Below are 541,373 nucleotides of genomic sequence, written 5' to 3'. Positions count from 1 at the left end.
AGAATGGCACTCATGGGCCAAGCCTTGTCCAGGTATCGCTTTAGAAATGGATGGCTTGTCCCACTGGATGAGTAGATTCTGAAAATATTGGCAGGGCATGAAGGTGAACCGCGGAGCCAGAGCTGTTCAGGGGTAGGGCCTGATTGAATCCAGTGCCCCAGTCAGGGTGGTCATATGTCCTCTTTTACGAAGGAAAGTCCTCTATTGAAGGGCTCCCAGAGGACCGTCTTCTGCTTGACGGCATCCTCTATTACAGGTGTAGGCAACTTGACGTTCTCCAGATGTTTTGGACCACAGCTTCTTTACCATTGGCTATGCTGATTAGGACTGGCGGGAGTTTTCCTCAAAACTTATGGAGGGCACCAGGTTTGCTCTATTAAATTTAAAGGGTTATCCTGCCCCAATTTCTGTTGAAAGAGAAGGAACCTTAAGAAATGTCACCTATTATCCACAGCTAGCACCTTGAGAGCAGACTGTATAGGTAGTCACACGGGTCACCTGTTCAGTCGTCCGCACTTTGATGAGATGTACTGCACTTCTCTTTAAATTACGATAACCGTTTCTAAATTTGCATCTATACATGTAAATTAGCCTGTACAAAATTTTAAGCAACGTGGGGGTCCTCTTTTGCCCACATTTTGAGCGATGAGTGTTCTCCTTTTCGGCGATTCATAAGTGGAATCTTACAAACAGGAACGTCCGTCACCGGGAAATCCATTTTGGTTTTGGCTTAATGGAGTTGCATGACATGCCGGACTCAACCTGCAATTGCGGGCCAAGCCGCGGGTTTCCCCCGAAATCTCCGCATTTAAAAAAAAATTGCGCCGCAATTTGCACAAATTTCTATTTGCGCGAATAAAAAAATACGGAAAATCCACAAACCGGCCCGACTCGATGCAGGTCATGAAAAACAGACTGAGGTTCAGGAGGGGGTGAATGACAGGAGGCTTGTAGAGTTTCACCCTCCCCCCCCCCCCCCACACACAAAACAGGTTCTTTTGACATCCCTACTGACAATTCCAGGGTCGAGTCAACAGCAAACAAAAGAAAAACATTTTGTCGAGACAGATTTTTTCCTGCGATAGCTGGCCTCTCATACCGATGACCTGCCGGCACGCAGAAGAGAAGCGGTTGTGTTAAATCCCTTCAACAAGGACAGTGGAATCAAAAGAAGACGATGGTGGCACCTTTGAAAGATGACAGGCGGATTGTGGCAGAAGCAGACGCCGCAATGCGATCTGTTTGTTTTGATGGGCTGACGCTGTCAATTAATTTGTTTGTTTGCAGCTCTTGCAGTCTGCCTTTCCTCCAAAGCAGCAATTTATTGATGATACAGATGCCAATGAAACAACAATACAACACAAGCGATGACGCAATGCAATTAAACAGCAGAAGGCTGGCAATAAAACAGAGACGCAGAGACGAACATGTCGGGAGGAGAAAGAAGATGTGTACATTTTAAAAAAGGTTTTTTATTTAGGTTTAAAAATATGGTGGGGGCTGATCAACCTCTCCTGGGAGAGGGGTCTGGCCCAGCTCATGACTGTCCTGTGCTCCCCTCCCTTAGATTTAGTCCTAGGGATTGCAACTCTCAGCAGACAATGAATCCACACATCGGAGATAAAGGTGTGTTGTTGGGGAACATAGAATCATAGAATTGCAGAGTTGGAAGGGGCCTACAAGGCCATCGAGTCCAACCCCCTGCTCAATGCAGGAATCCACACCCTAAAGCATTCCCGACAGATGCTTGTCCAGCTGCCTCTTGAAGGCCTCTAGTGTGGGAGAGCCCACAACCTCCCTAGGTCACTGATTCCATTGTCGTACTGCTCTAACAGTCAGGAAGTTTTTCCTGATGTCCAGCTGGAATCTGGCTTCCTTTAACTTGAGCCCGTTATTCCGTGTCCTGCACTCTGTGAGGATCGAGAAGAGGTTCTGGCCCTCCTCTGTGTGACAACCTTTGAAGTATTTAAAGAGTGCTATCATGTCTCCCCTCAATCTCCTCTTCTCCAGGCGAAACAGGCCCAGTTCTTTCAGTCTCTCTTCATAAGGCTTTGTTTCCAGACCCCCGATCATCCTGGTTGCCCTCCTCTGAACACGCTCCAGCTTGTCTGCGTCCTTCTTGAATTGTGGAGCCCAGAACTGGACGCAATACTCTAGATGAGGCCTAACCAGGGCCGAATAGAGAGGAACCAGTACCTCACATGATTTGGAAGCTATACTTCTATTAATGCAACCCAAAGTAGCATTTGCCTTTCTTGCAGCCATATCGCACTGTTGGCTCATATTCAGCTTGCGACAACTGGAATGTCCATACGGGTGTGTGTGCTGTTGCACCCTGTCCTGCTTGTTCATCCCTGGACGATGGCTAGTTGGCCACTGTGTGAACAGAGTGCTGGACTAGATGGACCCTTGGTCTGATCCAGCATTAGGGCTCTTCTGACGTTCTTTTGTTCGTATGATCATGTTCAGAATGGCATGCGACAGGTGATGATTTGATAGCCGTGATTTCCCCCGCTCCAGATTCCACAATCCTGCCCCACAAACGCACAAGGGGGTAGATCTCCTTTCACGCCACCCCACCCTGCAAAATATTTAGACCAAATCGTTTGTATTGATGTGTGACCGAGCAAGTTTGTCGACATTCTCCAAATTTCACCCCCAAGCTCCTTCCGACTCGTCCCTGTATCAGATTTTGATGCGGGTTTGGCGCATACGTGCTTTCATGCACATTCCCCCAAATGTTTGCGCCAATTGGACGCCTTTTTTTCCTCAAAGGTACACCTTTTCCTCCCATTTGTGTTGGTTGGTCAAAGGTCCGCAGTGTTCCGGCTCCGTTTACAAAAGTGCGGCGTTTTTCAAATACAAGTTGTTTTGATTCTGCGAATGGCTTCGGCCGGTCGGGAATGTACAGGCTGGGACCACAGATTGCGTTTGGCTCCGCGTTCGGTTCCAGGAGGTGCAAACTGGCTAAATACTGGCCGAAAATTAACTGAAACAAATTTCTCATATTCCTAATCAGAAGAATTTTTGGTTCAGCACTACTTCTAGCTACCTCTTGAAGATAGCATTCTTCAAATATTTGAAAGGTTGCCACACAGGAGAGGGCCAGGATCTCTTCTCGATCATCCCAGAGTGCAGGACACAGAATAATGGGCTCAAGTTACAGGAAGCCAGAGTCCAGCTGGACGTCAGGAAAAAACGTACTGGCTGTCAGAGAAGTACGACAAAGCATCAGGAAAAATGTCCTGACTGTTAGAGCAGTATGACAATGGAACCAGTTACCTAGGGAGGTTGTGGGCTCTCCCACACTAGAGGCCTTCAAGAGGCAGCTGGACAGTTATCTGACAGGGATGCTTGAAGGTGGACTCCTGCCTTGAGCAGGGGGGTGGACTAGATGGCCTTATAGGCCCCTTCCAACTCTACTATTCTATGATTCTATGTAACAAAGGAGAAAGGGTGTTAAGGCATTACACATCAAGCCCCCTGTCTCCACCAAAGGATGTCCCATCCTTTTCCCAAAACAGAGTTGAAACCAACCTCTTTTCCTTACTTCTAGGATTTGAGCCAAAGGAAGGGGGGAGGGGGAGGTAGGCTTTTGAGATGATTTTGCAAATTTATTTGGTGAAACTGGAGAAAGAATGCTGACAATACACCCTAGCGAGTTTTTGGCACAATGGGGAATAGCTGCCAGGCCCTTCACCAGTTTAACTGGGCAACAGCAGAACAGACTTGGCACGTTTCACTGGCAGATGTTGCCAGACAGGATTTTCTGCCCCGTAAGGCTTTGGGGTTGGCCGATGGCTCTTCTTTTCTCAAATTCTCCTCTTTGCCCTTTTACGTTCTCGTCTTTCTCCCCTGATCTCTCCCAGGGCGAGGTTAGAGGTGCGTCACCGCCCCACGCGGCACCGTCGCGCAATCTCAGAGGTGCGCGGCCCCGACTCCCTCATAACGTCACGCAAGGGGGTTGGCCGCCGACTCTGGTTCGGCATAACTCAAGAACCGCAAAGGATCTGGGGACACCCTTGCTGCGTCTTGCAGGCAAAAACTCCCGGGTTCGGTCTCTGGAAACTTTTCCCTGCCTGGAAAAGCCTGGGATGTCAGAGGAGGTGATGCTTGTAGGGCTGGAATTCTAATTCGAGAAGAATATAAGCCCCAAAGATGATAGCGAGCCAAAGCTATCAATCTATCCTAGTCCAGGCTAGTTACAACGTGCCACAAGCAGAAACAAGTAGGATTATGTGCAGTGCCAAGAACGTAACCACGTATTCTTTTCCCCACAGACTACACATCAAGGCCAGGTCTACACCAAGCAGGATATTGCACTATGGAAGGAAGGAAAGAAACCTCTCGTGCAAGCACTGAGTCATTCCTGACTCTTGGAGGGACGCCAGCTTTCACTGACCTTTTCTTGGCAGGCCTTATAGCGGGGTGGTTCGCCGTTGCCTTCCCCGGCCGTGATTGCCTTTCCCCCAGCTAGCTGGGTACTCATTTTACCGACCTCGGGAGGATGGAAGGCTGAGTCAACCCGAGCCGGCTGCCTGAAACCAGCTTCTGCTCTGCTGCTTTACCGCTCTGCGCCACACGAGGCTCTATGCACTATGGAAGCGGTATATAAAAGGCAGGAGCCACACAACTGATTTATAGCGGTATTGAAGTGCACTGACAACTTTTGGGGGCCATTGACACATACCGTAATACCGCTTTCATACTGCTATATCCTGCTTGATGTGGGTCCTGCCTTTTATACACCGCTTTCATAGTGCAATATCGGTGCTTGGTGTAGATAAGACCCAAGTCACAAACCATTTAGCAGGGATGAGGAATGTCCAGCCTAACACGGCCCACAGGGGGTCCCCATCCAGCCCGCCAGTACCCCTGTCTTATCTCCAATTGCTGACCAGAGATAAGACACTTTCCTATGCTACATGGAGACTTTTTCAAAGCCCTCATTGGTGCTGCATGATATCACATAATTATATCCAGCATATTATCAAGGAACGAACCACATGTCAAATGGGGATTTCCCCCCCCCCCCAGCCTGTGTGAACTCACAATAATGTTTGGTTGTAACTGAGCCTTAAGGGATCTCCAAAGGTCATGCAGCCCATCCCTCTGCTGATGGAAATCCATAGTTATAGCAACCCTGAAAAGTGCTGCGTGTAGAGAATTCCCCACAAACATCCCCCCCCCGCCCTAAGAGGGATGCCACGGATGTCCCGACTGCACCATCTCCCCTTTGCTGACGGAACTGCACTGGCTGCCTATTCACTACCGGGCCAGGTTTAAGGTTCTTGTACTTGTGTACAAAGCCCTAAACAACTTGGGACCAGGATACCTGAGAGAGAGAGAGAGAGAGACTTCTCCCCTACCAACCTGCCTGGTCACTGAGGTCATCCGAGGGCCTGCTCCTGGTGGTTCCACATGGCCCTATGGTCAGATTGGAGCCCACAAGGAGAAGAGCCTTTAGTGTGGTGGCCCCTCCTCTTTGGAACTCCCTCCCCCTGGAGGTCAGGCAAGAACCAACACTGCTAAAAACATAATTATTTCAGGAAGGCTTCCTGGACTGGTTTTTAACATGTATTTTTATGGTTTTCATCTTTGTCGACTGCCTAGAGAGCATGAATGAATGAATGGCTATGTGTGCCCCCCCCCCCACTCTCATAAACTGGTTTGACGCTTGTTTAGATTTGCACGCCCTGGGAGCGGACTACAGCGCGTGGGCAGGGCCGACGGATTGCAGGCTGCCGTTCATCCTCCCTCCATAAAATCCTCAATGCCTAATTTGTTTCAAAGCCTTGTAAAATAATCCCGGCGTATTCTTCCAGCCATTACCCGAGGCGTTATTTGGCATCCACGAAAGTTTGTTTGTTTTTTCAGAGCATGATCGCTATGCTGAGGGGGGGGGGGCAGATTTGGAGGGGGCACAGTGTGCAGGGAAGGAAAGGTTAGCCCCCTACCGGTACACTGGAAATCGCCCCCACCCCCCTGCCCAGATGGCAATGAAGTGTAGGGGAAAGGGCTTGCAGCTCCGTGTAGAGTCTGGCTTTGCATGCAGGAAGTTCCTGGTTTGATCCTCGGCTTTCCCAGGTAGGGCTAAGAAAGAATCCAGCCGGAAACCGAGGAGAGCCGCTGCTGCTGCCAGTCCGTGTCGACAATACTAGGCTAGAGTATAAGGCAGTTTCCTATGGTCCTATGGGGGGTGGGGGAGAATCTCCCATTTGCACCAATGGAAATGTTTCTTTCTAAGCTTATTTCCCAAGCTGTGGGGAGTGCTACAGCATGTGGGGAGAGAAGAGCTCATTCTTCCCTTGGGGGTGCAATTATTATTACTAGCTTGACTCGCGCAGACCATCTGCGCATGAGTACTTTATGGATAAGTATCATAGTTTCCCAGCTTTTCCACAGGGACCTGGAAAAGCCAGGTGCAAGACCAACCAGGAGTCCATTGGACTCCCCCTCCCTCCCAGCTGCTCCCCCCCCACCTGCCTGCCCACCAACCTACGGGACTTACCTGAGGGCTGTGTGTGCGCCAGCGAGCCACCCAGACTCCCCTCTGGGTTCCTAGTTGCTCCCCTCTCTCCTTCCAAGTCATTCCCCCTGCTCCCAGTTGTGTTTATACAACCTGTTGCTTAGCCACACAAAGTTCTTCTCATAGCTCAGGACCCCCCAGCATACAAAGTTCTTCTCATAGCTCAGAACCTCCAGCGTGTCATAGCTCAGAACCTTTGTGCCAAGCATCACTTCAGCATTTTGTAGATAGATAAATAGATAGATAGATAGATAGATAGATAGATAGATAGATAGATTATTCGCAATAATAATCTAAACATTAATATTTGGGGGGTGCAATGTAATTAAGGCCTTAGCTAGACCTAAGGTTTATCCTAGGATCATCCCGGGTCATCCCTGTTCATGTAAATGACACACAGGATATCCTGGGAGCAAGCAGGGATGATCCCGGGATAAACCTTAGGTCTAGCTAAGGCCTAAATTTATTTAAGTCAGAAGGCTCTATGAACCTGCTGTAGGTTTTTGCTTACATATAAGAGCAGCATGGATAGCATACTGTAAGACAGTATAGATAAGTATAGGTTCTGTAGCCCTGGTCGGACATTGATTCTATGGGCACAGTTTGAACTAGAATGAATTTCAGAAACTGTTGGCTAGAACAGTCATTGAATTTGCTAAGAGAAGTTTAAAGGGAACGTTTCTGATTGCAATAAATAATAATAATAATAATAATAATAATAATAATAATAATAATAATAGGTCACCCCAAACCAGTTGCACGAGTGACCTCTGCCTAATGGTAGGGCTAATCCGGAGAGGTCCAGAGGCCACCTTCACCCCAACAAAATAGCAATTGATCCAAGATACGCTTGGAAAAATCATGGCGTGCTTCCTGCCCAGTGCCCTCCAGTTACTTCAGCTGCCCAGGTCTAACTCTGGCTCGGGCCTTAAGACACTGTCACTGTTGTGCTTGACATATCTGACGCTACGCCCACCTGCAGCCGACTCAGCCCTCCCACTGCTTTTTCCCATTCCTGCGTACATACCTACGCCGTTCCAAAATCCCATGGGCGGAGGGGCGAGGCACTGTACCTCTCACGCCACTGGTCAAAAACCTGAATGAGTTTTCTGTCTTGGCAGGGGCGGGAGAGAAACCCGGCTGTAAACAGCTTTCCCCCACCCCACCATCCAATCCTCCCAGTTCAAGTACCAGCAGGGCCACCCCCTTAACAGAAAAAGAATGAGCTGTCTGGATAAAGTATACTGGAGAATGTCGACTAGTGGGATTATTGGACTCATCTCAGCTAGGAAAATGTAAGAATATATACAGTGAATGTGCTGAATAACAGAGCAATCCTCATTTGTCTCCTTCTCCCATAATACTAGAACCCAGTGGGGTTGGTGGGAGATTTGAGACAGATTGAAGGAAGGACTTCTTCACACAGCGCAGAGTTAAATGATGGAACTCACTGCCACAAGATGTAGTGATTGGTGTCCAATTTGGATGACTTTAAAAGGGGGTTGGATAAATTCCTGGAGGCAAAGGCTATCCATGGCTACTAGCCCTGATGGCTGTGTGCTATCTCCAGTATTCGAGGCAATAAGCCTGTGTGCACCAGTTGCTGGGGAACATGGGCGGGAGGGTGCTGTTTCACTCATGTCCTGCAGCTGGTTGGCCACTGGGTGAACAGAATGCTGGACTAGTCGTTCCCTTGGTCTCATCTAGCATTTCTTTTCTTACATTCATTAGGGATGGGGAAATGGTAGGTCTCCAGATGTGGAACTTCAATTCCCAACATCCCTGACCATTGGGCATGCTGGCTGGGGCTGCTGGACGTTGAATCCAACAACATCCGGAAGGCCCCAGACTCTCAGCCCTGCTCTCCGCGTCTAATCAGAAGAAAAACCCCATTGAATTCAATGGGATTTACTCGCACGTACGTGTGTGCAGGATTGCAGACTTAGCTTTTCAGAATATATAATGCTTCCCATTACAGTCACGTGCCGAAGATAAATCAACAAGGGTGCCCTGAGCTTGCAGCAAATTATGATTTTGTTTTTACTGTTTTTAAATAATATATTGCTTTTAACTTGATTAATGCTTTAATTTGTTTCTAGCTGTGTATATTTATTGTTTTATATTGTGTGATTTTATCTGTACGCCACCCTGAGATCCTAGTGATATAGGGCGGGATACAAATCTTTTAAATAAATAAATAAATAATGGTGCCACAGGAGTTGATTAATCAGTTAAAGCATTTACTGATTAATATTTCAATTAAAGAAATTAAAGGTGGTGATCATACAACGTTGCCGGATTGTTCATTCAGTCCTGCGTTAATGACATTCATGTGTAGCACAAATGGTGCAGAAAAAGTTCAACCCCAAAACCAGTTTTCATAGTCATGGCCCAGAAAAGATTTTTTAAAATTGCAGGATCTCTGAGCATGTAGAGAGTGCCTTTCTCGTGCCATGAATATAACACCCCTTCCCCATGTCCTTGTTCAAACCCCTCTGCCATCAAGCTTAGGGTTTGGGTTTAAATGTTGCCATCTCTTTGCAGGTACAAATCCCACTGCTGACACCATCTGTTGTTGGTTCAACCTTGACTGCTAATGTGACAGGTTCATTGACAAGGTTATATGCAGCTCTGTGCTAGGGCTCTGAGCACAGGCCTGCAATAGTGTTTCTTGTAGTCCGATGGAAAAGAGGAAAAGGTGGATTCCGGAGTCTGGGATGTCTTTAACGGAACAATGGGTAGTTAATTCTCTGTACCCGAATATAATACTCTTCAGATTATTGAAATCAAGCTTCCAGAAGTTTGACACTAAACACCATGTTATTGAAAACTGACACCTTTCTAGAAAGCTTACACCAGAATGGACTGGGCTGTTCCCCCATCCCTGCCTCCGTCATTCACAATTAGCTCCTCCAACAATATTTTATGGCAGGGAAGTATTCATCAATACGCTATATTAGGTATACTTGTAAACTATCATAATCTTTGACTGGACAATGTATTAGTACCCCTCAGAGGGCTGGATTTGGGGCCTAGGCTTTGTAGTTGCTGCCCAATGGAACTCCAGATATCATGAGAACGAGAGGACTATATATACAGTGTCTTTTTTAACGTGTTTGTTTGGTTTTTAAATTATTTCGTAAATATGCTAAATCCATGGAAATGGGAAGATTCCAGACAGCTGTCCAGTCCTGGAAAAACGACAAGGCCGTTCCGCAACGCCGTAGCACAGTTTCTCAAGCGTTTGGGGACAGGAAGTGAAGGAGAAATATGAGACCGGGGTGGAATTCAGAGAGATGGAATGCAGGCCTGTCTCCAGAGGTTCCTGCCTTTTGGCGCTTGCAAAATCAGTTTAAATTCCCGTGCGGGGAGCAGCACACATCGCCCACTAGTGGCAGATGACTGGTACTGTAATTTAGAGCAAAATGTCTCAAAATTATTTTTTTGGCATATTCAATAAGAATTTTTTGGGCGGGAGCCCACACATCTCGCCCTCCCCTCACCACAGAGAGCGCAGCATTTTTGGAAATAATATTCACGGAATATTATTTGTAGTATGTGGGGGGGCACCATTTCCCCACACACACCCCATGATTTTCCAGAATGACACTACCACCAGGGCATTGTGGGAGTACAAAATGGACGCCGTCATTACAGAAACACTACGGTTCTCATCAGTGCTGCAGCAGCAACTGCAACCAAAAACCTTAGAAATAAAGTTCTCTACCTTGCCTGACCACCCGTACCTGATACACTTCACCACTAGTGACTACGAGGGAGAATTTTGGGAGAGTCTTTTTGCTCTGTCCAGGACTATTTTAGCACGACTAGTTGCAGTGCACCAGGTGCCCAACGCAACGTAGATATGAGGTTGTCCTTTCGTAAGTTAAGCCACAATAATTTCTAGCCGTGGCAATGTTTACTGCCCTTCCCCGCTCTGCGTTAGTCATTTGTACTTAAAACATACAGTCACCACGTCAAGTTTTTAATAAACTCTTTCTTCGTGGTCGCCTGGCAGGCAATTTGGACTCGCCAAATTATTATTATATTATTATTATTATTATTATTATTATTATTATTATTTATATAGCACCATCAATGTACATGGTGCTGTACAGAGTAAAACAGTAAATCGCAAGACCCTGCCGCATAGGCTTACAATCTAATAAAATCATAGTAAAGTAATAAGGAGGGGAAGAGAATGTAAACAGGCACTGGGTAGGGTAAACAGGCACAGGGTAGGGTAAAACTAACAGTGTAAAGTCCGCACAACATCAAGTTTTAAAAGCTTTAGGAAAAAGAAAAGTTTTTAGCTGAGCTTTAAAAGCTGCGATTGAACTTGTGGATCTCAGATGTTCTGGAAGAGCGTTCCAGGCGTAAGGGGCAGCAGAGGAAAATGGACGAAGCCGAGCAAGGGAAGTAGAGACCCTTGGGCAGGCGAGAAACATGGCATCAGAGGAGCGAAGAGGACGAGTGGGGCAATAGTGTGAGATGAGAGAGGAGAGATAGGAAGGAGCTAGACCGTGAAAAGCTTTGAAGGTCGACAGGAGAAGTTTATATTGGATTCTGAAGTGAATTGGAAGCCAATGAAGAGATTTCAGAAGTGGAGTAACATGGTCAGAGCAGCGAGCCAGGAAGATGATCTTAGCGGCAGAGTGGTGGACAGAAACCAGTGGACTGATGTGAGAAGAAGGAAGGCCAGAGAGAAGAAGGTTGCAGTAGTCCAAAGGAGACCATGTCTCTTGACAAGGCTGTAATGCAGCCTGGCTCATAAAGTCTTGCCTTGGTAAAAGGGACCTGATGCGAAATAAATGGATCAAATAAATGAATCAAGGAGCAGTGAGGACAGAACGGTGCTTAATTCTGTGGGTTTTTATTTTTAATAGGGCTTGAAGCAAAATGGTTAAAGTCAGACATAAGAGAGACCATTCCCACATCCTATTCTTAATTTTTTTATCTTATTATCTTCATTTTCTCTTCATATCCCTCATTTCCCTTCAGCATTGGGCAAAAGGCAGGATATAATAATAATAATAATAATAATAATAATAATAATAATAATAATAATAATAATAATATCTCTGAGGCTGGAAGCCTTCCGCAGCAAAGCGGTTCCAGAAATAGAATGCAGACTGGGGGAAAGCTTCACCTATTGAATTGCTGCCTGTCATTAATTGGACTACATATATTGTATTAATTTTATTGTATATAAATCATGGACCACACATCAGGCTGGCTGGACACAGCACTGCGGGACGTGCATTTTCGGTATTTCACCGCATATCAATCAAGGACTAAGCGTAAGGCCAGGTAAAAATGGGAACATTCCAGAACATTGTAAAATTTCAGCCTGCCAGGACCAGAACTTCATGTATTTTTTGTTCTATACAAGTAAAGGGCTATGTTTAAGGCCAGCTGGAAAGGGGCTCCTTCCGGAATATTCTCTCTCCCAATCGTTTGACAATGGCAGCAATAAAATAACTCTCCTCAAGTTTCCTGTCAACCCCAAATTAGGCCGTGTCACGTTCAGAGCCTGTTCCCTCTGGCATTCACATGTGCTGGCAAGCTGCTACGAAACACTCACATCAGTGAGACGTCTTTTATTGAGGAAATCACATGGTAGACAAGCCTAATGGTTATAGAGTCTCCAAAACACACTTAAAGCTGAACAATGGTTAGGAAGCTTTAGGTTCTTTTTTCTGAAACAATCCTTCAGGCAAACATCTGGAGAGGGGGTGGCGAGTAGGGAACGCCAATAACCGCTTTTGAGCTTCTCCAGATGCCGCATACGCTGGCACCTCAAAGGAACGTGGCCAAGCTCCTAAAACAAAGTCCCAGGAAAGGTTGCTCTGAGCCACCAGAGCCGGGCAGAGAGATCCGCCACGCACTTGTCAATCTCAGCCTACCACTAGTGAGCTCACCCTGTTACCACGACTTCAGGGAAGGTTAAACCTCAGGCCCAGGAGCCCTGTCCTTCTGCTAAGGACTGAGAACTCCCTGCCACCTGAGTCTGGCCACAAACACAGAATCCACCTGTAAACCATGCCCACGTGCCCAGAGGGCAGGATGTTACAACCCACTTCGAAGAGACTCCCCCACCTTTTCCAAAACACTCTGACGTTCCCAGAGAACCAGCTGCTTCAAGGCCGAAGCAAAGGAGTGAACCAGCTACTCCCATGAGAACTTCTTTCAGAGATAAGCTTGCAGGGAACATCTGCCATTCTCAAACCATTTCCTAATAAATCTACCCACTAGGTACTTTCGGACCTCTCAGCGGCTTTCGATACCATCGACCATGGTATCCTTCTGGGTCGCCTGAGGGGATTGGGAATTGGAGGCTCTGTCCTTCGGTGGTTCCGGTCCTACCTCTCGGGCGGGTTCCAGATGGTGATGCTTGGGGACAGCTGCTCCTCAAAAAAGGAGCTGCTGTGCGGTGTACCGCAAGGTGCCATCCTTTCCCCAATGCTATTTAATAGTTACATGAAACCGCTGGGAGAGATCATCCGGAGGCATGGGGCGGGGTGCTATCAGTATGCTGATGACGCCCAAATATATTTCTCTATGCCTTCGACAACAGCGTCAGCTAAGGATAGTGTGTCTCCTGTGAATGAATGCTTAGAGGTAGTAATGGCTGGATGAGGAAAAGCAAACTGAAGCTGAATCCAGACAAGACGGAGGTGCTCGCTGTCAAAGGCCACAACCTGGGTTTGGAGGTGTGTCAACCGGTTCTGGATGGGGTTACACTCCCCCTGAAAGACTGCGTTCGCAGCTTGGGGGATGCTTCTGGATCCATCGATGACAGCCCAGATAGACACGACGAACGGGAGTGTCTACTATCAGCTTTGGCTGATGCACCCCTTCCTAGAGTTAGAAGACCTAAAGATGGTAGTGCACACGCTGGTAACTTCGAGGCTCGACTTCTGCAACGCACTCTACGGCTACCTTTGTGCCTAGTCCGGACACTTCAACTAGTTCAAAATATGGCAGCCAGGTTGGTCACTGGTACATCTAGGGGTGACCACATCACACCAGTCTTAAAATCTCTTCACTGGCTGCCAATTAGTTTCCGGGCGAAGTATAAAGTGTTGGTTACGACCTTTAAAGCCCTACATGGTTTGGGTCCAGGCTACCTGCGGGATCGCCTTCTCCCGTACAATCCGTCCCGCACACTCACGTCCTCTGGGAAGAATCTACTTCAGTCAGCAAAGACGAGGCTGACAACCATTACCCAGAGGACCTTCTCTTCTGCTGCTGCCAGACTGTGGAGTGGCCTGCCGGGAGAGATTCGTCAGCTTGACAGTTTTTTAGCATTCAAGAAAGCTAAGACTGATCTCTTCCGGCAGGCCTATCCAGTGGAATTTTAGGATGCTTTTAGGATGCTTTTAATCAGTATTTTATGTATTTTATGCCTGCTGTTGTTCCCCGCCTCGATCCAATTGGAGAGGCGGGTAAGAAATAAATTATGATGATTATGATGATGTAGTACAAGGCCAGCCTTGTACCTCTACCTGACAGGCTGTTAGAATGCCTGATCTACAAGTACAAATCTACATCTGAGTATGCGCTGGGCATCCCAGTGTGTGGCTCATGGGGTGCATTGGCTCCACCCCAAAGCGCCATTGTTCATTGGCTCCGCCTCCAGGGCTGCCATTTTGTGCCGCACATCTCCTCCTGAGCCGCCATTTTGCACTGAGTTCCGTCACTCCCAAGCTACCAACCAAGGAGACCTCGCAGTCCCAAAGTCCGTCCACGCATGCCATCGCATCCTGAAGTCAGGCCCTGCCACACTTTGGGGTTTCCTTCTTTGACGTCTTTTTTCACACCCGGAGGTGTGGAAACTGTAACCCAGGTCTGGCGTGAGCTGACTCCGGGGCCCTAAGAAGGGCATGAAACAGCAGTGACTTCTGCCCGACAAAGATGAGACTAAATCTGAACTGTAGGGAGCACAATAACACAATGCATGATTCATTACCACCCGTTGCATCATTAATGCCAGGATGGTTTATTTTTCCCACAAGCTCCGGTCCTGTAATGAGACCTCAGGTGGTTTTATCGGGCCTGGCTTGTCCCGGGCTCCAGGACCGGAATCTGGTTTCATGGCTCCTCTGTTACCCCGGCAACCATTGAGGGTGGACCGTTTTCATTCAACAAGGGCCCTTTCTCATCCCTGCATCGCCCAGGGTCAGGTGGGCCTTGGATCCGTCACCCGAGTAGCTTCCTCTGACAGTGCCCATTGTCCGAGAGGAGCCGTCGGAGACACTCGATCCCTGGCCTCTTATCGGAAGGATGGGTTACAGGTCCTCTGACAATGCCGCCGTTACAACAGAAATCATACTCGCAGTATTAATAGCCTCGTGCACTGACAACCCCCCTGGGAGGAACGCCCGGCCAGCACCAGCACGCCGCTGCTGAGATTTCGCAAAATCGTTTCCCTTTGGCGGAGGTGTGCCAGACAATCTTGGTTGGACAGGGACAGTTTGGGGTACTGCAGTCCCTGATTTTCATCTACCATCTCGGAAGCATGCAAAGACGTCTTTTAAAAAACACAACGCCGCTTTTAGCTGATGGCTTTAAAAGGGAATTGGATAAATTCCTGGAGGAGAAGCCTATCCCTGATGACTATATGCTATCTCCGGTATCAGAGGCAGGACTCCTATGTACACCAGTTGCTGGGGAACATGGGTGGGAGGGTGCTGTTGTGCTCATGTCCTGCTTGTGGGTTTCCCAGCCATGGGTGGCTGGTTGGCCCCTGTGTGAACAGAACGTTGGGCTAGATGGACCCTTGGTCTGATCCAGCGGGGCCCTTCTGATGTTATCACTCATAGACACTATAGAAGCCCTCCTCTTTCTCCATCATCGGCATCACAATGGATTTCTCTAAATACCCCCTAAAGGCCTCTAATAGGATAGGGGACTAGATGTGCCCTTTCTGCAGGGTTCCTTTCCCAGCCTGCCAGTTTCTTCTGCTGTTATCTCCGATTCATGAATGGAGATAACAGGATATTTAAAGGCAATTACACTTTGAAGTATCCTGCCTAGAAATGAGGTGTTAAATGAGGGGTTTACTCCTGAGCAGACATGCCTAGAATTGAGCTGTGTTTTATATGCTCAGTGGGAAAATCTCCAAATGGGTAAGAATGACATTTCTCTTTGGCCTCACCTGTGCTGGAGTGTAAGCCCCAGACTCTTTCCAAACTGGAATCTGGCCCCTGAGTCGGGGTGGGTGGGGGTGGAAACTGTTGTAGACCTTTGTAAAAAATGGTAAAGACACTTAGGGTGCAATTCTAGCCACTGCTGTTGACATGGAAAATACAAGTGCCATCTTCCCCAGATTAGAATCATAGAATAGTAGGGTTGGAAGGGGCCTATAAGGCCATCGAGTCCAATCCCCTGCTCAATGCAGGAATCCACCCTACAGCATACTTGACAGATGGTTGTCCAGCTGCCTCTTGAAGGCCTCTAGTGTGGGAGAGCCCACAACCTCCTAGGTAACTGGTTCCATTGTCACACTGCTCTAACAGTCAGGAAGTTTTTCCTGATGTCCAGCTGGAATCTGGCTTCCTGTCACTTGAGCCCGTTATTCTGTGTCCTGCACTCTGGGATGATTGAGAAGAGATCCTGGCCCTCCTTTGTGTGACAGCCTTTTAAGTATTTTGGACTTCCAACTTTTGACATTGTTGAGAGTTGAAATCCAAAACTTCTGGAAAGCACCATGTTGGGAAATGGCTGGAATATGAACACGAAGCTCAGCCCTATGAGTGTTTACTCACAAGTAAATCTCACTCAGTTCAGTGGAAAGATGTTACATCTCTGGAAATTAAATCTCGGATAGCGATGCATCAGTCTTATAAACATGCATGTGGATTAATGCCAACAAAAAGGGGAAAAAACTGAACAGGAACTGCCAAAAAAGCCAAGGGTAAAAGAGATAGAAAAAATTGATGTTTAGTATAAAAGAGTTCCAAGGTCTTTCAGACGCTCAGGTTCTTCTTTGGGCTAAAAAGACAATATATAATGTCAATACACTCTACATGCCCACCATTGTATATCACCGAAATCATACAAATGTGCATCATTGCATCAAATTATAAATGTAAAAGAGACTTAGCACAGAAAGAATGAGAGGCTTAGAATCATAGAATAGTAGAGTTGGAAGGTTCTACAAGGCCATCTAGTCCAACCCCCTGTTCAATGCAGGAATCCACCCTAAAGCATCCCTGACCGATGGTTGTCCAGCTTCAAAGCATGCAAGCTATTTATAGATGTTCGTATGTCTGATGGATAAACTGACTCACTTGTTAGAATGTAACATAATGAAATTAAACATTTATAAGAGTAAAAGGCTCTAAACATACAAACTATTTGTAAACATCCCTATATCTAGAAGATAAACTGTTTCACTTGTGAGAACACAAATGGGTATCATTTACTCCAGTCTCCTGCACTATGTTTACCAGACTGGGCCCAGACAGTCGTTCAAATAGAGGAATGACACCTTCAAAGAGAGGACTGTCCTCTCCCAAGTAGGACACCCGGCTGTCTTAGCAGCTTCTTGCAGCCTGAAGTGGTACAGCCCCACCCCAAGTCATATGTGAGAATGAGGTCCAGGAGACTTTGTGTCAATGTAATCTGCTTCCATCCCACCGACACGGTTGCAGAATCCAGCTTTTCTGCTCGCGGAATTTGGGCGAACACAGCGCAGGGCTTATTTGCTTGCGGGGTGTTTTCCGCTTCCCCCCAAACAGCGATTTGCATCCTTTTTGGAAGGCGCGAGGCCACGTCTTGTATATCGAGAAGGAGAGGAGAAGAAATACTCTGTTTGCAAAGGATTATTATTATTATTATATTTATTTGTATTCCACCTTTCACCTTTTGCCCAATACTGGGTCTCAAGGCGGTATTACAAAGTTTAAAACATACATTTTAAAATATAGGAAAAGAAATGTAAAAAAACACAAAACCATTTACTTGGGAGTAAGCGCCATTGAACTCAGTCGGACCTCTGGCTAGACGCATAGAGGATTGCACTGCAAGGCTGCAATCCTATACACGCCCAATTTGGGGGGAAATCCATTACATTTAGCGGTATTTACTCCCGAGGAAACCTGGGCAGGATCTGCCGCGAGGAGAAAAAAAACCGGATTCCAAAAGGTGTGTATAATTGTAGAGTGGCGCCACCTTGTGGCCAGAACTGGCGCCGCACATGAGATGGGATGTAAAAATACAGCCCCAACTATGAAAGAGAAGCCCCACCCATTTGTGGAGTAGTCACGCCCCTTAAAACCGCACCCGCTTCAACCAGTCTTCTCTTCACCTCTCCTCGCGTCACTCAGGCGAAACTCCGCCCCATATCGTTACACGCTGGTTCCCTCCCGCACCTGGAAAGCACCCAGCTGTCAATCACTCACGTCATTCGCCCCAAACCCGCCCTCTCTCCCGCTGAGGGACGCAGGCGCAGTCCGCCTCTTGCCCGACGGGTGGTTTTAATGCGCCTGCGCAGCCGGCAGCAACGTCCGAGTCCTTTTTTCTCTCTCGCCCCGCCCACCCCGCTGGCGCATGCGCGGTCTTAGGAACAAAAAGCACGGCGGCGCCATTTTGCCGGGCTTCTTCTGAGGAGAAATTTGGGAGCGAGAAAGGCCAAAAAAAGAAAAGAAAAAGACAGCAAAAGAAAGCGAAGAGAAGGGGCGAAGAAGCAACAGCCGGGCGCCGACGTAGAAGCGGCGTCTCTGCCGAAAGGCGAATAAGTGAAGAGAGGAAAGCAACCCGCCGCCATCATCTTTGCGTTCGGGGCACCTGAGGGGGGAGGCCGGGCTAAGCCTGAGCGGAACCTCCCGCCGCTGCCGACGCCGCCAGAGCCGCAGGCAGAGCAGAGCGAGCCCCGCCCCCGACGGTGAGCGAGGGGGGGAGGGGGAGGGGGAGGGCGCCGCTGCTGCCCGTTAGGCGCGAGCGAGGAGGGGGCGTGGCCTCGGGGGCCGTTGGCGGCCTCCAGCGGGCCGCGAGGCCTGGCCGGGGCCACGTGATCTCCTCGGAATGTTGGCGAGCGGAAGTCCTGGAGGTGGTGGGGGAGGGGCAGCTCCCCCTCCGTCTCTTGCTGCTTCACTGCAAACCCTTCTTAAAAAGCTCCCTCCCAAATAGCCCCCCTCCTAAGCGGCCACAGGGCCTAAAAGACCTGCCACACAAGGAAAAACGGGTGGGGAGGGAGGAAGAAAAAAAAAACCCTGTGGGGAAGAAGATGCGAGGGAGACTGGAGCAGGACCCCCCCCCCCTCCCCACAGGGCTAACATCTTCACCCTGTGGGGAAGAAGGAGCTGTTGGTTTGCCCCTCCATTGGGAGATGAGAGGACGGAGCAGGGCCTTCCCTCCAGCCTAAGCAGCCTCCTTAATCTATTTTTATTTTCTCCCTCTTCCCTCCCCATACACTTTTCCTTGTGTGTCATGTCTTTTTTTTAGAATGTAAGCCTGAGGGTAGGGACTGTCTTCTTTATGGATATATTGTAAGCCGCTCCGAGAGCCTTTTGGCTGAGGTGCGGGATAAAAATACTCTAAATAAATAAATAAATAAAACCACACATAATCCAGGCCAGGCCCCAGTTCTCAACTGCTCCCTTTCTTATCCTCCCAACCATTTCCCACGAAAGCCGTTCCCACCCTGCTGGGCAGCTTTGTGGTCTTCCAGATGTTTTGGCCTACAGGTCCCCTTAGCCCTCGCCAATGGCTATGTAGAGCTGATGGGAGTTGTAGGCCTGCGTGTGAATGCTTTTATGCTTCACATAATGGTTTTTTTATTTTATTTTTGCAAACCGCCCAAAGAGCTTTAGCTAGAGGTTGGTATAGAAATGCAATGAATGAATGAAATGAAACCCTCTGGAGGGCTGCAAGTGGCCTGGCCTAGCTTTAAAGGCATTTCTGGTGCTGGATCTCTCCTCCCTCTTAAGGACAGTTAACTGCGTCAGCATCCTTTCTCCTGCAGTGGCTACAGCAGATGACTCTTTGCACGCCCCCAAGCAGGGACACAGCACAGCAGCTCCCTCCTGCCCATGTTCCCCAGCAACGGGTATTGAGAGACATATTACCTCTGATATTAGAGGTAGCATGTAGTCATCATGAGTAGCAGCTGTTGATAGCTTTATCCTCCATAAATTTGTGTAATCCCCCTTCAAAGCCATCTAGCTTGTTAGCCATCATTTTGTTTTCTGGTTGCCAGTTCCATGTGAAGAAATACTTCCATTGCTCTGTTCTGAATCCCCCACCATTCAGCTCCACTGGATAACCCCACTATTTTGAGTATTATGAGAGGTAAAGAAAAACTTACCTCTATCTGCTTATATGCCTCCATCGTATCTAACCTAAAAAGCCCCAAATATTATGTAACCTTTCCTCATACGGCAGTTGCTCAGGCCCTTCTTCATTTTGATTGTCTTGTGTCCCCCGTATCACTGTCTTGGAGATACATAATGAAACAACCATTGCACCTTTGTGAACCTGCCCTTTCCCTCTTTGTAGGTTCTGGGGACCCGAGATGGCCGCACCGTCAGCGCCGAAAGTTGTGCTTAAGAGCACCACCAAGATGTCCCTCAACGAGCGGTGAGGAACTCAACGGCCAGCTTCAGCTCATAAGATTTTTATTTTACTTTTTTTTTCATTTTTTTTTTTTTTTTGCTTAATTGTCACTGTGTTCAGTATCCAGAACCAACATGGTCCTTGCTCTGTTCTTAATCTATCCAGATGCAAACAAGCAGGGGGCAGCTCACTTCTGCCTTAAATCCCACTGCAAACAATGGTACACGAGGTTAAAAGGGCAAAATGGTCTGTCTGATAATAAGCCGGAAACGGTAATGTGGTGGGATGTGTTTTAAGAAAACCTCGCACCCTCCTTTTTCTTCCACATGTGTCCACATTATATAGGTGACCCTGCAGTGCAGTAGCATGTTACCTGAGCTGCAGGAGGCTTGCTGCTGTGTCCTAGGCGGACACACGTGCTTGTGTGGTCTGGCCTGTAAGAGGCAGGCAGCTGGCCGCTCTCTGATCAGCCCGAAGGCTCCTTGGACCTGACCTTGGACCTTGTAAGAGGCCAGTGCTCCACTCCATCCGTCATCTGCTTCCTTTCCTCTGCGTGCCTTTGCTCTTCTCCTTCCTTTCCTCTTCGGCGCATTTGTACGTTTAAGTGTCCAACTAATGGGTGAAGCTTTTATAGTAAGTTGCTTTTCGTTTCAGAAATGCCCCTCCGAGAGTTACACTTAAAACTCCGCTGTCTCTCCTTCAGCAAATGCTTGGGTGCGGCTGCAAAGGCAGACCGCAAGAGGGGTGTCTTAGAATTAGATCGTTAATAACAAATCTCCTGGTCTTCGGTCAACATTTGGACATTGGCAAAGTCAGGTTTTTTTACGTAGCAGTGTAACGTAAGATCCTTTCCACAGGTAAGGTAAGAGCTGTGTTTGATCAGATGAAAGGCTTATATAATCCAGCCTTCGGTTCACACAGTGGCCAACCAGCTGCCTGTGGCAACCTCACAAGCAGGTCATGAGTGCGAAAACACGCTCCTGCTCGTGCCTCCCAACAACTAGCATTTATTTATTTATTTATTACATTTTTATACCGCCCAATAGCCGAAGCTCTCTGGGTGGTTCACAAAACTAGGGGATGTAACATACAGCTATCATTACTAGTAGCCACTGATAGCTTTTTCCTTCATAAATGCGTCTTATCCCCCCTTTAAAGCTCTGCAAGTTGGTGGCCACCTTCTGAAATACCCCACGCTATTATGGTGGCCAGTAATCAATTGATTGGTTTTTTAAAAAAAACACCTTGCAATGTACAGAATATTATTTAATTTACATTGCAAGTCAGTGTGTGTTCTGTGGTGTGGACTCCTAGGTAAAAGTCCGTAGCGTTGCAGGGGTGTTTTTTTTTGGAGTTGCCTAACCTTGGCCTGCCTGGATGGAAAGTGAAGGGCCTGCTGGTTGTAGCCTACGGTCAGGTTGGTACTCCTGGCCACCTCGCTAGCTCTGTGCTGCTGCCTGCTCCACAGCATAGGAAATGTGGGGTTCAAACCGCACGCACCATGCCTTGAGAGCCTTGCGTGCCAGGGGCACAGTCTCATTTTTTGGCATTTGTTTTTGCCTATGTTATTTAGAAGGAGTTTTGTAGGAGTGCTTTTTGATATTTAGCCCCCCGCAGTGGGTTACGTGGCATCTTGGACTCTGCCCAGAGGAAGTATCCTTAGTTTTTCCTCATGTGTGTTTCCTTTTAATGGTGCCCATGGGATCTTCTTTGCAGTTGACCTTTACTGGCTCCAGGCCTAGAATGAATAGCAGGCCATGATTCCTAGCTTTGATTTTGCACTGACCGAGGCAAGGAGTCGTGGAGTGGGGAGGGGCATTCTCCTGGGCTGCTTTGAGCTTCTCTCTTGTAGCAGGGCTTCAATTGTAGAGAACTTAATTACCTCAGCCGGATTTGAGTTGTGCCAAAACCTAATACAATGCTAATGTCGTGGAGCTGTCTTTCAGCGTGTGTGTGTGTGTATTTTCCCTTGAGAGTGGTCTTTTAGTCACAAGGTTTTAGTCCCTTCATTTGTCAAGAGTTTAAACTACCATACAAACTGGAGAAGAAGTGTGTGTGTGTCGTTCTGGTATTGTAGTTTTGGAAGGGGGGGCATAGAAGCAGGCAGTCTCTAAGCTTGTAGTCTAGTCTTCCAAACTTAGGGCACCATAGGTGGCAGGTATCTTAGCGCAGACACTTTTGGCAAATCTTTCCTTCACCTCCTTCTCTTGGCCGCTTGCAACCCATTTTAAAACAGCCTTGCTTCTCTTTTTCTTTTATCTCTCCCTCCCGCATTTTTGGTCACCACCCCTGCTTTGTGTGTCTTCATCTCTTCTTTCCTTTGCTTGTTTTTGAAATCACAGAAACTTTTATAAAGATTTTCCACTTCTGGTGTTAATATACTGCACTAACCCACACCTTTTGAATGTTCTGTCCTTGCACGTTTTCTGGAAAAGCAACAAAAATCCGTAACTCGATAACGTGATATTAAGTGTGTACCACGTTGTTACATAAGAGCTCGTGGGATGCAGCTGCCCTGCTCTGAGGGCCGTGAAATGCCGGTTGAAAATGCGTTTGTAATGAAAATTTTATTTAAACACCCGTTTTGTTCGACCTTGAAGCTTTACTAATATGCTGAAGAACAAACAGCCGATCCCCGTGAACATTCGCGCCACCATGCAGCAGCAGCAGCTAGCCAGCGCCCGAAACAGGAGGCTGGCCCAGCAGATGGAGAACAGACCTTCTGTACAGGCTGCCTTAAAGCTCAAGCAGGTGAGGTTAATGTGGAAGAGCTGGCAGTGGGGGGCTTTTGGCGGCCAGGGACTTCCGAGGAGGGGGTGTAGGAGTAATGGAGGGGTGGTTGTGTAAGGGAAAGGAAAGGAACCTCTTGTGCAAGCACTGAGTCATTACCGACTCTTGGAGGGACGCCAGCTTTCGCTGACGTTTTCTTGGCAAGCCTTATAGCGGGGTGGTTTGCCGTTGCCTTCCCCGGCCGTTATTACCTTTCCCCCAGCTAACTGGGTACTCATTCTACCGACCTCGGGAGGATGGAAGGCTGAGTCAACCCGAGCCGGCTGCCTGGAACCAGCTTCCGCTGGGATCGAACTCAGGCCGTGGGGAGAGTTTCGGCTGCAGAAACTGCTGCTTTACTGCTCTGCGCCACACGTAAAGCAGCCCCTTAAACGTCTTAAAGCAGGGGTTGACAGAAGGGAGATCTTTGGCCAGTGGACCACTGGCGGATTCTGCCCAGTGTTCCTCCTGCGGCTACTTGGCTCTTTTGGAAGAGGTCTTAGCCAGGGGGTCTGATCCAGCGAAGCGCTTGTGTCCTTTAAGTAAGAACCACATACAGAAGATTGCTGTGTTTTGTATGCTGCTAGTCTTCAGCAATCCTGACTACGAGCTTAAAGCACATGGGCATTTCCCCCTCACTAGGGATTCTAGACGGCAGGGTGGGGAGGTAGGACTGGAAATCATCCCACTCCTGTCTAAAGCAAACACTTGTTCTATTTGTCAGAGCTGTAATTTGTGCTAAAAGATGACATAGAAATGCTGCACCTAGGCAATCCCTTTTCTGTCCCAAGCAAAGCTGTGTTTTGCTCTATGTATAAATAAAGCAAAATTGGGCAGGCTTGCTTAAAGCCTCCTATGCATAATATGGCTGCTTTAAGAAAAAGAAGCCATTATATCATAATTCTGGATTTCTTAGTCATAACGTGGAAGGGCTATGACTTAGGGTAGTAAAGCAGTCTTGCTACCACCACTGTCACGGGGACTCTTACTCAGTTGCTCTTTACTAGGTTCTGAGATCTTAGCAGGTGTTTTCTGTGCATTTTCTTTGGTGCCGCTTCCTTTAAAAAAAATGCTGTGACATTCAGAAATTCTATGCCCAGTATTTATTTATTACATTTCTATATTGCCCAATAGCTGAAGCTCTCTGGGCTGGATCCATGTTCTTAGCTTTTTCCTGTGCTCTTCTAGAATTGTGGCATGCACACAGTCCTGTATGTAGTCCCCTTCCCATGGCCCTGTATGTCCCCTATTTCCTCCTTGTTCTGTGAACTATCCCTCCCATCAGAGGTGAACGTGAGCAATGGCTGCTGCTTCATCTCTGGGCATGTTGGCAGAGACTTGAGGCAAACAAAACCCTTTAGTCTCCTCTCTCTTCGTGGCACCCTCTGGAGTGGAGGCTGCTTTGAGCTCTTGGCTTTAGCTGCTAACATTTCATATTGAGGTGGCCTGGTGAAGGTCAGTGGTGCTCCTGAAGCTGAACCAATATAGGCCTTTTAAAGCCTGTTCAGGGAGTCATGCACTAAAAGTTGATGAATATATTCTGATACACATGGATTCAGGCTCCACGTGACATGGGCGGCCAGGACATGCAGCTGTCAGTGCACCAGAGGGGTTGTGTGAATTGGCCTTTACATGAGAATGGGACAGGGATTGCTGAAGTGAAGTAGAGATCGCACCTCTGGAAGGGGTGATCTTCCTTGGTGAAAAGGGAGTTGTATCTCTCCTCACCGTAGATGGCAGAAAAGTTCCCGCTGTTGAATGCTGAGTCAGAGAAGAGTCTCCCTGCTCTGCGAGGGCTACTTATTTGGCTGTATGTTAAAAATAAGTGGCAGCCTTGCATGACTCAGGGGCATGGTTAAATATAGCTCCCCCTGCCCCAATCCTCTGGGTGGTATGGAAGCCCACAAGGAGTTTGCTACCTACCTGGGATTATTGCTAACACTGCCAGTCTTTAAAAGCAGCATAGCTTCCTAAGCCAAGACAGCTGCTCCTTGCTCCTTACTCCTTAACCAGACATCCTTTCCAGAATTTATTTATTTATTACTTACTGTACTTTTAAACTGCTCAGTAACTTAAATTCTCTGGGCGGTGTACAATACATTAAAAACATGACATGCAAACGTTCAAACAAACAAGAAAAACGGCACAGAATAAAATCAAGATCAAACCAGCAGCAAAGGATTAAACCGTTCCAGCACACAAAACCAGAGGCATTCCTTTGAGGTTGACATTGTGCAAATGCTGCTCCGCCATTTGTCAAGTTCAGCACCGCTTGAAGTAGATGCTACTTAAGCCATTCTGCAGAGTCAGCTGCCTATAGGAAGCATTCTAAAGGAACACTTTCCACAGCTATAAGTGGAGACCTGGCCTTGTTTCATCTAGCGCTTGGTCCCTTTATTGTCTTGTCTACAAATCCAGAAGAATTTGTAGACAGGAACAGGAGGTGGGGTTGGGGGGCAGTCCAGTTTTAGGGAAAGCAACATTTGGCCAGATTCGCACCCTCATATATTGCAGCATATCAAACTGTTCTGATCATGTTATCATTTTCCAGCACTCCAGAAACAAATATTTCACTTCACTTTTTTCACCCTTTTCTTCCGTAGACTTCTGTGTGTTTCACAAGAGAGTTGCTGACGGTTTACAACTTTTCTTGTTTTGTTTTGTGAATTCCTGCTCCTAACAGTTGGTGCACATCCCTCTGTGCCGGTTGTTCGCTGCTTGTTCGTGTACAGCGTTTCCCTGTTTAACACTCTCTTCTTCCAGAAGAGCCTGAAACAGCGCCTGGGGAAGAGTAACATCCAGGCACGCTTAGGCCGACCGGCCGGACCCCTGACTCGTGGAACGTTAGGGGGGCGAGGGTTACCTATGGGTCAGAGAGGCTTGCCCCGAGGAGCCATGCGTGGCGGGCGTGGAGCGAGAGGCTTGCTACGAGGAGGAATTCCCCTGAGAGGTTAGTGCATTCTTGGTAACAACAACAAATCACGTGGCAAATGCCACTTGAGGTTCCCCAAAGTTGACCCCTCAGTTTATGAATGACCTGCTTTTCAGGTAGTGGTCCACACTAGGACAGCCTATGTCGTACAACCCAAATCCACATGATTAATGTGGCTCTGATGTCGTGGTGTCCTTTCAGTGAATTCAGAAATACTACATTGCAAACTTGAGAGAAGGGGGGAGATCATGTTTGATGGAGAACAGTGAGTTGGGAAATAGGAGCTGGGGTGGGTGGTAAAGCATGGAAAACTAGCCTCAGCCACCTTGGCCAGAGCTCTGTGTGTTCCTCTTTTTGTATCATGAGCTAACAGACACCCAGTGTGGTATCCTGAAGTAAGCTCTAGTTACTCCCTGTACATTTCTAGCCTTTGTAGTTGCAGAGGGATTGGAACCCAAAAGTCTATTGCTACCTAACAAAACAACGTTTAAAATTGTCTGGGATTTTTGCTGGAGGGGAACCAGCGGTGGGACTAGGGGTCCAGAAAAGAATTCCTTTTGCCCTAAAAAAACCCAACCCAGAGTTCCCTTTCGTGCCTTGGAAGACACCATGCTAATTAAGCTGCTTAGAACTTGGTGAAGGTCTGTCATGTAAAAATAGCCCAAGTTTCCGTGCAGGATGGGGGGTGGGAGTCCTGTAACCCTTAAGAATATTAATTGAAACTTAAACAGGTGACTCTTTATCTTCCCCGCCCTTTTATAGGACAGGGTTTACTTCGGGGGGGCCGTGGCTTAGGCCCTCGGATGGGCCTCAGGAGAGGAGGCATTCGAGGGCGAGGTGGACTTGGCAGAGGCGGGCTTAGCAGAGGAGCCATGGGACGTGGCGGACTTGGTGGCAGAGGTGAGCAGGATGAACGATGTTACATTCACTTTCCTTTTCTAGTACCTTCTGTGCCCAGTTCAGTATCAGCACTACCAACTGCCTGTCTGGATGGCTTAAGCCTGGAAGTGTGACTTGCCCGTAGGAGGACCCAGGCAGGGCTGCATGGCCCCTCATGTACAGATCTTCCGGAAGCAGAGTAGGGTTCTTTCTGGAGAGGTATTCCAGGACGGAAGAAGACACCCTGGCGTCTCCAGGGTGGCGCCCACGGACACCGCTCAGCACTTGCCAGGCTCGCTGCCCAATTTCTGTTTGACTTACGATTTTGTAAAACTGCCATTACTTAAATAAGAGGCCGGCATGCTGCAAAGCAAAGTCATGCCCTCCAGCGCCATCTTCATATGGTTTCGAAAGAGTGGCTTCGTGTCTTTGAGCTCAGTCCGCACCTCTGCCTTGGACGGGGTTTGGGGACTGGCCGTGGCAGCCATTTTATGAATGCGCGAAGCAAGGAGGAGGGTGAAAACCTCCCGCCCGGGCTCTCACAGCACCTAACTCCGTTCTTGTTCCCCCGGGGCCAGGTCGTGGCATGGCAGGCCGGGGAAGAGGCGGCTTCGGCGGTCGCGGAAGAGGCCGAGGGCGAGGCAGAGGTTCGATCCGGCCCGCGCTGACGAAGGAGCAGTTGGACAACCAGCTTGACGCTTACATGTCAAAAACAAAAGGACACCTGGATGCTGAGCTGGATGCCTACATGGCCCAGACAGACCCCGAAACCAACGATTGACGCTTCTTACTGTAGACACTTGCTGAGGTCACGTGTCGTGTGTGTGCCGGTCTTCCCCCCCCCCGCCCCCCTCGTGTAAGCCAAGAACAGCGACAGCAGATAGCACTGGGGAAGACCTGCAGACCTGACGCGTGGGGAGGGGCAGGAGGTAGAACTGTAACATGTTCCTCTTACATTTTGATACTCTTTGTGTTGGACGGAACCCAGGGAGGGGGAAGGGATTGTTTTTTTTATATATGTATATATCTACACACACACATATTTCTTAACAGAATTTTGAACATGAATGTGACTGGCCGTCTACCGATGGCATCCACTTCCTTAGTGGAGCAGGAGTATTGAGCCCCACTCAACCCTTCTCTTTGCTCTTAAGCGGGTAAACATTGCATGTGTGACCCCCCCCCTTCTCCCACCCCTCCCATAATTGGCCTTGCTGTAAATAGGTCTCTGGTGCTTATCATGAGCTGTGATGTCTGGCGGCTACAGCTGCTGCAAGAGTTGAGTTTGGAGGTAGTCGGTTATGCCACGGTGTTGCCAGCTTCCAGATACTTTCTGGTCCTCTCTGGTTTTCCTGCCCAATAGTAATTCTATGATTTTTAGACGGTGAACAAAAGTCAGTGGTGTCTTTCCCTCCCCTCCCTGAAAAGAGGTTGGGCTCAGCTTCGTTTTTATTCAGCAAACCTCATGTGGCTGAAAAATGGTTCTTATTTTGATGTGGCAGCAAACTCCTTAGTTTTATGTTCATGCTCTTGTTACCAGCCTGCTGGGTGAGTTTTTGTGTGTTTTAAGACACCGGGGAGGCAGTTACTTTCTCTCTCTCTCTCTCTCTGCGCCACCTGGAGTCTTGTGAGCTCAACCGTTCTGTTCCGGTTTTGAACGACATCTTGTATTTTCTGGTTTACTGTAAGAAACAATTGCAGGGAAAAGAAAACATTGGCTCTGTGTGTGTTTTTATTGTTAAGCCAAAAATGTGAAGGACGAAGCATACTTGCCTTTCTAAATGCTACATTTACACTAAACTAAAAAAAAAACTGTCACCACCCGCACTACCCCAAATCTACCTGGAGTTCCTGCTTCAGGCAGCAGTCTCTCATGTTTTCAGACGCTGGCTACAGGTAGAATCCTAAACAGCAGCTTTGGACCCTTTTCAGATGGTTTCTATCCATATACCTCGGTTGTTTTCTTTCTCACTCTCCTTTTAAGATGTCCAGAGGCAGGGTGGATTTGATTTAAATCAATTTGATTTAAATCACATAGAATCATAGAATAGTAGAGTTGGAAAGGGCCCAGAAGGCCATCGAGTCCAACCCCCTGCTCAATGCAGGAATCCACCCTAAAGCATACCTGACAGATGGTAGTCCACTGCTCAGAAAGACTTGATTTAATTATGTGACTTCCCCCCCGACAGTACACTATTCATTGAATTTTTTGAAACTTATCATTTAAGACGAAGGGGTTGATTCTGCGTACATAGATTTGCAAATGCACAATGGGGTTGTGATCTCTGCAGACACAAATTCACAGTTTGGAGGACTGTAAAACCAAGCAGCTGTGATAAAACTTTTTAAATAGAAAAATTGCCCAATGATCTTACAGAAACCTATGGAAGAGCTGGCATGGTGATTAATAGAATTCATTTAGCCCAAAATTTAAACATTGCATGAATATACAGCCTCATGCTACATAATTAAAAACGAATCCTTATTTCATGATGAATAACCTTTGGACTGTAGTGTATCTTAAATAGAAAACTACCTTTGGATAGATTTTTTCTCAAAAAGCATTTTATTTTAAAAAAATCTGATTTAAATTTTTAAAATCTTGATTTATTTATTCTTTTAAAATCATTGATTTTATCCACCCTGCCCAAAGGCAAGAGGAACTATACTTTAAGGAGAGAATTTTGCCAGGTGAAGAGGTGAGAAGAGAGGGCACCTATCAAAATCTGCTTTTGCAGCTATGTGCCTACCTCTCTCTTTAAAAAGAAGCCTCAACAGACGAAGAAGAAACTAGACTGGTTGCAGCCCACCTTAACAATTTAAAACAAATGCCCCATTTTGGTGGGTTTCATAACTGAAAGTGCTTAGAGCTAAGCGTTGGGGTGTCTCTTAGTATCACAACTTCATTAAACGTCTTGTCTTGCTTGTTTCTAGCGTTTGAAAGGGATAATGCCGACTTGTACATAGGTCAACATTAGCCAAGCCAACGGGCTCTCTAAATGTACCTCTAGCATTTAGAACTTTGCCAACTACAAAGCTGAAAATTGAAATTGGGATGCTATTAATACCTGATAGTTGGCATTTGAGGTGGTCTTGTAGGAATGCAAACTGGTTAACCTGGTCAAATCCTCAACTCTCCTGTTTTACAAGAGGGCCAGCAAAGGACCTGTAGGGACACTTAATTCTTCTTTAGGCTAGAAAGTGTCTTGTCTGCCGCCCTGCTTAGGGATACTGTGTTCCACCGGTGCTCCTATACACTCTTCTTTTCTGCTCCGTTGGAAGGAACTACCAAGATGGTATATGGGTAGCAGAGATGTTGGTTGCAGCAAAAGCCGGTGTCTTGTGGCACTTTAAAAGATAACTTATATGTATGATAGACTATGACTTCCTCTGATGGGAGTGCTGCTCTAAGTTGCTCCCTTGGTGTGTCAAATCCTCTGCTGAACTATTTCTGATGAAAGGGGTAGGGGGGAGGAACAAATCCTCATAGAGGGTTACCCTTGGGTGAATGTCCCACTAGCTGAGAGCAAAGCAAAGATGGAGAGAACCAGAGCCGCTGCACTCTAAGGACAGGCAGTTTGCAAGAGGTGCAAGGACCTGTTTTGAGTGGGGGCATGTTACGAAAGCAACGGGCTGTAAAGGTAGATGTGGCCCCACTACTATGGCTACTAAAAGTGTAGCGCTGTTGAATTCATCACCGTTAAGGCGTAGAGCATTACATTTGGATGTACTCTAGGGTTGGGGAAACGTGGCCTAGAAATTGAACTGCAAGTCCATCATCCCAGGTCATTGGTCATGTTGGCTGGGCCTTAAGAGAAGAGATTAAAAGGTCTGGGGGTGCCAGGCTGGGTAAGAGACCGAAATCTTTGGCTTAAAGGCAGACTGATGACCTCCTCTGGAACATAAGCAAAAGAAAAGGTAGGTACTGGGAGGGAAGATGGAGAGAACTGGTAGAGTGCCAGGCTTAAAATGGGGTAATTTGGTTCAAATACCCTCCAAAAAAGCGCTTTTGGAGTCATTTTGAACCAGCTGCAGACATATATGGATAAATATATGTAGGGGGCAACTATAAATCCCACCGTGGGACAAAAATATAGCTGCTGTCAGTCTATCTACCTAGGTAATGTAATACTGCACTTTGTACATGCTCGGAGTTGCCCCTTCATCCCGCTTTTTGCTCCAGCCTCTACCGTCCTGCCTCCCCCTACAGGAAGAAAGCGGTGGCAAAGCCTGGCCTGTACCACCTTGGCTTGCGAGAAGAGGGGGGGTTGTTGAAAGTTTAAATCCTCTCCCAACGAGCGAATAGCCAGTCGAGGTTAGGGCTCGTGGGGAGCCCTTCTCCTGACGTGCTATCTTTCTGCGCGCAGAGACTTTCACAAGCAGGGAGAAGCTTTCGACGTGCAAATTCCCGCACGCCCCCCTGCTTTATAAGCGAAAGTGGTACAGGCCAAGAGCAGGGTTGCGCGGGGAGAGAGAGAGAGAGAGACGCTGGACGGGCTCGCCGGTTTTTAATTGAGCGGATAGGCTCCGCCCCGCTCCCCGACCTCCGATGGACCTGGGGCGTCGATTGGCCGGCATCTGCGGCGCCGCCTGTGCCCGCGCTTCCCATTGGCTGCCTGCCTTGTGCGCGCCGCTCCTTTTGTTATTGTAAGCGAGCAAGTTCCCAAAGCCGAGCAGTTTTTACGACTCGTTTAATGAGGAGAAAGAAAGGGACGGGGCCTGCTCGGCACGGAGGGCCCAAGCAGCGCCTGCAGGGGTGAGTACCCTAAGAAACCCCGTTTTGCTCCCCCCTCCCCCAATTGGGCGCAGTCAGGCGCCCCAAATTCTCCCCTCCCCCCCCTTTTAAAGCCATCCCAATTGCTGACCACATCTTGTGAAGGTGAGTTCCATAGTTTAACTCTTTGCTGTGTGAGGGAATACTTCCTTTGCCCCGTCCCGAATCTCCCACCAATCCGTTTCATGGGATCACCCCGTATTATGAGAGAAGGCGAAAAATGTCGCGCTCTCCACTTGTCTTGTCGTGTCAGTAAATTGTGATTAAGACAAGACTTGCACCTAGCTACCTACCTGGCGAAAGAACCTTCTCTTTTTACCTTATCCTAAACTAGATGTATAGCAGGCAGAACCCACACGCCCACAACCTCCCTATGCCCAGAATTCGTTTTCCCCTGCTCAGCCCAGGGATGAGTTCCTCCACAATGGCATATCTCCCTGCAACAGTCTGCCAAGTGGATAAAATGTACAGGCAGCCCTAGACACCAAGTCTGGGTCCCCTCGAAACATATTTATTCCCCTACTCCCAGCTCAATTCTCTCTCTTTTTCTCTCATTCCTTTATTCCCTGTAAATTAACTTAGATCCCAGTCAAGTTGTTGTGCTTAAATTAAAAAAAAAAAAGTCCCTGCAAATAGAAAGCTAACACGTCAGGAAAAAGACTAAGCTGAACACTTTTTCCCTGACGTCGTAACTTTCCATGTGCAGGGAGCCTAAGGCTGCGATCTTAAACACACAAAGGAATAATGAACGCCCTACAAGTAAACAACCATAGGATTACACTATTAATCATGAAACTCTGCCAAATTTGCATATATTTTCTTAATATATTCGGGCTGTCGGAGTAATGCAAAACCTTAACCACTGGAACTCTGCCTTATACTCCTCCTTTGGGCTTCTGAGATTTCTTCAGATATTACCCACATGCATCGAAGCCTTCATAAGGACTAGAAACATGTGGGGTTTTTTTCCAAACCAAAAAATACCCCAAGAAACGTTTCTATGCACATTTTAAAACGGAACGATTGCAATGGAAGTGGCAGGGCGCATGACATATCACGAATACTAGAAATTGGAGATTTTTTTCTTTGTTGGAGGGCAGAGGGATGGGTTTCCAGAAAACAGTTGCACAGAGGAAGACGGGATGTTGGTTGTCCCAGGATCGCCAGAGATTTAATGCTCTCCCTCCCCTGTTGTTGTGTCTGCTGAACCGCCAAGGATTTTCCCAGTGCGCTGTGCCTGCCGTCGCGCCAGCCGGTGACTCAGAGGTGGGCCGGCTCAACCGCTGGGATAACAATAACAGCAGCTTTTGGACCCAGAGGACTGCATCCTCGCAGCTGCGCGGGCATTTGTAGCCCTGCACAATGGCACAAAGCGTTTCGGGCTGTATTATTATAATTTGTAAAAACACACACACACACACCTTTTTTTCCAAAGATTGTAGGCGCAGCTTGGAGTTTCTCCAAACTTCTGCGAGACAGGTAAAGAAAGACAAGGGTGCAGCTAGGTAATTTTAGACACTGGACGTAGGATGCAATCCTATGCAAGGTTAGACAGATCTCCCAGCATTCCCCAACCGGCCATGCTAGCTGAGGAATGCTGCCAGTCACAGCACTTTCCCCCCCGCCCCGCCCCCCCGGCTGTTGAAACATGCATAGGGTTGTGCCCGCAGATCCCGTCACAGCCAACCCAAACGGAGGACTGACCCACCCACACCCAGTGGAGGCACAGTGGAAGGAGACGCAGTGTGGTTCAGCGTTGTTCATGCCCTCCAGATGTTTTGGGGTGTCAGCTCCCCAGTATTCCTGACCGTTGGCATATGAGTTTATTTTATTTATGTATTTATTTATTACATTTATATACCGCCCCACAGCCGAAGCTCTCTGGGCGGTTCACAACAGTTAAAACAGTAAACGTTAAAAAGTATACAAAATTTAAAAACCATCAGGAACATAAAAAACAACAGTATGAAAACAACAGTATAAAAACAAGAGTTGAAATCCAGAACATAGAATCATAGAATAGCTGAGTTGGAAGGGGCCCACAAGGCCATCGAGTCCAACCCCCTGCTCAATGCAGGAATCCACCCTAAAGCATCCCTGACAGATGGTTGTCCAGCTGCCTCTTGAAGGCCTCTAGTGTGGGAGAGCCCACAACCTCCCTAGGTCACTGGTTCCATTGTCGTACTGCTCTAACAGTCAGGAAGTTTTTCCTGATGTCCAGCTGGAATCTTTCTTCATAGAATCATAGAATAGCAGAGTTGGAAGGGACCTACAAGGCCATCGAGTCCAACCCCCTGCTCAATGCAGGAATCCACCCTAAAGCATCCCTGACAGATGCTTGTCCAGCTGCCTCTTGAAGGCCTCTAGTGTGGGAAAGCCCACAACCTCCCTAGGTCAGTGATTCCACTGTCACACTGCTCTAACAGTCAGGAAGTTTTTCCTGATGTCCAGCTGAAATCTGGCTTCAGGCTGGGTTAGAGTGTCAGGCTAGGAGTGGAGAGACCTGGGTTCGAATTCTCCCCCCTTCAGCTCTGAAGCTCACTGGCAGTGTGGCTTTGAGCCGGAGTCACTTACATCTCTTGGCCTAAACACCCTTGCAGGGTTGCTGTGAGGATAAAAATCTAGGTGGGGAAGGAGGGAAGGAAGAATTGAGCCGTGAATTGCCCCAAGGTGAAGATAGGTATTGCTTCTGTGGATAGATGTTTACAGCACATGTCAAACTTTAATTAATTTATCTTACATGGCACCTTAGTATTTTATTTTATTTTATTTTATTTATTTATTGCATTTGTATACCACCCCATAGCCGAAGCTCTCTGGGCGGTTCACATAAGATAAAACACTTAAAAACAATATACAAAACAATAGTACATCCCTAACACACAATTTGGGAACTGTTAGTATGGACTGGGTGATCCAATTAAAGTTCCCACTCCACTCTGACCTGACAGGCCCAAATTCAACAGGCCCAAATTCCTCCCGCCCACCCTGGCCTGGAAATACAGTAACGTGAACTGAAGAGATGCGCTTGTGAAATACAAGTGCTCACCCCTGACTTCCTGGACAGAGCTGTTGGGCCTCGGGAGTGCGCCGCAGGGCAGTAATCTCACTGGTGCAGCTTCCCCCCCCCCCCCAGCGACGTCGGGGAAGGAGAACTGTCACCAAGGTGCGTGTGATGAAATCAGAATCCATCTGTGTCTCGTGGGCTCGCTGGTCTTTAATAAAGCTCAGGAGAAGGGGAGCAGTGGTGCGGTTAGATTGAATGAAACTCCGGATTGAATGATCTGTGGATTGCTTCACTTTGAATTGGGGCAAGTCTGCTCATTTGGATGCCTGGTGGGGGTGGGAGTGGGGTTTCTGCTTATTCTACCAAATCAGGGCCCCGGGCATTTGCCCCAGAGTCCTACCCTAACGGCGCCACTAGGGAAGAGATTTACTGAGCATTGATGGAGGGACGGGATTCTGGACCACTGATGAGTTGCTACTGTGTTTGTTGCTGTCGCTAATTGCGTTTCTAGGCCGCCTCTCTGTAACCAACTCAGAGGGTTGACAAAAATATGCATCTTCTCCAAATTCTTATCTTATTCCCCCCCCCCCCCAAGTCCTTCTCCTCACATTCCGGAAGAGCAGTTTAAAAACAAAACAATGCAAAAAAAAAAACCCCAATAACCTAGAAATATGGGGTGCTGGAGCAAATCTCTGAGCTGGCTGTGCTTTTAGCTGTTTGAATTGTTTTAAGTTTTGTATATTTCAAATTGGTATGCTGCATTTTATCTGATGAATTGTTGTGAAGGAATCCGAGAGCTTTGGCTATTGGGCAATACAGAAATGAAACGAAATGTTGTTGTTGTTATTGTTGTTATTATTATTATTATTATTATTAATAATAATAATAATTAGAAGTCAGTATCCTTGGCAAAGCCTGGTGTTTTGATCTAGAAGAACTGCCACGAGCAAGAAAAGAGAGATGGTGATGATGATAATTAATAATAAATTAATAGTTAATAATAAATTAATAAATAAATAACATAGATTCTTAGAATAGTAGAGTTGGAAGGGTCCTATAAGGCCATCCAGTCCAACCCCCTGCTCAATGCAGGAATCCGCCCTAAAGCGTCCCTGGCATGTTGGACTAGGACTCAGGAGATCTGAGTTCTGGTTCCCGCTTGACCAAGAAGATCACCGGGTGACTTTGAGCCAGTCACTGACTCAGCTCAACCTACCTCACAGGGTGGTTGTGAGGATAAAAAGAAGAGGAAGAGGACCATGTAAGGAAGAGGAGAAAAGGTGGGACATAAATATAATAAAAACGTGGGCTTAACCTAAATCAGTTTGTTCCCCTTCCAGAGCAATGCAGAATTATGAATAATAATTTTGCTGCCCGTTTCTGGCAAGGAAGCAGAGCCTAGTGGTTAAAGGTTAGCGGAGAGAAAACCCAAGGCGGGGAAGGGGGATGCACGGAGCGCCTTCTGCACTGGGGTGGGGTGTCCAGGAGTCCCCGCAAAGGAAATAAAAATGAAGGGGGGGGACGATGACCCATGGCTGATGTTCAGCTGTTGCTCTGACCCTGCAGGGAGAGTTTCCTATTTTTCTTCACTCTCTCTCTCTCTCTCTCTCCCCCACCCCAGGCGATGCGGTTGACAGCATAACTAGCAGGCAGCAGCCGTGGCGGCTGGGATTGTCTGGCTGGCTGGTGTTTAGTCTGTGCGTCCTCTTCCTCCTCCTCCTCCGTCCTCCACTCCAGTTGCACAAGGAAAAGGAGGGGGGAGCAAGCCACGGATGGGCGTCCCGCCACCTTAAGGAGGCGATGCGTGCTCCACCGTGTTAAGGAGAGCATGTGCGCGCACACACCCCGTCGCCACCGTCTCCGCACCCCAAAGAGGGAAGGCCGGTAGCAGGTGAGCCGTGGGGTTGCACTGGGGGTGGCGTGGGCTTTGGACCGTCCCGTTCCCCCCCTTGCCGGCCCCACTTCCCTTCCCATCAGACGTCACCCATTCCCCCTCGGGCAAGACTTGCGTGTGCGTGCAGAGTTCCTCTCCAGCTCAAGGTCCCTCCACTCTTCCTGCCCCAGAACTTTCTCGAACAAGATTCGCCACCGTTTCCCAGCACTAGATGGGCCGGGGGTGAGGATGTGATTTCATCTTGCACCCGGAGAGAGAACCCAGGAGTCCTGGTTCCCCTCCCTCAAAACCCTCCTTCTCTGTGTCCTCCTTACCTTCTTCACACTCTGCTCTAACTGCTAAAGAATCCTCTCTTTGGGGACGTGGGAGGAGTCCTGCTCACGCCGGCCCCAAATTAGTAGATAACTGTTTCCCTCCCCACCCCCCCACCCGTCATTACAACCAGGAAAAAGACCCTTGTTCTCACTTTACGCTCTCTTTGCATCAGCCTCTAACCACTAGGCCCTGCTTCCATTCCAGAGCTGGCTAGAAGCCCTCATTTGTCTCTCCTGCGTCCTGGCTTCGTTTTTTTTTTTTTTTTTTTTTACTAAGTTTTAACATGAAGATTAAAAACTCAGAAAACCTGGCTATTGATCCTCGCTTCTCTCTCTTTCCCCCAGCAAGATCAAACCAGTCAATATCCGCCCGTTTCTGTCTGGTATTAAAGACCAGAGAATCCATTCGACTTGCCCATTTTCTCGTCTTTCCCTGCTAGGCTGCGGGGAGGGCAAACGTTTGGCCGCCGGGGGCCGCAGGGGCTGATGAGTGGTGGTTCTGGGGCCGCACATCCATGTGCCACATGTGCACAAAAGCAGTCGCCCCGCTCCAGTGCGCTGAGATCACGCCCCGTAGCCCTACCGCTGCTAATCAGTTAGGCAAAAAAAGGCTCATGTTTTGCATTGCGCACTTGACAGCCTAGGAACACAACTGCCAGGGTGTGTGGGGACGACTCAGCCTGGCGCACCCGTTACCCCGGCGCAATCATGTTCCCGACAGCCGGCCGTACATCCCTGCTTTCTCTCTTCTGGGGTGGGGGGGCATCCAGGTGCCTTCAGCAGGCCGCACGAAAAACACAGCTTATCCGTACCTGTGCTACGCATCACACCCCCCTGCCAAAGTGACAGAGAAAAAAAAATCCAGGTGTCAGCCCTTCGGACCCACACATTTACCACCACTGTCTTTTTCTTCTTGTGGGGTGGAGACGGTGACCGTTTCCCCTATCTGCCCCACCCACCTGTTCTCCCTACCCCACTCTTTCCTGTGATCTCGGCTTCTCACTTAATCTTTCCTGGGTGGGCCTCGCCCGCAGCAGCAGCAGCCTTTCCCCAAAGGACCTCAATTTCCTTTTCTGTTCAAAATTGCCGGGCAAGTGACTAGTCCTCATTGGTCCCGTCAAAGGCGTGCCGGGAAGCGTGGGGGGGGCCGAAACCTCTGAGCCCCTTTACGAGACCGTCTTCGTGTACCTGGCTACTGTCTCCGTTTGTGGGGGAAGGCTGATAGCGCTGTGCTTGGCTTCTCCCCCCCTCCCCCAGGGAAGTCCGGCTCTCGCCATGTCCCTGAACCAGCCCAGCAGCAGCGACGCCTGCCTGAGCATTGTCCACAGCCTGATGTGCCACCGGCAGGGCGGCGAGAATGAGTCGTTCGCCAAACGGGCCATCGAGAGCTTGGTGAAGAAGCTGAAGGAGAAGAAGGACGAGTTGGACTCGCTCATCACGGCCATCACCACCAACGGCGCCCATCCCAGCAAATGCGTCACTATTCAGCGGACCCTCGATGGCCGCCTGCAGGTAAGCAGCGGGGCGAGAGGAGGCAGCAGCCGTCCCGTCGGGGATCTCCCAGCCCGTGACCGTCTCGATTCTCAATGTCCCCCCACACACACACACCCTGGCTCGTCCCCCGTTCATTCGTTAACTATTCCGCTTACTTCCTTGATTACGTTTCTCTACCGCCCAACAGCCGATGCTCTCGGCAATTATACCCGTAAAAGTACGAGGCCCCGAAATGCAGGCAGCGATATGTGGTGCGGCACAGAGAAGTGCAGAACGACGACATGATTTTCCCCACAAAAAAAATCATAACTGAATGGAAGCGAGCAGCCGTGCCAAAGTATTAGTTGCAGCACCAGGCATAAAACAAGGTGGAAAACTAGAGAGAGCACAATGTAGGTGCCGGGCGAGCCTCTCTGGGAAGCTCGTTCCGCATCCAGGGTGCCACAGCAGAAAAGGCCCTGTTCTCGGTAGACGACCGCATCACTTCTTTTGGCAGTGCGTCTGGAGAAGGACCATGTTTTTGTCTGTTCCGGGCTTGATCCCTCTGTTGAGTTGGTGGTGGAGTGGTTAGAGCAGGGGTCTGGAACCATAGGCCCAGGGATCGAATCCAGCCTTCCATAGGGTCTGGCCCAGCCCTTTGGGATTCCCCAGAAGGCCTTCCCCTCCAACCACCAATTGTATTCCATGCGCCAAGTGGGGCGCGCCTCAATGTCTAGGAGCCTTCAACCATAGATTTATTTTATTGATTACCTTTCTATCCTGCCTTTCTTCCCTCAAGGAACTCAAGGTGGCTCCATGGGATGCCCAGGCGGTCTCCCCTCCAAGCACTAACCAGCCCCAAACCTGCTTAACTTCAGCAAGTTAAGGCCTCTTGTGCCTTCAGAGTGTCCTCTGGGACCTTGGATATCACGGATCGGGGTACAAAATACCAGGCCACGCCTTTTTACCCTGACCACCAACCGTTGGGGGTTTCCCCCCAGCATTTGTGGAGTTCCCCCCCCCCCCCTTGTTCTAAAAGGCTGAAATGACGTTCCTAAGGCTTAGTTACTGGCAGTGACAGCTTTAAGTTAAACTATCTATCTATCTATCTATTTATTTATTTATTTATTTATTACATTTCTGTACCGCCCAATAGGCGGAGCTCTCTGGGCGGTTCACAAAAATTAAAAACATTCAAAGTATAAAACAACAGTATAAAACCATAATATAAAATACCATATAAAAGCTCAACCAGATCAAAACAGCGGCAATGCAAAATTACAAATTTGAAACACCAAGTTAAAATTTATTTACAGACTGTTAAAATGCTGGGAGAATAAAAAGGTCTTCACCTGGTGTCTAAAGGCATATAATGTAGGTGCCAAGCGAACCTCCTTAGGGAGCTCATTCCACAGCCGGGGTGCCACAGCAGAGAAGGCCCTGCTCCTGGTAGCCACCTGCCTCACTTCCTTTGGCAGGGGCTCATGGAGAAGGACCCCTGAAGATGACCTTAGGGTCCAGGCAGGTACATATGGGAGGAGGCATTCCTTCAGATTGCGTGGCCCCAAGCCGTTTAGGGCTTTAAATGTTAATACAAGCACTTTGAATCGGGCCCGGACCTGGACTGGCAGCCAATGAAGCTGGAAAAGGACTGGCATAATGTGATCTCGTCGGCCAGTCCCTGTTAGTAAGCGTGCTGCCCTGTTTTGTACCAGCTGAAGCTTCCGGACCGTTTTCAAAGGCAACGCCACGTATAACGCATTGCCGTAATCCAAACGAGAGGTTATCAGAGCATGGATCACTGATAACTGTAGCTAGGCTATCACTGTCCAGATAAGGGCGCAGTTGGTATATCAGCCTAAGCTGATAAAAGGTGCTCTTTGCCACTGAGTTCACCTGTGCCTCAAGTGACAGTTCTGGATCCAAGAGCACCCCCAAACTACGGACCCGATCCTTTAGGGAGAGTGCAACCCCGTCCAGGACAGGGCAAACATCACCTCGCCAGACAGGTGATATGCTGGTAGTTTTAATATTTAGCCCCGCCCCGTTTGCCTTTGGCCCCACCCACTGCTGGAATAGTTCCCGCCTCACCCCCGGAGCTTCTCCCAAATGGAGTTCGCCCCTCTGCCTGACAGGCTTTCTGCAGCCCTCAGTGGCCGTGTTGGTCTGAGACCCAGGTTCAAATCCTCCACTTGGCGGTGAAGTTCACCGGGCGGAGTGACTCTCCACCCGGCCTTACAGGGTTGTTGTGAGGACTTAGACCTGGTTACAGGACCGAATCAGCCTTGGGACTGATGGGCATTGGAGGCACTCCAATACAGTAGTTCCCATCCTACCGGCGGGGCCAATTTCGGAGAGTAACGTTGGGTGACCATTCCTCACCCCCTTTTCAACCGAGCTAAAGGGTTACGCAGAGCAGGCCTAATAATGCTTGCTATAGCAAGAATTTTATTTATTTATTTATTACATTTTTATACCGCCCAATAGCCGAAGCTCTCTGGGCGGTTCACAAAAATTAAAAACCATCATAAAACAACCAACAGGTTAAAAGCACAATTACATTTTCCATCCACCCTGGCCTGCCCCGACCTAGGGCTGACGCCGGGACGTCTTGCCACCGCCTCCACCGTTTGCTGCATTGTGGGACATCACTGGGGGGGGCCCTCTCACGCTTGGGGGGCACTAACCCCGGCCCCGAAGTCCGACCCTAGCTGCCCCTCTGTCATTCCAGCGGCGCCTTATTCGAAGCGAAAGAGAAAGATGAATCCCTCCCAAAGGCCTGGAAATACCGGAACGGGGAGGGTGCGTGCGTGTCCTGCGCTGTTATTTTTTTTTATAACTGCCCCCCTTCCGCCCCCGCCTCCCCCCCCCAACAGCATCTGGTTGATGAAGCAGCTCTAGGTTTTGAGGTCAAGATTTTGAGGTCATTAACCCCATTACCTTTTTAAAAAAAGAAGAAAAAGTCTCCACTAATCATTTCTTTTCTCTCTTCTCCCCCTGCCCCCCCCCCCCGGATGAGTCACTGTCTGGTTCTTGAAGCCGGGGGAAGAAGGAGGGGGGGCTTGTTATGTCTGGATTCCGTGGCAGCCAAAAGCCTTAGGGGGGAAATGAGTGCAACCTCTGTGTGCCATGCAACACACACACACACACACACACACCGCTCCCCATATACCCAGGGAAGGGAGGAAGGAGGGGGGGGAACGACAGTGCTGTCAGCCTTCTTGCCCACCCAACCCCCCCCCCCCTGGTGGAGAAAGGGGTTGGATTCCTTCATCCTTAGGGGTGGGGTGCGGCACACTCCCCAGACCCGTTTCCAGCCTTTGGGGGGGGGGCAGGAGTGGCCGCAGAGGAAGGGGGTGCTGAGCGCCTGGCAATTCCGGGTCTGGGAAGAAGCGGGGGGGGGGCAGTTCCGTTCTTTGCAGATATTTTTCCACCCATTGCCTGGGTGTGTTCTTTGTGGACAGTTGCAGGAATTAGGGGCAGATGTATGTGTGTGCAGGGGGGGGGGGCGCGGGCAGGGCCTTCTGCCGCCAAGTGTCAGGACATGTGAGGGGTGGATACGAGGTTGGGAACCAGGGCCCACTTCCCCCTTAGTTACCACCATCAAAATGTTCTCCTTTGCTTTAGGGGCTTTTTAGAAGAGTCTAAACGCCGCCGTCCCCTTCATTCTTTCTCTCTTTGTTTCCCTTCCTTCTTTCCTCTCTCTCTTTTCTGTCTTTCTTTCCTTTTCTCTCTTTCTGTTCCTTTATTTCCTTTTCTTTCTCTCTGTTCCTTCCTTTCTTTTCTTTCTTCTCTCTTTTCTTTCTTTCCTTTCCTTTCTTTCTCTCTCTCTTTTCCTTTTCTTTCCTTTCCCTTTCTTTTCCTTTCTTTCCTCTCTCTCTTCTTTCTTTCCTTTTCTCTCTTTCCGCTCCTTTCTTTTCTTTCTCTCTGTTCCTTCCTTTCTCTTTTTTCCTCTCTCTTTTCTTTCTTTCCTTTCTTCTCTCTCTCTCTCTCTTTTCCTTTCCTTTTCCTTTTTTATTTTCTTTCCTTTCCTCTCTCTCTCTTTCCTTTCTTTCCTCTCTCTCTTTTCCTTTCTTTCTTTTCTCTCCATGCCCCCCTCTCTCCCTTCCTTCCTTCCTTCAGCCCCAGCCAGTGCTCTCATTTTAAACCTCTTTCTTCTTAAACCTGTTCTGGCTATGCAAACAAGTAGCGCCCAACCCCAAATTCTTTGTTCTTTGGAATCTTTCTGCCACGATCATCAGTTCTGAACATCTCGAACCCTCCACAGAAACACCATGAGAGAATGAGATGGGGAGGGGTTTTTCCAGCACTGTCAGTCCCAAATTTCCATTGTTGGTGTTATTCAGTAGTTCCCCACATTTTTCGTATTTTAAAGTATTATTATTATTATTATTATTATTATTATTATTATTATTATTATTATTATTCTTCAACAACCACAGACCTTTCCTTGTTCTGTATTTCTTCGATTCTAAGACGCACTTTTCTCCCCATATAAACTTCTCTAAAAATGGGGTGCGTCTTAGAATTGCAGGTGCGTTTATTATTTCTTAGAATCAAAGCTTTTTTTTCTGTTGGTGGTACTGAAATTAGTGTGTGTCTTACAATCGATGGCGTCTTAGAATCGAAGAAATATATATGTATATTTATTTTTACAGTGTCATGAGCTGTGCAACCAAACTCATGTCAACACCAATATTACAACGTCTGAGCAAACCCTAAACCATCTGGAGAGAAATTAAAGAGGGAGACAATGGGGAAAGGGGAATCCTCCAACAAATATATTACCCTAATTCTTCAATTCTAAGACGCACTTTTCCCCCCATATAAACATCTCTAAAAACGGAGCGCGTCTTAGAATCGCGGCTGCATTTATTATTTCTTAGAATCGAAGCTTTTTTCCTGTTGGTGGTGCTGAAATTAGCGTGCGTCTTACAATCGATGGCGTCTTAGAATCGAAGAAATACGGTATTCTTTTGTTTTGGTTTTTCACTCCCTTCTTTGCTAGCCGTTCTGGCTAGGACTACAACTCCCATCTTTCTGCATGCTGGCTGGGGATGCTGGGAGTTGCAGTCCGACACATCCGGGTTGGCGAAGGCTGCCATTGCCAAAAATTAGCCAGAAACAAGTGAAACAGCACATCAGAGCTGCAATCCTATACCTGCTTGCCCCACTGAGCTGAATTATTATAGGATTGGGCTATAAAACACTCCTAGCTGGGAAGCTGAACACAAGGGAAGGTCTGATGTCACCCTGCGGCTATTCCCACAACTCCCTGAGCCACCCTCAGTGGTTGAGGGTGGGTTGTTCTGAACCGTGGGTTGTTTGTTGAACCGCCTCCTCGCACTTGCGCACCCAGGATTTCCCCGGGTTGTAGAGAACTGAACCCTGCCGCCCCGTCTCCCTGCTCCTTGTGTTGCTTTTGCTGCAACCGGAACAATTGACAAAGTTGTGTTTTTAATATTGGATTTTAAAAGGGGATTTTAACATTTATATGTGAAACGCTTGGGGGGATTTTATTATATTTACTGGTATGTAAATATCATGAATGAATGAATGAATGAATGAATAACTCCTCACTTTTCCCCCTCTTGTTGTTGACATGAGTTTGTTTGCATAAGAAGCAAAAACGTGTGAAAGCCGCGTGTTCTTTTAACACACTGTTCTTGCACAATTTTGTTACTTATGCAAACAAACTCATGTCAACTTCTTCTTCTTCTTCTTCTTCTTCTTCTTCTTCTTCTTCTTCTTCTTATTATTATTATTATTATTATTATTATCATCTGTCACAGTTTATGTGTGATCAGAGGACTTAAGGACACGCTTATTTGTTAGCAATGTTTATATACTGCTTCTCCTTTGAAACAAATCCTGAAGCAGTTTACAAAAGGATAAAAACAGGCAGCAGCAACAACCAAAGGCTGGTACCAAGATTGCTCATGGCTGGGGCGGGGGGCGGGATGGGGGGAGCCAAAGCAAACAGGCATGTTTGCAGCGAAACACGTTAGCATGGAAGCCTGACGTAACACAGAGGGGAGGTTGTTCCACATGGCAGGGGCCACTGCAGAGAAGGCCCTGCTGTGTCAGAGCAAATTCCTCTCTAGTCATAGAAACATGGAATAGTAGAGTTGGAAGAGGCCTATGAGGCCATCGAGTCCAACCCCCTGCTCAGTGCAGGAATCCACCTAAAGCATCCCTGACAGATGGTTCTCCAGCTGCCTCATGAAGGCCTCTAGTGTGGGAGAGCCCACAACCTCCCTAGGTAACTGCTTCCATTGTCGTACTGCTCTAACAGTCAGGAAGTTTTTCCTGATGTCCAGCTGGAATCTTTCTTCATAGAATCATAGAATAGCAGAGTTGGAAGGGGCGTACAAGGTCATCAAGTCCAACCCCCTGCTCAATGCAGGAATCCACCCTAAAGCATCCCCGACAGATGCTTGTCCAGCTGCCTCTTGAAGGCCTCTAGCATGGGAGAGCCCACAACCTCCCTAAGTAACTGATTCCATTGTCGCACTGCTCTAACACTCAGGAAGTTTTTCCTAATGTCCAGCTGGAATCTGGCTTCCTTTAACTTGAGCCCGTTATTCCACGTCCTGCAATCTGGGAGGATCGAGAAGAGATCCTGGCCCTCCTCTGTGTGACAACCTTTTAAGTATTTGAAGAGTGCTATCATGTCTCCCCTCAATCTTCTCTTCTCCAGGCTAAACATGCCCAGTTCTTTCAGTCTCTCTTCATAGGGCTTTGTTTCCAGACCCCTGATCATCCTGGTTACCCTCCTCTGAACACGCTCCAGCTTGTCTGCATCCTTCTTGAATTGTGGAGCCCAGAACTGGACGCAATCCTCTAGAGGAGGCCTAACCAGTACCTTGTGCAATGTTTTATTATGATTTTATTAGAATGTAAGCCTATGCGGCAGGGTCTTGGTTATTTATTGTTTTACTCTGTACAGCACCATGTACATTGATGGTGCTATATAAATAAATAAATCATAATAATAATAATAATGCAGCCCAAAATAGCATTTGCCTTTCTTGCTGCCATATCGCACTGTTGCCTCATGTTCAGCTTGCGATCTACAACCATTCCGAGATCCTTCTCGTTTGTAGTATTGCTGAGCCAAGTATCCCCCATCTTGTAACTGTGCCTTTGGTTTCCATTTCCTCGATGTAGAACTGGGCATTTCTCCCTATGAAATTTCATTCTGTTGCTATCTAAAGATGCGTTGCACCCCTGCCCATCTGAGGCCTTCATTGCCATGGTCCGTTTGTTACGTCCCCTCCACCCGCGGTTTTTTGCTAACCTCATTCTCGGCTGTCTTTCTCCCCTCTCCCACGACAGGTGGCCGGGCGCAAAGGTTTCCCGCACGTCATCTACGCCCGCCTCTGGCGCTGGCCCGACCTGCACAAGAATGAACTCAAGCACGTCAAGTTCTGTCAGTTTGCCTTCGACCTCAAATACGACAGCGTCTGCGTCAACCCCTACCACTACGAGCGGGTAGTGTCGCCGGGCATCGGTGAGGTGGGGAGGGTGGGGTTCGTTGAGAGCAAATAACACTCTGCGCATGCTTAGAGGCGAGTGGACCGTAAAAAACAACAACAGCCCCTTTCTTTTCTGAGGGAGAACGTGGTCTGCGCACACTCGGAGGCCGTTTGATGGCAAGCGTGTTTCCGAAACTTGTTTTAATTTCACTGGCGGAGAGTTTATTTTTATGTGACTTTTTTTCAGGAAATTCCGACCGTACGTTTTTGGGGCCCTTACCCAGGCAGAGACACTGGGGAAGATAGCAGTAGGCAGGAGGTTAACGGATGGGATGTGGAGTCTGTTTATTATTTTATTTATTTATTTATCATACTTATACCCCGCTCCTCAGCCAAAAAAGGCTCTCAGAGCGGCTTACACTTAGCAAAAAAGACAGTCCCTGCCCTCAGGTTTACAGTCTAATAAAGACATGACACACAAGGAACAGGAGTTCAGGAGGGAGGGAGGGAGGAGAGAGAGAGAGTCCGACAGGAGCAGGCCATGATGTTTCTTCTGCCTGCTCCTGTCCCCTTGCTCTTTCTTCTAAAAATATGGAACGCTTCACGAATTTGCGTGTCATAACTCTGGCGCCTAATTGAAATCATGGCCGGCCCTACCATGAGGCAGAATGGGGTAGCCACCTGGTGTCATGAAAAGGGAGCAAATTGTTAGTGGTTAATTTAGCATTGTATGTTTACGTGAGTTAACCAAATTAACTTGGTTGGGTTTAGGTATTTGGCCAGACGGCCGCAGGGTAGACCCCGTTTGCTGCTCCGCCTCAGGCAGCAAAAATGTTTAGGAGCGTTTGGAAGAAAATCTGTTTCCCTGGGGCCCGGAGCGATTCCTCAGAGCTTCGAATATTCCTGGGGGCCGATGCAACGTTTTCTTTTAAGCTTAACTGCACAGACTGGAGGCAATTTTCCTCCAGGAAGGAGGGAAATCGTGAGGGGACACAAGAGTTTGTTAATTAATTGTAACTGAAGAGGGACGACTGATTTGGGATGATGTTAAAGATTTTAAAAAATAAATTTATTTGAGATGATCTGGATGAGAAGTTAAGAACATCAGAAGAGCCCTGCTGGGTCAGACCAAGGGTCCACCTAGTCCAGCACTCTGTTCACACAGGGGCCGACCAGCTGTCGACCAGGGACCCACAAGCAGAACAGGAGTGCAACAGCACCCATGTTCCCCAGCAACTGGTGCACACGGGCTTACGGCCTGGAATACTGGCTTTGGCCCCTGTGGAATTTCAATAAATCGTAGCAATTCTTTCTAAATGTGCAGATAGATAGAAATTAGCAAGGGCAAATTTTGGGCAGGCTTGTGTCCCATGAGCTGGGCCCTCCGAGACTTTTAAACGCCTGTATCCTAAAGGTATCTAGCACGTCAGTGGTCTTTGCGAGGAGGAAAAAAACCATAGCTCAGAGGACGTCTAACATACCCAGGCTTTTTTTTCTCTCCCCCTTACAGGCCTGAATATTCAGAATACAGGTGAGCGATGATCCTGTGTGCGTGGGTGACGTTATGCTAGAGCTTTCCCCCATCGGAGGCAGTATACCTCAGACATAGCAGCTAACCGGGACATCTGGGAGAGGCTGTCACCCGACTGTGGGCTCTCGGGAGGCCATCGAGTTGTCCCCCGTGGGAAGCAGGGTGGAACTTGGGGCCCTTGCTCTGGATTTGGATGGCACAGTAGATCTCCCTTGTTCAAGGGCAGTGTACCTCTGGACCCCGGAGGCTGGGAGCATGGCAGATTTTGCCTTTGGGACGAGCCATGCTAAATTGGATGGATCCTTGGCTCGGTCCGGCAGGCTTCTTCCCACATTTTCTGGGTCTGAACCGCGTGACCTTTCCTTCCCTCCCTGCAGCGCCTCCCACCCGGCTCGTGAAAGAGGAATTCGTTCCGGACTGCATCCAGATGGAGCTCCCGGCTCCTCCGCCAGCTGACCGCCCGGGGCCGGTGATCAAGGCCAACCATCCCCCGGCAGAGCCGTATCAACCGATCTCGCCCCTGCAGCTACCGGAGCCGTCGCACCCGTCAGCCGGCATCTATCCTGCACTGCCCTTATCTCCCCCAGGTAAGATATTTTGTGGGGGAGAATGGAGAAGGGAGGTGTAAACAGAAGACAAAAGAACAGCCACCCCACCCCATCCCACCCAAAATCATTTATCGATTCGCTTCGGAGCGTTTACTTCCCGCTTTTCGGAGCGAAGTGGATCTTGCTGTGCTGGCAGGATCATGACAGAGGTGATCTGGTCCCAAACTGTTCCCAAACTTTCAGCCTGAAGGCCAAATCCCCTTTTCAGCTAAGCTCTCTGGGCGGGGCCTAAGGCAAAAGGGGGCGGGGCCTCCCCGGGAACCTCGCAGGGTCAGATTAGGACCCCAAGGTGGCTGGATGCGGTGCAAAATTGGCCCACTAGCATCCAGGTGACACCGTTTGCAGCAGCAGACGTTTCCAAACTGTCTTCAAGGGCTGCCCCGGGTACAGTCTATTACAGTAGCCCAGCTTGGAGGTCACTAATGAATGGGGAACAGAGGACAGGTTGGGTGTTCCTGACCACTGCTGTCACCTGTGCCTCTCCAGACAACTCCTGGAGTGCAATGTCCCTGTGATGGTGATTTCAAATCAGCCTTCCTCTTCTTTCTCTCTCTCCTAGGCCCTCCTGGGGGGGCCCTACTCCCCCTCCTGCACGGCGAGGGTCTCCTTCAGATCTCCAGTCCCTCTCACCCCCCGACCCCTTCCCCGGCTCCCCCGGGGCCCCAGCAAAATGGCTGCACCCCCAAACTTCCCTATCCAAGTAAGTATTGGGGCGGTGTCACCAGGAACGTTGCAGGTTCAAATTCAGCTCACCTGACCCATTTGACTTTTTGTCTCTTCCTTCCTGGCGCTTTGCAAGATCCGGCAAGCAGCTGGCCGGGGAGCAACAATGCCACGAGCTACGGCCCTGGTGGAAGGGGGCAGCAGCAACCCACCCCTCCCCCCCTCCCCACCCCCCAGCAGCAACAGAACGGGCGGAGTCACCCGCAGCCTCCTCTCCATCACCCAAACCATTATTGTACGTCCCTGGCGATGCAAAATGGGTGGGGGGGGAGAGAGGCGGGCGGTGCTTAATTTCTAAAGCGGAGGGCTTGGCACATAATCCCGCTTTTTGCGACGGGAAGCAATGCATGCATTATAATAATAATAATAATGTGTTGAATGTGTTGCTAACTGGGGCTGATGGGATCTGTAGTCAAACACATCCGGAGGAGCGTCAAGTTGGGGAAGTGTGGGGCAGGGAATATCCGTGCAGCAGGATGCCTGGGTTCCAAACTCAGTTCTGGAAAGGGAGTGAGGACTAGTGGTTGGAGGGGACATGGCCAGAAATCTGGTTCTGCCGCTGTGTCCCTAAGATCCTCACCCAGCCCTGTTTTGCCTTTGCTGTGTAGGGCCTGCTCACCACAGCTCGCCTCCCTACCAGCAGCCGGTCTCCAGCCACCCCGGTAAGTGACAACCATTCCCTTACTTTCCCTCTCTCGCTTGCCCTCATTTTCCCTCTCTCTCTTGCCCTCACTTTCCCTCCCTTGCTTTCTCTCGCTTTCCCTCCCTCGCTTGCCCTCACTTTCCCTCCCTCGCTTGCCTTCGCTTCCCTCTCTCGCTTCCCTCCCTCGCCCTCCCTTGTCCTCCCTCGCTTGCCCTCACTTTCCCTCCCTCGCTTGCCTTCGCTTCCCTCTCTCGCTTCCCTCCCTCGCCCTCCCTTGTCCTCCCTCGCTTGCCCTCACTTGCCCTCCCGTTTCCACAACCGGCCCTGGATGTCGACCTCTCTGCTCCCGGCAGGCCCAGAGTTCTGGTGCTCGATCGCCTACTTCGAGATGGACGTGCAGGTGGGCGAGATCTTCAAGGTCCCCGCCAGCTGCTCCGTGGTCACCGTGGACGGCTACGTGGATCCTTCCGGAGGTGACCGCTTCTGCCTGGGGCAGCTGTCCAACGTGCACCGTACCGATGCCAGCGAGCGGGCCAGGTGAGTGTGCGGTGGGGAAAGAGAGAAAGAGAGAGAACACTTTCCATGGAACCAGCCGGGGAAACTTTCTTCATAGCCCAGAGATAACATCTTTCAGCTAAAGCATGCCGGTGTTTTTTGCCCCGCCCACCTCTGGAATGCAGCCCCCGAGACGGAATCCGGCCCTCCGGCGGAAAGAGGCTCGGCACCCCCGCATTGCGGGGCCAATCCCTTGCGGTGAGCCGGGCCCTCCTGTCTTCCAGGTTGCACATCGGGAAAGGGGTGGAGCTGCAGTGCCGAGGCGAAGGGGATGTGTGGATGCGATGCCTGAGCGACCATGCTGTCTTCGTGCAGAGCTACTACCTGGACCGGGAGGCCGGACGCGCTCCAGGGGATGCTGTGCATAAGATCTACCCTGGCGCTTATATCAAGGTGAGAGGGGGGAGCCCTTGGGCAAACTTTGAAGGGAAAGTTCCCCCGTCCCGGAAGCAACTCACCCCAAATCGAAACCGGCCAGCAGGGCCGTCTTGTCCAGCGGCAGGGCTGAGCAGTCCACACGGTTTTGAAAACCAGAGCGTTCCACAAGAAGAGAGCGCGTTATTATTATTATTTATTTATTTATATAGCACCATCAGTGTACACCAGCCTTCCTCAACCTGGGGCGCTCCAGATGTGTTGGACTACAACTCCCAGAATGCCCCAGCCAGCATTCTGGGAGATGCAGTCCAACACATCTGGAGCGCCCCAGATTGAGGAAGGCTGGTGTACATGGTGCTGTACAGAGTAAATCAATAAAATAGCAAGACCCTGCCGCGTAGGCTTACATTCTAATAGAATCATAATAAAACAATAAGAAGGGGAAGAGAATGCACCAAACAGGCACAGGGTAGAGTAAAACTAACAGTATAAAAGTCAGATCAAAATCAAGTTTTAAAAGCTTTAGAAAAAAGAAAAGTTTTTAGCTGAGCTTTAAAAGCTGCGATTGAACTTGTAGTTCTCAAATGTCCTGGAAGAGCGTTCCAGGCGTAAGGGGCAGCGGAAGAAAATGGACGAAGCCGAGCAAGGGAAGGAGAGACCCTTGGGCAGGTGAGAAACATGGCATCAGAGGAGCGAAGAGCACGAGCGGGGCAATAGTGTGAGATGAGAGAGGAAGGATAGGAAGGAGCTAGACCGTGAAAAGCTTTGTAGGTCAACAGGAGAAGTTTATATTGGATTCTGAGGTGAATTGGAAGCCAATGAAGCGATTTCAGAAGTGGAGTAACATGGTCAGAGCAGCGAGCCAAGAAGATGATCTTAGCAGCAGAGTGGTGAACAGAAACCAACGAACTGATGTGAGACGAAGGAAGGCCAGTGAGAAGAAGGTTGCAGTAGTCCAACCGAGAAATAACCAATGCATGAACAGAAGAGACAGACAAAAATGATCGAATCCTGGCACTATTATACAAGAAAAACCGACAGGATTTAGCTACTGCCTCAATATGAGGTGTAAAGGAGAGCGAGGAGAAATGCTGCCAGTCAGTGCTGACCGTACTGGGTTAGATAGACCAAAGGTCCTGCTCAGGATGAGCTAGCTTTTTAGGTTTCTATGTAGGGACTCTGGAGACAAACGCCTGCACAGCAGGCAGCACCAAAAGAAAAGATCTGAAGAAGTGAGCCAAGTTGCGCATTCCGCTATCATCAAAGAGGTTTTTCAGGTTTGGTAAAGCTTCAGAAACTTGGATTACCTGTTTGGCCAGAGACAACAACAGGACAAAAAAAATGGGTGTGCATCCTATAGACTTTAGGCACATGATGATGATGATGATGATGATGATGATGATGCAGAGTACAAAATTTAAAAACACACAAAATAATTCCCACTCCAATAAATGGTCAATAAAAACAAACCCACATTCAGAAGGTAGGACAGTTCAGAATAGCAGATAATCCAAGCGCACGAGAGTAGGTTTAAAAGTCACACATGAAAAGGCTGTTTAAAAGATGCCTTAAAAACCAGCATTGTGGAAGCCTGGAGGGAGGAGACTTTGGCACCAACACTGAGAAGGCCCTGCCTCTTTCACTGGCCTGTCTAGCCTATTGACAGGATGGCAAGCGGAGCCTCCACATGTAATGCTAGTTGTTGGTCAGGTATCATGCTACCTACAAGAGTCTGGGGTGGGGGGGAAACCCTCTCTTTCTTTCTCCAGCCTCAGATATCATTTATAAATTGAATGGGTAATGTTTCTGGGCATCCACAGAGGGGTTCCTCTAACTGCGGCTTGGCTGTGGCCACGTTGAAGGATCCCTCACCCCTTCCTTCTTGCCATCCAGGTTTTTGACCTGCGCCAATGCCACCGTCAGATGCACCAGCAAGCGGCCACGGCACAGGCAGCAGCTGCGGCGCAGGCAGCAGCAGTGTCGGGGAACATCCCCGGGCCTGGCTCGGTGGGAGGCATTGCTCCAGCTGTTGGTAAGTATCAAGAGGGAGTTGACATGTCCCAGCTAAGGTATAATAGTGGAAAGGGGGAAACGTTCTATTCAGTGCTGGGCCATGCAGCAACAAATTCTGCCTCCGGGCTACGTTCGGAACTCTGCCTCTGGGCTACGTTCGGAACTCTGCTTCCGGTCTTTGAACTTTGCCTCCAGGCTCCGTGCCAAGCTCAGAGGCTCTCTCAAATTTATAATTTAGTGCTCTCCGGGCCAGAGCACTGGCTTTTCTTTTTTGTTTGTTCAACCGCCCCCTGTTCAAATGAAGTGTGTGTGATGTGGGGGTGGGGGGGATGTCCAGTAGCCGAGAATTTCTCTCTTCCCCCACGCTGCCGTTGTGTCTTGCCTAGGCCTCTCGGCGGCAGCCGGCATTGGCGTCGATGACCTCCGGCGGCTCTGCATCCTCCGGCTCAGCTTTGTCAAGGGCTGGGGGCCGGACTACCCCCGCCAGAGCATCAAGCACACCCCCTGCTGGATCGAAGTGCACTTGCACCGGGCCCTCCAGCTGCTGGACGAGGTCCTCCACACCATGCCCCTGGCCGACCCGGGCCCCGTCAACTAGGCCTTCCTCGACGGGGATGCGCGGGAGACGTCGGTTCCCATCATCCAGCAGGCTTTGTGGCTGTGGCATCGCGGCGGGGGGCCATGCTGCGATGCGGACGTTGATCCCCCCCCCCCAGCCAATAAACGGGCTGGGGAGGGTAAGGATGGATTCCTGGAGTCGCCGAAGGGACCAAGACTGGAATTGGCCATTGGCTCCAGCCCTTTGAGGTCGTCCCGGGACCCACTCTATCCCAGCACCAGCGGCGGAATGAACGGTTTTAGAAGAGGGCCGGGTTTTTTTAACTACCTTTCCGTGTTGCTCCTGCAATCCACGTGCAGGTGTGCTAAGCGGCTGAGATGGCTGGTGGGGAACGTCGCACACGTCAACGCGCCCAGCCTCATCCGAAAACCCTCGTCCTGAGCGACTGGCTTAGATCTCTTCTTCCGCTTTCACTCCAGACCCCAAAGCTAGGACAGCAACGTTTCATCCAGTGCTGGCTGCAGGTTTTGGGGAGGCCCTAGCGCAAGACGCCCTCAATGGGCCCCCTCTGTGAGTCTGCCTTCTCACCCCAATTCTCACCAGCTGCTCCTCCTCTTGACCACCATTGCTTGCTTGAGAGACAGAGAGGCAGTAAGCCGGTGTGCATTAGTTGCTGGGGAACATGGGTGGGAGGGTGCTGTTGCACCATGTCCTGCTTGTTCATCCCTGGCCTATGGCTGGTCGGCCACTATGTGAACAGACGGCTGGACTAGACGGACCCTTGGTCTGATCCCGCAGGACACTTCTTACGTTCTTAACCAGTGAGCAAGTAGGCCATGAAGCCTGCGTCTCCTTTGTCTCACGACCACCGTGGTCTGGGCCAGAGCGAGACGCAGGTGAACAAGCAGGTTTCAGTGATGAAGAGAAGGAAGAACGCCGGGGTGTGTGTGTCTTGTCAATCCCCCCCACCCATTGGGGTGTGGGCCGTCGGCACAGGCCCAACCACGCTGGCCCCAATTTAACTGAACAATCGGCTTGATCGGTTGCTTAAAAGCCCCTTTCACGGAGCGGAAAGGTGTCGGGCCGCTAATTCGTGTTGGTTTTGAAGTTTAAAACAACGAAAGGGCAAAGTTCTTCTCAAAACCCTGCGTGGCGAGCGCCTGCCTTCGAAGAGGGAACTCTGCCGTTACGCACAACGGCACGCCTCTTCTCAAAGGTTGCGCTACTGCCACAAGACGTGCACGGTCGCCCCAAAACGTAGAAAGTACGCTTCTTGCTTCAGAACACCGGGTTGTTGTTTTTTTTAAAAAAAAAAACATGCAAATGAATGCAAATTTAAATCGAGAGGTTTTAATCTATTCCAGCTCATGGGATTATAAATGCTTTAACGGGGTTGCAGCCCTATCGAAAACCAAATAATTGAAAATACCAAAAAAAATAAAAAAAAATAGAAGAAGAACACTTCCCAAAGAGTCCATAACTACCCACAAACAACTCATTTTAAATCTTTGGTGTTTGCCATGGCTTTCTGTCTTGATGGTAGGCAACCAGCTGCCTTTGAGGCAAACCCTTTTCCAATTGGGCCAGACGTTCCCCGGGTGCCATCCTAACATTTTACAGTATGTGCCAATTCTGCAGAAGCACAAACCATCCTGAACCCGTGCTCTGCTGTAAGACTGCGTGCAGGTGACCCACGTAACGCCAATCCGGTTTGCCCAAGAAGCGCCACAGGGCAGTTGCCCCATCTCGTGATTTGGATGTCGCCAACGTTTCAACCGGCTTCTGTAGCTGTACCTTTTAACAGCGGCCTGTTTGTCTGCCTAGCATTGTCAGTGATGCACGTCTTTTGCTCTGTGCTGTGATGAAAAGTTTCGGCGGCTGGCTTGTGCAGGTTAAACTGCTGTTTATAAAGGCGCAGGTGCAGGCCAGGCTGGCTTGTTTCCTTGGTAAGTTGGCAACCCTCCCAGAATCCTTTGTCTGGTCCAAAGGGGAACAGCTGTTACAATTCTGCCCACCCCACCTTGTCGGTTGGGTCGGACCTTTAGCACTGATATTCCTCTGAAATGAGCACTCGTTAATTTCAGAATTTAACTCGTTAAATTCAGTTAATTTGAAATCATTATTTAAAGGAGAATTTGTTTTCCACCTGGCTTGCGTGTTGCTTCTTCATGTTGCAGTCGGGGTTAGAGCCACCTGCAACTTTCCTCAGAATTTCAGGTGCAGCTTAAAATAAGCTGCTCGAGATCGTAATAATAATAATAATCGGGGGTTTTGATTCAGTTGGAGAACGCTGTGGGTCCAGGGGATAAAATGTGTGGCTTGCCTAGTAAACAAAGTGAACTTCATTACAGGCATTGCTGTGGGGGGTTTACATGTATTTTTGCATGAGAGGAAGAACATGGAAGGGGTACTGGGCACAGAATACCATATCCTTAATCTTTTCAATTTAAAAGCAAGTTTCTAGTCCTTAAGGCAAGAGTTTTTTAAAAAAGTGTGTGTGTGTACAGACAGAAACTGGAAAAGCTGGAGGAATGCTTCATATCTGACTTTTCCAAATTGCCCCGCTCTCAATGTCCTGGCCTACAATTCCAGCCATCTCAGCCAACAGGTCCATTGACTGGGGATGATATGAGTTGTAGTTTGCCTCTCCTCAGCTTATGGGAACATATAGGACAGAGCGGGACCTGAACTCAATTGTTCAGCTCAGGTTTTGCATACAGAAACCCACCCACCCTTTTTTTTTTAATCCCCTGGCATCTCTAGTTTCCTATGGTCCTCCTGTCCTGTTACTAAATCCAGGTAGGCAAGAGAGGGGGAGGGAGGCCTGCTCTGGTATCAGGAGCAAACACCACTCCACCAGGAAAAAAAAGTGAGTTCCTGTTCTCAGTGTGGTTCCTGCTCAGAAGGCAGTAAGCCCTCAGCAGCAACTCATACAGAGTTGCAATGGGGGCAGTTCATCCATCACGGGCAGTGAAATGGGCTAATGGCACAGTCTGTAAAGATAGGCTAGAAGTTAAGCCACCACCAAGCAGAGGTGCAAATAGAACAGTGAATGATATAGAACCAGACAGCCTCCTCTCTGGGCGAGATTATTCTGGGATGTCAGAGGCCTTTCGTCCATTCTTTTATTTCTCACGATATGCCATTTTGGACTCACTGAGCCCAAAGGCTGCTCTCCTAAAGCCGGAGACGGTTAAGAAAGTAGCAAAGTGCTGGCCCGGCCCTAACACTTTGCCCTCCAGCCTTCCCCAACATGGTACCCTCTGGATGCTTAAACTACGATTCCCATTTCCCCCAACCAATATGCATGGTCATGGGAGTTGTAATCCACACATCTGGAGGGTTCTAGTTTGGGAAGGCTGCTCAGGGAATATAGCTGCCGTCCTAACTGGGCAGACAACCTGGAGCCTTCCGGATTCTGGCACTACAACTCCCAGAATCCCTGACCATCAGCCATGCTTGCTGGTGCTGATGGGAACTGTAGTCCAAAATAGCTAGAAGGTACCACGTTGGGGAAGACCGGTGTATGCGCTAGTGTTATTGCACTGTTACACCCCTTAAATGCAAAGGGGATTCACTTCTGGGTAAACTCGATGCAAAACTAATTGAAACCCACCAGTAGGACATGAGTGCAATAGTACCCAGTATACTGCCTCTGATACTCTTCTTCCATGAATTTGTCAGCCTTCCATCCTCCCGAGGTCGGTAAAATAAGTACCCAGTTAGCTGGGGGAAAGATAATAACAGCCGGGGAAGGCAATGGCAAACCACCCCGATATAAGGCCTGCCAAGAAAACGTCCCTCCAAGAGTCAGTAATGACTCAGTGCTTGCATGAGAGGTTCCTTTCCTTATTATTATTATTTAGGGTGACCCTATGAAAAGGAGGATAGGGCTCCTGTATCTTTAACAGTTGTATTGAAAAGGGAATTTCAGTAGGTGTCTTTCGTATATATGGAGAACCTGGTGAAATTCCCTCTTCATCACAACAGTTAAAGCTACAGGAGCTATATCAGAGTGACCAGATTTAAAAGAGGGCAGGGCTCCTGCAGCTTTAACTGCTGTGACGAAGAGGGAAAATCCCCAGATTCCCCATATATACAAATGACACCTGCTGAAATTTCCTTTTCTATGCAACTGTTAAAGAGATGCAGAAGCCCTGTCCTCCTTTTCATATAGTCACCCTATTATTATTATTACTATCCTACTTTACTTTTAAAAAATGGACCCAGAATTAGTCACACTTCGAGTAGCCCCATTGAAATGAATAGGGCGACTAACTGAGGTGGCAAACTCATTTCAATGGGTCAAGTGTGACTCTCGTCTGGATCCAACCCAAAAGGTTTGGCTCTCTGGGTTTTTGAGGAAGGAAGGAAAACTACATTTCCCAGGGGCCTGTGCGCCGGAACCTCCTTTTTTTTAATTTCCCTTCAGGGACTTCCTTTCCCACAATCCTTTCGGGCAGGGCGAGATTCTGGCAGTTCTCGCGAGGTTTCCTCCGCGGCGGGTCCCTGGCTTCCCGTGAGCCTGTGCGCGCGGCCGAGCTTTTCCCGGCAGGCGTCGCGGCGAGTCAGGCCAAGAGCGATGATGGCGGCGGCGGCGGCGGCGCCTGGTTTGGCCGCGCCTTCGGGGCCAGCGAGCCCGGCGGGCCCTGCGGCCAGAGACCTCTTCGCGGAAGGGCTGCTCGAGTTCCTGCGGCCGGCCGTGAGGCAACTGGACACGCACGTCCATGCGGTCAGGTAAGGCGGCGTCTTGGGAACGGGAGGGAAGCTGCGTGACAGGCAGAAGTCCGTCAGGTGAGGCTGCTTCCGCCGCCCCCTCCTCCCCTGAGGCTTACTAGTACAGCGAAGGGGAAGGGGCTTCTTCAGTTCCTGCCTGCCCCGCCTGGGCTTTAATATTTATTTATTTATTACATTTATATCCCGCCTTTCCCCCCTCTAAAACAGGGCTTTCCAAACTTTCCATGTCGGTCACCCACTTTTCAGACATCATTATTATTATTATTATTATTATTATTATTTATTGCATTTTTATACCGCCTTTCCCCCCTCTAAAACAGGGCTTTCCAAACTTTCCATGTCGGTCACCCACTTTTCAGACATCATCATTATTATTATTATTATTATTATTATTATTATTATTATTATTTATTGCATTTTTATACCGCCTTTCCCTTCTCTAAAACAGGGCTTTCCAAACTTTCCATGTCGGTGACCCACTTTTCAGACATTATTATTATTATTATTATTATTATTATTTATTGAATTTTTATACCGCCTTTCTCCCCTCTAAAACAGGGCTTTCCAAACTTTCCATGTCGGTGACCCACTTTTCAGACATTATTATTATTATTTATTACATTTATATCCTGCCTTTCCCCCCTCTAAAACAGGGCTTTCCCAACTTTCCATGTCGGTGTCCCACTTTTCAGACATTATTATTATTAATTGCATTTTTATACCGCCTTTCCCCCCTCTAATCAGGGCTTTCCAAACTTTCCATGTCGGTGACCCACTTTTCAGACATTATTATTATTATTATTTATTACATTTATATCCCGCCTTTCCCCCCTCTAAAACAGGGCTTTCCAAACTTTCCATGTCGTTGACCCACTTTTCAGACATTATTATTATTATTATTATTTATTGCATTTTTATACCGCCCAATAGCCGAAGCTCCCTGGGCGGTTTGAAAAAAAACTAAAACAATTCAAAGTGTAAAACAAAACAGTATAAAAACATGAGATAAAATACACATTAAAACGAATCAAAACATGATTAAAACATCCTGAAAACATTCTAAAATTTCACTGGATAGGCCTGCCGGAATAGATCAGTCTTTATTGCTTTTTTAAATTCTAAAAGACTGTCAAGTTGACGAATCTCCTCCAGCAGGCCATTCCACAGTCTGGGAAATGACATGCATCATTTCGCCACACAGTAATTTAGTTTTATTTTATTTTATTTATTTATTACACTTATATACCGCTCCCATAGCCAGGGCTCTCTGCGCAGTTTACAGAAATTCTAAAATTGAGATTAAAGCAAGTATACAAAATTTAAAATTCTAAAACACAGAACATACACACATAAAGCATTAAAAGCTGTTAAAAAAACTAAATGTGGGTGATTAAGATGTGCTGCCATATGCCTGGGCAAAGAGGAAAGTCTAAACCTGGCGCCGGAAAGATGGCTGTTATACCCAAGGGGATGCAGTTTTTAGTCTTTGCCCCTGGCTTCCATGGTTATATGACAGATAGAAATCCGTGTGGACTAGTTTCGTCCTTGCCCTGGAGAAACTGCGATGGGGATGCAGCTTTTAAAATTTCTTCCCGTGCCATAGCGCCTTGAACAGATGCATGACAGGCAGCAATCTGTACGGTGTAGCTGCAGTTTCTGCTTGTTCTGCAGTGCCTTTAATAGCTGGGTGACAGGTGGAAAGTAACTAGGTGTAGCTGCACCTCTGGGAAGCACAGAAATAAGAATGAGTTTTTTTTTAAATAGCTGAGTGACAGGCAGAAATGTGTTAAGTGCAGCTACTTCACCCCTGCCCTGAATATATTAGCGATGTGAGTAAGCAGTTTTTAAACATATATGCCTGTGTTACATAGTACCTTTTAAGAGTTGTATGCCGGGTGGAAATCCAAGTAGGGAACCTTCTCTTTCTCTCCCCCCCCCCCACCCACCCACTAAATGTAGGAAAAGATATACTAGTAGAGTCGCTGCCTTACCATGCAGTCTTAAACATGCAGGTAACAATTCAAAAGATGCAGCTTTTTCTCACCAGGTCATCTCCAGGTTGTGATAAAGCTGTACTGGCTTGCTTGTCAGGGAGCTATTCGAGGGAAGGGAACATAGCCAAGCAAATCGCTTTCTAGAACAAAAAGCTAGGCTAAGACCCTTCTCCCTGACACACTACCTTTCTGGGTGCAGGGAATTATTTAGTACAATTTCTGGTTTTAACCTATAAAGCCCTACATGGCTTGGGACCACAATACTTGATGGAATGCCTCTCCCGACGTAAATATACCCAGTCACTACATTCAACATCTAATGTCCTCCTCCGAGGGCCTACTTCGAGGGAAGTCTGGAGAATGGCAACAAGGGAGAGGGCCTTCTCTGTGGCGGCCCCCCCAATTGTGGAATGATCTCCCCGATGAGGCTCGCCTGGCACCAACACTGTTATCTTTCAGGCGCTAGGTCAAGACTTCTCTTCTCCCAAGCATTTAACAGCATTTAACAACACTAAGTTTGTCTTTTAACACACCCCAGAACTGTTGTTTTTAAATGGATACCGTTGTTTTTATGTTTTTGAGGGTTTTTGTATACTTTTTAATGCCCACTGTTTTTAACTGTTGTAAACCACCCAGAGAGCTTCGGCTGTGGGGCGGTATATAAATGTAATAAATAAATAAATTATGTGAGCCCCATCCTCCCTGCACCTAAGGTCAGAAATGCTGCAGTTCAGATACAGGTTTACCTCCTCAGTAAGAATGAATATTTATAGAATATCCCCTGAAACCTTTCTAATACCCCATTACCCAAGCAGAGAAACAACCTTAATACAAAACAGCAGTTCTTCCCAAGGCAGTTAGGATGGCGAAACAGGTCAATGCCTCCCTCCACCAAATCCAACGTGAATCAATGAGAATTCTCACTGGTTCCTCATTCAACCTGCTCATATCTTTGAGTTCCCGTTGGAAGGAAGGTTGCACCTATCTCAAGTTCCTATCCCCCTCTGTGTAGTTTTTCACCTCCTCTTCCAGGTATTCTGTGTGCCAAGTTAGGGCTCATCACTCCACAGTTTAGGAACCATTGCCTTAAACTATAGTTTGGGGGATATATAATCTCAGACCTGCAGGAGTTCCCTAAACCATGCACTTTTTCCTGACTGCCAATCATTGGGTGGTATCTTGGCTTTTGCAGGGTCCCCCATTCCAAAAAATTGAAATCTCCCCTAAGGCATAGTTACTAGCAGTGAAAACTTTAAGCTAAAATGTGCTGGTATTTTGGCCTGGCCCTGTTTCGCCTTCACTGGAATGAAGCGCCCAAGAGCTCAGGCTGAAAGACGTTTGACACCCTTGCGTGGATGTACTACAGCCCATATCTCGCTTGTTTATATCAGGAGAGGAGCTGTGCTCTAACCTTCCTGAATCCAGTTAGCGCGGGTTAGTTCTTGACAGGTGACGTAAAGAAGCGCGCTGTCTCTGCTCCGCAGGTTGCAAGAGCAGAAGCTTGTGTTGGAGGAGAGGAATTCTAAGCGAAACAATATAGTAGTGGGCAGACCTGAACTTTTGGCAGGAGACAGAGGGCTGGGTGGTTCATGAAAAACGGAAGGAAATCGTTGGATGAAGAGAGGCAGAGTGGTTGTGGGGCAGGCACTGATGTAAAAAGCCAGCTGTGTTGAGTACTTTGTAGATTTGGGGGTTGTTCCCCCACTCATACCCTTGTTTTAGACTCTCAGCCTTCAGGAATTGCCAGAGGGAATAATCTCCCCCTCCCTATTAACGTATGTTTATGTTCTTGTGGGGTTTTGTGCATATATACGTGGGCAAGTGGGCTAGTGGAATTTTATTTTGCAGGCTATTAATTTCCGTGGAATTCTTTGCCAGGCCGTTTTATCATCCCTCTCTTTCTCCGACAGAGAGAGTCAGGTGGAGCTGCGGGAACACATTGACAGCTTGGCAACAGGTAAATGGGTCGGAGGGAGGCGGGAAAGGTTTGGAGCTAGCTCTGTTTATGGAGTGGGTTCGCGTGTAAACTTTTCCCAACTTCCACGACAACGGTAGAGTGCTTCGCTTCTTCCTAGCTTGTACTGCAATGGGGTTCAAGCTTTGCATCATCCCCTCCTGGAGTAGCGAAATAGTGGCCATCCCATATTTCTTTGATGTTGAATAACAAAGGGGGGCCATTTTAGAAAGGGCCTCTCTACTTGCTGTTTCTGCCCAAGAGAACCATACAAGTCAGGCTGCCCTCTTGGATACAATCCACGCTGTCTCCGTCTCTACCTAGCCCTGACCTAATAGTGCACGCGCTGTTAACCTCAAGGCTTGACTTCTGCAAAGCGCTCTACACAGGGCTACCATTGTACCTAGTTCGGAAACTTCAACTAGTTCAAAATATGGCAGCCAGGTTGGTCACCGGTACATCTAGGGGTGAGCATATTACCCCAACATTAAAATCACTCCACTGGCTGCCAATTAGTTTCCGGGCAAAGTACAAAGTGTTGGTCATTACCTTTAAAGCCCTAAATGGTTTGGGTCCAGGTTACCTGCGGGATCGCCTTCTCCCATACAGTCCGCCCCGCACACTCAGGTCCTCTGGGGTGAACTTACTTCAGTCAGCTAAAACTAGGCCGACATCAGTTTCCCAGAGGAGCTTTTCTTCTGTCGCCCCCAGATTGCGGAATGGCCTGCTGGAGGAGATGTGTAAAATTAACTCTGTGTGATTTTAAGGCAGCTTTAAAGACTAGCCTTTTCTGGCAGGCCTATCCAGATCAATGTTAAATTATGAATTTTTAAGATGTATTGATTCCTGTTCTAATGTTGTTCCCTGCCTCGATCCAAAGGGAGAGGCGGGTAAGAAATAAATAGATGATGCCGATGATGATGATGCGTCCCTGGCAAAGACAAGGGTAAACCCTTCTTGCATCTTTCAACTGGGCATGGAAAAAGCCTTCAACGGTTGCAGCCTTCTGGCTTGGCCCAAGTAAATTGGCACTTTGAACGGCTGGGCTAGCCCTGTTCCAGAGAGCTTCCTGTGCTGAGGGAGGTACAGACCTGCTCTACTCCCATTAAAGGCCAGGAACGTTACAGGGCCAGTGTGATGTAATGGCTAGCCTGTTGGGAGTTGGGGCTTTGGAGATCCAGGTTCACTCACTGGGTGACTTTGGGTCAGTCGCTGACGCTCAGCCTAACCTACTTCGCAGGGTTGTTGTGAGGGGAAAATGGAGAGGGCCGTGTAAACCTCACTTTGCAAGGAAGACGGGAAAAGGTGGGATATAAATATAACGTGGGCTTAACCTAAAGCCCTTTGTTCCCTCTCTTCCCCTTCCAGAGCTCTGCCGAATCAATGAGGACCAGAAAGTTGCCCTCGACCTGGACCCATACGTCAAGAAACTGCTCAATGCCCGGCGCAGGGTCGTCCTGGTTAACAACATCCTGCAGAATGCTCAGGTGTGTGGATGAGATTGGCTCGTATGACGGGGGAAGTGCAGGTGGGACCCAGAGCCGCCCCTCGCAGCTCTGTTCATTCGCTTCTTTGCTATTACTGTCCCACCCTTTCGCTCCTGGTCGCTCTGAAAATACATCGGGATGTGCAGTATTCTTCCTTGCAATGCAGGAGACACAACTAGTCTTAAGTTACTTACATTAGCCCAATTTATTTAACTGCTGTGACTCGCTTCTCCCAAACCCCTGAACTATATATTTATTATTTATTTATTTAGAATATTTATATACCGCTCCCCACTGAAAAATTTCGGAGCGGTGTACAAGGTAAAATGAAAATAAAAACAGTTAAAACAAATTTTAAAAGAAGCAATAACAGTAATCCAAGGCTGCATGTTAGAGAAAGGCTTCTTGGAATAAAGATGTTTTCAGGAGGCGCCGAAAGGCGTACAAGGTTGGTGCCTGCCTGACCTCCAGAGGCAGGGAGTTCCACAGGAGGGGGGCCACCACGCTGAAAGCTCTTCCCCTGGTGGATTCCAATCGGAGGATGGATCTATGTGGAACCACCAGGAGCAGGCCCTCGGATGACCTCAGTGACCGGGCAGGTTGGTAAGGGAGAAGGCACGCTCTCAGGTATCCTGGTCCCAAGTTGTTTAGGGCTTTGTACACAAGTACACAATATATAGCACTGGGGAAGGGGTATCTAGAGATTTGACCCTTAATTTATTTTCTACTTTCAATGTTGGCTGGAGGGGAAACCAGCTCTTTGGAGGTGTTGTGAAAGAGTTAGGGGTTTGGAGCGTGGAACATAGCCCTATAACGTTGGTAAGACTTTCTTCCACATCAAGAGGACTAGAAACTTAAGGGGGGGGGGACATTTAACCAAGTGGCTTATATGAGATGTTTATGACATTTTTGCTCAACTCTTCCCTTCAGGAGCGCTTGAGAAGGCTCAACCACAGCGTGGGCAAGGAGACGGCCCGGAGGAAGGCCATTCTTGAAGCCAGCGGCAACTACCCCCAGGGCTCCCCCAGCAAGTGAGGAGTGCAGCGAAGGGAAACGGCCGGGGCGAGGCGCTCTTTCGGAGGCTGCGGCGTTCTTATGCGCAGGTACTGCTGGCTTGTGAGCACAATGTGGAGGGGGATAAAGTTGGACTTCAGACATTGTACGGTGCATGGAACCCACCCGTAGGACAGAATTGCTGCACACAGAACCGTTCCCATCTTATGAAGTAAAGGGGACGGACGGAAGTGTCTTTGGTTAGGTTTCCAAAATGCTTCCCTGAGGTACTCGTAACCTGGAGCTGGTGCAATTAAATCTGCTTATGGCTCTGAGTAACAGAACATGGACAATAATAGTTCTTCCTGCTAGTGCAATAAAGCTTAATACTAATCATCATGGGCCTACTGTCTGTCTTTGTAGCACTTTGAGGTTTGTTCCGGTAGGCCGGTTCTAACAACCATTTGAATCACTAGTCACACACAAGCCTTTAGTGGTACATAGAAAATTGGGGGTTTGTCTATGGAATCCTGCGTTTCCAGACTTCTTTTCTTCGGCTTCCCATTTCTTCTTCTTCTAGCATGATTGAGATGTTTCAGGGACCACTTGCTAAAGTTTTGTCTGTTCAGACATAAACTGGGACCCTAATAGGTTTAGCATAACTTGGTTTGCTCATAAAATTTAATGATTCAGTAGATTAAATTTTTAAAGTATTATTGATTCAGACAATAACTACAAATTAACTGAGTTCACTTTTTAAAGTTTTCAAATACAATGTTAATTTTATGAGCAAGCAGCGTTACACATAATATAACTTGAAGAATAAAAAGGGTGCTTTGCATTCCGAAAGCAGCTTTCTACAATCAGGTGCCCTACAGATGTTCTGGACTACAACGGCCAGGATTCCTGATCACTAGCTATGCTGCCTGGGGCTGATAGGAGCTGAAGTCCAAAATATCTGGAGGGCAACAGTTTGGGGAAAGCTGTATTTAAGTCTGTAAAGCAGCCTTCCTCAACCCGGGGTGCTCCAGATGTGTTGGACTACAACTCCCAGAATGCCCCAGCCAGCTGGCTGGGGCATTCTGGGAATTGTAGTCCAACACATCTGGAGCGCCCTGGGTTGAGGAAGGCTGCTGTAACGGGTACTAAAAAATATAGGTATTGCTTTTTTCAATTTTCCCTAAAAAAAAACCAGGAAAAAGATTGGTCACCATCCCACGTTTCACCTAATACAAGCCCTGGTGGAATTGATTTGAACGTGATAGTCAAAACAGAACCAAGTGACTTTCAAGCTGAGAAAGAAAAGGGTTGTAGTTCGTACACGTCTATTTTACTACTCTAAAATGCTGTAACTAGGGAATGGCTGAGGGAGTCTGTAAGAGGTTTTGCTTATGACTGTTAGTGTCTCTTCCTTTTAAAATGTTTGCAGTTTTATGCAAGTTGCAGGCCACTTGGATAATAATTTGCAAGGGCTAGATGAATCATAATACCGGAGATCTAACACGGAAACAAACTCTCAACAGCTTGTAAAAGGGAAAAAAAGTCCATTTTAATGGCAAGAACTATAAAAACAAAACAATCAGAAATTAACACGTGGGTAGGACGCAGGCTTGGTCCTGTACTACAACTTTCTTCAGCTGGTTCATCAAGTATGAGGGGCCGGGAGAATTTCACTGGAAGACAGAAGCAAACAGTCCTTGAACACACACTGCTCAGCGCCGGTCTCTTCTCTTCCCTGCCACCCACTCCCCTAGTACTCAGAACCAAAATGAAGGTTGTTGGAATCACGATTCCCTCTTGATGTTTGCATACGTTACAAGGGAGATTTGGCCCTAGCATCTGGAATACAGACAATAGATTAACTGGCTCAGAGAAAGTTCGGACTGGCCAAAACAGGGAGAAGGCGACTGGACCTCATCCACTGTCATTTGGGTTTGCTGGAAGAACAGCACTTCCATCAGCAGAGGGGTGAAGTAACTACCCGCCTCTTCATCTTTGCTTGCCATCATACCTGGGGGTTCACTCCTGGGTCTCCATGCTCTCTTCCTCCTCCCCGGCAGGTGTGTCTTCCTGGTTCTCTTCCTCCTCTTCCCCTTCCTTCTTCTCCGGCGGTTTCTCGTATGCCTTCTCTGACGGAGTCACAATCACTCCTTCCCAGGTCGACATTTCGGTAGCCAGGTCTGCAAAGCGCAAAAGGATTTTTTAAAAAAATTTTGTGGATCACCCAGACAGCTTCGCCTGTTGGATGGTGTAGAATTGCAATAAATAAATGCTCCAGGAGCCTTCCAGTGTGAGGGAAGAGGGGGCGGGCAGATGCAACAAGACGCATGTTGCTGTCTGATGCCATTTACAAGCTATGTTTGTGCTAGTGAAGGAGTCTCCTTACGGGGTTCTCCACCCTCAGCATCTTAAAAGACAACCTCATAAGGAGGAACAGGTGTTTGTACTGCTTACCGTCCCTACAGGTTTGCCCCACAATCACCTTTAAATGAGAGCAGTAAGCGACAATTTGGCTGTTCTAAGGGCCAGGTCTCTCCCATGCATTTCCACCATCACCCTCCTTTTTGAACATGGGTGAGCTCTCTCCCCAGATGAACTGCTGTAGGAAGCCGTCCACCAACCATCCCTTTTGGGGTAAGACAGAACCCATCCTACCCTGTCCTGCTTTTGAAGGACACGGGATAAGCAAGGGGAGGAACAAGCAACCAGCAGGACGGCGCGAGTTACAGCGCCATCCTGGGTCTACTCTCAAGTTCCGCTGAGTTCAATAGGGCTTACTTCCAGGTCAGTGGGTATCAGGTTGCAGGATTATACTGGCCAGCCATTTCGAGCTCATGAGACTCTCCCACCTGTTTCTAACGTCTCTTCCCACAACTAAAGCCTAAGATTGCAAGATTTTTATAAACCCAATTCATTTTCTCACATCAGCAGACTATTCTACCCCTTCTGTAAGGCTCAGAGCAAATAGTACTCTGTCCCAAGACATTTTGCTGGCTGCCTCTCACTGCCCCTCTTTCTCCCACTGGTTTCCGAGGGTCTCCTACTTACAGTTGGCGTCTCCTTCCTGCCCGAGGATCTTTCGGTAGCCGCCGTGGGAGAGAATGCGGACGAGGGTTTGAGCCGTGTAGCAAACCATGTCCTAGCCAGCGCCAAAGGAAAAGCAGAGGGATAGGGACGGCGTTAGCATCGTTCCCTTGGCGGGGTCTTTTCAAGGCTTCTGCTAGCAATTGGATTAGTAACTTGTAAGAGGCAAATTGGCCTTCTGACAGCATGTTTCTCTTTGACGCCGTGCACAGAGCGTGCTTTTCTAAGCTGGATGGGTGCAAATGCAGCCAGCAAGGCGCTCATCTTCCTCCAGAAGTAGTAAAAAGTACTTGGTATTTGAACTATTTAAAGTGCTTCCATGTAGTGCTGATCTGTAGTCGTCTTTTCAACAACCCTGCCAGGGAGGCCAGTTATAAACGCACCACATATTTGCAGGGGGGAAGGGGAAGTCTGAAAGAGTGCCAACTCGTTTAACCTAACGAGCGCAGTGAGAACTTCCATTCATGCTTCCCACCACTGTATCATACCACAACGAAGGCAGTGACGGGATTGGGGTTACCTGTTGCTCCAAGGTCATGACTGTGTGGACTCGGAAGTTGCCACTCTCACAGGGATCGGTGATGCCCACCGACCCAGGAAGGAACAGCCCTGCTGCCAAAATCTGAAGGCAGCGCCTGAGGAAAAACAGCAAGGTTAGGATCCTAAGGAGCATTTGGTCCCTGTTACTGAATTCAGAGGTGCGCTCTGTAACCCAGCGAATACAGAATGTAAGTTTGGCAGTCGGGGGTGGGTGGGTGGGTGGAGAGGGAATGGGATTTGGGGGAGTGTTCGTTGCCTAGGTAGAGAGGCAAGAAGGTTTAGGATGGCCAGGCGTGTACAAGAAGGTGTCTCTGTCCAGGATGTGCAGGCTTCAAAGGGCAGCGGAGTTGCCCTGGTAACGGAATTTAGGTCCGTGGGTTCCTTTCCCTTCTCCTGCCGCCACCCCACGATCGTTCAGAGAAATGTTGCTGCTTCCAACCGTACCTGTATGCAACGTTGAGAGCCAAAGGCTGCCGGGTTGGGTTGTTCATCACGGCATAGTGTCCCTAAGAGCAGAGAGAAGGTTGGTGAGCATTTGCCAATAAGGGATGCATATGATCTGAGCTTGGTTCACTCCCCCTTTCATCTCTGTCTATGTTTACTTGGGAACAAGCCCTTGCTGAGTTCAAAGGGGTTTACGCACAAGTCAGACATGTTATTGTGTTAACCATACGTCATTGCCAGTTCCCTCAAGGAGCAAATCTTTACATCGGGGCGGGGGGCACCTTTAAAAGGACCTGCGTTACATGCAATTATCTCCAAATCAAGGAGCAGCCTTTGTAAGGAAGTGCGCCTGGGATTAAATTACTGAGGCTGTAGTCTTTGATGCCACTTGGGATGCTTCCAGATGGAGGCTCCTAGTACTAGCAGTCAGAAAGCACTGTGCAGCTATTCTGTCTTTTCCTCGGCAGTTTTTTTTGGGGGGGGTGTGGAAAGCAAAAAGCAAAACAAAAGCAGTGGTGGGGAAACACAGGGAGGTTGTGAATAGAGTGGCCCCCTCCCCTAAGAATAATGAGAACAAGGCTCGTCTGGGGGCACCTTGAGTCTCCAATGTCTCTCTTCTGTTCCTCCATCTTCCATATCCTTTTTGAATTCACTATCCAACTTCCTAGAATCACTTAATAATCTACTCTTGATCTAGAAGCTCTAGGTCCTTCAACTCGGGAAAGCTGCTATACATATCAGGCTCCACCTCCCAGACTCTCCAAGCTGCACGAATGGGATCCATTAATGCACCCCACCCCCAACAAAGGAAGCAGTGTGAGAAGATGCAACCAGCATCGAAGAACCAACCCAAACTGGAACCAGCCCCCCACCCTGTCCCTTCCACCTACCAGCAGGTCCAGAATCCAGGGGGTGAGGGGTTCAAAGCCGGGGAACCGCATCCTAAGGTCCTTTAGCAGACGGATCAAGACCTTCACCCTGAAAGGAGGAGGCAAAGTCATCTCAGAAGCATGGTAAGTATTCTCTTCAGAGTATTAATAAGAAGACTCTGGGGGTACTCAAAGGAACTGGTTTGGTGGCACAATCCGCACCAGCGAAAATTCTCCACACTACGCGGAATTACACTTGTGGAATTTGACAGCGCAAAAAACAATGTGGCTGAAGTGGTTTTACAAGGGAATTAAGACAAATTCATGGAAGAGGTCTACTGGTGGCTGTTAAGGCAGGATGACTACATGCAACAGCAGCGCTTTACCTCCGAATACCAGTTGCTGGACAGGCTGCAATATTTGGAGAGGGCATTCCAGCCATTGCAGAAGAGGCCCCTTCCTTAGCGTGTACAAAGTGAGGACGGCACTTGGAGAAGGGGCTCAACCAGAGGTCTTAAAGCACAGGCAGGTCGATATGGGCCACCGCAATTGGAAAGAGGTCAGCCGTGACAAGACCAACACCCCCCCAAGATGTGTTTTTACAGAAGATCAACCTGGACAAGACCAGCAGGAGGAAGCAGCCGAAGCGAAGCCTAACCTCCTGAAGAGGCCCTTGGCGTTTCCAGCAGTAAAAACATCGAAGGGGGATCTAAAGCATCTTAGGGCCCACCTAGACTGGAAAGCAAGGGAGACGCCTTCTCTTCTGCCCTCATGCAAGGGAATGAGCCAGCTCCCCGTCCACAAGAGCGCCACAAAGACTTACGTGGACTGAGAGGCGTTTTCCTCGAACCAGCGGGCGTGTCGGATAGCGGCCAGAGCGCTCTGCAGGACTTTTATATCCACTGAGGGTGGGGAGAAAAGAAGTGGCATTAGGAGGAAACTAGAGCCAAGTACCACCTCTGCAGAGAAACATCCCTGCCTGCCACCCTGGGCACACTTCAACTGATCGCAAACAAAGCATGATGTTCTTTTGCCAAGTGGATTGTTTCGATTCTTCTCCCCCTGCCCAGATTCCAGCCTGTTTAGGCAAGCTCTTTCTACCCCGGTCCTCTGTTTGCCAGATTTCCTTACAGTGCAGCTCTGGATCCAGCTTGCGTAGATTGGGGGGCACGGTAGTGATCAGGATCTTCACCGTCGCATCAGCAGAGCTGATTTCAAAACCGGTCTCGTTGGTGAGCATAGTCAGAACTAAAGGAGAAAAGTTGGAGGGCCGGCGGGGGGGGGGGGGGGAGAGAGGACAGAAAGAGAAGTGAAGTTACTACAGAGCCCAACGTTTGGAAAACTGATTTATCTCAGTCTTGTGTTTTACTCAGGCGGTTCCGCTTTATTTTGTACTTAGGATCCTGTCCGTTGTATCTGGGGCTCCCTGCAGATGGCTTGAGTGTCCCTTCGATTCCTGGCCATGTATTTAGCATGTCTTTTCACTTGGACCATTTTGCTTTGAACACAACCTAGGGAGGTGGTGGGCTCTCCCACACTGGAGGCCTTCTAGAGGCAGCTGGACAAGCATCTGTCGGGGATGCTTTAGGGTGGATCCCTGCATTGAGCAGGGGGTTGGACTCGATGGCCTTGTAAGCCCCTTCCAACTCTGCTATTCTATGATTCTATAGTGAGTAGCTTGCACATTTAACGGGCACTGGCTGATGACGTGGTACTAACCTTCAGCCGGATCCTGAGTCCTCAAGCTCTCCACCACTTTGTTTCCCAAGGCAGCGACAGCTTCCACTGCGGAAGGAAGAAGCAAAAACGTAAAGCATTATGCTCTGTTAGAGGCCCCCCCTGTGCCCCATCTTCCCTTGGCGTGACTACAGAAACCTACATGTGGGCAAGATTTTCAGGATCACGACAAGATCAGCCACATTGTGGCCAGTCATCATGGTGCCTTTCTTGTAGGACCCCACCTGGCGAACCTCTTCAATTTGCTGGTAAGGAGAGAGAGAGAGAGAGAGAACAAGCACGTATAAGTAAGGATTGGTGAGCAACTCCAGGATTTGGGGAGTGTTGCCACCCTCCAACCATGCCCCATGGTTTGGCCTATGTGACAGAACTGTTTTGAGCTATTCACTTGGCAGATCCTTGGGATGGTGCTGTTTTTTTGTTCTAGCAGCCTAGAGAAACCGATTTGAGGCATAAAAGATCCTGCCTGCAAGTTGACTTGGAGAATATGCTCCCATCAGTTGCAACGCAGTGCCTCAACTGAGAGCTGGCGCTGCCTTGGAGAACACGGGCACTCCCCCAATGCGCTCTCAGAAGAGAGGGGGCAGAAGACTCACCACTTCGAACGTTCCCGGCGCCACAATCAAGTTATCTATCACATTGTTGATCTTGGTCACCAGAGAGAGGATAGACGCCTAATATGGGAGGGAAAAGGAATATTCCGTGGCTGTACCCTTCATATCACAACACGCTTAAAACCATGGGTTGCAGTCACATGCATGAAGTGGGCCATTATGTACAGAACACCCGCAGATTGCAGCTATTAACAATGCTAACTTTTTTTGCATATCTGGTGCTACTGTTAAGATTTGTCTCCTGGGAAAAATTAACAGATACTACTCAAGTGACTACTGAATACAGATCTGAATTTCTGCCAAGACGAATTGGTCTTAGACTTGTTCAGGATCCTGTGAACACCATAATTTAATATGGGTGCTTCTTACAGTAGCTGATGGAAGAACAGAAATGGAAGTCTGTATCTAAATCATCGCTCTGATAATCTCGCTTAGCAGGATGGTTTCTTCCACAACTGTCTCCAGCAGACTATATTGAGGGAGATGGGAGAGAGAAGCGAGGCCATTGCATCAGCCCTGTTAAAACTTCTTTTTCCTCACATCGTTCCCTTTTTCTTGTGTATCTTTTTTTTTAAAGATTGTAAATCTGTTGTTTTACTGAGTATATGTAAGCTTTTCAGTGAGCTTTTTTGGTAGAGAAATGGGATAAAAATACTTCAGGTAGATATATACATGTTCACTCTGGACCATAAATATTCCAGGAGAATTAGAACGGTGGATCAATGAGATGTTAAGCACATGAAGCAACTGATACATTATGCTCATTTGTCAGGCAGGGGAGAACCACAGTTCAGTCATTATTCAAGATGAGAACGTCCATAATTTCTTATTTTGTGTCCTGTTTCAAGCTGGTGTAAACTTTAAACAAGAAGTTGTGGTGACTCGATTTGTTCTTAATTTCTTAGACCGTAAGGATCACTGCTTCCATCTTTTTGTTGTATCCACCTACGGAATGTTGTTAGCTCACGGGAATAAAAAAATCTATCAATAAATTTTGTATCTTAGAATTAAAAAACTGATTTTGAGTGCTTCTACATGAGCTGGAAAATTAACTCAATTATTTTATGAACAAAATGCTATCAATTAGACGCAGACGATGCCCCTGGCCTACTCCTTGACTGAAAACTCCTAGTTCCACCGCAAGGAGTGCGAGAAGTATTCAGGATGTACCTGTTCAGCGGATGTTGGAGCAAGGTCCTGGTTCCTCTTCAACAAGGCTTCACTGAAGGCTGTCTCATCTGGGGCCGGTTTCACACGGGGAAAAGCCATTTCACACTAGAGGCAGAAGAACATCTTTAGTAAGAGTTTGCCACACACACAGACTCACCCCACTACGTTCATCTCCAGTGGTACCAATTAGGGAGAGTTCATAGATGTCTGTTCCACTCTCAGCCACACCAAACAGCATTCTGTTCATGTGCAACAGCTGCCATCAACAGACCAATATAAAATAGGGCTAGGTTTTTTTTTTAAAAAAGACTAGATTGCTATGGTTTGGCCTCCCGATTCTCATGCGAAGGGTTTTCCATGCCTGGGTGCCACCACCCCTTGTCTATGCACATTTGCCAGCTTGTACCCATCCATTCTGTTTCAAGCTAACCCAAAGCATCCAGCCTTCCCACAGAAAGGTTGAGAGGGGAAGCAAACCATCTCCAGATGTATCCAAAGAGCTCGCTAAATTCTTCAGCCCCACAATTCATTAGTCTTAAATTCCCCAAGACAAAACCCCCTCTCAAGCCAAGAATACTGTACACACTCAAAGCGCCTGACAGGTCTACTTACCACGTAGAAGTCAAAAGGGATGTGAGGCACAAAGGGTCGGAACCTGAAACACAGTTGATGAAGTGTGAAGCTTTAGATTTCAATCCTGCCTCAAGCCTGAGCCAGGGTCAACAGCATAAGAACAAAAAAATTAATGACTTTCTTAAAGCTTTTGTAGGGAGGAAAAACATCAGAAACAAATCCCAGTAGATTCACTGAGGGCCTTTTACATGGGCGGAAGCTCCACTGACAGCAATGAGTCTTACTGCCAAGTAAACTTAGTTCAGATTTGGCTTTCGATCCAAATCAAGTGCTCTGTCCATAAATCACACGGCTTCAACGCTGGATCACTGCTCTAGCCTGCACCTAGGAGAAGAGGCAATGCAACTTCATAAGCAATTATTCCTTCTCTCCACTAATGGATTGGGTGATGGAGAAGGTGTCCACAATTTTGCAATCTGACACTCCGTCCTTGCTCTACATACGCACACTCCAAGAAACTAATTTCAAAAGTTCTGTGGAATTAGCACTTGTGTTACTTTCTAGGAACTGGACTGTTTAAACTGGAAGCAGCATTTCCTTCCAGATAATATGCTTAGCTGCCCTACTATTCAACCCACAGTGTGACACAGCCAAGAACATACTTGTGCTATATATAAAACTATATGAGGTGTCCAATCAATTATTTCCATTTTGGATGTGGGAACTGGGAAAGGAAAGATGAGAGAACCATTATTTCAAAGGTAGAATGGCAAGGAGTTGGTGTCTTTTCCATACACACACCCGCCAATGCACGCAAGACCTCTTTGCTGCTTTAATGTTTAACTAGAAATTGTCCACAATTTTTTTTAATGTCTCTATGAATCTCCAGGAATGCCGCACAAGTTAGCATGGTTAGAAGCGTGTGGTCATGTTAAGTCTCCCAATTTGTTTTCAGATTTAAACGTTCTGGAAAGTCCAGAAGAACCACTTTCCCTTCAATGTGCGTGTGTGCTTGTGCAGTGCAGAGGAAGAAGCTAGAGAAGCAAAAACGTTCCAAAAAGATTGCTAAGTATTATCAGGGTGAGGCCCTGCACCCATCCAAGCAAGCAGGCCCTGATTGCCATGACAAACCACAGCTGTGAGGTAATGAGTAAGCAGGAGGTCAAAAAAGTTATAAATAGAGCAGCATGCAGCAAAGGAAAGAAGAAACTCCCTGGGGGTAGTAGAGGCTTCTTCTGCAGACTAAACCAAGCTACTTGCACAAGGAAGAAGCTGCCCCAACGAAAGCTCAGCATGATCAGCTGCTACTCCACCTGCTGCAAGGCCTTACTGGACATGCTCAACAGTGGCCCAGGGACGGACAAAGCATGTAAAAAGCTTCATAAAGGTAGGCCCAAGCAGAGTTCAATTCCCTCTTCTGCAAAATGTACCAGTACTTAAAAGCCTTGTAGCTGAGGAACTCTGAGCTTCCCTGAAAGCCCCGTGTGGGGTGGGATAGGATGCCGTGGGCTTCAGGTTGCTATATTCTCTGCTCCTCACGCTACTAGAGTTGCAGAAGCTATTGCCAACATGTGGGACTTACCCACTGCCAGGACCTCCCCGAGAACCAAAGCGCCCGCCACGACCACGGCCTCTGTCGCCCCTGAAGGAAGGCATGGAGGAAAAACAGAGTGGTAAGCTGAAGCAGGAGCCAAGATGTGCTGGCATCTTTGTTTTCTTGCTGCCCCTCCTCAATTGTCTATATTGAGGGCAGGGAACCTCTGGCCTGTGAGCCAAATGTGGGTCTCCAGACGCTTCCTAGGCCAGGATCCAGATTAGAATTATTTACTCTATCCTGCTCTCCTTCACCCTATCCCCCCACCCCCAAAAAACTGCAACAATGGTAGAGAGAGCCTTGCACAAGTTTAGAAGGGGTAACGCCTGGATGCAAAATTCTTTCTTCTCCACCCTTGAACCAAAGGTAAGAGTCACACCTTTAACTCTTCCAACTTTGGCTCTACCCATTCCCACTGCTTGAATGCAAACTTCCCCCTCAACAAAGTTCAGCCAATAGGAAAAGAGTTCCTATGAAAGGCTGTTATAATGCTAATATCCGTTTTGACTGTTCTCCAATCTCCCTGCCTGCATACAATATCATACAGCCCCCCCTAAACAAACTTCCATTCATCTCCAACCCAACCCCAAACGGAATTGTGCAAGATGAGATGAAGGATCCACTGTATCCAGCTAAACACCTCTAGAAAATCAAACCGGGAAGGAAGGTGACGGCCTTTTTTGTTGCCTGTTCTCAGCATCCAGTATTTTTAAGAGGTAGACTCCTCCCTCCCTCCCTCCTCAGCTCCCTTTATAGTAGTACTTCTCTGCTGTGGCACCCCGGCTGTGGAATGAGCTCCCTCAGGAGGTTCGCTTGGCACCTACATTATATGCTTTTAGACACCAGGTGAAGACCTTTTTATTCTCCCAGTATTTTAACAGTCTATAAATAAATTTTAACTTGGTGTTTCAAATTTGTAATTTTGCATTGCTGCTGTTTTTATCTGGTTGAGCTTTTATATTGTATTTTATATTATGGTTTTATACTGTTGTTTTATACTTTGAATGTTTTTAATTTTTGTGAGCTGCCCAGAGAGCTCCGGCTATTGGGCGGTATAGAAATGTAATAAATAAATAAATAAATACTCCTTCCCTGGCATTCCCATGAACCCCCTCCATGTCAATACCATTTCCTCCTCATCCATCTTTATGCTGCTTCCGCATTTGGGGACGTAAGGATTTCACTTATGCAGCAGGCAGAGGGTCCAGCTTAGCAATGGACCCCAACTCAGTAATATAGCACATGCTTCTCCTGCAAAAAGCCCCAAGTTCAATCCGTAGGTTCTTTAGACAGGACTGATAAAACCTTATGCCTGAAACCTTAGGGGGAACTGCTGCCAGTGTAGACAATACTGAGCTAGACTGATTTATACTGTTAGTTTTACCCTACCCTGTGCCTGTTTGCATTCTCTTCCCCTCCTTATTGTTTTACTATGATTTTATTAGATTGTAAGCCTATGCGGCAGGGTCTTGCTATTTACTGTTTTACTCTGTACAGCACCATGTACATTGATGGTGCTATATAAATAAATAAATAATAATAATAATCTTGACTCTTAGAGATGTGAAGATCTGGGGACGACACACCAATTTTAAAAAAAGGCTCCCTCCCAAGAATATTTAGAAAATTTGACGTGGGGGGGTGGTTTAAGGGACGGAAATCCCACTCTATAAATTTACACATGTCTAATTAGGCAGCTTTCTATGTTCCGATTCAATGGGACTTCCCTTCCTCCAGTAAACATGCTGTATATGCATGCACAAGACTGGTCTCCAGAGGCAGGGAGTTCCACAGGAAAGGAGCCACCACACTGAAGGCTCTACTTCTTTTTTCGTTAAGATTTTGGTGTTTTTTTAAATGTGGGTTTTATTGTTTATTGCCGCCTTGAAGATCAATTTGGCGTGCGTGTGTGTGTGTGTGTGTGTGTGGCGACAGGAAGGAGAGATCAAAATAAAGTAAAATACATACTTTCTTCCTGTGGGTCTAATAGAGATACTTGCCCCCCCCGGACCCCTCCCCCATTCACGTGCCCCCAATTTCTCTCCCGTCCCCACGTGCTAATTCCGCCCCCTCCCCATTCACGTGTCCCCAACCTCCCCCCCTCACACGATACGTCCAGTTCCCAGAAACGGGGATCGCCCCCCTCTCCCCCTTCAAATTTCTCCTCTGCCCCCCCTCGATTTCCCCCCCTTCCGCTTCTCCCCTCAGTCCCCATCCTCTTCCTCCTCCGGCCTGGCCTTCCTCGTCCTCCTTACCTCATGTTTCCTTCGAGCAATCACCGTCGCCGCTCCGGGGGAAGAAGAAGAAGAAAAGGCGGTTGGAGGTAAGAAACGATGAAAGGAAATCTACCCGGCCGACCCTCGCGCCCGCCGCTTTGCCCACCTCGCAACAAGCGTCGCCGCTATTGGCTCCTGCGGCTAGCAAGCGTCGTGGTTATTGGTTGCCGTAGCTTCAGCCAATCGGGTTCGCGCGCCCCGCCTTGCCTTGGTTCAATGTTGTGATATCGTTGGCTAGTTCGGCCTGTCTATCATCCAAATCAACCACGCGCTTGCGCGCACACCTCCCCTCCCCCCCCCCACCGGGCTATGGCTTTGCGGGTCATTGAGGAAGCATTAGCCAATGGCCGAGCCGGCAGCGGGAAGTGCGACCAATGGGAGGGTGCGAAAGAACGATAGGGGTGAGGCGTTGGCAGCGTCCCTGGGGATGGAGAAGACGCATGCGCAGGGAAGGAAGCAGAGCGGCTCGGTAGCCGCTAGGGGGAGAGAGACACACACGGAAAAGCGAGAGGAAGAATGGGGAAAGGACCGTAGGTTAGTGCGCATGTGTGTAATCTTATAGAACGTTTCAAGGGCGACTATGTAAGCTGTTATTCGCAAGCAGCAGAGTGGCGCAGCGGAAGCGTGCTGGGCCCATAACCCAGAGGTCGATGGATCGAAACCATCCTCTGCTAGTTTAATTTTTTTTTTTTTGCTGTTTAATTTTTGTTATTGTGGCTGCTTCTATTTAAGTTAAAAAAAATATCTCTGGAGGGTGAGCGAGCAAACTCTTCAGGTGGGGCACACAACCCTCCACAGTGTTTACCACAACTAGCCCACAAAAATACTGTAGTAGATTTCCCTCCTAAAAAGCTAAGAGTTGCTGGTTTCCCTTACTTTATTCTATTGCATGTAGTGGCACCATTGTGTGTGGCGCTTCATAAAGTGCCAGGTCTCTGCCCCGTGGGGCTTACAGTCTAAGCATCCTGAACAGGTGTAGCGACAGAAGAAGTGGAGGGAAATGGAGCCTGAGGCAATTCTTTTTATTTTTATTTGAGAGAAACCAAAGCCTGCCTCAGCAGGCCGCTTGTCTGAGGAGAATAAGAACAAGAAACTTTTTCAGTCTTCCCCTCATCCCCATTTGTCTGTTCACTAACAACTGCTTTTTCCCCCCCCTCAGGAGATGGAAAATACAGGCCTCTGCAACTTTCTCCCTGCAACGTAGAAGGAAGCACCAAACCACACCTCATGTCTGGTTTGGCTTCAGCCGTATTGGCCTGGTTCAGACAACACGCTAAACCAGGTTGCTTGTGGTTAAGCAGCCTGGTTTAGCGTGTTGTCTGAACCAGGCCATTGAAATGCTGGCAAGATAAGTGAGACGGAAAACACAGGCCTGGTTTAGCGTGTTGTCTGAACCAGGCCATTGAAATGCTGGCAAGATAAGTGAGACGGAAAATACAGGCCTGGTTTAGCGTGTTGTCTGAACCAGGCCATTGAAACGCTGGCGAGATAAGTGAGACGGAAAATACAGGCCTCTGCGACTTTCTCCCCGCAACGTAGAAGGAAGGAGCATCAAACCTCACTTCATGTCTGGTTTGGCTTCAGCCGTATTGGCCTGGTTCAGACAACACGCTAAACCAGGCTGCTTAACCACAGAATGGTTAACCATTTTGTGGTTAAGCAGCCTGGTTTAGCGTGTTGTCTGAACCAGGCCATTGAAACGTTGGCAAGATAAGTAAGGCCTTTATTAGTGTCAAATAATACATGACAAAGTAAAGAGTCAGCTTTTGAATTCTTCAGAACAATTCTGACTGGATCATAAGCAAAAATAAATAAATAAAACAAACACCTGACAAAAAAAAAGCAGGAAAGTGAGAGATGTTACTGAGGGAGAAATGGGAAAAACCTCTCCCGGAAACATCTTTTCTCTCTGGCCCTTCGTACGTTCCCCCTTTTCCCCTTCCTTTTCTACTTTTGTGGCTTAATGTCTGGTCTGAAGATGTGTTCTGTTGGACTCAGAAGCTTGCTCACTACTTCGTGACATTTTACTCGCTCCTAATAAAGCTGACTGGATGATCCCGTCTGCTTTTACTGGACCATGCTGAAAACAGCTTTTCTCTCTGGCTCTTCATACATCCCCCCTTCCCCTGCTTCTTTTGCAGCCTAATGCCTGAAGAAGAGTTCTGTTGAACTCGAAAGCTTGCTCACTACTTTGTGACATTTTACTAGCTCCTAATAAAACTATCTGGATTATTACCCCACCCCACCCCACTGACTGGGCCGACCCCGTTACCCATCATTTTTGAAGTGTTAGTGTGAATAACACAGAAGCGGAGTCCCTCCCCCCCCCCCTTTTTTTTTTTTCCTTTATTTTTGGGGCAAAACTGGTGCGGCAGTGAAAATCTTGTGCTGACCTTTAGGTGGCACCATTGCTCTTCACACAATCCAGGCTGTGAGGGTGGAAGAAGGAGTCCTGAGACAAGCCGCTACAATTGGGCTCCCAAAAATGCCTCCCTGCTTTTATCACCGCAGGGAGAATGAGGCCAGAGAATGTCCCCGTTCAGACAACACGCTAAACCATGCTGCTAACCATTTTGTGGTTAAGCAGCATGGTTTAGCGTGTTGTCTGAACGGGGCCAGTGTGAAAAAGGCACATTTCTGCCACCGTCTACAGGGACGCACAATTGGAATGGTTCCTAGGTATAGTTACTCCGGGGTGGGTGGGGTAAAAACCCATTCACTACAACTTCCTAATGATAAAACCTCCAGGAGGCAGCACTGAGCAAAGGGGGAGGTTAGCCTCTGACGACATTTCTAACCTTACAATTCTCTGATTCTACCCAGGTCATTATGGCTAGGTCTGCAGCCTCATCCTTCAATCCTGTGCATGTTTACCGTCAAGTATGTTCAGCACACGGTAAGTGCACATGGTATCACAGCTTTAGTTCCACTGTCATTTCCATGGGGTTAGTAAGTGTCCGTAGGATTGCAGCCTTAGTTATTTGAAGGAACACCTCCTCCCATATGTACCTGCCCAGACCTTAACATCATCTACAGGAGCCCTTCTCCGTGAGCCCCTGCCAAAGGAAGTGAGGCAGGTGGCTACTAGGAGCAGGGCCTTCTCCACTGTGGCACCCCGGTTGTGGAATGAGCTCCCTAGAGAGGTCCGCCTGGCGCCTACACTGTACTCCTTTCGTCTCCCAGTATTTTAACACTTAATTTTAACTTAAATTTAAATTTTACTGTTTTAACTCTGTATTTTAATTTTATATCAATTTTGCTGTGTGGTTTTTATCCTGGTTGTGCTTTTTATACTGTATTTTGTATTTGTGCTTTTAACCTGTTGGTTGTCTTGCTGTGGTTTTAATTTTTGTGAACCACCCAGAGAGCTTCGGCTATTGGGCGGTATAGAAATGTAATAAATAAATAAAAATTAGTTGTGACACGGTTTCTCTGGACTGTGCTGGAAATTTGGAGACCAATGGATTTTGTGAAATGTTAGCAGGTCGCCTTTGACTGAGCGTTAGAACAAAAGGTGAGGAGGAAAATGAACTTGGAAACAGGCTTGGAATGTATTTATTTTGTATGCAATTTGTTGTTTTCTTACCACTGTGAGAAAAGGGTTGTTAGAAACAAGATTTTATATTTTCTCTTCTTATTACATTCCGACTTTGGGAAAGTATAGATTGTACAATAAACCCAAGGAAAATCCAGGTTTATCTTGATATCTGCATGATATCTTTAGAATATCTTGATATCTTTAAATAGGGGTGGGGGGATCTATATATTTCACTGAGAAAGTTCAGCAGAGTGCTAGATGAATAATCACATACAGCATCTTGTACATGGTTAATTTAACTCACCCTTGGAAATAAGCCCACAAAAGTTACTAGCCTGCTATGAGGTTATGCTGAGATCCCATGCTGGCTATGGAAGAGGAAAGACCTATTATCTGGGGCCTGTATGGCTACCAACCTCTTGGTAACCTAGTAGAAAACAAAAAAATCCTTCTACCAGTTGGGCTGTTGAAGAAGAGACAAAGTGATCCATTCCCTCTCTGCCGGCCCTCTCGCTCGCCTACACAGAATTCCTGGTCGCCTGTGGTGATCAGCGCAGTGATTCAAAACCAGGCTGGTTTTACTAGTTTGGCACAATTAGGCCTGGGGAATATAAGCTTGCTTGATGATGGTGTGCTCCTCAAATGGAACTTAAATCACTAAAAAGCTTTGAGCGGGCAGTGCTGGATTAATAACCTAATACGGCTCCTAGCACACTGTGGATGTTTTCTACTGCTTGGCCCTAAAAGCTTTCAATGCCTGGAAGGTCCTTGCAGTACCAGCCCTCCACCTTTGTTCAAACTGCTTTGAAATTATTCTCTTCCACAGGCTTTTGGCTTAACTCATTCCTCCTCTTCCTTACAGGAACACATACACAGCTCTCTCCATAACCACGTTCACGTATTCGTTCCCTCTGTTTGCTTTGCCTTCCCTTTTGGTCGAGATTTAGATTGCAATCTCCCCAATCCCCAGGGCCCTATTTTATTTTATGTCTTGCATGCGTCGCCTTTGAGTGTCAGATTTTTCCCTCTCATATTTTTTTTTTTACTGAATTTTACATTTATAACAAAAATATGCAACATCCAATCACATCAAACATAACACAACGATCAAACCTGGGATATCCTTAATACAGAGTGTCAGATTTTGCCTGCGGAGTTGTGGGTTCAAATCCTCCCCACTGAGCTGCAAAATTCAGCCAGGTGATCTTGCTGGGTCCAGCAGCTCTGCCCCTCCCTCCCCCTCTCTCAGCCTAGCCCACCTCGCTGGGTTGTTGCCAGCATTTTAAAACAGGTGGGAAACCACGAACACAGCCTTCTAAAAAACGTAGATAAAATATGATAATAAAATGACAATTAAAAGGTCAGATTGCTTGAAGCTATTGGCTTTCTTTTAAAAAAAATCATACAGTGCTTTGTACAGCATTAGACGCTGTTGATAGTGCCATGTGTAGTTCAAATACTGAGTTACCTATGATCAATAACAGTAATAAATACCAGGCAAGGGGAAACTATTCTGCTTTAAATTTCTCAATCTGTGTTTGGGTGATCCTTAGTTATAAAACATTTCTTGGATGCCTTTCAGAGTAGGAGCTATCACAAGGCGCCTTGCAATCATAAAATATATTAAAAACAGTTAAAATAATTCTTTGCAGGGACATGTCCTGTGCATCCTTCCCCCCCCCCCCCACACACACACTCACACACATTCGTGCCCTAATTGGAAAGAGGGGAGTCCAGGGCAGGAAAGAGTTAAGCGCCGTGTGTGCCGGTGATAGCAAAGCGTTTTGTCATTGAATGAGAAGGAAAAGCAACTCAACCCTGTGCAGATAAAGCTTTCGGCTCTGCTCTTCCACTCACTCCGGCTGTGTCTGGGCTACGGGAAGGAAGGAAAGGCGGGCAGCGCAGCCGGGGTTGGAGAACTCCGGGCAGGACTCGACGGGGTGGATGAGCCCGGGCACCTGGCGAACTCTACAAGTTGGCAGAATCTAGAGGGGGGTGGAAAGGTGCCGAGATTCGATCTAAAGGATCCCAGGGCGGGGGGGGGCTGGAGAGAGCCTCCGGGATTACGTGGGGGGGGTGGACAGCTTGGGGGGGGCTGGAGAGGTTAATGTGAAGATTGTTGGCAGGGTGCAGGGAAGAGTAGGTCGGGGTCTTTTAGCAAGATGCAAGGGAGCTAGCAGGGACGGGGGTCTGGAGCAGGGTGCAGCTGTGGAGCTAGCCATGAAGTGTGCCAAAGTTTGAGCACACACCCCCTCCATGCTGCTCGCTATAGGAGATTTAAGAGGGGGCCTCGGTAGCGAGTGGGAATCCGCAGTTTGGGTAGATTCTGTGGGGGCACAGTGAGTTCTGGGGGGGGCAAGAAGGTGCCCCATCACAAGGAGAGTCCTTAGGTGGGTGAGGCGAAAGGAGCCCGGGGAGGTTAGGGGTGCCAATCGGGCACCCCCCCCAGGGGATGAGGGTTGGGCGCGGTCAAGGAGGCGGTGGCAGCGATGGAGTCCTTGGAGGGACACGGCTCCGTCCAAGGAGTGGGCCGAAAGAGCCGCGTGGGCCGTGCCCCGGTAGCATGGCGGTGTGGTGGCTCCTGGCGGCCCTCTCCCAGTTGGACCCAGCGGCCGGTGCCAACTTGACCATCGCGGTGGTGCTGCCAGAGCACAACACGACGTACCCCTGGGCCTGGCCCCGGGTCGGCCCCGCCATTGAACTGGCCATCCGGAAGATCAACGCTCGGCCGGACCTCCTCCCGGGCTACACCGTCCAGAAGGTGTTTGGCACCAGCGAAGACCACTTCGGCGTCTGCTCCGACTACGCGGCTCCCGTGTCGGCCGTGGACTTGAAGATGATGTACAACCCGTACGTCTTCATCGGCCCTGGGTGCATCTACAGCTGTGCCCCCGTGGCCCGCTTCACCCGGCACTGGGGGCTGCCGCTGGTGACCGCCGCGGCGGAGGCCATCGGCTTCGATAACAAGGAGGAGTACGCTTTGACCACCCGTGCCGGGCCCAGCCACAGCAAGCTGGGCGGATTTGGGGTGCGCCTCAACCAGCGCTTCAACTGGACCAGTCACGTCATGCTGCTCTACCAAGACATAAACAAGGATGACCGCCCGTACTTCTTCTCCCTGGAGGGGCTCTTCATAAAGTTCCTGGCCTTGAACATGACGGTGGAGCACATTGATTTCGCAGAGGCAAATTACACCGACCTGATCCAGGAGATGAAGGAAAAGGGCCGGAGTAAGTCCACCCGCTCTCGGCTGCTCCCCTACACCCCCCCTGGCCCTCCTTGGATTTAAACTTTTTTCTTAAAAAGACAACGCAGGCCTTCGCTGCCCTGGCCGAGCTCTCCGCATGCTCAGAGACGCCATCTTCACGACCGCTTTGGCGTTTTCCCGGAGAAGCTCTCGCCTCAAGCTCCGATCCCAGGCCGCAAACCAGGCAGCGGCGTCTCCCTGCCCCAGGGTGGCCTTAATTTGAACCCAAGCCCCCTTTTTCCTGGGCCTGGGGGAGCGTGCGAAGTCGCACGGAAGCTAGGAGTGCCTCTGAGCATGTGGAGGAAGGCTTTCCGTCGGCAGAGCAGCAGGGCTAACCTCGAGCCGTGTCCGGTTCAGAAACCGAGGGGCTGCGTTAGGGACAGATGCGGGTGGAACGGAGCTCGGGTGGGTGGCAGGAGAGCCTTCTCTTCTCCCACCCACCCCACCACCAACTCCCTGTCTCCTCCCTCCGCCATTAAGTAACCAGCCACCCGCAAACGCACCGCCCTGCCTAGCAGCAGGTAATCTCCAGGCTGGAGGTCACGCTTGCCTTCACCTCTGACACTTCCCTGCAATTGCGGCTTGTGTTTATTTGAGTCCGTCCAAACGGACGTCCAGGGCAGGGCCTGCAGCTGAATCGGTGGATGTATTTTGGGGCTCAGGAGAAGCTGCGTATTTCAATCAATTGCTGATCGATCGAAAGCCGGAGTGGGGGAGCTTCTTCCTCTCGGGGGCCGCATTCCAGGGGTGGGCGTGGCCAGCGGCAAAAAGGGGTGGAGCCAACCCTCCCTTCCCCCACTCCCCGGTCAAAATACCAGCATATTTCAGCTGGAAGACCTTATTGCCAGTCACCAAGCCTTTAAGAGAGGCATTTCAACCTATAGAGTGGGGTGGAAACGGCCAACGATTGGTGGTTGTGGGGAGGGGGTGTGGCCAAGGGGAGGAGGTGTGGCCAACTGGGGATGCCTCTGGCACAGGGGTCCCCACTCCAGAGAACAGGGGCTGGCTATTGGCAGCGGTTGTAGCTTTGTGTCAGCTTCGTGGGATGTGTGTGTGGGCGTGGGATGCAGCGTGTCGCCTGTGTTCCTTGTTTCGAGGAACGGTGTGTGGAATGGTCTGTGGGTGCCGCAGGGGTTCCTCCCCACTCGGCCATTCCTGTGGCGCTTTCGAACGCTTGGGGCCCAGCCTTGACAATCCTTGCAACACCCTGAAAGGTAGCCAGGTGTTGTAGGCGTGTTGCAGATGTGACGCTGATGCTGGTTATGCCCTCTAGAATTATCCCTGTAAATTCTCAGGACTCTTTACAACAGTCCTGCAAGGTAGGCCAGTGTTATTGTTATCCCCATATTGCTGGTGGAATTGGGCAGGGTTGAAGCCAGGAGAAGAGAACCTGGCCTAAGCCATCTAGTCAACTCATAGCAGAGGCAAAATTTGAACTCGGGACTTTTGGATCTCAAAGTTCCACTTTGCTGCCCTAAAAGCCAATAGCTGGGGTGATGGGAGCACTGGAGTCTGACATATTTGATTGGGGAAGAGCGCTCAAGCATTTGGGAAGTGAATATATGGGAGGGCTTCGCGGTGGTGGTGGTGAGCGGCAGGCACTCTGCACATGCTCAGAAGACAGCTGTCTTCTAAGATTACTTTGCTTCCTGCTCCAAAGCTGAGGCCTGTTGCTGGGTGCATGTTGAAGCCCCGTCGTGTGCTAATCCTGCGTGCCGCCCCTGCTGAGGATGTCTGATTGCAAGCTGTGTGGGGCAGAGGCTCGGTTGCACGAGTTGAGTTTTAATAGCAGAAAGGTCCCGACCTTGGATGGGTGTTAACCGCAGCGGCCTGATAGCAGCTGGGAGAGGACCGGGGACGTCTCTGCAGTGGGGTGTGGATCTTGGAACGAATTTGGGTTTCTAAAAGGGCAGTGCGGGAGGAAGGGCTTTGCTCAGTCATCCATTTTCTTTCAAAGTGGGGGTGGGTGCAGGGAGTTTAAGGAGAAGTCCAGGAACTCTGTCAGAGGCAGGCTAACTTGATGAATATGGATCCTTCCCCCTCCTGCCCGGTTTTGCTCGTCGTGTTCCTTCCTGGGCTCCCGTTCTCGCGGTGTCATCCCTGGACGTGCCATTGCACAGAGCAACGTAGGAGAAAGAGGGAGAAAAAATGAGACAGGTCTCTGCCCCAAGGCACTTACTAACTAAATATCCATTGGGGAATCAAGGAAGAGAATAAGCAAGGATAAGTCATGAGCGTTACCTCCCTTCTGACTTTTCCTTTCTCTTCCTCCCTTGCGTCTTCATCTCTAGATTATAAGCTTGCAGGGAGGGATTTGAAGCGTGGTTAATTTTTTTGTACGCTGCCTAGCCATTTTGGGTGCTTTAGAAGTAATAATAATAATGGTAATAGCAATAATAGTAATTAATATGTGCCAATGCAGTTTTGTATATGGCTTGACCTGCCAGTCAATCCATGAAAGTTACATGCCCACGATATCAAGGAACGCTTCAAGGAGCTGGGGCGTGTTTAGCCTAGAGAATAGGAGATTAAAGGGAGATATAGTCGTGGCCTTCAAATTCCTGCCAGGCTGCAGCGCAGAGATTTGGTCTCAGTCGCTCCAGAGATCAGGGCTAGAATGGAGGGATGGAAATATCAGGGAAGCAGATGTCGGTTCAACGTTAGACGGGGCAGGCAAAAGGAAGATTATGGTCTACCAGTACATTCCTGGAGATTTGAGAGTGATCACCCCAGATTTCTGGCTCCCAATTGAACAATGGCAAGAAGAAAATGTGATCTCTCCACCCTCTGCCCCTGAAATTACGTTGCTGACATGCAGAAAGCGTGGAATCACCTGGAGTGGACTTTTGGGTGAAAGTTTGGCTTGGTACCGAAAAACAAACAAACCCCAAGGTTCAGAATGGAATTTGGCCCCCGGGCTGGAAGAGGTTCAGCATCCCTGGCTTAGATAGACCATTGACTTGATATGGCAGGGCTGTTCTTCCAGATGTCCTACAGAGCATAATGGCACCGCCACCACCCAGGATTGCATTATCTTAAGAAATCAAACATTCACGACTGTATGAAGCAAGAGAGGGAGACTTTTTTCTCCCTCTCTCAAAATACTAGAACCCGGGGTCATCCCGTGAAGCTGATGGGTGGGAGATCCAGGGCAAATAAAAGGAAGTAGTTAAACTATGGAACTCACTACCACAAGATGTGGTGAGGGCCACCCATTTGGATGGCTTTCAAAGAGGGTTGGATCAATTCCTGGAGGCGAAGGCGATCCATGGCTACTAGCCCTGATGGTTATGTGCTACCTCCAGTATCCGAGGCAGTAAGCCTGTGTGCACCAGTTGCTGGGGAACATGGGTGGGAGGGTGCTGTTGCAGCATGTCCTGCTTTGTGGGTACCTGGCCGACTGCTGGTTGGCCACTGTGTGAACAGAGTGCTGGACTAGATGGACCCTTGGTCTGATCCAGCAGGGCTCTAATGTTCTTAATGATCCAAGCGCAAATGCAGAATATGCGAGACATGTCATGCGTTTGCTTTGGAATTTTAATTTGGGGTTCCAGTGCCCAAATGGGATGGAGAATAGCTTCTCCATTTAACCTGGTCTTCTTGAGTGTGTAGCTGAGGCAGGCCGGAGGAGACTGGCACCAAGGGAGACAGGTGTCTTGTCAAAGGGCTGTGGAAGGGATAAGCCTTTAGAACCAGGGCAGGTGAGTTGTGGCCTTCTAGACGCTTTGGCCTACAACTCCCATGATCCCTCACTATTGGCTAAGCTGGCAACAGCTGATGCAAACTGTAGGCCAAAACATCTGGAGGGGCCACAAGTTGTCCACCCCTGTCGTAGTGTAAGTAGGGGGAAATAATTTGGAGAACGGGGAGGGGAGTTGATTCCGGAGCTCCGTTTTCCCTTCGTTCAACCACCCGTTTTTAGCTCCAACTCCTCTCCCTGTGGTCATTCCTGTTTCTTAAAGAGGTCGAAAGAGAACCTCTGAATATAGGGGGTGTCTTTTTCCTTTGTCACGGAGCGCCTGCACCGTGTCCGGCGAGTAGGACTTTCTCCCAGAGAACACATGCAAGCATGATTTTCATACCTTTATAATCAATAAAGCTTCACTCTTAGTTCTCATTTTGGAGAACGCCATCCAAAACTAAACTTTTATAGACTTTTGAAGTGAGCAGCTTCTGGGAAGACCTCTTAGTACAACTGCTAAGCTGTACTGAACCAGTGCTATGTTTCACCTCTGGGGTGACCCTGTCTGCTTTTAGGGTTCTCCCCAGAGGAAACTAAGACAGACGGGGGTCCCAGGGGTGCTTCCCACCCATCCCCACCCCCAATCACACACCCATCGCTCACTTTTCACCCGCCTCCCCTTTGCTGGGATTGTTTTCTCAGCCCAGCCAGGGTTTTGTTGTTGTCTGGGCGGCAGCTATTCCTAGGGCTGTTCCGTGTCCCGTCAGGAATGTTTCCCTGATTTTCCCAGTGCTGAATGGAGCCAGCGCTTTCAATAAGATGCTAGACTGGGGCTGGCATCATTCCTTATTATTTCTATAGCGCCGCTAGTAGTACACGGTGCTTTAAAGCATCCTCCTCCAACCCTGTGCCTTGTATTGGACTACAACTCCCATAATCGCCAACCAGCATGGCTGGGGATGGTGGAAGTTGTAGTTGAACCTGTCTGGAGGAGGTCAGGTTTGGGAAGGCTGCTTTAGAGCATAATATAAGCCGACCGGAATACCTGGTTGTTGGGTGGCACATCAATGCTGTTAATAAGTACGGAAACAAAATAAGCAGAAAAGTCAAGGTCCCCGCCCCAAGGAGCATACAACCATTTTTTTCCAGATGTCATGGAGGGATGAGGAGTGGAAGGTAAAAGGGTGAATATAATACATATGCAAGGACAAGTTTACAATCTTGACACTGGCTTGGGCATCAGCAGGATGAGATGGAAAAGTCCCAAAAGGGTGTTGAGGACCATGCCATTAGAAGAGTTGGACCACTTGGAAGGTGAAAGGCAGCCTTTTTGGAAGACACCAATCTAAAGGGTGCTAGTGTTTTTACAGAGAGTTGCCAGAGTTGTCGGTTGGACTTGAGTCCTCTTCCCAGATAGTCTCCAAAAGCTAAAATTCTGGAGCGATCTGGAGCGGTTGCATCTTCTCTCTAGCACATATGTGCCTGTAGACCAGGGGGTGTCAAGCCTCTTTCTGTTCCGGGGAAGCTCTTGGGGGCCGCGTTCCAGAGGTGGGCAGGGAAGAAGGCAAAAGCGGGTGTGGCTGAAATACCCCAAATGCCAGCCTATGATAGCCAAGAGCTCTTCCTGCCAGTCACTAAGCCGTTGTTGAGGCATTTCAACCTTTTAGAAACAGGAGAAAACTTGCGAAAGCTGGGAAAGCACCAATCAGGGGAAGGGGGCGGGCCTAGGGGAAGGGGGCGGGGCCATTTGGAGGGCCAGATTTGGCCGCTAAACTTGAGGTTTAACACCCACGGTGTAAACTCTGAATCTACTACGCAGGGTTCATTCTGCTGCCGAAGAAGTCCCTTTCGAATTGTTCCTAACCTAAAGCAGGTCGCTTCAGGTTTTTTCCTGGTGTATCTTTAACTCAGTTTGCAAACGGAAGTGGCCACTCACTTGTAAACACCCCGCTCCCGTTCCCATGCCAAAGATCACTACCTCAGCTGCTCCGCCTCCCCCTTCACCTTTCCACAACTGCACACTGCAGAAAGCTCTTCTCCACCTGCTGTTGATATTTACTCTTCAATTGCCTGTTTTTTTCACGGATTTAAAAACCAGAAGGGTGTTTGTTCTTCAGGATACTAGCGGGGGAAGTGGAGTGTGGTTCTTTAGGTTTCTAGGGGGGGCGGGAATATACCAGAGCAAGGAAAACCATACACACTAATTGTACAATGGAATCACCGGGTTTTAGAGTTGTTACTAACCTTGGCAGGTTTTTTTTTTAGTGTGGACACAAAATGTGCAGTTGGAAATCTGATAATGCGCAGCTGGAAAAAGTGGTGAAAAAAATAAGACTGTTATGTGTTATCTGTATGTGTTTATGAAGATCTTAACAATGGACAAAGTCAGGGATGGCACGTCACACAAATTATATAAGGATGCAGGAGAAAGAGCCCTTGATGGTGTGACTGATGTTGGGTCCTGTGGCAGTGTTTCCTGAATAGATGTGGGGGCAGAGTTGGCCCTTGGGTCTGTTGCATGGTCTGGTCCCTCTGCCTGTGTGTACTATTGCTGGTTAACATCTGCTTCAGGATGGGAGGTTGTGTGTAGGCCAGGGCTGGCCTGCCTCCCAAGGCTTGTGAGAGGGAGAAGCGTCTGTGCTGATGATGGGTTAGAGTTCACTGATGATCCATTGCAGTGGTTTCAATCGGGGGCCGTAGGTGACAACCAGTGGTGTGCTTCTCTTGGTCTGTCGTCCTTCCTGGGTTTCCGTATGGCCCTGTCAATCTGTCTTTAAGTTTAAGGTGCTACTGGTATTGGTGATAATCTGTCCGGTCGTGAAGGCGAAATCATATGTTTGGCTTGTGCGGTGCTGATGTCTGACAGGGCATTTGTTCAGTTGGAAAATTTGCTTTAAATAACCTGAACCTTGGAGGTCAAGGCCTTGAAGGTTGTTACATATATTTTTTTTTAATGCAGTCTCAGACCCCATAGAAACAACACCCACAATCATTAATTTAAAACCATAAAATCACAGTCATTTGTTCATTATACGAACAGGCTAAAAGAGCTATTTAAAACATACACATATTTAAAATATAAAGGCATAGTTAGGGTTTCTTTATTCTACTTTCTGCATTGATCTCTTCTTCGATGCAAGATGCTACCGCAGCACCCGGGATACCTAATTCTAGAACCTCGCGGGGCTCATTTCATGAAGCTGACTGGTGGGAGCTTCAGAACAGATAAAAGGAAAGGCTTCTTCACACAGCGTGGAGTTAAACTCTGGAATTTGCCAAGGCGCACCAATGGCCTCCAATTTAGATGGCTTTAAAAGTGGGGGGGGGAAGGTTAGACACATTCCTGGAGGAGAAAGCTTCTTTGCGGGCTTCCCGCCCCCTCCCTAAATTTGTCACTACAGCAGCCAAACTGCCACTCCGTTTTGGTTGTGCGGTGGCAGCAGAGGAGGAAAAAACGCCTCCTTTCCACATTAAAACAAGGTGCACTGGAAACGCATGCCTTGCTTTAATGCAAATCTGTGCTCCCCCGGGGCTTCCAGGAGCCTGATTATGCATGAAAACAAGGCACACTCCTGGTGCGCTTTGCTTTAAAGTGAAAATGCGGCTTCGTTGCCACTTCTGAATTGCTGTGAAAGCTGATTTGGGGGGGGGGGGGTCAGGGGATGCAGCCCTCGGTAGGATCTGGCGCCTGGACCCTGGATCCTCTGAGGTTGTCCACTCCAGCCTAAATGCCTCCAGCACATTCTCCTCCCACCACAACCCCAGAATGTAGACACCCTTGAGAGGAAGCTAAATCCCGAAGAATGAATGTGTGAAACCCCAGGCTGCACTTTGCAAAGTGCCTTAATGCCCGTGTCCAGGTTTTGACATGCGTACGCGGAAGAGACAGCTTCCATCCTGCCACTCTAAGATTAAGCAACTGGACGCACTTGTGAAGGAGCCTGACCTAGTCCAAGGCAGCTCCTTATGTTCTTGGAGGAGGGCCATAGCATGTAGAAGGTCACAGGTTCAATCCTGGACATCTTCGGGTAGGGTTGAAGAAGTGCTGCCATTGCCAGTCAGTGTTTGCACCAGTCCTTTCTTCAGAAACATGAGGACTGGAACCTTACTTTGTTTTATTTAGAGGAGGGGCTACAACGTGGTGATAGCGCATCTGCTTTGTGTGCCCAAGGTGCCAGGTTCAATCCCCGGTGCCTCCAGTCGGCGTCACCAATACTGGGCCGGATGGACTGATGTTTTGGCTCCGTTTAACCTAGCTTTTTATCTTCACGCTTCTGGCTTTTCAATCACCAGAAGGCGAGTGATTGTGGAGAGCACTGCGCAGCGTGGCAGAAGTGGAGCAGAGACTTCCGTGATTTGCAATAGATGCCGGGCGTGCCTTGGGGAGGGGGCGGCGAACGATCCTTCGTGTGGCTATTGGGAGGTGGTGGTTAAAAGCATGTCACTACGTGGGTCGGGGAAATAGCAGAGAGGGTGTGAAAGGCACAGGGAGAGCGCAGTCGAGGGAGGTCCGTCCATCCTGGCCGGCCAGTAAATCACTGGCTGAAATTCTCTCTGGCGGGAGGAGTGAGGAAACGGCGAGTCAGCAAAACAGGAAAACGCTGGCTCAGGGGGGCCAAGCACGCCGTGACCCCACCCCGTGGACGGGACGCGTCCCTTGACCTCGGCTGCCGGTCGTGGTGGGGGGAAGGACACCAGCAGGAAAATAACAGGATGTCTCTTGGCCAGAGGCCCGGGAGAGGGTAAATTAGTGAAAAGAGCCAACCTAGGCCCTGGATGCCCCTGTAATCAATGCTTCCGCCTCCGTTAGGGGTAGAGTTGCCAACTTCCTCTCCCACCCGCTGCCCGCGGTGCTCTTGTGCTGAACGACATGTACTTTGATCCGGCCCCAGAGGGCTCTTGTGCTGAACGACATGTACTTTGATCCGGCCCCAGAGGGCTCCTCTTAGCTTGTGAGATGCGAGAGCTAGGAATGAGCTTCCAGAATCAGAAGCAGTTGAGATGAACCATGAAGGGCAATCCTTCAGCTACCCCTGCCTGACCCTAAATATGAAGTCACTCAACACTGTCTGCCAAACAGGTGTTGGGGATGGAAAAGAAGAACTGGGATGTCACCAGGAGGGCCTTGATGTTCGTTAATCACCCTTTTTTTTAACCCAGGAAGAAATACATGCTGGTATTGAATTTCAGCATTAACCGCCACCCTGAAGTAGGTTAAGATTTGAGCTGAAACTTGACAGGTCTCCTCAAATGGGGCAGTTCGGTACCTGGGGAACGCTGCATCCCATGCCAAGTCCGGATTTTTCGGCAAGACACCCTCAATAGCACCACACTGCTATTGTCACCAGCTGCAATCGCTGCCACTTCTCGTTCTCATCATTACTCCCACTGGCTTGCTGGAAAAGCAGAGAGGCAGTGAGCAAGTTGGCCGTGGTATCGCCTCCTCCCGCTCCTCACAACTACCATAGACTGGGCCAGAACGAGAGGCAGGTGAACAAGCCGGTTGCAATAGTGAAGGATTCAATTACTTTATTACGGTCCGAGACCAGCACAACATTAATTCAGCAACAGCAACCATACAAAGTAGTACAGATCCTTAGTGCTGGGCTGAAAACAACAGGATGAAATTTAATAGGGATAAATGCCAAGTTCTACATTTAGGAAATAGAAACCAAAGGCACAGTTACAAGATGGGGGATACTTGGCTCAGCAATACTACAAACGAGAAGGATCTTGGAATTGTTGTAGATCGCAAGCTGAATATGAGCCAACAGTGCGATGTGGCTGCAAGAAAGGCAAATGCTATTTTGGGCTGCATTAATAGAAGTATAGCTTTCAAATCACGTGAGGTCCTGGTTCCTCTCTATTCGGCCCTGGTTAGGCCTCATCTAGAGTATTGCGTCCAGTTCTGGGCTCCACAATTCAAGAAGGACGCAGACAAGCTGGAGCGTGTTCAGAGGAGGGCAACCAAGATGATCAGGGGTCTGGAAACAAAGCCCTATGAAGAGAGACTGAAAGAACAGGGCATGTTTAGCCTGGAGAAGAGAAGATGGAGGGGAGACATGATAGCACTCTTCAAATACTTAAAAGGTTATCACACAGAGGAGGGCCAGGATCTCTTCTCAATCCCCCCAGAGTGCAAGACATGGAATAATGGGCTCAAGTTAAAGGAAGCCAGATTCCAGCTGGACATCAGGAAAAACTTCCTGACTGTTAGAGCAGTACGACAATGGAATCAGTTACCTAGGGAGGTTGTGGGCTCTCCCACACTAGAGGCCTTCAAGAGGCAGCTGGACAAGCATCTGTTGGGGATGCTTTAGGGTGGATTCCTGCATTGAGCAGGGGGTTGGACTCGATGGCCTTGTAGGCCCCTTCCAACTCTGCTATTCTATGATTCTATCTCTCAGAGATTTAACAGTCCTCTGAGGTTAATAGGTTATGATGTGTCCTCATAGCCAAGTGGCAGAATTTAGCAACCTTATAGGTAACTGAGGGGTTTCTATCAGCAAAGAGGAACTTGGTATAAAATTCTTCGGTGTTACCTGGAAAGTCCTGTAGTAGAGGATGGATTAAGCCTGACCGGGCCTCTGAGTAGAACAAGCAGTGTAAAAGCACCTGAGAGGATGTCTCTATCTCACCTGAATCACATGGGCATAACCTTTGGGAGACTGGAATTCCTTGATATCTGCCTTCTGTGAACTTGGAAGGGAGAACATTATAGTGAGCCCTAGTGAACGTCCACCTGTATTTATAATATGTAAGGGAGCTCAGATAGGCCGCAGGGCCACCGCCCTGTAGAGGAGAATGGTAAATATATAGGATTTGGCTTAGATCGTTCTGCAGTTCAATATCCCAAGCAATAGTGAAGGAGCATCTTCAGGAGGGCCCTGCTAGGGTGTGACTCCTTGGCAAGTGTTCAACCCATAACACCAGCCCTGGCTGCCTTCCATGATCAACAACTGACTGGACTGGCAGATGAATTGTCTTTTATGTTGATGAAGGCAAAGCATCCTCCACTGTGCCTGAAGGCAGCAAGGACTTTGGGGGTACAGCGGAAGCTAACGTCTCACTGCCGCCTCCCATCATTTGCCGCCTGAGGCAATGGCTTCACTCCACCTCATGGTAGGGCCGGGCCGGAAGCAACGGCAGTCTCCTGCTGCTGTTCTCTAGGAGCTGGTATTCCCAAGGTGGACTGTTTAGGAGTTTTCAGGTTGCACGCAGCTGTCCCGACTTCACGCATCCAACCGCAGCCTTGCTCCTGTCCCCACGGATTGGTCTCATCCTCTTTTAAAGGCAGCTGAGTGAGCACCTTCCTGCCACATTTTGTGTCAGTGAGTTCCGCAGGTGTATTAGAACTGCACATTGCACTGCATCTCCCATCAGTCAATTTCATGTCTAGTTCTAGTATCATCAGAGAGGGGAATAACTTCTTTCCCCACGCCACGCATAATTGAGAAACCTATGGCTTCTTTTCTAAGCTAAAAAGCCACAAACGTTGCACCCTCTCGGTCCTTTCTTGTCATGGAAGGGTAAAAGAAAAGCTGGAGCTGCCAGAATTCGCTCCTTGGCCCAGGCAGAGAGGTTCTCCGATTCTAGGACGTGCCTGGGCAGAAACTCTGCCAATCAGAGGGGTCAGCCTTGCTGGACAAGCCGAAGGAAAAGGGAAGGGCAGGTTGCTAAGCTTTTATCATGCTTGGCCGCTCCGTCCTACCTCCCGACAGGAGGAATTAGCCGCTCCTTGGAAATAATCTTCCCAAGACATTTGTCATTTGTGACATATAGCAAGAAAAAGAGAAAGAGAAAGAGAGAGATCTGTTGCAATTTAATTTTAAAAACATCTGTCTGGTTGCCTGGACTGGATCTTTCCTCGCCACAGGTGAGCAAACTAGTGTCTGTTCACTGGCGGGGTTAATCCTTCTCAGAGAGTTTCCCAAACGTCTGATCCCTGAGACATATTACGCTCTCTTTTTCTGAATTAAAGCTGGAAAACGTGGAGGCATGCTTCAGTCTTCCACCCCAAAGGGTTGTTTTTAGAGTATCTAAGATGGAGAACAACCTGGCTTTGGAGTAGCCTCATTTCTTTTGTTTGTTTTGCTTGAGCCGCTGTTTTCAGCATGCCCTTGCGATTCGAAGGATCCAAGCCCGGATCGGGGACTCGTACAGATTCAGAAGAGAACAGCCTCCTCATAAGACAAACAATTCAGCTGTGTTGCTGCTTGAATGGCAAAATGCAGTCAAGGTTCCAACAGAGCAGGGGTGGGGATTCCAGGCCCCTCTAGGTGTTCGTGGACTCCCACTCCCATCAGCCCCAGACAGCAGTTGAGAGTTGGAGTGCAACAGCGTCCAGAGGGCTGCACGTGTGTGTGTCCCCCCTCCGACCCCCTTCAGGGCTTGCTTTTTCGCTCTCTGCTGGGCCTGGCAGGAGGGAGAGGAGGAGGCTCTGGAATCCTTCGTTCTGGTTTGCAAGCGAGGAGGCCGTTGGTGGTAATTAAGCAAAGGCATAGAAAGGGGCCTTCTGGAGCTCAGCTGAACATCCAGCCTTCATTTCGCAACCTCCCAGCGGCGTTAATGGCTCCCGGTGGAGAGAATTTGGCGATGGACTGGGTGTGCGGAGCCCAGCTTTGTGGGGAACGGGGATGGGGGAGAGGGAATGCTGTCTCTTGCATTTCTAATTCATCAACGAAAAAATCTAGGGAAAAGTGTACAAGGCAGACACACACACGGGAGTTTGGACTTGTGCAGTGGAAAAAAGCAGAAGGAGGGAGCAATGTGTAATCAACTGTTTGCATACAGCTTCTTTCTTTTTCTTCTAAAAAACCCCAAAAAAACCTGGCATGTTTGGGGCACATTAGAGCAGCTTTCCCCCATCTTGGTACCCTCCTGATGTATTAGAATACAATTCCCAGAATCCCCCAGGTGGCTGGCTGGAGGATTCTGGGACTTGCAACCCAACACACCTGGAGGGCACCAGGTTTGGGTAAGACTGCTGAGAACGATAGCACCACAATGCGGTCAAAACACAACTCACCTGCTTGCCAGAGGCGACTAGGAATTCCACATAGGCGAGTGAGTGGTTTGGCAGGAGAGTGACAGAGGCAGGCTGCCCTAGAGAGTCCAATGGAGTGGGACGTGCCCTCGGTGCACGTTTACAGAGACCTGAGGTCCCTGATCAAATTGTTTACCAGTGTAGAATGGGACATAGAAGGGAGGGGAGGAAAGATGGAGGCCGGTCAGGTACTGCAGGGAGAACATAGGTTTGGTTCAGCGACGCACATGCTGAGGCTCCGTTTCAAGTAGGAAACGAGGGGCCGTGTGTGTGTATAGCAGCGGCCAAAAGCCTGCATGTGTTTGTGTGGTGAGCAGCTCCGGCTATTTCCGCAGGGGCACATGCCTCTCATTTTCAGGGGTCCCCAGCGACTCCACCCCTTGGTCTGTTTGGCAGGCTCCGTGCGTAGTTTCTCGGTATCCCTTGGCCCCTGCCAGAGGCCAACTCTTGGCTTTTCCTGTTGCGAACAGGGTTGTCCCCTCTTCCGCCTCTTCTTCTCAGGGGTGCCGTCAGGGCAGGATTTCGGCCAGATGTCCAGGGACCCACTCAGCAGAACGGACGGAGGCGGGGGGCAGGAGGCAGAAATCACAGCAGCGGGCTTACCACATCTTGGACTGATGCTCCAAGATGTATGACAATGGAATCAGTGACCTAGGGAGGTGGTGGGCTCTCCCACACTAGAGGCCTTCAAGAGGCAGCTGGACAGGCATCTGTCAGGGATGCTTTAGGGTGGATTCCTGCATTGAGCAGGGGGTTGGACTCGATGGCCTTGTATGCCCCTTCCAACTCTGCTATTCTATGATTCTATGAGGTTGTGGCCTCTCCCACACTAGAGACATTCAAGAGGCAGCTGGACAGGCATCTGTCAGGGATGCTTTAGGGTGGATTCCTACATTGAGCAGGGGGTTGGACTCGATGGCCTTGTATGCCCCTTCCAACTCTGCTATTCTATGATTCTATGAGGTTGTGGCCTCTCCCACACTAGAGACATTCAAGAGGCAGCTGGACAGGCATCTGTCAGGGATGCTTTAGGGTGGATTCCTACATTGAGCAGGGGGTTGGACTCGATGGCCTTGTAGGCCCCTTCCAACTCTGCTATTCTATGATTCTATGAACTCACCTCCCCAAAAGATCGTTCTGAAATGACCTAACTGCACCGCTGCTGCCTCCTCCGCCGCCACCCAGCTTGCCCCTATATTACAGAGAGGAAACTGAGGCCGCAGGAGGGGAACCACTTTCAGCCCAGGGGTCAAATTTTGGAGAAGTGCTCTGTGGCCAATGGTGGGCGAGGTCGAAATCAACACCAACCTGTTCTAGCTCAAAACTCTTACTGCCAGTAATTTAGCCTTTCAACCTTTTAAAATGGAGTCAGGGAGAATGCACAAAAACTAGGAAACTTGATCAATGGTTGGGGGAAATAAAAGGAAGGGGGCATGACCCATCCTGCGTGCACCGGAGGGCTGGATTTCCAGTTCCCCACCCTCTGCTTTAGTCTGTAGGAATCCCCATGGCTGATCTCAAAGACTTCAAGCTAAAAGATTTCAGCTGAAAACCCTCATTTCCTAACCCCTTGGAGCGCTGGTGTGGTGCGATAACTTGGGTCAGACGAGGCTTCCCAAGAAGAGCAGAGTGTGATTTGCCTAGGCTACTGGCGGGGAAACTCCAAATGTTAGACTCCAGCTCCCATCAGCCCCAGCCAGATCACCAAGATCAGGAAGGCTGTCAGTTCCAAATCCACAGAGATACGCACACTTCAATGGTTCCTAGACCCTGGCAGTTTCTTATTTTCTGGTCCTGTTCGCCGATAAATCAGTGCCTGCTAAGTTGTTGTTTTTAAAAAAGTGTGTGTGCACAGCGTGTTAAAATGTTCCTTGGGGTCTCTAGAACTGAAGTCCGCCAGTGGAGTTCCCGTGCTGGCTATGGAAGAGGAAAGACCTATTATCCGGGGCCTGTGTGGCTACCAACCTCTTGGTAACCTTGTAGAAAACACACCAAAAAAACCCTTCTACCAGTTGGGCTGTTGAAGAAGAGCTCCGTTCCCTCTCCGCTGGCTGGCCCTCTCGCTCGCCTCCACAGATGACCCCATTGGGTTCTAGTATTATGGGAGAGGGATAAAAACGTCCTTCCTGTGGGTTTCCCGTGGGCCACTGTGTGAACCGAACGCTGGAGAAGATGGACCCTTGGCCTGATGTAGCCTGGCTTTTTAAAATGTTTTTATGCTCTGAGTTTCTTCCTTGGCCCATGTAGGGTGCTGCTTAGAACCAAAGATGTTTTGCGTTGTCTAAAAGACATAGGCCTTCGCTAGACCTACCAGTTAGCCTGCGACAGAGGAAGGAAGACCTTGCATTGTGTTTAATGCGAGATCCCTCCTCTGTTTACACGTGACGACCTCAGAAGGAGAGGTGTCGCGCCCGCCATTTTGGGGGGGGATTAAAGGGCCGGCAGTGCACAAACGCTCATGCGCAAAAAGTGATTTTTAAAATTTAAGTGACTTTCCCTGCTCCCCACACCCTACCCACGATGGGCGTAGGGCTCCCGGCTCCTCACGAGGAATCGCGCAGAACCGGGTCAGCCCGCAGCACCCGCCCACACGTTCCGTGGTCTCAGGTTCATCCCGGGACCGTGGAAAAACCGGGGCCAAAGGGGAGGGCGAGATCCCTGATCCCAGGATCCCCTGTGTATCATATGGACACACAGGGACGATCCCGGGGATAAAGCCCTGTCTAGCTATAGCCTAAATAAGAAGTCCAGGCCAACAAACTCACTTGTTGGCTGTAGGGAATAGCTCTTTTCTAAAGACACCAGATGATCCCGGACGCTCACTGCCTTTTCCCTTCCTTGCAGTCATCTACATCAGCTGTGCCACCGCCGTCTTCCGCGAGCTCATGGTCCAGGCGCACCGCGAGGGCCTCACCACAGGCGACTACGCCTTCTTCTACGTCGACCTCTTTGGGGCGAGCCTGAAGAGTTCCCACTTCCCCGACCGGCGGCTCCCCTGGCAACGCGGGGACGGAAAGGACGACGTGGCCCGCGAGGCTTTCAAGGTAAGCGCTCCCGGAAATCGTCCTGCCTCCCCACCGCCTTCCTTTCACTCACACATGCGCTCTCCAATGCAAATTGCTTTCCCACTTATTTGCCTGAATAATGCAGATATGGCTCATGCATAGTGGGGGAAAACCCTCCAAAATTTGCATGCGGCGTGGCCACGCCCCCTCCTTCATGCGCCCCGTTGGCCGAATCCATCCCCTTCCTTCTCCCATGGCAGCGACAGCCTAACTGCATGGGACTTGCCTTCGCGCCACACTGATTGGTTGAGCAGGGCTGTCCGTCATCCCACTGGTGGAGGGGCTGCCCTTCCTGTTTGGTGCAGAGGAAACGAATTGCCGTTTAAGCTTGAGCTTTGAACTTTTTTCTTTGAAGTTTCAAAAAATTTTCTGCATGTCTCCACTGCTTGGGCTTCAGTTTAAAACAAAAATGAGCAAAATTGGTCTGGTAGAGGTGTAGTAATAAGCCTTACGCAACTGAATTATTATTATTTATTTATTATTTATTTAGAATATTTATATACCGCTCCCCATTGAAAAATTTCGGAGCGGTGTACAAGGTAAAATGAAAATAAAAACAGAATAAAAACAGTTAAAACAAAATTTAAAAGAAGCAATAACAGTTATCCAAGGCTGCATGTTAGAGAAAGGCTTCTTGGAATAAAGATGTTTTCAGGAGGCCCCGAAAGGAGTACAAGGTTGGCGCCTGCCTGACCTATGCCACTCCTCAGCCTAAAAGACTGCCGGAGCAGTTTACATAAAATAAATCAAACCAGACAGTAGCTCAGTTCAGACAACACGTTAGTCAACGCAGTGTGAAAAGTCCACTCGGTGGTTGAGTTCCTGGGGGGATACTCCCCACACCACGTGTTCTAACTCCACCGTTGCGTGACTGTGGGCTACCGTGGAGCTGAGTAAAATCCATTATGATGTTTGATTGACAGTTCCTCCGCCCTCTATCTTACCCCGGTCCTCCCAATGGTATCCCATCAGCCATTGCTGCAAAAAAACAATCCCGGCGACTCCCCTAGAGCGGCACTCGCTCCTTTCGCCGCTCTTGCCAGGGAACTCTATAGCCAGTGGGAAAAGTCAACTCAAGGCAATGGAAAACTCCATGGAGCCCTCCACACAACACGCAATACAGCGGTTGTGCAGGAACTCTCCTCTGCGCAGTGTGGATATTCAGCATGGAGTGTTTTAAAAAACAAAACAAAAACCCTCCACTGTTGCGTGGAGTTTTCCCACCAGACAACACACATGTCAATGGTGATGTAGAAACTCCACTGTGGAGTTCTAAAACCACCATTGTGGAATGTGTTGTCTGAATTGAGCCAGTCACTGTTCGCAGCTTAACAGTCTAAAGAGACATGAAGGAAAGGAAAGGAACCTCTCGTCCAAGCACTGAGTCATTACTGACTCTTGGAGGGACGCCAGCTTTTGCTGACGTTTTCTTGGCAGGCCTTATAGCGGGGTGGTTTGCCATTGCCTTCCCCGGCCGTGATTACCTTTCCCCCAGCTAGCTGGGTACTCATTTTACCGACCTCGGGAGGATGGAAGGCTGAGTCGACCCGAGCCAGCTGCCTGAGAACCAGCTTCCGCTGGGATCGAACTCAGGCCGTGGGGAGAGTTTCGGCTGCAGAAACTGCTCAAATGGGTGTAAAATGCTACATACCATTGCATGCCAACCACCAGCTCTCAAATACTATTGAACAAAATTCTCTGTCAAGTTTCAAATGCTGTTGGATGTGAAGTATTGACCATTAAAGAAAATCAGATGTCCTCAGGGCACTCAAGATCAAAGTCCACAGAGGAGAATTTGGGGGAGATGTACTGGCTTTAGCTGTAGCGGAACTGGACAAGCACAGATTGGCTGCCTGTTGGTGGCCACAGAATCCGTCTGAGGCTGAATGTTCATGGTTCGTGGACAGAGCCAGGATGCCTTCTTCATGTTCACCCCTGTTTCCTGGCAGGGTTCTTGTGCTTCTGACTGCTAAAGGACAGGCAGAAATTCAACCAGGAAAGCTTTCCGTGACACGGAGACATGAGTGGTAGAGAAGGCAGGGACTCGTTGAATTTCTCCTGGCCGTGGAGCTATGAAGAAGGTGTGGGAGCTTTGCCGGGAAAGGGGAAATGTGGTAACTCTACGGGAAATACCTGGCAGAGGAGGCTGACCTGCCTTCCTGAGAGAACGGCTGCCGCCTCAGGCCAGTGCCGTCTGGCGGGCATCCCAGTGCAGTGGGAGGATTGGGCAAGGGTGTTACGGTCGGTTTGGGGGGGCTGCACTGAGCTGGCGTGGGCGTGGGTTGGCAGCCAGGTTGGGTATTGCCAAGTCCCTAGGCCTTGTGGCAGGAGCAGGGTGGAGAAAGCCCATTTATTTGTTTATTTACTGCATTTCTATATCGCCCAATAGCCTAAGATCTCTGGGCGGTTCACAACAATTAAAACCTTTCAGAACAATCCAATATAAACTCCTCCTGTTGACCTACAAAGCTTTTCACTGTCTAGCTCCTTCCTATCTCTCCTCTCTCATCTCACACTATTGCCCCGCTCGTGCTCTTCGCTCCTCTGATGCCATGTTTCTCGCCTGCCCAAGGGTCTCCACTTCCCTTGCTCAGCTTCGTCCATTTTCTTCTGCTGCCCCTTATGCCTGGAACGCTCTTCCAGAACATTTGAGAACTACAAGTTCAATCGCAGCTTTTAAAGCTCAGCTAAAAACTGTTCTTTTTCCTAAAGCTTTTAAAACTTGATTTTGTTCTGACTTTATACCAGCGGTTCTCAACCTGTGGGTCGGGACCCCTTTGGGGGTCGAATGAACCTTTCACAGGGGTCGCCTAAGACCATTGGAAAACACATATTTCCGATGGTCTTAGGAAACTGTATTGACTGAACTATGTCATGTATCATCTTTTGTATTATTAAAGCTATTGTTATGTATTATTTTCATTAGCAAACCATCCCATGACAATGGATCGTGTAGAGAAGAACGAAAATAATTTTATGGTTGGGGGTCACCACAACATGAGGAACTGTATTAAAGGGTCACGGCATTAGGAAGGTTGAGAACCACTGCTTTATACTGTTAGTTTTACCCTACCCAGTGCCTGTTTACCCTACCCTGTGCCTGTTTGCATTCTCTTCCCCTCCTTATTGTTTTATTATGGTTTTATTAGAATGTAAGCCTATGTGGCAGGGTCTTGCTATTTACTGTTTTACTCTGTACAGCACCATGTACATTGATGGTGCTATATAAATAAATAATAATAATAATAAGGTATAAAACAAAGCACAATATAAAAAGTACAATATAAAAGGATGACCTGGACAAAATCGAGCAGCAATGCAGAGATTTATACAGATTTAAAACAGCAAAGTTAAAAGACTAAGAAGGTAAACTGTTAGAATGCTGAGCAACTAAAAAAGTCTTCACTTGGCGTCAAAAGGAATGTAACGCAGGTGCCAGGCGTACCAACAGGTTAAAAGCACAAAGACGAAATACAGTATAAAAAGCACAACCAGGATAAAAACCACGCAGCAAAATTGATATAAAATTAAAATACAGAGTTAAAACAGTAAGATTTAAATTTGTTAAAATTAAGTGTTAAAATACTGAGAGAATAAAAAGGTCTTCAGCTGGTGACGGAAGGAAAACAATGTAGGTGCCAAGCGAACCTCTCTGGGGAGCTTGTTCCACAACCTGGGTGCCACAGCAGAGAAGGCCCTGCTCCTGGTAGCCACCTGCCTCACTTCCTTTGGCAGGGGCTCACGGAGAAGGACCCCTGTGGATGATCTTAAGGTCCAGGCAGGCACATATGGGAGGGGGCGTTCCTTCAAATAACCTGGCCCCAAGCCATTTAGGGCTTTGAATGTTAGTACCAGCACTTTGAATCAGGCTCGGACCTGTACTGGCAGCCAATGAAGTTGTAAAAGGACTGGCGTGATGTGGTCTCGTTGGCCAGTCCCTATTAGTAAACGGGCTGCTTTGTTTTATACCAGCTGAAGTTTCTGGACTGTTTTCAAAGGCATTTAGATGGACTAATGGCTTGACTCCTATGCGCTTATTTAAATCAGCCGTTTCTTCAAAGCAATGAGGACTAGAGCCTTGTTTTACTTTTAAAAGAAAAGCCATATCTCAGTGGTAGAGCATATCCTTTGCATGCGGAAGGTCGCAAGTTCAATCATCCGCATCTCCAGGTAGGGCTGGAGAAAACACACACACACACACACACACACACAGAGCCTTAAACCCCCGGAGAGCCATCGCTGCTCAAAACTGTAGTCAATACTAAAATACACAGATTAAGTGTAAGGCAACTTCCTGTGTGCTTGAAGAGGGTTACCCTTTGCATTCTTAGGCTTTGGCGAATTCCTTATTCTCATCCCTGTTCCCCACAGGCAGGCTTTACTCCTGAAGTAACGCCTTTAAATCCCCCACCGTACCCCTTTGCCAGGGGCATTGGATCTCTTTCACCCCAAAGGCCAAATTCAGTGTCACAGAAGATCTTGGGCAGGGGAGGGGCAGGATTCCAGAGGTGGGCGGGGCTCAAGGAGGATGGGTGGAGCCAAAAGACCAGTCACTAAGCCCTAGGATAGGCCTTTAAACCTTTTAGACTGGGGTGGGGGGAGCTGGGAAACCAGCAAAGATGACTGGTTGGAGGAAAGGGGGTGGGGCATGGGGAAGTGGGCATGGCAGTTTGAGGAACTTCGCAGGGCTGGGTTTCGTCCCTGCTGTTGCAAAAATAGCTCGTTCCCTGGTGCACCAAGTCCAATTCAGCACACAAGGAGAAGAATTGAAGTTTAAACTTTGGTATACTGCTATTTATATGTTTTCATTGTATATGTTTTGATTTTGCAAAGCCACCTTGGGAAAAAGGCGGGATATATTATTATTATTATTATTAATAATAATAATAATAATAATAATAATAATAATAATAATACAGGCCTCTAGATCTCAATGTGGGGGGGGGGAGAAGAAGGTGTTGAGGAGAGTGGGGGGGACACACGTGATCTTTTACAGCAGGCTCCAGCCTGATTTTTCTGTCTTCAGCATCCTCCAAAGAAGAGGAAGGAAGCAAGATAATTCCCCGGATGGAGTCGCCGGCTGGTTGCAGCTATTAATAGCCCCAAGGAGTTGAAAGGCAGATTGAATCGCTGAGGGGGAAGGAATAGTTGGTAGGGAAGAAGGATGGAATTCACTGCCTCCGAGGCGCAATGCCGGCTACGGTGCTGGGTGGAATTAAAAGCAGACACCTTCACGGACGAGGAAGGGAATTCTACCTACGGCAGCCTTCCCCAAACTCCCGCTACAACTCCCGTCATCTCTGACCATTGACCCTGCTTCCTGGGGCTGATGGCAGTTGGGGTCCCAAACATCAAGAGGGCGCAAAGTCTCTGGTCGGACTCCTTAATCCCCGTATCTACTGTGACTGAGAGCTTCTCAACATGAGCAATTTATTGCGTGATCATGATTCGCCATTCATGGAAGTTTGCAGGTCCTTTAATGATGCCATCAACCTCCCGCGCTTCACCCAGTAATCTCGCTTTTTAAAAAAATTGGCAATAAGACAGTATTTAAAATTATCACAAGATGTCCCAACTGTGTAAAGCGCTATAATTCCACCACTAGTTGGCAGTGTTTCATAGCACGTAATAGCATTGCCAAGAGAGGAAGTTTTCAATCCAAAATCACATGGGCGCCGTCTAAAGAAGCCCGTCGTAAATGCGAAACAACTCCAGAAGAAGAAACCCTGGTAATGATGCGGGTTTTTTCCCCTTAATGTAGAGACACCCCAAGCCTAAGGGCGCACATGTGCTGAAATAAATCTGTGCTCTCACATTTCCTCCCTCAAAATCCCTCCCCTTTCCCGTGTTGAGTTTTAGATTGTAATCTCCTCTGGGGAGGAACTGTCCTCTCGTGGGATGTGTTGATAGCATTATCTCCAGCAAGGTGTTTGAAGGGTGTGAAGGTCTCAGCGGAGCCGTTACGGGTCTTCTTCTTGCAACTCCACAGGCTGTGATGATCATCACGTACACTGAACCCACGAACCCTGAGTACCGGCCGTTCCTGCAGGAGGTCAAGCAAATGGCTCTAGAGCAGTTCAACTACACCATGGAAGATGACCTGGTAAGGAGGTTGGGTGGAGTTTCAGGCTTGCCTGCTGCCAGCCACATGGGTGGGTCAGGGGTGGCAGGTGACTGGCCCACGGTGGGAGACTTTATTTATTTATTTATTTATTTTATTTTATTTATATACTGCCCCATAGCTGAAGCTCTCTGGGCGGTTTACAAAAGTTAAAAACAGTAAACATTAAAACGAATATACAAAATTTAAAAACATAAAAAGCATAAAAACATAGTATTCTTATAAAAACAGCTATTCTGGGGTCCATTAAAAACAAACAAACTGAGGATTTGTTGTTAAATGCTGTTGAATGCCTGGGAGAAGAGAAAGGTCTTAACCTGGCGCTGAAAACATAACAATGTTAGAGCCAGGCGAGCCTCGTTGGGGAGATCATTCCACAATTGGGGAGCCACCACTGAAAAGGCCCTTTCCCTTGTTGCCATCCTTTGAGCTTCCCTCGGAGTAGGCACCCGGAGGAGGACCTTAGATGTTGAATGTAAGGTATGGGGAGGTTCATGTCGGGAGAGGCGTTCCGTCAGGTATTGTGGTCCCAAGCCATGTAAGGCTTTATAAGTCAAAACCAGCACCTTGAATTTGGCTCGGAAACATATAGGCAGCCAATGCAGGCAGGCCAGAATCGGTCTTCTATGCTCAAACCTTCTGGTTCCAGTTATCAGTCTAGCCGCTGCATTTTGCACAAGCTGCAGCTTCCGAACCGTCTTCAAAGGCTGCCCCACATAGAGCGCGTTGCAGTAATCTAATTTGGAGGGTACCAGAGCATGGACGACTGAAGCTAGGCTATCCCTGTCCAGATAGGGGTGTAGCTGGGCCACCAAGCAAAGTTGGTAGAAGGCACTCCATGCCACCGAGGCCACCTGAGCCTCAAGGGACAGAGATGGTTCTAGGAGAACCCCCAAGCTACGGGCCTACTCCTTCATTGGGAGGCAACCCCATCCATAACAGGTTGAACACCCACTAACAGCATCTCAGTCTTGTCTGGACTGACTTGCAGCCCTCGGCCAAATTTCCTGTGGTCCTCAGCCAGCTTTCTGGCACCGCAGTCCCTTCTCTTGCTCTCCGAATGGTCCCTCTGGGCATCATTTCTTAATCCCAGGGTGGCCACCCTGTGGCGCTCTAGATGTTATTGGGCTGCAACTCCCATCATCCCCCACTGGCTGGGGCTGATGGGAGTCGTCCTATTTTTGTACGTTAGTTTTCTGTTCCGTTTTTACATTATATTTTCGGCGTTTTGATCTTTGTAAACCGCTCAGAGAACTTTGGCTGTTGAACGATATGGAGATTTCATAAATAAACGAAATGCAGTGAAGCGAATTAATATCCTGAGACCTACTTTCTGCCTCTCCCTGTTCTTGATGCAAAACCACTGTTTTGCGTCATGCTCTGCCTCTCATTCACCCAGTTCTTTTTCCAGGGAAGCTCACCAGGCGCCTACACTGCTAGCTTTTTAAGACGTTTTCGGTTCATCTAAGCTTTTTAAAGCCTTCCAGAACTAAATCACGCTATTTTACTCCCTGTGGTTGAACTCTTCCACCTGATGGTAGTTTTGTTTCCATATTATGCTGTGTTGCTATGTTTATTGATCTTATTGTGATTTTATTGTATCTGATACGTTGTAAATATATATATATATATATCTCACAGTGCACAATGCCTAGAGAAATATTTTTCTATTAGGTGTCTAATGCCATAATCCTATGCATGTTTGCCAGGAGTTGTAGGGCTTTTCCCCCATCAAAACATGCATAGGATTGTGCCCTTAATGATCTTTTGGCTGTCTGGGGATGCTGGGCATTGTAGGACCTCATTCTGTCTAAACATGCATAGGATTGCAGTCTAGGTGATAATATTTTATTTATTTATTTATTTATTTATTTATTTATTTATTTATTTACATTTATATGCCACTCCATAGCCGAAGCTCTCTGGGCGCTTTACAAAAGTTAAAAACAATGAACATTAAAAACAGATATACAAAACTTTAAACCACCAAAAGTTTAAAAAACAACAATATCCATTGAAAACTATTCTTGGGTCAGTTAAAAACTCAGCATATGCTGTTAAATGCCTGGGAGAAGAGAAACGTCTTAGAATCATAGAACAGCAGAGTTGGAAGGGGCCTACAAGGCCATTGAGTCCAACCCCCTGCTCAATGCAGGAATCCACCCTAAAGCAGGGGTGGACATCTTGACCTGGTGCCCGAAAGATAACAGTGTTGGTGCCAGGTGAGCCTCATCGGGGAAATCATTCCACAGTCGGGGGGCCACCACCGAAAAGGCCCTCTCCCTTGTTGCCATCCTCCGAGCTTCCCTCGGAGTAGGCACTCGGAGGAGGACCATAGATGTTGAGCGCAGTGTACGGGGAGGTTCATAATAATATATTTATTTGTTACCTGCCTCTCCCTCTGGATCGAGGGAGACACCATAAAACGCATTGATTACGAATACATTATTAAAAGCAGCACGTTATTCAAAGGCATCTTAAAATTCAACTGGGCATCAGGCTCTTCCCCTGGAGCTGTTACTTTGCTCCTTGCTCCCGTTGGTGCAGATCTCGAACTCAGAGTAAAAACGAAACGCAAAGCCGATGCCGTGAGGTCGAACCCTCTCCGCCTTGCCTGTAGGAACGCTGCCAGTTCTGATGTGTAGAATTACGGCTGGCCTGGCGCGCCCTCGGCCCGGCGGTGTCCGTCCAGCCCTGCGTCTCCCTGGCGCCTGACTGGTCCTTGTCCCCCTTTCCAGAAAAGCTACATCGTTGCTTCCTTTCACGATGGCGTGATGCTCTACGCCCAGGCTGTGAACGAGACCCTGGAACAGGAGGGCTCCGTCTCCAACGGCACAGTCGTCACCCGCCAGATGCAGAATCGAACGTTCTACGGTCAGTTCCTCTCCAGCCTTCCCCGTTTTCCCCCTCTGCATGTTTAAAAAAAAACCAGCGTTGTTGTCGTTGGTTGGGGAGAAGAACTAGCGGTAGAAGCACCCGCAGGGATGGAGGAATCTCCCCATCTTGCTTTCTCCCACAGTCAAATCTTTACCATCTCTGATTCTGACTGTGGAAAAGGTTGCAGTTTTGGGTCAATTATTGTCGAAAACAAACCGAGACAAAACTTTCCCCCATCTGCGCTGCCCAATTATTTATTTATTTATTTATTTATTTATTTATTATTTATTTATTTAGAATATTTATATACCGCTCCCCATTGAAAAATTTCGAAGCGGTGTACCAGGTAAAATGAAAATAAAAACAGAATAAAAACAGTAAAAACAAAATTTAAAAGAAGCAATGACAGTAATCCAAGGCTGCATGTTAGAGAAAGCCTTCTTGGAATAATGATGTTTTCAGGAGGCGCCGAAAGGAGTACAAGGTTGGTGCCTGCCTGACCTCCAGAGGCAGGGAATTCCACAGGAGGGGGGCCACCACGCTGAAGGCTCTTCCCCTGGTGGATTCCAATCGGAGGAGGGATCTAGGTGGAACCACCAGGAGCAGGCCCTCGGATGACCTCAGTGACCGGGCAGGTTGGTAAGGGAGAAGGCGCTCTCTCAGGTATCCTGGTCCCAAGTTGCAATAGATAGAGCTAGTCTCCAGCACGGAGAGGGCCATGTTGTATTCGCCTGCTATGAAGCTGTTTGAGACAAGGAGCCTGCCAGGAAAACAGAGGTGGCAACCTTATCTCATCACCAGAAATAAGGTTGAATGCACCGAGATTCGAACCCAGACTTTTTTTTTAGAGCAAAGCACTCCAAAACCCGGCTTCTGCGTCGTCGTCCCCCTTCCTGAGTCCCCTGGAGAGTTGCTGCCAGTCCGTGTTGGCAATATTAAAGATATAACCCTCTTATAACACAGCTTCTGATGTCCACTGTTTCCTCCTTCCCAAACACAGTTCTTTAATGCAGAGTAAGGAAACCTTAACGAAGAACTCTGGGGAAATTTTAACAGCGAGCTCCTTCCCCAAACTCCGGCTGCCAGGATCCTTTCTCCCCTCCACAACCTTCCTCCAGGAAAGCCGTGGGAGCTTTTAGTTTGGTTTTTCAACTCATTCCAAATGGGCTTGCGACAGACAGAGAACGTTTAGACGTCTCTGAACGCTGGGCATCTCGGCGTGTCGCGCTAGCGAGAGGTGGAGAAGACATCCTCTCCTCGAGGATCCGTTTGGGAAGGCTCAGATTTTTCTTCTTCCGCTCTTCAGGGGTCACGGGGGCGCTGACGATTGATCAGAACGGAGACCGGGAAACGGACTACTCTCTCTGGGACATGGACCCCGTAGTCGGGGAATTTGAGGTTAGTGCAGGTGTGGGCGGCAATGCCTTGGGAGCTAGAGGCCTAAATGAGAGTAACTGGTCATTTGGGCCAGATCTTTTGGACTACGACTCCCTTGCCCTTGGCCATTCTGTGTGGGGCTGATGGGAGTTGTATTCCAAAACAACCAGAGAGCAGCAGGGGGCCTGCTTCCGATCCAGTCCATCGTCCTGCGACTCCAGCTAATTCTCCTTGCGAAGCCCACGGACAAGCCGTAACGGCAACAGCCCTCCCCTGCTGGCTTTCAGAGCTAGACTGCCACTGTATGTGAAGGTGTCAGCAATCACGCGTCATCGCCGTGGATCGACTTGTCATCTGCAAAAACGCCCAGCCCTTTCTAGAGGCGTCTAACCCGACGGCTGTCACCACGCCGTTACGGAAGTGACTCCATTACGCGTCCTGTGACGACGTCCGCCCCTGCTGTCAGCGTTAAACTGTAGGGAGAGAGGGGTGGCCTGCCTCCCTCTCCCCCCCCTCTCTCTCCTTTTCCCCCAACTCGGATCTTTCCCCAGATCGTTGCCAATTACAACGGGACCACCAAGAAGATCGAGATGGTCCCTGGGAAGGACATTCACTGGCCGGGTAACACAGTCCCGAGAGACGTTCCGCTCTGCGGCTTTGAGAACAACAACCCAATCTGTCAAAAAGGTATCTGGGAAGAGCTGCCGTGTGCTGGCTGTGCGTTGTTATCTCAGTATTGCTCCCACCCGCCCTGCTCCTTCAACTCCGTGGCATAGTTACTAGGGTGACCACATGGGAAAGAGGACAAGGCTTCTGTGTCTTTAACAGTTGTAGAGAAAAGGGAATTCCGGCAGGTGTTGTTTGAAGGCATGCAGCACTTGGTGAAATTCCCTCTTCATCACAACAGTTAAAGCTGCAGGAGTCCTGACTATCAGGACCAGATACAAAAGAGGGCCATCGGAGGGTATGTGGAACAGGGCCTTCTCGGTGGCTGCTCCCAAGCCCTGGAAACCCTGCCAAGGGAGGCCAGGCGAAGTCAATCTCTCCTGTCCTTCCGCCAGCAGGCAAAGGCGTTTTTGCTGAGGCAGGCTTTGGGGCTTTTGAGCCGATGCCTTCGCTGAAGTTGGTTTTAATGGGTGGGTGTTGGAGATTTCTTTTGACTTGGTTTTCTTGATGTTTATTTCTTTTGTGTGGATTTGTTTCTTCTTTTTGATTTTCAGTGGCTGTGCTGGTATGTTTTAAGAATAACGTTCTCTTTCCTCTCGTTCGTCTTGCCGTTCACTGCCTTGAGTGCTGCTCATAGTGGACAGTCCGGATGTAAATCCAGTAAAACAAGCAAGCCACTGATAAATGAATATCCTTCCCGTGTCTCTTTGCTGCAGCCTCCTTCTCCTTGCTGGAGATCCTGTCTCTCGCAATGACCCTCCTCCTTTCCACCATCATCATTGCCGCCTTCTTTGTGTACAGGTGAGTGCCTGGATGGGTTTTGTGGATGGGGGCTACTGAGACTAAAGGGCAGCCCGGCTGGCGGCCTGGCGTTTTGTCTCTGATGCTGGCCAGCCCGTGGAAAAAGGCAGGGCACAAAGGCCTCCCAACTCTGCGGTTGGCCCGGTGTGTTGGCATTCAGATGGTACACTGCTTCAGCACGAGGAGGTTCCATTTGGGTACCGCTTCCCTGCATGAAGGTTGGCTCAACTCCTTTGAAAAACCCCTCAGCCAAGTGTCCACCTTGACAACGTTGTGGCAGTGTGAATTCCTTACGTTAGGGGCCACCGATTTGGATGGCTTGAAAAGGGGGGGTTGGATCAACTCCTGGAGGAGAAGGCTATCCATGGCTAGTACCCTGTTTCCCCGAAAATAAGACAGTGTCTTATATTAATTTTTGCTCCCAAAGATGCGCTAGGTCTTATTTTCAGGGGATGTCTTATTTTTCCATGAAGAAGAATACGGTACACATTTATTGTTGAACAAAAAAAAAGGTCTTGTTTTCGGGGGGATGCCTTATATTACAGCGAGAGGCAAAACTGGAAGTAGGTCTTATTTTCGGGGGATGTCTTACTTTCGGGGAAACAGGGTAGCCCTCAAGGCTGTGTGTTACCTCCAGACTCAGAGGAAGTAAATCTGTATACACTAGTTGCTGGGGAACATGGGCAGGAGGGTGCTGTTGCACCATGCCCTGCTGGTGGATCCCTGGTTGACAGCTTGTTGGCCTCTGTGTGAACAGAGTGCTGGACTAGATGGACTCTTGGTTGGATCCAGCAGGGCTCTTCTGATCTTCTTATGGCCAGTCCAGATTCTGGAGGGCCTCTGAGCAAGGCATTCCCAACGGACAGCCTTCCTCAGTGAGTCTGCCTTCTCACCGTCATCGCCGTCACCATCAGCAGTGGCTCCTCCTCTTTCCCATCATTGCTGCCTCTTGATTGGCAGGCAGGGAGCAAGGAGGCTGCAGCATCTCCTGCTCCTCCTCCCTGCCTGGGACTGAGCGAAAGGCAGGTGAACAAGCAGGTTGCCATGGGGAAGAAGAGGAGGAAGTTCAGGGGGCTCTTGCCGGTGGGCCCCTGCTTGCGCGTGGGCCCTCGGCAGGGGCCCGGCCGTGCCGACCCATCTCCCCTTGTCTGCTACTCCCCAGGAAAACGAAACTGGAGAAGGAGCTGGCGTCGGAACTGTGGCGCATCCACTGGGAGGACGTGCAGTCGAGCAACTTGGAGAAGAACTTGCGGAGCATGGGCAGCAAGCTCACTCTTTCCCTGGTCAGTGCCCCCTCTCCCCAAAGACTAGCACCCGAAGGGGTCGCCCCGTGAAGCTGCGTCGTGGGGGATCCAGCACAGATAAAAGGAAGGGCCTTTTCGCACAGCGCAGAGTTGAACTCTGGAACTCACGACCACAAGATATAGAGATGGCCACCCATTTGGATGTCTTGAAAAGGCGGGTGGATCAATTCCTGGAGGAGAAGGCTATCCACGGCTGCCAGCCCTGATGGTTGTGTGCTATCTCCAGGATTCCAGGCAATAAGCCTGTGTGCACCAGTCGCTGGGGAACATGGGTGGGAGGGTGCTGTTTCACCATGTCTTGCTTTGTGGTTCCCTGGTCGGCAGCTGGTTGGCCACTGTGTGAACAGAGTGCTGGACTAGATGGACCCTCGGTCTGATCCAGCAGGGCCCTTGTGATCTTCTTATGAATGAAGAAGCATAGAAGCTGACCACTTGCCTTTCTAAGCTGGGGTGGCAAGGAAGTAGATCTCCAGATGTTTGCTTTTCCAGGCTAGGGATGTCCAGGAAGTAGTTCTCCAGATGTTTAACGTCGCATCCCAGCCTTCCTGACCATTGGCCATGTTGGCAAAGGCTTCTGGGGGGTTCAAAGTCCCAATCCATCTGCCCACAGCGTGCCGAGTTAAATTATGGAACTCACTGCCACAAGATGTAGTGATGGCCACCAATCTGGATGGCTTCAAAAGGGGGTTGGATAAATTCCTGGAGGCAAAGGCTATCCATGGCTCCTAGCCCTGATGGTTGTGTGCTATCTCCAGTATTCGAGGCAATAAGCCTGTGTGCCCCAGTTGCTGGGGAACATGGGTGGGAGGGTGCTGTTGCACCATGTCCTGCTTGTCAACGGCTGGTTGGCCACTGTGTGAACAGAGTGCTGGACTAGATGGACCCTCGGTCTGACCCAGCAGGGCTCTTCTTTGTTCTTCTGTTCACTGGAGCCTGCGTGGGTAGATCACCTTTTCTTTACAGGATCATGCCCTCTTCGTTTGTTTAAAAAACTCACACATTTAAATTACTGCTCCCAAATAATCTGAACTCTGCCCTCATTCTTCGCATTTGGGACAGCTCCTTTGATCGTTCACACCTCCACATACGTTTTCTTGTTGCAATAGGTACACCAGCCCTGTAAGGTAGGCGTGTATTGTTATTTAGCGCCGCCGTCTGCCAGATTGAAGAGGCTGAGATAACGGCTGGTCTGCCATGAGAGAGGCGAGATTTGAAACTGGAAAGTCTTGATTTGTAGCTCAGGGCTTTAGGCCCTGCAGCTCTACACTGATAGAGATCGGGCAAATCAAGCAGGCAGAATCTGGGATGTGGGTGGGAGGTAGAGTTTGCTCCTTAGCCGGGGGCTTCCCTCACCGCTTTCCTTCCCTCCTCAGAGAGGTTCAAACTACGGCTCCTTGCTCACCACAGAGGGACAGTTCCAAGTTTATGCCAAGACAGCATATTACAAGGTAAGGCTGGGAGAGATGCTACAGTCTTGAATGGACCCTTCCCACATGGAAGTAGGGTCTGTCCACTTCCGGAACTCAAGTTTCCATTGGAAGAGAGGGTAGAATCATAGAATCGCAGAACAGTAGAGTTGGAAGGGCCATCAAGTCCAACCCCCTGCTTGAATGCAGGAATCCACCCTAAAACATCCCTGACAGATGGTTGTCCAGCTGCCTCTTGAAGGCCTCCAGTGTGGGAAAGCCCACAGCCTCCCTAGGTAACTGGTTCCATTGTTGTACTGCTCTAACAGTCAGGAAGTTTTTCCTGATGTCCAGCCGGAATCTGGCTTCCTTTAACTTGAGCCCGTTGTTCCTATTCCGTGTCCTGCACTCTGGGAGGATCGAGAAGAGATCCTGGCCCTCCTCTGTGGGACAACCTTTCAAGTACTTGAAGAGTGCTCTCATGTCTGCCCTCAGTCTTCTCTTCTCCAGACTAAACATGCCCAGTGCTTTCAGTCTCTCCTCATAGGGTTTTGTTTCACATATTGCAGCTTCACCGCAGAGAAATTAGTGTGCTTTAGAGTCAGTCCGCAACGTGTTTGTGTGTCAGCTGTGTTTATAGGGACGGGCGAGGAATTAGCTGCGTTCTGCTTTTTATGTGAACTTACCAAATGCACATTTCCCGAACCTGCACACGAATTTTAGGGCACTGTTTGTACTTTTCTGAATTCTGCGTCGCGGCTTGTGACTTTACAAAATGCACGCAAAAATGCATGTCAAGGGGGAAGGCCACCCAGAATGCGTCCAGCGGGAGAAAGCATGCACAAAAATGCATACATTACTGAAAGTATCGCATTGTGTTAGAGAGAATCACTTGCCTATGATTGAAAAAGTGCATATGAACTTGCATATATTAGGAGAAACGCTCACGAAAATTTGTACAATACAGATTTTTTTAGGTTGTGGGTGGGGGAAATCACAAACCGAGGCAGAAAGGGGATGGAATGAGTTTCATATTGGCAAAATAAGAAAATGAGCAGATTCAAACTTAATAGATTGTTGTTTACCTATCCTGTTTACCGATCAAGCTGTGTGCACGTGTGATACATTAATGTCAGAAAAAGCACACAGGAGAGGTGTTTTCAACTTTCTCCTTCTACTCCATGTTACTCCTCATAGCTGGTTATTTCAGCCACTCTTCTCGCATCCTGACTCTGGTTGCAGAAAAGTTCTGGGATCAATTGACTTTTCTGGAGTTAAGGCCCGAGGGGTGCAGGCGAGCCGTGTTCGTTTCACTGTTAAATTAAATCTCAGCCAACTCACTTCTTCACAGGTTGGACAGTGCAGAGACACATCCTGTGTAATAATTTTGCCCTGTGTAGATTTTCTTTTTAACGGTGGAAAGAGCTTATGTATACAGCTGAGGCTCCAGCATGGAGAAATTTTACTTTAGGTCTCATGCCCTGGGTGGGTGAGCCATCCCTGAAGGCTTCTTGCCAGGTGTGCACATAGGTCATTTCAGACTCGGGACTTAATGGTCTCATGGGACCCAACGTTTTTATGACGGGCGTGTATATTATTACTTTGCTTGACTTCAAATTGCAAAGCCCTGCAGCTGTTTTCGGGGGGGGGGCTCCTTCCCTCTGGCTGAGTGGCCCTTAGACGCTTTACACCAGTGTCCTATTCTGATGTCACCCGCGGCCCACGAAAATGTGGAGCTGGTTTTGGTAGGTGGATGGCTCAAAACAGTACCGTTGGCAAGCATTCTCCCCGTCCCGAAGTTGGCAAATAATCCCCTCTTCATTTTCTCTCTCTCTCTCTCTCTCCTGCACCATCTCCGGTTGCCACCTCTCTTTCCAGGGCAACATCGTGGCCGTGAAATATGTCAGCAGGAAGCGCATCGACCTGACGCGAAATGTGCGCTTTGAGTTGAAACACGTAAGTGTGCCGGCCGGTGCCTGCCCATCGTTCATTTGAGGGGCAGAACGTGGCAGAGAAATTGGCAATGGCTCCAGAGCTGAGGGAGGTCAGGGTTGTGGTGGTATACCCCTGGGGCAGTGGCGACGGCCTGTCATGGGAAATGCTAGAGATTGTGGTTGTTATGTATTAGCTGCTTCTCAGCTAAATCAGCTCTCGAAGCAGCTTACAAAGAATAACAATAATAATAATAACAACCTCAGATATGCAGATGACACCACTTTGATGGCTGAAAGCGAGGAGGAGCTGAGGAGCCTTATGATGAAGGTGAAAGAAGAAAGTGCAAAAGCTGGGTTGCAGTTAAACCTCAAAAAAACCAAGATTATGGCAACCAGCTTGATGGATAACTGGCAAATAGAGGGAGAAAACGTGGAGGCAGTGACAGAGTTTGTATTTCTGGGCGCAAAGATTACTGCAGACGCTGACTGCAGCCAGGAAATCAGAAGACGTTTACTTCTTGGGAGGAGAGCAATGACAAATCTCGATAAAATAGTTAAGAGCAGAGACACCACACTGACAACAAAGGTCCGCATAGTTAAAGCAATGGTATTCCCCGTAGTAACCTATGGCTGCGAGAGCCGGACCATAAGGAAGGCTGAGCGAAGGAAGATAGATGCTTTTGAACTGTGGCGTTGGAGGGAAATTCTGAGAGTGCCGTAGACTGCAAGAAGATCAAACCAGTCCATACTCCAGGAAATAAAGCCAGACTGCTCACTTGAGGGAAGGGTATTAAAGGCAAAACTGAAGTACTTTGGCCACATAATGAGAAGACAGGACACCCTGGAGAAGAGGCTGATGCTAGGGAAAGTGGAAGGCAAAAGGAAGAGGGGCCGACCAAGGGCAAGGTGGATGGATGATATTCTGGAGGTGACAGACTTGACCTTGGGGGAGCCAGGGGTGGCAACGGCCGACAGAAAGCTCTGGCGTGGGCTGGTCCATGAAGTCACGAAGAGTCGGAAGCGACTGAACGAATAAACAACAAACAACAAATTATTATTATTATTATTTAAATACATCCAAACAATACAACAATACAATATAAAACAATACCACATAATACACAATAATATAAAGTAAACAATTTGATAAACATATGTTCTAACTTAATTCTCTTTAACATAATCATAATTAACATAAAGGTGCTCCCTCCAACCATGGGATCTTATTCATATTTCCAAAATCTCATTACTTCCGGAGGTGCTTTCCCTCTCCCCTTTAATAATACAAATTCTAAAAACTGTTTCCATATTCCTTCAAAGTCATTCTTTTTTATCATTCCTCTTCTAACTTTTATATTACATGTTAGTTTATCATTAATAGCGATATCCCATATTTCTTTATACCAGTCTTCTATACGATAATCCCCTTGAACCTTCCAGTTCCTAGATATCATTAATCTTGCTGCTGTTAACAAATTCGTTATCAATTCTTTTGTCTTTTGATTACAATTCAATTCTCCATACACTGATAACAATGCCACTATAGGTGTCTCTTCAATCTCCATTCCTAAAATTACTTTTATCTCTTTAAACACCATTTTCCATAATTTTTGTACAAATTCACATTCCCACCACGTATGTAAATACGTTCCTTTCTCTTGACAACCTCTCCAACATGTTGCTGAATTCATCTTATTTATTTTATTTATTTTATTTTATTTATTTAATAATTTATTTCTTACCCGCCTCTCCACTTGGATCGATGCGGGTAACAAGAGTTAATATAAAACAGAAAAACTGATTAAAAACATAGTATACATGATTAAAAGATCCTTGAAACATCCTAAAAACATTCTAAAATTCCACTGGATAGGCCTTCCGGAATGGCTCAGTCTTTATTGCTTTTTTAAATGCTAAAAGACAGTCAAATTGACGAATCTCCTCCGGCAGGCCATACCACAGTCTGGGAAAATACATATAACGCAAAATAGCACAAAATACATTATTACCAGGAGAAGCCGGTGGCTCCGATGTCAGTGGGCCAGCATTCTAAAGGAGCCATCCCAACACCTTGGTTAGCAACTTTAAAGTTGTGATTGGTCCTGACGGAACCCGGAGCAGGTTCACTGCCTCCACTGTGTATTACTCTTGCGTTAACTTAGCAGGGAGCCTTTTCATTGAATCGGGGGTGCGAAACCTCAGGCCCTGGGGCCGAATCTGGCCTGCCTAGGATCCCAGTCCGTCACTCCGGGATTCCGCGGACCATCATGGCCCCTTTCCCCCCACTGATGGGTTGGTAGTTTCCCACCTTAATTGCTGGCAGTAAGAGCTTTAAGCTCCAATGCAGTGGGGTGGTGGTGGGTTTTTTGACCCCGCCCCTGTTGCCTCCGGCCCCGCCCACCACTGGGACGCAGCCCCCGAGAGCTTCTCCGGAATGGAATTCGTCCCTCAGGCTGGAGGTTCAACACCTCTGATTTATGTATCCTTCCCAGCCAACGTTTCCTGGAACGGCTTACAAGCTGATAACAGAAACACATCAGCAATCTCTCTCCCCGCAAAGAGAAATTGTTATTTAAAGCAAACCCGAGACCAAACGGTCAGGGAGGCTGTTCCCTTCCGTGCGAGACGATAGAACTGAAGGAGTCGCCGCCCCGGGTTAGTGGGTTGGGCGTTTGCCAAAGCCTTGAACTCGTCGCCTCGCCGTTCTGACGTCCAGCCTTCCCGACTGCCCTTCCCGAAGCAGCAATGCCCTGCCCTCGGCCTCCCCATACTTCACGCTGCTTCCCTTTCGTAGCGATTTAGTGGGGCACCAGCAGGGGGCGCTGCACCGTCGGGGCATTTGCCGAAGGCAGCTCATTAACAGAGAGGAAAGAGCAACAGAAGGGAGTCGAGTCCTATGGACCGGCACCCGGGCCGCCCAGCACCGGGGCTAATGACTCATTAGCGAGGAAACGGCAGGGAGATGGCCATCTGCTCCTCCTTTAATTAACAAGCAGAGCGGCTTAAAAGAAGAGGAACGGCAGTGCGGGTGTGCGGGTGTCTGTGTGTAAGCGAGCGAGAAGATAAACAAGGAGCTGGAATCTTGAAAAGCCATCTGAACAAGCGCAGATAATCACTGGGAGTGGAGGCTGGAAGGGTGACAGAATATTTGCACCCTGCTTGCTTTTTTAATAATAGTAATACAGGTTTTTGCAATGTTGTGTCTCGTGGAACGGGGACAATTCTGAGTGTTCGCCAAGCTGCAACACACACACACAACTCTCTCACCCACCCACCCAGACCCCAAGAAATGCACGCTGTACCTGCACCAAGAGAGAGGTTCAGCACAGAGCAGCAAAATACAGACAGGGAGCTCCTTGTGAAATGGGCTCTTTCAGGTTTTTCACTGGGCAGGGTTGATGGGGTGCCGGGGTCGGGGGTGGGGATGAAGCATGATTGCCTAAACTCTGAAAATCCTGGACAGAAGAATTCCCCAGGGGCACAAAACGAACAATAATTCATTCTTGTGCTTTATAGCGGGGGTCTCAACTGTCTTGATATAAATCTCTTGGATTCTCTCTCTCTCTCTCTCTCTCTCTGCGGTTTGCAGAGTTAAGCATTGAGAAGGGAATCCCTCAGTTCTCTGTGGTTGGGTCTCGCTCACTCACTGATCCACTCATTTAAAATGACGAAGTTGCTTCCATTTGAGGCAAAAAAAACCGCTCACCTTTCTGTCACATGTAGCAGCAGTTTCCGTTTATTTATTTTTACTCACAGCTGTTTTAATTAGGCGTATAGGTAAGGGGGATTTGAGTATATCCTGGTGCTAAGAAAAGCTTTGAAATGTGGCATTTTTACTTCTCTCACATGGGGCGTAAAAAGTCTGCCTTGTAAGAGAGGCCAAAGCAGAGAGCCAAGGCAATCCACACGAATGCCGGGATGTCATTACGGGTGCGGTGGTTCTGTTCTTCGCACCCTTCAAGCAGCCTCTGACGGGTGGGTTTGCAGTGGCAGCCAGGAACGTCCTTTTCAGAATGGGACTAGCCCTTTCCAAAATGTGGGATTTCCCCTTCCGTCATAGTATCACAGAGTTGGAAGACGTCTCAGGGGTCATTTAGTAGGATCCAACATCCCTGACAGTTACACTTTAGTGTAGGTTGCATCTGCAGTAGCAGCCAGGATCATCTTTCTGCTTGCAAAATGCAAGCTGTGTTTCCTAGTAATGCCTATGCCGCTACCGTGACCTCCGGAGTTGTCTGGAATGTTGCGGGATCTCTGTGTGTGTGTGGGTGTGTGTTTGGGAGCAGGATGGATGGTACCCTGGCAAGATGCAGGCTTTTTAATCGCACCTCCCTGATCTTTCCAGATGCGGGATGTTCAAAACAAGCACCTGACACGTTTCATTGGAGCCTGCATCGATACCCCGAACATCTGCATCCTGACAGAATACTGCACGCGTGGGAGTCTCCAGGTACTTTCAGAGCGGGGCAGGGGGAGGAGAAAAGGGTCGGAAGAATCCCTAAGAAATGTGTTTGGAGTCATAGAGGGGTGCAGGAGGACCTGAGCGTCAGGATGCCTGGGTTCTTTTCTGCATCCTTCGAAGAGTGGGGTGGCTGGGCGAGTTAGCAGGAGTTAAAGGGGACCACAGACTAATGGCATGTTAATAAAAGCATGGCTAGATGTTGACTCCTTCTGAGCCTCTTATCTACTGCTTATCTACTCCTAGGTGGGTGGGGGCTGGTTGTTGTACACTCAAGAGCACCGCTGGTCCTGAGCCCCAGTCTGGTGATTTCCTTGGCAATGGCGTGGCCATTCTGCAGACCTGACAAGAATTTGGTATTTCCTCGTTACTAACACTGCTGCCAATGGAGACCAACCTGGCCATTCGCTTGGCAACGGGGCACCCATATTGCAGGCCTGAGGAGATCCTGACACTTCCTGGCCTTTGTCACTATCAGGGTTCCTTCTGTGGTCTGGACCCTCTGAGGATCTCTTGTTTCCTCCTGAGTCTAGCTTTCCTTCTTTTTACACTCTCCTTCGCAGTAACGTGGGGTTTAGACTACAGACGTGGAGTGAGTGACGCTCCAGACACTTGTGGCATAACGCAACAGTTTACTAATAAATTAAAACAAGCAATTTATAATTAAAGGTATTTAGTCAGAAGAGCTGAGTGATACAAAGGCATTAAAAGAAAATAAAAGTTGCAAAACCACAAGTTCTTTTACCCTAAGCTGCACCTAGCTGTGTCTTTCTGCTCCTTCCTTTCTGCTCCTTCCTTTCACTGCCTCTCTCCTTTTATCTCCTCTTCTTCCCCCAGAAGTGAAAGTACGGTCTCAATCTTGAAGATATGAAACTTAATTGGAGAAATGAAACTACAGCTCTCAGGGGTAACCCCTCTCAACAGAAAACCCCCAGGCCTCTGAAGCCTGACTATTACCTTGCCTCAGTAGGCCTCAAACCTTCGTGGTCACTAACAATGCTGATAACAGAGGCTTGTCTGTCATTCCCTTGGCAATGGGGCGGCCATCTTGTAGTCCCGAGGAGAGGCTGCCATTTCCCGGCCTTCATTACTTACGGTAGCGTCATGAGCGCCTCCAACCACAGCACTTAAAAGGAAGCGTTTGTTTTAGCTTGGCAAGACACCGTCCGTCAGGGCCAGCCCGCCTGTGTGTTGCCAAGCGGCCTGCATGCGTGCAGCCAGGTGCACGTACGGCCCTCCCACGTGGCAGTCCTCGTACGGCTTTTCCACGTAGGACCTGTAACACAGAGCACGAGTCCCGGAGCAGCAGTTCCCCCTGCCCCGCTGCAAACATTTCTCCCCTGCCCCATCTCGGTGGGGCAGACAGGTCTTGCCGTGGCGGCGATGTTTTGCTTCAGACCCGCCACAATCAAGCCCGGTTGTGCGAGGCGGGGGCAGGCGAGGGTTCTTTAATTAAAAGGAGAGAGGCGCGCTCCGCGGAGCCCATTCCAAGCGGGATGATTTATTGCGCGGCGGAAGGGCGCGAGAAGGTTTGGCGGTGGAGGCTGGGGAGGGGAGGAGGATTGGGGAACGGCGATTTCGACAGCCGTAGATTCCTGGCTGCCTGCTGGAGATAAGCATTTCCTCTTATAAAAGAGATGAGAGGCAGAAAGGGGGGAGGCAGGAGAGGTGGGGGGGGGGGAGAAGGAAAAGAATAGAAGGGGGGAAATGGAAGGGAACCCGGAGCTAACTGGGGTGGGATCAATATGGAGGCGGGGATAGGAAGTAAACCCAGCGTGGTGTAGTGGTTACAGTGTCAGGCTGGACTGGGGAGATCCAGGTTCCGAGTCCTCACTCAGGGCTCCTCTACACCAAGCAGGATATTCCACTATGAAAGCGGTATATAAAAGGCAGGAGCCACACTACTGCTTTATAGCAGTATTGAAGTGCACTGCAGGATCTACGCGACTGCCTTATAGTGGTGCTGAAGTGCACTGACAAGGGTTGGGGCCCATTGACACATCTACACCAAGCAGGATACAGCACTAAGAAAGCAGTATAGGGCCTGTGTCAATGATCCCCAACAGTCGTCAGTGTACTTCAATACCGCCATAAAGCAGTAGTGTGGCTCTTGCCTTTTATTTTGTGAACCGCCCAGAGAGCTCTGGCTATTGGGCGGTATAGGAATGTAATAAATAAATAATAAATAAAATAAGTAAATATATACCGCTTCCATACTGCCTTCATAGTGCAATATCCTGCTTGGTGTAGATGAACCCTCAGCCGTGAAGCTCACTGGGTGACTTTGGGGCCAGTCCCCCGAAGTCTTTCAGCCTAATCTACCTTGCAGGGTTGGTTGTTAAGAAGATCAGAAGAGCCCTGCTGGATCAGACCGAGGGTCCATCTACTCCAGCACTCTGTTCACACAGTGGCCAAGCAGCTGTTGACCAGGGACCAACAAAGCAGGACATGGTGCAACAGCACCCTCCCCACCCATGTTCCCCAGCAACTGGTGCACACAGGCTTCCTGCCTCGGATACTGGAGGTCGCACATAACCTTCAGGGCTAGTAGCCATGAATAGCCTTCTTCTTTATCCAACCCTCTTTTAAAGCCATTCAAATTGGTGGCCGTCGCCACATCTTGTAGTGAATTCCGTAATTTAACTCTGCGCTGTGTGAAGAAGTCCTTCCTTTTATTTGTCCTGGATCTCCCACGATGCCAGTCCTCCCCACTCGACCATGATGCTCATTGGGCCAGTCACACGCTCTCAGCCTGACCTACCTCGCACGGCTGTCGTAAAGATAAAGAGGTGGGAGAGGATCCCTGGGTTTCTTAGCATTTGTGCTGAAAGGCGGGATAAAAATATTGCTTAAATCATGGGCGGGCAACTTGTGGCTCTCTAGATGTTTGAGCCTACAACTCCCATAAGCCCTAGCCAGCATAGCCGTGGAGGGGGATGATGGGAGTTGTGGCCTTATAGATGTTTTGGCCTACAAGTTACCTGGACCTTAAATAGAGCGCTGGTTCTGAGCCACTACCTGGCCATTCAATATTTTTGCCTCTTGTTTTGGTATCAGGTATTTTGTTTAAGTAAGGCAGGTATTTTGAGTCGTCGGAAGGTTAAATGATAGGAGTTTTTTTTTCCTATTGATCCCATCCTTGATCTGCAGGCTTTACCCCTCATCCAACAACCTCCACCTGCTCACCCTCCAAAACTTCACCGAGCCCTGCCCAGTTAAAACTAACCCGTGTCACCTGATTAAAAACATCTCAGTTGATTCATCAACTTCGCATTCATTGATATTCTCTGCATGCGTTTAGATGTGATTGAAACCATAGTTTTAAAGGAGGGGGGGGAAGCAGACTTCATTCTTAGCACCTGCTGCAACATATAAATGTGCCATTTTGACAGAGGCATCCCTGCGAGAGTAAAGGGGAAATGCCCTTTTAAGATGGTGTGTGCAATCAGTTGTTTTTATAGTAAATATAATTAACCTTTAAAAATATGCGTGTTGCTTGATTAATCAGATACGCCTTTTTAGATGATCTGAAAAACGGTTTTAATCGGTTACCAGTTCAAGGGTTGCAGCCTGCCGTAAAGCCGTCCACAGATCTACTCCTGGCTCTACACAGTGAACAGGATGTTTTAACGCCTTTCCCCTCCTCATCCCTTTTTTCCTTTTGTGTTATGACTTTCTAGATTGTAAATCCGCAGGCAAGGAACTGCCTTGTTAGTTACTGAGCCTCTGGGCTTCTTTTGGGCTGAAAAAGTTATGCTTTAAATAAATAAACAAATAAACAATAACTTCACGCTGGCAAGCCTCACTAGAGGAAGCTAGAATTCAGGCGGGTCCTCCCAACTTCCAGGTTTACCAGAGGAAAAGATTAAAAAGTATAGTGTGTGCGAATAATATTTTGCCAAATTGGATGCTATTGGAGCAGGGTTTTCCTGTAAAGAAACCCCACGCACACACACACACAAACAAAACAGGATGTGTGAAGGGCTGCATTTGGAAAAGTTAATCCTTTTAACACTTTACGCTTTTAAAATAAACCAGATAAACCGAAAAACCGCCCCAATCGTGGAAGCGTACTTTGAAAACAATTTTGGAATATGCATTTGCAGATTTGGTTCTTTCCAATGGGTGCTAGTTTTTGTTTAATTTGCAGGACAAGTTAAGCCCTTTAGAAAGTTTAAAGGCCGGGGTTGGAACCAGCGGTGAGACGGCAAAGAGAAGGGAGCCCTCAGCAGTCTGGGGAAAGCTGTTTCTGAACCCATTATCGGCCTCTCTCTCTCCTTCCTTGTAGGACATCCTGGAGAATGACAGCATCACCTTGGACTGGATGTTCCGCTATTCGCTCACCAACGACATTGTTAAGGTAACGAAGAGCGTTAAGGAGAGTCCTGTTGGATCAGACCAAATATCCATCTAATCCGGCATCTTGCTTCACCCAGTGACCAACCAGGGGTCTCTAAAGAGCTTATGAGCAGGACTGGCAGGCAATAGCCGCCCGCCAGCTGCTGTTTTCGCCCTCCAGCTGCTATACGAAGGTTGTAGGGCCTTGTCCCTAGCTGTGGTAAGGCCTATGTCGGAACATGAGGAGTGCCCTGCTTCAAAACTTTTTGGTCAAGGGTTTTCCAAACCATTACCAACATTATTCATGTTGAAGTAGAAACTGATCCAGCACTGGCTCTACTTTCTATTTTTAGGAATGCCAATCGAAACATTATTCCCAAAGCCTTGGTCACTCATTTGCTGGTTGCAGCCAGGTGGGAAATTGAAGTTTGAAATTCACATCATTTTTTTTTAAAAGAAGAAGCACTTTATTTTGGTAGTTTCTGGGATTCCAGGACACTTTTTTTTAAAAACAGTTTTTGGATTCTAACTTGGTGTAGTGGCTAAGGTGTTGGACTGGGAGTTGGGAGATCCAGGTTCTAGTCCCCACTCTGCCATGGAAACCCACTGGGTGACTTTGGGCCAGTCACACAGACTCTCAGCCCAACCTACCTCACAGGGTTGTTGTTGTGAGGATAAAATGGAGACGACGAGGAGGATTATGTATGCCACCGTGGGTTCCTTGGAGGAAAAAAGGTGGGATATAAATGTAATAAATAAATAAATAAAATAAATAAATCCTAAAAACGACACCTTGGCTTTTTGGCTGTCTCAAAAATGAAGTCAGTACGTTGCAGACAGGTGGGAAATTGCCCAATTCTGGAAAAGCGACAGAGCTTTTGACCATTAACGCTGGTTTGATAAGATTTGGAAACTAGCTTTAAATGATAAGTTGACACAACATAGCAGGTTAGCAAGAGGAGAAACAACATCAGACACATTTGTGGACAACTGGTTGGACTTTTTCACATTTGTTAATATGAATCCTGGCGAACCTAGACCCCCAATGACTCAGGAATCCTTTTGGTCAGAGGATGTTCTAACTTAACCTGCATCTTTTTCTGTACCAAGTGCTTATTGAAGGAATGAACACCCATGCTTTTTTATAGTGGTGCTGTGGGAACATCTATATTGTTGTTGAGTGTTTTCTTTTACTCCGTGTGTTTATTGTATTTGTCCTTACTTGAAAATCAATAAAAATAGTATTAAAAAAGAAAAGAAAAAGAACTTAAAAGGTTGTCACACAGAGGAGGGCCAGGATCTCTTCTCGATCCTCCCAGAGTGCAGGACACGGAATAACGGGCTCAAGTTACAGGAAGCCAGATTCCGGCTGGACATCAGGAAAAACTTCCTGACTGTTAGAGCAGTGCGATGGTGGAATCAGCTACCTAGGGAGGTTGTGGGCTCTCCCACACTAGAGGCCTTCAAGAAGCAGCTGAACAACCATCTGTCAGGGATGCTTTAGGGTGGATTCCTGCATTGAGCAGGGGGTTGGACTCGATGGCCTTGTAGGCCCCTTCCAACTCTGCTATTCTATGATTCTATGATTCTAAGTGCCCTGCTGGGTCAGACCAAGGGTCCATCTAGTCCAGCACTCTGCTCACACAGTGGCCAACCAGCTGTTGTCCAGGGACCCACAAACAGGACATGATGCAACAGCACCGTCCCGCCCATGTTCCCCAGCAACTGGTGCATAGAGGCTCACTGCTGTGGGGTCGGGTGTTGCCGGATGAGGCTTGGAAGGGCAGCAGACATGATTCCAGGCAGACGAGGAGCAAAGGGGCAGAGGCAAGCTCAGAGTCGGATCCAGACAGGAGGTCAAATTCCAAGGCAGGAAGAGATGGTGGAGTACTGTAACGCGCTCTACGTGGGGCTGCCTTTGAAGAGTGTCCGGAAACTCCAGCTGGTTCAAAGAGCTGCAGCCAGATTGTTGACCGGGGCTGGTTACAGGGAGCAGACAACTCCCCTGTTAAAACAGCCCCACTGGCTTCCAGTCTGTTTCCAGGCACAATTCAAAGTGCTGGTTATGACCTATAAAGGCCTATAGGGCTCAGGTCCAGGTTATCTGAAAGACCGTCTTCTCCCTTGTGAGGCTGCCCGTGCTTTGAGATCTTCTGGAGAGGCCCTTCTCTCAGTCCCACCATCTTCACAGGCGCTCTTTGTGGGAACATGGGAGAGGGCCTTCTCGGTGGCTGCTCCGGTGCTCTGGAACTCTCTTCCCGGGGAAGCTAGGCTGGCTCCCTCCTTGATGGGCTTTCGGAAGCAGGCTAAAACTTTTTTGTTCCAGCAGGCCTTTGGAGAATAATCTGGCCCTCCATCTATGTTAATGTCTTATAATTTTGTTGTGTATTTTAAATGTTTATGGTTTTGTTCCCCCCTCCCATGTATATTTTAAACTTTGTAAGGCCGTCTTGAGGCCCAGCATTGGGCAAAAGGCGGGATACAAATATAATAATAATAATAATAATAATAATAATAATAATAATAATAATGATGATGATGATGATGATGGGAGGGACAGGCACGGATTCAAGGCCAAAGGCAGGCTGGGTCACCGTCTGCGGGAATGCTCCAGCTAAAATGATGATGATGATGATTTATTACAATTGTATACCACCCCATAGCTGAGGCTCTCTGGGCAACAAGAGAAAAACACTTAAAAGCAATATACAAAAAATTTAAATCACAAAAACATGCTAAAACAAACCCAGGCTCGTTACATATTGCTAAATGCCTGGGGGAAGAGAAACGTTTTGACCTGGTGCCGAAAAGATAACAATGTCGGCGACAGGCGGGCCTCGTCAGGGAGATCGTTCAACAATTGGGGGGCCACCACAAAAAAAGCCCCCTCTCTTGTTGCCATCCTGATGAGACTGCTTGGCTGCAAGGGTTTTATAGGGCTTGGCGTGTCCTGATTGGCTTGGAGAGTCAGGTGGCTCTCTTCCACTGGAACCCTTTCCCCTAGCCTAGCCCCGGCTCTTCGACCTCTTTCTCTTTTTTAACCCCCAATATTCTCCCTCTCCTCCGACCAGGGGATGCTGTTCCTCCACAACAGCGTGATCAGCCACCACGGCAACCTGAAGTCCTCCAACTGCGTGGTGGACAGCCGCTTTGTACTGAAGATCACAGACTACGGGCTGGAGACGTTCCGCCAGGCGCCCGAGACGGACGACTCGCACGCGCTGTTTGCCAGTGAGAGATGTGCCGCGGGCGGCTGGCTGGCTGGGGAGGCGGGGGAGGGAGGAGGAGTAGCTGATGCTGAGGACTGCCCTGACTCTGTCGCCTGAAGGACTGCAGCCTTGGCGTTCCCCATACCTACCGTGGCACAGTTTTAGTCATTCTGCAGGCCAAGATGGTAGCAGCTGACAGTCCCTCCCAAAACGATAGGTTGTGCAGCTGAGCAGCAGTAAACTCCTGAGTTCGTAATAGCTCAGTAGTGAGCCCGGGTCAAGTTGTCAAACTGTCACTTCAGGAGCTCAAGTGACAGGAAGCCAGATTCTGGCTGGACATCAGGGAAAACTTCCTGACGGTTAGAGCAGTACGATAAAACATCAGGAAAAACGTCCCAATGGTTAGAGCAGTACGACAATGGAACCCATGACCTAGGGAGGTGGTGGGCTCTCCCACGCTAGAGGCCTTCAAGAGCCAACCGTCAGGGATCCTCCTGACGGACACGGAATAATGGGTTCAAGTTAAAGGAAGCCAGATTCCGGCTGGACAGCAGGAAAAACTTCCTGACTGTTAGAGCAGTACGACAATGGAATCAGTTACCTAGGGAGGTTGTGGGCTCTCCCACCCTAGAGGCCTTCAAGAGGCAGCTGGACAACCATCTGTCAGGGATGCTCTAGGTGGATTCCTGCATTGAGCAGGGGGTTGGACTTGATGGCCTTGTAGTCCCCTTCCAACTCTGCTATTCTATATGATTCTTAGGTACCCCCTGGTCCCTCGGCTTTTTCCCCCCTGTCACGCCCTTGCTTGCCAGATCTGCGCTATTTCGGCACAGCCTGAATCCGCTCTCCCGCTTCCCCTAGAGAAACTGTGGACGGCCCCCGAGCTCCTGCGCGTGAGGGCACCCTCCTCCCCACCGGGCACCCAGAAAGGCGACACCTACAGCTTTGGGATCATCCTGCAAGAGATCGCTCTGCGGAACGGCGTCTTTTACGTGGAAGGAACGGACCTGAGCCCCAAGGGTGAGAGCTGGGGCTGGGGGGGGGTGTGAGCCGGAAAAGCCCATTTAGCCTCCTCTCATTCACGACCCCCAAGCCTGTAAACGGAGGGCCGTTTTGCCTAACACACCGTCACGATCAGGGCCGGATTTAGACTCGCCGTGGCCCTAAGCTCTAACACGAGTGAGGCCCTTCCCTCTTCAACAAATAATAATAATAATAAAGCAAAACATGGGCTGTGCAACTAAACGGAATTCGATAGTCGTGTAATAGAGGTACTAAAAATGCAAGTTATAGGGGTGCACGTCCTTTATTTAGGAGTTTGTCAAACACAGAACACGATTCTGAAGAGGGCTTCATTTTGTAGGATGCTTATGGTTTCCTCCTGGCAACGTTGTAAACGTTTCCCTCCCTTCCTTTCTAACGCGAGGCCCCTCGTAATGTGAGGCCCTAAGCTGGAGCTTATTTTGCTTGTACGTAAATCCGGCCCTGGAGGGCATCTACACAGCGTACTGAAGGCGCACGCACGCACCTTCAGTGCGACCCGAAAGCACATGTGTAGATCCTGCTGGAAGAGGCGGAGGAAGAGGCGGAGGAGGAGGAGGAGGCGGCTGGGGAATCCGGCTGCGTCCTTGCCGCCTCTGCCACCCACCTCCCCGCCGGCCTCGTCCCAGCCACGGGGGTGGGGGGCGAGACCCCCTCCCGCCACGGACCAGGCTCCTCCTTCCCTGCCCAGGCCAGCCCCAGCCCCAGCATGTCCTCCGGGCTGATCAGGAGGCCGGCGGGGAGGTGGGCAGCGGTGGCAAGGACGCCTCCTCCTCCGCCTCTTCCTCCGCCTCTTCCAGGGCTGGATCTACACACGCGCTTTTATTATTATTTATTTATTTATTTATTTATTTATTTATATAGCACCATCTATGTACGTGGTGCTGTACAGCGTAAAACAGTAAATAGCAAGACCCTGCCGCATAGGCTTACATTCTACTAAAATCATAGTAGAGCGATAAGGAGGGGAAGAGAATGCAAACAGGCACTGGGTAGGGTAAACAGGCGCAGGGTAGGGTAAAAGTAACAGTATAACAGTATTGAAGGCGTTTGCTTGCGCCTTCAGTACGCTGTGTAGCTCCCCTCCAGGTCGCGATCCATACCGATGGGACACTGGCCAGATCCAGACCAGCTTTGCTTCTTCGGCGTTTCTGCACTGCTTCCCTTCAGGGTACAGCAGCGGTGAGCTTCCTCTTACCCTTTTCCCTGCTGTATCAATCTCCTCTTGGTCAATCTCTCTCTCCCCGCCTCCCTCGCTGCTTTCAGAGATCATCGAGCGCGTGAAGAGCGCCGAGCACCCTCCTTTCCGCCCCTCGGTGAACTTGCCTTCCAGCCTCGAGGAAGTCGTGCTTCTCATGCAGAGGTGCTGGGCTGAAGACCCTCAGGAGCGCCCCGACTTCCAGCACATCAAAGGCATGCTGCGGAAGTTCAACAGGTGCGTGCCCTGCCTCAAATTTCCTCCTTGACTACCTGCTGTGTGGGCACCTTTTGAAAATAATAATAATAATAATAATAATAATAATAATAATAATAATAATAATAATAATTTCTTACCCACCTCTCCCTTTGGATCGAGACGGGGATCAACATTAGTACAACAATACTAATCAAATACATAGAATTAATTAAAAGAGCATATGAGAGCAATACAATATCAAAGTAACCATCAGGACATCTTAAAATGCTTAGGTTTAAAATTCATCTGGTACATGACACCACTTTGATGGCTGAAAGCGAGGAGGAGCTGAGGAGCCTTATGACGAAGGTGAAAGAAGAAAGTGCAAAAGCTGGGTTGCAGTTAAACCTCAAAAAAACCAAGATTATGGGAACCAGCTTGATTGATAACTGGCAAATAGAGGGAGAAAACGTGGAGGCAGTGACAGAGTTTGTATTTGCAGAGGCCACCAGTGAGGGAGGAAGCAGCAGCCAGGCACCTCTCCACCGTGCCTGGGTCCAGCTCCAGCTGAGAGCCCCCTCCCTCCTGCTGTCAACTGTAACTGCTGAACTTTCCAACTAAGATTGTAGTGCCTGAGTTTGCTTTCCTTTCCCCCCTCCTCCTCCTCCCTCCCAATCCCCTTTCCTTTTGTGTCATGTCTTTTAGATTGTAAGCCTGTGGGCAGGGACTGTCAAGAAATACTTTTGTAAGCCGCCATGAGAGCCTTTTTTGGCTGAATGGCGGCATAAAAATCCTTAAATAATAATAATAATAAAAAAAATTCTGGGCGCAAAGATTACTGCAGACGCTGACTGCAGCCAGGAAATCAGAAGACGTTTACTTCTTGGGAGGAGAGCAATGACAAATCTCGATAAAATAGTTAGGAGCAGAGACACCACACTGACAACAAAGGTCCGCATAGTTAAAGCAATGGTATTCCCCGTAGTAACCTATGGCTGCGAGAGCTGGACCATAAGGAAAGCTGAGCGAAAGAAAAGAGATGCTTTTGAACTGTGGTGTTGGAGGAAAATTCTGAGAGTGCCTTGGACTGCAAGAAGATCAAACCAGGCCAGACTCCAGGAAATCAAGCCAGACTGCTCACTTGAGGGAATGATATTAAAGGCAAAACTGAAGTACTTTGGCCACATAATGAGAAGACAGGACACCCTGGAGAAGAGGCTGATGCTAGGGAAAGTGGAAGGCAAAAGGAAGAGGGGCTGACCAAGGGCAAGATGGATGGAGGATATTCTGGAGGTGGCAGACTTGACCTTGGGGGAGCTGGGGGTGGCGACGGCCGACAGAAAGCTCTGGCGTGGGCTGGTCCATGAAGTCACGAAGAGTCGGAAGCGACTGAACGAATAAGCAACAACAAGGCCTGCCAGAAGAGGCTAGTCTTTAAAGCTGGCTTAAATGAGCGGTGGGGCGCCGTTCGGCGTTCTCCCGCGATGGGGAGCGGGGAAGAGCAGAGCAGGCTTTCAGGCTTTAGGCAGAAATATTGTGGGGAGGGGGATTAAGGATACACTAGGAGTGGGGGTGTGTGGAATTACAGAATTGTCGGACTCTGTATACAGGTAGTGATTAAACTTAATGGACTGTATTGAATAACAATGATTGATTTTTATTTTAATACTTAAAAAAAAACCCACCAAGGGCCTGTCGCTTGTCAGTCATTTCTGGCAGCTTTGCGCCCCTTGGCCAGAAAACTGGAAGTTGGGAAGACCGGGGTGGCTCTCACAGAGCAACTGGATAAAATCCCTCTCCGCCCTTTTCCTTAGAGCTGCAGTGGAGGGGCTAGAAACTTGGGTTTGCGTTAGTTTTCCAATGCAAGCTGGAAAATCCACGGAGAGGAGCCTGCACGGCCTCTCTGGTTGGCTGGCTGGAGCCTTGGGCTGCGTCACCTGTGGAATGTCTGCCCAACAGGGGGAACAGCTGCAACCTCTTGGACACGTTGCTGTCGCGCATGGAGCAGTACGCCAACAACCTGGAGGAGCTGGTGGAGGAGCGGACGCAGGCCTACCTGGAGGAGAAGCGCAAAGCAGAGGCCCTGCTCTACCAGATCCTGCCCCAGTGAGTCTAGCCCCCTCCTCAGGGTGGAGGGACCATAGCTCAGTGGGAGAGAGGAGACCCTGCTTCCATGCAGAAGCTCCCAGGTTCGACCCCCGGCTGCTCCAGGTAGGGCAAGGAAAGGAATCCTTCCCCCCCCCCGAAATCCTCGAGAGCTGTTGTTGCCAGTCAGTGTTGGCTGGATGGAGCGAGGGTCTGACTCAGTATAAGCCAGCTTCTGGTGTTCCTATTTAAAGTCAGCTGTATATTTAGAACAATGAGGACTAGGATCTTTATGTTTCGGGAAAAGGCCATTGCTGCCAGTCAGTGTCGACAATACTGAGCTAAATGGAGCAAGCGTCTGACTCAGTATACGGCAGCTTCCGAACATCAGAAGAGCCCTGCTGGATCAGACCAAGGGTCCAACTAGTCCAGCACTCTGTTCACACAGTGGCCAAGCAACTGTTGACCACAAACCCACAAGCAGGACATGGCGCAACAGCACCCTCCCACCCATGTTCCCCAGCAACTGGTGCACACAGGCTTACTGCCTCTGATCCTGGAGAGAGCACACAACCGTCAGGGCTAGTAGCCATGGATAGCCTTTGCTTCCACGAATTTATCCGGCCCCCTTTTAAAGCCATCCAAATGGGTGGCCATCACTACATCTTGTGGTAGTGAGTTCCATCAGTTTGACTCTGTGCTGTGTGAAGAAGTCCTTCCTTTTAATTGTCCTGGATCTCCCACCCATCAGCTTCATGGGAAGACCCCATGAGGTTCCAGTATTTTTAGCGACGGAGAAAAATGTCCCCGGATGTTCCGATGTTCTTTTCTATTGACAGGCATTTGCCGCGTCTGCTAAATGGCACCTTCCTCTCCAGAGGCAGGGTTCTCTCCTCAACCCAACCCTCCCCTGGGCCCATTCCTCCAAAGATGGCCCACTGTATGTTGGCTCTGCAGTGCCCGCACCTCCATGGTGGGCCTTATGGCCAAAATCATGTCCGTGCCTGACTTCACCTTAAATTTGCTCTCATTACGTGTAAATGTGCTGAGGCGCGCTGCTTGCCTTCCTGTACAGCTCGGTGGCGGAGCAACTGAAGCGCGGGGAGACGGTGGAGGCGGAGGCCTTCGACAGCGTCACCATCTACTTCAGCGACATTGTGGGGTTCACTGCGCTGTCGGCGGAGAGCACCCCCATGCAGGTAATTGGGATGAGGGGGTAGGCAGCCCAACCAGACGCCGAAGGCAAGAGGAAGTAATGTGAGCGACAATTAGCCTCTCCTGGTCTTGAATCCAGGACCCGATCTATCTGAGACGCAGAAGCCTAGGCGCGTCAAAGGCTCTGCGATTGGACGGCAATATGAAGCCTCTGGACTGGCTGTCATGTCTAACCCTATTGCCCCTGTTTTGGGAGAAGATGTTTCAGGTAATCAATCAGAATCAGATTCAGAACTAGAAGACGCAGCGCCAGACACCAGCCAGCCTGTACCAGTGGGGGAGGAAGCTCTCACAGGCGATTCCCCAGGTGGGAGTCAGCCCTCTCCAGAGCTTATCTCCTCAAGGCCAAATCCTACACACTCAGTGGGAAGTGAGGTTTCTTCTGGGGGTGAGCGTCCTGAGAAGCTAGCTGATGCTAGGGTCCGCCGGAAGCTCAAACGCACGGGGCGGAAGGAAGGTGTGAGAAAGTCTTTTCGATTACGGTAGAACCTGCCTCCGCACCAGGTGCTCTGAAGTTACGGGCGTTTGGGAAGTGGCTTCCTATTCTTCTTGAGCAGACAATTGTCTTGCTTAGTTTTCATAGTTATGGCTAGGGGGACGTTTCCAAGAGGTGAGACTCTCTTCAGGTAGAAGAGACGTTTGTTGCTTAATAAAAGCTTTGTCGATTACTTAGCAAGCCTCGACATTTGCCTCCCATCGAAAGCAGGAGTGTTCTGAGAAACGCGACATTGGCTAAGCCTTGGCGCCTGGCCGTGCCTGGTCGTTAGAGTACGCCCTCCAGCTTGCTGCGTTTTTTGGGCTCCAGGTTCAGCCCTTGGTTGTGCAGGGATGGAGTCGAGCGGGTAACGAAAGGCTACCGAAACGCGCCCGTAAGAGGTGCGGCGATGATTCAGGTAACCGGGACGACCGTGGTTAGTTTTCAGAAGTAACCAGGGCAATGGGGGCAGGTGTCCAGAACAAACAAGGGCTGGCAGACGCCGGTCACCAGGGCAACGAGCCTGTCGCGCAGTCAATCAAGTTTATTACGGCAAACAGCCAGCATGTCAGAACAAACCCACAATAAAACACAGTTAAAAACAACAACAGAAAAATAGAGCTAAAATTGAGAGATTAAAAGTCAAAATATACAAGCATCAACAGGAGAAACCCGTCTGTAGAACATTTAACCATGTTAATTTATCACTTCTCTCACGCAGGTAACGGGGGCAGCCGACGCAGGGGCGGTCCAGGTGGTTTGAACCATAGGGGAAGGGTCATGATGGGATGGCGCATAAAATGCTTAGCCAGGCCTTCGAACCTATGCACCACAGTAAGGAATAAAGGACGGAGAAAAGAGCAGAAAGAGACAGGGAATGGGGACTAACAGGGACTGGCTGGCGAGATCACATTATGCCAGTCCTTTTACAACTTCATTGGCTGCCAGTCCAGGTCCGGCCCAATTCAAAGTGCTGGTATTGACATTTAAAGCCCTAAACGGCTTGGGGCCAGGTTATTTGAAGGAACGCCTCCTCCCATATGTGCCTGCCTGGACCTTAAGATCATCCAGAGGGGTCCTTCTCTGTGAGCCCCTGCCAAAGAAAGTGAGGCAAGTGGCTACCATGAGCAGGGCCTTCTCTGCTGTGGCACCCAGGTTGTGGAACGAGCTCCCCAGAGAGGTTCGCTTGGCACCTACATTGTTTTCTTTCCGTCACCAGCTGAAGACCTTTTTATTCTCTCAGTATTTTAACACTTAATTTTAACAAATTTAAATCTTACTGTTTTAACTCTGTATTTTAATCTTATATCAGTTTTGCTGCGTGGTTTTTATCCTGCTTGTGCTTTTGATACTGTATTTTGCCTTTGTGCTTTTAACCTGTTGGTGGTTTTATTATGGTTTTAATTTTTGTGAACCGCCCAGAGAGCTTCAGCTATTGGGTGGTATAAAAATGTAATAAATAAATAAATAAATAAATAATAAGATTGGACCAGCCTTCCTGCAACATCTGGTGCCTGCCAGATGTTTTGGACGACAACACCCAGCATTCCTGACCATTGGCCGTGCCGTCTGGGCTGATGGGTATTGAAGGCCAAAACGTCCCAGGTTAGGGAACCATGTACATGTTGCACGGAGCTGTTAGAAGCCTTAACATTTTACCTTCTCTCCCCGGCTGCGAGTTTTTAAAGAAAGCCTTATAGTTCCTTAGCAGAGCCTTTGCTTCGGCCTCCGGGGCAATCCCCGACTCAGCTCTGTATATCGATAAGATCCTACCTCTTTTTGCTTCGGCCTCCGGGGCAATCCCCGACTCAGCTCTGTATATCGATAAGATCCTACCTCTTTTTTTTTTTTACTTTCTCAGGTGGTGGCTTTGCTCAATGACTTGTACACCTGCTTTGACGCCATTATTGATAACTTCGACGTCTACAAGGTGAGCGGTTCTCGGCCTGGTCAGCTGGAGTGGGCGGGGGATGGAGAGGGACGAGCCCGTGACGGTGGACTCCACGGGAGAGGGGCGTTCAGCCTGTGCATGGGGGGGTTCAGCAGCCAACCTGCCGTGACCGCCTCTCTGCATCACCCACGTCCAGGTGGAGACCATTGGCGATGCCTACATGGTGGTGTCGGGCCTGCCAGTCCGCAACGGCCGACTGCACGCCCGCGAGGTGTCCCGCATGTCGCTGGCGCTTCTCGAGGCCGTGCGCAACTTCAAGATCCGCCACCGGCCCGAGCAGCAGCTCAAACTGCGGATAGGGCTCCACAGCGGTGAGAAACAGGGGCCGGGTGCATGCCAGGAAGAAAAAAGAGGTGCCCGTAGAGCCACGCGAGACACAACAGGCCGCGTGGGTTCAGCACTGACGTGGTTTAGCTGTAAACCGAATCGTGGTTTATTGTTTTGTTTGAACCAATGCCACGAATAGAGGTTCCTCTCTATTCGGCCCTGGTTAGGCCTCATCTAGAGTATTGCGTTCAGTTCTGGGCTCCACAACTCAAGAAGGACGCAGACAAGCTGGAGGGAGTTCAGAGGAGGGCAACCAGGAGGATCAGGGGTCTAGAAACAAAGCCCTATGAAGAGAGACTGGAAGAACTGGGCATGTTTAGCCTGGAGAAGAGAAGATGGAGGGGAGACATGATAGCACTCTTCAAAGACTTCAAAAGTTGTCACACAGAGGAGGGCCAGGATCTCTTCTCGATCCTCCCAGAGTGCAGGACACGGAATAAAGGGCTCAAGTTAAAGGAAGCCAGATTCCAGCTGGACATCAGGAAAAACTTCCTGTCTGTTAGAGCAGTACGACAATGGAATCACTGACCTAGGGAGGTTGTGGGCTCTCCCACACCAGAGGCCTTCAAGAGGCAGCTGGACAAGCATCTGTCAGGGATGCTTTAGGGTGGATTCCTGCATTGAGCAGGGGGTTGGACTCGATGGCCTTGTAGGCCCCTTCCAACTCTGCTATTCTATGATTCTATGAATTGGCAAACCAAGGCTTGCGAGCAGCCGGCCAACCAGGATCGGAAGCGACGGTTCCAATCCGCTTTGCAGACCACGGTTTGAACAAACTGTATGTGGTGTTGCGTCCGTCCCAACAATTTGTGATCCCGAGTTCAATACCCGGCATCTCCAGGCAGGGCTGGAAAAACTCCTGCCTGACACCCTGCTGCCAGTCAGTGTCAGCAATACTGGGCTAGATGGACCAAGGGCATAAGGCAGTTTCCTGTGTTCCTATATCTTGGGATGCTTCCTCTCTCTGGGAGCCTGCTATTTGGAATGAGCCCCAGGGATTCTCAGGGAAGACAGGAGAAGAGGGGAAATGTACAAGCCACGGTTTGCTTGTATGTCTGGGACACAAATCGGAGTCTAAATAATGCAGACCGTGGTTCAGCATTTTGCCTGAACCAGCCAACTGGCACTGAGCCAGCACTTGATTTGCTTCTGTGTACGTCCGTCATTTTTGTTACAAAGCTGGGAGGGAGAAAAAATCCATTTTTATTGTCACGTCTGTATGCAGTGGTTTCTGCAGCAGAGAGGACCTGGTCCTGGCGGTCAGGGCCAGGAGGTAGGAGCTGAGAAGTGCCTGGCCGTGCACCTTCACCTATCTTTCTCGCCCATTCCACTCCCAAGGTCCGGTCTGCGCAGGCGTTGTGGGCCTGAAGATGCCGCGTTACTGCCTCTTTGGGGACACGGTCAACACGGCCTCGCGCATGGAGTCCAACGGGGAAGGTGAGCGGGTGGTTTGCAAGGCAGGGTGTTGACAAGGGAAAGGCCAGTGTGTGGACTGGGGCGTCCCCCGCAAAATGGGTGCTTGAAGTTTGGCGGGCGCGCAGGGGGACAAAACGGAACGGCCGACGCCAGGGGTGGGCAGCTCAGTGCTCATGGATGTTTTGAACTACGACTCCCGTCAGCCCCAGCCAGCATGGCCAAGGGTCAGGGATTATGGGTGCTGTAGTCCCAAACTTCTGGAGGTGACAGACTTGACCTTGGGGGAGCTAGGGGTGGCAACAGCCGACAGAAAGCTCTGGCGTGGGCTGGTCCATGAAGTCACGAAGAGTCGGAAGCGACTGAACGAATAAACAACAAAGTCCCAAACATCTTGAGGGCGCTGTATTCCCTACACGAAACCCCTAGAAACGCTGCTGCTTTTGAGTTCCTACACAAGGACCCACTCCTTGAGTGCTAGGTCTTCCTGCAACCTGGTACCCTCCAGATGTTTTGGATCACAACTCCCATCATCCCTCCCATTGGCTGTGCCAGCTGAGGCTGATGAGAGATGTAGGCCCAAACACCTAGATGGTTCCAAGTTGGAGAAAGCTGCTTTAGAGTGTCAGGTTGAGGGCTGGTCTTACAACTGGTCCTTGGAAAGCCGCTTTGGGGGCCTTTGGGACTAAAAAGCAGGGTTGAAATGCTTTAAACAAAACGTAATAAATAATCCAAATGTGCTAATGCCTGTCTGGATCCTCCAGCTCTGAAGATCCACCTGTCGGCAGCCACCAAATCCATCCTGGAGGAGTTTGGGTGCTTCGACCTGGAACTCCGTGGGGATGTGGAGATGAAGGTAAGAGGGAGGGGGGGAAGTGTTGGTAGGAAAGAGGGAGGGGATCCGTAACCCCCACCCCCCACCCCCCAAAGACGAGGTGCCTGTGCTGGTTTAGGCGGCTTTAAAAGGAAATTCAGCACACTCAGGAAGGAGGGGAGTTTCACCTCCGGCAGCCTTCCCCAACCTGGGCCCCTCCAGATGTTGTGGATTTCAACTTCTGTTAGCCCCAGCCAGTACCACCAATGGTCAGGCATGTTGGGAGTTGTAGTCCAAAACCTCTGGAGGGCACCAGGTTGGGGAAAAGCCATTCCACAAGCCCTGCTTTAAGTCTTAACCTCCCCCCCCTCCCCTTTTCCACCCTATTCCTTTTTCCTTGCGTGTCGTGTCTTTTAAATTGTAAAACTGTGGGACAGGGACTGTCATCTTTCATTGATTAAGCCGCTCTGGGAGCCTTTTTGGCTGAGGAGCAGGGCAAAAGTACTCGAAGATATGCTCAATAAATACTCTGTCTGGTGTTTTAACAGTCTCTCTCTCTCTCTCTCTCTCCACCCTGCAGGGCAAAGGCAAGCTCCGGACATATTGGCTCTTAGGGGAACGTGTCAGCAGCACCCGGGGTTGATGAGTAGCAGTGTTCTTCCAGGACGCGAGGGAGGCCCTGTCCTCTTGCTTTCCTGAAGGCAGAAGGACCAAAGACTCCCTTTAGGGAACCCTCGGCCTGGGAATCAGGGGGTATCCCGGACTGAGCCCCCAGGACTCCTATTCCCACGGCCCCACTGTGGGCCTTTTTGAGCATGGGTCTGGCCTGGGTCAAACACTGCACTCCAAAGACCGGGCAGCGTGCAGGTGGCCTGGGGCGAAGCGTAGCCGTGGCGGCGTTCTTCCGCGGCAGTTTTCTCTGGGTCACGCAACAACCAGAAGTTGTTGGGCCCCTTCGTGGTCGAAAGGGCTCAGCCCTGGCCTTCCCGATTAAATGTGCTCCGGACCACTTCCTCTTTGTCCCTCAAAGTCTGGGAGTGGACCTCAGGATCTGTTATTTTGTTCCGGAAAGCTGTAGCTTTTGTAATAAAATGAACGTGTCGCCCTCGACCTTCGCTGCATTCCGGGTGCGACGCCCGGCGTAGCTTTAGAAGCTCTTCATCCCCGTGTACGTACGGTCTGGCTGCGATGACTTCGCTGTTGAGGGAGTGGCTCTCTGTCCATGCTCGAAGGCACTTTTTTGCTACCTCGCCTGTCCCAGGAGGCTTCGGCATTGATCTGTGGCTGAAAAGGCCTGTGCGCGCGTGTGTGAGTGAGAGAGAGAGAGAGAGTGAAGGAGTATTAAGAGCGGAGCGGTCTGTGGCACAAACAGCATCACTTCCCATCCTGTAGCAAATACCTTTGGGGGCGGGATTTTTATCAGGACAACCACTGCCGCATGCTTCAATCCCAAACTCAATTGGGCCACCCAGGGCCTGCTGTTGAATGAAACAAAAGCTGCCACCTTCAAGCCCGTTTCTGAACGCAAACATGCATTGTCATTTCATTCCTTTCGCAACCTCGATAGCTACCATTTTTCTGCTCATAGCTCCATCCGTCCTCTTAGCTTGTCATTTCCAAACCGGGGCTTGGGGGGGGGGCATGGCAGAATGAATACATGAAATAATTCAAGGCCACTGTAAGCCCTGGTACTGCGAGACTGCCTGCTTGTATGCGTTTTCCTCCTTCCAGTTAGAATCACAGGAGCTGGACTCCTCGCTGGGTGGGTAGGTTTTATTACTAGGAAGGAAAAAAGGAAGGAACCTCTCGTGCAAGCACTGAGTCATTCCTGACTCTTGGAGGGACGCCAGCTTTCGCTGACGTTTTCTTGGCAGGCCTTATAGTGGGGTGGTTCGCCGTTGCCTTCCCCGGCCGTGTTTCCCTTTCCCCCAGCTAACTGGGTACTCATTTTACCGACCTCGGGAGGATGGAAGGCTGAGTCGACCCGAGCCGGCTGCCTGAAACCAGCTTCCGCTGGGATCGAACTCAGGCCGTGAGGAGAGTTTCGGCTGCAGAAACTGCTGCTTTACCACTAAAAAAATAAACGGTTTTCAGGGATACGAGTGAAGTGTTCCAGGTCTTAATTCGGAAAGAGAGCGTGGGCCGCTGTATCTTCAACAGTTGTATTAAAAAATGGGAATTTCAGCAGGTGTCCTTTGTAGGCATGCAGCACCTTGCAAAGGTGGTTGCACTCCCCCTAAAGGATCGGGTCCGTAGTTTGGGGGTGCTCTTGGATCCAGAACTGTCACTTGAGGCACAGGTGAACTGTGGCAAAGAGCACCTTTTATCAGCTTAGGCTGATATACCAACTGCGCTCTTATCTGGACAGTGATAGCCTAGCTACAGTGATCCATGCTCTGATAACCTCTCATTTGGATTACTGCAATGCAGTAATACGTGGGGCTGCCTTTGAAAACGGTCCGGAAACTTCAACTGGTACAAAACAGGGCAGCCCGTTTACTAACAGGGACTGGCCGAGGAGACCACATCACGCCAGTCCTTTTACAACTTCATTGGCTGCCAGTCCAGGTCCGGGCCTGATTCAAAGTGCTGGTATTAACATTTAAAGCCCTAAACGGCTTGGGGCCAGGTTATCTGAAGGAACGCCTCCTCCCGTATGTACCTGCCCGGACCCTAAGGTCATCCTCAGGGGTCCTTCTCCTTGAGCCCCTGCCAAAGGAAGTGAGGCAGGTGGCTACCAGGAGGAGGGCCTTCTCTGCTGTGGCACCCCGGCTGTGGAATGAGCTCCCTAAGGAGGTTCGCTTGGCACCTACATTATATGCTTTTAGACGCCAGGTGAAGACCTTTTTATTGTCCCAGCATTTTAACAGTCTATAAATAAATTTTAACTTGGTGTTTTAAATTCGTAATTTTGCATTGCTGCTGTTTTTATCTGGTTGAGCTTTTATATGGTATTTTATATTATGGTTTTATACTGTTGTTTTATACTTTGAATGTTTTTAATTTTTGTGAACTGCCCAGAGAGCTCTGGCTATTGGGCGGTATAGAAATGTAATAAAATAAATAAATAAATAAAATTCACAACAGTTAAAGCCGCAGGAGCCGAGTGTGACCTCTTTTGTATCTGGTCAAGAGGGCAGGGCTCCTGCAGCTTTCACTGCTGTGATGAAGAGGGAATTCCACCAGGTGACACCTGCTGAAATTCACTTTTCTATGCCACTGTTAAAGATACAGGAGCCCTGCCCTCCTTTTCATAGGGTCACCGTAGGCTGGGGGGGGGGGGAATCTTGCCCCGAACTCTGGAGAGACGCATTCAGTCAGTGCCGACAATACCAGGCTAGATGGATCAAGGGTCTGAATCATCTTCCTATGTTGGCTTTTTCTTCCGTGTACTCCCGCTGCGTTTCCTCTGTGAGCTCAGCTCAGTTCCGGTACCGAAAACGAATCCCTCGGCTCAGAATGTGCTCAGACGCAGCCTTTTCCTTAGTACAAAGTGTCTGTTGCATCTGGCGTTAGTTGGTGGATTGTGAGGTTCTAGTAATAAAAATAAAAATAGATCACCCAACAAACTCTGCAAGCAATACTGAGCTATTGTTATGCTGCAACCACGTTCCTAATTTTCCTTGGTGTTGCTTTAAAGTCCAAAAAGAGAGAGAAAATGTCAGGTGGTCCAATCTCAGATCCCCTTCATCACATCTGCTTTGGCCCGAAGTGTTCTGCTACTCCAACAACCTCACTTATTTAATGTCAGTGGTTGAATTGTGTGCTGGGAGTGACATTTTCGTTCTTTTAATCTCCTGCCTGTTAGTTCCCCAAAGCCGGATGCTCGGAGAAAGGGTAATTAGCAGATTGGTCTTTCATTTCCTTTGAGCCACATCACAATCGTATTACTTAGCATCACACATGAAATGTATTTCCCTTCGTACTCGGAAAGAACGCTTGATACCTCAGAAGGATGAATCACAAGTGGGGTTGCAGACTCCACCAGCAACTTGAAAAGGAAAACAGGAACGGTCTGTGTATGATTGGGCTGCCTTGAATTTTCATTTTTAAACAGTTTCGCTTTCTAAAGAAGAAGCCCTCCGGCGTATTACTAATTAGAACACCCTGCCACTTTCCGAATCTCGTCTGTTTCTCCCTAGAAATGATTTCCTTCAAGGGTTTTGATCATTTCTTACCTTTTTATTTATTTAATGTTGGGGGGAATGTTGGTCTTGGCTGCTTGAGAGAAGCCGCAAGGTGGATACAGAATCCTTGAAAGATGAAATACATGAAAACCGCATGAAAAAGGCTGACGATGTCAAAACTATAAAGCCATTTCTTGCCAAATTAGGTTATGAGTGTCTGCTTCGGTAAAAATGCACATATTTTCCAACTACGGACGATGCCTTTGCTTTTCAAATTCTTCCTTTGCAAGAAATAAAAGGGGCTCACTTGATAGAAACTTGCATCTGCTCAAATGGACTCAAGTTCCAGTTTTCTGGTCCACATCCCTGGTAAAACATATATTTTTTGCCTTCCAGAGATGCCTTCTTCGTGTGAGTTGCTAGCACTGTCATTCTCCGGAGCTCAGCTCCACTCCTGGAGATAAGAAATCTTGAGTTACTGGGTGAATGCATCTGCAGAAACACAGTGCAAATCCTAGACACGTCTTCTCATTAAGTTCAACAGGGCTTATTGCCAAGTCAGCCCAAGGCCTCATGTAGCGCACAGCCTTTGCAAATTAAAATAGTGCAGGCTGGTAACATCCCTCTCACCTGAAGGTGTGAGTCCCACTCAATTCAAGGGGGCTTCTGCATAGGCATCTAGGATTGCGCTGCCAATCCTAGCCTCTCTGCTATTGTCCGTTACTGAAGGCGCTTTGCTGTGTGGTTCGTGTCTTCTGAAATAGCCCGTCCTCTGTCAATTGAAACATCATAGTTCTTTTCGTAAAGATTTCCGAGAAAAACATTACCTGTCCTTCAATGTGGTATTGACAAAGTCAGAATATACTGCGGAAGCGACAGTGTGTGTGTGAAATGTCCGGCATTGCATGGCATTTCAGTGTTCATGTACGGATTTATTTGCAACCCACCAAAATATTTTTCAGTCCAATCCTACCCGTGTTTGCCCAGAAATAAGTCCCACAGTGTTCAATGGGATGTAGCCAGGTAAATCCATAGGGTTGAAGTCTTATAACTCCAGAGATTCCCTGGATGGTGTCAATTTCCTAGATCTCTTGCTTCTGATCTGGATTTTGGGTCGGAATGAGTTTTGGTCGCCATTAACCACGTGGAGTACGCCCCTTGGATTGCTGGAAGGGAATAGGATTAGGATTTATTTATTTATTTATTTATTACATTTTTATACCGCCCAATAGCCGAAGCGCTCTGGGCGGTTCACAAGAATTAAAACCACAATAAAACAACCAACAGGTTAAAAGCACAATTACAAAATACAGCATAAAAAGCACAACCAGGGTAAAACCACGCAGCAAAATTGATATACGATTAAAATACAAAGTTAAAACAGTAAGATTTAAATTTAAGTTAAAATTAAGTGTTAAAATATTGAGAGAATAAAAAGGTCTTCAGCTGGCGACGAAAGCAGCACAGTGTAGGCTCCAATCCTACCCAGTGGTTCCAATCCTACTCTGAGGGCAGATTGAAGAAGGTTGTGGATCATTCTTCGACCTCTTGGCCTTTGGTACGGGTTCTCAAACTTTCTATCCTTGGGACCCTCTTGGGAGAGTTTGTTTATTTATTTATTTATTTATTTATTTATTTCAGTTGAAAGTGTCAGAGGCCTACCAGTCACAAAACAGTAGTGCAGGGTTGGAGACAGTCACAAAATGGTTGCAAACAGACACGGAGTTTGGCATATCAACTGGCAATTACTGGTATAATTTTGTATCGATACCTAATCCTTATTTGGAAATTGCTGAATTGCTATTTTCTTGTAGCAGCGAGTTCCATAGTTCACCTTTCCTGGAGTGAATTACAGATATTGGCTCTGGAGCTATCATTACTCAGCCTTCCCATTTAAGGCAGAATTTGCTGATACAGAGAATACTTCATTTCGTACTTTTTTCTTCCTTCGCCCCACATGCCTCCTCATCTCATGTCATTTCTTTTCCCCTTCTCCTTTCGCGTCGAACTTGTATTCTATCCCCAATTGTCAGTTTCTTTCATCTCCCTCCTCTTTTTTACTTGCTCTTATAACAGCTTCCATTGCTTGTCCCATTCCTGTTTATTCCCATGGTACAGAGTGGCCAAGAAAACAAATACTGGGGGAGCCATTTCTCTTCCTGGTCACACAGCGGCAACTCAGTTTGCCACAAGAGACCAGGCAAGTGTTTATTTTTTATTATTTTTGGCAATCCTGATGCGTTGTGTGATATCCTCATCTTTAGAACTACGGAGCAGAAGGGGAAATGAACATAAAGCCATGAGAGCCATTCTGGATCAGACCAAGGGTCCATCTAGCCCAGCACGCTGATCACACAGTGGTCAACCACCAGCTGCCCACGGGAAACTCACAGGAGTGCAACAACAACATTCCACCCATGTTCCCCAGCCACTGGTGTACATAGCCACACTGCCTCTGATACTGGAGGTAGCATGCAGCGATGAGGACCAGTAGCTACTGATAGCCTTCTCCAAGAATTGGTCCAACCCCCTCTTAAAGCCATCCAAGAGGCAGCTGGACAGCCATCTGTCAGGGATGCTTTAGGGTGGATTCCTGCATTGAGCAGGGGGTTGGACTTGATGGCCTTGTAGGCCCCTTCCAACTCTGCTTTTCTATGATTCTATGAAATTGGTGGCCATCACTACATCTTGTGGAAGCGAATTCCATTTCTGGTACTCCAGATATTTTAATTTCTAGTACTGCAACAATATCAGTGGTTAGATTCATGTACCACTCAAAGGGCAGTTGTGTATTATAAACACACAATTCGTACAACACTTAAGTGCTCATAAGTGTGAGGTATTTTTCTTGTTAAAAACAGCCTCCCTCGAGGGCTGTTATTTGTACTTCAGCTATGAAGGTGGACAGCGGTTTACATGACAGAAAGAAAAGACCAGGCCAAGTTTAAAGCAGTTCTCTTGAACAACTCTTACTCCGTAGTAATCTTCACTGAATTCTGTGGGGCTTATGTAGGGTGGCCATATGGAACAGAGGACAGGGCTCTTGTATCTTCAACAGTTGTATTGAAAAAGGAATTTCAGCAGGTATCATTTGTACGCATGCAGCACCTGGTGAAATGCCCTCTTCATCACAACAGCTAAAGCTGCAGGAGCCCTGCCTAGTGTGACCAGATACAAAAGAGGGCAGGGCTCCTGCAGCTTTAACTGTTGTGATGAAGAGGGCATTTCACCAGGTGCTGCATGCGTACAAATGACTCCTCCTGAAATTCCCTTTTCTATACAACTGTTAAAGATACAGAAGCCCTGTCCTCCTTTCCATAGGGTCACCCGCCCCCCTAGCCGCTTCCTAGAGGAAGGTTGGGAGATGGGCGTCCACTGAGCGGGTGGGAAGAAGTTGAGGGCATGCAAAAAAGCCACCCTCAAGATGCGGAGAGCGCATGCGCGACAGAGGCAGAGCTCCCAAGAGCGCCTGAGCCACGTGGGTGTTTGGTTAATCGGCCTCTCCATAGACTTAAAATGAAACAAACTGCAGAGTCGCTTCCGGGTTCATTTTGATTGAGCAGGGGGTTGGACTCGATGGCCTTAAAGACCCCTTCCAACTCTGCTATTCTATGATTCTATGTCCTTACGTTAAAGCACTCCTTCAGCCTTACCTCTAAGTGCAATTGTGGGGACTACATTGCAGGGCTGTTGTAAGCTTCTCTCCCCCCTCCAGCCCCCACCACAACATCTCATGCCAGCTTGCAATGTGGATAGAATCACACAGGACTGCAATGCAGGGTTGTAGCAAAGCACCTTCTCAGCCCCACCTTGGATTGCAGTATCAGCAACTGGGGACTACATTGCAGGGCTGTCGTAAGCCCCCCTCTCTCAGCCACATCCTTCCCATCCAATCTGCAATATTTATTTTTATTTATTTATTTAAGCATTTTTATGCCGCCATTCAGCCCAAAAAGGCTCTCACGGGCGGCTTACAAAAGTATTTCTTGACAGTCCCTGCCCACGGGCTCACAATGTAAAAGACATGACACAAAAGGAAAGGGGATTGGGAGGGAGGAGGAGGAGGAGGAGGGGGGAAAGGAAAGCAAATCCAGACACCATGGGTTCCATAATGCAATGGAAGGAGCATTTTTAAAAAGTTAAAAAATTACATAATACAAATAAAAACAAGACTTGGATTAGAAAGAGGTTCAAGTTCTTAGCTTGCACTTTTTTTTTTTTTGGAGCAGATTGGGGGGGGTTGAACCACGTGCCGCTGCCGACCAATCACAGCTAGGCTACAGGGGGCCGCTCTCACTTCCGCCCTCGTGAGAGTGGGCGTCGACCAATCGCCACGCGCGAAAAGCACGCGCCCAACCCGGAAGCCGCTTCCCAGCCACGTGGTCGTGTCAGTCTTCCACTTTCGTACGTCTGTGGTTGGACTCCGGCCTCCTCCCCGGTCCGAGCTCCCAATCATTGGTCCGCTGGGACGGCGCCTGCCACTCACCGGCCTGCCCGGGCTCTGATAGGGCGGCGGGGGGAGAAGAGGCGGCTCCTTCCGGTGGTGCTTCTTCCTCCTCCTCGTTCCCCCACGCACACTCGCTCGTCCCATAGCCCTGACTTCCGGTCCTGTGCGGCTCGGTGGTGGGGGGCGAGGAGGCGCGCGCTCCCCCTCCCTACCCCCCACCGGCGCAGAGCCCCCCCCTGTCCTACATGCCCCCTGCCCCTTTATTTGTCCCTGAAGGGGGTGAAAAGAGAGACACGCCTACAAAGAGAGTCGCCCCTCCTCCACCTTAGCTGCCCCAAGCCCCGCCCCTAGAGGCAGAAGCCCCGCCCCAGGAGCCCCCACTCCCTACGCCCCGCCCCTTAGCATTAGGAGAGAGCCCCCCCCCAGCCCCACACAGACCCCCTCTCTGCCCTCATAATCCCACCCAAGTCTGACCCCCCTGCCCTGGACTCCATTGGTTAAGCACAGTCACCCCAACCCCCCACCCCAAATTGGAGCTGAAGAGGTTTTGCCCCCTTACCCCCCCCACCCAATAGTTTGGGGGGAAGACTTAAGTTTCCCCCTCCCCCAAAGTGCTCCCCTTAAAGAGGGTGAGGCGTGGGCACATTTTGCACGCAAGGCAAGAGCAGGGTGTGTGTATATAGTGTGGGGGGCTTAGAGAGTGTGGCTCCCACCTCAGCTGCCCCCACATTTATTTCTCCACGCTCCCCCCATAGGCAATTGAGGAAAGCCCAAGGGGGGGTGAGTGTGGGGCTTCCCCATTCATCTCACCCCCCTCCCCGCGACTCCTGCTTTGGCAAGGGGTGTGTTGCGGAGAGGGGGATAAGGGGGTGTCTGGCCCACCCCACCTGCTATGGAGATGCAGAAGGGGAAAGGGGGCACAGCAGCGGCAGCGGCAGCAGCTACAGCAGGTGGTGGAGGAGGTGGAGGTGGAGGAGGGAAATTGCTGATCTACACCAGCTTGGATGCCAAGGATGAGTTAGAGGAGGTAGGTGAGAGGGAAGGTCAAAGGGGGGCAGTCGGGTGGAGGGGGGGAATTGGAGGGCGCAAGCGGTGTATAGCAGACAGCAAGGGGTATTATAAAAAAAGGGGGGGCCTTTACCTTATCAGCGTCAAGCGGGGTCCGTCTTCCTAGGCCTCAGAGCTGCAGAGGTGACCTGGAAAGTTTGCACTTGTCCTCACCACTCCTAATGGTGCTTTCAATGCACCCCCCCCCCCCGGTGCTTTGACAACTTGGGGCCATGCTGGCAGGCCATGGTGGCGCTTGGACACGTTTGAGGGGGGACAAAATGTCGTCGTTGGCTCTCTGGCGAAGGCAGCGTGGCTGTTTCGCAGAGTGTCCAGGCTTGTGATCACGGATCATCAACCCCGAGCCGTTCTCTTGCTGCTTCTGGGTGAGATAGGAGGACGCGATTCCCATTTTAGAGCTTGGAAGGATGAGGCCGCAGCACTGCGACTTCTCTGAGGCTGCCTGGTGAACGTGTGCCTGAGCTCGGGCTTGAAACTGTTCCGCATGGGGAATTCTCCTACTTAAAGATCACTTGCGATCTGGTACGGAATAAGAAGCTGTCCGGTTTTGGTAAAGTTTTCCCTTTGCACTGACGGTGGTGCCTCGGATTGGCTATGTGTGGGCATGTGGCCTAATGGTGCTATTTTTAACGGGTTTAGTAACTTTGGGGAAAGAATTTGGAAAGTTGACATGGTTGCACGGCATTGTGGGTTTGCAATGCACCTCCTTCCATGTGGACATTATAGCCCCTGCATAGTAATTCAGAGTGCTGGTTATGATCTATAAAGCCCTATATGGCTTGGGTCCAGGTTATCTGAAAGACCGTATCCTCCCTTATGAGCCTGCCCGTGCTTTGAGATCTTCTGGAGAGGCCCTTCTTTCAGTCCCACCATCTTCACAGGCGCGCTTGGTGGGAACATGGGAGAGGGCCTTTTTGGTGGCTGCTCCAGTGCTCTGGAACTCTCTTCCCAGGGAAGCTAGGCTGGCTCCCTCCTTGATGGGCTTTTGGAAGCAGGCTAAAACTTCTTTGTTCTAGCAGGCCTTTGGAGAATAATCTGGTCCTCCATCTATGTTAAGGAGTTGTAAAATTGACATGTGTTTTAAAAGTTGAATGTTTTAATCTTGTATTTCCCCCCCACCTCCAGGTTTTAAAATGGATGTGTTTTAAATTTTGTAAGGCCACCTTGAGGCCCAGTATTGGGCAAAAGGCGGGATACAAATAAATATAATAATAGCTTCCATCCTGGCCCTCACAGTTGGGGAACTTTGGCAGCTGTGCAGAAGTGCCGTGCAGTCTGCAAGGATGTGTGGACATTAGAAGAGATGTGTTTGATCACTGCCCTGTGCACAGTGGCCAGCCAGATGCCTCTGGGAAGCTCACAAGCAGGACGTGAGTGTAGTAGCACCCTCCTGATTGGATTCTCCACCATCTGGTATACAAACTGGTGTGTCTGTCTGATGTGCAGAATGAGGGCTCCCCTAAACAAACCTATCGACCCGCGCATGTTCAAAATCCCTCGGTTTCCATGGCCTGCATCCGTTGCTGGACCACCATCTCTCTCTGTAGTTAAGCATAACGTCAATCAGGGTGTTGTATTTTGGTTTCCCAGTGTCTCAACTACCAACTACGGCCTCTCCTGGACAGGGATAGCTTGACCACGGTGGTACAGGCATTGGTAACCTCAAGATTGGATTACTGCAACACGCTCTATGTGGGGCTGCCCTTGAAGCTGCTCCGGAAGCTGGAGCTAGTGCAGAACGCTGCAGCTCGGCTCTTGTCTGGAGCTGCCCCTTTCCAGCATGTAACTCCTCTGCTGAGGGAACTGCACTGGCTGCCTATTCGCTACCGGGCCAGGTTTACGGTTCTTGTACTTGTGTACAAAGCCCTAAACCACTTGGGACCAGGATAACTGAGAGAGCGCCTTCTCCCTTACCCACCTGCCCGGTCACTGAGGTCATCCGAGGGCCTGCTCCTGGTGGTTCCACCTAGATCCATCCTCCGATTGGAATCCACCAGGGGAAGAGCCTTCAGCGTGGTGGCCCCCCTCCTGTGGAATTCCCTGCCTCTGGAGGTCAGGCAGGCTCCAACCTTGTACTCTTTTCGGTGCCTCCTGAAAACATCTTTATTCCAAGAAGCCTTTCTTTAACATGCAGCCTTGGATTTCTGATTTTTGCTTCTTTTAAAATTTTGTTTTAACTGTTTTATTCTGTTTTTATTTTCATTTTACCTTCTACACCGCTCCGAAATTTTTTCAATGAGGAGCGGTATATAAATATTCTAAATAAATAATAAATAAACAAACTTGTTTGGGGTTGGCTCAGCAGGCTTCTCTTCTCCTTGGAAACATTTGCAGCGGCTGCTAAAACTTCTTTCAGGCTGTCCTCTCAGTCGTGCAAGCCGACTTGGAGTTGTCAAACATGACCCAGTCGTCGCTTGAGCGTTCAGTTGCATTTCTCACATGTTTGAGGAAAGGGTGCTCAAGGCCCAGACTGGCGGATTCTCAGGCCGTGTCTCCTGGAGCAGTATTTCTGGGAAGTGTGTCACAAGTCAAATTCCTGGAGGCGAAGGCTATCCATGGCTACTAGCCCTGATGGTTGTGTGCTACCTCCAGTTTTTGAGGCAGGAAGCCTGTGTGCCCTAGTTGCTGGGGAACATGGGTGGGAGGGTGCTGTTGCACCATGTCCTGCTTGTCAACGGCTGGTTGGCCACGGTGTGAACAGAGTGCTGGACTAGATGGACCCTTGGTCTGATCCAACAGGGCACTTCTGATGTTCTTATGAATGAAGAAGCATAGAAGCTGACTACTTGCCTTTCCAGACCAGGGGTGGCCAGGAAGTAGATCTCCAGATGTTTAGACGTTGCATCCCAGCCTTCCTGACCATTGGCCATGCTAGCTAAGGCTTCTGAGGTGTTCAAAGCCACAACATCGGGACATCTGCCCACCCTTGTTTTGCACAACATGTCCCGGAGGGAGGAGAGGAGAGGCGAGACAGTAAGGCCATAACTCAGTGGTTGAGCACCTGTTTTGCCTGCAGAAGGCTCAATCCCTGGCTTCTCCAGGTAGGGTTAAGGAAAGAATCCTGCCTAAAACCCTGGAGGGCCTCTGCTGCCAGTCCGTGTTGACAACATGGGCTAAATGGACCAGTGGTCTGTCTCAGTATAAACAGCTTCCTACGTACCTTCAGTCAGGGACTGTCTCTGCAGCTGCCCCACTGGGCTGCATCTAAGGGCAGGGATGGGCCAGCACGGCTCTCTCTGCTCGGCTTGGCGCCTGGGACTAAATGCCACTCAGCTCTTCTACTTCCAGAGCTGCTACCATGACAGGACGCTTAGAATCTGCTTTTAAGCACATGAGAAGAGCCCTGCTGGGTCAGACCAAGGGTCCATCTTGTCCCACATTCTGTCCACACAGTGGCCAACCAGCTGTCGACCAGGAACCCACAAGCAGCACACGGGTGCAATAGCACCCTCCCACCCATGTTCCCCAGCAACTGGCGTGCATAGATTGCGTGTGATACTGGAATGTAGGCCGTATGCCTGGGTGCGCTCGTCCTTATTCTTCTCCCTCGCTTTCTCCTTTCGTGTTGCGTTCTGTTGTTGTGCGGCGCTTTTGAGTACTTTGGCAACGAGGTGCTATATCTAAATATAGCACGTAAATTAATTGCGCGGGCCCAATCAGTACACTTGCTAGGCCCACAGACTCTCTTGCAGGAGTTCCTGAAACCCTTCTTTTTTCTATCTTCCATGGGGCACCGTGGTCACAGGTTGGCCATCCACGAACTAGAGCAGGCGTGGGCAAATTGTGGCCCTCCAGAAATGTCGGCCTGCAAAACCCGTCAATGGAGAGGGAGTCATGGAGCTGAACATCTGGAGGGCTGCAAGTTACCCATCTTTGAAGTAAAGCATCCTTTTAAAACCCAGAAGCTCAGGGTTGCATTTCCCCCCCGTCCAGAGCATGCGCTTTGGATAACACAGGATGTAGTTACAATTTCAGTGTCGTTCGCTCAGTTCAGACAACACGTTTCTCTACGCAGTGGGAAAACTCCACTCAATGGTTGAGTTTCTAGGGGTTACTCCCCACATAACATGTTCTAACTCCACTGTTGGGTGACTGTGGGCTACCGTGGAGCTGAGTAAAATCCATTACAACATTTGATTGACAGTTCCTCTGCCTTCTCTCCTCCCGATGGCATCCCATCAGCCATTGCTGCAAAAAAACAAACAATCCCAGCGGCTCTCCTAGAGTGGCACTCGCTCTTTTGGCCACTCTTGCCAGGGAGCTCTGTAGCCAGTGGGAAAAGTCAATGCAACGCAAGGCTAAACTCCACGGAGTCCTCCCCACAACACAACGGTTCTGCAGGAACTCTCCTCTGCACAGTATGGATATTCAGTGTGGAGCGTTTTCTAAAAAAACCCTCCACCGTGGGGTGGAGTTTTCCCTCCAGACAACACCTTGAGAAATGTGTTGTCTGAACTGAGCCGATGTGTGTTAGGGTACTGAGCGGGTGTCATTTAACTTACGTGCATATACCAAGAGTTAAAAAGAACAGCGAACACTTGTTCTTCATTTGATTGGTTTATATTGATTTATTTACTTTTTTTTTAAATCCCACTCCTCTGAGGCAGCCTGTCGTATAATAGGCAAAACAAGGCGGTCCCTGCCTGCAGGCGTACAATCTAAAAAGACAGGAGACCAAAGGAAAAAGGGATAGGAAAAAAATGGAGTAGTTTTTGAGCACTGCGGGTGGAATGGTCCTACATCCCACTCTCGTCTCAATGCAGCCTGCAGCAAAGGCTTTCTAGAGTTTCCTCTCTTATTCCCACCATAGAAAATAGTCTGTGGCCTCAAGTTACAGGAAGCCAGATTCCGGCTGGACATCAGGCAAAACGTCCTGACTGTTAGAGCAGTATGATAAACATCAGGAAAAACGTCCTGACTGTTAGAGCAGTATGACAATGGAACCTATGACCTAGGGAGGTGGTGGGCTCTCCCGCCCCAGAGGCCTTCAAGAGGCAGCTGGACAACCATCTGTCAGGGACGCTTGAAGGTGGATTCCTGCCTTGAGCACGGGGTTGGACTTGATGGCCTTATAGGCTCCTTCCAACTCTTCTATGATCTCTTGTCTGTCGGTTGTGGAGGGCTGCCTATACGCAAACTTCTCTGCCTACGGTGAGCACCTCTTCTGTGTGCTTGTGCTGCAAGCGATGTTTCCCTGTCGGCTTAGGCCATTCCCCCACATCACCTGCTTGCCCTGTGTATCTAATAGCCCTTCCATACACTGGCAGCGAAAACACTCCGTTGTGTGGCACTGGAAACGTTGTGCTGTCAGGCCTGGCTGCCAGCCTTCCTGACCGTAGTCCGTGCTGGCTGGAGCTGCTAGAAGTTGAAGCCGGAAACGTCTTATCAGGTTGGAGAGGCAAGTGGGCAGTTCCTATAGCCAGAGTTAGTAGCTTCCAAGAGGCTGCTTTGAGAACGTTGCCCACTTGACTTCACTGCAGGAAGGGTTATTTGTTGCCTTCTGGACATTTTCGCCTGCATTTCCCAGCAGCCCTCGTCAGCGTAGCCAACACTGAGGGATGATGGGAATTTTAGGCCCAAATATCCAGAGAGTCACCCCTGAGGATGCATTGGAGATCCCAGTGATGGAAAGCGGGATACAAATGTTTAAATAAATTTATCCACGGGGCTGTTTTATATTCACAACTGAATATAAAAGCTGATGGATGCGGGCTTGCCAAAAAAACCATCATTTTCTCTTTTGTAGACCATTGGTCTTCAGTAGCGTTTAGTTGCGCGTAAAGAAGTCTTGGTGTGTGTGTGCGCGATTTACAGTGTGTTCATTAATTTATTTATTTACTTTATTTATTTATTGCATTTATATACCGCTCCTTAGCCGAAGCTCTCTGGGCGGTTCACCAAAAGAAGGGCCCCCAGTAACTGCTGTGCCAATTTCACGTCAGGAACGGTGAAGTTCAGCGCAGGCAGACCTGCCAAAACAAACGTTTAGCGTCTGGGATGGAGAGATTTGCTCGGAGGCCTGTGATGTGGTGCTTTTGCTGAGTCCTCCCTGCCTTGGCCACTGACTAGGTGGGACAGGTCAGGATCCTCCAGCCCTCTGACGCATCTATTTAGTTTCACTTCCGTATTGTTTAACATAATAAGATATCTAAGCAGTTCACACTAAAATGCATATTTATTTATTTATTTATTTATTTAAAACATTTGTATCCTGCCCTATATCACTAGGATCTCATGGTGGCGTACAGATAAAACCATACCATATAAAACAATAAATATACGCAACTAAAAACAAATTAAACCATGAATCAAGTTCAAACCAGTATATAGTTTCAAAGCAATTAAAGCAGTTCAAACAGTGTGCAAACTTAGAATCATAAAATAGTAGAGTTGGAAGGGGCCTATAAGGCCATCGAGTCCAACCCCTTGCTCAGTGCAGGAATCCACCCTAAAGCATATCTGACAGGTGGTTGTCCAGCTGCCTCTTGAAGGCCTCTAGTGTGGGAGAGCCCACAACTTCCCTAGGTAACTGATTCCATTGTCGTACTGCTCTAACAGTCAGGAAGTTTTTCCTGGCTTCCTGTAACTTGAGCCCGTTATTCCGTGTCCTGCACTCTGGGAGGATCGAGAAGAGATCCTGGCCCTCCTCTGTGTGACAACCTTTCAAGTATTTGAAGAGTGCTATCATGTCTCCCCTCAATCTTCTCTTCTCCAGGCTAAACATGCCCAGTTCTTTTAGTCTGTCTTCATAGGACTTTGTTTCGAGACCCTTGATCACCCTGGTTGCCCTCCTCTGAACACGCTCCAGCTTTTCTGCCTCCTTCTTGAATTGTGGAGCCTAGAACTGGACGCAATACTCTAGATGAGGCCTAACCAGGGCCGAATAGAGAGGACGTGATTTGGAAGCTATACTCCTATTAATGCAGCCCAAAATAGCATTTGCCTTCTTGCAGCCATATCGCACTGTTGGCTCAAATTCAGCTTGTGATCTACAACAATTCCAAGATCCTTCTCGTTTGTAGTATTGCTAAGCCAAGTATCCCCCATCTTGTAACTGCATTGGTGAATTTAACCATTAAAGGCTTTGTTAAAAAGCCATGTTTTCACTTGGCGCTGGAATACAGTCAGCGTTAGTGCCAGTCGGGCCTCCAAGGGGAGGGCATTCCACAGCCGGGGTGCCGCCACAGAGAAAGCCCTCTCCCATGTCCCACCATAGCGTATGTGTTACGCTGGTGGGATGCAGAGAAGGGCTCCTCCAACAGATCTCAAGTCTCGGGAGAGGCGCTCCCTCAAGTATCGGGGTCCCATGCCATTAAGGGCTTTAAACGTCATTAACAGCACCTATATATCATATAATATAGGTTACATCAAGGAATGTCTCCCCTATATCAGCGTCCCAGGCAACTCTGATCTTCAGGGAAGGCCCTGTTGTCTGGGACGTGGTCTATGGCTTTCTGTTTGGCATCAACACTTCAGCGCTCCTTCTCTTCCGTGTAGCTGGCCCTGGGGAAGGACCTCGCCTCTGAGATGCGTCAGGACTTGATGCGGGCATGTTTGAAGCATAATCCGGTCCTGGCTATAGCTTCCTTTGCCATTAAGACTCAAAGAAACCTCTGTCTCTTTTCGACCTGCGGGACATGATAGATTAATACCCAGGATGACTGAAAAACAGATGCTCTTTGAAATAGCGTTGGCCGAAAGCTCCTTAAATCCCCAAGCATAGCGTGGGGGGGGGGGGAATGCCGTGATAGTCATCAGAACAACGCTCTTTGAAAACTTGGGGGAGGGGGGAGGTTAGTTTATCTCTCTCTCTCCCCCCCCCGAAATTCTCCTGTCCCTGACCCAAGATTCATAACACGTCTCCAACCATGAGTGTAACTTTCCATGCCGTCCGGGTCGATGTTGGCTTTATGTGGCCTTGGCCTGCCCGGGGCGGCTCTTTGGAGTTCGGCACGTGTCTTGGCTCATGGCTCACGTTTCCATCAAGGTTCTTAGAACTTCAGAGGGACGAGGGCCTTGAGATGCCACCAAGGAGGCATTCCCGTGTCGTACCCCTGGGAACACACCAAGGGCTTGGCGGGCAGCACATTTCTAAGGAAGAGGGCGCTGCGGAGCTGAAACCCACGCTGTCGGTGTTTGGGGTTGACCCAGAGCACCCTTCCCCAGGCTAGTGCCTTCTATAGGTTTCGGATTACAAATCCCATTGGTCACAGCCAGCATGGCCAATGCTCAGGAATGCTGGGACTTGTGCAAAAAATCTGGCTTGGGAGAGGCTCACTTAGAATCATAGAATTGTGGAGTTGGAAGGGCCCACAAGGATAATCTAGTCCAACCCTCTGCAGTGTGCAGGAAAACCAGTTAAACCGCCCCTGAGAGGTGGCTGCCCAGCCTCTTCTTAAAAACTTCCAGAGATGGAGAACCCACAACCTCCGTAGGTAATCTGCTCCACTGTTGTACCAATCTTACCGCCGGGAAGTTTTTCCTTATATTTAATCGGAATCTCGGGAGCTGTAACTTACACCCATTATTTCGAGTCCTAATTTCTGCAGCCGTGGAAAATAGTTCTTGACCCTTTTTTTCTGTGGCAACTTTTTATGTCCCTGAACACTGCTCGCACGTGGTCCCTCAGTCTCCAGACTGAACATCCCAAGTTCCTTCAGCCTGTCCTCATAGTTAACCAAAGAGATCCTCTTGCTGCTGACATAGAGGTGGGGAACCTCAGGCCAGGGGGTGAAATCTGGCTTCTTGGGATCCCAATGGGGCTGTCCAGGGCTCCCCAGATGGTCACGCTCCCTTCCTCGGACCCTTTCCCCCAATATTGGGTGCTGTCCCAGCCTTTGGCCCCACCCACTACTGGAATGCAGGCCCCCCCCCCCCCCGAGCTTCGAATTGGAATTTGGCCCTCGGGCTGAAAGGACCCCTATATTAAGCCTTCCTAATTCTCAGGGCCAGTGACCTACGCCGACGGCTAATAGGCCTTTATCATGGTCCTCTTTGATGTTGAAAACCCAGAAATATTGTGACCCAAGGCTAGGATGGAGCACCACAGGGTTGGCACAGAAAGGAAATACGGGTGTGCAACATCTGCCTGCAGGACAGACAAATAACAAGAGGTCTGGTCAGGATACGAGTTTTGCAGTCTGTTGTTGTCTGGTCAGCACGCCGGGCTTTTTCTTCCTGGTGTGCTCCAGTTTTAGCTTTCTAGCTCAAGCGATTGACCTCCGGATCATTGGGTGGCATACACACATGCGCCCAGGCTGGAGTCACATCCTGGTCCCGAATCCAGCCCCGAATCTGTGGTCTGGCCCCCGAATCTGAGACTGTGCACAGCGGGGAGGTGGAAAGCTTCCTTGCAGCTTCTCTATAACGTGGCGCCTTGTGGTCCGGTGTATCTGTGAGGGGCCTCGGCTCGTTCCACCCGCGGAGTGGCCTTGGTTGTCCCCCCCCCCTCCTCATTCTCAAGACCCAGGGCAAAAGAATTAATGCCAGCTGGGTGGGACTGGTGGGAAAATGGAAACAACCCGAGAGTCGCTTGTTAAACGTGGCCGCTCACGTGGAGGGGCACGTAGCTAAGTGAGCTTTCTCTGACTCTTTTTCTCGGGGACAGGTCCTATCTGCTGCAATGTTAACACAGAGAGCTTTCCTGTTCCCCTTCAAAGGGACAAAGGTCTCATTCCATGATGTTACGTAGCTCGTGCCAGTGTGTGTGGTGTCGGGGAAACCCAATTACAGCTTCTCCTTGGGGATCACTGATCAGGCAGGGTTTCTCTTTCCTGTTTTCTCTCTCTTCAGCTGTCGCAACATAGAGGCATCAAAGGGGTTTTGATTTAGGGCTTCTTCTGTGGCCGCATCAACAATCCGATCTGTGGGGAATATCTGGGGCCAGGCAGAATGCAAAAGCCTGGTGTTCTGTTTTCCTCTTCCTTCCTTTCCAAGACAGACAAGCAGGGGACAGACGCTGGCTGGCTGGCTGGCTGGCTCGCTCGCTCTTGGTGTGCGTGGCTTTGTTTTTCTCTTCCCCCCCCCCAAGAGAGAGAACCTGGCTTGCTTTGCAGTGACTGGAATCAGGAGGGGTAGTGATTCACTCATTCAATGTGCATTTACGCGCCATATATTTATTTATTTAAAACATTTGTATCCCACCCTATATCACTAGGATCTCAGGGTCCGGGCTACAGATAAAATTATCCAGTATAAAACAATAAATATACACCGCTAAAACCAAATTAAACCATTCATCAAGCTAAAACCAGTATAGAATTTAAAAACAGTAAAAACAATTAAAACAGTTGAAACGATGTGCAAGCTTGGTGAATATCTGCCCAGGCATTTAAAAAGTTTTGACGTCCTTTTCATGAGCTCCCCAGGCTGGGCTTGGGAAGACTGGATTTCAGACCTCTGCTCAGCTTGTGGATGGACGTTGGGCCGGTTGCCGCCTCTCGGCCTAAAACCACCTCACAGGATTGTTGTGAGGGTAAAAAGAGGGGTGGATGGGAAATCCATGTATAATTTACAAATTCCACCACTGCCCATGACTGCTTTTATCATAACCTATTAGGGCTTTTATCATAACCTATTAGGGCTTTTATCATAACCTATTAGGGCTTTTATCATAACCTATTAGGGCTTTTATCATAACCTATTAGGGATTTTGTAAAAAGCCCAGAGAGCTTCAGCTAAGGGGCAGTATATAAATGTAATAAATAAATACGTCTGACTAAAATGATCTCCATCAATGAATCATCTCAGTTTCTTTTATGTATTTATTACAAGTATTTATATTCTGCCTTTCAGGAGAACAATCCTATCAAGGTGGCTTACAAATAACATCAGAATACATTTTAACACCCACCCACCCAACAATATAAACATATAAACAGCCTTCCGAACTTCCCAGAAGGCAGTTGGTGGTAGGTGGACCTTTGGGGAGAAGGAAGCAGTCTAATTAAAGCAGGCTGTAAGGTCGTCTTTGCCGTCCTCGTTCTGCCTTCTCGATTAATCAATTACGGGTGCAATACTACGCATGTTTAGACAGTAAAAAAGCCCCCACAACTCCCAGCATTCCCCAGCCAGCACAGTAGTTGTAGGACTTTTTTCCTGTCTAAATATGTGTAGGATTGCATCTGTAATCTGTCCAAATGCACATCTGAGTGTTTCAGTCCTTCTAAATCCTGGTCTGTTCTGCTCACCATACCTAAAGAAGGATATTATAGAGCTGGAAAAAGTGCAGAAAAGGGCAACTTGAATGATTAAGGGGCTGGAGCATCTCCCCTACAAGGGAAGGTGACATCAACTGGGATTGTTTAGCTTGGAAAATAGGAGGCTAAGGGGAGACATGATAGAGGTGGACAAAATTATGCATGGTATGGAGAATGTGGACAGGGAGACCTTTTTCTCCCTCTCTCAAAATACTAGAACCCAATGGGGTCATATCCCATGAAGCTGATGGGTGGGAGAGCCAGGACAAATAAAAGGAAGGACTTCTTCACACAACCCAGAGTTAAATTATGGAACTCACTACCACAAGATGTAGTGATGGCCACCAATCTGGATGGCTTTAAAAGGGGGTTAGATCAATTCCTGGAGGCAAAGGCTATCAACGGATACTAGCCCTGATGGCTGTCTGCTATCTCCAGTATTCGAGGCAGTAAGCCTGTGTGCACCAGTTGCTGGGGAACATGGGCGGGAGAGTGCTGTTGCACCATGTCCTGCCTTGTTGACCCCTGGCAGGGCTCTTCTGATGTTCTTATGAATGAAGAAGCATAGAAGCTGACCACTTGCCTTTCTAAGCCGGGGTGTCCAGGAAGTAGTTCTCCAGATGTTTAACGTCACATCCCAGCCTTCCTGACGATTGGCCATGTAGGCAAAGGCTTCTGGGGGGTTCAAAGTCCCAATCCATCTGCCCACCCATCATGCCTATGTTGGAAAAGGTCCGTCCTCTTGCGCGTATGAGAATAGGAAATGTTTCTCCTAAGATGGCGCTTGTCACCTGCAAGTTTTTTCAGTCCTAATTTATTTCCCCCAAAACGGCTGGGCACGTGCTGTGGTTTGAACCTGGGGCCTTCTATTTGCAAAGCAGGTGCTTCTGCTACGGAGCGGGCACTGCATGCTGGGGACAGTCCGCGCCTGCATCCCTCTAGGTGCAGCATGAGCGGGCCCTGCTCACGAAAAGCCCTTGCCCGTGTTGAAAAAACACAACTCAGTGCATATTTGGAAACCGCGGCAGGAGAAAGCCATTGGGGGTGGGTGGGTGGTGTCCCCCCCTCTCCGATGGAGGCTGCAAGCTGATGGAGAAACAGCATCTGGGCTGCTGGGATGGTAGCAGGGGCCTCAAAAATGGACATACCAGTAGGGTTAAGACCCCTGCTATTTATTGGGCTCTGGGTGGAATATTTCGAACCACAAATACAGGAGCTGCAGCGGGTGGGCAATCCTGCAATTCTGTCTCTCAGCCGTGTCAGTGGGAAGAGCCTTGCTGCTCTATTGACGTGATACGTGAGGGCTTGGCCCTCACGTTGCTCTGGAATCGTTCCGTTGAATCATCGACTCTCAGATAAGTGCCTTAAGCTTAGCAGCCCTCAGCCGTTACGGTTAAAGAGGCAGTTTTGCCAACGGGAGGCACTTGTGTCATGTCCAAGAAACATGTCCAGCTGAACTCCGCCCGGCATGTTCTATTAGTCATCCTTGGACCTCCGTGGCGGCGGCGGTGGCGGTGGCGTCGTCACCGCCGCCTTGGATTTAGAAGTTAACGGGCCCACGACGTGTTGTGAATCCTGACTTGTCATTCCTCTCGCTGCACTTTCATTAGCGGGGCACGCTCCGCGTTGTGCAAACATCTGCTCCTGCTGTTCGCTTGCAGCCAGAAGCGGCCAGCTACGCCACTTAACTTGAAAACGGCAGAGGCCTTTTGGCGTGTCTCAGTCAAGGAAGCCTCTCCTGTAAACGTAGGCACAGCCGGCCTGCAGGGGTAAATCCTGCAGAGACACAGGCAATTCTGCTGAGACCCCCTGCATTGGGCATGAGCAGAGTGGATCACCCCACCTTAGAATGTCTCTTATGATGGCGTTCCCCAATATTTTTGCTTTCTTTCCCCACGCGAAGAGCGTCGCTGCCTTGCTCCACTTGGACCCGATCCAAGCCGCTACTTTAATTCTCCTCCTCGAGGTCTTTGCTGCCTTTCACACAGCCGGCCACTCTTTCCTCGGCACCGGCAAAGAAGACGAAACGGTTCCGTGAGGGCAGGGTCCTGCGTTCCCATCCTTGACCTTGCGAATTGTCGTGTTGTTTTGCTTGCAAGAAAGACCCTGTGTGGGAACTTTTGAAAGCCATTCGCACTAGGAGGTTTGCAGAACGAGACGAAGAGGCGCGAGGCCTTGTGAGAATGAAACAGCAGTGAAAATAATACCCTGATGTAGTTGTAAGGGAACGTAGTTTAAGGGTAAGATTCACACTCTTGTTTCAAACATACGTGAAGACGTTTCGTTGGGAAAGTGGACTTAAGTCAACGGTATAAATTGTCCTTTCTCGCTGATTTAAATCACTCCACCTTGGTTTGGGGAGCAGCCCTCTGCGCCGGATCCTGCCCGTCCCCGCTGTACACTGAACGACTGAATAGGATTCGCGCATGACAGAGCGAGTGCGAAAATAGGCATAGATGTAGCATAGATGTAGAACCTGAGCTGTTCACCTGGTTGGTGCAGAATGAAGACCTATCCAGAGAGTTCTTTCCAGCTAAGAAAAGGCCTCCCTGATGTGTATCTGGGCACTTTTAATGACTCGCTCCTAAAAAGACGTCCTTGAGTCGTACCTCTGTGTGAAGTTGCATATAAGCCTAGAAAACTTAACTCAATCCCCCAAGGAAGTGTTGACCAAACTAACGTCTCACTCTAACTTGTATTTATTTATTTATTTATTTATTACATTTTTATACCGCCCAATAGCCGAAGCTCTCTGGGCAGTTCGCAAAAATTAAAACCACGAAGAGCATAAAAACAACCCACAAATTTAAAACACATATACAAAATACAATATAAAAAGCACAACCAGAATAAAACCACAACAGCAAAAATTAATATAGGTTAAAATATGAGATTAAAACAGCGAAGTTTAAAGTTAAATTAGGCGTTGAAATACTGAGAGAATAAAAAGGCCTTCAGCTGGTGACAGAAAGAAAACAATGTAGGTGCCAAGCGAACCTCTCTGGGGAGCTCGTTCCACAACCTGGGTGCCACAGCAGAGAAGGCCCTGCTCATGGTAGCCACCTGCCTCACTTTCTTTGGCAGGGGCTCACGGAGAAGGACCCCTCTGGATGATCTTAAGGTCCAGGCAGGCACATATGGGAGGAGGCGTTCCTTCAAATAACCTGGCCCCAAACCGTTTAGGGCTTTGAATGTTAGTACCAGCACTTTGAATCGGGCCCAGACCTGGACTGGCAGCCAATGAAATTGTAAAAAGACCAGTTCATCATTTGTAAGCTAAAAAGGCATAAAATAAACATCTACAGCAGAACTTGCTTCTTATTGTGCAGGGGGACAATTTATTTCCCGTTTCTTTTCTTTATGATTGCTATTTTATTGTTATTTACGTAATACATAGTGGATATCATACTACCGATGGGTACAAACACCAAATACTGCTCACAGGGATCAAGTTTTAACATCAAAGGTAACCACAAATTAAAAGCAGCCGTAAGAATTGAAGCCCAATCAGGGTGGATTGGATTTAAATCATGATTTAAATCGCAAATTAAATCATGTGACACCCCCCCCTTTTTGGAGGGGTGTCACATGATTAAATCAAGTCTACTCAGAAAGACTTGATTTAATCATGTGACACCCCCCCCCCAAAAAAGTGCAATCTATTCATTGAATTTTTCGAAACTTAGCACTTAAAAGGTAAGGGGTTGGTTCTGTGTACATAGATTTGCAAAGGCACAATGGGGTTGTGATTTCTGCAGACGCAAACTCACCGTTTGGAGAACTGTAAAACTAAGCAGCTGTGATAATATCTTCTAGATAGAAAAATTGCCCAATAACCTTACAGAAACCTCTGGAAGAGCGTGACGTGGTGAATGGATTAATGGAATTCGTTTACCAAAAAATTTAAACATGGCATGAATATACAGCCTCATGCTACATAATTAAAAACTAATCCTTATTTCAAACCTTTGGACTATAATGTATCTTAAATAGAAAACTATCTATTTAAACTATCTTTTTCTTCTCTCAGTATTTTAATTTATTTATTATTTATTTATTAAACTTATATACCGCTCCCATAGCCAGAGTTCTCTCTGCGCGGTTTACAGAAATTAACACTTAATTTTAACTGAAATTAGAATTTTACTGTTGTAATTCTGTATTTTAATCTTATATCAGTTCCTGCTGCTTGGTTTTATCCTGGTTGTGCTTTTGATACTGTATTTTGTATTTGTGTTTTTAACCTGTTGGTTGTTTTATTCTGGTTTTAATTTTTGTGAACCGCCCAGAGAGCTTCGGCTATTGGGCGGTATAAAAATGTAATAAATAAATAAATTAATAAACCTTTGGATAGATTTTTTCTCAAAAAGCATTTTATTTTTTAAAAAAATCCGATTTAAATTTTAAAAAATCCAATTTTTTTTATTCTTTATTTTAAAAAATCACTGATTTTTATCCACCCTGAGCCTAGTCCATTTTATACCAAAGCTGACATTAAATCACTTGGAGGCCATTTCTGATTGCCACAGGTGACCAGTTGAGTGGTTTCTTACAGTGTCACTGCTGTATATACACACACATTCTCTTGCTGGGCGTGAGAAACTGGGGCATTCTCTGGCCCTTCTAGCCCCGCATGGCATGTTCCTTTTCCTTTCAGTTGCCACAACAATTTTGCTTTATCCCTTACAGAGGCTTGAAAGATGCATGGGCACCGTGACGTCTCTGACTAATGGGGTCTCGGAGAGGGAAGCCAATGACGCCCTGAACGCTCATGTGAGTATCTCCTGCCTGGAGTATTTCCTGCCTTGCAGGGAACCATTGTGAACATGCTGTCCCCACCATCTAAGACAGGGGTGTTGGACCTCTTTCCCTGGAGCTAAAAGCGGCCTATCTAGGATCCAGTTCTCCCTTTGGGATTCCCTAAATGGTCATGCCCCCTTCCCAGTGTCACCAAGTGCTTCCTGCTTCCTCCATCCACCTATTATTATCTCAGCTTTTGCACTATGCCCCCCCCCCGGGTGCTTCCAAAAGGCCTCTCTTAAGCTATTGGCAGTGAGAGCTCTACGTTACGTTACACTGGCGTTTTGGGCTCTGTCGTTTTTGCCTCCCCCCCCCCCCCCCCCAGAGCTCCTGCAAAATTGAATCCAGCCTTTGGGTTGAAGGAGATTCAGGACACCTTCTCTAAGAGGCTGGGTCCCTTAATGGGGACGTAGCATCGGCGTCAGGCAAGCACACATTCTGACACAGGGCACCCAAATCAGTGAGGTTTCTTTATTAGAATCATAGAATAGCAGAGTTGGAAGGAGCCTACAAGGCCATCTAGTCCAACCCCCTGCTCAATGCAGGAATCCACCCTAAAGCATCCCTGACAGAGGGTTGTCCAGCTGCCACTTGAAGGCCTCTAGTGTGGGAGAGCCCACAACCTCCCTAGGTAACTGATTCCACCGCCTCTTAATGATGCCGCTTGATTCTGCAAAGCCGGGGCAGGGAACACGCAGACGTTATGAATCGGCTCCATCCAGCGTGATGAGAGTCGGAGTCCTGCGCCATCCAGAGGGCTGCAGATTCCCCGCCCCGGCTGTGAAAGCCTAGGCGTCTTGAGGGCGAGGTCGGCCTCTTCCCTGCGGGGAAGTGGGCAGTTGCCAGGGCAGGGGGTAGCGGCTCCCATGTTGCCCTGAAACTGGGAGGTTGAATTCAACACTCTCTGAGCTTGCTGTGAGCTACGCACAAGGCTGCGTCTGTGCTTCTCCACAGCTGCCTCCATGGATGGTGCCAGGTGGACCCAGCAGCACCATAAGAATTTGGGATTTGTTGTGGCCATCCTTACACTCCCCCTGCTGCAGCAACTTTTCAAACACCCTCAGGGCCGGTGCCAGGCTTTTTTGCGCCCTAGGCAAGGTGACCTGCTTTCACCCCCTCCCACCCCACCGTATCCCCCACCACCCCAGGTAGGCGGAGACAGGTTACCTGTCCCTCTCCCGAAGTCGTCCTGGCTTGGCGGGGTGCTGCGGTGGGGTGGGCGGGCGGGCAGCTCCACTTCCATCCGTCCCCCGCCAGCTTGGCTTTGGCTGGGAGGACCCAGCCGAAACCAAGCCAGGAAGCTGCGGGAGGGCAGTCAGACGGCTCCGACTTCCTGCGCGCCGGAAGTCAGAACGTGGAGCCGTTCCTTCCCCCTCCCCCCCCGCCAGCATCCTGGCTTGGCTTTGGCTGGGAGCGCCCAGCCGGGAATCTGGGGGAGGGCGGTCAGACGGCTCCAGGTTCTGACGTCCGGCGCGCGCCGGAAGTCAGAACGTGGAGCTGCCCGCCCCCGCCCCCCATTGTCCCGGGTTGGCTTCGGCTTCCAGTGTCCCGGAAGGCTTCGGAACGGCGCGCCCGGAAGCTGCCCTCACTCGGCCAGAGCGGCTCTGGGAGTGGGGGGGCGACTTCCGGGCACGCCGTTCGGCGCCCCCTTACCACTGTGGCGCTCTAGGCGGCCGCCTAACTGGCCTCTATGGAAGCGCCGGCCCTGAACACCCTGTAGGCCTGCCTGGGTTGTCCACCTTCTCTTTATCGACCTAGCCCGGATGCCTAGATCACCGTATTCCGCTGCTAGGCATTTTGCGTTTCCTTGAACTTGGGAAGACTCTGAAGTTTCGGGGCTCTTTCCTGCCACCATGGCGGGGATCTCTTTCTGCTGTTCACGCTCTCCTTCGTCCTCTGCCCCGTGCCTCCCTCCCTCCCCGCTTTGCTCTGCTCTCGGATGACCGACTTTCCTTGCTCCCTCAGGTTTGCAAAGGCGCCCCCCAGCACGAGGAGATCTGCCTGGGACTCTTCACCTTGATCCTCGTGGAGCCTTCTCAAGCGCAGAAGGTAAAGAGACCCGTCTGTCACTCTTTCCTTTTGCTCTTCGTTTCTCCTTACTTGTTTTATTTTACAATAGTCATGTACTATTGAAAATTTCCCCATTGAGAATTTCGGAGCGGCGTGCAAGATAAAATGAAAACGGAACAAAACACTTTAAAATGGATTTTAAAAGAAGCAAACTGTACAGTGAACCATGGCTGGTCATCAAGAAAGGCTTCCTGGAATGATGATGTTTTCAGGAGGCGCCAAAAGGAATACAAAGTTGGTGCCTGCCTGACCTCCAGAGGCAGGGAATTCCATAGGAGGGGGGCCACCATGCTGAAGGCTCTTTCCCTGGTGGACTCCAATCAGGGGATGGGTCTATGTCAGCCTTCCTCAACCTGGGGCGCTCCAGATGTGTTGGACTACAACTCCCAGAATGCCCCAGCCAGCTGGCTGGGGCATTCTGGGAGATGCAGTCCAACACATCTGGAGCGCCCCAGGTTGAGGAAGGCTGGTCTATGTGGAACCACCAGGAGCATGGCTTCAGATGACCTCAGTGACCGGGGGCATCACAAGTTGCGTCGTTCATCCGCCAGCTAAACTCCGTTATGAAAGCTGCCCCAGAAAGAGAATGTGTTGTCACCAAAGGAGCACGTGAAACGTTGAGGGGAAGGGTTTTTCCTTGCCAAGGAGTGTTGATTCTCTTCGTGGGGTGACAGAGGCTCAGTTCAGACAACACATGTCTCAACGGTGGCCTTAGAACTCCACGGCGGAGTTTTTACACCACCGTCGGGAAATGTGTTTCTGGAGGGAAACTCCACCCCACGGCGGAGTTTTTGGGGAACACACTGAATCTCCACGCTGTGCGGATGAGAGTTCCTGCCACAACCATTGTGTTGCCGTGTCGTGTGGAGGGCTCTGTGGAGTTTCCCGTTGCGTTGACTTTTCCCACTGGCTACAGAGTTCCCTGGCAAGAGCGGCAAAAGGAGCGCGTGCCGCTCTAGGAGAGCCACCGGGATTGGTGGTTTTTTTTGCTGATGGGATACCATTGATGGGACCGGGGGAGGAGAGAGTACGGAGGAACTGTCAATCAAATGCCGCAACGGATTTTACTCAGCTCCACGGTAGCCCATAGTCACGCAACGGTGGAGTTAGAACGTGTTGTTTGGGGTGCACCCCCTAGGAACTCAACCATCGAGGGGCGTTTTCCCACTGCATTGACTAACGTGTTGTCTGAACTGAGCCTTAGAGAAGTAGGGAAAAGACATCTTTGGGCCTGGGGAACCTAACGGGGGGGAAATGTCCCCAAAGAGCCCATCAAGGACTGCCTTATAGCGGCACGGAATGCTGAAAGACTGTTGTGGTGGGAGAAGAAAGGAGAACTTCGGGAGGGGAAATGGAATTGGAGTCGCCTGGAAAACGGCATTGCTGGTTGGCTGGCGGGAACCCTGAACACCGCAACATTTTGTTGCAACGGATTATTTATTTTTTATTTAGTTACGACATTTGTGTACCGCTCCACTTCTCAATCAGGTTCCGGAGCGGGGAACGTCAAAGGTAAAAATGAGAAAAAGGCGTTGCAAAGCAAAAGTTGCAGGCCAGTAGGCCGTCGAACGGCAGTTCCAGCTGGACTCCCCGTTCTCGTGCTGAATCTTTACAAGGCTGCGTTCGTCAACTTAGCTAGGATTTCAGTCCCCCTGAGTAGGCCCTGCAAAGGGTGGCCGTTCACCCTCCTGCACGAAATCTCATTTCTTCAGCAGTCTGCTTTCGGGGAACGGAATTGAGGAGTTAGTTTGGTTTCCCCCCCACTGCTGGCAAGGAAGCTGGTATCTGGGAATTGCCTTGTAGCAAGGTCTGTAATGGGATTATTCCAGAGTTCTCCCTCCGGTGGTCTCTTCCCCAAAAACACCCTCCTAGGCCTTACGGACCGCTCTTGATTCATAAGAGTGGGAACCACAACCGGTATAAAGGGTCGCTTCCTAGAGAGGAAGTGGACGTGGCACGGTGGAGAAAAGGCAAGAGTGACGCGCAGCCCTGAACTTCTGGTGCCCGCTTGACAGCTGCCATTTGCAGGGCTGGAGCACAGACCAGGATAGGGTCAGGTGATGGTAGGGGAGCGCTCTACCCCCATATCTCTGTGGGGCTGTATTCTGTTTCCCTGGCATCGGTGGCCTCGTATGTGACAGCGTTCAGTTTGACCGGGTTTGCATGATCGCGGAGCTTATTATCATCCCTTCTTGTGCGGTGGTGAACTGCCTAATTAACAAAATTACCTTTGCCGGATGTGGGTTGTTGTGATGTCCGAACCTGGCGAGGGTGGCCCGCTGGGGCGGTTTACGAGCCACCCTGAAACTCATGGGCAGCTTGCAAATGGCACTCCTGGGGAGGGAAAATCACCCAGGGTGGCTTATTTTTCCCTTTGCGATCATGTGAAACCGTACTGTGTGACCTATTGACACGTGAACCTCTTGGCCTCGTCCTCCTTGGTGGCCGGAGGCCGCCTGGCAAAGGCCGCTGGCCCTGAACGACGAATCGGCGTGACGGACGGGGCTTTGTGACCCAGCGTGCGTCCTCCGTTTTTCAAAGTTCGGGGAAATTCTTTATGGATGTTTCTTCATTACGAAGCCTTCTCAAACGTTTCCTTTCGAAGGACCTTCGAAGAAATGGGGCAGAATTTCCTCGGCTGGTCCTGTTTCTCCAGTGGCTTTTAAGGGGGCCGTTTTGCCTGCCCTTGTGGGGACTTCCATTTTGTGCCATCCGGAGAATTTGCCCTGGGGAGCAGGTTCCTGGCAGCCTTCTTTGGCTCTGCTTGTGGGTTGAACAGTTAGCTTTTCACGGTGGGAGGAAAGACGTTCCGCTTTGTTCTGGGGTCTGTGTTCGGAGGGACGCTCCTATTTTAAGCATGTGGCATTCTGAGAGGATTCATTCAAGACTGGGGGCCCATTGACACCTGCAGCCCCAAAGCAGCGTACGTAATTCTCCTCTTCATTTTTATCCTCACAGCAACAGCCCTGTGAGGTAGGCTGGGCCAAAGTCACCTAATGAGTTTTCATGGCTGAGTGGGGACTAGAACCCAGATCTCCCGACTCCCAGTCCGACACTTTAGCCACTACACCACACTGGCTTTCAAGTTCTCCCGGAAGTAAAGAAGGATATTCCGGGACGCCTTTTTTTGTTTTTTTTTAGAGAGGAGACATTTGCGCAATTGTGCAACTGCGCAGGTGCGATGTTGTGCGAAGGTGAGATTTTTTTAAAAAAGCACACACAACAAACTGTGCGCTGAAAGACGCCGAGCGCCATCCCGAAGGTGGTGAAAATGCTCACCCCTGACGCCCACGGACTCCCTCCGCAGAGCTCCGTGCCCGTTTCCTGAGCCCTGCTATTCGTGTGGAAGAGGGAGGACCCCGGGAGGGAGAGCCACACTGCCCACGAAGCTCCGGATGGTCCTTAGACGGCGGGGGGGGGGGGGGAGAAATGGGACAAAAGCAGCCGCAGCTATCCCAGGAGAACTGAGTGGTTGCCCCCGGTTCACCTGGGATCAGCTGTGCATCACTTGGGCGCGCAGGGACAACCTCATGACCACCCCGGGATAAATGGCAGGCGTAGATTAGGCCTGGGATGCTGCTTGCGGACGCCCAGGATGGCAGGTGTTAGGGGAAGAGGGTGGCCACCGCGTTGCACCAGGTCCCTTGCTGGAGTCTGGGAGAGGCTGGACGACTCCTCTTCGCCCGCTCCTCTTCGCCCTAAGCGTCGCAGAGAGTGGCGCACGCGGGGGTTTCGATCTCCGCTCTTGACCTCTCCTGCCCCTCCGCACATGCAGGAAATGAGCTCTGCTAAACTCCGTCCAGCTGCGCTCAGAGGCACTCGGACGTGTCGGGCCGCAAAAGCGACAGCGGCTGATGGGCGCGCGAGGCGGCCTCTTCCTCCTCCGCCCGCCTGGCTCTGGCTTTTAATTAAACTTCCATTCCCAAGCTGGAGGGAGAGCTTTCGCATCCCTCTACCCACCCCGGGGTTGTTGGGTTTTTTTGCTTTTACCTCCCACTTCCGCGTCATCTCCTGGCCGTGCCTGTCTCTGGAGCCTTCCTCTCCGGGGTGGGTGTAGCTGTTCAGTCCTGATTTATTCATGTCGGTGACACATCCGTCAGGTCCTGTGCCGCCTTCCCGTTAATGAAACGGGTTACGTGAGCAGGAGCTCCTGGAGGACGTCAATGGCAGCGGGGCGTTGAGCCGTGGGGAGAACAGAGCGACTGGAGTCCTCCGCTCACCTTCCCTTCCCGTGGGGGTCCGATATCAAAAGCCGTCGCATGTCAGTGCAAGTCTTATTTTGACGGAAGCCTCCTCCGCTTACTCTCCTCCGATCCAGTGCTCTCCAGCGGTTTTGGGCAACAACTCCCCTCCTTCCTGATGGTTGGCCAGGCTGGCTGGGGCTGATGGGAATTGGAGGCCAAAGGATCACAGTGGCCAACCAGCCATCGGCCAGGGACCAACAAGGCAGGACATGGTGCAGCAGCGCATGACGTTGGGAGAAGCTGCTTTCGCCCCATAATACCCTGTTGCAGTGATGCCTGAGCACCTCTTCACTGCAATAAAGGCATATCTGTCCTCCACCGACCCCTGATTTTCTTCTTGTTGGTACCTGGTCTTCCCCAATGCTGGATTATTGATTGTATCTATCTATCTATCTATCTATTGTATTTGTACCCCGCTCCTCAGCCAAAAATGGCTCTCGGAGCGGCTTACGGTCAATTAGCAAAGAAGACAGCCCCCGCCCTTCACACAGCGCAGAGTCAACTTACGGAACTCACTGCCACAAGACGTAGCGATGGTCACCCATTTGGAGGGCTTGAAAAGGGGGTTGATTTATTGATTTATTGATTTATTGCATTTCTATACCGCCCAATAGCCGGAGCTCTCTGGGCGGTTCACAAAAATTAAAACCATTCAAAGCATAAAACAACAGTATAAAACCATAATATAAAATGCAATATAAAAGCTCAACCAGATCAAAACAGCAGCAATGCAAAATTACAAATTTAAAACCATGTTTTTTTTAAAATTTATAGATTGTTAAAATGTTGGGAGAATAAAAAAGGTCTTCACCTGGCGTCTAAAAGCATATAATGTAGGTGCCAAGTGAACCTCCTTAGGGAGCTCATTCCACAGCCGGGGTGCCACAGCAGAGAAGGCCCTGCTCCTGGTAGCCACCTGCCTCACTTCCTTTGGCAGGGGCTCGCGGAGAAGGATCCCTAGGGTCCAGGCAGGTACATATGGGAGGAGGCATTCCTTCAGATTGCGTGGCCCCAAGCTGTTCAGGGCTTTAAATGTTAATACCAGCACTTTGAATCGGGCCCGGACCTGGACTGGCAGCCAATGAAGCTGGAAAAGGACTGGCGTGATGTGGTCTCGTCGGCCAGTCCCTGTTAGTAAGCGTGCTGCCCTGTTTTGCACCAGTTGAAGTTTCCGGACCGTTTTCAAAGGCAGCCCCACGTATAACGCATTGCAGTAATCCAAACGAGAGGTTATCAGAGCATGGATCACTGTAGCTAGGCTATCTCTGTCCAGATAAGGGCGCAGTTCGTATATCAGCCTGAGCTGATAGAAGGTGCTCTTTGGATCAATTCCTGGAGGAGAAGGCTATCCAGGGCTACTAGCCCTGATGGTTTATGTGGTATTTCCAGGTTCCGAGGCAGGAAGCCTGTGTGCACCGGTTGCTGGGGAACATGGGTGGGAGGGTGCTGTTGCACTGTGTCGGTCCCTGGCCGATGGCTGGTTGGCCACTGTGTGAACAGAGTGCTGGACTAGATGGACCCTTGGTCTGATCCAGCAGGGCTCTTCTGATGTTCTTAGGTTCCTTACCCTGGGGTAACTGATTCTGCCGTGTCTCCCCATCTTCTGCGCCTTCTGCTGTCTTGCCCCCTCTGCTCAGAAGCTGCCCAGGGGAGGAAGCGCCTTGGCCGTCGTTCCGCCACGCCACGGCGGTAGTTTCAGGCCAGGGTCCCGCCCTCCTGCTCCTCGTCCGAGTGTGCGTGTTTAACATTTGAAAGGCCAAGCCCAGCGTCCCTCTGTCGAGTGCGCCTTTTCATCAGGTCTCCGGGGCGGCGCGTGGAAAGGAAACCGGAGCCTGCCACGTTTCATCAGAGGGTTCTTTTCGGAGCCTCATTAACCTCTCCAGGGAAAAGGGGGAGAGCAAAATCCCTCCTTCGCCGGAACGGCCTGACATTTAGCAGTGCAAATTAACGTTAATAGAGGGATGAGCAAGCAGAGGCCTTCCTGATTCCTCCGCCCCCGTTACACACAGGCAGACACCTTGCAAGGCAAGAGGAAGCAAGCGAGGGAAGTCAGAGACCCGTTCCCACCCTCCACCCCCTCTGTGTCTTCAGCGCTCTGGTTTCAGGCATGTTGACTTCAGAAGATGCGTGTTCACGTCGCTCTCAGTAGCAGCATCTTCACACGTTTTCCCTCCCTGGAGCCTGGGTCCGCAGGCCACGTGCGGCTACCTCGCTTTTCACAGACTCCTAGAATAGTAGAGTTGGAAGGGGCCTCTAAGGCCATCCAGTCCAACCCCCTGCTCAATGCAGGAATCCACCTTAAAGCATCCCTGACAGATGCTTGTCCAGCTGCCTCTTGAAGGCCTCTAGTGTGGGAGAGCCCAAGGCTTCCCTAGGTCATGGGTTCCATTGTCGTACTGCTGTAACAATCAGGAAGTTTTTCCTGATGTCCAGCCGGAATCTGGCTTCCTTTATCTTGAGCCCGTTATTCCGTGTCCTGCACTCTGGGAGGATCGAGAAGAGATCCTGGCGCTCCTCTGTGTGACCACCTTTCAGTCCCACCAACCCGCGTTTCTCTCTGTCCCAGTCCTTGGCAGCTGCCTGCCAGCTTTCTCATGCCAGCCTCTGGCTAAGCCTCAGGCCGATGGCGAAGCCGGGGTGACCGGAGACAGCCTCTCATCCCCCAGGCCATAGAAGCCAAGGAAGCCCAGACGGGAGATATTCAGCGTGTGCCGTCGCACGTCCCGGAAAAAGCACCGTCCCAGTGGATTTATGATCGTCCGGAACATTTGGCTGTACTCCGGGTCTGTTCCGCATGATGCATCAACAGAGAGTTATGTTCACATAGAATCATAGAATCATAGAATAGCAGAGTTGGAAGGGGCCTACAAGGCCATCGAGTCCAACCCCCTGCTCAAGGCAGGAATCCACCCTAAAGCATCCCTGACAGAGGGTTGTCCAGCTGCCTCTTGAAGGCCTCTAGTGTGGGAGAGCCCACAACCTCCCCAGGTAACTGGTTCCATTGTTGTACTGCTCTAACAGTCAGGACGTTTTTCCTGATGTCCAGCTGGAATCTGGCTTCCTGTAACTTGAGCCCGTTATTCCGTGTCCTGAACTCTGGGAGGATCAAGAAGAGATCCTGGCCCTCCTCTGTGTGATAACCTTTTAAGTATTTGAAGAGTGCTATCATGTCTCCCCTCAACCTCCTCTTCTCCAGGCTAAACGTGCCCAGTTCTTTCAGTCTCTCTTCCTAGGGCTTTGTTTCCAGACCCCTGATCATCCTGGTTGCCCTCCTCTGAACACGCTCCAGCTTGTCTGCGTCCTTCTTGAATTGTGGAGCCCAGAACTGGACGCAATACTTTAGATGAGGCCTAACCAGGGCCGAACATGTCACGGGGTTTGCGTTTGCAGGGCTCCTTTCGTCTCGAGTGCCAGCTTTCATTTTGGAGAAGTTCTATGGGGCGTGCGTTCCCACAGTGGGCGGGGCCAGAGGCAAAAAAGGGGGCAGGGCTAAAACACCTGCGTAGTTTAGCCTAAAGCTATTCCTGCAAGGGTGTGGAGTCTTTTAGGAACCGGGCAGGGGTGGTTCTACACCCCTGCTTGAGAGGAACGATCTCCCTGGATCTCTTCTCGATCCTCCCAGAGTGCAGGACACGGAATAACGGGCTCGAGTTAAAGGAAGCCAGATTCTGGCTGCACAGCAGGAAAAACTTCCTGACTGTTAGAGCAGTATGACAATGGAATCAGTTGCCTGGTGAGGTGGTGGCCTCTCCCACACTAGAGGCCTTCAAGAGGCAGCTGGACAGCCATCTGTCAGGGATGCTTTAGGGTGGATTCCTGCATTGAGCAGGGGGTTGGACTCGATGGCCTTGTAGGCCCCTTCCAACTCTGCTAGTCTATGATTCTATGATTCTATGATTCTACCCCCATATCTCTGTGGTGCTGTAGGTGCTTCACTGGCAACCAATGAAGTGATTTTAAAACTTGTGGACAGACAGATGCACGTCCTCTTCTATTATTGTAGGTATAAAGGATTTGTATACCATCCTTCAATTACTGCAGGCTGATTTCTTGTCAAGTGCCATAGTGTCATTGAACGCCATTCAAGCAGCCCCTTGTTCCCCCTACTCACAATCTTTCTCCCCCCACGGCCTTGTGTTCTTCCCTGCCCCAGTGTTACCGGGATCTGGCGCTGGTGAGTCGGGACGGAATGAACACCGTGTTGAACAAGATGAACCAGATTCTCATGGAGAAATACCTGAAGCTGCAAGATACGTGCCGTACTCAGGTGTGTGTGTGTGTGTGTTTGCACGTTTAAGAAAAAAAAAGAGAGATGAAGCAGGAGGCCAGATGAGGCTGGCAGTAATTCTAAGCTGGAACGGCGTTCGTTCCCCGTGGGCATGTCCGTGGAGTCTGGCATTCTGCAACCCTGACACCAAGATTCTGCAATCAGAGATTTGCAAGACGGCTTCGTTTGACACACTTAGTGCAATAAGCACCCCTGCCTGCTTTTCCTACCAATTTTGGAATTTTGCACGGAAATGGCAGGCCGGGTTTTACGGGGAAAGGACAGGAAGGGCGGGAAAGACTGTGAATGTTGGGAGACGAGAAACGGAAGGGTGTAGCGGACGGGCTCCTTCTCCTCTCTTCCCACCTCCCACGATGGGGACACCCCACGTAGATGCAATACTTTCTATCTATGGAGCAGAAACGGCCGTCGTGGTTTCAGGTTTTTCTCCACCTCCATGAGGGCTGGAAACTTGTAGGTTTTAAAAAAAGCAAAGCAAAGAGAGTCCCGGTTCTAGATTCCTTTCCAGAGCCTCTGTTTCATGAGCTGTGGGGCTCTTGTGGCCATGTTGGCCTTTTGATGCACGGGCCTGCTTGGGCGTTTAACCTAACCTATTCCCCGAAAATAACTCCTTGGCCAGGTGGGCATTGAGGAGCGTGGAGCATGCGTCTGGATTTGCTTTAAATTCTCCTCCTCTCTCTTTCAGTTGGTCTGGTTGCTGCGGGAGATGGTCCGGAGTGGGATCCTGGGCGTTGACGGCATCTGTATGACCTTCATGAAGCAGATTGCGGGTGAGTAGCCTAGAAAGGCCTCTTCGTCTTTGCAGGACCCTCTAAAACCCTGGCTCCCCCCATCCCCTTGGCTAAACTCAGGATTGATGTCCTCACCTAATGCTGCTTGGAGGAATGTTGTCCCTACAACACTCCCCCTTCAGGTTAGACGTGTGTCGTGTTTCTCAGAAAACTCCTGCTTTTGATGGGAGGCAAGTGACGAGGCCTGCTAAGTAATCGACAAAGCTCTTATTAAGCAACAAACGTCTCTTCTACCTGAAAAGAGTCTCACCTCTTGGAAACGTCCCCCTAGCCAAAACTATGAAAACTAAGCAAGGCAATTGTCCGCTCAAGGAGAATAGGAAGCCACTTCCCAAACGCTCATAACTTCAGAGCGCCTGGTGCGGAGGCAGGTTCTGGCGCAATCAAACTGACTTTCTCAAGCCTTCCTTCCGCCCCGTGCATTTGGGCTTCCGGCGGACCCTAGCTTCAGCTAGGTTGTCGGGATGCTCTCCTCCGGAAGAAACTTCACTTCCCACTGAGTGTGTAGGATTTGGCCTTGAGGAGATAAGCTCTGGAGAGGGCTGACTCCCAGCTAGGGTATTGCCCGTGAGAGCTTCCTCCCCCACTGGTACAGGCTGGCTGGTGTCTGACACTGTGTCTTCTAGTTCTGAATCTGATTCTGATTGATTACCTGAAACATCTTCTCCCAAAACAGGGGCAGTAGGGTTAGACATGACAAGACGTGTTATTTTTCTGTTTCGATATGAATCTTAGCCAGGCCATGGATCCATCCAGGCCAGGGGGGTTGAAGCTCAGCCTGGGGGGCAGGACCCAAATACCGGCCTGTTTTAGCTCAAAGCTCCTCCTGCAGGTAACTCAGCCTTAGGGGAGGCATTTCAACCTATTATTATTATTATTCATTTATTTATTACATTTATATACCGCCCCATAGCTGAAGCTCTCTGGGCGGTTTACAAAAGTTAAAAACAGTGAACATTAACAACAACTATACAAAATTTAAAACCATCAGAAGCATAAAATGCAAACAAAAACAGGCAATATCCGTTTAAAACAACTATTCTGGGGGTCAGTTAAAAAACTCAGCCTATGCTGTTAAATGCCCGGGAGAAGAGAAAAGTCCTGACCTGGCGCCGAAAAGATAACAGTGTTGGTGCCAGGCGAACCTCGTCGGGGAGATCGGTCCATAATTGAGGGGCCACCACTGAAAAGGCCCTCTCCCTTGTTGCCATTCTCCGAGCTTCCATCGAAGTAGGCACCCGGAAGAGGACCTTAGAGGTTGAGCGCAGTTTATGGGTAGGTTCATGTCAGGAGAGGCGTTCCGTCAGGTATGGTGGTCCCAAGCTGTGTTTTAGAATTAGGGGGGAAAGTGAACAGAAGCTGGGAAACCATCCTTCAATTCCCATAATGCCCTGGCTGTCACAGTTTATGGGAGATGGAGTCCGACACGTTTAGAGGATGCTGGGGTGGGAAAGGCTGCCGCAGAATAACGCGGTCCTTTTGCAACATCCTACCTTCCAGATATGTTGGGGGAAACGATTGGTGGTCAGGTTAAGATTGGTTAAGATCAGGTTAAGATTGGTGGTCAGAGTGCGGGGCCACCTGGGTACCTCTCGGGAGGGCCGGATTTGGCCCGTGAGCCTGACATTCCGCACCCCTGCTCCATCCCAAAGCCGTGCACTTGGACGAGGGTTGCCGTCTTTGCCCTTTGCAGATCTCAAGGTTCCTGGGGGCAGAGGAGGGTCTTTGCAAGCCTTTCCCCCTGAGATCCTTTCGGCTCGAGGCGCATGGCTCTACACCTGGGATCTGCTGCCGGCAATGCGCGCTCCATGGCCTTCCACAAACCAGACCTGGCCTTGTATTTAGCCAGAGCATTGATGCATTTAAGCTTCTCCAAGTCTCGCTCCCCAACTGAGATCCTTTTAATCAGAGATCCCGTGGGTGGAACCCGTGCCCGTCGGCATCCCAAGGCCCTCCGGATTCAGTGGGCAATCCGTGGCCATCGAACCTTTCCGACAAGACTTCCAAGTGTCCTTTTCCTCCCCCCTCCCGCCACGCCGGGCTTTTATCTTTGCCGGTGGCGCTGTCTGCCGGCAAAGCCCTTTTGTGACCCCCGCGTTGACTTATGGGAACGCAGGCGGGTTAAAAACGCACACAATGTCCTGTAGCGATGTGCAGTGTCAAGGGGACTGAGTTGCCAGCAGCTACGGGGGAGCGCAGGTTTAATTGAGTAAAGCCGCTTTCAACCAGAGCCGAGAGAGGAAGGAGCCGTGGGAGGCTTGCTGGGTCCCCCCCCCCCCGTCCCCCCGCAAAGCAACCACGGACCAAAACCGTTGCGCAATTAGCCGCACGATGTACAAAAACAGCCGTGTTAAGAGACTGGAGTGCAGATGGTCTGGTCTTTTATTCCATTAGCCAGGACGGCGCCCGGTTTAAAACGTCCCTGCCGCGTTGAGGGTCTAATTTAAGGAGAGCCATTATGCGGCAGCCTTATTATTATTATTATTTAAAAAACCACCCCATAATAACCGAAAAGGTTTTTGAACGCTTTTTAATATAGCACCCTTGTGAAGTCGTTTATCTGCTGTCACCGGTATCGAACATGGTCCAATTTTATGAAATGGTTTATCTGTAAATCATTGTTTTGTTAGATTTTTTTTTTTTGGAAGACATCTTGTAAGATGGGGCTGTTTTAAAAGCTGTCCTTTTCATAGAATCATAGAATCATAGAATAGCAGAGTTGGAAGGGGCCTACAAGGCCATCGAGTCCAACCCCCTGCTCAATGCAGGAATCCACCCTACAGCATCCCTGACAGATGTCTGTCCAGCTGCCTCTTGAAGGCCTCTAGTGTGGGAGAGCCCACAACCTCCCTAGGCAACTGATTCCATTGTCGCACTGCTCTAACAGTCAGGAAGTTTTTCCTGCTGTCCAGCCGGAATCTGGCTTCCTGTAACTTGATCCCGTTATTCCGTGTCCTGCACTCTGGGGGGATTGAGAAGAGATCCTGGCCCTCCTCTGTGTGACAGCCTTTCAAGTATTTGAAGAGTGCTTGAAATGTATCTAGATATTTTAAATTGGGAGTGACTACAAACAGACTTATTCCACCCCCATTAGAATTCTCCTTGCTGCCCCTCTATAGGGGGACTGTTCTCCCTGTGTAGGGGCCCTGACTGTGCCCCCGGGGTCAGCCTTGAGCTAAGGATGGGGGCGTGCTTCTGTCCTCAGTTGTGCATTCAGAAACGGGAGAGAATTTTTTTATTTATTTTATTTATTACATTTCTATACCGCCCAATAGCCGAAGTTCTCTGGGCGGTTCACCAAAATTAAAATCATAGTAAGACAATCAACAGGTTAAAAGCACAAATACACAATACAATATAAAAAGCACAACCAGAATAAAAACCACGCAGCAAAATTGATATAAAATTAAAATACAGAGTTAAAACAGTAAAATTTAAATTTAAGTTAAAATTAAGTGTTAAAATACTGGGGGACGAAAGGAGTACAATGTAGGCGCCAGGCGGACCTCTCTGGGGAGCTCATTCCCCAACTGGGGTGCCACAGTGGAGAAAGCCCTGCTCCTAGTAGCCACCTGCCTCACTTCCTTCGGCAGAGGCTCACGGAGAAGGGCCCCTGTAGATGATCTTAAGGTCCAGGCAGGTACATATGGGAGGAGGCAATCCTTCAAATAACCTGGCCCCAAACCATTTAGGGCTTTAAATGTCAATACCAGCACTTTGAGTCGGGCCCGGACCTGGACTGGCAGCCAATGAAGTTGTAAAAGGACTGGCATAATATGATCTCGCTGGCCAGTCCCTGTTAGTAAACGGGCTGCCTTGTTTTGTACCAGCTGAAGCTTTCGGACCGTCATTTCTCCTCGTAGTTGAGATTGTCCTGGTTGCAGAAATAGAATTGCATGTTTATTGCCTTTATTCCCCCTGCTCTTCTCAATACAGTGCAGTCTCCCTCAACCTGGGGCCTTCCGGATGTGTTGGGACTACAGCTCCCATAAACTCTGCTGGCTGGGGGATGATGGGAGTTATAGTTCGGGATATATGAGCGTTTTGTTTGGATTTGCTTTGACTTCAAATTTGCAACCCTGAACGTGAACAAGAACGTAATTTTCCGGAGACAACTGCAAATTCCCGAACTTGCATTCGCATTTTTTTTTAAAAAAAAATCTTTTTAATGCTTTAGTCTATGGAGCAAAGTGCGCGTTTTTGGTATGCAGTTTAAAAAATGTGAACTGAACGGCACACGCTTGGCAACGTGTTCCAGAAGGGTGGGGCCATCACAGAGAAGGCCCTGTCCCATGTGGTCACCCACCTCACTGCTTTCACGGGTGGGCAGATGAGAAGGGCCTCTTCTTCTGATCTTAACGTGGGGACAGGCTGATATGGGTGAAGGCGGTTCTTCGAGTAACTTGGTCCTAAAGCTTTAAAGGTCAAATCGAGCACTTTAAATCAGTCCTGGAAACACGTCAGTAACCAGTGCAGCTGGCGCTGGATAGGTTACAGGTGTTTCTGGGAGTTGTGGTCCAGAGATCTCCCTCTGGACTTGCTCAGCTTCTGTCGTAGATCTGTGTTGTGTGCATTCCAGCAGCTGTATAGCAGCATTCAGAATGACCCTTGGCTCAGAGGCCTGCCTGCCTGCCTCCCTTTTCCCTCTTGCTCATTCCCCACCAAACCAAGTATGGGCTTGGCTGAGATCTCTGGGAATCTTGGTTCCGTGGTCATTACATCGACCGACATCTTCGGAGGGAAGAATTCGCCATGCCATCATAATGCAAAATGACAGTTCTTCATAGAATCATAGAGCCGTAGAGTTGGAAGGGGCCTATAAGGCCATCAAGTCCAACCCCCTGCTCAATGCAGGAATCCACCCTAAAGCATCCCTGACAGATGGCTGTCCAGCTGCCTCTTGAAGGCCTCTAGTGTGGGAGAGCTCACAACCTCCCTAGGTCACTGGCTCCATTGTCATACTGCTCTAACAGTCAGGAAGTTTTTCCTGATGTCCAGCTGGAATCTGGCTTCCTTTAACTTGAGCCCGTTATTCCGTGTCCTGCACTCTGGGAGGATCGAGAAGAGATCCTGGCCTTCCTCTGTGTGACAACTTTTTAAGTATTTGAAGAGTGCTATCATGTCTCCCCCTCAATCTTCTCTTCTCCAGGCTCAACATGCCCAATTGTTTCAGTCTCTCTTCATAGGGCTTTGTTGCCAGACCCCTGATCATCCTGGTTGCCCTCCTCTGAACCCCCTCCAGCTTGTCTGTATCCTTCTTGAACTGCCAGAACTGGACGCAATAATCTAGATGAGGCCTAACCAGGGCCGAATAGAGGGGAACCAGTACCTCGCATGATTTGGCAGCTATACTTCTATTGATGCAGCCCAAAATAGCATTTGCGCTTTTTGCAGCCACATCACCCTGTTGGCTCACATTCAGCTTGTGATCTACAACAATTCCGAGATCCTTCTCGCTTGTAGTATTGCTGAGCCAAGGACCCCACCCCCCATCTTGTAACTGTGCATTTTTCTTTAATTGCCTGTGCTGTAGAGATGTGACTGATGGGAGCACATAGATCGCCAGCGCTCTCTTCCCAAGGGGACAAGCTGCATGAATCACGGGACGGAGAAGCCCAGAGCGAGCCAGGGAGCCCTCTGCGTTTCCTTCCCTCCCTGCCTCTGTCCCGGCCAAGTGTCCATTTGACTTAATATATGTCGGAATTCTTTCCAAAGCCACCCCTGGGCTCGCCTCCCTGGGAAGCGGTTCTGGACTTCCTCCCTGGTAGATTTTTACGACGCTTCACTTGTCATGCCTGCATTGCAAGGGCTCTCCAGGCCCGCTCTGCGACCAGGGACGTGCGTCCGAGAGTTTTAGTAGGAGTTCTCTGGCGGAAACTGGAAGGAGGAGGAATTTGCCCGTAATCACTCTGCGAGCGAGCCGTAGGAATTTACAGCGCTCAGCTCTTCTTATTATTAACCGCGTAGAGTGACGGAATGACCTTGGATCCCACTGGGCAAACAACCCCATGCCTGCTTGGGTCGCTTCGTTGAATCATTCCTCTTCTGCCGCCTGAAGTCAAACGCCCATTTAATCACTTTGCCTGGAGAAAGGCCATTTGCTCCAAAGGTTTTTATACCCAGCCTGTTCTGACAGAAACCGAAATGTGCAGATTCTCTGGCTTTTTCCCTTGCCCCTGCCTTCTGCCTCAGCGGCCTGGTTCAGAAGACGCTTTAAACCACAGCTTTAACCATGGTTGAAACCATTTAACGATGGTTAAAAGGGCTTTAACCATGGTTCAGAAAACACTTTAATCCACAGCTTTAACCATGGTTAAAGCCCATTTAACCATGGTTAAAAGGGCTTTAACCATGGTTCAGAAGGCACCTTAAACCACAGCTTTAACCGTGGTTAAAGCCATTTAACCATGGTTACATGGCTTTAACCGTGAGTAAAGCCGTGGTTTAAAGTGTCTTCTGAACCAGGCCATTGAGGACTAGCCTCGCTGTTAGTCCCAAAGCTCACAACCGTACTGCATAGAAAGCCGCCTTATTGCTAGGGACTTAGGATTGGTTTAGAAAGAGATGGGGAGAGGTGGTTGGTGAATGGGGAGTTTGGATTAGGCAGGATTGGAAGCATTATATTTTCATTTGAAGCCTTTAACATGACAATAAACTTATTATTATTTTTGTTAGCTACCAATTACCACATGTCAGCTTGGCGTGATCTACCTGCCTCGCCGTTATCAAACACCCACACCAGGATATACCCGCAGTACATTTAAAAACAGATCCTATATTTCACCCGTTTCCCTCATAGCTTAGGGGGAAAGGTTTTATTTAGCCCTCCGTCAGGTTTTCAAGTGGTGATGCCGGGCCTGAGAAGGGTTTACCCAGTTGAATTTTAAGATGCCTTTTAATCATGTGCTGCTTTTAAGAATGTGTTGGTTTTAAACGCTTTAATTATGTGTATTTTACGGTATTTGCATTTCATGTTGTACCCCGCCTCGATCCGGAGGGAGAGGCGGGTAACAAATAAAATAATAATAATAATTAATAATTATTTATGCGGCGGGCCTAGCACAGACCTTGTTCTAGCAAAGGAGGAGGGGAACAGATCTAGAAGCCTCTCCGAGGGGTGTCTGTACTGCTGGGAAGGAACCAGAAACGTTTGCACTGTTAGCTTGCCATCGGCCTGCCTTTCATCCCCCCGTGTTGTGCGTTTGCAGGCGGAGACGTGACGGCCAAGAATATCTGGATGGCGGAGAATATCCTGGACATGCTTACAGAACAGAGGTAGGTATTGCCGGTAGAGTATCTCCTTTGCATGCAGAAGGCCCCAGGTCCACTGCTAGGAGAGGCCCTTGGCTGAACCCTTGAAGAGCCGCTATCGGACGTTGTCAGGAGCCGCTTCTTTTCAGCATATCGCTCCTTTGCTGAAGGAATTACACTGGGTGCCCATTGGCTACAGTAGGGTGACCCTATGAAAAGGAGGACAAGGGCTCCTGTATCTTTAACAGTAACGTAGGAAAGGGAATTTCAGCAGGTGTCAATTGAAATGGGTGAAATTCCCTCTTCATCACCACAGTTAAAGCTACACTAGCTATAGTAGAGTGGCCAGATACAAAAGAGGGCAGGGCTTCTGCAGCTCATGTGGCGCAGAGTGGTAAAGCAGCAGTTTCTGCAGCCGAAACTCTCCCCACAGCCTGAGTTCGATCCCAGTGGAAGCTGGTTCCAGGCAGCTGGCTCAGGTCGACTCAGCCTTCCATCCTCCCGAGGTCGGTAAGAGGAGTACCCAGCTAGCTGGGGGAAAGGTAATCACGGCCGGGGAAGGCAACGGCGAACCACCCCGCTATAAGGCCTGCCAAGAAAACGTCAGCGAAAGCTGGCGTCCCTCCAAGAGTCAGTAATGACTCAGTGCTTGCACGAGAGGTTCCTTTCCTTCCTTCTGCAGCTTTAACTGTTGTGATGAAGAGGGAATTTCACCCTCTTCAATGGACACCTGCTGAAATTCCCTTTCCTACATTACTGTTAAAGATACAGGAGCCCTGTCCTCCTTTTCATAGGGTCACCCTAGCTACAGGGCCAGGTTTAAAGTTTCGGATGCTCATATGCAAAGCCCTAAGCAACTTGGGACCGGGGTACCTAAGGGAGCTCCTTCTCCCTTGCCGACTTGCCCGATCACTGAGGTCGTCAGAGGGCCTGCTCCCGGTGGTTCCACGTGGCTCTGTGGCCCGATTGGAATCCACCAGGAGAAGAGCCTTTCGTGTGGTGGCCCCTTCTCTGTGGAACTCCCTGCCCCTGGAGGCCAGGCAGGCACCAACACTAGGCTGCTTCCGGCGCCTCCTGAAAACACCTCTGTTTCGAGAAGCCTTCCTCAACTGACTAGCCACCGTTTTTCTGGTTCCTTTCGTTATTCAATTGAACCATTTTCATTTGCTTTTTAAATCTTCTTTCTTCTACCGTTTATACCTACGCTCACCGCTCTGGAACTGGTGTTAGATAATTGAGCAGTATAATAATATCCGTCAGAGTCAGCTGAGCCAAGCATTTTCTTGCGTTCCTGCAACCAAGGGCTGCTGGTGGCGGTTTTGTGGGAGTCCCGGTCTGCTCTCACGGGAGCAGTAGGTGGGGGCGGTACCGATGTGCTAAGTGTGCTAAGTTCAGGTGTGCCCATTTATTTTTTATTTATTCCTGATATTTATATAAGCCGGCGTACCCCAGTTGCTGGGGAACATGGGTAGGAGGGTGCTGTTGCACCGTGTCCTGCTTGTCCATCCCTGGCCGATGTCTGGTTGGCCACTGTGTGAACAGAGTGCTGGACTAGATGGACCCTTGGTCTGATCCATCAGGGCACTTCTGATGTTCTTATGAATGAAGAAGCATAGAAGCTGACCACTTGCCTTTCTAAGCCGGGGTGGCAAGGAAGTAGATCTCCAGATGTTTGCTTTTCCAGGCTAGGGGTGTCCAGGAAGTAGTTCTCCAGATGTTTAACGTCGCATCCCACCCTTCCTGACCATTGGCCATGTTGGCAAAGGCTTCTGGGGGTTTCAAAATCCCAATATCGGGACATCTGCCCACCCATCATTTAACAGTGTGCTGGACTAGATGGACCCTTGGTCTGATCCAGCAGGGCACTTCTGATGTTCTTATGTTATGTTCTTATATACGTGTTCCTGCGCTCCATTTTATCCTCACAGTAGCCCTGCGAGGTAGGTTAGGCCGAGAGTCTGCGGCAGGCCCCAAAGTCACGCAGTAAGCATCGTGGCAGAGTGGGGACTTGAACCCCAGTTCTAACCACTACCCCGCACGGGCTCGTTTCCTTTGGCTTTCAAAGAGCTGCTCTAAATCCTGCTTTCGCTTCTCGGCGAAGACCCCAGAACTATCCAAAGCTTGTTTCCGTTTCCCTGCCGAACCCTGCCGTGGGTTCTGAGTCCCCGTTGCAGAACCTTCAACGTGGTTCAGGGGCCGAGTGGCAGAACTCACACCGCGGCGCTTCCAGGGGCCACTCCGGTTTGACTAGAGGCCGGGTGCCGGATTCGTGTAGCTTGCAGGCCAGGGGTCATGTTGCCCCGACCTCTTCTGCAGAATTCATTCCCCAAGACGGATCTGGTTTTGGGCCTTGGAAAAACTGTGTCAGGCCGGGCCTCCGTGTCCTTTTCCTGGTGTCTAATTGGTAATACACCAGTGCCTTGAAATATGGCCATCATTGGGGCGGCCTCGTTATTTCTCCTCCCCTCCCCCCCTAGAAACAGGCTGTTCCTATTTGCAAAAAGGTTGTTTATTGCAGGAGCAATTTCTCTTTAAAATTGCTTATTACTGTGGCGAACAATCAAGTTGTTAGAGCATTTACTTGGGGGCCCCACTTAGAGCGCCCTGCGCTCACGTTGACTTCCCTCTCCGGGAAGAGTGCCAACCTCCTGCGTTGCCCCGCAGCGCCATCTAGCGTTTCTCCGGAGAGTCGGCGCATTTTGCTCCCTGGGAAGCGCCTGGAGGCTGCGAATCGAATCGTCGCTTCCCTGCTGGATCTGTTGCGGCAGGCATCGAGCATTAATCCACAGTGGACAAAAGGGCTTCTTTCCCCCCCCCACAAATTTTTATTTTTGCGCCACAGGGAGGTGGGTGGGTGGAATTTCTTTCGCAATTCCGTAACGGGCAGGCGTTCCTATCAACCGTCAAGATAATTAACGTCTAAGTGTAGCCCAGGTATAGACTAACTGTTGTAGTTGTTGAGATAGCGTGATAAATTAGCGTCAGGTTTCGTGGGATACAGCTAGGGTTGTCCGTCGCGGGGAAATCTAGCCCTTTTTGGGCCCAGCGGATCCCGAAGCGCTGGTAAAGTTCCTGAGAACTTGACTGAGGTTTTTTTGGGTGCAAATTGTGCAGGCGGTGGTGGCCACGGTCACCGCTCCTGCCAGCACAAATGGTCCCTTGATGGACCCATTTGCACATGTTAGCAGCCCTGTTTGGCAAAAGGGCTCCTGCCCTCCCTCCCGGGGATGGGAAAAGAGCCCTTTGCACCCAACGGAGCCGCTGATAAGGAGACCGGTGTCACAGCCACCTGCCAACCAACTTTCGCCCTCTTTTTTCTCGCAAGGAGAATGCCAGGGGTCAGAGGTGTTGCTGGACTCCAGCTCCATCTGGCCGCCAGCGCTTTGCCGTCAAGCTTTTCTCGAGTTCTGATTGTGCTCTCGGTGATTGTGTTCCTGTACCGCCCCGTCGCCAAAGCCCTGTGGGCAGTTTGCAGGGATTAAAAACCATTCAAAATCGATGACATAAAGAGGCCTATGCACGTCCATATGCTGCACCTAGAATTCCGCGCGGTATCGCTTCGCACGGTGCCCTTTAATATTCCTCCACATTTGGGGAGGAAGAAAAAAACCACGTCTCCCTGCATGTAGTAAAGTAGCACATCAGGTAGAAAAACTTAGCACAGCCCTCTCCTAGCTGTGCTAGCTCTTTACATGCAGGGAGGGTTTTATTTTTTATACACCAGGAAAACACACACACAAAAAACCCCTGCCCATCTCCATTCTAAGGTGATAGCGCTCAGGATTCTTCCACCTCCTTCTGAGTCTTACACCCGAAAGACCGTATTCTCCCTTATGAGCCTGCCCGTGCTTTGAGATCTTCTGGAGAAGCCCTTCTTTCAGTCCCACCTTCTTCACAGATGCGCTTGGTGGGAACATGGGGGAGGGCCTTCTCGGTGGCTGCTCCGGTGCTCTGGAACTCTCTTCCCGGGGAAGCTAGGCTGGCTCCCTCCTTGATGGGCTTTCAGAAGCAGGCTAAAACTTTTTTGTTCCAGCAGGCCTTTGGAGAATAGTCTGCCCCTCCATCTATGTTAATGTCTTATAATTTTGTTGTGTATTTTAAATGTTTATGGTTTTATTTCCTCCCCTCCATGTATATTTTAAACTTTGTAAGACCGCCTTGAGGCCCAAAAAGGCGGGATACAAATAATAATAATAATAATAATAATAATAATAATAATAATAATAATAATAATACTCCAAGCTCTTTGCTGCCAGCAATCCTTCCTTCTCCCTCTCCCCCACCCTCCTGCTTCCGGACCCCTCCCTTCCCCTATTTCCCGTTCACGAGGGTGTGTCGGCACCCGGCTTTTACTCCTGTTGCAACTTGGGCTGCCCTCTACTCCAAGCTCTGTAGAAAAGGAGACGGCCATGGCTGAGAGCATAAAATGCCGGTTTTCTTCTCTGCTGTCACCCTGGTTTGAGCCTAGTTTGGCATGCAGGTTGTCACCCAGAGGAGGGCCAGGATTTCTTCTCGATCCTCCCAGAGTGCAGGACATGGAATAACGGGCTCAAGTTACAGGAAGCCAGATTCTGGCTGGACATCAGGAAAGACATCCTGACTGTTAGAGCAGTGCGACAATGGAACCAGTGACCTAGGGAGGTGGTGGGCTCTCCCACACTAGAGGCCTTCAAGAGGCAGCTGGACACCCATCTGTCAGGGATGCTTTTAAGGGGATTCCTGCATTGAGCAGGGGGTTGGACTCAATGGTATTCTATTCAGTGTGTGTGTGTGTGTTTACCCTAAAACTGACATTAAATTCTGCACCCAGGCAAGCCCAAATTCTGTACAGATTCCACGACCTGGATATGAATCTCACTCTTTTCAACCGTTTTCTAAGCCTTCTTTTTATCATCGTTACTTTTTTTGCCAGTCATTTGGGAGGGGACCGGCAGGCAACATTGGGGAACTCGCCGCCCTCCTCTTCTCCTCCCATCGAAAATATATTATTCAGGCACCATTCCGGCCTCTGAGATTTTTACTCGGCGTCTGCCGCGTACGTTCACTCAGAACTTCCCGGCCATGAGGGCTAGAAACCTGCATCCTTTCGAATTAAAACGACAAACCAGCTTCTCGGGAAAGCCATTATGGGCCCTCCTGGGCAGAGGCTGCGCATTCTCCCCAATGCTCTCCAGCGACCTTTTGATAAACGCTGTGGCGGAAAACTCACAACCAGCCCTTGGTATCTGTAGGAAAGGAAGCAGCTTCCTGGCCACCTTTTGGGACGTAGGAACCGGCTTTATTCTGACTCCCAGCATTCTCTACACCGGCCTTCCCTAACGTGACGCCCCGCCCAGCTGTTTTAGACTACAACTCCCATCAGCCCCAGCCCACACGGCCAACGGTGGGGATTATAGGGGTTGTAGTCCAAAACATCTGGAAGGTGGGAGGTTGGGAACGGGTGGCACAGAACAACAAACCCTGGTGCGTCTTGAAAAAGCACGTGTGATGGCAATGGCCACCGATTTGGGTGGCTTTCAAAGGGGGTTAGATAAATTCCTGGAGAAGGCTATCGATGGCTACTAGTCCTGATGGCCAAGTGTAACCTCTGGTATCATGCACCAGTTGCTGGGGAACATGGGCAGGAGGGTGCTGTTGCACCATGTCCTGCTTGTGGGTCGACAGCTGGCTGGCCACTGTGTGAACAAAGTGCTGGACTAGATGGACCCTTGGTCTGATGCAGGAGGGCTCTTCTGATGTCCTTAAATAAACCTGATGTTCTTAAATCATAGAATCATAGAATAGCAGAGTTGGAAGGGGCCTAGAAGGCCATCGAGTCCAACCCCCTGCTCAATGCAGGAATCCACCCTAAAGCATCCCTGACAGATGGTTGTCCAGCTGCCTCTTGAAGGCCTCGAGTGTGGGAGAGCCCACAACCTCGCCAGGTAACTGATTCCATTGTCGTACTGCTCTGACAGTCAGGAAGTTTTTCCTGATGTCCAGCCGGAATCTGGCTTCCTTTAACTTGAGCCAGTTATTCCGTGTCCTGCACTCTGGGAGGATCGAGAAGAGATCCTGGCCCTCCTCTGTGTGACAACCTTTCAAGAGTGCTCTCATGTCTCTCCTCAATCTTCTCTTCTCCAGGCTAAACCTGCCCCCCTAAATATTGTCCCCTTTGCCTATTTGGTGCATTCTCTTCCCTTTCTTATTGTTTTATTATGATTTTATTCCAGTGTAAGCCTATGTGGCAGGGTGTTGCTGTTTTATTCTTTTACTATGTACATTAATGTGCTATACTACAGCTGTGACTGATATCATCATATCCCGTTGGCCCTCCGCTTGTGTATTTGTGGGGCCCCTGAAATTGAAGATTTGCCTTATTATTTGTTTTTTTGTTCTTTATATTCTGAACCAAGAACCAAATTCTTGGAATCTGTCTTACCGTATTTCTTCGACTGTAAGACGCCATCGATTGTAAGACGCACACTAATTTCAGTACCACCAACAGAAAAAACACACCTTTGATCCTAAGAATAATAATCGCACCCGCGATTCTAAGACGCGCCCCGTTTTTAGAGATGTTTATGTGGGGGAAAAAGTGCGTCTTAGAATCAAAGAAATACGGTATATCAATTACATCCCGATACCATTTCAGAAAAGATTTTCTATCTCCTGTCTGACACTGACTCTAGGGCAGTGGTTCCCAAACTTTTTCAGGTCACCGCTCCCTTGGTTCCACAAACTCATGCCCGGTGCCCCCTACCCTACCCTATAAAACTCATTATTCAGAATAGCGGTTTTCAGCGACCCACTAAGGAAGATAATAACAATAAAATTCAAAACAGTAACAATTAATTGAATATTTATTTAAAATCCAATTAGTTTATTCAATTAAACGTAATTGATGAACTTGATCCAGTGATATCATCTTTTCAAAGTCTGATAGTCATTTAGCAAGATATCACATTTATTAACTAGGGTAGATAGAGTAACTCACTATTCTGTAAATTCTTAATGTGGTGGAAGGACTTGATGAAGTGATACCAGTTTTCCAATGTCTGGTTTAAAGTCACTTAACATTAGTCCTAAATCACCACATTTAGTAATCTGGAGTCGATTTCTTTGCTTGGAGAGAAGTAGGCAGACCACACCAAAACCACATTCCACCAAATACGATGTTGGAAATGCAACCAGGAGTTTCTGAACCACTCTCCATAGTGCAGGATAGCGATCAGGAATTTCCTTCTGTAACCAAAACTCCTGGTACGGAACGGACCACCTTGACCGCCCCCTGCCACTCCCTTGCCTCTTAGCGCCCCCCCCCCCCCCATCCAATCCCACCGCCCACTTTGGGAACCACTGCTCTAGGGTAACCCACAAGGTATCTCTTTTTGCCCTGGCAGCAATGAAAATTCAGGCAAGACTTTTTTTTCTGAGATCGCAGTTGACTGTTCTGGAGATGCTCTTATTTAACTACAGGTGTTTTTAATTTTTTTAATTGTAGTTTGTGTTTTTAATTGCATTGAATTTTATCCTTTTATTATGTAAGACCTATATGTGATTATATGCAGTGTTTTTATATTGCTGTCCCTTCATACTGTATTTATCTGGGATGCGGATGGCCTAAGGCCTAAGCATTAATAAATTCCTACTACAATTAACGTGCTATATAAGCAAATTGATGGTGCTATATAAGCACATCATGATCCTCTGGAGCAGCCCTCGGGCAGCCGGGTCCTACTGTGTTCTGTGCTTGGGAGGGCTGAAATATTTGCATTTGTGGAATAATAATAATAATAATAATAATTTGTTACCTGCCTCTCCCTCTAGATCGAGGCGGGGTACAACATAAATGCAAATGCCATAAAATACATCTAATTAAAACATTTAAAACTAATACATTATTAAAAGCAGGTGTGTGGGGTGTGTGGTCTCAACGGCCTTCCTTCCTTGCAGGGAGTGGGTGTTGAAGAGCGCCATGCTGATCGCCATGTCCGTGTACACCTACCTGCGCCTCATCGTTGACCACCACGGCTCCCCGCCCCTCCAGGCCCTGCGGCAGAAGGAGGTGGATTTCTGCATCTCTCTGCTCCGTGACCGGGTAAGGAGACCCAGAACACTTGCCCTCCCCCCCTCTCTCGAGGGCCTCTCGCTCTTAAGGACCTCTCTTCCCCAATTCCCCCACTGGCCTCTTTTATTCCCTCAAGTGCTTTCGTTCTCCTCGTCTGCTGTTGACAGCGAAAAGGGCGCCCTGCCATAGCAGGTGTTGATTTTGAACAACGGGGTCCATTGTGTGCAGCGCCATCTCAGTCCGACGAGACGGGGTTCTCTCTTCCCTTGTGGTGCGTGGGGTGCTGTACTCCGTTCCTGCCTGGGGCACGGGGCTTCGTGACCGGTTTATTTTGAAGTGTTTCGGTCGCGCCATTCTCAAGGTGGAGAAAGAACTCTAACTTCGCTCCAGAACGGCAGGGCCGAACCAGAACCTGGTTTGCCTGGCCTTTTAGTATGACCTGCCTGCTTCCACGCCCCCTCTGCTCCGTTTTGCCCCTTCCTCCAGTTCTGGGCACCACACTTCAAGAAGGATGCAGACAACCTGGAGCGAGTTTAGAGGAGGGCAACAAGGATGAGCAGGGGTCTGGAAACAAAGCCCGATGAGGAGAGACTGAAAGAGGAGTTGCTCTCTATTCGGCTCTGGTTAGGCCTCATCTAGAGTATTGCGTCCAGTTCTGGGCTCCACAATTCAAGAAGGACGCAGACAAGCTGGAGCGTGTTCAGAGGAGGGCAACCAGGATGATCAGGGGTCTGGAAACAAAGCCCTATGAAGAGAGACTGAAAGAACTGGGCCTGTTTAGGCCTGGAGAAGAGAAGATGGAGGGGAGACATGAGAGCACTCTTCAAATAGTTGAAAGGTTGTCACACAGAGGAGGGCCAGGATCTCTTCTCGATCCTCCCAGAGTGCAGGACACGGAATAACAGGCTCAAGTTAAAGGAAGCCGGATTCCGGCTGGACATCAGGAAAAACTTCCTGACTGTTAGAGCAGTACAACAATGGAACCAGTGACCTAGGGAGGTTGTGGGCTCTCCCACGCTAGAGGCATTCAAGAGGCAGCTGTCAGAGATACTTTAAGGTGGATTCCTTCACGGAGCAGGGGGTTGGACTCGATGGCCTTCTAGGCCCCTTCCAACTCTACTATTCTATGATTCTCCCTGGGCCCCGTGTCATGGGAAGACAGGACTTGTGCCTCTCTTTCCCGTCCCCATAGCTGAGCAGCGTGTGAGGAGCAGGGTGGACCGTTTAAACCTCACCTCCTCGGCTGAGAGAGAGAGGGGTGTGTGTGTATGTCTGTACACTGCTTTTCCCCAAACTGCTCCAGAGGTCCACTGCTCCAGAGGTCGGGGCAGCTGCGATAAAGGCCCCGCATCCCCGGGGAGCGGGGTACGCCCACTTATTGGCTTAAATGTGGTAAGCATCTCCCCAACTCTGACAGTGACCGCCACGTGCGGCTGTAGGACCGTTGGTCAAATTTTGCTGCCAGATCACCACTTCCTTGCAATTTCGGCTGGAGCTGTCGTGCCTGCGAAAGGCAAAAACGGGGCCGGGGCCGCTGAGCTGCTGAGAAGCCCCCCGAGCGGGGAGAACAGCGAAGGCTCCAGATTTATGACCCTGCTTGTTTGTGCAGCAGCGACCATTTTTTAAAAAGGGATAGCGGCTGACCTTCTCGCCTGTCAATGCCACTTGTTTAGAACCCGCTGTCTTCAAAGGGAGCGGCCCGTTGCCCTGGGAAAGACCTTTCCAGCACTGGAGGCGAAGGGGCTGATGAATCGCCCTTCGACTTTGCGAGAGGTTTAGGGACGGAATGTTTCCCGCGTGTCGCTCTTGCTTTGCGCAAGAACAATAATGATTCTCTCTTTTCCTCCTCCTCTTCCCCCCGCCCTCCCCAAGTTTATGGATTGCTTCATGATTGGCCGAGATCTGGTGAGGCTCCTGCAGAACGTTGCTAGGATACCTGAGTTTGAGCAACTCTGGAAGGACGTCATCCACAACCCCCAGGCTCTGAGCCCGCAGTTCACAGGTAGGCGATGAAAAGCCAGCAAAGCGCTGGGGCACATTGAGGACTAGTTTCATTAGGAGGCAGCACGACGCCCGCTGTGCCTGGTTCTAGAAAGTTCCATTGCACTCGTTCCAGTTCTGGGCTCCACAATTCAAGAAGGATGCAGACAAGCTGGAGCGTGTTCAGAGGAGGGCAACCAGGATGATCAGGGGTCTGGAAACAAAGCCCTATGAAGAGAGACTGAAAGAACTGGGCATGTTTAGCCTGGAGAAGAGAAGATTGAGGGGAGACATGAGAGCACTCTTCAAATACTCAAAAGGTTGTCACACAGAGGAGGGCCAGGATCTCTTCTCGATCCTCCCAGAGTGCAGGACACGGAATAACGGGCTCAAGTTACAGGAAGTCAGATTCCGGCTGGACATCAGGAAAAACGTCCTGACTGTTAGAGCAGTATGACAATGGAACCAGTTACCTAGGGAGGTGGTGGGCTGTCCCACACTAGAGGCCTTCAAGAGGCAGCTGGACAGCCACCTGTCAGGGATGCTTTAGGGTGGATTCCTGCACTGAGCAGGGGGTTGGACTTGATGGCCTTATGGGTCCCTTCCAACTCTACTATTCTTTGATTCTATGACTTAGAACAGTTGGATTCTGGACCTGGATAATTAATGCAAATTATCAGCAGGTCTCATTTTGTGCCATTTCTTCTGCTTCCTTGCTTTTTGTTTTTGCTTCATTTATTCTCATTTTGGGTGGTTGTGGCTAAGGCTCTATAGGACACCCAAGTCCTCTGTGCCCTCCTCTCTCCCAAACCAGTGGAAACCTTATTTGGCCTTTCCGAGATTCAGTAAACTTTGCTGATACACCTGAAAGGGTTTTCAAATTTTGTTCTCTTTTGTCGCAGCCAATCAAGGCAGGAAACGCGCTTTCAGAGATTCAGCAAACATCGCCGATACATTTGAAAGGTTTTTTTTCTCCCTGCAGCCAATCCGGACTAAAAAAAGATGCTCTTCTCTTTTTTTTTTTAAGCTGAGAAAGGTGAGATACCTGCCAGGTTTCCCAGTCCCTCAGGCACTCACGCATTCTCGAAAACTGACACGGGGAACCCAAATCCGTGAGACTTCTTTATTGCAGGAAATCCCATGGCAAAAGCTTAAGAACATAAGAACATCCCTAATGCTGGATCAGACCAAGGGTCCATCTAGCCCAGCACTCTGTTCACACAGTGGCCAACCAGCCATCGGCCAGGGATGAACAAGCAGGACATGGTGCAACACAGAACCCTCCCACCCATGTTCCCCAGCAACTGGTGCACACAGGCTTAATGCCTCGAATACCGAAGACCGCACACAACTATCAGGGCTAGTAACCATAGACAGCCTTCGCCTCCAGGAATTGATCCAACCCCCTTTTCAAGCCATCCAAGTGGGTGGCCATCCCTACATCTTGTGGTAGTGAGTTCCATAATTTATCTCTGAGCTGCGTGAAGAAGTCCTTCCTTTTATTTGTCCTGGATCTCCCACCCATCAGCTTCCTGGGATGACCCCATTGGGTTCTAGTATTTTGAGAGAGGGAGGAAAAGGTCTCCCTTTCCACATTCTCCACCCCAGGCCTAATTTTGTCCACCTCTATCATGTCTCCCTTGAGCCTCCTATTTTCCAGGCTAAACAATCCCAGCTGATGTCACCTTCCCTCATAGGTCTTTATGAGAGGCGTATATTCACGCCTCTCCCGATGTGAATATACCCGGTCACTACGTTCAACATCTAAGGTCCTCCTCCGGGTGCCTACTCCGAGAGAGGCTCAGAGTGTGGCAACGAGGGACAGGGCCTTTTCGGTGGTGGCCCCCAGACTGTGGAATGATCTCCCTGACGAGGCTCGCCTGGCGCCAACGCTGCCATCTTTCTGGCGCCAGGTTTAGACTTTCCTCTTTGCCCAGGCATATGGCGGCACATCTTAATCACCCACATGTTTAGTTTTTTAACGGCTTTTAATGTTTTATGTGTGTATGTTCTGTGTTTTAGAGTTTTAAATTTTGTACACTTGTTTTTATCTCAATTTTAGAATTTCTGTAAACCGCCCAGAGAGCCCTGGCTATGGGAGCGGTATAGAAGTTTAATAAATAAATAAAAATAAATAAATAAGTAGGGGAGATGCTCCAGCCCCTGAATCATTTGAGTTGCCCTTTTGTGCACTTCTTCCAGCTCTGTAATATCCTTTTTTTAGGTGTGGTGGCCAGCTTAATGGCGACGCACTTCAGAAACCGTATAACTGATGGGCAGTTGCTGCAGGCTCTTAAGGAATTCCAGAACAGGCAAAAGCTAATCACTTCACTACTCCACATTCCCCAGTGCTTCTTTTCCCCCTTGTTGTTGCACCTTCCTGCCGTAGCACGACACAGAATCTTTGCTAGAAGGCAGCTGTGTCTCAGATCAGGGCATTTGGGAGAAAACGTGTGTGGGCTGCTGGCCCTTCCTTCCCCTGCCGACCGTCCGTCCCGCCGAGTTCCTCTGGATAAGCACCCCAGCGGCTTATCAGTCCCCGTTAACAGTTTCTCTCCGCCTTTCAACTGGGGCCGCCCGGCTTAATCCTGCCAAATCACGGTGCAAAGCGACATGTTCAGAATGGAGCCCCTGGGGGCGCCTGGAGCCGGCCGTTTTCACGGCAGCTCGGAGGGACGAGCCCCTGGGAGAAGCAACGCTCGGCGGCGTTTTCGTGCGCCGACCTCCCCCAAGGCACTTTAATTAGCTAGGCTTCCTCCTGCAGAAGATCTTGATCCCGGGTGACGTTTCTCCTCCTCGGGAGAGTTGGCGTTAGCGGCGTGGGCTTGGCGTTTCAGGAAGCAACACTCTTTTCCTTGTCTTTGACAGCCCTCCTGGTTGAGGCTCATGAAAGCACCAAAGCTCACGCGCCCATGGAGCAAAACTCTCCCAAGTATTCCCCTAGAATCCATCTCCCATGTTCGTCTCCACGGTTCTGTAAAGACCATAACAAGAACCTTGCAGGCTTGGCCCTCCGTCTAATTCAGCTTCCTCCTCCTTAAGAGTGAAGGCAGTGGCCTGTCCTTGTGATCCACAGGTAGACTGCCTTTGAACATGAAAGCTCCATGTCCCTAGCGGTCAACATCCAAGAAAGAAATGGGCGGGGTTGTGGCGGACACTTAGATGAACAGGCCGACCCAGTGCGAAAATGGAAAATCCCATGGGAAAATCCCGTGGGAAATTTCGATTCCTTTTGGGAAAGGAATCGAAAATAAAACTGCAAAGTTTTATTTACTGCCCTTCTGGGGAGAGGCCACACTTTGTTATAATGTGTGCAGTTTTGGTCACCGCACTTTTTAAAAAAGAGAGGTTATTGTAGAGCTGGAGAAAGGGCGGAAAAAGGGCAACTAGAACGATTAAGGGGCGGAAGCATCTCCCCTAGGAGGGAAGGTTAGAACAGCTGGGATTGTTGAGCCTGGAAAAAAGGCAAGTAAGCAGAGACAAGATAGAGGTGTGCAAAATGAACCCTGGTGCGGAGAATCGGAGAATCATCGAATAAGGGGCCTCTAAGGCCATCTAGTCCAACCCCCTGCTCAATGCGGGAATCCACCTTCAAGCATCCCTGACTGATGGCTGTCCAGCTGCCTCTTGAAGGCCTCTAGTGTGGGAGAGCCCACGACTTCCCTAGGTCATGGGTTCCATTGTTGTACTGCTCTAACAGTCAGGAAGTTTTTCCTGATCATAGAATCATAGAATAGCAGTGTTGGAAGGGGCCTACAAGGCCATCAAGTCCAACCCCCTGCTCAATGCAGGAATCCACCTTCAAGCATCCCTGACAGAGGGCTGTCCAGCTGCCTCTTGAAGGCCTCTAGCATGGGAGAGTCCACAACCTCCCTAGGTAACTGATTCCATTGTCGTACTGCTCTAACAGTCAGGTCGTTTTACCTGAAGTCCAACTGGAATCTGGCTTTCTTTAACTTGAGCCCGTTATTCCGTGTCCTGCAGTCTGGGAGGATCGAGAAGAGATCCTGGCCCTCCTCCATGTGACAACCTTTTAAGTATTTGAAGAGTGCTCTCATGTCTCCCCTCAATCTTCTCTTCTCCAGGCTAAACATGCCCAGTTCTTTCAGTCTCTCTTCATAGGGCTTTGTTTCCAGACCCCTGATCATCCTGGTTGCCCTCCTCTGAACACGCTCCAGCTTGTCTGCGTCCTTCTTGAATTGTGGAGCCCAGAACTGGACGCAATACTCTAGATGAGGCCTAACCAGGGCCGAATAGAGAGGAACCAGTACCTCACTTGATTTGGAAGCTATACTTCTATTAATGCAGCCCAAAATAGCGTTTGCCTTTCTTGCAGCCACATCGCACTGTTGGCTCATATTCAGGTTGTGATCTACAATTCCAAGATCCTTCTCGTTTGTAGTATTGCTGAGCCAAGTATCCCCCATCTTGTAACTGTCCAGCCGGAATCTGGCTTCCTTTAACTTGAGCCCGTTATTCCGTGTCCTGCACTCTGGGAGGATCGAGGAGAGATCCTGGCCCTCGTCTGGGTGACAACCTTTCAAGTATTTGAAGAGGGCTCTCATGTCTGGGCACCGATCAGTAGTTTGATAACTAGCAGCGACACTTTTTGGTGGTCCTATGAGGCAGCCGCCTGCCTGTAATTCTGATTGCTTTTCTCTGTTTCTCTGTCTCCCCCACATACACCCCGGTCTCCCCCCTTTTTCAGGTGTGTTGCAACTCTTGCAGTCTCGGACTTCACGCAAGTTTCTGGCTTGCCGCCTCACTCCGGATATGGAGACTAAACTGCTCTTCATGACTTCTCGGGTAACGCATTTTATTTGATCCCTTTCGGGGTATGCAGCCTCCCAAAGCAGCTTATGGCATTTCAGGGATCCGTTTTGAGTACCGAAACTGAACGCAGCTCCCAGTCCGCCTCCCGAAAAACCCACTTCTGTTTTCCCAAAGAACCTCCATCCCAGGAGCCACACCTGGCCGCCCGGGGTCACAATATGGCCGTCCGGTGTTCCCTACAGCACCACAGCCCTTCCCCCCGTCTCCACCCCCTTTCCCTCGTCGTTTGCTGCTTTCCGCAGTTTTTGCATTGCTTTTCCCCCTATCCCAAAAGGCGGAGGCGCTTCTCCTAAGGCTTTGTTAAATGGCGGTAAGAGTTTTAAGCTCAAATAGGCTGGTCGTTTTAGCCACGTCCCTTTCGTTTTTTGTCTCCGCGGCCCCCCGGGAGTTTCAGAATTGAATTCGGCCCTTGGGCCGGAAGAGGTTGGACACCCCTGCTCCAGCTGGACCAGTGGTCCGACCTGCTCTTGTTAAGTTTAAGAAAGTAAAAGGCTTGTGTAGTCATTAAAATTGCGTGTGTGGCGATCTCAAGGCTAAACAGAGGAAGACTATCTGTGAGCAATTACCTTGAGATAGAAGCTGTGCTGGGAACCTTGCCAGGATTCTCTAAGATATCATGGTGTTAATGATGCGAATATACCAAAGATCCTTGAGGCTGGGTTAGCCTAATCACAGCTGTATGTAATATAGATCAAAAAACTGTGTATATATGTTTATGTGTACAGCTTTTGTCACTCTGCACAATGACACGGAACTGTAAAGAAGTCGGAAGCTAATAAACTTACTCTGCTAAGTAAGACCTGCATTGTGAGCTGTGTTTCTGAGCACAAACAGAATTCCCAAGGAAAAGTTCTGGCCCCAACAGCTCTAAGGGAGCTTCCCCTGTCCCCCCGCTCCAGGTTCGTTTCGGCCAGCAGAAACGCTACCAAGACTGGTTCCAGCGGCAGTACCTGTCCACCCCCGACAGCCAGTCCCTGCGCTGCGACCTCATCCGCTACATTTGCGGGGTGGTCCACCCGTCCAACGAGGTGCTGAGTTCCGACATCCTGCCCCGCTGGGCCATCATCGGCTGGCTCCTCACCACCTGCACGGTAAGGCAGGCTGAGCGCCTGTGCGGCCGGGGCATGTCTTCTTCAGGGCGATGCTTGCAAAGCCTTCCTTCTCCGCGCCGTTGAGGGCTTTTGAGCATGCGCAGATTCCTAGAGCCAGCGGGAAGCCGGGCGCAGGGAGCTGAGGGGCGTCGCGTGGTCGGAGCAAGGAGAGAGAGGAATGGTTTTCGGTGGCAGAGTTTGGAATACAGGGGAGGCAACGGAAGACCAGAGAGGGCACTCGCTATGACACTGCCATCTCCAATCTAGCGCCTCCCAGATGTGTTGGACTACAATTCCTAGCATTCCCATGGCTGTGTTATAACCTGAAGTACGATTTGTCCGCCCAGCGTGCGGCCGCTGTAAAGAAGGCAAACTCCATGTTAGGCAAGATAAGAAAAGGAATTGAGGATAAAATGGCCAGTATCGTACTGCCCTTATACAAATCTAGGGTGCGACGACGCTTGGGATGCTGCGTACAGTTCCGGTCACCGCACCTAAAAAAGGATATCATAGAGCTGGGAAAAGTGCAGAGAAGGGCAACTCAAATGATTAAGGGGCTGGAGCATCTCCCTTACGAGGGAAGGTGACATCAACTGGGATTGTTTAGCTAAGAAAAAGAGAGGCTAAGGGGAGACATGATAGAGGCGGGCAAAATTCTGCCTGGTGTGGAGAATGTGGATAGGAAGTGATAGAAAATCTCAACAATATTTTTAGTTTTTCTGTTTTTTAAATTGACATAAACTTATTTCAATAGGCTTTTATACAATGGTAGAGACACCGAATTACAAAATCTCAACAATATTTTTTTGAATTAGCATAAACTTCTTGCAATAGGCTTTTAACCCCTTCTTTAGTATTTTTAGTGTATTGTACATTGTATATTATTATAGTAGTTTGGCACTCGTTGGTTGCTATTATTCACATCAACTACTGCCTTCTCTAATTTTGTGAATGTAGACAGGGAGACCTTTTTCTCTCTCTCTCAAAATACTAGAACCCAAAGGGGTCATATCCCATGAAGCTGATGGGTGGGAGATCCAGGACAAAGAAAAGGAAGGACTTCTTCACGCAGCGCAGAGTTAAATTATGGAACTCACTGCCACAGGATGTAGTGATGATCACCCATTTGGATGGCTTTAAAAGGGGGTTGGATCAATTCCTGGAGGAGAAGGCCATCCGTGGCTACTAGCCCTGATGGTTGTGTGCTATCTCCAGTATTTGAGGCAGTAAGCCTGTGTGCACCAGTTGCTGGGGAACATGGGCGGGAGGGTGCTGTTGCACCATGTCCTGCTTTGTTGATCCCTGGCCGAGGGCTGGTTGGCCGCTGTGTGAACCGAGTGCTGGACTAGACGGACCCTTGATCCAGCATTGGATGTTCTTATGTACTTAAGATTGTAGCAGTGATAATACTACAATGCAAAGGCTGCGAAGCATTCAGTAGATCCCAAATAGCAGAGAAATGTTTCAGGATGCAAACTTTTTATTTGTGGAAAGCCCAGCGTATCTCGACCTGTTGCTGTTGTTGCTTTTAAGGCCTTCAAGGGGCTGTGAGAATAATAATACAGGGAAACACATTATTAATTTATTAAATTCATTAATTTATTAATTAATTTAATATTAAAACATATTAAAACATATATCAAGGCATATTGCTGCTAGGCCTGCGGATTCAGTTCAGCATTACAAAACCCATAAGCCACTGCACCCAGCAAAGGCCTGTGCAATACGCCTTGCAGCGTTAGTTACGATCTGCGTGGATGCACGTTTGAAAATGGCTTTATAATGTAATCGTGTGTTGTCCTGTGCTGTTGTTATTCCAGCCCCTTGGAGAAGGCCTTAAAAGCAAAAAAGAAAAAAAAAGGGAGGCCGAAATGCGTTTGGCTGTCCACAAATAAGATCTTTGCATTCTGAGATGTTTCTCTCCTAGGAGTCATAATCCGTCTCTTTGTTTGGAGATCTTCAACCCTCTTTCCAAATTCAGTCCATCCATCGCCACGTTCCTGCTCCAGATTGTAGCGGCCTGAGAAGCATTCCTGGATGCTGGCACGCTTCTGGAATTATCCTGTGTGTGTGTGTGTGTGTGTGTGTGTTTATGGATATCCAAGAGCAATATCACGTGAGGTCCTGGTTCCTCTCTATTCGGCCCTGGTTAGGCCTCATCTTGAGTATTGCGTCCAGTTCTGGGCTCCACAATTCAAGAAGGACGCAGACAAGCTGGAGTGTGTTCAGAGGAGGGCAACCAGGAGGATCAGGGGTCTGGAAACAAAGCCCTATGAAGAGAGACTGAAAGAACTGGGCATGTTTAGCCTGGAGGAGAGAAGATTGAGGGGAGACATGAGAGCACTCTTCAAATACTTGAAAGGTTGTCGCCCAGAGGAGGGCCAGGATCTCTTCTCGATCCTCCCAGAGTGCAGGACATGGAATAATGGGCTCAAGTTAAAGGAAGCCAGATTCCGGCTGGACATCAGGAAAAACTTCCTGACTGTTAGAGCAGTACGACAATAGAACCAGTTACCTAGGGAGGTTGTGGGCTCTCTCACACTAGAGGCCTTCAGGAGGCAGCTGGACAACTATCTGTCAGGGATGCTTTAGGATGGATTCCTGCATTGAGCAGGAGGTGGGACTCGATGGCCTTATGGGCCCTTCCGACTCTGCTATTCTATGAATCTATAATAGGACTCAGACCTGGTGCTGCAAAATGTGAGATAACAGATTTCCAAGAAATCAAGATCAGGTTGCTTTAGCCAATTGAGCAGCCTTCCAAATCCAGCCGGTTTCGTATTTGCCTTAATCCCTCCACGCTGCAGGGATAGAACCCAGACCGAACGCCTTATAAGATAACCTCAGGCCCAGCTGCCGCGTTGCCGCATGCTCTCCTTTCCAGCTGCGATGCAACTCTATCTTCTCCCAAACAAGCTGCTCTATTGCTGCCATTCTGATGGGTGCTGAACGCTTCCCCCATTTCTCCCGTGTTTCTCTGGAAATGGGCCGTCTTCACCTCCCACCCTGGACGCCTTCCTGCGCCCGTGTTTTGTCCGCCAAGGTTCTTCCGCTGGCTGTTGAACCCCGGCCTCTTAATTTAGGAAGAAGTGTACCGTCAGAGCAAACGCTGGACCAAACGAAGCAGCAGTTAACTTGTCAGGAGCGGCAGGGCTCAGCTGTGGGAATGAGTGCTGGCAGATAGTAGGGTGACCCTATGGAAAAGAGGACCAGGCTTCTGTATCTTTAACAGGTGTATTGAAAAGGGAATTTCAGCAGGTGCCGTTTGTATGCATGCAGCACCTGGTGAAAGTCCCTCTTCATCACAGCAGTTACAGCTGCAGGAGCTATGGGAGAGTGACCAGATACAAAAGAGGGCAGGGCTCCTGCAGCTTTCACTGTTGTGATGAAGAGGGACTTCCACCAGGTGCTGCATGCCTACGAATAACACCTGAAATTCCCTTTTCAATACAACTGTTAAAGATACAGGAGCCCTGTCCTCCTCTTCATAGGGTCACCCTAGATAAAGCGACAAGGGGGCCGGGTGCAGATGGAGCTGGAAACAGGGATCTGGGAATGGCCCCGATTAAGGCCCCGCACCCATCCTTTTCCAGAACCTAGCCAGCTGCAGAAGGGAGCAAGGCTCAGCAAACACACCCACCGGCTCGTCGTTGGCGAGCGCAGGGCCAGGGAGGATCGCTCTGTTTCTCCTGAGCCGGGCATCGCGCCTCTCACCTGAAAAACGTCAATTACAACTTCGATGCCGCCAAGCTTGCTTGGTGTTGAATTGGCAATTGGCAACCCTTCGGTGTCACGAACGAACTGATGGAAGGGAAACATTTCCCTGGAAAAATTAAGCGCTGGAGCAAGAAAAGGGGTTGAATCTTGTTTTGGACAATTTTCCTAAGCTGCTTGAAGGGACGTGGCAGCCACGAGGCTGGCCTGGGGAAGGGGTTGTGGCTTAGCCGCTGCCCCCCCCCTCTTGCATTAGCATTCTTGGTGCCCTCCTGCTCTACAGCTAATTGCCCAACGACATCCCAGCTAATTAAGGCCTGGAGGCTGACATGACTTGTGCATAATAAAGTCCGCATTTAATTTGCCCGAAGTTGATTTGGACCGGCTGAAGACGCAGAGGGAAAGGCGCTAATAACCAGGAGGAATGAGAACGTGGGCTTTAAATTGGCCACTTTGAACGGATTTGACAGAACGCAGCCTCGAAAGGAGGGGAAAGGCGCAAAGGCCTCTAAGTGCCGTTGGGAGGGGGGGAACGCCTTCTCTCCCTCTTGATGGCCTCTTCTTTTTTCCTTACCGCAGCTAGAGAGATTTGGTGCCCCTACCTTCCGGGGGGTTGGCGGATGGGTCTTCCTCCGCACTTTTGGTCAAGTTGCTGCATCTGAATCAAGCCCTCCCCTTGGAGCTGATGGGCTCCGGACCCTAGCTGAGGCCTCTCGCCTCTTCGCCGCTTGCCGAAGTCCCCTCAAGTTCTGTCTTAGAATCACAGAATCATAGAGTAGCAGAGTTGGAAGGGGCCTACAAGGCCATCGAGTCCAACCCCCCGCCCAATGCAGGAATCCACCCTAAAGCATCCCTGACAGATGCTTGTCCAGCTGCCTCTTGAAGGCCTCTAGTGTGGGAGAGCCCACAACCTCCCTAGGTAACTGGTTCCATTGTCGTACTGCTCTAACAGTCAGGAAGTTTTTCCTGATGTCCAGCCAGAATCTGGCTTCCCGTAACTTGAGCCCGTTATTCCGTGTTCTGCACTCTGGGATGTATATACGAACAGCTACAAGACAGGAGGGTATTTATTTATTAAATTTATTTATTTATTTATTAAATTTATACACCATCCCATAGTCTAAGCCCCTGCCCTGCCTTTCCTGATGCATCCATAAACTGACACAGATAAGCTATACAAGAGTCAATGTTTGGTCTGAAAGGATCAGTGAAGCTAACAAAAATTCCCAGTGTTTAGGGCTATAGTTTTGACCGATTCCTTACCCCACTGTTGAAGACCGTTGCGGTCGAAACGCATTTGGAACAGGCGGATGTAGACAGCCTCCCACAGGACCAGTAGAAACAAGTGAAGTATCTAGTTTCCATTCGGTGCTTATGCACTGTTTGGCTTCTGTTTTGGTATAATTTTACGTCACGTGTTAAATCATGGAACTTTTACATCGCTATATTATTAATAACGGTCTTTACGCTCAGCGTTATGGATTATTTATTTCATTAACTCTTATCTTAGTTTGTGTAGTGGTAGCTCTGTTTGAGCTTTGTATTGTGCAGGTTCTCTTAAAGACACTTTGTCTTGCTTATTGACTTTGGTTTAAGAAATGGCCTTTATTAGTAACTGTTGTATCTGCGCCCAGCCTCCGGCCGTGCTTCCCTTTTTGCTCTGAACTTACTTGCAATCTTCACAGTACCTTTTGGATGGCAGGTGGATGGAGGAGAGAGAGAGCATGAATTGATTTCCCCTGAAACAATACCTGTTTGTTGTGAGCCAATGCAAAGTATTTTGGACTGGGATGGCCTTGACTGGGCAATAAAGGCTCATTAGCTTTACAAAATGCCTCTTCCTGATAGAGATGAGAACTTCTAGAACTGGTTGGTCGGTAGGGTTCAACTCAGTGGCCTGATTGTTTGGCCTCTCCTTTCATTTGGCGTGGCTGTGGGAACTCCCATGATTAATGCTGTCGCTTCAAAATTTATCACTGCACCATTGGTTATATGGCTCAGGCTACCGGGGGGTGGGGGGGGGCTGGTGACAGGGATCGAGGTTTATAACACCTTCAGTCCTGTAAAGATTTTTGGCTGGGATTGCCTGAAAATCTGCCACTTTTATTTTCTGTGCAGCAACCACCCCAGTTTTGTCACAGCAAAGATATTTTCCTGAAAAAAACCAAAACCGTTTTCTCGATGACTGATTTGGTGATGTCGTTCCTTCCCCCCAGCTCCTCCTCCCTTCATTAGTCCCAGCCAGTCAGGGATCACACAGTATAGTGAACAGCATGGCATCATGGTGCTCCAACCAATCAGGGTTGGCTACCCAGTAGCATCTCTGAGGGCGCTTGAGAGAGAGAGGGGGCATTTCAAAATAAGAAGTGGACATCTTGGCACATGTCTGGGGGGAGGAGGAGGTATTTTTTGGCACTGATGAAAAAAGCGTGTGAAAACCACTGAGCTTTTTTGGGGGTGGGTGGGAAATGTCAATGAGCCGTGGTTGAAACTCCCACTTAGGTATGTCTAGGAATCCTGCAACCCGAGAGCCGGGGTTGGCTGTGCCGCCGTCTGCTGTCAAGGCACCTTGGACTTACCACAGCTAGTAATTTGGTTTTAGGACGGGCGAGTGTCTACACAGAGCTGCAGGATCAGGAGCAGCTAAGAGCGAGGCGATCCCAGAAGCCAGCACCGGGGCACGTGCAAATGCCGTCCTTCCCCTTCCGAAACGTTTCTCCGAGATCGAACTTTTCTTTGCAGCCTGTCTTTGTGGAGGGAGGGTGGGGAGGTTAAAGCTCTAGAACCCAGGATTCCTGGCGTAAGCCCTTTGCTGGCTTGCCTGAGCCGCGGAAGGCTTCAGCCTAAAGCATAGCAGCGGTGGCCATGTTTATCTCTCCTCTCTTTCCCCCCCTCCGTTCCAGTCCAACGTCGCTGCTTCAAACGCCAAGCTGGCCTTGTTCTACGACTGGCTTTTCTTCAACCCTGAGAAGGACAGCATCATGAATATCGGTATGGTAAAACCCTTCCTTTCTTCCTTCCTTCCTTCCCTCCCTGGGCTGGGTGCGGCCTTTCCCCTCTTCCCCGCCCCGTGACTACTTTCCTGCCCCTTCCGTTCCTGGGTTCCTCCTCCATCTGCAACGAGGACGTGGCCGGGTGTGCTTACCGGGAGATCGATAGCTTTTTCTTATCCTCATGCTCTCTGCCTGAGAACCTGGCCAGGGCCACTGCCAGATGGAGGAGACAGGACCGGGCAAGACACAGATCCATCGCCTGAGCTGGTGCAAGGCAGCTTCCTGTGCGACCTCTGTACCGGCGGAGGGCAGCTTGTGGCCCTCCGGAAGTGTGGCCTCCGACTCCCGTGAACCCTCACATGCTGGCTCACACAGTCGTAGGCCACGAGTTGCCCACGCCTGCATAATATCAGTACTGACAGACAAACTGTCTCTGCCCACCGGCTCTCTGATCATTGTGTTGCTGGCCACTCTGATGTCCCTTTAGGAGGGGGAAAGGCTGGAGGAGAGACAAGCCCAGATAGATCTTAAGTTTATTTATTCATTCATTTATTTATTGGGTTTGTATACCACCCAGTAGCTGAAGCTTTCTGGGCGGTTCACAAAAATTAAAACCACGAAGAGCATATTAAAACAACCAACGATCTAAAACCACAAATACAATATAAAAAGCACAACCAGGATAAAACCACACAGCAGAAATGGAGATAGGTTAAAATACAGAATTAAAACCACAAAGTTTCAATTTAAGTTAAATTAGGGGTTAAAATACTGAGAAAATAAAAAGGTCTTCAGCTGGCGACGAAAGGAGTACAGTGTAGGCACCGGGCGGACCTCTCTGGGGAGCTCGTTCCACAGCCGGGGCGCCACAGCAGAGAAGGCCCTGCTCCTGGTAGCCACCTGCCTCACTTCCTTTGGCAGGGGCTCGCGGAGAAGGACCCCTGTGGATGATCTTAAGGTCCGGGCAGGTACATATGGGAGGAGGCGTTCCTTCAAATAACCTGGCCCCAAGTTGTTTAGGGCTTTGAATGTTAATACCAGCACTTTGAATCGGGCCTGGACCTGGACTGGCAGCCAATGAAGTTGTAAAAGGACTGGTGTGATGTGATCTCGCTGGCATCCCCTGCAATGAGCTGATGGAAGGGAAGCATTGGATATGGGTGCTGTGTGTGTGTGTGTGTGTGTGTGTGTGTTGAGCCTGCTCTTAAGTTCGCACAACAGGCGTGGACTTGAGCAGAAGGATCTTGTGCATGCCTTGGAATCCTTCGCAGCGGGCAGAAGGCTTCTCAGCAGCTGGAAGGAAACATTCCCTAAAAAAGTAGAGGTTTGGGGAAGCCACAGCAACAGTGCTGTCAGCCCACGCTGCCGTCGGACGTCGTCCCTGGCAAAAGCATTCCGCCCCAACTGCAGTATCTAAACAGTCTTCAAAGGCTGCCCCACGTTCAGCGCATTGCAGTTGTCTATCCCGGATGTGACGGAAGCTTGAATGGCAGCAGCCCAGTTCTGCTCTGGTAGCTGGGATTTCAGCTTTTCCGGAGCAGCACCGTCTCCCTCCCATGCTTTGTTTGGTCACACGCTCGCGATCCGCTGTCCGCTCATTCTTTCTCGCGTGCGTGCGACCGCACGGTCCACGCTGGGAAGTCCTTGGACTCTTGCCAAGGGCGGCCCCACGCAGATCACATTGCAGCGGCCTCGCACACCTTCCGGCCTCTTGAAGCGTAACGCCGGCCTCGGTTTGCTTTGCAGAACCCGCCATCCTTGTCATGCATCATTCCATGAAACCGCACCCGGCCATCACCGCCACCTTGCTGGACTTCATGTGTCGGGTAAGCCCCCCCCCCTTGGGGTGTCCAACAGGGTCCAGGGGGTGGCGCGGGGTTGTGGCCTTGCCCCCCACGTCAGAGACGGACGCCTAGCAGAGTGCTTCAAGGATTCAAAGCAAAAATAATACTAAATGCAGTCTTCTCTCTCTCTCTCCCTCTCCCTCCACCTCCTTTCTCCTTCTCAGATCATTCCTAACTTCTATCCCGCTCTGGAGGCCCACGTGCGGCAAGGCGTCTTCAACTCCCTCACCCACATCGTGGAGAAGCGTGTCCTGGCGTAAGGCGCCCACCAAGTTTTCAATGGGTCGCGAGCCCTGCTCCCCTCTCCCACCCCGCTCCCTCAGTTCCCTCCGGCCTTTCAAAGACGCGCTCCCTCTCTCGGCAAAGAGAGAAGGCTTTGCTGCTCCTCTTCCTCCTCCTCCTCCTCTCTAGGCGCTGCAGTTCCGTGAGGAGAGGGGAGATGGCCAAGTTCCTGGCCTCCTTCGCTCCCTGAAACACTGCCTGCCCCAGCTCACTGGATAACTGCCCAGAGAAGCCCTCATGCAGGTTCCTGTCTGTGGTGCCTCAAAGGCCCCTGAAAGCTCCCCAGCTGCCCCTCCCAGGCCACGCTGCTCCCCTTCGCGGAAAGGGAAGAGGCCGGAGCGCCGCACTTGTCTTATATAAGACTACGGTCGCGTAAGGCTTATCATTTGAGATCTCCCAGACCGATTTGGCTTGTGTTTTAAACCGGAGCTTGAGCAGCGTAGACGGGCGGAACGTTCCGGAAGTCCGAAAAAGTTCCAAGCTCGAGCTTTAATATCGGTTAACTCCTTCCGTGCCAAGCAGAGGCAGGGCAGCCCTTCCGCCCGCGGGATGACAGGCGGCCGTGTTCCGCCACTCGGGGTGGCGCAAAGGCGGGAGCAGCCGTGCAGTTCGGCCGTTGCCGCCCACGGGGAGGGGGAAAGGGATGGGAGCGGCCAATCGGGGCCACATTTACATTATTCATGAGCCCCTCTGCGGTGAGGGGACTGAGGGGCAGAAATGCGGCAAAGAAACACGGGCTTTACACTAGTAGAAAATACACTGCGTGTGCCGTCCGCCCGTGCTCCCCCTGATCGAAAGAGATTAGGCCTTTCCTTTATACACACTTTCCCCAGTGTGGTCTCCTCCAGAGCTTTTGGACTTCAACTCCCATCAGCCTCAGCCAGGGATGCTGGGAGTTGTAGTCCAAAACACCCAGGAGGAAGTCCGGCGCAGGTCTGTGGATGCCGTGGGACAACCAACCGAGAGTCGTGGGGCTCCATCCAGGGCGAAGAGATGCGTGGCCAGAGTCCGCTGTGTCAAGGGTGCGCGAGGGTCCTTTGTCGCGAGCCACATATTTTTGTATTTCTCCCTCCCCACCCCCCACCCCCGGCAGGCACTTGGCTCCTCTCTTTGACAACCCCAAGCTGGACAAGGAGCTCCGGGCCATGCTGAGAGAGAAATTCCCAGAGTTCTGCAGTTCTCCTTCGCCTCCTGTCGAAGGTAGGACGAGGCGGAAGGGTGGGGGACGCGCACGGCGGGGGGGTCTACCCCAAGGGGCGGGCGGGCGGCTCTTTCCTGCTTGTGGGACCTCCAAGTCCGCCACAACTCAGACTACCAGCAGAGTAGGGAAATTTCTAGAAGAGCGTAGGAAGGCAATGCAGGAAACGGTGCCTTGAGCTGATTCTTTTCTTGCTATAGGCTTCTTGCCCGTCAGGGCTGAACCCTTGTCTGCCCCGTCCATCGCAAAAAAAAAGCAATTTTAAAGCCAAGCAGTTTTACCTCAGGGCCTTCCTAAACGGCTAGGCCTCCTTTTCCTGGCTTCGTCCCCTTTCCCGGGTTTCGCACTGGTTTTCCTCCGTGCTGAAAAGTTGACATGCCTCCCCTAAGGCTGAGCGAGCGGCCGCAGGAGCTTTAAGCTAGAATATGCTGGTCTTTCGGCCCCGCCCCCTCTGGTCTTTGGCCCCGCCCACCACCGGCACGTGGCCCCCCCCCCGAGAGCTTCTCCGGAATGGAATTCGGCCGTTCCTCACCCCTGCTTTAAAGGGTGCGCCTAGGTGTCCCAAGTGAACGTTCCTGCAGGGGACAGAAATGTGGTTGCAACGGAAACAACAGGACGTCCCCCTGTCTTCCGCGATGGCACCTGCCTTCACGAACCGGAATCCATTTTGTCCCGTGTGAGGGCGGGCGGCAGGGTTTCACCCCTCTCGTTCCAAAAGTGGGGGGCAGCCCGCAAGCTGCTTCAGCTTCTGCAAGCGAGAGGGGTCCTCCCGTTGAGAAGTCCGGCCGGGCTCACAAAGAGTAGGGCATATGGGAGCCGCTTCGCAAGGCCAGTCGCTCTCTCCCTTCAAGCTTCGCTTCTCCGGGATTGGCCCCGTAGCCCCGTTGACGACGGTGGTGGCCGCTTTCGGATACCGCTTGCCTGGCCCGTCTGGCTTGGATCATGGGGAGAACGCTTCTGGCCGGCCGGACTCCCCCCCCCCACTTCACCTCTTTGCGTTGCTTCTCTTCGCAGTCAAAATCGAGGAGCCCGTTTCCATGGAGATGGACAATCACATGTCCGACAAAGATGACAGTTGCTACGACAATGCGGAGGCCGCCTTCAGTGACGACGAAGAGGACTTGAACAGTAAAGGTGAGGCGGGCCGGGCAGGGTGACGTCACGTCGCCCAGAGTTGCTCCGTCACCACAACTCTGTCCCTCAGCCGGGACGGACCCACGGTCCAGGAGCCACAGTTCCCATACGTCCCAGTAAAGCCACTTGAGTGGAGGGCTGCCCCACTGCTTTCTTGAAAGGCATTTCCCTCGAGCGGAACGTGCAAACGTCATGCTGAACCGTAGTCGGTGCTAACCCTGGTTGGTACGTTAAGATCCCAAACATACAGTGAAACCCTGGTTTAATATGCTCCACCACAACTGTTCCCCCGCCCCAGTAGCCTATTTAGGGAGATCCCGCTGAGATCTACTTGAACAGAGAGGAGCAAGTGGAGCTACGTTAACCAGGGTTTGCTCGGTGCAAAACTTAACTCTGGCTAAGTCAAACTATGGTTGGTAAATGCCACTTGAAAAGCGTGGCTCGTAGAGGATCCTTAGCTAGGGTGTTGGTTGGCCTTCCCTGGCCATGGGGGCTGGGGCTGATGGGCGTTGCAGTCCACCACGTTCGGAGGGTGTTATGTTGGAGAAGGCTGTTTAAGGTTTTCAGGATTCACACTTAACCATGGCTATGATGAGACGGAGCCTGGCGAAGCGTTACGTCTCTTTCCTCCCGCTCCAGCCTGCAGCTGATGTGTGCGCGTTGCCGGCTGCCCTTTCCAAACCTCGCGGCCTCATGAGCCACGAACCGTAGCCTGTCTCCAGTTCGCTTGGAGGAGACCCATCTGTCCCGCTGCTTCCTGGCTGGAACAGGAATGGCCCTTTCTCTCCTCCCCCCCCTCCCTTCTCAGGCGTTCCATAGAATCCCTGAAGGCCTCTCCAGCATCGGGCCGTTGCTCTTGGCCTACATCTGGTTTGCGTTCCACCGCTGAGAGGAGTCTGTGGTGACAGCGCCGTGGGGCAGAAGGAGGGGGAGAAAGCGCAGCGGGACCCAAATTTTGCACATCTGGTATTGGGAACAGGGACAAGGAGGGGTTGGAGCAGGGTCCAGGTAAATGAGGCGCACAGCCACACAGTGATTTCAGTTCAGGCTCGAGACGAGACCAGCATTCCCAACCAGACGAGCGTCCGCACATTCAGCCCTTGTGGCATGAAAAAAGGAGTTCTGAATCTCTAAGAAGCCCCCAAGGTCTTGCCTGCCAGAATCTTGATGCAGCGACCTGCAACGGCACGCAGAGACCCCAAGTCTTGTCCACAGGTACACCCTGAGCGGAGAATCCTCCTCCTCCTCAGCCACTCGAGGGTTGTAGGGCCCTTTGAGAGAGCTTGGGGACTCGGAAGGGGCCGATGATCAGGGGTCTGGAAACAAAGCCCTGTGAAGAGAGACTGAAAGAACTGGGCCTGTTTAGCCTGGAGAAGAGAAGATTGAGGGAAGACATGATAGCACTCTTCAAGTACTTGAAAAGTTGTCACACAGAGGAGGGCCAGGATCTCTTCTCGATCTTCCCAGAGTGCAGGACATGGAATAACGGGCTCAAGTGACAGGAAGTCAGATTCCGGTTGGACATCTGGAAAAACTTCCTGACTGTTAGAGCAGTACGACAAAACATCAGGAAAAACTTCCTGACTGTTAGAGCAGTACGACAAAACATCAGGAAAAACTTCCTGACTGTTAGAGCAGTACGACAAAACATCAGGAAAAACTTCCTGACTGTTAGAGCAGTACGACAATGGAACCCATGACCTAAGGAGGTCTTGGGCTCTCCCACACTAGAGGCATTCAAAAGGCAGCTGGACAGACATCTGTCGGGGAAGCTTTGAGGTGGATTCCTGCATTGAGCGGGGGTTTGGACTTGATGGCCTTAGAGGCCCCTTCCAACTCTACTATTCTATGATTCTACCCCGAGTCGAGAAAGTTAATCGTGACCAATTTAAGTCCCATTCGTTTCCACAGGTCTACTCTACAGATCCATATGACGAGCGAGATGCTGGGATGTGTGTGTGTGAGTGTGTGAGAGAGAGAGAGAGAGAGGCGCAGTTTATTCTAGCCCAGGGCCCTTCCATCAAAGCGAGGCGTAACTTTGCGGCCCCGCGAAGGCTGCCTGCCTGCCTTCGTGTGGGATTCCTTGGTCCCTGAACCAGTTTGCCTTTCCTCCCTTGCTTCAGGGAAAAAGAGGGAATTCCGTTTCCATCCCATCAAAGAAGCTGTCATCGAAGAGCCGGTTGACATCACGCCCTTCCTGGACCAGCTGGATGAGTCTTTGAAGGATAAAGTCCTGCTACTGCAGAAAGGGAGGTAAGTGTTGCTGCTCCTGTACGTGGAAGTTTCTGCTATGTGGATCAGTTGAAAAGGGGGCTTTTTCACCTTCGTACCCTTTGATTGAGGATAACAGTCCACAGGAATCTGCACGCACTATGGCTGCAGGGTGTTTGTTCGGCCGTGACACCGGCTAGTACCCATTCTGGAAATGCTAGCTTTCGTTCTTCCAAAGCAAGTTCCTAGAACTTGTTGCAAAGGGTTGAAAGCTTCAGAAATCCCCGAGCTGGAAGCTGGGTACGATTGCCAGGGCTGTGGGATGGAGAGACCCCGAACGATTTGAAATCTGTATCTCCATTCTGTATTTCCTACGTATGTATCTCGCCTTTCCGTCGAAGGCCACGCGGAATGGTGTGCGTGAGCCAGCTGCCTTGCACTGCAAATCCCATCCTCCCCGGCTCTCTAGGGATAGGGTGACCCAATGAAAAGGAGGACAGGGCTCCTGTGTCTTTAACAGTTGTACAGGAAAGGAAGTTTCAGCCGGTGTCCTTTGTAGCCATGCAGCACCTGGTGAAATGCTCTCTTCATCACAACAGTTAAAGCTGCAGGAACCCTGCCTTTTTTTGTAGCTGGTCATGCTAGGCAGGGCTCCCGCACCATTAACTGTTGTGATGAAGAGGGACTTTCACCAGGTGCTGCATGCCTACGAAGGATACCTGCTGAAATCCCCTTTTCTATGCAACGGATAAAGATATAGGAGCCCGGTCCTCCTTTCCGTAGGGCCACCCTATCTGAGGATGCCCTAACCCCAGGAAGCCTCCTTCACAGCCTGTCGCCTTTGCTCTCCCTGCACGGAAACGGGACCAAACGTTCTCATAATCCAAGCTTCGACCCCTCCAAACCACGCCAGTGTTTTGCAACGGCTGTCAGCCAGGCCCTTATCTACAAAGCTCTTCCTTCGGGGTATTCTTTCCAGCTGCGACGGGTTCTGGCATTATCATCGTTCGTTTCACGGCCGCCTTGATGACGTCCGCGGCGTTGGTCAGTGTTCGGATATGCCCCATGTCGCCCTCTTCTCCGTTTACCCTGCGACAACCCTGTGAGGTGGGCTTGATCTCCACTTCTCATCCTGACGCACAGTTCATCTGCGTCCCACACACGGAGGCGGCAATTGGGCCGAAACATGGCGGGATCCAAACCCCGGCCTTTCTTCTTGGAATTTGGTTGGGGTTTGGTGACCCGCCGTGGCGGCAGGAGGCCTTTGGCCCGGCCCTCGCCATTAATTTAGCCTGTCGTGACTAAGTGCATTTAATGGGTTTGTTTTTCCGCGGAGTCCGCAGGACGCATCTTTCTTTTTTATAGCTGGACAAGAGGGGGCGGAGAGAACCACGGCAAAAGGGGACCGTGGTGTGTGTGTGTGTGTGTGTGTGGCAAGAAGCTTGCCTGCTTGCTGAGGCTGACTGCCTGCTGTTATCCACTCTCGCGGCTGCCTGCCGTGCGCTGCAGGACCCTCCCCTGGAAGGCCAACGTTAGAGAATTTCCCAGGCCTCCCGGCGAGAGCAATGCCTGGGCCGTGACGGAGAGCCGCTCACCCCCGCCCTGTGCCCTTTCAATCAGTCCTAATTCTGAATCAAGTGAAGCTGGGTGGTTGGCGAGCCGTGCAAATGAGGCTGCAACCGCGTAGATTTATTTGCTATCGTTTATTCCGCTTCTCTACGTCTTGCTAAGGAGCGGTAAGGAGGAGCTATTCAGGGCAGGGCAGCCCCTCCCTTTTCAAAATTGGTACAGTCTTACATCTGGGCTATACCACGTCACGCTAACAGCGGGGAGGCTCCCAGGATCGCCCTTCCTCTCCTCGAAGCAAAGCCCCCCCGGACAGAGAAAACGAGCGTCTCAGGGAGAATAGTGAAGGCTGGGGCTTCTCCCTGGCATGCTAGTTTTCTGTGTGCAAGGCTTTTCTTTGAAATGGAGGAACATCCAGTTCTGTGAGTGCAACCCAGGGACAGGCTGACCGCCTCAACCAACACCATTTATGTATTCAATGTTTCTACACCCTGGTTGTTGTTGTTTTTTTAGCCAAAAGGATTCATAAAGCAGCTTACAATTAAAATTCATGCCAAACCACAATATAATTAGGCATATTTGGGGAGCGGCGGAGGGAGGCAGCCTCTTTTGGCGACGAGGAAGTTGGCCAGCTGGGCTTACTGGGAGTTGTAAGCTGGCTGGAGCATGCTGGGAGTTGTAGGAAACGTGCATAGATTGCACCCTAAGTTCCTTGTCGTTCGTGGCTGCAAAGTCGGGCCATTTCATGCCCGAGAGCAATGTCCCAACGTCTGAGGCTTTGCCCTCCCGCTCTAAAACCTGCCCGCCTTTGCCAGATCTAAAGTCCAAGAAACTGGATGAGGGTTATTTTTAAAGTTTGAAAGCTGAGCTCCTCAGGGAGTGGATTTCTCCCTTGAGTGTTTACATGCAGGACTTTTACCGCACTTGGGTGCATTCCTTACACACACACATGGAGAAAGGGGAGTGGGTCCGAATGGGTCCGGAGGGACAGATGCATTCCACCAACAGTCGGGTCTCTGGGCCGCCCCGCCCCCGTCTTTCCTGTAACATTTGCACACACACCCCCCGAAATCTGTTTCCTCCCACATGACCTGCAGCATCGTCCCTCAATCCTAGAAACCGTCTTTCTCCTCCATGTGGATTCTGACACTTTTGAGTCTCGGGACCCAACGAGGGGCCCACATATCTGTGGCGCGTGTTTTGCTCTTTAAGCCCTTTCCCTGCCTCTCACAGCGAGTGATTTGAGGCGCAAACGGATGAGCGGCGTCTGCAGAGGCCGCTCACGCAGGCTCTGCCCAGGAGGGAGTTGGCGGGACGAGCTGGTGTTTCCGGCTCTTCACCCCCTGCTTGCTTCCAGCCATGTGGCTCCCTCAATAATCTCTTGATAAACCGGAGGTGAAGGCAAACCTGACCTGAGCTGCCACGGCCTAAAGAGAGCCACCAGTGTTCTTGGCAATCTTGCTCTCTCTCTCTCTCTCTCTCTCTCTCTCTCTCTCTCCCTTCTTAATTTGGATTTCCTCTTGTCGATTTCCCCCCCCCCCCCGGGCTGCAGCGATACAGAAGCACAGTGTGAGGTCATGCAGGAAATCGTGGACCAAGTCTTGGAGGTAACGGATCACTCGGTGCACAAGGAACGAGAGGGCGGGGAGGAGGGTGGGACCGCACAGGGATGGGGCAGGGCGTGTGTCGGCCAGGCCGCCGCGGGCCATCGCCACCAGGTCCTCCAGCCGTTGCGCCTGCAAAGGGCAGCCCGAGAATCGCCACGGCGGCTTGGCGGTCCCCCACCCCATCACAGCTTGAACTAGGCCCCGGTCTCTGGAACTCTCCGCCACTGCAAATTAAGAAAGCAACAGCGCGTCTGGTTTCTTGGCCCCTTCTAAAAATGTACCTCCCCCGCCCACAGGTATTCCCAAGAAGGTAACCCTTGTTCTTTGTAGAATAATATAAGCGGCCCGTAATTACCGCTAAATCAATCAATGCCGTTGAGTCCCTTTCAGAGGCGAGATAAGAGAGGACACCCCTCTCCTCCTTTCTCGCCTGGTTTTCGCTGGCGTGACATTAAGGACTCAATCCCAGTCCAAAAAATAATAATAAAGTCCGACAGCTCCCAGCATGCTGGGAGTTGTAGGACTTGTTTATGTCTAAGCATGCCTGGGATTGCGCCATAAGAGAATTTGGGGGAATGGCGGGGGGGGGGGGGACGACAGTTTGTGCCCCTTGCAAATCACATAGTGCCCGCTTCCAACCTTTTTCGCTGGCCGATCCTCCCTCGCGCCCCCCCCCCCCCCCGCTCCGGGTGGTCCATGCCAGTTACTCTGCAAAATCTGTTCTGTTGATCAGGCTTTATTAAGACCAACGTTAGGCTTCCCGAGACCTTGGCAGCATGGGGTGGGGCAGCTTTAGCACCCCAGTGCGGGCAACTTGCAGCTAACCATTACTTTTTTTAAAAAAAGAAGGCATTTCAGACTTCCCCCACAAGGCTAATCATAATCATAATCATCATCATCATAATAATAATAATAATGGGATGCCCGTTTTCCTGAGCCAAGAAACGGGGACAGTGGAAGGAGCTGCCGCTGGTGCTCATTTCTGGGTTTCGGTCAGAACCAGCTGGAACTCTCAAGGGTCTCTCCAAAGTGCTGAAGCTTTTTTAGGTCCAGGGTTCAGCACCTCGGGGAGCTCCCTTGGAGTTCCGGCTGCACCCCAGAAGGGATCCACAGCCCCGCCGGAACCGGAGGCACCAGCCTCCGCCTCTGCTCTCCCTCTCTCCCTTCTCGGACGCGCTGCCCCGACACCCTCCGTCGGAAAGGTTGGGGGCTTTCGTCGGGTGAGGGAACATTTTGGGTGGCGCCTAGCGGCCGGCAGGTCCCGTTCTTCCATCCGCCTGGGCGCCGGGGCTTTTCGAAAGGATCGAGTCCCGTGAAATTGCCCCCTCCTCCTCCTCCTCCTCTGTAATTAAGTTAGTCTTTTATTGGCTCATCAATGCCCCCGGCTCCCAGGGTGCTGTGCTGGCCAGCGCCACGCCTGGGGAGGGATCCCTGCGCTGTGCCCTCTTGTCCCCTACGAAAGAGCTCCGGCCGTTGAGCAGTAGAGAAGAGTAAGGAATGACCGGGGGAATCGCTGAGCATCGGCTCCTGCCCTGACCCTGGTGAGCCGTCTGCGGCCCTCCCGAGGTTGCTGGACTACCATTCCCATGCTCCCCGACCTGGCTGCGGGCCGATGAGGCTTGGGGTGACCTGGAGTTGCCAGGCCTTCCCCTGCCCGACGCAGTGCCAAACCCGCCTTTTCTCTGCCCCCCCCCCCTCTTCCACAGGAGGACTTCGACCAGGAGCAGCTGTCCGTCCTGGCTTCCTGCTTGCAGGAGCTCTTCAAGGCTCACTTCCGTGGGGAGGTTCTGCCGGAGGAAATTACAGAAGAGTAAGCGTGGGCCCTGGCGGGGGCGGGCGGACCTTTTCCTCCTTCCTCTCATTGTTCCTCCTATCGCCGGGCATTCAGTTTCCCAGCTGTTCCTCACGCTCCGCCTGTGCGCAGAGGAATTCCTCCAAATAGGCACCAGCTCTCAATAAGATGAAGGGAAGCTCTGGGGAGTGTTGCTTGCATCTCCTAAGACCCGGTGCTCAGCCTGTCTCTGGACTGGACCACTTCAGACCACAGATGGGGCGACGGAGGACAGGGTCCCATGCTGGACTGTTCCCCCGTGCCGTGATAAGAGTAATAATCCCTGCACGTAAAAAATATAGTGTGTCAGGGAGAAAAGGTTTAGCTTAGCCTTTCCCCTGACATGCTAGCTTTCTATGTGCAATGGAGACTATTTTTTCCCCGACTCCAGTCTATGAGCCCCACCTGCAGGATGTAGCGCTAGAATCTAGACACGCGTCGACTTCCTTCGTGAGAACTAGGCTTCCCAGTTCCCTCCGGATGGTTTGGACTCCGACTCTGACAATCCCTGCCTTCGTTCTCTATGCTGGCTGGGGCTTATGGGAGTTGTAGTCCCAAAACGTCCAAAGGGCGCCAGCTCGATGGTGTCTGGGATGGTGGAGTCGTAAGATATCTGTGTTGAACAGGACGTCGGGTGGGATGACTCCCAAGGCCTCTTCCTCCTCTAAAATGCTACCCTAGAAGCCTTGGGAGGCTACTGTCTGCTCTTGACGGTCAGCGGCTCTCTGAGGTTCTGAAAGGAAGGTCTTTCCCATCACCTGCTTCCTGAGACCTCTTTTTTGAACCGGAGATGTCAGTCGGGGTTGAGGCTAGGATACTGTGTACAGTTCTGGTCACCACACCTTAAAAAAGATATTATAGAGCTGGGAAAAGTGCAGGAAAGGGCAACTCAAATGATTCAGGGGCTGGAGCATCTCCCCTACGAGGGAAGGTGACATCAACTGGGATGGTTTAGCCTGGAAAAAAGGAGGCTAAGGGGAGACATGATAGAGGTGTACAAAATGATGCCTGGTGTGGAGAATATGGACAGGGAGACATTTTTCTCCCTCTCTCAAAATACTAGAACCCGGGGTCGTCCCATGAAGCTGGGTGGTGGGAGATCCAGGACAAATAAACAGAAGGACTTCTTCACACAACCCAGAGTTAAACTATGGAACTCACTACCACAACATGTAGTGTTGGCCACCCATTTGGACGGCTTTAAAAGGGGGTTGGATCAATTCCTGGAGGCGAAGGCTGTCCGTGGCTACTAGCCCTATTATGTTCTCATGAGCCCTCTGGCGTGCAAAGGAGGTGCTCTGTCACTGATCTCCCCTCCCTCCTCGGCATTTCCACGGCCAAAAAACTCGGCATGTCAAAGATTCCCTGAAAGCGATGATGTCAATAAGACCCTTTGCGTCTCGAGGACCATCCCCTCCCACGTGTCCCTGCCTGGACCTTTTGGTCATCTTGGGGGGCCTTCCTTCGGGTGCTCCCGCCGATGGAAACTAGGCAGGCGGCACCCCATTTATGGAACGTACCTACCTTGCTGTGTCTCCTCCCCGGCATTTTAGATTTTATGGCTGCATTTATATGGAGTTTTTGCCCCCGACCTGTGTCGCTGTTTTCTATTGGGTTCATACAAATAACATCTCTTATTTCATGGGTTTAAAAGATCAAATGCATTAATGTATGTATGTATTGTATGTATTTATTACACTTATATACCACTCTCATAGGCAGGGCTCTCTGGGCGGTTTACAGAAATTCTAAAATTGAGATACAAACTTTAAAATTCTAAAACACAGAACACACACACATAAAGCATTAAAAACCATATTGTAAGCCTATGCGGCAGGGTCTTGCTATTTACTGTTTTACTCTGTACAGCACCATGTACACTGATGGTGCTATATAAATAAATAATAATAATAATAATAATAATAATAATAATAATAATAATAATAAGAAAACTAAACATGTGGGTGATTTAAGATGTGCCGCCCTATGCCTGGGCAAAGAGGAAAGTCTTAACCTGGCGCCGGAAAGATAGCGTTGGCGCCAGGCGAGCCTCGTCAGGGAGATCGTTCCACAGTCTTGGGAGCCACCACCGAAAAGGCCCTGTCCCTCTTTGCCACACTCCGAGCCTCTCTCGGAGCAGGCACCCGGAGGAGGACCTTAGACGTTGAACGTAGTGACCGGGCATATTCACGTCGGGAGAGGCGTTCCGTCAGGTATTGTGGTTAATTCATTAATTAAAATTAATTAATTAATCAATTAAAACCAGCCACGGCATTAAGTCAAAGAGCTAATAGATTTCTGTGGGACGGGTGCATAAAGGGGTTGACTTTGCGAATTGTTGAACGGGTTTGGCTGGACGGTTTTCCTGACTCGCTTTTTCTTTCTCTCTCCTTTCCTCGCAGGTCTCTAGAGGAATCCGTGGGGAAGCCGCTTTATCTCATATTTAGGTGGGTCCCGTGCTTTCTAACGTCCCGCCCTCCCTTCGGTATCCCAAGCTCTGCAATGGGGGGTGGGGGGGTGACGAGGGGCTGCAGCCGAGGACGCAGGAACACATCCACACTAACCAGTTCGCTCCGTCTTCTTGTGCCTTTTGCTTTGACCCTGAAGGTGCCTCTTTGCTAGGCCCGGTCCAGGTGCTGGATTATTATTTCTCTCTCTCTCTCTCTCTCTCTGGCTGCACCCAGACAACACGATAGTCAGTGGCGGAGTAATAATCAACCCGACAGTTGTTAATCTATTTTTTCTATTTTATTTATTATTGCATTTATATCCTGCCTTTTTTCCTCTAAGGAACCCAAAGCAGCCTACATAATCCTCCTCCGCTACATTTTTTATCCTCACAACAACAACCCTGTGAGGTAGGTTGGGCTGAGAGTCCGTGACTGGCCCAAAGTCACCCAGTGAGCTTCTATGGCCAAGTGGGGACTAGAACCCGGATCTCCCGACTCCCAGTCCGACACTCTAGCCACTACACCACACTGGTTCTCCCCTTAGTCGAGATTGTCCTGGTTGCAGAAATAGAATTGCATGTTTATTGCCTTTATGCCCCCTGTTCTTCTCAATACAGTGCAGTCTCCCTCAACCCGGTGCCTTCCGGATGTGTTGGGACTACGGCTCCCATAAACTCTGTTGGCTGGGGGATGATGGGAGTTGTAGTTAGAGATATATGAGCATTTTGTTCGGATTTGTTTTGACTTCGAATTTGCAGCCCTGGATGTGAACAAGCACGTAATTTCCCGGAGACAACTTGCAAATTCCCGAACTTGCATTTGCATTTTATTTTATTTTTAAAAAAAATCCTTTTAACGTTTTAGTCTGTGGGGGAAAGTGTGCGTTTTCGGTATGCAGTTTAACAAACGTGAACTGAATGGCACACGCTTGGCAACTTGTGCCAGAAGGGGACTAGAACCCGGATCTCCAGTCCAACGCTTTAGCCACTACACCACACTGCCTCCCCGCACAACGTGTTAACAACCAACAATGGTGTGGATTAGGATCAGCGTTAAGTTGACTATTAGTCCACGCTGAGTTGACGCACCCATTCCTTGCCCTCTTCCCCGTCCTCAGTCCTCCTGCTAGTATCCCATCAGCCATTGCTGCCGAAAATCTGTCCTGCTGGCTGGAGAGGCCGCCGCCGCTTTGACCGCTCTTGCCTCGCCACTCTGTGGCTGACGAAATAACCGGCGGTCGCCGAGGAAATCACCAATGGTGCCCTCCACACCACACGATAACCGATGGGAGTTCAAATAGCCAACTTTGCACTGCTCTGGTTATTTGCGTTGGTTATTTCGGCCAAATACCCCAGCGTTGGTTAAAAAAAGGTCCCTCCACCCAGAGAGCTTCGGCTGTGGGGCAGTATATAAATGTAATAATAGTAATAACAACAACACAATAACCCATGGTGGGTTAAATAACCAACCGTTGGCTATTTAAACCACCGTTGCTTATCGTGTTGTCTGAACCCAGTCTGTCTCCCCCACACCCTTCTGCTAGGAAGCAGGCTTGAAAGGTAGGTCCGTGGCAAGAGAGGAGGCACCCTCTTCAACCCACCTCTGTTACGGGTTCATAAACAGAGCAGCACGTTTACTAACAGGGACTGGCCGACGAGACCACATCATGCCAGTCCTTTTCCAGCTTCATTAGCTGCCGGTCCAGGTCCGGGCCCGATTCAAAGTGCTGGTATTAACATTTAAAGCCCTAACCGGCTTGGGGCCAGGCTTTCTGAAGGAACGCCTCCTCCCATATGGACCTGCCCGGACTCTAAGGTCATCCTCAGGGGTCCTTCTCCGCGAGCCCCTGCCAAAGGAAGTGAGGCAGGTGGCTACCAGGAGCAGGGCCTTCTCTGCTGTGGCACCCCGGCTGTGGAATGAGCTCCCTAAGGAGGTTCGTTTGGCACCTACATTATATGCTTTTAGACGCCAAGTGAAGACCTATTTATTCTCCCAGCATTCTCACTGTCTATAAATAAATTTCAACTTGGTGTTTTAAATTTGTAATTTTGCATTGCTGCTGTTTTGATCTGGTTGAGCTTTTATATTGGATTTTATATTATGGTTTTCTACTGTTGTTTTATACTTTGAATGTTTTTAATTTTTGTGAACCACCCAGACAGCTCCGGCTATTGGGCGGTATAGAAGTGCAATAAATAAAAAAAATAAAAAATAAAATAATTGCTCTCCACCTTTACTTGGCTGTAGCGTGCACGCGATCCCTTGCTTTACAGCCAGTTTGCAAGGGGAAGGGTCTGGCTGCGAAGTCTCCTCGCCTAGGAGGTCCATGCCTGCACACACAGGGCAGCTCCCTTCAAACTCTTAGCCTGGACTAGAGGCGCCGCGCCGTGTCCACGGTGCTGAATTTGAACCTGACCCAGCTGCGCTTTCCTCTCCCTTTCTGTTCCCTTGCAGGAACCTCTGCCAGATGCAAGAGGACAACAGCAGCTTCTCCGTGCTGCTGGATCTCTTGTCTGAGCTCTACCAGAAGCAGCCCAAGATCGGCTACCACCTTCTCTATTACTTAAAAGCCAGGTGAGCCTGCGGAGAGTTTAGAGGGGGTCTGGGGAAGCCCCCCATTCCAAGGGCAGCCCACGCGGGGGGCGGACGCAGCTGGAACCGCGAGTGTGATTCCACGCTACGGCCTTCCCCGAGCTGTTGCCTGCTAGATGTTCTGGGTTACAACCACCAGCATCCCTGACCCTTGGCCATGATGGCGGGGGGTGATGGGACTTGAAGTCCCAAACATCTAGAGGGCACCAGCTGGGGAAGGCTTGGTCGTTTTAGTATTCCTCGTAGTATTTGTCGTAGTCATAGTTGTATACCACTTCTAATTTGTGCAACCCCCCAACGGGACGGGTGCCACCTTCCGCTCACTCTCCTTTCTTCTTCTTGTTCTTCTTGTTCTCCTCATTCTCCTCCTCCTCCTTCTTATCGTCCTCCTCCTCTTTCTCCTCCATCTCTGTCTTCTTCTCCTTTTCCTCCTCCTTCTCCTCTTTCTCCTCCTCCTTCTTCTCCATCTTTTTCTCCTCCTCGTTCTCTTCCTCCTCCTCCTCCTCCTCTTCTTCCTCTTCTTCCTCTTCTTCCTCTTCCTCCGTCTTCTTCTCCTCCTCCTCCTCCTCCTCCTCCTCCTCCTCCTTCTCTTCTTCTTCCTCTTCCTCCTTTTCCTCCGTCTCCTCCTCCTCCTCCTCCTCCTCCTCCTCCTCCTTTTCCTCCTTCTTCTCCTCCTCCTCTTCCTCCTTCTCCTCCTCCTCCTCCGCCTCCTCCTCCATCTCTGTCTTCTTCTTCTTTTCCTCCTCCTCTTCCTCCTCCATCTCCTCCTTCTTCTTCTTCTTCTTTTCCTTCTCCTCTTCTTCCTCTTCCTCCTCCTCCTCCTCCTCCTCCTCCCCTTTCAGCAAAGCGGCGGCTGGGAAGATGAGCCTCTACGAGTCCTTTGCCCAGGCCACCCAGCTGGGCGACCTGCACACCTGCCTGATGATGGACATGAAGGCTTGCCAGGAAGACGACATCCGGCTGCTCTGCTTCCTCACGCCTTCCATCTACACCGAGGTCAGGCCCAGTGGCGGGAGGGGGAGTGGCCGGGTCTCCCTGTGGGGCGGCGTTAGAGGACGGGGAACTCAAGCAAGGCCCTCTCCCTCTTTTTCCCTCTGGTTGCCCAGGAGGGAAAACACCCGCCCACAGCAGGCTTAAGAGGAAAGGAGAACTTTTCGAGAGTGCCATTATTATCATCATCATCATCATTATTATTTATTTATTTATTTATTTATATAGCACCAGTGCTGTACAGAGTAAAGCAATAAAATAGCAAGACCCTGCCGCCTAGGCTTACATTCTAATAGCATCATAATAAAACAATAAGGAGGGGAAGAGAAGGCACCAAACAGGCACAGGGGAGAGTAAAACTAACACTATAAAAGTCAGATCAAAACCAAGTTTTAAAAGCTTTAGAAAAAAGAACAGTTTTTAGCTGAGCTTTAGAAACTGCGATTGAACTTGCAGAGGTTTGCTTGGTAACCCTGAAAAGAGCCCTTTAAGGCAGGTCAGTGCTGGTGGGCTGAGAGAGAGAAACGACCCTTAACCACGGCAAAGCTGTAACTATTTTTAAAAGTAAAAACGTTGGCAGGGGCGCCTCGGGTCACGTCGGAGGGCCCTGCCCAGCCCTGCGGTGACGGTGTGGTGTAAACGCCCTCGGCCCATGTTCCTGTGCCAGTGAGCGGCCCCTTGGGGCGTTTTCTCCCTGGGATTCGAGGCGCTCTGTCGGCACGCAGAGAGTTTTGCCTGGGGACGGACGGACGGACCAAACCTGGGTTTTGTCTCTGGAGGCAGTGCTCTTTAAGTCTCCCACCCACCCACCCCTTTTGCTCTCCTCTCCAGGAGCCTTGTTTTTCTCTCCTCCCCCCTCCCCCCCTTCTTCACCCCACCCCACCCGTGTTCCCTCCCACCCCCTCGCAAGCTTCTTGAGCGATAGCGTATGGCTCACGGACCCGGAGTCATCTCTGGACGCTTCCAGGCTCCGGGGGAGGTTTACACGGCATGTTCTCCGGGCCGTTAGGTTTAATGAAACGTCTTATTGCTTCCATCGCTCAGCCGGCTGACAAGCCAGGGTGGCCTCTTGTTTGCGGGGAGGCCTTTCCCGGGCATGTAGCACACCACGCTCCCTTCTCCGTGCCCCATTCTCTGCTTCTGGCCTGCGTTCTTTAATCCTCTCGGTGTAGCTGGAGCAGAGGGGGGCGCGTTTTCATCCCCTGGCCTCTGCTAGCATGCCCCTTCTCCACATTTTTACACATCCACCCCCTCCCCAATTCACCCAGGCACTCATTCAACACACCACCCCATTCTCTTTCTCCCTCCCCCCCTCGCCCCACTGTTCAAATCCCCCCCTCCGTAGCTGATCCATGCAAATCACCCGTAGAGGGGAGGCGTTTTCGTCCCGTCGTGAATTTTTAAACCTCCCCATTCAGCAAACCCCAAAGGGGATGAAAATTGGCACTCCCACAGCCCCTCCGGTCCTCATAGAATCATAGAATAGCAGAGTTGGAAGGGGTCTACAAGGCCATCTAGTCCAACCCCCTGCTCAATGCAGGAATCCACCCATAGCATCCCTAACAGATGGTTGTCCAGCTGCCTCTTGAAGGCCTCTAGGGTGGGAGAGCCCACCACCTCCCTAGGTCACTGGTTCCATTGTCGTACTGCTCTAACAGTCAGGAAGTTTTTCCTGCTGTCCAGCCGGAATCTGGTTTCCTTTAACTTGAGCCCGTTATTCCGTGTCCTGCACTCTGGGAGGATCGAGAAGAGATCCTGGCCCTCCTCTGTGTGACAACCTTTCAAGTATTTGAAGAGTGCTCTCATGTCTCCCCTCAATCTTCTCTTCTCCAGGCTCAACATGCCCAGCTCTTTCAGTCTCTCTTCATAGGGCTTTGTTTCCAGACCCCTGATCATCCTGGTTGCCCTCCTCTGAACATGCTCTGAACATGATGAGCTTGTTCCTCATCACTCTTCTAAAAGTTTCAATACTTTATTGAAACTCAGGCCTGGAACCCAGCGAACTCCACATCGGGTGTGTGTGTGGGGGTGTGGCTTTCCTCAGCAGGGTTTCATTTTCAGCGTACCACCCCAGTCCCAGCTGGTACGCTCCTTGGAAAGGATTGCTTGGGTGTAACGTGGAGTTCAGCAATGGGGAGCCGCAAAGCAGGAATGTGGTCTAGACAGAAGGGGAACCTCGTGGGCCGTTTCCCATTCGTAATTGGCCCTCTTCCCCGCTCCTTCCAAAGAATCACACAATTAATAAAACCAAAACAGGAATCTAGAGTTCTGTCAGGGATTGACCGTGAGGCTGTTCACACAAGTCGCCAACCCGCACGCCGTGGTCGAGAGTTTTGGGTGGAGCCGTGCGTCAGCGTGTTGCCTGAGCGCACCGCGTTTTCCTCGGGGCGGGTTGCCGCGTTGTCCGAACGCAACATTAACCGCCCTGAACAAGCCGTGGGTTCTGAAGGCGGCTCGCTCGAGAAAGCGAGCCACCCTGGCTGCGTTCAGACGCCGCGCGGACCCACGGTTCGGCTGCCAAGCTACGGTTCAACACGACCCGCGCTCAGCCCCTTAGCGTGGGTTAGCGCGTTGTGTGAACAGCGTCATACAGACGCCCTGCTTTTTTCATTATTATTATTATTTATTTATTTATTTATTTATTTATATAGCGCCATCAATGTACATGGTGCTGTACAGAGTAAAACAATAAATAGCAAGACCGTGCCGCATAGGCTTACATTCTAATAAAATCATAATAAAACAATAAGGAGGGGAAGATGCTTCACCTTGGACGACCCCGGTCTGCCAGACGGACAGGTGCTGCGGAAGCGAACCTGGCCAGACCTTCCCTCTGCTCCTTGACACCCGTGGCTACATTTGCCCCACCTCACGTCCGTTTGAAACAGGCTGGGAACAGGACGCTGGACTTGGTCTGATTTGGTCTGATCCACCAAGGCTCTTTTTGTGCTCTTCCGTGGGTGAATGGGAGCCCCCCCCCCCCTCGGGGAAGGGGCTTGTGCTTTGTGAAGCACCAGGGCAACCTAAGAGCAGCACAAGACAGCTGATAGAGCTATAAAGAATCCTAGAATAGCAGAGCTGGAAGGGGCCTACAAGGCCATCGAGTCCAACTCCCTGCTCAAGGCAGGAATCCACCCTAAAGCATCCCTGACAGATGCTTGTCCAGCTGCCTCTTGAAGACCTCTAGTGTGGGAGAGCCCACCACCTCCCTAGGTCACTGATTCCACCGTCGCACTGCTCTAACAGTCAGGAAGTTTTTCCTGACGTCCAGCCAGAATCTGGCTTCCTGTAACTTGAGCCCATTATTCCGTATCCTGCACTCTGGGAGGATGGAGAAGAGATCCTGGCCCTCCTCTGTGTGACGACCTTTCAAGTGTTTGAAGAGTGCTCCCATGTCTCCCCTCAATCTTCTCTTCTCCAGGCTAAACATGCCCAGTTCTTTCAGTCTCTCTGAAAGGCCGTGGCCTAGAGGCTCAGCCCTTGCTTTGCGTTCAGGAACTCCCAAGTTCCTTCCTTTCTCTTTCTTCCTTTGAAATTGCCCGCCTATTGTCCTCTTATTTATTTATTTATTTATTTATTTATTTTATTTATGACGCTCTCTGGGTGGTTCACATAAGATAAAAAACGCTTGAAAACAATAGACAACGATGAAAAACCACAAAAACAAGCCAAACACACATACGTTTAAAACCACTAGAGCAACTTTAAAAACGACGAGCCAAAGAAACCCGGACCCAGGCGCATTACATATTGCTAAAAGCCTGGGAGAAGAGAAAAGTCTTGACCTGGAGCCGAAAAGATGACAATGTCGGCGCCAGGCGGGCCTCGTCAGGGGGATTGTTCCACAGTTGGGGGGCCACCACAGAGAAGGCCCTCTCTCTTGTCGTCACCCTCCGAGCTTCCCTCGGGGTAGACACTCTTGCATCTTACTGTTCTTCTAAAATACGTTGCATTGGGAGGACATGGCCCTACATATAATAGGAGGAGGAGGAGGAGGAGGAGGAGGAGGAGGATAGAAGAAGGATTGAGAAAATCCCCCCAGGGTAATGGTGCATTAGGCTATGCCCCACCCCGCCCCGCCCCCAAGTCTCCTGGGGGCGCCCGGTGTGATCTGTAGCACTTCTGCACCATTTGATCATTAGTGAAGGAAGGCGACAAGAGGCCTTCTTGTCCGAACATCAGCCTCCTGCTAACGGTGCGGGGTGTGTGTGCCGCTTGTCAGAGCAGCAGAAACAATTCCTAGTCTTTCTCTCCCTCTCTTGCCCACCCCCCACCCCACCATGTTGGTATTGGATGAAACGGCCACTTTGGTGTTGTGAATTTAACTCAGTGGCGGTGGACGTGAGAGGGAGTGGGGTTGTGTTACCCGCTACCATCCGGGGGTGGGGAATTTAGCCTTCCAACCCATTTAACTTGGACACCCCTCCCTGGGGACTCTTTTTATGGGGGGGGAGGAGAAAGCCCTCCCCCTCCCTGATTTCCCCCTCCCCGCAATAAACAAACACGCATGGCAGCAGGCTGTGGAAGTCCTGGGGAGCTGCTGTCATTCCATTGCGCCCATTTAGCCCCGAGTGTTTCGCTACAAACATAGCCGTTACTGTTCCTTGGAGCAAAACGGCTAATTGGGAGAGCGTTTGGCAAACCTTAATCATTTTGCTGTTTTGCACGCTCAGGTTCACTTCTGATTTTGGACGGAGCGTCAAGTGTCGGGGTTTCCCCCCCCCCCTGCATATCTGACAGCGGAAAAGCTAGCTAGCAAATTGGATTTGGCTTCTGCTCTGTCGGTCCTGGAGGTCTCTGCTGCTCGTTCGCCAGCTGTGCTGGGCCTGTGGCACCCCCTGCTGTACGTAGGGCGGCAGGACCACGGCCACAGTTGCAGCCACGCAGGGGAAAAGACGAAGCAAATCTTTCCACTTCCAATTGGCGGGTGTGCGGAATTTGAATCCGCAACCCGTTATTCCGACAGCTTGGTGAAAAAGAAGGCGGCGCGTGGGGAGTGTAAAGAAAGATATCCAGGGATCACGGCCGTTATTTGCCCTTCTCCCTAAGTAGCAGGATAAATGATACGAAATACGTTCAATTTATATTTAGATTTGGGTTACTGTGGCATGGGTTTTTTTTATTAAAAACAAAAAAAGCTCTGATACCCCTGGGTTTAGTTTGCCAACAAAATAACAAGAATCTCCATGTTATCTTAGAGGGGGGGGGAGGAGGAGGAGGAGCAGGGAGGATAGAAATATACTAAATAAATATATTTTTATCAGACCAGTTTAGGAGTATAAATACGCAAGCTTGGAAGTTCCACAGAATGCTGCATGAGACAGACCAAAAGGTCTGTTTCTTCTCTCTCCCGCCTCTCGCCCATGCGCCAGAATGAGGTGGTAGAGTCCTGAGGTGCTAGAATGGGTTGTACTACTTCTAGATTGCGTTGGGTGGGGTGGGGTTCTGCCATTTTAAAAGGCTCCCTTGAATCAACACTCCCTGCAGGTAGAAAATTAGGAGGGGAGGGTGAGTTAGAACCTCTTTCCTTGATGTACTAGTTTTCTACATGCAAGGAAGTATTTTTTTTTTTTAAAAAAAAAAGCATAGGGGAGTATTCACAAAACTGGTATAGCCCCACGTGTCTGAAGTAGTACAGTCCAATGTAGACTTCCAGAGCTCTAGGTGTTTTGGAGTGCGACTCCCAGCATTCCTGACTGTTGGCCATATTGGCTGGGGCTGGTGGGGGTTGAAATCTATCTGGAGGCCACCATGCAACAGGATTCTACTGCATGATTGTGCTGCTTATGTAAACCAGGCCAAAAATGTAGTCGTACCCCCCCCCCCAAAAAAGTGGGAGGGGTCTTCAAAAGAGGGAGCAGGCCTCCTTTTAACGCCTTTTGATTTCCTACTTCTCTGACTCAGTTTCCGGATGAGACCCTGCGGAGCGGGGAGCTGCTGAACATGATTGTGGCCGTCATCGATTCGGCTCAGGTAAGGGTCCGTGTGTTGCGTCTCTCTGGTCCTGCAGCAGCTGGCCTGCCCGGCGTGGGTTGGTGTGAACGTGGTGAAATACACTGTTTCAGTACCAGAGTTGGGGGTTCATCCGAAAACGAGAGGGGCGGATCCGGGTTCATCCATCTCTGGATTCTAAGGGCAGTGGGGCGTGCAGCAGCCAAGGGGAAAGGAGCTGGATGCAAAATACTGCTCCTCTGCTGGTCTGTGACCGTAATAAATTTGATTGATTGATTGCTCCTCTGCATGCAGCTTTGCTTTGGGTCCTCCCCAGCCTGCAAAAAAAATGGGTGGGTGGGCTTTACGATGACTTGAGTTTGATTTCAGACTTCATACATATATACATTCAGACATACAGACATAGAATCATAGAATAGCAGAGTTGGGAGGGGCCTACAAGGCCATCGAATCTAACCCCCTGCTCAATGCAGGAATCCACCCTAAAGCATCCCTGACAGATGGTTGCCCAGCTGCCTCTTGAAGGCCTCTAGTGTGGGAGAGCCCACAACCTCCCTAGGTCACTGGTTCCATTGTCGTACTGCTCTAACAGTCAGGAAGTTTTTGCTGGACATCAGGAGCCAGTATGGTGTAGTGGCTAGAGTGTCGGACTGGGAGTCGGGAGATCCGGGTTCTAGTCCCCACTCGGCCATGGAAACCCACTGGGTGACTTTGGGCCACTCACAGACTCTCAGCCCAACCCACCTCACAGGGTTGTTGTTGTGAGGATAAAGTGGAGAAGAGGAGGATTATGTTCGCCGCCTTGGGTTCCTTGGAGGAAAAAAGGTGGGATATAAATGCAACAACAACAACAACAACAACAACAACAACAACAACAACAATAATAATAATAATAATAATAATATTCTTCCTGACTGTTAGAGCAGTATGACAATGGAACCAGTGACCTACGGAGGTGGTGGGGTCTCCCACACTAGAGGCCTTCAAGAGGCAGCTGGACAAGCATCTGTCAGGGATGCTTTAAGGTGGATTCCTGCATTGAGCAGGGGGTTGGACTAGATGGCCTTGTGGGCCCCTTCCAACTCTGCGATTCTATGATTCTATGAAACACACAGAGATATAGCTGAGAGATGGCTGTAAAGGGCCATGACGGCAAAAAGCATCCGGAGGCCCTGGATCCACTTCTGGATGCCGCCAGTCTTCAGCTAAAACATGTGAGAAGGATAAATAGACTAAAAACAGAGTAATTTGGATATATATTTAAAGTTGAAGGCTTTCAGCTTCTGCCTTCATCAATACCATGTTTAGCCCTAAACTGTTTTTAAATTACTCTGCTGTGTGTCTGTCTGTCTGTCTTTGAAAAACACTCACATACACACCAGCCAACAAATTAACATTCCAAATACTTTAATTATCATTATTATTATTAGTAGTAATAGTATTACATCCCACCTTTTTTGGCGAGGTGGCGTACGTACGTGGCCCTCCTCCTCCTCTCCATCCTCACAGCAACCCTGCGAGGTAGGCTGGGCTGAGAGTCCATGACGGGCCCAAAGTCACCCAGTGGGCTTCCATGGCTGAGTGGGGACTAGAACCCGGATCTCCCGTCTCCCAGGTCTGACTCTCTAACCACTACACCACACTGGCTCTCTTTGTGTTGGAGATACACTACTGATAGCCAGAAACGTTGATTGGGTCTCTTTGATGGGATGGATGGTCTGTTTTCTCCCCATCTCCACTGGGAGACTGGTTGGGCCTGTCTTTCAGGGCTTGTTTCTGCCTGCTCTACCCTCTCACCACACTTCCCATCCCAGGGGCCTGGGTTTTGTTATCCGCCAGGTAGATGGGGCAGCTTTGGGCCTGGGAGGTGGGAGAGACATTCAGCTCAGCATCCGGCCCTGGGTCATAATTTGAGCCGGACCTTGGACCGCTTTCCCTGACACCCAGAGCTCAGCCCCAGGAAGCCTCTCCCGTAGTGTTAAAACAGCGAGGGGTTCTGAACTTGTGCAGAGTGCCTTTCCCTCCCCACTCCACCGCAGCCAACTCCCCTCCTCCCAGAGTTAGAATAATGTCTGTCCGGGCCAGGGAGGTCCGGACCTTGGTCTCTGGCCCCGTCTTATTTTAGAAATGATAACGGCGCTGGGCCGGAGTTCTGGGTAAAAAGCCTCGATGAGAGCAAGGCCGCTGTGCAGTGCCAATGCTCATAGGTTGCTATGGCACTGGTGCGGAATAACCCCCAAATAGCCAAAGTGGAGGGGGGGCTAGGAGGAGGGAGGGCGACAAGGCCTTCAACACCCTATATATTTTCTGGCCCCACGCGTTATACTTCCTTGCCTGGGGGGGGTCACGAACACACACACACGGTCCTTGGATAAACCTCTCAGTCTCCCCCCTTATAGGTTCACAACGGATCCGGCTGTAGAACTTCCTCTTTCTTTTTCCCATGCCAGTTTTGAACCCCGTCTGGAGCCCTTTGGCTGGTTTTCCTTGGCAGGGCACCCAGATGGTATCGCGTATGGGAAAGTTTCATAGTGCCACAGGAGAAGGATCACGTACTGGGCCCCTGCCACACTCTGGATATTCCCAGGCTTAAACACACACACACACACACACAACCTCATGGTTTTACCTCTGGCCTTTCCTCTGTTGTCCTCATGCATCACTTTGATTCTCTCCCGCCTGGTTTTCTCTCGTTTCTGAGCTGCGTTGCGGCTGGGATGGGGAGGGAGCCTTCTGCTAGCACCCTGCATTCTCGGAGACCTTGCCAGGACTACAGGGCGCCCCATGGCCCTCGCTGTGCTGTGCCCCCTCCCTCCCTGTTTCCGGTTCTGGATTGGAGACTAAATCCTGTGGTTAGGAAGCATGTTCAACTCAAATAAGGGTTTATTTGCCTGGTTTTGCGGTCCAGGTCTGAGCACCGTTACTAGGGAAGATGCCCTCTTGGGACCTACTTCCGAGTAACCTCGCTTAGGGTGGTACTAGGAGCCTGCTTTCAACGCCCAAACAGTCTGAGAGGTTGGGATATTCCAACCTGGATGGGTTGCAGAGAGAGAGAGAGAGAGAGAGAGAGAGAGAGAGAGATACAAAACTAGAATCATAGAATCATAGAATAGCAGAGTTGGAAGGGGCCTACAAGGCCATCGAGTCCAACCCCCTGCTCAATGCAGGAATCCACCCTAAAGCATCCCTTACAGGTGGTTGTCCAGCTGCCTCTTGAAGGCCTCTAGTGTGGGAGAGCCCACAACCTCACCAGGCAACTGATTCCACTGTCGTACTGCTCTAACAGTCAGGAAGTTTTTCCTGATGTCCAGCTGGAATCTGGCTTCCTTTAACTTGAGCCCGTTATTCCGTGTCCTGCACTCTGGGAGGATCGAGAAGAGATCCTGGCCCTCCTCTGTTTGAAGAGTGCTATCATGTCTCCCCTCAATCTTCTCTTCTCCAGGCTAAACATGCCCAGTTCTTTCAGTCTCTCTTCATAGGGCTTTGTTTCCAGACCCCTGATCATCCTGGTTGCCCTCCTCTGAACACGCTCCAGCTTGTCTGCATCCTTCTTGAATTGTGGAGCCCAGAACTGAACGCAATACTCTAGATGAGGCTTAACCAGGGCTGAATAGAGAGGAACCAGTACTTCACGCGAAAGTTGAAAGTGCCTTATTTTCCCACCCAATCCCATTATACAAAAGCCAGGGTGGGGTAGAGGATAGAGGATACGTCCAGTCCCAAGGAAGACCTGGGTTCAAATCCCCAGTGAGCTGGCAAACTTGATTATGTGTGTGTGTAGAAATCTGCAACAGGTTCAAATGAGTTCGAATTTCTATGAATTTCACCTGGGGATTCCACCGGGAACTGTCTTTTCCCGAGTCACCCGGATTCTTCAGACTTGCGGATTATTATTATTTTTAACTTTCTGGAGTTTGACAGAAATGTAGTCGTAGAAAAATACGTTAAAAAAACCCCAACAGCCAAAAATGTGAATTCCCCCATAGGTTAAAGCATGAAAATGCACAGAAGGGGATTTGCACATTTTGTGGGGAGGGGATTTGTGCATGTTTGAGCAAATTTGGGAAATTGGAAAAAAACAACAATTCTTGAGGTCTTTGGAGGAAGGATAATAATATAGGTCTGGTTTAACTCTAAGCTATAGTGTGGTTTGTTTGAATCTGGCTTGTTGGGAACCCATCCCCACAAAGAAACCATGGTTTGTTGACTAGCTGCAAACCACAAATAGCCATAGTTCGTTGTACTAAGTCTGGCATGTTTAAACCACGGCTTTTCGTGACGCTTGAACCCAGAACCGTGACGTATCCCTGGCTTGTTTGCGCTCCCTGAAACCGAGGCGCCCCTGCGAGAGCTGTCTGAAAATGAAACCGCTGTGAAGGTTGGCAAAACGGGGCGGGAGAGAAAGAGGCCAGAAATAGACGAAGTAAATAAGCCCAAGACAAGTCATGGACGAAGCAACAAACCGGGGCTCAAATGGCTTAGCATATCGCGTGCGTTCGCAGCCATAGAAATGGAATGAGAGGCGACCGAAGATGGTACAATTGCCCCTCGCCCCTTGACGACGGCTAGAATTGGGGTGTTCTTTGACCCCACTCCCCCCGCCCTCGGCCCGGCTTCCTTCCGCACGCTCTTCGCGATGGTTTTACTGACTCCCGCTCTCCTTCCACAGCTTCAGGAGCTGGTGTGCCACGTCATGATGGGGAACCTGGTGATGTTCCGGAAGGACTCGGTCCTCAACATCCTGAGTGAGTTGGGCTCGGTGTGGACGTCGGGAGGCTTTTTGCCGGCCGCTTAACCATCACCTCTGACCGACTGCCAAGGAGAAATCTCCGTGGGGGTACAGGAGCGCCCTCCGGACAGAGGTGTCTTGGCCTACAACTCCCATCAGCCCTGCTAGCAACGTCGAGGGGCGATGGGAGTTGTGGGCCAAAGGGCCTGGGCGGCTGCACGTTGCCGACCCCTGTCCTACTTAAAGACGGTCGTGCACGTGCTGGTAACTTCGAGGCTCGACTTCTGAAATGCACTCTACGTATAGGGTTGCCTTTGTGCCTCGTCCGGAAACTTCAACTAGTTCAAAATAGTTCAATCTAGTGTTATAACAGAGGGAGGAAATTTCTCTCTTTCTGTGTTCGTAAAAGCAAGTAGTCCCCTTTCATTATTCCTTTGCACCTCCACAGCAGCCTCCTTTTTTTCCTGTCAGCCCAAAAGCCCTGATTTCTTGAACTTTCTCTTATTTGACGGGTGCCGGAATCTGTGCGTGTATTTTTCCCCCAGTAAGTTTTTCTTCTGGTTTTTATTGTGTTTACTTCTGGGTAATCAAGCATAGCACTGTGGCTAGAGTTGCCGAGATCAGAGTGGTAGGCAACCTGGTTGGAAATAATGAACGATGTAGTACCAAGCATCTAGGAGGCTACCCTGTTTAGTACTTTTCCTATACCCGCACATCTTCCACTGTGCAAGTTCTTATCTTAAGGCACATGCATATTAATATTCCTCACGCATCTGTAGGCCTTAAACTTTGAAACAAGTTCCAATTCTTACCCACAAGCCACACCTTCCAGCGTAGAAATTTAGTCTCTCTCAATCCCAAACTTCAACTAGTTCAAAATATGGCAGCCAGGATGGTCACCGGTACACCTAGGGGTGACCACATTAAACCAGTTTTAAAATCTCTTCACTGGCTGCCAATTAGTTTCCGGGCGAAGTACAAAGTCTTGGTTATCACCTTTAAAGCCCTACATGGTTTGGGTCCAGGATCACCTTCTCCTGAACAATCCGCCCCGCACACTCAGGTCTTCTGGGAAGAACTTCCTTCAGCCAGCCAAAACAAGGCTGACAATTATTACCCAGAAGACCTTTTCGTCTGCCACTCCCAGATTACGGAATGACCTGCCGGGAGAGATTCATCAATTTAACAGTCTTCCGGATTTTAAGAAAGCTATCAAGACTGATATCTTCCGGCAGGCCTCCCCAGCTGCATTTTAAGATGCCTTTTAAAAATGTGCTGCTTTTAATAATGTATTAGTTTTAAATGTTTTAATTATATGTATTTATGGCAGTTGCTTTTATGTTGCGCCCCGCCTTGATCCGGAGGGAGAGGCGGGTAACACATACATACAGCAATTTGGTCTCTTGCGTATTTTGCCGTGGGCGCTTTTGGGCGTTTGAGAAACTGTCCTGGGCACTACCATGACTTGGTTGCCACGGTGGGTGGGCACAGCTAGTCACCGAGGACAAGTCACAGGCCCAGAGGCGTGAATGAGAAATTAAGATGGCAGCAGCCAGGGGCTCCCACTGTGCTCTGATGGCAGTAAGAAAACGCAAGGATATTTCTGCCCCCGTCGTACAATGTATTTGACAGCCGGCTTCCTCCCTTTTCCAGTTCAGAGCTTGGAGTGGGAGACTTTTGAGCAGTACTGCACGTGGCAGCTCTTCCTGGCACACAACATTCCCCTGGAAACCATCATCCCCATCTTACAACATCTCAAGTATAAAGGTGAGAGAGCTGGTGCAGGAACAGGCTGTCCGTGCCGTTCTTCCGCTTGCTTGTCAACTCAGCCTGGGGAACGCCCAGCTAGGCAGATATAGGCCCGGTGAGGCTCTCTGATATTTCCTCCACCCCTTACCTTTCAAATTTTGTGCACATTAAGGAATCGTAAAGGGGTGCGACGTTTCTCTCCTGTGACATTTGGCCGGGCAAATCCTACCGCTGAAAGCCTGTGGCTGAGTTTCCTAGCGAAACCTATCCCTAGACGGCGTGAATTTCATTCTGTGGGGGCTGAGTATGTGCCCCACGATAAAATAAAAACTTCCCTGCACTTAGAAAGCTAGCATGTCAAGGCGAAGGATTCTACGTTAGCCTTCTTTTTGCCGTGCTAGTTTTCTTTGTGCAGGGAGGGGTGGGTTTTTATTTTTATTTTTTATAGGAGCAAGTCCATTTTTAAAATGGAGCAACTTTCGGTTCAGCGCGTGACTCACACCCAAAAGGGTACAGCCCAGTCAAAAGTTGACCAACTCTGTAAAAATTAGGTGTGAACGTTTCTCCATGTATACACCTAGATGTGCTGGGTGTTTATGGACACACATAAACACATGCTCTTTACGTGGAGAGAAGGGTTCTAGCTTAAACCTCTGGACATGCTACTTTTCTATGGGCAGGGAATTTTAATGATTTCTACGGGGAAGCGTTCAGACACCTGGGCACTAACTTGTTGTCTGAAACAGTGCTACAGCCCAGACCCTGGCTTAACCCACCTCGTCAAGCGAGCACAAAGCTCTGTGTCTCCCTGCTCTCTGCTGATGCCGTGGGGGTGGAGGAAAACATACCTAGGGGCTCTGAGCTCGGTGTTGGAGTTGGTTCACAAACCTTTGTTTCCCTTTGCAGAACACCCTGAAGCGCTTTCCTGCTTGCTGCTGCAGCTGAGACGCGAGAAGTAAGTATTTGAATTTCTCTTCCAGTTTGCCTGAAGTGCTCCCCTCGCCGAGGTAGCTTGCTTCAGGTTGGCGAACACTCCCCAGGGAAAACGGTGAGCGCCCCCAAAACAGGGAGGTCATACGCAGGACTGTATATATTACTCAGCTTTCTACAGCAGGCAGATTTCTGCTTTCTGTAAAGTTCTCCGCTTTCTTTTTTTGAATTTCCTTTTTCTCCTTTAAACACACACACACACAAGGCGCTAGCCCTCATGGGTACAGACCCAGGCTTGAAGTCCCGTGGGCCTTGCCCCTTTGGCCCTCTCGCAGAGGCTATGGGGCGGCTGAGGAAGTGGGTTGGACTCGACGGCCTTACAGGCCTCTTCCAATGCTACGATTCTGCGGTTCGATGATCCCCGGCGGAGGAGAGGGGGGACCGAAATTCTGATGCTTTGCTTGGCGACCTTTATCGCTCCTGGCACAGCTTCAGCCGTGCCACCGGGCGCGACGGCTCTAATAAGCCCCGGCGTTGGGACGCGGCAGGCGAGGACAGGAAATTAAAGCCGCATTTCACAAGCCGCGCACCTCTGGCCTGGCTCTCTCTGGCCTCGTGCCGGCAAACGCCGCTCCAGGCCAGCAGCCTTTTGGGCTGCGGGCGGCACTTAATGAGCCGCGGAGGGGTGTGTGTGTGGCTTTGGAGGCTGGCCGAAACAGCCCCTCCCACCATCCCCAAATGTTAATTGCCTGGAGGAGGTGTGATCCAACTGCCGCCTTGACCTGAGATGGCCTCTTTTAAAAGGCTTTCAATTCCCTGTGCAGCTGGAGCGGCCGTGAGAGCGAGATGGGGGCCGGTTGGGCCCGCCATCCCAGAGGCGGCAACGAGCCGAGTGAGTCCAATGTATCCCGTGCCTTCCTGGCCACTGGGGCCGGCCGTCGGCTCTGAGAGGCTGCCTTTGCTCTGCTGCGTTTCCCTCTGCCGGATCCGGTGTGGATCCCTGGACGTTACACCTTGCTGCGCGTGAGAAGCCATCCCTGGGGCCCCGTTAATGGCCGACGGACCGACCTGTGGCTAACCAAATTATCGTTGGCGTGGTGGGGCTGGGCCCCAAACAGTCTCCCCGCCGGCACGACCCTTTCCCGGTCCACGAGTGTTGCGGGGTGGTGCGGCTGGGGGTTCAGCTGTTTTTGGGTGGGTGAAGAACCAGGGTGATGGCAGGGAGGCTGCGTTGCCTTGCCTAAATTCTCACCTCCCCTATGTGGTGCCTTTGTGTCATTCTGGGCAGATCTCAGGGAGAGGGGGGGGGAGACATATGGTCTGGCGCTGGGGCCCCCGGGCCGTCTCCCCTCCAGCGTTTTGTCACAAGCACACAAAACGTTTATTGCGCAACCCACAGAGCATTGCAACACACACGAACTTGACATTTTACTATACTATTATACAATACTGCATACGGTTAAAACAACAGAGTCATCAAACACGTGACGTCCGTTACTGAAACGATGGTAAAACGGGTGAACGGCAGACGTTCAGAAACCTTTAATTACTTCTCAATCACAGTTCATTCATATCTCTGAATCTTTATAACACCCCACACCAATAACATCCAAAAACTTTGCTCGACATCTATTATTTTATTTTTATTTATTTATTACATTTGTATACCGCCCAATCGCCGAAATAGCAAATAGCGCAACTCTCTGAATGATATAGGGCAGTGGTTCTCAACCTGGGGCGCTCCAGATGTGTTGGACTGCATCTCCCAGAATGCCCCAGCCAGCTGGCTGGGGCATTCTGGGAGTTGTAGTCCAACACATCTGGAGCGCCCCAGGTTGAGAAAGGCTGATATAGGGGTTGGTTGAATGTAATCAGTAACTCCGTTTTTCCTTAACACCCCTGTATTTCTCTTCCTTTTAAAAAGAAAAAGGCTCCAAATAACTTTTTCTGATGTCTGTATATAAGAGACAGTCAAATACGTCATGCGCTTTGTCTTGAAGGATGGCGCGTCATGGCGTCGCGTAGTTCTGGGGCATCTTGTGGGGAGAAAATGGTGTCTTGTGCGAGAACACTGGTTGGTATCAGAGGCCGTAGGAGAGCCAGGATAGAGTAGTGGTTGAGAGCGGCAGGCTGGGGAGATCCGGGTTCTAGTCCCCGCTCGGCCGTGGAAGCCCACTGGGTGACTTTGGGCCAGTCACAGGCTCTCAGCCCAGCCTACCTCGCAGGATTGTTGTTGCTGGGGTTCCTTGGAGGAAAAACTCCGGGATATAAATGTAATAAATAAACAAACAAGCAATAGTTGCTGGGGAACATGGGCAGGAGGGTGCGGTTTCACTCATGTCTTGCCCGTGGGTCCCCGGTTGATAGCTCAGTTGGGTGGAGACTTGGTCTGATCCAGCAGGACTCTTATGTTCTTTTAGTCCTAGGAAGGGAACGTCAGGCCTGGAAGCCAAACCCTGCACTCCAGGGTTCCCCAGACAGCCCCGCCCCCTTGCCCTGCCCCACCTCCTTGCCCCGCCCCCTTCATCCACCAATCGTTTGGTAGTTTCCCATTTTGTGCCTCCCCCCCCCCACTTCTAAAAGGTGGGCCTCTCCTAAGTCTGAGTTACAGGCAGTAAGAGCTTTAAGGTGTAAATTAGGCTGGTCTTTTTTTGGGGGGGGTTATTTTTGGCCCCTCCCATTTTGCCCCCCTTCCCTGCCCCGGGAGGAGGACGCCGAACCATCTCCAAAATGGATTTCGGGCCCCGGGTCGAAAGAGGTTCCCCATCTCCGATTTACGCAGAGTTCAGATTAAAAACTCACGCGCTCAATCGAGATGTCTTTACGCGGGGTGGGTGGGACGCAGCTCTAATCAAACCATCAGAAATCACAAGCCGTGTCCCCCCCCCCCCGGGAAAAGAACGATCACCCGCTTGTTTGAAAAGCTAGCGAAAGTCGCAGGCGCTTTCGACACGCCCCTCCGTGACACCGCCCCGCGTTCCCCCGCAGGCCGAGCGAAGAGATGGTGAAGATGGTGCTGAGCCGCCCTTGCCACCCGGACGACCAGTTCACCACCAGCATCCTCCGCCACTGGTGCATCAAACACGACGACCCCTTGGCTGAGCACATCAAGTCTCTCCTGATCAAGAATAACAGCCTGCCCCGTAAACGCCAAAGGTGAGTTGGGGAGGAGTAGAAATGAGCAGGGAAGAAAGAGGGGGGGGGGGGAGAGGCAGGAGTGGCGCAGAGTGGTAAAGCAGCAGTTTCTGCAGCTGAAACTCTCCCCACGGCCTGAGTTCGATCCCAGCGGAAGCTGGTTTCAGGCAGCCGGCTCGGGTTGACTCAGCCTTCCATCCTCCCGAGGTCGGTAAAATGAGTACCCAGCTAGCTGGGGGAAAGGGAATAACGGCCAGGGAAGGCAACAGCAAACCACCCCGCTATAAGGCCTGCCAAGAAAACGTTAGCGAAAGCTGGCGTCCCTCCAAGAGTCAGGAATGACTCAGTGCTTGCACGAAAGGTTCCTTTCCTTTTCCTATTATTATTATTATTGTTGTTGTTGTTGTTGTTGTTAATAATAATAATAATAATTTATAAAGCGCCAACCAAGTTCATGGCACTGTACAGAATAAGAAAACTGATACAAACAATATATCAAATTTCGGTATAACTATACTTATTACAATAAAATCATATTAGTAGAAAATATTTTCATCTTAAAGCAAATACATACATTTAAAATTTAAACAGAAGAGTCCATTCAAATATTTTCTACTAATACGATTTTATTGTAATAAGTATAGTTACACCGAAATTTGATATATTGTTTGTATCGGTTTTCTTAAACTTACTTTGTTTTCATGGTTGATAGCACTTTTTCACATGTCTGTTTCTGCTGTACAGAATAAAACAAAACAAGTTAATCTGCCATACGGCTTACAGTCTAAAATCACAGTAACAGACAGAGGAGGGAAGGGAAAAACCAACTAGGATAAGGGGGCATTAAAACTAAAATATAGACTAGTATATCGCTTGGGACTGCGCAGACAGTCAAGTCTAATGTAAACATTTTGCCGGAAGGTGGTTCACCACTTCTTCACACAGCACGTAGTTAAACCATGGAACTCACTGCCACAAGATGTGGTGATGGACACCCATTGGGATGGCTTTGAAAGGGGGTTGGAGAAATTCCTGAAGTAGAAGGCTATCCACGGTTACTAGCCCTGATGGTTGTGTGCGACCTCCAGTATTCGAGGCAGTAAGCCTGCGTGCCCCAGTTGCTGGGGAACATGGGCGGGAGGGTGCTGTTGCACCATGTCTTGCCTTGTTGGTCCCTGACCGACGGCTGGTCGGCCGCTGTGTGAACAGAGTGCTGGACTAGGTGGACCCTCGGTCTGATCCAGCATTGGCTGTTCTTATTTTCTTAGGTATCCTCTCCTGGCATGGAGAATTCCGTTTTATTTATTTATTACATTTATGTACTGCCCCCTAGCCAAAGCTCTCTGGGCGGTTTACAAAGATTAAAACCTGGAACATTAAAAAAACAAATATACAAAATTTAAAACCATCAAAAGCATAAAAAACGATTATGTACAATATCCATCTAATCTGGGTCAGTTAAAAACTCAACGTATGGTGTCAAATGCCTGGGAGAAGAAAAAAATCTTGACCTGGCGCCGAAAAGATGACAGTGTTGCTGCCAGGCGAGCCTCATCGGGGAGACCGTTCCATAATTGGGGGGCCACTACTGAAAAGGCCCTCTTCCTTGTCACCATAATCCGAGCTTCCCCCGGAGGAGGCACTTGGAGGAGGACCTTAGATGTTGAGAGCAGTGTACGGGGAGGTTCATGTCGGGAGAGGCATTCCGTCAGGTGTTGTGGTCCCAAGCCGTGTAAGGCTTTATAGGTTAAAACCAGCACCTTGAATCGGGCTCAGAAACGTACAGGCAGCCAACACAAGCGGGCCCCAGTGGGTCTTACACGCTCGAACCTTCTGGTCCCTGTTATCAATCTGGCCGCTGCGTTTTGCACAAGCTGCAGCCTCCGAACCGTCTTCAAAGGCAGCCCCACGTAGAGCGCGTTGCAGTAATCTAACTTGGAGGTTACCAGAGCGTGGACAACTGAAGCCGGGTGGCAGCTGAAGCATAGACAACTGAAGCCTGTGGTGAGGTCTGGGAGGAGGTAGCAGTCAGAAAGTGTGTGTGGGGGGCTCTTTGAGAATCCGCAGATGCTGCTCCCCCGCCGCCACCCCCCCCCGCAGTTGCCAACGGGCCCAGTTGCCCACCGGACCACTGACCCAGCCACCTCGTCCGAGGAACAGCGTTTTGATCTCCCTTCTGCTCTGACCCGCAGTCTAAAGGAGACCTGTATTCCGGGGTCATTGCTATCCCCCAGTTCATAACGGGGGTTAGGAAGGCCTCCAAAGTCACGTTCCGCTCGCCTCCTCACATCACGTTAAAACAGGTGATGCCCGCCCAAAGCCCGTCAGGAACCGGTTCTGCTTGACCCCCTTCGGACGCCTTCCGGAAAAACGAAACAGCCAGACCACCCCAGAACGTTAAAGGGGTGGTGGGGAATCTAAATCCTTCCCTCGCGTTGAAAGCCGTTGGGGCAGCCTGGACTACAACTCTGCTCGTCCCCCAGCCGGCTGTGCGGCGATGGGAGTTGTAGCCCAGCGCATTTGCAAGGCCTAGGTAGCGGGAGGCTTTGGGAGACAATACTTCGATGGAAGAAAGGGAGGGAAGAGCGCGGAGACTTTGACTGCGTCCAAAAGGCCGGGTCCCGTTGTTTATTTGGACGAATGACCGGGAAACGCTCGGGACGCTCCCGCCGCTGTCTCGTGCAGTGCCGCGGGAGCGTATACTGGCCACAGAATCTCCTGTCCTAAGCATCCTGTCTCGACTAAAGCAGCAGCAGCAGCGGTAAGCTCTCCCAGATCCTGCGCAGGGTGTGTGTGCGCGTCTCCCCGCTTTAGAAGGAATTTAATCTTGAACACAGGGGAGATTTTACGCCTGGCAGGCAGCCTTTCATTCCCGCCCGGCAGCCGCGGAGAGCAGGGCTCGTCGCCCGCGGAACGAGGAGGACATCTAGCGGGCGCCCTTTCCTTGTCTCCGCGGGGCGCTGAGGCCGGCGGGAGCAAAGCGAGCCGGATCAGAGTTATTTAAGAAGCGTGTTTCCTTGTAACGTTCCCGCGGTGGGCAGGTGGGTGCCTTTCGGAAAGCGGCTTAGGCGACGGAAATGCTGTGCAAGCCGATGTCGTGCAGTAAAGCGTCACTGTAGCAGAGGACACGAACCCTCCCCGGCCGGGAACACCGAGGTTTTAATGCGGTTGTCCCCCAACCTGGCGCCCGACTGCAACCCCCAGCGTGCCCGAGGGCCCCCCAGTTTTTGGGGAAAGCGACTCGAGAGCCTAGGCTGGAGTGCACAAAGCCACACGGTGGCTCCTGCAGAAAGAAAAGAGGCGGGTGGAGGGGGAGGGATGGTGGCGCAGCCTCGGGGCCATCCCTCTCCAGGCCCTGCTCCTGACACCTTACAGTCCTAGCTTCCTCGAGCGATGAAATAAGAAACGGGAGGCCTGACTCGATGGGGAGGATGGGGCGCAGTGAGGGAGAGACTTCGCCGCGGCCCCGAAAAAAGTAGGACTTCTTGGACGCCGACCAAGGCCACAGCTAGACCTAAGGTTTATCCTGGGATCATCCAGGGTTCGCCCCTGCCTGAGCACTGGATCCCCTGTATGTCACCTAGATGAACAGGTTTGACCCCTGGACGATCCAGAGATAAACCTTAGGTCTAGCTGTGGCCGAAAAGAAGCGTTATAAGTTGCAATGGATATCTTAAACCATGAGTTCTCAACAAGGGGGGAATTCCCCCCCCGGGGGGGGATTTTAGGGTTCCGGGGGACGGGGGCGGGAATTGGGACCACTTTTCAGCAAAGTATGATGTCCTGTAGATTACGTCTTCCTACACAGGTTATTAAAGACGTCCCAGAAAAGCGTCCTGTCGTCTGCAAAAGCCAGGCCTTTGCTCTCTTTTCCCTCCCTCTCTCGCAATCCTAGAAGTTTCAAGCTTCCCATTTAAAGGGGCAACGCAAAGCATGGGAGCTGAGACTGTAAAAGGGGCCATGCTTTGCGTTGCCCCTTTAAATGGGACTAGCATAGAAAAATAAATAAAAGATTTTCAATATTATATGCCTATTATTTGGAATGCACCTTTTGAGTTTGGCTATCTGGGGAAGGGGGGGGATTATATTCGGAACCATGGTGAAAGGGGGGAATGGAGCAAAAAAGGTTGAGAGCCACTGTTAGGCTTGTTTGTACTGTTGCAGACCTCTTCCTTCCTTGGGGCGCGTTTCCCGAGAGCGTCTCCGAAACAGAATTTTGACCCTCGGGGCTGAAAGGTGTTCAAACCCGCCCACCCCCCCCACCCCCACCTTCAAGAATCTCTTGGGCGTTCCAGCCCTGGGTGTGTCGAAATACAACCCCCCAGCAAAACACACACACACATCTTAAACTGTGAGTTAAAACGCATCACAGAACTTCGCTCATCCTCAGGCGACGTGTAAATCCAAGCTGGCGTGTTTGGGCCGGAAAGGCGCTTTAATCTGCCTGTTTTGTCCCTGGGGTGCGTTGCAGTCCGTCGCGTGTGCTTTCTTGCCTCCTGCCCCGCTGGCTATGATGAGCAAGACGGAAAGGCAGAGAGTCGTTTTTCGTCTCTGCTGCAACATGTTTTTTTGGCCCTGGGTCTTGTTTTGACCCTTATCATAGCCAGTGGGGCAGGGATCAGAGACAGGAAACTGAGCTAAAGAGGTTCGTCAATTTAACAGTCTTCCGGATTTTAAGAAAGCCACGGCTTGGGACCGCAATACCTGATGGAACGCCTCTCCCGACATGAACCTCCCCGTACACTGCGCTCAACATCTAAAGTCCTCCTCTGAGTGCCTACTCCGAGGGAAGCTCGGAGGATGGCAATAAGGCAGAGGGCCTTTTCGGTGGCGGCCCCCTGACTGTGGAATGATCTCCCCGATGAGGCTCGCCTGGTGCCAATACTGTTATCTTTCAGGCGCCAGGTCAAGACTTTCCTCTTCTCCCAGGCATTGAACAGCATTTAACAACACTAAGTTTGATTTTTAACGGACCCCAGAACTGGTGTTTTTTAAATGGATACTGTTGTTTTTATGTTTTTGAGAGTTTTAAATTTTGTATACTTTTTAAATGTTTACTATTTTTAACTTTTGTAAAAAGCCCAGAGAGCTTCGGCTATGGGGCAGTATATAAATATAAGAAAGAAAGAAAGAAAGAAAGAAAGAAAGAAAGACTGATCTCTTCCGTCAGGCCTACCCAGTTGGATTTTAAGATGCTTTTTAATAATGTGCTGCTTTTAATGATATATTAGTTTTGAATGTTTTAATTATACAAGACGCATACTAATTTCAGTACCACCAACAGAGAAAAAAAAACTTAAGACACACCCGCGATTCTAAGACGCACCGCATTTTTAGAGATGTTTATATGGGGAAAAAGTGCGTCTTAGAATCGAAGAAATAGGGTATGTATTTTATGGCGTTTGCATATTATTATTATTATTATTATTATTAGCAGCCAGCAGTGGTGTGCAGGCAGAAGACAGGTAACCACAGGTAAACCCATGCTCCATCCCTGCGCCTAGTCTTTTTTTAAAAAATGGTTGCATAATGTCAAACCGTAAGACCTTCATGAGGACTAGGTCCTTTGTTGTTCTTCTTTAATCACAAAGGGGGAAAAGCAAGCCGAGATTCTCAGGGGTCCAAATTCTGTGCCCTCGAGGGCTGTGTGCCGCGCGGCATTTCAGAAGTTGGAAGAACTCTTCCAGTGATGGCCGCCCTGTGCGCCCCGCCCCTCTTTTGCTTTCAGCCTGCGTAGCTCCAGCAGCAAACTTGCCCAGCTGACCTTGGAACAGATCCTGGAACACCTGGATAACCTGCGCCTCAACCTCACCAACACCAAACAGAACTGTACGTACCCCCTGCTTCTGTAGACTGTGCGCCTCCCTCTTCCCAGAAGCGCACTCAGGCGCTTCGCCGCGCGGCCTTGTAGGGTGCGGATCTTCCGAGAATGCTCCGTCTAGCCCAGCGTCGTCGAGGGGGGGGGTCGGCTCTTCAGTCCCTTGAAACTGGGGATGTCACAGATTGGACCGGAGACCTTCTGTGCGCAAAGCATGTGCTTTGCGACTGAGCCAGGGCTGATCCCCGCTGTCTGTGCGCAGCTAGTCTCCCACTGAACCCCATCCTTGGTCCACCAGTTGCTGGGGAGCATGGGTAGGAGGATGGGTTTCCCGTGGGCAGCTGGATGGCCATGGCGTGAACAGAATGCTGGACTAGATGGACCCTTGGTTCAATCCAGCAGGGCTCTTCTTACGTCCTGCCGTGGGGGGCTGGCTAGTAAAAAGTGAGCTAAAGAGGGGTGTGGGAGAGAAAAAGGCTGGAGGGTGGGAGGGAGGGGGAAATAGCAAGGCAAAGGGGAAAAGAAAGAGCAAGGCTGGAGGCTTGGAGGGGAGAAACAGTGAGCTAAAGAGGAGGGGGTATAGTGACTAGAGGGTGGGAGGATGAAGGAAATAACAAGGCAAAGGGGTAGAGAAAGCAACGGTAGAGGCGAAGAGGAAGAGAAACTGAGCTAAAGAGGAGGGGGTATAGTGACTAGAGGGTGGGAGGATGAAGGAAATAACAAGGCAAAGGGGTAGAGAAAGCAACGGTAGAGGCGAAGAGGAAGAGAAACTGAGCTAAAGAGGAGGGGGTATAGTGACTAGAGGGTGGGAGGATGAAGGAAATAACAAGGCAAAGGGGTAGAGAAAGCAACGGTAGAGGCGAAGAGGAAGAGAAACTGAGCTAAAGAGGAGGGGGTATAGTGACTAGAGGGTGGGAGGATGAAGGAAATAACAAGGCAAAGGGGTAGAGAAAGCAACGGTAGAGGCGAAGAGGAAGAGAAACTGAGCTAAAGAGGAGGGGGTATAGTGACTAGAGGGTGGGAGGATGAAGGAAATAACAAGGCAAAGGGGTAGAGAAAGCAAGGCTGGAGGCGAAGAGCAGGAGAAACTGAGCTAAAGAGAAGAAGATATAGTGACTCTAGAGGGTGGGAGGATGAAGGAAATAACAAGGCAAAGGGGTAGAGGGGAGAAAAAGAGCAAGGCTGGGAAGGGGGGGAAAACAGCAAAGTAAAAAGATGGGGAGAGACATAGTAGGACCAAAGGCTGGGAGGGAGGAGGAAACAGCAAGGCAAAGGCGAAGAGAACGAGCAAGGCTAGAAAGAGGACTGCCTGAACGTTTCCCATGGTTTTTCTTAAAACAATTTTTTTTTGAAAGGGGCAGGGAGGGAGGAGGGTTGTGGGTCCCATCGGAGGTCCCTACGGCCTCCGCATTGGGATCCCCGAGGTAGAGCACTCTGGGCCGCCTCCCCATTTCGCAGCGGGTGTGTGTGTGTGTGTGTATGCCGAAGCTGTGGCCCTCCAGATGTTGTTGAGCTCCAGCTCACAGAGTCCCTGACCATTGGTCACGCTGGCTGGCGCTTATGGGAATTGAAGTCCAACCACATCTCGGGGGGGGGAAGGGTCCGCGGGGGTCCCCCGCTGCTGAGTTCAGGGGTTGGTGAGGGGGGCGCCCCCTAACTTCCTGTTTTGCTTCCCGGGCAGTTTTCAGCCAAACTCCGATCCTTCAGGCCCTGCAGCACGTCCAGGCCAGCTGCGACGAAGCTCACAAGATGAAGTGAGTGCCGCTCTCTCTGGCTCCGGGAAGAGGGCTTTTGAGCTGTGTTCGGGGGCTGGGCGTCGGGGGCAGGAGGGCACCGTGCGCCCTCTTGGAGCGAGCAGTGAGAGGATCCAGGACAAGGAGCAGACGCCTTCACGTGCCTTGCCCTCTCCCTCGGGAGTCGGCACGGATCAGGACCAGGGAGGCCAGCCAACGGGCGGTGGGAGAGGAGGAGAGGGATCCTGGAACTGGCACGGATTTCGAACCTTCTCCCCCCCCCACCCTAGGTTCAGCGACCTCTTCTCCCTGGCCGAGGAGTACGAAGACTCCTCCAGCAAGCCCCCCAAGAGCCGCCGGAAAGCCACCATCTCCAGCCCCCGCAGCCGCAAGAACGCGGCCCAGCCGGCCAACAACGAAGAGGAGTCCGCCTCCAGCAGCGCCTCGGTCAGTGGCGGGGCCTCACCGCCCTTCCGGCGTGGCCCCCTAGCGAAAGGCAGAGAAATTGGAGCGGTGGGGGAAGGGTGGTGTGTGAAAAGGGGCCCTGCCTGCCTGTGTTTGGAGCAGCGGTGCGTCCTTGCGTTGCGAGGCTGCAGGCCTGGTGGCACAGATGCGAAGTGCCACCCGGCTGCAAAGAAAAGCCTGCCGCGTTTCAGACGGTCGGCCTTAAGTACAAGCTCCCCATCCACCCTTGAGGACTAGAAAGCTGGTCTTTGCAAAATCAGGGGAGTCCAACCCCCTGCTCAAGGCAGGAATCCACCTTAATGCATGCCTAACAGATGGGAGAGCCCACAACCTCCCCTGGGTCATTGGTTCTATTGTTGTACTGTTCTAACAGTCAGGAAGTTTTTCCTGATGTTTGGTCATACCGCTCTAACAGTGAGGAAGCTTTTCCTGATGTTTGGTCATACCGCTCTAACAGTCAGGAAGCTTTTCCTGATGTTTGGTCGTGCCGCTCTAACCGTCAGGAAGCTTTTCCTGATGTTTGGTCGTGCCGCTCTAACCGTCAGGAAGCTTTTCCTGATGTTTGGTCGTGCCGCTCTAACACTCAGGAAGCTTTTCCTGATGTTTGGTCGTGCCGCTCTAACACTCAGGAAGCTTTTCCTAATGTTTGGTCATACCGCTCTAACAGTCAGGAAGCTTTTCCTGATGTTTGGTCATACCGCTCTTAACAGTCAGGAAGCTTTTTCCTGATGTTTGGTCGTGCCGCTCTAACAATCAGGAAGCTTTTCCTGATGTTTGGTTGTACTGCTCTAACAGTCAGGAAGCTTTTCCTGACGTCCCTCCGGAAGCTGGCTTCCTGTAACTTGAGCCCCTTATTCCGCGTCTGAAACGTTTTCTTCACCCGCAGGAGGAGGAGGACACCAAACCCAAACCGACGAAGCGGAAGCGGAAAGGCTCCTCGGCCGTGGGCTCGGACAGTGACTGAGGGGGCCGGGCAGGGGCGCCCCAGCAGCGCCGCGTGCCCGCCAATCCGCCTCGGCGTTGTCAGCCCCCGGGGCGCCCCCGAGCGACCGGATCCGGAGCAGCTGGGCAGACGCCATCGGCAGGGAGGACGCCGCCCTGAAGAGACGTGCCGGCGGGACTCCTCGGATCTGCCTGCCACGCTCCCCCTCCAGGCCTCCCCCCCTTCCGTCGCTTCCCCCTGGCAGCGGGGGGGCTGGGACAGCGATCACTCGTGACTGTCCGCCCAGGGATTCTCAACAAACACGGGTCACCTCAGTCAGGGAAGCCGCCACGAGAAGAGACGCAGGGCTGGATATGGGGGGGGGGCACAGAGAGAGAGAGAGAGAGAGACTGTACTTGCGCCCCCCTCGCCTCTCCCATCTTGTAAATAAACGGTGTCAACCCGGCGAGCTGCTCTATCGGTGCTTCCGGCGAGCGAGACCCGGCAGCAGGGTGGGGAGGGGCGAACTGTGGGGAGGGGGCTGGTCTTGAGCGGGGGACACACACACGCACACACACACACATCCTGGCATCCCGGTTTCTCTCCGCAGCCCAAGGTCACCGTCTCCTCTCTTCCCACCACGGCCCCTTCCAAACAAAACGGGCTGAGGATTTTCGCTGTTGGGTTGTAGGTTGTTTTTTTGAGGGGTGGGTGGGTGGTGGTGGTTCCTCTTGCGGAGAGCATTCCAGTAACCGTGCCCGAGCCTCAAACACCCCTCCCTGCCCCACGGCCACCTCTGGGGGTGGGTGGGTCGGCTTTCTAGGGCCTCCTTGCCCCCGCTCCACGTACAACACGGGCCAGAAAGTCTTGGCGCCCTCGGCCCCGCACCCTGCCTCAAAGAAAACACCAGCTGGCACAACAGAACCAACCAACACGCCCCCCCCTCCACGAACCTTCCTCCTGCCAGCTTTGCCAAGCGGCTGCCCTGCTTTCCGCCACACCTGGGCAGCCTGGCAGCGGGGGGCGGAGCCGCGGCGGCGGCACCTGGCGAGCAGAACGGGAGATGGTCGTTATATTTTTAATTCCCCATCTCCCCCACTGAGAGATTATAATTTTTAAGTGGTTTTTAAAAGAGACAATAAAAAAAAAAAAACTGGCGATGTGATTTTGTACAAGCCAACTGGTTCGTCTCGTGTTTGTGTGTACCAGGCCCTTGGGGTGAATGTGTGGAGGGCGGATATCAGTTTGGGGTGGGGGGCGGCACAGGCTTTCTGTCTTGGGGTAAAAAAAATCCCTCCCTCACGCATTTCTTTCCCAAACGTTGTTCTCTACTGCACCTTTTGTGAAATGCTGTCGTTCGCCTCTCCAGTGTCCTCTATAACCCTCCCGCAGGTCTGCAAACGGTGAGGTCGTGGACCTGGCCCAAGAAGCCATCCTAGAAGGAAAGAGAAAGTCAGACAGACAGAGAGAAAGACAGACAGAGAGACAAGGGCAGATTTAGAAAGATGTCGTCAAGGTAAAAATAACGTCAGAAAAAAATAACACTGGGTCACTTGTTCTGGGTGTGGAGGCCGCCGCGAGATTCACAACAGATGGCGTTGCCGCGCTCTCTGTGTGTACGTTGTGTCTCTGTGGGTGCACAGTGGTGTAGTGGAACCAGGGTCCCTGACTTTTTTTATTTGCAGGGCTGCCCTGTCCATGCCTGCCCCTCCCTCCAGACTTCCCTGTTCCCACTGAACTTAGCTGCAATTCTCACAATACCTGGAGGGAAATGGATTTTGCCAGCCCAATATAATGTCCACTATTGCAATGTAAAGTATTTGGGGGCCGGTCGAATGGGCGATGAAAACCCATTCCTTTTCCAAAAGGCCTGCACCTGACGGAGACTTCTAGAACTGGTTTGTTGATATGGATCAACGTAGCTGTCTAAATGTTGGGATTCTCCTTGGTGCTGTGGAGGCTGGGGGCGGGGGGGCGTCACAATGAGACCCCGCACTTCCAAATTTACCACTACACCGTTCGTGTGTGTCACGTAGGGGTTGTGGTCCCGTGGAGGTGAATCGGCTCGGGTGTCACATTTTCGCTTCCTATCAGCTTTTTTTTTTAATGACTTACAGCAATAAATAGTAATAAAAGAGGAACAAAAATTGCAACAAAACCTGCATATATATATATATATATATATATATATATATATATATATATTATTTTGGTGGTGGTGGGCAGATGTGTTATCCCTTTTAGGTGGGACAAAGCTTTTGGGAAGTAACAGGTGGGAACTGGGAAAAGTTTTCTAAGACTTACATTGTAGTCCTGGTGTTGCAAAACGACTGAAAACAGACGGTTTTCAATGCGGCCAGAGGCATGATAAAAGTTGAGTACCTAACGGAAGTAGGAATGAGAGGTCGGAGGTGAGATTTTATTCCGGGTTTGGTGTTCCCTTTTCTCTCCCCCTCCTTAATCTGGATTAATTTGGGGATTCGTTCCCCATGCTGTCTTGAACCACTTCCTTTGGGTTTTCTTTGCCTGGGTGTTGGGCAGTTGAGCCTCAATGACGTTTCGTTGCGGGGGGGGGGTGGCGGTGACTTGAGCGGAAGGGCTTTGCTTGGCACGAGAAAAGGAATGATCCCCCCAAATCACATTAGCCTGGCTGGGACTCAGGCGGCAGTAAACGTGTGTGTGTGTGTGTCTTTTCCTTTCAAAGATTGCCCCGACTCATTTGCTCAAACCTTCAGGAGCTGCCTGCCTGCCTGCCCGCCTCGCGTGCCTTTTCGGAGCAGTTCATAGTCTCTCTCTTTCTCTCGTTCGCATCTTGCGATCCAAGGGGTCGATATGTGCAGAGGGCCGGATTAGACGGTCTTGCTGTTCTTTGCACGCGTGTAACTCTTAAGTAGCCCGCTCGGATGGGTCATGGCTTTCTGAATTCGACCTGAGCTTGTTTGCTTTTCCGCCCGGGGTGCGAATCGCCACTGTGGCTTTGCATAGCGTCCGTTTTCCTTCTGTAAACTTCTCCAAAGCGGCTCACAACGTTACAACATTACGTAAACACCCCCCCAGACCCCTGATCATCCTGGTTGCCCTCCTCTGAAGATGCTCCACCTTGTCTGCGTCCTTCTTGAATTGTGGAGCCTTCTTGAATTGTAGACGCAATACTCTAGATGAGGCCTAACCAGGGCCGAATAGAGAGGAACCAGTACCTCATGTGATTTGGAAGCTCTACTTCTGTTAATGCAGCCCAAAATAGCATTGGCCTTTCTTGCAGCCATATCGCACTGTGGGCTCATATTCAGCTTGTGATGCAGAAGGCTCTTGATTTCGTGTCCTGCTTTGGGGGCTATTATTTGGCCACCGTGGGGAAAACAGGCTTTTGTTCTGATGCCGCACAGTTCTTACGCAGGAGAAATATACCAGAGGCAGTTTACATGGGGCGAAGACCATGCGAGGGCAGGCAGGGACCGGCTCTCTCATTAGGCAGAGTGTGGCAGTGGCGTCGGGCAGCAGATGCCAGCGACGCATCGGAGGAAAGACCCGTGTGACCTGCTTTGCAGCCCCTAAGCTGGCCTGTTGCCTTTGGGTTCAGCAGAGGATGCCGTTCCAGCGTCAGTGTTGAAGACAGATTCATCTGCCTGTCCGCTTGGGTTTTGCACATGGAATGGGAGGCTGCAGCATCTTTTTCTTTGCTTCAGGAAGCACAGCGTCTTGCACAAGCCCTGCCCAGAGGAAAACCCCAATTTGCTGCTGTGGGCAGTGGGGTGCTGGAATTGATAGATCCTTGGTCTGGTCTGGCCACGTTCTGTCTTTCTATCTTCACTTTGCACATGCTCAGATGAGCTCCTTGGGCGTCCTGTGCTTTCTAGGACCGGGTGTGACACCGAGGAATCGCCTCAGAGCTGAGAAATAGCTCAACAGCAAGGCCCAAGCCATAAAAAGGACCGTGATTTACCTTGTCTTTCCTTACCCAGCTTCTGTATCCAGGAGGGATGTGGGTTTTTTGAGTCTGAAATCCAGACTTTTCAGTCAAGGGAAGAGTTGGCAGGAGATGATCTTTGGGGTTTTTGATCTCCGAACAAGCGCCGGCTTGTACCTGCTCCGTTTGTGCCTGTGCGTGCGCAGTTTTGGCAAACTTTTCTGCACCCTCGGAAGGAGGAATGTTCCGGAGCGACCTAACAGAGCAAGCGAAGTAAACCGGGGAGGGGGGAATGTGGAGATTTCTCCTTGCGGTTCCTGATTCCCTTCCCAGACATCTGCAACTCATAGGAACAGGAAGAGCTGCCCGGGGGCGCAAGAGCGAAATTCAAGGGAGGAGAAGTAGGGGAAAGGTTAGGGTTTGGTTTGGGTTCCTGTAACACAAACAGGAGCCAGGCCACAGGGTTGGAAAGCGGAGACATTTTGTAGGAGAAGCTGTGTGTGATGAGGGGCACGGAGCTTTGCGGCAGTAGATTAATCAACTCGAAACGCCTGTCGATTACAGTAGATTAATCAACTCGAAATGTTGATTACAGTAGATTAATCAACTCAAAATGCCGGTCGATTACAGTAGATTAATCAACTCGAAACGCCGGTCGATTACAGTAGATTAATCAACTCGAAACATCTGTCAATTACAATCGCCAACAACAACTTTAATTGACAAAGCTGAGAACTGACCTTCTTAGCTTGGGTTTTTTTTTTTGGGGGGGGGCATGACATTTTAGTTCTGGCAGGATGATGATGATAATGTATTTATTTAATTGGTATCCTGTCTTTCCGACAAGACAAGACAATCCGGATTAAGGAGAAAATCTTCATTAAAACAACATAAATACAAATAAATAGATTAAAAACCCGCTTAAAAATGCCACATTAAAAAGCAATACACAGCATTGCGCGGTTAAAAACCCCCTCCAGCAACAGAATAAACCGGGGGAAAGGGTTAAATCTCTTGCTTCTGATGACAATTGGTGGTTAAACTCTACTACATGCCATTTGCGCAAATAGCGATTTCGCAAAAGGGTTTTTAGAAGAGTAAATGAGCACGTGTAGGGTGACTGGTCTGGAATGGGATCCTGGTAAACAGGGCTGCTGGTGGTGGGGTGTGGGTGGGTGGGTGTTTAATTCCTGCTGAGGCCTGCTGCCCACCTCCGCGTTGAAAGCCAAGTGATTTAGTTTGGTTAAGAGTTTCACTCGGCACATATGAGGACTGTTCTTATAGGCAGCTATTGGGCACGGAGGGGCCTGAGCCACATCAGGACTGCCGCAGGGCGGTGGCAAAGGGTTAACTCACCGCCCCCCCCCCCACCACTCAGATATACTGGTGCAGGAGCTATTTGCTTTAGCAGATGCCTTCGGGCCTTTTTAAATCAAGTGCAGGGTCTGGTTTGACCCTTTGATTAAGTTAACTCCCATGTTTACAGAACTGCCCCCCGGCAGTCAAACTGCTGGTCTATATAAGCCCGTCACCATCTCTGTGCTCTGCAGCTGCCTTCAGGACAGAGGTGACCTTCCTGTGGTGTTGGGCTACAGCTCCTATCATCCACGGGCCACGCCGGCTGGATGGGAGTCAGAGTCCGGCGACACGTAGAGCAGCTTTCCCCAACCGGGGGGGGGGGCACTGGATCGGGGAAGGCAGAGGTAACGAGGGCGATTCCCTCACCCTAGAGGCCTTCAAGAGGCAGCTGGACAAGCATCTGTCAGGGATGCTTTAGGGTGGATTCCTGCATTGAGCAGGGGGTTGGACTAGATTACCTTGGAGGCCCCTTCCAACTCTGCTGTTCTATGATTCTATGATTCTATGATCACTGCTCTGGGATTGCAGAACCCACGGATTGAACCAGGCAGGGCCTCTTGGCTCCAATGCTGAGCGATGGTCCCTCTCCCCTCTCTAAAAGGCACTTTTAAAAATCAAGAATTCCCTAGAAACTGAGCCAGGAAAGTGCTTGAAAGACTGAGCTGCTACAAAAGAGGAGAACCCTCCCCGCTAACCCCTGGTTTTGAATCTCGCCTTGGCCACCTCTCCTCCCTGCTGTGATGCAATTTGGATGATAGTACTAGCTTTTCTTACCATCCCGTGAGAATGTAAGATAGGACAAGATCCGTGTGAGTCACTCCCTAGGTGTTGTTCTGATCCTGCTGTTCCTGGGCAAAACGCCTTCTAAGGTTTGATCCCGGCCAAAAAATAAGTCTTTATTTATTTATTGCAATTTTTATACTGCCCAACAGCTGAAGCTCCCTGGGCGGTTCACAAAAATTAAAACCATCCAAAGTTATAAAGCAAACAGCATAAAAACATGATATAAAATACAATCTGCAAAGTTAAAATTAAACATATAGACTGTTAAAACGCTGGGAGAATAAAAAGGCGTCTGAGAGAATATAGTGTAGATGCCAGGCGAACCTCCTTAGGGAGCTCATTCCACAGCCGGGGTGCCACAGCAGAGAAGGCCCTCCTTTATGTTCGTAATGCCGAGATGGAGATCATCGAATGGGGGTGGAGACTTTGACCCCTCGGCGATTTTGCGCCCTCTCTTCCCCTTCTGCAGCCAGGACCGTATGTATGAAACAACCCATCCTGGTCAGCCGTGTTTGCCTTGCGTCGCTGCCATGTTGCACTGCCGAACGCCTAGCTGAAGGTCTCCATTGGCCCGGGCCCGATTCAAAGTGCTGGTATTAACACTTAAAGCCCTAAATGGCTTGGGGCCAGGCTATCTGAAGGAACGCCTCCTCCCGTATGCACCTGCCCGGACCCTAAGGTCATCCTCAGGGGTCCTTCTCCGTGAGCCCCTGCCAAAGGAAGTGAGACAGGTGGCTCCCAGGAGCAGGGCCTTCTCTGCTGTGGCACCCCAGCTGTGGAATGAGCTCCCTAAGGAGGTTCGCTTGGCACCTACATTATATGCTTTTAGTCACCAGGTGAAGACCTTTTTATTCTCCTACTATTTTAACAATCTATAAATACATTTTAACATGGTGTTTTAAATTTGTAATTTTGCATTGCTGCAGTTTTGATCTGGTTGAGCTTTTATATTGTATTTTATATTATGGTTTTCTACTGTTGTTTTATACTTTGAATGTTTTTAATTTTTGTGAACCGCCCAGAGAGCTCCGGCTATTGGGCGGTATAGAAATGCAATAAATAAATAAATAAACTCAAGCGATGGGTCCCTGGCACCAAACAAAACAAGAAAATTGTCCCAACCCTGAACGATATGACAGCGCATCACATGGGCTCACTGGTGATGATCCAAAATGTATCCGAGAATATCTGATAGCATAATTTTATCTGTGCAGACTAAAAACACGTATTGGAAAGTTTGTTACTTCCTTACACCTTTTACAAACTAGACCGTTTTGCGTGATGAAGACCACTGATGAAGACTTTGTGATGAAACGGGTTTGTGTTTATTTGGTACCAGTTGTTGTAAAACACCCAGAGAGTTTTGGCTTTTGTGTGGTATAGAAATGAAATGAATTATAATTCAGGTTACTTCTGGTATTGTAAGGCCATTAGAGCACAATAATATCATACTGTTCTCTATTGTTTAATATGATTTTTTTTAGTCTGCACAGATAAAATCCGATATTCTTGTATATTCCTGTTAGCCCTTTGCAGTTCCTGTGTCACCAGATCCGGCCTTCCTGGGCCTCCCAGATGGCAACACACCCTCGGTCTGAAAGCGTTTCAACACTCGTAATGTAGACAGTACTGAGCTAAGAAGGCTCCATGGCTTGACAGTATAAAACAGCTTCCTACGGTCCTATCAGTCCTTATTCAGAACCATGAGGACTGGGATCTTTATATTTATTTATTTATTTGCGATATTTATATACCGCTCCCTATCTAAGTATTTTAATCTCATATCAATTTTGCTGCGTGGTTTTTATCCGGGTGGTGCTTTTGATTCTGTATTTTGCATTTGTGCTTTTAACCCTTTGGTGGTTTTATGATGGTTTTAATTTTTGTGAACCGCCCAGAGAGCTTCGGCTATTGGGCGGTATATAGAAATGTTCGAAGGGACCCGTTGGGAGGGCGGGGAGTTCCCGTCGGCCCGGGGCGCTCCCAGCTCCCGCCGCCGAGGGCGCGCGGGGAGGGCACGATCACGCGCGCCCCCCTCCCCGCGCTCCGCTCTCCGCGTCGTCCTGGCGGAGGCGGAGCAGCCTCTCCGGCCGGCCCGCCCGCCCGCCTCCTTCCCAGCGCCCCTCGCCGCCTCCGCCGCCGCCGCCTCCTCCGTCTCCTGCGGCGGCTCTTCAGTCGCCCGCGCGCCGCGATGTGGGCAGCCGGGCTGCTGGCGGCGCTGGGGCTGGGGCTGCTGCTGCTGCTGCTGGCGTCGTGGCGCGCGCTGTGGCCCCACGCGTGGGCCGACGTGGCCTTCGTGGCGCGGGCCGGCTGCTGCGCGGGCCGGCTGCTGCGGCGGCGGCGGGGCGGGCAGGCGCGCAGCCTGGCGCAGCGCTTCGGCCGCCTGTGCCGGGCCCGGCGGCGCCAGGTCTGGCTGCGCTACGAGGAGCGCAGCTTCACCTACGGCCAGGCGGAGCGGGAGAGCAACCGCGTGGCCAACGCGCTGCTGCGGCTGCCGGGCGAGCCGGCGCCGCTCCTGCCCGGCCACACGGTGGCGCTCCTGGTGGGCAACGAGCCCGCCTTCGTCTGGGCCTGGCTCGGCCTCGCCAAGCTGGGCGTCGTGCCCGCCTTCCTGGGCACCGCGCTCCGCCGAGGGGCGCTCCTGCACTGCCTGCGCGCCTGCGGGGCCCGGGCCGTCCTGGTGGGCCACGGTGAGTTTCCCCCGCGGCCGGCGGGAGGGCGCGGTTGGGGTGTGTGTGTGTGTGTGTGTGTGTGTGTGTGTGTGTGTGTTGGACTACACTTCCCATCCGCCTCCGAGTTGGGAGTTCAAGTCCGAAAGGGTGGAGGGGGTGTGGGGGGTGTCTAATTCTGTCCAAAAAATTGGAGAAGACTGGGTGGGAGAACTTGCCCTGTGTGTGTGTGTGTGTGTGTGTGATTTTGGACTACAACGCCTATCATCCCCGAGTTGGAGCCGATTGTAGTTGAAGACTAAAACGTCTGGAGGGTAAATCAACTTGGTGTAGGCTGGGTGGAGAAGACTGGGTGGGAGAACTTGCTCTGTGTGTGTGTGTGTGATTTTGGACTACAACTCCTATCATCCCCGAGTTGGAGCTGACGGGAGTTGAAGACTAAAACGTCTGGAGGGTAAATCAACTTGGTGAAGGCTGGGTGGAAGAACTTGGCGTATGCATGTGTCTAATTCAACCTTGAAGTGGTTTGGACTACAACTCCTATCATCCCCGAGTTGGAGCCGATGGGAGTTGAAGACTAAAATGTCTGGAGGGTAAATCAACTTGGTGTAGGCTGGGTGGAGAAGACTGGATGGGAGAACTTGCTCTCTGTGTGTGTGTGTTTGTGTGTGTGAGTGTGATTTTGGACTACAACTCCTATCATCCCCGAGTTGGAGCCGACGGGAGTTGAAGACTAAAATGTCTAGAGGGTAAATCAACTTGGTGAAGGCTAGGTGGAAGAACTTGGCGTATGCGTGTGTCTAATTCAACCTTGAAGTGGTTTGGACTACAACTCCTATCATCCCCGAGTTGGAGCCGATGGGAGTTGAAGACTAAAACATCTGGAGGGTAAATCAACTTGGTGAAGGCGGAGTGGAAGAACTTGGCGTATGCGTGTGTCTAATTCAACCTTGAAGTGGTTTGGACTACAACTTCTATCATCCCCGAGTTGGAGCCGATGGGAGTTTAAGTCCAAAACATCCGGAGGGCGCTCCCATTTGTTTGCTTGCTTGCCAGAGGTGCTACGGGCAGCCTCCTCAGAGAGCATGCAAAATTCAGGAATGGCTGGGTGCTCTGGCTGCAACCACAGGACAGTTATGCACCCACAGAGCAGAATTTGATCGGAAACAGATTTGATTGGAAACAGCATGCAGAGAAGCGATGGACAGCCTCCTTGAAGAGTGGACGTTTATCCTGTGTTTCTGCATTGAGAGAGCTAGACTATTTGAATCATGCAGAGATGCTGCAGCCTGACTTGGCTTCCCCGCCGTTGGAGACTGATTGGAAGGAGGTGAATCCAGAACAAGACCTTATGCAGAGATGCAACGGTCAGACTCCCCCAAAGGCAGATCATTTCGAAGCGTCTCTGCATTGGGAATAGTTGGAAGGTTCCAGTTCTACAAAGATGCACCAGAATGTCCTGTCCCAGGAGAGGGCTGATGGCAAAGCAGGGACTCCTACGGAGATGCAACAGGAAGCCTGGATGATCCTTTTGCATCGAGGGTCCGGACATTCTAATCATACAAGGAAGCAACAGAAATTCTGGCTGCCAGGAGAAATGGATTGGAAGATGAATTGCCCAGAGTGGCAACTAATGCAGGGATACAGAGGGTAACCTCCTTTTTGGGGAGAGCGGATTGATTCTGTTGTGTCTCTGCCTCAAGATGGACTGAATGACCCAGGCACAGAGGTAACAGAACTGTCCGTTCCGGCCACGCGTGAGCTCTGTTGCAGCATGAGCAATGTAGATTCGTAAAGACAAAGACCTTTGTTAGCTCCTGTTGGATGCTGATAAGCAAGGCCAAATCTGTGATAGGCAGACACGCAGCCTTATTTTGGGGTGGGGGCTGGGGGCGTGCAGGAACCCTTCCTTGCTGAATTTGTTTGCCAGCTGTTCCTCCTTTCGTGACATGGGGCTTCCCCAGTATGGGAAATTAACGGATCAAAGAACAGGTTAAGGGAGGGGCATGTTAGCTTTGGGCTGAGTCTTAAGCCCATTTGCTTACTAGGGAGTAAGCCCCACTGAAGTAGATGTCACCACCTTCTGAACAAATGTGGCGCAATTCAGTTTTTACAAGTGGGGACTGCAGCAAAATGTTGCAGCGTATCTTTCCTCTTAACAGGAATGCTTTTGTTCAGAGGTTCCAGCATACGCTGGGCATATGCTCCCTGTCTTCTTTCCCAAACAGCACTCACGATTCTGCACTTCCCCTCTGGAAAGGTCAGGGATACAGAGTAACCAATTTGGTTACGTTCTCTCCATCAGTGAGGAGAATTCGATCGCTCCCTCTGCTTCTCCAGACTTCTGACAGGGCCTTGGGCTATGTGATAAAATTCACTTCTCCCAGCCATGGTAGAATGGCTGAGTTAAAGAATGAGCTTTTAAAAAGAACTGGCTTTTTAAAAAACCAAATAATTCTGTGCGGGAGCGGGGGATTGAAGATGGAACGTTTGGCCCATGGACCTGAGATGGACCCTTTGGTTCTGATCCATTAGGATTATTCTTACGTTCCCCAGGAAGGGAATTCGTTGGGGCCGCCGCAGTCAGCACTTCTGCCTGTGTAAATGTACCACTGCGTTGCTGTTTTAACCCCGGATGCTTTTTGGAACCGAGTTAAATATCCAAAGTGCGAATCGGTTCTGAAACGGAAAAACCCTTCGTCCGTTGTCGGTGCCAAAACTTTGTCCCTCTGTTTCAGCAACCTGCTTGCTTTCGCTTAGCGTGGTTGTTTTTCCTCACTAATTAATGCCCCCCCCCAAACCCCGAAGCACAGGCCCCAAATCCCAACAAGCGTTGTGGTAATTAACGCATCTCCGGGGTCTGATGAGTTGATTGAATTTGTGGGCCGGTTGACGACAGAAATCAAACTGGGTCATAACCGTCCGGACAGTGGCTTTGATGCAGGCCAAGAGTTCTCTCCCATGCATGACTAATGGCTGCAACTTGAGGCTATGCCTGGCCGTACAGAGGGTTACGGAGGGGCCTGGGCCTGGGGAGGACAGAGTGAATTGTCCCTTCTTGCTCTTAACCCTCGGAGAAAAACTCAATCACATGTTAACTTCAAACACTTAAGGTGTGCAATCCTATGCATGTTTAAACAGAAAAAAATGCCCTACAATTTCCAGCATGCTTCAGCCAGCATATCTGGCTGAAGGGATGCTGGGAATTGTAGGATTCCCCCCCCCCCCATCTAAACATAGATAGGATTACATCCTTATTAACTTAAAACACATTATTAACATGGCGTTATTGGAGTTAGAATTAGTAAGCATATAGAAGGACAAGCCGTGCTGAAAAAAGAAGCAACATGGCTTCTGGAAAGGTAAGTTCCGTCTCACTAACCTTTTGGAGTTCTTTGAGAGTGTCTGTAAACATGTGGACCAGGGTGATCCAGTAGATGTTGTTGGCTTGGACTTCCAAAAGGCTTTTGACAAAGTTCCTTACCAAAGATCCCTGAGCAAACCTTAGCAGTCCTGGAATAAGAGGGGGAGAAGGTTGCGCTTCGTGGTTTAAACATTTCCTATTTTTTCTACTGCAATTTGGCTCACAATAGAACCTCCATGTTCAGAGACTGTCTATCTGTGAATACTAGATGATGGGGACAGACATCATGTTGTCTTTATGCCCTACTTCTGGATTCCTGGAAGCCTCTGGTTGGTGGCTGAGAGAATTGATTGATTGATTATTTAAAATTTCTGGCGTGCTCCGGACCTACAGTCCCAGGGCAGGGAACATACATACCCATAGAAACCACTTTGTCCCTTTGGATCTGCTTATTTTTTCCCCCCAGTACCAACTACCACTACTATAATTGCTGCTGTTGTTTATTATTATACTTTTTAAACTGCCCGATGACCCAAGTTCTCTGGACGATGCACAAAATCTAAAACACAAACCATAAAACGACGACGAGAAACAGCACGTTAAAACAACAACAACCCCGAAACGAAGACGGCAGCAAAGAATCAAACCGCACCGGCACGGAAAAACCTGCAGCGATAAACATCCAAGGATCCAAAAGCCCTTAAAAATAGCTCTCAAAATGCCTGGGAGAATGAAACGGTCTTCACCTGGTCCCCAAAAGGTGGCTGTATAAGCTACAGTGGATCACTCTGGCTCTGCCTGGTTAGGGGATGCTACAACCTTGGCTGGCTGAGTGAAGGAAATTTTTGTTCAGTCAAAAGGCCTACCGAAGCTGATCAATTTCCCTCTTTCTCTGCGTGTGTATCTCCTTGCAGACCTGTTTGAAGCTGTGGAACCCATCCTTCACAGTTTGGAGGAACTGGGTGTCGCGGTTTGGGTGATGGGCAAGGGACCCTATCCTCCTGGCGTGACCGGCCTTCAGGAGCTCTTGGAGGAAGCCTCAGAAGAGCCGGTGCCCTACGACCTCTCCACCCCAGGCAGCTTGTCGGACACCTGTCTCTACATCTTCACCTCCGGGACCACAGGTAGCACCCTACCCACCTGGCCTGTTGATATGGTCAGCAAAATCAAGTGGACTGTACCACTTCTTGCTGTGTGTGTGTGTATGTAGGGCAGTGGTTCTCAAAGTGGGCGGTACTGCCCCCTTGGGGGCGGTGGGATTGCATAGGGGGGCATTAAGAAGCTAGGGGGCAGCAGGGGGGCGCTCGGGGTGGTCTTTTCCGAGAAGCGCCTCTCCAGAAGGTCTTAACACCCAGGGACATTTTTATGGGAGAAGGTAGTTTGGTCCCAAGCCATATAGGGGAAGAATCCACACATGTATTAATACCGTTTAAGAAGAGTCCTTTTAACTGTGAATTGAAATGTTTCAAAAGCACCAAAACGCTAATGAAGAGACATACCCTGCTTGGTGTGCCCCGCCACGCCGGCTGCAAAACAGAGGCGTCCGCTCCCTTTTCCCTCCCTCCCTCGGCAAGCCTGAGGATTTTGAATAAATATTCAATTAATTGTTACTGTTTTGAATTTTATTGTTATTATCTTCCTTAGTGGGTCGTTGAAAACCGCTATTCTGAATAGTGATTTTTATAGTGTAGGGTAGGGGGCACTGGGCATGAGTTTGTGGAACCAAGGGGGCGGTGACCTGAAAAAGTTTGGGAAGCACTGATGTAGGGGGATGTCAAACATTTGACTGCTCCTTCTGGGTGGATGGGGGATAAATCCTTGCACGTAGAAAAACAGCATGCCACAGAAAGCTGCTAGTTTTCTTAATGCGAGGAGATGTGTGCGCGTATCCGCTTTTCCCCCACCCAAGGAAAAAAACATTCAAACAAGCCGATTTCAGACACACATGCTTGCCCCTTTCTTGTCATGGTACATTCCAGAAAATCCTGCATCACTTGATGTGGCTGAGAAAAGCAGCTTGCCCCATATATTTTGGGGGTGTTGGGGCAATAGACAGCTCTCTCCCCACCCCTGGGGTCTTGCTATCACTACCTGTCACAGTAATTTATTCCAGCTTTGGTAGACGTCAGACCCTATTCCTCCTGGACCCTTGATTTTATACGGCACTTTTGATTTTGCAAACAGCTTTAAAACGTCAAAATACTAATTTTTGATTGTGTAACAGGCAACTGTTCTTTCCATTTTACTGATACGGAACACAGACAAAGAGAGAGCAATTGGCTTTGGTCTCTAGGTTATCCGATTCCTCTTGCTTGATGTCTCCAAGGCCTTGTGGTCCTTCAGCAATGTCTCCAAGGCCTTGTGGTCCTTGCTTGATGTCTCCAAGGCCTTGTGGTCCTTCTTTCCCGTGGGCAGCTGGTCGGCCACTGTGTGAACAGAATACTGGACTCAATGGACCCTTGGTCTGATCCAGCAGGGCTCTTCTGAAGTTCTTGTGTTGCGAAAAGAAAAGGGAAGGAAACGCTGTTTTATTTATTTTTAATTCATATTCCCCTCAAATCTCCTTCCTTTTCCAGGGCTTCCCAAAGCGGCTCGCATCAGCCACCTGAAAACCATCCTGTGCTTGGGATTTTACAACCTGGTGGGGGCTTCCAGCTCGGACGTGATCTACATAGCACTGCCCCTCTACCACATGTCGGGGTGTCTCTTGGGTGTCGTTGGCTCTTTGGGCATAGGTAGGTTCAGAGGTGGGGTTGGGGAACAGGGCGTGGAGCTTTGGAGGGGGGATCTCTTCCGGCAGGCCTATCCAGTGGAATTTTAAGATGTTATAAAAATGTCTATAGGATGTTTTTAACAATGTATATTATGTTTTAATCCAAATCCAAATCTTTATTATGCAACCAAAATAGGTTTTAGCCAACATCAGCCCAGGGGGTTGGACTTGATGGCCTTTTAGGCCCCTTCCAACTCGACTATTCTATGATTCTATGATCAACATCAACAATAGAAACCACACGGTACAACATAAAACAGAGCATTATAGTAGTTCGGTCACAATAATATATATTTTAACAGCACTTAACAACGTTAAGTTTGTTTTTAATGGACCCCAGAATTATTGTTTTTAAATGGATACTGTTTTTATACTGTTTTTATGTTTTGTTTTGTTTTAAAAAAATTGTATACTTTTAATGTTTACTATTTTTAATGTTGTAAACCGCCCAGAGAGCTTCGGCTGTGGGGCGGTATATAAATGTAATAAAATAAATAAATAAATATTAATTGAAGTTTCGTTAATTAATCAGGATATAAATTATAGCAGCCCATATCCTAGACTGTGTCTATATCATTGTCCTCTATTGCAGTTCTAAGCTGAGCTGCTTTAACTGCGAACCTAGCTATGCTTAATAGAATGGACTCAGATGAATTTGTAAGTAGGTAAATAGTGTTATCCATATCATTAAGACTGGCTGCTTGTACTAGGTGTCTCTGTTATGTTTTAATTGAGTATTATGTATTTTATCGTTTATTGTTGTTCGCTGCCTCGATCAAAATGGAGAGGCGGGTAAGAAATATAATAATAATAATGATGATGATGATGATGTGCATAGACATTTGTGTGTTCAGAGCTGGGTGATGAGAATAGGGCAAAATTGGAGGGGAGAATCTTTGGAGTGAAAAATCATAGAATCATAGAATAGCAGAGTTGGAAGGGGCCTACAAGGCCATCGAGTCCAACCACCTGCTCAAGGCAGGAATCCACCCTAAAGCATCCCTGACAGATGGTTGTCCAGCTGCCTCTTGAAGGCCTCTAGTATGGGAGAGGCCACAACCTCACCAGGCAACTGATTCCATTGTTGTACTGCTCTAACAGTCAGGAAGAGAGGGGAGCGTACCATGGCCCTCATTAATTTTATTTTATTTTATTTATTTATTTATTTATTTATTTATTACATTTATATACTGCCCCATAGCCGAAGCTCTCTGGGCGGTTCACAAAAGTTAAAAACAGTGAACGTTAAAAGGTGTACAAAATTTTAATTTACAAAAAGATAACAGTGTTGGTGCCAGGCGGGCCTCATCGGGGAGATCTTTCTATAATTGGGGGGCCACCACTGAAAAGGCCCCCTCCCTTGTTGCCATCCTCCGAGCTTCCCTCGGGGTAGGCACTCGGAGGAGGACCTTAGATGTTGAGCGCAGTGTACGGGTAGGTTCATGTTGGGAGAGGCGTTCCATCAAGTATGGTGGTCCCAAGCCGTATAAGGCTTTATAGGTTAAAACCTGCACTTGTTAATTTGATTGATTGATTTCTGTGTGGTTTACGAGAGTTCGTTTTATTTTTATTTATTTATTAATTAAAACATTTATATCCCGCCCTATATCACAAGGATTTCAGGGCGGTGTACAGATATAATCATACATATAAAATAGAACAATAAATATGCACTTCTAAAACAAATTAAACCATTTATATGTTAAAACCAATGTGAAATTTTAAAAGAGCAGAATCCAATAAAAACATGACATTGCATTTATATCCTGCCTATTTTCCTCCTTAAGGAACCCAAGGCGGTGTACCTAATCCTCCTTCTCTCCACTTTTATCCTCACAACAACAACCCTGTGAGGTGGGTTGGGCTGAGAGTCTGTGGGCCCGTTCCGAAGACACCTTAAACCATGGCTTAACCGTGGTGGTTAAGCCAGAAAGCCGGGCTGTGTTCAGAAGACACCTTAAACCATGGCTTTAACCACAGTGAATCAGGCGTTTTGCTTTATTCACCTTGGTTCAAGATGTGGTTTAAGGTGTCTTCTGAACACAGCCCGGCTTTCTGGCTTAACCACCATGGTTAAAGCCATGGTTAAGGTGTCATCTGAATGGGGCCTGTGACTGGCCCAGAGTCACCCAGTGGAAGTTTCCATGGCCAAGTAGGGACTAGAACCCGGATCTCCCGACTCCCAGCCCAACACTTTAGCCACTACACCTCATAAGATAATCAAATTCAGTATAAAAATATAAATACACCAAACTCGAAAACAATTTAGACCGCGAAAAACATTGCGGTCGAATGCTAGACCTGTTTAGAATGGCTGGCACATATGCCATTACGTGCCTGGGAGTAAAGGACAGTCTTAACCTGGTGTCGAAAAGAGGGCAGTGTTGGGGCCGGGCGGGCCTGAGTGGGGAGGGCTGGAGGACGGAGTGAGTGACGTCCGGCAGCCCTGGGTTGCGGAGGCTGGTTAATCTTGAGAATCTCCCGTCCCTTGCCAGGTGCCACTTGCGTGCTGAAGAAGAAATTCTCCGCCAGCCAGTTCTGGCCCGACTGCCAGCGCTACGGGGTGACGGTCTTCCAGTACATCGGAGAGTTGTGTCGCTACCTTGTCAACCAGCCCCAGGTGAGAACCAGGAAAGGGTGGTGCCGCCCAGGGGGACTTGGGGGCATTTTTTTTCTCCTCTCCCTCTCTCGTAATACTAGAACCCAATGGGGTGGTCGTCCTATGGAGCTGGTTGGTGGGACATTCAGGACAGATCGAAGGAAGGACTTCTTCATGCAGCGCGGAGCTAAACTGCAGAACTCACTACCACAAGATGTGGTGAGGCCCACCCGTTTGGATGGCTTTCAAAAGGGGTTAAAGAAATTCCTGGAGGAGAAGACTATCCATGGCTACTAGCCCTGATGGCTTAGTGCCACCTCCAGCATCAGAGGGAGTCTGCTTATCCTAGAATCCTAGAATAGTAGAGTTGGAAGGGGCCTACAAGGCCATTGAGTCCAACCACCTGCTCCATGCAGGAATCCATCCTAAAGCATCCCTGACAGATAGTTGTCCAGCTGCCCCTTGGAGGCCTCTAGTGGGAGAGCCCACAACCTCCCTAGGTCACTGATTCCATTGTCGTACTGCTCTAACAGTCAGGAAGTTTTTCCTGATGTCCAGCCGGAATCTGACTTCCTTTAACTTGAGCCCATTATTCCGTGTCCTGTACTCTGGGAGGATCGAGAAGAGATCCTGGCCCTCCTCTGTGTGACAACCTTTTAAGTCTTTGAAGAGTGCTATCATGTCTCCTCTCAGTCTTCTCTTCTCCAGACTAAACATGCCCAGTTCTTTCAGTCTCTCTTCATAGGGCTTTGTTTCCAGACCCCTGATCATCCTGGTTGCCCTCCTCTAAACACGCTCCAGCTTGTCTGCGTCCTTCTTGAATTGTGGAGCCCAGAACTGGACGCAATACTCTAGATGAGGCCTAACCAGGGCCGAATAGAGAGGAACCAGCACCTCACGGATTTGGAAGCTATACTTCCATTAATGCAGCCCAAAATAGCATTTGCCTTTCTTGCAGCCAGTTGCTGCAAGTACAGCAGTTGCTGGGGAGCATGGGAAGGAGGGTAGTGTTGCACTCCTGTTGTACTTGTGGGTTTCCCCCAGGCATCTGGTTGACCACTGTGTGACCAGAGTGCTGGACTAGATGGACCCTTGGTCTGATCCAGCACGGCTCTTTTTATCTTCTCCTAGTCTTGCGATTTGGCAGTTGTTACAGCCATGTTTCTGGGTGAGCTGCTTCCTCTGCCGCTTCTCCCTGCTCTTTAAAGCAAGCTTTCTCCGGCCCTCGTAAGACACGTGGGACCTTTGAAAGCCACCTTTGTGGTTCTCATCAGCTTGGCGACAGGGCAACCCCTGATTTTCCAGACCCCCCCCCCCGAGTCTCTTTTAAGTTCAAAAGCAGTTGTGTGCGCGTGTGCTGGTGTGGTTAGCGTTGTTGTGAAGATAAGATGACGAGGAGGAGGATCATGTGATCTAGAGTATTGCGTCCAGTTCTGGGCTCCACAATTCAAGAAGGACGCAGACAAGCTGGAGCGTGTTCAGAGGAGGGCAACCAGGATGATCAGGGGTCTGGAAACAAAGCCCTAGGAAGAGAGACTGAAAGAACTGGGCATGTTTAGCCTGGAGAAGAGAAGATGGAGGGGAGACATGATAGCACTCTTCAAATCCTTAAAAGATTGTCACACAGAGGAGGGCCAGGATCTCTTTTCGATCCTCCCAGAGTGCAGGACAAGGAATAATGGGCTCAAGTTAAAGGAAGCCAGATTCCGGCTGGACATCAGGAAAAACTTCCTGACCGTTAGAGCAGTACGACAATGGAATCAGTTACATAGGGAGGTTGTGGGCTCTCCCACACTACAGGCCTTCAAAAGGCAGCTGGACAAGCATCTGTCGGGGATGCTTTAGGGTCTATTCCTGCACTGAGCAAGGGGTTGGACTCGATGGCCTTGTAGGCCCCTTCCACCTCTGCTATTCTATGATTCTATTGATTCTATCACTGCTTTGATCTCCTCGGAGGCAAAGTGGGATATCATTGAAACAAACAATGAAATGAATAAATGAAATACAATAATGCAGGGGCCCTGTTCAGACCACACGCTCAGCCACGGCGGATAAGCGTTTTGAGCTACACGTCATGGCTTCGTGTGTTGTGTGAACCGTTCCTAACCATGGTGGCCACATAACCACGGTTTAAACATGCTCACTAAAAGGGTTCTTGGCCTAACCATGGCTTAGTGTGTTGTCTGAGCATTGAAAAACACAGTTGAAGGGCTAGAGATGGTTTTGACCCCCAGAAGGCCCTTCCTTTGGTTTGGCTCGACTCTCAGCCTGTCCCTCCTCCTCTCGCCCCTTCCAGGGCCCTGGGGACCGGAAGCACGGCTTGCGCATGGCCGTGGGCAGCGGCCTGCGGCCCGACGTCTGGCGTGAGTTTTTGCGCCGCTTCGGGGACCTGCGCGTGGTGGAGACCTACGGCATGACGGAAGGCAGCGTCAGCTTCTTCAACTACACGGGCACGGTGGGGGCCGTGGGGCGTTCCTCGTGGATTTACAAGGTGAGATTCGCGGGCTTGCGTGGTATTAGTAAGGGGTGATCCCAGGCCTGTATAGGGTTCAAGGGCTGGGCCATTTCTATCTGGACTTCGGGGTCCAGGACTCTCCTTTTGCGAGCAGGGAGGAAGGGGCTGTGTGAACTAGGCTTTAAGTCTGGCATTTGTTGTTTGACCCCCCTGCCCCTCCCCCCCGGAGGGTTTATTTAAAGAGCTATTTAAAGTATTTCATTTTATCCTGCTCTGCAGCCCGCAAAAGACTCCTGGGGCAATTGGCATATAATCGGTTAAACAAGGCAGTCCACGCCTGTAGGCTTACAGTTTAAAAAGGCACAGCACGCAAGGAAAGAGGGGAGAGGAGGGAAGAGGAAAATAATCTTTCAGCAGGGCTGGGGGAGTGATCCTGCTTTCCTTCTCGTCTCCCTCCGTCCCAGCCTGCTGGAACGGCAGCTTGATGGGACGCTTAACCCTCACTGGTGTTCTCCACAGCTCTTCAGTCCCTTCGAGCTGGTCCGTTACGACGCGCTCCAGGGGGCTGTTCTAAGGGACGAGTTGGGACGGTGCCAGCGTGTAGGGCCAGGTGAGCAAAGAGGCTTTCTTTTGGGTGGCGGGGCGTTCTGAGTCGCTTGAAGTCTTGTGAACCTGCCCCTGGAGAAGACTACACGTTAGTCAACGCAGTGGGAAAACACCCCTAAATGGTTGAGTTCCTGGGGGGTGCTCCTCACACAACACGTTCTAACTCCACCGTTGCGTGACTGTGGGCTACCGTGGAGCTGAGTAAACTCCATTGCGGCGTTTGATTGACAGTTCCTCCATCCTCTCTCCTTCCCCGGTCCCATCAATGGTATCCCATCAGCCACTGCTGCAAAAAAACCCACCAATCTCGGCAGCTCTCCTAGAGCGGCACACGCTCCTTTCGCCTCTCTTGCCGGGGAACTCTGTAGCCAGTGGGAAAAGCCCACTCAACGGGAAACTCCACAGAGCCTTCCGCACAACATGAAACACAGCCGTTGTGCAGGACCTCTTCTCTGCGCAGCGTGGATATTCGGTGTGGAGAGTTTTCTGTACTGTGGGGTGGAGTTTTCCCGCCAGGCAACACATTTATCAGTGGTGGTTTAAAAACTCCACTGTGGCGTTCTAAAGCCGTCGTAGAGAAACGTGTTGTGTGAACTGAGCCTACCTGGTTGAAACGCATGTGAAAAACAACAATATTAACTTTTTCAGAGTGTCCTGGTAACCTGAGATTGAGAATTTGTTACAGGGCGATGCTACTTATTTATTTATTTATTTCACCGATTTCATTTCTACACCACCCAATAGCTCAGGCGTTCTCGGCAGTTCACAACAATTAAAACCGTAAAGTCCAGCTTAAAGTATAAAATACATAAACTTAAGCCACAATATAAAACCATCATATAAAAGTGTGTGTGTTTATTCGTTCAGTCGCTTCCGAGTCTTCGTGACTTCATGGACCACAGATCTTTCTGTCGGCCGTCGCCACCCCCAGCCTCTCCCAAGGTCGAGTCTGTCACCTCCAGAGTATGATCCATCCAGTATCATCCATCCAACCAGACTAAAACTGAGCCAGCAATGCAGAGATTTTACCGATTTTAAATCCAGATTTTAAACCGCAGAATTTGTTTATTTATTTATTTATTTATTTTATTACATTTTTATACCGCCCAATAGCCGAAGCTCTCTGGGCGGTTCACAAAAATTAAAACCATCATAAAACAACCAACAGGTTAAAAGCACAAATACAAAATACAGTATAAAAAGCACAACCAGGATAAAACCACGCAGCAAAATAGATATAAGATTAAAATACAGAATTAGAACAGTAAAATTTAAATTTAAGTTAAAATTAAGTGTTAAAATATTGAGAGAATAAAAAAGTCTTCAGCTGGCGACGAAAGGAGTACAGTGTAGGCGCCAGGCAGGCCTCTCTGGGGAGCTCGTTCCACAACCGGGGTGCCACAGCGGAGAAAGCCCTGCTCCTAGTAGCCACCTGCCTCACTTCCTTTGGCAGGGGCTCAGGGAGAAGGGCCCCTGAAGATGATCTTAAGGTCCGGGCAGGTACATATGGGAGGAAGCGTTCCTTCAGATACCTGATATGATTTATCAGTCCTTCAACACACTACTATTGCGAATTTGAAGTGGGTTCATTTTTTGTTTACCCACTTATCTATATTTGTACTTTTCGTTGTGAAGTTTTAGCTATGCTTTAGCTATGCTTAATGCTCTAGTGTAAAACGTGCAGTTCCCCCCTGAGTTTTAAATTTTATTTCGGGGCGTTTTGAATCGCCTTCCATTCCACAACCCCACACACCCCTCACCTCGAGGCTTCCGGGTCAGTGATGGTGCGATTTGCGGCCTTTCTGACAGGAGAGCCGGGCCTTCTGATCGCGCCGGTGACGCAAAAGACGCCGTTCCTGGGATACGCCGGAGGACGCGAGCTGTCGGAGTCCAAACTCTTGCGTGGAGTCTTTGCTGATGGGGACACCTATTTCAACAGTGGCGATTTGATGGTACAGGACAGCCGAGGGTTTGTCAGTTTCTGGGACCGCATCGGCGACACCTTCCGGTACATTTCTGTTTCCTCTTGTTGCGGGTTAGCTGTCTCCTGGGAACTCTTTAGTGCCAGAGGTGGTTTTCTGCAGTGTGTGTGTGTATGTGCTCTCTGCTTAGAGGTGCAGATGGATATCTCTGTGCCATCAAGTCCTGGCTGAGGGGTTACTGCACTAGAATCATAGAATAGTAGAGGTGGAAGGGGCCTATAAGGCCATCAAGTCCAACCCCCTGCTCAGTGCAGGAATCCACCTTAAAGCATCCCTGACAGATGGTTGTCCAGCTGCCTCTAGTGTGGGAGAGCCCACTACCTCCCTAGGTCACTGGTTCCATTGTCGTACTGCTCTAACAGTCAGGAAATTTTTCCTGATGACCAGCCGGAATCTGGCTCCTGTAACTTGAGCCCGTTATTCCGTGTCCTGCACTCTGGGAGGATCGAGAAGAGATCCTGGCCCTCCTCTGTGTGACAACCTTTTAAGTATTTGAAGAGTGCTCTCTTGTCTCCCCTCAATCTTCTCTTCTTCAGGCTAAACGTGCCCAGTTCTTTCAGTCTGTCTTCCTAGGGCTTTGTTTCCAGACCCCTGATCATCCTGGTTTCCCTCCTCTGAACATGCTCCAGCTTGTCTGCCTCCTTCTTGAATTGTGGAGCCCAGAACTGGACGCAATCCTCTAGATGAGGCCTAACCAGGGCCAAATAGAGAGGAACCAGTACCTCACGCAATTTGCAAGCTGTACTTCTATTAATGCATCCCAAAACAGCATTTGCCTTTCTTGCAGCCATATCGCACTGTTGGCTCATACAACAATTCCAAGACCCTTCTCGTTTGTAGTATTGCTGAGCCAAGTATCCCCCACCTTGTAACTCTGCATTCGGTTTCTCTTTCCTAGATGTAGAACTTGGCATTTATCCCTATTAAATTTCATTCTGTTGTTTTCAGCCCAGCACCCCAGCCTATCGAGCGCACTCTTGTTGCACTGTATGAAGTTCCATTATCAAAGTCCAAGTCTTGCAACCAGCCATTATACAGTTTCACATAGCTGTGTTACATTCATTCATAAATTCATTCATTCATAAGAACATAAGAAGAGCCCTGCTGGATCACACCAAGGGTCCATCTAGTCCAGCATTCTCTTCACACAGTGGCCAACCAGCCATCGGCCAGGGATGAACAAGCAGGACGTGGTGCAATAGCACCCTCCCGCCCATGTTCCCCAGCAACTGGTGCACACAGGCTTACTGCCTCGGATACTGGAGGTAGCACGTAACCATCAGGGCTAGTAGCCACGGATAGCCTTCTCCAGGAATTGATCCAACCCCCTTTTCAAGGCTTCCAGATTGGTGGCCATCCCTACATCTTGGGGTAGTGAGTTCCGCAATTCAACTCTGTGCTGTGTGAAGAAGTCCTTCCTTTTATTTGTCCTGAAACTCCCACCCATCATCCTCATGGGATGACCCCGGGCTCGAGAGGGAGAAAAATGTCCCCCTTGGCCTTTGTGTGCTGCAAGAGCAGGGCCAGCCCAAGAAATTTAGCAGTTCTAAAAGTTACATATGTATTAAAATCATTCAATAAAAAAACAGCTTTTCGAGGGACGATCTTCCCTTCATCCGAACTAGCAAAGGAAGGATATAATTTTTCCTAATGTCTGAATAGACTTTGCATTCTATAATAAAACGGAGTTTTCCTCTCGTCGTCTCTCTCTGTCCTTTCCACCTCTACCTCGTTGTCCTTAAAATTCCCTTCCTTCTGTTCCGAACTGGCGAGAGTCCGTCCCCAGCCCCGTTCCAAGAGGTGCATCTTAAAACGTCTCTCAGAAAAAATACCCGTTGCTTCATTGGGATCAAGACCTAGAATTGTTGAAGGACAGGGTTAAACGTGTAAAGAAGAGTTCCGCTGGGTCGCCCTGGTGAAACTTCCTTCGACAATACTGCCCCTGTGCGATCAGATGTATATTTCACACCCCTGTTTTTCTGACACTGCTTTTGAAAAGGAGCTCGCCTTCACGGCATGGAAAAATGGAAATCTGACCACACGGGGGCATACCTCTAAAGCAGCCTTCCTCAACCTGGGGCGCTCCAGATGTGTTGGACTACACATCTGGAGCGCCCCAGGTTGAGGAAGGCTGCTAAAGGAAGCTTCTCTGCGGGTAGTGTTTTTTTGCTTTTTGGGGGGGGGGATTCATGGGAATTTTGTTTCTGTTTGCAAAACGTCTGAACTTTCCCCATTTTTGATGCTCGCAATCAGATTTGAAAAATGGGTGGGTTTTTTTGTGGGGTGTGGGGGGGGAGAAGAATGCACATTTAAAACCTGCATCCCCACCCCACCCCGGTAGACGTTGTCATGCTTTCGTCAGCGGAGGGGAGTGTGTGCCCTTTAAAGAACTCACACGGAAATGCACTGGAAGAGGAACCAGCCGCAAACGTAAACTGAGCTTCGAAGTCGAGTTTGGAACATTTCGTTGAGCGTCTGTGATTCTCCTATCCCTAGTTGCTGGTTTTATATATATAAAAAAGACCCTTAGGAGAGGAATTTTAAATTTTTGGATGGGAGTGGGGGAAGCATGCAAAAGCCAGGAAACTTAGGGGGTGGAGGCAGGGCTATCTGGGAGAACCCATGGAAGGCTAGATTTGGCCAGCGGACCTGTATGTGCGAGGGAGCGGGTCTATCGATTTTCCTACACCCTCCAGATTTGAGCCATTTATCGGACCCCTCAATAAGCCATTCCGTGTGAAAGCCCTGTGATCATCATCATCAACATCATAATATATTTATTTCTGAGCTATGGGGGCGTCCGGCTCCAAGGTATGGCACTCCAGCACATTTTATGTACGTCCATTACGAGCAGAAAACTTTACAAATCTTTTTAATTGTTTATTATTATTATTATTGTGAGTATCAGTCAAACAGAACAGAAAATACATCGTAAACACGAAAAGGGAAAAACACACACATTATGTATATAGGATTACCGTCGTTTTCCATCCTGTATACCGTTCAAAGAAAAAAAAAGTTCTTTTTTAAAAAATTATTTTTATTGATTAACAATACACTAATACAATACTACGGTAATCACAACAACACAAGGAAAAAAAGCATAATACATAAATTGCATAACCTTATAACATTTCTAATTTAATATTTTTACATCATTGCATAACATAAAGTGCACCTCCCCACCCCGGGATCTATTCCTGTTTCCAAAATCTCATTGATTCTTCTGGAGGTGGTTTTCCACTCCCCTTGGATAATACATATTCTAGGAACTGATTCCAAATTCCCTCAAAATCATTCATTTTTATTATCGCTCTTCTTACTTTTATATTACATGTCAATTTATCATTTATAGCAATATCCCAAATCTCTTTATACCAGTCCTCAACCTGATAATCTCCTTGCACCTTCCAGTTCCTAGATATGATCAACCTTGCTGCTGTCAGCAAATTCGTTATCAATTCTTTTGTTTCTTTATTACATTTTAAATCTCCACATAATGATAGCAATGCCACTGTAGGTGTCTCTTCAATCTCCATTCCCACTATATCATTTATCTCTTTAAACACCATTTTCCACAGTTTTTGAACTTCTTGGGAAAAAAAAAGTTCTTAAAGGAATGGAATTGGTATACCTGAGATGACCCCTCTGAGCAGTTTCCCTTGGGTGGGACTTTTGCCTTGGACAGAGGGGTCCCTTAGAGGGGAGCCCTGGAAGGTAGAGGTAGTGAATCGGGGCGAATGGGGTGCATTTTTTATTTTATTTTTTAATTTTATTTATTACATTTTTATACCGCCCAATAGCCAAAGCTCTCTGGGCAGTTCACAAAAATTAAAACCATGAGAAGCATAATAAAACAACCAACAGTCTAAAAACTCAAATACAAAATACAATATAAAAAGCACAACCAGGATATGAGGAATCCTCAAAGAATCAACACGAGTCTCAAATTAGGAGTCTAAAGGAGCTAAAATTAAAGCAGAGCACCAAGCAAGGCCTTTACCCCGCTTCAAAGCCAGCAGACTCCTGTGGCGGTGAGTTCCGTAAGTCCCATGCCAAGTAGGCCATGCGTGACAGCTTGGGGCATGAGGGATGCCGCTTCATGCTGAGACACCTTGCCAGCTTTCAACTTCCCACCCTTCACTCCATCAGCCCCCTCAGGTTTTGGGGTAACTCCCATCAACGACAACACCCCCTAACCTTGTAGCAATCCTTTCCCCACAGATGGAAGGGGGAGAACGTGGCCACGACGGAAGTGGCTGAGATCCTCGGCAGCCTGGAGAACCTGCAGGAGGCCACTGTCTATGGTGTCGCGGTTCCAGGTACTCTTCACCGAGGGGGTGGGTCTAAGGGGGGTCAGGGTGCGGGTGAAGGGGTCGGCAACTAGCGTCCAAGGGTCTTAATCTGCCCCCTTCCAAAGAACACTTCCTTGAGTTGAGCGATGTAAAACGCTTTCAAGATTCTAAAGATATAAAACATTGAAGATATAAATAATAATATTTAACAGCATTTAATAGCACGTGCTGAGTTTTTTAACTGACCCCAGAAGAGTTGTTTTGAATGGATGGTCTGTTTTTGTTTGTATTTTATGCTGTTTATGGTTTTAAATTTTGTGTATTTCTTTTAATGTTCGCTGTTTTTAACTTTTGTAAACCGCCCAGAGAGCTTTGGCTATGGGGCGGTATACAAATGTAATACATAATAATAAACAATAAAATTATTATTATTATTATTATTATTATTATTATTATTATTATTATTATTATTCAAAGCTGCTTGAAGGTTACTTACTCGGATGCACACAGGATCTGGCTGTCGTCCATTCCTTTTCATGTGTGTGTGTGTGGGGAAACACACTCTGTGTGTACTCAGAGGCTCTGTTCATTTTTATCAGGACCCGTTGTGCCTTCTGGAAATGAGGGCTCGGCTTTCATTTCCTCCTTAGAATCATAGAATAGTAGAGTTGGAAGGGACCTATAAGGCAATCAAGTCCAACCCCTTGCTCAGTGCAGGAATCCACCCTAAAGCATCCCTGACAGATGGTTGTCCAACTGCCTCTTGAAGGCCTCTAGTGTGGGAGAGCCCAAGACTTCCCTAGGTCACTGGTTCCATTGTCGTACTGCTCTAACAGTCAGGAAGTTTTTCTTGATGACCATCCGGAATCTGGCTTCCTGTAACTTGAGCCCGTTATTCCGTGTCCTGTACTCTGGGAGGATCGAGAAGAGATCCTGGCCCTCCTGTGTGTGACAACCTTTCAAGTATTTCAAGAGTGCTGTCATGTCTCCCCTCAATCTTCTCTTCTCCAGGCTAAACATGCCCAGTTTTTTCAGTCTACTCTTCATAGGGCTTTGTTTCCAGACCCCTGATCATCCTGGTCGCCCTCCTCTGAACACGCTCCAGCTTGTCTGCGTCCTTCTTGAATTGTGGAGCCCAGAACTGGACGCAATACTCTAGATGAGGCCTAACCAGGGCCGAATAGAGAGGAACCAGGACCTCACATGATTTGGAAGCTCTACTTCTATTAATGCAGCCCAAAATAGCATTTGCCTTTCTTGCAGCCGCATCGCACTGTTGGCTCATATTCAGCTTGCGATCTACAAACATTCCAAGACCCTTCTCGTTTGTAGTATTGCTGAGCCAAGTATCTGCCATCTTGTAACTGTGCCTTTGGTTTCTATTTCCTAGGTGGAGAACTTGGCATTTATCCCTATTCAATTTCATCCTGTTGTTTTCAGCCCAGCGCTCCAGCCTATCAAGATCACTTTGAAGTTTGTTTCTGTCTTCCAGGGTATTAGCTATCCCACCCCATTTTGTGTCACCTGCAAATTTGATCAGCGTTCCCTGCACCTCCTCGTCCAAATCATGAATAAAAATGTGTGTTCCCCTCCTCCTTTAGGACATGAAGGCCGTGCAGGGATGGCTACCGTGGTTCTGCGACCCGAGCGAGAGTTTGACGGAGCCCAGGTCTACGCGCACGTGGTGGAGTTGCTGCCCCCTTATGCCCGCCCTCGCTTCCTACGCATTCAGGTACCACCCACCCTCCCAGGAAGGAAGCGTGCGTTGGGTGATGTGGCCACCCCCATGGGATGGGCAGAAGATCGGGTAGATTCATGCAATGGAAGGCAGATGGTCCTTCAGATACTGTGATTTCTGTTGCTGGGGATGATAGATGTTGCAGTCAATGCTGGCTGGGGATGGTGGGGTTATAGCCACAAATCCAGAGGGTGCCAGATTTCCGGAGGCTGACCTGGAATGGAGGTGGACAATGTAGCACCCTCATTGGCATCCGCCAAGGTCTCCAATCTATCCCACTTTTTTAAAAAATAAATAAATAAACGAACACATTTTTGGGAATTGATGTGAAACAGGTTTCCGTTGGAGCTGGTATAAAGGAGTTGGTTAGTGCGTTGGCATTCCGCCCCTAAATCTGCCTTTTGCTCAGTCTTTGGGGCAGGTGTCTTGTCCTTTGCTGCGTCTCCCATGGCAGCCATTTTGTGGTGGTGCCCAGGACAGTTTCTCAAATTGCCCGATGCCCCATATTGCCTTAGCCTGGCCTAGAACAACAGCGCCCCTATTGAGAGATTAAATGGTTACCATTTTTGAGTGCTTAACTGGGCCGAGGCCTGTGCACCCGCTTTCTCCCAAAATTGCCCCCCTAGGCGGGATTTCCCCTAAAGGTGCACATTTCCTGTGCAGTGCGGTAGCTGCCCTCTATAACGGCTCCCCTCTCCTTCCCCTCAGGACCACCTGGAGGTGACGGAGACCTTCAAACAGAAGAAGGTCCGCCTGGCGTCCGAAGGATTCGACCCCGCGCAGATTCCAGATCCCCTCTTCTTCCTGGACGATGCCTCTAAGACGTACGTGCCTCTGAACCGTCACATCTGGGAGGGGATAGTCGCTGGCGACGTCCGGTTATAACGTGCGCACGCCCTCGCCCCGTACGTCTCCACATCCCAGCGTGCCGTGCTCTGGGCAGGAGGGAGCGGTGCATGCTGGGAAATCCTGGTCTCTGCCGTCGGTGTGCCAGCCTTAAAGGCCCCCGTGCTTCTCTTGCTTGACGCCCCCTCCGACAGATGGCAGGGCCCGGCTGGGTGTTCTCACTGGGGGCGCATCGCCGTCTTGCACTGGTGTCTCGACATAATTCCCAGCCCATCCGTCCAGATCATGTAAAGCTAAAAGCCTCGTTTGGTGCGTGGTGCATATAAGTGCCCGAAGGGCTGCATTTGACTGGTTCCCTAGAGCAGGACTGCAGAAGCAATTCCGGCCCTCCAATTCTGGTTTCGTCCCTCTCTCCCAGTTTTTGTGCATTTCCCCCCCATCGTAAAAGGTCGAAAAGCCTCTCCCAAGCCTCAGTTACGGGCCGTAAGAGCCGTAGGCAAAAATAAGTTGGCGTTTTGGACCCTGGACCTTTTTCTTCGGCCGGGCCCAGCGTTGCCCCCCCCCCCCCCCAAGATGGATTTTGGCACTTGGGAGCGCAAAGCAGTTCCGTGGCCTGGGCTGGACTTTTGCACCTTGCTGAAGGTACATTAGATGCCAATTCATTGATCCGGATTCCTCTCCGTGCTTCTTCGGTCCGTGTAGAGGGGATATGAGCGCTCTTCGGGGGGATTGTGAGTTTGTTTGGGGGACCGGAAGTGTCTGGTGGGGGCGGTCGCAGCCAATTGTCTTCTGAGCTGGGTGGCTCAACTGGATTGAGCTGGCGTTCCAGTGTCAACACTGACTCCCCGTAGCATTCAAGCGACCGGTTTGCATTCCAAAAAGCCCTGAGCAGGGCTTGCACGCCCTTTGCCTTACTTCCGTCCCGTGGTCACATCTTCAATTTCAGGGTTGCCGATTCCAGGTTCAAAGGATCTGCTTTGACATCTGAAGTTTGCCAGGCCCAAAACAGTGACTTTGGGGGCGGGGGGCGGAGCTATGTGCAAAATGGTGGCTCTTGGGGGTGGAGCCAGCAACCGACTCCGCCCCCTGAGCTGGACAGCTGAGTAGGACCTTCACCTACGCATTTAAACTGAAGCTACTTCAGAACTGGCCATCAGAACTGGTGAAAGGCAACCAGTTAACACACCCATTTTACAGGCAAGGAACACTGAGCTTGAGCGATCAGCAATTAGCACAAGGCCAGCCGTGGCGAATAAGGTAATTTGCAATTTTACTTGCTCTTGTTTAGGCTAGTGGGAGCCAGAAGTTCTGCTCAATCTACTATGAGCCATCCTAAATCTTAACAGTAGACGCTAAATCTTAACGAAAACTCCTGTCTTCATATAACCTAGGTTGTCCTCTTCGTACGTTACAATTTACCTTGCTGGGTAAATCGCGAAGGTCTGGAGAAGAAGGCTGTCAAGGCCTACTAGTCCTGATGGCTGTGTATTACTTCCAGTATCAGAGGCAGTAAACTGGGGAGCGTGAGCAGAAGGGTGCTGTTGCACCGTGTCCTGCTTGTGAGTGCCTGGTTGACAGCTGGTGAGCCCCTGTGCAAACAGAGTCCTGGACTAGACGGACCCTTGGTCTGATCCAGCAGGGCGTTTCTTACATTCATCTAGGCCAGTGTTCCGCAGTCGGTAGCCCCTCCAGGTGTTTCGGCGTACAGATCCCAGCATTCCTGACCATTGGCCATGCTGGCTGTGGCTGATGGGAGTTGAGATCCAAAACGTCTGGGGGGTACAGAAGTTCGAACCGTGAGCAGCGAGCAGGAAAGCGTCCGGTCACCTGAGTCTTGGGCGAACTCCTGTGTCTGATTTCTCCCATCCACCCTCACCATCAACAGGCACCTTTCTCAAATGAGCCCCCGCTAAATGTTTTGAGACTACAGCTCACATCCTTAGCCGTGCTGGCTAGGGGATGATGTGAGCTGTCGTCTCAACACCTCTGGAGGCAGCCAGGTGAGGAGAAACCCTCACCTGGATCTACGATACAGAGAACCATAACTCAGGCCTACCTTATAAGGCTGCTGTGCTGGTTGCTCACCTAGCGCACACAACTTAGAACTGGGCCTGCAGTATAAATCCACAGAGGATTCCCGCTGCGGTATTCTTTCTTAAAGGACAGGGAGACTCCTCTCTCTCTCTCTCTCTCTCTCTCTCTCTCTCTCTCTCTCTTTCTGCCGTCTTTTGCTAGGCCCAGGGCATAGTTGTGGGTAACGGCGCCCCTTTTAAAGAGTCGTTAAAGGGGAGGGGGTGAGGAGTGGTGCCGGGGTTTGGGCTGGCTGACCGGAACCAGGAGGTGTGGATTGGTTTTCTTTTGTACTTTTTGTACTCTTTGGTATCCAATAAAGACTCTTTTTCGATCTGTCTGACTGCAATCCTTCCTTGGGACCCGTAACGAGCTGCACGATTTCTGCTCGACGTTTCTCTGCCCGGACCGTTCAGAACCTCTAGGCAGCGTTGGGGACGGGGCGGTGGCCTTCACATGGGCTGTGTCCGTTGATCTTTGCGTGTGGGAGCTGGGTGACGAGGAACGCGCTTGTGACGGTGTGGAGATCGGGCTGACCGTCCAACCACCTCAGCCGACTTCTTCCTGGCCAACCGGACCGGAGCTTCCGAGGGAGACGACGGAGTCGATCCTGAAGGCCTGCTCCAACCTGGCTCCCTCCAGGTGGTTTCGACTTCAACTTCCATCAGCCCCAACTAGCACGGGTCAGGAGTGCCAGGAGCTGTCGTCCAACACGGCTCGGATCCAGGTTTTCTGAAAGACTGTATTCTCTCTTACGAGCCTGCCTGTCCTCTGAGATAGTCAGGGGAGGCCTTTCTACCGGTCCCACCACCATCACAGGCACGCCCGGTGGGGACGCAGGACAGGGCCTTCTCAGTGACTGCCCAGGGGCTCTGGAACTCCCTTCCTAGGGAAGCTAGACCGGCTCCCTCCTTGGTGTGTGTTTCCGGAGGCCGGCCTTTGGGGAGTAGCCTGGACCAATGCTGATGCATTGTTTTATATTGGATTTCTTAAAAACGATTCATATTTTAAATGTTTTAATACTGTAGCGTGTTTCATTGTATTTTAAATTTTTGTATATCGGTCTGTTTTAACTACGTGTTTTAATTTGTAAGGCCGCCTTGAGTCCCAGCATTGGGGAAAAGATGGGAATAATAATAATAATAATAATAATAATAATAATAATAAGAAGAAGAAGAAGAAGAAGAAGAAGAAGAAGAAGAAGAAGAAGAAGAAGAAGAAGAAGAAGTCTGTAGGACACCAGGTTGGAGTATGCTGCCATTTGCAGTGCCGTATTTTCGAGGAGCCTTTCTCAGCGAGGCTACCTCCTTGACACCACTGGCTGTTCTTCCTCCTCCTCTTCCTCGTCATGGCTCCTGCTTGCTTGGTGGACAGGCAGTGCTCAGGGAGGCAGCAGCGTCTATCGCTCCTTCCTTCTCACTGCCTGGGCCAGAGGGAGGGGCAGGTGAGCAAGCAGGCTACACGGCTGGAGAGGAGCAGCAACTGCAGCGGGCCCCTGCAGGGGTGTGGGCCCTCGGCGATTGCCCGACTGCACCGACCCTCGATACCTGCTTGTAGGACCTGATACTCAGAAGTGAATCTTGGCAGGTGGGGCTTCCGTTCCTAACATGGCTAATAAGAAACGTAAGGTGAGTCCCGCTGCACAAAGCCGAACCCGCACCTAGTCCACGACGTTCTTCACAGTAGCCTCTGGGACGCCGTCAAGAAAGCCACAGCCTACCTTAGGGTCGGTGTTGAGGGCTCTGGCCCAGGCGATGGTGTGGGTGAGAAGACGGAGTAGGAGACGCCACGGCCTACTCACTCCCTGGCTCTCTGCCTGCCACGCAAGGAGGAGAAAGAAGAGGGGTCCGTTGAGCGGGCCTTGCTGAAGGGCCCTCAAAAAATCTGGCAGTGTCCCTCCTCCCCTGTTCTCTGCCCCCAGCAGCAGCAGCTTATGTTTACAGGTAGACTGCCCCTGAACATGCTTGCTCCATTTTTACCTGTTACGGTATTATTATAAATGATAATAATAATGCTTTATGCCTGCTGCCCACCGTAAATTTATCGTCACGATTTCCTTGCTGGATCAGACCAACATTCCTTCTGGTCCCAGCCACAGTAGCCCATCTGAGGCCACGAGCAGGGCGTGAAAGCAGCAAGCCTTCCTCTCGCTTGCTCCCCAGTATGGTTTTGGATTTAGCAGACCTTTGGTCTGATCTGACTCTTCTCCTGTCCTGATCGTCTTCAGCAGCAGGGCTGCCATTGCTTTGCACTTTTTTTCAAAAACAAAAACAAAACCCCAACACAAAATGGGAGGAGATATTTCGGAAGAACATGCAGGAGAATCTGTTTTTTTAAGACCGTCGATTTACCGGCATGCTGGAAATCGTAGGACATACTTCTGTCTAATCGTGCATTGCGTTGTTATTGAGAGACTGAAGACACTCTCTTGCTTTCTCTGCCCGCCTTCCTAAACACACAGGGAAATTGTGAATCAATAGCAAATTCAGGGGTGGTGGGGTGGGGAGTCTGCAGATTTTTGGGGAGGAGGTTGTTCGCAAAAGGGAGGGTTTGAGCAGCGCCATTACTGAGGGTCAGTTGTTTTCTCTTCCTGCTTCAGTTTATTCTCAGGTCAAGGGGATGAATGCATAGTATTGATCTTTTTCCTGATCACCATGGAGGCTGAGATTCCTGTTAATCTAAATCCTGGGGGGGGGGGGTGAGGGGGGGAGAACAGACCGGACCAGTGTGTGAGAGGTTGCACACACACCCTACACACACACACACACACACACCCCTGCTTGCAATGGTGGTAGGACCAAGAGAAGGGCCTTCCCTGATGATCCATTGATACCCGCCTATGCTCTGGCGGCCTCCTGCATCAAAGTCCTTTCTGCTACTGCTTTCTTTGCTAGAAGATTTTATTTGTTCATACACACATTGTATACAGTTTGATAATAGCATTGGGGGGATAAAGACAGGGAATGTTGGACCGCCAAGTTAATAGAGGTGTATTTCTGAGGCCTGTGATGCAACGGAGTTATACACACACACATACCCCACAAGACTTTGAGTCGTGGCTAGGCCAACAAGCACATTGCAAGAATGGGTTTATTTATCTGCCACGTTTGTATACACCGCAAATGAAACCGTAAAACGCAACAAGATAAGATACGGTGGGCCCGTTCAGAAGACACCTTAAACCATGGCTTTAACCACGGCGAATAAGGCTTTTTGCTTTATTCACCATGGTTAAAGCCGTGGTTTAAGGTGTCTTCTGAACACGGCCCAGCTTTCTGGCTTAACCACCGTGCTTAAAGCCATGGTTTAAGGTGTCTTCTGAATGGGGCCAATGTTAAAGTTTAAAACATAGCAGCAATGCAGAGGTTTACAGGGTTCCGCCGTAGACCTGAGAGTTGGCCTCTGTGGACCCCCAAATCTCATCCCACATGTCTGAAGTTGCATACAGAGCTGTCCACCCACCCGCCCTTCCCAGTCGGCTTAATCAGTTGTGTGAAGGAGCCTGTTCTTAGTTACTACTGGTCTTAAACCCCATCTTACCCAAGCCTGGCTCAAGTATGCGAAGGAGCCATTAAAAAGATTCTGTGCCTTGCGTCATTTTGCTTGGGTCTCCGCTAGCCAACCTTGCAAGGTTGGACAACTTGGGGCCCTCTCTAGATGTCAGACTGCAATTCCCATCAGCCTTAGCCAGCATAGCCATTGCTGAGGGATGATGGGACTTGCAGTCCTATAAGGCCCCGGGGGGGGGGGGCTACAAGTTGCCCACCACCATTTTATCTGTGTGGGTGTGAGGGGTAAGTTTTATCATGAGGTAAATTTTGGGCCTTGAATTTATCATGAGGTAAAGCATGGGCTTTGCATTCTCCCCTTCCCACTTCAGACTTTTCGAGTAACTAAAGTTGTCTTGGGCTACCTGTTTGTACTAAATTTCAGCTTTTTAGATAGTCTGGGAGTACTGTAACTCTTTTTGGGGCAGGCAAATGTCCCAGTTCCTTGCAAGAGGCTGAAATGGCTGCTTTTCAGACTTCTAGTTATTGGTATGTCTCAGGCTATCTGTAATGGATGCCCAAACAGTGTCTCAAAATATAGCTTTCCTAGGCGGGAGGGAAATGATCACATTCTTTCCAAAATTAAGATGTCTAAAGTGACCTACACTGCTCAATTACTTTTTAAAAAAAGTTCTGGGCTTTAAATTTGCATTAAAATCTACGTCCAACATGCACACAACCCAGACAACTCGTGAGGTGGTACATGCACTCTACACTCTGTACATGCACTCTGTACATGCTCAGGCCTGGTCCTTACAGCTTGATATATTGCAAGACTGAGCCCTCGCCCTGAGTGGGGGGAAAGAAGTTCTAGTTTAAGGCCCGCTACCGCACTCTGAGAAGCGTTGCTCTTTCCCATTTTAAATGTAGCTCTTTTAATCTGGAAGGATTCGGTTTGGTGCCTGCAAATTTCAAACTACAACCTCCTTCTGTGTGTTTGGTGTGTGGGTGTTTGCCGGTATTTCGATTTGCAAGAAATTCCCCATGTAAGGTGCTTGTGGTGATGCTCCCACAAGTCTGTACACAGACACACACAGTGTCCTGAGGGCTTCTCTTGCCCTCCGACAGCAACTATTTGGGGAGCGGAGCGCCATTCTTTGCCCCACGGCATCTTTATTCATGAGCCTCTAATCCTGCAGCAGTCTGAGGGAAGCGAAGGGGAAATGCAGCCTGACGTCTCTGAGATGGGAACGACTCACCCTCCCAAACAGAATTCGCCAGCCAACCTGACGCGTATATCCCGTAATTCATTTGTATTTTTGCAAGAGGTTTGCTTTATTACATGCACATGCATGCAAACCTTTGAATCTGGGATGAGTAGAAAAGGGGTTACGGTACAGCGCCTTATCGAATCGAAAGGATCTCCTGTTTTACTCCATTGCTTTAAAAAAAAACGAAAAAAACCCCTGACCTGCATCATTTATAAATACTTAAATTGAGCGTAAAACCAGAACAAAATAGATACCATTAAAGAAAGCAGGGCCAATGAGAAACTGAATAAGTTGGCCCTCACCTGCCTTGATGCTGGTGAGGGGCATAGTTTCCATTTGGGGGGGGGGGCAGTTATGGACCAAGATTCACAGAGATATATTATGCGTCAAAAATAGTGCACTTGTGGCTCCTTTCTGAAATACTTCCCGATTATAATCGTGATGTTCTCGAACAGCCTTAATTTTAGGTTTCATTTTTTATTAAGGTCCAAAGGAATTTGTAAATGTTTTGGAGTGGTCTGGTGTCCTTCAGATCAGTTACACTGCATCAGCTGGAAAAAGACGGTAGAGTCACAGTCCAACGATATTGGGTCTAGATACTCTGCTGCAAAGCTTGGTGGGTAAGTTTGGGCTATTTCTTGGCCTGAGCTACCTCACAGGGTTGTTGTGAGGCTAAAAGGAGTCACAGTCCAATGATATTGGGTCTAGATACTCTGCTGCAAAGCTTGGTGGGTAAGTTTGGGCTATTTCTTGGCCTGAGCTACCTCACAGGGTTGTTGTGAGGCTAAAAGGAGTCACAGTCCAACGATATTGGGTCTAGATACTCTGCTGCAAAGCTTGGTGGGTAAGTTTGGGCTATTTCTTGGCCTGAGCTACCTCACAGGGTTGTTGTGAGGCTAAAAGGAGGGGGAAATCATATATGCCACTGGCCTGGTTCAGACAACACGCTAAACCATGTTGCTTTAAGCAGCATGGTTTAGCGTGTTGTCTGAACCAGGCCACTGTGAGCTCTTTGCAGCAAGGGTGCAATTCTTAAAAATGAAACAACAATAACAATACTATGTCTTTGGTTAGCAGGGCCACTTTTTAGTGCTTCGCTCATCATGTGGAAACTGGAGTGGTCCTAAAATATTGATGACTGAACATCACATGTGGGCTAAAAAACTAGGCTGGGGGTTGACAACACTTGCGGTGTTGGGGTTCAGGCTGAGAAATTAGGGGCTGCCTTTCGGCCTCTCCCTTTGCAATTGTCCGCCTTCCAGACTCTCCCTCCCTCTTTCCCTCACCTCTGCCATAAAAAGGGGCCAGGGCTCAGCGCCCCATTGTGAGGGAAGAATAGGGCCAGCAGCTTGTGAAAGTGACACCATGAATGGGGCTGGGCGGGCGGGCAGCGAAGGGGTAGGCCCCGTCGCCCGGGGTAACCGCAGGGGCTCTCAGTGCAGCTAATAGGATAAGAGGGGTTGAAAGAGAGAGGGGAGTGGGGACATGGAGGGGAACCACGTCCAGGGCTTGCCGGCCTAGCCACGGCTCAAAGTCTTGTGGGTTGTGTGCCTGTGTGTAACTCCATTGCACCACAGGCCGCAGAAATACACCTCTATTAAATTGGCGGTCCCACGTTCCCGTTATGGAACTGTACATAAAGTGTGTGTGTGTGTGCACAAATAGAATATTCTAGCAAAGAAAGCGGACACAGTTAAGACTTTGATGCAGGAGGACGCCAGACCTAACCCTGCATAGCCAGGGGTCTGCGTCCCACCCCCTGCCCTGTTCTCCAGCCCAGGTAGTTGGTTTTCAGTACCTGGGACAGCACCCAGGAAGTACCCCAGCACATTCAATGCTGTGCGTTTATTATCGCCCGAAGACAGCAACATCATCTCTCGCTTAGGCTGTTGCGCGCTTTGTGGGGCTGCCCTTGAAGAGTGTTCAGAAACCGCAGCTGGTGCAAAATGCGGCCACCATACTGGTTTTCTGGTGTTCTGTGCTTTGTAGACCGTCTTGTGGCAACCATGTTGCAAAAATACCTCGTTGCCTGGTGTACCAAGTCCAATTCAGCACACGAGGAGGAGAGGAGATGAAGTATGGGTCAAACAGCGTTTATTCTTCAGAATAAAGAGGCACCGGAGCTAATTGCTGCAAAGCATGTGCCTACCTCGCAAGGGAGGTAGCTAGGTATTTATACACTAACTTCTCTGGTGCCGCGTACGTAGGCACCATCTAACAGGAAATTTCTAGCTGCAAAGAAAGTACATGGAAATACATTTTCTTGGCAAGCATCTACAGTACTCACTGTTCCCTGGAGAACGTTCACTTGATTTTGGTTATCTTAAGAATGGCTTCCCTTAGACATTTTGCAACATTTCCTTAGCAACTAAGCATGGCAACTATTTATTTATTTATTCATTACACTTATATACCACCCCATAGCCAGAGCTCTCTGGACAGTTTACAGAAATTCTAAAATTGAGATAAAAACAAGTATACAAAATTTAAAACACAGAACATACACACATAAAGCATTAAAACCCGTTATAAAACTAAACATGTAGGTGATTAAAATGTGCTGCCATATGCCTGGGCAAAGAGGAAAGTCTTAACCTGGCGCTGGAAAGATAGCGTTGGCGCCAGGCGAGCCTCGGCAGGGAGATCGGTCCATAGTCTGGGGGCTGAAAAGGCCCTGTCCCTCGTTGCCACACTCTGAGCCTCTCTTGGAGTAGGCACCTGGAGGAGGACCTTAGATGTTGAAAGAAGTGACGGGGTATATTCACGTCGGGAGAGGCGTTCCATCAGGTATTGTGGACCCAAGCTGTGTACTGTAGGCTACTCTGGCTCAGAGTTGGGCTCTTTTCCAACAATTGCATTGGCTCCTAGTTTGTTTCCAGGCCTGGTTCAAGTTGCTAGTTCTCAGTTATAAAGCCCTCAGTGGTTTGGAGTCAGAATTTGAACCTCTCCGCACTTCAGGATCTTCTTCAGAGGTCCTGTCGCGTGTCCCCTCCCTGAGAAACGTTAGGTTGATGGAGACACGGGACGGGGTCTTGTTTGGTGGCTGTTTCATTTCGGCTGGCTTTTCATGGGCTTTAAATAGTTTCACCCCACTCTGAATATTTCAAAGACGGGTTCTGTTGTTGTAAATGTAATTCTTTTGATTTGAGCTGCCTTTTAAAGTTGAATATCATAAATATCTTAATAAACATCAAGGGATGATTTGCCTGTGTAAGTGGACCATGGCTCACTTCCAATAAAATTGGTAGTGAGGAAATGGTCTGTATCTCTCCCCACCATGCAATTTGAGGTTAGTGAAAGCGATTCTCCTCTGAACTTCACCTTTTCTTTTAAGCAGAGATGGTAGCCCTCATGGAAATGATGGGAAATTTTGAAAACAGGGTCCATGTTGTCGCGATGTTTTTGTTTGGATTCTTTTAAGGGAGGGGAGGTATTAGAGAAATACATGGAGAATAGATTATATTATCACTACCAGTAATGAGAAAATCTCCTACACAAGCTTAATTCTTTATTGGCTCAGACATAAAACAAGCAAACCAAAAGCCAATGAAAGGCAACCAATTAAGATCAAATTTTCTCCCAAACTGTGCTTGAGGAATTAAGGTTCTAGTCCTTTGTGGAAATGGCAGGAAAACCTTGAAAGCGAGCACTGTATTGACAGGGAACCGGAGATAGTTTTGCTGGGCTTTAAATACAAAGCTAGTAATTGTTTGAGGTGTGTGTGTTTGTTTATTTGTAAACCATAAAGGCCCTTCATTAGGAGAATGGCGACATTCTCTTGCAAATGTAAATAGTCCTACATGAGTGTTGTGAACGTATGAGCTATTAGCTTGTACTTTGGCCTAGGAGAGGGGGTTTCTTTTGGCCCCATCAGGAGATGGACTACAGACAGTCCGGATTTGCAAGTCAAGAGCCATTTACTCCCATATTATGACCCAGCAAAAGGGCTGTGTGGTGAGGCACTGGACACATCAATGCTTCCCAAGGGGGGTGAGGTTGGGGGGGGGGGAAAGGAGAGAGAGCAGCCCCTGCCTCTCATCTTTGTGCTGAGCTGTAATTGGGCGGCCCTCCCTCCAGCTGCCTTTCACACCCAAGCCCACCCCCCACCTCCCTGCACCCCAGCCCAATTGTATCAGTGTCTCTGGCAGTCAGAGAGGGCAAACAATGGGAATTAGTAATAGCCCAGGCTGTCCCCCTCCAGCAGAAGCAGCGTGCAGGGCTAGTGGCTGGCAAAGTTAGAACGAAGCGGAACTGAGGGGGGCAAAATATTGGGTGGGGGAGGGTATAACCAGAAAAGGGGGGGGCATGGTTACAGCATAGTGCAAAAAGTTTAGGCCAAAGAATATCTATATCTTTATATATTGGGGGGCGGGGGGGGCGGTTGTCGTTGAATCTGAAGAGCACCCCCCAAACACTTTCCCCTATGGAATTACCTGCCTGCTATCCTGTTTCGTAAACGTCCAGTGGAAACTTTCTGGGGAAATTTGTTTGTGATTTTGGTTTTGTTTTGGTTTTTTTTAAAAAAAAGTGAGTGGATTTTGAATGCTATTTTCCGCCAGCCTGCTAAATTTTGGGGGATGTCACCGCGGAACCTCTGGTTGGTCCTAGGGCTGTTTCTGCAAGGTTGGGGTAAGTGAGGTTATTTAAAAAATAAGTCAAGCTCAGCGTTCCTTCTTACTGTTCTCAGAGCGGTGTGCGTATCTATCTACCCATCCATCTGTCCTTGTGTGTGTGCCTTTATATTGATGCTGTGTTCACTTGACTGCTGTCTCTCCTTCATCCGGGGTGGAAATTGGACCACTACAGGTCTTGGAGATGGCAGCAGAGAGAAAAGGATAGATGGTGAGATTTGGGGAGTCAAGGGGAAATCCCACCCCACCCCTGCCCCATCCCAATTCATTGCAAAACTTTAGCAGGATTCTCAGCTCTCCCGATTCTCCCTCTGTCCTCCAACTGACCAAACTCAGCGCACTTTTGGTCTCAATTCATCCATCGGCACCGGCAACGGTCCAATCTTGGGTGTTTGTGGCATTCCGGACCGCTTTCAATGTTGTTCTAGTGAGTTAGGGGGTTGAGATGTTGATTAATGTGGACTGGGGTAGTTGTGATCTTTTCACTGGATTTTCTTTTGACTGGGGAAGATGGGTTCTTCCGTCTAAGAGGCAGTGGGTGGATTGGAGGAGCTTCCTTGCCTTAATTTTGCTTTCCGATGGGTGAACCATCTTAGAGCTTACGAGTTTGCATGGGCTAAAAAAACCCGATGAATAAAAGATGTACATTTTACGTCTTCAAAAGTCCCATCCTTAAAGACAGCCTAAAATATTTTTGCATTACTTGATTACAAAAAATTGGGGTGTGGGGGGAAGGTTAATATCCCAGTGGAGGAAACACTGTGTTTATTCCCCCTTCCTATAAAACCGTGCACTATAAATTGGGAGAGTCTTTGTGAATGGGATGGAGGTTTCTTCTCAAGTTCCGGAACGGAGTTGCTATGTCCCTTAGATGGACCACAGCGCAATTTCGGTTAGAGTTTGGTGCTGTAGAAATTGGAAGTCCCGAACACATTTTATTGCTTTGCTCACAGACTGGATGTGTGTGTGTGGGCGTGTGTGGCTGCTTGCTTTCCTTGCTACCCAGATGTGTGTCCATTTTTGGTTGTGTGTGCAATTCCGTTCACAAATGTGGATTTCCATGTTGGATATGTAGTCTTGAGTTCTCGTCTTGTTGACTTGGTTTAAACTCCGGGGTATCTCGACTCAACACACAGGCATCGCTTTTGCAATTCTGGACTGGATGCTTCCTTAATACTCGGAGCAGCAAAAGGTTGAAAGCAGGTCTCTCAGGGGTTATTACTCTGTATACAACAGGGAACTTAGAGGTCTCACATAGAGAGAGAAAATTGTTTTGTGGGCCAGTATATATGTCTGATGGAGGAGGCAGCTGCCTATGAAAGTTTACAGTTCTTGAATCCGGTATGTTTTCTTGGGGGCCGTGGTGCTTTTACGTTTTCTTATAATCAAGGACCGCCCCACTTCACAATCCAGGAGAAAATGGAAAGATGTGTGTATATTTCTGACCCACTGTTCCACTCCAAGTCCTGGTTTGTTCCTTTCACACACACACCCTCTGTGAATTCAGAAGAGATTCAAAACGCGGTGGATTTGGCATAGCTTTCATCTACATCTCATTGGCATGGACACATTTGGGGGGAAATGCTGATCCCCCTTTTTCTTTTTAACAAAACCATGTCTAGGGTACTAATGCAGCCTCTCCCAACCCTTTCAGGTGCATTAGACAACAACTCCTATCATCCCCATCCTGTATGGCTATTGGGGGTTGAGGGAGGTGAATTGTAGTTACGGAGAGAAACGAAAGAGCAATAGTACTTGTGAGCAGAAGTTGATGTACTTAAAAATACAAAACAAAAACGTTTAATGTTTTCCCAGCAAAACGTTAAAAACAACCGCTCAGATTTCCAAGTCAGGATTTTGAAAATGAGCCTGTTTAGGTGGAGCCAGGGTGGCAGAACATTTGGTCTGTTGATCGGAGATTCTGTCCTACCACAGCTGGGTCCTGTAATCCGTAATTCCTTAGCTGCCAATCAACCAAAAACAGAGAAGAATTTCAGGTGGATAGCACAAGGCATTTATCTGAAATATGGGGGCATTTTCCCCCCCTGCAACAGAGAAACACTGCGATTCTTTTGGAGTTTGCAGACTTTGGTTGATCAGTTGCAGAAGTCCTTAGAATTGGCCAGAGGCAGGTAATTGTCTTGAAGTTTGTTTGGAGGACTTTACGTCTTGACCAAACTTAGAGCCAGTATCTGCATCTTTTTCTTACACTGAGCAAGTGACCTGCTTGTGTGAACAGTGTAGCATCTACACTGAAGTCTGGGTTCCCATGAAGTTTGTTGCAGCAAAGCCAACCAAGAGGCAGTGTAGCATCTTAATGTCCTGACAGCTTTAGTGTGGCAGAAACTTGTGCAGGTGATTTTCATCTGATTTTAGAAGCTGATTTCTGCCACTGGGGAAAAAAAATAGCAAGATTTCAATCTAGTTGCAGACGGTAGAAATTTCCCAACTTTCAGGTACAGAAAAAGTGTGTGTATAGGATCTTTACAAGCATAAAAACTGCACCTGCTCTCACAGCAAAGTTTTTCACAGCCTGTGCATTGGACAAGATCAGGTAGAGTATGATGCGTTTTACATATCGTGTGTTTAATAGCCTGCCTGCTTGCTTGTAATTTTTTATCTGTGATTGTTTTCGGCGAGGACCGGTGACGAAAAATGCAACTTTGGAAGTAGTTGGAAGGATATCCCATTGAGTCAATTTTCGGTGGGGGGGGGAATGTTCAAGGTCAGCCATATGAGAAAGAAAGGGGTTGCTTTCAAGGTCTTTGTGGATTCTATCGGAGGTGACAAACTCCAATACTTTAGGGGGACAAATTCCTACTCACAGGCCGTGCCCAATATAATTAACACACACCACCAAATTATATCTTAAGGTGCATACGGTGTGCGAAGTACCATAAATACCTGTGTGAATCTTCTCTTTAGTATAGCAGAGATAAGAGACTCAGGCCCTGTTAAAGCCATCAAGTTTCAAGTCCTGAAATTGTTTTGTTGGTACGGAACATGGGGGTGGGGAGAGACGTGGTAGGCTAGAGGGGGACCCTAAGTGGCCCAGCGAGACACACACACACCTTCCCAGACTTTCTTGCTGACAACTCTGTGTGGACCAACATCTATTGGTGGACCACTTTGGGGACTTTGGTGGTTCTCTGGAGTTTTCTTTATAGTTTCTCTTTGGGATAATGGCTTTTAGATCTGTGTATCCTTCATGCTCCACATGGGCAGATTGGTTTGTGTTTATGTCATAACTTGCCAAACTCCCCAGTTTCAGAGAGAGTTTGGAGTGGAGTTGGAAATGCACGTAAGGCCTAGATTGTCCTGATTCTGTTCTCAGCTCTTGGAAGTCTGGTAGGGAACCTAGTGGAAAAGAACCAGAGCAGGAGGAGAATGCAGACATCTGGGTTCTGTTGTGAGCTTTTAGTACCAAACTATATTTTGCGGCTTACCCTTTTATTTTAAGGCGGGTAACCCCTTGATTCAAAACACGATCTCTTTCTCAAGCACAGCGCCCTGTAGAATTTAGCGGCTATCTCGTTTCAAAATTGTGCTGCTGCGATTTTAGAAACCAGCACAGGAGACAGGCAATAGTTTTGGTTTTTTTAAAATTTCCAAGAGTTGAAAGTAACATTCTGGAAAGAGCTGAAAGCAGTTTGAGATCAAGAGAGGTATCTCCGCTTTTTGTCTCTGGCGAAAGAGGTGGTGTAGGTCTTTGAAAGCACGCGAAAAGCCTGCAGAACCTGTTTATCAAAGGTAAAAGTGGAATAAGCATACATACACCATTCATAGGGATCTCTCTACAAGGCTTTTCTGTGAGTGGGGGGCAAGACAGGGGAAGTCTCTCTAACCTTGGTGTGACAGCATTGGTTAGATGACGAGATTCGTTTGGGGAAAGGGTTAGGGAGGCGTTGCATTAACGTCAGGCCCCCTTCCCCAGCCATGATGGAGGCAGGAATTGAGGGGTGCTTGCTCCCTTTGATTCTCTAATGGGACCCTGTGTTTGGCCACCAGAACGCTCCGGCTCGTAGCCAGTCCCTGCGTCCTTCCATGAAGCCTAGGGCTTGTCACGGGCGCATGGCCCCCTATTTGCAAACGTCCGAGCCTGGCGCCAAGTGCAAAGATGAAGGGCGAAGGGATGAGACGGAGGATAGACGTCTGAGGGTCATCCTCGCCCCCTTGGCCTAGCTTGGGGGGCAATGGGGGGTGATGGGGTGGGAGCGGGCCCATGATAGATTGCAGGGCGGAGGTGAGGGTGCAGGCCGGCGAGCGGCATCTTTGAGTGATGGGGCGAGTCATGGGAACCTCACCCCAAGAGCGTCACGTGGGCCGGGCAGATGGGCACGGCGGAGGTGAGGGCCATTGTGCCGGAGACGGGACAATAGGGGCTGCCTCAGCCCCTTCTGACCCAGCGCATTGTCCGTCCCGCCCGGCCGGCCCCCCTGCAAAGCCTCTCGACAGCCCGCTATGGGGCCTCCCTCGTCCGCCGTGCAGTTGCTAAGGCCGGCCTGAATGGCGGCATCCATCAAGATGTCAGCGGGTGGGGGGAGAGACACAATCCCCTATCCCCCTCCCCCCCCTCCCCCTGCCCCTTCCCGACAGAGTCCATTGTTGTCGGCCGAGTTTAACTTTGTGGTGGTGGCCCGTGGCTTTTAGGACTGAGCGAGTGGCTCCCTGAGGGGATTAAAGTATCTCTCCCCCCCCACCCCACCCCATAGAAAGTGCTTTCCATCTGTTGGTTTTGAGAGGTGTGGGGCAGAAGAGAGTCCACATAGGACGATGCCCGTGGGACCTCTGGCTTGGGGAGCGAGGCACGGACCCCGAACTGGCCAGGGGCCGCCCCAGCCTGAAGTGGCCTTGGGGAGAAAGTTTGGTTACTTTGGTTCACCATTTCTCCTTTAGACGTTCTGAGCAAACTAGCATATGGCAAGTTAGTTTATGTGCCGCCCCTCCGCCCCCCCAGTCAAGCCATGGGCAACGGAGTTAAACTCTCGTCGATGATGGCCGGCCAAGATGTATTATGGCTCTTGAGGCAGAAAATCCTACAGGCAGGGTGTTGTGCAACCCGTCCCTGGTAGTTGTTTTTTTTTAATTTAAAGAATAATAAATAAGATAACTATCCATTTGCTGCCCTTTCATGACACCCCAAATCGGTTTCCTAACAGTAGGGCCGGCCTGCCACGACATGGAAGCAAGACTGACATTTCATGAGGGAGGAATGACTGGGGTAGGTAGAGTGACTGAGGTTTGGGGGTTTGGGCAGATTAACACCCCCACCCCCCCACCCCCACCCCTCATTCCATCTACGCAGATAGGCCTACACCCAGACTTGTGGGTTCTCCAGATGTTTTGGCCTACAACTCCCATCAGCCCTAGGTAGCATAGCCAATGGCGAGGGACGCTGGGAGCTGTAGGTCAAAACACCTAGAGAAGCCCACAAGTTGCCTATCCCTGCCCTAGGGATAGGCAATGACGCTGAGATTGCCAGCCACGGAGCAACTCCGTGCCGTTAAACTCTGGAACTCACGGCCACAAAACGCTGAGGGCGCTCAGGAGGGACTCATTCCCTCGCCCGCCAGGCGTCCGCTGCATGAGAAGGCAATTCTTACACCTTTGGCCCAAGGTCTGCCTCAGCCTCTCCTCACCCAGCTTGTGTCGGACTACATCTCCCATCAACCCTAGCCAGGGTGGATGGTAGGAGTTGTAGTCTGGCACCAACTGAAAGGAGGCTGATCTATCTATTTCAATGGTAGCAAACCTGCGGCCCTCAAGACATCATTGGACTACATCTCCCATCAGCCCCAACCAGCATGGCCAATGGTTAAAGATGATTAGTCCAACAATCCAGGGCTGCCTCAGTGCTTGGAGTCTCCACATTAAGCTGTCATATAGGACTAATTCTGACCTTCCCCCTGAAGTGTCTATTACTTGAATGTCTCGCGAAGGTGTCTGCCCCGAAATGGTGGCCTAGAAATGGTTTAAAATCATGAAATAGGACGTTCTGCATTTACGGCCACGGTTAAATTTTGGAGAGTCGCAGTTGTGGGTGTAATCGTGACGGGACGCGTGTCTCCCCTTAGCTAGACAAGGACGTGGCTGCACAAATCTTGGTTGGTTCATCTATATCGTTATACATATGGCACAATCCTATGCGGGTTTGGGCAGAGATAAGTCCTACGGCTCCCAGCATCCCCGGCCACTGTGGGAGGATGCTGGGAGTTGTAGGACTTATTTCTGCCCAAACATGCATAGGATTGTGCCCTAAGTGACATCAAGGTGGCATGAGAGACATGGGTGGGGTTTTTTTTGGGGGGGGGTGTACACGCAGGTCTTGTGTTCCTTTGCTGTCTCTGGCTGAACAGTTTTAGGTGTTTGGAACAGCCACAAAAACTCTTGCAAAACCTGCCGGGTTGGAGGTGATGGCGAGACGCCCCTTGCACGGGCTGTGGGTGACCACGTTTCTGTCCGTCCTTCTGCGGGAAGGGAAAAAACAAATCAATTGTCCACCAGCCGAGTTGTTTCGGGGAGAATGTCAGCTACCTGGAATGGCAAAGGGTAGTGGGATAATCACTATCCATCTCCGGATAGTGGGGGACCATGTGGCGCATGGTCGACAGTCTAAACGTGCCTTTTTCTGGAGCATCGGGCACACAGTTGCGCAGGGCTGAGGTCGCAGCTTGCTCCCACGTGGGTGATACCAGTCGGGACGAGGACACGTGGCAGAGTGGGGCCGGGGGGGGGGGGAGAGGGGAATTGCCGGCGCGGCGCCAATTCCCCTGAGTCCTGCGCCTTCTCACCTCCTGTGCTTTTGGGCACGACCCGTTCCAGAAGAGATACGAGAGGGCGTGTGCGCATAGAGGGTGTGGGGGAGGCCGTTTTTTTGGGCCGCCGCCAAGACCGGTTTGTGAATCAAGTGGCTCTTGGCGGCGGCCCAGGGGAGGGAGTGGGGGGGGGAACCCAATGGGATGTAGAGGGGAGGGGAGGGAGCAAGATGATCCCCTTTGAAGCTATACAAAGTTCCCCACTCGGAAGCCAAGTGGCCTTTAATTGCCCTTGTTTTCCCTGGCCCCAAAGCCTCTTTGGCAACCAGAGTTGGTTTTTGGGGAACACAAGCCGGGCGGATGTGCAGCGTGTGGGCGGGAGCAGGACTTGGCACAGGTTGTAGCTAAGGGGAGGAGCACCGCTGCCTCTCTGTGCGTTGCCGTTGCATCTGCTCCGGCGGGCTTTCTATGCCTTTTAAACCAAACGCCTCCAGATTGCCTGCAAGCCATTTTCGTCCTGGTTTGGGCCTCCTTAAATCAAAACCAGGAATGGGGTGGGGTGGGGGGGGACCAGGGGCAGATTTGGGGTTGAGAAATCCTGGCCACCTCTTGGGACACCTGGCATCGGAGGAGTTGTTACAGGCTGTATCAGTGTCCCCAGCCCAGTGCGCTCCAGATGAGTTGGAGAACAACTCCCATCGTAGCTGGCTATGGTATGATGGGAGTTGTAGCCCAACACATCTGGAGTCCACCAAGTTGGGGGTCTCTGGGCTATAGCTAAAGTATCTCCCCAACAGCCAAAGAGGTTCATTTTCACTTGTCAAGGTAGCCATTCAGCACCTTCGATATTTTTTAGAGGGTAGCCGCGTTAAGTTTACTGCAGCAAAATCAACGAAGTGTCTTGTGGCACCTTAAAGACCGACAAATTTATTCCGGCGTCTGCTTTCAAAGGCTAGAGCTCACTTTGTCAGATGCCCGGAGTGTTGCGGCGTGTTTCAGGTTTATATACTGTACCTGTGATAGGAAGAGGGAAGAATTGTAGAGTGATGTCCGAAAGGAATTAAATGCAGAAAGTAACCGTCACATTATCCACAGTGCTCACTCACAGTGCAGTTGCTGCTGATAATAACACTCTGGCAGTCCTTAAATCGCAGGATGCAAATGGCACATCCTGTCATGCAATAGGCTGCAAAGGGAATTCAAAAATAATAATTAAGAAGCTGAACAAATTCTGGGAGGAGGTGAAATACACTCCTTGCTTTGGGCAGCTTTTAATTTGGCCCTGACGCTGCCTGTTAGAACGGGATCTCTGCTGGGCTGTAGATTTTTATTGTTGCTTTTAAATCCACAGTGCCACGTCGGCTCTTGGTGCTGGATCACCAGGCCTGAAAGTCTGCCTGTTTGGTACATTTAATCTCCCAAACGCAAGAAAAGGTGAAGTCCTTAACAAACAACCGTATAATACCAAACAAAAAGTTAAGGGCATATATACAATATAACAATAATGTTTAATGTACAAAAATTAAATAAAAGCGAACAATGGTATTGCATTAAAAGTGCAACCTCATATTGCACAAAAACACATATCTAACAGAAACAACATAAAGTGAAAAGCCCAAATGCGTTTCAACATGAGGTCTCCATCAGTGGCCAACGTGGGCTGCTGTATGCTCTCTGGAGACTTAATTGGGCTGACTTTATAGTTCCCACAGTTATGTGGTAGAAGGTGTCACTCCCATTTGAAAATGATACAGGGCCTCCGCCTCTTCAAACCACCTAGGCCAGCCTTCCTCAACCTGGGGCGCTCCGGATGTGTTGGACTACAACTCCCAGAATGCCCCAGCCAGCTGGCTGGGGCATTCTGGGAGGTGCAGTCCAACACATCCGGAGCGCCCCAGGTTGAGGAAGGCTGGCCTAGGTCATAGTCTTTAGATAAACGTGTTTGGCCTTTTTACTTCACGTTTTACATTTAATCTCCCACCATTTCCTTCAAGGAGCCTGAGTCTCATGTACAACAGCCCTGTGAGGTTGGGTAAGGTGACAGTCAGCGCCTGGCCGAAGTCCCCCAGCGAGCTTCAGGCCTGAATTCCACTCCAGTGCTCTAACCACTACACCGTACTTGCTTTCCAAGTGTTTAAAGCCCTAAAAGTTTTGGGACCTCAATACTCGAGAGAGCGCCTCTCCTTATATATGCCTGCCCGAGACCTGAGATCTGTTGAAGGAGCCCTTCTCTGCATCCCACCAATACAACATATACGCTATGATGGGACAAGGGAGAGGGCTTTCTCTGTGGTGGCCCCCCGACTGTGGAATGCCCTCCCACTGGAGGCCCGATTGGCGCCAACGCTGATTTCATTCCGACGCCAAGTAAAAACATGGCTTTTTAACAAAGATGGTTAAACTCACTAAAATGGCACATTGTTTTAACTGCTTTTAAATTATATACCGTTTTAGCTTGTAGCTTGGTTCACGGTTTAATTTGCTTTTAACTGTGCATATTTATTGTTTTATACTGTATGCTTTCATCTGTACGCTGCTCTGAGATCTTAAGGATATAGGGCGGGATATAAATGTTTCAGATAAATAATCTCCTTCAACCAAACGTCTCCTTCTCTGCAGGCCTGGCCCATCCTTCAGAGCTGGCGTTTGTCTTGGAGCCCAGCGACGTGATTGCTGTGCGGGACCGCCCTCTCCTCCTGCACTGCCAAGTGGAGGGCGAGGCGCCCATCACGATCACCTGGTCCCGGAACGGAGCGCCCCTCTCGAATGACAGCCACACCGTCGTCCTGTCGAATGGCTCCCTGCGCCTGGAAAGCGTCCACCGGCGGCCTCGGGGAGGGGGATCCGCCGACGCCCCTGCCGACGCCAGCGACTCCAGCGCCGGGGAGTACAGCTGTGCTGCCCAGAACCGCTACGGCCTGCTGGTCAGCCGCAAGGCCCGGGTGCAGATTGCCAGTGAGTTTGGAGATATTTAAAACGGTGCTTCTGAGAGCATTTCTCGGCTGCTTCTTGGCCTTATGCAAACTGCCCCCCCCCTTCCACCCAAAGAAAGCAATTAAGCCACTCAATCCGTAAAATCATTCGAAGTTTATTAGCCAAAATTAATTAAGTTTATTAGCAAGAATTAAGAGCAAAAGGAAGGAGGGAGGGAGGGAGGAAGGAAAACTTCAATATTTCAATTAATTTCTGTTCGAAGTGGGACGAAATGCTTTTCCTGCCTGACTAAGAACCGTCAGGGGTGAGGCTCTTGTTAGCGATGGGGCGAAAGTCCGCCTGGGCCCGTGAGGGCACCGGACGCCCCTGTGTCTGGACTTCCTGGGCCCCAACAGATGGATTTTTGTGCCTGCAGGACGAAGGGGGAGCAGGTCCATTTACACAGTGGGGGGAAATATGCAAGCCGCCAGTTGAGTGGTGGGGAGAAATACGTGATCGCCCCAGCCTTGGGAAACTGTGTTTCTCTCCCCCCACCCCATGGCAGTCGCGGGCTTAGAAGTCCTCTTGGCTAAAGAGGGCCTTTTAGGCCACGATTGACACAGGAGCGGGGGAGAGAAAGCTCCCTTTCGGGGCTTCTGGAAAGTGTGCGTTGTCAAGCTGGAAGGTGGAACAAGAGCAGCCGGGCAGCGCTTCTCGAACTCGTGACAGTGAGTTCTTCATTCGCTAGCTAATCTTAAGGTTTTCGATGGGGCTTCTGCAACTCTGACAATGATGGGATTCTGTGGCCAGGTTCATGTCGGAGGAAGCGTTTTTTCTAGGTAGCTTCATCCTTACGCTGGCTTTACAGGTAAGAGACGGCATCTGCAGTGGAGCCCAGAAACAAGCTGGGATCAGTCTGGCATAATATGGCGGTGAGAAGTGGATACCAGAAGGCATCGTGGCTACTGTGACTGGCACCAAACACACTTTCTGAACACTCTTCAAGAGATGCCCCACTTAGGCCACAGCTAGACCTAAGGTTTATCCTGGGATCATCCAGGGTTCGCCCCTGCCTGAGCACTGGATCCCCTGTGCGGCACCTAGATGAACAGGTTTGACCCCTGGACGATCCAGGGATAAACCTTCGGTCTAGCTATGGCCGTAGACTGCATTGCAGTCACCTAACCTGGGAGTGACCAGTTTAGTACTGTCTCCCAGTTCCCCTCTGCTTGTTCAAAAGGGGTACAGGGAGGGGAAAAATGTATTTGAAAAAGGTAATTGAACAAGGTTGGTGTGTAGGGTATGATGGATTCTGAGTTTTGTAGAGCTGTCCGCTAGCCCAAACGTTGGACTGCACGATGAGGAGTTCTGTGAAAGCCGAAAGCATACATTCTTCTGCATCAGCGAAAGATGAGAACGTCGGCTTCTTCCTTTCTCCTGCGGACAGCGACACTGGCGCTGCTAATGAGGCCGAGAAAGCTCTCTGTGACTCGCTGACGGTGGCCATATCTTACATCTCCCTGCAGCGTTGTCCAAGTTCCACATGCACCCGGAATCCATGTCGGTAGAGGAGGGAGGCGTGGCCCGTTTCCAGTGCTTCATCCAAGGGGTCCCTGAAGCCACCATCACTTGGGAGCGCAACCGCACGGCCCTGGTGACAGACGACTACCGGTTAGTGGGGTGGTGGTGGCCAGGGGGCAGTGGTGGGAGGGAAGTGGTTATGGATAGGCTTAACATCTCTCCTATGGGGGAAGTTTACAACAGCTGGGACTGTTTGGCTTGGGGGGAAAAGGAGGCTAAGGGGAGACATGGTAGAGGTGTACAAAATTAGGCACGGGGAAACATTTGTTTCCCACTCTCAAAATACTAGAACCCAGGGTCACCCCATGAAGCAATAAAAGGAAGGACTTCTTCACACAGCACAGAGTTAAATTATGGAATTCACTACCATAAGATGTAGTGATGGCCACCCGTTTGGATGGCTTTAAAGGGGGGGTGGTTTGGACAAATTCATGGAGAAGGCTGTCAAGGGCTACTAGCCCTGATTGGTTACGTGCTACCGGTGGATTCCTGCCTTGAGCAGGGGGGTTGGACTCGATGGCCTTATGGGCCCCTTCCAACTCTACTATTCTATGATTCTATCTCCAGTATTCAAGGCAGGAAGCCTGTGTGCACTAGTTGCCGGGGAACATGGGTGGGAGGGTGCTGTTGCACCGTGTCCTGCTTTGTGGGTCCCTGGTCGATGGCTGGTTGGCCATTGTGCGAACAGCGTGCTGGGTTAGATGGACCCTCGGTCTGATCCAGCAGGGCTCTTTGCATGTTTGTATTGATTCCTTTCATTCATTTATTGAAAGGTGGGTTTTTTTTAACCCTGCTCTTCAGCCGAAAAGGATCCTAGTGGAGCAGCTTCCATAGATCAGAAATGAGAACGCCCTTGGCCGCAGTCTTACAACCTGGAACACGTGGCGGAAAAAGGGACCGGGGAGAAGGAGGGAAAAAGTGAGGTCAAGCGCTAGATTCTTAGTTGCAGACAGAGTCCAGGCCAAAGTACTTCTTTTGTCCCAAACCTCCCAGACTGTAAAAACGCTGGAATTCACTACCGCAGGATGTAGTACAGGCCACCAGTTTGGATGGCTTTCAAAGGGGGTTCGGTAAATTCCTAGAGGAGAGGGCTACCAATGGCCACTAGTCCTAAGGGCTATGGGCTACCTCCAGTATCAGAGGGAATCTGCCTACGTACACCAGTGGTTGGGGAACATGGGCGGGAGGGTGCTTTGGGATGATCCCTTTGGGTTCTAGGATGAGGGGAGAGAAAAATGTCCTTCTTTCCACTTCGTTGATGTTTTGTACAACCCCAACGTCTCTCCCCTGTTTCCTAAATGGAACAGGGCCAAACGTTGTAATGGTTCTTGATACGCCGCAGCCTTCCTCAACCTGGGGCGCTCCAGATGTGTTGGACTGCATTTCCCAGAATGCCCCAGCCAGCTCTGCTGGCTGGGGCATTCTGGGAGTTGTAGTCCAACACATCTGGAGCGCCCCAGGTTGAGGAAGGCTGTGATATTATGGGAGTCTCTCCAGCCCCAAGATTCTTTCAATTGCCCCTTTCTACGGTTGTTTCAAGCCTGCACTATCAACGTGTGAAGAGTTGTCTTGGGACCGTTCAACTGAGGCCTCCCTGTAAATCCTAACGTACCTCCTGCCCACCCCTGGGTTATTGCACCCATTTTAATCGGCAGCTGGACGCAGGCCTTTGAACATTGGCGCCAGTTCCCCATTGGGCTATCAGGGAGAAAGGGATGCCCATGGAGTGTCAGTTCCAAGTAAGATGTAAGAAACGTTGCAGAATCTGTGCTCAGGCCATTTAGTCCCACAACAAAGTACAAGCAGATAGAAGTTGAAACGCTGGGAATAATGCAGGAAGAGGGTTTTTTGTTCCCACCCACCCCAAAAAGGCTTCAGTTCAGCCCTGCAGCCTGAAGCACTTAAAATAACGCAAGTTCACACCGTGGGGTTTGAAGGTGTACTGACTTAGCACTACAAGCAATCCCCCTTTCTTACTGGGCAGGCGCTGGGAAAGGAGAGGTTTTGCAGGTGTCGCAGGACTTCAACTCCCATCAGTTCTGGCTAGCCTAGCCATTGATGGGAGCTGCCTTCCAAGAACACCTGTAGGACCCCGCCTTGCCTTTTGCTGCCCTATTGGAATCCCACAAGCCTCCTGAAGAAAACCAGAGAAGGGGCCCTGTTGAAAAGGTACCCTTTCTTGACTGCCTCTTTTAATCCCACATTTCAGGTACTTACCCTCTTGAAGTTGTAAGCTGAGAGGCTCCCAGAGAAACGCGCTGCTGGTTTGTGGGGAGCAGAAGGACTGTGTAGCAGCCGCCCTGGGACCTAGACCTTCAGCATGCTTCCTCCCTACGGCCATGTTGTGGGAGGCCAGGTAACGGAGTCTACTTCCAGGTGTGAAGCAAGGAACAGGTGTTTGGAATGAGGCATCAATTACTACCTTAGGGTAGTAATTGGTGCTTTTTTTTTTTCTAGGCTGCTGGAGAGTGGAGCCTCAAGTATTAGTTCCGAAGAGGTCCTTCCAACGGCTGGTATAGCACAGTGGGAAGGGCAGCTGGCTGCGGAGCCAGAGCCTGTGAGTTCTAATCCCCGCTCGTGCATCCCGGGAGAGGGGCCAGCCCAGATCACCCATAGTCAGTGGCAATTCAAAGGGATTAACTACCCTGCCACACCCCACATAGTCAGTGGCAATCGATGGGATTAACTACCCTGCCACATGGGGATGGTTGCGGACAAGGTACAGAGAGATGGCACATAGTCAGTGGCAATCGATGGGATTAACTACCCTGCCACACCCCCACATAGTCAGTGGCAATCGATGGGATTAACTACCCTGCCACACCCCCACATAGTCAGTGGCAATCGATGGGATTAACTACCCTGCCACACCCCCACATAGTCAGTGGCAATCGATGGGATTAACTACCCTGCCACATGGGGATGGTTGCGGACAAGGTACAGAGAGATGGCATATAGCACATAGTCAGTGGCAATCAATGGGATTAACTACCCCTGCCACACCCCACATAGTCAGTGGCAATTCAAAGGGATAACTACCCTGCCAAATGCCACATGGGGATGGTTGCGGACAAGGTAAAGAGAGATGGCATATAGCACATAGTCAGTGGCAATCAATGGGATTAACTACCCTGCCACACCCCACATAGTCAGTGGCAATCAATGGGATTAACTACCCTGCCACACCCCACATAGTCAGTGGCAATCGATGGGATTAACTACCCTGCCACATGGGGATGAGCCCAGTTGTGGATAAGGTACAGATGGCAATCAATGGGTGGTTGGTTGCTGAGATCACCCTGAATGGGCATGCTGTCCTGATGATGATCGGAGAGGACCCCCTTCTGAAGTAGGAGAGGGGGAAAGTAGTGCCAAAAAGGGGGGCAAAGGAGGAAGGTTTTGCAAGCGGAAAGAAAGAAAACCATATATGGTTTTCTGTATCAAAGATACTAAGTCAGAAGTTTTTCACCCGGGGGCCAACTTTGATGCCCCCGGGTTACTTAGGCAAACCTCCCCAGCCAGCTTCTGACCTGTGCAGCGTTGCCACTGCCACACAAGTCTTGGCATCTTCTCTCTGTTCCTTGTCCACAACTGCCAGCCAGCTGGGGGGCAACTGGGCACCGAGGCTGTACAACTTGCCCAAGGCTGCACAGGTGGCAGGGCACGTAACCCCATTGGCCACTCACACTTGGGGTGATCTCAGTGGTCATCCCCATGTGGCAGGGTAGTTAATCCCTTTGAATTGCCACTGACTATGTGGGGTGTGGCAGGGGTAGTTAATCCCATCGATTGCCACTGACTATGTATCTCTCTGTACCTTGTCCGCAACCATCCCCATGTGGCAGGGTAGTTATCCCTTTGAATTGCCACTGACTATGTGGGGGTGTGGCAGGGTAGTTAATCCCATTGATTGCCACTGACTATGTGCTATATGCCATCTCTCTGTACCTTGTCCGCAACCATCCCCATGTGGCAGGGTAGTTAATCCCATCGATTGCCACTGACTATGTGGGGGTGTGGCAGGGTAGTTAATCCCATCGATTGCCACTGACTATGTGGGGGTGTGGCAGGGTAGTTAATCCCATCGATTGCCACTGACTATGTATCTCTCTGTACCTTGTCCGCAACCATCCCCATGTGGCAGGGTAGTTAATCCCATTGATTGCCACTGACTATGTGGGGTGTGGCAGGGTAGTTAATCCCTTTGAATTGCCACTGACTATGGGTGATCTGGGCTGGCCCCTCTCCCGGGATGCACGAGCGGGGATTAGAACTCACAGGCTCTGGCTCCGCAGCCAGCTGCCCTTCCCACTGTGCTATACCAGCCGTTGGAAGGACCTCTTCGGAACTAATACTTGAGGCTCCACTCTCCAGCAGCCTAGAAAAAAAAAAGCACCAATTACTACCCTAAGGTAGTAATTGATGCCTCATTCCAAACACCTGTTCCTTGCTTCACACCTGGAAGTAGACTCCGTTACCTGGCCTCCCACAACATGGCCGTAGGGAGGAAGCATGCTGAAGGTCTAGGTCCCAGGGCGGCTGCTACACAGTCCTTCTGCTCCCCACAAACCAGCAGCGCGTTTCTCTGGGAGCCTCTCAGCTTACAACTTCAAGAGGGTAAGTACCTGAAATGTGGGATTAAAAGAGGCAGTCAAGAAAGGGTACCTTTTCAACAGGGCCCCTTCTCTGGTTTTCTTCAGGAGGCTTGTGGGATTCCAATAGGGCAGCAAAAGGCAAGGTGGGGTCCTACAGGTGTTCTTGGAAGGCAGCTCCCATCAATGGCTAGGCTAGCCAGAACTGATGGGAGTTGAAGTCCTGCGACACCTGCAAAACCTCTCCTTTCCCAGCGCCTGCCCAGTAAGAAAGGGGGATTGCTTGTAGTGCTAAGTCAGTACACCTTCAAACCCCACGGTGTGAATTTGCGTTATTTTAAGTGCTTCAGGCTGCAGGGCTGAACTGAAGCCTTTTTGGGGTGGGTGGGAACAAAAAACCCTCTTCCTGCCTTATTCCCAGCGTTTCAACTTCTATCTGCTTGTAGGTGGCTGCTACTACATCCTACGGCAGCGAATTCCAGAGTTTTAACAGTCTGGAAGGTTCGGGACAGATGAGTTCTTCACACAGCTGAACTCTGGAATTCGCTGCCGCAAGATGTAGCAGAAGAGGTTCTCTCACTGGCTGTGACTGATGGGCCTTGTAGTCTGAAAGGGGCCCAGGTTGGGCAAGGCTGCTTTGCTGTATTAAAACGAGGACAGCATCAAGCACACCAAGGGTATCTCTGCACCAGGCTGTGGTTTGCTTGTGAGATGGAGGATAAAGCGCAGAGGCCACCTCTGTGGAAGAGACGAGCTCTTGGGGGCTACAAAACTCCCACTTCCTCATTTCATTCTCTATAATTACACTTCCTGTTTCCCTCCATCCTTCAGTTAAAAAAGACAGTAAACTAAAAGAAGACATAACAGTCAGTTTAAAAAGCGAATTGGTAAAAGTAAGCATACACATACAATACGAGAGCAACGAAACAGGTTCTAAGTCTGGGAAGTGGACAGATCTTCACCTGGAGCCTCGGCAAGCTCGTCTGCGGGAGCGCATTCGAAAGCTGTGGTGCCACCACTGAAAAGGCACTGTCTCTGGGAGCCGGTGGCCATAGCGGTGGGAGCAAAGCCTCCAGAGGCCTCCGGACGGCTTCATCCGCCCACTCTTCTGTTCCCTCTCGTGCCGTTTCCTCCAGGTTCACCTTGCTACCCACCGGCATCCTGCAGATCACGGGCGCTCGGCGCTCCGATGTGGGGACCTATCGCTGCGTGGCCAGCAACATCGCCAACACCCGCTACAGCCAGGAGGCCGCATTGAGCATCAGTGGTGAGCGTCTCTGGTTTGTCACATCGTAGGAGGAAGTTGGAGGGGGTGGAGCCAGCGGGCTGGAGCCGTTTCTCCGGGGCGAAGCGAGGACACCGTTGTGGCCGTGATGCCCGAGTCTGTTTGAAATCAGTGGTAAATGGATTAGTAGGTTAAGTGGCACAACTGGGAGCCAGGACTCCTGGGTTCGTTGGAACAATGTGAGGCTCAGGTCACCTAAACCTATCATGCGGGGATCCAAAAACCATCTATTTGCTCCGTCTATCTCATCTTTATCCTATACTTCTTCCTCTTCCAGTTCTCTGCAAAAGCCCAACCTTAAAGTTAAAACCAATGCTGCCCCTTCTTTATTTTCACAAGAACCTTGTGAGGTTGAGAGGCAGTGATTGGCCGAACATCGCCCAATATGCTTTGCGGCTGAGCAGAAATGTGAACAATATTTAAATCCAGCACTCTAACCCTTGCACCACACCAGCTCTAAAGGAAGTGGCTTAAAAAGGAGGGAGCTGGGACTTCGTTTAGTGGGGAAGTCTGTTTTGAATATCCCTCTCAAACTGGGTATCCTCAGCATTCTGGCTTCCATTCAAAGCAAAACAAAACCTAAGTTGCTAGTCCTTATAGCGGCAAAAATAGGATTCAAAGCGTGTCGGTAATGCCTGGAGAAATCTCAGAAATCAGCAGACTGGTTGGATAATTTTTCCAGGGGTCACGGGTGCGGGTGGGTGTCCCGGTGCTATGCCGAATTTTTGCCCCATGCAGAATACTTTCGGCAAATGTCACAATGTATCCCGGTTGCGGAATCCCGTGCTTCTCATGGCACAGGAACTGAGTCACGTCCGTGCAGAAATGGTGGGTTAAAGCAGCTATGCGCTTGTGAAAGCTGGCTTCTAATACGCTGGAGAGATTCACGGTCTTCTCCCCCACCATCCCCAGGGGAGGGGAGGGCGCTTGTCTCACCTGACTCCATCCTTTCCTGCCAGTTTCAGCTCCCAAGCTCTACAAGGAGCCGGTCATCCTGTCCGGCCCGCAGAACCTGACCATCACGGTGCACCAGACAGCCATCTTAGAATGCATCGCTACGGGGAACCCTCGGCCAATCGTGTCCTGGAGCCGCCTGGGTGAGTGGGAAGAGAAAAATTAAGACGACGGCGCTGACGGGGGCCGAGAAGCATCCCAGCGCGCTCTGTAGCACTCACTGGCCGGCCTCTTCCTCTCCCCGCAGACGGCCGTTCCATCGGAGTCGAAGGAATCCAGGTCTTGGGAACAGGCAACCTCATGATCTCAGACGTGTCGGTGAAACACGCGGGCGTTTATGTCTGCGCCGCCAATCGGCCCGGCACCCGCGTGCGCCGTACGGCGCAGGGTATCCTCATGGTACAAGGTGAGCCTGGGCATCGGTCGAGCGGAAGACCCAGAGCCGGCATACTCGGCTGGGTGAGGTTTCTAAACCCTTCCGCTGGCCTGGGGCGGGGTGTGTGTGGCGACCTGCAATGGTGAAGAGGAGACGTGAGGTAGAGTTGTACGTGGTCTCAGCAAAGGCGAGTGTGTTTCTGAGCATGTGCAAAGTAGCCACAGCCTTACCCCATGTCCATTCGTCTAGTGGGCAGATACAAAGTGCAACTCACACTGCCGCCCTCTCAGGTAGTCGGGAGAAAGCCCTGCGACGTATTCCAGAGAGCCGAGAGGTCAGACAGAGGGGTGCGTCCTCCAGATGTTGGACTGCAGTGCCCAACGCCGTCTGCTGGGCTGGCTGGGGCTGTTGGGAGTTGCAGTCCAACAGCATCGGGAGGCCCACACCTGTGGCGTAACAAGCCCTCCGACACCTGGAAGCCCACCTCCCGCATCGCCACCAGGCATCTTTTCGCTAGAGGCCGTCATCCCCCTCGCCGCAGGGGGTCCATACATCTACGCCTGTATCTGCCTGGTGCAGTGAGCGGCATCAGCACCGTTTTTCTGCTGGAAAAAAAGTGTGATTCTTCTGGGAGGTGTCCAGAAGGCCTCCCTGGACCAGTGACAGCCTCTGTGGCCTATGGCTCTTGTAGACCATCTTAATTTTCCAGCTGACATTAGCCGTTTCAGGGTCCCCTCGCTGTGCAGCTGTCTCTCTCTCTCTCTCTCTCTCTCTCTCTCTCTCTCTCTCTCTCTCTCTCTCTCTCTCTCTTGCGTCAAGGTGTTTTGTCCCTGATATCGGTTTCATTTCAAGCACATCTCCCCCGCCCCCCCCGCTCCGACCACCCCCACCCCCTCCACTTTCTCATCTAAAGGGTTGATGAGAGGCAGGATCGAACCTGCCCCCAGAGCGGCCATCGATTCTGGGCCGCGGCTCGGATAAAGAGACGCGGGGTCGATTTTGTGACCCGTGCGCCGGGGACAAAGGGCTGCAGGGTGATGGATGGGGTGAAAAGGCTCCTCCTCGCCAAGGGGACGGCGTCGGCCAAATGGACCTCTGGCAGCTTTGAATTTGGCACGGAGGGGCTCTCTTCCCAAAGAGTAGAAAGAGGGGCGTTCTGTTTTTCGAAACAGGGTTCACCCCAGAGCCTGGCTTCTCCACTTATCCTCTAGCTGTATTCCTCAAGAGTCAACCACCGAGGTCAAGGCTACGGAGTGAGATGGAGTAAGGAACAGGCTTTAGACAGAGGTTCAGCACAGACCGCCCCAGCTGGGAATCGCACACTTGACTTTGTGAGAGGGAGGGTCAAAGGGCAGAGGTCGTGTCCCCCGCCCTCCTCCACCCCAGCGTCCCCCATCCCTCACCTCCTCTTCTCTGCGGCAAGGCTGAGAACCGGCTCTCGAGGATGAATCGAGACTTGGGAGGACGTGGAGTTTGGGCGGTGGATGGAGGAGAAGACGGGCTCCGTCCCATCAGTCCGTCAAGGCAGCATCCGGACGCAGTTCGGCCCTGCAAACCATCAAAAGGGGTGGGGGAATTAGGAGCAGAAGGGGATGAAGGCTTGGATGGGCGACAGGCCGCCAACCTAGACGAAGGAAGTGGTGGAAACAATCAGATTGGAGGAAGCAGGAGCTAGTTTTAACCCATAAAGCCTTACATGGCTTGGGACCACACTACCTGACAGAACCCCTCTCCTGCCATGAACCTACCCCTACACTACGCTCAACATCTAAGGTCCTCCAGCTGCCTGCTCAGAGGACGGTACCAAGGGAGAGGGCCTTCTCTGTGGTGGCCCCTCAATTATGGAACCATCTCCCCGATGGGGCTCGCCTGGTGCCAACATTGCTCTCTTTTCAGCGCCAGGTCAAGACTTCCCTCCCAGGCATTGAACAGCATACGCTGAGTTTTAACTGACTCCAGCCCTGTCTTCGGCCTGGCTAAAAGTTTAAAGACGGTTTTAACTGTTAGCCATTTTTATGGTTTAAAATGTTGTATATCCATTTTTAACGTCCAGTCTTTTCATCTTTGTAAACTGCCCAGAGAGCTTAGGCTATGGGGCAGTATATAAATGTAATAATAAATAAATAAAACATGAAATGAAAGGAGCACAGAAGCAGCTGTAGGCCAGATTATCCTATGGAGCAAGCGGCTCTCCGGGGGCCTCTCCCACTCCCTGCTTTTTGTCATGACGGTTCCAAATCGGGACATTTCCCCTGCAGAACAGGGCCTTCACCTCCGAGCGGTGGGGCTCCCTGTTTTAGGAGTGGAGGGCTACATGGAATGGGGGAATCCCACGTCTGTTCTGTGCTTCTAAATTGAGTGTTAGCTCCTCACTCCCCCCATATGGGAGCAAGGGGCTCAGGCCGGCGTATGCTTGGGGGGCGGGAGAGATTCCGTGCAGGGCCTTGAGTTTGTGCTCTCGGCCGGCTTAATGTGGGGCAGGGAGGGGCGGGCAGAGCCTGCACTCCCACCCGCCCCCTTCCCATGCCAGAGTCTCCCCGGCTGACAAAGCCAGTTTGAGGAGAGGGGCCGTGTCCCCCCCCTCCCGACACGCCCGCACACAATAGGGGAGGGGTCTGCCTTTGTTTGGGGGTGAAGGGAGGGGGCCCGCTGCTCTTTTCCCAGGTCTTTGGCGAGCTAATGAGATGCGCCCGTCTCGGGGAGCTTTAACGCTTCTTTTCTGGAGAGTGTCACGCATTTCAATGTGACATCTGCCTCCGTGGCCGCTCCCACGCTGCAGCCGAGGGCGGGGGGGGGGGGGGAAGGACACCGCTCTCGGCTGCGGCGCAGCTGGGGGGACGGGCCCGATCCAGGCGACGGGGCCCGCGGCCTTTCCCAACTCTTCCATAACCCGTCGAGGGATCGGGGAGGTCCTCCTAATACCGTTCATTACCTGTTTGTTTTTAAGTTTGCTGTCGGAACGACCCCCCCCCCCCCAAAAAAAGTCCAGCCTTATATCTCTTCCTCCGGCTTTGATTTACCTGTGCACAGGCCAATTTCAGGTTGGCTGGAAAGACACGCGAAGTACGTCAGAACGCTCTGCCCGGGCAATTCAAGCCTCTCTCATTTTTCGCTCCCTTCATGGTATCACACAAAGGTAGCTTCCCCATGTGAATGCCTGCCTGCTCCCCCAATGTCTTGGCCCTGCTTACACGGACACCCCTCTCCCGCCCTTGTCCTCTAGCAACTGGCCCCTGCAGGTATACAATCTCTAAAGATGGAGGCTCCGCTCAGCAACGGCCTAGTTGTGCAAACTTCCGTGGAGGAACAAACTCCCAGGAAGAGGCCTTTGGTTCAAGCCTCTTGTCCTGCCTCTCCGGACACCTTCGGTTTTGGACTCCTTCCAGGCCCCAGGCCCCGGGCCCCTCTGCGCAGAGCGAAAGGAAGAAACCAGCCGAGTCAAGACGAAGACGTTTTAGGGACTGTTCCACGTGCTTAATAAACCGGCGATTCCTTCTTGTCCCTTTGTGGCAGAGCAGGCGATGCAAAGCGATAGGGCAGAGGGTGAAACCAGGGTTCAAAATTGGGAGCGGCAACATGGTAGAATTGAGTCAGGGTCCTTTCCCGCTGCGGAGAGGCGCTTCCCCCCCCCCCCTTTGGCACCTTTTCGAGAGACGGCCGGCGAACCCTCTCGCATTTCTCGCCTTAGTATCGGCGTGATTTGTTGTGTGCGTGTGTCACATCATGCCTGATTATGTGCGCCTCGCAGGGTTGAGTGGGTTTGTAATTGCGCCTTAGTGTGAGCAAGGGGCTCTCCCCCGCCCTGGTGACCCTGGCAACCAGCTCCTGAGGGAGGCGGGCTGGGAAGGGCCGGCTGAAATTACCTCGGCACATCTGAGGCCCGGCCTCGGCGCTAGGAAGCAAGAGGGGGTTGAAAAGGGCAGGGGCGGCAGGCGGGCAAGGTGAACCATACTCGTTGCCACACCGAACAGCAGCGAAGATGCACCCAGGGGCTGTCCATGTGTGGTAAACGCCCCATCCGGTGCTGCTCCCCACCAAAAAACCCGAAGGACAATGCAAATCAACCCAAAGACGCTTTTGCACAAACGCCTTTGGCCTGGCACGCTTTGTCCGGAGCTTTGACGTTTTGCAAAGTTCTGGAAATTTTGATCGCAGGTGGATAAATGAGGGAGGCGGTATCAAACTCACTGGCAAGGGAACGTGATGAAGAATAGGTATGGAAGGAACCTAATCACTACCAACCCGTCCCACCTTGCTCTCCAAATCCCAAGCTGGGGTCAAAGGCAGACTGTCTGCATGTTACTGGGGGCTAGAAACATGCATAGATTACATCTCTGCGTTCATGTAGGAAGCCCGTCAAACGCCTAAACATCTCCACCGACCAATCCTCATTCTTTTACCTTTGATATTGCTCACACGGCCAAGCCCTAGGCTGTTTTGCTTAGTCCTAGCTGGGGGGAAAATACATCATAGAAACACTTCCTGACTGGCTCTTTAAAAAAGCACATGGTATTGGGCATCATTTTAACTCAGATCCTCAAAACGAGCCCCTCTAGATCCATCCCATATGTATGTTTGGCCAATGATCCACCCTATGGATGGACGTCTGTTCGCTTGGGAATCCGGAAACTCAAATTAAATAGGAGTTACAGTTATGCAAGTTGGAACTCACTACCACAAGATGGAATCAGTTGCCTGGTGAGGTTGTGGGCTCTCCCACACTAGAGGCCTTCAAGAGGCAGCTGGACAACCATCTGTCAGGGATGCTGTAGGGTGGATTCCTGCATTGAACAGGGGGTTGGACTCGATGGCCTTGTGGGCCCCTTCCAACTCTGCTATTCTATGATTCTATGTAGTGATGGCCACCAATCTGGATGGCTTCAAAAGGGGGTTGGAGAAATTCCTGGAGGCAAAGGCTATCCATGGCTCCTAGCCCTGATGGTTGTGTGCTACGTCCAGTATTCGAAGCAATAAGCCTATATACACCAGTTGCTGGGGAACATGGGCAGGAGGGTGCTATTGCACCATGTCCTGCTTGTTCATCCCTGGCCGATGGCTGGTGGCTCACTGTGTGAACGAAGTGCTGGACTAGATGAACGCTTGGTCTGATCCAGCATTAGGGCTCTTCTGATGTTCTTAAGCTGATAAACTGCTCATTCTGACGAGGGGAACACAGAGCACATATTCGCATCATCACTGCACCTCTCGGGATTGTGAAACCCCATTTGGAATGGATAAATGACGCCTGGCAAAACCCAAGGGCTTCTGTTCAACAGTGGAACTCCCCTGGGAGGTGCTGGGCTGTCCTTCACTGGAGGGATTTAAGCGGAGGCTGGAGGAACATCTGTCAGGGATGCTGCGGATGCAAGATTTCAGGTCCAGCCTTGAACAGAGGGGGGGTCAGACTAGATGGCCTCCAAGGTCTCTTACAACTCTATGTGGTGTCTTGTTGGACGGCTGACCTTTTAGAACCAGTCATGCTCTGGAGCGGCACCTCCGCTAACCTCGCCCCCCACCCCTTGCTGTTCCTCAGCCCCACCGGAGTTCGTGCAGTGGCCCCAATCCATCTCCAAGCCGCCAGGCAGCAGCGCCATTTTCACCTGCGTGGCGCAAGGTGTGCCGGAACCCCACCTGATCTGGCTGAAGAACGGCAAAGTCCTGGCCCCCGGCGAAAACGTCAAACTCACGCACAACAACAGGTGAGGACGGGACACCTGCCGACAGAAAAAAAGCGACAATTGTTTAAACAAACACCACCACCAGTTCAGGTCCTTTCCTCCAGGGAATTCTGGGAGATTGTGGTTCTGTGAAGCTGGGGCGGGGAAGAGGAGGGACAATTCCAAACGACAATTCCCAGAATCCTGTGGAGGGAGCCATGACAGTGACGGCAGTAGCAAGCCGGCACCCCCTTTTTTCTCTTTTTCTGTCACCCTTCTCCTTTCCTCTACACCCAGTGAGCGCCCAGGTAAGGGAGAGACCACTCTTTCCAGAGGTCTGGACACCATTGCATGCAGAGGGCTTTTGGAATTAGCCCAGTGGCTGCAGTTTGCCCACCCGGGACTTTTTCTTTTAGCTTCCGCGCACAGAAGGCAACACAGACAACGAAAATGTGTTTGGAAAACACTCTGGCATTTGCAAAACTTGCGCGTTGTGGTTGATTTTGACCCCAGGGTGAACAGGAGTAGGAAGGGAAGGCAGGTAGAGAAGTCAGGGAAGACAGATAGAAGGCAGGTAGAGAAGTCAGGGAAGTCAGATAGAAGGCAGGTAGAGAAGTCAGGGAAGTCAGATAGAAGGCAGGTAGAGAAGTCAGGGAAGTCAGATAGAAGGCAGGTAGAGAAGTCAGGGAAGTCAGAAGGCAGGTAGAGAAGGCAGGGAAGTCAGATAGAAGGCAGGTAGAGAAGTCAGGGAAGTCAGATAGAAGGCAGGTAGAGAAGTCAGGGAAGTCAGATAGAAGGCAGGTAGAGAAGTCAGGGAAGTCAGAAGGCAGGTAGAGAAGGCAGGGAAGTCAGATAGAAGGCAGGTAGAGAAGTCAGGGAAGTCAGATAGAAGGCAGGTAGAGAAGTCAGGGAAGTCAGATAGAAGGCAGGTAGAGAAGTCAGGGAAGTGAAATCAAACTAGGCATGGGGCAGAGACCACAGGGAGAGATAACTTGATCTCCCTCGCTCCTAGGATGAGACCTCAGTTTCAACCAATGGGTTAGATGGCCAGAAGATGCCAGACAGACCAAAGGGGCTGGGGTGGGGGGCACCTGTTACACCAAGTGAGCACAGCCGCCCTTCTCGAAGTTGGAGCTCCGTCGTCCCCCAAACCTCGTCCCACCTGCGCCCTGCTAACCGCTCCGCCTGGCTTTCGGCAGCACCCTGATGATCCAGCGGATCGCCTCGGCGGACGAGGCCATCTACCAGTGCATCGCTCAGAACAGCGCCGGCACCAACCAGGCCAGCGCCCGGCTGGCCGTGGCCTTGTCCAAGGAACTGCCCAGCTCCCCCGAGGGCGTCCAGGCCACCGCCCTCTCCACCACCTCCATCCAGGTGTCGTGGCTCGAACCCCCCATGGAGGTGACGGAGGCCATCATTGGCTACGTGCTTCACATCCGCAAGGCTGGAGGTGAGTGGACAATCCGCCCCCCCCCCCCCGGTTCATTTCCCTCGTTGGCCGGGCTGGGATGCTGGATGCTAGGCAGACTTTGGCCTGATCCAACAGGGCTCTTCTTCACCCACGGCTGGCTTTAGGTTGCTGAAGGCCCCCATCCACCACCGTCACCAGCGCCTCCTCTTTTCCATCCCTGTTCCCACTTCCTTGCCTGACAGGCAGAGAGCCAGGGATCACGTAGGCCACGGCGTCCCCTGCTCCTCCTTGCCTGGCCAGAGCGGGAGACAGGCGAATCAGAAGGCTGCGACGATGAGGAAGAGGAGTCCCAGCCTAGCCCCGGCCCCGTCATTAACCCCGCTCTCCCCCCTTGCCCTGCCTGCAGAGTCCGACAGCCGGGAGCTGCAGGAGGCGGTCAGCAAAACCACCTTCCAGCACGTCTTCACCAACCTGGAGCCCTCCACGACGTACTCCATCTACCTGAAGGCCTACTCGCCGCTGGGCGCCAGCCAGGATTCCCAGCCCATCCTGGCCACCACGCTGGGCAGCAGTGAGTTCTCCGCCGAAAAGCAGAGTTGGGAGGGGACTCGAAGGCCGCCGCGGCCAACCCCCTGCTCGAGGCAGGGCTCCCGTTCGCCTCCTCGCTGCCTCCCCCTACGACGCTGCAGAGGATGCGGGAGCAAAGATAGTATTTCAGCTCGTGTGGGTGGGTGGTTTGGGGTGTATGGATGTGTGTGTGTTCCCTCCCCTGGGCTTCCGTACGAAGCAAAGAGTCATGTATTTGGAAGGGGCCTCTGCTAATACACCCCCGGCCAAGGGCAGCCCAGCGTTACCCCGGGGCGGTTTTCCTCCGCTGCGGAACAGCTCTTACCGTCGGGACGTTTCTCCTCCTGTGTAGCCGGAATCGGTTCCCCTGCCATTTCCAGCCCTGGGCTCTAGTTCTCTGCTGCTCCAGAGAGCAGTTTAAGCCCGCTCCGACTCCTGCAGGGGACAGATATGAGAGAGTGCTTCCGTTCACGTACAGAGGGCTTTCCTCTGTACGTGATACAAAAACCCCAGCTGGGCCCTTGCGGCTTCATCCTGGCTGGAAAACAGAAGAGCTTCCCGTTACACCTGAGACCGCCGGGCCTCTTTATTTAGAAAACGCGCCTAGCCAGGTGCGCTAGGCCACATCTGCTTTAGCCACATCTGCACACGGGCAGCGGTTCAGGAGAGCTTTGCCGGCTCCCGTTTCATTAATGGGTGCAATTCAGAGTCCTGGTTCTGACCTAGAAAGCCTTAAACAGCTTGTGACCAAGTCTCCTGAAAGGCTAAATTTCCTATTCTCTAACACCGTTTCAACCTTATTCCATTTCAAAAACGCTCGGGGGGTGGGGCTATTCCAGGAGTGGGAAAAAGCCAAAGGGAAAAGAGGCGGGGTCAAAAATAAGAAGAAAACCCCGCATTAAGAAAACTAACAGGTCAGGGAAGGAAGATTCTAATGCAGCTTCCCCTCTGCTGTTCAGCTGTAGTCTGAAGCAGTGCGGTCCTTTCTACCCCACCGGGACTCTACCACTTAATACTGTTGTGTGTTTATACGCTTAGCCTATAAGTGGGGAGAAGGAGGCCCTTGGGTGCCCAGCTACAGTGCAAGGGGGAACGCGCCCCTCCCTGCCTCCCGTCACTCACCCGTCCTCATCTCCTCAGTCCCTGCAGCATTGGGCTTCTTCACCAAGATCCTGAACAACAGCGCCGTCCACGTCTTCTGGGAGCTGCCCGCCCGGCCGGGCCGGATCGAAGGCTTCAAACTTTATCTCCGGAAGCTGCCCGACGCCCACTATGAAGGGCCCCAGCTATTGCCTGGCATGGCCAACTCCTTCACGTATAGTGACTTGGGTGAGTCTTCCGCCTTCCCGCGCACGAGGGAGCAGGTTCAATTCCCGGTTTTTCTCTCGTTGAACCAGGGGGCGTCTTAGGCCAGAAATGGGTGCCCCCACCCACTGCAGAAAGTGGCTGGGGTCAAAGACAAATCCACCCCTCTCTGAAGTGGGTGTGGGTGTTTCTCCCTCTCTCTCAGCCACACCACACACAATCGTTCACATGTTCTCTCTCTCTCTCTCTCACACGCACATACTCCACTTCCGTTCTCTCTCTCACTTTCACACACACAAGCTCATTTGCCCTCTTCTCCGTGTGTCCCAGTCCCTGGCTCCAGGTTGCTTTGCTCAACACACCCTCCTCCGCCCATCACTTCAAACTACAAGTAGGAGAATCACATGTGTGTGTGTGTGTGTGTGTGTGTGTGTGTATGGTGGGGGGAACCACAACCCTCCCATCAGGAAATGATAGCACTCTTCAAATACTTAAAAGGTTGTCACACAGAGGAGGGCCAGGATCTCTTCTCGATCCTCCCAGAGTGCAGGACACGGAATAACGGGCTCAAGTTAAAGGAAGCCAGATTCCGGCTGGACATCAGGAAAAACTTCCTGACTGTTAGAGCAGTACGACAATGGAATCAGTTGCCTGGTGAGGTTGTGGGCTCTCCCACATAGAGGCCTTCAAGAGGCAGCTGGACAACCACCTGTCAGGGATGCTTTAGGGTGGATTCCTGCCTTGAGCAGGGGTTGGACTCGATGGCCTTGTAGGCCCCTTCCAACTCTGCTATTCTATGATTCTATGATCTTACAAACCGAAAAATAGCCCAGAGATTGGAATATTTCTCCCGAGGAGGCGGTTCGACTGCTTGCGGGGAGAGTTCGAAAAACGGTGACTTCTCCCCGCAACAATGGCAATCTGAAGTGGTACAGTCTGCTCTGCCGCCTCAGGACTCTACCACCTCGTCGGTCTGCATGTGCAGACCTCGCGGTAATCCAGCGCCCGGGAGCAGAAACAAGGGCAAGACTATATGACGAGAAGGGCGGAACGACTCCGCTGGTGTATCTGTGTTGCTCTAAAACGCTTCGTCTCCTGGCCTTCCACCCCCCCTTTCCCCAAGACTCTTTAGACGACCCCCCCCTCTAGCCCTCAAACGGCCAGCAATGCTGCCCCCTAGTGTCGGCTTCCAGAAAACTGACCGCCGCTCTACTCCCCCAGAGCCGTCCGCCATGTACGAGATCAAACTCCAGGCCTTCAATGGGAACGGCGACGGGAACAGCAGCGTGAGATTCGTCTCGCTCAGGGAGAACTCCGAGAGGCTGGGTAAGGATGAGGAACCAGCACCCCCTCCCCCCTGCCCACCCCCCCCAAAAGAAACATCCCCGTACCGCCGTCTTCGCATCGCAGAATTGACGCTTGGAAATAGCGGCCGCGAGATGTTAGGTCTATTCACGGGAGAGGTCTGCGAACGGCTATCGGCCCCGGTGGCTGTATAGAACCTCCAAGCTCAGGGAATGTCTATCTCTGGGTGGGGTGGGGGGCAGAAACCGGAGCGGCCAGCTCTTTACCTTGAAGTTTGACTGACAGGCTTCACGGTTCAGACCCGGATGCTGGACTAGCTGGAACCCTGAGCCAGACCCAGCAGGGCTCTTCTTACGGGTTTACGGCTGCCCCCGGGGGGGGGGGGAATCTCTGCCTTTTCAGAAAGCTTCCCAGCATTCAACAGCAGCAGCCCAGAGAGAGAGGCAGGGCTCCCCGCTTGATACTCCCAGCTTGTCTCCCCACAGATGTCAACTCGGTGTGCCAGTGCGGGCAGGACGGAGAAAGCTCCCTGGCCGGCGTCGTGGTGGGCGTTCACATCGGCATGGCCTGCATCATATTCTGCGTCCTCTTCCTCATGTTCGGCTACCGCAAGAGGTGAGCGTTCGCAGGGGCCCTCGCCCACCGTTTTGCTTTCCCACACACACACACACACACACACGCCGTGTTCCGCGGGGGACATCGGCTTCACAGCCCAGAAACCACTTTGCCGCTACCTAAAAGGCTGTGTGTCAAACGGAGCGCCGATATAGAAATTGAACCTCCAGAGACAGTCTACTTCGAGATTCTAGCTGATAAAGAGGGCCGGGGAGGACGGGGGACGGACGGACTGACAACAATCGGAAAAGACCCTGGAGTGTGTGAGTCACACGCACATCTCTACCTGCATCCCTGACTTCCCCTAAGTGGGGCACAATTGCTGGTGTTTTCTCACTGTTTTTCCCATGCAAATCCTCCTGGAGTTACTTCCTATGATCCCCCCTCAATTTTTTTTACGTCCCCCTTTGCAAGCAATGGTCTGGATTTTCCCAGAATCCCTCGCAACGTCAGGAATATACGTAGGGTTGCAGTCACGCTGGGAATTCGAACAGAAGCGGTTAGACTTCCTGGGTACTATTTTTAAAAAGAAAAAGAACATGCTTCTAAGGAATAGAACGGGCTCACCTCCGCCTCCTCTTCCTGCTTTCCCTGCAGCCTGTTCTGTAAGAAAGGGATCCAAGAAAGCTGGACGGTCCCGCAGGGAACCGAGACGGTCCAAACCACTGCCCGGGAACTGCCCCGGACCCAACGCAAGCCGGAGGACGGGGCAAAACCTTCAGAGATGGTGGAACTGGTCACTCAGGTGAGGAGGGCGCCTGAGGCTTTCTGGGCTGAGGGAATGGGGCAGAAGAGCAGAAAGAGGAACGGCTGAAAAAGCTGGATATATTTTCAGCCTGGAGAAGATGGGAGACGTGATAGCAGTGTTCCCGTATCATGCAGAAAGAGGGAGCAGAGCTGTTCTCTTGCTCCAGATTAGAATCAAACGGGGGGACGTGGCCGGCTCCCTCCTCTGCTGGAGGTATTTAAGTAGAGGCCGAATGGCCATCCGTCAGGGTTGGTAGAGTTGCAGAATTCCTGCACTGAGGCGGGGGTGGAATGGATGACCTCCGAGACCCCTCTAAAATTCTATGACAGAAAAGCGGGTGCTACAGGGGCCGTGGAGGCAGGCAACGCGGGGTCGAGACGTGGCAGGGCCGGTACGTACGGACCGTCGGGTTCAGCTTGCTTCCTTTCTCCCCACAGAACGCCCCCTCCTCAGACGGACTCTACAGCCACGACACCCCCCATTTCGAAGTGACCGTCGAGCGCTGCCCACCTTCCCAGCCCAGCGGCTAAGCCAACGCCGGTGGGGGCACAGAGCAAGGGGGGCCCTGATTCGGAGCCACGGTGGCGGCTCCGTGGAAGTCAGGCCTCCCCTTTGCCCCGCTGCCCACCGGAGTCCGACCGTAAACCTCCAAAGAATCTACCTCACCTCTGCCGGACCCCTCATGTCCGGCCCAGCCGCCACTCGAGCCTGCCCCCCCCCCCGCCCCAACATTGTCCCGGATTATCTATTTTTGATACAAATACCAAAACTACCTCAACCTGCCAGCCACTCTGGCTGCCAAATATGTCCCCCCCCCTCTCCTCCTCACAAAAAAGGGGGCGGGGCAATGCCAGAGAAGGGAATTTGGGGACCAGCTTCGCCATGGCAACGGGAAGATTCCCAGGGCCGGAGGCAGCCATGTCGAGAGGAAGGCAGGGGCTGCCTCGGAGCTGACCCCCCCCCCACCGTCCAAATTCTGCTGAAGCCAAAACCCTGTGGAAGATGGGGGAGGGGGCTTTGGGAGAGTGGAGGGAGGGGAGGTCAAGGCTCCAAAATGTGTCCCCAATGAGTAACAGCCTTCACTCCGGGCGGGTGAGGACGGTCCCTTTCCGACACCCCTACCCACGGTGCCTGGGCGCTCGGTACCAGCATACCAAATATCGCCAAACCAAAAGCGGAAGCAGCAGCGTACACCCCCCCCAGCCCCCTCCCCGTGAACGTCCACCCCACTGCCCCCCTTTTCCTGTCACAAGCGGGCCGGGTGGGGGGGCTTCTTCCCCACCCCACAGCCCTTTTCTGTAGCTTCTCTCGCTGCTTCCGACAGAGTGTCTTTTTTGGGAGATATTGTCTCTCTCTTTCTATATATATAATGTCGCTATCCAAATATTTTTTAAGATGAGAACACAGGAGTCGCTGAACTGCTTTCCAAAGATGTAGAGCTTTAACCGTGCCCGGACAGAGCCTTAGCTTGACGAGTTTTCTGGAGCGGGGCGGCCCACGCAACCGTCTGCAGCAGCCCGGGCGCCCCCCGCTAGGGAACTCGGGGGGGCTCTTCAGTTGTAAGGGCGAAGAGATTTAACGAAGAACCAAAATAGCCCACCCGGATTCTGACTTGGGACTTCCCTCGACCCCGAGGGAAGACTCCCAAGGGCCTGGTTGGAGACTAGGCCGCCTAGTTTCAAAGTCAGCCCAGCTCTGAACCTTCATTACCTCTGGTGTGTCCCTTAGAACTAAAGAGCCTCAGCCTTGGGGACCCCCTGAGACTACGTTCATGTCACGGGACTAGACAGCGTTGCTGTGCCGGTGTCTCCCCTCCTCTTCTTTTCTCCCCTTTCCTTTTCTTTCCTTCCTGCCAAACCTTCTTCGTCTTCTCTCTCTCCTTTCTCGGACAGCAAATCTGGCACGACAGGTCAAGGCTGAGCTCCGTTTGGGTCTCCTTCTAGAAAGGACTCTTGAAAACCACGAAATTGGCCACTGAGCGCCAGGCGCTCCGTCCCAAATCTAAACCCCGACACTGCGGTGTGTGACGTGGCAACGAGCAAGCGCCCGGGCATGCGCAGAGTGCCTTTCTCTTGCCTGCCCAAACGTATCTGGGCCTGCACGCCGTTGCACTCAGAGCAGCTGAACACCAGCACCTCCTTTCTCGGACCCACTTTCCTCTTTTTGGGGCTCCGCAAACTCCCAGCGTGCCTCTGGCTTCTGGGAGGAGAAGCATCGCTACTCTAAAAAGCCGAGGGGAGCAGAATTCTGCGGGGGAACATCATGAAACGTGGCTCTCGTAGGCCAGGGAAAGAACGCACTGACCTGCGTACACAACCAGTTTGCCAATTGGCACCTGGTTGGTGGTCCGTCCAATAAAAGGATGTTCTGTCAGGTAACTGGTATCAGTGTCTCAAAAGGCAGCGGATGCTGCGTTGCTGGACCGCCAGGGTTTTCAGGCCCGGGGACCCCCACATTCCACCTCGGCCTCAGCACCACCCATAGGCCCTGCCTCGGGGGGACCTTATCTGTGACCTCAAAAGGGGCTGACCCATTCAGACGTGAGCGGTGGGGGAACAAAGGCCATTTAGACCGAGCCTGATAGAAATACCTTAAGCTTTGTTCCTGCGGACGCCTCTCCTGCCAGGTTTCCGCCTGTCCGTCTCTCCTCTTTCTCTCTCTTCTTTAGTTTCTCCGCTCTTTCACAAAAGAAACGGCACAGCCAGGCGGCCGGAGGCGGTGCAGGACCCCGCGTTGCTCTTCTGACACGCGTGACCTCAAAACCCGCCTCCTGTCGGATACTCTCCGTGTGCTCATGGGGGGGAAAAACAACCCTCAACCAAAAGTTTTGTGTACAAAAAAAAATGAGAGTCCCGTTAAGTAGATGTATCCTGATACTTTTCTGTCCTCCTTTTCACCCTAGTTTCTTCTCTAGGAACCATAACCAAAATACCCTCTTCCCCCACCAAAAATATGAAAAAAAGAAATACCCCACCCTTTTTTCTTTTTGATTATTTTAGTGCTTTAGGCAAAAATGATGTTTTTCTCCTAGTTGATCTTTTCCCACCTCCCTTTGATAGAAAGTGTCTCCCAAAGAGCGGAGGCACGCACAGTGGTTCGGCGGAGCAGCTTAGGCAAACGCCAACAGCAAAGGGGAGAGAGGTTCCAACGTTGCCCACTCAAAAGGGAGCCCAGCCCGTTCCCCCTCCAGGGTTGGGTTTCAAATCGCCACATCGCTCTAAAAGTAACCAAAGGTACGTTCAAAAACCAATAACGGCCGTAGCTAACGTTCAAAGATGCCCCTCGGTGGCGAACTTCTGGCCACGTGGACGGAAGACACGTCTCTGCCACACAGATGTACTGCATGGTTTTAAGAAACCCCACGGATGACGCAACTTGTGTCCCCGTGGCTCGGCTAACAGCCCCTGATGCAGTGCCCTCTAAATCTGGGCTTAAATTTCTGGAAGTCAAGAAACGGAAGGCCAAGTTAGCCATTTCCTGTGGCCAAACCCAACCCCAGAACCCACGACCGGCCCCAAAGGTGCCGTTGAAGCAGAATGTTGATTAAAGGCTCATTGGCCACGGTTAACGCCAAAGTACCCGGGCCCCCAACCCTTTAGGGCATTCAATTTCTGACACTCATCCTTGTGAACCATCCAAATAGCTTCAGCAGTTGGGCAGTACAAAAATTAATTAAATAACTCTGCATCATTAAGCCACCTGCAAGATGTCCCTAAAAAAATATCTCCCGGGGAAACACCTTACCGGCTTTGTTCTGTTCTCACACCAGTCTTAAAATTCATTGCTTCTTGTCCAGTTGTCGCCAGAGGCCACGTCGAACAAAAGATCCCCAAACCGTAATACCTTCTAAAATATTGGGGGGAAATCCTTACTTCCCCCGGGGGTCAAACACACAAAGCCCGGCCCCCTTAAATTTCCCCCATCGGCGCCTGAGCTGGTGCATTTATGCTCAGAAGTCTCATTGGTTTCAGTGGAATTTTTACCGCTGGTATAAATGTGCACAGGATCCAATGTTCTTACAAAGTTTAGCTCCCATTCAATGCCCCACTGGGCCACCATCTTCCTTCTTCCGTTGCCCAACGGCTGCTTGACTTGTGAGTCACTCGCTATATTCTGCCGAAATCTACCTTGCAGGAACAAATGGCCGTTTGCCCTTGAAAGCTGCGTTGACTAAACAGCTGCAAAGGTTTGACAAATTCACCATTAGCATGGCAAATTTGCAAGACATCTGCTCAAGCGTTCCCCCTTAGTTTTAAGTTAGCCCAGCAAACAGCCATTTCTTACAGGAGATCCACAAGCAGCCCGCATTGAGTTATTAAGTACACAAAAATCTCTATACTCTGCTTTTTAAATATAACAACCTGTGGCCATATAAGACTACAGATCTCTAACAGTCATTTCCAAAGTATTTTAGCTTGCACACCAAACTAGCTCCTGTAGACCTGTCCAAAAACCCCAGCATCAATTTTGGGACCTATTTAAAATGGGGAAGGTTTTATTCCATCGGGCACCAAGAAGCTTTAGGATGCCAGCACAATGATAGCTAGATACATCCAAGCAACATGGCTTTGCATGGCTTTTATAGACGAAACCCACAACATCATGCTTTATTTAAAAGACGAAAGCCAGGACACGATGTTTCTCTCTCCAGTGGGGAGCTGCACATTCATGATAGATCAGGGGTGCAGAAACTTTTTCCGCTTGGGGGTGGAATTCCGTTTCGGAGCCCTTGAGCGCCACACTCCAGCGGTGGACGAGATGGAAGGCAAAGAGGGGAAGGAATGAAAAGTGAAAGAGGAGGCACCAGAATACAACCTATTTTAAGCTTAAAGCACTTAGGGCAGGCTTAGAGAACAAGTCACATGTGGTTCTACTGCCCAGATCAGGGCCTGGTTGAGAACTAGGAAGGGATAGAGCCTCCATCTCCTATATAACCTTTCGGTCTGTGCTGAAGCAACAGCCTACTTGGAGCTCCAAGCTTTTAGGAGGAAATAGTTTTGGTGGGTTTTTTTTTTGCCTGCCTTTTGTACTTCTGAAAGCATCAGGGTCTCCTGTTGGCCTGCCAATACTTCCTTTCTTGTTCCTGGGAGGTGCCGTTTTGGCGACATAAATATCAGCGTTCAGAGGGCCGGGATCGGGAGCAGATCAGTGGTGGAATATACCATGGAGATGACACAAAGGTGTATTTTAGGCAGCACAAACCAAAAAACAGAGAAAAGGAACAGCACGCAGAATAGAAGTGGCTCCTCGTCACAAGTGCTCCCTTGGTTTACGGGGGATTCTCTCAAACCCACCATTTCAGTCAACAGGCCCTTGTGGTGAGACTATATCCTATAAAGTAAAAAAAACCCACCAAAATAAAGGTTCAGAAGACATCCATAATTTCTCCCATTAGTTTAAGCAGTTGCAGGTTAAGTCAACTGCCTCTAAATGGGACAACAGATAGCCTTTGCCCATATGCCATTCATCAACCATAAATCGACTGGAAATTTAACTTCTGGACATGCACACTAGCACCCACAGGCTGCAATCTACCTTCCGTTCCTTGGAAATAAGCCCCACTGTGAAATCATTGGGACTTCTTTCTGAGTAAACGTGTTTATAGGATCAGGTTGTCAGAGAATCTGGAATCGACACCTTGAGTACTGAACTGTCTCCCTTACAACTCCAGGCTTAAAATAAAACATGAAAACAGCTCCCACCTTATTGAAAAGCATCCATCCCAAAATGGAAGCACAACATGTCCTCCAGGTGTGCAAAAAACCTGCATTGCAAGAACAGCCCGTTCAACAAATGTCTATCTCAAATTACAGTTGTTGAAAAACTACCTCTGTGCAATAAAATGCTAATGGATAGAGCTTCCAAAATAAGGACATTTCAGGAAATGTATATCACAAAATATAAACACTTTCCCATGGTTTACTAACGAAAATTCTGTTGTATCAAAATAAATAGTAGTTCTACAACAAAAAACACGCAGGGAATCTTTTTTCCTGCTTTTAAAAACACGTTTACATTGAGAGTTACTTTAGAAAATCCCTTTATCTGCAGCAGCCTCAGATAGAATAACACAAAATAGAGCCGAGATTTCTCCATCTATCTCCCAAATTAAAAACTTGCTGATCGATTAGTCTATAAAAATGTTCTACTTGATTAACCGACCAAACATTGCAGCCCTAAACATCTATTTTAAGACAAGGTCTTCTTCCTTCTGAAAATCTGGAGGGTTAGGATTAAGGCGGGCTTCTTCTAGTTCATGAAAAATCAACCTTTTTTCAACTATTGTTATAAATATATCAACCCACCTACTATTTCCCCGCTAGCTTTAGCAGAGAAATCCAGAGAAGTTAGTCTAAAAAACGGTACTACCAAAGAGAAACAGTAGCCACTTTGGATCTTTTTTTAAAACACCTGTTTACGCACGAAAAGGTTAGCCGTTTATGGCTTAAATAAAAAAAGGGGGGGGGAACACAAGTCAGGTTTTATTTTAAAGCTTGTCTGCCTGCAGGCGATTCTAGCTCGCCGCAGGTGATTACACAAGTAGCTATTTGCAAATCCACTTACGTTCCGACATAAAGATGTTCTTTTACTCGGTTGCCCTTCTACATTTTACTACCTTGTGAATCTCTCCCCCGTGAATCCTCGCCAAACCAGAACTGATGGGAAAAGGACACCGGCCACCTCCTACCCAAAATTGTTGCTTTGGACCCATACTTGGAGAGGGAGAGAGAAATCCCAAATTAAACAGCTCCTACAAAGATGTGAACTCCTTTTAACAGTAACTTCTAGTTCAGCCTTGCTCATTCTGGCATCCATTGGATGTAACTGAACTCCCAGTATTCCCCAGCTAGTAAAAGAGATTGATGTTTTGACCTGAAACAACACACACAGACTGGGTTTAAAGAAAATGTCCTTTGTCTTCTGATATTTAACACACTCTGAGGACCTCTCTCCCCATGGCCTCTTTCTGTGGCCATAATACATACCAATGAGATTGTAATGGCTGAGATTAGCCTCAACGCCAATTTTTGAGCCCAGCCTCCGCTCCGGATGAACCACTGTGAATAGACCTATCTATTAAGGAAAAAAACAAACACGGCTAGTACCAATGAGACGAGGAAATGCTTTTGAACCTAAAGAAATTGTTTTAAAATGTGTGTTTTGTGAAACAAAGAAACCAGCTTTAAGAAGCCGCGGCCAGGGTCCGCCCGAAAGATTAATTATTGGAGAAGGGAGAATTCCTTGCCGCGGAAAAGCTAACATCCTATACAAGAGAGAGAGTACGGGCACCGAAGGGTGATGGAAAAGAAAATCTGGGATCACTGGAACAAATGGATTTGAGGGAGGAGTTGGAGAGAGAATTGGTGTCTGACCCAGAAGGAACCCAAAGTGTCTCCATCGCCATTGTAAAAACCCAGTGTGTACAAACAGAAAATCACTCATGGTTTTGAAATTCTGCAGTGACTGTGCATGTTTCTAATAAAGGCCACCGAGGAATAAGAGGGCTAATCAAACCCCACAATTTGAGTTGCTATGTTTTGTGCGGGGAGGCTGCCAAAACGTTTTCTTCCCCAATTTGGTTTGCAAAACTTCCAATTCTAGCGTTTGCTCCTAGTTTTAGATCCTGATGGGAGGGTTTAGATCCTGGTAATTCCTGTTGTTCAAGGAGAGCGAACTCTTAAGGGTCAAGAAAAAGAAGCCTTCCATTTTGAAAAAGGACAATTCAAAACTAGTGAGTTCCCCCGCCCCCAGAACACATGTGAATTTTGTTTCCTCTTTTTTAAGCGATTAAAAAAAGGGTGGGGTGGGTTTAGGGAGGGGAGATAAACCCTCCCCCTTTTCGTCCCCACCTCATGGCCCAATTCAAGCAGAAACAGCCACTGAGTTTCAAAACCTTGCAGTGTTGATGTCCGGAAATCTTTCTTGCCTTGTGTTGAAAATTAAAAACAGTGGAAAAGATGACTCTGGCGTATATCCGTTTCTTTGGGGGAAGGGCGTCGTGAAACCGTTCTGTTACAGAATAATCAACAGAATTGACATAGGGGTGGAATTTGAAACAATACGTGGAAAGAAATGTGAAGTTACAGCATTTGTGCCTTGGGAGTTTGAGCCCATCATCACACACACTACGGACCCTCTGAATGCCCTAGAGCCACGCCAATTCAGCACGCCAAATTCCTGAAACCCCCTTCTAGCAATTTCCCAGGTTGGACCATGCAAACGCTGCCTCTCCTTGGCCAGCAGCTCATGTATTAGGGATACAGCTTCCAAATCCTCCCAAGTCCCTTTAGTTAGAGAGCTTTTGAACCCCGAATTTAACACCTGCCATAGGGATGGAACTACCCTGCATGCGGAAAGTCCCAGGTACACCTCTGGTTCAAGATATCGGGTAGCAGAGCTGGAGACGTCGCTTCAAGGCCTTGTGGAGCCATCATTACTAGGTGAGACGACAGCCTGGCAAAGTTTTGGTGACCTTCCTTGGAATGGCGTTCACTCTTCCAACACGGTCATTCCAGGCGGTTAATGGTGCTAGGAGCTGGTCTTTGCCACCGACGCGGCTACTCAAGAAGGGTGGGTGGGTGGCGACAGCAGAGAGGAGAAACTTGGGGCGGGCGGGCTCCCGGCCCTTTCGCTCTTGCCGCCATAGGTACACCTGTCATTTTAGACATTTTAAGCCCTGGCTCTGAGAGAACACCAACACCACCAAAGACAGCAAATCCAAACCGTCAGCCACATCAAAATGTATAAACCATTCCTTTCTTTATTAAACATAGCTTGCAAGTGATAAATATTACAAAGGTTTTTTTTTTAATCTTTTCTCCAAAAATTAGCTTATTATTATTATTATTATTTTTAATCAGGTCACTGCATAATCAATTGGCAATATTTAAACAGCTTTTTTTTCTTCTTCTTCTCCTTTTAAACCAGATTCGAAAACACAATGCAAAAAATAAAAATAAAAAGCCCTCTTTAAATTGTGCAAAAGGCCTGGTTTCCCACTGGGGGCCTCTCCCCTTGCTCTCTGAAACTTACGCTCCCCCTCCAAAAAAACCCCAAACTCACACCCTCCTCCTGCAACAGAAGGTCCCTAGTGAGAAGACAGAGGGATTGAAGGCGGGAGAGGAAGGCTAGCGAAGATGTTTGTGGGAGCGAAGGAGCAGAGACCTCGCTCTGAGTGAGAGCTGGCCACGTCCTCATGGCGGGTCCTTGGTCCCCTGGTGATCATCTCGAAGGGGACATCCCTCCACCCTTGACCTTAAGGACAAGCGGGTGCTGGAGAACATCCTGCCCCTATAAAATAGCAGCCATGGCACAATCCCACCACTGTTCCCCGAACAGCAGGATCGCAGACATCCGTGCAAGAGCTTATGTTTCCCTCCAAAGGAAGCTGGGGGGGGGGGCCAAGGCCTTTCAGGTCCATGATGGAAGGTCAAGTGTGGAGAAGAACCAGGTAGGAAGTGGTGGCTGGCTCCTTTGAGCCACAGAGAGACGTCCCCATGAGCAGCGGCCTGCTTAGGCGTCAAGGCCTACGCTAGAGCAAGGGAGGCAGGGCTGGAACAGGAGGCTTAGGGAGGGCACCTGGAGCGAAAGAGTCAACGCTTTCTCCCGGCTGAAGCCAAACACGCCAAAGGCGGCGAAGGGTATCGGACATTGTTGTGCTGGAGAAGTTTTGTGGTCTTTACTAACGGGCAGGGCCCCCTGAATGCCTGCTCTAATGACAAGAATAGGAATGACGAGGGATGGATTGGACCCCACGCCGGACGCCTTTTCAGCATTCAAGGACTGGAGATTGGGGACTGAAGATATAAACACACACGCACACACCACCCCAGGAGCACAGATCAGATGCAACATTAGGCGTTGGAGAAAGCATTTTGGGGGCGGGACAGGGGCTCTTGGCTATCATCAAGTGCTTAGCGGCTTTGGTTAGGTTCGCTTTGGGAAGTGTGGCTGTGGGGAAGGGGCACGGATCATTACGTGAACTCCCCGGGCTGTTCGTACAGACCGTTCGGTAAAAGACAAATCCGGCTCCAGGCAGAACACGTTCTTCAACGCGCTGCAACCGTGTACGCTCGGTTGTTCCACGCCAGCTTCGTTGAAGATGGAAACCTGGCGTTGGGAGGGTTTAAAAGAAAAAAAAACCCCGACACTGATCTGGTGAGAGGGCTGTTGAGGTACGCCAGAGGAAGCCACGGGGGGGGGGGGGGGAGGGGGCTGCACCAAAAAGCGCACAAAACGGAGCTCCTCTTGAGTACAATTGTCACAATGACGAGAAGCTTGACTTTAACCCCCCCTGAAAAGTACAAGATCTGAGCTCGAGAATTCAAAGTGCTACTCCAGGTGCCTGACTTGGCACCAAAGAGAAACGAATCTGCCTTGGGGACGGAGGGGAGGCTTTGATGCCTTTTTAGTCAGTGGACAACGCAGGATGTCTCACAACTAAGGGCCGACAGCGAGGAGGGCACCAAGAAGGGCTGCAGCACACGGTGCGAATGGATTGCCTAGGCCCCTTTGTAGAATCCCCCCCCCCCAATAATAATAATGGGGTCTATTTCAAAGCAGGACTCAGCATGCGTTAAAGAATAGAGGAAGGGCACCCACGCGAAACCCTTGATTCATGGGTAGGCGACAGGCAAAGATGGAACTCTTCAAGGCCTGCTAGCTATGGAGACGGCTCAGGACGTGCAAGAGGTCCGTCTTCCGACTTCCAGATTTGACGGGCGTTTAAATGGCGTTTCTCACGCCCGACGGGTATCCAAAGGAGAGGAGCCAACCGCCTCTCCGAAGCAGCCCAGGGTGATTTCGTTCCCGTGGCCGTTGAAGCTGGCAGCAGCTTGAATCGGACGTCCAAACACTGCGGTGATGGGCTCTGAAACTTGTTTCAGCATCACGGGGAGTGTTCAGGGTTGGCGCTGATGATGGACGAAGGGGTTTAGCGGTTCAACGCATAGATTATGCCCAACGTGAATAGCAAGATATAGGCAGATGTTGGCTGTCTGTTGATGGCCACGAGAGAGAGAGACTTGGTTCCTTTTTAAACACACCCACACACAAGCAGAGGCTATTAGCAGCCCAAATCCTGAGTGCATATCAGGATAGGCGGGGTTTTGGAAGTTCCGGGATATCTCAGGAGCTGCATCGACATGACATTTCAAGATCTTTCTACACCTTTGATTTCCCCCTGGATTGTCCCCAAATGATGCACAGGGGATCCCAGGAGCAGGCAGGGACGATTCCTCCTTTCCCCTGGGATTTCTGGGACTGTTTTTCCCCGTGAGCCGGGGGTGATCCTGAGGACCGCAAGCGGTGTGGGTCCCAGCCTGGCTTTTCCCCTCCTCCCCGCAAGCAGCAGTGGTCAGCAGAGGGAAGGAGCCGGGCTGGGGGCAGTCCAGGGACATCAAGGGGGGGGGGGAGCGGAGTTGGGGCTTGTGGTTTTTAAACTTACTTTTGGCTGGAGCGTAGGTGTGCTCTGCTAGCGGCCGCGACAGGCGCAACGTCCCTCTTCGCTTCCGGGACGTGGCGCGGCCGTCTGGATGCAGGGCGACGATCCCGGAAGCCGGAAATCCCGGGATCGCCTCCCCTGCGTCCCTCTACACCCTTCGGTGTAGAAAGGGCCTCAGCCTGGAGGGAAGGGAGACGGGGAGACGCCGAGAGAGAGCGAAGGAATGAGAGGCAGAAGAAGCCGCAGCCAGAAGAAGCCGTGACGGAGAGAAGGTGGTGGTGTGTGGTTGACAGAAGACACCGCACGCAGCGGGGGGCGGGGTGTGTGTGTGTCCCCTCTGGAAAACCCCACACCTCTCCCCGGGAGAAGGGGGGAGTCAATTTGCCAGCTTACCAGGTTCGGATCTAGCCCGCTTGCCCGACGGAGCTTATGCTGAACACCGAAAGAAACGGACATCGTCCCGAAGCTAAAGCAATTCATTAAAAACAGTGCAAATATATATACAGTTTAATAGTATGATTAATACTAATACTTGTCTTGCTCACCCCCTGCCTGGGGAGGGGGGAGGGAGGGGGAGTTTCACCTCCCTCGGACACCAACTAGTGCTCGAGGAGGCGATCTGGGGTCTCTGGACTCCATCAAGGCTGCGGGTGCGGGCAGCATCTCATTTCTGAGACAGGAGGAAGAAAAGGCACCTCGCTGGGCAGGAAGAAAGTGGGGGTGTTTTTAAGGACGGCTACTACCAAGTTCATTTCAGCTTTTGAGGGGAGGGGGCTGGGGGGGTGGAGTGTGTGACATGAGCTGCATAGCCTCCCCCCCCCCAAATTTCCAGGAAACCGCCTTTTGCACATTTTAATGTCATACACAAAGAAGTTCACACTACAAAAGGACGTTAACAACTCTCACAATATTCATGGCTAAGCTGTCTGTTCTTTTTCTCCCCCCACCCCACCCGTTGTTTTGTTTTCTCTACACAATGTACAATTTCCGGTTATTTGTCGGAGGGTTTTTCTCCCCCTCCCCATTTCCGCCCCCCTTCATGGTTTTTTGTGTTTTTTTAAACGTGTCAAGAAATAGCTTATATACAACGAAGGAGTCCTTGTTATAACGTTTCGGGTAGCAAGTATTGTTAAGCAAAGAAGATCCCGTCCGGAAGAGGGAGCGAAAGAACGGGGGGGGGGGGGGAGAGGGAGAAAAGATTGGGGGGGGAACGGAGGCGGGGAAGGAAACACGAGTTATGCTTCTTATTTTCCTGGAGGGAACACAGTAAAAAATAAAATGAAAAAAGAGTAAAACAGCGTCAACCACAAAGCATCTACGACTAAGCTGTAAAAGAAAGGCAAAACGGAAGCTGAGAAAGGAAAACCCTTTAATTCTGTACCATTTTATAAAATTTATTTAAAGGATGATTTTCTATATCACATCCCAAAATGCCGAGGGAGGGAAGTGGGGGGTGGGTGGGGGAGGCGGAAGGAGAGAGAGAGAGGTCTTCCGTGTGGGTTTGGGGGAAGGAGGGTCAGTCGGGAAGGAGGATTAAAATGACGAGGAAGGCTGGAGGTGGGGCCCACCACGGACAAAGCCCTGCATGCCGGAGGTGGGGCGTTGCTGTGAATGCAGAAGGGCAACACTGACGGGGACACCCGCCTCTGGGCTCCCCCAGAACAATGCCCACCTCTTGGAAGAAGCCGGAAAGGGCCTCGATCCTGCTGCACACGGTTCCAAACGGAGGGCGATCATGGCAGCAATCCTGAGTGGGCAAGGGAGGGCTGCCCTGCATGCACCTTCCCCTGCCCGCCCCAGATCTGTCCCCCCCCAATCTCCCACACCGGCACGGTGTGCGGCACGACCCACTTCAAAGCTGGCGTAGGGGTAAAACAACGGCTTCCCTGGATCAATGCTACCTGCACAGGGATGGGGGAGCCGGGGACGTTTCCGTGGTGGCCCCGCGAATCATGGCTGATCCACCCCCATCTTCACCAGCAGGTGAGCAACCTCAACGGTGGCACGGGAGGGAGGGGGGCATCGCTTTGCGAATTCCTCTCGGCCAATTGTTCGGGGGGGGGAAGGGGGAAGTGGTTCCGACAGACGTTACGGAACGGATTTCTGGCTAGCTGATCCCAAACTGCAACCTTCAGGAGTCGGGGGGTGGGGGGGAAGCAAGGGGGAGAAACACTGACTGAGTGTGTACAGAGTTCCTTCTAGGGAAGTCTACGTCTGACAGCTCAAACCCACCCATCCTCAAAAGCACGGCCTGGTTTACGGCCGTTCGGGATTCGCCATCAAAGCCTCTGCCCGGGCTGTTACGACAGAGGCAAAAAAGTATTGCACATTTCTTACGTCATCGACATCTTTTTTTCTTTTCTTTTAAAAACAAACACATGCACCAAACGAACAAGAGGGGAGGGGGGGGGGAATACCATTCCGAAAACAAAACCCTAATCTTAACCGATACAGACGGTTATGTTGGTATTCCTGGCAATGCCTGATTTTAAAAAGGGAGGGGGGGGAATCAATGGCACTTGGTTTTGGTGACCGAGAGAAAGAGAAGGGCCCTGAAATGTCAATCACGTTCCAGAAAGTTGGAAGGGGGGAAGAGAGACACAGGGGTGGGTGGGTGGGATTCACGGAGGAAGGTGCTCTTGAGCGCTGCGTCGTCAGAAGAGGGGTGGTGGAGGCCAAAGACGCGACATGACGTTTACGGGAAGGAAGCCCTGCGGAAGCCGACGGAAAACGCGCCTGGGCAAGCGGCCACGGACGCACGCGGTGTGGGCAGATATATCCATCCATCTATCTATACACACACCAGCACGCGGACGTGGCGCAAGCCCAGCCTCCCTCCGCCTGGCGGCGTCCAGATGTGTTGGGCTGCACATCTGGACGGGGCCAGACGGAGGGAGGCAGCGCTAACCTCTCGCTAGGTTTGAAAGAGCATCTGCTGGGGGTTCCCACCGCCACCGCCGCCGCCGCCTCCCGCCTCCGGTTTATTTGTAAGTGCTCAGTGAGTGGAGGCGGGTAAGGAAGGGGGCGTGCGTGTGTGTGTGTGGCGTTCGGGGAGTCCTGGAGGGGACACGGAACCACGGTGGCGGGTCCGGTTTTCGCGTCGGTACTTCTGGAGGGGTGGAGGGCAGGGGGGTTGTTAGTGGAGAAGCAGAGGCGGAAAAGAGAGGCCCACGTGGAGAGGCCCACGTTCCCCCTCCCTCCCAGATTGGAGCACACGGCCACCACGAACAGCCAGAGGAGCAGAAAACGTGAACAAGGCTGAAAAGTAAAACGGGGGACGGGGACGGTAAACCTTGCCGAGTCCTTGGAGCGGCTTGGGCTGCGACCGAACGTTTCACTCTCTGCTAGCGGGACACGGTCGATGTCAGGAAAATGCCTCCGGGTCCGACTGCGGCAGGCCTTCGCTCTTCTCCCGCACGTGGTGGCGGCTCGCACGACGCGAACGGGTCTCCCTCGCTGGAGCGGCCTGACCTCTCTCTGGGCGTCCCCGGCGGGTGGCCGGAGATGGCCGGTTCACGATGCGGAAGGCCAAGTGACGAGTGCGGGGGTCGAGCCGCCGCGGCTGCTGATGTGTGGCGCCCTCTGATGGCTTTGCGCGACCGGGGAGGGAGGGCGAAGAGACCGCTCCCCCTCTGGGCGGGTTTTTCCTTCGGAGACTCGCTAAGGCGCAAACGTGGTGCCCGCAGCTCCTTCGGGGCCAGGCTGTGGGCAGGGGACAGCTGAGGAAAGGCCGGCAGCGAAGGACGAGAGAGCGTTCAAAAGCCCGCGGCGCAGTTCGGCTTTCACCATCGACCTCCTGCCTCCGAGCACGCAGCCGGGGTCTGTCCCACCGTGCAGCCGTGTAAGTGCAGCTCCTCAGCACCTCCTGACAGGGACTCCCGCAGCTGTCCCCCGCCCCCCCCACCCGCAAAAGACAGGCCCTCACCTCTCTACCCAGTCCAGGGTCGACTCTCTGAGACACAGTCAGTTACTGGTGCCGTGCTGTTGAGATGTCCAAGGGTAGCCCACGGGGGCGGCACCTCCCCGTCGCTTCGATACCGAAGCCCGGAGTCAACACCCAAAACCCTCGGGGAGGAGTTAAAAGCCTTTTAAAAAAGTTTCTAGGAAGATTCTTTAAATAAAAAAAAAGTGGGGGGAAGGGGAGGTAACGGTCCATGTAAGTAAAAGGGAAAATAATTAATAAAAACAAGAGAACACGACAATTAAAAATTCTACTCGTTGTCATTACAAATGGGGAAAAAAAAATTAGACGAAAAGGAGTGTAAAACAAGCGTTAACATGGGTATAGTGCAGGGTCCAAGCGGAGGCGTTCTGACCTCGAGCGGGGCGGGGGTCTTGCCGCTAACGAAATCCAGAGAAGGCGGGGGGGGGGAGATGGTTTCGGAAGAGGGGAGGTCGCTGAAGTTTTGAAATGTTCTCGTCTTTTTTTTTGTTTGTCTGTTTAATTTTGTTTTCTTCTTTTTTTGACTTTTTTTTCTTTTTGTCTTTTCCTCCACGTATGGTGGGCACCAGTACAGGCACTGCATGCGACGGACGAGGGGGTCGGGGGGGGGGGCAGCAGGGCTCACGGGGAAGGAGAGGGGAGGGCACAGCTGGCGTTATTTCTGCCCGCTGATGGACTGCGATATAGAGCGCGGAGGGATCATATCTAAAAGATACTCCCGCTGCCGGTCCGCCAGGCTCGATGCTTTATGGCCGCCGATCCCCGCGTTCAGGTAGGCGATGTTGACACCTGGGGAGGACACCAAAAAAGGGGTCAGAGCGTCCCTGCTGTGAGGCCGCCAGACGCGGAGCATCGAACGTCTGGCTCATTCCTCGGCCCCGAGTCGTTCCAACCCCGCTTTTTAAGCCCCACTGGGGTGACTTTTGCCGGCCGCTGTCCCTCTCTGTCTCTGTCGGCTAATTTTCCCGAAGAGCTGGGAGGGGGAGCAGCAAGGAAAATTAGCCGCTGAGGAAGAGAACGGAGGGGAGAAAAGCCAGAGACTGAAAACGGAGAAATAAGAGAAGCCCGCGTGATCTCTTAGCTCCAGCACCCGTATGATCACGCTCTGGTGTGACCGAGTAACGGAACCCAGGGTGGGGGCGTGCAAATGAGGGGTGGGTGGGACGTAATGCAAAGGAAAGCAAGCTTCTTTCTCCGTGGATTTCCATAGGGCACAAAATAAAAGAGGCTGGAATCTCTCCTAGCACGGCATGCAGGGGGTCCCACAATATACTTCCTTTCCCCACTGCCGCCCGGAGTCTGGCTGCCTTTTGCTAGTCTGATGGCTGAGAAACTCGGCCTGAATTTGAGCGCCCCCCCGCCCCCGGCCAAGCAAGGAACCTCCCTCGACGTGATCCTCTCTCTTCCAGGGTCTGAGCCAACCTCCCTCGTGATCTGCTCTGCAACTGACCGGCACAGCGTACGTTGTGCGAGAGCCTCTCCTGCTATACCTCCCCTTCCCCCCCCCGCGCCTGTCATACCTGGCATGCCGAGGAGGCCGCCCGCGACGGAGAGTTGTGGGGCCTGTGCAAAGTTGGACAGCATGGAGCGGGCCGAGGTGGGGATGCCGCGCTGCAGGGTGTTCTGGGGTTGTGGCGCCTGGAGGAGGGAACGGAACAGCGGGTGATTTGAGTGTCGCGCGCGAAACGCCCCCATGGCCCAGCCACGGCAAACGGCCTGCAGCGCAGTTATTTGCAGATTCTCGAAGATGGAGTTGGCGTGTCCACCGACGTGAGGGCTTAGCGAAGCTCTCCTTACCTGCCATTTGGTGCTCGCTTGAAAGAAAGCAAAGCAGGCTGGGGGAAAGCCAGGGCGCCGCCGAGGGCTGGGCTGGGCGGCCCTTTGGCTACCCTTGTCCAGGCTTCCTATGCGATGCCCACACCTTCAGGGGACAGAAAAGCTTGGTAATCCCGCCCACCCCCCGCACACAGCGCCCATTTCACAGATGGGGACGATCGAGGCCTGGGAGCCAAATGAGAACTCAGCCAGGGCGGAACCGAGGGGCAGAGGGCTCACCCGCCAGCGGTGGGAACAGAGAGTGGGGCTGAAGACGGATGGGGGGAGCCTCCGGGGGCTGCTCACCTGGCGGAGCGTGTGGTGCCGCATGATGCTCTCCTGTTTGCTGACGCTGGACACGCTGGCGGGAGCGGCGGTGGGGGACAAGGCGGCCTGCTGCTGCAGCCGTTGCTCTATCTCCTGTGGGGAGGAGAGGAAGGAGACCGTCACAAGCTGGGCTGGGGGGCCGGGACCTGGCGGCAGCCCTCCAGCCCGGAAAGGCCAGCGCAGGGCTGGTGCCCGCGCTCCCCACCTCCACCCCCATCCATCTCGTTTCAAACCCTGTCGCACTCTTCCCTTTCTAGGAACTCTAAAAGAAGGTGGCAACGCCAACAGGTAATTCCTCAGCTGCTTTCCAAAACTACGGTTCCCAGGGCCCCTTGGGGAAAACTACGGTTCCCAGGGCCCCTTGGGGGAAAGCCCCAGGAAAACTACCGTTCCCAGGGCCCCTTGGGGGAAAGCCCCAGGAAAACTACCGTTCCCAGGGCCCCTTGGAGGAAAACCACAGCAAAACTACCGTTCCCAGGGCCCCTTGGAGGAAAACCACAGGAAATCTACAGTTCCCAGGGCCCCTTGGGGGAAATCTACGGTTCCCAGGGCCCCTTGGGGGAAATCTACGGTTCCCAGGGCCCTTTGGGGGAAAGCCCCAGGAAAACTACAGTTCCCAGGGCCCCTTGGGGGGGAAATGAGGGCAAGTGCTCAGTTTCCGAAGCATTTTATACACATCATGTAAACACAGCAGAAGCCTATCCTCGGTGAAGAAGATTTCAACAGGAGAAGACTTTCCCATCCAAGCTCGGCCAGCCTCCCTCCCTCCCTCCCTCCCTCTCGCAGGGTGACGGGAACTCGCCTGCTCCTGCTGCAGCGCTTTGACAAAGGCGTTCTTCAGCCGGTTGGTGTGCTCGGCCTTGAGCGCCTTCTTCTGGTTGGAGGTCATGCACTGCTCGCACAGGATCTTGCCGTTCTTCTCCTGCTTCCAGTGCGGGGTGAAGTCCGTGCGGCACTGGGCACAAACGAACGGCTCCACTCGCAGGAGGGAGGCGCAGCCTTTGCCTGGAAGGACCGGGGGGGGAGGGGGAGGAGAGGCAGGCGGGAAGAGCCGTCACTCGGAGGAAAGCCTTCCCTTCTCACGGGGGGGGGGGGGGGCGCTATTTCCGGGGATCAGAGCTTAGGATCAGACGCCCGGCGATTAGCAGACGCTAAATCCGTCATGCAAAAAGAGCCCATAAAAGTGGCTCAGGTTTCGTGGGCCGGGCATGTCCAGCCCCCCTAGAGTACAGTTATGTCTGTCCCGTCCCCCCCCCGGTCTCCCCCCCGCCAGCGTCCTTTACCTTGGCTGTCGATGACGCTCTGCACCACTTCCTCAAGCCCCACCATGTAGATGAACTCGCTGTTGGCCGCGCTGGGCAGGAAGTGGAGCAGGGGGGCGGGCGGTTTGGGGGGCGGGATCTCCAGCAGGGTCTTTTCCAGCTGCTTGCGCAAGGCGAGCTTGGCGGCCGCCTGGGAGTTGGCGGCGTCGTTGAGCGCGCTGGGGCTAGGCAGCGGTGACGACACCCGGTTCACCGTGCCCGGCTGGATGTGGGAGGCAAGGTTCATGTAGATGGCGGAGGACGCGGTGCGCTGGCAGGGGACCGCCGAGCTGGACTGCTGAGGAGGGAGAGCGTCAGGAGGACGGGGGGCGGGGGAGAAAGGAGGAGGAGTTAGGGAGGGGAGAGCCCAGAGTTGGTGACCCTGCACTCACAGTGGACACCGAAGGGCACCCCCGTTGTCTGCCGCTTAAGGGCTCACGTGAATACAGGTGTTCAATTTGGCACCTTCTCCCTTATCAACCTGCCTGGTCATTGAGGTCACCAGAGGGCAGGCGCCTGGCTGGACCTATGACTGGACTCCACCTGGAGAAGGGCCTTCAGTGTGGTGGCCCCCCTTCTATGGAACTCCCGGCCTCTAGAGGTCACCGTCTTGTTTCTGGCACCTCCTGAAAACACCTTTATTCCAGGAAGTCTTCCTTGACTGACCAGCTACCGTTTTTATCAGAGGTCTTTCTCCCCCACCCCCACTTAATTTTAACTTGAAGTTTTATTCTTTTATCTTATCTTTGTATCTTTTCTTGTTTGCCGCTCTGGAATCCCTCTAGATGCGGAACAGTATGCAAACGTTGTAAATAAATGCAATAAATAAATAGTGGCAGGGCCTCCTCCAAGTATCTGCGTGGCCCCCCCTCCAAAACCCACCAAGTGGGCGGCCGCCACCGCATCTTGCGGAAGGCAAGATGAGTGCGAAGAGGAGTCTTGAGGCCAGAGTAACCGATTTGAGATCTCTTCGGCCGGGCTGCTGGCTTTGCGTTGGAAGCGGCACGGCTGCGCTTTTAGCAGCCTGAATCAACTTTTCGACTCGGTATTTATTTACTTTCTTTTTAAAAAAGCGTATCCGAAAAAGAAGATTCCCGAGCAGCAAACCGTCAAGAAGAAAAGCATCAGAATAGAAAAAAATAAAAAAAATATTTAAAATCGAGTTATGCGGTAGAACCATGGCTGGTCAGTCAGGAAAAGGCGGTCGAAATCAAAAGACGACTTGAGCAGACGCTGAAAACGAAGGAACGGCGCCTGGCTGGGAATTCCACAATATCAGCCGGAGCTCCTTCCTGGAGAGCCTTTCTCTAGCCGCAACGCTTCTGCCAGTTTTGCCTGCTCCCCACGCATCGAAATGAAGGCCGTCTGCTAACTTGTGGAACGGAAACCGTGGGCTGCTACGCAACAGAGAGATGGCCAGGACACCTCTTCGGCAGCGGCCGCAATCTCCCGTCCCCCGCAACCCCCCACGTTGGGTACCAGAGCCGCGCCCTGCGGCCGCCTCCCTGGGACGGTGTTACTCACTGGCTGGTAGCTGATGGCAGGGCTCATGCTCGGAGTGGTGGTGCGGATGAGGCCCGGTTTGGGGGGGATGCGCTGCCCTTGGAGCTGGGTGGGGTTCGGCGCAATGACGCGCTGGGACATCAGCATGTGGGGGAGGGCCGTGTTGGTGGCGGACCGGATGACGCTGTGACCCTGCCCACAGAGACGAAAAGGGAAAGAGCGAGCACGCGTCAAGAGGGGGAAGCTAGGGGGAGGCCGTGTGCCGCTTCCGCGGGGGCCCGGGACCACCTAGAAGGCACGTCCCCAACCCCGCTTCGCTAGCCAGGACCATCCTGAACTCCCATCTTCAGACAGGAATATCGGTAGCTACCCGATTCGGACACAGCAGCGGCCCTTTGAGCTCAGTATTGCTTTGCCCGACCCGGCACCCTCCAGGCCTTTCGGACTTCGACTCCCAGAAGCCCCAGCCAGCACGGCCAAGGGTCAGGAATGCTGGGAGTTGTAGTCCAAAACCACTGGAAGGCATCAGGCCACCTACCCAATGGTCATCCTGCTTTTCTATTGAAAGTAATAATCGACACACACACACACACACACACACACACACACACACCACAACTCTCCCCCTCGATTTAAAAACAAAACCATGAACACAGCAAAACGTCAGCCGTGGAAACCTCAAAAAGGCAGCAGGTGCTGAAGTTTCCAACATCTGACTGGTTTAAAAAGATAAAACAGCAGATCCGATGGGAAGTCAGCCGGAGTAAGAAAGGTCTCTGCCAACTGTCGAGAGACAAATAGAGAGGGAGACCGGCTGGTCCATCACCACAGGGAGAGGCATTTCCTCCATCTCAGCCCCATGGTTAAGGACACCTGGACCCTTGTACCCACCCCCCTGCCTGGCCCAAACGCATCCTTCGAGTGCCCTTGCTTTCTGTCGCCCCAGCAGAGCGATCTGTGAAAAAGAGGGAGGAAAGAACCGGAAAAATGGGGGGAAAGGGAGAATGGAATGGAATGCCCTGGAAAAGAGCATGGCTGGCTCGCTGGCAACTCCTCAATTATTTCCCCCCCTAAACTAAAAAGGGGGCCTGGGAAAACATCTGCTTTGCAGGCAGAAGTTCTCAGCATCTCCAGGGGTTCACACAACACTCAGTGGTTGACGGTGGGGAGTTTTGACCTATGGGTTGTTTGTTGGACTGTGGGTTAGTGTGCATCCTGAACGCAGCACGTTTTCCTCAGGGTGGGTTATCGTGTTGTCTGAATGCCGCCAGAGTGGCCTGTTCACCACCACGAACAAACCCAGCAACAAACCAGGGGTTCTCAAGGTAGCTTGTTTGGAAAAAATAAAATAAGCCACACTGCATGGTTAAAAAGCCTCCCTGTAGACAAAGGTCCCAGGTTCAGACAACACGATGACCCTGCAGTTCAACAAATAACCCACGATTCAAAACAAGCCACACTCAACCCCCAGGTCAGGCTGAGAACGGCTGCTTCCTGAATCCCTGGAGAGCTGTTGCCAATCTGTGTAGACAATACTGAGCTAGATGGACCAATGCTCCGACTCAATGTAAGGGAACTATTATGATTATTTATGACATTTCTATACCGCCCCAAAGCCGAAGCTATGAAAGAACTGGGCATATTTAGCCTGGAGAAGAGAAGATTGCGTGCAGACAAGATAGCACTCTTCAAATACTTGGAAGGTTGTCACCCAGAGGAGGGCCAGGATCTCTTCTGCCAGAGTGCAGGACATGGAATCATGGGCTCAAGTGACAGGAAGCCAGATTCCGGCTGGGCATCAGGAAAAACATCCTGACTGTTAGAGCGGTACGACAATGGAACCCATGACCTACGGAGGTCGTGGGCTCTCCCACACTAGAGGGCTTCAAGAGGCAGCTGGACAACCACCTGTCAGGTATGACTTGAAGGTGGATTCCTGCACTGAGCAGGGGGTTGGACTCAATGGCCTCATAGGCCCCTTCCAACTCTACTATTCTATGATTCTATGACTCTCTCTGGGCGGGTTATTTAAGATTAAAACAATTAAAAACAACATTCACAATTTTAAACCACAAAAACATGCAACATACACAAAAACATTCATCTAAAAACAACTACAAACAACTTTAGAAACAGTGGATTTGAACCGAACTCCCAAATCAGCCCTCTCTACAGGATCACGAGGACTGGGATCTTGTTTCTTTTGAAGGAGAAGAACCCCACAGCAAAGCGGCAGATCACCTGCTCGGCACGCAGAGCGTCCCCGGCTCAACCCCTGGCGTCTGTAGGTACGGCTGGGGAAGACCACCCCCTGCCTGAAATGGTAGTGTGTTGCTGCTAGCCGGTATAGGCCCCGTTCAGAAGACGCCTTAAACCATGACTTCAACAATGATGAATACAGCTTTTTGCTTTATCATAGAATCATAGAATAGCAGAGTTGGAAGGGGCCTACAAGGCCATCGAGTCCAACCCCCTGCTCAATGCAGGAATCCACCCTAAAGCATTCCTGACAGATAGTTGTCCAGCTGCCTCTTGAATGCCTCTAGTGTGGGAGAAGAGCCCACCACCTCCCTAGGTCACTGGTTCCATTGTCGTACTGCTCTAACAGTAAGGAAGTTTTTCCTGATGTCCAGCTGGAATCTGGCTTCCTGTCACTTGAGTCCATTATTCCGTGTCCTGCACTCTGGGAGGATCGAGAAGAGATCCTGGCCCTCCTCTGTGTGACAACCTTTCAAGTATTGAAAGGTTGTCACACAGGTTTAGTCACTATGGTTAAAACCGTGGTTTAAGGTGTCTTCTGAATGGGGCCATTGTCAACACATGGACCAAGGGGCTGGCTTATGTTCCTTCCCTCGCTGGGCAGGTGTGCCACCTGCTTATCTCAGAGTCACAGAAAGACGTGAGCACAAAACCCATTTGTAACTTTCCCCGAGGGGTCTCCGCATCTTTGAATCTGTGACATTTCCTACAGAAGGGCACGGGGGTCGTCATGAACCTCGCTAAAGGGGAACCGCTCCCCGTGAAAGGAACGATGCTGACACGGAGTGCGTGGACGCAGATGAAAGGGACGGGCCCTCTTCCCTTCCCCCTCGTGGCGCTCATGCATTAAAAAGGTCAAGGCAGCGATGATGCATTTCTGGGAACCGCTGCCACAACGGTGAGGAAAAAAGAAGGGGGGGATTTTCTCGGAAAGAGCTAGGCGCCCTCGCCTGCTACAAAGGGAAAATCCACTCTGCTCTTTTCAGGTAGGACAGCAGAACCTGCAAGCAGTGGGAACAAGAGATGGGCTTCCTCCGTTCAAAGCTAGGCATTTGCTACAAATGAGAAGGATCTTGGAATTGTTGTAGATCATAAGCTGAATATGAGCCAATAGTGCGATATGGCTGCAAGAAAGGCAAATGCTATTTGGGGCTGCATTAAGAGAAGCAGAGCTTCCAAATCGCGGGAGGTGCTGGTTCCTCTCTATTCGGCCCTGGTTAGGCCTCATTTAGAGTATTGCGTCCAGTTCTGGGCTCCACAATTCAGGAAGGACGCAGACAAGCTGGAGCGTGTTCAGAGGAGGGCAACCAGGATGATCAGGGGTCTGGAAACAAAGCCCTATGAAGAGAGACTGAAAGAACGGGGCCTGTTTAGCCTGGAGAAGAGAAGATGGAGGGGAGACATGACAGCACTCTTCAAATACTTGAAAGGTTGTCACACAGAGGAGGGCCAGGATCTCTTCGCGATCCTCCCAGAGTGCAGGACACGGAATAACAGGCTCAAGTGACAGGAACCTAGATTCCAGCTGGACATCAGGAAAAACGTCCTGACTGTTAGAGCTGTACGACAATGGAACCAGTTACCTAGGGAGGTTGTGGGCTCTCCAACACTAGAGGCCTTCAAGCAGCAGCTGGACAACCATCTGTCAGGGATGCTGTAGGGTGGATTCCTGCATTGAGCAGGGGGTTGGACTCGATGGCCTTATAGGCCCCTTCCAACTCTACTATTCTATGATTCTATGATATCTCCCAGGTATTGCAGGTACGTACTCAAGCGGCTCCGGAACAACCACATGGCCTTCTAGACAGCTCTTAAAACTACCAAGTGTTGTTCTCGGCTTATCTTTGCAACGTGAAGCAAAAGGACTGAGGAGATCAGGTGTCCCCACCCCAAAAAAGCACGGGACTGGCCGCAGGCAAAGAGTCCTAAAGACTTGCTACAAGAGCATTCACTGAGCAATTTATTTTTAAACACCGCTTGCATTGTTTCCATGACTGTTTTGTGTTGCTGTTGATTTATGAGCAGCCCTGCATAGGGCTGCTGGGGGAGAGCATTCGTGCACATCCGGTTTTGGAGGATAGTGTTTTGTTCGCACCCTGCAGGTGGGAAGAGATAGTGCTTTGCTTGCACTATGCAGTCGATCTCCCAAAATATGCGCATAAAGAAGGGAAAGCAGGAGTGAACCTACCCAGCCCCCGGCAGTCAAATTCATGAAGAAAGTGAGCATGAAGAACTCATGGTTCTGAGATAATTACGTGCAGATGGGTGTGAGCAGACAAGGCAGGTAATTGAGCTGCTCTGACATATGCAATAAAGCTCAGTGACATGCCTGCTTCTTGCCTCCTGGGAGAAGTTTGGGTTCAGCAGCTTCCCGCTCAGAGGAGAAATGACCGTCCTGAAATACCAGAATTTCTTAAAATGAGGTGTCCAGAATGGAACACGGTATTCGGAGCTATTACTTCCCATGATTTCGAAACTATACTTCTACTGATGCCAACTGAAATCGCCTTTGCCTTTTTTGCAGCTGCGTCACAGTGCTGGCTCATATTCAGTTTGGGATTGACGCCAACTCCAAGATCCTTTTCACAAATACTGTTGTGAAGCCATGTAGCTCCACATCCCATCTTAAAACTGTGTATTTGTTTCCCCCCACCCCCCGCACTTGTTAAATTTCATTCTGTTCTTTTTCTGCCCACGTTCTCCGGACCTTCTTTCTCTGGCATTTAACTTGGCCAAGATCGGCAGCACCTGTGAACACCTGCTTTTGTGAGACTTGAGCTGTTTACATTTAGAAGAGTATCATCTTCTAGCACAACCACAAGGGCTAGGTCTCCATGTCCCAGGAATGCGCAGCTCCAGAGATAGAACACAGAAGCCCACACACCGCTTATTGAAGGCCTCTTACCTGTAATGTTCGGAGGTTTTGGGGTTCAACCCCTTGAGCTCCAGGCCGGGAGGGAATTTTGGACAGAGCCTGCTGTCCGACATGGGCAGGAGATGGCTGGACAATAGATGCTGCGTTTTGGACAACCGGAGTCTAGCAGAGAGGAAGAGAGAGGACCTGTTATGCAAGATTATTCACATCTCTAATGGCAGCACTACGGCAGTTAAGCACAGACGACACACTAAGCCATGGTTAGGACCGCTAACCCTTCTGCAGGATGTAGTTAGTGAGGGCATTTAAATTGTGGTTATGTAGCCACCATGGTTAGGGGAAATGCCTCACACATGACACACTAGCCCATGATGTTTAAACACTTAAACATCATGGCTTAGCATGTCGTCTGAACAGGCCTGGAGAAAACAGGGAGACGCTTGTGATGGCCCACGGAGAAATCAGAGGAGCGTTTCCAAGACCTCCAACGCCTGGAGCAGACGTTCCCTGGATCAAAACCGGGAGCAAGGTTCCTTGGACACCCAGGAAAGATGACATGTGCTTTCCTCAATCAGTTCCTAGAAGGAAGGGGGAGGCTCTGCTCCCCTTGCAACTCTGGGAAACCCACTTAAAGAGGCCTTCTTGGCATTCCAGCCGCCCACTCGGTCAGGCCTCAGCGATGGGGCTGTGCTTTGCAGGCGAGGGAGCCGCTTCTGAGAATTACGGGACTCCCGGTGGATTCTAACTCCCTCCTTCGGGATTATGTAGCTGCCCGTATATGGAGAGGAGAGCCGTCTCCTTGCGTGGCGGACGCATCCGACACGGCGGCTTAACTTCTCAAGGCGCACGGATGAAGTCCGGGACCCCCCTGCGTGCCCGCCCAGCCGCTGGCTGACGCATCACCTTCTGTACCACGTTCTCTTTCTGCAGCTGGCTCTGCCGTAGCTTCTTCAGCAGCACCAGCCGGGCCTCCTCCAGCCGCAGCTCGTCCCGGAGCTGTTTGATGAGCTGCTGCCTCTCCTCGATGCCTTTGCCCTGCAGAGAGAGGGGGCGCAGCGTTTTCTGGCTCGTCGTTTTGATCACGTCACCCCGCTTCTAAAACCCCTTCACTGGCACCCTATCTCCTAACAGAATTCAATACAAGTGTCTCCTTTTGACTATTATTATTATTATTATTATTATTATTATTATTATTATTATTATTATCCCGCCTTTGCCTCAAGGCGACCTTACAAAGTTTAAAATATAAAACAAAACCATAAAATACAGAACAAAATTATAAGACATTAACGTAGATGGAGGGCCAGATTATTCTCCCAAGGCCTGCTGGAACAAACAAGTTTTAGCCTGCTTCCGAAAGCCCATCAAGGACGGAGCCAGCCTAGCTTCCCCGGGAAGAGAGTTCCAGAGCACCGGAGCAGCCACCGAGAAGGCCCTCTCCCACGTTCCCACCAAGCGCGCCTGTGAAGAAGGTGGGACTGAAAGAAGGGCTTCCCCAGAAGATCTCAAAGCACGGCAGGCTCATAAGGGAGAAGACGGTCTTTCAAATAACCTGGACCCGAACCATATATTTTAAAGCTTGTCACGGCCTGGCTCCTCCCTATCTCTCATCTCTTCTTTCACCTTACTGTCCTGCTCGCGCCCTTCGCTCTCATAACACCATGTCTCTTCCTCGCCCAAGAGTTTCTACTTCTCTCGCTCGTCTTCGCCCATTCCCCCCTAGGCCTGGAATTCGCTTCCAGCGCATCTGCGAACCGCGACGTCGATCTCCGTCTTTATATCCTACTTGAAAACGGTTCTTTTCTCAAAAGCTTATAATCCGTAGTGTGACGATAGTAGTTTTCATTATTCGTTTTATTGTCCCCTGCGCTGGTTGGCCTTTCCCCTCCCTGTTTGTCTGTTACTGTGATTATAGAATGTACGCCGTTTGGCAGGGTGTTTTGTATTGTGTTTTATTTTGTTCTGTACAGCAATAATAATAATAATAATAATAATAATAATAATAATAATAATAATAATAATGAGAGGTGCTCGCCGCTTTCTGGGCAAGCTCATGCCCTCCATCCTTTAGAAGCAAAGGACCACTTGGAAGCTTTTGTAAACCGCCCAGAGAGCTCCGGCTATGGGGCGGTATATAAATTTAATAAATAAATAAAATAAATAAATAAGCACATCCGCTCAGGATCGCCATCTCCTCTGGGCTCCATCCAGCATTGCCTAGGGGGCCTCTCTCCCAATCGCCTCCATCTCTGAGAATAAGACATAGCGTGCACGTCTGTCTGTCGGCCCCACAGCTCTACGATCATGAAACCTAGACAGCTGAGACTTGGCAAGCATACTTAGAGGACTCTAGGGATCATTGGGTTCATAAAACTAATTTAAATGTGCCCGTGTGTTTGAAGCTTGGAATACCACCTTCAGTCACTAGGTGACAGACTTCCTTCACCCCTGTACATCTGCATGCCAGAAGGTTCCTTGGAGGAAGCCAGGTTGGCTAAGCTCACTTAGGGTTACGCTGAAGACGGGGGTCTTCACAGGCCCTCCTGGAATACGTTGCCTTGTCGTCGATCCAAACGAAGGAGTAGCTACTGTACCATTCTGCCTGAAGTAAAGTTCTGAGTAACCCGCAAGCTTGAATATACTCTCGCGGCTGAACGGGTCTTCATTCCCAGGTCCAAGGTGTGTGTGGGGGGGGGGCACTCACCTTGAACATTTCCAGATTGGCAGCCTTGAGCCGCTCTTCCATGCGGGAATTGGAGCGGGGACTGGAGGCCTCATTATCGGAAAGGACAATGATATCTGGCGAGGGGGTGAGCCGCCCCCTGTCCTGGTCACTGCTGAAATAAACAAACAAATAAATGAACTGGTGTGGGGGGTGGAAGGAAGAAGGTGAGATATATGCGTTCCCTAAGCCACAGCTTGCAATGGAAGCAGACAGGGAAAGCAGAACGTGTTGCTCCAAGGGCTGTGGAACTCACCAACACTCCTCTGAGTCACCATCTTTCATTTCCCATAATGTTGCCAGTAGGATATTCTCTGCCTTCACCCATACCCACACCAGAAGGCCTATCATGGCGTAGGGGTGCTATAGATAGAAGGCTGGCTGGGGGTGCTGGGACTTGCAGTCCAACACATCTGGAGGGCACCAGCTTGGGGAAAGTTGTTCCAGGACGTCGTGGGGATTTAGACATGGTGGCCAGCAAGAGTGAAGAACCGGAGAAAGGCTAGTAAATCTGCACTCCCACAGGCTTGAAATCTCAAACCCCCCCCCCCCCCCGCAATCGCCCAGATCACAAAACAGGGGAGGCAGTTTCACACACACACACACACTCTTTTGTCACCAACACAAATACACACCCCGAAAAAATTTGGGCTGAATTTTCAAAAGTTTGGACCACTTCTAGGAAGAACCCAAATACATTTGGGGTGGCCGTTTCACTTCTACACATTCATGTGTGCAACTGGGTGTGAAGGGCTGAACACGGGGTAACTGCAGATGCGCGTACAAAGTTGTCTTCTGCGCCTCGGAGGCAGTAATGAAAGGCCGTACGGCTTGTCTCAACCCTGTTTCCTGGCTTTTCGCCGCACTGCCTGCGTGCCTGTTTCCTATCTGTGATACTGACCGGAACGCTTGATCGCATCGAGGTGCATAACCCGGCGGACCGAAGATGCGAACGAGTAAACTGAACGCATGCAGAACCAATGGCAAGAGTTACCCAGGGTGCATTGCAAGTAAACAAACACGCATGCACTGTCTTTGTGTAGACTGGCTGTAACTTCTGGCCAGGGATCGCCGTTCCTGACCCATGAGGTCTTCCCCATTCTTGAGCTACTGGGACGGATAGCTTGATTAAGTATAACGCTGCTTCATACGTTCAAAACTCCCTTTCCATGTGTGTCTGTATCGCCCATCTTCTTAAGAGTCAATCATCCAGCCTGAGAAATCTCTGACCACAGTTCTTTTCCATACAGGGCAGCAGGACGGCATAAGATGTTCCGTGCTTGAGAGAGAACATCCAAAATGGCAACCCCACCACCAATCCCACTAGGAGACATGGTAGACCCAGGCTGGGGGACTGTGCCTCTTCCCTTTGCTGCCGTAAAAGAAAACCCGTGGGCATGCAGCAAATGGGTCGCCACGTAAAGTGATCACAGCCAAGCCCCATCAGCTGCCCATGGTTTTAGCATCCAAAAGAAAGACAGTCTTGTAAACAGCCATTCAAGCTAGTCGCCTGGAATGAGTCGGAATTGCCTTGAGACGATCAGGTAGGTCACAAAGTGACTAACTCAGGTGAGCGGTCTGAGTGGCTTTGCTTGCAAGCCAGGCCACATTCACCAGGAAAGGAAAATGAACTGCTCGTCTCGGAATACAAACTGGAAGAAAAAGCTTACACTTTAAGATCCTGCTTTGTCAAATTTGGAACAAGAGGGAGGCAGTTAGTATGGCCTGAATTCTGGGGCCTTTGCTTGTTAACCCCAACAATTAATTGGGAGGGAGTCAAGTTATAATCCTCAGTTAACATGCAGTCAGGTCAATTAATGGGTTTGAGCATGCAAAAATCCAGGAATTACATTTCTAACAGAGGAATGGCCCCAGTTATGGGGGGGAAGACCAGAGGGAAAGGTGATCCTACGAGAAGAAGTTATACCAATGGCCAGATAAGACAGGGCAGCTCCAGAAATGGACACACGGCAGGTGTTTAAATCAGAGGTGGCATTAGAAAAGGTAAGAGATGCCTCAAAATGACAAGGCGGACAAATACCTGAACTCCATGCTCATTGCAACCTTAGAAATCTTCTCCCTTCAAGCGGGAGCTGATACAGGGCGCTAGACCAAATCGTGACCTGGAAGTGAATCACTGGGGCACCAGAAGCGGCCGCCACTTCCTGTCACTCGGAGACGGGTGATGTTACCGAGCGGTAACCAGGCGCTGCGGCAGGCATTGTGACATCACACAGAGGGAGGATTGGTTGCAACCAGGGCTTTTTTTGTTGGCAAGTGTCCCCAAACAGCCAAATTCGGCACCAGCGGGGAAAACGCCTTCTGCCCTCATGTCGACTTCAACCAAGCGATGGGCAGTGCGCATATTGATACAAAGAGCACCGTTTATTTCTGGTGCGCGATTACTTCTGTAAAATTAGGGCTTTTGTTTTTAAAGCGGGGTGGGATAATGCCTCAAATGTTGTAGAGGAACAGTTGGGAAGGGAGAGCAACACGTTCAGAAATGGGGCATGTGCAGAGTATAAACACACACACACAAGTAACCTTCCCCCCTGTATTGAACATTGCAAGCCCTAGCTCGTCCGTTTTGCACATTTGCAAACTTCTCATCAAGCTGAGAGGACTAGGAACGTGCCTCTTTTAGGAAACAAACACAAATCACGGCCCCCACGGAGCTACGAGGATGTATTCCACGTTACGTGGAATCCATGGGAAGAACACTGGGAGTCTAAAGAAAGGCCATGTGCTTTTAAAACAATTATGTCCAAAGGTCCCAACGATGCCTATGTTTTCCCAAACTTCACTGCCACCATGAGGGCCAGAAACTTGAGGGGCTTTTAAAGTCAAAGCATTTATGTGAAAGCTGGACGTCTTGGGCTTCCTGACAAGGGCAGCAGATTCTGCTTTTCTGAAACTCCCAGCGGCCTGCAATGCACAGATGGAGCTGCGTGCAATCAAAAAAAGCTGTACACGTGTATTCCAAAGTACACGGATGCTTTATGTACTAAATGATGGATCATGCAGTACAGGAAGCATCCGTGCTTGATGCGTCTGAAAAACACGTTATCAGGTCCCCTGCCCCGTTTCAGTCATTTTTTAGTCTGAACTTCCAAGGTCACTCGGTTATGACTGACCTCCAGAGATGCAGGCAAGAACTAAGAGGAACAGAAGTTTGTCAGGAACCTTTTTCCAGGAAGGAGATTGGGGGGGGGGGGGGGCACTCTTCCCACAGCGGACGGCTTCTGTTACTTTGAGGGAGTTGGAACAAAGGAGAAGTCATTCTGACGGAAACATGAGTGCTAGAGAAGGCTCAACGTTCATCTCAATGTTCCTAGGTCCTTCACCCCACCCAGGATCCTTTGCCTTTCAAGTAAAGGAACTGTTGAGCAGAAAATGGTCCTCTCCATTTCCAGGGAGTGGAGGTCTCTGGTTGTGCAAGGAAAAACGTCACTGCAGGGGGGGGGGATCCAAACATGCCCCCTCTCTCTCTGCCACAGGTGAGACATCATCCACCAGGAGGTTGTTCCTGGATTGTGGTCCACACAGGCATGATTGGTCTGGGTCCCATTCCGCTCCAACCACCACCTGCCTTGCCATCTCTGTGCCTTGGCAAGCAGCAGGTCACGGGGCCCTGTAGACCCGACGCCCCTACAGCCAGGATTGCAAGATTCCTTCTGCTCAAGCACAAGGAGAAGGAGGATGACCGGGCAAGCAGAGGCGGTGGGGCAGATGGGCGGAAGGCAGCCTGAGCCACCACCAGCCAAAGGAAGCCGCGTCGAAGAATGTCTCTTTCTCTCTCCCACGGATAGTATGTTGTCTCTGTGCCACCCATGACTGCATGAGTGAGTCAGGATTTCACAGCTCGAGACAGCCCCACGTCATGCCAGAGGCTGCTTCACACCCCTCTCCGCCTCCGTCCTGGTGACAACGGGGTACCGCATGCTCTAAGGTCTCCGTGCTCCAGGGGGGTCAAGGGACCCTCAGATCATTTAGCTGGGACCACGAGGGACAAACACACGCCAATGCTTACAGTCAACTACGTTGACAGAATCTTTCTAGCAAAAACACTAACCTCAAGAACGGGTAATTTCAGTAAAAGAAAAATTGGCTTAGGAAAAACTGGCATACAATCCTGATGGGTAAAATAAACACACACACACACACACACACACACACACACACACACACACACAGACAATATTATATCTATCTTACCAAAAATGTGGGGACCATTTGTAGCCCATTGGAATCAGGTTAAACGAGCAGAAAATGTACATCAGGCTTAAGATATTTAAGGATATTTGTTGGATTGATTTCCTTTTTCTAATGGCTTCTTTTCATTTAGTGCAATTGACTAAATTTTATATCGACACATAATGATCATGTTAAAGATAAAGGCGGCAATAAGGTCACGTGTTTGACTGTTTTGATTTTCGAGGTGGGACTGTTTGGACCGGCAGATATCTATCTATCTATCTATCTATCTATCTATCTATCTATCTATCTATCTATCTATCTCAATACCACATGAGAATGTTCACCTTTTCTCACACCTCTTTACAACGACTGCCCCTCATTTACCCCTGCTTCTGCAAATGCCCCACCCCACCCCAACCCCTGCATGGCATGACCCCAGACAATCAGGGACCCCACAGAAACCAATATGATGTCACAATGCTTTGTAGCCAATCGTATCCGGCTAAGCGCCAACGTCCCCGTGGGCAAACAAAGCCGATTTAGAGAGAGGTCAACGCTTCAGAAATTAAGCCGCACAGATTATTCTAGCTAATCAGAACTGTGAGAGAAAATTAACTTGGCTCGCTGGATTGGCTGCAAGCTGTCCTTTAACACCCTTACCTGTCCCAAACTCCAACCAAAGGGAGATGGGACTTTGATAAGGCCTGACAGATTCAGCCGCTAAATTGAGGAGATGAGGAAATTTTGGTCGATACTGTTTTTAAAGATGTACGTCTAAGACAAAGCAAGTCCTCAAAACTTATTACAACACCTATTTTTTAAGAATAATTGTCTCCTGCTGATTTTAGTAACAACTCTCCTCCTTGCAGTCTTTGGGACAAGGAACGGGGCGGGGTATGTGTGTGCTCCCCAAAAGCAAAACAAATAAAAATTCAGCAGAACACCATTTTGGTTTTTTTAAAAAAGACATGTCCTAATGGGACTGGTGAACTCACTTAGGAGTTGTATCAGGGGAAGGCAAACCGGTGCCCCCAGATGTTTTGGATTACAACTCCCATAAGCCCATCATGGATGATGGGAACTGTAGTCCAAAGCACCTAGAGGGCACGAGGTTGGTGACTTAGATCATAAGAAGTCCTCAAAGGATCCTTTCTGCGGATGGACAGGGAGGGAACCGGGGCAGACTCTGGGGCTGAGACCTGCCCCACGTCAAGGCTCTCCTTACCTCCTCTTCGCACTCATGTCCACCGGCTCGTCGTTGATGTTCTCCTTGCCCGGCCTCCCGGAAGACCGGCTGTCCGGGTGGGGCCGCAGGTTCCCGTTCAGCTTCTCCTCGTAGACTTTCAGGCTGTCCGGCTTGACAGGCAGCTCGTGGGGCACCTCGATGCCTGCCAGGTCCTTCCTCTTGAGCAGGGCCAGCATCTTCAGGCGCTCCATGGCTTCGTGGCCCTCCATCTTCAGCCGCTTGGCCAGGACGTCATCCCGCTCGTCGGCTTGGTCCAGGCTCCGCTTCAAGAGGTTCAGGCGCAGGGCGTCCTCCGTCATGCGGTCCATCCTGTTAAGGAAGGGAGGAGCAGAGAGAGAGAGAGAGAGAGAGAGAGAGAGAGCAGGGTCAGGAGGAGGAAAAGGAGAAGAGGAACTCTCTTGAGCAGCCATGCGCTGTACCACTTCTCCCTACATGGATTCGCAGAGAAGCAGAGGCCGACCAGAGGCTAGCGGGAGAATCACTGGAAACAAACAGCAGCGGAGGACTCTAGCCTTCATGGCCTGTCTGTGGGCTTCCCAGAGGGATCTGATAGGTCACTGTGGGAAATGCTATGTGAAAAGGGATGCTACCCTTTCCTCCAAACGGGGTCTCCCCTCCAAGTTCCTCCTCGCTGAAAACGGTGGCATACCTGGGCTGGGCTCTCTCTCTGTTCAACACAGCCTTGCTACTTGTCTAGAAGCTACATGTCCCAGCCTTGTAAATAAACCCACAGAAGTTTCTAGTCTGGGGTGTGGGGACTTTACTAGCCTGCTGGGAGAGGAGAGCAGGGGGGATTCTACACGTAGTACTGAGGCCGCTTCCATGCGCCCCCAGTGCGCCCCCAAAGCGATCGTGTAACTTGCCTGGAGAAGAGACGAGGAAGAGGCGTCCTTGCCGCCGCCGCCGCCACCCACTTACTTCCTCGCTGGCCGGGACGGAGAGCTCGGCGGAAGAAGACGGCTGAGCTCTCCAACCAGGCCAGGTCGGAGGTAGGTGGGTGGCAGCAGCGGCAAGGACGCCTCTTCCTCGTCTCTTCTCCAGGCAAGTTACACGATCGCTTTGGGGGTGCACTGGGGGCGCATGGAAGCATCCTCAGTACTACGTGTGGAATCCCCCATGGAGTTTCCATGCTGGGGGGGGGCTTTCTTCCCCTGGAACCCATTTGGTTTGTAGGTTGGGTGCAGAGCACCCCATCCCTCCTATGGCGACCGGGCTAGTGTTTAAACATAGAACTGTACTAGCCCCCCCAAATGTTTTCACCGGACCGTTTGTCCACATGTGCTGCTGTTAGGCCCTTGCAGCCTAAAAGGGAGAGGGAGAGAACGCTTTCTGTGAAGCGTCGCTTGGAAAGCAACCATGCCTCCCTGGACCCTCTGGATCTTAACAACTATCGACCAGTATCAAATCTTCCATTTCTGGGCAAGGTGATCGAGAGAGCGGTTGCTCACCAACTCCAAGCAGTTTTGGATGACGCAGTTTTTCTAGACCCGTTTCAAACTGGCTTTAGAGCAGGATACGGAGTTGAGACCGCCATGGTTGCCTTAGCGGATGACCTACGCCTGAGTCTTGACAGGGGGAGTGTGTCCTGCTGGTTCTCTTGGACCTCTCAGCGGCTTTCGATACCATCGACCATGGTATCCTTCTGGATCGCCTGAGGGGATTGGGAATTGGAGGCTCTGTCCTTCGGTGGTTCCGGTCCTACCTCTCGGGCGGGTTCTAGATGGTGATGCTTGGGGATAGCTGCTCCTCAAAAAAGGAGCTGCTGTGCGGTGTACCGCAAGGTGCCATCCTTTCCCCAATGCTATTTAGTATTATTTATTTATTTATTAAACTTCTATACCGCTCCCATAGCCAGGGCTCTCTGGGCGGTTTACAGAAATTCTAAAATTGAGGTAAAAACAAGTGTAAAAAAATTAAAACTCTAAAACACAGAACATACACACATAAAACATTAAAAACCGATTTAAAAACTAAACATGTGGGCAATTAGGATGTGCCGCCATATGCCTGGGCAAAGAGGAAAGTCTTAACCTGGCGCCGGAAAGATGGCAGCGTTGGCGCCAGGCGAGCCTCATCAGGGAGATCATTCCACAGTCTGGGGGCCACCACCGAAAAGGCCCTGTCCCTCATTGCCACACTCCGAGCCTCTCTCGGAGTAGGCACCCGGAGGAGGACCTTAGATGTTGAACGTAGTGACCGGGTATATTCACGTCGGGAGAGGCGTTCCGTCAGGTATTGTGGTCCCAAGCCATGTAAGGCTTTATAGGTCAAAACCAGCACCTTGAATTGGGCTCAGAAACATACAGGCAGCCAGTGCAAGCGGACCAGAGCAGGTGTTATATGGTTGAACCTTCTGGTTCCCGAAATCAATCTGGCTGCTGCATTTTGCACGAGCTGCAGCTTCCGAACCGTCTTCAAAGGCAGCCCTACGTAGAGCGCATTGCAGTAGTCTAACTTGGAGGTTACCAGAGCATGGACAACTGAAGCCAGGTTATCCCTGTCTAGATAGGGGCGTAGCTGGGCCACCAACCGGAGTTTGTAGAAGGCACTCCGTGCCACTGAGGTCACCTGAGCCTCAAGTGACAATGATGGGTCTAAAAGAACCCCCAAGCTATGAACCTGCTCCTTCAGGGTGAGTGCAATCCCATCCAGAACCCATCCCATTACATGAAACCGCTGGGAGAGATCATCCGGAGGCATGGGGCGGGGTGCTATCAGTATGCTGATGACGCCCAAATATATTTCTCTATGCCTTCGACAACAGCGTCAGCTAAGGACAGTGTGTCTCCTCTGAATGAATGCTTGGAGGCGGTAATGGGCTGGATGAGGAAAAGCAAACTGAAGCTGAATCCGGACAAGACAGAGGTGCTCGCTGTCAAAGGCCACAACCTGGGTTTGGAGGTGTGTCAACCGGTTCTGGATGGGGTTACACTCCCCCTGAAAGACTGTGTTCGCAGCTTGGGGGTGCTTCTGGATCCGTCGCTCCAAATGACAGCCCAGATAGATGCGACGGCCAGGAGTGCCTACTATCAGCTTCGGCTGATACGCCAGCTGCGCCCCTTCCTCGAGTTGGAAGACCTAAAGACGGTCGTGCACGCACTGGTAACTTTGAGGCTTGACTTCTGTAATGTGCTCTACATGGGGCTACCTCTGTGCCTAGTCTGGAAACTTTAATTAGTCCAAAATACGGCAGCCAGGCTGGTCACTGGTACACCTAGGGGTGACCACATTAAACCAGTTTTAAAATCTCTTCACTGGCTGCCGATTAGTTTCCGGGTGAAGTACAAAGTGTTGGTTATTTACCTTTAAAGCCCTACATGGTTTGGGTCCAGGCTACCTGCGGGATCACCTTCTCCCGTACAATCCGCCCCGCACACTCAGGTCCTCTGGGAAGAATCCACTTCAGCTAGCAAAAACTAGATTAACAACTGTTACCCAGAAGACCTTCTCTTCTGCTGCTCCCAGACTGTGGAATGGCCTGCCGGAGGAGATCTGTCAACTTGACAGTCTTTTAGAATTTAAAAAAGCAATATTCCGGCAGGCCTATCCAGTGAAATTTTAGGATGTTTTCAGGATGTTTTAATCATGTATGGTTTGTTATAATTCGTTTTAATGTGTATTTTATATCATGTTTTTATAGTATTTGTTTTGCACTTTGAATTGTTTTAATTTTTGTGAACCGCCCAGGGAGCTTCGGCTCTTGGGTGGTATAAAAATGCAACAACAACAACAACAACAACAACAACAATAATAATAATAATGTCTCGCCACAGGTGAGTGGCTGTTGGCAAGACATGCCCATGTAGTTGAGGAGCTTATAGTTTGGTTCCCTTTAGAAAGCCTACCAGAGAGGAATTTTGGGGTGTCTTTGGGTCTGAATAAGAGGCTGCTCATTGCTTTGCAAGTGGAGAGATATGATGCAGACATACACAAGCTTTAATAAGTGGACTAGATGACGATGATGATGATTATAATACCGTCCCATAGCTGAAGCTCTCTGGGCGGTTTACAAAAGTTTGCCATTTCGGCAGTAATCCCTGAGACACGACTTTAAGGACAAGACCAGAGCAGATTGCAGGGAACATAAGAACCTGCCTCATGATTGGTGGGAGATTCAGGACAAAGAAAAGGAAGGACTTCTTCACACAGCGCAGAGTTAACTTATCGGATTCACTTCCACAAGATGTAGTGATGGCCACCCATTTGGACAGCTTGAAAAGGGGGTTGGAGACATTCCTGGAGGAGAAGGCTATCCATGGCTACTAGCCCTGATGGCTATGGGCTACCTCCAGTATTCGAGGCAGTAAGCCTGGGGAACATGGGTGGGAAGGTGCTGTTGCACCATGCCCTGCTTTGTGGGTCCCTGGTCGACGGCTGTTTGGCCCCTGTGTGAACAGAGTGCTGGACTAGGTGGACCCTTGGTCTGATCCAGCAGGGCTCTTCTGATGTTGAGCTAGGCCCTTGGTTCATCTAGTGTAGTGTTACCAATATGGACTGTCCACAGCACTATACGATTTGCAGCATGGGCCTTTCCCAGCCTGACCTGGAAATGCCTGGGATTGAAGTGGGGACCTTCCGCCTCCAAAGCAAGCGCCCCACCACTGAGCTATGGCTCTTCTCCTAAAGCAGGGGTGGGCAACTTGTAGCCCTCCAGATATTTTGACCTACAACCGCCATCAGCCTTAGCCAGCGAAGCCAATGGTGAGGGAATGATAGGAGTTGTAGGCCGCCTGGCCCTGCCCTAAATCGGAAGGAGCCGCACTATAACCTGAGTTAGTCCATCAAGGTCATATGACTATGAGTGGCTCAGCCCGACCTGAGAATTAAGGACCTGGGATTAGCTGTGTGCAAAGTAGGTGGCCCTTTTTTAAAAACATGGGAACCTGCCTCATACGAAGCCAGACCATTGGTCCACCTAGTCCAGTAGTGCCTCGATTGGCAGTGGGTTCCCACAATCTCAGGGCTGGACGTCTTCCCCACTCCACTACCCAAGCAGAGATCACAGAATTATAGGACCATAGAATAGTAGAGTTGGAAGGGGCCTATAAGGCCATCGAGTCCAACCCCCTGCTCAATGCAGGAATCCACCCTAAAGCATCCCCGACAGATGGTTGTCCAGCTGCCTCTTGAAGGCCTTTAGTGTGGGAGAGCCCACCACCTCCCTAGGTCACTGGTTCCATTGTTGTACCACTCTAACAATCAGGATGTTTTTCCTGATGTCCAGCCAGAATCTGGCTTCCTGTAACTTGAGCCCGTTATTCTGCGTCCTGCACTCTGGGAGGATCGAAAAGAGATCCTGGCCCTCCTCCGTGTGACAACCTTTTAAGTATTTGAAGAGTGCTATCGTGTCTCCCCTCAATCTTCTCTTCCCCAGGCTAAACATGCCCAGTTGTTTCAGTCTCTCCTCATAGGGCTTTGTTCCCCTGCTCTACCATAGAGCTCCATGACCATCTGCTTCATGCCCTGCTTCTACTTCGCTCTTGCTGTTTTTGCGTCATTATTGAATATAATGCCTGTTTTTTACACGTTACTACAGCAAAGGCTTCTCTCGCTTGACAATAATTGGCTAAATTCACAAGCTCAGCGTATCAAATCAAATAAAAAACAACAAGGCAAAGGGAACACCGACATTAAAATTCCACTTCTAAAAAAGTTAACGAACACGCACAACCGTTTTAATTTTAGACTAGCGAACAGACTCGGCTTTGCGCGGGATGGAATAGTCCTTGGTTTGGGACAGCGAAGCCTTTAGGCAAAGTTATGTAGCTGTCAGGGTTGCGCACATTGTAGCCGCCCCATCTGAGTGAAGACATGTCTGCTGGCACATCAGGCCCCCCCTAAGGGGTCTGTCCTCTCCATTCAACTGAAGGGATGGGATTGCCGCACAGCAGGTGGAAGGAGAAGGCACATAAATCTGTCCCACGGCCTCCTAATCTCCCCTGGTTTCGAACTGCATCATCTGCAAAGCTGTGCACTGGTTAGGGAAGTCTCCCCCTAGTGACTGAAGATGTTACTACTGGCTTCAGCTAGCCACATAGACGCATTTAAATTAATTAAAATTAATTAATGCATTTTTTAAAAAAAATCCCGAGGCACGCACCCCTATAGTCCCTTTAGTGCTCATGCCAAATTTCAAGTGTCTAGGTTTTATTATCTTGGTGCTATGCGGGCTGATGGACAGACAAGCCTCTTTTAAGCTCTCAGACAAGAGAGCTTCGGCTATTGGGCGGTATAAAAATGTAATAAATAAATAAATAAATAAATTTATTACTGTAGCTAACGTTCTAAAGCAGATTGAGCCGCTGAAAAACACACAAAGCAGCAACAACAGGAGTCCTTGCCCAAAAGCTTGCTTAACACGCGTGGGCTTTACAAATCCTCCCAGGGGTACTGCGGAAAGCACTCTATTCCAGCATCACATGCGGTTGTTTCTACACAGGAGGGGCTGTGCCTCACTGCCTAGAGCCCACGCTTTGTGCGGAGGAGAGCCCAGGCATCTGAAAATATTCCTGCCTTGAAACCCTGGAGAAATGCTGCCAGTCAGTGTTGACACTACGGGGCTAGATGCACCGAGACCCTAACTCAGTATAAGGCAGATTCCTGTGTACACCCATGGCAAAACCCCGGAACAGCCCATGTTCCGTAATGTCCTGCTTCCGTCTGTCAATGGAAGGGAATTGGAAAAGGACACTGAAAGGCCTGGAAGAAGCATTTTCACCCCTCCAACCCTGCCCGCTATTAACAATGACCACACTCTGAGGACCAGTGACAGAAGGAAGATGCTTACAGGGGGAAGCAACCGGTTACCCTCCAGAGGTTGTCAACTACAACTCCTGTAAGCCCCAACCAGCACGGCCAATAGTCAGAGATGAAAGGCGCTGTACTCAAACATCTGGGTCAAAGCATTAACACCTGCTGTACCCCATATCCCTGCAGGATGTACCTCTTGATCAACAAGTAGTTCTGTTTATAGCAGTTGCCCTGAAGACTCTCAAACGTCGGCAGAAAAGGAAGCAAGAAGCCCACGAAAAGGATAAACATACACTGAGCATCAGAAGACTGTGGAGAGTTTTAAGAGCATGTCCACTTAACAGGAGAGACACCCGGATCTACATTATGCGTCAGAAGGAGCTGAGATTCTCTGTGAGAAAAGTGGGGTGTACAAAGGTTCTAGATAGCTAACAGGGTGAATAAATCACACGTGGCAGCTGCCCTGAGACAATTTTTTATCGCAGCCCTGAAGGCAAAAGTTCCCTGTCTCTGGCTTGGCTGGGAAAGCATTTTGGAGGGTAAAGCTGGAGCCAAAACAGAGACAAGCAAGCTGAGACATGTGTGTGTGGGTAGCTGTTTTTAAAGCATACGTCTGAGAAACCAGGGCTGTTGGGCGATTAAAAAACCCCGCCACTGATCAACCATCTCCTCTTTAACAAATTAATCGATTCTGATAAAGTTGCATTTTTGGCAAAACCTTCAATACAGGTGCCTCTTTTTGAGATCACAACCAACGTTTATGATAAAGAATGCAAAAAATATAAATAAAAGCCGCTATCCTTTGTTAAAAGAAAAGGAGAACCGTCAAGACTCTTTTCCTCATTCCCTTTTACACCAGAACAAAAAACGAAACAGAAAACACACCAACTATCCTCACAAAACAGCTATGCGGGTCCTACGCTCCTAGAACGGCAAATTAAAATTCACTGCCACCAATTAGAATCAGCCCTCGCCAATTAGAACTTTGGCTGATTAATCTATCAAACTGAAGTTTGCAGCCATATTGAAAATGTCATCTGGGAAGGCAACGCATTTGCCACCGTGTATCATGCAGCCACACTTGGCGCTGAATGTGCAACTGAATCCTGAATTTACTTGGAAGCAACTCCTGCCACGTGCAGCGTACCTGGGTTTGCCGTCAGGTAACACCTGAAGTTACCTTCGCTTCTGTTTGGAGAAGCAGCCTGTGTCCAAACAATTTGGCAGGGTGGTATAAAATAAGTAGAGTTTCTGTATCTGTGAAAATGTGCCTTCCCGAATTCCAGGGAAGATGGCTACAGAAACAGTTTGCCAACGTTTTAACAGTGACTACCAAGAACTCAGAGAACACCTTGCTGGCGTGTACAGCCTTTTTAAATTACAACAGATGTTTCTTCGGGCTGCATCAAACTGGGGTTGCGGAACACACGGCAAGGTGCACATGAATCCACATGAACATTCCCCTTTAATTATAGCATGCCCAGAAATCTCCGTGCTAGGAATGACCGGAATCATTTTCTGACAAGCTTTGGGAGCTACTTAAAATGGAAGGTGTTCCCAAGTACCACCCGCCAGTGAGTTTGCTTTTGCCTTGGCCACCAAAAAAGGTGTGCAACGTCTTTGGTGTACATACATATTTTATCACTTCCTGCGGGACTAGAACACAGCTCTTAGAGCTCAAGGAAAACTGCAGAACTTTTTCCGCCATTCAAGGTTCAAACGATGCGACATCTGGGTCCCTCGACGTGTTCCCTTCTAATTGGCCAGGTTTGCCCGTAACGCTAAATCAGGGGTCCCCAGTCTTTTTGGACACGTGGGAACATTTGGGGATTTGAGAAACGGCTGTCGGTGCGACCACAAAGTAACTGCCGTGGAGGAGGTGGCGAAGCCCGTAATGGCTGCCATGGGCGCCTGGGTAGTCAAAAGGAGAGGAGTGGGGGAGAGAGGATGAGGCTAGAGGCTGGGAAGGAGAGGGAAGCAGCAAGCAAAACGGTAGAGGAAAAAGTCAGACTAGGAGGGGAGAGGAATAGTGAAGCAAAGAGCGGAGGGAAAGAAGAGAGATCTAGGCTAGAGCCTGGGAGTGCGGAGGAACCGCAAGATAAAGGAGTGAGTGGGAAAGAGAGAGAGAAAGAAAGAAAGAAGAAAAGGAAGGAAGAAAGAGCTATGGGTGGGAAAGAAGGCGGCTAGAAATGGAGAAGGGAGAGAAATTGCAAGGAAAGGGCTCTGGTGGGGATAAATAGCAAGGCTAGAGGCGGAGAGCGGAGAGACGGAGAAAGAGCAAAGGGGAAAGGTCTTGTCGGGGGACCCCTGCTCTAAACCATGGTTTGGGTCAGGGGCAGCTGATGTGGCCCCACAGATTTTTTTTGAAGGCCACAACTCCCATCGGCCTTTGCCAGAGAGCTTTGGGCTGTTGGGCGGTATAGAAATGTAATAAATAAATAGACAGACAGACAATGAACATCCGGAGGGCCACAAGTTGCACACCCCTGGTTTAGGGAAAGAAGCCAATTTCAAATGGCGGTTTACGACCCGAGCTTTCCCTCCTAAAGAATAACCACCATTCTTTGTTTTGGATGGACTGAGTCACTGCGGACAGTTGGAAAAGGGAAGCAAGAGCTTCCAATCTCCTCCTCCTGGCCGCACCGGGAAGGGGCAGGGAGTGTGCAGGCCCAAGGGTTGGCCTGGCTCATTCTATAATGCTCAACTGTGGCTTAGCGTCATATGCGAATGCAGCCGTTGCCTGGAAGCTCCGACGGCAATCTTCCCAGCCTCCGCACGGACCCAGCGGGCCTTGGCACAGGATTCCCTTTGTTGCAGGCCTGAGTTGACCTGACCCCACTTAACCCGGCTTCCGGCTCCCCCCCTCACTTCTCCCCCCACAGCAGCTCCTCTAGAATCAGACCCGTCACAGTGATTCTGCATTGCTGGCGGTTGCGAATCCAAAACTGATGTGTGATGGTGACTTGAGCTGGTCCCTAACTACTACCTTCACGTGTCCTCCCGGCTTTGGGATACTTCACAAGTGACTGATTTCCTAACATGGAGATCATGCGTAGTTTGGCAGGGTCACGTTCTGAGCTTCCTCATCCGAGGCTAACCCTTTCCACGTTGGCTTTTCTGCCGTGAGACCTCTAGGTGACCCTGGGACAAATTCTGGGGCACCCTCTCCGTTCGCATGGGGCAGTAGCCGTGCCGGGCACTGAAAATGAGTGCACACCCTGGAACATCCTTCCCCAAATGACCATGCCGGCCGCGGTCGTGCCATGCTGCGGAAAGCCGCCCTCGAATATGTCCCAGAATCCTCGGCAAACTTTTTGGAGGAAGCTTGTCCGGCATCTTATTTTTTTAACGGATAGGCTGCTTCATCAGGCCAAGCCCACAAAGCAGCAGATACGGTTTTAATTAAAATCCGAGAATCTGGCATGTTCAACAACCCCACTTCGGAGGGGGACGGGACGTGGAGTTCAGCCCTCACCCCCGGCAGGTCTGGAAGGGCGGTGTCCTGCTTTGGCTATAGCAAGCGCAAGACGCAGCGGAGTCAGCAAACAGTCACGCCTGCAGGTGGTTAGCCGATGGGGTTCAGGCTGCAAGAGAGGTGGATTAAGTCCACACAGAGGTCGGAGCAGAGGCAGACAAGAGAATCAGTCAACGACAGGAGCCCTCACGACAACGGGCAAGAGGCCAGACGCAGTAAATCAGTCAGGTACGTTACGCAGTCCAGAAGCAGGGTCGTTCGGCAGTCCAAAAGGTCAGGGAAAAGAGCTTCAATCACAGGCACGGTTCAGGAGACAAGATACACAGCAAAAGGCAAGATGGACCCAAGTTGTTCCAACGCTGGGTGGAGTTTCTGTTGACGGCTTTGAAGCCCAAAGCTTGCTGGACCCCACCCAGAGCTCCGCTGTAGTAATCCGAGCTCTCTTTCCGGAGCCTTACGCCCGAGGAGAACTTTTCTGGAGGCAAGCACTCCTTCGCACAGGATCCCTACTAGTTTGTCTCTTGTCCACGATATTCCCAGGGGTCAGGAAATTGTTCTGCCTCTGGGTCTGGTGGCAGTTCCTGGTCTGGGGTGCCCTGGGCTTCTGGGGCATCTAGCCACACAGCAAATGGTCCTTCAGTTGTTCCAACCTTCTCGGTGAGGAACCCCCGAGGTTCCTGGGAAAAACACAGTGCAATGTGGAAATGCAGGAATGTTCCTCACGCTATGGAAGGACGTAAAGATTGGACAACGGTTGTAGACATGACCGAGGTGTTGGGGTTGCTGGGTGGAACATGGGCTTTTTAAAAACAGCAGCTGCCCGCAGAAGTGTAGTCCGTGCCCCCACCCCATCAGTGCCCCATCATGTTCTGGCAGTGCAGAGAGGGAGCAGCAACGCAGACACCAAGAAAGCAGGGCGATGCAACGGCCGGGTGAGGAGAGAGGGGGTGGGAAAGGAAGGAGAACGCTAAGCGAAACCCAAGGGGCAGCTGCAGCGACCTGAGAAATCAAATCAGTTGCATTTATCGGGACAAGGAGGTTTGCAGCTTGCAAAGCTGGCTGACATGGAAGTTGCTGACCGCTGTCAGACCTAATGGGCTTTGGCGTGCCGTTTGTCTAGTCTAGTTTTGAGCTAGCCTCCCACACATCCACGGCCCTGTGCTTTCCGCTAGCTGCCTTCCTGGGTCAGACCAAAACATCCATCTAGCCCCACACCCTTTTTCTGACAGCGACCAGCCAGATGCCTCCAAGAATGCCACAAACCGGGCACGGAGGTGATGATGGCTTTCTTTCTTTCTTTGTTCATCCCAAACCTCTGATATTTAGAGATAGACAGCCTTTGCCCAGGGAGTTTCCACTGAACTATCATTTGGCCACTGACAGAGTAGTGCTTTATGGATCTGTCTAATTCCTCTTTTTAAAGTAATCTCAGGGAAGTTCATTTCACGCTATTTCACATGCATCCAACAAGCAAATTCTCCCTTCACTTAAGCAGAAGTACATTAAAAGTTCTTAGAAGGATTTAAGTACAGATGGATCGGACAGTAAGGACGGTATATGAATAAGCAACCCACAACTCAGTTCAGCAACTCTGAAACTCTTGTCTAGACACCCCTGGCCTAGCCCACAGCCCAAAAGATCCCCCTTAATATGCACCGCAGCTCAGTGTTCCGATGCAAAGTTCTCTCTAACCTCCTTTTCCCCAGTGTGAACGGAAACAGAAGCAGGTCCTCCTCTTCCATGGCTCCCTCCGAGGCATGGGCAAAGGGATTTTTTTTAAGCCTCTCTGCCCTGCTTTGTCAAAGGCAACGGAAGAAGAGGCCCTCATCAAAATCCCCCTCTTCTCATGGGTATTAGCAATTCAACTCCCAAGTTGTGCATGTGAGCAAGCCACCGAGGCGCGTAGGAAGAAAGCCCTGCCAAAGCCATTGGGAGAGAAGGCCTCACAGAGCCCTTTGCCCGTCCTTTGGGAGACAGCAGACCCAGCCAATGTTTCTGACCCTTTGAGCCTTGCACAAAACGTGAGTTGCTAATCAGAGATGCAGCAGTTGGCGGTCCCCCGGCAGACATTTTTCAGCCATAAAGTACCAGCGAGCCACGCGTGAACCTAAGAAGAGCCCTGCCGGATCAGACCAAGGGTGCATCTAGTCCAGCACTCTGTTCACACAGTGGCCAGCCAGCCGTCAGCCAGGGACCCACAAGCAGGACATGGTACAACAGCACCCTCCCATCCATGTTCCCCAGCAACTGGGGCACACAGGCTTACTGCCTCGAATACTGGAGACAGCACACAACCATCAGGGATAGTAGCCATAGATAAGCCTTCATGCCTTTTGAAGCTATCTTCTACTGGGTCCACCTAGCCCAGTATTGTGGCCACTGAATGGCAATGGGTCTCCAGACCTTCAGGCAGGTGTTTTTCCTGCCTTACCTGGAGATGCCAGGGTTCGGACCTGGGACTTCCTGCATGCAGGGCAGGTGCCCTACCACCGAGCTACCGCCCCCACCCTCAGGTCAGGGATGGATCTGCAAAGCAATTTTATCTGCCCCTCCCCTCCCCTGCGGGGCCCTACAAAATTGTAATCAAGGTGCGGTAAAACATTTTGCCCTCAGTTTTGCTCATAAAGAGAAGGAGCAGCGCTTGCAAGGTTCTGAAGGAATGTTACACGCCTCTCCTTTGGGATTCTCTCTGTCATGCCCAGAAGGCGTTGCATCGGCGCACGCAATTGTGCAATGCTATGATCACGGAGCTCGGCTTCTCGTGACGGCGTCTGTTTCTGCTGCAACGCGCTTTCAGCCATCGCCGGAGTAGCGCCTTGTACGTTTTCCCAAGCACCGCTGTCCGCAAAACAGACTTCACACGGGCATACACTGACTACAGGTTGTTCATCCCTGAGGGAGGGACCAGACCTTTTGTGAGAGTGCCTGCTTTGCCTGCAGGTCTCGGGTTCATCTCCAGGTAGGGTGGGAAAGAACCCTGCCGCAAGCCGGCTTCCCTTAGGTTCCTTTCCCATTGCTCCATTCCGCTCTACTTCCTAGGTGCTTCGCTCTCTGACAGCTAGAAACCCCGTGGGAAAGAGTGTGGAAGCCTTCCCCCCAAGATGGGGCCCTCCAGATGTGCTGGACTTCAAATCCCCTCGGCTCCAGGCAGTATGGCCAACGGTTCAAGAATCCTGGGAGTTATCGCTCAAAAGATGTGTCTGGGAACAGGCTGAGGAAGGCGGCATTCACTCATCCTTTTACAGTTCCACAGGAAGGCTGGCAAACCAGTTTTGCCGGAGGGTGGCTTTGAAAAGGGGAGGGCGACGAGGGACCAAGGCTCCCAACGGATCTAGCCCAATGGGAAGGTCACAAACAGGGTATTAAGGAAACGGTTTCTGCTGCTCTTGGTCCCTGCAATCAGATAATCAGAACTAGACTGTCTCAGAGCATGGAGGTTCCATTCAGCTCTCATGGCAAGACAACACCCGTCCAATTGTGGGCAACCCATCACCATTCAAACGTTATTATATAATTATATATATTTTTGTAGCGCTGAGTTGGGTTGGACTTCTAAGCAACTTGGTGGGGGTTAAGTTTTTTAGGGGTGCGAATCACGCCTGGGGGACGCGATCCACGTCACCTCCCAGTTTCATGGGAACCTGGTTCGTTCCTGAGATCCCTTGGGGTTGTGATTGGCGTTGCAAGATTTTATAAAACAGCAAACAGATTTTACACCCAATCACAGTCTCCATAAGAACTACCCTGCTGGATTAAAACAAAAAAGGATCCATCGAGTTCAGCATCCTGCTTCTGACAATGGCCAGCCAGTTGCTTCTAGGAAGTCCACAGAGAGCAAGACGGTCACGGAAATCTGCCACTGCTGCCTTTAATAATAATAATAATAATAATAATAATAATAATAATAATAATAATAATAAATTTCTTATCCGCCTCTCTGATTGGATCGAGGCGGGGAACAATAGCAAGCATAAAATACATAAAATACTGATTAAAAACATAGTATACACTGTTAAAAACATCCTAAAAACATCCTTAGAATCATAGAATAGCAGAGTTGGAAGGGGCCTACAAGGCCGAGTCCAACCCCCTGCTCAATGCAGGAATCCACCTATAGCATCCCAGCTGCCTCTTGAAGGCCTCTAGTGTGGGAGAGCCCACAACCTCCCTAGGTAACTGATTCCATTGTCATACTGTTCTAACAGTCAGGAAGTTTTTCCTGATGTCCAGCCGGAATCTGGCTTCCTTTAACTTGAGCCCGTTATTCCGTGTCCTGCACTCTGGGAGGATAAAGAAGAGATCCTGGCCCTCCTCTGTGTGATAACCTTTTAAGTATTTGAAGAGTGCTCTCATGTCTCCCCTCAATCTTCTCCTCCCCATGCTAAACAGGCCCAGTTCTTTCAGTCTCTCTTCATAGGGCTTTTGTTTCCAGACCCCTGATCATCCTGGTTGCCCTCCTCTGAACACGCTCCAGCTTGTCTGCGTCCTTCTTGAATTGTGGAGCCCAGAACTGGACGCAATACTCTAGATGAGGCCTAACCAGGGCCGAATAGAGAGGAACCAGCACCTCCCGTGATTTGGAACCTTTACTTCTATTAATGCAGCCCCAAATAGCATTTGCCTTTCTTGCAGCCATATCACACTGTTGGCTCATATTCAGCTTGTGGTCTACAACAATTCCAAGATCCTTCTTGTTTGTAATCCGCATCTAGCATTCAGATTGCCTCTGAAGCAAAAGATTCCATTCAGCTCAGACTTGTAAATAAGCCCACAAAAGCCTACTAGACTGCAGACGTCTTTTTACTAGCCCACTAAGAGGCTAGTACCCTACACGTCCACTTGCATTTCTATACCGCCCAATAGCTGAAAGCTCTCTGGGCAGTTTACAAAAATGTAAACCGTGAAAACCATTCAAAATATAAAACAAACCACAGTATTAAAAGCATAGTATAAAATGCAACATCAAAACACAACCAGGACAAAACCATGCAGCAATGCAGAAACTGATACAGGTTTAAAATACAAATTTAAAACAGCAAAGTTTTTTTTTTTTAAAAAAAAGAAGTTGAACTGTTAAAACACTGAGAAAATAAAAAGGTGTCTAAAACAGTATAACGCAGGTGCCAGGTGAACCTCTCTAGGGAGCTCATTCCACAGCCTGGGTGCCACATTACACTTCTGCAACCCGGTGTGCAAGGGGTTGTGCATCACAATTGCACAAAGGATCACAAAGAGGATGCCTCTAAGCAGTGGCAGGGGGACACGGGACAGGTAGGAGAAAGAAATTGCTTTCCACAAATGAGACTAGCAGACTACATCAGTCTTCTTGGTTTCTGTGTTGGTTGTAGAAGAAGGGATGGAGGATTTGTCCCTCTTCCACCAGGACGTTCAGTATTGAATTCCATGCACTTGCTTGCGTGGAATTCCTGGCCGCCTATTGCAACCAGACGAATTCTTAAATAAAAGGCTAATTTAGCCATCACAGAAACTAGCAGACCTCTCTTGTTCCACAAATTTGTATAATCCCTTTTTAAAGCTAAGCCACAGACCGCAACAATATCTTATGACAGCTGAGAGTATATTCATATGCAAAAAATAACCAAACCAAAAATCCAACAACAATCCTGAGATCTTCTGAAAATTGTAAGCACCATCATGTTGGCTCAGAACAATGGTCACGAGAACGTAAGGCGAGATTGAAGACCTACCTAGTCCAGCATTCTCTTCACACAGTAGCCAAACAGATAGAAATGGAAAACTGACAAGCAGGACATGAGTGCAATAGCACCCTCCGTCCCATGTTCCTCAGCAACTGGTATATAGGGGGATACTGCCTCTGTTTCCGGAGATGGCATACAGCTATAATGACTAATAGCCATTGACCACCTTCTCCTCTAAGAGTTTTGTCTAATCCCCTTTTAAAATCTAAATTGATGGCCATCGCTCTATCCCGCAGTAGCAAATTCCACAGTTTGACTATGTACTGTATAAAGAAGGACTCCCTTTTGATCTTTCAGCTTCCTTGGATAACTCCAGGATCTAATATTATGAGAAAAGGAGAAAAAACTTCTCCTGATCCAGTTTCTCCTCATTTTATACACCTCTAATCATGTCTCCCTTTGCTCAACTTTTTCCTCTTCTTAACACTATAGCCTTCCCTCATAGGGCAATGGCTCCAACTCCGTGATTATTTGGGTTATCCTTTTACGCACCTTTTTCCAAATCTACCATACCTCTTTTGAAGGGCAGGGACGAGAGCTGTACACTGTATTCCAAATGTGGTCCACACCACAGATTTGAATCAAGTTATGATATGGGCGATTTTATTTTCCTAATGATCCCCTGCATAGGGATTTGCCTTTTTCACAGCAGTCACATACAGAGACATTTTCACTGAGGTATCCACAACCCCAAGATCCATTTTTGTGTGTGTCAGTTAACACAAGCTCAGACCCCATCAGTGTATACGTGAAGTTACAGGGCGTTTCACCCCAATGTACCTCACTTCCTTATCCTGAATTGCATTTGCCATTATACAAGGCCCAGTCCCTCAATTTGGAAAGATCCTTTTGGAATCCCTTTCCTAAATGTTTGGGGGTACCGGTAGCCCTCCAAATATGGTTGGACTTCAACCCCCATTATTTTATTTATTTATTTAAAACATTTGTATCCCACCCTATATCATTAAGATCTCAGAGCGGCGTACAGATAAAAGCATACAGTACAAAACAATAAATATGCACAGTTAAAAATAAATTAAACCATGAACCAAGTTAAAACAATATATAATTTAAAAGCAGTAAAAGCAGTTAAAACCATATGTCATCTTAGTGAATTTAACCATCAGAAGCTTTGTTAAAAAGCCATGTTTTTACTTGGCGCTGGAATACAATCAGCGTTGGCACCAGTCGGGCCTCCAAGGGGAGGGCGTTCCACCGTCTGGGTGCCACCACAGAGAAGGCCCTCCCGCTTGTCCCATCATAGCGTATGTGTTGCGTTGGTGGGATGCGGAGAAGGGCTCCTCCAACAGGTCTCAAGTCTCGGGCAGGCATTAGCCCCAGCTTGTGTAATGCCTGCCTCTAAGGGCCATGAGGTGTGGGCTCTGTGAAGTGGGAAAGGGTGAAATGGGGGGAAGAGAGAGGTCATGCGGATTTAAAAAGGGGACGGTGCTCAGTAGCTGAGAAGAGGAGGAGGCGGCAGCAAGAGAGGGAAGGAGGATAGCTGAGAAGGAAATACAAGGAAAACAGCAGCGTGGTGAAGAAAAAGAAGCAGCAGATGAAACAGCCTGCAGCTAGAAGAAGGCTGCACCTCTCCAGCACAGACTGGCAACGAAAGACCAAAACAAGTGGGACGTGCAACTTTTGTTGGTCCGGCAGCAACACAGTCAAACTGTCGTTTTCACAATGGAGTTGCTCATATTTGGTTTATACTCCTGCGAACTGTTTTCCTGATATTATTTACCAAACATTCTGAAGTTAAGAAAATGCGGTTCAATATTTATTTGTCTGTCTGGTGATTGCCACCTGCCCCTCCTCATCCTTGTTACAGAAACCTGAAACGTAACGCTAGCATGGCCCGACGGCTACGGGTCATGGGAACCGGAGTCCAGCAATACCCAGGCGGCCACAGGTTTCTCACCCCTTGATCTAGGACAATATCCTATTTCAAACAGTGGCGAAGCAGAAGCTGCTGAAAAGCCTGCAAGAAAGCCACAGCGGCCCCTCCCGAGGCAACGGGTATTCAGAGGTAGACTGTGCCGAAACACGGGAGGTTCCATTCCCAACGGTCATGGCTAGCCATTTAATATAAGCAGAGCCTTGCTGGATCGGACCAAGGGCAGCTTGATACTAACAAGTTGTTAGCGTGTTGGGCTGGCGCTCGGGAGATCTGGGTTCTAGTCCCCACTCGGCCATGAAGCTTACTGGCCGACTTTGGGTCTGTCACTAACTTTCAGCCTAACCTACCTCGCAGGGTTGTTGTGAGGATGACAAATGAAGACGAGGATCAAGGATGCTGTCTTGAGCTCCTTGGGATATAAGTGTGATAGATGATGATGATGGTGGTGGTGGTATGCTCTGCTCCCCAGGTCTGGTCTACAGGGGTGCAGTATCCCTGCTCACGGGAACTCCGTCTAGCTGCTAAGAGCAGCGGAATGAATTCTCTCTCGTTCTTGCCTTTGCCTCCATATGTATTGCACTGCCTACAAACATTACCTAAACACCACAACCCGTAATTTATATTAAAAGGAGGAAAGAATGAGAAAAGAGAAATGAAAGCCCAATGTCTTCTGCTGTGCTCTGAGCCCACCCTGCAGGTTAACCCTCCCTTTGGGCTCGGGGAGAAAGAGAGAGAAAGGGAGAGAAAGAGAGAGAGAGAGAGAGGTTCCAGACAGACAGACAGCCACCCGCAGTCAGCTGCTGCTGCTGCTCCACCTCGACTCCTCCAGCCAGCGCTAAAAGCAAAGTGACGTTGCCGCCGCCGTAAAAGATACATTTCGAGACAGAACACACAAAATGGCTGTCTCCCAAGACGAAGCGATTCCATACAATGCTATAAAAAGGACAATCGCCTAAAAAGGAAAGCAAGGAGTTGACAGCAAGGCAGAGCAGGAAAGAGGGGGGGAGAGAGAAAGAGAGAGAGAGAGAGAGAGAGAGAGAGAGATGTGAGCAGATCAAATCAATCCTCCCCACACCAAGCCCCCGCCCCCCCCGCCCAGACGAGCCGGCAAGGACCCCGACGCTTCTTTCCGACCACACGTTGTCACGACAAGGTTCTCTCACGTTCTCGTTCCGTGCACAACTTTGCAAAGCGACACAAGTGTCTTGCATTCAAGGGTTTGGGGGCGGGTGGGTGGGTGGGTGGATTCCACGCTCAGAGGCAGGGGAAGAGGCTCGCCTTACAAGCAAAACAAGTCTTTCTCTCAAAGCGCACGCGATCCGAATGCCGCCGCAATCCATCGTAAGGGAATAGATGTCCCAGAGCAGGGCTCCCCGACGCCCGCGCGGCGGTGGTGGCTCTCAGAAAAGGCGCAAGGACGGACGGCGGATCCAGGAAAACTGGACGCTGTTTTCGAAGGAAGCAGAGAGCTGCTGCCGACGCAGTATCCCTGCAAGCCATTTCGGCGCAAACTCATTGAAAACGAGTCCGTTGCTCCCTTCTCTCCCTCCCCTTTCTGCCTGTTCAGAAGCAAACGAGGGAAGGGAAGGGGGAAAACTCTTTGCGCAATAAAGAGACCCTCAAGGTTGTAACAGGCCTTGGCATTAAAGGGGTGGGTTTTTTTCCGTTGATCCCAACGTTAAGGACAGGGCAGGGGAAAGGTCTACGACTCAAGAAAGTGAAATGAACGGAGGGTGCAAAGGAGACGCTTCGGCCTGCTGGGATGTAAACAGAGCTGCACCCCATTGCAAATGTCAGATGTTTGAGCAGGCCACTTGCAAGAGACAGCTGCGAACGCTGCTGCAAAGCTGTTCCAAAGGTCCTCCGTTCTGTCTGGAGTTCATCGTAAAGCTTCACATTTATCAAGCGACTGGAGAAGATTCGAGGCACTTCACACGCACCGCCTCACTAACCCTCACAACAATCCTATAAGGTGGGCCCGTACAGAATGAAAATGTCAACTCAGCGGGCCGTGAGGGTGGCGAAAACGGCAAATTCCATCCTGGGGTTTTTAGGGAAAAGGATGGAAAATTAAGACGGCTAAAATTAAAATGCAAAATGAAAATCTTTAGCGCAGACCCATTTGGATTACTTTGTACAGTTCTGGTTACCCCACCTCAATTAGGGGACTGCAAACCTGGGGGGCGCAGGGGCAGAAGTGCTGGAAAAGGGCAGAAGAAATGGATCAGTGGGCTGGAGGAATTTTCCCCCATGAGAAAATCCATGGGACTTTTTAGCTCTGGAAGAGGCGGGAGAGAAAGGAAACGAAGGGAGCACGAGATCGAAGCTTATAAAATTATATACGGCAGGAAGAAAGCGGAGATTTTTTTATGCCCTTTTATCTCCTAACACTAGAATTGGGGAGGGGTGTGTGTCACCAAACTGACTAGCATGTGATCTGAGGCAGACAGAATGAAGTCTTTGTTCACGCAACGCCTAATTAATTTAAGGAACTCCCCATCACATGAAGGAGCTCAGTGGTAGGGCATGTGCCTTGTATGTAGAATGCACCAAGTAAAGGCCCTGGCATCACAGGTAAAAAAGGAAGAAGCAGGTAGCAGGTGAGGACTATTCTTTAATGGAGGGCTGCTGCCAATCAAAATCAGACCTGTTGTAGGCACCCTCCAGATCAGCGGTTCTCAACCTGTGGGTCGCGACCCCTTTGGGGGTCGAACGACCCTTTCACAGGGGTCGACTAAGACCATCGGAAAACACATATTTCCGATGGTCTTAGGAACCAAGACACCGCTCCTCTATCCGTCTCCAGGAGGGTCTTCTTCTTCTGTTTCCAACAACATATCCCTTCTTCTTCCATTTCCAACAACATATCTTTGTGAAACAGGGTTTTCCAGCTTGTTGGTTATCAAGTCTAAATACAGAAGTGGACTTGTTGTGGAAGATGATCTTCGTTGTGCTCTTGCAAAGACTGCCCCGAGAATTTCTGATTTGGTGAGAAAAAAGCAATCTCAACCTTCGCACGGACGTTGGCTTTTTACGCATACTGTCTCACCATGCTTCAAGACAAAATTTCATTTATTTGTAATTAGAAATAAATATTTCACAATATATAATTACATATTGTGTTTGAGATTAATCACTATGCTTTAATTATGTTCAATTTGTAACAATGAAAATACATCCTGCATATCAGATATTTACATTACGGTTCATAACAGTAGCAAAATTACAGTTATGAAGTAGCAACGAAAATAATTTTATGGTTGGGGGTCACCACAACATGAGGAACTGTATTAAAGGGTCGCGGCATTAGGAAGGTTGAGAACCACTGCTCCAGATGGTTTGAACCATCAGCAATCGCAGCCAGGCATTATGAGAATTGTAGTCCAAAACATCTGGAAGGCACTAAATGGCCTACCTCTGAAATAGACCATAGTGGGCTACACAGGCAAATGGTCGGCCTTGGATCGAGGAAACTTCCTATTTGTGGTGTGATGGCCGCTAACGCACTTTAAAATGGCATCAGACCAGGGGTGTCGAATGTCTTCCAACCCTGAGGCTGGATTCAATTCCGCAGAAGCTCTCAGGGTCTGCATTCTTGCAGGGGGAGGGGCCAAATTGGGGGAGGGGCAAAGACAAATGGGGAGGGGCAAAAACATCCGCATATTTTAGCCTACAGCACCATGTACATTGATGGTGCTATATAAATAAATAATAATAATAATAATACTGCCAGTCGCTAAGTCTTGGGGTAAGTCTTCAAATTGGAGGTGGGTAAAAACCGTGAAACCGCTAAATGGCCGTCAGCTGGGGGAAAGGGGTGTGCGGCTACCCGAGGAACCCGGGAGGGCTGGATCGGGACCTGAGGTTCAATACCCTCCCCCCCCCCCCGCATACAACAAATTCAAGGAGAAATAGGGCAGCAATGAAAGGAGGTTCAGCAATGGATATTGGACACAATAGCTGTATGAAGCCTCCGTTTTTTTAGATGCAGTCTACCACTGAATACTAGCTTTAGGGGGGGGGCTGCAGGGAAGGAGAAACCTTGGTGTGTGCATGTGTGCACTTCTATGCCCTCCTTGGGTTTTCCCCTGAGATGGTTGGTTAAAAAAACAGGAAAGGTGGGCTTTTCGTTTGAACCATCAAAAATGTTCTTGCATTTCAGCAAGCGGCTTTCATGGTTCAGGCAAGAGTTTTAACTAGAGACACTCCTGACTCACGGTTCACATTCTCGGCTGCTACACAGGTCCTCAGGCACCCCTGACTTGCAGGGTGGCAAGAGATGAAGATCAGTGCAACTAAGACGCTTATTTACGGCTCTTAATGTGGCCTAGGCAGGCAGCAGACTGAGGTGGTACGAGCCTGCCTGGGCTCTGAGATGACCTTTGGAGGTCCTACTTACTAGCCTGCCACATCAGTACAGTTGGAGGGCACTAAAGAGGAGGCTTTCTCAGTGGTGGCCCCGTGCTTTATGAAATTCCCTTCTGAGAGAGAGACGGCTGGCTCCATCTGTGGCGGCTTCGAACAGGGCTTTAAAAACATAACTGTTCCCTCTGGCTTTTAACTGAAAAGGTTTCACGATATTTGCTGCTGTCCAATTTGGGGAATTGGATTTTTGAAATTTCAATTACTTTTTTTTGAAATTTTTGACATTTGAATTTATTTTAACTGGCTTACTATGAACTGTTTACCTTTTAAGGTGCGTTTATAACTTTTATGTTGAATTTGGTTGTTTTCTATTGTAAGCTGTCTTGACAAGACCACAGTCTTGAAAGGCGGCTAAGAAATATATTAAAGAAATTTTAAAAAGTAAGAGTAAGAATCCTGAGGTGGGAGATTGGCAGCACATACCATTTCAGGCTATATGTGAAGGGTTACATTTTCGAATACAACTACATTTAAACCAAAAATGACCCCCAAATGCCTGCAAGTAGTACCCTAGAACATCAAGAAGGAAGATTCTAGCCCAGTCTGCAAGTTTTCTGTGTTATTTTTCTATTTGCTGGGAGTTTTTTTTTTGCTTTTTTCAATGCATGAAAACTGTGATTTCTCCCTGCCTTCTGTAAGTGCCACACTCAATTCTACCACCTCAGGATTTTACCATTTCATTCTACGACATGTAGGCTTATGAGCTGCTTCAGACTGCAGGTGATGGATTACATTTTGGCTGGGCTAGGACCTTGCATTTGTGTTGTACCCCGCCTCGATCCGGAGAGGCGAGTAACAAATAATAATAATAATAATAATAATAATAATAATAATAATAATAATAATAATATTTCTCTCCAACAGGCTGCTTTTTAATAGTAGGTCTTTCGTTTTTCTAAAATAAATGGAAGCCACCCAGAAGTGGCCTCCCCCCATCTGCACAATGAACAGGTACAATCCACAGTACCATTTCAGGACTTGTACTGCCTTATTCTGCTGCATGCATAGAGCTGGATGCATGCAGCGGTCCTCAGACTCCCATTGATGGAGAAGTTGGGAGAACAGAGAGGGAAAGAGCAAAAGAAAGAAAGCATAGGTAAGATATAGTCTCGGGTGTGTGTGTGTGTGTGTGTGTGTGTGTGTTATTAAAAAAAGAGGCATACTTTTATACAGACTATAGATGCTGTGCGAAAATGCACCTAATTCCCCACTGAAAGATGGGAATGTAAAAAACTGCATTATACCTGGTCAATTTATTGCTAGCCCAGCGTTAATCACAAAAGCAAAATGAATCACGGAATAGTAGAGTCGGAAGGGGCCTACAAGGCCATTGAGTCCAACCCCCTGCTCAATGCTAGATTGGGAGACCGTCTACCTCTGAATGCCAGTTGCTGGGGTCTAAGAGCAGGGTTGGGCTGCTGCCTTCAGGCTTCCAAAAGGCCTCAGAGTGACCGCTGTAAGAAGCAGGATACTCGGCTCCTATGGGTTCAAGCTGCACCTCAGGCATGGACATAGCAGGAAGCCCTGAGCAACACACTCTCAGATTCTTCATTCCACTTTTACTAGACCTTGGAACACGTGAAGAAATGACAGACATACACCAAGCATTCGAAGATCGCCTTTTCCTGGCCCCGGAGTCACCGCAGCCGACCACCACGCATCTACAAGTTTACAGCTTTGGGGAGCAGAGGGTGCCAAAATCAGTCAAATGAAAATGGTGGGATACCTTCACGGGGGCGGATTGAAGACAACCAATATGGCGCAGCAGCGTAAAAGTCCTCTACAACCGAGGAACCGCCATGATTAAAAAAGCCAAGCACTGAAGTATGGTGTCTGATAGTAAACTAAAACACACTAGTGAAGGAATCTTCAATGGGAATAATGTCGAATTCAGACTGAGATGTCTTTTAAGTCTTATCCCGGGGCCAAATGCCAGGAGAAGAGAGACAAGGCAGAGGGGTCCTCTCTTCGTCCTTCCTCAATGAAAACTGGCAGAGAGAATCCTCCAGGAACATGCTTCTAGCAGCTCTGGTGGGGGTGTGGGGATGTCTTTCTTTCTTTCTTGGGGGTGGGTGGAGGAAATGAGGGGATAAAAGCCATTGGCATTAGCTCAATAACCATCAGGCCACCATAAACAGAATAAGAGAGGGGGGGCTAAGGGAGGTTTAAAAGACCAGCTTACTCTCCCTTCCCTCTTCTGTCTCCCCCCCTTCCCTCCCATCAGCCCAAGTGACGCAGACGCCCTTATATAATAGGCTGCGATTTCCTAGACCACAAGGAAGGCCTCCCCCTGCCACCACCACTGCTTTGTGCTTGGCGTACACTTCACACACGCGCAAACGCATCTTCCCGGCCTTGGCGCTGTGCCAGCACTCTCCCTCGTCAGCTGGCTAGCTCCATTCACAGAGCAGGGTTGTAGCTGACATGAAAAGAGGGGGGGCGGGGTGGAGGAAAGGGGGGGGAGAGAAGGGGAGAGAGGGAGAGAGAGAGAGAGAGGGAGAGAGAGAAGGTTCGGGGTATGCTATCAAACTATCAGCACGCCAGAAGAGACAATAGAACATCTTTGCCATATTCCTTAAATAATTCACCTTTCTCCCTGCCACCCACCGCCCCCAAATCCTCTTCCTCTGTGGCTTCAGACTGGTAACTGCACGAATGGAGGGGGTGGGGGGGGGAGAAAGGGGGCAATTGCCAAAATAAATGGATTAATTATCAGACTAGACCGAAAGCAAGGGCTTTAAAAAAAGGTTTTTTTTAAAAAAACGGCATTCAAGAGAGCTCACGGCTGTGAAAGAATAATAAGATAAAAGAGAGAGAGAGAGAGAGAGAGGTAGGTAGGTCTTGGCTAATCCCTAAAGAGCCCTTTGTTTAAAAGAAGAAGGAGAAGAAAAATTAAAAAATAGAAAAGACGGTGCAAAAGAATACTCACAGGTAGCGTATCCTGCCTCCTTCCTGGACTTGTCAAGAGGAGGGGAGAGACAGACAGATGGAGGGGAAGATGGATCGCCAGCACGCGAGGAGGGCAAGGGGGAGAGCCGGGGTGTTTTTTCACGGGAAGCCCCCTCCTCGGTGGAACATGGGCGGCCGCGGCGTGCCATCCCCCTCCAGGGACCTGCCGGAGCCCAGTCGTGAAACGGGCACGTCCCTGCCAATCATCTGTGGTGCCGTTATATTAAACAAAAGAAAAGGGGGGGGGGAATGCTTACTTTTACCCATGATGCCTAGCGGGGGCAGTGGAGAAAAAAAAATAAAACCAGTTGCAGCCGGTTTGTAACCTCAGGACATGGAATTATCGCTTAAAAAAAAAAATTAAGTTGGTTGTGGCATTAAGAGCCAGTTAACTGCTTCGCCGCCCCCCCACCCCACCCCGCCGCCACCGCCCGCCCCCCTCCTTTCCTGCACGACTTCCATCATCAGGTCTCTGGCGCCCGCTCAGTGGCCCCCACTCCTTAAAACGTATGCTGGCACCTTGCCAAACTTTGCTTCTCATTCATAAGCGTGGGCTTTTCCTCCAAGGGTCTTTTAACTAGTTGGCTGCCAGGAATAAAACGGAGGGGGCTTTTCGTTGTGGAGGATGGTTTAAAAGGGAGGGGGGTGGAATTCCCCATCAGGAGACACCTTCGACACCCGGGCCTAAGGGGGACCCTCTCACAGGGGAATGGAAAAGGAAGCCAGAAAGAGAGAGGAAAAGTTAAGTGCCTCTTGGCCTAGTTCTAAAGGTGTGTGAATCCAACAAGGTTGTACAGAGAGGGAGCAAAACTCCAATCATGTAGAAGTGTCAGCCCACACAGCCGTCCCTTTGGTTTTTTTTTGGGGGGGGGCAGAGGTCACAGGGGGTCAGCTGGGTCTCATCAGTCCGAAATCCGCCTCTGGCCTCAGAATGCCTCCGTCGGGATGTGCCTTGTTCACCGTGAACTGCGGTGCCATTTTCCCACCCAGGGCTGACCATCAACTGCCCAGTGGAGACGGCGTAACGCTACAAGGGTCAAAGCCGATAGACCCTCCAGTCGTACTCACAAGGGCGCTGAGGGAGGCCTTGGCGCTGCTAACGGAAGCCGTGCGGCAACGCTATCAAGAGTGCCCTCTCGGCTCAAACTCTTCTGGGCCGTTTCCAAGACCACTTTCAGCTATTCGGAGCATAGATCATTTTGCCTGCTGGACAAGCTCTGAGCCTTTTCTGCTATTCGGCGCAAAGGCTCCATGGCAGACCGTCCTCAAACCATGCTATTGGAGGAACCGTAGCAATGATGAGTGCTGGACAGCATCTCTCTCCCCCAGCTCCCACTTAACGAAGTGTGAACAGAGCCAACAAATCGCAAAATCTGCCTACCTAAAATTATTTTCTGGGCCACCATTAAGGGTGGATCACTCTACATACCCCTCTCCGATTGGGCAGGCTTTTTGCCCAACCGCCAGGCCAGGTGTATCTGGTTCACTCGGCACCGTTGGCGTCACGGACCCAGTCCCAACGCAGTCCTGAGCAGCACTTTGGCTATCAAATTGAACTGGTTGACCTTCTAATGGCCAATACCAGGCATATCGGCCTTTCAGCATAGAGTTGTAGGGCTAGAGCAACACGCTTAATCTGTGCCCGCAGAGATTCATGGCCAGTGCTGGCTCTCAATTTAATACTGGAGTTCAGGCAGAACGCTGCCTAGTCTAGCCATTTTCTTCGCTCTGTGTGACGGGAAGCTCACCCCTGCTACATCCTTTCAGGGCCAATCCCAAATTAAGTCTGGATTAACCCATACTCTAGGGTTGTGCATCGGATGCATCAATTTCCCACCCAAGAGTAGCAAATGCCTGACTGGTTATACAAATCTGCCTGGTCGTTTTGCACAAGTGTTCGGAAGCAGAAACGCTCACTGAGATGGCTGTCTATGTGCACAGGCATGCACAAGGGGTGTTGGTGAGATGAAGGTAGAACGTTACTACTGGAGGTATGGATGAAATAGTTACTTGGATGTCCTGGAATCATAGAACCATAGAGTTGGAAGAGGCCTGTAAAGCCATCGAGTCCAACCCCTCGCTCAGTGCAGGAATCTACCTTCAAGCATCCCTGACAGATGCTTGTCCAGCTGCCTCTTGAATGCCTTTAGTGTGGGAGAGCCCACCACCTCCCTAGGTAACTGGTTGCATTGGCGTACTGCTCTAACAGTCAGGACGTTTTTCCTGATGTCCAGCAGGAATCTGGCTTCCTGTCACTTGAGCCCATGATTCCGTGTCCTGCACTCTGGGAGGATCGAGAAGAGATCCTGGCCCTCCTCTGTGTGACAACCTTTCAAGTATTTGAAGAGTGCTATCATGTCTCCCCTCAATCGTCTCTTCTCCAGGCTAAACATGCCCAGTCCTACCCTGGTGATGTCAGTATCTGAGGCAGCTACCCCTCACCAAGCCAGGGATGAACATCTGCTTTGTTGGACCAACTTGCCTCAAGCTAGGAGATATCTTCCCCACCAGAAATCTTGGGTTGTTAATGGCCAAAACAGAGCAAGAGGTGGTTGGCAAGATTTTGATCCCATCAGGGCAGTGCTTTATCCCCTAACAGCCTAATATAGGATACAATAAAGGGATGGACTTGGGGACATCTTTGGGATGGGGGTCTAACACAGAGGACCCCGGAATATGGGACAAGTTCCCACCAATAGTATTGCTAGATGCAGCCTGTTTGACATGTCCCACAGAATTCATGGGGCTGTTTTGGACTGAGCCAGACCCATTTTCACACAGCCCCACCCTCCACCTGCATGCCAGGTGCTAGTTTTGGGTCATATGCTCTATCCCTGATAACAGGTGAGACAGACAGGCTCTGAATTCAACTGGCAGTATTTGGCATCGGTGAGGGAAATTATAGAGAGGCAGGACGTGTGCCATCGGTGAATCTAATGCAAACAAGAGCACCAGATATTAGTTATTAAGATTTATATACCAACTTATTTGCTAAACAGCCATCAAGGTAGAGGGGAACAGTTCAGAGGGAAGAGCCATAAACCTTGCACAGTACACTGACTTCATCTCTTGAATGCTAGAGCCCTTTTCAGACCTTGGGGGGAAATAGAGAACGAGAGAGCCGGGCAGGCTGAAATTGCATTGAAAACAGTGGGGCCTCAAACGTCTAAACTCAACTCTACTGAGCCTGCCTGGGGAAGGTTAATGGAAGAAAGGAAATAAAGGTAGGAAATTGATATGGGACCGGTTTATTGGCACAGCAGAATGAGGTGGTAGACTTGGCCATGCTGCTGTTTCAGCGTGCAATTGGAGGAATGGCACTTTAATATCCTATGGAAGAATCTCTCTGCAAGTATAAAACCAGCACACCCATCAGCGGTCTGGATTAGAACTACCACCACCCCGCCTTTGCTGGACTTAGTTGATTAATCAGTTAAGTTGCAGTAAATGTTTTACATAAGGGAATCTTCCCCCCCCCTTTTCTTTTTAAAAGTGAAACCCCAAAACTGCAGTCTGAAGAGGTACAGTCTGTTTTCCGACCTCTGGAGTCTCCCACCTCATTCTGCTTCATGTGATTACCAGGCTTAGTCCAGAGATCCTGGGGACATCCCGTGAAGCTGACGGGTGGGAGATTCGGGACAGATAAAAGGAAGGACTTCTTCACACAGTGCAGAGTTGAACTGCGGAATTTGCTACCGCAAGATGGAATGATGGCCACCAATTTGGACGACTTTAAAAGCGGGTGGTGGTGGATAAATTCCTGGAGGAGAAGGCTATCAAGGCCTACTAGTCCTGATGGCTATGTGCTACCTCCAGTATCAGAGCCAGTACGCCTATATACACCAGTTATGGGGAACATGGGTGAGGGGGGTGCTGTTGCACTGTGTCCTACTTGTGGGTCTCTGGTCGACAGCTGGCTGGCCACTGTGTGAACAGAATGCTGGACTAGATAGACCCTTAGTCCAACAGGGCTCTTCTTATGTTCTTAAAAGCAAAGAGATGGTAGCAAATATCAGATTTAGCCAATTTCCCCTTACATCCTGGACCACCAAGCAAAAAGCCACAACGCTAGAGAGCATTCATACCACCCAGCCACCTCCAGTATGGGAGCGTGACATTCCCTGCCTCGATCCAAGTGGAGAGGCGAGTAAGAAATAAATTATTATTATTATTATTATTATTATTATTATTATTATTATTATTATACCAGCTTGCCAGTACTGAAGAAGGTTGACTCTCAACAATGTTGTCCAAGGAAGGGTCAGCCACCATTCAATCTATATAAGCACTATGCCTCAAGCCGAGAACACTTTGCAGAAGCGGCTTGCCTCAAGCCAGTAACGGTGATTTTCTATCTGTAGAACCACCCCTACACTTGTGCCCTGCTACAAATAAGCTGCAACTTTCTCAATTGGTTCAGCAGAAAGGAAAGGAAAGGAAAGGAACCTCTAGTGCAAGCACTGAGTCATTCCTGACTCTTGGAGGGACGCCAGCTTTCGCTGACGTTTTCTTGGCAGGCCTTATAGCGGGGTGGTTTGCTGTTGCCTTCCCTGGCCGTGATTCCCTTTCCCCCAGCTAGCTGGGTACTCATTTTACCGACCTCGGGAGGATGGAAGGCTGAGTCGACCTGAGCCGGCTGCCTGAAACCAGCTTCCGCTGGGATCGAACTCAGGCCGTGGGGAGAGTTTCGGCTGCAGAAACTGCTGCTTTACTGCTCTGCTCCACACGATGTTCAGCAGAAAGCATTGCCTAAATATGGGCAGCCTATGTGGATCCCCTCTGGGGCAGTGTTCAAATGTATTACCCCCCAGCTCCAAACACACACACACAGACACACACACACGGACACACTCAACCTCCTTCAGCCCGTACAGATAAAGCTGCACTACCCAAATGCGCTGAACATATAACCTGGCCCTTGACTCACTACTCAAAAACAAGTTACGTGGTTCTTTAAAGGGTCAGCTAACAGTATCCCCAGTCAGCTCAAATTAAAAATGATAATAATTAAGAGACGATGACAAAAATAAAAAGATTCCCGCTGGATCAGAGGAACTGTCCATCTGAAACAACTGGGCATGTTTAGCCTGGAGAAGAGAAGATTGAGGGGAGACATGACAGCACTCTTCAAATAGTCACACAGAGGAGGGCCAGGATCTCTTCTCGATCCTCCCAGAGTGCAGGACACGGAATAACGGGCTCAAGTTAAAGGAAGCCAGATTCCAGCTGGACATCAGGAAAAACTTCCTGACTGTTAGAGCAGTACGACAATGGAATCAGTTACCTAGGGAGGTGGTGGGCTCTCCCACACTAGAGGCATTCAAGAGGCAGCTGGACAACCATCTGTCAGGGATGCTTTAGGGTGGATTCCTGTATTGAGCAGGGGGTTGGACTCAACGGCCTTGTAGCCCCTTCCAACTCCGCTATTCTATGATTCTATGATTGATCTCAACCACCACTTAGGTTAGTCAGGGTTACTATGGGTAAGGCATACAAAGAAACATTTGCCCATCCACAAATTAAAGGAGAAGGAGAACTCTATCAATGGCTATTAGTTGTAGTAAATGGGACCTACAACAAAATGTGGTAACGTGAGATGACCCTGTTCAGGGTGCCAGCTAGCCATGCCCTCTTCTATGATATTCCATTTCCCCCCCCCCCCCCCGCACTACCCTCTAAGCATGCTCAGTCCTCACTGGGCTGTTTGAGGGAGGGGGATATGTTTGCTCCCTTGGTTTTTAATTTATATATTCTTTACACTTCTGTACAACACAGAATTTTGCTGAGCATTTCCCAGTAGCCCCGTTTGGACTTCCCGGCTGTTAGCATCTAAGTTTGATCTTAGAGGGAGTGATGGCTAAATGGACCCTCCAGGGTCAGGGGCAGTCTACCTCTGAATGCAAGGATAGCCACCCCTTTTAGGCCCTGCTTACAGTCTCTTTAGGAGTATCAGCTTGTCCACTCCCGGTGACAACATTCTGACCTAGATGGGCCCTTGGCTTGACCCAGCGATACTCCTCTTGTATTTTTAATGGGCACCCTCTCGTGTAACACACATCCTACAGTAATATTCCTCTAAAAAAGCCCATATAAAACACACAGCACACATCTGCGCATGAGTCCACTGTACTGGCACACACACGAACAAGCCTATGCACCAGCCTTCCCCAACCTGGTGCCCTCCAGATGTTTTGGACAGCCAGCATCAACACGCACCATGACTCTGGCCCTAGCCAATCCGATCTCTGCAATACGCAAAACAATTCTGCAACTGGTATGAATGGAAGTGTGCCAATTAAGCTTAATTCCGCGCTCCGACTTAGCTAGGCTATGGGTGGGTCAGGAGGCATATGGGGGAGTCCAAGGTTTCAGCGGCCCATGCCCTCCCCCACATACTGTCGAGCTATTATTTATTTATTTGTTATTTGCAATATTTATATACCATTGAATATAAATTGAAAATTTCAGAGCGGCGTACAAGATAAAATGAAAATAAAAACAGAATAGAACACTTAAAACAGATCTTAAAAGAAGCAAATACAGAGACTCCTGGCTGGACATTAAAGAAAGGCATCCTGAAATAATGATGTTTTCAGGAGGCGCTGAAAGGAGTACAAATTTGGCTCCTGCCTGACCTCCAGAGGCAGGGAATTCCACAGGAGGGGGGCCACCATGCTGAAGGCTCTTCCCCTGGTGGACTCCAATTGGAGGATGAATCTATGTGGGACCACCAGGAGCAGGCCCTCGGATGACCTCAGTGACCGGGCAGGTTGGTAGGGGAGAAGGCGCTTTCTCTGGTATCCTGGTCCCAAGTTGTTTAGGGCTTTGTACACAAGTACAAGAACCTTCAACCTGGCCCGGTAGTGAATAGGCTATGAGGGCTAGAAACTTGTCTTTTTTAACTTAAATTCTGTGACTTTTCCATGCAACAGTGGAACTGTGCCACACAGCCCATCCTGCCAAAGTGGTAATTATACTAGAGCCCAGGGCTGAAAGAAAGGAAGAAAAACGGCCCAAACCCAGGTGTCTTAGGCACAGGAATGCAAAGTATTCCCTCTCCTTCTCCGCCCTCCCAAACTGAACGCCCAGATTCCCTCATGCTTCTCCTTGTTTGTCCACAATGGTTGAGAAAACCTGAACAATAAGCTATAGAAACAACAAGGCCGTAAGTATTTTATGCCATCCCATCCGCTCTTCCTGCCACCCGTGGATTCAATTATAACCGGAGATGATTTGGACGACTTAGGGGGAGATTCGCGGGGGTGGGGAGTGACAGGAGAGATTACACCATCGATTCGGCTCATTCGACAGCAAAAGGGCCCATTCCCATGCAACCATTTTGAATGCCAGCATCCAGCAGACTGATTTGCTCCTTCCGAGAAGGAAAAGAAAATTGGAAGAGCGCTCTCTAGCCGTCTCGTTCCAAATGCATACGCAGAATTCGCTTTCGGCAAAAAAGCCAGAACCTTTCTCCCGCTATTTCTTTAGCACATACGCATGGTAGCCATCTTTATCTGAATTGCTTTTCGAGGTAATTAGGATAGTCTGAGCCACATGTTGTGCTAATAACAAGTCACTCCTACACTTTAAAAGTCAAGTTTGGGGTATAGAAAATGGGCGACTTTTAAGGAGTTCTGTGAACCACTCAGGCCTGGTGAAATCGATTCAACCTTGCATTAACGGCCCAATCCCCTAATCATACTGAGAGGTTAAGGAGTGTCTCGTCACCTTATGCACTCCAATTCCCATCTCTCTGTGCACCAACCTTAACACTAACGATCGAAAGCTCAAACCAGTTTGCAAACCTGTGTTAGCAAGCTCCATTTAGCAGCTAACCAGGGTTCGCGTTACGATTGGTTTGCATGCACACTAGCCATGGTTAGCTCTGAAAGTGCAAGGAGGAGGGGATTTTGGAGGGGGAAAAGGAACGTGCAAAGCCTCAGGTTAGGAATCTGGGCAAGTGTTATGCCTGCGGTCCCAAATTGGGCTGGCATTTTTACCAGCCTCCCCAACAACCACGAAGCACTCAAATATGGTCCAACATTCTGGCATTTAAAGAACTTGTTTAAAGAACCACCTAAAGAACTGTTCTAACTATTTTCTAGCCGTTGGCTAGAAAACATCAGAGGCCAGATGCTCCCAGACATTTTGCAAAGCGCTACATCTGATCACACGGAGGTCCCTCTTCCCCACCATAACAGATGTAATAGGTTTGATGCCTCTGAAATGGCAGCTTATGTACACACATGTTCTTCCAAATCCTTTTTCCTATTCCTATTCAGGGATGTCTGGAGTTACGAGACGAGGCCTGCAACAGAAGTTGGGCCATGGTGGGTCAAACTGGGAGGAGAGAGACAGAAGTTCTCTGAGGCAGCGTTGCCAGATCTCCTAAACTGCGGACCCTGGTACATACCAGGCAGAGCTAACTAGGAAATGGGGAGGAACCTAGTGGCAGTGGGGTGAGGAGAAGATGACACTTGTCCACCCAGGGCAGGAGCAGATGGGTATGGAAACGGCTTTGATCTTGGCCCCTCACCCATTTTACCCTTTCCCCCAGGCATCCTGAGAAGACATTTCAAATCAAACCCCAAGGCCTGGGAACCCTACTCTGAAGCAAGTGTTGTAAGTCAGGGCGCACTGCTCCTAAATGAGGGGTGTGCCCATGTGTGACACCCCCGCCCCGTCCCGCTACCATTGTTATCACATGATCCCATAATGTAAGAAAAAGGTAGGTTGCCACATTCTTTCATTTATGGAATACTCCCCTTGTTCAAATAAGACAGGCACAGGCTTTATACAGCCACTCACCTCTGGCGAGTCAAAATTGTCTCCAGGCGACCATGCAGGGAAACTTTAAAGACACTGGCCCTTCAGCCCAGCTAGTGCCATCAATCACAACTTAACACATCTCCTGAACTTAGCAGAACACACGTCTTCGTAAATGTGCATAAGATAGCACCAAAAGACAGACTGATGCAGGTAGATTAGTAATTTATGTGCTAATTTATTTTTTGCAAGGCTGAACCGTCAGTAAGGCAGCACCCACCCCTCAGTTATTTGTGATGGAGAAGCATCCGGCAATTTCTCACAATCTTTTACACCTTAGCTAAACTTTGTGGCACGTAGGCCATTTGGAACTGGCTCAGACTGCACCCATTGGGGTGGGGGCGCATCCCTCTGACGGCAGACCTTCCCGCTTTTACATCATGACCTGATTGCTCAGCAATTCCTTATGACTGTATCCTCCTCTTTCCTCAATGCCTGTAAGGGTGGGGGACGACAAGTTTCATGAAATCATACCAAGTCGATAACCAGCCTGTCTGAACGGTCTGTCAGGTGACCCTAGGGACCAATCCCAGCCCACCAGACCCTATAAAATCTTAGCCTCAGCCCTTGCTCAACCTGTGCCTGGTTTCGGACTACTCAACTATTACTGCATGATCACTTCCATCTGGATCTTGCAACTTGAGGGCCCGGAGCTTGACCATTGCCTAGGCCCAGCTGCCTTCCCTAGCAAGCACCCCATCATTCAGTCTCCTGAAACCACTCACGGTAGCTCCCGCTGCACATACCAGCGAGAGAACTGCGGCCTTTGAAACAAGCGGGATGAGATCTAAGTTAATTTTCATTCCACTCCAACAGTAAATCTGTGGCAGCCAGAAGGCGGGTGGGTGGGTAGGGGGTAAAAATGAAGACCCACTGCAGTGAAACAAGTTTTATAATTCATTAAATTGAATTATTTCGCTCCTCATACAAGCAAGTATCAGGCAGTCGGAAGAAAGGGGAGGAGGGGGGTGAGGGGGGTGGAATTCGACAAACAAACCGTTCAAAGCGAGAGAGCGCTAGTCAGCAGTAAAAATCCTGTCCCTCCGAATCGTTTCCAGTTATCCATCTCACTTAATGTCGCCTGCACGCCTCGGAAGCAGGATTCAATACCGCCACCGAGATATTGCAGGCTGAGCCGCCCCGAGTGTGGCAAGGAGAGACATAATGAGCCTAACAAAGAAGAAGAAAAGGAAGGAAGTACAGGCGGGGGGTGGGTGGGGGGTGGCGGAGGTTTGACAGATAGCTGCGTTAACTTGCCCTGCTCTGCTGCCAACGCAGTAATTCCAGGGTACAAGAGAAACAACAGGCAAGAAAAACAATACAAATCAAATACTTGAAAGGTCCTCAGCACAAAAAGTACTTCTCCACAGAAGAGGCTGCCCTGCTGCCCCTCTGCACAAGTCACTGCTCTGAGCTGGAGTCCTTCTAATTAACATCTCCCGGAGCGTGGGGAATTTTGCCACATCTCTGCAGCGGGGTGTGACTGGATTGCCTGTTCAGTCACGAGAGAGGCGCACAGCAGAATGAACCACCCTCGGAGGAGGTTGCCTTGTTGACTCCCTGCACGAGTCACTGTTCTGTGAACCTGGCCTTGCTTTTTCATAGTAGAGAAAATAGAAGGCTGTGGTTGAAATAGCAAAAACACAATTGGGGTGCTCAGCTTTTTCATAATCAGACTTTTCTAGGAGAAAGTAATTCTGCCCCATCTCTGCCTCAGGCACAACTGATTCATTCCATTGTTCCCAATGCAAGTGGAGTAGGAGGTTGGCCATTGTGTCTCTTTGTGAGTGCTCTAGGTCTGATGCCTTCCAACTAGCATCTGCAGGGTTACATGGAAATCTGTTGTGTCTCTGCAACCAGGCACAACTGGCTCATTCGATTATTCACAAGGAAGAGGCATGACTGAATCAGCCAACCTACCCCATTGGGTTTCTGCATGATTGACTGCTGTGGCCTTGCTTCCTTTCAATTTATTTATTTAAAACATTTCTTGGCTGCCTTTCAGGGCAGAGGCCTTCACAAGGCGGCTTACAACAATAAAACCAAGCTTCTGACAGGTAATTCTGCCCTGCCTCTGCACTGGGAACATCCACATCCATTTTTCATTCATGGAAGAGGGACACAATAGCGTAAGTCACTCTCAGAAGTCTCTGCACAAGTGGCTGCTTTAAGATGGCTTCCTTTTAGTCAGGGAGTCTACCGAGATCGGTGGCTCATGCAGAAATTCATGGGCGACCTCCTCTGAGGGTGAGTGCTTCTTACCCCTACCCTCTCTAAGCACACCTTGTTCATAGAATCATAGTTGAAAGTGAGCTTGGAGGTCACCTAGTCTAAAACCCTGCTCAAAGAAGAATCTGGGGGTGGCAAGACCTTGGCAACTGCAGCATCCCTAAAAGATGGCTGCCCATCCTCCATTTAAATATGCCCACCACCACTCCCAAAGAAGTCCATTCCACTCCCAAACAACTCATCCTTTTAAGACGTTCCTATCGTTTAGCCGAAATCTGTTCCCCTACAATTTCACCCACTGGTTCTAATACTACTTGCTGGAGAACAAGTCCAGAGGGACGAAGCTCAGTGACAGAGTATATGCTTTGCATGCCCAACATCCCAGGTTCAATATCTGGAATGTCCAGGTAGGACTAGGAAAGGATCTTGTCTGAAACCCTGAAAATCCGCTGCCATTCCGTATCAATTAGGCCAGATGGATCAATTGGTATAAGGCAAATTCCTATGTTCCCAAGTCTGCTTCCTTTTCTGCATGACAGCCGTACGGATATTTGAAGACAACTATATTTTAGTTCAGAAAAGAAAAAGCTGTAGACATTTGGTTAAAACTGCCCTATGTCCACAGAGATTTCAATTTATAGTCACGACTCCAGGTATCCCAGCCTTAGAACGCACATACACACACCAGTCAATTCTATACTCTCAATGTTTTACAAATTAGGGTCATCTGTACTAATTTCGCATAATTTAGCTAGTTACCAAAAGCCAGGATTTTCAACGACGTCAGGATTTTATTGAACAGGACAAGAGCAAGACTGGAAGGGAATCAGTAGGAAAGTTTTAGGAACCAAAACCAAATGAAGCCAGAAAAAAGAAGATGATGTATCTTGAATCCCCTAGATACCAACATTTCTTCTTCTTCTTCTTCTATTATTATTATTATTATTATTATTATTATTATTATTATTATTATTATTATTATTATTATGCAACTGGGCATCTGAGACTTTCCAAGACTTAATTAAAGGAAGAGAATGTATATAAATGTAATTAAATAAATAAATAAATAAATAAAGGGAAAAATGATACCGAACCTGGGGAGGTGGGCTTTAAAGTCAGGGAGCATGAACAGGAGAAAGAGGCAGAAATATAGAGGAGGTTGTATGGGGTGGGAACAAAACTCCCATCCTGTTAAGGCCTCCTCTGCCTTCTGAGATTTCGCCATGCACCATCTACAAACTCTCAGACTGCTCTGCAGTCATGAAGCCTAGAAACCTTCTTTTCTAAAAAAAAAAATTAAGTCAATGCCAAGAATCTTCAGATGCTTATTTTGTTTGGCAAAGTACAAGGCCTGTAGAGCGACACCCTGAAGGCACACAATACTGAAAAACTACTAGTCCTGATGGCTATGTGCAATCCCGAGCATCAGAGGCAGGGTGCCTATGTACACCGGTTGCTGGGGAACATGGGTGGGAGGGAGCTGGTGCACGTGTGTCCTGCTTGTGGGTTCCTGATGGACAGCTGGTTGGTCACTGTCTGAGCAGAATGCCGGACTAGATGGACTCTTGGTCTAATCCAACATGCCTCTCCTTATGTATTTGATGTTCTTAATGCCTTTGGCCCAGTTTTAGTTATTTCAAGGAACTGGAGTACTCAAACCTTGGTTTCCTTAATAAAAAGTCAAGTTCTGTATCCCAGTGTTTAACGAACACCAGATACGTACTTTAAATAAATTAAAATAAAATCAGGTGCACACTTCAATCTAAACACCAGTCCCAAAAAGGTTATATACACAGGGAGCAGCTTCTGTAAGAACCCCCCCTACCTCCCCCCCCAAAAGCAAAAGAATGTCTAGTTAACGGATTGTCCTGAGCTTTTCCTGTCGAGCTGAGGTGGAGACACGGCTCATTTCATTCTCAGCTGAGAATTTCTTTGCTTTCAGTTTGCTTTGATAATACCAACATGCTCTTCTCCCCCCCCCCCCCCCGCACCCAATACACTCCTCTGAGGGGGCTCTTTTGATCCTTACACAGACCCAGTGAACAATGCAAAGGGGTGCCCAGATAGGATGAGATGGGAATCTCAAGTCCCTAAAACACTTTGCCCCTCTCGCAAAAGAAATAATATCCGCCATTCTCTCATTACTCCCTTTGGCCACTGCCGGGGAGTTGGCAATGTGGCACACACGGACACCTCCGTCAGCACCCAGAAACTGACCCACTATATCTGATGTTCCTTTTCTTCTTTTTCTTTACCAATTTGACTTTTTAAAAAACAGAGCAGCAGGGAGCACACTGGCCTCCAGCCACCTGCCATCTTTATTCCCCAGAATGCCTCTGTGACCCACGTGGACCCAGATGGTGGGCGGCTGGAAGCTGGCACTCTGTTTGGAAGCACTCCTGGCCACACACACCCCAAAAAGGGGGGCTGGGATGGGGGGGAGAGAGTTAGGGATAGCAAGGGGGCAACCAGGGAAAGGCAAATGGAGGGGGGATTTAATGGGAGGAGTCAGCAAGGCCTGCAGGGGGAGGGAGTGGCGAGACGGTCTCTGGCCATTTTTGGTGTGGGATGTATGAGTGTTGGGGGCGCGATCCTAAAACAGAGAAATGAGTGGCTGGGGTAGGTTGACCGTATGTGCTGGTGGTGTGGAGTGAGAGAGAGAGATGGGGTGTGTGTGTGATAATTAAAGAGGGACAGAGAACTGTGGCTTCAAAGAAGCAGGTTGGTGTTTTGGGTCTCAGACCCAACTTTTACCTTTTACACAGGGTACTGGGCAAGTTAGTTATCTTTTAGCCTCAGCAGTTTGCCATTCTGTGAAATGACTGTGAAATGGGTGTTCTGCGACCGGCTTGCACCCAACACAGCAGCCATCGTGGTGGCCATCTTGTGACAGCACCCACGACACTTTCCTCAAAACTCCAAATGTGTCCACCAGCACACACACAAAAAAAGGTTGGAAACTCCTGTCCCCAATGTGTTTGACAGCTGCCTCCAAATTTTGCCAGCCTCTTTGTGCAAGTAGTTTCTACCAGCACTTTTCTGCAGGAAGCCCCTTGCCCCCACCTTTTCCGACAGGACTCAATCCTGTAACACACCTTGAGCTAAGCCTCCTTGGCCGTAACATTCTCCAAAGAGCAGAGTTGGGTTTGGGTGCTGCCCCCGAGGGCACCTAGGAGGAGCACCTTGTGGCGGTACACCCCACAAGTCAATTCCCAAAGGTATGTCTGATGTTTGTAAGTCTGTGGTTTGTAGAATGTTGGCCTGAGTGGGCAGAGTTAGAATGTCTTGGGGGGGGGGGGAAGGAGTGATATATAAGGGAAGGACGGAGGGGATTGTGAGTTCTGTTCTTGTTCTTTTCAGGAAAGCTTTCCAGGGAGACTTGTTAGGGACTCTTAGAGTCTGTAGTGCTCTCTGTATTTATGGTACTTAAGTTCTGGGAAATTTGAGAGTCAGTGTAGTGAGTGGTGTCTTTAGAGTGTGGTGTGCACGTAGTGGAAGTATATTATTCAATACTGATAATAAAGAAAGTTCAAGAGTGATTGTGTGAGAGAAAGGAAAGCGCGAATGTGAGGGTGACCGGATTGTATGGAAGGTTTCAAAAAGGTTTTTAAATGTTGTTATTTGAAACAAAGCTTATGAACTTTTAAAAATAAATTTTGATTGTTTACTTTAAAACTACCACAAAAACCCCACGAGTCTGTTTGGCATTTATCATCTTAAGTTTACACGTTTAACACCCACTCTGACAATCATTCACCTAAGCAGGTATAACTCACAGCGCATTATATATATATATATATTAAAATCCTTCTCCATTTTAAACCCCTTTCTCCACATAGCTTGGAGGAAGGTGGGCTTTATCCCTTGCCTCAGGCGTATCAAGCAGTGGTGTTTGGCTGGAGAAGGGAGTAGCCTCGGCCAGGTCTGTTGTTCAGAGCCTGTGTTGCCCCATAATAAGTGGTGGCAGACGTGAGGTCTGGTGTTCAGGGCCTGTGTCGTGGCACACCTCCTCCTGCCAAGGAGGGAAATACAAGAACACGCTGGAAGGATCATGTGACAGCTTCCAGGTCAGGTGTGGCTGCCTGATGTGAATGACCAGAAACTTTCTCCCACCTTCTTACTGCTCTCGTCTCTATGCCTCGATCTACCCTTGGAATAAAGTCTGGTAAGTTCTACCCACAAAGTCACATTTGGGCTTGCAATGAAGCTGGTCTTGGAAACCATGGCTTCTCACAACGGGCATGAGGTGTGGTCAGCCTTGGGTTTGCGTGCTTCCCGTTCCCCCCTGGTGACCACACCAGGAGAACAGAAGCAGCTTCTTCCACTTTTAAACTAAACTAACTTCCAATTACAAACCACAGCTGTGTTACAGCTAAACGCAGCAAGCTATGATTTGTTTAAACTATGGATAGTGAACAAGCCAGGATCATAAAATAAGCCATGGCTGGATCCTGGTTCACTCGAACTGCCACCGTTTAAACAAACCAGTTTCCCGAGTTCAGATGTAACAGGGAGAAGTATTTTGCTTTCTTTTTTAAAGCAGAAACTTTTGATGGCGAGCGTGAGCCCTAGGCTCACCACTACTTGTGTGCGCATAGCAGGAAACCATGGTTTCCTGTTACGTCTGAATCAGCCCTTTGTTTTGAGCGATTAATTCTAAGCTGCCTTCGGGAAGAGGAAATCAATAGGCAGGGTAGATATATTTTAAATAAACACACACAGCATGATTTTTCTCCATATGAATGAATGGCAGTCATTCTCTTACATGAAAGAAAGTAAACATACATCCCCCCCCACCCAAACACCACTGGCACAGGGATCAAATATAAGTGCCCGTGGCCCGTCATGTCCCCCTCCTCAATTGTATACCAATCACTTTGTTCCACAGAACTCAATGGCATCCATTAGGAGCTGAGCCAACAAAGCCATTACTTCCCATTGAATGGAGAAGGAGCAGGGTACATAAGGCACCAACAGAAACCGGTCAGAGGAAAAGGGAGAAGCTACACGGGTGGGACATTTCGTTTCTGCCAGCCACAGCCAACACCTTCTTTGGGAGGGTCTGCCTGTCCTTCAGCAGCCGGGATTCTTCAAACATGAAGAGTCGCTTGAAATTGCATCATATTCTACGGGAACCGGAAAAGCAGCTTGTGGAACATTTTGGGCCTTCTGGCCACATCTCCGCTCTCAGAGGTTTTCCGTCTCCATCCAGAGGTGGACGATGCCTCGGCCACGTCACGGGAAGCGGTGCAAAGCACAGCCGAATGAAACGACAGGGTTTTCAAAATGGAGCAAGAGCTGCACCCCAGTTAGGAGCCGGGGGGTGGTGGGGTCTGGAGAGAAGGCGCAAAGGAAAATGAGGCAACAACACTGTTGCTGCCCATCTCTGCTTACCCCACTAAGGATTAAGGTATTTAGGACACCCTTTCCAACCTGGGACTCTCTGGCTGTGGTGGTACTAGAACGCCTAGAACCCCCAGCCAGCATGTGAATGATGGGTGTTAAAAGTCCAATACAGCTGGGATGGGCCAGGTTGTTTTAGGAAAAGAACTGTCTGCCCCCATTAGCCTTGAGGCTCAGAGCACATCTGAAAAGCTTTGAACGTGCAAAATAAACCACACAGGGAAGGGCTGGAGGTCAGAAGCAACAGGGCAAAAGTTTTGCACACAGAAAGACCCAGGTTCAATCTCCCGCATCGCCAGTTAAAAGGGGTCTCAGCTCCACAATCCCCTGACTATTACCCTTGCTGGCCAGGGCTTATGCGAGCTATAGCCCAAAACAGCACCCGGCTCCTAACCCTCCTTAGAGAGCCATTACCAGTAAAAGAGTGGGCTAGTGAGAGCCAGCTTCCCAGTTGGGGACACACCATGGCTCACAGGTAGAGCACAGGTGTTGCATGTAGAAGGTCCCAGGCCTGAGACTCTTCTTCTGCCTGTCACCCCAGAGAGCTGCTGACAGTCAGAGGGGCCTGTAAGCCCAAAGGTCTGAATCGACTTAAGAGACGTCTCTGCGGACTCATACGCACCTCTCTTGAGAGCACAAATAAAGAACGTGCAGGGCGCACTAATCCAAATCTGATTTTAGGGAGTGACTGCCTCTGCAATTGCTCCGTCATCTTTCTATTCGAGCTGGGAAGATGGGCATTTAGGAATTCACAGGAAGAGTCATTTGCAGCCTTACCAAAACTTTTTATGGAAGTTTATCAAACTTTTTTAAAAAACAAAAACACACCACATGCGGAGAGCCCACCTTCCAAACTTCAATTGCCTTTTGGTTCCTCCCAATCCAGCCACAAATTACTCCAGATCTGTGGACTGCTCTAAATAAATGTGGGGCGGGGGGGGGGGATAATTCAGTGACACAGCAATCTGCAGATTATGGTAGTAAGCAGCACTGAGTTGGACGGAAAGCTCAGTGTAAGGCTGGTATTTCTTCTCTTCAAATGACGTTGGGAGTATGGGGCAGGAGGGGATCATGGCCAGATACTGTTATTTCCCCCCTAGAAATGGTAGCAGTTTGGTAGACCAGGAAAATGGCATTGGGGGAAAGAGATAAAGGCCCCCCTTTTCCTGGATCACTGGCCAAGTTGATTTGAAGCCCCCAACCAGCCCCCTTATCCTGGTTGTTTTAAAAGCAAAAATATCAGATGTTCCAATCACAGACTGTGTAGCTGGGCCCTGTTTCACCAGCCATAAATCCAATATGGGTCCTTGCATAGCTGGCATTCAACCCATCCCAGACCTGGCTGCTGGTCATGGGGGGCTGGGAGTCTTTATGTTTCTCTTACTCACACCACTCAGTTTGAGAGACTAACCCAAAACAGGAAAATTGGAAGCTGCCTCAATCAGACCACTGGTCCATCTGGCCCATTATTGTCAATGCTGGCTGGCAGTGGCTCTTTAGAGTTTCAGACAGTGTGCTCTGCCATTAAGTTCATACTAAAAATAAGTAAGATTTCAGTCCTCATTGTTCTGATTTATATAGGAACATCACTAGTCCGGTATTGTCTACAGCTGCTTTCCACAAGGTGGTGCCCTCCAAACATTTGGACTACGACTCCCAGGTTTCCTGACCATCGGCTATGCTGGCTGAGGCTCATGGGAGTTGAAGCCCAAAACACTTGAAGGGCACCAAGTACACTCTGGCACTTCCCTAGCCTCACCTGGAGATGCCCAGGAATCACACCTGGGACGCTGTGCATGCAAAACATGCTCTCCCCTTTCCCTAATAGTAGTGAGGCCACAAGTCAGGTACTTCAAAGGCCAATCATCAGGGAGCCATCTGGGATGGAGAGAAGGATTTTAAACTCACAGGCCTCATTCAGACAGGCAGAGAACAGGAGGCAAAAAGCACAGCCACAAGGGGCTCTGTGGCCACGAGCCCTGCAACGAGGAGGGTGCCTTGAGGTCTCCTGAAATCAGGTTGCTGCCCCAGCAAAACCAGAGCCTTTCACTTTGCACAATGGCCAGGACTGTATGCACAGTACACACTTTTTTTTATTATTTACTTTTTTACATTTAAAACTTGTATTGGTTTTTCCAGTTTATACAGACAACGTTAAACTTCCCTCCCTCGCATCACCTCTGCTAGGAGCCTCCCAAATCCCGTAAGGGCTTGCGGCCAAGGAGTGCTGAAACCAAACCAAACCCAGGGAACTACCTCTGTGCCCAACGTAGCAATTTGGTGCACACACACACACACATGCAGGCACACACCTCGTGGGCTAGGGTGGGGCTCTGGCATTCCAGAGAAAAGCCGCCAACATCTACCAAAGCGCTTTTTCAGAGGGCAGTCAAAACCCATCCACCTGAGGAGCGGAGCCAGATGGGTTTATTTCAATAAAGCACACCTCCGGGGGAGGGAAGCGGCCCCCGCTGCCCCCCAGTGCATCAAGGAAGTCAGCTAGAAGCGGCTCCCCCAAAATAGACTCAGTATCCTCCAATCGGCTGCGCACAATGCTTGAAAGCCGTCGTCCTCACTAACTGATTGCTTGCTACAACCGTGCCTACTCACCCCGCTTCACGCAATTCCGGGTGAGGGCTGGGATCCCTTCCCCACCCTCTCTCTTTCTCTCTGCCCAATAAAACCTCCCCTTAGCCCAGCCTGCTGGGATGGGGAAGCCAGACCACAATGACAGCCAGTCAGGTGGAGGCGATCAATAAGCCAGCATCTGCCCCCCCTCACGTTGATTCCACCATCTCCAGTCAAAGCCTCCGAAGCATTAACCCTCTGCTCCAGCAGACGAACCGAGAAAGCTGCACACTTCCAAATAAAATGTCCTCTCAGAGGAGAAGGGATGGGGGAGGGGACAAGATGTCCTACGCACCACCCGCCACCCCCATGGCTCAGCACTTGAGTCTGCCGGCACGTGCCTCAGATTGGACAGTCTCCCCAGGGCATGCCTCTGCCCCACATCCTCCCCACTCGTTCGGAAGGATGCGCCCAGGGCAAGAGAACGCTGACCCCCCCCCCACTCCCGTTTTATTTCATTTTAAAATCCGGACGCAACAGCTCTCAGCCAAGTCTTTCCACCCACATCAGAGGTGGCAGCGACAGTGCCAAGCTGGGGGCGGGTGGGTGGAGGAAGCACAAGCGTGAGCAGATCACTCCAGACTCGATGAAGATGAGGCGTGTTGGGGGGGGGGCAATGCCTCCCCTCGACCCTCACCCCATAAATTCCTAGATCTAAGAGCGCTCCGTGAAAGGAAAAAGCTAAGACACCAGCAAAGATCAGATTCTGGAGCAAAGCTTCAATCTTACTGAAGCTGGGTTGAAAAGAGAAAGACAACCTTCCCAGCCCCCCCCCCCGGTTCTCCATTTTCAGCATTCGGATCCTCCTTGCCGCCCCCACCCCCTGGGACTGAGTGACGCCCAGACAGGCTGCACCCCCTATTCCCTTGGGGAGAGGCCCGCCGTTCCCCATGTGCCCCTTCCTGCCTTCAGAAGGAACGGCGGGGAACACGGCCAGGCCAGATCCACTTTCTCCCCCACCTCCACCGCCGGCCCCAAAGCAGAGCAGGGCTCACGGTTCCCATCATTTCCCACACACAGGTGAAGGGGGCAATGGACAAATCCAGTAACTTCTCCCGAGAGGGAGACCACATATTGAAGAACGCATCCCCAGGACGGGTGCCGAGTCTCCTGCCACTGTAGGCTCGCACTCCCCCACCCCAACAGTAAACCAGCCCCCTCCCATGACCCAGAGCTCCTCTCTCGCCTGCAGTAATTCAGTCCTCAGCCACCGAGGTCCCCCAAACCTCCATCAGCTCTGATAAAAGGACTGCTATTTAGGCTGTCCCACCCCGCCACTGCCAAAGGCCTGGTGTTCATCCCACCTTTTTGGTATCCCAGCAACAGCCACACCGGCCTCCGCAGTCCCTGCCACGATCACCACCCTTCAGTAGGCGACTTTCTGCTACGACAGGCCTATTCTTCTACACACACCCCACACACTCGCTGCATCACCCCCCCCAAGAAACGCTCCCTAAAGACACACTTTCCCCGGCACGGCCCCCCACTTTCAGATTCTATCGCTATTTAAACTCAATTTCTCTGTCGGACAGCCTAAAGATATCACCATCTTTGCCATCCCCCAAATTTCTTCTGTACCCCAAGTCCAAGCTCAATCCCTTCCTTAGATTTTGCCCCCCCCGATAACTCTGTGCTCCCCTCGTCTTTTGAAACTTATCCCCACACCCAGAAAGACACAGCCCCAGCTTCAACAAACCGAACCCCCCCACACACACACTCAGCACCCCTAAAAGCAAAATGAGCCACTGCTCATTTTGACTCTTACATATTCCGGCTGAGAGTCCACTACAATCACATGTGACATGTTTCAGGCTCCCCCAAACCCCAATTTTCAGAAATCTTGTAATACCCCCACCCCAAGAAGTACACTCCTCACTTGCCCAACACATACCCCCAATGCTTCAGAATGGCACCCCACACTTCACAGCAGGGATTCCCCCTTGAAATCCCTCCCTTCTGAGCCCCGAAGTTCAGAATAATTCCTAATAACATCCCCCCCATCCCCCACCCTGCCTTTGACCCACACATAACCCAGCCCAAAGTCTACCCAGTGTGTGGACTCACCCCATTCTTTGAAACTGACATGCTCCATAGGCATTCCCTTCTATATCCAACTCCTCAGGTTGGCATATGCCTGCAAGAGTGACACCCCCCAACCCACACGGACCCTAGTTTAATCACCTACCAGGCTATAGATATGTCACCATAGACCACCCCCCTCTGAGCCCCAACATTCAGGATGGCAAACTGCCAAAAAAATCTACCCCACCCCTTCATTGGATCCATAGGCCCCTTAAGCGTAACAACCACTATGAAGGCACCCCAATACCTTGCAATAGCCAAACCTCCATTAACCCCCACTCCTTTGAGCTCAAACATTCAGGATAGCATACTCCAAATAACGCCCCAGCCTTTCATCTGACCCACACCCTGCCCCCTAGAACGGCATCCATGCACAGTACATTAGGCATGCCCAATATCCCCCCCCCCGGCTTTCTAGACCCCAATATTCAGGGCAGTTCCTACAACCCCCTGCCAACGGGCTGGTTCCCCAACAATCACACGAAAGGACACCCCACACTGTGCAAGAGACAAGCCTCCACAAATCCCCTCCTGAACCCCAATATTAAAGATGTCACACCCTAAAGAGACCTCCCCCCCACAGCACACACCTTTCATTGTACCCGCACATCCCCCCCCCAGCTCAAAGGCCACTAGGAGGGCACCTCGCCCCGCACATTGCAAAGACCCCACCTATCACGTTGGGACCCCAATATCCAGAGGCAGGAGCCCCCCTCGAAAGGCCCACAGCTCAATAGGCACAGGGAAGGCACCCCCCCATTGCGCGCATGCCACACGGGCTCCCCCTTTGAACCCCAACATTCAAACTGGCACCCTTCTTCCTCCCCCCCCCCCACAATACCACCTCCACCCCCCCTTCGGACCCACACATCCCCTTCCCCAGCCCAAAGGCCACTAGAAGGGCCACCCGCCCCTCTTTGCAATGGGTAAAACCCACACATTCCTCCCCCCCCACACAAATATTCAAAATAACGGCTCCCACCCCCCAAAAAACCCTGCTCAAGCCCCCCTTCGTTTGCCCCCCCCCCGCTCCCCACAGGACGCTGGCCCGTCAATCACCGCCTGGGCCCCGCCCCCTTTCACCCCCCCTCACCTGACGGGGTGTGTTTGTGGGAGTGGAGGTCGAGGTCCCTCAAGGCCGGGCGGAGGGCGGCAGGCCGCGGGAGGAGGGAGGTGGGCGGGCGGGCAGGCGGGCGGGCGCGCGGCGGACAGCAGACGCGGCGCCACCGACACCAGCAGCCGCCGCCGGAGCCGGCACCCACCACAAACAATTCTCCTGATTGGGTAGCAAGCCCCGCCGGGCACGCCCCGCCTCCCGAGCGCCAGCTACGACGCCCATTGGGCGGGTGGCGAGAGCGGCGGGCGCCCGCACCAATGCGCCAGCCAGACGGGCGCGAGGGCTCCCGCCTGCTGGCGGCCATTGGTTCAACCGAGCGGGTGACTGGCGTCGGGCGAGGCCAACGAGCGGCGTCGGAGTTCCCCGCGGGGCGCCTTTTTAATGGGTCCCCCGCTTTTTTTTTTTTAGCCGCCACATCCGGGTAACTGGAGGCCTCATGGATGGATAGATGGATGGATGTGTCGGCGGGCAAAAATTAAAAAAAGAAAAAGAAAAAGGGAAGGACGAGGAAAGGAAAGCAGAAGAGCTTCTTCCAGCCTCCCCCTTAGGGCTTTCAGGCACCTACAGGCCACCGTAGGCGCTGTTGCCCCCTCATAAAATATGTCTTTTTCCCCCCCCCTAAGAAAAAGTTAATTAAAAATAATTAAAACAATAAAGCCTCAAAAATGCTCTGTAGTTGTTGGTCCTTCTGGCTTGGGAAAGCTGCTGCACTAGGCCCTGAGCCACATTTGAGTGAGCCAGGTTGGGAGCAGCGTCTTCGAACCACTAAAATAAAACTACATTTTAGAGTTTTAAACCTGCCTCTCGATGTTCACTTATCTACACCTTTCTCTGCATAATATAAGTGTGTGTGTATACACACACACACACACACATGCACACAAAATGTTACATGCCTCAAGCAACTCCAGCTTAGTTTACTACAACACACTCCACGTGGGGCTGCCCTTGAAGAGTGTTCTCAAACCGCAGCAAATGCAAAAAACATGGCGGCCGTACTGCTCACCTTATTACATCGGCGCTATGCCAACTGCAACGGCTTCCAGATTTTTTCAAGGCACTGGTGCTCATCCATCATGCCCTGAGCCAAGGGTGGGGAATTTGCGGCCCTCCAGATGCAATCTGCTCATTTGTCCACCTTTCATAAGAAATGCCCGGATGCTGGATCAGACCAAGGGTCCATCTAGTCCAGCACTCTGTTCACACAGTGGCCAACCAGCCGTTGACAAGCAGGACATGGTGCAACAGCACCCTCCCGCCCATGTTCCCCAGCAACTGGTGCACACAGGCTTATTGTCTCGAATCCCGAAGACAGCACACAACTATCAGGGCTAGTAACCATAGACAGCCTTCACCTCCAGGAATTTATCCACCTCCCTTTTAAAGCCATCCAAGCGGGTGGCCGTCACTACATCTTGTGGTAGTGAGTTCCATAATTTAACTCTGCACTGTGTGAAGAAGTCCTTCCTTTTATTTGTCCTGGATCTCCCACCAGTTTCATGGGACGACCCCTTTGGGTTCTAGTATTTGGAGAGAGGGAGAAAAACGTCTCCCTTTCCACATTCTCCACCCCAGGCCTAATTTTGTCCACCTCTATCATGTCTCCCTTGAGCCTCCTATTTTCCAGGCTAAACAATCCCAGTTGATGTCACCTTCCCTCATAAGGGAGATGCTCCAGCCCCTTAATCATTTGGGTTGCCCTTTTCTGCACTTTTCCCTGCTCTATAATATCCTTTTTAAGGTTTGGTGACCGGAACTGTACACAGTATTCTAAGTGTGGTCGCACCATAGTGTTGTATAACGGAAGCATGCAATTCCAGGATTGCATGCTGCAGGGCCCTACAACGGGTCCTGCCAAGGTGGGAACCAGGAGCAGCAGGTGCCGCTGAAAGAACTGGGCATGTTTAGCCTGGAGAAGAGGAGGTTGAGGGGAGACATGATAGCACTCTTCAAATACTTGAAAGGTTGTCACACAGAGGAGGGCCAGGATCTCTTCTCGATCCTCCCAGAGTGCAGGTCACGGAATAACGGGCTCAAGTTAAAGGAAGCCAGATTCCAGCTGGACATCAGGAAAAACTTCCTGACTGTTAGAGCAGTTCGACAATGGAATCAGTTACCTAGGGAGGTTGTGGGCTCTCCCACACTAGAGGCCTTCAAGAGGCAGCTGGGATGCTATAGGTGGATTCCTGCATTGAGCAGGGGGTTGGACTCGATGGCCTCGTAGGCCCCTTCCAACTCTGCTATTCTATGATTCTATGACTCATTGGCTTAGTTCAGACAACACGCTAATCAACTAGTTTTTTTTTAAACAGGAACAGGATGGGAAACAACCATTGATTAGAGCGTCATCCGAACTCAGCCATTGAGGGAGCGTTGCCTAAGCATTCTCCAAAACTTGTTTGTGGGTCTCCACAAATCTCTGCTCTAGCTTTTACTAGTGGTGGAGTTTTGGCCCAGGCAGGGACCTACAGGCCTATGTTAAGCGAACAAAGGTTTGACTGCATCTGACTTTTAAAAGATCAGATGCCGTTCTGCTAATGGGCCCCTACAAGGAATTGCATTTTAAAATGACCGTCTTCAAAACATGCAAGGGGGCTACTCCGGTGGCAAAAAGAGTGACGATGGGGGGCAGATGGAGAAAAAACAACCACCAAAAAGGTCCCCGTATAGAATTTGGAGAGATGTTGGCTTTGTATGCAAAAAGTCCCTGATTTAATTCCCAGTATATTTCCAGTTAAAAGGAGTCAGGCAAGCAGATCATGGAGGGGAAAAAACAGGCCTGTACAGGCCCCACCAGTCAGAAAATGGGCTGAACGAACAAACTTTCTTGGAATAATATAGCTCCTTACATTCACTATAGAGAACTTAGTAAAATTCAGAAATTGAGCAGAAGGGAAGCAAGCAATTTCGGGGGGGGGGAGTGTTTTTCAGCTAGCAAACAGACTCCTTAGCACAGCCATCTGGATTTTAGTTCACACCTTCGCACTCTTTGTCACCTCCTGGAAATCATCCCAAGGAAGAAAAAGTGGTGTGGATCTCACAAGGGGCAGCAGGGGCAGGAGGTGGGAGTGGTGGGTGTTTTTTGGGGGGTGGTTTTGAATTTTGCAAAATTGGCAGAAATATAATCTGAGCCTTAGAGGAAACAGAAGGCAGCAATTCCTGGACTGCATGCTGTGGAGCCCTACATAAATTAATATCACCGACGAATCAATTAAACAACGAGTCATATCAATGATCAATAATATCAGTGAATAATAATAATACCATATCTTCTTGGGATTTCAGCCTTTCTCAGCCTGATGTGCTGTTGTGGACTCATCTCCTTCCACTCAGGGCGACACGATTATGCCAGATCTCTGGAAAGGATTACAATCAGCTCATCCAGTCATTCCCGATGGAGGAAACATTACCTGGCCTTGGCGGAGGCTGCTGTTGCATCTCTGGATGAGTCATGAGTTCAGGCGTGCATGCGCGTGCCAGGCTGCAACTGGATCAGTGACACAAACACGACCTGTTGTACCTCTTCCATGTGTCACTGCTCTACACTTTTGAATTAGGAAGCACAAGAACAGAGACTCACACTGGAGGGGAAAAGGAAGGAAAAACACCAGGGCTGGATGAGGGGAGGGGGGATATTGTGACGATGGGCTGTTTTCTTTTTTTTTTTCAGTCTCTAAAAGGAAACTGTTTAGGGTGAGCGCCAAGCGTCTGGTCCTTATACATGCCTGCCGGTAACCACATCACAAAAATATTGTATTCTGCAAAAGGTACGGAAAGGGGCAACTGGAGCAACCAAGGGGGTGATAAAATTGTTTGACGGGCTGAAAATAAATTACCAAATCTGTTCTTTAAGGGCACAATTCTATGCTTGTTTAGACAGGAAAAAGTCCTACCAGCATCCCTCAGTTCTTGGGGCCCAGTGGGAATACCCACTAGGCGTTGCTTTGGGACGTTAAAAACATAAGAAGAGCCAGAATCATAGAATAGTAGAGTTGGAAGGGACCGATAAGGCCATCGAGTCCAACCCCCTGCTCAATGTAGGAATCCACCCTAAAGCATCCCTGACAGATGGTTGTCCAGCTGCCTCTTGAAGGCCTCTAGTGTGGGAGAGCCCACCACCTCCCTAGGTAACTGGTTCCGTTGTCGTACTGCTCTAACAGTCAGGAAGTTTTTCCTGATCATAGAATCATAGAATAGTAGAGTTGGAAGGGGCCTATAAGGCCATTGAGTCCAACCCCCTGCTCAATGCAGGAATCCACCCTAAAGCATCCCTGACAGGTGGCTGTCCAGCTGCCTCTTGAAGGCCTCTAGTGTGGGAGAGCCCACCACCTCCCTAGGTAACTGGTTCCATTGTCATACTGCTCTAACAGTCAGGAAGTTTTTCCTGATCATAGAATCATAGAATAGTACAGTTGGAAGGGACCTATAAGGCCATTGAGTCCAACCCCCTGCTCAATGCAGGAATCCACCCTAAAGCATCCCTGACAGATGGTTGTCCAGCTGCCTCTTGAAGGCCTCTAGAGTGGGAGAGCCCACCACCTGCCTAGGTCACTGGTTCCACTGTCGTACTGCTCTAACAGGAAGTTTTTCCTGGTGTCCAGCCAGAATCTGGCTTCCAGTAACTTGAGCCCATTCCAGTAACTAGCCAAGGTCCATCTAGTCCATCACACAGTGGCCAACCAGCTGCCCCCAATGGGAAGCCCACAAGGAGGATATAAATGCGACAGCACCTTCTCACCCATGTTCCCCAGCAACTGGTGCACACAGGCTTACTGCCTCTGAAACTGGAGGCAGCATACAGCCATCAGGACAAGTAGCCATTGACAACCTTCTCCTTCAATCGCCTTTTAAAGCTATCCAAACTGGTGGCCACCACTACATCTTTCGCTATGCTCAGCTTCATGGGACAACCCTGGTTCTAAGTCTCACGAGAGAGGGAGTTACTCTCAGGTTTTTGATCACTAAGGTTTACATTGATTTTTCATGTCATTTTTAAAAGCACAACTGACTCTTCAAACTCTCTGCTTGGTTCTTTAACACATATATGCTATTGGAAAACTGGAGTTGAGTTGACTCTGTCGTCTAGTCTGGAAGTTGGCCATCCGCTGGACAGCTTGGCAAACATGAGCTTAGAGCGAGCTCTGAAAAATGGGCTTATTCTAACCCTATCTTCCCCTGCGGGCAGGAAATTAAAAAGTCGCTGGGGTGGTGGCTACCTCTGAGGAATATAAACGAAATGGCTTCTTGCAGACCATCCTACCTTGCAGGGTGGAGGTGCAGACAAACACATTGCTCACATCTCTCTCTCATTCTCTGAACGCACCCTTCTGAAAAGAGCACACAGATAAATATGTGGGGAGTTTTTTGGGGGGCATATAGGCAGAATCTCTGCCCGACCCTCTGTGAACCCCGTTAAATGGGTTCAAGTTCTCCTGCTGCTGAGTCTTCCAAACAGTCGCGGGAAAAGGGGGTTACAGAGGAAGCAGCATCGTAACGGGCAGAAGGTAGACCTCCAGATGTTTTTGATTTCGTCTCTCAGCATTCCTGACCGCTGGCCATGTTGGCAGGGGCTTCTTGCAGCCCAAAACATCTGGAGAGATCGACCTTCTGCCCACCCAGGCGCTACAAGATGTGGACCCAGGACCTCCTGTTTGTCGGGCACACACTTTGCTCAGCAATGCCACGTCCTGCAAAGGTCCCTTCTTTATCAAGAAGCCAAAGCGTTTGAAAAAGCAGAAAGGAAGAGAGATGGAGAGGGGTGGGGAAAAACACACACACGGCACAGCATTTCCCGAATTGTTTCTTTGGCAGGACTCAACATGGCTGCCAACTTACAAAAGGAAAGATGCCAGCGGGCCAATTTGGAGCCCGGCTTCATTTCACTTCGCCTCACATTAGCTGCCGGCCCATGACTGACAGGCATCCCGGCACGATGCACTCCACTCTGACCGGCTGGGCCCTTTCTGTACCACGGCATAACAGCCGAACGGAGAGGCCCGGGAGCCCTCCGCAAACAACTACACATACACATACACACAGAGAGAGGAAAAAGAGAGAAGGGAAGTATTGATTTCCTCAACAGGCTATTTCTGGCACGCTCCAGCGCAGAACGTCTCGCAAGGTCATCCCGGGGGAGGCCGGTGATTCAGTTACGGACTGAATCCTCCTCCCCGCCCTAAGCCAAAAAATGAGGCTGTTTTCCTAACACAACTTCCTCCGATTTATAAGAACACGCCAAAGCTGGAGTCTGAAAACACCCTTAGTAGGGAGTAAGCCCCACTGGACATGGCGATTTACTTCTGAGTAAACGTACAGTGGTAGAGAGGCCCGGAACTTGGTCAGCTGCTGAAACCAGCGGGGCCCTCCGGCATGGACCCCTGCTCTGGGTCGTTGAGCCGCCCTTTTAAATGACCCCCAAAGTGCCCTTTTAAATTTGTCACTGGGTACATCATAAGAACAGAAGAATATTCCCTAATGCTGGATCAGACCAAGGGTGCATCTAGTCCAGCACTCTGTTCACACCGTGGCCAACCAGCCATCGGCTAGGGATAAACAAGCAGGACATGGTGCAACAGCATCCTCCCACCCATGTTCCCCAGCAACTGGTGCACACAGGCTTATTGCCTCGAATACTGGAGATCATAGAATCATAGAATAGCAGAGTTGGAAGGGGCCTACAAGGCCATCCAGTCCAACCCCTTGCTCAATGCAGGAATCCACCCTAAAGCATCCCTGACAGATGGTTGTCCAGCTGCCTCTTGAAGGCCTCTAGTGTGGGAGAGCCCACCACCTCCCTAGGTAACTGATTCCATTGTCGTACTGCTCTAACAGTCAGGAAGTTTTTCTTGATGTCCAGCTGGAACATCAAGCACACAACCATCAGGGCTAGCAGCCATGGATAGCCTTTGCCTCCAGCAATTTATCCAACCACTTTTTGAAGCCATCCAGATTGGTGGCCATCACCACATCCTGTGGTAGTGAGTTCCATCATTTAACTATGAAGAAGGCCTTCCTTTGATCTGTCCTGGATCTCCTACCCATCAGTTTCATGGGATGTCCCCTTTGGGTTCTAGTATTTTGAGAGAGGGAGAAAAACATCTCTCTATTCACATTCTCCATACCATGCATAACATGGGGAGCAGGCCCCCAGATGTAGAACTGCCCAAACGAAGGATAATTGCCTTCCCGTTCGCAAAGCGCGAATTAGGTCGGTTCGTCTTAAAGCGCGGGCCGAACGAATTTCTTCTCCCCGAATCGTGATGCTGAGTGCCACGAACCGCCTCCAAGGCCGGGCTCAGCCCGGCCTCCTCCCGCGGGCCGCTTCCCCCTCTCCAGAGCCAAGCACGTGCGGTACCCGGAAGGAAAATACAGAAGCATCTTTATTTACAGAACCAGGAACATCAAAAACGAATGAACGAACGAAAAGGGACGAAACACCGAATAGGGGCTTGACGAAGACCGACTCCATATTGCACAATCCGAGCCCTGAGGAAGCGGAGGGCAGAGAACACTGGCCGAATATTACCTGAGTGGGGGGGGGGGTCGGTCATGCCTTTTCCCTTCCCCACTTTGCCTCCTCGTACAGACGCAGCCCACAGCACCGGAAAAGTTGGGGAAGTGCTCTCTACAAAGGACTTGTGGGGCTGCCCCTCTGAGTAGGATGAAGGGGAGAAAGAGCGGGGTGGAGCACAGGATGTACCCCCCCTTTCCGCCCCGGTGACCGCTCTAGGGCTCACTTTCCTTACAGTTAAAGCACAAGCAACGAAGTGGAGGTTTGTTTGAGCAAAAGGGCTTAATAATAAATAAATTATAAAATAGCCTTTTCTTTTCTTTTTTTTTTTAACACTGACGGTAAAAAAATAATCCAACTTGGCTAGAAGGGGGTGGGGGGGGAGGGGAGAGGGGAGGGGCCGTGGTCGAGGGCAGCCCTCTCCCAAATTAAACCCTGATTTGGCGGGGGGTGGGGGGGAGAAAGAGAGGCGGCCGGGGACCTGCGATCGACGGATGGAGGGACGACCACACCCACGTGGCGGAAGTAACACTGTGCACAAAAAGGAGACGGGTTTTAGGAAGCCGCCCAGGCAAGGACGGGGTGTGGGGGGGACGGCGGTGTCGGGGCGTCGCATGCACATGCAAAGTGCAGTGCTGGGCCAGGATCGGGAGGCTGTAAGCCACCCCCACTCCCAAATTGTATGTGGTCCCCGAGACCCACCGCCTCCCCCTGGCTGATGCCGACAACCATCGTCAGTTCCTTTTCCCTCGCTGTTTTTTAAGGGGGGGGGGATGATCCAGGAGCGCCGGGCCGAAACGGAGGGGCCTGCTCAGAGGTCAGTGACGGCGCCGGCCCTCTCATCCTATGCCTCCCCGCTCCCCACCCGAGGACATCACCCGGAGGCGCCGAAAACAGGAGGGAGGTGCTGTTGCAGCAAACCGCTCCCATCAGGATTTGGTATCGAGCTCCAGTTCAATCCTTGGTTATTCCGATGCAGCAGGAATTGCAGGGGCAGGGGAGGAGGGGGGCAGGAAGGAGAAAAGCCTCCGCCCCCCTGCTAGCATTCCAGGTTGGACCCGAAACTCTTCCGGCAGTCGACGGCTTTGGAGGTGAGCGGCTGGGCCCTCCGCTGTTTCAGGGACTCCTTCCCCATGTTGCTGGCTAGCTTGGAATAGGCAGACTTGTATTTCTTGTCGAAGTCAGCTGAGGAGAGAGGGGGAAAGAGAAGAAGATGAGGAAGGACACGAGAGGCCTCGGCTCGTGTCCAGAGCCGCGGAGACGAGGCCCGGAAAAGCGCCCAGGGTATGAAATTCAACATCCTGAAGATATATTATTTTATTTTTTAAAAAAGAAACCTAGGCAAGTTTCTAGACCTCATGGACACAAAGACAGACAAATGTTTATGGATAATGGCAGCGAAATTGCTCTCTCCCCCACCGTGCTACAGGTGGTCTATGGGGGGGGCACTTTCTACTCCCCCCTTTGAAGGATTTCATTCCTCCCTCCCGCCCCAAACCCTGAATTTGTCGGCTGGAAATATTAACAAAGAAACCCACAACATCCCAGTCCCAGCCTCCACCTTACCCTTACCAATGTCGACGTGGTCTCTGCCCAGCGCCGCAAGCTTAAGAAAGAGGATCTCGCGGTAAACACTCCTGGGGACAGAGGAGAAGAGGTAGAACTGGCATTAGTAACCACAAGGCTGGATTACTGCAAGGCGCTGTATGTGGGGCTGCCCTTAAAGCTGGTCCGGAAGCTGGAGCTAGTGCAGAACGCTGCAGCTCAGCTGTTGTCTGGAGCGGCCCCTTTCCAGCATGCAACTAGCTACAGTAGCCTAGCTACAGTTATCCATGCTCTGATAACCTGTCAGTTGGGTTACGGCAATGCGTTATACGTGGGGCTGCCTTTGAAAATGGTCCGGAAGCTTCAGCTGGTACAAAACAGGTCAGCCCGTTTACTAACAGAGACTGGCCAGCGAGACCACATCACGCCAGTCCTTTTACAACTTCATTGGCTGCCAGTCCAGGTCCGGTTCAAAGTGCTGGTATTGACATTTAAAGCCCTAAACGGCTTGGGGCCAGGTCATTTGAAGGAACGCCTCCTCCCATATGTACCTGCCCGGACCCTAAGGTCATCCTCGGGGGTCCTTCTCTGTGAGCCCCTGCCAAAGGAAGTGAGGCAGGTGGCTACCAGGAGCAGGGCCTTCTCTGCTGTGGCACCCCGGCTGTGGAATGAGCTCCCCAGAGAGGTCCGCCTGGCGCTTACACTGTACTCTTTCCTTCGCCAGCTGAAGACCTTTTAATTTTCTCAGTATTTTAACACCTGATTTAACTTAAATTTAAACTTTGCTGTTTTAATTCCGTATTTTAATCTGTATCAATTTCTGCTGTGTGCTTTTATCCTGGTTGTGTTTTTCATATCGCATTTTGTATTTGGGTTTTTAGACTGTCGGTTGTTTTGTTGTGCTTTTCAGGGTTTAAATTTTTGTGAACCGCCCAGAGAGCTTCGGCTATTGGGCAGTATAAAAATGTAATAAATAAATAAATAAATAAATAAATAAATAAATAAATAATAACTCCTCTGCTGAGGGGACTGAACTGTCTGCCTATTCACTACTGGGCCAGGTTTAAGGTTCTTGTACTAGGGTAACAAAGCCCTAAACAACTTGGGACCAGGATACCTGAGAGAGCACCTTCTCCCCTACCAACCTGCCCGGTCACTAAGGTCATCCGAGGGCATGCTCCTGGTGGTTCCACATAAGACCCATCGTGCAATTAGAGTCCACCAGGGGAAGAGCCTTCAGCGTGGTGGCCCCCCTCCTATGGAATTCCCTGCCTCTAGAGGCCAGGCAGGAGCCAACTTTGTATTCCTTCTGGCACCTCCTGGAAACGTCGTTCCCGGAAGCCTTCCCTTGACGACCAGCCGTGGTTTATTTTGCACTTTGTTTCCTTTAAAAATGTGCTTTTAATGTAGGGTGACCCTATGAAAAGGAGGACAGGGCCCCCGTATCTTTAACAGTTGCGTAGAAAAGGGAATCTCAGCAGGTGTCATTTGTATATAAGGAGAAATTCCGTATATACGGAATTTGTATAACCTGGTGAAATTCCCTCTTCGTCACAACAGTTAAAGCTGCAGGAGCTATACTAGAGTGACCAGATTTAAAAGAGGGCAGCTTTAACTGTTGTGATGAAGAGGGACTTTCACCAGGTGCTGCAGGCATACAAATAGCACCTGCTGAAATTCCCTTTTCAATACAGCTGTTAAAGATACGGGAGCCCTGTCCTCCTTTTCATATACTGCTCCCCATTCAGAATTTCAGAGCAGTGGACAGAATAGAAACACATTAAATGTTTTTATTCTGTCCACTGCTCTGAAATTCTGAATGGGGAGTGTTATATAAATAGTGTAAATAAATCAATAAATAAAGACTGGGTCAGCCCACTGGTACGTCCAGCCCTTTCCATGGGGCCAGATCAAAGCGGGGTGGGGTGGGAAAATAGGGGTGGGGTGGGGCGGGGGAGAAAGAAGCAGTACCTCTGCAGGTGTACGGCGTTGGACTGCCCCGCCACGGTTTCCAAAAAGAGGCCGATGGCCTTGTGGACCTCGCCCATCCCGACGGAGCTCAGGATGGCTTCCAGGAAGGAGAGAGAGAAAGGATGGTTGTGTCGTCGCCAGGACTGGAGGCGAGTTGGGATATTCCCTGGGAGAGGAAGGAGAGGTTGTGAGCAGAGCCGATTCCCAGAATCCTCCTGTGAACTCTGGCTCCTCCGGCCTCCAACTTAGGAGGACACTACCACGGACCAGCCATGGACTCCTGACCACAGGACGAGTGGAATGGAAACACGTGTATAAGTTCAGTGGAAGCGGTAAAGGTCTTTCTGGACTGACCCACGCCGGGATGAGGGGTGGGGAAAGGCATGTGGCTGAACGTTCTGGGGAGGGGGAAATAAAGAGGACCTCCCCGCACATAGAAAGATAGCCTGTCAGGGAACGGCGAGGCTAGAACCCTTCGTCCTCGACATGTTTTCTATAGGGGAATGAACAAAGAAGAAATCCTTCACATCCGGCCTGAAGGGGGTACAAGGAGCCCAGCTCAGGGAAACTTCTTCGACTCGTAATACGAGCAAGCGTTACAAGCTGAGTAACAATTTGTATGCCGGACCGACTAATGGAGAACTTGGTTAACGTGGCTTAAAAGAAGCGAATCAGCAACACCTATGAGGAGAGATTGAAAGAACTGGGCATGTTTAGCCTGGAGAAGAATGAGGGGAGACACGGTGGACCGGTACTCAAGAGGCGTTCTCCCTCTCTCGTAATCCTAGAAAACAATGGGGTCATCCCATGAAGCTGATGGGTGGGAGATTCAGGACGAATAAAAGGAAGGACTTCTTCACACAGCGCGGAGTTAAACTCCGGAACTCACTACCACAAGATGTAGTGGTGGCTACCCATTGGGATGGATCAATTCCTGGAGGAGAAGGCTGTCCATGGCTATAGCCCTGATGGTTGTGTGCTACCTCCAGTGTCCGAGGCAGTAAGCCTGTGTGCACCAGTTGCTGGGGAACATGGGCGGGAGGGTGCTGTTGCACCATGTCCTGCTTTGCGGCGGAAAAATTATCGCCAGAAAGACAAGCCCTGGAAGAAAACGGGACTTGGCCCAGAGTTTCACGCAGGTGTTTCTCATTAAGTGCCGGAACCGTAAAGGTCAAAGATAAGGGAAGAATTTCTCGCTTCATCCGTTAATTCAGTGGTTCCCAAAGTGGGTAGTACCGTCCCCTTGGGGGCGGTGGGATTGCATAGGGGGGTGTTAAGAGGCAAGGGGACGGCAGGGGGACGCTAAGAGGCAAAGGGGCGGCAGGGGACGCTCGAGGTGGTCTTTTCCGTACCAGGAGTTTTGGTTACAGAAGGAAATTTCTGATCGCTATCCTGCACTATGGAGAATGATTCAGAAGCTCCTGGTTGCATTTCCAACATCGTATTTGGTGGAATGTGGTTTTGGTGTGGTCTGCCTACTTCTCTCCAAGCAAAGAAATCGACTCCAGATTACTAAACGTGGTGATTTAAGACTCCTGTTAAGTGACTTTAAACCAGACATTGGGAAACTGGTATCGCTTCATCAAGCCCATCCATCATATTAAGAATTTACAGAATAGTGAGGTACTCTACCCTAGTTACTAAATGTGATATGCTAAATGACTATCAGACTTTGAAAAGTTGGTATCACTGGATCAAGTTCATCAATTCTGTTTAATTGAATAAACTACAAAAATGTAATTGGATTTTGAATAAATATTCAATTAATGGTTACTGTTTTGAATTTTATTTTTTATCTTCCTTAGTGGGTCGTTACCGCTATTCTGAATAATGATTTTTATAGTGTAGGGTAGGGGGCACCGGGCATGAGTTTGTGGACGCAAGGGGGCGGTGACCTGAAAAAGTTTGGGAACCACTGCGTTAATTGAACAATTGGATGATGAAACTGTGGCATCATACTGTGTATGAAATGTATATATATATTTGTACATATGGAATGTTTTTCCTGCTGGTCGTCGATGGTCGTGGTGTGTATGTCTCTCGTTGTTAAAGGAAGATTTCGTATAGGAACATTAAGATTATATGCCTCAGTAAACTGTTGCTGAAGAATCTAATTGTGTGAGTATCTCTTTCGAGGAAGGCACCCAGGAGCCGTGCAGGGAGCCGAACGCTGGGACGCTGCTACTTAAGCTCTGCTGGATCACCACTCACCGTGGAACCTCCAGAGGACGTAGAGCGGGGGGAAGCTGTCGGGGTCCGGCGTCAAAACATCCCAGAGCAAACGCACGCTCACGAGCGGTCCCTCCTGGGTCAGGCCCTGCAAGCCAAAAATGAAGAGGATTAGCGTGGCAGGAACCTTTCAGGGACAAAGGGCCTGTGGGAGTCGGATGAAGGCAGCTCTACAGTCATCACAGCACCCCCAGCATGATTGGGACTTCATCTCCCATCAGCCCCAGCTGCCCACAACCTGCCGCTCTCCGGAGTTTTGGACCGAAACTCCCCAAAGTTGGGAGTTATGGCCCAAAATATGTGGAGGGCGCCAGGTTGGGAAGACGGGCCTACCGTCTGGGAGTTTGAAGGTTCACAGAGATCCGTCGACGTAAAGGCCTCGTTGTCACGGAGGCAGTAAACTGGGCCTGGGCTGCGCAAGGGGGTCTTCCATAATGGAGAGTTGCCTCCATAGAAAATGAAGCCCACTCCCCATTTGGAGATGTTTCCTGAGGATCTCTTATAGCTCTGTGTTTTATCATCACCACCAGCGCTCTCGATCAAAATGAGGTGTCGGGTAACAAAATTAAATATATCTAAGGAAGCGCCTTTGAATTTCGGTGAATTCCTGCCGGTTACCTTTCTTGCACACGCAAACGCAGACACACTAATCTTTGTCTGCCGGCCTCACCCAGCGGAGGCTGGTGGCTCCGACGTCCGTGGGGCGGCGAATCCGGTCCAGGTTTCAGTTAGAACGCCGTAGGAGCGCTCCACAGTGTTTTGTACCTTGGAGAGCTTCTTCAGAATCCTGACTGAAACCCGGAGAGGATTCACAGCCCCACGGATATCGGAGCCACCAGCCTTCGCTGTCCTCACCACAGCAAGTCGACATGATAGGTGGCCTCGGCGTGAGGCCCCACTCAGCATCTGATTGTCACTCCATCTTACAAGATCTTACATAGCGGTTCGAGCAACCTTCCACTAACCTAGCACCCTTGAGTTTCGCTGGGCTGCAACTCAGAAATCTTGAGTTAAAGCAGGCGCAGGCAACCGGGCACGCTCCAAGTGTTTTGGAATACAATTCCCATCACCCATGCTAATGGGAGGTGTAATCCAACACATCTGGTGGGCACAGAATGGCCCCGTTCAGAAGACACCTTAAACCATGGCTTTAACCATGGCGGTTAAGCCTGAAAGACGGGCTGTGTTCAGAAGACACCTTAAACCATGGCTTTAACCACAGTGGTTAAGCCCAAAAGACGGTCTGTGTTCAGAAGACACCATAAACCATGGCTTTAACCATGGCGGTTAAGCCCGAAAGACGGGCTGTGTTCAGAAGACACCTTGAACCATGGCTTTAACCACACTGGTTAAGCCCGAAAGACGGTCTGTGTTCAGAAGACACCTTAAACCATGGCTTTAACTATGGTGGTTAAGCCCGAAAGACGGGCTGTGTTCAGAAGACACCTTGAACCATGGCTTTAACCACGGTGGTTAAGCCCGAAAGACGGGCTATGTTCAGAAGACACCTTAAACCATGGCTTTAACCATGACGATTAAGCCCTAAAGACAGGCTGTGTTTAGAAGATACCTTAAACCATGGCTTTAACCATGGTGAATAAAGCAAAAGGCCTTATTCAACGTGGTTAAAGCCATGGTTTAAGGTGTCTTCTGAACGGGCCCACAGTCAGATTCGACCTGGGTTCGAACGCTCACTCACTTATGAAGCTCTCACGGTGAGACTTCTGGGCAGCGCCCTCTCTCCCTTGGCCCAACCTACGTCACAGGGTCGTCGCGAAGATAAAATGCAGAGGCAGAAGAGGAGCGATGCGTTACCTGGGGTGGGGACCGGACATGCTTGGAAGCCAGGAGCAGCTGGGGCAGGCTGCTGGGCAGGCCCAGGCGCTGGAAATACCACACCAGGTTCCAGTAAATGATGGGGTGGTTGTCCACCAGCTCGGGCTGCGACAGGAACTCCCCTCCTTCGTTTTCCAGCAGGGTTTCCAGCTCTTTGCGCAGAACCAAAGGGCTCAGGTAGGCGAAAGCCAGATGCTCTATGTGTGGGGTGGAACCCCGAGGGACCTGAACGCAGGAAGGAAAAAGGAGAGCGGTCGTTTTCCCCGACAGAGTGAGCACTCCCTGCTTACGCTTCCACCCCACCCCTCCAAAAGCAGGTAAATAAAGGCAAAACCGGGCCAGGAGAAAAAGGCCGAGAGCGTATTATAACGCCGTACCAATAACAACGATTTATCATACTGAAAACAGTAGAGATACACACACAAATAAAACTTAAAAAGAATTCCAGGAGTCTCCATGAGATCAATGGGCCAATAGAAAAAAGATCAGGCTTTTAATATTTTTTCTTGATACAGCAAGTTATTATATCTAAGACAGTACCGTCTTCTGTGTTTTTTAAATACAGTATGACATTTTGTTTCGTAACCCGCTGTTAAATGTGCTTGGGGTTTTTTTTTTGGAGAAAGGCAGCATACTTGTTTAATTCAATAAACATGTAAAATAAACAAACACAAGAAATGCACCGTTTCTCTTCCTCTGTATGATTTATTCTGCGCCTTTCATTTTGAAGAATGCATTCTGCTTTTGAAACTGCAGGACACGGGAGCACCCTTTCACACACACACACCCCAACAGCTGACCTCCCTTTTTGGCGTCTGAGATAAAATCAGGCTTTCATGCATATCTGTGTTAGAAACTTGATTTTAGAGATGTGAAGGCCCGGAAAAAAACCGGAAAAAATGAGAAAAAAACCCATTTTTTCCAAAGCCTCTTTTGGTTTCTTTCCCGAAAAATTGAAAAAAATTGAAAAAAATAAAGAAAAAAAAGATTACAGGGCGTTTTATTTTAGCATGATGAATAAAATGTTTAAGACAAGGTGTTCAGAGATTTACTTCTCCAAATGGTTTCTAAAAACTGTACAGTATCAGATTATTACAATGTCTGTGCACCAAGGACAAGCAAGTCCTAGGTTGCAAACTGAGACTACAACTCTCAAATGCAAGAGCAAGATGAATTTCTGCCTCTAGGGGGCAGCACTGCCATGGAAGCAGAGACTGAAAGTGAGAGTAATTAGCTATAGGTCAGAAAATGAGTCTAATTAAATTTCATGCATATTCGTTGAATCTTGGTTCCCCCTTTTTTCTCAGTTCTTTTTATGGGAATGGGTGCTTTATGTCTTGACACTGGAGGACATAATTTTCTTTGTTACTAATGGTTGTTTCTTCTGTTGCTGTTTTTTTAAATAGATTTTTTTGCCTGCTCCTCATAAACTGGCAGAACCAAAGAGGTTTCTTAGAGTTCAGGAGCTTGTACCTCCATTTGTTACCCACCCCCCAAAAAGTAAAAAAAGTAAAATAATAAATTAAATTTGTAATAATTGTTTGAATACACTGTACTTTTAATATACCAAATGTAATAATTTTATGCCAAACCAACTTGGACATAATTACATTTTATGTTATTAAAGTAACAAAGTAACTTTCAATCTGTAAAAAATGCTAATGTTGCATTATTTGAATTTTTCCGAAAATTTCCAGTTTTTTCGGGGGGGCGGGGAAATGGGGGAAAAACCGTTTCCACCCCCCCGTGGCTTCAAAATTTCCGGAAACTTTACATCTCTAAATTGGAGTTGGATCAAGACATACGCAGAGTCCTGGGAGGTAGACCAGGTGAAATGATTTCAAACCCACTTCAATTATGACAGAACTGAGCCCTTGGCATTTAAACACAGCTTTTGGGCATAAGCCCGGACTCAGAACGGTGGCCCAACTTAGCCATACTTTTCCACCTGCCATTTCGATCTCCATCCTCAGCCTATGTTTTCAGAGCAAGGGTACAAGAACCAGGATGTCATTCCAAAAACCCGTCCGTACCGGAGACTCGGTGAAGCCATTGCATAAGGACCCGGCTCTGGATTCCCTCCCAGGTTCCGGCTCAGCCTCATCCAGCGAGAGGCAGTGGTAGCGGTCACTGAGCACGGGGCCCTGGCCGCCCGGGACCGGCGCTTCACTGTCCCGCGGCCAATCAGAGGAGACGGAGCTCGTTTCGGAGCTATCGGTGATGCTGGGTGAATGGGAAAGGAAAAGAGGCCCAGCGTTGGACAAAAGGCAGGATAATAATAATAATAATAATAATAATAATAATAATAATAATAATAATTTATTTATTTTATTTATTACATTTTTATACCGCCCAATAGCCGAAGCTCTCTGGGCGGTTCACAAAAATTAAAACCATCATAAAACAAACAACAGTTTAAAACACAAATACAAAACACAGTATTAAAAGCACAACCAGGATAAAACCACGCAGCAAAAATTGATATAGGATTAAAATACAGTGCTAGAACAGTAAAATTAAAATTAAGTGTTAAAATACTGAGAGAATAAAAAGGTCTTCAGTATTATGCTTTATACTGTTCGTTCTATATTTTGAATGGTTTCCATGGTTTAAATGGAGGGGAGACATGATAGCACTCTTCAAATATGTAAAAGGTTGTCACCCAGAGGAGGGTCAGGATCTCTTCTTGATCATCCTAGAGTGCAGGACACGGAATCATGGGCTCAAGTGACAGGAAGCCTGATTCCAGCTGGACAGCAGGAAAAACTTCCTGACTGTTAGAGCAGTATGACAACGGAACCAGTTACCTAGGGAGGTTGTGGGCTCTCCCGCACTAGAGACATTCAAGAGGTATCTGGACAACCATCTGTCAGGTATGCTATAGGGTGGATTCCTGCACTGAGCGGGTTTTTTATTTATTTATTTATTTATTTATTTATTTATTTATTGCACTTATATACCGCTCCCATAGCCGGGACTCTCTGGGCGGTTTACGGAAATTCTAAAATTATGATAAAAACGAGTATACAAAATTTAAAATTCTAAAACACAGAACATACACACATAAAACATTAAAAAACGTTAAAAAAACTAAACATGTGGGTGATTAAGATGTGCTGCCATATGCCCGGGCAAAGAGGAAAGTCTTAACCTGGCGCCGGAAAGATAGCAGCGTTGGCGCCAGGCGAGCCTCGTCAGGGAGATTGTTCCATAGTCTGGGGGCCACCACCGAAAAGGCCTTATTCCTCGTTGCCACACTCTAAGCCTCTCTCGGAGTAGGCACCCGGAGGAGGACCTTAGATGTTGAATGTAGTGACCTTGTATATTCACGTCGGGAACAACCTTAGCCATCAAGTCCAAGGTTGGACTTGATGGCCTTAGAAGCCCCTTCCAACTCTACTATTCTATGATTCTATGATAATTGTGATGCTATCCTTTTAATGACATTTTCCTTTCTTTTGTGACCACTTTAGGCTGCAGGTAGAATCACATGGTTGAATGCTCCTGTATTAAATTTCTTTAAAATCCCCGCACATAAAACACTAGCATATCACGGAGAAGGTAGGGTTTCACATGTTAGCTTTCTGTGTGCAGTCTGAAGCAGTACGACCTGGACACCGCTTGACCATTATCAACAGCTGTTTGTGAGCAGGAATCTTTACAACAGCCATGTAAGGTAGACCAAATAGTATTATTATCGCCTTCCTTCAGAGGCTGAATTCTGACCTGGGGGCGACTTGGAAATCCTGGATCTCGATGCTGAGAAAAGGCACGAAGGGCCGGCCACAGAACGGGCAGTTGGTGTTGAGGTTGGAATCGTCGGAGCTCCATCCCGCCATGACCTCCTCGTCGTACACCAATGAGCTGCATGCCTGGCACCGCGAACAGGTGGAAAGTAGCACCTGGACGGGAACGGAGGAACGATCAGAGAGGAAAATGGCTGGGTGGGGCCATTTTCCTGTCATCTCCCTGCAAGTGCTGGCTATTCCACTACATCACCTGGGGTGGGAGGGAGAAGGAAACCTTGGAGGGACGCTGGCTAAATGGGGCAAGGCGCGGTGGCTGGAACGTACCTCGACGGCCGGAGGCTCCAACAGCCGGTCGCTGGATTTGCGGAGGTTGAAGCTGCACACGGAGGTGTCCGAGAGATCGTATTCGCTGCCCAGCGAGACAGAGCTCTGTCGTGGGAAAGGAGGAAAATGCTTGAAGTCTCTGTTTCTTTCTTTCTTCACGGAATTTATATAGGTCCGACAAGCAGACGCCCTCGGGGGCCATTTGCAACGGTTGAAAACCAAAAACGAAAGCCAAAGGAGCAATGAAAAGAATAAACAGAACGAGGGAAATATCAAAAATGTTAGTATGACGTTAATAATCGGAGTACCAGATCAGTAACTAAACATCCTGTGGAAGGAGAAGGTCTTGGGCAGTGAAGACGCCAGGCGGATCTCCCTGGAAGGGCATTCCACAGATGGGGGCCACCACGGAGAAGGCTATTTCCCTGGTAGATACCCGATTCTCTATCGTAGGCCTTGGTGCCCGGAAAAGAGCCTCCAGAAATGTTTTTAGCCATCGGGCAAGAGCATATTAAAAAAGAGGAAGCCTACAGAAACTTTATTCTGCTCCGCTCCCTGCCACAGAAACTGGGCAGCCCCTGCCACAGGCCTGCCTACCTCAGATGCAGTGGAGCCCGGGCGCTCGCGGGGAAGCAACAAGTGGCCCTCCAGTGGGCTGCGGCGAGGGGGATTCTCGTGCTGCTCTGACCCGCAGCGCGAGTGCTCTGTGGCGGCCGCGTGTCTCAGCGAAGGCCGCTTGATGGGCGACAGCAGCTGGTGGATCTTGGCGGACAGGCTCCTGCGCGGCGTGCCCCCCAGACCACGGTTCTCGGACACCTGGCCCGGCCCAGCCCCCTCAGGCAACCCCGGCCCTGGCTGGGTGTCCACGCTACTGAGGGTCAACCGGTCGCTCTCGTCGGTCAGGAAGCTGCTGACGTCCGACAGGCTGCCGTCCTCGGAGCTTCCGGGCCCGTCCTGCAGGCCCCGCAGCCAGCGGGGGAGGGCGGGGAGCGTGTCGCTGCTTCCGGGGTTGGACCCAGCCAGGGTTTTGGTCACTGCAACACGGACGAGAGAACAGCCATGGACGCCGAAGGATTACCAGTCAAAAGAAGGGTTCCCCCATCGCCCACACATCTCCCTCTCCCAGATACCTTGAGGTGTCCACCGATTCGAGCAGAAACCCCGACACCTTCCCCGCCGAAAGGGATGGTACGCCTTCGCCACATGCGTTCCGGCGGCGCCCCCCCCCGGGGGATCCCTTCCTCCACCTCTTGACACTCACCAGCTTCTGATTCGCGTGGAGGAAAGCTCACGCTACCGCTCTTCACCAGAGATGTTGAGGGCAGGCTCTCGTTCACGCTGCCGCCGGACCACGTGGTCTGCCGCTGCAGGCTGGAACGGGATCGGGACCTTGGCGTCTTGGCGTCTCGGCCTTCTGCCAATGCAAACATGGAAAGGGGAGGGGAAGGCTATCTCCAACGGCTGTCTCAGAGTAGACGCATGAAGCCCAGGAATCTCAACCAATGTGTGGACTCGCCACCATCCATCACTGTGACTTACGGTCCCCAGGCCCCAAAGACCCCTCTGCGTCCTCTTTCCAGCCCTGTTTCAGCTCACCTGCTTCAAGGGAGCATCCATAACATCGGGCTTGCCCTTAAAGGCTTTTTAAAACCACACACACACACACGCCCTGGACATTTCTCTCTCTCTCTCCCAAAATCCCCATGGTCACTTCCACAGAACTCTACCCCCACCCCCACCCAAAATGTGCAAAATTTCCAGAGAATTGGGTAAGCCGGCCCAACTCGCTGCAGATCAAATTGGGCGCAATGGAGAACTGAAACAAAATGCAGGTTGTATATGGGGGTGTGTGTGGCGTTACACCCCACAAGTCAGTTCCCAAATGTATGTCTGCAGTTTGTAAGTCTGTGGGTTTTAGAACGTTAGCCTGAGTGGGCTGAGTTAGAATGTCTTGGGAGAGGGGAGGAGTGATATATAAGGGAAGGACGGAGGGGATTGTGAGGGACTTGTTAGGTACTCTTAGAGCAGCCTTCCTCAACCTGGGGCGCTCCAGATGTGTTGGACTGCACCTCCCAGAATGCCCCAGCCAGCCGAGCTGGCTGGGGCATTCTGGGAGTTGTAGTCCAACACATCTGGAGCACCCTAGGTTGAGGAAGGCTGCCTTAGAGTCTTTAGTGCTCTCTGTGTTTAGAGTACTTAAGTTCTGGGAAATTTGAGATTCAGGGTAGAGAGTGGTGTCTTTGGAGTGTGGTGTGCACATAGTTGATGTATATTAATCAATACAGATAATAAAGAAAGCTCGAGAATGATTGTGTGAGAAAAAGGAAAGCGCGTATGTGAATGAGTGGAAGGATTGGATGAAAGGTTTCAAAAAGGTTTTTCAATGTTTTATTTGAAACAAAGCTTGTGGACTTTTAAAAATAATTTTTAATTATTTTGTTTTTAACTACCACAAAAATCCCACGTGTCTGTTTGGCATTTATCATCTGAGGTTTACACATTTAGCACCCACTCTGACAATCATTCACCTCAGCACATATAACGCACAGTGTTTTATTTTATATATTGAAATCCTTCTCCATTTAAACCCCTTTCTCCACATAGTTTGGAGGAAGGTGGGCTTTATCCCTCGCTTCAGGCGTATCAAGCGGTGGTGCTTGGCTTGAGCAGGGAGTAGCCGCGGCCGGGTCTGCTGTTCAGAACCTGTGTTGTGGCAGTGTGTCTATTAAAACTCATCCAACTTCACCTCCCCCTGAACAGCTTCCTCCAACGTCCCGATTTAAAACTACGGCCTGGCTTGAGACCAGCAGCAGAAAGGCATTCTACGAGACGCAGTGAGAAACAGTCAACGCAAAACTCTGACAGATACACTCAATCCCTGCTTTGCGACCTGGTCGCGTGGCATATTTCAGCGCTAACGCCACGGGCGTCCGGTTAGGTGAATATGTGGGGGAAAGCAGGGCCCTTATCCGATCCTGGCCCCATAGCTTCTGAAAACCCTAACCCTGCCCCACCCCGTCCCTGTGGCGTACCGGACTGGGCGCTGAGGCTCTGCAATCCCGCCTCGTGCTGACGTTGGCGCAACGGCTGCCGGAACTGGGCGGCCCCCAGGACCACGTTGCGGAGTTTGGCCCAGCGGAGGCGGCCTCCCTGGGTACTCGATGGCCACTTGCACTCCAAAATGGCCTGGGGCGAGAGGGAGGGGAGAAACAGGTGAAGCACGCTGGACTTTCCCCCTCTATAACTGTGCACATACTGGGCCATTGTGTAAAGAAGGATTAGGAGGAGGAGGAGGAGGAGAACGTCAGAAGAGTCCTACTGGATCAGACCAAGGGTCCATCTAGTCCAGCACTCTGTTCACACAGGGGCCAACCAGCTGCCCAAGTGAACCCACCAGCCCATGTTCCCCAGCAACTGGTGTACACACACAGGTTGCCTCTAATACTGGATACAGTATCAGAGCCATCCGGACTAGTAGCCACCGATAGCTTTCTCTCCCAATTTGTAGATTTACTACTAAGAGACAGAACCAGCCAAACATGCGTAATTGTATGATTGCATGAACCAATTAAACCACGAGCTTTTTCTTAAAAACCTCCATGGAGAACCCATAACCTCCATAGGTGGATTGTTCTACTTTTGTATCGATCTTACAGTCTGGATGTTTCCCCCCTAAAAAACAAGTCTTTAAAAGGTTTTAAAACCTTGGGAGAACAGGAACATCTTCGCCTGGCAGCAAAACTATAGCAGTGTGGGCGCCAGGCAAGCTTCCCTTGGGAAAGCATGCCAGAGCTGGGAGCCACCACCAAAAAGCCCTCTCTCTTGATCTATTTTTATACCACATGGCGGGGTGGGGGTGGTTTGCGAATGCCCCAAAGCCGCCTATAAATCATTTAACAAAATAAATAAAATAAAAAGGGGAGGCATGTACCTTGTTATAGTAGCCATAGGTGATGGTGTTGGGCACAATCCCAGCCCGCTTCATCTCTAGCAGGACCCGCACTGAGAGGATTGGCTCACCATGCTGCCCACATAGCTGCATCAGGATCCGATAGCAAACCTTGGAGGCAGGAGAGCAGAGGGGAACGTGAAAGGCCAAGGGGGAAGGAATAACCCCTCACAAGACCGAGGGAGGACCCCACATCCGAGGGCTAGAGTTCAACTGCTCTGGTTCGGAGGAGGGCGACGAGGATGACCAGGGCTCGGGAAATGAACGTCAGAACATCAGAAGTGCCATGCTGGATCAGAAGAACATCAGAAGAACCAAGGGTCCGTCTAGTCCAGCACTCGGTTCACACAGTGGCTGACCAGCCTTCGACCAAGGATGCACAAGCAGGACATGCTGCAACAGCACCCTCCCGCCCATGTTCCCCAGCAACTGGGGCACACAGGCTGACTGCCTCCGATCCCGGAGATAGCACACAACCATCAGGGCTAGTAGCCACGGACAGCCTTCACCTCCAGGAATTGATCCAACTCCCTTTTAAAGCCATCCAAATTGGTGGCCATCACTACATCTTGTGGCAGTGAGTTCCATAGTTTAACCCTGCGTGGTGTGAAGAAGTCCTTCCTTTTCTTTGTCCTGAATCTCCCACCCATCAGCTTCATGGGATGACCCCATGGGGTTCTAGTGTTTTGAGTGACGGAGAAAAATGTCTTCCTATCCACATTCTCCATACCAGGCATCGTTTTCTACACCTATATCCTGTCTCCCTTCAGCTTCCTCTTCTCCAAGCTAAACAAACCCAGCTGATGTAACCTTCCTTCGTAGGGGAGATGCTCCAGCCCCTTCATCATTTGAGTTGCCCTTTTCTGCACTTTTTCCAGCTCTGTAATATCCTTTTTAGCTGTGGTGACCAGAAGTGTACACAGTATTCTAAGTGTGGTCGCACCATAGATTTGATCGGACCGAGGGTCCATCTAGTCCAGAACTCCGTTCATACAGAAGCCAACCAGCTGTCAACCGAGCAGGGAGGACACAAGTGGACCACCGCCTTCCCACCCAAATTCCCCAGCAACTGGTGCATATAGCCCTATTTTCCCCCCAGCTGCACATTTTTCCCCAACTGCACACTAAAAACACACACACCCCTGGGGGCAGAAGTGTCAGGAGGAGGGGTGGGGAGAATGGTTGAACGAGCACCGATACCTCGTCCGGCAACACCACCTTCTTGGTCTCCATCTGCTTGAGCACCTCGTACGCCGTCTGCAGGGCCCGCACCTTGGAAGCCGCTGCGCGGACGTAGGTGGGCAGCGTAATGAACCACAGGCCGTAACAGTGGCCGAGCAGGCACTTCGCCCACATGTCGGGCACCGAGGAGTACTTCTGTGCTACCCTCTGGGCCACCTTCATTTCCTGGAAAGGATGAGATGGAGATGCGGGGCGGGAGAAGGGATTTAATTTGAGCTCATTTAAAAAACACACAACTGCTAACCCATTCAGGACAGCTCGTATCCCCTCGGCTCAACAGAACTGGGTCGCCGTTCTAATTTCTTTTAAACAATTAAGGGTGCAACATGCATAGCATTGCGCCCTAAATCAAACTTTAACGTCTTCACATATACAAACGATACCATTGTTAGAAATCATCCTTGACTCAAACGAGTGGGGGAAAAAAAATCTACTTTTCTTAACAGTTTCACGTGTACAGATATGACCACTCGTAATCAAACGTATGTGATTTTCTTTCTTTTGCTTTGAGGCAAGTCCGGAAAGACGCTTGAGATTTCGGGGAAATGTCACTCAGATGAATCTTCGTTAATATATGCCATAAAGGGGAGCTAGGTTTCGATGACATTCTATGACATCTTCATTTCTCCCCTGATGAGTCTACGGCCGTTTTTCAGCTAACACTATTCGGCAGACAAATCAGTCAAAATGCACCCAGCTTCTTCGTATGGGACATTCTTTGCCCCCAAAGGACTAGGAACTTGGTCTTAAAAACAAAAGAAAACGAAAAAGAGGAAGGCTGTGACCTTTTCTGAGTGGAGAGATGGATCATTCATGCTGGCTCTGTTCAGACAACACGTTAGTCAACACAGTGCGAAAACTCCACTCAACAGTTGAGTTTGCAACACGCTCTAACTTCACCATGGTGTGACTGTGTTTGATTGACAGTTCCTCCGCCCTCTCTCCTCCCCCGGTCCTCCCGATGGTATCCCAGCAGCCATTGCTGCAAAAAAACCAATCCTGGCAGCTCTCCAAGAGTGGCACACGCTCCTTTTGCCGCTCTTGCCAGGGAACTCTGTAGCCAGTAGGAAAAGTCTGCTCAACGCGTGATGGAAAAATCCACGGAATCCTCTACACAACACAATGGTTGTACAGGAACTCTCCTCTGCAAAGCATGGATATTCTGCGTGGAGTGTTTTTTTGGGGAAAAAATCCACTGTGGGGGTGGAGTTTTCCTTCCACTGTGCAGTTCTAAAAAACACGGTTGAGAAACGTGTTGTCTGAACAGAGCCAAGACGTACCCAGCTTCTTCTCCTTCGCCACAAAGGACTAGGAACTTGGGTTTAAAAACAAAAGCAAATGGGAGGAAAACAGGAAGGCTGTGACCTCGTCTGAGCGGAGGGGGGGATCGTTCACACTCTGATCCAGTCCTTCCCATGCTACGAAGTTTGATCGGTCCAATTTCGTACCTCGCCTAAACACTTACAGCGGATACCCGCCGCTTTCCAAACCTCGCCTTCTGCAAAGCCTCATGGATCCTCCTGCCCCCAACGGCGCCCGTCAAGCCGTTGCGCCCACCCACCCACACACCCCGGTGCGGCCGGCACCACTTACCTGCTTGGTCCTGCGTGGCGCGGGGCTGCTTGGAGCGCTGCTCCGGGCTTGGCAAAGCGAGGGCATGAGCTGGTCCTGGGGGCGCTCAAAAAGCTGGGCCTGGAGCTTGGGGAAGCCGTCGTACCTGGGGGAGAACGGAGAAAGAAGCAGGACTGAACTTAGGAAAGGGGCAGGGCAGGGAAGGCGCGGACCTGAGCAAAATAATAATAATAATAATAATAATAATAACAACAACAACAGCAGCAACAACATATTTATTTCTTACCCGCCTCTCCCTTTGGATCGAGGCAGGGAACAACATTAGAACAGGAATCAATACATCTTAAAAATTCATGATTTTACACTGATCTGGATAGGCCTGCCGGAAAAGGCTAGTCTTTAAAGCTGCCTTAAAATCACACAGAGAGTTAATTTTACGAATCTCCTCCGGCAGGCCGTTCCACAATCTGGGGGCGACAGAAGAAAAGGTCCTCTGGGAAACTGATGTCGGCCTAGTTTTAGCTGACTGAAGTAAGTTCATCCCAGAGGACCGGAGTGTGCGGGGCGGACTATATGGGAGAAGGCGATCCCGCAGGTAACCTGGACCCAAACCATGTAGGGCTTTGAAAGTAATGACCAACACTTTGTACTTTGCCCGGAAACTAATTGGCAGCCAGTGGAGTGATTTTAATGTTGGGGTAATATGCTCACCCCTAGATGTACCGGTGACCAACCTGGCTGCCATATTTTGAACTAGTTGAAGTTTCCGAACTAGGTACAATGGTAGCCCTATGTAGAGCGCTTTGCAGAAGTCAAGCCTTGAGGTTACCAGCGCGCGCACAACTGTCTTTAGGTCTTCCGACTCTAGGAAGGGGAGCAGCTGGCGTATCAGCCGAAGCGGATAGTAGGCACTCCTGGCCATCGCATCTATCTGGGCTGTCATTTGGGGTGACGGATCCAGGAGCACCCTCAAACTGCGAACACAGTCTTTCAGGGGGAGGGTAGCCCCATCCAGAACTGGCTGACACACCTCCAAACCTAGGTCAGAGCCCTTGACAGCGAGCACCTCTGTTTTGTCTGGATTCAGCTTCACTTTGTTTTTCCTCATTCAGCCCATTACTGCCTCCAAGCATTCATTCAGAGGAGACACACTATCCTTAGCTGATGCTGTTATTGAAGGCATAGAGAAATATATTTGGGTGTCATCAGCATACTGATAGCACCCCGCCCCATGCCTCCGGATGATCTCTCCCAGCGGTTTCATGTAGATGTTAAACAGCATTGGGGATAGGATGGCACCTATATTTGGACGGGATCTTCAAAAAGCAGTTTGTTAATAAATAAAAGCACAGGACTGGACCCGGGAGGGCACGGGTGAACTGTGTGCGTGCACGCGGAGGGTGGTAATGAGAGACTCACTGGTAACGTGGTAGCAGCTCAGAACCGTTGGGGGCGGTCGGCTCCTCGGGAGGCATGATAAAGACGGTGTGTTCGCTGCCGTGCGTGTCGTCCAGTTCGATCAGGGGGGATTCCTCCGGCTTCTCCAGATCCACCTGCACCTGAGCGGGCACACGGGGAGGAGGAGAGAGAGACAGATAGAGCGAGGACCAGCTAGAAAGGAGCAGCATTAATTTCCCTTGCTAAACGCTCGGGTAATACCAGTGACATGCCCCAAGGGCCGACAGAAGCGGCGGCCTGGGATTTGGAGGGGGAAAGAGGCCCGATCCAGGGTGCGATGGGAGTTGTAGTCCGAAGGATCTGGAGAACACCAGGCTGGGGAAGGCACCCGCTTCCCGAGTCCCGGCTGACTAACCCGCGTCGGGTCCTTTCATTTCATTTGTTCCATTTCTATGCCGAAGTTCACAAGGATCCTGGCGCCCTACCTTCTCAACGCAGGAGTCGAAAAACTCCAGGCAAGTGTGCCGGTCGCTGACGAAGGAGCACTCTTCAATGAACTGGGTGAAGAGCTGGGTGCGCAAGAGCTGCACGTAGAACTTGTGGTAGGCTCGGTCCCGCGATTTCAGGAAGCCTGTATGGGGTGCGGAGGGAGCAATTAAGGGAGCTCCTGATGCAGGAGCCCCAGGAAAGGGAGCTCCATACAGGTCAGCACCAGACAGGGGAGAGCTTCCATTTTTCAAATTAATCCTCCTCATCATCCAACTATTCAAAAAGCACCTAAAATATTCTAACCACTCTATGGGTATTGAAAAGTAAGGCAGGGAACAACATTAGAACAGGAATCAATACATCTTAAAAATTCTTGATTTTACACTGATCTGGATAGGCATCTTATTTTTAAAGAGAGAGGGCCTTCTCGGTGGCTGCTCCAAGGCTAGGCTGGCTCCCTCTGTGCTACGGTTTCGGAGGCAGGGAAAACCTTTTTTGTTTCAGCAGGCTTTTGGAACTAGACTGGACCTGTGTTCATGTATTGGATTCCCCCCTACACACACACACACACACACACACACCTTTTAACCTGTTACAGATTTTAATTTTCTAAACATGTTTTTAATTTTACTGTAGGTTTAATTCTATTTTGAGCCTCGTGTGGCGCAGAGCAGTAAAGCAGCAGTTTCTGCAGCTGAAACTCTCCCCACGGCCTGAGTTCGATCCCAGCGGAAGCTGGTTTCAGGCAGCCGGCTCGGGTCGACTCAGCCTTCCATCCTCCCGAGGTCGGTAAAATGAGTACCCAGTTAGCTGGGGGAAAGGGAATCACGGCCGGGGAAGGCAACAGCGAACCACCCCGCTATAAGGCCTGCCAAGAAAACGTCAGTGAAAGCTGGTGTCCCTCCAAGAGTCAGTAATGACTCATTGCTTGCACGAGAGGTTCCTTTCCTTTTCTTAATTCTATTTTAACTTTTGTAATTTATATTAATTGTTCATGTTTTAATCTTGTAAACCATCCTGAGTCCCAGTACAGGGAAAAAGGTGGGATATAAATAAATAAATATAACAACAACAGCTTCTTAAAAACAAACAAACAAAGAATGGCAAAGGTCAAACCCTTATCTTCTCTCTCTCACACACGCACATGTAGGGAAGGCCTTTTGGGGGGGGGATGCACGCTGTGAAACACACGTGTGTCATTAAAACACACACACACTCACTCACACACACACAGACGAGAAGTATGCTTTTGGCTCCTGACCTGTGGTTTCGACTCCTACGCAAAAGTAAACGGTGAACTAAAATAGCCTCGTGCAATTAACAGACTAAATCCGTTGTACAGAAAAAAGTTCTGCAGCCGGTGGCTGGCTGGGGAATGCTGGTTTAGGACTTTTTTTCACGCTGCAGAATGTTGGGAGTTGCAGGACTTTTTTCCCTGCCTGGACATGCCACCCTAAGAGAGGAATCCCGCGGCCACTAGGGATGTAGCAGTTCTCCACGCCAGAGGCGCAGCTCTGACCTAGGAGGAGGCCCTCCGGGGAATCTCTCTTCCTGGCTGTTTTGGAAGGCTCCGTGGTGGTTCCGTTCCCCCAAAGTCAGGACGCTGACCTCGGGGGAGAGAAGGAGAGGGTGCATTGCAAGGTGGGATGCGGAGAGGGCGTGGAGCCGCTAGACTGAACAGCTTCTCAACCCCCAACCCCTGGCAGAGGGAGCAGGTTAGAGGGGCTCAGAGACTTCTCTAACCCAAAAAAAATGCTCTAATGGATGACGGAGAAGCTAAAATAGCCTCTGTCCTTCCTCTGGCCGTCTGACGGTGGAGGCCTTTGTCCTTTGAGCATCTTAGCTCATAGCACTGCTCTTTAAGATGGCTTCAGTTGAATGCCAGCCCTAATTAATAGAAGGGGAAATCAAGACCGGCCCCATGTGGGCGGTCAGGGTCTCCTCCTCCTCCTGGAACCCACAACCTCCGAGGCTGGCCACTTTGTCCCCGGGGCGAGGGGGGAGTACCCTGGAGGGAGAAGAGGCTGCTGGAGTCCCGGGTCTTCTCGGAAGGTGCCTGGGTGATCGGCAGGAGATAGGTGCGGTAGCCTTTCAAGAGGCAAGCCATGAAGCGTAGAAAGGCTCCCTGGATGTCCAGCTCTAGCTGCTTCCGTCGGCCGTAGATGACGTCGTAATCGGTCAGCAGGAACTCCAGCGTCGCCTCCTCGACCGGCCGATTGTACACTGGGGAGGGAAAGGCGCAGGGCGATTCAGGTTGTGAGGTGTAGCAGCGTCAGATGCGGCCTTGAAACCAGGTCATGCTACTTCTCCATCTATCTCACTAGCCTCTACCATCCAAAGCCTAAACTGCAGTCAATGCTAACCGTGGCTTCTTGAAACAAGCTTCATAAACCAAGGTTTGAAGTGGGCTTGTTTCAAGAAACCATAGTTAAGGACAAACCACGGTTTGTCTGGGTTTTGAACGAAAGCAACACGGTGGCCGGGTTCACACAACATGACAACCCACATTCCAGGTTGAGTGTGGGCTGTCGTTAAACTGCGGGTTGTTCTGTTGCGTGAACCCAGCCGTGCTAACAAACCATGGTTTGTTATCTACGAACAACTCATGGTCTACAACCTCAAAACAAACCATGGGTTCTCTTTATGGGCTGTTTGCAGCTAACAAACCGTGGTTTCTTAGCGTGGCTGGGTTCAAACAATACATCAATCCATGGTTCAACAACTACCCATGGTTCAACCTTGTAATGTGGACCGGCCTGTGTTGCTTTGTTCAAACCTGGACAAACAATGTTTAGCCTTGACTATGTTTCCTAAAACAAGCCGATGATCTGGGTTTCCCAGAAAATTCTGAACTGGAAAATTTCCCATTGAAAATTAGGTTCATTTGCATAAGAAAACTTTCAGTTTGTCTTGGGAATTTTTCCAATGCAAATTAGGTTCACTGGCATAGGACAAGCGAGAAAATGTAATAAATAAATAAATAAATAAATAAGATTCAATTTGCGCTGGAAAATGCTCAGATCCAAATTAGGTTTATTTGCACGGGAAAATTTTCATTTTGTCTTGGAAAAAAGTCCAATGCAAATTAGGTTCATTGGCATAGGACAAGATCCAGTTCGCACTGCAAAATGCTCTGATGCAAATTAGGTTCATTTGCACAGATTCATTTGCATAGGAAAATTTGCAGTTTGTACTGGAAAATATTCCAATGCAAATTAAGTTCATTTGCATAGGGGGAAAAAATCAGTTTGCATCAAAAAAAAAAATGTTCTGATGCCCTAGAGAGATCTAATTTAGCATAATTATTTCATTTGTATTTCGTAAACAAAGCTAAAAAAAAGTACCGCGTCTTAATTTTTTGCCCCGATACACCACAAATATTTGACCTGAAATATTTGACGGGGGGGGGGGGGGGGAAATTAAAGCACACTTAATGTGATTTAAAATACATTTAGAATACATGTAAAAACATTAAGGGCAATAGCACGTATTTGCTTTGCGTTGCTTAAGTTTAAGAAAAAACACACTGAAAATTGCCGCCACGCTAATTAATTTTAGCAACCCAAAGAAACGTGCATGATACGCTGATAAGCATAAGAGATCATCTCTTATACTTAGATTGTTGGGGCACCTTCAGTTCTGCTCTTACTATTTATTAGTTCCACCACGCTGAGAAATACGCCTATTTCAGAGGAATAAACTCTTGAAAAACAGTCACTACAACTTTGAAACTGCCACACTCGTCTGATGTTGTGTTTGAGGGAAAGGAAGCAGCAGCCAGGCACCTCTCCATCATGCCTGGGTCCAGCTCCAGCTGAGAGCCCCCTCCCTCCTGCTACCAACTGTAGCAGTTGGTACTGCTACTAAGGCCGTTGGAGGGAAAAGGAAGCAGCTGCTGAACTTTGCAACTCAGAATCTAGTGCCTGAATTTGCTTCTTCTTTTTCCTCCTCCCTCCCCATCCCACTTTCCTTTTGTGTCGTTTTTTTTTTTTTTTAAAGACTGTAAGCCTGTGGGCAGGGACTGTCTCGAGAAATATTTTTGTAGGCCGCCTTAAAAGTGCTATAATTAATTAATTAATTAATTAATACCGTATTTGCAATTGGCATGCATTTCTTTTTTTTTTTAATGAACGAGCTGGAAAACATTCCGCGGAAAACGAAAGCCCCGGAAAACGTTTTACCCGCAAGTCGCTCGTGACGGCCTCTCCCGCTTCCGCGACCAGAAGCAATTCTGCGACTCTTGTGTTTCTCTAAGCGCCCTCTCCCGCCCTGCGTCTCCCCAGTCATCGTCCCCAGCCACACTTTACTCACTCTCATCCAACTGATGGTACTGGGAGTTCAACGAAGCCAACAGCACCTTGCACGGTTTCCGGGGCAGGGACCGCGGCAACAGCAGCTTCCGCTCCTCACACCTGCGCACAGAGCAAAGCTGCCCGTACGGTTAGTGCCTCCTGGCGCTGCGCTCCACAGCCACGTCCCTCCACCTGCTCCCCACTGGCGCAGGGCCTGTTTCGCAAACGCAGCTGCAAGGGGCAGGGGGATCACGCCGCAGGCTGCGGTGGCAGGAAAAACCGAGCGCCCCGATCCAATGAAGTCCCACTGAGTTTAATGGGGTTTAGCCCCGAGTAAATGCGCACAGGGCAGCAGCCTTAAATATCGGAGTTGACTTAACCCATATCAGAGCTCTGGACCATCTAGCCAAATTGTGTTTGGGGGTCTCAAGAGAGAGGGCCTTCTCTGTGGTGGCCCCCCCAACTGTGGAACAATCTCCCTGACGAGGCCCGCCTGGCGCCGACATTGCTATGTTTTCAGCGCCAGGTCAAGGCTTTCCTCTTCTCCCAGGCAGTTAGCAATATGTCATCAGCCTGAGTTTGTTTTTCTATGTTTTTGTGGTTTTAAATGGTATGTATTTTGTGATTTAAACTTTTTGTATATTGTTTTTAAGTGTTTTTATCCTATGTAAAGCGCCCAGAGAGCCCTGGCTATGGGGCGGTTTACAAATGTAATAAATAAAATAATATTAATTATTAATAATAATAATAATAATAATAATAATAATAATCATCATCATCTCACAGACTTGGCATGCGGAAGGTCCCTGGTTCTATCCCCGGTAGGGCCAGGAAGGGCTCCTGCCTGGAAACCCGGAGTGCAGCTGCCAGTCAGTGCAGGTACTACTAAACCAGATGCAGCAAGGACCGTGGCAGGCGTGTACCTCTCCAAAGCCTTCTGCCAATTCTGCTCCCCCTCCCCCTCAACCTTTCTGCAATTCGGAGGTGCAAAAGCAGAGGAGCCTCCAAGGTGAACCCCCAAAAGAGAGCATCATCTCAGGGTTCTGGAAAAGGTGTTATTAGTAAAACCATTTCCAGCATCCTTAGACAATTTGCTCTTTGGGAGAGTTTGGATCGATGTGAGGCAGCCTTAACTCTGGCCTTTTTTTGAGGACTGAAACTTAAACAGGACCTGCCAGGGGATGGCCCTGGAGGCTTCTGAAGGCAAAGCCTCTCCATCCTGCCTGGGTCCAGCTCCAGCTGAGAGCCCCCTCCCTCCTGCTACCAACTGTCACCGCTGAACTTTTGCAAGGAAGAATGTAGCGCCTGAATTTGCTTTGCTTTTCCTCCTCCCTCCCAATTCCCTTTCCTTTTGTGTCATGTTTTTTGTTTTTGTTGTAGATTGTAAGCCTGTGGGCAGGGACTGTCAAGAAATATTTTTGTAAGCCGCCTTGAGAGCCTTTTTTGGCTGAAGGGCGGGATAAAAATGCTCAAATAAATACATAAATATAAATAAAGCATCTGTGCTTCCAATGAGCTTACGCCCCAGGGATAAGGGAGGAGTCCCTGCAGGGAGAGGCGGGGGAGGAGCAGGCCGGCCCCGGTGCCCACCTGCAGGTGGCACTCACTGGAAGATGGTGTTGGTGTCCAGATCGACGCAGATGACATCATGCGGAGGGTCGTGGAGGTCGAAGTAGCTAGAGTGGATGCCCACGATGAAGGGCACCGGGGCGCACAGCACGTCGGCCAGGGTGAGCGGGCACAGTGGGATGTACGGGCACTGCCAGTGCAGCGGGAAGATCATCTGCGGGAGCGGAGGCAGGAAGGGGGCTCAGAGCTAGAGGAATAAAAACGGGCCGCGAGGACCGGACGGAAGGGGCCGCCACGGCCTCCCGGCCACAGTCGCACCCGCGAAGACCAGTGCGAGGAGTCGGAACTCCTGGGGAAGGAAATCTGGCCATCGGGGTGGCCCTGTGGGCAAGAGGAGCCACTTGCCAGCGGTCGAGAAGTGCCACCACGCCGTTCGGTTGCTCATTCTGCCCCACGCAAAATGTATGCATGATAGGAAGAAGGCCTTGTCTATCGCTCCGGCCTTAATCTCCTGCCGATCCGTTTCACTGGTTCACCCAAAAGGGTCATGGAAGAAGGGGAGGAATGTCTCTCCCTCGGTGATGTCCGGGGCTGACGAATCCGGCCCCGGCATTCCTGAGCCAAGCTGCGGGTCTTCCCCAGGAACTTTTTGGGAGTTCTTCCCTTTCTTAAACCGACATTTAAACAGGCTGCCATTTGCACAGAGGTCGATTTAAGGGGGGGACGGGGACACCCAAATATCTGTGAGCTGGCCCAACTTGACTTGCATTGAATCGGGCCAGATCACAGGTAAGTGACCGAAATCTGGGGGATCAGAGCTGATGAAAGTTTGGCAAACATCACCCACCCACCCTGGACGGATTCCTTTCAACATCCCTCCTCTCCAGTCACTTTCTCCAAGCCGTGTTTAATTCCATAAACCTCAATCACACTCCTTTTTAGTCGCCTGCTTTACAAGCTAAAAAACCCGAAATGCTTTCAGCTTTCCCCGTCGGGAAACCGTCCCCGACCGCTGAACCACTCCCGACCGCCAGATCCCACAGGGCATGAACTCACAGAGACCAGGGCTTCGCCCACGCTGGTCAAGACGTCCTGCCGGAGGGAATGGATCAGTAGCTTCTGCTCCGTGAGCACGGCCACCATGAGGGCGACGGCGTTTTCGGGGCCCAGCGTCTGCAGCAGGGTGAGGAAACTGGCGCCGCTGCACGAGAGAGGGACACAAGGAATGGTTATCACCTTTAAAGCCCTACATGGTGTGGGTCCAGGTTACCTGCGTGGGTCCAGGTTACCTGCGGGATCACCTTCCCCCGTACAATCCACCCTACACGCTCAGGTCCTCTGGGGAGAATTTACTCCAGTGAGCCAAAACTGGGCTGACAACTGTTACCCAGAGGACCTTTTCTTCCACTGCTCCCAGACTGTGGAACTGCCTGCCACCAGAGATTCGCCACCTTAACAGTCTTGCCAAGTTTAAGAAAGCCATAAAGACTGATCTCTTCCGGCAAGCCTACCCAGATTTTTTTTTTAACACGTCCAATGGTCATTTTAATATTGTACCAGTTATATGTGTTGTTAACCAGATTTATGCATTTTGTAGTGATTTTGTATTTTATTATTACATTTATATACCGCCCCATAGCCGAAGCTCTCTGGGCAGTTTACAAAAGTTAAAAACAGCGAACATTAAAAACAAATAGACAAAAATTTAAAACCATCAAGTCTTCATGATTTTAATTTTTGTGAACCGCCCAGACTGTTAGAGCAGTACGACAATGGAACCAGTTACCTAGGGAGGTCGTGGGCTCTCCCACACTAGAGGCCTTCAAGAGGCAGCTGGACAACCAACTGTCAGGGATGCTTTAGGGTGGATTCCTGCATTGATCAGGGGGTTGGACTCGATGGCCTTGTAGGCCCCTTCCAACTCTGCTATTCTATGACTCTATGATCCTTTAGGTGCCAGAGAAAGACAAGACGGGCCCTACTGGATCAGTCCAGAGGCCTCTCTGTCCCAGCTTCCTGTTCCCACCGTGGCTGATGGGAAGGCCGGATGGAGAGGCCAAAAAACTTCCTGGCTGTTAGAGCAGTACGACAATGGAACCAGTGACCTAGGGAGGTTGTGGGCTCTCCCACACTAGAAGCCTTCAAGAGGCAGCTGGACAACCATCTGTCAGGGACCGTCTACCTTGCTGCAAACCTGTTTTGCTACTAAGATGAGAAGGAGAGGCTTGCTTTGTAGGCATGCGGGATGGGGTTTTCTCCTGCATTATTCCCAACTTTGGAAGGCGTTTCTTTGGGAGTTTCTGTGTTCCAGAAGGGGGTGAAGGCACGTCTTTTTAACTCAGGCTTTTAAATCGCTGCAACGACGATACAAATCTCATCCCAGCTGGTCCCAGGTCCCCCATACCTTAGCGGCAGCGGAGATGAAACGGGTTCACAGAGAAGCAGGTTATCGTAGGAAGACATCTGGAAGGGTCAAATAAAAATAAAAATGGAGCGGGTGGATTAAGAATGGCTCCCGAGTCCTTTCACGCGAAGAACGTCAAAAAAGCAGAACAGCCTAAAACGTTCAGCAGCGAAACCTGAGCACTGTTTCTACCCATTTGGGTGGGTTTTTTTTCCTCCCAACCCGCCCATCTATGGCAAAACCACGCTGATACAGCCTTGCCATTACGTTCGAGGGTGTGAAACCGACGCCCAGCGTGATCCTAGGCGGGCTTACTCTGTAGTAATCCCCTCAGAGTTCAACGGGGCTTGCTCCTAGGTAAGCGAGGACGGCCAACAGAGGCGGCTCAAGTCTCGTCGTATGCGCTGGAGAGCGACCGAAGTAATAAACAGGCTTGATCCTTAAATCCGAGCTAAAAAGCATGTCAGATTGGAAGGAAAGGAACCTCTCGTGTAAGCACTGAGTCATTACTAACTCTTGGAGGGACGGCAGCTTTCGCTGACGTTTTCTTGGCAAGCCTTATAGCGGGGTGGTTTGCCGTTGCCTTCCCCGGACGTTATTACCTTTCCCCCAGCTAGCTGGGTACTCATTTTACCGACCTCGGGAGGATGGAAGGCTGAGTCGACCCGAGCCAGCTGCCTCAAACCAGCTTCCGCTGGGATCGGACTCAGGCCGTAGGGAGAGTTTCGGCTGCAGAAACTGCTGCTTTACCACTCTGCGCCACACGAGGCACATGTCAGATTACTTGTGCTTTTATAAAAAAATTTGTAGCTTAAGAGTTGCCAGTTTTATTTATTTGGGGGTTGGAGTGGGAGGCAAACCACAGGGCCCCTATCCGGAATGTACTCCCTATCCGGATCGCAGGGGCTGTGCTAGTTTGGTGCTGAAAACCACTCCCTCCCAGGCTGCTATTTATTTATTATTTATTTATTTGCAATATCTATATCCCGCTCCGTGTCTAAAACAAGATTCCGGAGCATTGCACATTAGGTATAATCAGTAAAATGAAAGGAGATTTTTAAAAAGCAATTTAAAATTGTTAAATTTTGTCCACCGCTCTGAAATCCTGAATGGGGGCAGGGGGGTATATAAATATTGTAAATAAATAAAAATAATAAAACAAAGGACCAGTAAAAACAGTGGCTGGCCTGTTGAGGAAGGCTTCCTGGAATAGAGTTGTTTTCAGGAGGTGCTGGAAGCAGCCTAGTATTGGCGCCTGCCTGACCTCCAGGGGCAGGGAGTTCCAAAGGGAAGGGGCCACCACACGAAAGGCTCTTCTCCTGGTGGATTCCATTCGGGTCCTAGGTCCATCTGGAACCACCAGGAGCATGTCCTCAAACAACCTCAGTCACCGGGCAGGTTGGTAAGGGAGAAGACAGTCTCTCAGGTTTGCCCCTGGACTGCAAATGACCTATAAAGCCCAATATTCTGGATTGGGGCGCAGCGTGGTTTTCTCTTCAAAATAGGGGTATATCCAGATGGAGATGGGAAACCCCTGTCCCTTATGCCTGCTCCCCACGTATTTATTTATTATTGCATTTATACACGGCCTTTTTTCCTCCAAGGAACCCAAGGCAGCATACATAATCCTCCTCCTCTCCATGTTATCCTCACAACAACCCTGTGAGGTAGCTTTGGGCTGAGAGTTTGTGACTGGCCCAAAGTCACCCAGTGGGCTTCCATGTCCGAGCGGGGACTAGAACCCGGATCTCCCGACTCCCAGTCCAACACCTTAGCCACTACACCACACTTAGGTCTTGGAGAGAATGCAACCGACTAGAGAAGACAACCTGGCCACGGTGACACATGCCTTAGTTACATCCCGACTGGATTACTGTAACGCGCTCTACTTGGGGCTGCCTTTGAAGAGTGTCCGGAAACTCCAGCTGGTTCAAAGAGCTGCAGCCAGATTGTTGATCGGGGCTGGTTACGGGGAGCAGACAACTCCCCTGTTAAAACAGCTCCACTGGCTTCCAGTCTGTTTCTGGGCACAATTCAAAGTGCTGGTTATGACCTATAAAGCCCTATATGGTTCGGGTCCAGGTTACTTGAAAGAACGTATTCTCCCTTATGAGCCTGCCCGTGCTTTGAGATCTTCTGGAGAAGCCCTTCTTTCAGTCCCACCTTCTTCACAGGCGTGCTTGGTGGGAACATGGGAGAGGGCCTTCTCGGTGGCTGCTCCAGTGCTCTGGAACTCTCTTCCCGGGGAAGCTAGGCTGGCTCCCTCCTTGATGGGCTTTCGGAAGCAGGCAAAAACTTGTTTGTTCCAGCAGGCCTTTGGAGAATAATCTGGCCCTCCATCTATGTTAATGTCTTATAATTTTGTTGCGTATTTTAAACGTTTATGGTTTTGTCCCCTTATTATAGCTATTTAAAAGAGGGCAGGGCAACTGCAGCTTTAACTGTTAAAGCTTATAGTAAAGTATTAATAAAGTAATATATACAGGCTATTATAAAAGATATATGCAACTATATATCTATAGTAATAATAATAATAATAATAATAATAATAATAATAATAACAACAACAACAACAACAACAGTGACTTAAATTTAGAGATGGGGGGGCGTGGATTTAATTTGGTCTGCATTTTAAGCAAACCAATCCATTGAGGCCTTTCCGGACCGACATGCACCTTTCCGGATTTTTGCGGTGAAATCCTTGGCTGAATAGGCGGGTACGAAACGCTGCGCACATCTGGGACAGGCGCCCGCAAGCCCATGCACACGGAGGGGAGATTGTGTACAAAACGCAGGCGAATTTTTGCGCTTAAAAGTCATTTGCAGACGAACGCAGAGATGGGACAGAAGAAGACGGCGATGGAGACGCTAAGGGAGGCGCTAAGATGAAGCGAAACGGGTGGGAAATCGATCGAGGGAGGCGCTAAGGGAGAGCGTCCTGTTCAACGGGGCGAGTTCGAGTCCTCAGTTGCCTGAAGCAAATGGAAATGTTTTTTGTACAGGCGGGTCTCCCGTCCCTAGGGAGGAACGCCATGGTGGAACACACGAACACACACATACACACACACAATAAGCCGTTTCTGCTCACCTGAACCAAGATCCGAGGTCGCTGCGGAGACGGGAAGGGAACATTGTGCATGAAATGAGAGATGTGCCTAGAAGGGGCGAGAAAGAAGTCACAGGGAAGAAGAACCGAAACGCCCCCGAACACCAGCAACGAAGCCACAACCGCCAGCTAACTCCCCACCCTGTTCCGCCTTGAAGCGTGATCAGCAGCAAACGCACAAGGCAAACCCGGCAGGCTACAGCAGGAAGCATTTCTCCGGGCTAGGCAGACCTTCGGCCTGATCCAGCAAGGCTCTCCTGGGTTAGGGAAGGTGATCATCTATCCTTCAATGTCATAAGATCAGTCTTTTGGCTGTCAAAAGGAGAACCTTCACACAGCGCAGAGTTAAACTGTGGAACTCACTACCACAGGATGTCGTGATGGCCACCCATTTGGATGGCTTTAAAAGGGGGTTGGATCAATTCCTGGAGGCGAAGGCTATCCATGGCTACTAGCCCTGATGGTGGTGTGCTATCTCCAGTATCTGAGGCAATAAGCCTGTGTGCACCGGTTGCTGGGGAACATGGGTGAGAGGGTGCTATTACACCATGTCCTGCTGGTTCATCCCTGGCCGATGGTTGGTTGGCCACTGTGTGAACAGAGTGCTGGACAAGATGGACCCTTGGTCTGATCCAGCAAGGCACTTCTTGCTGGGTCAGACTGGATCCACTTCACAAGCTGAATATGAGCCAACAGTGCGATATGGCTGCAAGAAAGGCAAATGCTATTTTGGGCTGCATTAATAGAAGTATAGCTTCCAAATCACGTGAGGTCCTGGTTCCTCTCTATTCGGCCCTGGTTAGGCCTCATCTAGAGTATTGCGTCCAGTTCTGGGCTCCACACTTCAAGAAGCACGCAGACAAGCTGGAGCATGTTCAGAGGAGGGCAACCAGGATGATCAGGGGTCTGGAAACAAAGCCCTAGGAAGAGAGACTGAAAGAACTGGGCATGTTTAGCCTGGAGAAGAGAAGATTGAGGGGAGACACGACAGCACTCTTCAAATACTTAAAAGGTTGTCACACAGAGGAGGGCCAGGATCTCTTCTCGATCCTCCCAGAGTGCAGGACACGGAATAACGGGCTCAAGTGACAGGAAGTCAGATTCCAGCTGGACATCAGGAAAAACTTCCTGTTAGAGCAGTACGACAATGGAATCAGTTACCTAGGGAAGTGGTGGGCTCTCCCACACTAGAGGCCTTCAAGAGGCAGTTGGACAAGCATTTGTCAGGGATGCTTTAGGGTGGATTCCTGCATTGAGCAGGGGGTTGGACTCGATGGCCTTGCAGGTCCCTTCCAACTCTGCTATTCTATGATTCTATGTTCTTAACCCAGGAGGACTGGATTTGGCGGCCTGCAGGACTAATGTTCAAGACCTCTGGAATAGATGGGACTTTTGGCCTGATCCAGCGACAGGATCCTTGCTACGTTTGGATTCCCGGCCACGCTACCCACCCAGGCCCAACTTACGCCTCGAGAGGCAGCACGTGCGGCCCTGAGATGCTGTAGCGGTAGAGGAAAGTGAGGAACTTGTGGAAGACGTCGAAGAAGGGCCAGTGAGACAAGACGCAGATGCTCTTGCGCGTCTGTACCGACTTGCTGGTGATGGGACGCCGGTCGACCACGGTCAGCAGGTTGAGCCACACGCACTGCCGCTCCGAGAGGCGTTCCCGTGGGAAGGGCTCGTAGAACTGGATGGCAGCACCATACACCTGGGAGGGAGAGGAGGGGGGGGGCGTCAATGCACTTCAGCAGCCTTGGCAAAACAGCTGCTCGCCTGGGGCGAGCAAGAAGTGGTTCCAAGCGACGAGGAGGAGAATCTTTGATAAACTGGGAGAGCGATGCTACTTTTTTACAGGGCAAAAGTAGAGAGAGAAAAGTCTTACGTTGCTATTTGTAGGGTGGGGAGACAGGGCTTGTAAAATAAATCTGGTGCAGTAAAAGAAAATCTGCAGGGCTGTTCACGTGCAGCTAGGAAATGAATACTTCACATTCAGTGTCAATTTCACACATTCATGAATGGTATCTCAGTAATCCTCACAACCACCCTGTAAAGGAGGACAGAGCGATGTCCTCCCTATTTCAGATTGACTGGGGCAAATCTCGTGCTGTAGGGTGCATGGATGGTGGTTTCCTCGAAGCCACAATCACGCCCGAGGCCTGGAGATTTAGAACAGGGAACTTCCCATTTCGCAGCTCAGTTTTGTAGCAACCGTGTGGCATAAGTTCACCGACCCGCAAGTCCATCAAGGTGGCCTTGGTGGCCTCTTCTCTCCGCAGCCTAGTTTCCCTGGCTGCAATGGTCTGCAACAGGGTCACTGGAACAACTTACTGTAACACAGGAGCAAAACAGCCGGAGCATTCACGGGGCCTTTTCTGCTGTGGCCCCGATTGTGAAATGAGCTTCCCAGAGAGATTCGCCTGCCATCTGCATTGCGTTCTTTCCAGCGCCAGGTGAAACCCTTTTTTTCCCCCCAGGCATTTTAGTCTTTCTGATCCATTGTTTTTAAATCTGTTACTGTATTTTAAAGCTCTGCATTGCCGCTTGGTCTTATTTTGGTTTTTATTTACAGTGTCATTTTAAACCTTTAAATTACGATGTATTTTATGCAGCGTTCTGTGGTTTCAATCGTTGTGAGAGAGCTTCGGCTATTGGGCAGAATAAGAAGGAAAGGAAAGGAACCTCTCGTGCAAAGCACTGAGTCATTACTGACTCTTGGAGGGACGCCAGCTTTCGCTGACGTTTTCTTGGCAGGCCTTATAGCGGGGTGGTTCGCCGTTGCCTTCCCCAGCCATGATTCCCTTTCCCCCAGCTAACTGGGTACTCATTTTACCGACCTCGGGAAGATGGAAGGCTGAGTCGACCTGAGCCGGCTGCCTGAAACCAGCTTCCGCTGGGATCGAACTCAGGTCGTGGGGAGAGTTTCAGCTGCAGAAACTGCTGCTTTACCACTCTGCGCCACACGAGGCTAATGAATAAATCAATGAATTCAAAAGTGCTCCACGGACGCTTGATATTAATACCTGCCCCAATAATACTGATAATAAGAATAATATTTGTGACGATGAATTCAAGGCTCGTTCTAGAGCCAAGTTTGCTTGCCTGCTGAGCAAGCATCCCTCTTTAACCCACCCTGGTTGCAACAACACACATACATGTACGCACATTCTGAGATGAAGCAGTCCTGTAAAGTGGTATAGCCCTCCACCCCGAGTGTCCTATTCAGCGCTGAGAGGCGATGCTGGTGCTCAAACTGCCTCCCCAAACATCAATTTAGTGATGCTGTGGTGTGACCCAGACCTCCCCGGGGTTTCTACGGATTTCCCCCTTTCCTCTGAAAGAAATAATGATCATGGTACCTTGTCCCCCGAAGCTCCGGTCAACACAAAAGTGGAGAAGACAGGGAGTTGGTACTTGGGATCAGCCGGCCAGCTCTCGATGGTGGCCCCCATGGGCAGGCAGAAAACGGGAACAGATTCAGGCAGGGGGAAAGCTTCGTTATCTTCTTCCGGGTAGCGGCTAAGGAGACCTGGGGAAGAGGTGACCCATGAGACGAGGAACAGAGAGAATAGAGAGGAAGGGCCTACAGCTGATAAGGGTGCTTCCTCGCCATCAGTGGCACCTACTTGTCCCCAATGATTCGTGGTTTCGCAACCCCCAGGCCTGACTACTCTTATGCTCCATGTAAGGCTGCCCTGGTCAGAATATTGGTCTCAGAGAGCAGGGGATAGGTTCATTCCGTTGGGCAGGAAGGGGAGGCGACTGGAAAGGCTAGGATATGATTTACCCCAAACCTCCTCCCCCTTCTTTCTCTCTCTCCAAAACGTTTTTCTCCTCCAGGTGCCTACTCCGAGGGAAGCTCAGAGGGTGGCAGCAAGGGAGAGGGCCTTCTCTGTGGCAGCCCCTCAATTGTGGAACGATCTCCCCGATGAAGAGGCCCGCCGAGCGCCAACACTGTTATCTTTTCGGCGCTGGGTCAAGACTTTTCTTTTCTCCCAAGCGTTTAGCAGCGTATGCTGAGTTTTAACTGACTCAGGATTATCTTTGGCCTGGCTGAGAGTTGAAAAATTGTTTTAAATGTTAGCTGTTTTTATGGTTTTAAATGTTGTATGCTGATTTTTAATGTTCAGTCTTTTCATCTTTGTAAACCGCCCAGAGAGCTTCGGCTATGGGGCGGTATATAAATGATGCTGATGCTGATGCTGATAATAATAATAATTCATTATCATCATTTTTAAAAGCCTGTCTAGCAAAAAAATCACAGATGGGAGGATGGGATGGCAAAGACAACCTCCACTGCGCCTCTGGCCTTCAGCCTGGCAGGGCGCAGGAATCTTGGAAGTCTCCAAGGTCAGGGTTTCTGAGCAGCCAGGGTGCAATCCATAGGATTGCACCATAACTGACTTTTAGTGTTGGTTTGACTAGAAGAAGAAGAATCTCGTATTTCTCAGAACACTCCTGCTTTCGATGGGAGGCAAATGACGAGGTTTGCTAAGTAATCGACAAAGCTTTTATTAAGCAACAAACGTCTCTTCTACCTGAAGAGAGTCTCATCTCTTGGAAATGTCCTCCTAGGCAAAACTATGCAAACTAAGCGAGACAATTGTCCACTCAAGGAGAATAGGAAGCCACTTCCCAAACGCCCGTAACTTCAGAGCGCCTGGTGCGGAGGTAGGTTCTGGCGTAATCGAACTGACTTTCTCACGCCTTCCTTCCGCCCTGTGCATTTGAGCTTCCGGCAGACCCTAGCATCAGCTAGCTTGTCGGGACGCTCACCTCCGGAAGAAACCTCACTTCCCACCGAGTGTGTAGGATTTGGCCTTGAGGAGATAAGCTCTGGAGAGGGCTGACTCCCAGCTGGGGAATTGCCCGTGAGAGCTTCCTCCCCCACTGGTACAGGCTGGCTGGTGTCTGGTGCTGCATCTTCTAGTTCTGAATCTGATTCTGACTGATTACCTGAAACATCTTCTCCCAAAACAGGGGCACTAGGGTTAGACATGACAAAGAACCAGGTTGCTCGGTGAGTGATATATAACCTCACACAGCTTAATACGGAGCTAAAGATCCCCCAGGAGGGAACACTCATCCTTCCTCAGGCGTGCCCAACATACCTGCCTCGTACACCAGAGTGTTTCCTTTAGCCAACGCGATCTTGTAGCAGATGAAGAGGGCCGGGCCCCACTGTGGGGTGGAAAAGAGGGCAGCGTAAGAAAAGAAGGGGAGAGCGATCACCCGACCTGTGGGAGCAGCAGCGCCTTAGACAAGGTCAGACTACTTGTCTGTTATCGTCTGCTCCACTAGATGCGTTGGACTGTAACAACCATCATTTCCATCCAGCCTGGCCATTGTTTGCGGTTTCCCATTCTAAAAGGTTGAACTGGCCCACTTAAGGCTTCGCTACCGGCAATAAGAGCTTTAAGCTCAAATATCCTGGCGGTTTGGGGCCTGTCCACCACTGGAATGCGGCCCCTGAGAACCCTCAGAGTGAAAGAGGTTCAACGCCCCTGCGCTAGGGCATAGGAACAGTTCCTGATGCAAAATGGAAAAGATTTCCAATGCAAATTACCCAATGCAAATCAGCCTACTTCAGACGGGGAAATATCGCACAAAAAAATCCCGGTTCCAATTTTGCGCAAAAATTCCCCAGTCCAAACTTTGCGCAAAAAATCCCCCGGTCCAAACTTGGCGCAAATTCCCCAGTCCAAACTTTTCGCAAAAATCCCCCGGTCCAAACTTTTCGCAAAAATCCCCCGGTCCAAACTTTGCCCAAAATCCCCCGGTCCAAACTTTGCGCAAAATCCCCCGGTCCAAATTTTGCGCAAAAAATTCCCCAGTCCAAACTTTGCGCAAAAAATTCCCGGTTCAGCTAAATCCCAGAACACTTCCCTTTCACGGCCCCCTCCTCTTCCTCCTCCAGTCCTCACCATGCCGGCGTTGAGGTTCCGGTCCACGCGGGAGAAGGTGTGGGGCGTGCTCTCGCCTTTGCTTGGCATGATAAGGCAAATGTCGGTGATGCCCAGCGTGCTGTAAGCCTGGCCCTCGCTGGCCCGCCGGTACGCCAGGAACGTGCGCTGGTGCCCGGGTCCCCCCGAGGTCAGGTTAGCCGAGTGGCTGTAGGGAGTTGTGTCGAGGATTTTGAAGCCCGGCTTGGGGCGATCTTTCCCGTCATAGTGTACCCTGCGGGAATGTCAAGCGCAATGAGAATGTCATACCAGAGAAAGAGCAGAGGGAACGACCCGAGCAGGGATTACAGGAGAGGGGTGCATTGATACCAAAACTTGGGGTTACTTCATGACACCGACTGGAGGAAAGAAGTCCTTCACGAAAAGGATCCATACTTTGCTAAGATGCGGCAACTGTCACGGGCAAACTGAACCCCACGTACCACTCCGTTGTGCTTTTTACCCTGACTTCCGCAAAGATCTTATTACACCAATTCTCTTTAAAAACAACAACAACAGGGAGATCTGAAGCATTTTATTTCAAATACCTATTATCAGATCGGAACCCCCTGACAACGTAGCACGGTTCTGTGCATCTGCTCTCAAACCATGATGAATCAAGCATAGTATGCCTTTATAGAGGTACCGTTATTATTCCGTTTATGACATCTTGTGTTTCAGTTACGTGACTCTTGTTCCCCTTTCTTTAACCGAATTGCATTCATAATAGTTGTAACTGTAGTTACGTTACCCTGTTGGTTTGTGACACTTGTCGCCCTGTTCTTAATTTGGCTTGCTTTTATAATTACTGTGTCTTGCTTTTATAATTACTGTATTTCTAGCTGTATTTAATCCGCTGGTCTATGACCGTAATAAATTTGATTGGACTGGAACGGTCACGGGCTTAAATTAGGGGCTTTGAACCTCAGGCCTGCAGGCCGAATCCGTCCCAACCTGAGACCCCAATTTTTACACCCTTTTTCCCTAACCATCAATCATGTGTGTGTGTGTGGGTCTTCCTGGCATTTGTGGATTTCCCCCCCGTTCTTAAAGGGTCAACATGCCGTTCTTCAGATTTATACTGGCAGTCGGAGATGGAAGCTGAAACAGGCTGGTGGTTTTAACCCCGCCTCTTCTCCCTTTGGGCCCGCCCATCACTGGAAGGCGGGCGCAAGGCCTTCTCCAAAATGGAATCCATCCCTGGGGCTGAAAGAAGTTGAGCACCCCTGGGCTAGGTGGACGAATGGCCTACATTGTGCATAATAATATAATTATTTCTTACCCGCCTCTCCCTTTGAATGGAGGCGGGGAACATTAGTACAATACAATATAAATCAAATACTACAAATAATAATTAGGAGAGCATCTAAAACCAATATAACTTCAAAGTAACAATCAAGACACCTTAAAATTCTTGGTTTAACGTTCTTCTGGGTAGGCCTGCCGGAAGAGGCTAGTCTTTATAGCTGTCTTAAATTCGGAGAGAGAGTTAAGTTGACGAATCTCCTCTGGCAGGCCATTCCGCAGTCTGGGGGTGGCAGAAGAGAAGGTCCTCTGGGTAACAGTTGTTAATCTAGTTTTTGCTAGCTGAAGAGGATTTTTCCCAGAGGACCTGAGCGTGTGGGGCAGATTGTACAGGAGAAGGCGATCCCACAGATAGCCTGGACCCAAACCATGTAGAGCTTTAAAGGCAATAACCAACACTTTATACTTTGCCCGGTGGATGGCAACAAGGGAGAGAGCCTTTTCGGTGGTGGCCCCCCGACTGTGGAATGATCTCCCCGATGAGGCTCGCCTGGCACTAACACGGTTATATTTCAGGCACCAGGTCAAGACTTTTCTCTTCTCCCAGGCATTTAACAACACTAAGTTTGTCTTTTAACGGACCCCAGAACTGTTGTTTTTAAATGGATGTTGTTTTTATACCGTTGTTCTTATGTTTTTGATGGTTTTAAAGTTTGTATAGTTTTTTAATGTTCACTGTTTTTAACTTTCGTAAACCGCCCAGAGAGTTTCGGCTATGGGGCGGTATATAAATGTAATAAATAAATAATTGGCAGACAGTGGAGTGATTTTAATGTCGGGGTAATGTTTGTCAAACAAATCGAACAAAAGTCTCACCCATTTGCCAAATTCAATAGTTATCGCTGTTTTCTTGCATGGAGAGCGCCACGATCCCCCTGCCATGTAAATGTTAAAGATGTGACAGACGTAAGTACTCCCCAGAGGACCTGAGCGTGCGGGGCGGATGGTACGGGAGAAGGCGATCCCGCAGGTAACCTGGACCCAAACCACGTAGGGCTTTAAAGGTAAGTAGCACCTTTCTCCTGCTGCCTCCGCTTTGGCTAATCCTGTCAAGGCAAGGACTGTCTCATTTGCTACGGATTGCTCTATTTAGCCTCGCATCCATCCCAGACTTAAACCCCTTGCTTTGCACCCCACATGGGCGGGAGGGCGCTGTTGCACCGTGTCCTGCCTTGTTGGTCCCTGGCCGATGGCTCGTTGGCCACTGTGTGAACAGAGCGCTGGACTTGATGGACCCCTGGTCTGATCCAGCAGGGTACTTCTGATGTTCTTAGGTTTCCTAGGAGGGAAGGGAATTGTATCTCTAGTTTATACTATCCTAATAGATACCCAGATGGGTCCCGGTGGTGGGCTTGAAGAAAGTGTGGGAAGGAGATTTTGGAAGGGAATTCGATGACACTAGCTGGAATAAATTACGGAAGAACAGGCCATTTAGATCAATATCAGCTTCTATTCGAGAAACGTCTTTGAAAATAGTACACAAATGGTACCGTGCACCAATACAGCTGGCACGTTTTACTTCAATGTGCAGCCATGGTTTCCCCGCTAAAACTGTATTACTATTTTGTTATTCTTATATAACAGCCGTTTAGATATAAATTGTTAAGGGGCTGATCCCTTTTTGGTTACAATAAAATTATTTTTTTTAAAAAAAAAAAAAAGGGGGGGATGTTCTTACCCCAGTTCGACAATGGGCGGTTTGTCCCGGCCCCGCTTGTAACAGATGTACATTTGGGGGTTGTTGAGCAGGCCAGCGTTGAGCTCCACAGGGTTCCCGGACGTGGTGCGGTCGATGCAGGTGAAGCCCTGGGGGACCTCCTCGCCCTGAGAGCGGACGATGACAGCCACATCCACAATGGGCTCGCTGGGCCGGGCAGGCCGGGGCGCCTGGCTCTCATCCTCAAGCGTCTTGGATGTATCTGCCAAGCCGGCCACCACGAAGTAGTCCACCAGTTGGGGAGCCCACTCCTCCGTCATGGCGGCAGCTCACGGCATCTAAGGCAAGAGAGGGTCAGTGAGGGACGCAAGGATGTCACATGATGTGATGGTCCCGCCTCCCGCCCTGGTCCCGGCCAACGGCAGGCCTGGAAACTCCACTTAGAACTCCCGAGAGCGCGTTGCCATGGCGGGGAGGGAGGGAGACATTCCCCTGCCTCTACTTTTGCGGGGCTGGGGGGGGGGGGTCGTCCAACGAAACCGATTGATTGATTGATTGATTTCACTTATATACCGCCCCCATAGCCAGGGCTCTCTGGGCGGTTTACAGAAATTCTAAAAAATTAAGATTAAAAACGAGTATACAAAATTTAAAATTCTAAAACACAGAAACATACACACATAAAGCATTAAAAGCCATTAAAAAACTAAACATGTGGGTGATTAAGATGTGCCGCTATATGCCTGGGCAAAGGGGAAAGTCTTAACCTGGCACCGGAAAGATAGCAGCGTTGGCGCCAGGCGAGTCTCGTCAGGGAGATCGTTCCATAGTCTGGGGGCCACCACCGAAAAGGCCCTGTCCCTCGTTGCCACTCTCCGAGCTTTCAGAATAGATTTCTCCATTCAGTGTGGAATTAACAAGGGAGAGGGCCTTCCCGGTGGTGGCCCCCCGACTGTGGAATGATCTCCCTGATGAGGCTCGCCTGGCACCAAAATTGTTATCTTTTTGGCGCCAGGTCAAGACTTTTCTCTTCTCCCAGGCATTTTAACAGCTTTTAACAACGTTAAGTTTGTTTTTAATGGACCCCAGAATCGTTGTTTATAAATGGATACTGTTGTTTTTATGTTTCTGATGGTTTTTTAAATCTTGCATACGGTTTAACTGTTGTAAACCGCCCAGAGAGCTTCAGCTATGGGGCGGTATATGCATGTAATAAATAAATAACCTGTGGAACTCGCTGCCACAAGATGTTGGGACGGCCCCCGGCTTAGGCGGCTTGAAAAGAGAGCTAGACAAATTCAGAGGTGCCCCTCAATAAATCCTACTTATGATTTGGGCTGGGCGGATTTCTGGACCGGGTCAGTTTTTTCTACGTTCCTTCAATGTTCTGTCCCGTTTCTGCATTAACTTTTAGAGGGGCGAATCTGCATGAAATATCGTACACCTTCTATATGCGTTTTGTATGTGTTTTTCATTAATGTAAGAAGTTCCAATGCGTTTTTATCATGGACTTTTTAATATGCACTTTAATGTAAAGAACGCATTTTATATGCATTTCGGCACTTTGGCTAAGCGCCAAACTGCAAACTGCAAAATTCGAAGGAGTGCGAAATCAGAAGGATAACTGCGTTTCGATCTGTACTTTAGTTTCAGAGGTCCAAATCAGGGTCCGTTGGCTTCCGAACCATGGGACAAAATTATTGCTCTTTTCCTGGGCTTCTGGGTTTTTCTTGGAGTGCTCTGGATGGTCACCAAAGTAACACACACGTCTACAGCCATTCTGGGGTGTGCAAATTTGGGGGCATGGTCTGGTATTCGCCCGAGGAGAAATTGATTCCCTCTCCCGAAGAAAGAGAAATTAACCACCTTATTAATCATGGGGCACTTAACAATCTCTTGCAGGGAAGTCTCTTTATTGGGGTCAGAACCTAGGGTGACCATATGGAAAGGAGGACAGGGCTCCTATATCTAACAGCTGTATGGAAAAGGGAATTTCTGCAGGTGTCATTTGTAGGCATGCCGCAACTGGTGAAATCCCCTCTTCATCACAACAGTGACAGCTGCAGGAACCCTGCCCTCTTTTAAATCTGGTCACTCTAGTATAGCTCCTGCAGCTACAAAAGGGGGAAGGGCTCCTGTATCTTTAACAGTTGCGATGAAGAGGGAATTTCACCGGGTTCTGCACGCATAGAAATGACACCTGCTGAAATTCCCTTTTCTATGCAACTGTTAAAGATACAGGAGCCCTGTCCTCCTTTTCATAGGGTCATCCTACAAAACACCCACCCACTCCAAAAATACATAGTCTGGCCAGCTTGTGGTTCTCCAGAGGGCCAGAGGGGAACCCCTGACAGGGTGGATTTGGCCGGCCTGGGGTTCTGTACCCCACTCTAGCCGCTCTTCACAGGGAAGGCGATCCGATTCTTTTGGTTGCTCTGCACACGCAAGCAAGCTAAAAGAACATTTTGCAGCCTAGCTGAGGTTTAGCTATAAGGCTGTTTTTACTTTCTGCTTGCAGGGAGTTTACTTTCGCACCCCGAGGTGTGAATTGCAGGAAAGCAGGCTAAAGCATCGATTCAGACTTTGGAAATCTCAGAGGAGGACAGGAAACCGCTTTCGCTTTGCAAAACTCGCGTGGTTCTCAGTTTACAGGGTTCCCAGCCCTGTGGATCTATGGGACAAGAAAGGGGAAGGAATTAGCCCGGAGCAGAGTGGTGTCAGGAGTCACGTTCCTGCTGATATTGCAGAACTCACAGAGAGCTGGAAGGAGAGGGTGCAGGTTCAACTGGGAGAGGAAGTGGTTGGACTCTTAAGTGGCTTTTCTTCTTTCTTTCTTAAAACAACTAAGTTTCATCAAGACTAAGTGTTTCTCCCGCAAGCCCTTCCGCACACAATTCTGAAGGGGTGAGGGTGAGCCAGGGCAAAAAGACCTCTGCCCATGCTCAGAGGGACATGTAGTCTTACTATAGAAGGCTGAGCCTTGGCCTGGAAAAGCAGGTTGTACGGAATAAGGGCCTTATTTATACAAAGAGCAGAATGATGGGTTAGAGTGGCTGAGATGGGATGAATGGACTACACCAGGTGAAGGGGGAGGAGAATCACATGTTAATATTACCTGCAAAAAGAAAACCACCATCATTATTATCATCATCATCATCAATAGCCAAAGAGCTGAACCGGGACCTTTCTTCCTTATATGCTACCTTTCTGCTTGCAGGGAGTTTGCTTTCGTTTGGTTTTTTTTTTTTTTTTAACGTGGGGGCTCTCCAACGTGGTACTGCCCCGCCCATAGCCTGAAGTGGTACGGTTCCATTCTGCCACATTGTTCTACTATTATGCAGACATGTCGAAGCACTGGAGAAACGGAAGGAGCTGAGAACTTCCTGCGGTAACCACAACAGCAAGGGTGACTCAAGTTTCATTTTACTTCCCTGTCACCATTCTAGAACTTTCTCTCAGAAATGCTCAGTTTGTTTTTTAAATGTTCAGTCATTTCCCCCCTCCTACGTGGAAGGGCAATCCATGATGTGAACCCATCCAACACCTGCAGTCCCAAGCGGTACAGCCCAGACACAGATTTCGAACCTCAGTGAGGACTAGCCTCCTCTCCTGCCGCCATGAACCACACCAGTTGGCGATATGGCTGGCCTAGGTGAACCGTTGCAATACAGGAAACGAGGTGGCGGAAGCGGAAGGAGAGATTGCTTCAAATCCAGCCTGTACTCCCCCTCTCCGAAATTTCCCCGGCTTCAGAAGGACACCCCTCGGGGAGCCTAAAATGAGCCAAACCCAAGTTGCAAGGTTGCTATGGTTACTGAGCAAATGCAAAAGGGATCGACAGATTGAGAGCAAGGTGGCAAAATGTGTGTGTGTGTGTGTGTGTGTGTGTGCTCAAAGACCGCACCCCAAAGTGGCTATGATCTCCATGCTTTCAATGTAAGGTGGCAGAAAAATGCTTACTCAGCGTTGCCACCACCCCCGAACCATTATAGAGCCCTTTAAAAAGAGTTCAAAACACGTAACCTTCATTATCTCGGTCATCCTTACAACAACCCTGTAAAGTAGGCCAGGATCACCCCGGGATAAAGCCCCGTCTAGCTATGGCCATTGTAAATGGATTAATGGAATTCATTTACCCCCCAAATTTAAACATTGCATGAATATACAGCCTCATGCTACATAATTAAAAACTAATCCTTATCATAGAATCATAGAAAAGCAGAGTTGGAAGAGGCCTACAAGGCCATCCAGTCCAACCCCCTGCTCAATGCACGAATCCACCCTAAAGCATCCCTGACAGATGCTTGTCCAGCTGCCTCTTGAAGGCCTATAGTGTGGGAGAGCCCACAACCTCCCTAGGTCACTGGTTCCATTGTCGTACTGCTCTAACAGTCAGGAAGTTTTTCCTGATGTCCAGCTGGAATCTAGCTTCGTGGAACTTGAGCCTGTTATTCCGTGTCCTGCACTCTGGGAGGATTGAGAAGAGATCCTGGCCCTCCTCTGGGTGACAACCTTTTAAGTATTTGAAGAGTGCTATCATGTCTCCCCACAATCTTCTCTTCTCCAGGCTAAACATGCCCAGTTCTTTCAGTCTCTCTTCCTAGGGCTTTGTTTCCAGACCCCGGATCATCCTGGTTGCCCTTCTCTGAACTCCCTCCAGCTTTTCTGCCTCCTTCTTGAATTGTGGAGCCCAGAACTGGACGCAATACTCTAGATGAGGCCTAACCAGGGCCGAATAGAGAGGAACCAGGACCTCCCATTATTTCATGATGAATAACCTTTGGACTATAATGCATCTTAAATAGAAAACCATCTTTAGATAGATTTTTCCTCCAAAAGCATTTTATTAAAAAAAACTGATATATTTTTTTTAAAAAAATGATTTTTTAAAAACATGCACATTGATGGTGCTATATAAATAATAATAATAATAATAATAAATTAATTTTTTAAAAAAGCATTGATTTTTATCCACTTTGACTAGGGGCATTTCCAAAGGCAGAAACTGAATTAGAAGGTGCCTCTGTCCGCCTCACATGCTACTCCCTGGTCGTCCCCCGTCCCCCCCCCGGTACACAGAGTGAGGGGGAAATGGTCAGCTGCTCCCAAGCTGAGCGTCCTCCGCACATGCCCTTAAACACAGGCCCCTGCTCGGCTGCCCACTCCAGTCACCGCGAATGTGCCAAAGCAGCGCTCTGCTATTTTTAGCTCCTGCACAGCACATGCAAAACTCCCACCTCTACGCGGCTGCAAAAATAGGAAGCCGCTTTTTCTTTCCTTCCCCCTACCTGACAGGCGATGTGCACAGCCTTCCTCAACCTGGGGCGCTCCAGAAGTGTTGGACTACAACTCCCAGAATGCCCCAGCTGGGGCATTCTGGGAGATGCAGTCCAACACATCTGGAGCGCCCCAGGTTGAGGAAGGCTGCCCTTGTGGGTGCCAACTGCTGGAGGGGGGCGCTGCCCACCTCGATCAAGATATGCAGCCCTCCCCAGGACACTGGACCAGTGAGACGTGCGCTGTGCTGAACCCTCCCAGCCGCCTGCTTTGCTTGTCGCTTGCAGTCCAGGGTGGGAGAGAGAAGACGCCAGGCACGCAGCAGTTTAAGGCGACACAACGCAGGGCTCTGAATTTCCCGGCCTGAAGCGAAACCAAAGACGTTTCACAACCCGAACGGAAGAGTCCCTTGTGAACAGGGTGCTCGGAGCCAAGGCAGAAAACAACACGGGGATTCCGTTGTTTCTTTTAGACACCATTTTGGACATCAAGATTAGACAAACAGAACAGGGGATTTCTAGGGAACAATAAATTATTGGGGAGGGGGGAGAGTCGGGTCAGGTCTCTGCCGTATACGTGAGCCCCCTCCCTCAAATTGCTTACTGGGGGCTGTTTTTCTGCCCCTCCTAGAAAAAGCAATTGAGATCACCCAAAAGACACGATGTACATGTTTAGCAAAGTCCTGCCTGGAGGGTGTGTGCATGCAGACTTTTAAATGTTCTCCCTAAATATGAATAAAACCTCCCCGCAAGTAGACAACTAGCACATCAGGGAAAAGTCGACCACGGCGCCACAGAGCCTGACTAATGCTACTTGTTGCCACGCCAGCTCTCTGCAACACCCTTTCCGATACAGAGAGGAAGCACACAGCAACTGCACTCCCAAAAGCCCTTAGTTTCTACTTTGCTTTTGAAAAGCTCCACGCACAGGACGTGTTCTTCCATGCTCAGAACAACCCTGCGAGGTAGGTTAGCCTGAGGGGCAACGAGCGACCCCAAGACCACTCAGTCAGCTTTTGCGGCTGGAGCAGGCATTTTCAGCCAGCAATCCGTTGCCTGAGTCCTCAATCTCTAGCCATTTATACCCCCCCGGCTCTGGTACATCACTCTGTAAAACTAGGGTGGGCCATTTGCGGCCCTACAGATTTGCTTAACTACAACTCCCATCAACCTTCACCATTGGATCTGCTGGCAAGAGCCGATGGGAATTGCAGCAGTCCAATGTCCGGAGGGCAGCAATTTGCCCACCCTGACTGTAAAAAGCGTCATTCCTTTTTGAGTGCCTTCACGTTAACCGATTCTCATAAAACACACTTCACTGGAAAGCTCTTGACACGCAGATTCCACAAATAACAACTATAATTCAAAGTTGGAAGTTGATCTATGTCCATAAAGCTTTAAAAAAAAAAGAATCAGGCTATCTTCCATTACAATGTACTACAACGTTTTATTTTTAAGAGCCAAAAAATATCAAGTATAATTAAACAAACACAATTCATTGCAAATTGAAGCAAAATAAGAATATAAGAAGAGCCATGCTTGATCAGACCAAGGGTCCATCTACTCCAGCACTCGGTTCACACCGTGGCCAACCAGCCATCGGCCAGGGATGGACAAGCAGGACACGGTGCAACAGCACCCTCCCACCCATGTTCCCCGGCAACTGGTGCACACAGGTTTACTGCCTCGGATATCTCCAGTAAGTCTTCGTACACCTTTATGAGCACTGTACACCTTTATGAACACAAGTACAGGCCAAAATACAATGATATGCCAGTAAAATACACCCTGTAAACAAATCATGGACAAGCTGAAGACCAAGTTGTCACCTATCTGCCTACCTCTGTCTTCTGCCATGGACAACTCTACGTTGCCATGAGTCATGTACGCCCGTTGGCTAACCTCAAGTCATCGGTGGCCCAGAACATAGACGTGTGACAGTGGCCCGCCCCAGAGTTTACAGCAAGAACATGAAATTTACGCCTATTTTGTAAAGGTGAAATATGCAACACTTAAAAATGTTCCAAGAAACGCAGATATTTAAGTTAAACCTTTCGTTAGAAGTGATGGTTTTCCATGAACCGTGTTCCTCAGTAACCAACTAGTTTTATAATAATTGGCAATGCTAAAAGCATGTGCAAAGTTAGACACGGGAAGCACTTTCCCATGTAAGAAACAGCATGGAACTTACTTGCACAGCACACAACCAATTTCAGTTCGGCGTCTTTCAGCACCCGTTATACACGAAGCAAAATGTGCTCCGGGGACCGTCTCCATTCGCAGGTAGATAGAAATACATGCTGTCAAGAGCTACTTACTTCTCAATTTAGTGTCTGCCGGACCCCCCCAAAATCCTTTTTGAAGTTTTGGGATTCCAGGGAAACAGCAAGGTGGATAATAATACTCAGCGCTCTCTCACGAGCTGGGAGGGGGTTAACGGTTTCTCCCAGGCCAGGAAGGGAGCTGAGAATTTGTACTTCCCCTCTTTGCTGCCAAGGGAAGGGTAGAGAAAGTGAGAATGAGCCAAGAGTGAAAACTCCCACGATTATGGAGAGGGAAGTGTGATCGAGGGGGTAACACCCTGCACTGTCACTTCACAAGCCAGCGAAAGAAAGGAGAGCTGTCATCATCCTGCAAGAGTGACGCCCGTTTTGATTCTCGGTGGGCAAAACTAGAAGGCAGATGACTGCATAAGTGGACACCGACAAGGCTCAGCCGCTTATGGATACAGAAACATACGAGAACCATAACTTTGCCCAAATCAGCCTGCCCGAGTATTACCATCAGTTTTGGAGGGCCTGCTCTCTGCCCTGACATCACAGGAAGGACAAGAAGGGGGTTACATGTGGCGGGGACTTTTGGGTGGTGACACCCAAACCCTGCGACTCCTTCCCTCGGGAGTTCCATTCAGCGCCCTCTCTTGGGTGGCTTTTGAAGACTTCAATGCTTATTGCTCTGACGATTTTTGAGTTGTCTTGGTTTTGGGGCTGCCGTCTAATTTTATTGTACAGCTGCCCTTTCTGTTTTAATGTTTTTAATTATGTGTGACCTCAGGGCCAGATTCAGTTTCAGAGAAGGTCTCAGCGACCACCTTCCGGCGGTGGGCGTGGCCAAAGGGGCGTGGCCAAAAACGCCAGGATATTTCCGTTCAAAGCTCTTATTGCCAGCATGCAAGCCTTAGGAGAAGCATTTGAGAGTGTGGGAAAAGCTGCTGTAAAGCCCAAAAAGATCACTCCATTGATTGTTGGTCAGGGGTGGGAAAGGGGGTGTGGCCATTTGGGGAACTTTGAACAGATGGATTGGGACCCCAGGCCGGGCAGATGTGGCCTGGAGCTTTGACAAGCCTGCTTTAGGGCTTACTTACTTTGTAGACTGCCTGGTGCAAAAACGTGGGAAATCATCAAATCATAATAATATGTCATTGTGGCTTGTGGGATCTTGTACTACTAGGAGGGTGGTGCAAAACAGGAGCCAGAACCTGAAGCTATATGATGGTCAATTTCCTATCACATCCCATGATTCAGATGGGATACCTGGCTTATAGAAGCACCTGACAACCCCTGAGTTGCTACAGATCAGAGACGTCCCCAAACCGTCCAGCAGAAACACCCAGTCAAGCATGCTGAGATACAGAAGTGACTCGCACACGCCCAGCCGTGGCAGGGATTTCCCTTTTTGTACTTGTCATTGTTAAGCTACTGTGAGACAGACGCTCCTGAAAACCACCCAGAAATCTCCCAGAAAATCCTGATCTACCTTCTGCCTGCCCCTGATCACAGGACTTGCTACAGTACAACTGGGATTCACTGGTGCAGCTGTCCTGAACTTGGTGTCCTCCAGGGGTTTTTGGACTACAATTCCCAGCATTCCTGACGCCGCCTTATCCTGTCTCAGGCCATTGGTAGAGGGCATGTTTTGCTTGCCAAAGGTTCCAAGTTCAATCCTCACGTAGATCTTGAAGAGAGTTTCATCAGAAACCCCAGAGAGACATACCTTTTGGACTACAACTCCCAGCGTTCCTAACAATTGGCCATGCTGGCAGGGGATGATGGGAGTTGCAGGCCAAAGCATCGGGAGGGCACCAAATTGTGGACCGCTGAGCTCGTGGTTCCATGAAGCAAGTTGCCCAGAAACTGGTGCGTGCCTGTAAGCGACGGAGCAAAACCCTGAGTTCTTCCTAATGTTTATATGAACAAGGCACAGAATAGCACAGTGGCAACTCTCTCTTTCTCAACGTGAGACCTTATGGCTTAACTTCTCATTAATCAGGGCCGACGTTACTGATTAATCTCTAAACAGAGGATCGATGGATCAAGATATCCTAGAACATAGGAAGAGCCCTGCTGGATCAGACCAAGGGTCCGTCTAGTCCAGTATTCTGTTCACACAGTGGACAACCAGCTGTCGACCAGGGACCAACAAGGCAGGACATGGTGCAATAGCACCCTCCTACCCATGTTCCCCAGCAACTGGTGTATATAGGCTTACTGCCTTCGATATTGGAGGTAGCACAAAGCCATCAGGGCTAGTAGCCATGGATAGCCTTTTCCTCCAGGAACTCCCTCCAGATGTGAACCCCCTCCAGGAACCCAAACATCTGGAGATCTACTTTCTGCCCACCCTTAAAGACCACCGTTATAGCGTCAAAACAACCAAGTGAGGTAGATTAGGCTAATGAAGTCAGAACATAACATACAACGCCAGCTGCCGCTGTCCTTGAGCTAGACTCTGGTGACAGCAAGGATCCCTCAAATAATCCCCCCCTCCCCAAAATCGCAAGTGCAGCCAGATCCCAGCAGAAGGTGCAGCCCAGATTTATCCAGATATAAACGACCCACTTCTGAGATGTTTCAGCCCAGGCTTGTAAACAAACACTCGCCTGGGGCGAGCATGAGGATTCCCTCCAGGCAATCAGGCAGCAATGCCTTTGTAGCTTAGAAGAGATTTGGTTTATTTTTATTTATTCATTTCATTTCTCTACCACCCAACAGCTGAATCTGTCTGGGCAATTCACAGTTTACCAACGACGATTATATATGAACATGTGCAATTTTCCATAAAGCAGAGCGCCATCATGACGACAGGAACAAACTGGGACTTTGCTTCTGCTGACCTGATGCTCTCATCACCTGCCCCTCTCTGGGTGGATTTGGCCACCCCCTGCCCCACCCTCTGCTGGAGGGGCTAGACCGTGGGTCCAAAACCTAACCCTATTTACACCACTGCACACACCGAGTTTGCGATTCACTAACGAAAAAGAGCAGGCGCTACATGCACACAAGTGGCATGGGTTCTCCGCAAGGCGAACCCACAAATAAACTTACACACAGCTGCAAAAGAAAGACAAGGAGTCCCTGCTCTCTCTTCTCCCCTCCCCTCCCCTCCCCTCCCCTCCCCACCCCACCCCACATTTCTGTGCAGCTGCCTACAGAGACGTTAGAACAGCTGGGCCAGTTGTTAATCTGGTGTCAGACAGTGAAATGACACTGTGTGTGTGTGTGTGGGAATCAATTAAGAAATTCAGAGCTCTATTATTGTGTGTGTGTGTCAGTACCTCTTTCAGAAGAGGGGTGGGTGTGGGTGTCCACAGATAGGATTTAGGAAGATGGAATGGGGATAAGAGAACCAAAGAGATCAAGCCCAGGTGGTGAGGGGAGAATTCATTGAGAACATAAGAACATCCCTAATGCTGGATCAGACCAAGGATCCATCTAGACCAGCACTCGATTCACACAGTGGCCAACCAGCCATCGGCCAGGGATGAACAAGCAGGGCATGGCGCAACATTACCCTCCTACCCATGTTCCCCAGCAACTGGTGCACACAGGCTTACTGCCTCAAATAGTGGAGATAGCACACGACCACCCGCCATGGATAACCTTCGCCTCCAGGAATTTATCCACCTCCCTTTTCAAGCCATCCAAATGGGTGGCCATCACTACATCTTGTGGTAGCGAGTTCCGTAATTTAACTCTGCGCCGTGTGAAGAAGTCCTTCCTTTTATTTATCCTGAATCTCCCACCCATCAGTTTCATGGAATGACCCCAGGTTCTAGCATTTGGAGAGAGGGAGAAAAATATCCCCCTATTCTCCACACCATGCATCATTTTGTCCACCTCTATCATGTCTCCCCTTAGCCTCCTTTTCTCCAAGCTAAACAATCCCAGATGTTGTAACCTTCCCTCATATGGGGAGATGCTCCAGCCCCTGAATCATTTGAGTTGCCCTTTTCTGCACTTTTCCCAGCTCTATAATATCCACTTTTAGGTGTGGTGACCTAAAAGTGCGACAACTCTAGTTCCTCAAGGTGCCAGATGTTGATCTGGTTATGAGGAAGTGATAGGCGGGGCTAGTGGGTTTAAAACCAAGGACCGAAATTAAAAGAGGGCGTGGGAAAGGAAGTGTCAAAGGAAAGTGGGACGCATGCCCACACCTGGGAACAGAGCAAAAGTCTGGTTACCACACCTTTGCCCACATCCGTAAACACCTGCCCTATCTGGTTCACCCATCACTTCTGCTCTACACAGAATGAAACTGCAGTTGGTCCGGGACCAGCGTTGAAGGCAAAGCCTGATGTGGCGGGGGCTAAAATGATATTCCTTTTAGTCCCCCCCCCCTTCCCCAAATACAAACTCAGCAGTATATGAGATATGGCCTTTTTTGGTGGTGGCCCCCAGGCTGGGTATAACACCTCTTCTCTGTTGTCCTTCCGCCGGCAGGCAAGAACCGTTTTATTTGGCGTATCAGCTGATGTGCTGCCGATTTGTTTTTTAATTAAATAGTACTGCTTATCAGGGTGGATAAAAATCAATGATTTTTAATTTTTTTTTAAATCAATTTTTTAAAATTTAAATCAGATTTTTTTTACTTTAAATCCGTTTTTTTTTAATAAAATGCTTTTTGAGGAAAAATGTATCTAAAGATAGTTTTCTATTTAAGATACATTATAGTGCAAAGGTTATTCATCATGAAATAAGGATTAGTTTTTAATTATGTAGCATGAGGCTGTTTAAATTTTGGGGTAAATGAATTCCATTAATCCATTCGCAATGTCATGCTCTTCCAGAGGTTTCTGTAAGATTATTTTTCTCCTTTCAATAAAGTACAGCTGAAAAGTTGTCCAAATATGAATGACTAACCTATTAAACTGGAGATAGTTCACCTCGCAATAATTTCATAATTATCTATCTATGATGTGTTTCTAATCGTACAACCAAATCAGTCATTTTTTTAACTGTAAAACTAATCTGAAAAGTTGCTATTCTGAAAATGAAACCTTCATCTGGTTGTAAATATTAAGATTATACCAGCAAGAACGAGTCTTTGGTAACTCTGAGTTGTGTAAAATATAGCAAGGAAGAGTGCACTTTTTTTGTGGGAGGGGAAGTCACACGATTAAATCGAGTCTTTCTGAGTAGTGAATTAAATCATGATTTAAATCAAATTGATTTAAATCAAATCCACCTTACTGCTTATCTCCTTGTCTTGTGTTTTTAATTACTTGTTTTTCTGTTATGCTTCAATTCAGATTCCCGGATTTCACTCTCAGCCGCCTTGAGCGCCATTCTTTGGCAGAAAGGCAGGGAACCAATTAAATAAATAAGCAACCCTGCTAGATGTGACAAGAGTTTTATCTAGCTCAGAATCCTGTTTTTAACAGGGGCCCACCATTCAAGGATAGACTGCCTTTGATAATGGAGGCCCCATTAGTTATCACAGAGGAGGGCCAGGATCTCTTCTGGATCCTCCCAGAGTGCAGGACACGGAATAACGGGCTCAAGTTAAAGGAAGCCAGATTCCAGCTGGACATCAGGAAAAACTTCCTGACTGTTAGAGCAGTACGACAATGGAACCAGTGACCTAGGGAGGTGGTGGGCTCTCCCACACTAGAGGCCTTCAAGAGGCAGCTGGACAAGCATCTGTCAGGGATGCTTTAGGGTGGATTCCTGCATTGAGCAGGGGGTTGGACTTGATGGCCTTGTAGGCCCCTTCCAACTCTGCCATTCTATGATTCTATGATTCTATGAGTAGCCAGAAGAGGGGAGACAGGTTTCCTAAGAAGAGGCCGGATGGTCCAGCGAGTCCTGTTGCATGTCCCCTTCATGTGATATTCAGAGGTAGACTTCTCCTGAAAACAGAGGTTCTCTTTTGGTTGTGTGCCATCTGCACAACACACAACCAAAGTTTTGTGCTTTGAATAAATCAAGCTGGTTTGCATTCACCAAAACGTTCTGCATTCCTGCTGGAATTTAGAAAAACAGTCTCACTGTGTATGTGTCCAGAATAGCAGAGAATACTTATTTGTTTTTTTTCTTAAAATATTTCTAACCCACACTATATCAACAAGGTAGAATACAGCAATAAAACGACTTAACATAAAACCCACAGTCCATTGCATTGCTTTGATTGAAGCAGCCACATTTGGAAGGGCAGAACAGGAAGAGGAAAATATTCTTGTGAAAAGTGTCGGTGCCAAAGAAATCATTCAGCATTAAGCAAAAAGATTTGTATATTTTCTTACAAAGATAAAGGTCGGATGAGCGAGCGGACGGACTGATGGGAGTTTAGAAGAAAGATATCCCTGTTAAAATTTGGGAACAAACCAAGATGCGTTGCACGCCATGTCCCAGCCAGGGGGAAAAAAAGGGATTTTTATCCGAGCGTGTGTGTGTGTCTCAAGAGGAAATAGGTTTGGGGGCCAAGGAATTCTCTGCACCATTTTGAGGGTGGTCAGTCACTTCCGAATCAGATCTTGGGAACGAATTGTGAGGGAGTCAGACAGCATCAGCATTTGTGTCGGGAATTAAAGTGAAAAGAAGACATGAGAGTTGCTATTAAAAACAAGGGGAAGAACTCAAGAGAAAGCAGAGCTTTGGGGTGGGGGGAATTTGAGGTGTAGGATGACATCAGGAGCGTAAGGGAGGAATTAAGAGTCCAAATAGACTTCTAAAGCGGCATGTGTTTACATGACTACTCTAAGGAGAAGGTCAGGAAGGAGTAAGTGGGGGGGGGAGATCTATTAAAAGATATGAGGGTCAAGAAGAAGGAAGGCAGAGGGGTAAGTCGTGGGGGGGGAGCAGGAATAGTGGGGCAGGATTGGGGGGGTGTTGAAAAATAATAGGGCTTGGGGGGTGTATTAGGGATGAAGAATGACAGGTGAAAGGTCCATGTTGTTATATAAGCAGGAAGGAGCGATTGTGTGGGGAGGGGGTGGTGGAGAAAGACTGGGGAGGGTCTCCAGATAAAACAGGGTGGGGGGATACGAATGCTGGGGGGGGGTGGAGGAAATTTTACAGAGAAAGGAGGCACAGGGTGGGTAGAAGTATTCATTTCAGGGTGATTTGGGGTTGGGAGGCAGTGAAGTAAATAAGGTTCCTAATTTTGGGGTGGGGGAGATGGGACTGACGGGGGGGGGATTGTCAGAGGAGGAGGAGGGGGGTTTAAGGAGGAATTAGAAAAAGAGAGGGAGAGGAGGCATTTGGGGTGGGGTGGGGGGTCATGAAAGGGGGAAAGGAAGGGAAGCCCTCCTTTCACAACAACACAGCAAGGAGGGGTGGAAAAACCCAGCACTGGAAGGGGGAGGCAGATTTGGGGGAGACAGTAAGAACAGAGAATTGAAACCTATCAGTGGGGTGGGGGTGGGGTGGGGGGGTCTGTAGTGGAGGTGGAAGAGCAAAGAGGGAGGAGAGGTGGTTGTAAATTGGACGGGGGGGGGAGAGGGAGAGAAATGGAAATGACTGAGGCCTCAATTATGGAGGTAAATTGGGGGGGTGGGCCTGTGCAGGTGTGGGTGCCCCAAGTTGGGGGGGTTGTGACAGAGGAAGGGGGGGAGGCTGACATATGGGGAGGGCTCCCCCCCAAAAAAAGAAGCTGGGAAGGAGACAGAGAGAGAGAGAGAGAGAGAGAGAGAGACTGCTCGCAAAGTAACGTGAGAATGCAGCAATTTAGACCCGGGTTTGATTCGAATGGGGGGCAGACAAGAGAAAGGGGGGGTGTTGAATTAGGGAAATGAGAGCCCCACTTAAAATAGGGTGGGTGGGTGGAGAAATGACGCGTGCATGCTTGCTTGGTTGCATGCATGCATGCATGGACGCCCGCAGCCCCCTTACCTGGGCAGGCTCCGGAGTCACGCCGCAGCCGCTGCCTCTGCTACCCTCCAGCCCACGCCATAGCCTGGCCCAGCTGCTCGCCTCCACCGCCCTCCTGCCTTCCCTAGAGGTGGCCACAGCGCCCCCTGATGGAGCGGAGGACCTCGGCGCCACCCCCCCCCCCTTCCTGATCCGGGAGAAAACACGTTTTCTTTTGCATCAAAGAAGCGAACTTCTGCAAAAGATGACCGGGACTTAAATAAGCATTTCCGACCCCTTAAGTGCCTCCAATAGGCCTCGAGAAATATGCATCATTTTGATCATATCTATATATCTATATCTATATCTATATCTCTATATATCACATTCTTTTAAAATAGGGTGACCCTATGAAAAGGAGGACCGGGCTCCTGTATCTCTAACAGTTGCATAGAAAAGGGAATTTCAGCAGGTGCCATTTGTATATATGGCATTTGTTATATAAACGTTCATATTCTACAGAATTCTTTGCCCAAATAAAAGCAGAACATTGGAGAAGAGGAACAATTTCTGTCATTTTAAATTTCCTCTTCATCGCAACAGTTAAAGCTGCAGGTGCCCTGCCCTCTTTTAAATCTGGTATAGCTCCTGCAGCTTTAACTGTTGTGATGAAGAGGGAATTTAAAATGACAGAAATTGTTCCTCTTCTCCAATGTTCTGCTTTTATTGGGGCAAAGAATTCTGTAGAATATGAACGTTTATATAACAAATGCTCACACCCAATAGACTCTACTCCAATACAGGATGAGGCTTTTGTTGACTTTGTAGTTTTAACATTTCCTGGACCAAACTAAACAATAAAGCAGCGCATTAAAAACATGAAACGGCCCAAGGAGGGATGATAGCTTATGTTGGGGCGCCATCTAGTGGAAAGATAGAGTAACAACGGCTCTCTTTTTAAAGCTTGGGTTACAGAACACGGTAATGAAAAATGCAGGGTTCACTATCCTGGATTGGACGTAGAAGCTGTGCACTCCAAAATCTTTCCCCAGGAAGACAAAAAACAAGCCAAGAGGAATGTTATCTAGGGATAATCATGCTGTAACATATCTGGCCACCAGAGCTGTATACAGCCCTGTTTAATAAACCTATCGCAAGCCTGTATTAGGTAGCACTGCTAAAGACCTGTATACAACCCTGTTTAATAAATCTGTTGCAAGCCTGTATTAGGTAGCACTGCTAAAGACCTGTATACAACCCTGTTTAATAAATCTGTTGCAAACCTGTATTAGGTAGCACTGCTAAAGAGCTGTATATAACCCTGTTTAATAAACCTGTTGCAGGCCTGTGTTAGGAGCACTGCTAAAGAGCTGTATATAACCCTGCTTAATAAACCTGTTGCAGGCCTGTGTTAGGAGCACTGCTAAAGACCTGTATATAACCCTGTTTAATAAACCTATTGCAAGCCTGTATTAGGTAGCACTGCTAAAGAGCTGTATATAGCCCTGTTTAATGAACCTGTGTAGATACCAACTTCTGTTTAACTGAGGCTCAACACAGTTGTGAGTTAATGGAGGATGCAGTGGTAGTGGATTAAGGCTGCACTGGGAGAGAGGGGGGGATCGTGACCCCCATGTGCAGTAGCAATCATCTAAAATATCAGAAGGCCAATAAATGCAACCAACAGGACTCCATTGGCTAGGGGATTCATTCATGAATCAATAATAATAATAATAATAATAATAATAATAATAATAACAACAACACCTTTGATTTTGCCTTGTAGGCAGCTTGAGAACATTATGATTTAGCTTTGGTGGTGGAAGATTTGGAGGAGATGAAACCCCAAACTGAAGATTTGAATCAAGTGTCCGAGGCTGTGAGAACCAGAGGCATATCTTCCATTTGGCAAAGCCCAAATGTCTGCCCTCCCGCTTTTGTCTACCAGAAACCTTTGGCCGGCCTGAACGAGTTCAGGTATAAAACTTTCTTGGGCTCAGCCATGAAGAGAGTTCAGATTTAAGGGCTGCAGGATAAAAAGCTGCAAATCCAAAAAGGCTGATTGGCGCTAAACAGCTCTTTAGTGAAACACCGTTTTGCGTTCTTTCCTGCACAGTGGGCACGTTTTCCAGGGAAGAAAAGCTACACCTGAAGTTTCTGATCGTCTTGGATTAAATTCATTTCCCTTGCTCGTGTTAATCTGACTTCCCCCCTTTCCTTATAAAGCAATGTGCTTTTTTCTAGGTCCTAGACATTAATATCAGGGCTCTGTGATAGTTTTGTATCTGGAAGGCCCCAACCGTAGGTAAGCCCTGGGGAAAAAAACTTTTGTCTAAAACAAAACTTTTAGAACTGACTATTATCATAACAGAGGAAGAAAGGGTGCATAATTTGATAAACATTTACCCTGTTCTCTGTTGCAGATTATCTTGACTTGATCACCTTCTGGTTCTCTTCTGCCAATGATTCTACCACAAACACAGAAGAAGGATATATGAGAGTTCTCAGGAAACTTTTATTGTTCTTATGACCCACAATGAAAAGGCGGAGATTCCCATGAGATGCCCTTCTAATGCTATTTTTTGGGTGCACATTTGTGCTGTGTCGCCCGGAATCAATGCAGCCGAGGATGGACTCATTGCCTTGATGAATGAGGACCGTGGCCATGGCTATGTCCTGGTGGACCGTGGCTGTGGCCATGATCCTCACCTAGGTCGTGGGATCGGTTGTGTGTGTCGTTAAGTGCTTCCCCAAACACATACAGGAACTCTGTGAATTTGAGGCAGTTGTTTTGATCCGTGTCTGCTTGCTGAAATAGCTGTTTGATGTAAGCCTCCTCATCAAGGTTGGACTGCAAATAAATCAAAGAAGGAGAAACAGAGAAGGATATCCATATTAGGAACGTGCCACAAGCAGGATGTAACTGTAAATCGCTTTTGTGGCCTTATTTGTATAAATAGCTAAAAGAAGCACTGGGTTTTCACTGGACATTCTTGTAATACCTAGAACCTAGTTCTTGTAAGACCTGGAATCTAGAACTCAAGGAACAATTCAGCATTCTTCCAATACCTAGAACTGAGTCTTGTAGCATGTAGATCCTAATTCTTCTAACATCTATAACTCAAGGCTAGAGGAATTCAGTACTCCTGTAACACTTAGAACCGGATTCTTGTGACATCTAGAACCAAGAGGTTTGCATCTGAGGACTCCAAACCTTTGGGTGAATAGCAATGTGACATGTCCCATGTCCGTATGACTTAAGCAACTTCCAAGTATTAATAAATAACTAATTGTATCCAAGCTCAGGTACTGTCACCACTACCCTCTTCGCCATCTTTCCCTGGCTGGGTCAGGAGCTCCGTTTATCTATATAAATCCTAACACAAGAAGGGAAGGTTCATGATAAGACATCACAGGGGAGGTATGAAAGGAAGGAATCTCTAAAATCATGCTACATGATTTACTAAATATTAAAAATAGGTTATGTATACATGGGGGTGGGGGTGGAGAGAAGGCAGTGGTTACAGATAAACACCAAAGAGCAATGCACTGAACATTTACCCAGCGTCAAAATCTCTAGCTACAATCTCTAGCTACAGTAATTCTAACAGTGGGATAAGGACAGTGTGTGGTTCTATCCACCACCTTCTTTTTCTCAGGGACTGCAATTCCCATCAGCCTGCATAACCACTGGTTGGATGATCAGAGCTGTAGCCCAATAACATCTGGAGGGTCACCCGTCTTCCACCCCCCTGACCCACATAACTAGCCAGGGTCTTCCTAAGCCACTTACGGGCTTGGTGTCCTTGATAAAAGGTTGGGCCTGCTCCTTCATCAGCTTCCTGAACTCTTTGAATTGTAAAAAGTCATCTTGAGGGTCGAGAATGCAGTACCGGTGGTAGATATCGACTACGCACTCCAAAGCCTTTTCCAGTTGAGTTTTCATCTCACCGAGGGTTTGGGAAGACCTGAAACAAGGAGACAAATGTTGAGGAGGAACCACAGATGAAGAGAAGAACGGGGAGGGTTCTCAAAGCCTCCTAGATCAGTTTGGAGTGCAGAGAATTAGGCTTTATTCATTCTGAGTTGAGCTGCCACCTCAGTAAAGCAGGAGTAGATATGTTCTGTCCCTTGAGATGTCGTTCAACTGCACTCTCCATTAGCCCTCATCATTGGCTATGGTGGCCCGTGGTCATGTGAGTCACAACCCACAAAGATCCACCAGAAGCCCACCACTGGTGTGAAGAAACCTTACTCAAAGAACGCTACAAGTTTCCATCTGTTGATTGAGTAAAACGTCAAATGGCACACATTTGCATAGGAATAAAACCGAGCTACCGACGAACAGGAAAAAGGCAACAGGTGATAAAATCAACGCATATCTAAGAGAATCAGAGATTAAAGATCCTTTCTTGCTTGGGGGAGTGAAAAAAGGGTGTGTCATTTGGCACGGAAAAGCTAAGAAAGTGGATTCCCGTTGAAAGTTGGTGGAGACGTTTGCAAAGGCATTGACAAAAGCTGGACAAGCATCTGTCGGGGATGCTTTAGGGTGGATTCCTGCATTGAGCAGGGGGTTGGACTCGATGGCCTTGTAGGCCCCTTCCAACTCTGCTTTTCTATGATTCTATGATGCCCCTTTGAAGAATAAGCTAAGACCCATAGCCGTTTGCCTCACTTCAACAGGCAAAGGTGCGTGGAGTAAGGTCTCAGGTGAAAAATCCGGACTAGGGCTGGTTCGAAATGACAAGGATAATTTCAGATGAACCACCATGACTCTCAATGCCAAGCGGCTCAATTTCAGTTGCAAATGAAACAACGAAATAAAAACAAAGGAGGAAGCAAAAAGATTTGAAACCCACCCACCCACCCACACCTTGCCCTTGAATATCATCAGAGATTCCAAACCAGATCATACCATTTCGAAGCAAATTCTGGATAGTTTCAAGGAGATAAGGACTTACCAAAAGTGCAGCAAGGTCCCAGAAGAGAGGCAGTGTGAATGCAGGTGTTAAGGCGAGCCAGCTTTTATACTTTCCTCCGCGTAAGAGTCTTACTCATGCTCCCGGGTGGCATTGAGGTGTGTTTTCCGCCTTGTCCCTTCCTCTACCACGATCTTCCCGTTGTGCAATGCTGAACAGCGCCTGACACACCCAAGTGTCTACATCTAGGATGCAAAGGCGATTGCTTTAAGAAAGGCATTCAGGATGCATATCACATGAGTGATGAATCGAGATAATTTTTTCTCCTCCCAAACATTTCGCAGTCCAGTCTAGTTGTGTGTGTGTGTTTAAGGGACGGTTGATGATGACATGATCTTTGGGATAAAGCCAAAGGGGTGGGTGGGAAGCAGCCAAGGGTGCAATTTTTGCTAGTATTATTCAGGAATGAATGAATCAGTCTTCATAGAATCATAGAATAGCAGAATTGGAAGGGGCCTACAAGGCCATTGAGTCCAACCCCCTGCTCAATGCAGGAATCCACCCTAAAGCATCCCCGATAGATACTTTAACGCAATCCAACACAGTTAAGAACATCAGAAGTGCCCTGCTGGATGAGACCAAGAGTCCATCTAATCCAGCACTCTGTTCTCACAGTGGCCAACCAGACGTCGACCAGGAACCCACAAGCAGGACACGATGCAACAGCACCCTCCCACCCATGTTCCCCAGCAAATGGCGCATATAGGCTTACCACCTCTGATACTGGAGGCAGCACATAGCCGTTAGGACTAGTAGGCCTTGATAGCCTTCTCCTGCAATTGCACATGTATTCAGCCATAGGTCAATCCCATTCAGTTCCCACGTCAGTATGAGAGTTAAAAAAAATTAAAAATTAAAAACCCACCCCAAAAAATCACATTTGTGTATATGTGTAGTTTCCCCTAATATATGCATTTTGGAGTCAACTCTCAAGCTGCCCTTTCATTGAGATCTACAGATCAGGGCTTCTTGGTAGTTTTATCGCCTGCACATGTGCATCCGATGGGAAGGGTCTTTTCTGCTGTAGCACCCTGTCTTTGGGATTCTCCCATCCTCCCCGAACCTGTGTGACCGGCACCAACTTTGATGGTGTTTCAGCTTTTGCTACGCAATCACTATGTGTCAAACACTGAACGATATGGAGCGCTTAGAAGAGATTGTGTCCTGTTTTCCCCTTTGCTTGTCCTGTCTTTTTTCTTATCACAACAAAATAAAAATAAAAAATCCATTAAAGAGAGTATAGCTCTACAATGCCTTTTGCTCAGTAGTGCTGGGTGCTGACTTCTGGAAGCTTCCTTCATCTCAGAGACAAAAGGAAATTGATTGGCAGGAGAGCAGATATCATTATAATTCAATATCAAAAATAGCAGAACATCCCTCTAAACACTATATCCTTCACGCTGTCACAAGATGTGGCAACGGCCCCCCAGATCAGATGGCTTTAAAAAGATGATGAGAACGTGTCAAAAATTTGGCTGCATTTAAGCTGGAGCGTGTTCAGAGGAGGGCAACCAGGATGATCAGGGGTCTGGAAACAAAGCCCTATCAAGAGAGACTGAAAGAACTGGGCATGTTTAGCCTGGAGAAGAGAAGATTGAGGGGAGACAAGATCACACGCTTCAAATACTTTAAAGGTTGTCACACAGAGGAGGGCCAGGATCTCGTCTCCATCATCCCAGAGTGCAGGACACGGAATAACGTGCTCAAGTTAAAGGAAGCCAGATTCCGGCTGGACATCAGGAAATACTTCCTGAGTGTTAGAGCAGTACGACAATGGAACCAGTTACCGGGGGAGGTTGTGGGCTCTTCCACGCTAGAGGCCTTCAAGAAACAGCTGGACAACCATCTATCAGGGATGCTTTAGGGTGGATTCCTGCACTGAGCAGGGGGTTGGACTCGATGGCCTTATAGGCCCCTTCCAACTCTACTGTTCTATGATTCTAAGACATTTCACGCACTTGATCCCAATGAGTAGGTCAGGAGGAGAATCGTAGAAATCCCAGAATCCTTTGAGCTTTGTGCCATGATGAAACACAGTGGCACACCTCTCTCAAATCAAGCATCGTCATCAACTAGTGGTTTCTTTGATAAAGCTACAAAGACATCTGTCTTCACAGGGTGTGTTAAAAGATACAGAGACCCATATAAAGACGTCTGATCTATCTATATTTATATCTATATCTGTGTGTGTGTGTGTTGTCAATGGTTTGCCATCACCGAAACATATTCAGGTTACAACTGAATATCTTTCTCATCATGTCCTGCTTGTGGGGTTTCACGGATAGCTGTCGCAGGTGGTATGTCCAGCGTCGTCCGAAGGCATCCATTGACAAAATCACCTCCTTCTCTGTGGTTTTGTGTAACCCCAATTCAAAGCCGTTGACAGTACGGCGAGGGTCCCTATAGGGTTGAAAAGGGGGGGAGAGTTTAAATAAACAAGGAAGAAACTCTGGGAGGACAACACAATGATATGTTCGAAACATCAGTGGTTTTTTTACTGGAACATTGCTGAATGTGCTTATAAGCCGAATGACCTTCGATGGGGAAATCATATCATAAGCAAGTGGTGATATCAGCAGGAAAAGAAATCCATGGAATGAATATTCCATTAGTATTCTTTTTGGTAACTCACATTTGCAAACCGTGACATCGTGCCTACTGGATCAGATGCACAGAGAAGCAACTTGTTGTGTTTACAGTGCAACATGTTCGGAGGGGTGAGGCCTGAATAAACGTAATAGAAAGGAGGATCAAGTAGGGGAATGGAGGATCTAAATCACGTGCCGTGAAGGATACGTGCAATTCGGCAACGTTTGGAAACTTCGTGGACTGGCGAGTTTGGGAAATTCTTTCAGATTGCCGGAGAGACTTATGACTGAAACTGTTGAAGTGAGGCAGGTAGCTACTAGGAGCAGGGCCTTCTCCGCTGTGGCACCCCGGCTGTGGAATGAGCTCCCAGAGAGGTCTACCTGGTGCCTACACTGCACTCCTTTCGTCGCCAGCTGAAGACCTTTTTATTCTCTCCCTATTGTAACACTTAATTTTAACTTAAATTAAAATTTTACTATTCTAATTCTGTATTTTAATCTTATATCAATTTCTGCTGCGTGGTTTTATCCTGGTTGTGCTTTTGATACTGTATTTTGTATTTGTGTTTTTAGACTGTAGGTGGTTTTATTATGGTTTTAATTTTTGTGAACCGGGCAGAAAGCTTCGGCTATTGGGCGGTATAAAAATGTAATAAATAAATAAATAAATAAATAAATAAATAAAATTGTCCCGATTCCCCACTTGGGTTTGCGCAGTGAGATCCCAGATGTAGAGCTTTATCACACCAGCGTTATACTGTGCAATCACTGCGAATTGCATGCAAAGGACTCCAAAGTTTTCCAGCTTACAATCTGCTTTTATTGTGAAGTGCTCCCATGCGTCCTGCTTTAATTGCGCTTCATAACCAAAAAAAGTGCAATATTTTGCTACTACTTCTCGAGCGAATCGTTTGTTGTTTTCCGAGCGGACACTGGGGCGCGGGAGCAGGATTTGAAGACAAATTAAACAAATGCTTACATCTGCGTAAACTTTAAAGAGAAAGACATCAAAATTGGCACAGTAAACGGTATTAAGGAGAGCTTTAAGCGTACCAAATTTGAATCGGATTGGGTCATACATTGATTTTTTAATGATTTTTTTTACATTTCCCCCCTTAAACCCATTTCCTGGTATGCAAAGGATCTAGCAGCCTGGTAGCAACAACAATGCCAGCTTAGCGCTGTAGGGGATAATTCGAGGGAAAGAGGTACATGGGATGAAGCGCATATACAGAAACTTGAGGTCAGAGTTCGCCATCTAAAATGGGCAACCTTGTGTTGCATTCTCTCATCAATTCCTGGAGGAGAAGGCTATCGATGGCTACTAGTCCTGAAGGCTATGTGCTACCTCCAGAATTGGAGGCAGTAGGCCTATGTACGCCAGTTGCTGGGGAACATGGGCGGGAGGGTGCTGTTGCACCACATCCTGCTTTGTGGGTCCCTAGTCAACACCTGGTCGGCCATTGTGTGAACAGAGTGCTGGACTAGACGGAGCCTTGCTCTGATCCAGCATCAGGGCTCTTCTGATGTTCTTAAGTCCCATTGAACTGAATGGGACAAACTACTGAGCTGTCAGGTTGTCCAATGCGAGCAGGCACTAAGGAGTTCTATCCACAAAAGACTCCTCCCTAATTTTAGTTGAACGTGGCCGTGTTGCCCCATAGCTTCTTAAAACCAGTAGGTAAGGAGGGCTTCACGCATGGTATAGGGGCCATGGTTTGAGCACTGCATGCAGAATAGCACATACAAAGGATTCTGGGGTGATACTGAACATCAACAGAGTTACTGGTGCTGCAAGAGAGCCCCATGGGTTGGGTAAAAATAACAAGACCAGCCATGACAGCCGTCTACCCCCTTGACTGGTGGATGAGGCAACCTGGCCATGTTGAAAACCCAGCCATGGAGAATGTGAACTGGTTCCAGCTTGTTGAATGGGGCCAGGCGAGACGGGGATTGAAATGGGAAAAGATGATGACACGCTTGTCCGTACAATGGCCCCATAGAACAATCCATGGGGGATTTGCAAACTCAACGTCTACGATCAGCCACGGTAATTAAAACGGAGGAAGCGTGTCTCCAAAGGCTACCAGCCGCTGAGGACAAACAACAGTTGCCTTCATGCTGCAGCTGGGGCCGTGCCAGACTGTGAAATATTACGCAAGTACTTTGCCTACATGTTGCTGGAGGACAGGTCTACCAAAGGCTATTGACAAGTTCTGGATTTCTTCAGAGTCAATGCCGGTTCCAGGTTTACAAGGGCCCTTGGGCAAGATGTCCTCAGTGGCCCGTCTCCCTCAGTGAGCCTACCTTCTCACCACCATTGTCATCAGGTCCTCCTCTTCCTTGTTACAGGAAAAGACAGTGAGCCAGTAGACTGTGGTATCTATCTCCATCTCCATATCCATCTCCTCCTCCTCCTCCCCACCACTGATGTCTGGACCAGGGTGAGAGGAAGGTGAACAAGCAGGTTGCCATGGGGAAGAGGAGGAGAAGGCTCAGAGGACCCTTGGCAATGGGTCCCTGTGGGATGTGGGACGTTGGTGTGTGCCCAACTATACCTACCTTGTTCAGAGTGGATCATAGAATCATAGAATAGTAGAGTTGGAAGGGGCCTACAAGGCCATCGAGTCCAACCCCCTGCTCAATGCAAAAATCCACCCTAAAGCATCCCTGACAGATGGTTGTCCAGCTGCCTCTTGAAGGCCTCTGGTGTGGGAGAGCCCACAACCTCCCTAGGTAACTGGTTCCATTGTCGTACTGCTCTAACAGTCAGAAAGTTTTTCCTGATGTCCAGCTGGAATCTGGCTTCCTTTAACTTGAGCCCGTTATTCCGTGTCCTGCACTCTGGGAGGATCGAGAAGAGATCCTGGCCCTCCTCTGTGTGACAACCTTTCAAGCATTTGAAGAATGCTATCATGTCTCCCCTCAATCTTCTCTTCTCCAGGCTAAACATGCCCAGTTCTTTCAGTCTCTCTTCATAGGGCTTTGTCTCCAGACCCCTGATCATCCTGGTGATGCTGAACTCAGGATTATAGAGAATCTTCGATAGGTGTGTCTGATTCTTTGTTGCTTACGTCATTGTCGTCGTCATCATCATCTATACCACTAACAATGAAGGCTCAAGGCATGGTTAATATAAGAACATCAGAAGAGCCCTGCTGGATCAGACCGAGGGCCCATCTAGTCCAGCACTCTGTTCATACAGAGGCCAACCAGCTGTTAACCAGAGACCCACAAGCAGGACACGGATGCAACAGCACCTCCTACCCATGTTCCCCAGCAGCCGGTGCACACAGGCTTTCTGCCTCTGATACGGGAGGTAGCACATAGCTTTCAGGGCTAGTAGCCCTTGATAGCCTCCTCCTCCAGGAATTTATCCAACCCCCCTTTTAAAGCCTTCCAAATTAGTGGCCATCATTACATCATGTATTGGAAGGTCCACCAATGGGATCCAGGTGCGAAAGCACCACAGGTGGGTTCACAATCCTGTTTCGCACACTCACACACATCGTGGATTTCCCACCAAACCGTTCTTCAATAGTCTGATTTGGGCTTTCCGTTGCTGCAGTTAGGAGACAACAGGGAGCCATGTGGCCTTGTTGATCTACTGCACATCACTTAGAGATCTACTGGGCAGATCCCAATCTCTCTCTCTCTCTCTCTCTCTCTCTCTCTCTCTCTCTCTCTCTCTCCACCTCTTGCCAAAGTGTGATGGAAAGATGAGGAGAGAGAATGCAACACGTTAGCTTCGAATCCACCTGGGATCTCGCCGTGCAAACCCATCAGGGCTAGTCGCCTTCGACAGCCTTCTCCTCCAGGAATTTATGAGACAACGCAACACAAGGTTGCCCATTTGGGATGGCGAACTCCGACCTCGACTTTCTGTCTCCACCTGGGATCTCACTGTGCAAACCCAAGTGGGGAATTGGGGCAACTGCTTCAGTCATAAGATTCTCCGGCAATCAGAAAGAATTTCCCAAACTCGCCAGTCCACGAAGGTTCAAAATGTTGCCGAATTGCACCTATCCTTCACGGTAGGTAATTTAGATCCTTTGGTCTCCTACTTGGTTCGACATTTCTGTTAGGTTCGACATTTCTCTCACCCCTCAGAACCTGTTGCACTGTAAACATGTTGCTTCTCTGAGTAGCTGATCTGATAATAGAGTGATTAACTGGAGGGACAATATCACGTCTTGCAAATCTGAGTTACCAAACAGAATACTGATGGAATGTTTATTCCCTGGATTTCTCTTCCTGCTGAGATCACTGCTTTGCTTATGATGTGCTTGCCCCATCGATGGTCATTCAGCATATAAATTGCTTCCTCAATGTTCCAATAGAGGAACATCTATTGTAGCAACTAATTTGAGCGTATCATCGTCTTCTTGCCATCGCTCCGGGAGTTTCTTCCTGATTTATTTAAACTTGGCCCCCACTTTTCAACTCTCACCGTACCGTCGACAGCTTTGAAAGGGGGTTATACAAATCTCTAGGGAAGGAGGCGACCGTGTCAATGGATGACGCTGGGCGCACCAGCTGCGACGGTTATCCGTGCCTTCGTCGCATTGTGAATGGACTACTGCAATGTACTCTTTGTGGGGCTACCCTTGTAGAGTGTCCAGAAGCTTCAATCGATGCAAAACGTGACCGCTAAGCTGCTAACCAGTGCATACTATGGGCCCATATTACATCTGTCTGCACTGGTTGTCAATTGCCTTCAAGGTATTGTCTTTAACCTTTAAAGTCCCGAAAGGAACCAATTCACCAGCATCGTTTAGCTTAAAGCTCTTATTGCTAGTGTCCAAGAATTCAGAGAGACATTTTCACCTTTTAGAGTGGGGGAAAAACTGCATCAAAGTGGGGGAAACGCCCAACACTTGATGGGTGCTGGAAAGTGTGTGTGGTTTCTCGGGAATGCCAGAGGCTGGATTTGACCTGAGCACCTGTAGTTCAACGCTCCTGTTTGGAATGGTCGTGCAGGGCCTTGAGGACTTCTCAGCCGATACGGTGGCACATAAATGTCGATCAGTACATAATATTAGTCACGCTGGCTAAATGGAGCCTCCGTAAGGAGCGGCAGCCTACCTGTGAATACCAGTTGCTGGGGGACAAACAAGATTCCCTCGATGGCCTTGTAGGCCCCTTCCAACTCTTCTATCCTGTGATTCTAAGAAGGGGGAACCTGCAGGCATCTGGTTGGCCATTGCAGGGAATAAAACGTTGCATTAAAGGATCCTTTGGTTTATTCCACCAGGGCTGTTCTAAGGGCTGTCGTCTGGTTAGTGAACCCAGCGAGGGCCCACTAACCCGAACGCCTTGGGATAGCTCGCCTTCTCCACCCGCTTGTTCACTTGCCTTTCTCTCTGGCCCAGACGATGGTGGTGGTAAGAAGGAGATTCAGGACATGCTGACATGGTCACCAGCTCTGTGCCTGTCAATTATTCTTTATCATGAATGAAATTTATGATAGTAAGCAGATCTATTAGCAGCAATTAACCACGACACTATGAATACAATAGCTAGTGCCCTGATGACGCCTTCCTGGACGCCTCTAGTTAGGGTGGTGGGTGGACCCAGTAGAACTCCTCTTATATTCTTAACCCCAATATATATCTATATATCTATATATCTATATATCTACATCTCATTACTGAAGTCTGTACCACCCATGTACAGTTATTATCTATCATAATCAAAGAGGATGTGCGTCTGTCAGCCTGTCTGTCCATCAGTCCCATAGCACCAAGACGGTGAAATCTAGACACTTGAAAGTTCATAGAATCATAGAATAGTAGAGTTGGAAGGGGCCTACAAGGCCATCGAGTCCAACCCCCTGCTCAATGCAGGAATCCACCCTAAAGCATCCCTGACAGATGGCTGTCCAGCTGCCCCTTGAATGCCTCTAGTGTGGGAGAGCTCACAACCTCCCTAGGGAACTGGCTCCATTGTCATACTGCTCTAACAGTCAGGAAGTTTTTCCTGATGTCCAGCCGGAATCTGGCTTCCTGTCACTTGAGCCCGTTATTCCGTGTCCTGCACTCTGAGAGGATCAAGAAGAGATCCTGGCCCTCCTCTGTGTGACAACCTTTCAAGTATTTGAAGAGTGCTATCCTGTCTCCCCTCAGTCTTCTCTTCTCCAGGCTAAACATGCCCAGTTCTTTCAGTCCCTCTTCATAGGGCTTTGTTTCCAGACCCCTGATCATCCTGGTTGCCCTCCTCTGAACACGCTCCAGCTGGTCTGCGTCCTTCTTGAATTGTGGAGCCCAGAACTGGACGCAATGCTCTAGATGAGGCCTAACCAGGACCGAATAGAGAGGAACCAGCACCTCACGTGATTTGGAACCTCTACTTCTATTAATGCAGCCGCAAATAGCATTTGCCTTTCTCGCAGCCATATCACACTGTTGGCTCATATTCAGCTTGTGATCCAGTTGGTGGACATACTAAGGAGACCCCAAGGATGTGCGCTTCAGGGCGATTTTGTCTTTAAAATGCATCGATTAATTTGAAGTAATTGCAGTCTATAGGTTTTGAAGTTAGGGGAAGTTAGTGGTCCATGCTCTGGGGCAGAATGGCATGGGCAGACATCTCCCTCAGAGGGTGATAGGGCTGTACCATGGGAGGGGCTATGCCTTAGGTGCCAGTGGGCATGGCTTCATTAAGCCAGGGTCACACAATGGGCAAAACCCAACGTAAATTGTACGTAGACCTGGACTACTGTCATCAAGGGTTAGACCTGTTGGATTTTGCCCCATGGGTCTGACTCTGGTAGCAATGAAGGTTTGGTTGAAGTTTTCGCTGCATCAAACTATTGGCTTTTCCCAACCTGTGCAAAGCCGGATCCGTTCACTAGTATTGTTTTAATTGCAGCTTCATATCTGTATGCTTTCCAAAGTAGAGAAGAGCATTTACCCTGGTTCGCTTTATTTATTTTATTTTATTTTATTTTATTTTATTTTATTTATTTATTACATTTTTATACCGCCCAATAGCCGAAGCTGTCTGGACAGTTCACAAAAATTAAAACCATAATAGAACAACCACAACTGTGTTAAAAACACAAATACAAAATACAGTATCAAAAGCACAACCAGGATAAAAACACGCAGCAAAATTGATATAAGATTAAAATACAGAGTTAGAACAGTAAAATTTAAATTTAAGTTTAAAATTAAGTGTTAAAATACTGAGAAAATAAAAAGTTCTTCAGGTGGCGGCGAAAAGAGTACAGTGTAGGCGCCAGGTGGACCTCTCTGGGGAGCTCATTCCACAGCCTGGGTGCCACAGCAGAGAAGGCCCTCCTTCTAGTAGCCACCTGCCTCACTTCCTTTGGCAGGGGCTCACAGAGAAGGGCCCCTGTAGATGACCTTAGGGTCCGGGCAGGTACATATGAGAGGAGGCGTTCCTTCAGATAACCTGGCCCCAAACCGTTTAGGGCTTTAAATGTCAATACCAGCACTTTGAATCGGGCCTGGACCTGGACTGGCAGCCAATGAAGTTGTGAAAGGACTGGTGTAATGTGATCTTTAATGTGTTGCCATCAGCATTACTAGAAGGATGATTTAGTAAAATCCCGGTTAAGGAACTGATATGTCCCTGTGGCATTCAGACAACAGAAGCTGTCAGACATGTCGTTTTGCATTGTAGCATGTATGAGGAAAGCAGAAAGAAGTTAACCTTTCCATCATCAACAGCCTTTTCTGGATGTAACCCCACAACGATGCTATTAATTTGCTAAGGGATGGGCCCTCCCATACTACTGAAAGGGTCTCTAAGTTGACCTCAATGCAAATGAGAAAAATAACGTTGCAATCCTCCTGAGAGAGAAGGAATTTCACCAAGCTGCATTTTGATTTATGTCACTTTTTTATCTATCCTTTGCATGTTTTGATTTTGCTGGTCGGCGACCGTAATAAATAACAATTGAATTGAACCGAGTTTTGTTTTAAAACGAGGGGGATCATTATTGGGGTCACAGAAAGTGGGGGTGGGTGGGTTTGCCTTTTCCTCTCCTGCATTTAACTCCCCCCCCCGGGAAAATCCTTCTTGTGGGGCCATTTCATAGAATCATAGAATAATAGAATAGCAGAGTTGGAAGGGGCCTAAAGGCCATCCAGTCCAACCCCCAGCTCAATGCAGGAATCCACCCTAAAGCATCCCTGACAGATCGTTGTCCAGCTGCCTCTTGAAGGCCTCTAGTGTGGGAGAGCCCTACAAATACCAACTCCAAAGGAGATAAATCCACCCTCTTACAATCATTCCTGTAATTATCACTCGCCTCCTAGGTAGATGCTGTTTGCATTAAAAAACAAAGCAAAACTCACACACACCCTTCACCTGAAATGCAAAAATGTGTTTGGCTGTCATTTCTAGCGTGGCTCGGATCCATTACACCAACTCAGAAGTTGTGGAAGAAGGTGCGGCTTTGTCACGTATTTCCCAAAAACTTATGGAGTCATGTCAGGGAGGAGAAGACTGCCAGGTACACAGGGATCAAGTTGAGTGATAATGCCTGGGTATGAAGAAATCACCCTCTGGCAGAAAGACAACACTTGTGTCATTACCTGTGTTGAAACCCAGCTCTGGAGAGGTATATAAATGGTGCAGGCGAAACTCTCCAAAGCATCCCTACCATCTCTTGGAATCAGCTGGTGAGTTTGGTGAGTCCCTTCTTTTTAAACCGATTGACAATTCGAAGTCCTGCTTATGATCGACAAAGCCCTTCATGGCTTGAGACCTGGCTACCCGAAAGACCGCCTTCTCCCATACGGGTCTGCCTTTGTTTTAAGATCGCTCCGGGAGGCCCTTGGGGCACGTTTGGTGGGCGTGTGAAGCAGGGCCTTTTCGGTGGCAGCCCCCAGGCTCCAGAACTTCCTCTCTGCTGTTCTTCCCATACAAGCATGTCTTTGGCCTGTTGCTGAATGGGTTTTTACTTCCTTGGTGCTGATAATTTCTTTTCTTGTTGTGGTTTTAATTAATTTGTGTTTATGTTAGACTTTAACTAGGGTTTTGTTTTTAATCTGGCTTTTATTGTTAACACTAATTGGGAGAGCAGAGGGCCGAAAGGCAGAACATAGATTTAGCTAATAATCAAACCATCTCTTTATAAAGCTCATGGTGTATTTATATTCGTTGATTTACTACATTTCTATGCTGTCCAATAGCTGAAGCTCTCTGGGCATTCCCTGGGAAGTGTCAGTCCGTGAGAGGAACGGCGCTACACAAAGTGGGTTTTAGGTGACCCAGATCTCTCATAGTAGCTGTAGCAGGGCCGTTTGATCCTGTACAAATCGGAGGAGCAAACTGGAGCCTCGGTGGCACTGTGAAAACACACACACACACACCCTCTCTTACTAGCCACGTTTGACTAGCTGGGAACTCAACAGGTAGTTCTGGCTTGCCTTGCCAAGAAGTGTGGCCACTGATATGGCCAAAACAAAAGAGAACACAGATTTGCCTCGGTTAATTTCTCTTTAAATAGAGGACTGTCCCCTATAAAGTAGAACGCATGGCCAAGCTGCAGTACCCAGGGGTCTTTGGAGGATAAATCCCTGATCACAGGACTGGCCCTAGCATTACAAAATGAATTTAAGATTTGGGGGGGGGGGGAGTGGGGATTAGAAACTGAAACTGACATATCTGTCCTTTCCAATTTACATAACTCCCAATAGAGCGATAGAAACTGACGATAATGGCGGCCACCCATTCCGGAACCCACGACACGTCCGACTGTCTGCCCAACTGCACCCTGGAGGCAGCGATGAAGATCATAGTGGACATCTATCATCAATACTGCGTCCGGGAAGGCAAGAACGATCTGCTCAGCTTGAAGGACTTGACGGAACTCCTCAAATGCCAGGCGCCCACTTTCCTCGCTGCCTGCGTGAGTAGTGAAGCCGGGGGAAGGGAAGATGGGGGAGGTGGGAATGTCAAAACCATTGGCAAACACCCCGCCCCGAAAACTAGCCAAGCCTCTCTGTGGGATGGACATGTTTAGCCTGGAGAAGAGAAGATTGAGGGGAGACATGATCGCACTCTTTAGATACTTGGAAGGTTGTCACATAGAGGAGGGCCGGGATCTCTTCTCAATCATCCCAGATTGCAGGACATGGAATAACGGGCTCCAGTTTCTGGGTGGACATTAGGAAAATCATCCGTACTGTTAGAGCAGTATGACAAAACATCAGGCCAGATTGATAGCTGGAATAGGGAGGTTTGAGCATATAACACCGATTCTGGCCCGCTTGCACTGGCTGCCTATACGTTTCCGAGCCCAATTCAAGGTGCTGGTTTTTAACCTATAAAGCCCTACATGGCTTGGGACCGCAAGACCTGATGGAACGCCTCTCCTGACATGAACCTACCTGTACACTGCGCTCAACATCTAAGGTCCTCCTCCGAGTGCCTACTCCGAGGGAAGCTCGGAGGATGGCAACAAGGGAGAGGGCCTTTTCAGTGGTGGCCCCCTGACTGTGGAATGATCTCCCCGATGAGGCTCGCCTGGTGCCAACGTTATCTTTTCAGCGCCAGGTCAAGACTTTTCTCTTCTCCCAGGCATTTTAACAGCATTTAACAACGCTAAGTTTGTTTTTAATGGACCCCAGAATTGTTGTTTATAAATGGATACTGTTGTTTTTATACTGTTTTTATGTTTTTTAAATTTTTGTATACTTTTAATATTTACTATTTTTAATTGTTGTAAACCGCCCAGAGAGCTTCGGCTGTGGGGCGGTATATAAATGTAATAAAATAAATAAATAAATAAATAAAAACACCCTGACTGTTAGAGCAGTATGGCAATGGAACCCATGACCTAGGGAGGTCATGGACTCTCCCACACTAGAGACCTTCAAGAGGCCATCTGTCAGGGATACTTTAAGGTGGGTTCCTGCCTTGAGCAGCGGGTTGGACTCGATGGTCTTATAGACCCCTTCAACTCTACTATTCTATGATATGAAGAGAGCCATCCTATGGTTTCCGGACAACCATAGAATGGCTCAGAAAATCCCTTCCGAGGTCGAAGACAGCAGTCCAACCTTGGAAGAGGGAGTCGGAGATCCGTCCCATCTCCTCCCCACAGCTGGTGCGGAGATAACCCACGCCGGCTGCTTCTCTGAGCTCGGACAATTGACCTTGGTGGGCTCGCCTTTCAAGATCTACCTAGGGGGGATCTACACTACTGCTTTAAAGCGCTTTATAACAGTCTTGACAACTGTTGGGGCCCAGGACACACTGCATATACAGGTTTCAAAATGTTTTCAAAGCGCTTTAAAGCGCTTTAAAAGCAGTAGTGTAGATCCCCCCCCCCCGAGATTGAACATGGAACCATGGCAAGCAAACCATGTGCCCTACTGCTGAGCACCATCAACAAGACTGGGCAAGCTGAACTGGTGGTCTGTCTCAAGATCACGCTGACAGCTGTTTTCCCATGGGAGCATCTGCTACCAGAAGTTTAATCTATTTCCACCCCCACCCCCCGTCTTCTCACCCTTACAGAACCGGAATCGTGCGGGTTATATTGAACATCTCTTCAAAGAGGCAGACGTGAATCACGACCAGCAGCTCACCTTCAAAGAATCCATCAAGGTGCTCTCTATCCTGGCTGATGACGTCCATCGCATCAGTCACGGCGAGGACCGATGCGGTCCGGATAAGGACTGACCCACCCCAGCCGCCAAACAGGGAGACCCATCTGAACACATGCGCTAGGGCTTTGCTGATCCTTACTAACGACAAACATCTTTTAGATGCCAAAAAAAAGAAGATGTGCAGGAGATTATGGCGAACAGTTTCCTCGTTCATTTTGGTTTTTTTTTAAACTGAAAAGCATCTGCTGGAGGCATCTGCTTCCAACGGAACTTCACCCATTTCCCTCCCGCCTTTCCTCCGCTTTAACATCACTCCCCACAACTTCTTTCCTTGGGGTAAAAAAGATACAGGGAATGTACGTATACTTTTCCCCTGCTGGAGAAATAATATATATATATATATAGGCAAACTGTGCCTCTTCTATGTAGCATTGAAATTGGCCCTTGCTGTGTTTTACCGCACTCGGCAGATTATGGTCCGGTTCTAGCCGCATGTCGAATCGAGCAAATAAAACCACCCAAATGAGCCGTAAATGAATGGTGTCGACTTACTGCTTCTTTCTAAGGGTGGACATTTATTTATTATATTTATCATTGCATTTATATCCTGCCTTTTCCCCCTGCAAGGAAGCCAAGGCGGTGTACATAATCCTCCTCCTCTCCACTTTATCCTCACAACAACAACCCTGTGAGGTGGGTTTGGCTGAGAGTCTGTGACTGGCCCAAAGTCACCCAGTGGGTTTCTGTGGCCAAGAGGGGACTAGAACCCGGATCTCCCAACTCCCATTCTGACACTCTAGCCACTACACCACACAGGCTGTCGTTGGGTCAGGGCTGGCCCGAGACATTTTCCTGCACGAGGCCAAAGGCAAAATGCCCTCCCTGCAATCCCCTCTTTCATTCCCCATAGAGAATCTGACTGGGCTGGTAGTTGAACCTCTCTTCAAAACTGGTAATGGGACAACATCCTCTCCTGTACCGGAAGGCAGCAGGTGAGGTTACAGAGAGCCGGATTGATTAGGGGGCACAGAGCAGGCTAGTTTAGGAGGTTCACGGGGAATTGGGAGGCGGCTGCCACCCCCGGGCAATTGCTGCCTGAGGCAGCTGCCTCGCTCTGCCTCATAGTAGGGCCGGCTCTAAATTGGGTTGAGGCATCCATCTGAGGAACCAAGGAAATGTTGGCAGGTGGGAGGATGAACCAAGAACCATGTCTCAAGTTTGGCGTGGGAGGCGCTTTCTATGGGCTTTATGACGTGGTAGAATCCTTGGGTGGAAGGGTGGATCCCCCATCTCAGGAAGCGGAGCAGGAGGAGAGGGCAACTGTTCACTCCCCCCCACCCCCCGCCAAGAGGGCCAAACCTTACAGGGCAGTGGCTTCATGATCCTTCCACCTCTATAGACCAGGAAGGAAGGGTGTTTCCAGATGGAGCGGGCCGACTGCTAACAATCACAAGGCATTCTGACACATTTGGAGAAAGATAAATGGCCCAGGAAAAATGAAAGACCTTTCCAAGACATGTTGGGCATAATAACTCCCCCCCCCCCGAAACCTGAGAATATTTTCTTATCTTTTCTGGAACAGCTAAGTGCCTTTCCCTCTTGCTACTTCCTGGACTGTAAAGCCTATCATCCCCAGCAATGCATACTGGAGATAATGGGGATTGCAGTCTGACCAAGCCAGGAGGGCACTGCTGTTTTGGGACACATATGTCCGTTCACCTATTGCTGTTTCCTGGACTATAAATCCCATAATCCCCAGCCATGCATGCTGGGGATTAGGGGCGATTCTAGTCTAGACATACCAAGAAGGTTTCAGGAATTCAGAAATATGAAGTTTGTAAATGAAAATAACGGAACTGACAAAGAATTTTCTGCCTACTGAATAAACAGCGCTGTTAAAAATCATTACTTATCCTGGGGTGCCCTCCGGTGGCCAACACTGAGCACTGCAGCCTGCTGAAATCTATATTCAAATTATACGTCAGAATTTATATTGGGGTGCCATCTTGTGGCCAACTCTGAGCACTGCAGCCTGCTCCTCTGAATCAACTTATAAAGCATACAGAAATGATACTGGGGTGCCCTCTGGTGGCCACCTCTGACTACTGCAGCCTTCTGAAATCAAAAGCCAAGTTTAAAACTCAGAATGTGTACTGGGGTGCCCTCCGGTGGCCAACTCTGAACACTGCAGCCTGCTCTTCTGAATTGCCTTGTTAAAACGGAGCATTTTTGTCAGTCATCGAAACAGGTCGAGATTGTACTGAAACACTTTTTAGCTTTCTAAATTCATTTAAATTTTCTAGATGTATTATTATTATTATTATTATTATTATTATTATTTATTTATTTATATAGCGCCATCAATGTAAAATATTATTCTGTATTTTATGTTGTTTTTATATTGGATTTTATTCTTTGATGAATTGTTGTGAACCTCTCAGAGGACGCTGGCTATTGGCTGTTGTAGAAATGAAATCCATAAGAACTCAAAATGTGTACTTGGGTGCCCTCTGCTGGCCAACTCTGAGCACTGTAGGTTGCTCCTCTGAATTGCTTTAAGCATACAGAAATGATACTGGGGTGCCCTCTGCTGGACGACTCTGAGTACTGCAGCCTGCTGCACCAAATCGCCTTGTTAAAATTTATTTATTTATTTATTTATTTAATTACATTTATATACCGCCCCACAGCCGAAGCTCTCTGGGCGGTTTACAACATTTAAAAATAGTAAACATTAAAAGTATACAATTTTAAAACACACTGCACTTTTGCTAATCAGCTAAACAGGTCTAGTATTTTATTGAAACTGTTTTTAGCTTTCTAAATTGTTTAAAATTTTCTATACTTAAAACTATATTATAGTTATTTAGTATAATTAATTTTATTTATTGCATTTCTATATCACCCCAAAGCTGAAGCTGTCTGGGCAGTTCACAAAAATTAAAACCACAATTTAAAGTATAAAATTTAAATCACAATAATTCTGTATTTTATGCTGCATTTTTATTTTTGATTTTATGAATTATAAACTGCCCAGAGAACTTTGGCTATTGAGTTGTGTAGAAATGAAATCAATAATAATAATAATAATAATAATAATAATAATAATAATACAAAATGTATACTTGGGTGCCCTCCAGTGGCCGACTCTGAGCACTGCAGCCTGCTCCTTTGAATTGCCTTATTATGAACTCAGAGTTTATACTGGTATGCCCACTGCAGAATGCTCATGTCAACTACAACTCAGTGCTTATACTGGGTGCCCATCTCTGCTCACAACAGCTTGTTGACCTAAAAAGCCTTGTTAAGAGCTCAGAATCTGTACAGGGGTGCCCTCCAGTGCCCACTCTGAGCACTGCAGCCTGCTCCTCTGAAATGTCTTGATAAAATGTAAGCCTGTAGTGCCAGTCTCCCAGCAGTTTGAGTCTTATTTAATATTCTCAATTTAGACCTAAACAGGCTTACGATACCAGTATTCAGTCTCTCCAGAGAATGTCTTCCTAGGTAGCTTTCTAGTCAGGTTTCTTGATGGAAACAATGCCCTATGAAGAGAGACTGAAAGAACTGGGCATGTTTAGCCTGGAGAAGAGAAGATGGAGGGGAGAGAGGATAGCACTCTTCAAATACTTGAAAGGTTGTCACACAGAGGAGGGCCAGGATCTCTCCTCGATCCTCCCAGAGTGCAGGACACAGAATAACAGGCTCAAGTTACAGGAAGCCAGATTCCGGCTGGACATTAGGAAAAACTTCCTGACTGTTAGAGCAGTACGACAATGGAACCAGTTACCTAGAGAGGTGATGTGCTCTCCCACACTAGAGGCCTTCAAGAGGCAGCTGGACTACCATCTGTCAGGTATGCTTTAGGGTGGATTCCTGCATTGAGCAGGGGGTTGGAATCAATGGCCTTAGAGGCCCCTTCCAACTCTACTATTTTATGATTCTATGATTCTAGGGAAACCTATAAGCAGGACATGAGGGCAACAGCACCCTCCCACCCATGTTCCCCAGCAACTGGTGTACATAGGCAAACTACATCTGAAACTGGAGGTAGCATAGAGCCATCAGGACTAGTAGCCATTGATAGACTTCTCCTCCATGAATTCGTGCCATCTCCCGTTAAAGCCATCCAAAGGGGTGGCCATCACTACATCATGCGGACGTGAATGCCATCATTTAACTATGTGCTGAGGGATGGAGTCTTTCGCTTTTATCTGTTTCTCCATGAACACCACGCCACGCCATGCAGACTTATATGTTAAACCTTCGCTGTGGAAGAGCGAAGGTTGTAATGCCTAAAAAGGTAAAAGATGAGCGTTAACCACACTGGAATTTTCCCTTGGTTTATGGTGGATCTGGCGATTGCAGAAGTGAAGCCCACGCTGAAATATTTTCCTCCCTCCAGGCCAGTTGAGTAGGGTAAAGGTGACCGTGTTCTTCCTCCGAAATCTCGATGATGCTGATGGAAAAATTGGAGTTAGGTAAGAGGTGTAGGTATTGACAGCTGATGGCTATCACCCTGAGGATTTCAAAACCAACTAAAGGGATCTTGAGAGGGACTAAAAGTCATCCGAAACCAATCTGATTCACTCCTGGGTTTGTTTCGTCCTTTGTGTGAGATGTCTTGATTTCTCCAAGTCCAGGTAAGTGGGATCTTGACCACCACTTTGGTCAATCTTCCGCTCTGGAGCACGTAAACCAGGTTAAACAAACATGCTCTAAACTAACATCGAAGAATGATAAAACATCTAAGAAAAATGCAACCCTTGAAAATGAAATAACACAGCACCAAGTATTCCCCCTCTAAAAAGTACAGATATGGGGTGTGCTAATTTATATTTAGATAAAGATGATAGGATGATGAACAACAGTGATCTAGAAAAAAAATATGAAATGGTTCCCCACAAATCTGAATGATTCACACACCAAAGAAAACTTTATCTAATGGTTTCCGTGGAACGGCCTGCTGTTGCAAATAGCCCAGGTTGGGAATTTTGGGCAGTGGTTGAAGAAGTCAGTTGGCAACACGTCATGATGCTTTCTCAATGACCTACATTGGAGCCTTATTGGCAATCTGCAATGTCCCCTCTCACACTTGGTTTTCCATTTCCCTTTCCCCCTATTTATTTACATTTTTTAAAAAAGTATTTATTTATCCTGCTCCTCAGCAAAGAAAAGGCTCCTGGAGTAGCTTGCAATCAATCAGTAAACAAGCCATTCCCTAGGCACAGGTTTATAGTCTAGAAAAGAAGAAGAAGATGCAACACATAAGGAAAGACGGATGGGGAGGGGAGAGGAGAGGAAAAATTAAGTAGAGTTTCAGCAGGGCTGGGGAAAGGGCCCTGCTTCCATTTTCAGCTTGCATACAGCTTGTTGGAATGGCATGGCTGCTGGGAGTGACCATTGAGGGAGGAGAAGACTTCATGGGGGAGGTCTTCCCACAGGCCTGTGGAATGCCCGTCAGCTAGGTCTCAAAACCCCATCATCTTGAATTCCAGCAACAAACACCACACAGAATGAATCTCAGCTGCTATGCCTACTACGGCATCCCAGAGTGTGTCCTGGGCTCCGCCAGTTGTCAAAACTGTTATAAAGCGCTTTAATGCACTTTAAAGCAGTAGTGTAGATCTCTGCCCTTCTTTCTTGCCGGGCCTGTGAGAAGTTAGCCGTGTGTGTGTGTGTGTGTGTGTGTGTGTGTGAGAGAGAGAGAGAGACAGAGACAGAGAGAGTATGTGGGTGGGACTCCTGCATTGAGCAGGGGGTTGGACTTGATGGTCTTATAGGCCCCTTCCAACTCTACCATTCTATGATTCTATGACAGCATTAGCATCAAGTCATCATTTTGTAGCCACTGAGTTCGCTCCTAGACAGATGGTGAATAGTCTTAGGAAGTTAGGACATGGGTAGGGTGACCATATGAAAAGGAGGACAGGGCTCCTGTATCTTTAACAGTTGGATAGAGCAGGGAATTTCATCAGGTATCATTTGTATATATGGAGAACCTGGTGAAATTCCCTCTTCATCACAGCAGTTAAAGCTGCAGGATCTATACTAGAGTGACCAGATTTAAAAGAGGAGAGGGCACCCGCAGCGGGAAAATGAAGAGGGAAAATCCCCAGATTCCCCATATATACAAATGACACCTGCTGAAATTCCCTTTTCAATACAACTGTTAAAGATACAGGAGCCCTGTCCTCCTTTTCATATGGTCACCCTAGACATAGGTGACTTGGCAGCAGTCTCCAATGAAACAGCTGATTCCTGCAGACACAGATAATAGGTTTTTCCCACGGAGTTTGACATTGCACCATGCTCATTTCAACATGAATCAGCAGCGCAGGGAATGAGATCATCCAGACCACACTAAGTGAATCTGCAAGTCGTGGCACTACACGGAATGCTACCCAGAATAAATTCCTTTTATTAGAGTTTTCTGAATATGGGGGTGTTCCAGGTCCTGTTCTTCATCTCTCATGCACGCCTTACCAGAAAGCATGTTTTTAGTTTTGACTCCTGTCGCTCCTTCTAATCACCAACTCTGATGGTGAGTGCCGACCGGACAGTAGTAGTAGTAGGAAAAAAGCGTCACAGAGAAGCAAGACGGAAGCTTCATAGAAGTCCAAAAATATATATAGAATGAACCAGGGAGCTAAGAAGTGGGAGTGAGGATGTCATAGATTGCAATTGGGGATACTGTGACTTTCCACTCACAGTCTTCCTCTTCCCACCAGACGGATTTTCTTCTGGATTAAAATGGGAGGATAAACCTTTTACTCTGACACTCTGTTTTCTGATCCAGCCAGGGGTTTCCCATGCTTCCATGCCATGCAATCCATTGAACCCCTTGTCCCAATATGGGGTGCATGCATTTCATAGAATAATAGAGTTGGAAGGGGCCTCTAAGGCCATCAAGTCCAACCCCCTGCTCAATGCAGGAATCCGCAATAATGCCTTCCTGTGTTTAATAAAAAAACTGCATTCCTGATGACACTTTGCCCTGGGGAAACTTGAATCCCCGGGCAGAGAGAGAGATTTGTCATAAGTTAACAAATCATAGACTTGTTGAGCTGGAAGGGACCTCAAGGATCACCTAGTTCAACCCTCTGCAACGTGCAGGAAAACCAGTTAAACCACTCCTGAGAGGTGGCTGCCCAGCCTCTTCTTAAAAACCTCCAGAGAGGGAGAACGCACAACTTCTATCGGTAGACTGTTCCACTGTTGTACAAATCTCACCGTCAGGAAGTTTTTCCTTATATTGAATTGGAATCTAGGGAGCTGTAACTTATGCCCCTTCATTTGGGTCCTAATTTCTGCAGCCACGCCAAATAGCTCTTGACCATCTTCCTTGTGGCATCCATTTATGTGCCTGAAGACTGCTAACATGTCTCCCCTCAGTCTCCTTCTTTCCACACACTAATTCTGTGCTTCAAAGAGGCAGCCGGACAACCATCTGTCAGGGATGCTTTAGGGTGGATTCCTGCATTGAGCAGGGGGTTGGACTGGATGGCCTTAGAGGCCCTTTCCAACTTAACTATTCTATGATTCTATGAAATTGCATCTCCCCCAACATCACTTCACAACAGAAAAGGTGTGTGGGCTGAAAATTCTGAGCTCCATCTCCTATGTAAGTCCATGTGAGCACTTTTTAGACCAGAAAATGCACTTGTCTACAAATGTAGAGTAATATAAATAGCTAGGCATTCCGCTCCTGCTGATAATCAAGATGTTCCCCATGGCCAGAATGTAGCTCTTCTTAGTGCCTCTCTCTCTCTCTGTCTCTCTCTCTCTCTCTCTCTCAAAAACAGCCATCTGCCTTTCAAAAACCACTTTAATCGTTCTCATTAGTGGCAAGAGGTCTCATTGCCGAAACGCGCCCAAGTCCTTGAGGACCTGAGACCGGGACAAAGATTGCGTCAGCCCTGGAGAAGGTGACTAGTGATTTTCCAAAAGTCAAAGCCTTCCCCCACCCTCCAACAAGTGAAGGAAGAATAAAGAGAGGAAGCCTTATGGAAAAAGCACTGGGCAGAGATTAGGAAACGTTTGTTCTCTTAAGACCCAGGCTGTGCAATCCCTGCATCAGAAGAACAATATTTGCAGCTCCTCAACTTTCCTTGCTGTTGAGTGCAATGCAAACTCTTGAACTTAGCTCAGACTAGAAGCAGCACCGTGGTCTTGCCCTACCTGCATTTCTGCATTTTTGAGGGTTTTACACAGTGATCAGCCCCAAACTGGATTTTGGGAAGGGCATAGAAAGGAGGAACTTTAGGCAGCTTCATTATAGGGGCTTGGATCTTCTCTTCCATAATGGGCAAACCAAAACTCCTCACCCTTTCTCTTGCGCTTCAGAAGGTCTTTGTATGCCACCCTCCAAGCCTTCAGGTGTCTCAGGTTATCCTAAGGATGTTTCCGAGCCCGATTCAAGGTGCTGGTTTTAACCTATAAAGCCTTACACGGCTTGGGACCACAATACCTGACGGAACGCCTCTCCCGACATGAACCTCCCCATACCCTACATTCAACATCTAAGGCCCTTCTCTGGTACCTACTCCGAGGGAAGCTCGGAGGATGGCAACCAGGGAGGGGGCCTTTTCAGTGGTGGCCCCGCAATTATGGAATGATCTCCCTGATGAGGCTCACCTGGCACCAATATTGTTATCTTTTCGGCGCCATGTCAAGACTTTTCTCTTCTCCCTGGCATTTAACAGCATATGCTGAGTTTCTTTCTTAACTGACCCCAGAACAGTTGTTTTAAATGGATCTTGTCTGTTTTTTACGCTTTTTGTGGTTTAAATTTTGTATATTTGTTTTTAACATTCACTGTTTTTAATCTTTGTAAATCGCCCAGAGAGCTTCGGCTATGGGGCGGTATATAAATGTAATAAACAACAACAAGAAGAACAATAATAATGTCAAAACCATTTTGGTGGATCAGAGCAATGTTATGTCTGGCCTAGCATCCTGTTTTCAACAGTGGTCAGCTGTGTTGCACCCTGGGAAGCACCTGTCCGTAACCTCACAGATATCCCCACTGGTTTTTGTATGCCAGTTTGCCTAACATCTGCATTTTACACACAACTTCGCCTAATAAGCATAGAATCATAGAATAGCAGGGGCCTACAAGGCCATATTTGATTCTTCACTTTCTTTCTCCTCACATATCAAGGCTGTACCCAAGTCCTGCTGTTTTTTCCTATATAACATTTCTAGGATCCGTCCGTTCTTATCTGACTCTTCTGCTAAGACCCTTGTCCATGCATTGGTTATCTCTCGTTTGGACTTTTGTCATCTTCTTTTGACTGGTCTTCCTTCTGTTCATCTTTCCTCTTTGGTCTCTCTTCACCATTCTGCAGCCAAGATTATTTTCTTAGGAGAAACATGGTCGAAACGACGAGCCAAGAAAATAATCTTGGCTGCAGAATGGTGAAGAGAGACCAAAGAGGTCTCTTTGTTGAAATCTCTTCATTGGCTTCCGATCCCATATAGAATTCAGTATAAGCTTGTTTTGCTGACATTCAAAGCGTGTCATTGTCTTGCGCCCTCTTATCTCTCCTCTCTCATTTCACTCTACCATCCCCCTTGTACCCTCCATTCCTCAAATGTTATGTTGCTCTCCTGTCCAAGAGTTTCTATCTCTCTGCTATTCTATGATTCTATTCTGTCAGGGATGCTTTAGGGTGGATTCCTGCATTGAGCAGGGGGTTGGACTCGATGGCCTTGTAGGCCCCTTCCAATTCTGCTATTCTATGATTCTATGATTCTATGATTGTCTTGCCCAGCTTTGCCCATTCTCTCTGGCTGCCCTGTTTGCTTGGAATTCTCTTCCAGAGCATCTACGTACCACAAATTCCATCGTAAATTTTAAAACGCGCTTGAAAACTCATTCGTTTTCAATAGCTTTTGGTATTTTAGATTGATTTACTGTTCTTATTACTATCAGGAAGTTTTGGTTGTTGATTTTGGAGAAGGTGTGCCATGCTAAGGATGACATTTGGTGACAGCAGGGTGGGAACTCATGGCTGGGAGACAGTACAGATCTCAGACCCATTAATTTTCTTGAACAATAGATTCATTCAGCGAGTCCGAATGAGGTTGTTTTGCCTAAAAATGTGGACCCAATAAAATTCTCCAGCATTCCAAGAAATAAATGTGCATTTATGGATGATATTTCTACAATCGAAGATCCTAAATGGCCACTTACTGGGGCCGTCGGCCGTGAAAACAGAGAGGGGTGTGAGATATATCCACCCACAAACACAGTGGGTTCCTGCTTTTCCTTCGCAATGGGGAAAAGAGGAACAAGATGCAATTCTTTGGTTTCCCAAGTCATGCTTGTTCAACATTCATCTGGGAAGGAGTGTGTCCTAACCTGCCGAAAAGAGTGTTGCAAGAATTCGAACTTTGGCTGTACCTGGATGGGTACAACTCACTGGTGTGAGGTAAAGGTCACTGGGTTAATGGCCCTCCAGATGTGTGGGACTACAAGCCCCATTATCTCCAGCCAGCATGGCAAAAAGTCAGGGATGTTGGCAGCTGTGGTTCAAAACAGAGGCCAATTTCATATGACACAAGTGAGATATTTCCCCCCTCGTATGTCCTGTCAAATGGGAAAAAAAGCCCCCTTGTCTTCTTTGATGTGTGAGTACGTGTGATTGGATTGCATCCATTCATTCCCCCGTTCTCATGTCAAGAATCACCTTATCTAGCAAATGGCGAGTACGGAGCAAGGCATGATCGAAGTTTGTAAACGGATGCGTGGTGTGGAGGAAGTGGATAGAGAGAAGATCTCTCTCTCTCTCTCTCTCTCTCTCTCTCTCTCTCTCTCTCTCTCTCTCTCCTCTTAATGCTCAAAGCTGAAGAAATTCTGCATAGAGTGGAGAATGTGGATAGAGAGACTTTTTTCTCCCTCTCCCATAATATTAGAACCCGGGGTCATCCCATGAAGCTGATGGGTGAAATCCCCCTGTGGAATTCCCCACTCCCCAAGGCTCAAGGCTCCCTATGGGGTGCTCAACCTGGAGTTTTTGTTGGCTCGAACCAACATTCAAGTAGCTCACCAAACTTCCACCCCCAACACACAAGCAAGTGGTGTTTCTGCATAAGAACATCAGAAGAGCCCTGCTGGAACAGACCAAGGTCCATCTTGTCCAGCATTCTGTTCACACGGTGGCCAACCAGCTGCCCACAGGAAGCCCCCAAGCAGGACATGAGTGCAACACCACCCTCCTTCCCATGTCCCTCAGCAACTGGTGTACATAGGCATCCTGCCTCTCATACTGGAAAGTAGCCACCATGACTACTAGCCATGAATAACGTTGTCCTCCATGAATTGATATAATCCCCTTAAGCCTGTTGAAGTTGGTGGAATTTCCTAAGATCTGAGTTGGTGGTTATCGAGTAGATACCTGCCTTTGAAGCTATTGTAAATTTGACTCCCCAAATACAGAAATCCCAAGACAATAGTCTTGGTGCACAAAGTTTGGCACACCTGGTTTTGTAGGTTTTGTGCGTCTCATCTTCAGACCCTGTCTCTGCTCTTCCCTCATTCTCTCCAGTAAAAATAAAATAAAATAAAGCAATTCCTAACTAATCCATTTAGGACACAGTCCTATGTATGTTTAGACAGAAAATGCCCTAAAACTCTCAGCATAGCTGGATGGGTAACGCTGGGAGTTGTAGGAGTCCTTTTCTGTCTAAAAACGCCGGCACCCTTAATTAATACCATGTCCTGTCTGTGATGGCATTTGGTGACAGCAAGGTGGGAACTCATGGCCGGGAGACAATACAGATCTCAGACCCACTAATTTTCTTGAACAATAGCATGGGTGAGGTTTGACAAATCTCTTGATTCCGTGCCTCTCATCCGTAATCACACAAAGCAGCAATCCCATGTCAACAATAAACTCAAAGAAAAGATTGTGGGTGGGAAGTCCTTGAAGGACCGCCATAAGGTGAGACCCACAGAGACCAAGGTCCTATAAAAGAAGGGACATTCATAGGTCTTGCATCCTTCTCTATCCTTCATTGAGTGGTTGGATCTGACCAAGGTAAGTTTTCTGGTGGCACAATTATTTTCTCGCCTGAGTTGCCTCCATCTTATTTTCCATCCAAGCTTCCTTAAAAATAAAACCATCCTCCCTAGATTGGATGGTGTGTGTTTATTCGTTCAGTTGCTTCCGACGGTAGGAAGCTTATTTCTCCTCTGTCTCTCTCTTTTATTTTATTGCATTGACAGTAAAGTCCTCTGCATTTGTATGGATGGACGATTCAAGCTATTTCGCATTTTCTCAGTTTCCATTTTTCCAATCGCAAATTCTGTTCATCTTGAACTTTGGGGTTCTGTTTTTTTATTTTTGTTTTTGTTTTAAAAACCATTTGCCCCAAAATATGTATGCATTTTCATGTGTGTTTCTCTTAAAATCATTTTGGATACAATTTTGCTTAATATTTATTTATTTATTTATTTATTACATTTTTATACTGCCCAATAGCCGAAGCTCTCTGGGCGGTTCACAAAATGCCCATATGCCCATGTTTTGCAAATACTTTGCCTTGATCATGCTTTTTTATTTTATTTTATTTATTTATGTATTTATTTATTATATTTCTATACCACCCAATAGCTGGAGCTCTCTGGGGGGGGGGTTCACAAAAATTAAAACCATTCAAACTATAAAACAACAGTATAAAATGCTTGTTTTTGAACGGTTGTTTTCCCTAACATAACTTTTTTTTTGGACTGGAGACTGCAAAATTATGAGAAATGAGCTTTTCAAAGGTAAATGGAGTCTCAGTTCAAATATTTGTTTGAAAGTGCAAAGTTAGGTAGGTTAGCCTTAACATGGTAAAAAAATTCTCCTCAGTTCCTATGCAGAAGTAAGCTGCATTGAGCTCAATGGAACTTCCTCCAAAGTAGAATTGGGCATAGGACTGCAGCTGCAATTCTTCTAAGGAGCTCAAAACATTGAATGTCCCCCTTTTTTTATCCTTACAACAACCTTGCAAGGGAGGTTTGGCTGAGAGGTAGTTACTGGCCCAAAGTTTCCCAGTGAACTTCATGGTGAGTGGGAAAAAGGCCTATACCTGCTCAGGTATGAGCCCTCTGCCATCATAGGTGTGGCAGGTGAGCACAAGACATGACCTTCTGCATTGAGAAAAGCATTCTGTTGAGGGTTGATTTGTTGAGTAACTCCCTGAACCTAGAACCAAACATTTATTTATTTATTTAAGGATTTTTATGCCGCCATTCAGCCAAAAAAGGCTCTCACGGCGTCTTACAAAAGTATTTCTTGACAGTCCCTGCCCACAGGCTTACAATCTAAAAGACATGACACAAAAGGAAAGGGGATTGGGAGGGAGGAGGAGGAGGGGGAAAAGGAAAGCAAATTCAACATAACTATGATTCTATGATAATAATAATAATGTATCCAGTGATTTATTTTCTATCAAATTTATCGATTTTCTATCAAATTTATAAATAAATTCTATCAGATTTATTTTCTATCAAATTAAAGACTGATCTATTCCGGCAGGCCTATCCAGTGAAATTTTAGAATGTTTTAAGGATGTTTTAAAGTTGCTTTAATCATGTGTGGTATGTTTTTAATCACTTTTTTAACGTGTATTTTATACCATGTTTTTATACTTTGAATGGTTTTAGTTTTTGTGAACCGCCCAAGGAGCTTCGGCTATTGGGCGGTATAAAAATGCAAGAAATAAATGGAATGAAATAAAAATAAATAATAAAAAAAATAAAGGGGAATGGTTGGGGGAAAATGCTGACGTAGCGTTCAGCACAGTGTTAGGTGGGTGGTTGCAGGAAGTTGTGAGTTTCGGAGAGAGCGTTTCTATCCATTTAGTTCTCTGCTTTTGTAGGTTGTGAGCAGAAGCTATTCGAAATGTCTCAGACACCAATGGAAGCCGCCTGTGATGAGATCATCCAAATCTACCACACTGCCGGCCATGGCCAGGACACCCTTGATCGGAATGAGTTTAAGAAGATGATGGACAAACAGTTCCCCAACTGGGTCAAGGTGAGGGATGCCCTAATCCTGGAGCTGAACTGAAACCCTTCTGCCTTCTCTCACACAACCAATTTCTTCCCAGAAATACTCTTCTCTGGAAATCCTGATTTCAGATATTCACCCAGTATTCTCTGATCATGCGACTTAATTCCGAGTACACCCTAATCTCTGAATTGTTGTATTGCTTCGGCAATGGGGCGGTACAGCAATGATAAAAGAACAAGAAGAATGCATCTTTATATTTGACACTACGGATGGGGGGGGAATTCATTCAATTCTCATTTGAATGTGAACCTACCGAATTTTGCCCTTTTGAAACGGTAGATTCTCATTTGTCCTCTGAGGTTCACGCTTCTCCAAACTTGGCAACCGAGCTCTCCAATCAATAAATACACAAAAAACAAGAAGAGAAAAGAGGTGTATATTAAGAAAGATAATGTTCAGAAATGCCTTCTCCGCAGATAATTGCTTTCTGAAACGGAACAAAAACGTGTACAAACAGGGCCGGTGCCAGACTATTTTGTGCCCTAGGCAAGTGAGCTGCTTTCATCCACCCACCACCCACCGCAGCGTACCTGGGCACGAGGCGCCATCTCGCCCGCCCAGCCGAAGCGAAGCCAGGACGCTGGGGTGGGGGGGACCGGGGCGGCGGCTTTGGAACTGCGCACCCGGTTGGAAGCTGCTCTGGGAGAGCGACTTCTGGGCGCGGCGTTCCAAAGCTGCCCGCCCCCCTACCCCAGCATTCTGGCTTTGCTTCAGCGCCCACCCAGCCAAAATGAAGCCAGGATGCTGGAGGGGGGGGGCGGTGTGGCTCCGCTTTGGCTGGGTGGGTGCCCAGCCGAAGCAAAGCCAGGATGCTGGGGTGGGCGGGCGGCTTTGGAATGGCATGCCTGGAAGCCGCCCCCTCAGAGCTGCTGTGGGAGAGTGGCTTCCAGGTGTGGCATTCGGCACCCTCCTTACCTTGGAGCTCTAGGCAGCCGCCTGAGTGGCCTCTATGGTAGCACCGGCCCTGCGTACAAAGTACTTGTGTCAGGAGCAATGTCCACAAACATGCTTACGGGTTTTCATGCAAACCTTGCGAGCAACGGGCCATATGTTCATTGGTAGCACAGATACAAGGGAAGGAAGACGGGAAGGAATTGAAGTTACCAAAAGCTGTTGCCAACTGTGCATGTTCTGAAATGAAATTGCAGAAATTCTCTGCGTTAAACCAGAAACGGAAGAGGTGGAACACCTTAGCGGCCCTGAGTGCTTTGGGATACTGAACGTGCCCACTGATGCGTACCCCCCAAAATGTTGGCCTTTCCATATTTGTGGGCATTTCCCATTTCTTACTAACATTTCCCATCCCACAGCACTATTTTGTGCCTCTGCCTTGCCATTCTGTCTCCACTGCCTCCTTCCTCGGACCAAATGAACAATAGAGGAACATAGTCAATTTCGTCCACTGTGGCCTAATGTCTGTTCATTATCCTCCATGTCAATGAATGACTCCCTCGTCTTGGTAGTGCCCAACGTGTGTCCCGTTGCCATAGATGCCACTCTTTCTCAAACCCCTCTTTTGTTCTGGGCTTAGGCCATTCTTCGGTCTGGGGCTTCTGGTTGCCGACCCCTCATTCCAAAAATCACCATCTCTGCCGATAAAATGGGGAAAAAAAAAGAACTAATTTTGTCCCTGTGTTTTCTCCCCCTCCTGCCCCATGCAGGAAGCCCAGGACCCTGAAGGCATTTCTGAACTCCTCAAAGACTTGGACAAAGACAACAATGAGCAACTCAGCTTTGAAGATTTCATGGCCCTGATCGGAAAAGTTGCCATTCGCGCCCACAAGAAATTCCATGAGCATGATGGTACTGAACATCCATCCTCTCAAGGCCACTAAAAAAAGAAAGAAAGTGCTCTTCAGTGGATAATGCTCAGAAGAAAGGGAGGGGTAAAAAAGTCCATAGACATATATGCACTCTTGTTTTCTCAAAATCTGTAGACAGGAATGTCAAGATTTGGCCATGAAATATGAAATAAAGATCTATTTAGAAATGCCTGGATATTTTACTGCCTCCTTCTCAAACGGTTGCCACATACGTTTTTTTCCTCACAAACCTGTTCTTTCAGAGAATATGAAATACTGGCTTCTTCTTTTCTTCCATTATTTTGTTAAAAAATTTCCACATCACAGCAGTGGGAAACTTCAAGCCTGTTTGCCAAATCTGCCCTCTTCCAGGTTCCCAAATGGGCATGCTGGTGGCTCCCATTTTGATGGGCTGTGATTCCAATCTGGATTTTAGTAAGAACCAGCCAGAACTCTAAAGAGGGCTGTTTGTTTTATTCATTTATCTTATTTATAATAGTTTTATTAGAATGTTACCCTATGTGGCAGGGTGTTACTGTTTTATTCTTTTACTACGTACAGCACCATGTACCTAGATGGTGCTATATAAATAAATAAAAAAATAAAGACGTTTCTGAATATGATAGAACCTCTCAGCAGTTAACAACATTAAACACAATTTTAAAACATAGTATTGAAGCAGTACATTAAACCATGGCCAACTATAACAAAGAAACAATGAAATGGAATGGTGGAATTAATTCGCTTGCAGCACAGGGTAAGCCTGGGTGAATAAGTGAGTCTTTCGGAGGTGTTCAAAAGATGCCACATTTTCTGCCTCCTGAACTACACAAGAGAGGCTTTTCCAAATGCTGGGGGCCACTAAAGAGAAGGCCCTGCCATCCGGGTACTTCATGGAGGCATTCTGTCCATTTTGGAATGACCAGCAAGGTCTCCTCTGCTGATCTTAAAGGTCACCTGGGTTTGTACAAGGGAAGGCGGTCTGCTAGGTATCCTGGTCCCAAGTACTTTAGGGCTCTAACATAACCTTGTATGTGGCTCGATAGTGAATAGGCAGCCAGTGCAGTTCTTCCAACACAGGTGTTACAGGAGTAGAGCTGGGTGTCCCAGTGACCACGCTAGTGGCTGCAATCTGCACTAGCTACAGCTTCCAAACCGCGCACGAGGGCAGCCCCACATAGGACGCATTGCAGAAATAGGTTCAGAACCTTGGATAGGCTTCCTGGCCTTGGTGTCTTTTCTTCTCCACGCAAAAGGTTGAAAAACGCCACCTAAGGCATTTAGATACTGGCACTAGGAACTTTGATGGGTGTCCCAGTGAGCACCCAAGCTGTAGCTTCTCAACCAGGAAGCCCCACATAGAGTGTATTCCAGGAGCCTAATTGTGAGGGTACCCCTGCATTATGTGGCTATGCTGGCCCTAGCCAGGAACGGGCTTAGTTAGTGCTCCAATTGAAGCTGGTAATGGGTACTCCAGGACACCTGAGCCTGCAGTGATAGTGATGGATCCAGGAGCACTCCCAGACTATGCACTTGCTCATTCAGATGGGGTGCAACCCCACCCTGTATATGGAGCAGAAGGCTCTATGCTGCCTCCGGTATTAAAAGCAGCATGCTTAGGCACACCAGATGCTGGAGAACATTGGCAGCCATGACCTTCTTGTGGGCTTCTCATGGAAGCATCTGATTCACCACTGTTTAGGTGAAATACTGGACTAGTTACATCTTTGGTCTGATCCAGCCCAAAGCCTTGGTCAGGAGATAGCAGTGGCCCAGCCTGAGGATCATTCAACCCAGATTAGCTATGGGTGAACTATTCTGAGGATCATTCAACCCAGATTAGCTATGGGTGAACCATTAAGGAAGCCTTCCCTAACATGATGTCCACCAGATGTTTGAGACTATAACTTGCTCCCTGTCCATTCGCCAAGGTGGATGGGGCAGAGTGGACTTATAGTCCAAAAACTTCTGGCGGCCACTACGTTGGGGGAAAACTGCATTAAGAGATCATAAGAAGGACACAAGAAGAACCCCGGTAGATGAGGCCAAAGGCCTGGAAACAGCCTGGAGGTTCTTGGTAGAGCACCTGCTTTTCATGAAGAGGGTCTCAGGTTTGATCCCCCATATCTCTATGTGAGGCTGGGAAAGGATCCTACCTGAAACCCTGAAGACCTATTCCTGCCAGTCAGTGTTTGCTTGACAAATAAAATACATCGGAGAGAGACACAGGGGCTACGAGGGGGAAAGAAGAGATAATGCAAGGCCAACTTCATCTCACCATCACCCTAAAAAGACACCCAGCTCTAAACATTTCAAAAGAGCTCACATGCCTTTCTGGAAATGTTGGATCCTATCTTTGTGGCAGGAAACAGCTACATGTTGAAAACTTTTTACAATGTCTAAAGAAACGATCAAGGAGATCGCCTGCTGTCCTTTCTCTCTTAGGCAATCTTGGTGTGAGGAAAGGATGGACAATGAGTGACAAGTTGCAGAACCTGCCCGCAACCTTTAACCACACACACACATACACACACACACACACACACAGAGGAATGCTGTTTCAGGAGGAAGCCAGTCAAACATCTTGAGCAAGAGATGCACACTGCAAGGGTTAATGGGGGGAGGTTTGGCAGTGGAGAAAGATTTCTCAAGCAGGGGTGGGTGGGAGCAAGACCCTGGAGAGAGAGAGAATATAAGAGACGGGATTATGGCAGGCATCTCCAATACATCTTGGATCACCCCTGCTCTCTTGTGGATCTTCAACTGAGGTATGTGTTCAAGACGTTTCTGTGTTTCTTGTGTTGTCTTGGGTTTAAGCCTTCATATTGGACACAGGAGGGAAGATCCTTTGTCATGGCACTTGGCTTGTGTAATAAATATTGATGAGGTGGGTATTGTCTGGTGCCTATGGCTGTTGGAATAACTCAAGAACTTCTGTGAAGGCCTTGCTGCAGAAATGGAAGAGGAGAGTCAAGGAGGCTCATCATTTGGGTGGCACATTCTGAGACCCACCAGTTGAAGACCAATGGTCAGCACCAGCTCTTCTCAACCTGGTGTCCTGCAGATATTTGGGGTTGCAACCAGAATGACAAATGGTCAGGAACGTAGAGAATTGTAGCCCAACATCTGAAGGGCAGAAGGTTGGGAAAAGCTGTTCTAGGAGAAAGCAGATGGCCGTTGATCAGCTAGGGGAAGAGGGTAACTTCTTGTGCCTCCGTACTTAGAGGTAACCCTTTGTCAAGCTCATCATGTGCATTGTCCTGTCCTGAGAAAGGACCAACTGCATACCTAGATATGCCCAGAGGAAACAGTTAAATTCTCCTCATCTCTTCTTGGCAGAGGAATACAGTCAAGCAGTATTGGCCCATTCTTGTCCATCTCTTGATAAATGCTCATCTTGTCTTGTATCTCTGTGGCATCCTGCACCTGGGGGGAGAAGAAACTTAGACACATCTAGGGTGCTGCCTTCTGCTGAGCTGTAGGGAGCATTCCTGGGTTGCAACCTGTGGGTCACTGCAGAAGTAACCTTATGAATGGTATGCAAAAGAGACGCAGGTCCCAAATTAATATTTGGGTTCATGGTGGGCCTCGGGACTGAAAAGATTGAAGATTACCTGTAGTGCGTCCTTCCCCAATCAGGTGGATTCCAGATGTGTTGGATTACAGCATTCCCCAGACAACTGGGGATTTGGGGAATTATACTCCAAAACATCTGGACGACACCAGGTTGATGAAGTCTGCAGTCATGGGACGGAAACCCCTGGTTGGATTCCAAAGGTCTACACCAGCCTGGTGGCTTCAAGATATTTTTGGCCTAGTTACTACATCTCAGCAATTCCAAACCTGAATGATCTCAGCAATTCCAAACCATCTTTTGATGTGATGGCATTGTCTCAAGGGGATTTCTGTATTGAGAAGCTAGCACAACCACCACAACGCAGCGCAAGATGGAAATTAAGTGCTAGAGCACTAGCATTGAATAGAGAAGGTCCAATCACGGCATCGCCAGCTATATCAGTCTTTCCCAACTTGGTGCCCTCTGGGTCGTTCTGCTTACAATTCCCACCATTCCTGTGGCAACTGAAGTCCCAAACATTTGGAGGGCACTAGGTTGTGGAACAGGGCTGGCCTAAAGGCAGAAACTCTCCAGGATTCTGGCAGAGAGTTTTTTCTCAGCTCCACCCACAGAATCCAGGGATTGAACCTGGCACCTTCTGCACATAATCCATGCGTTCTGCCAGCACACAGGAATCTACCTTACACTGAGTAGGACTATTGGTCCAGCTAGCTCAGTATGGCCTACACTCTTTGGCAGTGGTGCTCTCCAGATTTTCAGAGAGGGAGACTTTCTGAGATGAAGCCATGGATGTCCTGCTTGCTCTACCACCGAAGTAGCTGCCCAGATGTGTGAACCATGGTACATTTCTCTTTTTGTAAATAGCTGGATTGCATGCAGACTGGGGTATGGTCAGCTTGTGATTGGTAAGCAGTTGGTTGCATGCCTTTGGGTGGGAAGAGATGGTCCTTCTTTTAGAGAGCTGAAGGTGATATTGTACAGAGACTATTGTTTGTTCCTCATGCTACATAAGAACATAAGAGGAGCCATGCTGGATCAAACCAAAGGTCCATCTATTCCAGCATTTGGTTCATAAAGTCAGCCTAAGTACTCCAGTTGCTGGGGACCTTGGTGGGAGGGTGCTGCGTTTTCAGCATTGTATCAGTGGAAGAATCAAAGACCCACTTCACGTTCTTCATGTGAGGCGAGGAGCCCATCTTTGTAGCATAGAATTCCCCTTCCACCTCCCCTCTGCAACTGAACTGGATGCTGATTTGCTTCTTATAGGTCAGCAGCCAACTCAAGATGTCTCAAACCCAACTGGAAACAGCCTGTGAGACTATCATAAACATTTTCCACCAATATTCTGCGCGTGTTGGGCATTTTGACACCCTCAGCAAAAAGGAGATGGCTGAGCTGCTGAAAAAGGAGCTTCCAAATTTCCTGAAGGTGAGAGCTGGGTGTAGAGCAGGCTGATCCTTCCTGAGAAAGGCTCTTTGGGTAGAGCATGGGAGAAAGAAATGGACGAATGGCAGTCATTTGGTTTACACTCAGAGGAGGAATCCTGGGCAGGATCTACACTACTGCTTTAAAATGATTTATAACACTAGTGACGATGGTTGGGGCCCAGGACACCTCCGTGCACAGTTTTCAAAATGTTTTCAAAGTGCCGTCTCCTGCTTGGCGTAGATCTGGCCCTGGCTTCCTGCAGATAACTTGGACAACAACTCCCATAATCCTCAGCCATTGACCAGGCTGACTTGGAATTATGGGAGTTATAGGCCCCAATATGACCTCAGAAATGGCCCTTGTTCCATTTAAATGTGAATTCTTTTAATTGGAGCTTGATCATTTTGGGGGCCTCATTGCTTGACTCCAAGCCTCATCACTTTGATGATGATGATGATGCTAATAATAATAATAACAATAATAATACATTTATTTATTTACTACCTGCCTCTCCCTCTGGATCAAGGCGGGGAACAACACCAAATAAAATATAACACATAAAATTAGTTAAAAGTGCATATAAAAGCAATACAATATTAAAATAACAATCACAACATCTTAAAATTCTAAGGTTTAAAATTCATCTGGGTTGGCCTGCCAGAAGAGACTAGTCTTCACAGCTGTCTTAAACTCAGAGAGAGCATTAAGTTGACGAATCTCTCCCGGTAAGCCATTCCACAAACTGGGAACGGCAGAAGAAAAGGTCCTCTGGGTAATAGTTGTCAGCCTTGTTTTTGTTGGCTGGAGTAAACCCTTCCCAGAGGACCTGAGTGTGCAGGGAGAAGGCCATCCCACAGGTAACCTGGACCCAAACCATGTAGGGCTTTAAAGGTGATAACCAACACTTTATACTTCGCCCGGAAACTAATTGTCAGCCATTGAAGAGATTTTAAAGTTGGTGTAATTGTTCTCTGTGATGCAGGTGTTGTGGGGGGAAACCGTGGCATCTCAGCTTCCCACTCTGCCTTGTACATAGATTCTGGGGCAAGATCCTTTTCTATTCCTTCTTGGAAATGGGTCTTCCCATGGCTGCCATTTTGAGAATGGGCATGCACCTCCAGGAATAGCCGTTTTTGTGAGAGCACCAAGGGCCACCTCGCCAAATTGCAATGTGCCCATTGGCCCCCCAAAATTGGGGAACCCTGCCCCCAAATCCTGCCTTTGAAATGTCCTGGGATGGGGGTTGGAATTCTAATGTGGTGGGGACAGCATCATAACGCCTGTAGCCACCCTTTCTTTGCAATGTTTTTATTTCAACAACAGGATAAGAAGAACCCAAAGGCCATTGATGAAGTGTTCAATGATCTGGACAAGAACAAAGATGCCCAGCTCAGCTTTGGAGAATTCACAACCTTAATCAGCAGGGTGCTAATTGCTTCCCATGAACACATTCATGAAGAAGGCCATGAGGGACACTCCACTCCCATAACTAAGCCCCAAGAGTGAAGCCAGCTCGTTGTGCCAATCAACACAGTTTCATCAATGACCCCTCAACCCTGTTCTCTTCCATACCTGTGGGTCAGGCCAATTTGTCAAAATAAAACTTTCCTCCAAAGTTCCAAAGATGGATGTTTTCTTTTGGTTGCTTTCCTCAGAGGTGGGGGCCGGCGGGTGGAAGGCAAAGTTACAGTAGGTCTACCAAAGGTATCATGGTAGATGGAGCCAACTGGATAGACTAGTTCCGAAATGCGCATGAGGGCAGCCCCACATAGGACGCATTGCAGAAATAGGTTCATAACCTTGTATAGCTCCTTTAGAGCCCTGGCTGGTTCCTACTAAAACCAGGAATGGAATTTCAGGCCCAATGGGAACAGAGCCACCAACCCCCCCCCCCCCCCCCGCCTCTTCCTCAACATTTGGTGGCTTCCTGGCCTTGGTGTCTTTTCTTCTCCACACAAAAGGTTGAAAAACGCCACCTAAGGCATTTAGATACTGGCACTAGGAGCTTTGATGGGTGTCCCAGTGAGCACCCAAGCTGTAGCTTCTCAACCAGGAAGCCCCACATAGAGTGTATTCCAGGAGCCTAATTGTGAGGGTAGCCCTGCATGGATTACTGTGGCTATGCTGGCCCTAGCCAGGAACGGGCTTAGTTAGTGCTCCAATTGAAGCTGGTAATGGGTGCTCCAGGACACCTGAGCCTGCAGTGATAGTGATGGATCCAGGAGCACTCCCAGACTATGCACTTGCTCATTCAGATGGGGTGCAACCCCACCCTGTATATGGAGCAGAAGGCTCTATGCTGCCTCCGGTATTAAAAGCAGCATGCTTAGGCACACCAGATGCTGGAGAACATTGGCAGCCATGACCTTCTTGTGGGCTTCTCATGGAAGCATCTGATTCGCCACTGTTTAGGTGAAATACTGGACTAGTTACATCTTTGGTCTGATCCAGCCCAAAGCCTTGGTCAGGAGATAGCAGTGGCCCAGCCTGAGGATCATTCAACCCAGATTAGCTATGGGTGAACTATTCTGAGGATCATTCAACCCAGATTAGCTATGGGTGAACCATTAAGGAAGCCTTCCCTAACATGATGTCCACCAGATGTTTGAGACTATAACTTGCTCCCTGTCCATTGGCCAAGGTGGATGGGGCAGAGTGGACTTGTAGTCCAAAAACTTCTGGCGGCCACTACGTTGGGGGAAAACTGCATTAAGAGATCATAAGAAGGACACAAGAAGAACCCCGGTAGATGAGGCCAAAGGCCTGGAAACAGCCTGGAGGTTCTTGGTAGAGCACCTGCTTTTCATGAAGAGGGTCTCAGGTTTGATCCCCCATATCTCTATGTAAGGCTGGGAAAGGATCCTACCTGAAACCCTGAAGACCTATTCCTGCCAGTCAGTGTTTGCTTGACAAATAAAATACATCGGAGAGAGACACAGGGGCTACGAGGGGGAAAGAAGAGATAATGCAAGGCCAACTTCATCTCACCATCACCCTAAAAAGACACCCAGCTCTAAACATTTCAAAAGAGCTCACATGCCTTTCTGGAAATGTTGGATCCTATCTTTGTGGCAGGAAACAGCTACATGTTGAAAACTTTTTACAATGTCTAAAGAAACGATCAAGGAGATCGCCTGCTGTCCTTTCCCTCTTAGGCAATCTTGGTGTGAGGAAAGGATGGACAATGAGTGACAAGTTGCAGAACCTGCCCGCAACCTTTAACCACACACACACATGCACACACACACACACACACACACACACACACACACACACACACAGGAATGCTGTTTCAGGAGGAAGCCAGTCAAACATCTTGAGCAAGAGATGCACACTTCAAGGATTTATGGGGGAGGTTTGGCAATGGAGAAAGATTTCTCATGCAGGGGTGGGTGGGAGCAAGACTCTGGAGAGAGAGAGAATATAAGAGATGGGATTATGGCAGGCATCTCCAATACATCTTGGATCACTCCTGCTCTCTTGTGGATCTTCAACTGAGGTATGTGTTCAAGACGTTTCTGTGTTTCTTGTGTTGTCTTGGGTTTAAGCCTTCATATTGGACACAGGAGGGAAGATCCTTTGTCATGGCACTTGGCTTGTGTAATAAATATTGATGAGGTGGGTATTGTCTGGTGCCTACGGCCGTTGGAATAACTCAAGAACTTCTGTGAAGGCCTTGCTGCAGAAATGGAAGAGGAGAGTCAAGGAGGCTCATCATTTGGGTGGCACATTCTGAGACCCACCAGTTGAAGACCAATGGTCTGCACCAGCTCTTCTCAACCTGGTGTCCTGCAGATATTTGGGGTTGCAACCAGAATGACAAATGGTCAGGAATGTAGAGAGTTGTAGCCCAAACATCTGGAGGGCAGAAGGTTGGGGAAAGCTGTTCTAGGAGAAAGCAGATGGCCGTTGATCAGCTGGGGGAAGAGGGTAACTTCTTGTGCCTCCGTACTTAGAGGTAACCCTTTGTCAAGCTCATCATGTGTATTGTCCTGTCCTGAGAAAGGACCAATTACATACCTAGATATGCCCAGAGGAAACAGTTAAATTCTCCTCAACTCTTCTTGGCAGAACAATACAGTCAAGCAGTATTGACCCATTCTTGTCCATCTCTTGGTAAATGCTAATCTTGTCTTGTATCTCTGTGGTATCCTGCACCTGGGGGGAGGAGAAATTTAGATACATCTAGGGTGCTGCCTTCTGCTGAGCTGTAGGGAGCATTCCTGGGTTGCAACCTGTGGGTCACTGCAGAAGTAACCTTATGAATGGTATGCAAAAGAGACGCAGGTCCCAAATTAATATTTGGGTTCATGGTGGGCTGTGGTGAGTTGGCAGTTGGCTGCGCAATTATTCTGTTTGTATGCAAGTGGCCTACCTGGCTAATATGCAATAAAGTATTTATTATTATTATGATTCTATGAAATGTAACCAAATTAAGAATCAGACAAATCAACCTATTTAATACTCCCCACTGCCTTGCAGTGTGGAGTAGGCGAAAAAATTAATGAACAATTCAGAACATGAGTAAAAAAAGTGATGCCAACCAGCAAGTTCACACTGTGTACAGGCAGGCAGGGAGGGAGCCTTACAAAGAGAGAGGAGGCTGGGAGGGGTGAGCTCTCTTTTATAGCCCCCATAGTCATCTCCCAGCATGGTGGTCCAAACAGTGCCAAGCCAATGGGAAGCGGGCAAATGCCATGTCACAGGATGGTGTCAACACCGGCAGTTGGAGGGTGGAGTAAGATGTCTGCAAGGCAAAACAACCGATAAAAGAAACAGATAGAGGTGCATTTCCTGTAACTATTGCAATATCCATTTATGGTATTCTAGTCAGAGAAGTACTTGAACTCTGTATATGCCTAAATGCTTGTATTTTGCTTGTATTTCTATTAATTTATATTTATTTTTATATTGCCAATAATCTTTCTCCATTTTCTTAATCTCTTCCTCCAATTGTTCCTGCTCTACTACTTGTTGCCTCCTTAAATTACACATTTCTCTAATACACATCCCTCTTGATACTGCCTTCATGGTATCCCAAACTACTGCCCTTGACGTTCCTCCCTTCTCATTAATTTCCCAAGACTCTGTCAATTCTCTTTGCATTTTTTCTACCACCTTATTATACTTCAAAAGTTTTGTGTTTAGTTTCCACCTAAACGCTTCCTTATAATTCTTTTTAACTGTAAACTCTAAACTTAACAATGCATGGTCTGTTACCTTTATTACCCCCATTTCCATTTTACATACCTTACTTGCAAACTCTTTTGAAACCATTATATAATCTATTCTAGAGTATGTCTGATGAACTGAGGAGTAGTAAGAAAATCCCGAATTCGATCCATTCAGTAAACGCCAACAATCTACATAATCTTTTTCTTTTACTAGTTTATTCAATATAGTAATATTATTTCTTTTTTCCACATTTGTGGGGTTTGATCTATCCACTCTATTATCCATTACCATATTAAAATCCCCAGCTAAAATAAGATATCCTTCCCTAAACTCCTCTATTTCATTAAATAAATTCATAAAAAACTCTCTATGTCTCTCATTAGGGGCATAAACATTTACTAATGTATATTGTTCACTTTCTATTTGCCCCTTTATCATAAGATATCTACCATTATCATCCTTTTTTACAGTTTTCAGTATGAATCCACTTTTTTTAAAAATCAAAATTGCTACTCCATTTTTTTTGACGTCCCTAATGACTTTTCATAATAAACAGACCACCTTGTCCGAATTTCATTTACGCCATCAAATTTTTGGTGTGTTTCTTGCATCATAATAATATCAGATCTTTCTTTATTTAACATTTGTTCTATTCGCCTCCTTTTCACGACTGCCCCCAGACCTTTAACATTAAGCGTTGATACTTTAATATTCTTATTCATAATCACCCTTTTGATTTTCCTTCCGTTCCCGTGTGCTCTGCAACTCATAAACATATACAACAACAAAAATAAAAATAAACCCTGAACCACCCTTCATCTCCCTCCCTCCCACCCTATTAATCCCCCCCAACCCCTCTTCCCCCCCACTACCTTCCCCCTCCCCATATCCCCGTGAGTCTATTACTCCGGCCATTATCTAACTTAGGGGAGAGGGGGGAGGCGGGGCCCCGCCCTAACGGCAAGATCTCTGTACTTAACTACTTAACATATTATTATCTCATAATACCATTCCCCATTTTACCCCGTCCCAGACGCCCCGGCTTTGGCTCCATTCCCAACTCCAGCTCCAAGACTTGCAGCCTTAAATAACCCCAAACTCTTCAGCAGCTCCTTGCCTTGCTCCAAAGAGGTTACTCTGTGTTGGCCCCCAGCATAGGAAAACTTTAAAAAAACAGGGTAACCCCAAGAATATCTCACTGTATTTTTTGTTAGCGTTTCAGTTATTTGTTTAACGCTGCGCCTCCATTGGAGTGTTTGCTGACAAAGATCATTGAATACTTGCACTGCTTTGCCTTTATATTTAATCATGACCATAGACCTCAATTTCTTCATCACTTGCTCTTTTTTGTAGTAACTGCCAAATCTCACAAGAATGTCTCTGGTTGATCCTCTATAATTTGCTCCTCCCACTCTATGGATCCTTTCAATATCACAGTCTTTTATATCCAAATCTGGCATCATATGGTTGAACCACTTCAAAGCTATTTTTCTCAAATCCTCTGCTGGTTCTTCAGCAAATTGTTTAATGCGTACATTACAACGACGATCCTGATCTTGAAGTTGGATCAACTTTAGATCTTGATATTGAAATTTTACCTCACAACTTTTTTCAAAGACATCCTGTTTTTTCACAAGTGCTTTTACTTCCACATCCAGCTTCTTTATCTCTCTATCATTTTGCGCGATCTTATCTGCAAGCACCCCCATCCGTGCTGCTGCGTTCTTTTCATTAACATCCATCTTCTTGCTCAAAGTGGCAGTGCTATCCAGAATCAGTTTCTTCAATTCTTCCAATGCAGTTGAAATTGGCACCGTGCCAGATCCCTCAGCCATCTTGACAAATCCGTCACTATCACTTCCACTGCTTTGTGAGTCTTTTTCTGCAGACACTTTCTCAAGACGGGCCAAATTATGATTAGAAGGATGAACTCTTTGCCAAGTAGCCTTCCCTGGTTTTTTTTTTTTTTTCTAACGTACGGCATGGGTCTATTTTTAGCTCTGAATCAATGTCCCGTTTACAATCCACACCATCTCTCTTTCTACGCAAATAAACACTTCTTCGGTGCTTTTTTAAAGGGTGAATTTACTGCCAAATAAACCTTTCTCTCAGATTAGGAGTATAAATCACCGCTTATCAGACTTAGGAGCCGGGAGAGCTGTAGCAAAGTTAGTTTCGTTTTCTAACTCCCCCCTCCTTCCGTCTGTTTACAGCCAAGGAACGGGCTGCTTTCCTCCCTCCTTTTTCTGAGTCTGCTTCCGAAAACAGGATTTTCACCCTCTCTTAGCACTCATAATCATCAACCTTCATTTTCATTAACGACCCATGCCTTTTAAAGTGAGATAATTAGCTTTCCAGATCTTCCCGATCGGGAGGTCTTAAGGAGAGATCTTACCAGTCATGGCGTCCGGCTAATCCCCCCATAAATCCTCAATTCCTATTCAGAAGTAAATTGCATTGAGTTCAATGGAACTTCCTCCTGAGTAGGTGGGTATATGATAGCAGCTGCAATTCTTCTAAGGAGCTCAAAACACTGAATGTTGTTTCTCTGTCCACCTTTTTAATTCTCACAACAACCTTGCAAGGGAGTTTTGGCTGAGAGGGAGTGACTGGCCCAAGGTTTCCTAGTGAACTTCATGTTGAGTGGGGAAAAGGCCTTCACCTGCTCAAGTATGAGCTCTTCTGCCATCATAGGTGTGGTAGGTGAACACGAGACGGGCCATTCTGGCACGCCCAGCATGGCCTGGGCGTGGTGAAGCATTTGTGAGCGGGGGCAGGATGGAGACGTGCCCTGCTGCTATTGGCTCTGAGCGGGTGGTGCCATCTATCGGGGAGGGGTATCATACAGGCCTATAAAGAGGCATTTACCCCTCCCAGCTTCCATTCTTGTTCGTGCTGCTCCCTCCCTGTATGCAGTGTGAGTTCTCTGGTTGCTATTCAGGGCCGAGAAGGAGTTTTTTTGCTCATGTTCTAAATTGTTCATGAGTTTTTTCGCCTACTCCACACTGTAAGACAGCCTGTGAGTATAAATAGGTTTATTTGGCATTGTTTTGTTAATTTGGTCACATTTTTTGGGCAAGCAGGAAGGAACGGGCATCCAGAGGGATTTTGTAATGGTGAGCATTCACAGGCACTGTTGTGGTGGCTGGTAATTCCTGAGGGCTCCCAGTGTTGAGCTCCGTGGCCAGGCGGGGAGATAAGGATTACCTCTGAGGCCAACCTTTCTCCCCAGCCTTGAGCCTTGAGGCCTGGCAGGCATCTCCAATACATCTTGGATCACTCTTGCTCTCTTGTGGATCTTCAATTGAGGTTTGTGTTCAAGACGTTTCTGTGTTTCTTGTGTTGTCTTGGGTTTAAGCCTTCATATTGGACACAGGAGGGAAGATCCTTTGTCATGGCACTTGGCTTGTGTAATAAATATTGATGAGGTGGGTATTGTCTGGTGCCTACGGCTGTTGGAATAACTCAAGAACTTCTGTGAAGGCCTTGCTGCAGAAATGAAAGAGGAGAGTCAAGGAGGCTCATCATTTGGGTGGCACATTCTGAGACCCACCAGTTGAAGACCAATAGTCAGCACCAGCTCTTCTCAACCTGGTGTCCTGCAGATATTTGGGGTTGCAACCAGAATGACAAATGGTCAGGAATGTAGAGAATTGTAGCCCAAACATCTGGAGGGCAGAAGGTTGGGGAAAACTGTTCTAGGAGAAAGCAGATGGCCGTTGATCAGCTGGGGGAAGAGGGTAGCTTTTTGTGCCTCCGTACTTAGAGGTAACCCTTTGTCAAGCTCATCATGTGCATTGTCCTGTCCTGAGAAGGGACCAATTGCATACCTAGATATGCCCAGAGGAAACAGTTAAATCCCCCTCAACTCTTCTTGGCAGAGGAATACAGTCAAGCAGTATTGGCCCATTCTTGTCCATCTCTTGATAAATGCTCATCTTGTCTTGTATCTCTGTGGCATCCTGCACCTGGGGGGAGAAGAAACTTAGACACATCTAGGGTGCTGCCTTCTACTGAGCTGTAGGGAGCATTCCTGGGTTGCAACCTGTGGGTCACTGCAGAAGTAACCTTATGAATGGTATGCAAAAGAGACGCAGGTCCCAAATTAATATTTGGGTTCATGGTGGGCCTCGGGACTGAAAAGATTGAAGATTACCTGTAGTGCATCCTTCCCCAATCAGGTGGATTCCAGATGTGTTGGATTACAGTTCCGATCATTCCCCAGACAACTGGGGATTTGGGAATTATACTCCAAAAGATCTGGACGACACCAGGTTGATGAAGTCTGCAGTCATGGGACGGAAACCCCTGGTTGGATTCCAAAGGTCTACACCAGCCTGGTGGCTTCAAGAAATTTTTGGCCTAGATACTACATCTCAGCAATTCCAAACCTGAGTGATCTCAGCAATTCCAAACCATCTTTTGATGTGAGGGCATTGTCTCAAGGGGATTTCTGTATTGAGAAGTTAGCACAATCACCACAACGCAGCGCAAGATGGAAATTAAGTGCTAGAGCACTAGCATTGAATAGAGAAGGTCCAATCACGGCATCGCCAGCTATATCAGTCTTTCCCAACTTGGTGCCCTCTGGGTCGTTCTGCTTACAATTCCCACCATTCCTGTGGCAACTGAAGTCCCAAACATTTGGAGGGCATTAGGTTGTGGAACAGGGCTGGCCTAAAGGCAGAAACTCTCCAGGATTCTGGCAGAGAGTTTTTTCTCAGCTCCACCCACAGAATCCAGGGATTGAACCTGGCACCTTCTGCACATAATCCATGCGCTCTGCCAGCACACAGGAATCTACCTTACACTGAGTAGGACTATTGGTCCAGCTAGCTCAGTATGGCCTACACTCTTTGGCAGTGGTGCTCTCCAGATTTTCAGAGAGGGAGACTTTCTGAGATGAAGCCATGGATGTCCTGCTTGCTCTACCACCGAAGTAGCTGCCCAGATGTGTGAACCATGGTACATTTCTCTTTTTGTAAATAGCTGGATTGCATGCAGACTGGGGTGTGGTCAGCTTGTGATTGGTAAGCAGTTGGTTGCATGCCTTTGGGTGGGAAGAGATGGTCCTTCTTTTAGAGAGCTGAAGGTGATATTGTACAGAGACTATTGTTTGTTGCTCATGCTACATAAGAACATAAGAGGAGCCATGCCGGATCAAACCAAAGATCCATCTAGTCCAGCATTTGGTTCATAAAGTCAGCCTAAATACTCCAGTTGCTGGGGAACTGGGTGGGAGGGTGCTGCGTTTTCAGCATTGTATCAGTGGAAGAACCAAAAACCCACTTCACGTTCTTCATGTGAGGCGAGGAGCCCATCTTTGTAGCATAGAATTCTCCTTCCCCCTCCCCTCTGCAACTGAACTGGATGCTGATTTGCTTCTTATAGGTGAGCAGCCAACTCAAGATGTCTCAAACCCAACTGGAAGGAGCCTTTGATACTATCATAAAGGTTTTCCAGAAATATTCTGTGCGTGTTGGGGATTTTGACACCCTCAGCAAAAAGGAGATGGCTGAGCTGATGAAAAACGAGCTTCCAAACTTCCTGAAGGTGAGAGCTGGGTTTAGAGCAGGCTGATCGTTCCAGAGAAAGGCTCTTTGGGTAGAGCATGGGAGAAAGAAATGGACGAATGGCAGTCATTTGGTTTACACTCAGAGGAGGAAACCTGGGCAGGATCTACACTACTGCTTTAAAATGATTTATAACACTAGTGACGATGGTTGGGGCCCAGGACACCTCCGTGCACAGTTTTCAAAATGTTTTCAAAGTGCCGTCTCCTGCTTGGCGTAGATTTGGCCCTGGCTTCCTGCAGATAACTTGGACAACAACTCCCATAATCCTCAGCCATTGACCAGGCTGACTTGGAATTATGGGAGTTATAGGCCCCAATATGACCTCAGAAATGGCCCTTGTTCCATTTAAATGTGAATTCTTTTAATTGGAGCTTGATCATTTTGGGGGCCTCATTGCTTGACTCCAAGCCTCATCACTTTGATGATGATGATGATAATAATAATAATAATAATAATAATAACAATAATAATAAATTTATTTATTTACTACCCGCCTCTCCCTCTGGATCAAGGCGGGGAACAACACCAAATAAAATATAACACATAAAATTAGTTAAAAGAGCATATAAAACCAATACAATATTAAAATAACAATCACAACATCTTAAAATTCTAAGGTTTAAAATTCATCTGGGTAGGCCTGCCGGAAGAGACTAGTCTTCACAGCTGTCTTAAATTCAGACAGAGCATTAAGCTGACGAATCTCCTCCTGCAGGCCCTTCCACAGTCTGGGGCAGCAGAAGAAAAGGTCCTCTGGGTAACATTTGCCAGCCTAGTTGTGGCTAGTTGGAGTAAACCCTTCCCAGAGGACCTGAGTGTGCAAGGCGGATTGTATGGGAGAAGGCGATCCCGCAGGTAACCTGGAGCCAAACCATGTAGGGCTTGAAAGCTGATAACCAACACTTTATACTTCGCCTGGAAACTAATTGGCAGCCAGTGGAGAGATTTTAAAGTTGGTGTAATTGTTCTCTGTGATGCAGGTGTTGTGGGGGGAAACCGGGGGTTAAAAAGAGTGGTCTTGGCATCTCAGCTTCCCTCTCTGCCTTGTACATAGATTCTGGGGCAAGATCCTTTTCTATTCCTTCTTGGAAATGGGTCTTCCTGTGGCTGCCATTTTGAGAATGGGCATGCACCTCCAGGAATAGCCATTTTTGTGAGAGCACCAACGACCACCTCTCAAAATTGCAATGTGCCCATTGGCCAAAAAAAAAATTAAAAATTGGGGAACCCTTGCCCCAAATCCTGCCTTTGACATGTCCTGGTATGGGGGTTGGAATTCTAATGTGGTGGGGACAGCATCATAATGCCTGTAGCCACCCTTTCTTTGCAATGTTTTTATTTCAGCAACAGGATAAAAAGAACCCAAAGGCCATTGATGAAATGTTCAACGATCTGGACAAGAACGAAAGTGGCCAGCTCAGCTTTGATGAATTCTTAGCCTTAGCCAGCAGGTTTTTAATTCCTCCCGATGAACCCATTGATGAAGAAGGCCATGAGGGACACGCCCACAACTAAGCCCCAAGAGTGAAGCCAGCTCGTTGTGCCAATCAACACAGCTTCATCAATGACCCCTCAACCCTGTTCTCTTCCATACCTGTGGGTCAGGCCAATTTGTCAAAATAAAACTTTCTTCCAAAGTTCCAAAGATGGATGTTTTCTTTTGGTTTCTTTCTTCAGAGGTGGGGGCCGGCGGGTGGAAGGCAAAGTTACAGTAGGCCTAGCAAAGGTATCATGGTAGATGGAGCCGAATGGATAGACTGTCCTACACCTCCCTTTACATGTACATATTAATTTATTTATTGCATTTATAGACAACCAATTTATTTATTTATTTATTACATTTACATCCTGCCTTTTTTCCTCCAAGGAACCCAAGGCGGAGTACATAATCCTCCTCCTCTCCATGCTATCCTCACAATGACAACCCTGTGAGGTGGGTTGGGCTGAGAGTCTGTGACTGGCCCAAAGTCACCCAGTGGGCTTCCATGGCCGAGTGGGGACTAGAACCCGAATCTCCTGATGGAGATGGAACAAGGGTCTGACCCAGGATAAGTAGGGTGACCCTATGGAAAGGAGGACAGGGCTCCTGTATCTTTGACAGTTGCACAGAAAAGGGAATTTCAGCAGGTGTCATTTGTATATATGGGGAATATGGTGAAATTCCGTCTTCATCACAACAGTTAAAGCTGCAGGAGGTATACTAGAGTGACCAGATTTAAAAGAGGGCAGGGCACCTGCAGCTTTAACTGTTGTGATGAAGAGGAAATTTCACCAGGTTCCCCATATATACAAATGACATCTGCTGAAATTCCCTTTTGAATACCACTGTTAAAGATTCAGGAGCCCTGTCCTCCTTTTCATAGGGTCACCCTAGGATAAGCCATCTGTCCTATGAGCTGGGAAGCTCACAAGCAGGACAAAAGGGCACGATCCGTCTCTCACTGTGGTTTCAGGCTTCAGAGACCTGCTGCCTGTGATCCTAGAGGTTCCAAAGCAGAACTTCTTGCTTGACCAATCAAACACCTAGCAGACGGAGGGAATTCTGGGGAAAGCAAGAGACAATGCAACGCCAATCCCGTCCCACCACGACACACAGCTTTAAATATTTCACAAGAGCTCACATGCGTTTCTGAAAGCGTTGGGCCCTACCTTTGCAGCACTTAATTGGTTCACTTAACAGCACTTTTCGATCATCCCAGAGTGCAGATCATGGAATAATGGGCTCAAGTGACAGGAAGCCAGATTCTGGCTGGACATCAGGAAAAACGTCCTGACTGTTCGAGCATTATGACAATGGAACCAGTTACCTAGGGAGGTTTTGGGCTCTCCCACACTAGAGGCCTTCAAGAGGCAGCTGGACAACCATGTGTCAAGCATGCTTTAAGGTGGATTCCTGCATTGAGCAGGGGATTGGACTCGATGGCCTTAGAGGCCACTTCCAGATGTTACCAATAAAAATTTCAGAATTAGAGATAAAAAGTTGGCAAAATATCATAAATAATTATTGTAATGGAGATAAGAAAGCAAGGGTGAATAAGAGTAAATGGTATTTAAGTGAAAAAAAGGGAGGATTGGGTCTCCCAAATATTAAACTATATTATGTAGCAAATAGGCTAAGACATATTGTGGAGGCAATTATAGGAACAGGAGAATTAGATTGGATAGAAGATAAAACTACAAGTAATATAGAGATCAATCTGGAAAATGTATTTTTTAGGGAAGGAAGAAAAAAATGGGTGGAAAGTATAGGTAACCCGCTCTTGAGGTTTCACTGGGAAATTTGGAGTAAATATAAAGGGGAGCTGCTTCCAAGCAGCTCCACTTTGTCACCGGTAATAATGTTAACAAATTTCCCGGAGGAATTAAAGAGTAGATTAGGTAAAGTTTTAATAGAAAAAAATAAAATGAAATTAAGGGAATGGTTAAGAGGAATGAATACAAGAGAGGATATGGAAAAGGTTTTAAAAGATAAAAAATTAACTTGGTTAAATTATTGGCAATTAGAACAGTGGACTAAAAAGTGGGTAAGAGAAAATGGAGATTGTAGAGAAATGACGAAGTTTGAGGAATTAATAGTTAAGAAAGAAAAGGATATGGGAAAAAGAATAGTGTCAAAAGGGTTAACGAGTGAAATATATAGAATATTGGTGGAGAAAGGGTTGATGGTAGGGGTGTGATCCGCTCCGATTAGGAGCGTAGAAGCAGTAGCGGATTGGCCTGCTCCGCCTTACCCAGGATTGCATTGAGGGAAAGAATCGGGGATAACTGGGGGGGGGGGGGGGGTTAAGCTATCATTCTGAAAATTCTTGTGCACAGAGAGTCGTGGATGGGGGTCATATATCATTTAGGACTGCAAAGTTTGTACTTCAGGCGCTGGAAGTGAGGAAGCTCTTGACTACCTCTTGGGATCAAATTATATCCTGTTGATACCATATGTTGGTTAAAATTGTTAACAGAAATATGACAACCTGGCTGTCTGCGATGTTAATGTTATTAATGATTGAATTACTCTTTCGGGTGCGGTGAGTTGGCAGTTGGATGTGCAATTATTCTGTTTGTATGCAAATGGCCTACCTGGCTAATATGCAATAAAGTATTTATTATTATTATTATGAGAAATATGTAACTAAATTAAGAATCAGAGAAATCAACCTATTTAATACTCCCCACTGCCTTGCAGTGGGGAGTATTAAAAATCAATGAATAATTCAGAACATGAATAAAAATAGTTCCTACTCAGTTCCCTGATGCCAGCAAGTTCACACTGTGTACAGGCAGGCAGGGATGGAGCCTTTCCTTTTCATCAAAGCCAGGTGAGGCAGTGACTGTTCTGAACCGGTGCCTGGGCACGGTAATGGACTGGATGAGGGCTAACAAACTGAGACTCAATCCAGACAAGACGGAGGTACTGTTAGCGGGTGGTTCATCTGTCAGGCGAGGTGATGTCTGCCCTGTCCTGGATGGGGTTGCACTCTCCCTAAAGGATCGGGTCCGTAGTTTGGGGGTGCTCTTCGATCCAGAACTGTCACTTGAGGCACAGGTGAACTCAGTGGCAAAGAGCACCTTTTATCAGCTTAGGTTGATATACCAACTACGCCCTTATCTGGACAGAGATAGCCTAGCTACAGTTATCCATGCTCTGATAACCTCTCGCTTGGATTACTGCAATGCGTTATATATGGGGCTGCCTTTGAAAATGGTCCGGAAGCTTCAGCTGGTACAAAATAGGGCAGCAAGGTTATTAACAGGGACTGGCCGGCGAGATCACATTATGCCAGTCCTTTTCCAGCTTCATTGGCTGCCAGTCCAGGTCCGGGCCCAATTCAAAGTGCTGGTATTGACATTTAAAGCCCTAAACGGTTTGGGGCCAGGTTATCTGAAGGAACGCCTCCTCCCATATGTACCTACCCGGACCTTAAGATCATCTACAGGGGCCCTTCTCCGTGAGCCCCTGCCAAAGGAAGTGAGGCAGGTGGCTACTAGGAGGAGGGCTTTCTCCGCTGTGGCACCCCGGTTGTGGAACGAGCTCCCCAGAGAGGTCCGCCTGGCGCCTACACTCTATACTAATGCCCAGAGCATGGGAAACAAACAGAATGAACTTGAACTCTTATTACATGAAGGCAAATACGACTTGATAGGTATAACTGAAACTTGGTGGGATGACTCCCATGACTGGAATATAGCAATTGAAGGATATAACTTGTTCAAAAAGAACAGAAGAAATAGAAAGGGAGGTGGAGTTGCACTATATGTTAAAAATACCTATCCCTGCACAGAAATACAGGCGGATGAGATTGGGAGCCCCGTCGAGAGCGTCTGGATTAAAATAAATGGGGCTAGGAATAAAAAGAATATGATAATCGGAGTCTACTACCGACCACCCAATCAAGAAGAAGACGAGGATGAAACTTTTGAGAAACAAATTGCCAGTGTTTCAAGGAAGTGTGATGTAGTAGTGATGGGGGACTTCAATTACCCTGATATCTGTTGGGAGACTATTACTGCCAAAAGCGGACCTTCCAAGAAATTCCTGACATGTATGGGTGATAACTTTCTCCTACAGAAAGTGGTGGAAAGAACTAGAGGATCAGCAATCCTTGACTTGTTATTGACCAATAGGGATGATTTAGTGGATAAAGTGACAGTTACGGGAACTCTGGGGGAAAGTGACCACGTCATACTTGAATTCTTGATTATGAAGGAGACAAAAGTCGAGCGTAGCCATACACGTACTCTGGATTTTAGGAAAGCTGATTTTAATAAACTCAGAACTATAATAAGTAAGGTCCCGTGGCAAGGGAGCCTAATGAGAAAAGGAGTGCAGGATGGGTGGGAGTATCTAAAAAATGAAATTTTAAAGGCACAGTTACAAACAATTCCAACAAGGAGAAAAGATAGAAGACAACAGAGGAAACCAATGTGGCTCCACAAAAAGCTTATTGATGAACTGAAAACAAAAAGGGATACATATAGGAAGTGGAAGGAAGGCCAGGCTACAAAACAAGAGTACAGACAAGTGGCGCAGAAGTGCCGAAATGGCGTCAGGAAGGCTAAAGCTGTGAATGAGCTGAGATTAGCGAGGGATGCTAAAAGCAATAAAAAGGCTTTCTTCAGATACGTGAGTAGTAAAAGACAGAGGAAAGAAATGGTGGTTCAACTGCTTAATGAGGATGGCAAATTGATAACAGACGACAAACAAAAGGCTGAAGTGCTCAATTCCTACTTTGCCTCGGTCTTCTCCCAAAAGCGGGTCTATGACCCCCCTGGAAAAAGTGAAGCAGAAGTTGAGGGGCAGGATTGCAGTTTGAGATTGATAAACAAATGGTCAAAGAACACCTAATTTCCTTGAATGAGTTCAAATCCCCAGGGCCCGATGAACTGCATCCAAGAGTAATGAAGGAGCTAGCGGAAGAACTCTCAGAACCTTTGTCTATTATCTTTGCAAAATCATGGAAGACGGGTGAGGTGCCGGACGACTGGAGGAGGGCTAACGTTGTCCCTATCTTCAAAAAGGGCCAAAAGGAGGAACCTGGGAACTACAGACCAGTCAGTCTGACATCCATCCCTGGGAAAATTCTGGAGCAGATTATAAAGAAGTCAATCTGTAAACACCTTGAAATCAATGCAGTGATTACTAGAAGCCAACATGGATTTGTCAGGAACAAATCCTGTCAGACTAATTTGATCTCATTTTTTGATAGGATAACCTCCCTTGTGGACTGTGGGAATGCTGTGGATGTCATATATCTTGACTTCAGCAAAGCTTTTGACAAAGTACCACATGACATTCTGATTAACAAACTAGCTAAAAGTGGGCTAGATGGAACAACTATTAGGTGGATTCACAGTTGGCTACAGAATCGGACTCAAAGAGTACTTATCAATGGAACCTTCTCAAACTGGGGAGAGGCAACGAGTGGGGTGCCGCAGGGCTCAGTCCTGGGCCCAGTGCTCTTCAACATTTTTATGAATGATTTGGATGAGGAGGTGCAGGGAACGCTGATCAAATTTGCAGATGACACCAAATTGGGTGGGATAGCTAATACCCTGGAAGACAGAAACAAACTTCAAAGTGATCTTGATAGGCTGGAGTGCAGGGCTGAAAACAACAGAATGAAATTTAATAGGGATAAATGCCAAGTTCTACATTTAGGGAATAGAAACCAAATGCACAGTTACAAGATGGGGGACACTTGGCTCAGCAATACTACATACGAGAAAGATCTTGGAATTGTTGTAGATCACAAGCTGAATATGAGCCAACAGTGCGATATGGCTGCAAGAAAGGCAAATGCTATTTTGGGCTGCATTAATAGAAGTATAGCTTCCAAATCACGTGAGGTACTGGTTTCTCTCTATTCGGCCCTGGTTAGGCTTCATCTAGAGTATTGCGTCCAGTTCTGGGCTCCACAATTCAAGAAGGACGCAGACAAGCTGGAGCGTGTTCAGAAGAGGGCAACCAGGATGATCAGAGGTCTAGAAACAAAGCCCTATGAAGAGAGACTGAAAGAACTGGGCATGTTTAGCCTGGAGAAGAGAAGATTGAGGGGAGACATGAGAGCACTCTTCAAATACTTAAAAGGTTGTCACACAGAGGAGGGCCAGGATCTCTTCTCGATCCTCCCAGAGTGCAGGACACGGAATAACGGGCTCAAGTTAAAGGAAGCCAGATTCCGGCTGGACATCAGGAAAAACTTCCTGACTGTTAGAGCAGTGCGACGGTGGAATCAGCTACCTAGGGAGGTTGTGGGCTCTCCCACACTAGAGGCATTCAAGAGGCAGCTGGACAACCATCTGTCAGGGATACTCTAGGGTGGATTCCTGCATTGAGCAGGGGGTTGGACTCGATGGCCTTGTAGGCCCCTTCCAACTCTGCTGTTCTATGATTCTATGATACACTGTACTGCTTTCGTCGCCAGCTGAAGACCTTTTTATTCACTCAGTATTTTAACACTTAATTTTAACTTAAATTTAAATTTTACTGTTTTAACTCTGTATTTTAATCTTACATCAACTTTGCTGTGTGGTTTTATCCTGGTTGTGCTTTTTATACTGCATTTCGTAATTGTGTTTTAACCTGTTGGGTGTTTTATTGTGGTTTTAATTTTTGTGAACCGCCCAGAGAGCTTCGGCTATTGGGCGGTATAAAAATGTAATAAATAAATAAATAAATAAATAAATAAACAGAGAGGAGGCTGGGAGGGGTGAGCTCTCCATACAGAAAGGTCTCCTTGTGCCCAGCAACTCCCCTTTGTCACCGGTAATAATGTTAACAAATTTCCCGGAGGAATTAAAGAGTAGATTAGGTAAAGTTTTGATAGAAAAAAATAAAAAAATAAAATGAAATTAAGGGAATGGTTAAGAGGAATGAATGGTTAAGGGGAATGAATACAAGAAAGGATATGGAAGAGGTTTTAAAAGATAAAAAATTAACTTGGTTAAATTATTGGCAATTAGAACAGTGGACTAAAAAGTGGGTAAGAGAAAATGGAGATTGTAGAGAAATAATGAAGCTGGGAGGGGTGAGCTCTCCATACAGAAAGGCCTCCCTGTGCCCAGGCTGTGCTGGGTGTGGCAGAATTGCATCAGGCAGGGATGGATGGAAGCAAGTCTGTGGAGAGACGGAGAGAATATAAGTGACACGACCGTCAGGGCTCTCTTCAACACATCTCAGATCGTTCTCGCTCTCTTTTGGATCTCAACTGAGGTACGTGTACAAAATGTTTCGGTGCCTTCTTGTGTTGTCCTCATATTGGAAAAAGGATGGAAGATCCTCTGTCATGGCACTAGGCTCGTGTGATAAATGTTGATGTGTTGGATAACATTCCTAACATTCTGTCTGTTAGGAAATTTTGCGACAACAATGTGGAAAGTAATGGGTAGGAGACTGTACTACTCAAATCTACTTTTTTTGGGGAGGGGGAACAATGCCATGGGTGAGGAATGACAGATCTATTGATCATGCACCTCTCATCCATAAACACACAAAGAAGATGATGTAGAAAGACAAGCTGAACCCAACCTAGCAGACATTCCATGTCAAAAATAAACCTGAAGAAAAAATTGAGGGTGGAGAGTCCTTGAAGGACCAACATTAGGTGAGGTACAGAAAGACCAATGGGTTATAAAAGATGGGACATTCATAGCTCTTGCATCCTCTCTACCTTTCTGACCAAGAAAGGTTGGTTCTGACCAAGGTCAGTTTTCTGGTGGCACAATTAATTTTTTCCTGAGTTCCTTCCAACTTACTTTCCATTCATGCTTTCTTAAAAACATCATTCTCACTAGATTGGATGGTAGGAAGCTTATTTCTCCACTCTCTCTTTTTATGGTTTTATTGCATCGACAGTAAAGTCCTCTGCATTTGGACAGATGGATAATTCTGGCTATTTAAGCATTGTCTCAGTTTCTCAATTTTCCAATCTCAAATTCTGTTAAGAACGTAAGAAATGCCCTGCTGGATCAGTCCGATGGTCCATCTAGTCCAGCGTTCTGTTCACATAGAGGCCAACCAGCTGTTGACCAGGGACCAACAAAGAAGAACATGGCACAACGGTGCCCTCTTACCCATGTTCCCCAGGATTTTCTACTTAGTGTGCGGTTCCGGTTCCGGTTGGGCGAGGCAGCACACACGCAGTCTGTTAGCTCGCCTAATTTTACTCTTTTTATCTTAATTCATTTATTTATTCTTTTACCCTATTGTTTGAAGTTCGATTTTATCTTGGCATTATTATTAGTGCTTTTTACATGAGGAAAGCTAGCCTCTAGAATTTGTTTAATTGCTCAGCTCGGAGTTGTCAGACTCCTCTGCATTCCTCTCCCCCACTGTTGGGAAACATTCTACAAACAGTGCTTGATCTGATGGTGTTATCTATTGAAGCTGCTGACTGTGAAGACACACGGCGGTAAGGAGAAGCTGCAGCCCTGATACAGCAGGAAGAGCGGGCAGAGCTAATTTAAATTAGGAGCATAATGGAATTGCCTTTCTCTAATGACGGGGAAATTCTGGACATAACATTATCTCCGCCGGTTTTACAGCAGATACAGAGGACCACACCGTTGTCTATAACTCCTATGACTGAATTTAAAAGGAACAATTGGTGCCCAGGGCTACTGGAGGAACGTCTTCCTTTAGAAATGAATATTAGTGCTCTGTCATCTCTATCACTTCCTATGGATGCCAGCAGAAATTGTAATTGTGGAGACAATATGCTCAGAAGATATGGAAAAGCCAGTATAGGAACAAAACAAACAAAGATAACTGATTTTACTAAGAAGCCAAAAATTCTCTCCCTTAAGTCGAAGTACAAGCAGGAGGTTTCTATAGAGATGCAACCAAACTTCCTTATTGACCTATCAGATACATTATTGAGTGAGGAACAGATTTTGGACAGTAGCCAACTAAATAGTTCCTTGAATGTGGATTTTGGCAAATTAAGAAAGGAGGATTTTTTGCCATCTCCTGCTATCCCATTTGAGATATCTGAAGGGATTAATATAAGTAAAGGGTTTTGGAAGACTCAGAACAAACACCAACCCAGGGACACAAATACCATTAAGAGTTCACAGCCTGAAATGTATCCCTTCCCTGATATAGCTGTGCCTACAATGGATGAGACCAAACTCTCACCCTCTGATGTTCTATTGGAAATTAGGGATTTAGTGAAGGAAATAAAAGAATTATTGACTGTAATGATGGGACTACTGAAGGAGAGAGACCATCTTCAACAAGTGGAACGACAGATCCAAAGAACGAAAGAAAATCCCTTATTTTGCTCAGATAAAGACGATTATTATAATTTATCACCTAATATAGCTAAAAGAATTGCTAGTTTATTACATGAGGAATTATTGCTATGTCTAGGACAAAACACCTGGGATCCTTTAAAATTAATTTCAACCAATCAAGATAAACAAGATTTGGCCAGTGACCAGTACCCTCCCATTGATGAAGTTGAAGCCAAATCACCTCAAGAGACTGTCAGAGTAGATAAGGCAAAATCCAAAGTTAGCAAAAAAGGCAAAGCGTATAATAAGAAACCTAATCCTATTAATATCACATTGAATAAACAAACTAATAATAGTAAAACTGGGAATAAGGGTGGCACAAATAAAATGGGGAAAAAAGGAAGCAGCTTGAATTTTAAGCCCCTTTTTAAGTTGCTAGATATAGAGGATGCTAATAAAAGAGAAAAAGGTGACCAAAATAAACCAAAATCAAGAGAAGGAATAACTAGGGATTTGATATTAGAGAAAGATAAATCATATAGCAAAACAGTGATAGGGATGACACAAGTGACTGCCCCTTCAAATGTAACAAGTAAGCCAAACTTAGACGGACCAGACTTCAACAGACAGGAGTTATACTCTGCAGCACAAGGAACAGGTTCCCCGGAAGGCAGAATACCTGTTGTATCCAATATTAAATTTGACTCAGACAGCATGAGAAATGATCAAGGTAATCAAATTCCAGTGTTGATTAGAGATAGAAACAGGTCACATACGTTTAATGGGAGGAAGCGAAGAGGGTATAGAAATGGGGTGGACACTGTGAACGAGAGACAAAAGAGGAGGCTGGCCCTTACAAGTGCATGGTTTAATGGTGACCCCACCCAGGCATATGCTAAGGAAGCTAATTATGATCAGTGGGGTGAATCTTGGTGTGGTAGATCAGTTAGGCAAAATAAATACTGACTTGGGACCAAGGAATATTCCCAAACTTATTTAGAAGTGGCTATTATGAAAGATGACAGGGCTGATAATTTTACAACTGGATCTGTCAATGTTATCCAGTTACTACCTTGGAACATAGCTGGCTGGTCTACCAAAGTCAGAGATTTGACATTTGTAGAGTATGTTACTAAATTTGATATACTCCTATTCCAAGAGACATGGTCCCAGGAGGAGTTGTCTTTGGATGGTTTTAGATCCTTTATTCTTAAATCAACCCCGAGTGAAAGAGGCGGTCGTTACAAAGGTGGACTGGGTATCTTTGTTTCAACCAAGTTATACGCCTCTATTACTAATGTAAAGCCTCTTTCTCAATTTGCCACTGCTTTGATAATTAAATTTGGTTTAAATGTTCTTCTGATTATCAATGTCTACCTACCCCCTTATCGATCACAATCACAAATTAGAATGATGTGGCATAAATTGGAGAATTATATTAATAGTTTGCTACTGCTTTATCCTGAAGCCTCGATTATTGTTGCTGGTGATTTTAATGCCAGGACAGGTGAAAATGATGAAGCTCTTTTTTCACGTTTTCATATGATGCCCCCTGAACCTGATCCTGGTCACCTATTTTTAAACAGATACTCCAAGGATCATGGCTGTAATTATGCTGGCTTTTGCCTTTTGAACATGATTAATAATTTAGATCTGATCCTTGTTAATGGGAATACGGAGGGCGACAGACTACTTAAGACTGAGCCCTATTTACACCTTGGCTCCTCTATCAGAACAGCTGATTCCATTGAAACCATTCTAAAGACTTATGAGGAGTTAATTCACTCCTTACAGATTTCTCTGACATATAAACATGTAAGGAGAAATCCAACCTTTGCTTCGAAATCTTGGTTCGACAGGGAATGCAGAGAGGCGAAAAATAGTCTAGTGGCTAAATATAGATCATACAGAGATCAGAATTTGACAAGGATCCCTGATGAATGGTTTGGGATGAAAAGGAAATATAAAGCTCTAATTAAAAAGAAAAAGTACCAGGCACAGAAAGATATGTGGCAGAGTTTAATAATGGCATCTAAAAAGAATGATTCAGTTGCTTTCTGGAGAATAATTGCCGGCGGCATGCATAGCAACACAGTCAAACTTGACTCTTGTATTCTTCCCACTGTATGGGAGTCACATTTCATGAGTATCTATGCAGCGAATAATGGGAATCTCTAGGGACCTCAGGGGAGTCTAGAAGGTACGGTGGATTGGGCACACGTATCTATCTCTGAAATTACCAATTTGGTACATCAACTAAAATTAGGTAAAGCGCCAGGTCCTGGTAATATTCCTGCAGAACTATTAAAGGCCAACCTTGACTGGTGGGCACCTGTTTTAGCTTCCTTATTCACATGGATAGATCATACAGCATGTATCCCAGATGATTGGGGATTAGCTATTATCATCCCAGTTTATAAAAAAGGGAATAGATCTGACCCAGCCAATTACAGACCTATTAGTTTGCTGAGTATTATTAGCAAACTATATGCTCGCCATCTGCTTGATAAATTAGAGGATTGGCTATATGCAGAAAATATTATTGAAGAAGAACAAGCAGGATTTAGAACAGGGAGATCAACAACAGATCAAGGTTTTGTTCTTCAACATTTAGTTGATAAATATGCCTCTCCTAAAGCTGGTGCCCTTTTCTCTGTATTTATCGACTTTAAGTCAGCATTTGACTCTATTCCTAGAGATAAATTATAGGCCAAATTTGAGAACACCAATATTGACAGAAGATTATTGCTGCTTATGCGGCGTCTGCGTGAAAACACCAGGCTTCGAGTAAATTGTAACAAGGAAGGGGTTTTGTCAAGACCTGTCCCAACATCTAATGGAGTTAAACAGGGGTGTATTTTGGCCCCAACCTTGTTTAATTTTTATATTAACTCAATAGTGAAGAGACTATCAAACCCCGACTTCCATCCACCTAAGCTGAACAATCGCTTTTTATCAATTCTTTTATATGCTGATGACGCTGTGCTGTTATCTCTAACCAGTATTGGGTTAAGACGCTTAATGAGGGCTTTGCATTTATATTGTAATGAAGAGCTACTAACAATTAATTATTCAAAGACCAAGGTGGTGGTCTTTGGCAGGAGGAAAATAAAACATAAATGGATGATTAATGAAAATCCTATTGAGCAGGTTGCTAGCTATAAATATTTGGGAATGATGTTCCATGCGTCAGGATCATGGCTCACTCATATAAATCATGTGGTGACAAATGCACGAAGGAGCACTGCAGCACTGATAAGATTTTTTTATACTAAAGGCGGGCAACATATCCCTTCCGCGATCCAAGTGTTTGTGGCTAAAACTATTGCCCAAATGCTATATGGATCTCAGCTGTACACCTATTATAACCTCCGCCCTTTAGAAATCATTCAGACCAAGTTTCTAAGAACTATATTTTCAATACCTCATTGTGTGTCCAATGCTGCTTTGAGGCTAGAGGCTGGTCTAATTCCCATTGAAGCCCGTACTAAATTGCATATGATAAATTATTGGTTGAAACTTACATTCTTACCAGTTGGGTTGGCGCCTTTGATATTGTTGGACTCCTTTCAATCGAAATGGAAAAAGTATTTGGGTAAGGAGTTATCTCTATTGGGATTTTCTCCCAATGCTTTAATAGCTTTAGGCTATTCAAATGCCAAAGCAGCTGTCAAACAGAGAATCTGGGATATTGTACTGCAAGAGCATGTCAGCTCATTGTCTTATGCCAGTCCCTTAAGAAATAAGACATTTGAGTCAAGTGAGCAATGACAAATCTTGATAAAATAGTTAAGAGCAGAGACACCACACTGACAACAAAGGTCCGCATAGTTACAGCAATGGTATTCCCCGTAGTAAGCTATGGCCGCGAGAGCTGGAACATAAGGAAAGCTGAGTGAAGGAAGATAGATGCTTTTGAACTGTGGTGTTGGAGGAAAATGCTGAGAGTGCCTTGGATTGCAAGAAGATCAAACCAGTCCATACTCCAGGAAATAACGCCAGACTGCTCACTTGAGGGAAGGGTATTAAAGGCAAAACTGAAGTACTTTGGCCACATCATGAGAAGACAGGATATCCTGGAGAAGAGGCTGATGCTAGGGAAAGTGGAAGGCAAAAGGAAGAGGGGCCGACCACGGGCAAGATGGATGGATGATATTCTGGAGGTGACAGACTTGACCTTGGGGGAGCCAGGGGTGGCGATGGCCGACAGAAAGCTCTGGCGTGGGCTGGTCCATGAAGTCACGAACAGTTGGAAAAGACTGAATGAATAAACAACAAAACATAGGGGAGATGCTCCAGCCCCTTGATCATTTGAGTTCCCCTTTTCTCCACTTTCCCCAGCAAGATAATATCTTTTTTTTTTAGGTACGGTGACCAGAGCTGGACACAGTATTCTAAGTGTGGTCGCACCATAGATTTGTATAAAGGCAGGATGGGACTGGCAACTTCCTTTTTCACCAGTTTAATCATTTTAGAACAGTATCCTCTTTTGAAAACTCCTGGGCAGTTTTCCACTTAAATTGTTTCCACTATTGTTTGTTGATCATGCTACAGAAGAACATAAGAGGAGCCATGCTGGATCAAACCAAAGGTCCATCTAGTCCAGCATTTGGTTCATAAAGTCAGCCTAAATACTCCAGTTGCTGGGGAACTGGGTGGGAGGGTGCTGTTGCCCTGCGTTTTCAGCATTGTATCAGTGGAAGAACCAAAGACCCACTTCACGTTCTTCATGAGAGGCGAGGAGCCCATCTTTGTAGCATAGAATTCCCCTTCCGCCTCCCCTCTGCAACTGAACTGGATGCTGATTTGCTTCTTATAGGTCAGCAGCCAACTCAAGATGTCTCAAACCCAACTGGAAGCAGCCCTTGAGACTATCATAAACGTTTTCCACCAATATTCTGTGCGTGATGGGCATTTTGACACCCTCAGCGAAAAGGAGATGGCTGAGCTGATGAAAAAGGAGCTTCCAAACTTCCTGAAGGTGAGAGCTGGGTGTAGAGCAGGCTGATCGTTCCCGAGGAAGGCTCTTTGGGTAGAGCATGGGAGAAAAAATGGACGAATGGCAGCCATTTGGTTTACACTCAGAGGAGGAATCCTGGGCAGGATCTACACTACTGCCTTAAAATGATTTATAACAGTAGTGACGATGGTTGGGGCCCAGGACACACTTCAAAATGTTTTCAAAGTGCCGTCTCCTGCTTGGCGTAGATCTGGCCCTGGCTTCCTGCAGATAACTTGGACAACAACTCCCATAATCCTCAGCCATTGACCATGCTGACTTGGAATTATGGGAGTTATAGGCCCCAATACGACCTCAGAAATGGCCCTTGTTCCATTTAAATGTGAATTGTTTTAATTGGAGCTTGATCATTTTGGGGGCCTCATTGCTTGACTCCAAGCCTCATCACTTTGATGATGATGATGATGATAATAACAATAATAGTAAATTTATGTATTTACTACCTGCCCCTCCCTCTGGCTCAAGGCGGGGAACAATGCCAAATAAAATATAATACATAAAATTAGTTAAAAGAGCATATAAAACCAATACAATATTAAAATAACAATCACAACATCTTAAAATTCTAAGGTTTAAAATTCATCTGGGTAGGCCTGCCGGAAGAGACTAGTCTTCACAGCTGTCTTAAATTCAGACAGAGCATTAAGCTGACGAATCTCCTCCTGCAGGCCCTTCCACAGTCTGGGGCAGCAGAAGAAAAGGTCCTCTGGGTAACATTTGCCAGCCTAGTTGTGGCTAGTTGGAGTAAACCCTTCCCAGAGGACCTGAGTGTGCAAGGCGGATTGTATGGGAGAAGGCGATCCCGCAGGTAACCTAGACCCAAACCATGTAGGCCTTGAAAGCTGATAACCAACACTTTATACTTCACCCGGAAACTAATTGGCAGCCAGTGAAGAGATTTTAAAGTTGGTGTAATTGTTCTCTGTGATGCAGGTGTTGTGGGGGGAAACCGGGGGTTAAAAAGAGTGGTCTTGGCATCTCAGTTTTTATTTCAACAACAGGATAAAAACAACCCAAAGGCCATTGATGAAATGTTCAATGATCTGGACAAGAACAAAAATGGCGAGGTCAGCTTTGAAGAATACCTAACCTTACTCAGCAGGGTGCTAATTACTTCCAATGAACCCAATGATGAAGAAGGCCATGAGGGACACTTCCACAACTAAGCCCCAAGAGTGAAGCCAGCTCGTTGTGCCAATCAACATACCTTCATCAATGACCCAGGACACACTCCGTGCACAGTTTTCAAAATGTTTTCAAAGTGCCGTCTCCTGCTTGGCGTAGATCTGGCCCTGGCTTCCTGCAGATAACTTGGACAACAACTCCCATAATCCTCAGCCATTGACCAGGCTGACTTGGAATTATGGGAGTTATAGGCCCCAATATGACCTCAGAAATGGCCCTTGTTCCATTTAAATGTGAATTGTTTTAATTGGAGCTTGATCATTTTGGGGGCCTCATTGCTTGACTCCAAGCCTCATCACTTTGATGATGATGATGATAATAATAATAATAATAATAATAATAATAATAATAACAATAATAAATTAGTTAAAAGAGCATATAAAACCAATACAATATTAAAATAACAATCACAACATCTTAAAAATCTAAGGTTTAAAATTCATCTGGGTAGGCCTGCCGGAAGAGACTAGTCTTCACAGCGGTCTTAAATTCAGACAGAGCATTAAGCTGACGAATCTCCTCCTGCAGGCCCTTCCACAGTCTGGGGCAGCAGAAGAAAAGGTCCTCTGGGTAACATTTGCCAGCCTAGTTGTGGCTAGTTGGAGTAAACCCTTCCCAGAGGACTTGAGTGTGCAAGGCGGATTGTATGGGAGAAGGCGATCCCGCAGGTAACCTAGACCCAAACCATGTAGGGCTTGAAAGGTGATAACCAACACTTTATACTTCGCCCGGAAACTAATTGGCAGCCAGTGAAGAGATTTTAAGCTTGGTGTAATTGTTCTCTGTGATGTGGGGGGAACCCGGGGTTAAAAAGAGTGGTCTTGGCATCTCAGCTTCCCTCTCTGCCTTGTACATAGATTCTGGGGTAAGATCCTTTTCTAGTCCTTCTTGGAAATGGGTCTTCCCATGGCTGCCATTTTGAGAATGGGCATGCACCTCCAGGAATAGCCATTTTTGTGGGAACACCAACGACCACCTCTCAAAATTGCAATGTGCCCATTGGCCAAAAACATTTGGGAACCCTTGCCCCAAATCCTGCCTTTGAAATGTCCAGGGATGGGGGTTGGAATTCTAATGTGGTGGGGACAGCATCATAATGCCTGTAGCCACCCTTTCTTTGCAATGTTTTTATTTCAGCAACAGGATAAAAAGAACCCAAAGGCCATTGATGAAATGTTCAATGATCTGGACAAGAACAAAAATGGCGTGGTCAGCTTTGAAGAATTCACAGCCTTACTCATCAGGGTGCTAATTACTTCCAATGAACCCATTGATGAAGAAGGCCATGAGGGACACGCCCACAACTAAGCCCCAAGAGTGAAGCCAGCTCGTTGTGCCAATCAACACAGCTTCATCAATGACCCCTCAACCCTGTTCTCTTCCATACCTGTGGGTCAGGCCAATTTGTCAAAATAAAACTTTCTTCCAAAGTTCCAAAGATGGATGTTTTCTTTTGGTTTCTTTCTTCAGAGGTGGGGGCCGGCGGGTGGAAGGCAAAGTTACAGTAGGCCTAGCAAAGGTATCATGGTAGATGGAGCCAACTGGACAGACTGTCCTACACCTCCCTTTACATGTACATATTAATTTATTTATTGCATTTATAGACAACCAATTTATTTATTTATTTATTACATTTACATCCTGCCTTTTTTCCTCCGTGGAACCCAAGGCAGAGTACATAATCCTCCTCCTCTCCATGCTATCCTCACAACGACAACCCTGTGAGGTGGGTTGGGCTGAGAGTCTGTGACTGGCCCAAAGTCACCCAGTGGGCTTCCATGGCCGAGTGGGGACTAGTGCCTGGATCTCCTGATGGAAATGGAACAAGGGTCTGACCCAGGATAAGTAGGGTGACCCTATGAAAAGGAGGACCGGGCTCCTGTATCTTTAACAGCAGTATTGAAAGGGGAATTTCAGCAGGTGTCATTTGTATATATGGGGAAACTGGTGAAATTCCCTCTTCATCATAACTGTTAAAGGTGCAGGAGCTATACTAGAGTGACCAGATTTAAAAGAGGGCAGGGCACCTGCAGCTTTAACTGTTGTGATGAAGAGGAAATTTCACCAGGTTCCCCATATATACAAATGACATCTGCTGAAATTCCCTTTTCAATACCACTGTTAAAGATACAGGAGCCCTGTCCTCCTTTTCACAGGGTCACCCTAGGATAAGGCATCTATCCTATGAGCAGGTCCAGACCACCATCTTCTTAAAGAGATGCTAGTGCTACTGGGAAGCTCACAAGCAGGACAAAAGGGCACGATCCGTCTCTCACTGTGGTTTCAGGCTTCAGAGACCTGCTGCCTGTGATCCTAGAGGTTCCAAAGCAGAACTTCTTGCTTGACCAATCAAACACCTAGCAGACGGAGGGAATTCTGGGGAAAGCAAGAGACAATGTAACGCCAATCCCGTCCCACCACGACACACAGCTTTAAATATTTCACAAGAGCTCACATGCGTTTCTGAAAGCGTTGGGCCCCACCTTTGCAGCACTTAATTGGTTCACTTAACAGCACTTTTCGATCATCCCAGAGTGCAGGACACGGAATAATGGGCTCAAGTGACAGGAAACCAGATTCTGGCTGGACATCAGGAAAAACATCCTGATTGTTAGAGCAGTATGACAATGGAACCAGTTACCTAGGGAGGTTGTGGGCTCTCCCACACTAGAGGCCTTCAAGAGGCAGCTGGACAACCATGTGTCAAGCATGCTTTAAGGTGGATTCCTGCATTGAGCAGGGGATTGGACTCGATGGCCTTAGAGGCCACTTCCAACTCTACTATTCTATGATTCTATGGTTCCATGCAAACTTTTTTAATGTTTAATTGAATACTGTAGGAGTATTAAGGGGGGGAGAGAGTGCAATCCTGGTGAGCCACAAATTGCAGAACGCCCCTCCTCCAACTACACATACACAGAGAGGAACGCCATTTCAGGAGGAAGCCGCTCAAACATTTTGATCAAGAGATGGTGCAATGGATAGATGGCAGTGTGATATTAGAACAGAGGAAATGTGATGGGGAGATAGAAGGAATTGGTGGTACAAAAAAAAAAAAAAAAATTGAATAGGTTTGCGGACGATACTTTACTAACTATAAAGAACCCAATAAGAAAGATGGAAAGAATTAAACAGCAATTGAGAGAATTTGAAGAAATTACTGGGTTAAGAATAAATTGGTCAAAATCAGAGATGATGTTATTTAATTATACTAAAAAGGAAGAAAAGGAATGGGAACGAAAGGGAATAGAAATGAGAGCTAAGGAACAGATTAGATACTTGGGAATTAAAATTAGAAAAAACTTAGAGAGTTTCGAGAAGGAGAATTTAAATAGCTTAAAAAAGAGATTTTAGTAAAATTGGAAAAATATAAAAGATTAAACTTATCCTGGTTTGGAAGAATAGCATTAATAAAAATGAAGATTTTAGCAGAGATTAATTTTGTGTTTAGGATGTTACCAATAAAAAATTCAGAATTAGAGATAAAAAGTTGGCAAAATATTATAAACAATTATTGTAATGGGGATAAGAATGCGAGGGTAAATAAGAATAAATGGTACTTAAGCCAAAAGAAGGGAGGAATGGGTCTCCCAAATATTAACCTATATTATGTAGCAAATAGGTTAAGACATATTGTGGAAGCAATTATAGGAGTAGGAGATTTAGACTGGATGGAGGATAAAACTACAAGCAATATAGAGATGAAGTTGGAAAATGTATTTTTTGGGGAAGGAGGAAAAAAGTGGGCTGAAAGTATAGGTAACCCGCTCTTGAGGTTTCACTGGGGAATTTGGAGTAAATATAAAGGGGAGTTGCTCTCGAGCAGCTCCCCTTTATCACCGGTAATAAAGTTAAAGAATTTCCCAGAGGAATTAAAGAGTAGATTAAATAAAGTTTTAAGGGATAAAAATAAAATGAAATTAAGGGAATGGTTGAGAGAAATGAAGACAAGAGAGGATATGGAAGAGGTTCTAAAAGATAATAAATTAACTTGGTTAAATTATTGGCAATTAGAACAGTGGACCAAAAAGTGAGTAAGAGAAAATGGAGATTGTAGAGAATTGATGAAGTTTGAGGAATTAGTAGATAAAAGAGAAAAATATAAGGGAGAAAGATCAGCGTCAAAAGGGTTAATGAGTGAAATATATAAAATATTGCTGGAGAAAGCGTCGACGGATAGTTCAGGAAAAATGGTTTGGGAGACAGATTTGAATGTACAAATAGGACAACAGAGCTGGGAGGGACTTTGGAAACAAAGAGTGTTGAAAAATATGTCAGTGAGAATAAAAGAGAATTACTTTAAAATTATATGGAGGTGGTACCTAACCCCGGTTAGATTGAATAAGATAAATAATTAGCATTCAGCAAATTGTTGGAGAGGTTGTGGGGAATCATAGAATCATAGAATAGCAGAGTTGGAAGGGGCCTACAAGGCCATCGAGTCCAACCCCCTGCTCAATGCAGGAATCCACCCTAAAGCATCCCTGACAGATGGTTGTCCAGCTGCCTCTTGAATGCCTCTAGTGTGGGAGAGCCCACAACCTCCCTAGGTAGCTGATTCCACCGTCGCACTGCTCTAACAGTCAGGAAGTTTTTCCTGATGTCCAGCCGGAATCTGGCTTCCTTTAACTTGAGCCCGTTATTCCGTGTCCTGCACTCTGGGAGGATCGAGAAGAGATCCTGGCCCTCCTCTGTGTGACAACCTTTTAAGTATTTGAAGAGTGCTATCATGTCTCCCCTCAATCTTCTCTTCTCCAGGCTAAACATGCCCAGTTCTTTCAGTCTCTCTTCATAGGGCTTTGTTTCTAGACCTCTGATCATCCTGGTTGCCCTCTTCTGAACACGCTCCAGCTTGTCTGCGTCCTTCTTGAATTGTGGAGCCCAGAACTGGACGCAATACTCTAGATGAGGCCTAACCAGGGCCGAATAGAGAGGAACCAGTACCTCCCGTGATTTGGAAGCTATACTTCTATTAATGCAGCCCAAAATAGCATTTGCCTTTCTTGCAGCCATATCGCACTGTTGGCTCATATTCAGCTTGTGATCTACAACAATTCCAAGATCTTTCTCGTTTGTAGTATTGCTGAGCCAAGTGTCCCCCATCTTGTAACTGTGCATTTGGTTTCTATTCCCTAAATGTAGAACTTGGCATTTATCCCTATTAAATTTCATTCTGTTGTTTTCAGCCCAGCACCCCAGCCTATCAAGATCACTTTGAAGTTTGTTTCTGTCTTCCAGGGTATTAGCTATCCCACCCAATTTGGTGTCATCTGCAAAATTGATCAGCGTTCCCTGCACCTCCTCGTCCAAATCATTAATAAAAATGTTGAAGAGCACTGGGCCCAGGACTGAGCCCTGCGGCACCCCACTCGTTGCCTCTCCCCAGTTTGAGAAGGTTCCATTGATAAGTACTCTTTGAGTCCGATTCTGTAGCCAACTGTGGATCCACCTAATAGTTGTTCCATCTAGCCCACTTTTAGCTAGTTTGTTAATCAGAATGTCATGTGGTACTTTGTCAAAAGCTTTGCTGAAGTCAAGATATATGACATCCACAGCATTCCCACAGTCCACAAGGGAGGTTATCCTATCAAAAAATGAGATCAAATTAGTCTGACAGGATTTGTTCCTGACAAATCCATGTTGGCTTCTAGTAATCACTGCATTGATTTCAAGGTGTTTACAGATTGACTTCTTTATAATCTGCTCCAGAATTTCCCCAGGGATGGATGTCAGACTGACTGGTCTGTAGTTCCCAGGTTCCTCCTTTTGGCCCTTTTAACAACGTTAGCCCTCCTCCAGTCGTCCGGCACCTCACCCGTCTTCCATGATTTTGCAAAGATAATAGACAAAGGTTCTGAGAGTTCTTCCGCTAGCTCCTTCATTACTCTTGGATGCAGTTCATCGGGCCCTGGGGATTTGAACTCATTCAAGGAAATTAGGTGTTCTTTGACCATTTGTTTATCAATCTCAAACTGCAATCCTGCCCCCTCAACTTCTGCTTCACTTTTTCCAGGGGGGTCATAGACCCGCTTTTGGGAGAAGACCGAGGCAAAGTAGGAATTAGCACTTCAGCCTTTTCTTTGTCGTCTGTTATCAATTTGCCATCCTCATTAAGCAGTTGAACCACCATTTCTTTCCTCTGTCTTTTACTACTCACGTATCTGAAGAAAGCCTTTTTATTGCTTTTAGCATCCCTCGCTAATCTCAGCTCATTCACAGCTTTAGCCTTCCTGACGCCGTTTCGGCACTTCTGTGCCACTTGTCTGTACTCTTCTTTTGTAGCCTGGCCTTCCTTCCACTTCCTATATGTATCCCTTTTTGTTTTCAGTTCATCAATAAGCTTTTTGTGGAGCCACATTGGTTTCCTCTGTTGTCTTCTATCTTTTCTCCTTGTTGGAATTGTTTGTAACTGTGCCTTTAAAATTTCATTTTTTAGATACTCCCACCCATCCTGCACTCCTTTTCTCTTTAGGCTCCCTTGCCACGGGACCTTACTTATTATAGTTCTGAGTTTATTAAAATCAGCTTTCCTAAAATCCAGAGTACGTGTATGGCTACGCTCGACTTTTGTCTCCTTCATAATCAAGAATTCAAGTATGACGTGGTCACTTTCCCCCAGAGTTCCCGTAACTGCCACTTTATCCACTAAGTCATCCCTATTGGTCAATAACAAGTCAAGGATTGCCGATCCTCTAGTTCCTTCCTCCACTTTCTGTAGGAGAAAGTTATCACCCATACATGTCAGGAATTTCTTGGAAGGGCCGCTTTTGGCAGTAATGGTCTCCCAACAGATATCAGGGTAATTGAAGTCCCCCATCACTACTACATCACACTTCCTTGAAACACTGGCAATTTGTTTCTCAAAAGTTTTGTCCTCGTCTTCTCCTTGATTGGGTGGTCGGTAGTAGACTCTGATTATCATATTCTTTTTATTCCTAGCCCCATTTATTTTAATCCAGACGCTCTCGATGGGGCTCCCAATCTCATCCGCCTGTATTTCTGTGCAGGGATAGGTATTTTTAACATATAGTGCAACTCCACCTCCCTTTCTATTTCTTCTGTTCTTTTTGAACAAGTGATATCCTTCAATTGCTATATTCCAGTCATGGGAGTCATCCCACCAAGTTTCAGTTATACCTATCAAGTCGTATTTGCCTTCATGTAATAAGAGTTCAAGTTCATTCTGTTTGTTTCCCATGCTCTGGGCATTAGTATATAGACATCGAAGACCATGTGTTTTATAGTCTGGCTTTGTTCCTACCTTGTTGCAGACACTATTTTGGGACTCTGTTGGAGCTGTTCTCTGTACTGTGGTGCATTGGCCTTCATCCATTGTTGCCTCAAAATTTACGTCTCCCACCCCCGCAAGATTCAGTTTAAAGCCCTCCTGATGAAGTTCTTCATGCTGTGGCCGAACTCATTCTTTCCAGCCCTTGTGAGGTGCAACCCATCCCTTGCCAGCAGTCCATGTTCCAAGTAGCGTAGCCCGTGGTCCCAGAATCCAAAACTCTCACGACGGCACCACCTTCGAAGCCAGTCGTTCATCCGGAGTATTTTTCTTTCCCTTTCTAATCCTCTTCCAAGAACCGGGAGGATGGATGAGAAAACTACCTGGGCCCCAAAGTTCTTCAGTTTCCTTCCCAGAACTTCAAAGTCTGAAATGATTTCTTCGTAGCTCTGCTTGGCGACATCATTTGTTCCCACATGGATGAGAAGAAAGGGGTATGTGTCCGTGGGCTTTATGAGCTTCGGTAACCCTTCAGTCACATCTCTAATCTGTGCTCCAGGGAGACAGCACACCTGGCGAGTCCATGGGTCTTCACGACATACTTGGGTTTCAATCCCACGCAGCAGGGAGTCTCCCACAACGACTACTCTTTGCTTCTTCTTGGTTGACCTACCTTCTGTCTCTTGGTCACTGTTGCATGGTGCCTCCTGTACTTCTTCCTCTGCAAACTGTCCTTCAGTCTCATTCTCCAGAAGCTGAAAGCGGTTGCTTAACTGCAATGGCTCCACCGGTGCAGAACGCCCTCTAATTCCTCCTCTCCTAACTGTCACTCTTTTCCAGGGAGTTTCCTCTTCATTGGCTTTCCTCCTCTCAGCATACTGCACTTCTGCTTCAGCTGGCTGTTGTTCTTCAATCTCATGTGCTTCTTGTTGCTGTTGCAGTTCCACCGTTCGGTCTAAGAACTCCTCAACTTCTCTTATTCCTTGGAGGGTGGACACTCGCTGCTCAAGTCCTCTCACTTTTTCTTCCAAAAGTGCCACCAGCTTGCACTTGTTGCAGGTATACGCCATGTTGAGCTCAGGCAGAAACACGAACATTGCACACCCTTTGCAGGTCACTACCTCTAGGGACTCATTTCCATCCATAATGTCGATTTCTGCTTTGGTTTTTTCCTTTTTGATTATAGTAGAATTGCCTTTGCTTTGTTGTGTCCTCTCTGAAGGTACACAACTATATGAGGATGTCTTAAGGGAAAGTAAGCTTTTGGGTTTTTTTTTTTGCTTTTGTTTGGTGGTGGTTTTGTGGTGTTTTTTTTTCTCTTTATGCTTTTCTTTCCCCCCCCACCTCTTTTTATTTTAATTATTATTATTATTATTATTATTATTATTATTATTATTATTATTTTTAGAGGCCTCCCCCTTGGCCTCCCCTGCCAAACTCCCCCTGTCAAACTCCTGTTTGCTCGCTCCCTGTTCGCTCGCTCCCTGGGAATCTGGCTTACTTTTCTAGCTCCTCCTTGAGCTGGGCCAGCTGCTTTTCCCTGCTTCTGCTCAGCTCCAAGTCAGGAACCAGAATGAGGTCACTGAAAGGCCAACAACAATCAACAGCAATTAGGCACTGATTGCTGAGACCAACTGACAATCAGGCCACTCCCCCTTCAGCTCCTGCAGCAACTATAAACACTGACCTCTCACTCAGCACTCAGGAGCACATGGCAAGGACATGGCCTCTTTGAATTGGCAGCCTCCTGGGTTTCCTTGAGGCTTCTCTTGTTCCCCTTTCCTTGGTCTCCTCTTCCCCTACACTCCCCCTGTCAAACTCCTGTTTGCTCTTCCTGTTAGCTCGCTCCCTTTTCGCTCGCTCCCTGGGAATCTGGCTTACTTTTCTAGCTCCTACTTACATATGTGGTGGGAATGCAAATATGTACAAAGATTGTGGAAGATGGTGTTTCTGGAGATTGAAGAAACTGTAGGAATGAAGATAAAACGAACACCAAAAGTTGCATTACTGTCACTATTTGAAGATTTAAAATGTAAAAAAGAAATTAAGGAATTGATATCGAATTTGCTGACTGCAGCACGATTGATTGTAGCTAGGAACTGGAAGATTCAAGGGGATTATTGTATTGAAGAATGGTATAAAGAAGTTTGGGATATAGCTATTAATGATAAATTGACTTGTAATATTAAATTGAGGTATAGCTAAAACAAATGATTTTGAAGGAATTTGGAAACAGTTCCTAATATTTGTGTTTTCTAGGGGAAGTGGGAAACCGCCAGCAGAAGAAAGTATGAGATTTTGGAATCAGGAATGAGATCCCGAGGTGGGGGGTGCACTTATATGTTAAGTTTGATTATGTTATTTAGATATGATATTATATATTCAACATTTATTCAACATTTATGTAGTATGTTGCTTTC

General features: G+C 49.1%; 15 protein-coding genes and 1 non-coding gene across 25 annotated transcripts; 12 read left to right on the top strand and 4 right to left on the bottom strand.

Moving 5' to 3' along the window:
- Nucleotides 1-18,089: 18,089 nt before the first annotated feature.
- On the top strand, nt 18,090-28,381 carry CHTOP (chromatin target of PRMT1). Of its 2 annotated transcripts, none has more exons than XM_063146311.1 (6): nt 18,090-18,419; nt 20,033-20,113; nt 22,690-22,840; nt 25,625-25,808; nt 26,553-26,690; nt 27,248-28,381. In XM_063146311.1, exons 2-6 carry the CDS (start codon nt 20,049-20,051, stop codon nt 27,448-27,450), a joined length of 741 nt encoding a protein of 246 aa, XP_063002381.1. In that variant the 5' UTR covers nt 18,090-18,419; nt 20,033-20,048; the 3' UTR covers nt 27,451-28,381. The 2 variants fall into 2 exon arrangements, with proteins under 2 accessions (XP_063002381.1, XP_063002380.1); XM_063146310.1 differs by having other exon boundaries at nt 25,622-25,808.
- Nucleotides 28,382-36,236: 7,855 nt separating this feature from the next.
- Nucleotides 36,237-53,171, top strand: LOC134412412 (mothers against decapentaplegic homolog 4-like). The gene is made up of 12 exons (XM_063146327.1): nt 36,237-36,341; nt 37,916-38,170; nt 45,470-45,644; nt 47,120-47,140; nt 47,518-47,727; nt 48,308-48,448; nt 48,548-48,706; nt 49,080-49,133; nt 49,468-49,651; nt 49,894-50,062; nt 51,941-52,079; nt 52,447-53,171. The coding sequence occupies exons 2-12, from the start codon at nt 37,934-37,936 to the stop codon at nt 52,656-52,658; spliced, it is 1,701 nt and encodes a 566-aa protein (XP_063002397.1). The 5' UTR covers nt 36,237-36,341; nt 37,916-37,933; the 3' UTR covers nt 52,659-53,171.
- A 4,021-nt stretch (nt 53,172-57,192) lies between these two features.
- On the top strand, nt 57,193-64,183 carry SNAPIN (SNAP associated protein). The gene is made up of 4 exons (XM_063145781.1): nt 57,193-57,356; nt 61,261-61,307; nt 62,673-62,791; nt 63,722-64,183. Exons 1-4 carry the CDS (start codon nt 57,202-57,204, stop codon nt 63,824-63,826), a joined length of 426 nt encoding a protein of 141 aa, XP_063001851.1. The 5' UTR covers nt 57,193-57,201; the 3' UTR covers nt 63,827-64,183.
- A 1,125-nt stretch (nt 64,184-65,308) lies between these two features.
- ILF2 (interleukin enhancer binding factor 2) lies at nt 65,309-76,776 on the bottom strand. Its single transcript, XM_063145818.1, has 15 exons — nt 76,665-76,776; nt 74,398-74,457; nt 72,855-72,897; nt 72,243-72,347; nt 71,055-71,132; nt 70,601-70,703; nt 70,441-70,506; nt 69,853-69,969; nt 69,545-69,623; nt 68,743-68,830; nt 67,853-67,914; nt 67,389-67,503; nt 66,833-66,923; nt 65,796-65,964; nt 65,309-65,457 (listed from the first exon to the last, which is right to left on the bottom strand). The coding sequence occupies exons 1-14, from the start codon at nt 76,667-76,669 to the stop codon at nt 65,804-65,806; spliced, it is 1,173 nt and encodes a 390-aa protein (XP_063001888.1). The 5' UTR covers nt 76,670-76,776; the 3' UTR covers nt 65,309-65,457; nt 65,796-65,803.
- A 511-nt stretch (nt 76,777-77,287) lies between these two features.
- TRNAM-CAU (transfer RNA methionine (anticodon CAU)) lies at nt 77,288-77,359 on the top strand. Its single transcript has one exon. It is a non-coding gene; the product is annotated as a tRNA-Met (tRNA).
- A 2,212-nt stretch (nt 77,360-79,571) lies between these two features.
- On the top strand, nt 79,572-139,900 carry NPR1 (natriuretic peptide receptor 1). 3 transcript variants are annotated; one of them, XM_063146023.1, is made up of 22 exons: nt 79,572-79,581; nt 99,043-99,242; nt 105,253-105,366; nt 108,123-108,258; nt 109,568-109,659; nt 110,190-110,325; nt 111,021-111,105; nt 112,268-112,388; nt 113,783-113,857; nt 115,694-115,771; nt 120,095-120,199; nt 124,497-124,568; nt 127,618-127,777; nt 128,617-128,775; nt 130,063-130,231; nt 132,152-132,298; nt 133,353-133,476; nt 135,829-135,897; nt 136,055-136,229; nt 137,584-137,682; nt 138,423-138,514; nt 139,053-139,892. In XM_063146023.1, exons 2-22 carry the CDS (start codon nt 99,084-99,086, stop codon nt 139,113-139,115), a joined length of 2,430 nt encoding a protein of 809 aa, XP_063002093.1. In that variant the 5' UTR covers nt 79,572-79,581; nt 99,043-99,083; the 3' UTR covers nt 139,116-139,892. The 3 variants fall into 3 exon arrangements, with proteins under 3 accessions (XP_063002093.1, XP_063002092.1, XP_063002091.1); XM_063146021.1 differs by lacking the exon at nt 79,572-79,581 and adding an exon at nt 82,334-83,453 and having other exon boundaries at nt 139,053-139,896; XM_063146022.1 differs by lacking the exons at nt 79,572-79,581; nt 138,423-138,514 and adding an exon at nt 82,332-83,453 and having other exon boundaries at nt 139,053-139,900.
- Nucleotides 139,901-147,260: 7,360 nt separating this feature from the next.
- INTS3 (integrator complex subunit 3) lies at nt 147,261-249,720 on the top strand. The gene is made up of 30 exons (XM_063146024.1): nt 147,261-148,073; nt 164,002-164,085; nt 166,078-166,161; nt 174,580-174,693; nt 175,400-175,484; nt 182,714-182,780; nt 190,692-190,836; nt 192,679-192,808; nt 197,495-197,592; nt 198,519-198,710; nt 205,328-205,415; nt 207,164-207,243; nt 207,426-207,517; nt 208,637-208,743; nt 209,756-209,875; nt 211,999-212,128; nt 215,205-215,259; nt 216,966-217,069; nt 219,493-219,537; nt 221,995-222,114; nt 222,975-223,128; nt 229,027-229,095; nt 233,744-233,819; nt 235,457-235,570; nt 236,459-236,507; nt 239,471-239,638; nt 245,346-245,446; nt 247,117-247,189; nt 247,459-247,615; nt 248,520-249,720. The coding sequence occupies exons 1-30, from the start codon at nt 147,939-147,941 to the stop codon at nt 248,595-248,597; spliced, it is 3,114 nt and encodes a 1,037-aa protein (XP_063002094.1). The 5' UTR covers nt 147,261-147,938; the 3' UTR covers nt 248,598-249,720.
- Nucleotides 249,721-256,795: 7,075 nt separating this feature from the next.
- Nucleotides 256,796-527,395, top strand: SLC27A3 (solute carrier family 27 member 3). Its single transcript, XM_063146252.1, has 11 exons — nt 256,796-257,294; nt 261,552-261,761; nt 263,214-263,372; nt 265,906-266,030; nt 268,306-268,500; nt 268,984-269,074; nt 270,880-271,078; nt 275,277-275,374; nt 276,949-277,079; nt 277,794-279,710; nt 527,380-527,395. The coding sequence occupies exons 1-10, from the start codon at nt 256,796-256,798 to the stop codon at nt 277,968-277,970; spliced, it is 1,884 nt and encodes a 627-aa protein (XP_063002322.1). The 3' UTR covers nt 277,971-279,710; nt 527,380-527,395.
- On the top strand, nt 293,683-320,386 carry LOC134412347 (immunoglobulin superfamily DCC subclass member 3-like). The gene is made up of 14 exons (XM_063146250.1): nt 293,683-293,737; nt 298,766-299,101; nt 300,586-300,730; nt 306,369-306,499; nt 307,477-307,614; nt 307,719-307,877; nt 313,381-313,546; nt 314,704-314,954; nt 315,322-315,486; nt 316,623-316,811; nt 318,009-318,113; nt 318,578-318,707; nt 319,305-319,452; nt 319,893-320,386. The coding sequence occupies exons 1-14, from the start codon at nt 293,683-293,685 to the stop codon at nt 319,983-319,985; spliced, it is 2,211 nt and encodes a 736-aa protein (XP_063002320.1). The 3' UTR covers nt 319,986-320,386.
- Nucleotides 333,519-403,871, bottom strand: GATAD2B (GATA zinc finger domain containing 2B). Of its 6 annotated transcripts, none has more exons than XM_063145981.1 (11): nt 403,852-403,871; nt 353,066-353,395; nt 347,626-347,758; nt 345,825-345,956; nt 344,952-345,083; nt 339,809-339,979; nt 338,267-338,582; nt 337,786-337,988; nt 336,963-337,076; nt 336,362-336,479; nt 333,519-335,630 (listed from the first exon to the last, which is right to left on the bottom strand). In XM_063145981.1, exons 2-11 carry the CDS (start codon nt 353,392-353,394, stop codon nt 335,497-335,499), a joined length of 1,782 nt encoding a protein of 593 aa, XP_063002051.1. In that variant the 5' UTR covers nt 353,395; nt 403,852-403,871; the 3' UTR covers nt 333,519-335,496. The 6 variants fall into 6 exon arrangements, with proteins under 6 accessions (XP_063002051.1, XP_063002050.1, XP_063002049.1 ...); XM_063145980.1 differs by lacking the exon at nt 403,852-403,871 and adding an exon at nt 400,564-400,585; XM_063145979.1 differs by lacking the exon at nt 403,852-403,871 and adding an exon at nt 378,283-378,530.
- DENND4B (DENN domain containing 4B) lies at nt 407,949-464,145 on the bottom strand. Its single transcript, XM_063146020.1, has 28 exons — nt 464,059-464,145; nt 448,695-449,011; nt 445,694-445,946; nt 444,881-444,950; nt 443,129-443,298; nt 441,239-441,480; nt 439,755-439,821; nt 436,667-436,725; nt 435,319-435,463; nt 434,301-434,476; nt 432,713-432,813; nt 430,409-430,624; nt 428,398-428,543; nt 427,934-428,073; nt 426,536-426,659; nt 424,901-425,107; nt 423,683-423,811; nt 422,784-422,937; nt 421,013-421,165; nt 420,349-420,785; nt 419,752-419,856; nt 419,405-419,580; nt 417,712-417,901; nt 415,658-415,903; nt 413,825-413,930; nt 411,614-411,779; nt 409,670-409,734; nt 407,949-409,282 (listed from the first exon to the last, which is right to left on the bottom strand). Exons 2-28 carry the CDS (start codon nt 448,991-448,993, stop codon nt 409,137-409,139), a joined length of 4,488 nt encoding a protein of 1,495 aa, XP_063002090.1. The 5' UTR covers nt 448,994-449,011; nt 464,059-464,145; the 3' UTR covers nt 407,949-409,136.
- Nucleotides 466,619-467,974, bottom strand: LOC134412168 (protein S100-A9-like). The gene is made up of 2 exons (XM_063145993.1): nt 467,810-467,974; nt 466,619-466,867 (listed from the first exon to the last, which is right to left on the bottom strand). Exons 1-2 carry the CDS (start codon nt 467,960-467,962, stop codon nt 466,652-466,654), a joined length of 369 nt encoding a protein of 122 aa, XP_063002063.1. The 5' UTR covers nt 467,963-467,974; the 3' UTR covers nt 466,619-466,651.
- On the top strand, nt 480,214-483,325 carry LOC134412092 (protein S100-A7-like). The gene is made up of 3 exons (XM_063145870.1): nt 480,214-480,243; nt 481,255-481,466; nt 483,080-483,325. The coding sequence occupies exons 2-3, from the start codon at nt 481,275-481,277 to the stop codon at nt 483,242-483,244; spliced, it is 357 nt and encodes a 118-aa protein (XP_063001940.1). The 5' UTR covers nt 480,214-480,243; nt 481,255-481,274; the 3' UTR covers nt 483,245-483,325.
- Nucleotides 501,719-505,657, top strand: LOC134412346 (protein S100-A12-like). Its single transcript, XM_063146249.1, has 3 exons — nt 501,719-501,804; nt 503,880-504,041; nt 505,191-505,657. Exons 2-3 carry the CDS (start codon nt 503,898-503,900, stop codon nt 505,545-505,547), a joined length of 501 nt encoding a protein of 166 aa, XP_063002319.1. The 5' UTR covers nt 501,719-501,804; nt 503,880-503,897; the 3' UTR covers nt 505,548-505,657.
- LOC134412201 (protein S100-A12-like) lies at nt 512,475-516,430 on the top strand. Its single transcript, XM_063146041.1, has 3 exons — nt 512,475-512,525; nt 514,608-514,769; nt 516,143-516,430. Exons 2-3 carry the CDS (start codon nt 514,626-514,628, stop codon nt 516,305-516,307), a joined length of 309 nt encoding a protein of 102 aa, XP_063002111.1. The 5' UTR covers nt 512,475-512,525; nt 514,608-514,625; the 3' UTR covers nt 516,308-516,430.
- Nucleotides 527,396-530,112: 2,717 nt separating the features above from the next.
- On the top strand, nt 530,113-531,756 carry LOC134412203 (protein S100-A12-like). 2 transcript variants are annotated; one of them, XR_010026399.1, is made up of 2 exons: nt 530,113-530,141; nt 531,542-531,615. XR_010026399.1 is itself a non-coding variant. In XM_063146044.1 (2 exons), the coding sequence occupies exons 1-2, from the start codon at nt 530,358-530,360 to the stop codon at nt 531,704-531,706; spliced, it is 309 nt and encodes a 102-aa protein (XP_063002114.1). In that variant the 3' UTR covers nt 531,707-531,756. The 2 variants fall into 2 exon arrangements, 1 of the variants encoding a protein (XP_063002114.1); XM_063146044.1 differs by lacking the exon at nt 530,113-530,141 and adding an exon at nt 530,358-530,501 and having other exon boundaries at nt 531,542-531,756.
- The last annotated feature ends 9,617 nt before the right edge of the window (nt 531,757-541,373 follow it).

The sequence above is a fragment of the Elgaria multicarinata genome, chromosome 21 (genome assembly GCF_023053635.1).
Source record: "Elgaria multicarinata webbii isolate HBS135686 ecotype San Diego chromosome 21, rElgMul1.1.pri, whole genome shotgun sequence".
NCBI classification, from domain to species: domain Eukaryota; kingdom Metazoa; phylum Chordata; class Lepidosauria; order Squamata; family Anguidae; genus Elgaria; species Elgaria multicarinata.
The sequence above is the reverse complement of the archived record's forward strand: the minus strand, read 5'-3'. Positions and strand labels throughout refer to the sequence as shown.

Bases quoted from the DNA above. Each gene is read 5' to 3' on its own strand.
- CHTOP (XM_063146310.1), top strand. From the start codon at position 20,049: ATGGCCGCACCGTCAGCGCCGAAAGTTGTGCTTAAGAGCACCACCAAG. The intron at 22,841-25,621 runs GTGAGGTTAATG...CTCTTCTTCCAG, and splicing joins CTGCCTTAAAGCTCAAGCAG to AAGAGCCTGAAACAGCGCCT. The intron at 25,809-26,552 runs GTTAGTGCATTC...GCCCTTTTATAG, and splicing joins AGGAGGAATTCCCCTGAGAG to GACAGGGTTTACTTCGGGGG.
- LOC134412412 (XM_063146327.1), top strand. From the start codon at position 37,934: ATGTCCCTGAACCAGCCCAGCAGCAGCGACGCCTGCCTGAGCATTGTC. The intron at 48,707-49,079 runs GTACGTCCCTGG...TTTGCTGTGTAG, and splicing joins CCATCACCCAAACCATTATT to GGCCTGCTCACCACAGCTCG. The intron at 49,652-49,893 runs GTGAGTGTGCGG...CCTGTCTTCCAG, and splicing joins GATGCCAGCGAGCGGGCCAG to GTTGCACATCGGGAAAGGGG.
- SNAPIN (XM_063145781.1), top strand. From the start codon at position 57,202: ATGATGGCGGCGGCGGCGGCGGCGCCTGGTTTGGCCGCGCCTTCGGGG. The intron at 57,357-61,260 runs GTAAGGCGGCGT...TTTCTCCGACAG, and splicing joins ACGCACGTCCATGCGGTCAG to AGAGAGTCAGGTGGAGCTGC. The intron at 62,792-63,721 runs GTGTGTGGATGA...TCTTCCCTTCAG, and splicing joins ACATCCTGCAGAATGCTCAG to GAGCGCTTGAGAAGGCTCAA.
- ILF2 (XM_063145818.1), bottom strand. The intron at 69,624-69,852 runs GTAAGGAAATCT...CCCCACCCTCAG, and splicing joins GCTGGATCCAGAGCTGCACT to TGGATATAAAAGTCCTGCAG. The intron at 66,924-67,388 runs GTAACCCCAATC...GGCGCTGGCTAG, and splicing joins TCATGACCTTGGAGCAACAG to GACATGGTTTGCTACACGGC.
- NPR1 (XM_063146021.1), top strand. From the start codon at position 82,676: ATGAGGGTTGGGCGCGGTCAAGGAGGCGGTGGCAGCGATGGAGTCCTT. The intron at 124,569-127,617 runs GTAACGAAGAGC...TCCTCCGACCAG, and splicing joins TCACCAACGACATTGTTAAG to GGGATGCTGTTCCTCCACAA. The intron at 127,778-128,616 runs GTGAGAGATGTG...CGCTTCCCCTAG, and splicing joins CTCGCACGCGCTGTTTGCCA to AGAAACTGTGGACGGCCCCC.
- INTS3 (XM_063146024.1), top strand. From the start codon at position 147,939: ATGGAGATGCAGAAGGGGAAAGGGGGCACAGCAGCGGCAGCGGCAGCA. The intron at 215,260-216,965 runs GTAACGGATCAC...CCTCTTCCACAG, and splicing joins TCGTGGACCAAGTCTTGGAG to GAGGACTTCGACCAGGAGCA. The intron at 245,447-247,116 runs GTACGTACCCCC...CTTCCCGGGCAG, and splicing joins CACCAACACCAAACAGAACT to TTTTCAGCCAAACTCCGATC.
- SLC27A3 (XM_063146252.1), top strand. From the start codon at position 256,796: ATGTGGGCAGCCGGGCTGCTGGCGGCGCTGGGGCTGGGGCTGCTGCTG. The intron at 266,031-268,305 runs GTGAGAACCAGG...CGCCCCTTCCAG, and splicing joins ACCTTGTCAACCAGCCCCAG to GGCCCTGGGGACCGGAAGCA. The intron at 275,375-276,948 runs GTACTCTTCACC...CTCCTCCTTTAG, and splicing joins CTATGGTGTCGCGGTTCCAG to GACATGAAGGCCGTGCAGGG.
- LOC134412347 (XM_063146250.1), top strand. From the start codon at position 293,683: ATGGGAACCTCACCCCAAGAGCGTCACGTGGGCCGGGCAGATGGGCAC. The intron at 307,615-307,718 runs GTGAGTGGGAAG...CTCTCCCCGCAG, and splicing joins CGTGTCCTGGAGCCGCCTGG to ACGGCCGTTCCATCGGAGTC. The intron at 307,878-313,380 runs GTGAGCCTGGGC...GCTGTTCCTCAG, and splicing joins GGGTATCCTCATGGTACAAG to CCCCACCGGAGTTCGTGCAG.
- GATAD2B (XM_063145981.1), bottom strand. From the start codon at position 353,394: ATGGACCGCATGACGGAGGACGCCCTGCGCCTGAACCTCTTGAAGCGG. The intron at 339,980-344,951 runs GTAAGAGGCCTT...CTCTGTGGGCAG, and splicing joins AAAACCTCCGAACATTACAG to GGTCACAGCGTCATCCGGTC. The intron at 338,583-339,808 runs GTGAGTAACACC...CTCCCTCCTCAG, and splicing joins CTGCCATCAGCTACCAGCCA to CAGTCCAGCTCGGCGGTCCC.
- DENND4B (XM_063146020.1), bottom strand. From the start codon at position 448,993: ATGACGGAGGAGTGGGCTCCCCAACTGGTGGACTACTTCGTGGTGGCC. The intron at 443,299-444,880 runs GTATGTTGGGCA...CCTCTTCCCCAG, and splicing joins CACTCTGGTGTACGAGGCAG to GTCTCCTTAGCCGCTACCCG. The intron at 415,904-417,711 runs GTACGGACGGGT...TCCTGCGTTCAG, and splicing joins ATGGCTTCACCGAGTCTCCG to GTCCCTCGGGGTTCCACCCC.
- LOC134412168 (XM_063145993.1), bottom strand. From the start codon at position 467,962: ATGAAAACTCAACTGGAAAAGGCTTTGGAGTGCGTAGTCGATATCTAC. The intron at 466,868-467,809 runs GTAAGTGGCTTA...ATTTATTTGCAG, and splicing joins TTATCAAGGACACCAAGCCC to TCCAACCTTGATGAGGAGGC.
- LOC134412092 (XM_063145870.1), top strand. From the start codon at position 481,275: ATGGCGGCCACCCATTCCGGAACCCACGACACGTCCGACTGTCTGCCC. The intron at 481,467-483,079 runs GTGAGTAGTGAA...TCACCCTTACAG, and splicing joins CCACTTTCCTCGCTGCCTGC to AACCGGAATCGTGCGGGTTA.
- LOC134412346 (XM_063146249.1), top strand. From the start codon at position 503,898: ATGTCTCAAACCCAACTGGAAACAGCCTGTGAGACTATCATAAACATT. The intron at 504,042-505,190 runs GTGAGAGCTGGG...GAGAGCACCAAG, and splicing joins AGCTTCCAAATTTCCTGAAG to GGCCACCTCGCCAAATTGCA.
- LOC134412201 (XM_063146041.1), top strand. From the start codon at position 514,626: ATGTCTCAAACCCAACTGGAAGGAGCCTTTGATACTATCATAAAGGTT. The intron at 514,770-516,142 runs GTGAGAGCTGGG...TTTCAGCAACAG, and splicing joins AGCTTCCAAACTTCCTGAAG to GATAAAAAGAACCCAAAGGC.
- LOC134412203 (XM_063146044.1), top strand. From the start codon at position 530,358: ATGTCTCAAACCCAACTGGAAGCAGCCCTTGAGACTATCATAAACGTT. The intron at 530,502-531,541 runs GTGAGAGCTGGG...TTTCAACAACAG, and splicing joins AGCTTCCAAACTTCCTGAAG to GATAAAAACAACCCAAAGGC.